Source organism: Oncorhynchus gorbuscha, linkage group LG18 (assembly GCF_021184085.1).
Source record: "Oncorhynchus gorbuscha isolate QuinsamMale2020 ecotype Even-year linkage group LG18, OgorEven_v1.0, whole genome shotgun sequence".
Taxonomy (NCBI): Eukaryota; Metazoa; Chordata; class Actinopteri; order Salmoniformes; family Salmonidae; genus Oncorhynchus; species Oncorhynchus gorbuscha.
Genome location: NC_060190.1, coordinates 31,913,725 through 32,490,440, shown reverse-complemented (window position 1 = coordinate 32,490,440; position 576,716 = coordinate 31,913,725). Strand labels below are relative to the sequence as shown.

Genomic DNA, 576,716 nt, shown 5'->3' with positions numbered 1-576,716 from the left:
AAAAATTCACAGTGTAGGTTGGCAAAAGTATGTGAACCCCTAGGCTAATGACTTCTCCAAAAGCTTATTGGAGTCAGGAGTCAGTGAACCTGGAGTCCAATCAATGAGACGAGATTGGAGATTTTGGTTAGAGCTGCCATGCCCCACAATACTCTCAAAATATTTGAGTTTGCTATTCACAAGAAGTATTGCCTGATGTGAACCATGCCTCGAACAAAAGAGATCTCAGAAGACCTAAGATTAAGAATCGTTGCCTTACATAAAGCTGGAAAGGGTTACAAAAGTATCTCTAAAAGTCAGTCCATGGTAAGACAAATTGTCTATAAATGGAGAAATTTCAGCACTGTTGCTACTCTCCCTATGAGTGGCCGTCCTGCAAAGATGACTGCAAGAGCACAGCGCAGAATGCTCAATGAGGTTAAGAAGAATCCTAGAGTGCCAGCTAAAGATTTACAGAAATCTCTGTTGACAAGTCTACAATAAGTAAAACACTAAACAAGAATGGTGTTCATGGGAGGACACCATGGGAGGACACCATAGAAGAAGCCACTGCTGTCCAAAAAAAAGTTTGAAGTTTGCAAAAGAACACCTGGATGTTCCACACCGATACTGGCAACATATTCTGTGGAAAGATTAAACTAAAGTTGTATTGTTTTCTGTGTGGAAAACCTCATCCCAACTGTAAACTATGGTGGAGGGAAAATCATGGTTTTGGGCTGCTTTGCTGCCTCAGGGCCTGGATAGCTTGCTATCATCGACGGAAAAACGAATTCCCAAGTTTATCAAAACATTTTGCAGGAAAATGTAAGGCTATCTGTCCACCAGTAGAAGCTCAATAGAAGTTAGGTGATGCAACAGGACAACAACTCAAAAGACAGAAGTAAATCAACAACAGAATGGCTTGAACATAAGAAAATACCCCTTGGAGTGGCCCAGTCAGTCCTGACCTCAACCCGATTGAGATGCTGCGGCATGACCTCGAGAGCGATTCACACCAGACATCCCAAGAATATTGTGAAACTGAAACAGTTTTGTAAAGAGGAATAGTCCAACATTTCTCTTGACCATTGTGCAGGTCTGATCTGCAACTACAGAAAACATTTGGTTGAGGTTCTTGCTGCCAAAGGAGAGTCAACCTGTTATTAAATCCAAGGGTTCACATACTATTTCCAACTTGCACTGTGACTGTTTACATGGTGTGTTCAATAAAGACATGAACAATGTATAATTGTTTGTGTGTTATTAGTTTAAGCAGCCTGTGTTTGTCTATTGTTGTGACTTAGATGAAGATCAGATAAAATGTTATGACCAATTTATGCAAAGATCCATGTAAAGGGTTCACATACTTTTTCTTCCCACTGTTTGTGTAGGTAATCCTTTCTAACATGGCAAAACAAAATACTCTATGCAAGTAACCATTTCAATTGAATTTTCATGATATCATTGCGACATCTGTCGATAGACGTAACTGGGAAATTTGCTCTTGCTATCTACTCCGATTTTCAAAGCACTCACGTCTGAGTGTACCGGAGAGTAGAATAACTGACAAATGTACAAACGTCAACACCCGTTGAATATGGCCGGTGTCAGTAAACGTTGGCAAAAATGTTGAATTAAAGTTCTCTCATTTGTGTCTGGAAGTACACTACCGGTCAAAAGTTTTAGAACACCTACTCATTCAAGGGTTTTTCTTATTTAAAAAAACTTTTTTCTACATTGTAGAATAATAGTGAATACATCAAACTATGAAATAACACATATGCAATCTTGTAGTAACCAAAAAAGTGTTAAACAAATCTAAATATATTTCATATTTGACGTTCTTCAAATAGCCACCCTTTGCCTTGATGACAGCTCCGCATAAATAACTAAATGAACGATAGAGGGGGACCTGTTTCATTGTTAACCGCGCAACACAGATTAGCCGAATGTGCACACTCTCTCAAATCGCTTGGATAAAATATCCTATTTTATTCAACTATGTTCAATTGTATTGTTCATAATATAAAATAATATAAAATATGGCCACGGAATTCTAAGCTAATCTTGTCTGCTAAATTAACTAGTGTAGATCAGGGCCTAAAATAAGGACAACTGAGGGTGCTAATTCTGTTCTTCTGAAATAGACGACATTTTATTCATATCATATACGAACATGTATGCATTCACCACTGTAAGTTGCTCTGGATAAGAGTGTGTGCTAAAAATTTAAATAAAAAATAAAACATTTGACCTGTCAAATAAATTGATTTATTGTTATGGTGTCGGCTATGTTAAATGGATTTATTAGACTTTTAAAATGTAGATGTTCCAAAGGTCTGCATCTGTGGCTTGTAGGCTATGGAAACAAGGAGATGCTAAATGTGTTTATGTGGCCTGTTTCAATACACTAGGCGTATATTGAACGTCAATACTTCACAGGAGAGGCATTTGAACTTTCAAGACAACAATCAAGACATTGGACACAATAAATGTGATACATGTGATTCTCATAAACAGTTTACGTTCTCAATGTTTCGTTTCATAATAAGACCTGGCTTTAGATTTGGTGACAGCCAACTATCCTCACAAGTACTAAAAGTATTTTTAGAGCCAAGTGTCATCCACCATAATAGTTCCAAAACATCGATTTTATAGACAATTATTGTTGTTTATGTGACATAATTTCAAAAGTATTCTACAAATCCTTCCAACCTCAGCCACCTCAACAGTGGTGTTTATAAGTAAAACCAAATGTGTCACTGTGGCTTCGCTGCTCTCATTTGCATCATTACTCTCTGTCTTCATCACCTTCATTTGTCTTTGCGTCTGTCTGTGCCAGCCGAAACCATTGTCTCTGGTGGCAGTTTGTGTTAGCGAGGGCTCTACTCATTAGTAACCTTAGTAGCGGATAGGAGAGTCCTGGCTTTATGGGATCTAATTACCTTTCGTCTTCCCCTCAGTCTCCACGCTGACAGCTTTGAGCTCCCCTTTAGCCCTTTAACACAATCAGGGCTTCCAGTCTTGGATGACTTCCCCTGGATAAGGAGTCAGCCAATCTGTCTAAATTAATCTACCGGTTCAAGGTTGCAAGAGGTCCCCTGATGATGGAACTAGGAAGTATTATTTGGTGCTAGGTGCCTTGTGTTTTTCTAAATAAAAGAATAAATTGTATGCTGAACAGTTGAGGAAAAACAAAGAGACGATTTCCCCATGATAATTGTCCAATAAAGCAAGTCGGAGGAGACATTCAGCAAAACAGAGCGGTGAGTTATATGACAAACAAATGACTGAGGAAAAGGCCAAAAAGCTCAAAAGTCACTACTCCCTCCCTCTTCAAGATAATTAGCTTTGAATTGAACAGGACAAATTCACCCACATACTGTATTAGCGAGAGTTGCACCCCTTCTGAAAAAACCTACACTCGATCCCTCCGATGTCAACAACTACAGACCAGTATCCCTTCTTTCTTTTCTCTCCAAAACTCTTGAACGTGCCGTCCTTGGTCAGCTCTCCCGCTATCTCTCTCAGAATGACCTTCTTGATCCAAATCAGTCAGGTTTCAAGACTAGTCATTCAACTGAGACTGCTCTTCTCTGTATCACGGAGGCGCTCCGCACCGCTAAAGCTAACTCTCTCTCCTCTGCTCTCATCCTTCTAGACCTATCGGCTGCCTTCGATACTGTGAACCATCAGATACTCCTCTCCACCCTCTCCGAGTTGGGCATCTCCGGCGTGGCCCACGCTTGGATTGCGTCCTACCTGACAGGTCGCTCCTACCAGGTGGCGTGGCGAGAATCTGTCTCCTCACCATGCGCTCTCACCACTGGTGTCCCCCAGGGCTCTGTTCTAGGCCCTCTCCTATTCTCGCTATACACCAAGTCACTTGGCTCTGTCATAACCTCACATGGTCTCTCCTATCATTGCTATGCAGACGACACACAATTAATCTTCTCCTTTCCCCCTTCTGATGACCAGGTGGCGAATCGCATCTCTGCATGTCTGGCAGGCATATCAGTGTGGATGACGGATCACCACCTCAAGCTGAACTTCGGCAAGACGGAGCTGCTCTTCCTCCCGGGGAAGGACTGCCCGTTCCATGATCTCGCCATCACGGTTGACAACTCCATTGTGTCCTCCTCCCAGAGCGCTAAGAACCTTGGCGTGATCCTGGACAACACCCTGTCGTTCTCAACTAACATCAAGGCGGTGGCCCGTTCCTGTAGGTTCATGCTCTACAACATCCGCAGAGTACGACCCTGCCTCACACAGGAAGCGGCACAGGTCCTAATCCAGGCACTTGTCATCTCCCGTCTGGATTACTGCAACTCGCTGTTGGCTGGGCTCCCTGCCTGTGCCATTAAACCCCTACAACTCATCCAGAACGCCGCAGCCCGTCTGGTGTTCAACCTTCCCAAGTTCTCTCACGTCACCCCGCTCCTCCGCTCTCTCCACTGGCTTCCAGTTGAAGCTCGCATCCGCTACAAGACCATGGTGCTTGCCTACGGAGCTGTGAAGGGAATGGCACCTCAGTACCTCCAGGCTCTGATCAGGCCCTACACCCAAATAAGGGCACTGCGTTCATCCACCTCTGGCCTGCTCGCCTCCCTACCACTGAGGAAGTACAGTTCCCGCTCAGCCCAGTCAAAACTGTTCGCTGCTCTGGCTCCCCAATGGTGGAACAAACTCCCTCACGACGCCAGGACAGCGGAGTCAATCACCACCTTCCGGAGACACCTGAAACCCCACCTCTTTAAGGAATACCTAGGATAGGATAAAGTAATCCTTCTCACCCCCCCTTAAAATATGTAGATGCACTATTGTAAAGTGGCTGTTCCACTGGATGTCATAAGGTGAATGCACCAATTTGTAAGTCGCTCTGGATAAGAGCGTCTGCTAAATGACTTAAATGTAAATGTAAATGTAAATGTATTATATAATATTACAAGTACAGTTAGTATCATAAGTAGGGAAAGGGGCTGCCTAGTCAGCTGCAAAAGTGAATGCATTCAACCAAAATGTGTCTTTCACATTTTAACCCAATCCCTCTGAATCAGAGAGGAGCTGGGGGCTGCTTTAGTCGACATCCACATCATCAGTGCCCAAGGTGCAGTTGTTGTTGGGGGTTAACTGGCTTGCTCAAGGGTATATTTTTCCACCTTTCCGGCTCGGGGATTTGAACCAGTGACCTTTTGGTTAATGGCCCAACACTCTTTAACTGCTAGGCTACCTCACCCCCCTTGAATTCTTTTTCACATTTTGTTGTTTTTTTTGTCATTGATCTACACAAAATACTCCATAATGTCAAAGTGAAAAGAAGATTCCACAAGTGTTTACTCATTTATACAAATGAAATATACTCATTTCATAACTACTGCTCCTAAATTAGTTCAGGAGTAACATTTTGCATAACAAATCAAGTCACATGGACTCACTCTGTGTGAAATAATATGAGTCAACATGATTTTTGAATGACTACCCCTTCCCCTGTCCCCCGTACATTCAACATCTGTTAGGTCCCTCATTCAAATATTGCATTTCAAGCACAGACTCAAATGCAATGACCTCATTTATTTTGTACTGACCATTTCAACATTCCAGACATGGGTCTTTTAGGAAATTTAGGAACACCGAAGGAGGATGCATCAATCCACTGTTTGGCAGTCAGTCCAGATTACACAAGGGGATATAAGGTGAGACTTCTCCTTTGAATTTTTCTTTGGATAGCCTACATTCCCTGTCTAAATGCACTACCCCATAATTCTGTCTTTCACAACAATTACTGGTACCGAAAAAGTATGTGTTACCAGAAGCGATTGGGGGGGTTTTCAGAGTACAAATGATGATGATAATGATGATGATGTGGGGGACCTGTGTACTCCTCAGAAGTCATAAGCCATACAGAACCCAGAGCATTTCTCATTGAATTTTGAAGCCTTTCCTGAAACTTTTTGTGTGGCCTATTTTGCGCATGATCTTTAACACTGTGCAGGGAAATCTACTTCTGAAGAGAAGCTATTTCACAGAGGATGTGATGAAAAGCTGCCATGACATAAAAGTGTGTTTTTTTTTTAGGTTGGCCACGTCTCAGATATTATTTTGTATTTACTTATTTTTATGAAATTCAATTCAAATATCAGACAATGTAGGACATAATATACAGCACACAATTACACACTGTTATTTTAAGCATCAGTAGGGGTACTAACTGACAATAACATGACAAGTATCAACAAACATCAAACCTGTAAAATAAAGTAATTTTTCTAATACATACCAAAACCCAAATCCACTGCTGGAGGCTTTATTCCCAATGGCATTCTCTAACCAATTCCATAGGGACACACCACACCCTAGCCATGGCAGTAAGCTGTCACGTATTCTGTTCCAATCATCTCTTCCCATCTCCACAAATGAGAACAAACATACTATATTAATGGCAAGACTTGGTCCCTACATTGCATTCAGATAAACACAAAAACGAGCTGCCAAGACCTCATACATCAACAATCTAAATTCGGTAATGTATGATATACCCATAGTACAAGCTATGCCATACCAGCCCTGATAATTGTGAAAAGAGGACACATACCTATTATACATTTGTGATACATTACTATTCAACACATTGGAATCAGCTCTTCATGAAACAACATCATTGGAGAATACTTTTTTCACCAAGTTCATGTGATCTATTGCTGCAATTATAGCTTCCTCTGTCCAAATGATAGAAAATGAAAACAATTAATCTCGGTACAGCAGTGGCTGAAGCGGCTTGATTAGTGATACTGGGGGAAATAACAAAAAATGCACCTCATCATTATTAAGATGGATAAGTATATCTGTTGCCATCAGGAAAGCATGTGTAGGCTATACTAAAGTTGCTGTATGTACATAACCACTGTGATCAGTGTATTTATTTAGTATGCTATCCATATTACTTATCAGTCCAACAACTGGATATAACCGTCTATAAGCCCTTTCATTGGGTTTTAATTCAATGGCTAATATTTAGTGTGAAAAGTGCTCTTTATTGCGCCAAAGTGTGATAAGAGCGCAGGAACATCTCGTATTTCATTTGTAGAATTAAAATACATGAAAACCAAGACTTGTGGTGGTCATGGAATGTTGTCAGCCGGTGTTTGTCAAGCAAATAACTGCCAGTCTCACAGTAATTGATTGTTATTTAACATAAACATGTTTAGCATCTTCTGGCTTCCACGCATAGTCTACACCCACTGATGCAAACCTTTGGAACATCAAAGTCTAATAAATCAATGTAATATAGCCTACACCATCACAATAAATACATTATTTATTTTAGACATGTCTAAACAAACATGATATGAAGAAAATGTAGTCTATTTCAAAAGAACAGAATACTCTGAGTTGTCTTGATGTTAGGCCCTGATATGGCTATACTAGTTCATTCATTCATTGTTTAGAATTCCGTGGCATTAATTTGTATTATTTTATAGTATAAAGAACACAATTGAACATAGCTGATATTTTCTCCAAACGATTTCCAAGGAAGTGCACACTATTGTGTTGAGGGGTTAACAAAAAAGTCCTCCTATATGCTTAATTTAGTTATTTATGTAACTTTAGTTGTGATACAAACGTTGGGCTTTATGTTTAGATTTTAATACATTTAAGGCTGCATGATGCAACTAATGATGATTTGAAGAAGAAATGCATGAAAAGCATGAGCTCTGATTTGTTTCTTGTGCAGGCTGTACACAATTCATCAGCCATTATGCCCTTGGGCTGAATATAATTATATAATAATAATTCCTTTCTCCTGGCTGCTGTGTTTCAAAGCACCTCTCACTCACATGGCTCTGTCAGATACCTCAATTTGTATCGGCTGTTGGTGGAAGAAGGTGAGGACCAAGGTGTAGCGTGGCACATGTTCATCTTTTTTATTTGAACTGAACACTAAATAACAAAACAACAAAGAGAATGAACGAAACCGAAACAGTTCTGTCTGGTGCAGACACAAAAACAGAAAACTTCCCACAAAACACAGGTGGGAAAAGGCTACCTAAGTATGGTTCTCAATCAGAGACAGCGATAGACAGCTGCCTCTGATTGCCAAACACACAGAAATAGAAAACATAGAACACAAAACATAGAATTCCCGCCCCAACTCACGCCCTGACCAAACCAAAATAGAGACATAAAAAGGATCTAAGGTCAGGTCGTGACAGTACCCCCCCCCCCCCCCCCAAAGGTGCGGACTTCGGACGAAAACCTGAACCTATAGGGGAGGGTCTGGGTGGGCATTACTCCGCGGTGGCGGCTCTGGTGAGGGATGTGGCTTGGCCCACTTAGGTGACGCCTCTAGAGCGGGGACCCTCACCGCCGACTGAAGGCCCTCGTAGAGGGCGCCACTGGACTGAAGGGCTGCACTGCAGGCTCAGGACTGAAGGGCGAGTCTGGAGTGAGGGGTGAGTCTGGAGTGAGGCGCGAGTCTGGAGTGAGGGGCGAGTCTGGCAGCTCCAGACAGGAGGGTGACCCTGGCAGCTCCGGACAGGAGGGCTGGGGAGACACACAGGAGACCTGGTCCGTGGAGGAGGCACAGGATAGACCGGGCTGTGGAGGAGCACTGGAGATCTGGTGCGTAGCCTTGGCACCACTCTTCCAGGCAGAATGCCCAGTCTAGCCCGGCACGTGTGGGGAGATGGAACAGGCCACACTGGGTTCTCCTGGCAAACTGGGGAAACCGTGCTTAGAGCCGGCGCAGGATATCATGGCCAGAGGGGACGCACTGGAGGTCTGGAGAGCAGGGCTGGCACCATCCGTCCTGGCTGGATCCTCACCCTAGCCCGGCAGATGCGGGGAGCTGGAATGTAGCGCACCGGGCTCAGAACGCGTACTGGAGATCTGTAGCGCCAAGCTGGCACAAGACGTGCAGGCCTGGGGAGGTGCACAGGAGGCATGGTGCGTGGGGCTGGCACAGTCTTCACCAGACGGCTAGCACGGTCCTCAAGACAAGTATGGAGAGCTGACCCAGGTGACATCAAATCCAGGACACAGTCCGTCAGGCGGATGTCGTGCCTCATGCACCAACATAGCATCTCCCCCATTACTCTCTCCTCCAATCTCCCCATCAACTCCTTCACTGTCTCTGCCTTGCTTCCGTCGCTCACCTCCAATTTCGCCCTGACTGGCTCTGGTTCCATCCTTGGCCCCTTACGGTAAGCACGGGGAGTTGGCTCAGGTCTGACTCCTGACTCTGCCACACTTCCCGTGTGCCCCCCCCAAAATGTTTTGGGCTGCCTCTCGGGCTTCCTTGCCAGCCGTGTTCCCTCGTATCGCTGGTTCCCTTTTCGTGCTGCCTCCGCTCTCCTGGCTACCTCCACCTGTTCCCATGGGAGGCGATCCCTTCCAGCCAGGATCTCCTCCCATGTGTAGGATCCCTTGCCATTCAAGATGTCCTCCCATGTCCATTCCTCCTTTTCACCATGCTGCTTGGTCCGTTGGTGGTGGGTAGTTCTGTAACGGCTGTTGGTGGAAGAAGGTGAGGACCAAGGTGCAGCGTGGTACATGTTCATCTTTTTTATTTGAACACTGAATAACAAAACAACAAAGAGAATTGACGAAACCCGAAACAGTTCTGTCTGGTGCAGACACAGAAAACAACTACCCACAAAACACAGGTGGGAAAAGGCTACTTAAGTATGGTTCTCAATCAGAGACCTCAGCTGCCTCTGATTGAGAACCATACCCGGCCACAGAAATAAAAAACATAGAACACAAAACATAGAATGCCCACGCCAACTCACGCCATGACCAAACCAAAATAGACATAAAAAGGATCTCTAAGGTCAGGGCCTGACACAATTCTTATTAGCCAATGCCTGTCAGGTGATCGGGTCCTTCTCACAGCTAAGAAGTAGGCTACAAGTGAAGACAGACACATCAAATTCCGAGATGCATACTGAATATGTTTAGAAGAACTGTCCACATTTAGGCAAATCTCAATAAGATGAGTAGGCCTAACGAACAGAACAAGCACTAGCCTATGTCAATCTACTATCCCTCATAGTACAAAGGTTGACCTATTAGTAAACTTCTTCTGTGCAAGAAATAAATATTCCGATATTCCAGTTGTGGGATGCATTAGATCCCAAATTAATACAACCACTCGCATCAACATAATATTTTCAAAGCAATGAGGCTGATGCAACAGATCGGCAACGTTTAGCGTAAAATGTTAATAAACTATTAGGCTATTTCTTCACATTTACAAGCGCAGCAATGTGCACACGGCAGTAGGTTATAAGCACGAATGTTCCAAAATGCAATCAATTAGCAGGGAAATGAGATTATGCATGTACTGTAATGCTCTATTATAAAAGTACCGCCTATGTATGCCAGTTAGGCTCTACACCGGTTTTAAAGCGAATTAATGTGCTTAATTTTAAGAAGTTATCTGGCCACTTTAGTTGTGATACATACCTTATCAAAACATTTTGGGCTATGGGCTAGGCTATATGAGGTGTGCAACTATGATTTGTCCCCCCAAAAAAGGCATGCACTGTTTCTTGACATACTGCACATGCTGGGCATCACTCACAAGTGATAATACATCATTCACAAGTGATAGGCTAATATTGTCACCCATCAGACTATTCTTAATTCAATGTTGTCTTTACATATACTAAATAAAATATGTCTGAAAGTAGTTTTGATTTAGAATGGACCATTATTATGCACCTGTCTCGGAACAGGGGCATGGTAAAAAGAAAGTCAACTATGCACCTAAATAGCAAATGGAGGAGCTTTTCCTGTGGTTCATTTTCCATAAAATGGAGCAAACATTAAATAAGCAAGCAATTACATCTTATTTACATTGTGGATAAAGTGTGTGCGTGAGTGTGTGTGTGTGTGTGTGTGTGCGCGTTGTTTTATTTTTCCTTGTCAGCCACCCATCTCTGCTTTGTCAGTCTTGAAAGGCCCAGTGTATGCACTTCTGGGTGAGGTTGTCAGGCAGTGGTGGAGTGCATGGCAGATCTGAAAGAGAGATGCACAAAGTGACAGTAAGTATACAGCTCAACAACATGTCTGTGTGTACATCTGTTGGTGTGGGTGAGCATATGCAATATATTGCTGAATTACCTGTATCCATCTGGGAATCCTCAAAAGTTTCTCCCTTCACAGCCAGTGGAGTAGAAACTGGTGCAGCCGGTAAATTGAAATACTACAGTAGTGGACTGCTGTGACTGCAGCTGAACTGCTGGGCATGGCAGATCTAAAAGACAGAGGCACAATTTTCTTAACTGACAATAATCATACAACTAAATAGACAATGACTGTAAGGCCTAGATTCAATCAGCACAAGCATTAACTGGCGATAGCCGACACCCGCATAGCTGATGTTTTTGGTGGTGTCTGAAGTGTAACTGTGTTGGATCTGTCAAATCGGTAAGCAGCAGTTCTTGATCATTGTCACAAAACTACACCCGTCCTACTCGCGTTACAAGTTCAGAACGAGAAAGTGTAGGTTATAGAAATAATGACGCTCAAATTCAAAATCCTTAAACTAAATAATGAGGACTTCTATCAGCCTAATCGAGGTGTAGAGATTACATCTCAAATTCCAATGTTCTAACTTGTAAACAGTGCTGCATTAGATTTCTGTTAAAACGACTCAGTTTCTACCAATGGCAATGTCCGCTTTAGGTATAATGCCAGGAGCCACTTGTGAATTTGACAGCTCTAACACAGTTCCACCTCAGACACCGCCAAAACAACCGCTATGTGGATGTTGGCTAAAGCAGATGTGATTGAATAGAGCCCCAAGTGAGGGAGAGTGTGCATGTGTGTATACATGCATGTGATAATTACCTGTGTCACCTGTCGTGGCCGGTGTATCAGATGCAAACGACTGCAGCTGTGAAGACTGTGGTTGAGCTAATATAGGGGTGTCAGATCTAAAAGAGAGAGGAACAATGTTCTTAAGTTAAAATAATTATACAACAAAACAGAGTGAATGATTGAGTGAGTATGTATACGTGTGTTTGATAAATACCTGGACCACATCACACCGCTTCAGGTCTACAAGCCTCTGGAAGTTCCAACGTGCCACTCCAGGCCTGGAACAGCTTGGTGGAAAGACGGTTGCCTGTCACCCACCGAGCAGGTTGGCAGATCTGAAGAATAGGCACAATTTTAATGACAAAGCCTTGACTACACACTAACCTAAACAAAACAAACTATGGGAGGCGCACAGTCGTACATAGAGCCATGACTACTATCAAGTAACTTGTGCAAGCAGTAAAATTAAATTTCAAAAACAGATAAAAACACCTTATGGAACAGCGGGGACTGTGAAGAGACACATGCATACAAACGATGACATACACACTGTATACACACGTAGTAGAGTTGTGGCCTGAGGGAATAGACAATGTGTTGTGAATGTATTGTAATGTTTTTAAAATCGTATGACTGCCTTAATTTTGCTGGACCCAAAGAGGAGTAACTGCTGTCTTGGCAGCAGCTAATGGGGATCCATAATAAATACAATACAACAAATGAAGTAAGTTTGTGTATCTGGCAACACACGCAGCAGACTTCATTTTCCCAACTGCTCGTTGTACTTTCCATTGCCATCTGATGTGTGTGTGTGTGTGTGTTATGTGTTATTATGACATAGAAGTGTCAAGTTGAAAACATCCTTGTCGTAGGCCATTCAGTGATTAGCTTGTGAAAAATTACTATCAACAGTGTACAGTAAAAAGGATATCAAATATTCAGATCTGGATTGACAACTAGGCTAAATCATGTGAAGTTACAAACCTCTAGGGCTTAATCTACACTCAAGTTAAATAAAGGATGCAGGACATGAGCTGTAGGACCATGCCTCGGGACTATCTGGCCTGACAACTCCTGGCTGTCCCTGTCTCCAGTCCACCTAGTCGTGCTGCTGTCTCTGCTGTTTCAGTCTGCGGCTATAGAACCCTGACCTGCTCACGGCTCACCGGAGGTACTAACTTGTCCCAGACCCGCTGTTTGATCCTGTCTTTCTCTGTCTCAACCTCTAAATGCTCAGCCATGAAAAGCCAACTGGCATTTACTCCTGAGGTGTTGAACTATTGCACCCTCTTATAACCCACTATTATTTGACACTGCTGGTCATCTATGACCATTTAAACATCTTGAAGAATAATCTGGCTAAATGGCTGTACTCTTATATAATCTCCACCAGCACAGCCAGAATAGGACTGGCCACCCATCATCAGAGCCTGGTTCCTCTAGGTTTCTTCCTAGGTTCCTGCCTTTCTTGTCACACCCTGATCTGTTTCACCTGTCCATGTGATGGTCTTCACCCCCTCTCGGTGTCGCTTATATTCCCTGGTGTATTTGTCCCTGTGTTTCCTGTCTCTCTGTGCCAGTTCGTCTTGTATGTCTTTCAAGTCAACCATCGTGTTTTCCCGTACTCCTGCTTCTATTCCCTTTTTGCTAGCCCTCCTGGTTTTGATCCTTGCCCGTTTTCTGGACTCCGTACCCGCCTACCTGACCATTCTGCCTGCCACTCTGTACCTCCTGGACTCTGAACTGGTTTTGACCTTTTGCCTGTCCACGACCACTGTCCACGACCACCCTTTTGGATTGATCAATAAATATCAAAGACTCAAACCATCTGCCTCCGGTGTCTGCATCTGGGTCTCGCCTTGCGCCCTTATATTTCTAGGGAGTTTTTCCTAGCCACTGTGCATCTACGTCTGCGTTGCTTACTCTTTGTGGTTTTAGGCTGGGTATCTGTATAAGCACTTTGACAACTGCTGATGTAAAAGGGGCTTTATAAAATACATTTGATAGGTTGCTTGTATATGCTTCTTTTCATGTCAATAACTCTAAATATGAGTTGTCTTACATTTCCTCAATAGGAAGTTGTACCTTAAGCCACCACTTTTTCCTGGTCTTTCCAGTTGGCGACAGGGGGCTTCAAGTTTGGGAATGGAGGGCCTAGAGAATTGGAATATTAACAATAATTAGCGTCCACATTTATGAATGAAATTCAATATGGGTTAGCTGTGTATCTCATCTGATTGAGAATTACTGGTGATATACCCTATGTCTTTCTTTTGAAAATCTGCCACAAAACCACACAATTTGCTAAATTGTAATTACTTTGCTACTATGGCCTATTTATTGCCTTACCTCCGTACTCCATTTCAACACACTATATATAGATGTTTCTATTATTATTGACTGTACAGTTGTGGCCAAAAGTTCAGAATGACACAAATATTAATTTTCATGTTTTCAAGTCTGCTGCCTCAGTTTGTATGATGGCAATTTGCATAAACTCCAGAATGTTATGAAGAGTTGATCAGATGAATTGCAATTAATTGCAAAGTCCCTTTTTGCCATGCAAATGAACTGAATCCCCCCAAAACATTTCCACTGCATTTCAGCCCTGCCACAAAAGGACCAGCTGACATCATGTCAGTGATTCTCTCGTAAACACAGGTGTGAGTATTGACGAGGACAAAGCTGGAGATCACTCTGCAATGCTGATTGAGTTCAAATAACAGACTGGAAGCTTCAAAAGAAGGGTGGTGCTTGGAATCATTGTTCTTCCTCTGTCAATCATGGTTACCTGCAAGGAAACACATGCCATCATCATTGCTTTGCACTAAAAGGGCTTCACAGGTAAGGATATTGCTGCCAGTAAGATTGCACCTAAATCAACCATTTATCGGATCATCAAGAACTTCAAGGAGAGCGATTCAATTGTTGTGAAGAAGGCTTCAGGGCGCCTCAAGAAAGTCCGGCAAGTGCCAGGACCATCTCCTAAAGTTTATTCAGCTGCAGGATCAGGGCACCACCAGTACAGAGCTTGCTCAGGAATGGCAGCAGGCAGGTGTGAGTGCATCTGCACGCACAGTGAGGCAAAGACTTTTGGAGGATTGCCTGGTGTCAAGAAGGGCAGCAAAGAAGACACTTCTCTCCAGGAGAAACATCAGGGACAGACTGATATTCTGCAAAAGGTACAGGGATTGGACAACTGAGAACTGGGGTAAAGTCATTTTCTCTGATGAATCCCCTTTCCAGTTGTTTGGGGCATCCGGAAAAAAGCTTTTCCGGGGAAGACAAGGTGAGCGCTACTATCAGTCCTGTGTCATGCCAAACAGTAAAGCATCCTGAGACCATTCATGTGTGGGGTTGCTTCTCAGCCAAGGGAGTGGGATCACTCACAATTTTGCCTTAGAACACAGCCATGAATAAAAAATGGTACCAACACATCCTCTGAAAGCAAATTCTCCCAACCATCCAGGAACAGTTTGGTGACGAACAATGCCTTTTCCAGCATGATGGAGCACCTTGCCATTAGGCAAATGTGATAACTAAGTGGCTCGAGGAACAAAACATCGATATTTTGGGTCCATGGTCAGGAAACTCCCCAGACCTCAATCCCATTGCGAACTTGTGATCAATCTTCAAGAGGCGGGTGGACAAGCAAAACCCCACAAATTCTCCAAGCATTGATTATGCAAGAATGGGCTGCCATCAGTCAGGATGTGGCCCAGAAGTTAATTGACAGCATGCCAGGGCGGATTGCAGAGGTCTTGAAAAAGAAGGGTCAACACAGCAAATATTGACCCAAGTAATTGTCAATACAAGCCTTTGACACTTATGAAATGCTTGTAATTATACTTCACTATTCCATAGTAACATCTGACAAAAATATCCAAAGACACTGAAGCAGCAAACTTTGAACATTAATATTTGTGTCATTCTCTCAACTTTTGACCATGACTGTACTTTTGTTTATTCCACGTGTTGTTTTTTGTCACAATGCTTTGTTTTATCTGGGCCAGGTCGCAGTTGTAAATGAGAACTAGTTCTCAACTGGCCTACCTGGTTGAAATAAATAAAATTAAAATTATATCTAGTGAGAGTGCACACAACCATTAGCTTAATTTACCAAGTCAACAATTACATTTTGTCAAGGGACCCAACGAATACCAACGGCGCTACCCTACTTCACCCCATATCAACCAACATGCCAACTAGTAGTGACAAGGCTATATTGTTGTCATTCCGTAATACTGTAACGTTGATTTAGCCTACTGTACATCAAATTATTATCCAACTAGCTAGCTAGTGATAGCTTAGCTAGATCCAAAGAAACAACCAGTGAATGACAACAGGCTTTTTAACAAAATATCTACCTATCTAGCTTGTATGATTGCATGTAAAACAACTCTATAGATGATTACAAAGTTTGAAAGCAAAGTTGATTTACCAGTATGCTACTCTATCGGGAACTAGAGTGAGGCATCACCAGCATGTTAGATATGAAAGTATCTATCCAGCAACAATGTCGAGGTCAAAAACGAAAGAAACTGTTAAACCATGCTGACTTCTTAATATAAGTCAAATCGGACTGAAATAATTCACAGGCTGAACGTACATTTCTATGACTAACTACCTAACATTAGCTTGCCAGCTCAGTGACCAGTGATGAACCTATTCCTGTTTACAGAGTGTGAGTCCCTCCCCCTCCCATGTCCTGCATGGAGAAGCGCCACTGAGTAAACATGTGGCTAGAATTATATTACCTCTGGGTTGGTTTACAAACTCCGTTGACAATGCATTGGAAACTGTTTCGGTCCGTTAAGCAAAAGAACCGGGGTTCAATTCCCCACGGCGAGGAAGGAGTAGGCTGTCCTTGTAACATAAACATGTGTTCTTAACTGACTTGCCTAGTTACATAAAGGTTACAAAAAGAGCATAACATTTCTACATTATAATTTTATATGAGGTTTTAAAAAAATATATTTTTATTTATTTTTCCTTTAGTTAACCAGTTAGTTAAGAACACATGCTTATTTTCAATGCCGGCCTGGGAACAGTGGGTTAACTGCCTGTTCAGGGGCAGAACGAGAAATTTGTACCTTGTCAGCTCGGGGGTTTGAACTCGCAAACTTCCTAGTCCAACACTCTAACCACTAGGATACGCTGCCGCGAAAGTGAGCGATTGTAATCTGAATAAAGGCCAAAATAATATTTTTTTAAAGGCCACAAATGTATTTCTGTTTTTAGACGGAGAGAAACGCTGGGACACTTGTGTGGCGTCCTATGGGACTCCCAATCACGGTCGGATGTGATACATAATAATAATAATGATATAGAACCTAATTTAGAAAAACATTTAACGATAGAATTCTCCCCCTACCCTCCATCTAGGCAAGTCTATTGTCCAGCTACCTGCTAGAACAGCGGGAACATTTCCCTAGTCAGCGCCATTATTAGTGCAATGTCCCTTAAAGCTCTGTGCTACCCAGTGTGGCGGGTCAAATCAGACTGATTTGTCCCACCACGCTCCTCCTCCCTTCCCCATGGGCTAGGTGTGCCCTCTGCCCTCGTGCCCCCTGCCCTCGTGCCCTCCTGCCTTGTGCCCCCTGCCCTCGTGCTTTGAACCTTGCACGCTTTCAGTAGATACAACTGGAGAACTGCAAGATAATCCCATTGTGCACCACTCGGGAGCCAAGACCAACATGACCAATATATATTGTCCTGCTAATAACAGGGTAAATAATATATCTGTGAGAATATCCAAGGGGCTTTTATATCATTCTAAAGTAATGATAATAAGAATTGGAGATAATTTCGTTTTCAAATAACATAAAATTTGTGAGAAAAATGTAATTCTTGAACATGGGGTGAGACATTGTTACTAATTTGTAAATAAAGCCAGTTTGTTATTGAGAACAATTTATTTCTGTTTTTAAAGTGAGAGGAACCAAAAACCTACAGTCATCTCATCAGTCTCCCAGTCAAGGCCATCACAAGTATTGAACCAGAATCTAGTAGCAACCCAGATTGTACAGTGTATCAGTGTTTTAAACTGTTGTGCCACACAGGGACAGTACGATGTGACAGGTCGGGAGTGGGCTACAGATCTACAGTAAGAGCAAAATAACAAAATAAAATAGCCTTAGTGTAACAACAGTTTTAGTAAGTAATACAATTATCAGTTTCTATTTAGGATGATGTCGCCTATTCTTTGTCAGTTAGAGACACAGTAGAACCCAAAAGCATAATCAGTGTTCTAACTCCCCCTTGCGCTGGTCTGGAGCAATGAAGTGGTGACGCAGGGTAACGTAATAAACCACAAATGACCTCTAAGAGCTGTAGCATAATCGCAAAACTTTTAGTGGAGTAACCACTGTACATATCCCGAAATGATCTCACTCCAATACATTTGAATAGAAAGTTAGCAAAAATAGATAAGATCTTGCTAACTTGGAAAGGCAAATACCTTTCTTATTGTGGAAAAATCACCCTGATTAACTCTTCAGTCATAGCCCAGTTTATCTATTTACTTATGGTCTTGCCTACACCTAGCAAACAGTTCTTAAATGATTTGAGAATAAAATGACACTTTATTTGGAAAGGCAAGCCAGACAAAATTAAACGGGCCTATTTATATAATTAATATGAATTCTGAGGGCAGAAATCATTAAATATTAAAGCATTGGACCTCTCACTAAAGGCTTCAGTCATACAAAAGTTATACTTAAATCATAACTGGTTCTCTAGCAAATTAGTAAGAATGTCTCACCCTATGTTAAACAAAGGACTTTTTTCTCTTCATTCAGATTACAACCTCTCACTTTCAGTTATTTGAAAAGGAAATAATTCCCAAATATCGCTATATTTAAAACAAGCCATAGAAAGTTAGTTGCAATTTCAATTTAATCCACCCAAAAAGACAATAAATAATACTGTCACGCCTTGGTCTTAGTATTTTGTGTTTTCTTCATTATTTGTTCAGGCCAGGGTGTGACATGGGGTTATTGTATTGTCTTATTGGGGTTTTTGTAGGCATTGGGATTGTGGTTGATTAGGGGTGTGTCTAGTATAGGCTTGGCTGCCTGAGGCGGTTCTCAATCAGAGTCAGGTGATTCTTGTTGTCTCTGATGGGGAACCGTATTTAGGTAGCCTGGGTTTCACTGTGTATTTCGTGGGTGATTGTTCCTGTCTCTGTGTAGGTTCACCAGATAGGCTGTAATTAGGTTTCACGTTCCCGTTTGTTATTTTTGTATTTTGTATAGTTATTTCATGTGTCACTTTTCGGATTTCGGTCCGACTCTCTTTCTACAAACGAAGAACGACGTTACAAATACAACAAATATTATGGTTAAACTCAAATATGCTAAATGTTTTTTTTTTAAACCCACAATTTATAGTTAAAAAATGAATAGTTCAAAAATCTATGGCAAATAGAAGAGATAGATGGGAGGGGTTGAATGGAACTGAAGGTTGGGACTAATAACAACAAGATAACTCATGTAAAACATACTGTGCCCATAAAACAAATATATGTTGAGAACTTTTTTGAAAGAGCACAGTTTGAAAGATATGGCAAATAGAAATCAAACCGGATGAACATCAGAAATAGATGGGAGAGGTTGAGGGTAGCGGAAGTTCAGAAGTAAAAACAAACAAAATAGTACTATTGTAAAATAGCACCTGCTTTCTATAAAAAAACACCAGGCTGCCTGTGTTGCAGCTATCAAATCCACTAGGTCCACCTAGTATTCAAACCTGATAGACAACAACCGAGGAAACCCACGCCACCTCTTTTCCACCATCAACTACCTACTCATACCAGCTGAGTCACCCATCGACGCTGTTACCACAGACGACTGCGGAAGATTCTCAACCTACTTCTTCATAAAGATTAACACCATAAGAAGTTAAGTCTTCGCCTCCACCTCCACCTCCCCTCACCCCTCCCCAGCCACCATCCTACCCCCCAAACCTACTTATACTGGACCTTCAATGAGCTGTTTCACTCAGACCTCACCTACTGAGATGTTGTCCACTCTCTGACAAATGAAGGTCACAAGCTGTGGTCTTGACCCCATCACCACAACGCTACTGAAATCGTGTTCCTCTACTCTTAGACCTTTTATAATGGAACTGATCAACAAGTCCCTCCAAACAGGCGTTGTTCCCTCCCAGTTTAAATCAGCAGTTATCTGAAAAAACCTCAACCAAGAGAACCCTGCCAACTACCAACCAATCTCTAACCTCCCCTTCTTGTCCAAAGTTATGGAAAAAGTTGTAGCTAAGTTACTACAGTCACACTTGACCTTCAATGGCCTCTGAGACTTTCCGACCAGGTTTCAGGCCTAGCCTCAGTGGTAAACAACCTCCCCGAGTCAGCTGACAGTGGACTCCTGAACATCCAAGTCCTCCTTGACCTCAGTGCCGCCTTCCATACCGTTGACCACAGCATCATCCTGGGTCGATTGTAAGAACACATAAGTCTCGACAGTACTGGTTCACCTCACACCTTTCAAACTGCACACAATATGTTGCCTTAGGAATCCCACAAAGTCAGAACCCACCACAATCACCTGTCGTGTCCCTTAAAGCTCTTAGGTCCCATCCTATTCATAATCTACATGCTCCCCCTTTGTTTTCTAATCAGGAAACAAGGCATCCAATTCAACTGCTATGCTTCCATGCAGATCTATATAAAAACAACCCCGGACTCCCTTTCTTCCATTAACACCCCCACCAGCTGTCTGGATGATATTAAGGCCTGGATGTCAATCAACCGCCGACAACTCAACAATAGAAGATTGGCACTCACCATCTTACCAAAACCAGTCCCATCACCACCCTTACCCTTGGCAGCTACTCCACATCCCACTGTCCTCCAACCGTCTCCTACTGGACTCCTCCCTCACTTTCTCAGACCACATAAAATCTGTCTGCAAAAATCACCTGAGAAACATCACCCAGCTTATTTCTATTCTCTCCAAACCTGATCTGGAAAAGCTGGTCAACTCCCTCGTCACCTCCTGACTCGATTACTCCTCCTTGGTGGTCTCCCCTCAAAAAGCATCCACAGGCTGCAGCTTGTGCAGAACAATGTTTTCAGGGTCCTCACAGGAACCTGGAGATCTGCCCATATCGCCCCCATTCTAGCCTCTCTCCACTGGCTACCCATCCAATTCAGAATCAACTTCAAAATCCTCCTGTTAGTCTTCAAAACCCCCAATGCCTCTGGCCCCCAATACCTCACTGAACTCCTCAGCCCCAAACAGTCTTCACGTTCAAATGATCAAAGACTCCTTGCAGTCCCAAAGACACGCTTTAAATCAATGGGTGACCAAGTGGGATTGTGTCCCCAAATTGTCCACATGTTGGAGAATAAGATAAAATGTGTCACCAATTACTGTTCCGAAATTCGTGAGATCTTTCACCTAACGATGGTGCTCTAAACATCTGCATATTCCCATTGGAACACAGACATTTTAAAAGTGCAGGTCTTATGCAATGCAACTTTTTGTCTTACAGGAATGATATACATATCAGGAGAAAGCTGAAGTCTCCACCTATCCATTGATGTAAATATATCCTCTGTTTGATTCCCAGTTCGTCCACTAGATAGAAGTAGGAGAGACATATCTTGGCCACTTGAAACCATTTGTGTCTGGTTTGGGTAGTTAGTCACTGTGCCAGAATGGCTGAACGGATTTTCAAGTCTGACATCTTAAAATTACCTTAGCAAAAACTTAAAACTTCTTTACCCATTCACTTTTCCTATTGTCAATAATGAGCTAGCTAAACAGCACATGTGGAGGATGCATACAAGGAAATGTGGACGGAGAAGCAAATGCATTGCTTTACAAAGAACATCAAGAACCCTTTCCATACATACTAAATGTTTACACTTGATTTATGGCCTTTATGGGGGGGTATGTCTATTTCGAGTTATGCCTAAATAGATATACCCAAAAGTAACTGCTATTCATTACATTTTGACATGGGCAGATGTTTTAGTAAGTGGTGTCAGGTGATGTCACTGGATGTTTCCAAGTGTCCAAACTCCTCCAAAGTGGCATATGTCTGTTAATTAGATAATTCCAGTGCTATTACGTACAGTAGTTCTTCCTTTAAAAGTTGTGGCGTACTGCAGCACAGCTTGCGGGGAGACGCAGAATTCTATGTCAAGTAATTTAAGTGTCAGGCATTGTTGCCAGAATGACCCAATTTACCACAATATACCACAAATGGTCACAGCATAAGCATAATATTTTTAAAGGAAGAACCCACTGTATTAGCTTTCCCTATTTGCTGTTGTACACAGTATAAAAACAGAATTATCAACCACACTCAAACATTGTGATGGGGTAGATTCAAGTGTTCTTTTAACCTGTCCAAGGTATCCAAATGTGGTAATTGCACAGTTTTTGCACACTGGATGTGCCTCTTGCTTAGCACCTTAGCACTCTTGCCATAGCACCTTGACAATTCCCTGTGTAATGGATGCCCACAGCGCGTAAACAGGCAAGATCATGTTTTTGATGCGCAAAGATATAGTCACTCGGTGGACATTCGATATTGCCAATAACATGGCAATAGGTTAGATTTGTTCCAACCAACCTATGGATTGATTTGATACCTCCATGTAGCTATAGCTCAAACACAGACCAAATTGAAGCTTACCTTTTCTGTTTGGTGAAAATGTTGTGTAAAAAAAACATTTGGACTCTTAGGGCTTGTGATCAATAACGGTAGGTCACAGGCAGACAAATAAGATATCCTCACGATCTGTGGAGTCCCGGCTTTCGGTGTATATCAATGTATTCAGTGTTTATTTAGTTTATGCTTCACAACGCTAACCGGAATGTAGGTATCAGTCATCTTAAAATGAGGTCATCGGCTCAGCCTGCCTTTATAAATTCAAATGCAATTATATATTAGTAAGTCCCACCAAATATTTGAAGGCATCGATCAATAGCCAAGATACTCAGCTTTCTGCAGACACCCTGCATTTGCAGATAACGGCTACCATTTTCCTACCAGCCTGAATTGAATAAAAATAATCAAATAGGGTCCACAAATATTTTTTACAAGAAGACAAGGCCTGTAGCTTTCAAATTATATGTCACTTTCACCGGGCCCTTACAGGGTCCAAAACAACCGCTCAGAGTTTAAGGCAGTGACTAATAGTACAGAAAATGTGTGTATTCAGTGGACTTAAGATGGCGCCGGAGAAGAAGGCTGAAGTTTTACGGTTCCTATCTAATTGTTTTTTTTTGTTTGTTTCTTTGCAATTGTTTAACTTATTTTTTAAACTTCTTTTGTACATAATGTTGCTGCTACCGTGTCTTATGACCAAAAATAACTTCTGGACATCAGAACTGTGTTTACTCACCATGATCTGGCAGAATCCTTTTTTCCTTTAACGAGTCTGACGAGCCCGACGTGAATGACATACTTCTTTCCCGGGAACAGACCCAGATCCCCGTCATTTGCGTGAAGAGAAGGTGGAGAACAGGGGGCTGGAGGGCGGGCTTCCTTCTGAGAATAAGTTGGCGATCGAATAAACCCCCACTGCCTACCATTTTGCTAGCAAACGTGCAATCTTTGGAAAATATAATCGATGACCTACGTGGAAGATTAAACCACCAACGGGACATTCAAAACGGAAATATCTTATGCTTCACAGAGTCGTGGCTGAACGAGGACATTATCAACATACAGCTGGCTGATTATACATTGTACCGGCAATATAGAACAGCGGCGGCTGGTAAGACAAGCGATGGCGGACTATGTATTTTTATAAATAACAACTGGTGCACGATATCTAAGGAAGTTTGTGGTCTCAAGGTTGTGCTCACCTGAGGTAGAGTATCTCATGATAAGCTGTAGACCACACTATCTACCTAGAGAGTTTTCATCTGTATTTCTAGTAGTTGGTTAGAGCATTGGACTAATAACAGAAAGGTTGCAAGATTGAATCCTTGAGCTGACAAGGTAAAAATCTGTTGTTCTGCCCTTGAACAAGACCCACTATTCCTAGGCCGTCATTGATAATAAGAATTTGTTCTTAACTGACTTGCCTAGTTAAATATAGGTTAAAAAAAAATTAAGACTGAGGCTGGCATTAACACCGCACTCAATGAGCTGTACTCCGCCATGAGAAAACAGGAAAACTCTCACCCAGAGGCGCCGCTCCTAGTGGCCCGGGACTTTAATGCAGGGAATCTTAAATTGGTCTTATCAAATTTCTATCAACATGTTAAATGTGCAACCAGAGGGAAAATAACTCTGGACCACCTTTACTCCACACACAAAGATGCAGACAAATCTTTCCCTTGCCCTCCATTTGGCAAATCTGACCATAATCCTTTCCTCCTGATTCCTGTTTACAAGTAAACAATTAAAGCAGGAAGCACCAGTGACTCGATCAATAAAAAAGTGGTCAAATGAAGCAGATGCTAAGCTACAGGACTGTTTTTTCCCGATGGCATTGAGGAGTACACCACATCAGTCATTGGCTTCATCAAAAAGTGATGCATTTGTGTGCTCTGTGATTGAGAGGATTTGATTAATCTGGTGTGTTGTACCGGTGAAAGTTGATTGCATCCATTTTGGAACCGGGCATGGACCAAGTGCCCCTTCAAAGCCCATGGTGAAGTCGGCTCACAAATAAAGTGGCGTAATTAAGCACGTGGAGTAATGAGTAGGACATTGTGTTTTCACTTCCTTCCTTTAACCTCTTGAACCTCTGGGGGCAGTATTTCATTTTTGGATGAAAAACGTTCCCGTTTTAAACAAGATATTTTGTCACGAAAAGATGCTCGACTATGATTGACAGCCTTGGAAAGAAAACACTCTGACGTTTCCAAAACTGCAAAGATATTGTCTGTGAGTGCCGAAGTTCTTCAAAGGTAAATTATTTTATTTGAATGCTTTTCTTGTTTTTGTGAAAATGTTGCCTGCTGAATGCTAGGCTTAATGCTATGCTAGCTATCAATAATCTTACACAAATGCATGTGTAGCTATGGTTGAAAAGCATTTTTTGAAAATCAGAGATGACAGTGTTGTTAAAAAAAGGCTAAGCTTGTGAGCCAATATTTATTTCATTTCATTTGCGATTTTCATGAATAGTTAACGTTGCGTTATGGTAATGAGCTTGAGGCTATAATTACGCTCCCGGATACGGGATTGCTCGTCGCAACAGGTTAACATTGTAATAACCATGTAATAAACTACCTATTTTTGTAATTCTGTGTTTGTTGATGTGTTTCAATGGTTTTGGAGCCAGTTTAAGTCTACGTTGGCTCTGCCCTATCATTACAACCTGTGGGCGTTACAAGCATGTTATTATTTTATATTACTGAAATATACACAGTGTACAAAACATTAGGAACACATCCCTAATATAGTTTCACCCCCTTTGGCCATCAGAACAGCCTCAGTTTGTCAGGCCATGTACTCTACAAGGTGTCAAAAGCATTCCACAGGGATGCTGGCCCATGTTGACACCAATGCTTTCCACAGTTGTGTCAAGCTGGCTGGATGTCCTTTGGGTGGTGGACCATTATTGATACATAAGGGAAACTATTGAGTGTGGAAAACCCAGCAGCATTGCAGTCCTTGACCCACTCAAACCGGTTCGAAGGCACCTACTACCATACTCTTTTCAAGGCACTTCAATCTTTTGTCTTGCCCATTCACCCTTTGAATAGCACACATGACTTATCTATACTAGTTGAAGTGGATTTTAATAAGTGACGTCAATAAGGGATCATAGCTTTCACCTGGTCAATCTGTCATGAAAAGACCAATGTTCCTAATGTTTTGTACACGGTGTATATTGTACTGCTTTTTGAGATAGTCAGGGTGCTTGCGTAACTGTGGGATTTTTTAAAGCAGTTTGGTTCATTGGACAGATCAGAGTCTGTTTGAAGTTGAGTGGTATGGAGTGGTATTTTTGGCAAAACACTGTAGATGTATGTGTTCCAGAATAGAGAGACCCACAATTGCAACAGTAATTGAAAAATGGCAGCGTCTGCTGTGGCAAGTGGGAAGGTGAAAGTTACCTTAATGGCTTGTATTTTATTTATATTGTATTGGCTATATAATATCATTTAAATTAGTGGAATCTATTAGATCTAATCTCTCAATGTTCACCTCAAAGTGCAACAGACTGATGCATTTAGCTGTTGAAATTAAATTATGTTCTTCCGGGGGAGACTCCAGGACTCCCCTGATAGGGTTCCTCCTCTGGCTTTGGGCTACGCCCTCAATTTCCTAAAATCCTAGCAATGCCCCTGGTCTCAACCTCTGCTTGTTTCCTCTGCAGTCAATCAGTACCTGTGTGTGTGTGTGTGTGTGTGTGTGTGTGTGTGTGTGTGTGTGTGTGTGTGTGTGTGTGTGTGTGTGTGTGTGTGTGTGTGTGTGTGTGTGTGTGTGTGTGTGTGTGTGTGTGTGCGCAGATTTGTCTGTCCCAGCATACATCCCAGGCTTCTCTTAGACAGGGTTGCAAACAATATATCCAGACTTAGCCATCTCAAGGAGCAACAATTTAATCTCACTCAATTCCCCTGGTTGTTTACCTTTGTATAACCAGGTGAAGGAAGCTAGAGGTAGTTTTGTGAGCCAATGCTAACTAGCATTAGTGCAATGACTATAAGTCTATAAGTACAGTGCCTTGCGAAAGTATTCAGCACCCTTGAACTTTGCGACCTTTTGCCACATTTCAGGCTTCAAACAAAGATATAAAACTATTTTTTTGTGAAGAATCAACAACAAGTGGGACACAATCATGAAGTGGAACGACATTTATTGGATATTTCAAACGTTTTTAACAAATCAAAAACGGAACAATTGGGCGTGCAAAATTATTCAGCCCCTTTACTTTCAGTGCAGCAAACTCTCTCCAGAAGTTCAGTGAGGATCTCTGAATGATCCAATGTTGAACTAAATGACTAATGATGATAAATACAATTCACCTGTGTGTAATCAAGTCTCTGTATAAATGCACCTGCACTGTGATAGTCTCAGAGGTCCGTTAAAAGCGCAGAGAGCATCATGAAGAACAAGGAACACACCAGGCAGGTCCGAGATACTGTTGTGAAGAAGTTTAAAGCCGGATTTGGATACAAAAAGATTTCCCAAGCTTTAAGCATCCCAATGAGCACTGTGCAAGCGATAATATTGAAATGGAAGGAGTATCAGACCACTGCAAATCTACCAAGACCTGGCCGTCCCTCTAAACTTTCAGCTCATACAAGGAGAAGACTGATCAGAGATGCAGCCAAGAGGCCCATGATCACTCTGGATGAACTGCAGAGATCTACAGCTGAGGTGGGAGACTCTGTCCATAGGACAACAATCAGTCGTATATTGCACAAATCTGGCCTTTATGGAAGAGTGGCAAGAAGAAAGCCATTTCTTAAAGATATCCATAAAAAGTGTCGTTTAAAGTTTGCCACAAGCCACCTGGGAGATACACCAAACATGTGGAAGAAGGTGCTCTGGTCAGATGAAACCAAAATTGAACTTTTTGGCAACAATGCAAAACATTATGTTTGGCGTAAATGCAACACAGCTCATCACCCTGAACACACCATCCCCACTGTCAAACATGGTGGTGGCAGCATCATGGTTTGGGCCTGCTTTTCTTCAGCAGGGACAGGGAAGATGGTTCAAATTGATGGGAAGATGGATGGAGCCAAATACAGGACCATTCTGGAAGAAAACCTGATGGAGTCTGCAAAAGACCTGAGACTGGGACGGAGATTTGTCTTCCAACAAGACAATGATCCAAAACATAAAGCAAAATCTACAATGGAATGGTTAAAAAATAAACATATCCAGGTGTTAGAATGGCCAAGTCAAAGTCCAGACCTAAATCCAATCGAGAATCTGTGGAAAGAACTGAAAACTGCTGTTCACAAATGCTCTCCATCCAACCTCACTGAGCTCGAGCTGTTTTGCAAGGAGGAATGGGAAAAATTTCAGTCTCTCGATGTGCAAAACTGATAGAGTCATACCCCAAGCGAATTACAGCTGTAATCGCAGCAAAAGGTGGCGCTACAAAGTATTAACTTAAGGGGGCTGAATCATTTTGCACGGCCAATTTTTCAGTTTTTGATTTGTTAAAAAAGTTTGAAATATCCAATAAATGTCGTTCCACTTTATGATTGTGTCCCACTTGTTGTTGATTCTTCACAAAAAAATACAGTTTTATATCTTTATGTTTGAAGCCTGAAATGTGGCAAAAGGTCGCAAAGTTCAAGGGGGCCGAATACTTTCGCAAGGCACTGTATCTGCTAGCATGCTAACAGATACCATAGACTCCCAGTCATTATGTTAACACTAGTTAACAATTGCGCTAGCACTAGTTAGCAATTTCCTTCACTGCACACAGAGAAATAGAAATGGCATCCAATAGTTCATCTGACTCTGGGGAAGTAGATTGCCAAAATCCCAGAAGTATCGCTTTAAACATAAGCTCAGGTGTCCTTTACCTTAACTCAATTGTGGATCTTGAAAGGGAATTGTATGCTATTTTAACACTTTTTTTTCCAGTGGAAATAGCTGTTTTTGGCATGTCCTGAGGTGTTATTCATCAACTTTCACGAGAAATATAAGCCATGAAATATTTAATCTTACTTCATTATTTTATACTCCTAGAAGTCTATGGGTATCTAATAGCATGCTAGCAGATACCCATAGACTTCCTGCCATTACACTAACCCTACTTAGCATTGGCTCACAAAACTACCTCTAGCTTTCTTCATAGACAGAGACAAAAAAATTGTAACCATGACTTCATATGACTCTGATGAAGTAGGTAAAGTATCCCTTTAAATTCTCTCTTATCAATAATGCTATTTTTTAAAGGATTATTGTATTTATTATTATTTTATTTACGATTTTCTGTGTGTCCCTGATATCACTTTCCAACCTGTTACCTAAACCTCTAGTGACTCCCCATCCCGCATGAGGGAGCGTAATCATCGACTGACACTAATTAGCATAACGCAACGGACATCAATATTCCTAGAAAATATTCATATTCATGAAAATCACAAGTGAAATATATTGAGAGCTTAGCCTTTTGTTAATCACCCTGTCATCTCAGATATTCAAAATATGCTTTACAACCAAGCTAGACAAGCATTTGTGTAAGTTTATCGATAGCCTAGCATAGCATTTTGTCCAGCTAGCAGCAGGTAACTTGGTCACGGAAATCAGAAAAGCAATCAAATTCAATCGTTTACCTTTGATGAGCTTTGGATGTTTTCATTCACGAGACTCCCAGTTAGATGGCCAATGTTCCTTTTTTCCAAAAATATTATTTTTGTAGACGAAATAGCTCCATTTGTTCTTCACGTTTGGCTGAGAAATCGGCCGGAAATTGCAGTCACGAAAACGCAGAAAAATATTCCAAATTAGCTCCATAATATCGAAAGAAACATGGCAAACGTTGTTTATAATCAATCCTCAATGTGTTCTTGAAATATCTATTCGATAACAATTTGTTTTTCAGTAGGACCGATTGGAATAATGGCTACCTCTGTATTTTACGCGAGAATCACTCTGGGAGCATCAGGTGACCACTTGCGCAATGTAGCTGCTTACGGGTATTCTTCAACATAAATAAGTACAACTACGTCACAATGCTGTAGACACCTTGGGGAATACGGAGAAAAAGTAATCTGGTTGATAGTCCATTCACTGCTCAATAGGGACGCATTGGAACGCAGCGCTTTCAAAACATGAGGCACTTCCGGATTGGATTTTTCTTAGGCTTTCGCCTGCAACATCAGTTCTGTGATACTCACAGACAATATTTATACAGTTTTGGAAACTTTAGAGCGTTTTCTATCCTAAGCTGTCAATTATATGCATATTCTAGCATCTTGTCCTGACAAAATATCCCGTTTACTACGGGAACGTTATTTTTCCAAAAATGAAAATACTGCCCCCTAATCACAAAAGGTTATTAACAACTCCTTCCTCCAATGACACCACTTCCAGGAAGTGTAATTTATTTGGTGTGAAAACAATATTGCAAAGCTAAATAAATATAAACACTCTGTTTCATTTTGTTAGTATGTCCCACTCATACATTTCCACCCTGGTAGGCTAAATTATAGGGAACATTTACCAAATTTTAAATGTTAAAATCGGTTTGATAGAGAAGTTAAAATCCTGTTTAAGTGTACACCAGTGGAGGCTCCTCAGAGCAGGAAGGAGAGGACCATCCTCCTCAGTAAATTTTATAAGAACAAAAATAGTGAAACATAAAAAAAGTAATCATTTTAAGATAAAAGTATATTCAATATATTCATGTCACTAAATAATTGATTAAAATACATTTTTTGCAAGAAAGGTCTACAGTACCCTCAGCAGAACTCTGTAGGGTAGTGCCATGGTGTAGCCGGAAGACAGATAGCTTCTGTCCTCCTCTGGGTACATTGTCTTCAATACACAAGCTAGGAGGCTCATGGTTCTCACCCCCTTACATAGACTTACACAGTAACTATGACAACTTCCAGAGGACATCCTCCAACCTATCAGAGATCTTGCAGCATTAACTGACATGTTGTCCACCCAATCAAAGGATCAGAGAATGAATCTAGTACTAAACACATAATATACAGCTAGCTAGCACTACAGTACATAAAATGTGGTGAGTAGTTGACTCAAAGAGAGAAAGACAATAGTTGAACAGTTTATAACAAATTAAGGAGAAGCAAGAGAGAGCCATCTCTGTACTGTATATTTAAATGTAATGTAATTTTCACTTACTTAGATTGTGATTGCAGCTAGCTACTCACACATCTGATTCAAACAGAGAGGGAAGCTATGTTAGCTAGATCGCTATGGCTATCCAACACTGGAACTTCCAAGTTAATGTAAACTTTTATTTTTATAAATGTATTGCCATGTATTGAAACACATGTGGACCTGAATTGTGATAACTGCAGTGGCCAAAAGAAGAACAAGTTTGTGCTCTGGTTTTGTCCTAGGCGGACCATGCACAATCTCACCACAGTCTGGATACAGGACGCAAGCCATAGGCCACACCAAGTTTGCCCCCGACTGGTGCTTCGGCCTCATCAAGCAGCGCTTCAGAAAGACCAGAGTGAACACTGTCTGAGATTGGTGGTGTTGTGAAGGACAGCACTGTGACAGGGGTCAACATCCCACAGCTGGTTGGACTGGAGGATGGTACAGTGCTGGTGGAAAGCTAAGACTGGCAACAACACACTGTCACAGATCAAGCAGTAATTTTCATTGCATTGCATGAGGTTAGTCTTCTTATCTAAACTTGTGAGGTGAATTGATGTTGTGCAGGGTTGTAAATGTCTTTGGATTTTTTGTTGTTACTTCCTGTTTTACAGCTACGATGCTCTGGGGCCTGGCATTGTTGTCGCCAAGCGGTGTTCGGACTATCGGGACAAGGTTTCAGCTGCTGTGCAATGCTGACATCCTCCCATAGATGGTCTGCCTGTACAAGCACCACCTGGACTGGACACCGCTAGACAAACTCAACTTTTTGAGAAGATCTGGAAGTTTTACGACGAAGAGGCTATGGACATCACATGCCCTGCACCAAGGTCAAGGAAACAGGCTCTCCGAATATAGATTCCCTTGTTCATGCGTGGTTCGGACGGACCAGTCATCAGCGCCATTTGCAGTGCCTCTATTCAAATAACTCTCTCCTAACAGTATATATGTTGCTGCTACTATTTTATATCCTGTTGCTCAGCCAATCACTGATATCGTTGTTGATATTGTTCTTCTACATGCTGTATATTATTCTGACACTATCTATTTCTGATATTGCTACTATGCAAGTAACCATTTGGCTGTACCGTTTACACCTTCTGTAGAAACTCATCCACTTAGCAAGACTTAGCAAAATATTGATATGTAAAAATGATTATTGATATGTGTGGTCGTAACATGATTTGACCGTATCAAGTGTCCACCACATAAATATTTGCCGCATGCTTCTGTTTATGTCCTGTACATGTGCACCTCACTCAGGTTCCAACTCAGGTTGCATGGCCTTAACTTATGCATGGAATACTATGTGATAAGTGCATGTGTAACAGTATATAAAGTATGCTAATGTACTGTTGTGAAGGCATTTGTGCAGTGGTCAAAAGTACTTTAATAATTTAAAGTAGTACTTAAGTATTTTTGGGGGATATCTGTACATTACTTTACTATTTATATTTTTGGCAACTTTTTCTTCACTACATTCCGAAATAAACTAATGTACTTTTTACTCTATACATTTTCAATGACACCCAAAAGTACTCGTTACATTTTGACAGGGAAATTGTCTAATTCACACATTTATCAAGAGAACATCCCTACTGCATCTGATCTGGCAGACTCACTAAACACAAATGCTTCGTTTGTAAATTCTGAGTGTTGGAGAGTGCCCCTGGCTATACGTGGTTTAATATAAGGAATTTGAAATGATTGATACTTGTACTCAGGTATGACAATTTAGTACTTTTTTCCACCACTGGCTAGGGGTAATAGGATTTATTTCACATGAACCATCAATTTACACAAGGGTGTCTGGGTAAGCGTCATCTAATATTGATCAAATATTTTTATCTGGACACTTTGTTTACCTGGAACTTTTCTTTATTGTAGGCTGCTACCACTTTTAGTCTTAATCTTTACTACACTACTCACTGTTTACTCACTGGTAACCTCATGTGAATCCTTAAAGAGAAGGGTGGGGCTGGCTTAAGAGGGTGTGAACTAGAGGTCGACCGATTAATCGGAATATCCGATTAATTAGCACCGATTTCAAGTTTTCATAACAATCGGAAATCGGAATTTTTGGAGACCGATTTGGCCTATTTTTTTTCCTTTTTTTCTTACACCTTTACACCTTTTTTCTTTGTGTATAGAAGCCATTCAGATGAACCCTGCAAACTGTATGCCACGGGTGAGTAGGTCACCCGTTGGTGGGAGGCGGCAGTAGGCGGGGACACATGGGGGAGGGATCAAATCTCATACCACCTGTCTCAAAGCCAGCCTCTACCCCCAAGCCACAAGATTGTTCCAGCAGCTGAATCCAGGCTGACTACTGCACTCTACCACACACGTACCATTTATTCAATTCTGTACACACTGAAATTACTTTTGTCTACTGGAACGATGCAATAGTTATGTCACCTTTACTGCACTACTAATGTCTATACTTTCATATAATTCTATGCTTCTAATGCACTGTACCTTATTCCACTCAATGTCCATGCTATTTAAAAAGAAATATTTTAATTTATCTTCTTTTCTTTTCTTTCTGACTGGCAGCTGTAGTGTCATCGATAGGGAGAAGGGTAAGAGGGTTGTGAGGAAAATGGCACGTGAACAGCAGGGGGGGCCCTACTCGGGCACCCCGTGAATGAAGCCGATGGGCAAATAAGCTGTCGCATGGCGCTCAACCACTATCGAGGGACACCAGCCTCATTGCTAACTGGGGACTTGTTTGTGTGACCAACATGGACTCTCTTTTTTTTCCATTGGCATGTGCCATTACCAGTGCCTATACAGCACTAGAAAAAGCAATCTCTTGCTGTCACACCCTGATCTGTTTCACCTGTCTTTGTGCTTGTCTCCACCCCCTTCAGGTGTCAACCATCTTCCTCATTATCCCCAGTGTATTCATACCTGTGTTCTCTGTTTGTCTGTTGCCAGTTCGTCTTGTCAGGTCTTACCAGCGTGTATTCCCGGCTCCCTGCTTTCTCAAGCTCTGTTTTCTAGTTTCTCCGGTTCTGACCAGAATGGCCTGACCTGAGCCCGAGCCAGCCTGCCGTTCTGTACCTACCTGATGCTGACCCGTTTACAATCCTCTGCTTGTCCTGACCCCGAGCCTACCTGCTGTTCTGTACCTTTTTGACTCTGCCCTGGATTACGGACCTCTGTCTGCCTTTGACCTGTCTTTTGCCTGCCCCTGTTTGGGTCAATACAAATCTGTGACTCTAGCTGACTGCATCTGGGTCTTATCCTGAGCTCTAATACTTGCAGTATGTTATGTTCCTCTTTGATGGCAGCAGTTCTTACTGTCAACATGCTAAAGAAACAAAAGTAAAACAAAATTAAACACAGATCAGAGTAAAACAAGACCAACTACTGAGTAAAGTGAAGGAAAGGGGGCAACGATTTCAAGTTTTCATAACAATCGGAAATCGGAATTTTTGGAGACCGATTTGGCCGATTTTTTATATATTTTTTTCTTACACCTTTACACCTTTTTTCTTTGTGTATAGAAGCCATTCAGATGAACCCTGCAAACTGTATGCCATGGGTGAGTAAAACAAGACCAACTACTGAGTAAAGTGAAGGAAAAAATGTAATAATCAACAATAAATAGCTGAAGAAAAGATGTGAACCTTACTTACTTTCCATGTCAAATACTTATTTTCCCACCACAAACATGACACCTGAACATACTTAACTTTGCAAAAGGATAAGGTCTTTAACAAACTGACATTCTACCCTTTCGTTTGATAAAATCAATGTATTTTTTAAATACACTTTCAGCGTGGGTCTATCTACTCATCTGAAATGTAACAGGTTGTTATTAAAGTTGTTGAAGGCACGAGCACAAGCCTGTCAAATATTATTCATAATTTATGAGGCGGAAGAAAAAAAGGGAATACATGATGGGATGGTCTGGCAAAACAGAGAACCTTTTTTAAATTTTTAGCGTTTGATTACGTCTGATTTCACAACCCCTCTGTAAAATGTCAGAACACTGCCCACTAATTGAGACAGGCCAAGATTCTATAAGGCTCCGCGTTTGACAAACAGTGGATCACTCCACTTCATATGTAAATCCCCCTCGCTTGCCAACTCCTGCTGAACACTGGGTTTTGAACATCTTTGACTCAATATCATTTCAACCTCGGCACTTTCGCTACTAAAGGGGAAGATTTCCGATTTGTCCCGCTGAATGTGTGAAACGTACATTTTATTCTAGGATAAAGGGACTTTTTAATTTATCCCTATTCTACATTAGTCATAGAGAATGAGTATCTGTGTACAACACATTTCGTGTGCCTTTCCAGCTGGGAGAGGAATAGATCTTAACCTGCAGGCTGCATGTGATCATTGAGGGGACACATACTGTAGCTGTGAGGGCCAGGATCATTTGACTTGCATTAGACCACTACTGTGAAGGCATGGAAATTGACTCTCCAGTAACGCATATCAATTTACCTCAGGTTGCAGGAGCAAAAACCCAGTATGATATGTGACACCAATTTCAGGGTATTTTCCCCTTTCCCAAGACAGAAAGGTCTGACAGTCTTTTAATGTTAATTGAGATAAAGTATTTTATTCAACAGGAGTCAAATGTTATTCTATGGTGGTTCTGGTGATATGTTCTCTTTAGATATTCTATAGACGCTGTTACGTTTCCCAGTTTCTATGTTCATGGTTGGTGTACAGTCGTGGCCAAAAGTTTTGAGAATGACACAAATATACATTTTCACAAAGTTTGCTGCTTCAGTGTCTTTAGATATTTTTGTCAGATGTTACTATGGAATACTGAATACTGATGCTCCATCATGTTGGAAAAGGCATTGTTCGTCACCAAACTGTTCCTGGATGGTTGGGAGAAGTTGCTCTAGGAGGATGTGTTGGTACCATTCTTTATTCATGGCTGTGTTCTTAGGCAAAATTGTGAGTGTGCCCACTCCCTTGGCTGAGAAGCAACCCCACACATGAATGGTCTCAGGATGCTTTACTGTTGGCATGACATAGGACTGATAGTAGAGATCACCTTGTATTTTCCGGACAAGCTTTTTTCCGGATACCCCAAACAATCGGAAAGGGGATTCATCAGAGAAAATGACTTTACCCCCGTCCTCAGCAGTCCAATCCCTGTACCTTTTGCAGAATATCAGTCTGTCCCTGATGTTTTTCCTGGAGAGAAGTGTCTTCTTTGCTGCCCTTCTTGACACCAGGCCATCCTCCAAAAGTCTTCACCTCACTGTGCGTGCAGATGCACTCACACCTGCCTGCTGCCATTCCTGAGCAAGCGCTGTACTGGTGGTGCCCCAATCCCGCAGCTGAATCAACTTTAGGATACGGTCCTGGCGCTTGCTGGACTTTCTTGGGCACCCTGAAGCCTTCTTCACAACAATTGAACCGCTCTCCTTGAAGTACTTGATGATCCGATAAATGGTTGATTTAAGTGCAATCTTACTGGAAGGAATATCCTTGCCGTGTTTCTTTCCAGGTAACCATGGTTGACAGAGGAAGAACAATGATTCTAAGCACCACCTTCCTTTTGAAGTTTCCAGTCTGTTATTCAAACTCAATCAGCATGACAGAGTGATCTCCAGCCTTGTCCTCGTCAACACTCACACCTGTGTTAATGAGAGAATCTTTGACATGATGTCAGCTGCAGTGGAAATGTTTTTTGGGGGATTTAGTTCATTTGCATGGCAAAGAGGGACTTTGCAATTCATCATCAATCTTCATAACATTCGGGAGTATATGCAAATTGCCATCATACAAACTGAGGCAGCAGACTTTAGGAAAATTCATATTTGTGTCATTCTCAAAACTTTTGGCCACGACTGTATATGTATGTGTGTATTTCAGGAAATGGCTTCCTGGATTCCCCCAAGCAGCTGATTGTTCGGCCGCATTGCAGATTGGAACTCCGATCCCGCTCTCTCGTCAGGGGATACAGCTGTCTGCAATTACCGACTCCTGCTGCAGATTTAAAAGCCAGTGTTCATTTGTTAGGCTAGAGAGCTTCTTTGATGTCCTGTGTTAGTTGTTGCTCAGAGACAGTTTTTGTAAAGTATTTTGTACCTGGTCTTACTGAGGTATGTGTATGCCAAAAGGATTGTTTGTGATTATTGAAATTGTTCACTTTAATTTAGTAATTATTCTGTTTTTGTTCCCGGGGGGAAGGCATGTTGGTAGTGTTTTGGCAAGAGGCCTGAGGGCATACATATACCTGTATTATGTACTCTGTCTATGCACACTAGGTAAGACCTGGGCAGACCACCCCCCTGTAGTTTGGTTAGTGTGCCAGGTGGCGTTAAGGTTAGGTAAGTGTTGGTAAAGTAGGAGAGAGGACTGTAACTTTTACTTTCTTTGCTTTGGTTCCATCCAGCCCCTTTCCCTCACGTTACTGTGTTAAGGAAATAAATTCCCAGTAAACGGTAATACTCCCTGCCTCTGTCATCCTTACCCGCACCTACAATCACATACCGCTTTCACTCCACAGGGAGTTGAGTGTTGCGTTCCCTCCAAGAGGCGTGCGTAACATAATGGGGGCTCATCCGGGATACTTTAAACCCACCAAACCCTGCTGCTCTCTGTGATTAGTGATTGAGGTGTGGTGGTAGGTTGTGAGTTTGGGTGACTTGTTTGTGTGTTCAATAGGCTGCTGTGTACAAAATGGCTGCCTCAGCAGTCTCCCAGTTTATTGAAGCGCCCTCTGTTGGTGGGGTTGTGTAAAGTAGACCTTTGCACTACAGCTGACCATTGTGGACTCTTCTTCCCTGACAAAGCCCTAAAGGCTGAGCTTCTGGTGCTAGTTAGGGAGGCTTTAAGGAGAAAACAAATGTTCTCGTTGAAATGAGGGAGGCGAGCCGACTCAATGTGGCCCGTGCGCGGTTTGAGAAAATAAAGACTGAGGAAATGATAATGGACCTACATTTATAGTGAGCTGAAAATACTATCACCCACTGGGCACACACTGGTTAAATCAACGTTGTTTCCACATGTCCCAGTGGGCAATCACCAAAACGAAAGCTAAACAGTCGGAGCATCAAATTCTACAAAAATTACAAAGGGGGGAAAGTTGGTGCATCCTTCTGGACCTCAGAGCAGGGTTGTCTTTACCAACTGCTAACCCTAACCACTTGCTTACATACCTCAACCTAATCTGTTGCACCTGTATGTAAATATGGTTACATTTTGCAAATTCAGAGAATATGAATGTTTCTCAGGCTGTTGAGTTCAGCCTATGAGCATTTACTGTCCGATCAAGTTGAGCTTGACTGGGAAAGCGTTTTCAGCATGGTTACATACACAACTGTCTCTGGTTTTTACTGCCACTGAGGCTAGTATAGGAACAAAGGCAACACAAGTTCCAAACGAACTCAGCTTTCCAGAGACTTCTTTTTTTAGAATTCCACTCTGCCTCCCTAAAATCAATGTGACCAAGTTAAATCAGAGAGTGACAAACTACCCCTTCTCTGGGCTCCTAAATCATTTTTGCTTGATCCAAAGAAAGTACATCTCTGACCTTCCTTCCATCCTTCTAGTCGCTCGCAAAAGACTTCCAGCTGGATTACTGTATTAGGCCTTTGTAAATGTCTGTTTTGACACAAGGGAGTGCTTACTGGCTGTGTCGCTCTCTGTGACACAGCCTCCCCGTCTTGGCTTCTGTGGGAAGCCATGTTGGAAGCGGCTAATTGTTCTAGTGGCAAGTTGTGAATCGGCCCGTGTGATGTGGGAAGACTGATGGAGGGTTGCGTTGATAGATGGTGTTGAAGGGAGAGAGTGCAGATGGTATCTGTAGATTGTTAGGATGTACTTCTAGTCAGGGAGATTTGGAGGGTTTGACCATTGGGAGAGGACTAACCTTCCCTGTTTTACAAATCCCAAGGATCATGTACTTACAGGGAGTTCCGACTGCACTGCCACAGATCATATTGCACAGATGAAGAAAGGATTCATTAGTTGGCTAATAAGAACAACCCCCACCCCCCCAACCCCCAGTCTCTTGCAGAAAATTACCCATCAACATGAATTGCACATTGTACTGCAGGAACAATACATAAATAGATATAAACAGGTGGTGTTTAAATCTTTTCATCAATCCTATTGCTGTTTCTCTCAATCATGTCTCAACTTTCAATATTCATTTCAAAAGGGGGGGAAATGTTACTGTTGAGAATAAATGTGTTTACTTATCTGTCAGCATGCAGCACATACAATTATTCCAAGATCCATAACACAATCCCACTGACAGATTAATGGTGGAAGTAGAAAGGATTTGATAGTGCGACAATTAATTAAAAGCGAATAAGGGTATTAATCATCTTCAGACCCTGTCGTTAACAATACAAAGCCAATCTACAAGGGAATGTGTGTGTCTGTGTGTACGTGTGAGAGTGAGCATTTTCTAACGAGGTTGTATTTCAGTTGTTTGTTGTTCCCCATACCCACTACTGTTTATTGGAATGATTGCCCCAAATGGCATTATTACATTTGTGGTGGTCTACAAGAGTGCTCCTTCCCCATACCTTAGAACACTCCCTTAGAAGAAAGGAGGATAGGAGAAGATGGAGATAACTAATATTGTAGATGTGGAATGGCTAAGGACAACTGCATATTACTGCTTGGATGTGGAATACCCAGAACCCAAACCTTGAATTGTATAATTGCAAAAAATGTTAACACATTAAGAATATATACTACATGAAAAATGACACAAACTGAACATGTCTTTGAACATGAAAAATGTTTCACTCTGCACTCGTACATTCCGCAATTTGGGTTGAGTTAGCCGTTCAATAATTCACAGTGCAAGCTCTGCTGTAGAACGGGTTGTGGAGGTGTGTTCTAGTGGAGATTGGGGAAAGCTAGATAGCCTAAGTGCGGTGGATGCTCCACAACCAAGCAACAATTTTGCAGACAAAGCAGAGGTGAATTGGGATAAACTGTGTTTTAGAGAATGAGCTAAAGGTCTGCTATGACGCTAATTACTAAAATCTGAGCATTCTATGTGAGACTTCAAAGAGCCTTGTTTGAAATGCTTAAGGTAGTGTATTGGTAGCCCAAGGGGGGTCCCAAGTGAACTTTCAAATCATCAAATCCAAATCAAATCAAATTGTATTTGTCACATACACATGGTTAGCAGATGTTAATGCGAGTGTAGCGAAATGCTTGTGTTTCTAGTTCCGACAATGCAGTAATAACCAACAAGTAATCTAACTAACAATTCCAAAACTAAACTACAAAACACAGTGTAAGGGGATAAAGAATATGTACATAAAGATATATGAATGAGTGATGGTACAGAGCAGCATAGGCAAGATACAATAGATGGTATCGAGTACAGTATATACATATGAGATGAGTATGTAAACAAAGTGGCATAGTTAAAGTGGCTAGTGATACATGTATTACATAAGGATGCAGTAGATGATATAGAGTACAGTATATACGTATGCATATGAGATGAATAATGTAGAGTATGTAACATTATATAAGGTAGCATTGTTTAAAGTGGCTAGTGATACATTTTACATCATTTCCCATCAATTCCCATTAGTAAAGTGGCTGGAGTTGAGTCAGTGTCAGTGCCAGTGTGTTGGCAGCAGCCACTCAATGTTAGTGGTGGCTGTTTAACAGTCTGATGGCCTTGAGATAGAAGCTGTTTTTCAGTCTCTCGGTCCCAGCTTTGATGCACCTGTACTGACCTCGCCTTCTGGATGATAGCGGGGTGAACAGGCAGTGGCTCGGGTGGTTGTTATCCTTGATGATCTTTATGGCCTTCCTGTAACATCAGGTGGTGTAGGTGTCCTGGAGGGCAGGTAGTTTGCCCACGGTGATGCGTTGTGCAGACCTCACTACCCTCTGGAGAGCCTTACGGTTGTGGGCGGAGCAGTTGCCGTACCAGGCGGTGATACAGCCCGCCAGGATGCTCTCGATTGTGCATCTGTAGAAGTTTGTGAGTGCTTTTGGTGACAAGCCGAATTTCTTCAGCCTCCTGAGGTTAAAGAGGCGCTGCTGCGCCTTCTTCACGATGCTGTCTGTGTGAGTGGACCAATTCAGGAGGAACTTAAAACTTGCTACCCTCTCCACTACTGTTCCATCGATGTGGATAGGGGGGTGTTCCCTCTGCTGTTTCCTGAAGTCCACAATCATCTCCTTAGTTTTGTTGACGTTGAGTGTGAGGTTATTTTCCTGACACCACACTCCGAGGGCCCTCACCTCCTCCCTGTAGGCCGTTGTTGGTAATCAAGCCTACCACTGTTGTGTCGTCCGCAAACTTGATAATTGAGTTGGAGGCGTGCGTGGCCACGCAGTCGTGGGTGAACAGGGAGTACAGGAGAGGGCTTAGAACGCACCCTTGTGGGGCCACAGTGTTGAGGATCAGCGGGGTGGAGATGTTGTTGCCTACCCTCACCACCTGGGGGAGGCCCGTCAGGAAGTCCAGTACCCAGTTGCACAGGGCGGGGTCGAGACCCATGTGTGGGAGTCACACATGGATTGCTGGTACATGATCATCTACTAACAACATATTTTGACCAGACAAATTAAAGATTGTACAAGCCTGTGTCTGTGCCTCGACATGGGTTGGGAAAAACTAAACATGGCGGTGTTCGCCTTAGCAATTTCACTAGGATAAAGGCCTCCTCCATTCCTGTCATTATTGAAAGAGATTCCGATACCTCACATCTCAAAATAGGGCTTCTTAATGTTAGATCCCTTACTTCAAAGGCAATTATAGTCAATGAACTAATCACGGATCATAATCTTGATGTGATTGGCCTGACTGAAACATGGCTTTAGCCTGATTAATTTGTGTTAAATGAGGCTTCACCTCCTGGTTACACTAGTGACCATATCCCCCGTGCATCCCGCAAAGACGGAGGTGTTGCTAACATTTACAAAGCATATTTCAATTTGCAAAAAAAATTACGTTTTTGTCTTTTGAGCTTCTAGTCATGAAATCTATGCAGCCTACTCAATCACTTTTTATAGCCACTGTTTACAGGCCTCCTGGGCCATATACAGCGTTCCTCATTGAGTTCCCTGAATTCCTATCGGACCTTGTAGTCATAGCAGATAATATTATAATTTTTGGTGACTTTAATATTCACATGGAAAAGTCCACAGACCCACTCCAAAAGGTTTTCGGAGACATCATCGACTCGGTGAGTTTTGTCCAACATGTTTCTGGACCTACTCACTGTCACAATCATACTCTGGACCTAGTTTTGTCCCATGGAATAAATGTTGTGGATCTTAATATTTTTCCTCGTAATCCTGGACTATCGGACAACCATTTTATTACGTTTGCAATTGCAACAAATAATCTGCTCAGACCACAAACAAGGAGCATCAAAAGTTGTGCTATAAATTCACAGACAACACAAAGATTCCTTGCTGCCCTTCCAGACTCCCTCTGCCTAGCCAAGGATGTCAGAGGACAAAAATCAGTTAACCACCTAACTGAGGAACTCAATTTAACTTTGCGCAATACTCTAGATGCAGTTGCACCCCTAAAAACTAAAAACATTTCTCATAAGAAACTAGCTCCCTGGTATACAGAAAATACCCGAGCTCTGAAGCAAGCTTCCAGAAAATTGGAACGGAAATGGTGCCACACCAAACTGGAAGTCTTCCGACTTGCTTGGAAAGACAGTACCGTGCAGTACCGAAGAGCCCTCACTGCTGCTCGATCATCCTACTTTTCCAACTTAATTGAGGAAAATAAGAACAATCCTAAATTTATTTTTGATACTGTCGCAAAGCTAACTAAAAAGCAGCATTCCCCAAGTGAGAATGGCTTTCACTTCAGCAGTAATAAATTCATGAACTTCTTTGAGGAAAAGATTATGATTATTAGAAAGCAAATTACGGACTACTCTTTAAATCTGCGTATTCCTTCAAAGCTCAGTTGTCTTGAGTCTGCACAACTCTGCCAGGACATTGGATCAAGAGAGACACTCAAGTGTTTTAGTACTATATCTCTCACAATAATCATGGCCTCCAAACCTTCAAGCTGCATACTGGACCCTATTCCAACTAAACTACTGAAAGAGCTGCTTCCTGTGCTTGGCCCTCCTATGTTGAACATAGTAAACGGCTCTCTATCCACCGGATGTGTACCAAACTCACTAAAAGTGGCAGTAATAAAGCCTCTCTTGAAAAAGCAAAACCTCGACCCAGAAAATATAGAAACTATCGGCCTATACCAAATCTTCCATTCCTCTCAATTATTTTTGAAAAGGCTGTTGCGCAGCAACTCACTGCCTTCCTGAAGACAAACAATGTATACAAAATGCTTCAGTCTGGTTTTAGACCCCATCATAGCACTGAGACTGCACTTGTGAAGGTGGTAAATGACCTTTTAATGGCATCAGACCGAGGCTCTGCATCTATCCTCGTGCTCCTAGACCTTAGTGCTGCTTTTGATACCATTGATCACCACATTCTTTTGGAGAGATTGGAAACCCAAATTGGTCTACACGGACAAGTTCTGGCCTGGTTTCCTGTCGGAAAGACATCAGTTTGTCTCTGTGAATGGTTTGTCCTCAAATCAACTGTAAATGTCAGTGTTTCTCAAGGTTCTGTTTTAGGACCACTATTGTTTTCACTATATATTTTACCTCTTGGGGTTGTCATTCGAAAACATAATGTTAACTTTCACTGCTATGCGGATGACACACAGCTGTACATTTCAATGAAGTATGGTGAAGCCCCAAAATTGCCCTCGCTAGAAGCCTGTGTTTCAGACAGAAGGAAGTGGATGGCTGCAAACTTTCTACTTTTAACTCGGACAAAACAGAGATGCTTGTTCTAGGTCCCAAGAAACAAAGAGTTCTTATTGTTGAATCTGACAATTAATCTTAATGGTTGTACAGTCGTCTCAAACAAAACTGTGAAGGACCTCGGCGTTACTCTGGACCCCGATCTCTCTTTTGACGAACATATCAAGAATGTTTCCAGGACAGCTTTTTTCCATCTACGTAACATTGCAAAAATCAGAAACTTTCTGTCCAAAGATGATGCAGAAAAATTAATCCATGCTTTTGTTACTTCTCCTTCCTGAGCAGCCTTTCAGGTTATGTTGATATAGGACTCGTTTTACTGTGGATATAGATACTTTTGTACTTGTTTCCTCCAGTATCTTCACAAGGTCCTTTGCTGTTGTTCTGGGATTGATTTGCACCTTTCACATCAAAGTACGTTCATCTCCATGAGACAGAACACGTCTCCTTCCTGAGCGTTACGACGGCTGCGTGGTCCCATAGTGTTTATACTTGCGTACTATTGTTTGTACAGATGAACGTGGTACCTTCTGGAGGTTGGAAATTGCTCCCAAGGATGAACCAGACTTGTGGAGGTCTACAATTTTTTTCTGAGGTCTTGACTCATGATGTCAAGCAAAGAGGCACTTAGTTTGAAATACACCCACAGGTATACCTCCAATTGACTCAAATGATGGCAATTAGAATCTTCTAAAGCCATGACATAATTTTCTGGAATTTGATATTGAACCCCGACCAAATAATCACTACTCAGATTCGCTAACCTCAACTCTAGTATACATGCATTATGGAATATTCTTAATATCTCATATAACAGTAATAGAAAACATAATAATATAATTCATATATATATATATATATTAATTGTAAGTATAATTTCAAAACATGAGCATGAAAATAAGATCATGAACATGAATCATCATAGTAATTCACAGTAATCTGTTAAAATGCTGTTTCAGTCCTTCCTCTTGCATTAGCAGTGTGGAAAGGGACAGACAATGAGCATGCGAGGGAGTTTTCCTGAGACTGGTGTATCCAGTTTTATTTTTATTTTTAATTTTTATTTTACCTTTATTTAACCAGGCAAGTCAGTTAAGAACACATTCTTACTTTCAATGCCGACCTAGGAACGGTGGGTTAACTGCCTTGTTCAGGGGCAGAACAACATATTTTTACCTTGTCAGCTTGGGGATTCAATCTTGCAACCTTACAGTTAACTAGTTCAACGCTCTAACCACCTGATTACATTTCACTCCACGAGGAGCCTGCCTATTACGTGAATGCAGGAAGTCAAGGTAAGTTGCTAGCTAGCATTAAACTTATCTTTATGAAAAACAATCAATCAATCATAATCACTAGTTAACTACACATGGTTAATGATATTAATAGTTTATCTAGCTTGTCCTGCGTTGCATATAATCGATGAGGTGCGTATTCGTGAAAAAGGACTATCGTTGCTCCAATGTGTACCTAGCCATAAACATCAATGCCTTTCTTAAAATCAATACACAGAAGTATATATTTGTAAACCTGCATATTTAGCGCAATATTAACCAGGTGAAATTGTGTCACTTCTCTTGCGTTTATTGCACGCAGAGTCAGGGCATATGCAACAGTTTGGGCTGCCTAATTTTACAAAATGTTACATAATTATGACATAACATTTAAGGTTGTGCAATGTAACAGGAATATTTAGACTTATGGATACCACCACTTAGATAAAATACAGAATTGTTCCGTATTTCACTGTCACTCGCTCTGAGATTTAGAGTGGTTGTTCCCCTTGCTCGGCATGGGTAACGCTGCTTCGTGGGTGGCTGTTGTCGATGTGCTCCTGGTTTGAGCCCAGGTAGGAGTGAGGAGAGGGATGGAAGCTATACTATTACACTGGCAATACTAAAGTGCCTATAAGAACATCCAATAGTCAAAGGTTAATGAAATACAAATGGTATAGACATAAATAGTCCTATAATTCCTATAATATCTACAACCTAAAACTTCTTACCTGGGAATATTGAAGACTCATGTTAAAAGGAACCACCAGCTTTCATGTGTTCTCATGTTCTGAGCAATGAACTTAAACGTTAGCTTTCTTACATGGCACATATTGCACTTTTACTTTCTTCTCCAACACTTTGTTTTTGCATTACTTAAACCAAATTGAACATGTTTCATTATTTATTTGAGGATAAATAGATTTTATTGATGTATTATATTATGTTAAAATAAGTGTTCATTCAGTATTGTTGTAATTGTCATTATTACAAATATATATTTTTCAAATCGGCCAATTAATCGGTTTCTGCTTTTTTGGTCCTCGAATAATCGGTATCGTCATTGAAAAATCATAATCGGTCAACCTCTAATCTGCCGTAACCGAGTATTCCAGCCACTCTCTTCCCACTGTATGAACTAGTTGCTATTAAATTAAAGTTTTTGGATAGAAAACCTGTGGCCATGGTAGGATTCTAGGCTAAACTGGGCTGGCTCCTCTGTTCCAAGATCATCAGGAACAGTCAGAGGTGGAGGTGGAGGGGCCTGTGGAGCCATTATCCTGGCGGCGGGTCTGTAAGGAGGGAAGGCTCTACACACGGAGCAAGCTGGAGCTCGACAGCATCATCACTGCCGGGTTTGGCGGCGGCCTCATGGTTTGAAGCTACTGCCACTCATCAGTTTCCTTTGGCTCTGTTTGGGTATTCTGGCGACTCCAATTTCTGATATCCATCATGGCAGTGGCAGATTAGCTGGTTCGAGCTAGCTAAATAGGCTAAAGCTAGTAACACTTTTTGCAACTAGCAAAGAAGCTGACATAACTCTGTGGTGGTGGTGGAGCATGAGGCAGAGTTGAGTGAAGCAGCTTCAAAGGTAAACTTGACCCCGCCTCCCTAGTGAATCATAAACAAATATTACAGGCGTAGGCGTATCACATTATTCACTTACCACGGATGAGATGAGTGTTTTTCACGCTTTTTTATAGAAACTCAAATGAGTCATACCTATCCACCCCAGTGGCTTTCCATAGCCCCCTACACACATTGTGGCACGCTCTGTCCATTGTGCTGACACAACGCAGCAGACATACAGACTTTGCGTCAACCTGTCACTCAAACATTTTTGCTAAGCCCCATTTTTGCCCACTCGAGGAGCCGGGCCCAAGGACAAGACAGGAATACTTTTTAATTCCCATGTCAACCTCTACTTCATACCACACACACAGACACACTGAATATCAGTGAGATCAGCATGACTAATACCGATGGCTTAGGTTTTGGACTATACTCAGTGGATATCAATCTTCTTAAACCACGTACACTGCGTATTCATGCTTGTACGCTGATATTCGAATGAATCACTAACTGCACCGACCTCAACCGCAAGGCTCTCCAGAGGGTGGTGCGGTCTGCACAACGCATCACCGGGGGCAAACTACCTGACCTCCATGTCACCTACAGCACCCGATGTCACAGGAAGGCCAAAAAGATCATCAAGGACAACAACCACCCGAGCCACTGCCTGTTCACACTGCTACCATCCAGAAGGCGGGGTCAGTACAGGTACATCAACGCTGGGACCGAGTGACTGAAAAACAGCTTCTATCTCAAGGCCATTGGACTGCTAAACAGCAATCGCTAACTCAGAGAGGCTGCTGCCTACATTGAGACCCAATCACTGGCCACTTTAATAAATGGATCATTAATGTTTACATATCTTACATTACTCATATCACATGTGTATACTGTATTTTGTACCATCTATTTCACCTTGCCTATGTCGCTTGGACATCGCTCATCCATATACTAATATGTGCATATTAGATTTGTGTGTATTAGGTAGTTGTTTGGGAATTGTTCGATTACTTGTTAGATATAACTGCACTGTCGGAACTAGAAGCACAAGCATTTCGCTACACTCACATCAACATCTGCTAACCATGTGTATGTGACCAATAAAATTGGATTTGATTTAAAATAGTAAATATTTCCAGAGATGAAACGGTTTGGCTTACGTATTTAGAGGATTCTTCCAAACGTTCATGTGATCACGATTTCATGTCTCAGCAACTTTTTGGCATATTTCCCACCACTTTATGTCATCTGGTCAGTGTTGCTGTTGTTATTAACGTGGACATGTATGAGCATATTTTCCTACTGCACTCCTCTCAGTGGTCTGCTTTTATCACAATCCTATACTCTCATCCAAAGAGCAAAAGGGTTTAAGTGATGATCTTCAGTTGGTTATGCTTATTGTTCGATGTTCGTGCTGAACATCCTTCTTCCAGTGAACTGAAACTTGCTCAAACTTTTGATACACTTTTATAGCATTCAGATTTCTATAGCCCACTCTTGTCTTATAACGTGTGGTCCTGTCAGAGTGAGTGAACCGTCTCGTGTGTCTCACTATGACTTGAAGCCTTCAGAGCTGCCGCGGAGGTCAGCCGTTGATTTTAGGTTATTAATTCTCTCACTCATGTTCTCAGCACTGCCCGTTTGACTGACAGAAATAAAGTGAGAAATGATGGACAAGAAAGCATGTACAAACCACCACCACTTCAAATGTTTTAGATTTAGATAATGACTCTGATGTGTGTGTGCAGGGATATACGTACAGTACCCAGGTTTATTCATCCCTGCAAAGCAGTGGACTGTGGGTGCTCATACCAAAGGCTGGACAATTATGACAATTAAAAACCCATCGGTGTGTCCCCTGATACAATATTGCACTGCAACGGATTGACTGTTCAGAATGACAATGCAGCAGTAAGATAAATAGAGACAAGTACAGACAAGCCATTCCATTTCTATTCCCATGCATGTATAACCTGATGATGACCTGAGCTACATTTAATAGAAAATATTCACTGGCATCATTACCTGGAATATTGATTTGATGAGAAGAGGTAATAGTGATTGACTGCAACAAAGGCAACAAGCCAATCTACACTACATAGCCAAAAGTATGTGGACACCTGCCCATTGAAGATTTCATTCATACATCATGGGCATTAATATGTAAATGTAAATGTAAATGTAAATATGGAGTTGGTCCTCCCTCTGCTGCTATAACAGCCTCCACTCTTCTGGGAAGGCTTTCCACTAGATGTTGGATCATTGCTGCAGGGACTTGCTTCCATTCAGCCACAAGAGCATTGGTGAGGTCGGGCACTGATGTTGGGCGTTTAGGCCTGGTTCGCAGTCTGCGGTCCAATTCATCCCAAAGGTGTTCGATTGGGTTGACGTCAGGGCTCTGTGCAGGCCAGTCAAGTTCTTCCACACCGATCTCGACAAACCATTTCTGTATGGACCGCGCTTTGTTCACGGGGACATTGTCATGCTGAAACAGGAAAGGGGCTTCCCCAAACTCTTGCCACAATGTTGGAAGTACAGAATCCTCTAGAATGTAATTGTATGCTGTAGCGTTAAGATTTCCCTTCATTGGAACTAAGAGGCCTAGCCAAAACCATTGAAAACAGCCCCGGACCTTATTCCTCCTCCACCAAATTTTACAGTTGGCACTATGCATTGGGGCAGGTAGCGTTCTCCTGGCATCCGCCAAACCCAGATTTGTCCGCCGGACAGCCAGATGGTGACATGTGATTCATCACTCCAGAGAAAGCTTTTGTCCAATGACGGTGAGCTTTACACCACTCCAGCCGACGCTTGGCATTGCGCATGGTGATCTTAGGTTGTGTGCGGCTGCTTGGCGATGGAAATCAATTTCATTAAGTTCCTGACGAACAATTCTTGTGCTGACATTACTTCCAGAGGCAGTTTGGAACTCAGTAGTGAGAGTTGCAACTGAGGATAGACAATATTTACACTCTTCAGCACTCTGCGGTCCCGTTCTGTGAGCTTGTGTGGCCTACCACTTTGCGGCTGAGCCTTTGTTGCTCCTAGACGTTTCCACTTCACAATTACAGAACTTACAGTTGCCCAGGGAAGATCAAGCAGGGCTGAAATTTGATGAACTGACTTGTTGGAAAAGTGGTATCCTATGACGGTGCCACGATGAAAGTCACTGAGCTCTTCAGAAAGGCCGTTCATACTGCCAATGTTTGTCTATGGAGATTGCATGGTGGTGTGCTGAATTTCATAAACCTGACCGCATTGGAAATAGCCGAATCCACCAAATTAAAAGAGGTGTCCACATACTTTTGTATATAAAGTGCATTCGGGAAGGTATTCAGACCCCTTGATTTTACTTTTTTTTTGTTACGTTACAGCCTTATTCTAAAATTGATTAAATTGTTTTTTCCCCCCTCATCAATCTACACACAATACTCCATAATGACAATGCAAACACCGTTTTTTATTTATTTTGCAAATGTATTACAAATAAAAAACTGAAATATCACATTTACATAAGTATTCAGACCTTTTACACAGGACTTTGTTGTAGCACCTTTGGCAGCAATTACAGCCTCGAGTCTTCTTGGATATGATGCTACAAGCTTGGCACACCTGTATTTGGGGAGTTTCTCCCATTCTTCTCTGGAGATCCTCTCAAGCTCTGTCAGTTTGGATGGGGAGCATTGCTGCACAGCTATTTTTCAGATCTCTCCAGAGATGATCAATCGGGTTCAAGTCCGGGCTCTGGCTGGGCTACTCAAGGACATTCAGAGACTAGTCCCAAAGCTACTCCTGTGATGTCTTGGCTGTGTGCTAAGGATCGTTGTCTTGTTGGAAGGTGACCTCTCGCCCGAGTCTGAGGTCCAGAGTGCTCTGGAGCAGGTTTTCATCAAGGATCTATCTACTTTGATCCGTTCATCTTTCCCTCGATCTTGACTAGTCTCCAAGTCCCTGCCGCTGAAAAACATCCTCACAGCATGTTGCTGCCACCACCATGCCTCACTGTAGGGATGGTGCCAGGTTTCCTCCAGACGTGACGGTTGGCATTCAGGCCAAAGTATTCAATATTGGTTCCATCAGACCAGAGTATCTTGTTTCTCATGGTCTGAGGGTCTTTAGGTGCTCCAAGCGGGCTGTCGTGCGCCTTTTACTGAGGAGTGGCTTCCGTCTGGCCACTGTAACATAAAGGCCTGATTGGTGGAGTGCTGCAGAGATGGTTGTCCTTCTGGAAGGTTCTCTCATCTCCACATAGGAACTCTACTGCTCTGTCAGAGTGACCATCTGGTTCTTGGTCACCTCCTGGAACAAGGAACTCTAGGAAGAGTCTGGGTGGTTCCAAACATCTTCCATTTAAGAATGATGGAGGCCTCTGTGTTCTTTGGGACCTTCAATGCTGCAGAAATGTTTTGGTACCCTTCCCCAGATCTGTGCCTCTACACAATCCTGTCTCGGAGCTCTACAGACAATTCCTTTTGACTTTTTTTTTTTTGCTCTGACATGTAGAGAGACCTGTGGGACCTTATATAGACAGGTGTCTGCCTTTCCAAATAATGTCCAATCAATTGAATTTACCACAGGTAATCAAGTTGAGGAAACAACTCAAGGATTGTCAATGGAAACAGGATGCACCTGAGCTCAATTTTGAGTCTTATAGCAATGGGTCTGAATACTTATGTAAATAAGGTAGTTCTGTTTTTATTTATTTTTAATACATAATACATTTTAATACATTTTGTCATTATGGGGTGTATGGATTGCTGAGGAAAATGTTTTATTTAATCCATTTTAGAATAAAATATGTGGAAAAAGTCAAGGGGTCTGAATACTTTCCAGAAGCACTATAGTGTCAAAAACTGCTTGGACATCTACCATCAAAGTTTTTATGCTCCTGGAAACTTGAATGACTGTCTATCATATTCTGCATTTAGCATGTATCTAGAACATGTACATGATTGACTAGAGGTTGTGTTACTACAAAACCTTAGTTAAACCATTTAGACACATTATCCCATTGAGCAATCAGCATTTACCATTGACTTTATGGCAAGGTTTTGTGAGAACTCAACAGTTATTCTATGGCATATTAAGCTCTCTGTGAACAATGAACCCATAAAGGAGTTTCTAAAATGGCAGCCCAGTGTTGCGTGTGGAGTGCCTGCAAGTCAGTCAGTCTGTTGGAAAATGAGCTCATCTCGCCGTAATTCCCCCATAATTAGAGACACGTTATTGAACTAGCAACATTAATGCTCAGCCATGAGTAATATTTGCGCATTTCAAATATTTGACTGATAGAAATTAGTCCATTGTGATGGAAAAGCCATTAATATCATTGACTTTCTCCCTGTCAAATGGACTCAGATGAAGAGGCCTAGGAGGAGTGAGTCTCGTTAATGAACACCAAGTCATTATCAGAGCTACCTAAGGAGTGGTGATAGGTGCGTTACACTAACCAATCTATTTAGCATGAAATTGATGTATAGGGCTCACTTTAGTGCGAGCAATTAATGCACTTTGTCTACAGGGCTACGGACGTTCACACATACAAATACATTTCCAGACTGTTTTCACTCTCCTTTTGCGTTTTTGGTCTTCTCTCTGCATGGATATTTTCTTTTATTGTTGTAAAAGTCAAACATGTGACTGAAATAAAGCATTTTCAGGTTCACTGATTCAAAGACCCAAGAGGCGATTCAGTATTGTGCTGTTTCTGATGACTCATTCCCTTTCATAGTCTTCACATTTATTTTGTGGATTGCTTTATCCATCTAGAGTCATTATCCAGACAACAACAATGAGTTCTTGCATGTATGCAGTTAATGCCACTGTGCCCCAAGGGTCATTTTGACATTTTACATGTAATATCCTCTATAGAGGTCTTTGTTTGACACTTATTTTAGGGGGAAAAGAGGCTCATCCTCAAACTGATTTATGTATTTAAGATAAACAAGTGCACAAAGTAGATTGTTCTAAAGAGAGAAGCCAAATCTGTCGTGTTATTTACAGTTCTACGAAGCATTATGCCTTCTAATCTGCTCTTGCTTAGCATCCGGTTATTGTCATACGATAGTCTAAAGAGGGATTTTTTGTGTCTTTTCATAAAGGGCTTATGTTAAGCAGTTAAAAAGACGTATAATCTTTAAAATGTGTCCGGCGAGTACATTAGGGGCCCTCTCACACATGGGGATGTGTCATTGGCGTGTTGGCAGCTGGACCGACTGACCCAGAAACAGTGCTATTGTGTTAAGCCATCTTTAACCTACTCCCCAGGGGGTTATAGAGGAGGAGACTGGCCTATGCATGTTTAGGGTTCTTTCAAGGTTTTCCACACACAATGGAGTGCTTTCAGACAATACATCTGCCTAAAGTGCCTGAAAAGTCTGATTATTGAACTTCAGATTGTTAAGGAGGGTAATGCAGCTTTAACTCTGTGGTAGAATTGAGGCATGTCGCTAAATACTGTTTGGTGAGGTGACAACATGCAAGACTCTTCCATGTCCTTGTAATTCATGCGTAGAAAATGAAATATGAAAAATGTCACACAGAATTAGGATGTAGAACATCAGTACACTGAATGAATAACTAGTGAATGGCATCCTTGCTGCTCCAAAGATTGTTTCCAATACAACAACACGTGCAAGACCAAATAACTCCTTGCTCCTTCTCCCACTTACCTCAGAGTATTTCGACACCATCTAGTAGTTGTTGTCAAGGCCCTATTCATAAGTCGAGCAGTGTCAGTAATGGAGGAAGAGGAATTTACGTGCGAGAGAGGTGTCAGGTGGAAGATTACTTCACACACTGGAGATGTGCTGTGAGTAATAGTCAAACAGTAGTCAAGTCGTCTCCTCTGAAGAATGACGCCGGAGGGGATGGCTGCCGTTTTATGTGCTCTTAACCAACTGTGCTATGTTGTTAGTTTTTTCTTGTTGTTTGTAACTTGTTTTTTTTAGTTACACTAGCCTTCAAATGTTTGGGGTCACTTAGAAATGTCCTTGTTTTTGAAAGAAAATCACTTTTTTTGTCCATTAAAATAACATCAACTTGATCAGAAATACAGTGTAGACATTGTTAATGTTGTAAATGACTATTGTAGCTGGAAACTGAAGATTTTTTTTATGGAATATCTATATAGGCATACAGAGGCCCATTATCAGCAACCATCACTCCTGTGATCCAATGGCACCCTGTGTTAGCTAATCCAAGTTTATAATTTTAAAAGGCTAACTGATCATTAGAAAACCATTTTGCAATTATGTTAGCACAGCTGAAAACTGTTCTCCTGATTAAAGAAGCAATACAACTGGCGTTCTTTAGACTAGTTGAGTATCTGGAGCATCAGCATTTGTGGGTTCGATTACAGGCTCAAAATGGCCAGAAACAAAGAACTTTCTTCTGAAACTTGTCAATCTATTCTTGTTCTGAGAAATGAAGGCTATTCCATGTGAGAAATTGCTAAGAAACGGAAGATCTCGTAGAACACTGTGTACTACTCCCTTCAGAGAACAGCATAAACTGGATCTAACCAGAATAGAAAGTTTGAGAAACAGATGCCTCACACTTGTGAAAATTCTGAATCTCAACATCAAAATCTCAAAATTGTAAATCTCAACATTTTCCGTGGTGCCCCGACTTCCTATTTAATTTCGTGTTTACATAATTAGTTGAATCACTAAATAATTAAACGTAGAGAACTGAATTGATATAAATAAGTCTCCACATTTAATTATAGTCCAGACATGACAGGGCCATAAGCAAACAGGAAAATGCTTATCTTGAGGCGGCGCTCCTTGTGGCCGAGGACTTTTAGGACTCATTTCTACCAGCATGTTAAATGTGCAACCAGAGGGAAAAAACTAGATCACCTTAACTCCACACACAGATATGCGTAGAAAGCTCTCCCTCGCTCTCCATTTGGCAAATCTGACCATAACTCTATCCTCCTGATTCCTGCTTACAAGCAAACACTAAAGCAGGAAATACCATTGACTCGCTCAATAAGGAAGTGGTCAGACGACACAGATGCTAAGCTACATGACTGTTTTTAGCACAGACTGGAATATGTTCCGGGATTCGTCCGATGGCATTGAGGAGTACACCACATCAGTCACTGGTTTCATCAATAAGTGCATCGATGACGTCGTTCCCACAGTGACCGTAAGTACATACCCCATCCAGAAGCCATGGATTACAGGCAACATCCAAACGGCCGCTTTCAAGGAGCAGGACTCTAACCCGGACGCTTATAATAAATCCCGCTATGCCCTCCGACAAAACATCAAACAGGTAAAGCATCAATACAGGAATAAGATTGAATCGTACTACACCGGCTCCAACGCTCGTTAGATGTGGCAGGGCTTGCAAATGATTACAGACTGCAAAGCACAGCCACGAGCTACCAGACCACCTAAATAACTTCTATGCTCACTTCGAGGAAAGCAACACTGAAGCATGCATTGAGAGCATCAGCTGTTCCAGAAGTCTGTGTGATCACGCTCCCCATAGCCAATGTGAGTAAGACCTTTAAACAGGTCAACATTCACAAGGCCGCAGATTACCAGGACTCTTAGGTGGAAAGGGTAGGTAGCACATCTGCCACGCTGATCCTCAACACAGGGGTATTTGCTTAGTCCCCTCCTGTACACCCTGTTCACCCATGACTGCATGGCCAAGTATGACTCCAACACCATCATTAAGTTTACCAACGACACAACAGTGGAAGACCTGATCACTAACCTGGCCATGTGGTGCCAGGATAACAAGCTCTCCCTTAATGTGATCAAGACAAAGGAGATGATTGTGGACTACAGAAAAAGGAGGACCGAGCACACCCCCATTCTCATTGATGGGGCTGTAGTGGAGCAGGTTGAGAGCATCAAGTTCCTTGGTGTCCATATCACCAACAAACTGTCATGGTCTAAACACACCAAGACAGTCGTGAAGAGGGCACAACAATGCCTATTTCACCCTCAGGAGACTGAAAATTTTTGCCATGGGTTCTCAGATCCTCAATAAGTTCTACAGCTGCACTATCGAGAGCATCCTGACTGGTTGCATCACCGCCTTGTATGGTAACTGCTCGGCTTCTGACCGCATGGTACTACAGAGGGTAGTGCGTACAGCCTAGTACATCACTGGGGCCAAGCTTCCTGTCATCCAGGACCTCTATACCAGACGTTGTCAGAGGAAGGCCCAACAAATTGCCAAGGACTCCAGCCACCCTAGTTAAAAACTCTCTGCTACCGCATGGCAAGCGGTACTGGAGCACCAATTCTAGGTCGAAACAGCTTCTACCCCCAAGCCAAGACTCTTGAACAGTTAATCAAATGGCTACCCGGACTACTTGCATTGTCTCCACTCCACCCCATTTTACACTGCTGCTACTCTCTGTTTATCTATCCATACAGTCACTTTACCTCTACTTACATGTACATATTACCTCATTTACCGTGACTAACGGATGGCCCTGCACATTGATTCTGTACCGGAACCCCCTGTATATAGCCTCGCGATTGTTATTTTATTGTTGCTCCTTAATTAATTATTTGTTATTTCAACAACAAAAAAGTTCTTAAAACTGCATTGTTGGTTAAGGGTTTGTAAGTACGCATTTCACTGTAAGGTCTTGTATTCGGCGCATGTGACAAATAACATTTGATTTGATCTCTCCTCTGTTTGTCCTTGTTTGTCCCCCTCAAACACAGATGCCTGTCCTTCCTGATACCTGCACGGGTCAACCCCATAACACCAGCCTCAGTCAGCTCCGTCTCCAGACCTTATTAACTCAGTTACTGTTACCCGGAAAGATGCGCTATCTTTCGCATAAAGACTGATGGGTCACATGAAATATATGCGTCATCTCCATCACCACACCTTAACTAATTTACTGCCAGAATGGTCTGATGGGTCACAAGGAGAACTACTGAGACAAACAGCAAGTGATAGGATTGCTGACTGCTAGTGTGCATAGATTTTAGCTCATTATTTGCAGGTTAGAAATTTGACAACTTAAAATGACTTAGAACAGCTGTGTTTTCATTGGCTCAGTGTAGTGGCGTTATGTTGTTCATGAAAGTGAGACAGATTAAAAGTTGTGACGCTTTGCAAATGTCAAAGGTATTATGCCTATGTTCAGGTCTGGGTTGTGAAGCAGGTGCAATGGAAGGAAAATGCAAAAACCAAATCAGAGATTCCAGACATTGAGCAGCTATGTGATTTTTTTATTCTCTCTACATGATTGGTTTCCCTCTCATATTATGATGCTGTTAGTCAGTCAGTGATAATTGCTATCTCAATTGCAAACTTGACGACTGACAGAATTGGACATTTTTACCATAAGTACAAGCATCTGTAAGCTACTCTTATGCATCATCGTTGTAAATTAATTCCCCAAGGGAACAGTTTGTGGGAGGTCTTTTCTATTTTCTCATTATGAAATATCCATTGTAAAATATTACCTTTGTTTAATTATGAAGAGGTATTTTAAATAATTTTTCTCCGCAATGGATCCTTCATGATATGTATCACTCTGATCTTTCCTCTTATCAGCTGCATGCCTGACCCCGACTTGGCTCAATTCTCATCTATTTTTATCTCTCTGGCAGACAAACATGCCCCCCTTAAATTAAGCGTAAGACATAGAGTAAGAGTAAGAAATAGAAGAAATCCTTGGTTCTTTGTACAACTTTCAGATCTTGTAATTATTATAAATCAGGCATGGGCCAAAGCTAGAAGAACTGACTTGGTAGCTGAATGGCAGCTTTTCAGGCAATTGAGGTAATAGATGTACCTTCTCAATTAAGAAAGCTAAATCAAGCTACTTCCTAAGTTCTATCTCAGACTCTGCTGGTGATCCGTCTACATTTTGGGAAACATGTAATGCTCTGAAGTGTCTAAATTCCTCTTCCTCCCTGCCTAAGCAAGTTGTGTCAGACTACGCATTATCACTTTCAACAACTTTCTACTTGTGATGTGCAAGATGCCTTGCTTAAGATTGATGTAAAAAAAAAATCCCCTGAAGCTTTACTTGATCATTTGTTTTGCTTGGATTGTGGAATCCGTAGGCAGGTTTATTCAACAAAAGCAATGTTGTAAAAACAATCATTGCGACCATTGCGATGTTTGTAATGGACATGGCAGACATAGGATACATTTTCTAAAGAACTACGAACATTTTATACATTCGACAGGGGTGGATTTGTATTTTATCTTACTTTCCTCATTACAACAAATGATGACGTAACAGTGTTTTTTGAATAAAAGATGGTTGAAAAGTTGCCATGGAAAACAAATAATTTTTCCTTAATAAATACATAGCCTAATATGTAAACAATGACAGTGAGCAATTGACAGTGGGCAACATAACCGGACAGTAAGTTGACAATGTCTTATTAATAGGCATAAATACATTGCATTTCTATGGTTGCAGTCCTCAAAGATTGAATTGCATTGAATCAAATTAATCAGATCCAATGATTTACTGCCCGTTGGGTGGGGTGCCGTTATTTTAATTCCAAATACCTACTGCTTGCAAAAAACAAAAAAAACATGTTTCTTTGCAGGACAAGGAATTTCCTGACTTTGAAGAATGGCTGAATTGTTTCGCCTTGCTTTTCTGGTTGGCTAGAGGTAAGTTTCACAATCCAATTATTTCAGATCTACATAAGTGAAAATTTCACCATGGCACGTGAGAATTATTAGAATATGGCAAATATTAGTCAATCATTTACATTTACCTACATACATACATGCTGGGTTTTGCATGCTAACTGAGACATAAAACAGATAGGTGGGACAGGCTGTCGCCAAATTGACTAATTCACAATTTGGGTAATGGAAACACTTCAACTTCATTTTGTATTTTTTTGAGCAGTTTTTATCGACACAAGATTGTTCAATTTAAACTCACGGCATTATGCAATTGTCCTAGTAAACTTTCAAAATGTCAAGAAAAAATGTTTGTTAATGGAAAAACATAGCTTCTGACGTATATTTTTTTTACCTGGCGGTTACCTCAGATGCTATCCCTAGGGTTTGGAAGGCAGCTCATGTGCTCCCTCTCCACAAAGGTGGTGACCCCTCCAATCTAAATAATTAAACTGTTTTGCCTAGCTACTTAAAAAAAGTTTTATAAAACTCTCAGCTTAGGTCTTTCCTAGCTATGAAGTGCTCATCAATCTGACTTTAGACCATGGCACTATCTCTTCTGCCTCACTCGTTAAAGAATGATGTGGATAATTGTATGGACAAAATTACTAATCACTAATTCAAAGGTTGTCCGATTTTGGCCTGGATCAGACATCATGTTATTGGTTAAAACATTACATGATCGACAGGACACAGTGTATTTTCCAATGGTGTTAAGTCAGGTTTCCTATTTTAGGTCCTGTTCTTTTTACTGTCTATATAAACAATATTGGTCTATCTGCAACAATGTTTTACATACACCTGTATGCAGATGACAATGTTGTGAATGCTATTGCCCCCACGGTTGACCAGGCTCCTTCGGTGATACAATCTGCCTTTATTGCCTAACAGAAAGCCGTTGTTGAATTAAAATTGGTACTTCATTCAAGCAAAACCAAGTATATGTTATTTTCCAAAAAAACAAAAAATGTATCTGACTATATATGCATATGAATTGGATGGTGCCCACATAGATGTCCTTGCTTATAAATATCTGGGCATCTGGACTGGCTAAAAGCTGTCTTTCAGAAAGCATATTGATAAGTTATTTAAGAAGTTAAGAATAACATGGTCTTCCTTTTTATATATTTTGTTATATAACAAAAAACAAATACTTGAATTCACATTCAAACTGGTTGGCAAAATCCATATGAATACAGCTGCCACTGCACTGAAACCCGTTTATCATAGCACACAGTACAGATGCACAGTACTGCATCAGAAAGTAGGCTGGCCCTCTTTAAAGTATATTGATGCATTGCACTCTTTTTGTTTATAAAGCCCTTTATTTATTTTGTTACATCCCTCCCCCCAAGTTCATGATATCCAATTGGTGGTTACAGTCTTGTTCCATTGCTGCAACTCCCATACTGACTTAGGAGAGTTAAGGTAGAGAGCCATGCGTCCTCCGAAACATGACCCTGCCAAACCACACTGTTTCTTGACACACTTCTCGCTTAACCTGGATGCCAGCCGCACCAATTTGTCGGAGGAACACTGTTCAACTGACGACCCAGTCAGCATGCGTGTTCCCGGCTCACCACAAGGAGTCGCTAGAGCGCAATGTGACAAAGACATCCTGGCCCGCCAAACCCTCCCCTAACTCAGACGACGCTAGGCCAATTGTGCACCACTTCAAAATATCTCCCGGTCGTGGCCAGCTGCGACACAGCATGGGATCGAACCCAGGTCTGCAGTGACACCTCTAGCACTGCGATGCAGTGTCTTAGACCGCTGTGCCACTCGGGAGGCCATTATAAATTATAAAGCCCCCTTTGACAAACTTCCGCTGTACCCTAAGAAATTGTTAAGCTACAGTACAGACGTACCAGCTACCAGCTAACTGGTCCCAGGGATGGCTAACTCCAGAGATCCTTTCGATCTCTACCAAGTTAGGTCAATCTGCTTTTAGTTTTTTTGCACTTTACTTGTAGAATAATCTCCAAAACTCTCTTAAATTTGTAAAACAGACCTTGGTCTGACTCCCTATCAAAATAAAGGTTCAATTAAATTAATAAAACAAAATATATATCAACCAATATGTGTAGGCCTCACTTGAAAAAGTACAAATTAATTTCAATCTATGCCAATCCAAACAAATGCATACAACCCTGTTCACAATGGCAGTTTGAAGTGACTCAAATCCTATTGTTCTGCATATCCAATTCAAATCAATTATTTTCCCTGCAGTCTGAACAGCCAAAAAGCACATGGAATCAGATATTTCAAGACCCATTTCAAACCACCTTTGTAGGTGATACAAATATGATTCTTGGCCATAAGACTTGTCTGAATGGTCAAATCTGATTTATGGGTTTTAGACTGTTATTTGGCATATCTTGTACTCTTGACAGTTTGACAAGAACATGAGGTAGCTAACTAGCTTGTTAATAGTTTACAATCAAATTAGTGAATGTTCAAGAAAGCTAATAAGATACCTAGCCCAATACGGACACATTTTGAAAGATTAATCATCTTATCTTTTGAGGCTTTCAAATGATTTTTAACACTCAAAGCAACTGGAAACTTTCCATGGCAGGCATTGTTGTCACCTTAGATTGCTATATAACATCTGAGTGATAGGAAGCAAGAGTAACGGCGTTCGTTTGTCGAAAGAGAGTCGGACCATGCAGCGTGGTTGTTACTCATGTTCTTTAATGAAGGCTCGCGATACATGAAATAACTTAAACAAATACAAAACAACAAACGGAACGTGAAAACCTATACAGCCTATCTGGTGAACACTACACAGAGACAGGAACAATCACCCACGAAATACACAGTGAAACCCCAGCTACCTAAATATGGTTCCCAATCAGAGACAACGAGAATCACCTGACTCTGATTGAGAACCACCTCAGGCAGCCAAACCTATGCTACACCCCTACTCAGCCGCAATCCCAATGCCTACAAAACCCCAATACGAAACACAACATATAAACCCATGTCACACCCTGGCCTGACCAAATATATAACGAAAACACAAAACACTATGAACAAGGCGTGACAGCAGGAGCACCGCCACCAATCAGCCTTCACCACTGCTCACACGTCCTTCATTACTATGCCAATGAGCAAAGCCATGTCAGCAAGTGACTGCGGTCTGAACACACACATCTGATTTGGTCACTTGTAACTTGTTGTTTTGGACAGTCACTATTCCTAAACTAATTTGAGCAATAAGGCCTACAGTGTGAACAAGGCTTTAGACTTTGAGAGGGGACACATCCATTAATGAATGTTTCATAGACAATGTTTGACATTCTTGCATTTTTGTCACTCTCAGCATTATTGTGCCTTGCTCAGTCACTCACCTCACATCCCCATTCTCTCCTTTGTTATGAGCCAAATGTAGATTTAGAATTCCTCCAATCTTCTCATAACAGACGCATGAAAGAGATGGAAAAAGAGAACGGCGCTAGAAGTTTCCATACTTGTCAGATGTTCCAAGATTAAGGGAAAGAGGGTGGATGACAGCTACTTAAAAGTTGTGCCCCTTTGGATATGACATTTAAGCCACATCTGAAAGAACTCTTTGGGTGACAAATGACTCAACGTTTTGTGTTGCCTATAGATTTCCTATAATGATCCATAGCAAGCATATATAAATCAGATGGATGTTTACGTATGAAGATGATGTGGCATTGTACTATACTCGTTACTGAGCCATTTCCAATAAATGTGCTGACATGTATTGCACTTAGTATGTGTATTATAAAGATATTGTAATACTATTTTGTGGAATTATACAGATAATATCAGTCAAAATAGCTATAATTGAATTAGATTCACTTAATACTTTATTACCAATTTACATAGAGATAGGAATAAAGTTAACAGAATTGAATGCCTAGAACCCCAACTCTCTATAATTCTATTGACAGGAGCAGTGCCCATGAGGCTGGCTTGCAGACAGAGTGAGAGAACAGAAGACAAAACCGTATCAAGCCCTGTATTAGACACTGAATGTGAATGACAATGGTGTCATTGGAGTGTTAAACTCTTATGGTGAAAAAAATACAGTATATAATTATTGGAAATCATAATTTGACATTATTGGACATGAATATGAAATATTGTTTTCTACATGAACTTTATGGCTATTTAGGCCTTTGTGATTTATGCTGTAATGTGTACATACAGCACCAGTCAAAGGTTTGGACACACACATGGCTTTTTCTTAATTTATACTCTTTTCTACATTGTAGAATAATAGTGAAGACATCAATACTATGAAATAACATATGGATTAATGTAGTAACCAAAATAAAGTGTTAAACAAATTCAAATATATTTTAGATTTCAGATTCTTCAAAGTAGCCACCCTTTGCATGGATGACACAAACTGCTAATTCATTTCAAATCATTCAAAACGGGATGGGTTCATTATGTTACCTGAGATTTCCCCATGTCTGTCATATGGAACTTGATTTGTGGAGGTGTTTTAGGCACTGTTGGATGCTCACGCAGTCTTCTGGATGCTATTTACCAGATGACAAATGTCCTTAACCACACCTCTGATGGCAAACTGACAGAGTAAATCACTCTGCATTCCACTTCCGAATCCATTTCCTCCCAAGTTCCACATGGATATCAGTGGTGTCTCAATCCATAAAGAGGCGATGTGTGACGCGGTGACAGTCAGAATACCCTTGGGGCTGCTTTTTCATGCTTTATTAAGCAATGAATGTGACACTTGCTAATGAGGGAAATACATCATTGGGAAAATGAGAATGATATGCTGACAACTTGTTGTAATTGCCGCTGGTAATATGTGGGAACATGGTGCCAGCTTTATCTGATTTGGAATTCTGTTTGATGGGGAATCTTCGTTCAATAAGGTAACAGGCTTTGCGGGGTGATTTAGGAGTAATGGTGGGAAATGCATTTGGATGGGAAATGTATGCCATGTTTAGTAAAAGCACTGAGTGTGGACTGCATGGTCAAACTATAACTCTTGATAGTAATGCGGAAGGACAATGAGGACTGTCTGTCTACAGATGTGGTGTGGCTAAGAGAAATATTTTGCAAGGAAAATGCTGAGCCATAAGCTTGCTCAGTAAACATGTCCAACTGCTGTATACAAATATATATATATATAAATAAATACTGTCAGGGACTTTACATCAGTGGAACACATATGTTCTTTGAGGATACCCTCTTTCTGGCATCTCTCTGACATTGCATCATACAGTATGCAGAGGCAAGTCAGTGGCAGAGTGAGTGCAGGCATCCTCTGGACTCCACGTGTCTTCATGTAAACTTCTCTGGCTAGGTAGCACATGTCAAATCAGAGGAACTGACAAAAGCCCATGGGCTTGCCGGCACTTCCCCTGCAATCAGAATCAGGGAAATGCAGAGAGAAAGACATGGATTGCATCCCAAATGGAACCCTATTCCCTACAAAGTGCAATACCTTTGACCAGCCCTATGGGCCCTAGTCCACTAGATAGGGAATAGGGTGCAATTTGTATTTCTATTTATTGTGGATCCGCATTAGCTGCTGCCAAGGGAGCAGCTACTCTTCCTGGGGTCCATCAAAATTAAGGCAGTTTGTCAGGGTTTTCCTGTGGTGAAGTAGAGGAGGACCAAAACGCAGTGTGGTTATATTGACTCATGTTTAATAAACACGGATAAACATGAACACTACAAAAACAATAAACTTGGAAAACCAAAAACAGCCCTATCTGGTGCAAAACACAGAGACAGGAACAATCACCCACAACACAAAACAGGCTACCTAAATATGGTTCCCAATCAGAGACAATGACTAACACCTGCCTCTGATTGAGAACCATATCAGGCCAAACATAGAAATAGACAAACCAGACACACAACATAGAATGCCCACCCAGCTCACGTCCTGACCAACACTAAAACAAGGAAAACACATACGAACGATGGACAGAACGTGACACAGTTCTAACATTTTTTTTAACGTTACAATACATTTCACAATACATTAAGAGTATGCCCTCAGGCCACTACTGTACTACCACATACAGTGCCTTCTAAAGTAATCAGCGTATTTACATAAGTATTCAGACCTTTTGCTATGAGACTCTAAATTGAGCTCAGGTGTATCATGTTTCCATTGATCATACTTGAGATGTTTCTACAACTTGATTGCAGTCCACCTGTGGTAAATTCAATTGATTGGACATGATTTGGAAAGGCACACACCTGGCCACAGTTTACAGTGCATGTCAGGGCAAAAACCAAGCAATGAGGTCGAAAGGAATCGTCCGTAGAGCTCAGACAGGATTGTGTCGAGGCATAGATCTGGGGAAGGGTACCAAAACATTTCTGCAGCATTGAAGTTCCCCAAGAACAAAGTGAAGAACAATCTTTCTTAAATGGAAGAAGTTTGAAACCACCAAGACTCTTCCTAGACCTGACTGCCTGGCCAAACTGAGCAATCTGGGAAGAAGGGCCTTTGTCAGGGAGGTGACCATGAACCCAATGGTCACTCTGATAGAGCTCTAGAGTTCCTATGTGGAGATGGGATAACCTTCCAGAAGGAAAACCATCTTTGCAGCACTCCACCAATCAGGCCTTTATTTTAGAGCGGCCAGACAGAGCCACTCCTCAGTAAAAGGCACATGACAGCCCGCTTGGAGTTTTCCAAAAGGCACCTAAAGGACAATCAGACCATGATAATGAAGATTCTCTGGTCTGATGAAACCAAGATTGAACTCTTTGGTCTGAATGTCAAGGGTCACGTCTGGAGGAAACCTGGCACCATCCCTATGGTGAAGCATGGAGGTGGCATCATCATGCTGTGGAGATGTTTTTCAGCAGCAGGGAAGAGGGAAAGATGAACGGAGCAAAGTACAGAGAGATCCTCAATGAAAACCTGCACCAGAGTGCTCAGGATCTCAGACTGGGCCGAATGATGAACAAGATGGCACCGACAGAGAGGGCTGCCTTGCTTCTAGTCCTTAAGAAACTTTGCAGTATTATTTTTTTACATAAGTGTTATTACATGCAGCTGGGAAGATCTATTGGATCCTCACACCATGACTAGGAATACGACTTTCCCGAAGCAGATCCTTTCTCCAAACCACCAAGGGCATTTGAACTGATTCCAGAAGCTGACCCAAAACAATGCCACCGGAGAAGAGGTAGACGGAGCAGTCTTCTGGCCAGACTACAGAGGCGTGCTCACCACCCATCGCTCCCGAGTATATTACTTGGTAATGTCCAGTTTCTACAAGGTAGACGAAATTATGGCAAGGGTTTGCTTTCCAAAGAGACATCAGGGATTGTAACATACTCTGTTTCACAGCAACATGTCTCTCTCTGGATATGCTGTCGAGACGATACAGCCACCTGGATTCTTTGTGCGTCGCACCAACAGGAATGAACATGTCTCCGGGAAGAAGAAGGGCGGGGGTGTATGTCTCATGATTAATGTCTCATGGTGTAATTGTAACAACATACAGGGACTCAAGTCCTTTTGTTCACCTGACCTAGAATTCCTCACAATCAAATGCCGACTGTATTATCTCACAATGGAATTCTCCTCGGTTATTGTGACAGCCATGTATATCCCCCTTAAGCTGATACCAGGACAACCCTCAAGGAACTTCACTGGACTTTATGCAAACTGGAAACCATATATCCTGAGGCTCCATTTATTGTAGCTGGGGATTTTAACAAAGCAAATTTGAGAACAAGGCTACCTAAATTCTATCAGCATATTAACTGTATTCGCGCTGGAAAAACACTGGATCCCTGCTACTCTAAATACCATGATGCATACAGTGGGTCTTCCTTTAAAAGTTACAACCTTATGCTGTGCTGTGACTGTTTGTGGTAGATGGTGGCATTCTGTCATTGCACCACATTATCACAAGGGGATTTAGAATGCTGATCTATTGGTAGTCTAAACTTTGGCAATTAAACAACTCACGCTGGGGCGACCATTAGAGATATTTGGAACTCACTTGTGAAAAGGTTAATACTGACACCGGGAAGAAACTGAGGAATAGACAGATATAGGGGAGGCAGTCAATAAGTGATGGAGTCCAGGTGATTTCAATGAAGCGCTGATGGGCCGCCTGGCACCCTTGAGCACCAGAGAGGGGGAGCAGACATGACACAGGACAAGCATAAGGAGAGCTAACAGAGACCGATCAAGAAGTTTACCATGTGCTTTGAAATCCAGGTGATTTACTTGGTTTGGAAGGACAAGAGGAAGTCGAGACCTGGGAGACCTCACAGACAGCTCCTTCACTCCCAGCTATGGTCACCATTGGTTCAGGTGAATATGTAAATCTCAGATAATAACTATTTGGATTTGCACACAACAAATAACCTGAAGCTATTTTTGTTTTCCTAACACTGATATTCTTCTCTTTATGTCTTCCTACGGTTACCTCAGGTGGAAGCCAACAACCTTCTCCAGTTGGAGTCAGAGTATGTGAGCAGAGATGGAGGGGAGCATGCCCAATTTTACTGGAGCTCCAATTTCGCTCCAGTAGCGTTCACTTCACGAGCTCAGGGAATGCCCGCCCCAGCAAGCATTTGTAGTCTACTTGTGTGCTGCTATAGCCCCTTTCTTTAGCTAATGTCACAGAGCTCGCTAAATATTTTCATAAAGAAACCAATAAAACACACAGGCGCTAAATCAAGGTGACTTACAAAGATGAGGACCAAGAGCAAGAGAGGGAGTGCGGTGATGTAAAGAATCATTGTGGAATCTGAAGACACTTATCCCAAAACCATGATTGTGTCACGTGCACATGCTAAAAGAAAGGAACGAGGTGGGTAGATAACTGTCATTGTAGCAAAGTATTTATAAACTAAAAATCAGATCTCTTAAACATTTAGTACATTTTCGTTCTATTATCCAAACAATAGGCCAGGGTTCGTCAACTAGGTTTGGCCTTGGGCCAAATTTCTTATGAACTATTAGCCGGTGGGCCAGAACATAATTAGTATATAATATTAGCACAATTATTGGCCTACACTACAAATTTAACAACATTTTTAACACATCTGATTAGTACATACATTCAATGAAAATAACATAATAATTTCAATGTCTCTATTCAATTAATATTTTTGTCTTTCTCTGAGCATTGACTGGTGGGGAAAAACAGGTCTACTTTAGGCTGCACTATTATCTCTAACATCAACGTTCGTTCAGAACAATTAGCTTGATAGCAAGAGAAAATGTGGCACTCAAAAAGTATCAAAAGAAAGGTGGATAATGGAAATCAAAGTTTCAGGGAAGAATGTGCAGAGAGATCCACTACATGACACCTGCTAGTCAAACATTGCATAATCATGGGAGTTAATATGGAATTGGTCCCCCCTTTCCTGCTAAGCCTCCACTCTTCTGGGAAGGCTTTCCACTCGATGTAGGGACATTGCTGCAGGGACTTGCTTCCATTCAGCCACAAGAGCATTGGTGAGTTCGGGCACTGATGTTGGGTCGTTCCAATTCCTCCCAAAGGTGTTCGATGGGGTTGTGGTCAGGGCTCTGTGCTGGCCAATCAAGTTCTTCCACACCGATCTCAACAAACAATTTCTGTATGGATCTTGCTTCGTGACCAGGGTTTCATGCTGAAACAGAAAAGGGCCTTCCCCAAACTGTTGCCAAAAAGTTGGAAGAGCAGAATCGTCTAGAATCTCATTGTATGCTGTAGCATTAAGATGATGTTCCTTCACTGGAACCAAGGTGCTTAGCCCAAACCATGAAAAACAGCCCCAGACCAACATTCCTCCTCCACCAAACTTTAAAGTTGGCACTATGCATTGGGGTTTTTAGGTTTGTGTGTGGCTGCTCGAAATTGTAAATCCATTTCATGAAGTTCCCAACAAACTGCTTTTGTGCTGATGTTGCTTGCAAAGGCAGTTTGGAACACTGTGGTGACTGTTGCAATCGGAGACAAACATTTTTTTTTCAAACTGACTTGTTGAATAGGTGGCATCCTATGACGGTGGCACGTTGAAAGTCCCTGAGCTCTTCAGTAAGGCCATTCTCCTGCCAATGTTTGTCTCAGGAGATTCCTGTGTGCTCGATATCATACCTTTGGGCACGCTTTTCATCTGAACGTGAGAATGCTGCCCCGTATCCCAAACAGGTTAAATGAGAAAAGTTGCATCAATGTACACACAATACCTGATAATGACAAAGCAAAAACTAGTTTTTAGATTTTTGGGGAAATATATTAAATATAAAAGACACAGATACCTTATTTACATAAGCATTCAGACCCTTTGCTATGAGACTTGAAATTGAGCTCAGGTGCATCCTGTTTCCATTGATCATCCTTGAGATGTTTGTACAGCTTGATTATGGTAAATTTAATTGATTGGACATGATTTGTCTATATAAGGTCCTACAGTAGACAGTGCATGTCAGAGCAAAAACCAAGCCATGAGGTCGAAGGAATTGTCCATAGAGCTCAGAGAAAGGATTGTGTCGAGGCATCAAAGTAAGTGAACCCGATCGAACATCTCTGGAGAGACCTGAAAATAGCTGTGCACCGACGCTCCTCATCCAACCATGCAGAGTTTGAGACAATCTGCAGATATGAATGGGAGAAACTCCCGAAATGTCAAGCTTCATACCCAAGCAAACTCAAGGCTGTAATTGCTGCCAAAGGTGCTTCAACAAAGTACTGCATAAAGGGTCTGAATACTTATGTAAATGTGATATTTCAGTTTCTTTTTTTAATAAAAACGGTTATTTTGCTTTGTCAGTATGGGGTATTACGTGTAGATTGATGAGGGGAAAAAACTATTTAATCAGCTTTAAAACAAGTCTGTAACGTAACAAAAAGTGTAAAAAGTCAAGGGGTCTGAATACTTTTTGAACGTACTGTACCTCAGCCAGTTAAATGATTTTACATAGGCTAATAAATATATTCCAATTAAGCCCTCTTGTTTGTAAAGTCAAATTAAAATAAAGATTGTTTAAATTAATTACTTGACTGGTTTAGGTTTCCTCCATCTGTTGTTATGCAACACTTGCAAGTTAGCTACATATACAAGTTAGCTCTATTTTCAGCACCAGGGTTTGTTCACTTCCTGTTGATAGTGCTGCGTTTACAGCTTTGCGACTACAGCTTTTACGTTTCAGCACCACAAAATGGTCCGCTGCATGCTTTATTAGTTGTCTGTCTCTTGCATTCTCTCTCCTCATGAATGAAGTTAAACTGTTGCATTATGATTTCCTTCTTGTGAAATTGCATTTGGGAGTTTTTGCATCTTGAGTTCAAGATCTTTTAAATTATTATAATTCTTATACGTTTTGTCCTGTGGGCCGGGCCGCCAGTTAGGGAACCCTGCAATATGCCATAATTGATTTTGGCCCAATAGGCCTGGCATAATCCCACATTCAAGGAGCTTTCTGTTTTGATTGGGTTATTTTGCCTAAAAACCTTTAGGCCTACCTATAGAAAAAAATAACTTTGCATCTCTGCCCAGTCTGGTAAGAGTGGCCCTGCAAGTGTGGAGAGGATATTCACAGACTGGCCAAACTCGTGTTGTTAAAATTGAATTTTAAAAATGAACTTAAATGCAGTAATAAGTCATTTTTCTGTTACATTTTCTGTAATTCTAATTCATTCACAGCCTATATGCACAATTTATAGAATATAATGATTTAATCCAACAAAATGTTGTTTAAACGCTGTGGCTTTAGGTCCCTACCAGCCCATTGTGTCGCACTCGCAAATGCTTCAGTGTATTTCTTTGTAGGCTATAGCCTTGAAATAAATAATTAATTTTAGTTCCTTCTTAGGCTCCCTGTCTGGCTCCTGACCTATTTAGAGTGTTTATATTCGGTTTAATATGACATGTTGCCTATTTGAAATTGTTTACTTCTTGCATTCACCTTTTCATGTTTATTCAAATACTTTTCATTCAAATCCATATGGTTTGGTTTCAATACTAAAGTCACAAAAATAGATGGGTGTTGGTTAAATTGTGATTTTAATGAATGTAGTTAATTTCAAGCAGCATTTTATTTTTTTGTGGACATGGAGCACCGGTTGGAGCAGTTGGACGGTCGACCTCTGAAAGCCCTGACGCCCTACACTTCGGTGAAGCCCGTGAGACAACGGATGTTAAGCATTGGTTGACATTATTTTCACAAAAGAAGTTCTAATAATTTTGAGATTTTGAAAATATACCTTCAATTTACCAACTGTCATTAGGAGCAACAACTGTCTGAGCCACCGAGGAGGTATCCTATCCACCAGAGCCAGTGAATTCAGATCAGTCTGATTCTCTGTCCTGAGAGGTAGGGATCCCTGCAAGGCCAGATATGATCAGCCATCCATGAGAATATTTTTTCTCTTGTTTTCAGGTTGGGCGCCTGAATCCATTTCCCGGTCCCGAGATGACTGACTAGTTCCTTCACAACAGAGGTCAGCGTCAACTGCTTCTGCCAGAAGTAAATGAGAGCAGGTAAGGAGGTGGCCCGGTGCAAAAAGTGCGACAAGGATGTCTTGTTTGTCTCATGTCGTCTATGTGTGTGAATTTTTCTGTCCATCGTGCACAGTCATCTGTGTTGTCTGACTTTTGTTTTCCCCATGTTGTTTTCCCCACCCTCATTGCCACTTCTTGGCCAGTTCCCCACCTCAAGACGGTATGTATTTACTAAACGGCATCCCATTGCAATGTAAATAACCTAATCATATTGTAATTTCATTTCTTGCAGACATTGGGTATGAGAAAGTTGGCAAATTGTCATGTTTTATGAGAATGGCACTGAAATGTAAAGGGGCCATTTATTTTGTTTTCTTCCACTGATCTTACATTTTTTTTCTAAATAATATTTCCACCATCGTTTCCTATGACCAAAATGAGATTCGGGCATCAAAACAGCGACCCCTAACCTCAATTTGGATGAAGATTTTTACTTCAATGAGTCGGTGGCGCAGGACAAAAAACTCACCCCGGACCAGGCCCTAAATCCCTGACACTCGGAATCGGAAAGAGACGGCAATATACAGGCCGGCGTGCAGAACTACGGCGGAGAGTAAATAATCTGCCTCTACCCTCTGTTCCTTTGGAGAATGTACAATCATTGGAGAACAAACTGGAGCTCCGTTCGAGCCCATCCTATCAACGGCACCTGAAGAACTCTAATATCCTATGTATCTCTGAAACGTGGCTGAACAAGGCCATGGATAATATTCTTGCTGGTTTTTCTATGCATCGGCAGGGTAAGCTCAAGGTGGGTGGAGTGTGTCTCTTTGTTAACGACAGCTTAATGTCTCTAATATTAAGGAAGTCTCAACGTTTTACTAGCCTGAGTTAGAATACCTCATGAGTACTAAATTACTTTAGCACTCGTAGCACTCACTACTGTCATCATGAAGTGCTTTGAGAGATCATATTACCTTCACTGTACCCAACATCCTAGACCCACTGCAATGTGCATACCACCCCAATAGAACCACGGATGACGCAATAGCCATCGCACTGCACACTGCCCTTTCCCATCTGGAGAGGAATAGTTATTCCACCAAGAGGAATAACTATGTAAGAATGTTGTTCATTGACTACAGCTTAGCCTTCAACACCACAGTACCCTCCAAGTTCATCATTAAGCTCGGGGCCCTGGGTCTGAATCCCGCCCTGTGCAACTGGGTCCTGGACTTCCTGACGGGCCATGCACAGGTGGTGAAGGTCAGCAACAACCCCTCCACTACGCTGATATTCAACACAGGGGCTCCACAAGGGTGCGTGCTCAGCCCCCTCCTGTACTCCCTGTTCACCCATGACTGCGTGGCCATGCACGTCTCCAACTCAATCTTCAAGATTGCAGATGACACAAAAGTGGTAGGCCTGATTACAGCCTACAGGGAGGAGGTGAGTGTTGCCAGGAAAATAACCTCTCCCTCAATGTCAACGAAACAAAAGAGCTGATTGTGGACTTCAGGGGACACTAGAGTGAGCACCCCCCATCCACATCGCCAGGGCCACAGTGGAGAAGGTGAAAAATCTTCAAGTACCTCAGCATATTTATTTATTTATTTATTTTTATTTTATTTAACCAGGTAGGCAAGTTGAGAACCTGGCCAAGATAAAGCAAAGCAGTTCGACAGATACAACGACACAGAGTTACACATGGAGTAAAACAAACATACAGTCAATAATACAGTATAAACAAGTCTATATACAATGTGAGCAAATTAGGTGAGAAGGGAGGTAAAGGCAAAAAAGGCCATGGTGGCAAAGTAAATACAATAGGGCAAGTAAAACACTGGAATGGTAGTTTTGCAATGGAAGAATGTGCAAAGTAGAAATAAAAATAATGGGGTGCAAAGGATCAAAATAAATAAATAAATTAAATACAGTTGGGAAAGAGGTAGTTGTTTGGGCTAAATTATAGGTGGGCTATGTACAGGTTCAGTAATCTGTAAAATGCTCTGACAGTTGGTGCTTAAAGCTAGTGAGGGAGATAAGTGTTTCCAGTTTCAGAGATTTTTGTAGTTCGTTCCAGTCATTGGCAGCAGAGAATTGGAAGGAGAGGCGGCCAAAGAAAGAATTGGTTTTGGGGGTGACTAGAGAGATATACCTGCTGGAGCGTGTGCTACAGGTGGGAGATGCTATGGTGACCAGCGAGCTGAGATAAGGGGGGACTTTACCTAGCAAGGTCTTGTAGATGACATGGAGCCAGTGGGTTTGGCAACGAGTATGAAGCGAGGGCCAGCCAACGAGAGCATACAGGTCGCAATGGTGGGTAGTATATGGGGCTTTGGTGACAAAACGGATTGCACTGTGATAGACTGCATCCAATTTGTTGAGTAGGGTATTGGAGGCTATTTTGTAAATTACATCGCCAAAGTCGAGGATTGGTAGGATGGTCAGTTTTACAAGGGTATGTTTGGCAGCATGAGTGAAGGATGCTTTGTTGCGAAATAGGAAGCCAATTCTAGATTTAACTTTGGATTGGAGATGTTTGATATGTTTGATATGGGTCTGGAAGGAGAGTTTACAGTCTAACCAGACACTTAAGTATTTGTAGTTGTCCACGTCCAAGTCAGAGCCGTCCAGAGTAGTGATGTTGGACAGGCGGGGATATACTGTATATCACTGACAATCTGAAATGGTCCACCCACACAGACAGTGTGGCGAAGAAGGTGCATTAGCACCTCTTCTACCTCAGGAGGCTGAAAAAATGTGGCTTGGCATGGTGCAATAGATGGTATAAGGTACAGTATATACATATGAGATGAATAATGTAAGATATGGTAACATTAATAAAGTGCCATTGTTTAAAGTGACTAGTGATCCATTTATTAAAGTGGCCAATGATATGAGTCTCTATGTAGGCAGCAGTCTCTCTGAGTTGATTGCTGTTTATCAGTCTGATGGCCTTGAGATAGACTCTGTTTTTCAGTCTCTCGGTCCCGGCTTTGATGCACCTGTACTGACCTCGCCTTCTGGATGGTAGCAGGGTAAACAGGCAGTGACTTGGGTGGTTGTTGTCCTTGCTTATCTTTTTGGCCTTCCTGTGACATTGGTTGCTGTAGGTGTCTTGGAGGGCAGGTAGTTTGCCCTGGTGATGTGTTGTGCAGACCGCACCACCCTCTGGAGAGCCTTACAGTTGAGGGCAGTGCAGTTTCCGTACCAGGCAGTGATACAGTCAGACAGGATGCTCTCGATTGTGCATCTGTAAATGTTTGTCAGGGTTTTAGGTGACAAGCCACATTTGTTTTTTGAGGTTCAAGAGGCACTGTTGCACCTTCTTCACCACATTTTCTGTGTGGGTGGACCATTTCAGTTTGTATGTGATGTGTACACCGAGGAAATTAAAACTTTCCACCTTCTCCACTACTGTTCATTCAATGTGGATAAGGGGGTTATCCCTCTGGTGTTTCCTGAAGTCCACGGTCATCTCCTTTTGTTTTGTTGACGTTGAGTGAGCGGTTGTTTTCCTGACACCATATTCCGAGTGCCCTCACCTCCTTCCTCCCTCCCTCATCGTTGTTGGTAATCAAGCCTCCTACTGTTGTGTCGTCTGCAAACTTGATGATTGAGTTGGATGCGTGCATGGCCACACAGTCATGGGTGCACAGGGAGGACAGGAGGGAGCTGAGCACGCGCATTGTGGGGCCCCAGTGTTGAGGGTAAGCGAAGTGGAGATGTTGTTTCCTACCTTCATCACCTGGGGGCAAAAGTCCAGGCTCCAATTGCACAGGGCGGGGTTGATACCGATGGCCTCCAGCTTAATGATGAGTTTGGAGGGTACTATGGTGTTGAATACTGAGCTGTAGTCAATGAACACCATTCTTACATAGGTATTCATTTTGTCCAGATAGGAAAGGGCAGTGTGATGGAGATTGCATCGTCTGTGGACCTATTGGGGTGGTAAGCAAATTGATGTGGGTCTAGAGTGACAGGTAAGGTGGAGGTGATATGATCCTTAACTATTCTCTCAAAGCACTTCACGATGACAGAAATTAGTGCTACGGGGCATTAGTCATTTAGTTCAGTTATCTTTGCCTTCTTGGGTACACGAACAATGGTGGCCATCTTGAAGCATGTGGGGACAGCAGACTGGGATACTTGAACTCTAAAGCATTTATTCTGGCTGCAATTTCTGAGGCTGGTTGTCATGCCGGTGAAAGAGGACCCAAAAGCGACTTGGCGAAAACAGAGTCTTTAATCCAGTAAAGTAAATACAAACAAAAAACACAACTTTCACTCGAAATGACGAGGACAAACTGGAGACTCGATCTTGAACAGCAGGTGAACAGCAGGTTGCCTCGGGAAGGCACTTGAACCAGACAGACTCAGACACCTGCTCACCACGCAGCATCTGAGGAAAACACGACACGACAGGGCGATACACAAACACAGCACGGTGAATTCTAGACAAGGAACCGACAGGACAGGAACGGAACACAAAGGAAGAAATAGGGACTCTAATCAGGGGAAAGGATCGGGAACAGGTGTGGGAAGACTAAATGATTGATTAGGGGAATAGGAACAGCTGGGAGCAGGAACGGAACGATAGAGAGAAGAGAGAGCGAGAGAGTGAGAGAGGGAGGGGGAGAGAGAGGGATAGAAAGAGGGAAAGAACCTAATAAGACCAGCAGAGGGAAACGAATAGAATGGGAAGCACAGGGACAAGACAAGATAATAAATGACAAAACATGACAGTACCCCCCCACTCACCGAGCGCCTCCTGGCGCACTCGAGGAGGAATCCTGGCGGCAACGGAGGAAATCATCAATGAGTGAACGGTCCAGCACGTCCCGAGACGGAACCCAACTCCTCTCCTCAGGACCGTAACCCTCCCAATCCACTAAGTATTGGTGACCCCGTCCCCGAGAACGCATGTCCATGATCTTATGTACCTTGTAAATAGGTGCGCTCTCGACAAGGACGGGAGGGGGGAGGGAAGACGAACGGGGGTGCGAAGAAAGGGCTTAACACAGGAGACATGGAAGACAGGATGGACGCGACGAAGATGTCGCGGAAGAAGCAGTCGCACAGCGACAGGATTGACGACCTGGGAGACACGGAACGGACCAATGAACCGCGGAGTCAACTTACGAGAAGCTGTCGTAAGAGGAAGGTTGCGAGTGGAAAGCCACACTCTCTGGCCGCAACAATACCTTGGACTCTTAATCCTGCGTTTATTGGCGGCTCTCACAGTCTGTGCCCTGTAACGGCAAAGTGCAGACCTCACCCTCCTCCAGGTGCGCTCACAACGTTGGACAAACGCTTGAGCGGAGGGAACGCTGGACTCGGCAAGCTGGGATGAGAACAGAGGAGGCTGGTAACCCAGACTACTCTGAAACGGAGATAACCCGGTAGCAGACGAAGGAAGCGAATTGTGAGCGTATTCTGCCCAGGGGAGCTGTTCTGCCCAAGACGCAGGGTTTCTGAAAGAAAGGCTGCGTAGTATGCGACCAATCGTCTGATTGGCCCTCTCTGCTTGACCGTTAGACTGGGGATGAAACCCGGAAGAGAGACTGACGGACGCACCAATCAAACGACAGAACTCCCTCCAAAACTGTGACGTGAATTGCGGGCCTCTGTCTGAAACGGCGTCTAACGGGAGGCCATGAATTCTGAATACATTCTCGATAATGATTTGTGCCGTCTCCTTAGCGGAAGGAAGTTTAGCGAGGGGAATGAAATGTGCCGCCTTAGAGAACCTATCGACAACCGTAAGAATCACAGTCTTCCCCGCAGACAAAGGCAGACCGGTAATGAAGTCTAGGGCGATGTGAGACCATGGTCGAGAAGGAATGGGGAGCGGTCTGAGACGACCGGCAGGAGGAGAGTTACCCGACTTAGTCTGCGCGCAGTCCGAACAAGCAGCCACGAAACGGCGCGTGTCACGCTCCTGAGTCGGCCACCAAAAGCGCTGGCGAATAGACGCAAGAGTGCCTCGAACACCGGGATGACCAGCTAACTTGGCAGAGTGAGCCCACTGAAGAACAGCCAGACGAGTGGAAACAGGAACGAAAAGGAGGTTACTAGGACAAGCGCGCGGCGACGCAGTGTGCGTGAGTGCTTGCTTAACCTGTCTTTCAATTCCCCAGACTGTTAACCCGACAACACGCCCATAAGGACGAATCCCCTCGGGATCAGTAGAAGCCACAGAAGAACTAAACAGACGGGATAAGGCATCAGGCTTGGTGTTCTTGCTACCCGGACGGTAAGAAATCACAAACTCGAAACGAGCGAAAAACAACGCCCAACGAGCTTGACGGGCATTAAGTCGTTTGGCAGAACGGATGTACTCAAGGTTCTTATGGTCTGTCCAAACGACAAAAGGAACGGTCGCCCCCTCCAACCACTGTCGCCATTCGCCTAGGGCTAAGCGGATGGCGAGCAGTTCACGGTTACCCACATCATAGTTGCGCTCAGATGGCGACAGGCGATGAGAAAAATAAGCGCAAGGATGAACCTTATCGTCAGACTGGAAGCGCTGGGATAGAATGGCTCCCACGCCTACCTCTGAAGCGTCAACCTCGACAATGAATTGTCTAGTGACGTCAGGAGTAACGAGGATAGGAGCGGACGTAAAACGTTCTTTTAGAAGATCAAAAGCTCCCTGGGCGGAACCGGACCACTTAAAACACGTCTTGACAGAAGTAAGAGCTGTGAGAGGGGCAGCAACTTGACCGAAATTACGAATGAAACGCCGATAGAAATTAGCGAAACCTAAAAAGCGCTGCAACTCGACACGTGACCTTGGAACGGGCCAATCACTGACAGCTTGGACCTTAGCGGAATCCATCTGAATGCCTTCAGCGGAAATAACGGAACCGAGAAAAGTAACGGAGGAGACATGAAAAGAGCACTTCTCAGACTTTACGTAGAGACAATTCTCTAAAAGGCGCTGTAGAACACGTCGAACGTGCTGAACATGAATCTCGAGTGACGGAGAAAAAATCAGGATATCGTCAAGATAGACAAAAACAAAGATGTTCAGCATGTCTCTCAGAACATCATTAACTAATGCCTGAAAAACAGCTGGCGCATTGGCGAGACCAAACGGCAGAACCCGGTACTCAAAATGCCCTAACGGAGTGTTAAACGCCGTTTTCCACTCGTCCCCCTCTCTGATGCGCACGAGATGGTAAGCGTTACGAAGGTCCAACTTAGTAAAGCACCTGGCTCCCTGCAGAATCTCGAAGGCTGATGACATAAGGGGAAGCGGATAACCGGCGTCAAGAGACACAGACAAATAATCCTCGAGAGCCTTACGTTCGGGAGCCGACAGAGAGTATAGTCTACCCCGAGGAGGAGTGGTCCCCGGAAGGAGATCAATACTACAATCATACGACCGGTGAGGAGGAAGGGAGTTGGCTCGGGACCGACTGAAGACCGTGCGCAGATCATGATATTCCTCCGGCACTCCTGTCAAATCGCCAGGTTCCTCCTGAGAAGTAGGGACAGAAGAAACGGGAGGGATGGCACACATTAAACACTTCACATGACAAGAAACGTTCCAGGATAGGATAGAATTACTAGACCAATTAATAGAAGGATTATGACATACTAGCCAGGGATGACCCAAAACAACAGGTGTAAACGGTGAACGAAAAATCAAAAAAGAAATAGTCTCACTGTGGTTACCAGATACTGTGAGGGTTAAAGGTAGTGTCTCAAATCTGATACTGGGAAGATGACTACCATCTAAGGCGAACATGGGCGTAGGCTTCTCTAACTCTCTGAAAGGAATGTCATGTTTCCGAACCCATGCTTCGTCCATGAAACAACCCTCAGCCCCAGAGTCTATCAAGGCACTACATGTAGCACCCGAACCGGTCCAGCGTAGATGGACCGACAAAGTAGTACAGGATCTTGATGGAGAGACTTGAGTAGTTGCGCTCACCTGTAGCCCTCCGCTTACAGATGAGCTCTGGCTTTACTGGACATGAATTAACAAAATGTCCAGCAACTCCGCAATAGAGGCACAGGCGGTTGGTGATCCTCCGTTCCCTCTCCTTAGTCGAGATGCGAATCCCTCCCAGCTGCATGGGCTCAGACTCTGAGCCAGAGGAGGGAGATGGTTGCGATGCGGAGCAGGGAAACACCGTTGATGCGAGCTCTCTTCCACGAGCCCGGTGACGAAGATCTACCCGTCGTTCTATGCGGATGGCGAGAGCAATCAAAGAGTCCACATCTGAAGGAACCTCCCGGGAGAGAATCTCATCCTTAACCACTGCGTGGAGTCCCTCCAGAAAACGAGCGAGCAGCGCCGGCTCGTTCCACTCACTAGAGGCAGCAAGAGTGCGAAACTCAATAGAATAATCCGTTATGGACCGTTCACCTTGGCATAAGGAAGCCAGGGCCCTAGAAGCCTCCCTACCAAAAACTGAACGGTCAAAAACCCGAATCATCTCCTCTTTAAAGTTCTGGAACTTGTTAGAGCAATCAGCCCTTGCCTCCCAGATAGCTGTGCCCCATTCTCGAGCCCGGCCAGTAAGGAGTGAAATGACGTAAGCAACCCGAGCTCTCTCTCTAGAGTATGTGTTGGGTTGGAGAGAGAACACAATCTCACACTGCGTGAGAAAGGAGCGGCACTCAGTGGGCTGCCCGGAGTAGCAAGGTGGGTTATTAACCCTAGGTTCTGGAGGCTCGGCAGGCCAGGAAGTAACAGGTGGCACGAGACGTAGACTCTGGAACTGTCCAGAGAGGTCGGAAACCTGAGCGGCCAGGTTCTCCACGGCATGGCGAGCAGCAGACAATTCCTGCTCGTGTCTGCCGAGCATGGCTCCTTGGATCTCGACGGCAGTGTAACGAGCGTCTGAAGTCGCTGGGTCCATTCCTTGGTCGGTTCCTTCTGTCATGCCGGTGAAAGAGGACCCAAAAGCGACTTGGCGAAAACAGAGTCTTTAATCCAGTAAAGTAAATACAAACAAAAAACACAACTTTCACTCGAAATGACGAGGACAAACTGGAGACTCGATCTTGAACAGCAGGTGAACAGCAGGTTGCCTCGGGAAGGCACTTGAACCAGACAGACTCAGACACCTGCTCACCACGCAGCATCTGAGGAAAACACGACACGACAGGGCGATACACAAACACAGCACGGTGAATTCTAGACAAGGAACCGACAGGACAGGAACGGAACACAAAGGAAGAAATAGGGACTCTAATCAGGGGAAAGGATCGGGAACAGGTGTGGGAAGACTAAATGATTGATTAGGGGAATAGGAACAGCTGGGAGCAGGAACGGAACGATAGAGAGAAGAGAGAGCGAGAGAGTGAGAGAGGGAGGGGGAGAGAGAGGGATAGAAAGAGGGAAAGAACCTAATAAGACCAGCAGAGGGAAACGAATAGAATGGGAAGCACAGGGACAAGACAAGATAATAAATGACAAAACATGACACTGGTAACTAATGAACTTGGCCTCTGCAGCAGAGGCCTGTGGCCGTCCTCATGAGAGCCAGTTTCGCATGATGCATGATGTTTTTTTGCGATTGCACTCTAAGTTTTTGAAATGTTCCGTATTGACTGAACTTCATGTCTAAAAGTTTTTCTTTAGTTTATTTGAGCTGTTCTTGCCATAATAAGGAATTGATATTTTACCAAATAGAGATATCTTTTGTATAACACCGCTACCTTGTCACATCAAAACTGATTGGCTCAAACGCATTAAAAGGAAAGAAGGGGTGGCTACTTTGATGAATCTCAAATATAAAATATATTTTGATTTGTTTAACACTTTTTTGGGTTACTACATGATTCCTTATGTGTTGTTTGATAGTATTGATGTCTTCACAATTATTCCACAATGAAGAAAATAGTAAAAATAAAGAAAAACCCTTGAATGATTACTACCAAACTTTTGACTGGTACTGTACATAGACATGGAACACTGGTCACTCTAATAATGTTAAGATATTGATTTACCCATTCTAGTCAAGGCCTATCCTATTGAACTATTGCTGTGTGTATATATATATACTATCTTACATATTCTTCAGATATACTACATTTTCTATCCATATACTGTTTATACAACACATAATCTCCAGCTACTTCTATTGTCATGTTTAATTAATCTATTCTGCTAAGAAAGTGTGCTAGCCATATATTCCTGGGCTTTCTGTTGAGAACAATTGATTGATGTTAGCCTGTGCATCTATATGTATTTCAGTCAGTGGAGGCTCCTTCAGAGGAGGAAGGGGAGGACCAACTTCCTCAGTGAATTTCATAAATATTTAAATTGTGAAACATTTAAAAAGTGATCATTTTTAGATAAAACTATACTAAATATAATCACATCACCAAATAACTGATTAAACACACTATTTTGCAAAGGTCTACAGTTTCCTCAACAGTACTCTGTAGGGTAGCACCATGGTGTAGCCAGAGGACAGCTAGCTTCCATCCTCCTCAATGGGTACATTGACTTCAATACAAAACCTAGGATGCTCATGGTTCTCAACCCCTTCCATAGACACACAGTAATTATGACAACTTCCCGGAGGATGTCCTCCAGTCTATCAGAGCTCTTGCAGCATGAACTGACATGTTTTCCACCCAACCAAAGGATCAGAGAATTAATCAAGTACTGAAAGCATAAGCTACAGCTAGCTAGCACTGCAACTTGCAGTATGTGGTGATTATATGACTCAAAGAGAAAGACAATAGTTGAACAGTTTTTAACAAATATATTTCTTCCAAAATTAAGGAGAAGCAATAGAGAATGAGGGAGAGAGAGAGATTGTCTTTTTTTAAACTTTCAGTTTCAAACAGAGGGATGCTATGTTAGCTAGCTGTCTATGTCTTTCCAACACAACACTGGAACTCTTCCAAGTCAAGGTAAGCTGTTGGTATTGCAAATGTATTGCCACCATGGCCCGCCGGTGTAGCTGCTTGCTGACTGTACACTAATCACTGCATGATTGTGATGGGTTTTCTAATGTGTTCGTTCTATTAGCTATGCTGACTATGACGTTACTATAATGATGACAACGATGTAGGCTGTCAGTAGAGGTTTGACTTGGAACGTTTTTGTCGACTGGTCACATACAGCTGATTTGTTGTGCATTGAAGTCCACAACAAGCGAAGGGAAAAGAAGGAATACAACATGGCTGTTATGAGAGTGAACTCTGTAAATATGATATGGGGTGTATTCATTCCGCCTATTCTGTAGAAAAACATTTCTTATACTGAAGCAAACGGAACAAAATGGGGATAAACATACCTTAATTTGTCCAATAGAAACTATTGTTTGCAACTGTTGGACTAATGATTACCTTCTAAATCAGATAGATGCAAGTAAGAGTCTGCAAGGAGGTATTGAATGTCACTGCCTGTCACCTCAAATTTGTCTCTCGACCTTTGTGCACCGACATTGTAAACTTTCGTTCATAGGCTAAAGCACGCAAGTTGATTTTGTCCACCCACACCCGACGCGATCAGAACACGCAGGTTGAAATATCAAAACCAACAATTATATTAATTTGGGGACAGGTCGAAAAGCATTAAAGACTTATGGCATTAAAGATGCAGACGCTCTCGAGCAGTGTGGGTGCAGTTATTATAATTGTGTTATTTTTTCTTTATTTAACTAGGCAAGTCAGTTAAGAACAACTTCTTATTTACAATGACGACCTACACCAGCCAAATCCGGACGACCCTGGACCAATTGTGGACCGCCCTATCAGACTCCCAATCACAGCCGGTTGTGATACAGCCTGGATTCGAAGCAGGGTGTCTGTAGTGACGCCTCAAGCACTGAGATGCAGTGCCTTGGACCGCTGCGCCACTCAGGAGCCCAAAGATTGAATAACATGTATGTGTAAAAATGTATGTGTAGTAGCCTAAACCTATTGCCTACCTGGTTAAATAAAGGTGAAATAAATAAAACAATTGCTGTTACATTGAACTGGTTGAATGGAATATGAATGAGGGTCCTCCAATATGCTGTAATAGAAATAAGGTCATGCTCATGGAAAAAAAAATGTTAAATGGCACTGACCATCACTGATTTGAGTCTATGACTACCATGTGGGTATATTACAAAGACCTTCCTAATATTGAGTTGCACAGGGATGCTGGCCCATCTAGACTCCAACACTTCCCACAGTTGTGTCAAGTTCGCTGGATGTCCTATGGGTGATGGACCAATGTTGATACAAACTGTTGAGCATGAAAAATCCAGCAAAAATTACATTCTTGATACACTCAAACCAGTGTTCATGGCACCAACTACCATACTCTGTTCAAAGGCACTTAAATCTTTTGTCTTTCCCATTCACCCTCTGAATGGAATACACACAAACTATTTCTGACCCGCCTGAAGGCCTAAAAATTCCTTCTTTAACCTGTCTTCTCCCCTTTTCATCTACTCTGATAGAAGTGGATTTATCAGGTGATGTCAATAAGGCATCAAGCTTTCACCTGGTCAGTCTGTCTCGGAAAGAGCAGGTGTTCCTCATGTTTAGTACACTCTGTATATTTCAATCGTAAATATTGCCACATTTGTTTTAACATGGGCATTGTTGTAAATTATCTTGATGGTATTTCTTAATTCAGCATTATTCAACTGTCCGTTGTGTCCGAGGTGCATTCAACCGTATGTGTGTACTAATGAGATAGAAAACATTTATTCATAATAGGACTCATGAAAGCAGATTTTAGTGTAAGACAAGACAAGGGGAGGGAAGCTCAAAAAAACATGCCAGCCAGACAAGCTAGTGTACGAATCAAAATGGATTTGGATATGAATGGAATGAATAGACAGACTTTTTGTGATCTGTGTAAGATAAGTTACATCAATGTGTCAAATAAATGTAATGTGTTGTTGGCTATTTTGAAGCGCAGACACGTTTAAGACTTTCGTGAGCATGTTGATGGCATTTGGCTTTATACATTTGCGTACTGTGGTGATCAGATGTTAACTCTATACATCCGCACACAAGATTCAGAATCTTTAGTGTTTAATAGTCACATCTACAGAGTTGCAGGTGTGATTGAAGGGTACAGTAAAAATCTTAGGCTCCGAGCTCTAAGTGAAATAAAGTAATGAAAATGGTCATAAAAACCAGTGCTATATTTATTTTATGTTTTTTTTACGACCATATTCATTGTTTTATTTTGCTTAGTCCTGCATGTTGGAGCTCGGAGCCTAAGTTTTTTACTGTACCCTTCAATCACACCTGCAACCCTGTAGATGTGACTATTAAATAGAAATATCACTATATACTGTACATAATAACAACTGTAGCAGTGATGAATAAATAAATGTCCATTGGGGTGGAGGCAGAGTAAAGAATGTTGAGGGGGTGGGGGGAAATGAACATAGGGGGAGCAGCATGACCATTCTGAGGGGGTGGGGAACAAGTGAAATAAAAACAAAAATTATCATTTAAAAAATCTATAAAATACATATTATGTGAAATAAAAACACAAAGTATAATAATATCAAATCTATAATATACAAATATATAAGATACAAAATACAAATAAACTCAGTTTTTCACAATTCCTGACATTTAATCCTGTTTACAATTCCCTGTCTTAGGTCAGTGAGGATCACCACTTTATTTTAAGAATGTTAAACGTCAGAATAATAGCAGAGGAAATTATTTATTTCCTTTAAATTGTTTGACTTGGGTAAAACGTTTTGGGTAGCCTTCCACAAGCCCATTCCTCCTGACAGAGCTCTTGTAACTGAGTAAGGTTTGTATTGTATGCCTCCTTGCTCGCACACACTTTTTCAGTTCTGCCCATACATTTTCTATAGGATTGAGGTCAGGGCTTTGTGATGGCCACTCCAATACATTGACTTTGTTGTATTTAAGCCATTTTGCCACAACTTTGGAAGTATGCTTGGGGTCATTGTCCATTTGGATGACCCATTTGCGACCAAGCTTTAACTTCCTGACTGATGTCTTGAGATGTTGCTTCAATATATCCACATCATTTTATTTCCTCATGATGCCATCTATTTTGTGAAGTGCACCAGTCCCTCCTGCAGCAAAGCACCCCCACAACATGATGCTGCCACCCCAGTGCTTCACGGTTGGAATGGTGTTCTTCGACTTGCATGCCTCCCCCTTTTTCCTCCAAACATAACGATGGTCATTATGGCCAAACAGTTCTATTTTTGTTTCATCAGACCAGAGGACATTTCTCCAAAAAGTACGATCTTTGTCCCCATGTGCAGTTGCAAACTGTATTCTGTCTTTTTATGGCGATTTTGGAGCAGTGGCTTCTTCCTTGCTGAGCAGCCTTATGTTGATATAGGTCTCGTTTTACTGTGGATATAGATACGTTTGTACCATAGCTAATAACATTTCTGCAAAAATATATACAACCACACACCATAGTCAGGGACCTCCCACTTTCACCTCTCTTTTCCACAACTGCACCGTAAAATCAAAATAGGTTTTTCTTGCTCTTTGTTTGAAGTACCTCTCCCCCAATTAACTTCTGAGCGCCGCTGTCAGGGCCCTGAGGTAGCATTGCAGTCCACCCTATATTTATAGCGTCCCAATACTCTCTTATAGAAACAGTAATGGATACTGAGGAGAGAGCTGTTGATTCCATTCTCGTTATTATTTTCCCATTATACCCACACAACTTGGGGAGTCTGGGTCTTTGCTGAGAGGAATGGCCACCCTGGTTTTGATGACACCACAGTTCGGGAGAGGGTCAGTATGGGGCTGACCACCCAACAGCAGTGCAATGAAACCCAACCAGGAGACTGCCGTCGCATGCTAATGACATCAGAGCGGTGGAGGCCAGCCTGAAGGCTAGCTTGGGGTGACATTGAAAGTGGACAGATGACAGTGCTAAAAATATATAATGGTGTTCTTTCTCTCCTTGGATTGTGATGTCACCTCAGTTGGACTCGCCGGGCCTTTTATTTCCCATTTTTCCGAGCGCATTCATTCTCGTGCCACAGATAGCCCATCGTAGACCTCTCACCTATGTAATATTCTCCCATCCACTGCCACCGTGTTCCAGCTAACTGGATCTATGGGAAGGAGAGTCTGTAATAATGCTTTACCAGTGGCTGACCTTGAGATAGTGAGTAGTGAATTCACATCGCATAAAGAAAGAAGTAACACAAGGCTTGTCTTACACAATTATCATGCCTATCTGAAAAGACTCCCTTTGATGTGTGTGTAAGTACAGTGAGGGCGATAGTCTTATAAATGAAATTGGTAATGAAATTGGTCTAAACCTACAAAAGCTGGCAAAGAAAAATGTATTGGTTATTAAGGACCTTCAGGTCCGAGCTAATTGAACTATTACATCTAACAATCTTGGTAATCTTCTCCAAGTATACAACCTTAAAAGCGACCATTAACGGCCAATACGGCACATCTGAAAGCAATGGTCGAAATGTACATAATTGCAGCTAAAGCAATACAATGCGTTGTCTGTCCGTATTCACCCATCTTATCCAGACAGCCTATGGAAGGACAGCTTGACGTCAGTAAACTCGCGACAAACTGCAATTTCTGCCACTTACAACACAGTTTGTAATTTTACCTCCGTGATTATGGTCATTGTAAGAATGGCAAATAATGATAGCAATGTTCTGTGAAATGGTTCCATGAGGTCAGTTCTGGGCCAGGTTGTTTCCGCCACCGCGAGCATCACAGATAGATTAGTGCCCTCCGAGCTAGGGTGCGTTGCCACACTTATCCTCCAGTATAGGACTTGCCGTCCAAATGTAAAGCCCTTGCACCATTTTCCCGAAGCAATTCACAAATCCACTCTAGGGGGCCACCCAGGAGTTAGGTGATAAGCTACCAATGCAAATGTGGAGCTGTATGGAAAACACATTCATGGGCCTGGCCTTTCGTGACCTCTAAACCAGAGTGTGGCAGGAAGAGGCCAGTGAGCGGCTCATTTCAGTCTGTGCTGTAATTGTTCTCAGTCAATCTGTTACTGTATGTGTGAGAGAGGCAGTCAGTTCACGCTCCAGAATCGATGACAAGTGGTGTTCTATGGGGTGGTCGTAGAGGCCCAACTCCTCCATCTCTGGTGGCATCTTTCCAGAGTCTGTTTCTAACTGTTTTAAATTCCATTGACTGACCTCCAGTCAGAACGTTTAGTCCTCTACCACTACACACACACACAGATGCATGCACAATCACACATGCATGTGCACGTGCACACACAGGCATATGCTGAGCATGACAGTGTAAAACAGGCTACGGCAAACAATCTCACTTGACTCAAATACACTTTGAATCTCCCAAACAATATACGAAAAAAGCACCTCCTAAAAATATAATGTACGTGAAACTGTTATACTGTATGTGGCATTTTTAGTTTACCTTTATTTAACTAGGCAAGACAGTTAAGAACAAATTCTTATTTTTAATGATGGCCAAGGAACAGTGGGTTAACTGCCCGTTTAGGGGCAGAACGACAGATTTGTACCTTGTCAGCTCGGGGATTTGAACTTCCAACCTTCCGGTTACTAGTCCAATGCTCTAACCACTAGGCTAACCTGCCACCCCATCTTTAATAATAACACAATTGTGATCATTCATATTCATTGAGACAGAACATTTAAATATTAGGCGAGCAGGCGAGTTGACCATAATATGGTGGCTTTCTGAGGAGAGAAATTGGCAGCTGTCTAAAATCCTTAAATAAAAAATCTTTACATGATACCACTTAAGGTTTTGAAAAAGAGAACCAATAAAATGATGGTGATAATACAAAAATAAATAATGATGGAGGCAAATAAAACTGTTACTCTCAATCAAATGTGAGATTCCCTCAATTGTCAATAACCTTTAACACCTGAAACAAGCTTCTGATCGACATGAGTCCACATTGCCAACACCAGGAGGTCTCAGAACACCTGAGGACTATACTATGATTGGAAGCTGGATCTACTCAGGTATTTCTAAAGCTATCCAGCTTTGTTATTGTTATTTTATTGTTACTTTTTATTTTATTTTTTACTTTATTTTATTTTATTTAGTACATATTTTCTTAGCTCTTTCTTGAACTGCATCGTTGGCTTGTAAGTAAGCAATTCATGGTAACGTCTACAACTGTGCTAGAATGTAATTAATTGCATTCAATGGGGGGAAGATTAGTGTCACAATGACACTTAAGATAATACATTGCATTCAATGAGATTGATGTATAAATATGCATCAAGTAATTAAAACACAAGTCAACTGCATTCAGGTCTGTCGGTTTTCTCTCTCGAATCCCCCTCCCTCCTTCGCTCTTCTATCTCATTGCCTACCTCTGTCTCTTTTTCTACTTCCTCTTTATCCCCCCTCCTTCTCTTCTCTCTCCCTCCCCCTTCTTTGACCCACTCCTGCCTCTCTCTCCCTCCTCTCTCTTCACCCTATCCCTTTCTCCTGCCTTCACCCTCACCCCTCTCTCCCACTCTCCCTTCTGTCTCTCCCTCCTCCCCCATCCTTGCACTCCTTCCCCCTCTCTTTATCTCTCTGTCTAGTCTCTAATCCCCCTCTCATCTCTCTCCCTCCATCCTTCTCTCTCTCCCTCGAATTGCCTCCCTCTGTCTCTCTCCCTACCCCCCTTCTCTCTCACCCTTCTTTCACCACCCCTCTTCTCTCTCCCTCCCCTCTCTCTCTCTCTCTCTCTCTCTCTCTCTCCCTTCTATTCATTATTCTCCTCTCTCCCACCTCCACAGACTATATATTGATACATAGAAGTTAGTACATTGCATTCAATGCAAAACTATGTGTGTCTAGGCAAAATACTTGGTGATAAAGCTGAAATAGGTAAATTGGTGAAAGACTCAGACAGACAGACTTATACACAAACAGACAGAAAGAAAGACTTATACACTGACAGACAGACGGATACATTCACAGACAGACAGAGCCCCTCTAGTACTGCAAGACCATTGAGTCCAATGGAGGTCACAAATATTTAGGGAAGATTGACTTCATATTTCATGTGACAGGTCATAAAGGTTCCCTGGTTACAAATATGTAACATTTGGGAGGCTTCAACATTTTGTACCCTTTAAAACTGCAGCTATGGCCCCAAATCTAGTAGCTTCCTGTAATTGCAGGAAGCTGAAATTCATGTAATATACGGCCTCCTGGGGACACTCTTTACCAATGCCCTGGGATTCAAGCTTTGACGTTAGGATGGGAACGCAGTGTTTGAATGTCCACGTTGAGGATGAATTAAGCCACTTCCTGATGCCACAGGAAGCTGAACCTCAACACAAGGCATCCCGGTAAGGTTACGATGGGTTGTGTGCAAGGGCAGTTTACTAGCTCAACACAGTCACTGGTCACTAATTTGATAGTTCCAATGCAGTTACACCTTCGAGACTGCAAAAACATCAACTATGCATTGATTGAATCTAGTCCTTACTCTTCACAGTGAAAACTTGATCCCACTTTTCTTCCATAGAAAAGCATTACCTACAGCCCTTTTCAAAGCTTGGCCTATCGAGTACACATTGAGATATTAATGAGGTTGCACTTCCTAGGGCTTTCTAAAGGACTGTATCAGAACTTTTCGAGTTTTTGTCTGGATGAAATGCTCGCGCCTCATGAAGATGGATTACTGGGCTGAACATGCTAACAACAAGTGGCTATTTGGACATAAATTATGGAACTATATGGATCAAATCAGTCATTTATTGTCGAACTGGGATTCCTGGGAGTGCCTTCTGATGAAGATCATCAAAGGTAAGTGAATATTTATGGTGTTGTTTCTAACTTTGTTGATTCCAAAATGGCGGCTATTCCTCTGGCTGTTTTGGGTCCTGAGCGTCATTCTCAGATTATGCTTTTTCCATAAAGTTTTTTTGAAGTCTGACACAGCGGTTGCATTAAGGAGAAGTCTATCTTTAATTCTGTGAATAACACTAGTATATTTTATCAATGTTTATTATTAGTATTTCTGCAAAATCGCTGAATCTTTTGGAATCAAAACATTACTGCACGTAAGGCGCCAATGTAAACTGAGAGTTTTGGATATAAATATGCACATTATTGAACAAAACATACATGTATTGTGTAACATGATGTCCTATGAGTGTCATCTGATGAAGATCATCAAAGGTTAGTGATTAATTTTATCTATATTTCTGATTTTTGTGACTCCTATCTTTGGCTGGAAAAATGACTGTGTTTTTTCGACTTGGCGGTGATCCAACATAATAATATGTTGTGCTTTAGCTGTAAAGCATTTTTGAACTCGGACACGATGGGTAGATTAACAAGATTAATTTATCTTTCATTTGCTGTATTGGACTTGTTAATTTGTGAAAGTTACATATTTCTAAAAAATATTTTTTAATTTTGTGCACTGCCTTTTCAGCAGAATGTTGTCGAGGTGTTCCCTGTGCTAGAAAGGTTAAGCAGTGACCACCAGGTGTTTCCCTTGTGATTCCGGCTCTGATGCTCGTCAAGTGGATGCATCGACATCCTGCTTCTTCTGGTATTGGAGCGGCTACTGTTTGCTGGACTCCCTCCCTGAGCCTGACATTGGCTCGAGCTGGAGTGGCTGTTATTTAAGAGCGTAAACACGAATCAGAACAGTGATTCTGGTGTGAAGGGAATTCTCAAAAAAGCATTAGCCAAATCAACAACTGAAAACAATTTAGCCGACGCCAGCACAGCAGATATGATCATAATGGGTTTTGGCACAACAGGAGCCTTTGCACAAACTGCATCTGAGATCTTGAACAGGAAGAATGGGGAGAGGAGAGTCTGGACAGGGCACAATAGCTCCTCTTTCTACCAATGAAGCATGGACAGGGGTAATCCCTTTGACAGCTTCCTGAATTAGGGGAAACTGAGTTCTGCTTGGTCTGTGTGTGCCCTTAGGTGTGACAGTAAGCGGTTCAACCCCCCTCATTCGCCCATGTCATACTTATCTTTAGCCTAAAGACAGTCCGGGAGATCAATCAACAAGGGTGACTCATTCTCCACGGAAATAATCTGTTTAGTTGGTTTAGTGCTATCAAGGCCATGTACACCTCGTCGAACATGTACAGCCCAAAAAATGGAACACACAAAGTATGTATGCTGGGGGAGAATTGAGATCCATCTGCTCTATGTTCCCAGTCAGGTGACCTGCAAGACAGATTTCAACCAAATACCAGTATCCTCCCAAGCAACATCATCTGTTTTAGTTACCGATGCATGTGGCACCCTGTCACTAAATACATACAGCAAAGCCTGTCCTTTAGTCAATATAACACTTAAAGTGTAAAATTGGGGCCCACTACACATTTCACTGCAAAGTAAGCTCTCTTGGGGTATGGTTCCTGTCAGCCAATTTTGTTCATAATCTAAATCTCTTGTCACTGGTGAGAAATGTGCGGTGCAATGTAAGCCAGTCTGTGACGTAAAACTGCCCTTCTGTTTCCAACAACTGCGAGCAATTGAGATAATTTCGTCAGTAGGGTGTCAGTGGCCCATCAATATCCTGTACATCCCATGCATAGTACCAATCACATGTTGAGACCGTGTTGGACAACATCGTGAGATGACGTGTCTCCCGAGGCTGTACAACGTGAGGCCTTTACCTTTACAACTAATATTAATTCCCAATTTACAGAGAAGATCTCTTCCTGACAAATTTACAGGAAATGTAGAAAAAATGAATTGATGGTTTATGCATGTGTTATCAACTTCAACAGGTAAGGGCATCGTGAGCAACTCTTTCATATGCACTCCTGAGGCTCCCAGAGTGGTAACTGATTAATTTGACATGGGAAGGTTTGGACATAAAATTAGAATTGATGACCTACATTGCAGCACCATTATCTAGTAGAAATTTAATTGACTCACCATTGACGAAGAGACAAACCATTGGCTCCTCACGGGGGTTTGAAATAATATTTAGATGCTGTCTAAGGGTGTCAACTGTCTCTACCTCGCATCATTCCATATGTGGACTGTAAAAGGGTTGTTTTCGGTGGAGGTCCGGTTTTCTAACCTCTCCCCGATGCCCCCGATTCGGTAGGTTCATTTTGACATGTTCTGGCGAAATGTCCCTCCTTTACGCAGTTGTAACAAGCAAAGTTCCTGCTGCTGTGGGCCCTGTCCTTGGTAAAAGCCAGTTGTGCAGCTTGTAACTACACTCCTTAATCTACAGATCTAGGATCTGGAAGTTCTTTAGCAATGTCCTTCATTTTGTCCTGTCTCCAAGTCTTCTGGATGCCGACAAGCGGGTGCCGTTCGTCATGGCCCTCTTCACCATCCACAGGTCACAGTTGTGGATTAGGGAACGTTACCAGAGGTGCCTGGAGAAAGGTTGTGTTTGGGTCCCCTTTTTTACCTGTTCAGGTTGTGACTGATGCGGATGAGGGACTTAACTGCGTGGTAGGGGTCGACGTCGATGGTGGACTAAGTTCTCAGAGTCTATTAACACCAGAGATGGGACTCTATGTGGGCGGTGCACGGAACGGATTTCCACTGCTCATGGGCCACCTCCGAGGGGTCTGCTGGTAGAGCTGCGTTGGAGGAGACGGCTGAGCTTCTTTGTCAATCTCCATATTCTTATCGGCAGACTCAGTAGCCTCGGTTTTTCAGATGACTGCCTTGCCTGGTTCACCAATTACTTTGCAGACAGAGTTCAGTGTGTCAAATCGGAGGGCATGCTGTCCGGTCCTCTGGCAGTCTCTATGGGGGTGCCACAGGGTTCAATTCTCGGGCCGACTCTTTTCTCTGTATATATCAATGATGTTGCTCTTGCTGCGGGCGATTCCCTGATCCACCTCTACGCAGACGACACCATTCTATATACTTCTGGCCCGTCCTTGGACACTGTGCTATCTAACCTCCAAACGAGCTTCAATGCCATACAACAATCCTTCCGTGGCCTCCCAACTGCTCATAAACGCTAGTAAAACCAAATGCATGCTTTTCAACCGATCGCTGCCTGCACCCGCATGCCCGACTAGCATCACCACCCTGGATGGTTCCGACCTTGAATATGTGGACATCTACAAGTACCTAGGTGTCTGGCTAGACTGTAAACTCTCCTTCCAGACTCATATCAAACATCTCCAATCGAAAATCAAATCAAGAGTCGGCTTTCCATTCCGCAACAAAGCCTCCTTCACTCACTCCGCCAAACTTACCCTAGTAAAACTGACTATCCTACCGATCCTCGACTTCGGCGATGTCATCTACAAAATTGTTTCCAACACTCTACTCAGCAAACTGGATGCAGTTTATCACAGTGCCATCCGTTTTGTCACTAAAGCACCTTATACCACCCACCACTGCGACTTGTATGCTCTAGTCGGCTGGCCCTCGCTACATATTCGTCGCCAGACCCACTGGCTCCAGGTCATCTACAAGTCCATGCTAGGTAAAGCTCCGCTTTATCTCAGTTCACTGGTCACGATGGCAACACCCATCCGTAGCACGCGCTCCAGCAGGTGCATCTCACTGATCATCCCAAAAGCCAACACCATTTGGCTGCCTTTCGTTCCAGTACTCTGCTGCATGTGACTGGAACGAATTGCAAAAATCGCTGAAGTTGGAGACTTTTATCTCCCTCACCAACATCAAAAATCTGCTACCTGAGCAGCTAACCGATCGCTGCAGCTGTACATAGTCTATTGGTAAATAGCCCACCCATTTTCACCTACCTCATCCCCATACTGTTTTTATTTATTTACTTTTCTGCTCTTTTGCTCACCAATATCTCTACCTGTACATGACCATCCGATCATTTATCACTCCAGTGTTAATCTGCAAAATTGTAGTTATTCGCCTACCTCCTCATGCCTTTTGCACACAATGTATATAGACTCCCCTTTTTTTCTACTGTGTTATTGACTTGTTAATGGTTTACTCCATGTGTAACTCTGTGTTGTCTGTTCACACTACTATGCTTTATCTTGGCCAGGTCGCAGTTGCAAATGAGAACTTGTTCTCAACTAGCCTAACTGGTTAAATAAAGGTGAAATAAAATAAAAAAAATAAAAAATTTGCCATTACCTTCACTGGTCCAGTCAGTGGATCGGGCAGGCAAGGTTCTTGCTGCTCTTGACTCCCATTGTGAAACTCCTCTATAAACAAACACTCAAACACAAACACTGTTGTTTCTGTGTTCCAGTGTTTGTTTATTGAGAACGTCTTCCTTCCTTTTTTATACATTTTTTAATATATATAATTATTCTGTCATTTTAAATGCTGTACCCACATGGTAGTTCCTCTTAAGCAAATTCCCATGTAGGTATTACATTTCTAGATGGTTTCCCAATCCTAACCCACTGTTTTACCAGTACACTGATTATTTCATTTTCTTTTACAATGTTTTTCTAACCTGAAGGAATATTTTTGACTTGAACCTCAGGACCCTGTCTTGGAATGACGTAGTTTATGTATTTACATCTTACGACGATCGTAACCCATGGCATATTTCCTCAGGAATTCGTCCTGGTACCTCCATAGTACCTCTGGAATCACTTTCATCAGGACTCTCTCCTGGTATCTCTAACACACATGACCTATTTTCTAAAAGTTAACTTTCCCCAATTGAAGGTTTGCGTTTAATAAAATCAGTCTCGCCCTTAACTCTGCATGTTCGGAATGGCATATCCACTCACTGACGCTCCCAGACGGTCTGAGGCGGGTGGGTCCCTTTCTGCTCCGTTTTAGTCGGAGTGTGGGCTCCCTAAGCTACTTCTAATGCAGCCCTGTGCACAGGTAACCTCAAGCTCCTCGGGAGCAATCAGCAAGTGGAGTTAGCCGTCCATCCTCGTCGACAATTTGTCAGGGAAATTCTAGAGGAAGAGAGAGATTGTAGATTCTTCCAACAACAGTTTTATTATAAGATTTGCAAACATGAAGCAATCAACATCACCGAGAATGGTTCAGAGTTGAAAGCTTAACAAACATAGCCGGGTCTCTGCTTTTCTCAAGAAAATACAACCCCTTTCTGTATACGTGGTAGTCAGCAGTGTGTAAAAGGTCATTAGTTGTCTGTGCAGACTTTAAGATAGCACAAGGTTGATTGCCAAGGGGCTCAACCGTCTAACTGCATCCACAACAACAAACACTATATTTGACTCCTTTCTGCAAGGTTCCATACTTGTGACTTTCTGTAGATAGTAATCCCACGGGATGTCACATGCTGCGGTTGCACCCAAACGTCTCTTAGCTGTACGCTCAGTCTTATGACTAAGTCACACCAAGAGAAGTTTGTATCAGGTTAGAAAAAAACACTAGCATATAACAAGAGACTATTCTTTGAGCAGTAAAACACGGGATAGCATGACTAATTATGTAATTCTCCACGGCAAACTTCACTGAGAAACTGGTTCAAACCTACGATGGCGTAGCTGTAATGAAATGTATCTGCTATTTGTATTTACAGCTAAGTCCCCTCCTGTTCCCTGATTAAGAGGTGATGACCACTCCACTCCACTACCATTGTCTTGTCTCTCCTGAGATGAACTGAAGCCACGTCTCATGAGCCCGCTCATCCACTGGCACATTGAATGTTTCCTTTCCAAGCACTGTGAGAACCCCGATCAATTTTCCCTCATTACTGTATGTAGAGACAATCACATAGACAAACACAATCAAGTTATTACACAAATGTTTTTACTCCTTGCTTGGACTAACTCAATCTTAGCTCTTTTGTCTAACTGTGTAGTGTGGTGTGTTATTGTTTTTTTGTCTTCCCAGTCAAATTCTGTCCTGCACTGAAGTCAAGCCTCTGAACACCTCAACTCATCGCCATACGGAGCTTGATTTGCCCTCCGGAACTCCACAATTGCATCACACCCTCCATATGGAGCCTCCAGACCGTATTGACGGATCAATAATAAATCATCTTTCACTGGGCAATGCACACCACTACTTTCCAAGGACATCCCTTTGATCTGAGGTAATGGTTCAGAACAAGAAGATATCTCTCAGAAGGCATTCTCGATTTTCCCTTTCACACGAAAGGAAAGCTGAAAATATACAAATCTATACAGAACAAAGCCTTCAGGTAGCTAGCTGTGCCGCAAATGTAACATCACAACTGTTTTAATACATCACAGTTCATTTTGTCTTCCTTAACAAGCTCGGATGAAGCTGCACTTTTTTTGTAAAAATGCTTCTTATTAAATACCAATGGGAAAAAATGCCTCTTAATGGCTTAGTGCTTGTTAGATTTGCACTGAAGTTTAAAAAGTATTTTGTTTTAATATTGCAGAACTTTCACAGAATTTGTTCATGTTTCAACTTTGCAGGCTGAAAATAACACATTTAAAGAGTCCATATAATGCAGACAGTTGGAAGTGCATACACTGCTGATTGTTGGAGACAAAATAGGCCGTGCTCCTCAAAACAACAGAGAGTGGGGCCAGAACCTTGTTCAAGCAGAACTTAATGACTATGAAAAACATAGGAAGCCAATTACATTCACCCGAATACAGGAAACAACTAGCGTTAACAAAAGCACAGCAGCACATTATTAGCCCTCAAATCACACTTGGTAAGTGCATGCCAGGTCATGTAAAAAGCATTAATTATAAATCCATGACAATGTGTCATTGTTTTGAAACATCAACTCTACATTGTATTCCAATTAAAGACTTGTCCTCATTTACAATCTCACTGCCAACAGACCTTTAGTCAGATGTTCATAAAAATGCCCATATCGGAGGAATACATTATTTTCCTCTTCAATATAGATTAACAAGTTGAGGCTGGCAGGATAACTGACAGCATCAAGGTTTGAAGTGTGTGGAGGCCTTTTTCAAGGCTCCGTGACGTATTATTTCAGAAGAAATTATCACAAAGGCAGCTGGTCCTTCTCCGCCTCAGTTCACGGCTGCACTGCTGAACAAGGCAACACTGTCTGGGTCTGAGTCCCCATGCTGCCTCTATACAATCTCTATTTGACAGCCCCGATAACAGGGACCCCTACAGGGCTGCAGACCAAACAAACAAATAATTTATCTTCTCTCCTTCACAGATGGCAAGGCCAGTGCAATGGGTCAAGGGTTATGAAATATTTATTTTGTTGATAAACATTATTATTATTTTACAGCCTGCCGATCCATAGATTGAGCCCTGATTTTATCTTGCGTAAGTTATGGAGGTCATTACTCAAGGAAATTCAAGTCTACTTATATTTTAGTAATTACTCAACTCTATCATCACAGCCTCATATCAGCAGAAGCATGACAATCTGATAGGTTTTAGCAAAACAGTTTTTCATCAAGAAACATGATGCTTATGTGAATGCATTCAATGGGGGGGGGGGGGGACTAGTGCCACAATATTGATGCTTAGAGATAGGCATCACATATTGTATTGCCTACATTAATACATTGCATTAAATGGGAGGAAGGTTAGTGTCACAATATTGATGCCTAGATAAAAGCCGAAGTGAAGACATTGCCTTCAATGAGATTGATGTGCATCAAGTAGTTGATACATATAGTGGGGCAAAAAAGTACTTAGTCAGCCACCAATTGTGCAGGTTCCCCCACTTAAATTAGGGAAAAAAGTCCAGAAAATCACATTGCAGAATTTTTAATGAATGTATTTGCAAATTATGGTGGAAAATAAGTATTTGGTCAATAACAAAAGTTTATCTCAATACTTTGTTATATACCCTCAAACGTTCTCTGTAAGTCTTCACAAGGTTTTCACACACTGTTGCTGGTATTTTGGCCCATTCCTCCAAGCAGATATCCTCCAGAGCAGTGATGTTTTGGGGCTGTTGCTGGGCAACACAGACTTTCAACTCCCTCCAAAGATTTTCTATGGGGTTGAGATCTGGAGACTGGCTAGGCCACTCCAGGACCTTGAAATGCTTCTTACGAAGCCACTCCTTCGTTGCCCGGGCGGTGTGTTTGGGATCATTGTCATGCTGAAAGACCCAGCCATGTTTCGTCTTCAATGCCCTTGCTGATGGAAGGAGGTTTTCACTCAAAATCTCACGATACACGGCCCCATTCATTCTTTCCTTTACACGGATCAGTCGTCCTGGACCCTTTGCAGAAAAACAGCCCCAAAGCATGATGTTTCCACTCCCATGCTTCACAGTAGGTATGGTTTTCTTTGGATGCAACTCAGCAATCTTTGTCCTCCAAACACGACAAGTTGAGTTTTTACCAAAAAGTTATATTTTGGTTTCATCTGACCATATGACATTCTCCCAATCTTCTTCTGGATCATCCAAATGCTCTCTAGCAAACTTCAGACGGGCCTGGACATGTACTGGCTTAAGCAGGGGGACACGTCTGGCACTGCAGGATTTGAGTCCCTGGCGGCGTAGTGTGTTACTGATGGTAGGCTTTGTTACTTTGGTCCCAGCTCTCTGCAGGTCATTCACTAGATCCCCCCCGTGTGGTTCTGGGATTTTTGCTCACCGTTCTTGTGATCATTTTGAACCCACGGGGTGAGATCTTGCGTGGAGCCCCAGATCGAGGGAGATTATCAGTGGTCTTGTATGTCCCACAGTTGATTTCTTCAAACCAAGCTGCTTAGCAGATTCAGTCTTCCCAGCATGGTGCAGGTCTACAATGTTGTTTCTGGTGTCCTTTGACAGCTCTTTGGTCTTGGCCATAGTGGAGTTTGGAGTGTGACACTTTTGAGGTTGTGGACAGGTGTCTTTTATACTGATAAGTTCAAACAGGTGCCATTAATACAGGTAACGAGTGGAGGACAGATGAGCCTCTTAAAGAAGAAGTTACAGGTCTGTGAGAGCCAGAAATCTTGCTTGTTTGTAGGTGACCAAATACTTATTTTCCACCATAATTTGCAAATAAATTCATAAAAAATCCTACAATGTGATTTTTTTTATTTTTTCCCCTCATTTTGTCTGTCATAGATGAAAATTACAGTTGTCTCTCATCTTTTTAAGTGGGAGAACTTGCAAAATTGGTGGCTGACTAAATACTTTTTTGCCCCACTGTAGGTCAAAAGCATTCATATTTGTTGTTTTTTCTCTCTTTATTCTCTAATCCCCTCTCTTCTATCTCTATTCCTCCCTCCTCTCTCCCTCTCTTTGACCTTTTCTCTCTCTCTACCTCCTCTTTATCCCCCTCCCTTGCTTTCTCTCCCTACCACTTCTTTCACCCCCTCCACCCTCCCCCACGCTGTCCTCCCACTCTCTTCTCTCTCTTTCTTCCTTCCACCCTCCTCTCCCTCATTTTCTTTCTCCCTCCCTCCCCTCCTATCTTTCTATCTCTATTCTCTAACACTTCCTCACTATCTCTCTGTCTCTTAGCCTCCCTCTGTCTCTATCTCCTCATTCTCTTCTCCCTCCCCCTTCTTTCACCATCTCTATCTCTTATATTAATGATTTCCTTTACCCTCACCCTCTCTCCCCCTCCCTCACTCTCTCCCTTCTGTCTCCCTCCATTCCCTCTCTCTCCCTCCCTCCCCCTTCCTCTCTCCCTCTCCCTCCATCCATCTGTTTATCTCTGTCTATCTATTCTCTAATACCCTCTCTATCTTCCTCCCTCCCTTCCTCTAGCTGCCTCCCTCTGTCACTCTCTCTACTTCCTCTTTATTCCCTCCGACTTTTCTCTCTCCCTCCCACTTCTTTCACCCCCTCCACACTCTCCCTCTCTCTTCTGTTAATTATTTCCTCTCTCTCTATCTTCTCTCTTTCCCTATCCTCCCGACTCTCTCGCTCCTCTTTCTCCCACCTCCACAGACTGGATATTGTCAATTGATTTGACGCATAAATACATTGCATTCAAAGCAAAAAATGTGATGATAAATCTAAAATGGGTAAATCGGTGAAAGACATACACTTAGACAGACCATCCAGGACCATCTCAATCAGAACAACCTATTTGAGAAGTTCCAGTTAGGTTTCTGGCAGGACCACACCATTGTGGTCGCATACTATTTAGCACATACCGGTTGGTATCAAAAATATGCAGCATGCCACTGCTGCATACCATACCCATCTATGTACCATACCCATCTATGTATTTAAAAAGGACTGAAGACGGAAACAAATAATTTGGTTCCATTTCAACATATTTATTGGTGAAACCAAAGTGCTGTAAATCAAATAGCCTAGTACACACACCAAAACGTTTCAAATGTTCAATTCAAAAGACTATTGCACAAAAAAACACACAAAAAACAAAACAGCACCATAATAAAAAAAGCCCTGTTAATTGGGAACAAGATCAGAATGACTGCTATTTTATGGTTGATCCATAAATTAAAACATTATATAAGTAGCCTAGTCTACAACACTAAAACAATCCATGTGTTCAAATCAAAAGGCCTGATTAAAATGATATAACGCAGCCACATCCCGAGTCCCCGGTGCCGACACATTCACAAATCAAAACCGCAAATCAAAACACAATTCTCACATGGAATAATCAGACGCACCCGATGAGCACAAGCCTACATCTGATCATCTGAAATATTTGAAGTGAAAACTTGGTCTCACAGAGAACAAGGCCTTTCCTCCATAGAAAAATATTACCTACAGCCCTTACAAAACCATGTTAGCTAGTGTTGAGCTAGCTAACTGTCCTTGCACACACTGTCTGTTTGTCTTTCGGTAAGTGTATATGTATGTCAACCCCTTTTTCCAACACCTTGGAGAGGAAGGGGATTTTGGAATGGATAGATTTGGATAGATTTTTTTCAACTAATGTTGATGCAATAATAGTTTGTTTTCAACCAGAAAAGTGTTTTGTTTGTTCAGATCCTGTTCCGGAACTTTAGTATACTGTTTAGCCAGTTGTTCTGAATGTTGCGCTCACGAGCCAAAAGTGGTCCCCAAATATGGCGTACTACTGCACATATGTGCACCACATGTAGTCTTTGTGTCAGTATTTTTTTTAATGTTTGAATTTAACTAGGCAAGTCAGTTAAAAACACATTCTTATTTACAACGACAGCCTACCGGGAAACAGTGTTTTAAAACCTCTTGGTGTTAGGGGGCAGTATTTTCATGAAAAAAAATGTTCCCGTTTTACACGGGTTATTTTGTCAGGAAAAGATGCTAGAGTATGCATATAATTGACAGCTTTGGATAGAAAATAGTAACGTTTCCAAAACTGTAAAGATATTGTCTGTGAGTATAACTGAACTGATGTTGCCAATCCGGAAGTTCCCCAGGTTTTGAAAGCGCTGCGTTCCAATGACTCCCTATTCAGCTGTGAATGTACCATCAACGAGCTTACGTATTCCCCAAGGTGTCTAGAGCATTGTGACGTAGTTTTACGCATTTCTGTTGAAGAATAGCCGTAGGCGGCCACATTGCGTAAGTGGTCACATGGTGGCTCCGAGAGAGATTCTCGAGTAAAATACAGAGGTAGCCATTACTCCAATCGGTCCTAGTGAAAAATGAATTGTCCCGACGGATATATTATCGAATAGATATTAGAAAAACACCTTGAGGTTGGATTCTAAACGTTTGCCATGTTTCTGTCGATATTATGGAGCTAATTTTGAATATTTTCCGGTGTTGTGGTGACCGCAATTTCCGGGTGATTTCTCAGCCAAACGTGAAGAACAAACGGAGCTATTTAGCCTCCAAAAATAATCTTTTGGGAAAAAATGAACTTTGGCTGTCTACCTGGGAGTCTCGTGAGTGAAAACATCCGAAGTTCATCAAAGGTAAATGATTTAATTTGATTGCTTTTCTGATTTCCGTGACAAGGTTGCCTGCTGCTAGCAAGGCATAATGCTATGCTAAGCTATGATAAACTTACACTAATGCTTGTCTGAGATGACAGGGTGATTAACAAAAGGCTAAGCTGTGTTACACTATATTTCACTTGTGATTTGCATGAATGGGAAGATTTTCTAGGAAGATTTATGTCCATTGTGTTATGCTAATTAGTTTCAGATGATGACAACGGTTCCGTTCACGGGATGGGGTGTCACTACAACTGCTGTGTTCAGGGGCAGAATGACAGATTTTTACCTTGTCAACTCGGGGATTCGATCCAGCAACCTTTCAGGTACTGGCCCAACGCTCTAACCACTAGGCTACCTGTCGCCAGTGTAAGTATATGCGAGTGTGTGGGTGTCCAGTGTGTGTGCATAGAGTCAGTACAGGAGAGTTTTATTTTTTTAGATTATATTTGTGCATTCGTAAACAAGCGCTACGACCCCATCTGGAAAACACCCTCCATTCACCTTTTATGGTAACAAAAACGCCCTCATTTGCTGTATGATTTGGAAATGTTGGAACTGGGCCGTGCCCGTTTCTAAACCAAATCAGAATTGCACATTTTATCACATTTCTGATGTGGGCAGAATATTTTAATCTTTAGCACTGACTTTTTTCCAACTGAAAATGCGTGCAGTCTATAGCGAGTGCCGAACACTGGCCGCACATTCTGCAAGATTGATTGTCTATTGAACAATTTAAAAGTAAATGCTGCCTATGTGATATAATTAAAAGTGCCTTAATAATGACACAATAAAAATACAGAATCCTAACGTGTACCAGTAAGTAATATGCTATTAATTTATCTAAATGTTTATTATACGATCTGTGTGCTCTATTGATGTCTGATCTGAGTTTGATTGGTTATACCTAGGAATTCCCAGCTCACTTATTGCAAGTGACTTCATTACAAGTGACTTGAAACCGAAGCTACATCTCTGTGTGATTTAATTATATTTATGAGGTGGTTTGAGCCCTGAATGCTGATTGGCTGACCTCCGTGCTATATCAGACTGTATACCATGGGTATGATAAAACATGTATTTTTACTGCTCTAATGACTGTAATGATATTCGTCTGTTGTTTGAAGTGAGTCAGACCGAAATGCAGCGTGTAGGTTACTCATGACTTTTAATGAAGCAGCCCGGTACTGAAGCAGCCCGGTACTGAAACCGAAGCAGCCCGGTACTGAGGGGAAGCCCGGTACTGAGGGGAAGCCCGGTACTGAGGGGAAGCCCGGTACTGAGAGGAAGCCCGGTACTGAGAGGGAGCCCAGTACAGAGAGGGAGCCCAGTACAGAGAGGGAGCCTAGTACTGAAAGGAAGCTCAGTACTGAGAGGAAGCTCAGGCAGGTAGTAGGCTCCGGTAAATCCTGGCTGGCTGGTGGACCTGGATGATTCAGGTTGTCTGGCCGATCTAGAAGATCTTGGTAGACTGGCACTTCTGGCGGATCCTGGCAGACTGGTGACGCTCGGCCGACTGGCGGCGCTGGGCAGACAGGACACTCCGGCAGCGCAGGAGAGGAGAACAGCTCTGGTTGCGCTAAACAAGCGGGAGACTCCGATAGCGCAGGAGAAGAGAACAGCTCTGGTTGCGCTAAACAAGCGGGAGACTCCGGCAGCGCAGGAGGGGAGAAAAGCACTGGCTGCACTGAACAGGCGAGGCGCACTGGAGGCCTGGTGTGTGGTGCTGGAACTGGTGGTACTGGCGCGAGGACACGCACAGGAAGCCTGGTGCGGGGGACTGGTGTGTATAGGTGGCTCTGGATAGACCGGACCGTGCAGGCGCACTGGAGCTCTTGAGCACCGAGCCTGCCCAAGCTTACCTGGCTCGATGCCCACTCTAGCCCGGCCAATAGGAAGGGCTGGTATAAGTCGCAGCTGGCTCTGCACCCGCACTGGAAACACCGTGCGCTCCATAGCATAACACGGTGCCTGCCCGGTCTCTCTAGCCCAACGGTGAGCACAGGGAGTATGCACAGGTTTCCTACCTGGCATAACTATTCTCCCTTTTAGCCCCCCCCCAATAAATTTTTTGGGGTGACTTTCCGGTTTCCAACTTCGTCGCAGTGCTGCCTCCTCATACTCACGCCTCTCCGCTTTAGCTACTTCTATTTCCTCCTTGGGACGGCGATATTCTCCCGGCTGCGCCCAGGGTCCTTTTCCGTCTAATATCATCTCCCAAGACCAGAAGTCCTCATATTGCTGCTCCTCACAATTAACAGGGAGAGTAGGCTCAGGTCTGACTCCTGACTCTGCCACTCTCTCTCTGCGCTTTCCCCGTTACCTACGGTTTTCGCTCTGTATAGCCGTGCTCTCCTTTTCGATTCCATCCGTGTATAGCCCTCCCCGCATTGCTGTAGGGAATCCCAGGCGGGCTCCTGCACTCGCACTGGGTCGGCTGCCCACCTGTCGATTTCTTCCATATCGTCCTCCTTCAGATCCTGCCAGTTCACACGCTGCTCGGTCTGTGAATCGTGGTGGGTGATTCTGTAATGATATTCTTCTGTTGTTTGAAGTGAGTCAGACCGAAATGCAGCGTGTAGGTTACTCATGTCTTTTAATGAAGAAAATGCTGTACATGAAATAACTGAGAATACAAAACAACAAACGAGTGAAACTACTTACAGCCTATCTGGTGACTAACACAAAGACAGGTACAATCACCCACGAAATACAACGAGCACTCAGGCTACCTAAATACGGTTCCCAATCCGAGACAACTAGAATCAGCTGACTCTAATTAGGAATCGCCTCAGGCAGCCAAGCCTAACTAGACACACCCCTAATAATACACACTCCCAATTAATACAAACCCTAATACGAAATACAACATATAAACCCATGTCACACCCTGGCCTACCCAAACATATAACAAAAACACAAGATACAATGACCAAGGCGTGACAATGACGAATTAATACAAAGTTATACATGTTCTTGTTATGAGTTTGCATATGGATAGGGATTAATACATACAGTATGTAATAAATATAGGAACAGTGTATACAAGGATAATTAATGGTGATAATATGTAATGGGATAGGTGAGGCATTTAAAAAGGATGAAAGGTTTGTCATTGCATTTCCTTAGTGTCAATTTAAAGATGGATAATAAAGGACTCACTGAGCCATTGTAATGTATAAATTAGACAATACTGGTTTATTGAACAATTGTATTGAACAACTGTCTCGATCGTTATAATGAATGTCGGACCAAGGCGCAGCGTACGTAGAGTTCCACATGTTTATTAAATTAAACTCACAAAACGATTAACACCAAACGAAACGTGCAGCAAATGGCGTGATCACAGGCAAATAACCAAAAACAAGATCCCCAAAAATACAGTGGGGGAAATGGCTGCCTAAATATGATCCCCAATCAGAGACAACGATAAACAGCTGTCTCTGATTGAGAACCATATCAGGCCACCATAGACATACAATAACCTTGATAATCCACCCTAGTCACACCCTGACCAAACCACCATAGAGAATAAAGGGCTCTCTATGGTCAGGGCGTGACAGTAACAGCTATGTAATTTGAGAATATTTTTTTGTGCATTTGTGAAACATTATATTTTGTACCTATGGTTGATGATTTTATGTGGTTGATGATTTTATATGAAAAAACAGTCATTACAAGTGACTTGAAGCCAATGCTACATCTCCATGTGATTTATTTCTATATTTCCCCCTTTCAGGGGTATAACATTTTAGAGGCTCCGCTGAGATTAATGCGCCTAAGATTATCTCCATGAGATAGGAAGACCCTCAACCAACATTCATCTTCAAAACCAACTCAGTCAGACGACAGTGTGACAGACGGCTACGGTGGAGGTTTCGACAGACACTGGGAAAGGAGTGCCTGCAAAACTGAGGTCAGAGAGTGAATATCAGGGAACAGTGTCGTGGAAGATTCAGAATTTGTTGGTAACATATGTAAGATGTTTTATATTCATCAAATGTGTGTAAGTTACTTCTCATCAGAATGGTATTTTTGTATAATACTGTGGCGGGGTTGCAGTTATCTGTTCTATGGGCCGCAGAGAGGGGAGAGATCAAAGTGTCATCATGTGTAAACATATCTTTTACTCCCTACCTTTTTCTAGTCTGGAAAGGAGGGTGGCAGTGTCTGGAATCATTCTCATGCTCCCTTTTATCTTAACCTATAGCCTCACTCTCCTCTCCATGAGCTTGTCCAGGATTGGTTGTATTTAGAATTGGTTGTATCGAAATGACAATTTGATATATGCCTGTTGATATGGAGGATTGGTTTATGGTTCTGGGGTTTGAGTAAGGAGACAAAGCTGAACGATGTATTATGTCTATGATGTCTGACTATGTGTGTTCTTTGCTATTAAAGGATCTCTGTTGCATTGTAAGGGGGCTCTCAGAGAATTCACTGAGAGACACTGAATTACCTGAGAGTCACAGGATTGTGATAGAGCTCATATAATTAAAGATGGACTTTGATAACTAACTCTGACTTGTGTGTGGTTTGCTCCCATGATTTGGTAAATAGAGGAAATTTCCACGACAACAGCAAGGTACATTCAGTAAAAGAGAACCTTCATTAAAAGCTAGTAAAATAGAACCAGCATTAGAGAATATACAAATATAAGTGAAAGGAGCATTGCATAAACTGACTAAAAACAATCCCATTGAAATAAGCGACTTTTAGAAAATATCAGGACTAAACCAAAATAATCTAACTGGTAAAACAAACTTTACCCTTGTTTCACATGTTATAAAATATATTGAATGGGAAGAATAGGATGATAGTATGTCTGAACTGTTGAATCTTAAAGACATGATAAATGAGATGCTTGAGGCTAGTGACGTTATCTGAAGAACACAAACTACAAATAGAGCTAGAGCAATTAAGGCTTTCATTAAAACAAAAGGAAAGTGAGATGCAGGAGCTTGTTGACAAAAATGTCAATGAAACTGACACAACCCCTCCCCCCTCCACAAACACACAATCAAACACAGTGCAAATGCAGGGACATGCTCTGGTGCAAAGAGTTCAAGATATCTGGTCAAATGGGTGAACCAGCCCACATTCTCCAGCCTTGCTCACCATATCAAAAACAGACTAAATAAAGGGTATCCAGAGATAGAAATAGTGGATGCAGTGGTAAGAGCTATTTCACCAGGGCTGCAAATGAGAGAACTGTGTAGCCAACTCACATCAGAAGTTCAGAGCAGCAAAGAGACTACACAAAACTTCCTAATCCATTCCTTATATCTGAGACAGAAAATCCTGTTTGCCTCACAGAAAGCAGAGTCTGGTCTTAAGTATGACCCAGGACTGGTCCAGAGCATGTTCATGCATACTGTCGACAAATGACAACATAAGAACATACATGCAGCCATATCTCTTAGACACAAAAAACTACAGATGGCTAATGCCTTGCGTGCTGAAGTCTGACTAATCAGAGAATACATTCAACAATTCAACAATCTGCTTGGTGGTAGTGGATATTGCCGCAGTACAAACACAGGTTGTTGAATGTATTCTCTGATTAGTGAGACTTCAGCACGCAAGTTCTTTTACACTATTATATCAGACCGCAGTTCATTTAGTTCTGATACCAGGTCAGGTGGAAGTTTTGGTGTCTTCTGTTGGGGGGGGCCTCATCAGTCTGAGCTGATTGGACAGTGCGGGCTGCTGTGGCATAGCCATTTCCCCTTTGTTCTGTTTCTCTGTCTCATTAGAACATGCAGTGTTCAGTTTCTCTAGAAGCAACGCATCTGTAGTTTTTGTGTTTAAGAGATATGGCTGCATGTATGTTCTTATGTTGTCATTTGTCGACCAGTCAGGACAGTATGCATGACAGTAGTCAGAACACAACTGGTGTCACCAGAGAAGTACAAGCCTACAGTCTTGAAGGAACTACATGATAAAATGGCCCATCAAGGTGTAGATCGCACAACATCGCTGTTCTTCTGGCCGTACATGCAAAGAGAAATGTGTTGTATCACAAGATGCACTTGCCTGAAACGGAAAAAACTTTGCCATGAAACGAGAGCACCACTGACCAATATAGTGACAACTCACCCATTTGAACTTGTATCCATAGACTTCCTACACTTAGACAAATGCAAGGGCGGTTATTAGTATATAGTAGTGATAGTCGACCATTTCACACTCTTTGCTCAGGCGTACACGACAACCTCGAAATCAGGAAAAACAGACCGGATTTTCAATGACTATGGTCTGAAGTTCAGATTTTCTACAATAATACATCACGATCAAGGAGGAAAATTTTTAAACCAGCTTTTCAAGGAATGCAGAAGTACTGTGGTGTCACAGCGTCAATGACAACTCACTACCATCCACAGGGGAATGGACAGTTTGAACTCTTTAATAAAACGTTATTACAGCTGCTTAAGACACCATAGACAGACAGAAAACAAACTGGAAGGCGTACCTGAACAAGCTGCTGTATGCACATTACTGTAATCACTGTGACATGATTCTCTCCAATTTATCTCCTGTATGGATGTTCACCAAGACTACCCATTGACATGCTCTTCAACTTGAACTCAGGGTCAGGAAACAGCAATCATCAATAGTACTCCAACAAATGGACACAAAGAAAGCAGGAAGCATACGGAATTGCAAGGGATAATGTAAAAATGTGAACAGGCAGAGGTAAAAGGAACTACAACATTAAAATCAGAACCTCTGTGTTGCAACCAGGTGATCGTGTGCTCATCAGAAACATGACACCAAGTGGAGGTACAGGAAAACTTCGTAATCACTGGGAAGATAACATTCACACAGTTGTATGCCAGGTGGGAAAAGACATTCCGATCTATGAACTGAAACTTGAACAAGGAAAAGGACCAGCCAGACGAGTCTTGTGACCACTTACCCATACCGTGTGACCACTTGCCCCTTGAAGTTCAAACACAGCTAAACTCAAAGCCAAAGAAAAGAAGAACAAACCAAAGTAACAGAAAAATTGAAGAACTCGAACAGGACGATGACGCGTCAATAATGAATACTACAGATATGACATACCGTCTAGGGCGGTCATCCCAATGCCTCTGCCAGAAGAGACTCAGACAATGGACTTACCTCTGCACTTACCCTTGGACGAAGAAGTTCCAGCTCCTCCATCACCAGCTCAAAGTGATCGCAACAGTGAAGTAGAGCAAAAGTCTCAGTCGCCTAGAAGAGAATGCAGACCACCAAAGTTCTTCATAAATGACAGCCTTGGAACTCCAGCCTGTTACAATGCAGGACCAACAAGTACCAGCCTGTGCACTATGCAAATACACAAGCAATGGTCTCATGGAAAACTCCTGTTCAACTATACCAGTACTAGCAGTATATCTATGGAATTTTAAAAAAGACAACTACTGGCCAATACAGAAATAAACTGTTTAGTGTGCAAAGAACATCAAAGTGCTCATGGACATATAATAAAGCTGAGTACAGAAACATAAAAGCTCATACAGTTGAGCACTAACTTGGGTATAAAAGAGTTCCTGTTGCTATGAGAGCGAGAGAGGGGGAAAAAAGTCCCTGGTGATGTGTTAAGAGCCATATATAAGTCAAAAGAATGTTAAAAGATCCATATAAGGTCAAATACAAAAGAGCCATACAAAGAATGTCAAAAGAGTTGTAAACACTTTCATACATGTTGTGACTTTACTTTCATTAATCTGATGAGAGAGAGAGATGATGTTCACTTTGTATGTTGTCTACCTCACTTGCTTTGGCAATGTTAACACATGTTTCCCATGCCAATAAAGCCCTTGAATTGAATTGAATTGAGAGAGAGAGAGAGAGAGAGAGAGAGGGGGAGAGAGAGAGAGAGAGAGAGAGAGGAGAGAGAGAGAGAGAGAGATGATGCATACATACATACATACATACATTCTAGGAACTATTCTCATAGTAATCATATACTTTGCACACGAACCGCCGCCCGTTTGGTGTAAGAAATCATTCATGTATTTACGTTTAAATGCCTTCGCTCGCCATCGATCTCTGTCTGAACCAGCCCTCATTAGGAAGGGTGTTGTGTCTTTCAGCAGCATGCTTGTAAGGCTTTGATTGTTCAAAAGGCCCCCACCCCGTCTTCAACTGTTGTTCACTCTGGAAGATGCTCCTTGGAAGATAGCAATTAACCATTAGCCTTTCTGGCCTCAATGTTAATTTCTTTACCAATCCTTTCATGCACTCTGGTCGAAAGGGACGGTTCCGGCAGGCTGACAAGCTCTCTTACCTCACTCGGGGTGTGGCAACTTACTGTGCAAAGTTTATAGGAGACAAATGATCTCTTATGGCTCCTAACATGACATTCATATCTTAACAAAAATACTTCTAGAATTGTTCATATTTCATACACAATGTTAAGGATGGAGACTTTGTACATGTAGTGTATATACTTTTCCAGTTACAGTATTTCCCTTATAACCTTTTTAATAAAATCACAAAATAATAACCCATATGACATAATTATTGTTATTTAGCTTGCCTCTGACCATTCTTCACATTCTCTGTTAGGAATATTGTTCCAGTATTCACTTTAGAAAGAGTTAGAGTTTTGGCGTGAAAAGTCTCTGGAGACAAAGGAACATTCCTGTGTTAATTGGGAGAGAGAGACCTTGGATCTCCTCTCCTTTGATTTACAACAGTGCGTGAGGTGTCAACCTCCACAGCAACTCCGTCTGTGGTGAGAGAAGGTCTGGTTACTGTCATCCATTGCCAAGCTGATCTGACCTATTCGGAGCCTCGCAGGACAGTCATGACCTACAGCACTTAAGGTCAATGGTGATGTTATTGGGGTGATGACTAATTTTGAAGGGGAGTGTATGATAGAATTAAAAGTGCCTTAATAATAACAACATGATAATACCGAATCATAATGTGTACCAGTAAGTAATATACTATTTATTTATCTAAATGGTGATTATACGATCTGTGAGCTCTATTGATGTCTGATCTGAGTTTGATTGGTTATACCTAGGAATTGCTATAGGGGTGCACGGGGCTTCCAAACTGACTCATTTATTTATATATTCCCCACTTTCAGTTAAGAATGCGATTTCAAATGTATTTGTTCATGTCAGAATGTTACATATATTATTGTGCGTAAGTAATAAACATGTTTAAAACAATTTAAATCTGTTATTTGTATGTTTAGACCACTTGGAAATTAGGCATTAGCCGTTTTGCTAGCTAGCTTGCTAGAATGCTGCTCACTTGCACGAGGTGACTTTGTGATCAGAGCGTGCCCGAGAGAGACCGTGTTAACAGCTCCTTTGTGTATGGGTGAATGGGAACATTGGAAAAGTGAATGTTGTTGTAATCTGAAGCACTAAATATTAATTCATACAAGGTCATACATGCTTTGTTATTAGGATGAGTTTGCATACTGGTAGGAATTAGAGAGACATGATTTAGTTTGAAATATATTGCAAGGTTTTTTTTATTTTAGAGAGACATATAATATTTTTTTGTGGCAAAACACTATGTATCCTCACATAACAGAAGTCCAATTTAAAAAATATCCTAATTGGGTTTTAAACAATTTTTGTATTTATTTAACAATTATTTAGGCAGCGAGTCATGCTAAGACTGTCACGCCTTGGTCATTGTATTTTGTGTTTTTGGTATATGTTTGGGTAGGCCAGGGTGTGACATGGGTTTATATGTTGTGTTTCATATTGGGGTTTGTATTAATTGGGATTGTGTATGATTAGGGGTGTGTCTAGTTAGGCTTGGCTGCCTGAGGCGATTCTCAATTGGAGTCAGGTGATTCTCGTTGTCTCGGATTGGGAACCGTATTTAGGTAGCCTGAGTTCGCGTTGTATTTTGGTGGGTATTTGTTCCTGTCTCTGTGTAGTAGTCACCAGATAGGCTGTAATTAGTTTCACGTTCCGTTTTGTTGTTTTTGTATTTAGTTCAGTTATTTCATGTACCGTTTACTTTCATTAAAGTCATGAGTAACCTACACGCTGCATTTCGGTCTAACTCTCTTCTTACAACAGACGAACGTCGTTACAAAGACTACAGTCTCTTTCGTAGATGAACTCTGCAAGAACACATGTAATAAAGTATCAATACATGAATACAAAAAAATCTGTTTAAACAGTCAAATATCACAAGTATTGTATGCAGAGGGTGAGCAGCGTACAGAGGCAGACTTAATGATTTCGAGGCCCCAGGCAAGGAAGAGTCTGAGGTCCCCCCCAACACCTAGTACAGATGTTTACCTCGTTAGCTCTGGGATTCGATCCAACAACCTATCCGTTACTGTCATGTATTGTCATGTTATGTCTTGTTCCTGTTCTTTCTCTTCTCTTCGTTTCCCCCTGCTGGCTCTCTCTATGGTCCCTTTCCTTCTCCCAGCTGTCCCTCATTCTCCTCTAACGACCTTGTTTACTCTCTCACACCTGTTCCCTCTTTTCCCTCTGATTAGGTCTCTATTTCTCTCTCTGTTTCTGCTTCTGTCTTTGTCGGATTCTCGTTTGCTTCGCCCTTGTTCTGTCCTGTCGTTATCTGCCTCTTCATTGGATGCTGCGTTTGATCAGGTGCCTCTGTCCTCTACGGCCCGCGCCTACCCGGAGGGACCTGCAGTCTGTTGCCGCTAGCCCTGCTATTCTCCTCTGCTGCTAGAAGGGGACTAGTCAACCGATACATCTGAAGAGAATTTATGTTTTCCCTGTGTTTGAACATTAAAAGACTCTGTTTCTGTTAAACCGCTTTTGGGTCCTCACTCACCTGCATAACAGTTACTGGCCCAATGCCCTAACCATTAAGGCTACCTGCCGTCCCCTTGATGGTTTTTGCAACTGCACTTGAAGATACTGTCAAAGTTCTTGAGGTTTTTCATATTGACTGACCTTCATGTCTTAAAGTAATGATGGACTGTCGTTTCTCTTTGCTTATTTGAGCTGTTCTTGCCATAATATGGAGTTGGTCTTTTACCAAATAGGGCTATCTTCTGTATACTCCCCCTACCTTGTCACAACAAACCGATTGGTTCAAGCACATTAAGAAGGAAAGAAATTCCACAAATTAAATTTTAAGAAGGCACACCTGTTAATTGAAATGCATTCCAGGTGACTGCCTCATTAAGCTGGTCAGAGAATGCCAAGAGTGTGCAAAGCTGTCATCAAGGCAAAGGGTGGCTATTTGAAGAATCTCAAATTATGACTTGTATTTTGATTTGTTTAACACTTTTGTGGTTACTACATGATTCTATATGTGTTATTTCATAGCTTTGATGTTTTGACTATTATCCTACAATGTAGAAAATAGTACAAATAAAAACTTTTGACCGGTAGTGTATGTTGCATCAAAAATGCAACATCTATTTTTATGTCTAGCCCATGAGTCCCCTTGTTGATGTAAGTCCTGAGGCAGTTGCTTTTTCTGCCTATTGTCACGACTTCCTCCGAGGTTGGCTCTCCTGCCGTACGGGCGGTGCTCGGCGGTCGTCGTCACCGTCCTACTAGCCACTACCGATCCCTTTTCGTGTATCTGTTGGTTTTGTCTGATTGGTTTCACCTGTGTGTTGTTTAGTTTATTGGTGTCCGTATATATAGTAGGTTGTCCCGCCCTTGTTTTGTGCAGGATTGTTTATTTGTCATCTATGTCTGTCGGTGTATCTTGTGTTCTTATTCTCCGGTTCGTCTTTTATCCTGTGTTGGATTGTTCACCCTGTGTGTATTGGGTTGACCGTGTTTCTTGTTCACCGGAGAATAAACTTTCATATCGCTATCTGCACTCTGCGCCTGATTCCACCCACCTTGATTAGACGTGACACCTATTGGTAAGTCTGCCACTGGCAGCATATACAATTCGAGTTTTCTTTTTGGACATTTAAGCAACTTTAGAAACATTTTATAGTAAAAAAAACAAGATAAATCAAGGGAAGCTTTTTGAGTTTAATTACATACTTTAGGAAAGGATTTAAGGACTTATGAGGACATTGAAAGTCTGTTGTTTGCCGGTCAAGGATGGATTCATTCTTATTGTTGGAATGACAGAGGCTTTGCAGCCTCGTATGTTTGAAGCCGAGGCTAGGTTGTTTCCTTTCAGCTGAGTAGAAAAAGTTTCTTATTTCGGGCCAACAGGAACGAAAATCACAGTCTCCAATTAACTGTCAAAGAGAACCATAATCAAAAGGTCTACGACACACAAGCTCAAAGTTAACGTAATGCTAGCTATAGCCAGCACAAACAGCTGAGAGTGGCAGCTGTCAATCACTACATCTGGCTGAAACTATGTATCATAAAGCATAAACCTCAATAGCTCAACTGGCTATGGACAGGATCTAGAGAGTGTTGGATATCACATTAAAAATATCATTTTTTCAAGCACATCTAAAGTAAAAAACTTTAAAGTATGAGTACATATATCAAAAATTCCTGTACTGTATATCACATTTTTGTAATCAAACTCTTCAAGTGTCCGTCGGATGCCAAAATCACTGTACCTCCACCCACTGCAGCCCCCACAGGCTGAGCTAGACAAGAGGGGCATTTGGTACTCGAAAGAGCCAATTGAGACCAACAGTGGACACGTCATAATACCCATAAAACCTTGAGGTCAAACACGGAAATGGTTCCAATCGTTTTTCCACCATTCATTTTACCCATTGTGGATTCTAGTATCACTTAAAAAAGGCTGTGTAAGCCTACAGTACCCCCCCCCCCAAATAAAAACAATGTAAATGCTAATTGCCTGCTTCCGTGGTTATCATACAGAACTACAAATGCCTGTCTCAAGCTTAATGTCACTCACCAGTGTCATGATCTGGACGAGACTGTTGAAGGTTGACGAGACTGTCTAGGCAAAGGTAAGAATCTCCAGATAAACTATCTAATGTTAGCTAATTTAGTCATTAATAATTTAGCTAAAGTTGTTTAAATTTAAAATGCCTGTTATCTATCGCATGGTTAGCTAGTTCGAAACATTAGCCTGGTTATGGTTTAGACATTCATAAAAACAAGTCTAGCTTGCTAGCCTCTTAATTTAGATGGTGAAGCTACACTCTAAAAAGAAAAGGTTCCTGGAGTATACTTTAGTGCTTCTTAACATTGAAACTGTGGGGGAACCCCTATAAGTTCTTCGAAGAACCCTTGGTAAAGGTTATTCGAAGAACCCCTTACAATGGTTCCTCAAATAAACTTTTGAGGTTAATATTTTTTAACTGCCTGTCCAACCTAAAAATGTTGACAATATTGATTCAAATAATTTAAAATAGCAATGTTTCTGCCGACATGTCAGAAAATAATAAATAATACATTTACTTTATATAGTGCTTTTCTTAAAATACATTTTTATTATAAAATAATGATGTACAATAAAAACAACATACATTAAAAAAGTAACAATATTGTAGACTTTTGGGAGTTTTTTGCTTTAGTGTGTGTTAGAAAGTTTGCCATCTTTATGACTGGCCCTGGTAATTTCTCTCCAACTTCTCTTATCCCCAGAACACAGTAACTTAAAAACATACAGTTGAAGTCGGAGATTTACATACACCTTAGCCAAATACATTTAAAATCAGTTTTTCACAATTCATGACATTTAATCCTAGTAAAAAATCCCCGTCTTAGGTCAGTTAGGATCACCTCTTCATTTTAAGACTGTGAAATGTCAGAATAATGGTAGAGAGAAATATTTACTTCAGCTTTTATTTCTTTCATCACATTCCCAGTGGGTCAGAAGTTTACATACACTCAATTAGTATTTGGTAGCATTGCCTTTAAATTGTTTAAACTGGGTCAAAACATCCAGGTAGTCTTCCACAAGCTTCCCACAATAAGTTGAGTGAATTTTGACCCATTCCTCCTGACAGAGCTGGTGTATCTGAGTCAGGTTTGTAAGGCCTTCATGCTTTTTCAGTTCTGCCCACACTTTTTCTATAGGATTGAGGTCAGGGCTTGGTGATGGTCACTCCAATACCTAGACTTTGTTGTCCTTAAGCCATTTTGCCACAACTTTGGAAGTATGCTTGGGGTCATTGTTCATTTGGAAGACCCATTTGCGACCAAGCTTTAACCTCTTTAGGGTGTGTGGGACACTAGCGTCCCATCTGGCCAACATCCAGTGAGGTTGCAGAGCGCCAAATTAAATTACAGAAATGCTCATTATAAAAATTCAGAAAACAAAACATATTTTACACAGGTTTAAAGATTAACTTCTTGTTAAACCAAACACAGTGTCATATTAATAAAATGCTTTTCGGCAAAAGCATACATACCTAGCCCAGAACATACCGAGCCCAGAACATAGCCCAGTTGACAAATTATTACAAAGAGTAACCAGCCAAGCAGAAGCGTTACAAAACTCAGCAATAGAGATACAATTAATCTCTTACCTTTGATGATCTTCATATGGTGACAATTAGAAGACATTCATTTACTCAATAAATGTTCCTTTTGTTCGATGAAGTCTCATTTATATCCATTTTGTTATCGCGTTTTAATCCACAGGCTCAAACTCAGTCTAAACAATCAGACAAAAAAATCTAAATTGTATCCGTAATGTTCATTGAAACATGTCAAACGATGTTTATATTCAATCCTCAGGTTGATTTTTAGCCTAAATGATCTATAATATAATTTGATCGTCAATATAAAAGGTAAACAAGAAATGCACATGCGTCACATTAGGGTCCACTCGTTCAGACTGGTCTTACTCCCTCATTTATAAGAATACAAGCCTGAAGCGATTTCTAAAGACTGTTGACATCTAGTGGAAGGCATAGGAACTGCAAATGCAGTCCTAAGTCAATGGATACTGTGATGGCATTGAATAGAAAATTCAGGTTTTTCTCAGGTTTTCACCTGCTAAATCAGTTCTGTTATACACACAGACACTATTTTAACAGTTTTGGAAACTTTAGAGTGTTTTCTATCAAAATCTACCAGTTATATGCATATCATATCTTCTGGGCCCGAGTAGCAGGCCATTTAATTTGGGCATGCTTTTCATCCAAAATTCCGAATGCTGCCCCCTACCCTAGAGTGGTTAACTTCCTGACTGATGTCTTGAGATGTTGCTTCAATATATACACATCATTTTGTTTCCTCATGATGCCATCTATTTTGTGAAGTGCACCAGTCCCTCTAAAAGCATAGCACCCCCACAACAAGACGCTGCCACCCCCATGCTTCACAGTTGGGACGGTGTTCGTCGGCTTGCAAGCATCCCCCTTTTTCCTCCAAATATAATGGTGGTCATTATGACCAAACAGTTCTATTTTTGTTTCATTAGGCAAGAGGACATTTCTCCAAAAAGTACGATCTTTGTCCCCCCCATGTGTAAACCATAGTCTGGCTTTTTTATGGCGATTTTGGAACAATGGCTTCTTCCTTGATGAGCGGCCTTTCAGGTTATGTCGATATAGGACTCGTTTTACTGTGGATATAGACACTTTTGTACTTATTTCCTCCAGCATCTTCATTCACAAGGTCCTTTGCTGTTGTTCTGGGATTGAGCGGTAATGATGGCTTCGTGGTCCCAAGGTGTTTATACTTGAGTACTATTGTTTGTTCAGATGAATGTGGTACCTTCAGGCATTTGGAAATTGCTCCCAAGGATGAGCCAGGCTTGTGGAGGTCTACAATTTTTTTCTGAGGTCTTGGCTGACTTCTTTTGATTTTCCCATGATGTCAAGCAAATAGGCACTGAGTTTGATGGTGGGCCTTGAAATACATCCACAGGTACACCTCCAACTGACTGTGTCAATTAGTCTATCAGAAGCTTCTAAAGCCATGACATAATTTTCTGGAATTTTCCAAGCTGTTTAAAGGCACAGTCAACTTGTAAACCTCTGACCCACTGGAATTGTGATTCAGTGAATTATAAGTTAAATAATCTGTCTGTAAACAATTGTTGGAAAAATTACTTGTGTCACGCACAAAGTAGACGTCCTAACCGACTTGCCAAAACTATGGTTTTTTAAACAAGAAATATGTGGAGTGGTTGAGAAACAAGTTTTAATGACTCCAACCTAAATGTATGTAAACTTCTGACTTCAAATGTAGCTTGTAATGTGGCTTTTTTTCCCAGGCTTCCACATTGAATTTACCCACACACCGCTACTACCTTGGAGTATGGTTGCATATCACCACTAGGCACCTGGGAATCAGATGACAAAAAGAATGTGGTAAATTGGTCTTTCCACCAATTAAGTACCTTTTTGGTAGAGTAACGTTTTATTTCACCTGATTATAACTTTCTGTCATAAAGAGCACATGTTCATCTTAATAAATGTCACCTGTGCTCCTCTCTCCGGCCTCTTGGTCACCAGGCTGCTCATAATGGCGCACACCTGTCACCATCGTTATGCGCATTTGCGCGTCATCAGACTCACTTGGACTCCATCACTTCCCTGATTACCTTTCCTATATTTGTCACTCCCTTTGGTTCCTTCCCCAGGCGTCATTGTTTCTGTTTCTTGTTTTGTATTATTTATTTACATTTACATTTACATTTAAGTCATTTAGCAGACGCTCTTATCCAGAGCGATTTATTGTATTTTATTGAAACACTCACTCCCTGAACTTGCTTCCCGACTCTCAGTGCACATCGTTACAATAAAATAAATGTATTCCCACCTCGAGGTTAAATGTATATTTAGTAACTGCCTATTAACATTTAGCCTTCAATGGTTGCATCCCGATGGAAATCTAATTAACATAATAAATATATCTCCATCAAAATCTGTCTGTTTAAACTAGAGATATGTTTTGTTTGCATGAGCTGCATCTCAATCCACCTTATCCGCCTATATTGCCCTTCCGCATCTGGGGTGAAAGGTTCCTGCAGTCGGGCAAGCCAATTGCACACTCCCTCAAAACTTGAGACATCTGTCGTATTGTGTTGTGTGACAAAATTGCACATTTTAGAGTAACCTTTTATTGTTTAATGATCATGCTGTTTAAACAGCTTCTTGATATGCCACACCTTTCAGGTGAACAAATTTGTGCACATAATTTGAAAGAAATAAGCTTTTTGTGCCTATGTAACATTTCTGGGATCTTTTATTTCACCTCATGAAATATACTTTACAATACTTGACATGTTGTGTTAACATTTTTGTTTAAACAGCATGATCATTATACAGGTCAACATTGTGCTTGGGGCAATAAAAGGCCATTCTAAAATGTACAGGTTTGTTACACAACACAATGCCACAGATGTCTCAAGTTTTGAGTGAGTGTGCAATTGGCATGCTGACTGCAGGAATGTCCACCAGAGTGCTTGCCAGATAATTGAATGTTAATTTCTCTACCATAAGCCTCCCCCAACAGTGTTTTAGAGAATTTGGCAGTAAATCCAACCGGCCTCGCAACTGCAGACCATGTGTATGGCGTTGTGTGGGCGAGTGGTTTGCTGATGTCAATGTTGTGAACAGAGTGCCCCGTGGTAGAGTTGGAGTTAAGGTATGGGCAGGCATAAGCAACAGACAACAAACACAATTACATTTGATCAATGGCAATTTGAATGGACAGAAATACCATGACAAGATCCTGAGGACCATTGTGAGGCCCATTTCTTTTAAGGTATATGTGACCAACAGATGCATATCTGTGTTCCTAGTCATGTGAAATCCATCGATTAGGGCAGCAGCCTATAAGGTGCAGGGTTGAGTAGCCGGGTGGTAGCCGTCTGATGGCCTTGAGATAGAAGCAGTTTTTCAGTCTCTCGGTCCCAGCTTTGATGCACCTGTACTGACCTCACCTTCTGCATGATAGCTGGGTGAAAAGGCCGTGGCTCGGGTGGTTGATATCCTTGATAATCTTTTTGGCCTTCCTTTGACATTGGGTGCTGTAGGTGTCCTGGAGGGTGATGCATTGGGCAGACCATACCATCCTCTGGAGAGGCCTGCGGTTGTGGGCGGTGCAGTTGCCGTACCAGATGGTGATACAGCCTGACCGGATGCTCTCAATTGTGCAACTGTCAATTTTTCCGATGGTCTTAGGGGCCAAGCCGTATTTCTTCAGCCTCCTGAGGTTGCTCTTTCTTCATCACACTGTCTGTGTGGGTGGACCAATTCAGATTGTCAGTGATGTGTATGCCGAGGAACTTGAAGCTTTCTACCATCTCCACTGTGGTGCCATTGATGTGGATAGCGGTGTGCTATCCTGCTATTTCTTGAAGACCATGATCAGCTCCTTCATTTTGTTGACATTACCACTACACCAGGGCCCTCACCTCCTCCTTGTAGGCTGTTCTGTCATCAGGCCTACTACTGTTATGTCATCTGAAAACTTGATGATTGAGTTGGAGGCATGCATGGCCACGCAGTCATGTGTGAACAGGGAGTACAGAAGGGGGCTGAGTATGCACCCTTGTGGTGCCCTTGTGTTGAGGGTCAGCGAAGTGGAGGTGTTGTTTCCTACCTTCACCACCTGGTGGCGGCCCATCAGGAAGTCCAGGACCCAGTTGCACAGGGCAGGGTTCAGACCCAGGGCCCCGAGCTTAATGATGAGCTGGATACTATGGTGTTGAAGGCTGAGCTATATGAATGAACAACATTCTGACATAGGTATTCCTCTTGTCCAAATGGGATTGGGCAGTATGCAGTGCGATTGCAATTGCTTCGTCTGTGGATCTATTGGGGCGGTAAGCAAATTGAAGTGGGTCTAGTGTGTCAGGTAAGGTAGTGATAATATGACCCTTAACTAGCCTCTCAAAGCACCTCACAATGAAAGAAGTTAAACACTCTAGCCAGCTGGTCTGCACATGCTCTGAGGACGTGGCTAGGGATCCTGTCTAGACCGGCAGCCATGCGAGGGTTAACGTGCTTAAATGTCTTACTTACGTCTGCCACAGAGAATGAGAGCCTACAGTCCTTGGGAGCGGGCCGCATTGGTGGCACTGTGTTGTCCTCAAAGTGGGCAAAAAAAGGTGTTTAACTTGTCTGGGAGCAAGAAGTCGGTGTCCACGACGTGGCTGGTTTTCTCTTTATAATCTGTAATATTCTGTAGACCCTGCCACATACGTCTCACGTCTGAGCCGTTGAATTGCGACTTCACTTTGTCTCTGTACTGACGTTTTGCCTGTTTGATTGCCTTACGGAGGGAATAACTACACTGTTTGTATTCAACCATATGGTTTGTGCTTTCAGTTTTGTGCGAATGCTGCCATCTATCCATGGTTTCCACTGCATTCACTGCATTTCATGGTTTCCACTGCATCCACTGCATTTCATCCACTGTGGGAACAACATACCCTATACACTTCAAAGATGAACTCAGTCACCGTGTCTGTGTAAGCATCAATGTTATTCTCAGAGGCTACCCGGAACATATCCCAGTCCGCGTGATCAAAACAATCTTGAAGCATGGATTCCAATTGGTCAGACCAGCATTGAATAGACCTTAGCACAGGTACTTCCTGTTTGAGTTTCTGCCTATAGGAAGAAAGGAGTAAAGTCAAGATCTGATTTGCCAAAGGGAGGGCGGGGGAGGATCTTGTAGGCATTTCGGAAAGGTGAATTGCAGTGATCTAGTGTTTTCCCAAAGAGAGTACTACAGTCAATGTGGTGATAGAACTTTGGGAATGTTTTCCTCAAATTTGTTTTGTGAAAATCCCCAGCACCAATAAATGCGGCCTCAGGATATGTGATTTCCAGTTTGCATAAAGTCTAGTGTAGTTCCTTGAGGGACATCGTGGTATAGTCTTGAGGGGGAATATACACGGCTGCAATTATAACCGAAGAAAATTATCTTGGGAGGTAATACGGTCGGCATTTGATTGTGAGGTATTATAGGTTGGGTGAACAAAAGGACTTAAATTTCTGTATGTTATCACACCATGAGTAGTTAATCATGAAGCTTACAACCCTGCCTTTCTTTGTTCTGGAGAGTTTCTCTTCATTCCTGTCTACCCAGCTCGAGAGAGCCATGATTCTGTGAAACAGTATGTTACAGTCCCTGATGTCTCTCTGGAAGGAGACCCTCTCCCCGAGCTCATCTACTTTATTGTCCAGAGAGTGAACATTAGCGAGTAATATACTCAGAAGCGGTTGAAGTCCACTCCGAATACCTCTTCTCCGCCGGCTGGTGATTTGGAGCAGTCTCTGGGATGAGTTCAATTGCCCTCGGGGGTAACAAAGGATCCAATTCGAGAATGTTGTATTCCTGGTCGTAATGCTGGTGAGTTACCACCGCTCTGATATCCAAAAGTTAATCCTGTCTGTATGTAAAAACGCAAAAAACATTCTGGGCTAATAATGTAAGAAATAACACACACAAAAACAAAATACTGCAAAGTTGCTCAGGAGCTAGAAGTAGAGCTGCCATGTCTGTCGGCGTCATCTTATCACCCCTCTGATAGGTGACAAACCTGGAAACGTTGGGGAAACAATCACTTGGCAAATGAGCGTAAAGTTCCAGTTGACCCACTCCTCTACCTGAAATAATATTGCCCTTTACTCCCCACTCCACATAAAATAGCAGATTGATTTGAGGTGGTTGATTATTAATGGGACAGCACTGTTTTCCATTTTAATGAATTCAAGCCTCTGATTACAGATGGAATAAATTATTTTCCATTAAGTGCCTTTTACAAAACCTGTTATAATTTAGTCTGCATTCCAAATTTCATCCTATTCTCTATATAGTGCACTACTTCTGACCACGGCCCATGGGGTGCCATTTGGGACATAGACTCAGTGTGGGTTTAACAAGGGTTCACTGACAGAGGGCAAGCAATTTCTTCAATAACAAACTCCCCTTTTCCACTCTCCTATTAAACTACTGTAATCATATGATGAAACACAAAAAGTGGAGAATTATGCAAGTCGGAAAAATGGAGTCGCTTGGTGCTATCATCAGTTTTATTATGACATTTTAGCCACCTTATCCTTCAACTGAATACTTTAGCTAAGTAGACATGTGGATCTAATCTGAGGGTAATATTGGAGAGGTATAATTGTTTACAATGCTCATGAACCCCTACCTATTATCAAGCTCATAATATAATGTTCCTCCCAGTGCCGGCCAGTATCCAAAAGGTCGCTGGTCAAAATCCTAGAGCTGGAAATGTTGAAAAATCTGCCGTTCTGCTCTTGAACTAGGCAGTTAACCCCCAAACCACAACTGCTCCCCGGGCGCTATGGACGTCTCTGAATCAGAGAGGTTGAGTTACAGTGGGGCAAAAAAAAGTATTTAGTCTGCCACCAATTGTGCAAGTTCTCCCACTTAAAAAGGCCTGTAATTTTCATCATAGGTACACTTCAACTATGACAGACGAAATGAGAAAAGAAATACAGAAAATCACATTGTAGGATTTTTTTATGAATTTATTTGCAAATTATGGTGGAAAATAAGTATTGTCAGCTACTTTTTATATTTCTATGTAACGTTCAGCAGTAACCCGAGATAACCGACAACTGCATACTGCATATAATTTACTTTTGATAAGGCAAGTACAGAGGTGTAACTGAGTTGGAGCTGTCAAATCCACAAGCAGCTCCCGGCATTATACAATACCAGTCGAAAGTTTGGACACACCTACTCATTCAAGGGTTTTCTTTATTTTTACTTTTTTCTAGAATAATAGTGAAGGCATCAAAACTATGAAATAACACATATGGAATCATGTAGTAACCAATTTTTGTTTTAACAAATAAAAATATATTTTATATTTGACATTCTTCAAAGTAGCCAACCATTGCCTTGATGACAGCTTTTACACTCTCTATTCTCTCAACCAGAACAACATTTATTGGATATTTCAAACCTTTTTATCAAATCAAACTGAAAAATTGGCCGTGCAAAATGATTCAGCCCCCTTAAGTTAATATTTGTAGCGCCACCTTTTGCTGCGATTACAGCTGTAAGTCGCTTGGGGCATGTCTCTATCAGTTTTGCACATCGAGAGACTGAAATTGTTTCCCATTCCTCCTTGCAAAACAGCTCGAGCTCAGTGAGGTTGGATGGAGAGCATTTGTGAACAGCAGTTTTCAGTTCTTTCCACAGATTCTCGATTGGATTCAGGTCTGGACTTTGACTTGGCCATTCTAACACCTGGATATGTTTATTTTTGAACCATTCCATTGTAGATTTTGCTTTATGTTTTGGATCATCGTCTTGTTGGAAGACAAATCTCCGTCCCAGTCTCAGGTCTTTTGCAGACTCCATCAGGTTTTCTTCCAGAATGGTCCTGTATTTGGCTCCATCCATCTTCCCATCAATTCTAACCATCTTCCCTGTCCCTGCTGAAGAAAAGCAGGCCCAAACCATGATGCTGCCACCACCATGTTTGACAGTGGGGATGGTGTGTTCAGGGTGATGAGCTGTGTTGCTTTTACGCCAAACATAATGTTTTGCATTGTTGCCAAAAAGTTCCATTTTGGTTTCATCTGACCAGAGCACCTTCTTCCACATGTTTGGTGTGTCTCCCAGGTGGCTTGTGGCAAACTTTAAACAACACTTTTTATGGATATCTTTAAGAAATGGCTTTCTTCTTGCCACTCTTCCATAAAGGCCAGATTTGTGCAATATACGACTGATTGTTGTCCCATGGACAGAGTCTCCCACCTCAGCTGTAGATCTCTGCAGTTCATCCAGAGTGATCATGGGCCTCTTGGCTGCATCTCTGATCAGTCTTCTCCTTGTATGAGCTGAAAGTTTAGAGGGACGGCCAGGTCTTGGTAGATTTGCAATGGTCTGCTACTCCTTCCATTTCAATATTATCACTTGCACAGTGCTCCTTGGGATGTTTAAAGCTTGGGAAATCTTTTTGTATCCAAATCCGGCTTTAAACTTCTTCACAACAGTATCTCGGACCTGCCTGGTGTGTTCCTTGTTCTTCATGATGCTCTCTGAGCTTGTAACGGACCTCTGAGACTATCACAGTGCAGGTGCATTTATACGGAGACTTGATTACACACAGGTGGATTGTATTTATCATCATTTGTCATTTAGGTCAACATTAGATCATTCAGAGATCCTCACTGAACTTCTGGAGAGAGTTTGCTGCACTGAAAGTAAAGGGGCTGAATAATTTTGCACACCCAATTTTTCAGTTTTTGATTTGTTAAAAAAGTTTGAAATATCCAATAAATGTCATTCCACTTCATGATTGTGTCCCACTTGTTGATTCTTCACAAAAAAAATACAGTTTTATATCTTTATGTTTGAAGCCTGAAATGTGGCAAAAGGTCGCAAAGTTCAAGGGGGCCGGATACTTTCGCAAGGCACTGTATGAAGTACAGCGTCATGCAATGTAGAGTCTTTATGGAGGTGTTATGAATGACCAAAGGTGTCTCACTTCAAACTAAGTATTACAGGACACTAAATAGGTTATTAACGTTCTGTACTGAGGAAAGACATTTTCAATTTCTTTAGGATGGGGGCATCCATCAAGGTAAGTGTTTCTTGGTGTAACGCCATCCCAATGCTATTCCACACACAGCACATACAGCACAGCCTGGGATATCAACCATTCAAAGTTGGCTTTAGTGGGAGTGACCAGAGACTTCTATAGGAGTGAACTTACTGAGTAAAGTATTTGTCTTCGCCAACAAACACAGTCAAACAGTAATAACAATTTCCCTAATTTATCTTCTAAAAATCAGATTTTAAACCTAAATCTAAATAATGAAGGCTAAGTTTAATGTGTTGTTGGTCCACCAGACCTTGTGTGCATTTGGGCGGAAGTGTCTGGGAACGAGATTCGGTGTAATGTGACTAACACTTTAGAGTGTGTGCCATCCTTCAGCAGAACATGTCATTCTTTATAAAGCACACGTTTATATCATATTCGACATAGTGGGTGTAAGAATATTTTGAAGATAGATACACAATGCAGAGGATGAGAGGACAAGAGTGCTAAAAAAATAAATAGAGTTCTAATGCTCAATAGGGAATTGTTAATGGAAATAGTTGGGCCTCAGTTCACCAGCTGTTTAGAATATGTGGAATGTCAGTCCTGAACATTGAGTCTGGAGCAGGATACTTGTTATTTGGCCATTGGCCCAGTTGTACTGCAAGGACTTCTGATTGGTCAACCCCAGGCTAGGGTGGGGGGTTATAAATTACATACTGTTTCTTTGTTCAGTTCTTTGTCCTTTTCAAATAAATCTATTTTTTTCTCCACCTGATTTGCTTTGGGGTTTGTGTTATTGAAGAATAACATCAACTGCTTGTCAGGACCCGGTTACGAACCCGGGTCTCCGGAGTGAGAAACAGTCACTTAACCAACTGAGCCACGAATAGTCGGCAGAACCCAGAAGATGAGGCAGACACAGCAGTACTTGAGACGGTGTATTTAATGAAGTAAAAAGTGAAGTCCTTCAGGAAAACATGTAACTCCACAACCTCAAAAGGAATGACACAAGAACAAAGGTAATCCTCCAAGACAAAAAAGGTAAATCCACAAGGTGGTAGGTATAGCATAAAAAGCCTCAAAAGATACTCAAAAAATAAATGAACAAGAACAAAAAACAGAATTCCACAAGAGAGTCCACCGGGATCAACAATAGTTCACAGAATACTAGGTCTGGGTGCTAACAAGATGGCGTAGCAGTAACTCGTCCTGTCGTATCGTCTCTCTGTAAATATCGTCTCTTTTTCGTTTTAGAGATTTTAGATATTTTTTTCTTCGCATATCTTTAAAAACATTTTGCTAAACCTAAGCTTCCAAATACTCTTCTGCAACCCGCCAATGTAGCTACTTTTCCTAAAGTAGTTATATTTACTTCGAAACTGAAACCAGAACCCTTCAACTGAAGCTAGCCAGCTATGCTAGCGGTCTTCAGCTAACCTTTAGCTCGGAAAGCTCTCGCCAGTTCGAACAACGCGACGCTAACCAGAGCATAACGGACCTATTTATTTTTTTATTTTTTACCCCCGGATTCCCACCACAAACGGAACATTCTTCAGCTGGATCTTCACAACTAGCTATCGAGCTACACAGCAACCCTGGCTGATTACTCCTGGCTAGCGTTTCCACCCACGTAGCTTGAAGCTAGCCCGGCCAGAGCTCCTAGCATACTCCTGGGCTTCTATACCCGGATCCACGACCGGTCTATCGATGTCACCGCATGAAGAGGAATAAACAGACTCACCCCATCGCAACGTCCTCCAAAGGCTAACTCACTAGCCCTCGCTATCTCCTTGCTTGCTAACTCGGCAGGCTAACTGCTAGCTTGTTTAGCTTGTTTAGCCCAGAACACACCCAATAACCTCCAGAAGCTAACCAGCTAGCTACAAGCTATTTAGCTACCAGCTAGCTAGCTACAAGCTATTTAGCTACCAGCTAGCTAGCTACAAGCTACTTAGTCATTGTTAGTTTTCTTAACCTGGATAACAGTCGCCAGCCCAGCCCCCATGCCCCATCCACCGCTGCCCCTGGACTCTGATCACTTGGCTACATAGCTGATGCACGCTGGACTGTCCATTAATCACGGTACTCCATTCTGCTTGTTTGTTTTATCTGTCGGCACCGTTGCCTGGTCAATGCCATTTTACCTGCTGTTGTTATGCTAGCCGATTAGCTGTTGTCTCACCCACTGTTTTAGCTAGCTTTCCCAATTCAACACCTGTGATTACTGTATGCCTCGCTGTATGTCTCTCCCAAATGTCAATATGCCTTGTATACTGTTGCTCAGGTTAGTTATCATTGTTTTAGTTCACTATGGAGCCCCTAGTCCCACTCCTCATACCCCTGATACCTCCTTTGTCCCTCCTCCAACATATGCGGTGACCTCACCCATTACAACCAGCATGTCCAGAGATAAAACATCTCTCATCATCACCCAGTGCCTGGGCTTACCTCCGCCATACCCGCACCCCACCATACCCCTGTCTGCGCATTATGCCCTGAATATATTATACCATGCCCAGAAACCTGCTCCTCTAATTCTCTGTCCCCAACGCTCTAGGCAACCAGTTTTGATAGCCCTTAGCCGCACCCTCATACTACTCCTTCTCTGTTCCGCGGGTGATGTGGAGGTAACCCTGGCCCTGCATGTCCCCAGGCACCCTCATTTGTTGACTTCTGTGATCAAAAAAGCCTTGGTTTCATGCATGTCAACATCAGAAGCCTCCTCCCTAAGTTTGTTTTACTCACTGCTTTAGCACACTCTGCTAACCCTGATGTCCTTGCCGTGTCTGAATCCTGGCTCAGGAAGGCCACCAAAAATTCAGAGATTTCCATACCCAACTATAACATCTTCCGTCAAGATAGAACTGCTAAAGGGGGAGGAGTTGCAGTCTACTGCAGAGATAGCCTGCAAAGTAATGTCATACTTTCCAGGTCCATACCCAAACAGTTCGAACTACTAATTCTGAAAATTACTCTCTCCAGAAATAAGTCTCTCACTGTTGCCGCCTGCTACCGAACCCCTCAGCTCCCAGCTGTGCCCTGGACACCATTTGTGAATTGATTGCCCCCCATCTAGCTTCAGAGTTTGTTCTGCTAGGTGACCTAAACTGGGATATGCTTAACACCCTGGCAGTCCTACAATCTAGGCTAGATGCCCTCAATCTCACACAAATCATCAAAGAACCCACCAGGTACAACCCTAACTCTGTAAGCAAGGGCACCCTCATAGACGTCATCCTGACCAACTGGCCCTCCAAATACACCTCCGCTGTCTTCAACCAGGATCTCAGCGACCACTGCCTCATTGCCTGTATCCGCTATGGTGCCGCAGTCAAATGACCACCCCTCATCACTGTCAAACGCTCCCTAAAACACTTCTGGCAGTTGAGGATGCCTTTCTAATCGACCTGGCCCGGGTATCCTGGAAGGACATTGACCTCATCCCGTCAGTTGAGGATGCCTGGTCATTCTTTAAGAGTAACTTCCTCACCATTTTAGATAAGCATGCTCCGTTCAAAAATGCAGAACTAAGAACAGATACAGCCCTTGGTTCACTCCAGACCTGACTGCCCTCGACCAGCACAAAAACATCCTGTGGCGGACTGCAGGTGGACTGGGGCATCGAACAGTCCCGACGATATGCAACTGTTCAGGGAAGTCAGGAACCAATGTCAGGTAGTCACTGGGGCAGTCAGTCAGGAAAGCTAAGGCCAGCTTCTTCAGGCAGAAGTTTGCATCCTGTAGCTCCAACTCCAAAAGTTCTGGGACACTGAAGTCCATGGAGAACAAGAGCACCTCCTCCCAGCTGCCCACTGCACTGAGGCTAGGGAACACGGTCACCACCGACAAATCCATGATTATCGAAAACTTCAACAAGCATTTCTCAACGGCTGGCCATGCCTTCCGCCTGGCTACTCCTACCTCGGCCAACAGCCCCGGCCCCCCCGCAGCTCCCCGCCCAAGCCTCTCCAGGTTCTCCTTTACCCAAATCCAGATAGCAGATGTTCTGAAAGAGCTGCAAAACCTGGATCCGTATAAATCAGCTGGGCTTGACAATCTGGACCCTCTATTTCTGAAACTATCCGCCGCCATTGTCGCAACCCCTATTACCAGCCTGTTCAACCTCTCTTTCATATCGTCTGAGATCCCCAAGGACTGGAAAGCTGCCGCAGTCATCCCCCTCTTCAAAGGGGGTGACACCCTGGACCCAAACTGTTACAGACCTATATCCATCCTGCCCTGCCCTGCCTATCTAAGGTCTTCGAAAGTCAACAAACAGGTGACTGACCATCTCGAATCCCACCGTACCTTCTCCGCTATGCAATCCGGTTTCCGAGCCGGTCACGGGTGCACCTCAGCCACACTCAAGGTACTAAACGACATCATAACCGCCATCGATAAAAGACAGTACTGTGCAGCCGTCTTCATCGACCTTGCCAAGGCTTTCGACTCTCTCAATCACCATATTCTTATCGGCAGACTCAGTAGCCTCGGTTTTTCGGATGACTGCCTTGCCTGGTTCACCAATTACTTTGCAGACAGAGTTCAGTGTGTCAAATCGGAGGGCATGTTGTCCGGTCCTCTGGCAGTCTCTATGGGGGTGCCACAGGGTTCAATTCTCTATGGGGGCCGACTCTTTTCTCTGTATATATCAATGATGTTGCTCTTGCTGCGGGCGATTCCCTGATCCACCTCTACGCAGACGACACCATTGTATACACTTTCGGCCCGTCATTGGACACTGTGCTATCTAACCTCCAATCGAGCTTCAATGCCATACAACACTCCTTCTGTGGCCTCCAACTGCTCTTAAACGCTAGTAAAACCAAATGCATGCTTTTCAACCGATCGCTGCCTGCACCCGCATGCCCGACTAGCATCACCACACTGGATGGCTCCGACCTTAAATATGTGGACACCTATAAGTACCTAGGTGTCTGGCTAGACTGCAAACTCTCCTTCCAGACCCATATCAAACATCTCCAATCGAAAATCAAATCAAGAATCGGCTTTCTATTCCGCAACAAAGCCTCCTTCACTCACGCTGCCAAGCTTACCCTAGTAAAACTGACTATCCTACCGATCCTCGACTTCGGCGACGTCATCTACAAAATTGCTTCCAACACTCTACTCAGCAAACTGGATGCAGTTTATCACAGTGCCATCCGTTTTGTCACTAAAGCACCTTATACTACCCACCACTGCGACTTGTATGCTCTAGTCGGCTGGCCCTCGCTACATATTCGTCGCCAGACCCACTGGCTTCAGGTCATCTACAAGGCCATGCTAGGCAAAGCTCCGCCTTATCTCAGCTCACTGGTCACGATGGCAACACCCATCCGTAGCATCGCTCCAGCAGGTGTATCTCATTGATCATCCCTAAAGCCAACACCTCATTCGGCCGCCTTTCATTCCAGTACTCTGCTGCCTGTGACTGGAACGAATTGCAAAAATCGCTGAAGTTGGAGACTTTTATCTCCCTCACCAACTTCAAACATCAGCTAGCTGAGCAGCTAACCGATCGCTGCAGCTGTACATAATCTATTAGTAAATAGCACACCCATTTTCACCTACCTCATCCCCACAGTTTTTATTTATTTACTTTTCTGCTCTTTTGCACACCAATATCTCTACCTGTACATGATCATCTGATAATTTATCACTCCAGTGTTAATCTGCAATATTGTAATTATTCGCCTACCTCCTCATTCCTTTTGCACACATTGTATATAGACCCCTTTTTTTCTCTGTGTTATTGACTTGATAATTGTTTACTCCATGTGTAACTCTGTGTTGTCTGTTCACACTGCTATGCTTTATCTTGGCCAGGTCGCAGTTGCAAATGAGAACCTGTTCTCAACTAGCCTACCTGGTTAAATAAAGGTGAAATAAATAAATAAATAAAAACATACAAACACAGAGCAAATAACTGAGGAAAACTAAGGGTTTAAATACAATCAGGGGAAACGAGGCACAGGTGCAAATAATAATGGGGATCAAGGGAAAGCAAAAGGTCAAAAAGCACAATGGGGGCATCTAGTGACCAAAAACCGGAACAACCCTGGCCAAATCCTGACAGAATCCCCCCCCCCTAGGAACGGCTCCTGACGTTCCTACCAGCTCTCTCGGGGTGGAGGGCCCTGAACTGACGAATGAGGTCAGGGTCCAGTATGTCTTTGGCAGGAACCCAGGAGCGCTGGGTTCCAGTCCACCAGATACTGCCAGGACCGCTGCACCCGGCGGGAATCCAGTATCCGATGGATGGTATAAGCCGGCTGGCCTCCAATGACACGAGGCGGAGGGGAGGTCTGACTGCCGGGACAAGGGGAGAAATAGCAACAGGTTTTAATAAGGAAATGTGAAACGTGGGATTAATCTTAAGGGATCTGGGTAAGTGTAGGCGATAAGAAACTGGGTTTACTCTCCTGGCAACCTTAAAGGGACCAATGTATTTCTGGGACAGCTTGCGAGACTCCACCCGTAGTGGTAAGTCTCTTGTGGAGAGCCAGACTCTCTGGCCGGGGCGCAGGGTAGGCCCGGGACGGCGACGTCTGTTGGCTTGTTGTTGGTACCTCTGTGAGGAACGCATAAGATTAAGACGGGTCTTCCTCCACATAAGCCGACAGCGTCTGACGAACTTCAAGGCTGAAGGCACTCTGACTTCTGCCTCCTGGTCCGGGAACAATGGAGGGGCATAGCCAAACTGACACTCGTGCGGGGACATACCAGTGGAGGAAGAGCGCAAGGTGTTGTGCGCGTATTCGGCCCAAACAATGAAGGACGACCATGTGGACGGGTTGTTACGAGTCATATATCGGAGGGTGGTTTCCAGCTCTTGATTCATCCTCTCTGTTTGGCCGTTGGACTCCGGATGGTACCCTGAAGATAGACTGGCAGAAGCCCCCATGAGTTGGCAGAAGGCCTTCCAAAACCTAGAGGCGAACTGGGGACCTCTGTCAGAAACCATATCTTGAGGAATGCCGAAGATTCGGAACACATGATTAATTACCAACTCAGCCGTTTCCTTGGCAGAAGGTAACTTAGTCAGAGGGACGAACCTGGCCGTCTTTGAAAACCTGTCGATTATGACTAGGATAGTAGTATTGCCATGGGATGGAGGAAGGCCAGTAATAAAGTCCAACGAGATATGGGACCAGGGTCTGTGGGGAACAGGTAAAGGGTGAAGGAGTCCTTGTGGGCGGAGGTGAGAAGATTTGCCCTGGCAGCACACGGGGCAGGCATTGACGAAAGTGGCAACGTCTTCTCTTATGGTAGGCCACCAGAACTTACGCTGGATGAACTCCAAGGTGCGACCTACGCCCGGGTGACAGGTGAGGCGAGAGGAGTGCCCCCACAGAAGGATCTGAGTCCTCACTGCCTTGGGGACAAACAACCGATTGGCAGGACCTCCTTTCGGGTCCGGTTCGATAGCTTGAGCTCGTCTCACGGTATCCTCAACTTGCCACGAGATCGGAGCCACGATCTTAGCAGCAGGAAGGACAGGCATGTCCGTGTCATCTCGAATGGCAGGAGCGTTGACTCGGGACAGGGCATCCGGTTTGAGATTCTTCGACCCGGGCCGATAGGTGAGGATAAACTGGAATCGATTGAAGAAGAGAGACCATCTAGCTTGTCTAGAGTTCAACCGCATCGCCTGCTGGATATACTCCAGATTTTTGTGGTCCGTAAGCACTTGAAATGGGTGAGAAGCCCCCTCGAGCCAGTGTCTCCATTCCTTCAATGCCATCTTAACCGCTAGGAGTTCACGATCCCCCACATCGTAGTTCCTCTCAGCCGGGGTAAGCCGGTGTGAGAAGAAAGTGCACGGATGAAGCTTCTGGACTTCACCCCTCTGAGACAGGACACCTCCAACACCAACCTCTGAGGCGTCTACCTCCACCACAAACGGTTCATCCGTAGTCGGTAGTATCAGGATGGGAGCAGAGAGGACGCGCTGCTTGAGTCCTTGGAAGGCCGTCTCAGCTTCTCTTCCCCACAAAAACCTTGCGTGGCAACCCTTGGTTAAAGCTGAGAGAGGGGCTGCCACCAAGCTGAAGTTCTTGATGAACTTGCGGTAAAAGTTTGTGAAGCCCAGGAAACGCTGAACTTCCTTAACGGATTTGGGAGTGGGCCAGTCCGCTACCGTCCCTACCTTCCTGGGGTCCATTTGGACTCAACCGGGTTCCACTACAAATCCCAGGAATTGTACTCGGGATGAATGGAATTCACATTTTCCGGCTTAACGTACAGATGGCTGTTTGAGTACTTGTCTGACATGCTTTGTGTGTTCTTGAAGAGACCTCGAAAAGATGAGGATGTCATCCAAGTAAATGAACACAAATATGTTAAGCATATCCCTAAGCACATTGTTTATGAGCGCTTGGAACACCGCTGGGGCGTTGATCAGGACGAAGGGCATCACCAAGTATTCATAGTGACCAGTAGGCGTGTTGAAAGCGGTCTTCCACTCGTCACCAGGTCTGATCCGCACAAGATGGTATGCGTTCCGCAGGTCAAGCTTAGTGAAAACAACTGCTTCCTGGAGCAGCTCGAAGGCTGTGGCCATAAGGGGTAGCGGGTAACGGTTACGGACGGTTATGGCATTGAGTCCCCGGTAGTCGATGCAAGGACGTAATCCACCGTCTTTCTTGGCCACAAAGAAAAACCCTGCTCCCGCCGGGGAGGTGGATGGACGCATGAGGCCTGCTTCCAGAACGTCCTTGATGTAGGTATCCATAGCAGCTCGTTCGGGTGGAGATAGGGAAAAGATCCGACCCATGGGGGGCAAGTGGGATGCCACTGTCAGTAATACCCACACAGTGTTCGTTTTTTTCCATTTGGCATCATTCCATTCCATTTATCTTTCTTTCCTCTGACAAGTTGTTTCTGAGGGCCATTAGCATCAATGGATCATATTAGGCTTACGATGTGCAATAATTTGGGACATGTAGCCTATTTCAATCATTATAGAACTCAGACCACATGAAGCAGGTTAAATCTGTAGCCTGGCACAAGGTTCACAACAACTGGACTGTTGATTAGTGAGAATTAGGGTAGATTCATAGGACTAATGTTTAACCCCTATGGTACACTTTTTTCCACCTTCCAATATTTCATGGATTAAACTTAAGTATTACAACTTTCAGGATGAATCAAAACACTATTTTATTTATCATCCATATATTTTGTGCATAAAGGTTCTTTAAACCTGTTTTTTTTAAACGATTAATAGATACTTTCCTGACCCTAAAATATCCCAGTACATTCTAAAAGATCAGAGTGTTTCTAATAAATGTACTCAAAACCCTATAGAATGAAAACTTAATGAGAAAATCTTTTGGCAAGCAAGTGGGAGGGTTTTCAGCAGTTGAATTACATTTATTCAGCGTGCGCAAGGGAACCACCTCTACAAAAAAACCTTTATTCAAATTCACAAGGTAAGTCTGAATACCAACTACTGAGAAGAATGTAGGAAAGGCGTGCATAAGAAAGGTGTAATTTCTATGTCGGAATCGGGCCCCAAATGCATTGTGTACATGCTATTTCTTAACTTTCTATCTGCACTCATTAATTCTGGAGATGACTGAATTTGACTTTGTCTTCAGTTTCTGGTGTTATGACCATGCATTAGTTAGCAGCACCATCTCTAGCGATGAAGATGCATTCCTCTCCCCAAGTCACCGAATGCCCTTGTTTAATGTGTTAAAGCAGATATATTAGATGCCCCCTAAATAATGACATTTCAGTGAGAGCAAATGATATGGGCCAATAGCCAAACTCGTAAAAGAAACAATAATTATTTTAGGCTTGTTGAAGGGGGGTAAAATGGATACAAATCACCCTGTGGAAAAATGTTATATATGAGAAACTGCACCAGATTGGCCCTTGCATCCCAATGAGGGATTATCAAATGTAGCCACATCACAGCCTTAAATGGATGGGACTAGAATGAATTGGTTCGTTTGCGTGTGTCTGTCTTTGTGTGTAAAACTCTGTCCACACATGTATGCATTCGGTGTCTGGGATTTAATGGATAAAATGGGAGGGTTGGGAGGGTTGGATCTTGATTTATGATTATGTTGTTTGATTCACGCTGAGATTGATGTTTCACCTTCGTAATGCTATTGTAATGTAGGCTTGACATTCACTGTATATAATATCCATGGTTGGTTGATGAAATGTGTTGAAAGAAGAATTATTCAAATCTATTGTTCAACATTTTGGTCCCTTTATTTGATGTTACCACATTTTCTAACAACAAAACAACCATGGCAATTTCATCACCAGTTCTAAATATCACTTTGCTAGACAAAAAAAAAAGTTAGACAAATTCAAGGAGGAAAACATAATATAACAGCTAGTGGAGATATGAAAAGCCTAATAAAGCCTATCGGGAAAAAAACGAAAACAACTTGCATTCACATTATCCTCTCTTCCATTCAAAATCCAACACTGTTTCTCTTTGTGCTTTCAGTCACCAAACAACCGCATGTCAATAGTACAACTACGCTGTGAGTTGATGTAAGACTTCTTCAAGTCACTGTCCATGTTGAGCAAAACATTCTACTGAAAAAGCCCTATACAGCACTGTACTAAAACCATTCAATGGACAGAAAACACAACAAATAAAAATAAAACAGTTAGCTTGCAAAATTCAGGCTGGGACTTGCACCATTGAACGCTTGTAATTTATAGGTAATTTCCAAATGAGCCAACATTTGCAGTCTACCTTGAATGTGATTTATGCAAACGCGGTAACATTGCCTATAAAACTAGAGCACTTGGATCAAATCCCTGCCTCATTCAAGAGTTGGGTTCACAATTTCGGATTCTGGATTCTGTTTCCATGTCTAACAGTATGTATTAGATGCATAGGGAGAGAGTAATGGCAGAACACAAGTATGGTGTCCATATTAGGACATCCTTACACAAAGCCAAACTGCTCCTAGAGTATGGGTGCGGAATAATCAAGGATGAAAAGCAAAGTATTCTTCTCACCAAAACCTGAGGTTGGGCAACAGTAGGGCAGGGGCTGCTACAGTGTTTGACAAGCTTGAGGTGCATATTACTAGAACATTATCCCACTCCATCCTTCGGGCTGACACGTTTCTTCACAATTTGGTTAAAATCGTACGTGCGCTTAAAGATGTGAATATGGCACTGTCGATCAAATTACACAAGAGTTGAATGGGTGTTTGAAGGTAAAGCAGTGCAAAATACAAAACACATGAACGCTTTGATGAATACTGTATACGTAGCGCCAGCATAGAATGCTAAAGCGTTGACTGACTCTCCCTGTCAATGGCGAAAACCAGAATGGGCCTCGGAATTCATGATTGTCTGCATAGCACAAGAGCCATGGGACACCAGAATGATGAGAACATGCCACAATATCAAAACAAACGTTGACTGAAGACATCACATTGCGAATGTGAGAAAATCAGTGTGTGAACATGGATGTAAACATGTTGCAAGAACCACAAAATCCAGAGAATTACAAAATGTATCTGCCATTTTATGTTCAATCGTAGAAGGGGGGGAATATAATACAGTCTTTATTAAGGTTCATTAAAAAGAGGTGCAAAGCCAGGGAGAGTTTGAATCTTCTGTCTATGTCTGTCTGGTGGTATCGGTTCTGTTGGTTGGTCTGCATGTATTGTTATTAGGATCCCCATGATCTCAGCTAATCTTCCAGGGTTGTACTTTTACATTGAGGGTGTGACATTCAAGGCATATATCTAAAAAGGAAATGACTGGTACAAGATCACATCACAGTTCAAGATGGACACTGAAGAAAGAAGAAAAGGTTTGAGGTTGTCATTTCATTTTTTCTTTATACAAACAAAAGCGGTCCCAGTCTTGCAGAAGTGCGCACATGAACCCAGTGTGTCGGGCGTTTTTTCTTCTTCTGTACAGTTTCATGTGTGTGTGGTTGCACCCACACATCCCCTGCCTCGGATGGGTTGGTGTTTCTGCAGTCAGCACTGTGTCCCACGGACACGAGAGGCAGTCTCTCAGAATGCGCTAAGGGCCTCCAGAGCAACTTCATAGCAGAATTTATACTGTTCCTGGAAAAGGGAAGGACTAGTCACACATTGGCATCATTTTTTCATATCATCTCTCAGAAAGTGAACTTAGACATCAGGCTCATGGATCATTTTTAATTTTTTAAATAATGAATAAAAAGGGAAACTCAAGCACACTGGGGATCTCTATGATTCCAACAATAATATTATCAATCTCTTCCATGAGTAGCACTGGTTCGTAAATTCAAGTGGGAAAATAACATTCAGAGACAATGTAACAGTAGATAAACAACAAAGATAATCAAATAATCTTTGATCTAAATACAATAAATTCCATGCAGGATTATGACAGCATCTTCAAAGTCTACAATAACCTTTTTACTACGGTAGTTGTCTTTTGCTACCAAAACCTGCTTTAATTCTAAGTGAACAGCTGTGCCCAACCTGAGATGGTTCTGTGAAATTGAGCATCTTGTTTCCGAGGCTGTATTAGAAGGGATAGAAACATCTGCTAAACAACACCTGCCATAGCAAGTCATCAGTCTGAGGATATGTGTGTGTGGTGTGTGTCCGCCTTACTCTCTATGGTCTCAAACCTGTCCAATAGAGCCACAACTGTGTGTCCTACGTTGCTTATATAGTAGGTACGGATAGCAACCGTCCTCAAGCCTCTTATGCAGTACCATATCACCCTAACTGTTGTGGTCAGTGGAACGTACCATAGTCTCCACCATGTTGGATTTGTTGTTCCTCAGCGTCTTGACGGTGTGGAACACGTCTACAATGTTCTGCTGCTGGATCATCTCACTGATGCTGCAGATGGCACAGAAGGTACCACTCCGTCCACCACCCGTCCTGTTGGAGAGAGGTTAGGTAGCCTAGTGGTTAGAGCATTGGACTTGTAATCAAAAGGTTGCAAGATTGAATCCCCGAGCTGACAAGGTAAAAATCTGTCATTCTGCCCCTGAACACTGTTCCTAGGCAGTCATTGAAAATAAGTTGTTCTTTTAACTGACTTCCCTAGTTAAATAAAGGTTTAAAAAAAATATATAATAATAATAATAATGTATATATATACATACACTGCTCAAAAAAATAAAGTGAACACTTAAACAACACAATGTAACTCCAAGTCAATCACACCACTGTGAAATCAAACTGTCCACTCAGGAAGCAACACTGATTGACAATAAATTTCACATGCTGTTGTGCAAATGGAATAGACAACAGGTGGAAATGATAGGCAATTAGCAAGACACCCCCAATAAAGGAGTGGTTCTGCAGGTGGTGACCACAGACCACTCCTCAGTTCCTATGCTTCCTGGCTGATGTTTTGGTCACTTTTGAATGCTGGCGGTGCTTTCACTCTAGTGGTAGCATGAGACGGAGTCTACAACCCACACAAGTGGCTCAGGTAGTGCAGCTCATCCAGGATGACACATCAATGCAAGCTGTGACAAGAAGGTTTGCTGTGTCTGTCAGCGTAGTGTCCAGAGCATGGAGGGACTACCAGGAGACAGGCCAGTACATCAGGAGATGTGGAGGAGGCCGTAGGAGGGCAACAACTCAGCAGCAGGACCACTACTTCCGCCTTTGTGCAAGGAGGAGCAGGAGGAGCACTGCCAGAGCCCTGCAAAATGACCTCCAGCAGGCCACAAATGTGCATGTGTCTGCCCAAACGGTCAGAAAGAGACTCCATGAGGGTGGTATGTGGGCCCGATGTCCACAGGTGGGGGTTGTGCTTTACAGCCCAACACCGTGCAGGACGTTTGGCATTTGCCAGAGAACACCAATATTGGCAAATTCGCCACTGGCGCCCTGTGCTCTTCACAGATGAAAGCAGGTTCACACTGAGCACATGTGACAGACGTGTCAGAGTCTGGAGACGCCGTGGAGAACGTTCTGTTGCCTGCAACATCCTCCAGCATGACTGGTTTGGAGGTGGGTCAGTCATGGTGTGGGGTGGGGTGGCATTTCTTTGGGGGGCCGCACAGCCCTCCATGTGCTCGCCAGAGGTAGCCTGACTGCCATTAGGTACCGAGATGAGATCCTCAGACCCCTTGTGAGACCATATGCTGGTGCGTTTGCCCCGGGTTCTTCCTAATGCAAGACCTCATGTGGCTGGAGTGTGTCAGCAGTTCCTGCAAGAGGAAGGCATTGATGCTATGGACTGGCCCGCCCGTTCCCCAGACCTGAATCCAATTGAGCACATCTGGGACATCATGTCTAGCTCCATCCACCAGTTGCACCACAGACTGTCCAGGAGTTGGCGGCTGCTTTAGTCCAGGTCTGGGAGGAGATCCCTCAGGAGACCATCCGCCACCTCATCAGGAGCATGCCCAGGCGTTGTAGGGAAGTCATACAGTCACGTGGAGGCCACACACTACTGAGCCTCATTTTGACTTGTTTTAAGGACATTACATCAAAGTTTGATCAGCCTGTAGTGTGGTTTTCCACTTTCATTTTGAGTGTCACTCCAAATCCAGACCTCCATGGTTTGATCAATTTGATTTCCATTGATCATTTTTGTGTGATTTCGTTGTCAGCACATTCAACTATTTAAAGAAAAAAGTACTTAATAACAATATTTCATTCATTCAGATCTAGGATGTGTTATTTTAGTGTTCCCTTTATTTATTTTTTGAGCAGTGTATATAGTTGAAGAAAAGGGGATGAATGAGGATAGAGAGAGAGGTTAAAACAGGGGGGTGAGAAAGGGACAGATAGAGCTAGGAAGAGGGACAGAAAGGTATAAAGAGGTAAAGGAAGAGAAGGAGACATGGAGAGCAGGGGAGGGAGAAAGATACATGTAAAGAGAGGTGAAAAGGATGAAAGGGATGGTAAAAGGACAGAGAGAGTGAAGGAGGACAGAACGATAAAGACAGCTGGGCCTAAAAGGACCCCTCTTCAAGCTAATGAGTAGTCATTCTGACTGAAACATCCTACATTTTAAACATGCTATCAGAAAAATTATAATTTGGTTGTTTTTATGAATGTCCTAGGTAACAGAATACAAAAGAAGAAAAATACACCATAGCATTTTCATTCGTTTATGTTACGGCTATATGTAAAAACAAAAAAACACCAACATTCAAGTGTTCAATCAATTGTATTCGTGGAGTGCCTTTGTTACAACTATGAAATAGAAAGTATATGTGTTGGAACGCGGTAACAGCTTCTTTTTATAAGGACAAAACAAACAAAAATACCCAAACCACAAGATGCACGATCAGCAAAATGCGCAGTTAAATGATGAAAGCATCAGTAGCCTAAACAACATTATAGGTGCCAAGTGTGCTTGATGAAATCAGCACAAAAGCAATAATTAAATTACAATGAATATAAGTCTTTATATTACACCAGTCAAAAATAGTTTATTGTCAGCTCACGCTTAGATGGAATATGCAACGGCATCGGTTGGAGCATGTCCATGTCACATAAATAACAAAAGCTTGTGAGTGTGTTGCTGATGTTGTTTTTTTGCTTGAGATGTAGGGTCTGCTCTCTCATTGATGACATTTTGTACTGATAATTAATTGGCATTTAGCATTGTCACCGGCTTGTTCTATCCAAAAGTTCCCCCCCTTTCTCTCTCCTGCTTTCATTTGGTGGTGGTGCGGGCACCAGCTCACTGCGCACTGTTCTGGCATTTTCTCGGAGGTGTAGATTCAGGCTCAGAATCAGACTCAGAATTAGAAGAATAAACATAAGAGATGTCATGATTCATTTCATCCCCACCATCCGAGTCATTTTCATTCAGAATTTGTAGCAATGCTAACGCAGCATGTGCATCCATTTGTCTTGGCCTTCTTGCCATTGTAAATTAAGCACACTCTCACAGTGTACTCCAAGTAGGCCAGAGTATACTGCTTGGATTCGGGGGACTGGTATGACACTGACCGGCTCAAATTAGCCTTATGTAGCAAAATTTCATTAAAAAAAAATATTTTTTATTTTTTATACATTCGATAAGAGTAGTAACTCATAGCTACAAAATGGTATATCATACACTGCATTTCTGAGGAACAATGGGAAAGTAATTCTGCTTTGAAAGTTGATAAACTTTCGCGTTTGAGAAAAGGACTTTTGAATTGTTTGGAACCAACACCCTCTTAAGCCAGCCCCACCCATCTCTTTAAGGATTCACATGAGGTCATGTGCTAAACAGTGAGTAGTGAAGTAAAGATTAAGACTAAAAGTCGTAGTAGTCTACAATAAGGAAAAATTCCAGGTAAAAAGAAAGTGTCCAGATAAAAATATTTTATAAATATTAGATGATGCTTACCCAGCAACATTGATGGGTCATGTGAAAGAAATGTTTTAACCCCCAGCCACATCCAGTGGTGGAAAAAGTACTAAATTGTCTAACTTGAGTAAAAGTATGAATTCAAATTCCTTATATTAAACCAGACAGCACAATTGTTGTTTTTCTTATTGACGGATCGCCAGGGGCACACTCCAACACTCAGAATTGACAAACAAAGCATTTGTGTTCAGTGAGTCTGCCAGATCAGATGCAGTAGGGATGACCAGAGAAGTTCTCTTGATAAGTGCATGAATTGTACCATTTCCCTGTCCTGCTAAGCATTCAAAATGTAACGAGTACTTTTAGGAGTCAGGGTAAATGTATAGAGTAAAAAGTACATTATTTTCTTTAAGAATGTGGTAAAGTAAAAGTAGTCCAAAAAGAAAAGTAAGGTAAGGTAAAAAATGACTTAAGTGGTACTTGTAAGTATTTTTACTTAAGTTCTTTACACCACTGAGTGCAGGTAGTGTGTAGCAGTTTAGTAACAGCCAAGCTAAGGCGTAACAAACACTGATACCCCGACGAAGACAGCTTGTCTGTCGAAACATTATTATTATTGCATCTTAGCTCCTAGAGTTGTGAGGCTCTCCTTTTATTTTTCAAGTGTTCTCCTCCGCTAGCCAGCACCTCACCTAAACAGGTGAGGTGACAGGGGGGCAGTATTGAGTAGCTTGGATGAATAAGGTGCCCTCTGGTCATAGGAACAACATGAATGTGTGCATGAGGCAGAGAAAATGTGGTGGGACTCGAGTTTTGTCATCAGGTGGAAGACGGTGTCCCCTCTCTCTGGTCAGTCTCACCGGAGGAAAGGAAAGAGCAGAGACCTGAGAGGCAGACCCTCTGCTGCTCTCTCCATCTGCTGACACTGACCATCAGATGCAGGTACCATCAGTCCAGTGAAATGAAAAATAAAATGATTTTAATTTATTCTCAGCTGTGCCTCACATGTGATACAACTGATCTATTTTGTTATGAAAGCTTGAGTATTGAAATATAATATGGTCTGAGCAGAACAATATTAGGAGCCCAAGCAGGGCCAATATGCTGTGATAATGTATTAGACCTACCGCACCATCCTCATTCCAACATATATTTGTTTATTAGGTTATTGTTGCATTTTTTAAGTCAAAAATCTGAGCGGTGGATCTCAGCTTGCCTTTTGACTTCCAAAGTTTGACTCAGAAAAGGTTGGTGACCACTGCTCTAGAAGAAAACAGCACTAAGGAAGCATGCAGTGATGAATACATTCATAGAGCACATTCCCTATTGTCATCCTGTCTGAGATGAGTATAGTGTAGAATATGAGATGGGCCAGCCAGAATATATACAGGGAAGTTCTTCCACCACTACCCAGTAAGGTAAATGTCTACATGTTGTGTTATTTAAAACTAAAACTAAACTTCACTCATATTTGAGTTAATCACAGCAATTTATTAGGTTTTGTTTTTATAGTTTCTGCACTTTCAGAAACTCTACCCCTCCACATCCTGTCTATGTTTAAATATTAGGCCCTTGTATCCAATGTCCATGGACGTGTAACTGTCCTAATATGGGCATCGTATAGGTGTACAACTTCCATGAATGTTTGAGTCTGTCCTAATATTGACACCGCAATACAATGACTGAACTCCTTCTGAGCCCCTTTAACTACTCACAGGCAGTGGACCACGGTGCGTCCGTCTCCCCCGTCGTACTGCTCCTGCCACTTGGCCAGACGTCTCACCAGCTGCAGGATAGAGCGCTTGGACAGGGGCGTGTCGCGGTAAGCGGGCCAGCCAATGAACTGGAAATGCTGCACCAAACGGTAACCGTCCTGGGGCTGCCGAAGACAGTGAGAGAGAGAATCATAAATTAATGCCATCGTCAACATCATTGTTGTCGTCAACATCATCGTCATTGCCATTATCAAAACATCCTCAATATGGACAACATCACAGTCAGCATCCTCATCATAATCATCAACCTAATGCTAATCTTCCTCCTCATAACCGTCACGAAAATGTGTAGATAAATCAAATTTATCTCTGTGTCCACTGTAAACCTAAACCACTCAAGTTATTAAATAACTGCTGATGCAATCCCAGTGTCTTTTGGCTCATTGTGGCTATGCTTTCCTTAGCCAGAGCAGAGCCAACGACTGGCAACTACAAAAAAGACGTCAGCTGGGAGGAGGGAGGGTGGGGGTCAGCTGAATTCTGTCGTGCATGAGCCGTGTCATCCGCTTGTGGCGGTGGTGATGGAACCATTTCATGGTACATTGGAGATGCCGCCACTGTGGCTTTTCGCACCGGCACAGAGCAGAGCGTTGATTAGCTGGCCAGCAAAGCCTGCTTGTGATGCTGGTGAAAGTGGGAGAACCATGACTGAACAAGAGGCAGAGAAGAGGAGAGAGAGAAGAGTAACCATGTGCCACGAACACAGGGATTCGCATTGTGGTGATTTAAACGGGGTCTAATGTGTAGTACCGTAGAACAAAGCCCCCTCATATGAAATCAGCCTGAACCAACCATTCCTATGCCATGCTGGACCTGTCTGTTAGCGCCATCTGCATTGGCAGGGCTCAAAGCAGAGGGTGAATATTTACAGGGTGATAAACATGATACAGACCCTGGCCATGTTGCAGATCCTGAAGATGCGGTTGATGATATCTTCGTCGATGTCGGCTGAGATGAACTCCACCTGGATGGGGCCATAGCAGCAGGAGCTCTTCTCGGGCCAGTACTGCATGCACAACTAGGGATTGAAGAGGGGTTTAGCCATAGAAATAGAGTTTAGAAGTAGTTTTACTCCTATGGGTACATTTAATATCGCTGTCGGTGCACCGATCACAGGATATTGACTTGAATGGGAATGTCCGTTCTAGTTGTAGTTGTAGTTCTGGAATGAGCTACATCACATGTTAGGTACACCATATACTGGTGTGGACACTGTTGTTGACTACTTGGGGATTTTACCCATTGGGGAGCACTGAAAAAATTACATAAACTACACATTGCTTTAGCCATTTGAACAAAACCATCTGAGTTGAAATGCAAGGTCACACTGCTGGGCGTAAGCAATTGAAGGTCATGTGCATACAAAAGAAAAGCCTGGACCTTATTGGCCTCTGCACGGTACACCTACATCTTAGGGCCATGATGGGTTTTCCTCCAGTCTATAGCTTTTGTTAACCAGTTAACCCTCAGTCAGTTGGAAAATGTCACTACTTGGGAACAAAATCTATATATTTTTTTATGTAAATAGAATGTTATAAAGGGTCCAGACACGTTTTTAGGAATTTCCCTTGGTTTGAGAAACTTACTATAGCAGAGATTGACTTCCTGAACCTCATTCTGGAGTTCAAGGGCATCCAAAAAAACATATATTTTTTTAAAGACAAAAAAAAAAAGTGTCTGGACCCTACTAGAACATGCCATTTATATCAAAAATACAGATTAGGTTCCTAATAGTGAAACTCTCCTTTAATATGGGAGGTATTGATGTGCTCTTTGCTAGGTTTCAATGTGGGTGTCTGAGTGTTCTGGGAGTTATGTTGAATAGTTAAACCCCGGGCAGAGAAAAGAGCAGCTCTCCTATGAGGCTTATCCGGTGGTGGGACCACTAAACAGCCACGGGTCACGGTGGGTTTCCGATGCCTGATCAACTGGTGGCGAGGACAAAGAGCCCGGCGAACTTCCACGGACAGTGTTAACCTTGCATCATGATGCATTGACAAGAGAAATCCCACTGCAGGTCATTACGCTGTTGCCAGACTAGCAGGCCGGTTCTTGAGAAAGACACTGCTGGCTTTATTTGATGCCACCTCTGTGCTTGTTATTGCCTGCCGCTCTTTTTCTCATCAGCTCCGTGTGGCTTATCTAGATCTGCTAGAGGGCCTAGAGTGTGCTCCATGAAACTGTGTGTGTGAGAGTCGATGGAGGAAATGACAATGGAGGGATAGATGGAGATGAATAGAGAGAGATAAAGCATGTGTAAGACCCCCTAGCAGACCGACAGTCAAAAAGATGATTGGTCTGTGTGTATGTCGATGTATGTACACCCATATGTGTGTGCGACCCCCGGGGGTCAACAATACACACCTGTGCGGCATCCATCTCGTTGAGCATTACTATCGAGGAGCAGTTGTAGTCGAACACCAGCCTCCAGAAGTCGGCCACCGTGTTGGGCAGTGGGTGCTGGGTTACGATGAAGGCTGCTGGCTGTTTATGGCTCTGGGAAAAAAATCAATGACAAACACCACAACACTTCAGCCCCCGGTACCGAGAGAGAGAGAGTAAAATAAGAGAGAGAGAGATGAGAAAGAGAGCGAGAAAGAGAGAGAGCAGAGACGGTGGTGGGACCACTAAAACAGCCACGGGTCACGGTGGGTTTCCGATGCCTGATCAACTGACCAGTATCCCTTCTTTCTTTCTCTCCAAAACTCTTGAACGTGCCGTCCTTGGTCAGCTCTCATCTCTCTCAGAATGACCTTCCCAAATCAGTCAGGTTTGGCTCTTCCCTCTGTATCAAGGCTCCGCACCGCCAAGCTAACTCTTCTCCTCCCTGCTCTCATCCTTCTAGACCCACACTGCCCCTACTCGGATGGGCGAGGAGGACAAAGAGCCCGGCGAACTTCCACGGACAGTGTTAACCTTGCATCATGATGCATTGACAAGAGAAATCCCACTGCAGGTCATTACGCTGTTGCCAGACTAGCAGGCCGGTTCTGAGAAAGACACTGCTGGCTTTATTTGACGCCACCTCTGTGCTTGTTATTGCCTGCCGTTCTTTTCTCATCAGCTCCGTGTGGCTTATCTAGATCTGCGTTTGTATCGTTTGGTAGATCTGCTACGAGGGCCTAGAGTGTGAGGCTGCTTTCGCAGTCATTCCTTATCATTTACCACAGTGCTATCACAGTGCTATCACTTAATGGTGTGTTGGTTGATGATCAGTTGTCAGATGATGTTGTTGGTTATCTTTTCTTTATTGCTGTTGCCCTTTGACATTTCATTTTTGTAACATGTTATCTAATTGAGTTGCATTTGCATGTACCTAGTCACTGCCTCCCCATTTCCCACCCCCAAAAAATGCAATAAATACAAAACATAACATCCCTATTCTAATTAATAACGCAACAGAACCGAGGCATATCTCAAACTAACTGATCTGTGTCTTTTCCAGGTTGGATTACATCAGCCAAGCTAAATCCAATGGTTTTACGCTACTTGGCAGCCTCTGACACAATTTCCCTCAGTCATGATTGGTGTTGTGCAGACCCGCATGGGTTCAAATAGTATTCGAAATCTTTGAGCGTTTGTTTGAGCCTGGTTATAGATGGGTAGGGTTTGCACATTTGGGACAAGGCATGTTCAATCAAAGCAAGAGAAGAGAAGAGAGAGAGAGAGAGCAGGCGAGAGAGCGAGATTCATTTACGTCCATGAGGGCAGCGTTGATGTAGTTACTGGACTCTCCGTCCACGGAGATGAGGAAGGGCAAGCATCGATCCACAGACAGGACATCCATGCTGCGGTTCTTGTCGTGGTTCCGGGGGAGCAGTCCCACGCTACAGTCTTCAGGCCGGACCCGGGGAGTCACGATGTTCAGAGTCTGGAGAGGGAGGATGTTATTTTGACAATTATTATAAGGTTTAACAAACATATTTTGGGGGGGGGGAAACCTCCATTTACTTACCAAGAGTTGCTGAATATTTTCAACTTCGACACCTGCATTTTTTTTTGTCATAACTCCTCATGTAACCGACAGGGTATCAACAATCAAACCAGAGTTGTTCGCGAGACACAAGACCATATTAGCTAAAGCCTATAGGCCGGCAACGCTCACCTGAGGATCTGTCTATTTGTATTTCCTTTGTTTGAGGGGTGCAAAATCCACTTGTCACTTAAATATCCCTAGATTGATTGCTTTCATTTTACTCCTGCAACTCTTTCATACTCTTGCTTGTGCCTGTCGTTTTTCCCCATTAATGCTACGACCACAGAAATGTTTGTAATGACCTGTCAAACAATGGAATACATAGTCTTTCTGATGCATCTATAAGAACGCTAAAGCATAGTCTGGGATTAAACACATCGTCTTGATACTTACATCACAAGAAAGAAAACTATTTTGATGGGTGTACAATTGATTTGTAATTAAAAAGTAATCATTTAATACAGTTGAAATGTTTACAAAATACATACCCTGAAATGAAAGCAACTTCCAAAGATGAATACTCGGATTATACTATACTATGTCCGATCTTGCAAACAATGTAAAGTATGTTTAGAAAGGTGTAATCCAGATCCAAGAGTGTTGATTTTGAATCCAAGGTTATCCTGCTATTGACACACTTGTTGAATTATGCAACTGAACATGACAGCAACAGTAATCAATGAAGCAGTCTAGACAGTGCAGGTGAGTGCAGATATGCCTATACAGAACAGGTTTTTGGTGGATGCAGGCCTGCTCCACCCCTTGATGTTAATGTGTTCATATATGGAAATACATCCAGTGTGTTTATGCAAATGAAGTGCCTTAGAACGCAGCACCACTCGGGAGGCCCATATGCATTCTAAGAAAAAAAAGGGATACTTGAATTCCCACAAAAATCCCTGGATTTTTGTGCTATAATTCAATATCTGGATTTTAAAAATGTATTGTTCTTGGAGAAAGCAAATGTAACTCCTTTAAGTTGGAAAAGGCTAATGACATGCCTCTTAGGAAGAAAAGGACGGATGGACGGACGGACAGAGGGACATAGACAGGTAGACAGACAGACGGACCGAGAGTTTAAGAGTTAAGAAGTGGAGGGTGCTAACCTGAAATTCATCCTTAATTTGGCTGGAGTTGGTCTGTGGGTCCAGTCTGCTGATGTTGTAGTATATGGCTCTGAATTCACAGACTGGGATGGCCGTGTTTCCACACAGGCAGGCTTCGAGGATGGCGTCGTGGACAAAAACATACTGCTCCTGGGGTAGGAAATGATGAGAATACAGGTGTAATGACATACAGTTAGATGTTCATGTACTTCGACCCTTTAGGTCAACCTCAAAACACTAACCACCTACTTTATGACAGCACTTCAACCAGTAGTTGGACCCGATTCAAATCCATTAGTCTCAATTCACATGTACTGTTGAAAAGTGTCGAGAAGCAGAGTAGTGCATACAGGTACCGAGCACAGCTGTAGAATTTTGATTGTACACGGCGACACAAAAACATAATGTGTAGCCATTATTGAACGTCAATACGTCATATCTAACACAGTTCTGCGAAGGCAGCCCTGCATTTTCAACACGTACTCTCGTGCTCTGATGAAACGGATTTCATAGCCTGAAGAGCGCTTCGCATAAATTTGCATTTTGAAGCATGTAAAGTAATATCCTGTGGAGAAGTAAATGAACCACAGGAAAAAAGGCAGCCATGTTACAGCCTTAAAAGGAGATCAAGAGGCTGTGTGCGGTTCAACAGCGGATGCATTGTGCTCATCAAGTAGCCAGACATATTAATTCATCTCCAAAATCCCAGCCCTTCGCCTGTGAATAGAAATATGCATATTTTCACTCAACAATGCAGAAGGCTCAGGGTTTAGAATGTTAATTGCGGCCATGAGAGCCGTCCGGGGCCAAATCCATCCAGAGTTGACCTCCGCTATCCATTACCTTGATAGCTGGTGCTACTCGGGAGCAGAGAAAGCCTTTTAAAAGATGAATTGCTTTTTGTTGTTTTGTGCCGGATTATCTTTGAATAGTGCTTTAAACTGACACAAATTGCCCTCTACCCATTAATGCACCCGGCATCCATTTTTAGCCATTGAAGTGGCATATATAAACACTGTGTATGACATACTGTAATTCTATCTACCCATCATTGTATTCATACGAGTACGAGTTGGGACTAACCTAAGAAAAGTTTGCTGTCGTTTTATTATTTTAGGGGGTGACTGCAAAACCGAGTGGCCGACTGGACGCAGGGTCATAACCCTAAGACACCATAAGACACCCTAAAGACACTTAGCAAACACAAACTCATTTGCAAAAAAAAAACCAAAAAACTAAAAAGTGTGCGGGACTAAGATATCTATTATTCAGCGTGTATGTATATTAATAGGAACATTGGGATGGATGATGCATGACTGAGCACACTCCAGAGGTAGCTAGGCTAGTCCGACATGGGAACTCTTCCAGAGGAGACGCCACACAAACTTGATCAGTTGGGATATCAAGTGTGGTGATGGTGTGTATGAACGGTTGCTAGTCGTGGAGTCGCTGAGAATATACAATGTACATCGGTCTAGTGGGTACACACATGCTAATGGAGAATACTGATGCTTATTCCTGTTGACAATAGCCGGTTTGTCGTTATGGCTATTGACCGTAGACTAGCAGTCAGAGTGATTGAGGGGAGCAGCTTGAGCAAGATGAGAATCGAAGAATCGCTACTCTTGATCAAATAATGAGTAGTTAGTTGGATGCAAGGTGATTTGTAGAGCAGTGATTCCGACTGCAATGTAGTTGATCTCAAACACACACATTATCTCACAATAGTTGTTTCCCCCATTCTCTCCACGAGAGAGAAGATCTTGGAATGGCTAGTGTTAGACTTGAGTAAAGACCACTGTTCTGTGGAAGCCATTGCTTACTGCATGATCCACTGGGAAATTTAACCCTAATAACCTGGCTTGGATGTCTGGCAGCTGAAGCCCAGATCCCTCTGTCTCAAAGGCTTAGAGGCAATAGAAGTAGAATCTGGTCTGAAGGTCTGAGTTCCTTTCCTGTTCTAGAGATTCTATTTCTATGCTTTACATTCTCCCTCCATAGGACTCACTTCCTATCTAGGCTTTTAGACCAGTGGCCACCAACCTTTTTTGAGTCAAGATCACTTTGAGTCAAACATTAACGAGTTAAAAACATTTCAGTAGCAGAAGTCTGTGCAGTAGGCATGCTTGAATTGCCCTGCCAATGATTTTCCTTCTCAGACCAATTTGAAATTATATTTAAAAAATATTAGGTATATGATCACACTGGTAATATATAATTTGTTGGATTACTGGTGAGGCACAGCTGAGTGAGCATAATAATTAAAAACATTTTTTACTGGACTGACGGCCTGCATCTGATGGTCAGTTTGAAAGGAGGGAGCAGCGGGGAGGCTGCCTCTCAACCGACTCACCGTCCCTCCGCTGAGAAAATTTGACAGTCTTCTGCCTCATGCACCAATTCATGTTGTTACGCCTATGACCAGAGAATGTAAAATATTCCTTGATAAAAAAAAACACGAGGCACTAATTACAGCGCTAGCTTATCAGAACCGTTTGTTATACTCTGCAGTGCTGGTTGTAGAGTGAGTGGAATTAGGGAGAATGCACATTTTACAGCGTATGGGTTATAAAATGGGTTTTATGGGTTTTGGGTTTTGAAATCTCACAATTTCAACTTTGCTGTGTGTTCGAGGCATCTTTTTGTGGTCTATGGCTCGAGGAAACTGTGTAGACACAGTGTTCGGAGCTATCTGATTGGCCAGCAGTAGTCCTATAGGTGCACTTGATTTGCTCTCTGGGCTTGTCACGTAGTCTGAGTTCTACCTTCAGACAAGTAAAATGGTTCAAAATGGGAAAACTTTGCCTTCCCGGCACTAGGGTTGCTAAATCAAGTGCACCTACAACCAACAGCGTTAAACAAATAAAATAAAATAGTAATGGAAGGCTTTTTAGTTTTTTTCCCAAAAATGTTTGGTGATCGACAAGGAATGCCTTGGTGACTACTTGTGACCACTGCTTTAGACCATAGAAATATAATCTGGTCTTGAAGGGTTTTGTCCATGCTATAGATTGTATTTCTATGCTTTACACCCTTCCTCCATATGACTGATTTTAAAATATCCCTGCTGAATATTTCAGGCAGAGCAACTGTGAGCAGTGGGCTGTGACATAGGATCAGTCTGCTGACCGGCTGGGAAAGGCCAACGCCAGCAGGCTACTGTCTGAGTCTTGTCAATCCTTCCGCCATGACGATGGGAAATGCTATGCTAAACAGACTTGCTGTGTCCGAAAACTCGTTGCACTTTTTATGGATAATGCTAACTGTGTGAGTGCTAGTAATCACTAATGCTAAGCTAATTAGCTAACTGCACTTTTATTCCTTTCGCATGTCACTGTAATGACTAATGTTCAAGCTATAATACAATATTGCTCTCTTCTCTACCCACTATCCGCACACAAGCTAATCAGTATGCTGCTTCACCAACCTCAGTTTGCACCATGTTAACCCTTTGTGAGCGCAGCTCCCGGATGCAGTTGAAGATGTCCACCACTCCCTCATTCTCAGCCATATCCAGCATGATGTCCACAGCTATGAAACAGCCTGTCCTTCCAGCCCCGGCACTGGAAAGAGAGGGGGAGGGAGAGAGAATACAGAAACAGAGACAGAGAGCATTTCATTTCTCCAGTATGTTCTGTACAGTAGCGAGGGCAGCGACACATGAAGACACATGCTCCGGCCCTATAATAAACAGGCTGGGGGTTATATTGAACCACGCTGAGCTCCCTCTGTTATCCAAAGGAGGCAGGACAGCCTTACAGCTCTGAAAAACAGCGTACTCCAACCCCCCAGGTAGGGGTTAGAGCCATTTCCCCTGACCCTGGTGTTAGGTGTTAAGGAAATAAGGAAATAAACCCAGCAGAGTGGCTGGGTGGAAGGGAGGGAGCAAGGGAGATAGTGGTGGAGAAGAGATAGAGGTAGGAGAGGGGGGCTGCTCAGCCATCATTCACTCGGCAGCTTCTTGACAGGTCCCAGCTCCGGAGCTCAGGAGCCAGGGGCCGCTCAGTGGCTCGGCAGCCCGACAGATTGCCTGTCAGCCGCCAGTGATTAATGGCGAGCGCAGCGAACAACTAGGTCCTGGCAGGGGGATAACGGCCAAGGAGTGCCCCAGGAAATTAGAAATTACTCCGCAGTCTGTCAGTAGGGCCTTCGCTCTGCGGGCCAAAGCTCATCCTGTTGTCCTTCATTCCATCTATCGTTCAGTTCAGTGGGGGGAATGGCTGCCAACCTATAGGCAGCTCCATGGGACATTCGTTGTCCATCCTCAATGGGGGAATTGAGGTTGGGGAGCAATCAGGAAGTTGTACGTCAAAAGCCAGGCTGACTTTTTTAGGAGAACACGAACCGACCATGGTTTGGGTTGTGGAAAAGCGACAATGTACTGAATGAGAGGTACAGGGAGGTTAAATATAGTGGGTTGCTACGGGGATGCAAATGCCATGCCTATTAGGAAGAAAGCAGGGACAAACAGACACAGGGACAGAGACCGAAAAACAGACAGATGAAGACAGGTCACTCTCTTGCGACAGGTGGTTCATAAAGGTTAATGTCATCGATGAGTGGGCGAAGATAAGGGTGCAGGAGATAAAGTGGCGGTAATAAACTTTGCCATCGTCTCTCCCCATCTCGTCCTCGGGGGTATTAGAGGGAGCAAGGCGCCCAATGCTTCATGAGAGCAGAAAGAGCAGTGCTTGGCACTTGAGCTAATCCACTCTGAAAATGTCTTAGTCACATCTGCTTTGTTTTGAGAGACCCGAGCCAAATGTAAAATTGCATTGTGCCATTTAGCAGCCTCTCCCTGTCACATCTCATTGTGCACGCTCACGCACTCCATCCCTCTGTCCCCTCCCCTCTTCTCCACTCCCCCGTGCCTCCCCCACCCTTCCCCCTTCACCTGTCTGAGCTCAATGCCTCTGTTTCAAGGGGTGGGTGTTTGAGTGGGCTGGGGAGGGGTAGGTGAGGGAAGGAGCAAGAGAGAGAGGCCTTAGTCTCCCATTGCTCTCGCTTATTCATTTTTCGACCTAAAAATGTATATGAAGACTCCCAGCTACATTTTTGTCATTTAGCAGATGCTCTTATGCAGAGAGACATACAGGAGCAATTAGTTAGAGTAATAATGCCTTGCTCAAGTACACATTTTCTTTACGAAGGCAGCTCAGGGATTCAGACCAGCGACCTTTTGGTTACTGGCCCAATGCTCTTAGCCACTAGGCTACCTGCCGCTAGCTACTGTTGTTATTTCTGATTAAATAAAGTATAAATAAATACATAGACAAAAGCCCTGAGTGTCAAATATGTCATCCCATTAGTCCTGTGTTATGTCCCACAATCCCCCTCGGTGTGGACAGTACGTACCTGCAGTGGGCCACAATGGGGCCAGCGTCGGGCGGGTTGAGGAACTTGACCTGGCGGACGAAGCCCAGGAGGCCGGTGGCATAGCAGGGTACCCCGTGGTCAGGCCAGCTGGTGAAGTGGAACTGACGGATCTCTCGAATCTCGTGGTGGCCCTTCTGAGAAGAAACAAAATGGAGGCTTAAATGGAGACAAATACATGACGCGTTGGAAGTTAATAAGTTATTGGCATAGAGCTTCCTATTGATTGATTCTGATACTTTCCAAGTGAGAAACTTGGGCCTCCTCTTTCTACAGCAGGTTTCCAAGTTCGAAATGTCTGAGTTTCCTAGAATTCCTGGAAACTGCGGGCTGACTAAACAAAATAGAGACTTCCTGGATACTGAAGATCTGACGGGCTCCCATTCCGGCTCAACAACTGAATATACAGTAGCTATCGATTTGTTTCTTTTAAGAAAATACATTATGAGGACTTGAGCATACAGGCAAGTATTGAGGGGAACAAAAGAAAAGGTGATTTGATAACTGGAGGCCTATTGATTTCCTTTCCTTCGATGTTCAAATTACATTCCGAAATCAATATGGGGTAAACAGCTAAGATGGGAAACAACAAAGCCACAAAATGCAGTAAATCACAGATTGGGAAAGAAGGTAGGTAGGGCCTAGCTTATGTTTACTATGGCAACGTGAACTTGGCAGAGTAGAAAGAAACTGGTTCTCACTCTTAAAGGCACGTGGCATGATACTAAAAACCCACTCCAATAAGGATATCAGCGAAGGCAGCAGCACATAAAGGGAGTGGATGTGCGGAAACTGGAATAACGCCATTTACAGAACAGTAGAGCGCTGTACTTCAGTAGTAATAATAATCACAGGCTTCACACCTCCACTCCCTGTGCTAATGCTAAGCGATTAATTGCCATTCGGGTTGGTGAGCTGTTTAATCCCTGCCTGCCAGCTTTGATATGCCAGCAAAACCCACATAACAGTTTAATACCGCAGTTAAAATACCTTCACTGTTTGGAGTGTATGGACACATACCACCTTTAATAGTGCATTGGAGTGTAACAGTGTAAAGCGGGGGTAAACTGTGTCTAAGCTTGCCAAACCAGTGGGCTCTGGTTTAACATATTCTCAATGGATTAAAGTGAGAGTGTGTGTGTGCGGCCCTAAAGATCTATCTATCTGCGTGGTGCAGTAAAATAATCCCCTTGGACTCATCATTAATAATGCTTTTCATAATTTCAGAACTCATTATTTTCTGCAATTAAAACCATTTAATACGCTCCATTTGAACGCATACGCATCCGAAGCGTGATTCCCGGCCATCACAGTGCACTGCTTTTTAAGGCACAGGAATTAAGGTTGTGGTGTGATGGTGGCGTTTTGTAATGACAATGTCCCGTTTCCCTTTCAAATGAAGAGTGTGAGCAGGTTAAAAGGAACTTTAGCTTTCTTGCAAAACAGATGGATTAAAGCATTGCAAAATTAGTTGACTACTAGCTCGTGTTGTCTGCCTAAGCGGCTTTCACAGAGTCACAGAAAGATGCATTTCAAGCCTATCAATGCTTGCTAGTTTCGTGACTGTTCCTCTGATATTTCCCTTTTAAAGGGAGCTAACAGAACAATAGCGTCACATACGGAATCCTGCATCCCAACTGTATTGTGCTTCTTTCAATGCAAATCCTCACTGATTACCAGTGTTCAATTATACTCTAATTTCCCAGTTGGACAACATAGCTTCACCTTGCTGTCAACCACAATGTTAATCCGGCAAATTGGAGTGAATGAAAGCTAAACAAGCAAGCCTGGCTATTGACTTAGTCTGTGTACCTTCTGTACTGTGAAGGTGCGGATGACATACTCGGCCAGTGGCTCTGTCTCGATCAGTGTCACCTTGACATCTCCGTACACTTCGGTCTCGTCAGGCCAGTACCTCACACACTTCACCTGGGCAGAGAAACATATATGGTCAGTGCATTGTCTCTTACAGAGGCTATATGGGACTTTTGCCTCTGGAGGTGCTGTTGAGCCAAAAGGGGTCCCTGAAATGGACAGAAATAATATTATTAAACATAACATTAAAGGACCAATCAGAGGAGTTGATAGCATATAAGACATACAAAGAGGCATGATTTAATGGCATTGAATTCAATTTTGTCGTCACATATTTGATGTTGATTTGTTCATATATTTGTTGTGAACAGTAAGGGTATGAGGTGTAGGGAAGGGGAAAATGAACTATGATTGACACACCCTGATCTATTAAACAACTGGCTTTTGCAGCGGGGAAAGAAACAGCACGGAAATCCATTCAGTATAAGAACTTAGCCGCTTGCTCTAACACCTTTCAAATCCTCTTTGATGAACTCACCCTGCCCACTTCCACCAGGTTGGTAACCATGACAATACTGCCGGAATTCTCCTGCCAGATCATTCTCCAGAAATCTCTCACTGTCTCCTGCATGGGGCCTGGAAGGAGAGAAGGAGAGCAAGGATGAGATCAAGAAGGATTGGACAGAGATAATGTCATAACAGGAACCAGGAAGTACACATAGGAGCAATGACTGTATATATGAGTAGGCAAAGCCATTGATCACCTGTACCATTCATTTCTATGTGAAGACTCACATTCATTCCTATGTGAAGTGTTTCTTAATCCTAGGGACCCAAAGGGGTACACATTTTTAGTTTTTGCCTTAGCACTACACACCCGATTCAAATGATCAAATATGATGAGTTGACAATTGGAATCAGGTGTGAAGAGCTAGGGCAAAAACAAAAAATTTGCACCCCTTTGGGTCCATAGGACCAGGATTAAGAAGCACCGAATTGAAGCCAAATTAAGTCAGTAAAGATGGAGACTCGTGGTGACATAACATACACAGTTTGAGCTGCTCCAGGAAGTGACATTGCAGGTTAGCTCAGTGTTGCCCCATCTCATTGAGTAACTCAAGTTGAAGGCCAACTGGGGTACTGCAGGATGCCATTAGCAACTAAATAATCTTTATAATTTATAACTTATAACTTAAAATAATCGGTTCAAGAACACACATCTGGTGTATTAGAAGCAAATACTGGTACCATGATTGTCGTTGAATTATACTTTTTTTACATGAAGATTGACCACAAAGATCGCACATTTTCCATTCACAATTGGGGATCCTGTTTTTTGCTAACAATGCCTGCAGTACCGTGGTCGGCTTTGAACTTCTGTGGAGTCAACGAGAGGGGGCAGTCGTTCTTCCCTGCATAATATTAAAATCGTGTCATTCGGGCCTCTTCTAAAATGATACCCTATCCCCGGAAATGGCACATTGTATCCCCGATATAGTGCATTACTTTTGACCAGAGCGCCCATTGACCTCCCAGTGCAGTTACACTTCCCAAATAATATTCAGCAATCACTGTCTCATCATTATTTGGTCGCGCTCCCCTGCTCAGACGTTGCATGCATCAACCAATCGTTGTGTGCCATGTCATCAACTGTGTCATTGACTGACAGATTTCTAAAACGTGGTTAGCCCGATACTTAAAATACCTATCCAGGCGTTAGCAATGTCTGAGCAGAGGAACGCGCCCTTTATCTTATCCCAGAAGGAGAGCGACTTATCCAAATCACAACCATGCCCAGGATCAGTTTAAGATAAGCCCCAGTTTGTTATGGAACAAAAGGAATGGGGTGTTACATTTTTGTCATTGGCTTTAAGAGTATTATTATTATATATATATATATATTTTTTTACATCTGAGTAATTGCCTCCCCCATGTCTGGGGATACTTTTCCAGGTGTCTTGCGTCTTACCAGCCAACCATCCAATTTAATTACCTTGTGTAGCGATGTAATGTCTTGGTCTATGATACCCCTGTGAGAAGAAGAAGAGAAAAAAGAAAACCCCCAGGCGTACTGTAACAGCTCAAGGTCCTTTCAAATCAGATCAAATCAAATCCGAGAACCTTATTTTTCCTATCTGCCAAAATGGAAATTCTATCATATTGTTCCATCGAGACAGAATGCTTAGTTCAAATGAATACAGTATATACATTTCATATCCTTAATAGGACATTGCCATTTCACCATATCAAGTGGGAATGTGTGTGTGAAACCAATTCTACAAATTCATTACTATTACAACCGCTATGAGATAAATAAAAAAATCAACACAGTTGAGGCTCCTAGAGCTGGGTATAACAATACATTTTACCAGCGGATCTTGGCACATCGACCCAGTAATTGTTTTATTAGAGGAAATGGGGTTCGATGATATGATTATACACACAGCTATAATGCCGACTTGTCCTGATGCTGCTTCTCGGAGTACAGGGCATTCCCAGTCCCCACAGCATAATAGAGACAATCATATCTACACTGTCGTTATGGTAGTTATGTCAATGCAGAATTCTTTCATCCGAAGATGAGCAAATGCATGCTCAGATGCAGTACGCTGTGTTTGCAGCAGATATGTCAATGTTACAGGCACATTGCCTCGTAAAAAGCGTATATGCTTTCTACTGTATATATAATCTCCGTTTGTGTGACGATGGTGTGTCATATTTTGAGTCCATCCTTGCAAAATCAGTCTTCACTGACCATTCATAATAGTAATGTTTGTAGCGTGATGTACTACAGCACCCATAATGCTCTATGCAATATTTGATTTTATCTTAGTAAAGATGTCATGAAGTGAAATGCTGTCTCATCTCCTTACTAATACATGGTGTCAGAAGGTTAAATGAGACCTTGTATTAAGTCAAATTCAAAAGCAATCAGATAAAAATTCCATTCCCCTTCACATCCGCCGCCCCATACTTACGTCTATGTAGTTGGCGTTGATGTAGTCTGAGTGGGGGTCTCCATCCAGCAGTTGCAGCCTGACTCGAGTGTGGTCATCTGTGGGGTCAAAAATTCACAAAGAGCAGGCCTAAAGTTACATTTACCCATTCAAGGTTCACACAACTACACCTCAACATCAAATGTCTGAGGTCTTCGGCATCCTATTCCCTGCATAGGGCAGTGCTAAAAAGTAGTGCACTATGGGCCCTGGTCAAAAGTAGTGCACTATGGGTCCTGGTCAAAAGTAGTGCACTATGGGCCCTGGTCAAAAGTAGTGCATTGTACAGGGAAAAGGATGCCATTTGAGATGCAGCCTACATGTGCCACTACCACAGCTTTAATGCAAAACACACCCTAGCGCGAGAGACCGATTTGCAGTATTTTAATGGCAAAAGTATTTTAATTGCACGATATCTAAGGAAGTCTCGAGCTATTGCTCATGATGAACTGTAGACCACACTACCTACCTAGAGTTTTCATCTGTATTTCTTGTAGCCATTTACATTTACATTTAAGTCATTTAGCAGACGCTCTTATCCAGAGCGACTTACAAATTGGTGCATTCACCTTATGACATCCAGTGGAACAACCACTTTACAATAGTGCATCTAAATATTTTAAGGGGGGGGGGGGGGTGAGAAGGATTACTTTATCCTATCCTAGGTATTCCTTAAAGAGGTGGGGTTTCAGGTGTCTCCGGAAGGTGGTGATTGACTCCGCTGTCCTGGCATCGTGAGGGAGTTTGTTCCACCATTGGGGAGCCAGAGCAGCGAACAGTTTTGACTGAGCTGAGCGGGAACTGTACTTCCTCAGTGGTAGGGAGGCGAGCAGGCCAGAGGTGGATGAACGCAGTGCCCTTATTTGGGTGTAGGGCCTGATCAGAGCCTGGAGGTACTGAGGTGCCGTTCCCCTCACAGCTCCGTAGGCAAGCACCATGGTCTTGTAGCGGATGCGAGCTTCAACTGGAAGCCAGTGGAGAGAGCGGAGGAGCGGGGTGACGTGAGAGAACTTGGGAAGGTTGAACACTAGACGGGCTGCGGCGTTCTGGATGAGTTGTAGGGGTTTAATGGCACAGGCAGGGAGCCCAGCCAACAGCGAGTTGCAGTAATCCAGACGGGAGATGACAAGTGCCTGGATTAGGACCTGCGCCGCTTCCTGTGTGAGGCAGGGTCGTACTCTGCGGATGTTGTAGAGCATGAACCTACAGGAACGGGCCACCGCCTTGATGTTAGTTGAGAACGACAGTTTGTTGTCCAGGATCACGCCAAGGTTCTTAGCGCTCTGGGAGGAGGACACAATGGAGTTGTCATTTACATATCACCAAAGTTGTTGGTTAGGGGCTCGTAAGTAAGCATTTCACTGTAAGGTTGTCACGTGTTGACTAATAACATTTGATTTGAAAATACGTATTTGTAGGCATATAAATACAAAGGAATTAGAACAGGCGTGGAAGCTCTAACCCTGGCAATTGACTGTTAAACTCATGTGTACACTCGCAATGACTGCCTGGTATTGTGATGCAATAATTTCCATGGTATTTTGGAATGTTCTATCAACTGATGCTGTATTGCCATGGTAATGTAGAATGTTCATTCAAATGATGCCAACTGATGTAGCGTAAGCAATGGAATGTATTTTTTGTAATGTCAGCTGAGTTGACTCAACAAATCACAGCACAGGTTGAAGGGTACACTTCCTGCTTTTACTTTCTCGCATGGAAACACATTAAATGGCTGCCAGTCCACCCAATATGCCATCATTGACTTGAGTGGAGACGCTTTTTCTATACGTTCTTATTTCTATGTTTGTAGGTTCCATAGGAGCATTGTCACTCTATATAGTACATTCAATTCATGGGACGGATTAGAGAGACGTACTGCGTTTTATCACCTTGTCAGCGAGATGATTTCCATCTCGAAATTGCCAAACGCGCAACTATGTCTGTACACACAGAGCACATGACTAATCTCACTGCATGATTGAATTAGTTACTTCTGTGGGGGGGAAAAATAACAAATTAGACATGCTATGCTGTTTTTACTTAGAGAATTGTCTTTTGTTACATCCTAGTGTTTTTTTCTAACCTGATACAAACTTGTCTTTGTTTGACTTAGTTATAAGACTTGACGTATAGCTAAGATCGCAGCATGTGACACATCCTGTGTTTTTACTATCTGCAGGAACTCAGCTGTGTGGAAACATTATAGTGTGAGCTGTGGCAAATGCAGTTAGACTGTTGAGCCCTTGTGCCATCTTAATCTGCACAGACAAACTAATCACCTTTTACACACTGTTCCCCGCCCCTGTTCACACACATCTGCTAACATCCACATAGACAGACGTAGTACTTTTCTATTAAAGCTGAGATCCAACTCTGTTCGTTGGGCCCTTAACTCTGAACCATTGAGTGATTGTCAACTGCTCCATTTTTGCAAATAAAGCAAATTTAATCTAGCTGATTTAAGAATCTACAGTCTCTCTTCCTTTTGGTTCTAATTTCCACAACACTTCAACCACAACCACTACCTTTCACTCTACAAACACATGACCCATTACTGTAATTTTGACATGTGAAATCTTGAGCTGGACTCCACAGGGCTTCTGCTTGGCAATTAAGGGAGTGATGGCGATGGTGGTGGCGGAGGAAAAAAAGGACGTGAAGATGATGATGGGATGATATGTAACACACTGATCCCTTCTCACTTTGATCTGTGATATGCAAATGTACGAGCGCTGCAGCACATTTCCTGACTGATCTGACGCTCCTGGATGATAGGCCTAGCAGCATTCCAATAAGGCATGTACTGAGAACGATAACTTCATATCTGCACTTATCAGCGATGTCAGCCTATACTCCGCAGTTCTTGCTGTGTTCTTGCAGTGTTCTTGCTGATATATATTTACTGGGTGATGACAGTTAAAAAAACGAAATTCCATTGGTTGGCTGAGCGACCCTCCTCTCCCTACCTCTCCTCTCACGTGAGCCAGGACACTGGGTGAGGGCTGGCAGGGGGTTGTGTGAAGGTGGCGCCACAGAGGACCCTGCCCACACAAGGGTTCCCTGTGCAGGCATCCAGGCTATAACACCTATACATATTAAGCACCACACGCCTCAAGCACAATCCTAATAAAGACATTACTAGCCCAGTCCTCAAACGGAAGGTTTGTGAACTCATTACTGATTTATGCTACCGATTCCTCAGCTGAACTCTTTTTTGTAAAAGTTTGGTGCAGACCTGCAGGGGCATGTTAACTTTTCTAAAACTTTAATTCTGCAGAGCAGCTTGGACCATATGAACTTGAGTAAGAGGCATATCTGATTTTGTACACTAAATATCTATCGTCGTTGACTATTGTCTATCAAATCCTGTATTTTACTGAGACCAACAGATTATCATAATCTCTGTTTCACAGTCTATGTCATGGAGAAAGGATTACAGTGAAAACGTAGACACGTTAAAAACACAACAGTATCGGATTTGAATTGCTGATCGAGGGGACCTGCCTTCTCCCGGTAACGCATGGTATGTCACAGCTCCATTAATCATTAAAGCCCATGTTGTCCCCACAGAATTTATAGATAGCCACTAAACTGTCAACGTGGCTGAATGCATTATGGACTTTAACCTGTTAAACTCTGACGCCTTCTGGCAGCATTTTCTAAACCACACATACTATTGTATACTAACTTCATAAAGTACATGTCGGTTTCAAAAGTCCTACAAACACATATGACCTAATGGTGACGCATGCACAAATTCCCATAGGAACACAGCCATTTTAAAAGTGCAGGGCTTGTGCAAAGTTGTTTTTCATATTGCAGGAATGACATGAGGAGAAAGCTGAAGTCTCTACCTATTTATTGATGTAAATATATCTTCTGTCTGATTCCCAGTTCGTCCACGAGATAGCAACAGGAGATCACATGACGTCTCTTGGCAGATTGAAACCAGTTGTGTCTGGTTTGGGTAGTGAGACATTGTTCCATAATGGCTACTCAGATTTTCAAGCCTGACATCTTAAAATCACTCAAGCAATCAGGGCTTTCAAATTATCTCAAAAAAGACAAACGGTAAGGAAACTTCAAACCTCTTTTCCCATGTACTTTTCTTATTGTAGACATCTGTGTTAGATCAACGGTGCACGTGGAGGATGCATACAAGTTGGAGAAGGAAATGCATTGCTTTACAATGACCACCAATGTGTACCCTTTCAATGCAAACGAAATGTTTACACTTTTGGTGAATTTAGCGACATTGCATATGGGATTTATGGCCTTTATGTGGAGGCAGCGGGGGGCTAAATTTGGATAATTGCGAGCAGAAAGATTTGAGTTTCATTTACAAAAAGACTAGGGCTGTAGCTTTCAAATTATATTTCACGGTACTGGATCCAAAACAATTGCTCAGAGTTTAAACAGGGTTGATTTAACCTATAAAAGTCAGACCTCCTGGAGGTTCCACTGTCAAACTGACAGAATGTTGTTTGTGCCGCATGCTGGTAGTTGGATGATCCGGTTTAACCCTGTTCTGCAGTTCAGAGATTAGACTGCCATGGGGTGTACCTGAGAGATGCCGCGTGTTTCATCAACGACACTAACTGTTGACTTTGACCCCATTCAACGAGAAGTCCATGTTTGGACAAGTACAGTATCATTCAGATCGGGAATGGATTACAGCCAAGGAAGTGTATTAGCAAGAGAAGGAGGTGGGGGTCTTTGCCCAATAGGAAATATATAAATGTACTGTTAAAATATACTGTAGGAAGATATATTAGACTCTTTTGTAAGCTAAGGGTCATGTTTAGAGTTTTATTCACCACGTGCACAGGATTCTAAGCGCCAACCATCGCATCTAACCACGGAAAGGTGTCTGGGAATATGGCTGAATACAAACACTGCAGTTATTCCCTCCGTAATGCAATCAAACAGGCAAAACGTCAGTATAGAGACAAAGTGGAGTAGCAATTCAACGGCTCAGACACGAGACGTATGTGGCAGGGTCTACAGACAATCATGAACTACAAAAGGCAAACCAGCCAAGTCGCAGATACCGACGTCTTGCTTCCGGACAACCTAACTTCCTGATGGGCCGCTACCAGGTGGTGAAGGTAGGAAACAACACCTCCACTTCGCTGTTCCTCAACACTGGGGCCCCACAAGGGTGCGTGCTCAGCCCCTTCCTGTACTCCCTGTTCATCCATGACTGCGTGGCCACGCACGCTTCCAACTCAATCATCAAGTTTGTATACGACACAACAGTAGTAGGCCTGATTACCAAAAATGACGAGAGCCTACAAGAAGGAGGTGAGGGCCCTGGGTGTGTGGTGCCAGAAAATAACCTCTCACTCAATGTCAACAAAACAAAAAAGCTAATTGTGGACTTCAGGAAACGGCAGAGGGAGCACCCCCCTATCCACATCAACGGGACCGAAGTGGAGAAGGTGGAAAGCTTCAAGTTCCTCGGCATACGTCACTGACAAACTGAAATGGTCCACCCACACAGACAGTGTGGTGAAAAAGGCGCAACAGCGCCTGTTCAACATCAGGAGGCTGAAGAAGTTTGGCTTGTCACCTAAATCCCTCACAAACTTCTACAGATGCACAATTGAAAGTATCCTGTCGGGCTGTATCACCACCTGGTATGGCAACTGCACCACCTGCAACCGCTGAGCTCTCCAGAGGGTGGCGCGGTGTGCCCAACGCATCACCGGGGGCAAACTACCTGCCCTCCAGGACACCTACAGCACTCGATATTACAGGAAGGCCAGAAAGGTCATCAAGGACAACAAAGACCCGAGCCACTGCCTGTTTACCCCGCTATTATCCTGAAGGCGAGGTCAGTACAGGAGCATCAAAGCTGGGACCGAGAGACTGACTTTAATAATTGAACACTGGTCAATTTTTTTATTATTTTTTATTTTTTTACATATTTTGCATTACTCATCGCATATGAACAGTTGAAGTCGGAAGTTTACATATACCTTGGCCAAATACATTTAAACTCAGTTTATCACAATTCCTAACATTTAATCATAGTAAAAATTCCCTGTCTTAGGTCAGTTAGGATCACCACTTTATTTTAAGAATGTGAAATGTCAGAATAATAGTAGAGAGAATTATTTATTTCAGCTTTTATTTCTTTCATCACATTCCCAGTGGCTCAGAAGTTTACATACACTCCATTAGTATTTGGTAGCATTGCCTTTAAATTGTTTAACTTGGGTCAAACATTTTGGTTAGCCTTCCACAAGCTTCCCACAATAAGTTGGGTGAATTTTGGCCCATATTTCATAGCTGGTGTAATGGAGTCAGGTTTGTAGGCCTCCTTGCTCGCACACGCTTTTTCAGTTCTGCCCACAAATTTTCAACAGGATTGAGTTCAGGGCTTTGTGATGGCTATGCCAATACCTTGACTTTGTTGTCCTTAAGCCATTTTGCCTCAACTTTGGAAGTATGCTTGGGGTAATTGTCCATTTGGAAGACCCATTTGCGACCAAGCTTTAGAAATTACCTCACTGCTGGAGTTAGAAACACAAGCATTTCCCTACACCAGCAATAACATCTGCTAAACACGGGTATGTGACCGATCATTTTTTTTATTTTAATTTAACCATTTATTCATTTAAGCGAGGCAAGTCAGTTATAAACAAATTCTTATTTACAATGATGGCCTACCGTCATTGAAAAAACAGGTGTAAAACAGTGCAGTGAATTCTTACATGGATAGCTTTTTTCCAACAATGCAGTGATAATAATATAGACAATAGAAAATGTAATAAAATAAAAATGTTTTTTTCAGGTCAGTGCCAGTACCTTATTCAATGTGCAGGGGTACTGATGTGGTTTAGGTGGGTTTACACATAAAGTGACTGGTAGTAGGATATGCATGGGAAAACAGCTGAAAAGTGACTGGTTGCAGGAATATATAAAAACTTACGGTAATATACAGTGGGGCAAAAAGTATTTTGTCAGCCACCAATTGTGCAAGTTCTCCCACTTAAAAATATGACAGAGGCCTGTAATTTTCATTATAGGTACACTTCAACTATGACAGACAAAATGAGAAATAAAATCCAGAAAATCACGTTGTAAGATTTTTAATTTATTTATTTGCAAATTATGTTGGAAAATAAGTATTTGGTCAATAACAAAAGTTTCTCAATACTTTGTTATATACCCCTTGTTGGCAATGACAAAGGTCACATGATTTCTGTAAGTCTTCACAAGGTTTTCACACACTGTTGCTGGTATTTTGGTCCATTCCTCCATGCAGATCTCCTCTAGAGCAGTGATGTTTTGGGGCTGTTGCTGGGCAACACAGACTTTCAAATCCCTCCAAAGATTTTCTATGGAGTTGAGAACTGGAGACTGGATAGGCCACTCCAGGACCTTGAAAAGCTTCTTACGAAGCCACTCATTCGTTGCCCGGGCGGTGTGTTTGGGATCATTGTCATGCTGAAAGACCCAGCCACGTTTCATATTCAATGCCCTTGCTGATGGAAGGAGGTTTTCACTCAAAATCTCACGATACATGGCCCGATATCACGATATCATTCTTTCCTTTACACGGATCAGTCGTCCTGGTCCCTTTGCAGAAAAACAGCCCCAAAGCATGATGTTTCCACCCCCATGCTTCACAGTAGGTATGGTGGTCTTTGGATGAAACTCAGCATTCTTTGTCATCCAAACACGACGAGTTGAGTTTTTACCAAAATGTTCTATTTTGGTTTCATCTGACCATATGACATTCTCCCAATCTTCTTCTGGATCATCTAAATGCTCTCTAGCAAACTTCAGATGGGCCTGGACATGTACTGGCTTAAGCAGGGGAACACGTCTGGCACTGCAGGATTTGAGTCCCTGGTGGCATAGTGTGTTACTGATGGTAGGCTTTGTTACTTTGGTCCCAGCTCTCTGCAGGTCATTCACTAGGTCCCCCCGTGTGGTTCTGGGATTTTTGCTCACCGTTCTTGTGATCATTTTGACCCCACGGTGTGAGATCTTGCATGGAGCCCCAGATCGTGGGAGATTATCAGTGGTCTTGTATGTCTTCCATTTCCTAATAATTGCTCCCACAGTTGATTTCTTCAAACCAAGCTGCTTACCTATTGCAGATTCAGTCTTCCCAGCCTGGTGCAGGTCTACAATTTTGTTTCTGGTGTCCTTTGACAGCTCTTTGGTCTTGGCCATAGTGGAGTTTGGAGTGTGACTGTTTGAGGTTGTGGACAGGTGTATTTATATTGATAACAAGTTCAAAGAGGTGCCATTAATACAGGTAACGAGTGGAGGACATAGGAGCCTCTTAAAGAAGAAGTTACAGGTCTGTGAAAGCCAGAAATCGTGCTTGTTTGTAGGTGACCAAATACTTATTTTCCACCATAATTTGCAAATAAATTCATTAAAGTTCCTACAATGTCATTTTTCTAATTTTGTCTGTCATAGTTGAAGTGTACCTATGATGAACATTACAGGCCTCTCATCTTTTTAAGTGGGAGAACTTGCACAATTGGTGGCTGACTAAATACGTTTTTGCCCCACTGTACATACTCATGGTAATATATACTGTACATGTAAACAGGAGTAAGTAACCAGAAGCAGGATAAATACTTGTTATGCAGGTGAATGAGGACCCAAAAGCGACTTGGCGAAAACAGAGTCTTTAATCCAGTAAAGTAACTTTACAATCAAAAGGCATAATTCTACTCGTAATGACGAGAACAGACTGGAGACTTGATCAAGAACTGCAGGTTGCCTCGGGAAGGCACTTGAACGTAGCAGACTCAGACACCTGCTCACCACGCAGCATCTGAGGGAAACACGACACGACAGGGCGATACATAGACACAGCACGGTGAACAATAGACAAGGATCCGACAGGGCAGGAACGGAAAACAAGGAGAGAAATAGGGACTCTAATCAGGGAAAAGGATCGGGAACAGGTGTGGGAAGACTAAATGATTGATTAGGGGAATAGGAACAGCTGGGAGCAGGAACGGAACGATAGAGAGAAGAGAGAGAGGAAGGGAGAGAGAAAAAAGGGAACGAACCTAAAAAGACCAGCAGGGGGAAAATGAACAGAGGGAAAAGCAAAATGACAAGACAATCTAAGATAAAACATGACAGTACCCCCCCACTCACCGAGCGCCTCCTGGCGCACTCGAGGAGGAATCCTGGCGGCAACGGAGGAAATCATCAATAGGTGAACGGTCCAGCACGTCCCGAGACGGAACCCAACTCCTCTCCTCAGGACCGTAACCCTCCCAATCCACTAAATATTGGTGACCCCGTCCCCCGAGAACGCATGTCCATGATCCTACGTACCTTGTAAATAGGTGCGCTCTCGACAAGGACGGGAGGGGGAGGGAAGACGAACGGGGGTGCGAAGAAAGGGCTTGACACAGGAGACATGGAAGACAGGATGGACGCGACGAAGATGTCGCGGAAGAAGCAGTCGCACAGCGACAGGATTGACGACCTGGGAGACACGGAACGGACCAATGAACCGCGGAGTCAACTTACGAGAAGCTGTCGTAAGAGGAAGGTTGCGAGTGGAAAGCCACACTCTCTGGCCGCAACAATACCTTGGACTCTTAATCCTGCGTTTATTGGCGGCTCTCACAGTCTGTGCCCTGTAACGGCAAAGTGCAGACCTCACCCTCCTCCAGGTGCGCTCACAACGTTGGACAAACGCTTGAGCGGAGGGAACGCTGGACTCGGCAAGCTGGGATGAGAACAGAGGAGGCTGGTAACCCAGACTACTCTGAAACGGAGATAACCCGGTAGCAGACGAAGGAAGCGAGTTGTGAGCGTATTCTGCCCAGGGAGCTGTTCTGCCCAAGACGCAGGGTTTCTGAAAGAAAGGCTGCGTAGTATGCGACCAATCGTCTGATTGGCCCTCTCTGCTTGACCGTTAGACTGGGGATGAAACCCGGAAGAGAGACTGACGGACGCACCAATCAAACGACAGAACTCCCTCCAAAACTGTGACGTGAATTGCGGGCCTCTGTCTGAAACGGCGTCTAACGGGAGGCCATGAATTCTGAACACATTCTCGATGATGATTTGTGCCGTCTCCTTAGCGGAAGGAAGTTTAGCGAGGGGAATGAAATGTGCCGCCTTAGAGAACCTATCGACAACCGTAAGAATCACAGTCTTCCCCGCAGACAAAGGCAGACCGGTAATGAAGTCTAGGGCGATGTGAGACCATGGTCGAGAAGGAATGGGGAGCGGTCTGAGACGACCGGCAGGAGGAGAGTTACCCGACTTAGTCTGCGCGCAGTCCGAACAAGCAGCCACGAAACGGCGCGTGTCACGCTCCTGAGTCGGCCACCAAAAGCGCTGGCGAATAGACGCAAGAGTGCCTCGAACACCGGGATGACCAGCTAACTTGGCAGAGTGAGCCCACTGAAGAACAGCCAGACGAGTGGAAACAGGAACGAAAAGGAGGTTACTAGGACAAGCGCGCGGCGACGCAGTGTGCGTGAGTGCTTGCTTAACCTGTCTTTCAATTCCCCAGACTGTCAACCCGACAACACGCCCATAAGGAAGAATCCCCTCGGGATCAGTAGAAGCCACAGAAGAACTAAACAGATGGGATAAGGCATCAGGCTTGGTGTTTTTGCTACCCGGACGGTAAGAAATCACAAACTCGAAACGAGCGAAAAACAACGCCCAACGAGCTTGACGGGCATTGAGTCGTTTGGCAGAACGGATGTACTCAAGGTTCTTATGGTCTGTCCAAACGACAAAAGGAACGGTCGCCCCCTCCAACTACTGTCGCCATTCGCCTAGGGCTAAGCGGATGGCGAGCAGTTCGCGGTTACCCACATCATAGTTGCGCTCAGATGGCGACAGGCGATGAGAAAAATAAGCGCAAGGATGAACCTTATCGTCAGACTGGAAGCGCTGGGATAGAATGGCTCCCACGCCTACCTCTGAAGCGTCAACCTCGACAATGAATTGTCTAGTGACGTCAGGAGTAACGAGGATAGGAGCGGACGTAAAACGTTCTTTTAGAAGATCAAAAGCTCCCTGGGCGGAACCGGACCACTTAAAACACGTCTTGACAGAAGTAAGAGCTGTGAGAGGGGCAGCAACTTGACCGAAATTACGAATGAAACGCCGATAGAAATTAGCGAAACCTAAAAAGCGCTGCAACTCGACACGTGACCTTGGAACGGGCCAATCACTGACAGCTTGGACCTTAGCGGAATCCATCTGAATGCCTTCAGCGGAAATAACGGAACCGAGAAAAGTAACGGAGGAGACATGAAAAGAGCACTTCTCAGCCTTTACGTAGAGACAATTCTCTAAAAGGCGCTGTAGAACACGTCGAACGTGCTGAACATGAATCTCGAGTGACGGTGAAAAAATCAGGATATCGTCAAGATAGACAAAAACAAAGATGTTCAGCATGTCTCTCAGAACATCATTAACTAATGCCTGAAAAACAGCTGGCGCATTGGCGAGACCAAACGGCAGAACCCGGTACTCAAAATGCCCTAACGGAGTGTTAAACGCCGTTTTCCACTCGTCCCCCTCTCTGATGCGCACGAGATGGTAAGCGTTACGAAGGTCCAACTTAGTAAAGCACCTGGCTCCCTGCAGAATCTCGAAGGCTGATGACATAAGGGGAAGCGGATAACGATTCTTAACCGTTATGTCATTCAGCCCTCGATAATCCACGCAGGGGCGCAGAGTACCGTCCTTCTTCTTAACAAAAAAGAACCCCGCCCCGGCCGGAGAGGAAGAAGGCACTATGGTACCGGCGTCAAGAGACACAGATAAATAATCCTCGAGAGCCTTACGTTCGGGAGCCGACAGAGAGTATAGTCTACCCCGAGGAGGAGTGGTCCCCGGAAGGAGATCAATACTACAATCATACGACCGGTGAGGAGGAAGGGAGTTGGCTCGGGACCGACTGAAGACCGTGCGCAGATCATGATATTCCTCCGGCACTCCTGTCAAATCGCCAGGTTCCTCCTGAGAAGTGGGGACAGAAGAAATGGGAGGGATGGCAGACATTAAACACTTCACATGACAAGAAACGTTCCAGGATAGGATAGAATTACTAGACCAATTAATAGAAGGATTATGACATACTAGCCAGGGATGACCCAAAACAACAGGTGTAAAAGGTGAACGAAAAATCAAAAAGAAATAGTCTCACTGTGGTTACCAGATACTGTGAGAGTTAAAGGTAGTGTCTCAAATCTGATACTGGGAAGATGACTACCATCTAAGGCAAACATGGGCGTAGGCTTGTCTAACTGTCTGAAAGGAATGTCATGTTTCCGAGCCCATGCTTCGTCCATGAAACAACCCTCAGCCCCAGAGTCAATCAAGGCACTGCATGTAGCACCCGAACCGGTCCAGCGTAGATGGACCGACATAGTAGTACAGGATCTAGATGAAGAGACCTGAGTAGTAGCGCTCACCAGTAGCCCTCTGCTTACTGATGAGCTCTGGCCTTTTACTGGACATGAATTGACAAAATGTCCATCTAATCCGCAATAGAGGCACAGGCGGTTGGTGATCCTCCGTTCCCTCTCCTTGGTCGAGATGCGAATACCTCCCAGCTGCATGGGCTCAGTCTCTGAGCCAGAGGAGGGAGATGGTTGCGATGCGGAGCAGGGAAACACCGTTGACGCGAGCTCTCTTCCACGAGCTTGGTGACGAAGATCTACCCGTCGTTCTATGCGGATGGCGAGAGCAATCAAAGAGTCCACACTGGAAGGAACCTCCCGAGAGAGAATCTCATCTTTGACCACTGCGTGGAGTCCCTCCAGAAAACGAGCGAGCAGCGCCGGCTCGTTCCAGTCACTAGAGGCAGCAAGAGTGCGAAACTCTATAGAGTAATCCGTTATGGATCGATCACCTTGGCATAGGGAAGCCAGGGCCCTAGAAGCCTCCCTACCAAAAACTGAACGGTCAAAAACCCGAATCATCTCCTCTTTAAAGTTCTGGTAATTGTTTGAACAATCAGCCCTTGCCTCCCAGATAGCTGTGCCCCACTCTCGAGCCCGGCCAGTAAGGAGTGAAATGACGTAAGCAACCCGAGCTCTCTCGCTAGAGTATGTGTTGGGTTGGAGAGAGAACACAATATCACACTGGGTGAGAAAGGAGCGGCACTCCGTGGGCTGCCCGGAGTAGCAAGGTGGGTTATTAACCCTAGGTTCCGGAGGCTCGGCAGGCCAGGAAGTAACAGGTGGCACGAGACGAAGACTCTGGAACTGTCCAGAGAGGTCGGAAACCTGAGCGGCCAGGTTCTCCACGGCATGGCGAGCAGCAGACAATTCCTGCTCGTGTCTGCCGAGCATGGCTCCTTGGATCTCGACGGCAGTGTTACGAGCATCTGTAGTCGCTGGGTCCATTCTTTGGTCGGATCCTTCTGTTATGCAGGTGAATGAGGACCCAAAAGCGACTTGGCGAAAACAGAGTCTTTAATCCAGTAAAGTAACTTTACAATCAAAAGGCATAATTCTACTCGTAATGACGAGAACAGACTGGAGACTTGATCAAGAACTGCAGGTTGCCTCGGGAAGGCACTTGAACGTAGCAGACTCAGACACCTGCTCACCACGCAGCATCTGAGGGAAACACGACACGACAGGGCGATACATAGACACAGCACGGTGAACAATAGACAAGGATCCGACAGGGCAGGAACGGAAAACAAGGAGAGAAATAGGGACTCTAATCAGGGAAAAGGATCGGGAACAGGTGTGGGAAGACTAAATGATTGATTAGGGGAATAGGAACAGCTGGGAGCAGGAACGGAACGATAGAGAGAAGAGAGAGAGGAAGGGAGAGAGAAAAAAGGGAACGAACCTAAAAAGACCAGCAGGGGGAAAATGAACAGAGGGAAAAGCAAAATGACAAGACAATCTAAGATAAAACATGACAAATACTAATGGTAATGGCAATCAATCAATGGACAGCAGCGTAATGGAGTAATAAATCTAATGAAAATTAAATTTTAGCAGCAGTGTAGGTTGTGTTTGAGTGGGTAGAGACCTGTGGATGGGCATAGAGTCAGTGTGGATTGTCTGTGGGAGAGAGAAAGCAGTGGCTGTTAGCCATTTAACAGTCTTATGGCCAGGGAATTAGAAGCTGTTTAGGAGTCTGTCTGTTTGAACCTTGAGGCACCGGTACTGTCTGCTGGTAGGGAGCATGGAGAAAGAGACATGTCTCGGTTGCTGGAGTCTTTCGCAAATTTTCAGACCTTTCTCATACACCGCCTGGCATGTACTGTACATCCTGGATGGCTGGGAGCTCGCCCCCAGTGATGGGCTGGGCCGTCTAAACCACCCTCTGTAGGGTCTCCCGGTCGCGGGTGGTGCAGTTGCAATACCAGACGGTGATACAACCAGTCAGGATCAGAGTATGTCAGCGGAGCTGGAGCAGAGTGGAGCAGAGTGTGCCCAATTTCACTGGAGCTTTGAAGCGGAATTCACAAATGCTGGAGCGTCTGCCTTGTCGCCCACTCCAATTTCACTCCAGTATCACTCACTCCACGAGCTCAGGGCATGCCCACCCCAGGATGCATTTGTAGTCTACTTGTGTGCTGCTATAGCTCCTTGCTTTAGCTACTGTCATGGAGTTCACTAAATATTTTCATAAAGAAACACACAGGTGCTAAATCAAGGTGACTTACAACGATGAGGACCAAGAGCAAGAGAGGGAGTGCGGTGATGTAGTGTATTTGTTTGTTTTTATGTATTGTTTTTTTGTATTGGGAAATAATGCCTTTACTGAAAAGCTATTTCGATGCGTTTATAAAACTGTTGGCCAGTAGGGGGCAGTAAGACCTGTTTTCTTTTGCACTGGGACTATATGCGATCCTGCACCTGTGTGTTCTCATAAGTGAGAGAACCTTTCAAAGAGAAGCCACATTTTCCTGTTTCATCATTTATCCTGTGTTTACAGGTCAATAAAGTGTGAAAATACACTGAATACCACAATATAGTTGTCTAACTTGCCTGTTGAAGTCAATGTAATGGTTTTGAACAACATAGTAATTATATAATTTCATACTAGACAGAAAACGCATGTTGAGTGTAAAATGAAATGGCGGTGCATTACTTTGATCTAGAAAAAAAATAATTATTAACTCCTGAACATTTTTATTTTTGAAAAAGAGACTCATGACAATATCCTAAGGGTTTAGAGAATTTTATGTTGTAACTGTGATGTTTAAGAATGTTGTAATTGTTGTACTGTAAATGTTAGATAACCTCCGGGATAGCTATTAGCTGGCTCCGGTTAGCTGTTTGATAGCTCCGGTTAGCTGGCTTCGATTTGTGCTATGCTAGTCATGATCCAATAAATAGCATTAATGTCATTTGCAATAGTCTTGTCTTTCTATTAGCCCATCTTTCACTGGGTAAATGTATTTTGAGCATGAGTATAAAATAACTGAGTTATACCAGTCTTAAAGGCTTTCATGTTTTAGAGTCTATGGGGCTATAGTTAGCAACAGTCAACAACATACAGTACCAGTCAAAAGTGCTCATTCAAGGGTTATTCTTTATTTTTACTATTTTCTACATTGTAGAATAATAGTGAATACATCAAAACTATGAAATAAACATATGGAATCATGTAGTAACCAAAAAAAATGTTAAACAAATCAAAATATATTTATATTTGAGATTCTTCAAAGTAGCCACCATTTGCCTTGATGACAGCGTTGAACACTCTTGGCATTCTCTCAACCAGCTTCACGAGGTAGTCACCTGGAATGCATTTCAATTAACAGGTGTGCCTTGTTAAAAAGTTAATTTGTGGAATTTCTTTCCTTTTGGCGTTTGAGCCAATCAGTTGTGTTGTGAGGTGGTATACAGAAGGGGTGGTATACAGAAGATAGCCGTATTTGGTAAAAGACCAAGTCCATATTATGGCAAGAAAAGCTCAAATAAGCAAAGAGAAATTACAGTCCATCACAGATTATCTCCTCATGTGTGGTTCCCACCGTGAAGCATTGAGGAGTTGGGATGCTTTGCTGGTGACACGGTTGGTGATTTATTTAGAATTCAAGGCACACATAACCAGCATGGCTACCACAGCATTCTGCAGGAAATACACAATCCCATCTGGTTTGCCCTTAGTGGGACTATCATTTGTTTTTCAACTGGACAATGACCCAACACAACTACATGCTGTGTAAGGGCTATTGTACCAAGGAGTGTGATGGAGTGCTGCATCAGATGACCTGGCCTCCATAATCACCCGATCTCAACCCAATTGCGATGGTTTGGGATGAGTCAGACCACAGAGTGAAGGAAAAGCAGCCAACAAGTGCTCAGCATATGTGGGAACTCCTTCAAGACTGTTGGAAAAGCATTCCAGATGACGCTGGTTGAGAGAATGCCAAGAGTGTGCAAAGCTGTAACTATTTTGGATACTAATTTACATGATTCCAAATGCGTTATTTCATAGTGTTGATGTCTTTACTAGGTGGTCATCCAAGTACTTTACACTACTGGATCAGATGTACATAAAGAGCCGATTCGAAGTTGAAGCAGAAATGGAGGTTAGCAATTAACGATCTGATGTTCAAAAGTTTTTGATGATCATAAGAAATATAAAGGAGACATTTCATGCAATCAAAGTAAAGATAAACACCAAAAATAATCACAAAATAGCTAAGTTGGGTCGGAGCTCTTAAGATGGCAGCCATACACAGTACGGGACATCATAGCGGGTTCCTTTAAATAAGAATGTTTTTAGGTCTAATAAATTTGTCAATCATATATATTGTAGCGCTTAAGCATGAATGACATCCTATTAATAATAATAATAATAATTCGTAATTATACCCAATTACATCATATAGTTGTTAACACCCAGCATTTAATAACCTCACTGAATTGGAGCCTGTATGTCTTGTGGAAATGTAATCAATGCTTCCTGAGAGTTTCTTTCTTTCTTCACATCAATGCCAGGTGCAAAAACCACCCAGTAAACATGGGGAAGTAGAGAGTCAAGAGAATGCTAATCGTCAGTCTTTGGTCAATACATCAAGGGATTTCTACGGCAACGACTTCAAGAGAACCTCTGAAGATACTTCAACGTTACGTGCCAGGAATTAAATGGCAGTTAAGATATGAGCGACTTCCAAAGAGCTTGTGCTTTGACAGACGTGCACACATATGCAGCCCAACTTGAACTGAATCGACTACCGGTGAGCCGCCAGAGTGGCAGTTACCTCTTTTTTTATGGAACTTAACTGGGATACTTATCATTCCGGGAGCACTCCTTCACACAACACCTTCTGACTGAAGGTGTTACGCATGATTCCAAACACAAGCTGACTCTAGTGAGTGACAGTTTGTGTAATAAAGCGCACAACACTCATAACTCAGTGGGGGTTGTGTTGTTGCCTCAGTCAATGGCAATAGTGCAGTATTGGTTCGTGTCTGAATCAGATTGCATCAGGCAAAGCCTACTCGATTGCTTTTCCCGGAAAGAGACGATATCATTGTAATGTCAAATGATGTTGATTCTTTACCCTTCAATGTGAACATACTATTTTCTTGACAGCTAAACATCTTTGCTCCCTCTAGTTTCTTGTAAACCAAAGTTCTATTTACTTGAGAAATCAATAATAAAATGCAATATACCAAAAAAGTTCCAGGCCTACTGTATGTGATGACAACGGTCTGCCTGACAGTGAAGTTTCCTTCAACTTCATTTCAAAGGGTGTGATCCAACTGCAACATGATGTGGTCCTCTCTGAAAACACCTACTAGCGATAGCAAACAGTACTCCATTGCAATTAAATATAAACCACACAGAGTGAATGAAAAGCAGCCATCAAGTGCCCAGTATAAGTGGGAACTCCAAGAGTGTTGGAAAAGCATTCCAGGTGAAGCTGGTTGATAGAATGCCAAGGGTGTGCAAAGCTGATAAGTCTGCCAAGAGCGTTTTACTGTATGTACTCAGCTTTAAGAACTCCCCAAACAAATGATACTGTAGCAAGGGACTATTCCTGAAAAGAGGATAAAGACAATTTAAAGAACAGAAAGGAATCTAAAAGATTTGTGTTTTGAGTGGTTCCGGTGGGCAGCTCTGCTTTACAGGATCGCCACCGATTCCTCCAGTCTCTCTGATATGTAAATGTTTGCCAATAACTCTGTTTATTTTGGTAGCAATGTCTACTTAATTATAAATGACCATATGGGAGGCTTTATGTTTACACAGTGTTGGGGGGGGGGGGCAAAGAAGAAATGTAATTGAAAGTGCTTCCCTTTTCCAGATCAGATAACAATCTGTTACACAGTGACTGTTCAAGTTCGCAGAGTGAAACTTTCTAAAAAGCATTTTTGGGGTCTAACAATTAACTGTCGATCGCTCTTGGCAGACTTATGTTAAATGAAGATACCTACTGTATACTGTGATTTTTCCAAACTTTAACGAGGAGCATGCAGTAAGATGGACAATTTCCATTACAAGCCCATGAAATTAAAACGTTTTGACTAACAGCAAATGTATCATAATTCCTGTTGGCTATCAGCATGTGACAAGCTTTTTCATTTTAGAGCAATGTTTTATTTAAAAGCCTTCACTTGTAGGAAGTGTCTCACCAGTGACATCTAAACCCTTAATAAAAAAAGTATTATGTCCTTGGGACAATATGCTTTTCTTGTATCACATTAATTGGGGCCTTGGGTTCTATATCAATATGACAGTGTCGTAGACTCCACTGTTTTCAAAGTCTGCGGCATAATTACAACAACCTTAAACGGTTGCAAATGTCTTCTCTTATGAGAGAAGATTTAACCATTTCAAATGAGTAGAACACGTCAAGTCTACTATGAGTACAGGAGACTCCTGAGCTCTGAAAAGACTTGCGCAAATACACCAAACACACTTGTCTAGCTCAGTATCTGTGTCACTTCAGTACTCACAAGCGATGATGTTGCCATATCGGTTCTTGTTGCGGTTGTCATCCTTCTTGGCGGTCTCCCATGGGGCCGCCTGTCCTTCGGTCAGGCCCTGAAATCACATCACACACACTATCAAACATTGCTGCAGGCCAGTGTGCGCGCGCACACACACACACACACACACACACACACACACACACACACACACACACACACACACACACACACACACACACACACACACACACACACACACACACACACACACACACACACACACACACACACACGGTTTGAAATCTTTTGATTTGTTGAGACTCAAAGAACTGAAAAGAGTTTTGCTCACCATGTATTGCTCACTTTTCACTAATGGGCCCTGTTAGGACTAGAGGTCGACCGATTAATCGGAATGGCCGATTAATTAGGGCCGATTTCAAGTTTTCATAAAAATCGGAAATCGGTATATTTGGGCGTCGATTATACCTTTATTTAACTAGGCAAGTCAGTTAAGAACACATTCTTATTTTCAATGACAGCCTAGGTGGGTTAACTGCCTTGTTCAGGGGCAGAACGACAGATTTTCACCTTGTTAGCTCGGGGGATCCAATCTTGCAACCTTACAGTTAACTAGTCCAACGCAATAACGACCTGCATCTCTCTCGTTGCACTCCACAAGGAGACTGCCTGTTACGCGAATGCAGTAAGCCAAGGTAAGTTGCTAGCTAGCATTAAACTTTATCTTATAAAAAACAATCAATTATAATCACTAGGTTGATGATATTACTAGATATGATCTAGCATGTCCTGCGTTGCATATAATCTGACTGAGCATACAAGCATACAAGTATCTAAGTATCTGAATGAGCGGTGGTAGGCAGAAGCAGGTGTGTAAATATTCATTCAAACAGCACTTTCGTGCATTTTGCCAGCAGCTCTTCGTTGTGCGTCAAGCATTGCGCTGTTTATGACTTCAAGCCTATCAACTCCCGAGATGAGGCTGGTGTAACCGAAGTGAAATGGCTAGCTAGTTAGCGCGCGGTAATAGCGTTTCAAATGTCACTCACTCTGAGCCTTCTAGTAGTCGTTCCCCTTGCTCTGCATGGGTAACGCTGCTTCGAAGGTGGCTGTTGTCGTTGTGTTGCTGGTTTGAGCCCAGGGAGGAGAGGGACGGAAGCTATACTGTTACACTGGCAATACTAAAGTGCCTATAAGAACATCCAATAGTCAAAGGTTAATGAAATACAAATGGTATAGAGGGAAATAGACCTATAATTCCTATAATAACTACAACCTAAAACTTCTTACCTGGGAATATTGATGACTTATGTTAAAAGGAACCACCAGCTTTCATATGTTCTCATGTTCTGAACAAGGAACTGAAACGTTAGCTTTCTTACATGGCACATATGGCACTTTTACAACACTTTATTTTTGCATTATTTAAACCAATTTGAACATGTTTCATCATTTACTTGAGGCTAAGTTAAAATAAGTGTTCATTCAGCATTGTTGTAATTGTCATAATTGTCAGAATAAAAATGTTTGTAATTTTTTTATTTTTTATTATTATTATTAATATATATATATATAGTTTTTAAAAAATATAAATCGGCCGATTAATCGGTGTCGGCTTTTTTTGGTCCTCCAATAATCGGTATAGGCGTTGAAAAATAATAATCGGTCGACCTCTAGTTAGCATGCTAACCATTTTGGATTCTGAATACCTCACGAGTAGGTATATACAGTACCAGTCAAAAGTTTTAGAACACCTACTCATTCAAGGGTTTTTCTTTATTTTTACAATTTTATACATTGTAGAATAATAGCGAAGACATCACAATCATGTAGTAACCAAAATAATGTTAAACAAATCAAAATATATTATATATATTTATGTTTCTAACTGACTGAGACATTGACAAGGATGAATATTCAAATATACAGTCTGTCAGAAGGACTCCAATAAATACATGAGCACATGATATCCCATGGTGTAACGAGACTTAAATGGAGTTGTTTGTCCTTCTCTGGATAATATCAACTGTACAGAGAACATGAGAATGTGACACGCTTGACAGCAAAAATTTGCTGAGAAGAGAGTGTTTGTCTGGTTAACAGGCTGCACAAGGGAGGCCATATGGACTGTGTGCTATTTTTGCATTCCTGTATAAAGGTCATAGGGGAAAATCTGTCACTGCCGCCTAATTTAAGCCAAAATGTCCATTAGCGTCCATTAACGGATGTCTGTGCTAAGATGCCGATACAACAAGCTTTCATTTGCACAGCTTTCACTTGCATACAACATACAGTTTAACCCATTTACCAGATGTTGATTCCTCATCGCCCAGTCAATTGGAAAATGGATTTGCTGTCTATCCACCAAACAGGGAGTTTATTATGAAGGTTAAATGTGAATGCTTTCACAGGGAAGCCTCCAATCCACTCCCTGTGTTTACTTCCTGTTAGAGCTGTAATATCCTGTTGCGCATCTCTGTCTGGTTTGGCCTTGGCATAAACGGCGCTCTCTCTACCCTCTGTAATAACGCTGGCAGCTGTGAAGACCCTGAGACCTCTACTCCATCATGGCACATCGGTCTCCTTATTGAGCGTAAAATAGAGCTACTCCCCAACACTTGCTCAGTACCACACCACTCTGGTCTGCACTGACAGACCGAGGATGATTGATGGGTACATTCTCATAGCTCTCTGTTTCTCTATATACTTCTGGACGTATCTCATATATACAACAGATTTGAGAAAGAGCTTTGCATGGAACAAGACCTATGGCATTCCCTTAGTCCCGAGAGCATATGTTACTGTTAAAGAAATAGATGAATTTGTGGGAGTTTGAATGTGTGCTTAACCTGGAATTCACCATAATAGCTGGTTAAAAAATGAATTGCTGTTAATCAACACAGGAAGTCTATGGTTTTACAAAGGAAATCAGAGCCTTTTGGCAGGCAACCTAAATCTGACTGCCCCCTACAATTGAGGGGTTAGATCGCAGTAAGGCCAAAGTGAGGAGCGCCAAAAGAGAAACAGAGAAAAATGGGAGGGAGAAAGAGTGAGAGGGAAAGGGAGGGAATGCAAATGAGAGAGAAGGGGAGAAGAGATAGCAATTAAACTACATCCAATAGGATGTAGAAGACAAAACACTGTGCCCCATAATCACTATGTGGCTAATTGACCATTTAAATTGATCAGATAGGTTCCTGTGCTTGGGCTCACCATGGATTAAAGCAGTTAGTTTGTGTGTGTTGGCGGGCTGACAGCAATCACCCCCTTGAAAGAAACAGTGGGAACACAGTGGGAACAAAGCAAGGACAAATTTAGTGGCCTCCCTTATCAGATAATAGCGTTCACAGTGGAAGTCAGACGAGAGCACACAGACACTGGGATCAAAGGCAGAGAATGTAAAAAGTTATAGATACAAACAAATGGCTCAGTACTGCACCCCTCCAGACACAGACAGTGCGAGAGAGAGAAAAGAGAGTGCTGCTTTCCCACTCCTGGAATAAAAAAAGACCCCCTGGTTACAGCTCGGCTTTTGTGCTTCCCTCTGTTCAAAACTGACAATAATACAAAGAGGCGGATGCTTGTTCAAGAACATTCAGCCAGTCAAGGTTTTCCCTTCATTCAAGCTCTAACTGTGTGCAAAGTAGTTCAGGTCGGTTGTGTATATTACAGTATGCATACAAGCTATACTTTTTTAACCATGGGTATGGGTTCAGGATTCAATCCAAATGAGGAAATTATTGAAATAGAAATTAATGAATGCGGTAAATATGTATAAAAAATGGAATCCAACCAAATAGTCTCGAGCTCATATTCCTTTACAATTAGGCTGGCTATCTGTAGAGAAAAAAAGGGTTGTATTAATTCATCTCGGTCTGGTCCACAGAATTATTACTGACTCAGCCCCCAGACATCTGGCTCAAATTTAAGTGTCTATCCGGTAAGAATACCTTTCTATATACCAACACTGTTAAGTGGATCAAACTACCACAAAAACTTAAAGCCATACCTACCAAAACTTATTTTAAATCTAATGTCAAAAGCTGACTGATGACAACCATAGAATAATTTTCATGTCTGTATCTATGAAATGTATCTGTATCTATGAAATGTCTGTACCACAATGGAAGTAATTTACTTTAATATCAGTCAACTTTTTAAAATGTGTACATTTGTATTTTTTTTTAAACTGTCAGATAAATCAATCAATCAACTCCAAATCCATGACTCGTGTAATAATGTGATTGAGTGTTTAGAAACAAAGATATCAGTGCCATGTTCATTAGTCACCAAACAACATTAGGCACCTGGACTTCAGTAACACTTGTTTTTCTGCTGCATGCCCTAATGAACATGACCCAGGCCTGGTACGCCAGTGTTTTGCAGTCCCGTGGCTCACTCTGGCTAGTGTTTATCCATTTATCGTTTCCCATCCGGTAATGAGAGCGAGTGAGAGTGAGGTGAATAATTGGATGGGGCTCTGTGGCCCCCTGTGGGGAAACGTTCAACTTCCCTTTTAGTTTGTGTTTGGGGAAGGGGGGATTGATGCTCTCCTTCTTTTTTGCACATTATTAATATTCTTAAAAAATAATAAGAGAAAAGCTAGAGAAGAGGGAGAACTCCCACACTCTCATCCCCTGGTAGACAGTGGTGTTAAGATGATGAGATAGAGGCAGGGGTGTGGGTGGGAGAGAGGGTCACTGAATGCAGAGAAATGTAGACAAGCAGAACATCCCTAGAAGAAGCATTGTTTCACCTGCAGCCTCATCATCATCATCATTATCACACGTCTGGACATAGTCAACACATACGCACACAGAAATGCACAAACACACACACAAAGTATCATGTTCATAGCATTACATACATAGACACTTGAACCAAACCTTTGCAAAGTTTACATTAAAAGACAGAGGTTTTTTGCTCCTAGATGCTAAAGCATTTATGCAGTTCTTCTACTTGTTCCAGTGAGTGGGTACTCCATGACCTTGTGTTTATCCACAGATGCCTATTACTCTGGGGCCATTAACGTCTTGGTGACTGGGGGGCAGTATTGAGTAGCTTGGATGAATAAGGTTCCCAGAGAAAACTGCCTGCTACTCAGCCATAAAAGCTAGAATATGCATATAATTAGTATATTTGGATAGAAAACACTCTGAAGTTTCTAAAACTGTTTGAATGATGTCTGTGTGTATAACAGAAGTCATATGGCTTGCGAAAACCTGAGAAAAATCCAACCAGGAGTTTTTAGGTTTTCAACTCGTAGCCTATCAACGATACAGTGAGATATTGGTCATATTGCACTTCCTACGGCTTCCACTAGATGTCAACAGTCTTTAGAACTTTGTTTGATGCTTCTACTGTGAGTGGGTCCGAATGAGAGGGGAATGAGCCAGGCAGATTGCCACAAGCTCATGACGCGCGGTCATGTGAAAGTTAGCTTGCGTTCCATTGCTTTTCTACAGACAAAGGAATTCTCCGGTTGGAACACTATTGAAGATTTATGATAAAAACATCCTAAAAATTGATTATATACTTCATTTGACATGTCTCTACGACCTGTAATATAACTTTTTGGACTTTTCGGCTGGACTTGCACTCGCGTTTGGATTTGTTTACCAAACACCCTAACAAAAGGCGGTATTTGGACATAAATGATGAACTTTATCGAACAAATCAAACATTTATTGTGGAACTGGGATTCCTGGGAGTGCATTCTGATGAAGATCATCAAAGGTAAGTGAATATTTATAATGCTATTTCTGACTAATGTTGACTCCACAACATGGCAGATATCTCTTTGGCTGTTTTGGTACTCAGATTAAGCATGGTATGCTTTTTTCCCCCGTAAAAAAATAAATAATCTGACACAGCTAGAATATGCATATAATTGTCAGATTAGGATAGAAAACACTAAAGTTTCCAAAACTGTCAAAATATTGTCTGTGAGGTATAACAGAACTGATTTTGCAGGCGAAAACCTGAGGAAAATTCAACCAGGAAGTGCTGTTTTTCATGCCTTCCCTCCTTTTAAAGGGATATCAACCAGATTCATTTTCCTATGGCTTCCACATGGTGTGAACAGTCTTTAGAAATAGTTTCAGGCTTTTATTCTGAAAAATGAGCGAGAAAGATGACATTGCGTCATTGGATGGCTGTTTTTCATGCGCGAGCAGCTTGGAGCAGACATTTTCTCTCTCACTCTTATTGAAAAATATATGGTCCGGTTTAAATAGTATCGAATATTCATTGTAAAAACAACCTGAGGAATGATTATAAAAAACGTTTGACATGTTTCTATGGACTTTATGGATACTATTTGGAATTTCCGTTTGCCCTGTCGTGACCACTCGAGCGTGTGGATTTCTGAACATAACGCGCCAACCAAATGGAGGTTTTTGGATTTTAAAATAATCTTAATGGAACAAAAGCAAAATTTATTGTGTAACTGGGAGTCTCGTGAGTGTAAACATCCGAGGATCAAAGGTAAGCGATTCATTTTATTGCTTTTCTGACTTTCGTGACCAATCTACTTTGCTGCTAGCTATTTGTAATGTTATGTCTGCTGAGAGAGATGTCTTAACATAAACACTTGGATGGCTTTCGCCTAAAAGCTTTTTTTGAAATCTGACACGCCATGTGGATTAACAACTAGCTCAGCTGTGTTTTGCTATATTGCTATATTTTTTGTAATTGAATTTGAATTTGGCGCTCTGCAATTCAGCGGATGCTGACGAAAATGATCCCGCTACTAATGGGATGGGTGCGCCAAGAAGTTAAGCCATTTTACCACAACTTTGGAAGTATGCTTGGGGTCATTGTCCAATTGGATGACCCATTTGCGACCAAGCTTTAACTTCCTGACTGATGTCTCGAGATGTTGCTTCAATATATCCACATAATTGTCCTTCCTCATTGAGCCATCTATTTTGTGAAGTGCACCAGTCCTTCCTGCAGCAAAGCACCCCCACAACATGATGCTGCCACCCCCGTGCTTCATGGTTGGGATGGTGTTCTTTGGCTTGCAAGCTCCCCACTTTTTACTCCAAAGATAACGATGGTCATTATGGCCAAACAGTTCTATTTTTGTTTCATCAGACCAGAGGACATTTCTCCAAAAAGTACGATCTTTGTCCCCATGTGCAGTTAAAACCATAGTCCGGCTTTTATATGGCGGTTTTGGAGCAGTGGCTTCTTCCTTGCTGAGTGGCCTTTTAGGTGATGTCCATTTTTACTGTAGATATAGATACTTTTGTACCCGTTTCCTCCAGCATCTTCACAGGGTCCTTTAGCTGTTGTTCTGGGATTGATTTGCACTTTCGCACCAAAGTACCATCATCTCTCAGAGACAGAAAGCATCTCCTTCCTGAACGGTATGATGGCTGCGTGGTCCCATGCTGTTTATACTTGCATACTTCTGTTTGTACAGATGAAAGTGGTACCTACAGGCATTTGGAAATTGCTCCCAAGGATGAAGGAGCAAGGATGAAGTTCTGAGGTCTTGGCTGATTTCTTTTGATTTTCCCATGATGTCAAGCGAAGAGGCACTGAGTTTGAAGGGAGGCCTTGAAATACATCCACAGGTACACCTCCAATTGACTCAAATGATGTCAATTAGCCTATCAGAAGCTTCTAAAGGCATGACATAATTTTTCTGGAATTTTCCAAGCTGTTTAAAGGCACAGTCAACTTAGTGTATGTATACTTCTGATCCACTGGAATTGTGACAAGTGAAATAATCTGTCTGTAAACAATTGTTGGGAAAAATACTTGTGTCATGCACAAAGTAGACGTCTTAGCCGACTTGACAAAACTGTAGTTTGTTAATTAACAAGAAATTTGTGGAGTGGTTAAAAAACCTAAGTGTACGTAAACTTACGACTTCAACTGTATGTGAGCTGTCGGCACTGACACGTGAGTTGTTGGCTAAATCCCAAATAGCACCCTATTCACTTTAAAGTGCACTACTTTTGACCAGAGGCCCTAAGTGCCCTGGTTAAAAGTAGTGCAGTATAAAGAGAATAGGATGCCATTAATGATACAGACATTGTTTGCATGCACTGTCACACTAATAGAATGGGGCAGAGGGCTCTATCTCAAACCAGTGTGCTATCAATGAGATCAGGTCCCCAACCAAATGTCCAAACGCTTTTGATTAAATGATTCCCCTCCTTGTTCTTCATGTGTTTCTAGATGTCCTCTGTTATGTGATCCGTTCCTCTGTTTGACTTTGTGGGCCGTCTCTGTGTGTGTGTGTGTATGTGCGCCAGTGAGGGCTGGCTCCCTCTCTCAATGCATCTGTCAGGATGTGAGTAATGGGCCGATTATGCTGACAAACGCACACAGGTGGCCGCTATCGCCTTTAATCCCCAGTCCCCAGATCTCCATTTCTCCCTCCCTTCCTTCCTTTCGCTCTCCCTTTTCTCTCTCTCTCCTTATCTCTTTGGTCCTTTCCTCTTCTCACACCCACAGGTTCACACCTCCACACAACCATTGAACAAGTCGTAAACCATACAGTAGCGTCAACACAAAATGGAGAGCACACTGACAGAACACACATGAAAACATAATGTATGACATGTAAGGGGCACCATTTGAAATGAGTTGGGGCCTTCTTCACCATAATACAAAGCACTGACGTATGTATGTCTCTTAAGATATTCTCACATCACCACAGTCACGATCCACCAACCGCAAGTCGTGTTTGGGAATGCGTGACAATTAGACTTTCCCCATGGACTGTATGAAAAAAAACATGACCTTTATATTTCATAAGCGAGCATGGAGTAAAGTGCCAACTTAATTTTCAATGGGATAGGGGCTTTTGTGAGGCAAATCAGGTTACAGGGGGAAGGAATAACAGAAATGCGTTATAAAAATGTCCCCAGTGATGGATGATCCTTTAAATAAGAGGCACAATTGCTGGCTTTATCAGTGCAGGCACAGTGAGCGAGAGGAAAAGGCAATGCATCTCATGTTTACAGCCAGGCAAAGGGAGGCTACCGGAGGCCTACAGCCAAGAAGTTGAATAGAACCTTCACAGCCTTCAGTTCACTCCACTGACCAGACATGAACAAAGCTCTAACATTCTTCCTTTTCAACTCTATGAACTTCTTCCCTTATGAACCAAGAAGGGGAAGAAACTCTTAATTTACCTACTCTTATATGGTAAGTACCAGTAAGAGATTCCCTTAGGGATGGCTTTCTCTACAAGGCGTGTCTATAGTCCTAAACTCAGCAAAAAAAGAAACGTCCTCTCACTGTCAACTGTGTTTATTTTCAGCAAACTTAACATGTTTCAACAACAGAGATATAAACTGAACAAGTTACACAGCCATGTGATGAACAGAAATTGAATAATGTGTCCCTGAACAAAGGGGGGGTGCGGGGTCAAAATCAAAAGTAACAGTCAGTATCTGGTGTGGCCACCAGCTGCATTAAATACTGCAGTGCATATCCTCCTCAGATTTATCAGTTCTTACTGTGAGATGTTACCCCACTCTTCCACCAAGTCACCTGCAAGTTCCCAGGCATTTCTGGGGGGAATGGCCCTAGTCCTCACCCTCCGATCCAACAGGACCCAGATGTGCTCAATGGGATTGACATCCGGGCTCTTTGCTGCCCATGGCAGAACACTGACATTCCTGTCTTGCAGGAAATCACGCACAGAACGAGCAGTATGGCTGGTGGCATTGTCATGCTGGAGGGTCATGTCAGGATGAACCTGCCGGATGGGTACCACATGAGGGAGGAGGATGTTTTCCCTGTAACGGACAGCATTGAGATTGAGCTTGTTGTTATTGCAAGCAATCTGATGATGCTGTGACACACCGTCCCAGACCATGACGGACACTCCACCTCAAAATCGATCCCGCTTCAGAGTGCAGGCCTCTGTGTAACGCTCATTTCTTCGACGATAAACGCAAATCGGACCATCACCCCTGGTGAGACCAAACTGCACACTTTTTGCCAGTCCTGTCTGGTCCAGCGACAGTGGGTTTGTGCCCATAGTCGACATTGTTGCTGGTGATGTCTGGTGAGGACCTGCCTTACAACAGGCCTACAAGACCTCAGTCCAGCCTCTCTGAGTCTATTGCGGACAGTCTGAGCAGTGATGGAGGTATTGTGCGTTCCTGGTGTAACTCGGGCAGTTGTTGTTGCCATCCTGTACCTGTCACGCAGGTGTGATGTTCGGAGCTGTTAGTGTCTTAACGACCATTCCACAGGTGCATGTTCATTAATTGTTAATGGTTCATTGAACAAGAATGGAATTCAGTGTTTAAACCCTTTACAATGAAGATCTGTGAAGTTAATTGGATTTTTACGAATTAGACAGGGTCCTAAAAAAGGGGTGTTTCTTGAATAGAGATACAATAGTCAAGTACCTACAGCAGAGGCAAAGCCACGGCAGGGCCAGTTTACCAGATTGAACACTGACCCACCCAATCAGGATGGCTGAAAATAAAATTGGTTTTAAATGAAAACGTATTTGATGTTTGTATTGTCTCCTGACTAAATCAGAATATCCTGCCTTGGTAGGCCAGGTTTATGTTTGCTGATTCAAGTGAGTGAGTTTGGGGACCACATTTATCTGGTCCCCAAACATATCAGCAAAAAGGGCTAGGCCTACTTTTTAATTCTAGATATCATGGTGGATGTTTTTCACATTGCCATGATTTTAGGTAATTCAGAGTAGCCTATATCTGTTTCTCATATTTTTCGCCAGGCAGGCTGTTTTGGCTAAATTTGAGTATACCCACTTCTCAATGCACCACAACGACGCTACTGATGTCAGGGTATTTTTGCTGTTATTTTGCTGCAAAGTGTTGGCCCAGTCACTTTTACTCAGGCCCAGCCACATAGCAATTTCTACCTATGCCTCTGACCTACAACATAGTGTTCCTGGAAGGCTGCATTTTTTAAATGAAAGGACTACATAGCATAGTGTTGAGTGACCTTTGTCAATTTGAATAGGGAAAATAATCCTTGGTCCGGATATTCCGGAATGTCCATCTGTGGGATGCTCTACAGATTGTCAAACAATTGTTTGTTAAGGTTACGCTTAGGTTTAGAATAAGGGTTCGGGTAAGGGTTAAAGTTAGGGAAATGGTTCAGTTTAGGGTTAGTAGATAGTTGAAATGTGACTGATATCTACAGATGGACTACCCAAATAAAGTTTTACCGAATCCTTTGTTTGTTAGATAAAAACAGGCTTTCCATGAGTATTTTTCTATAAAGCTTAGAAAACCCAGGTGGTGTCTGCAGACTCGTTTGAGTTAATAAAAGTCTGAACCCAGAGGTAAGTCTAAAGTAGAACACAAATTTGCAGCAATATTGAGGGTTAAATTCTTTCCAATCTCAGGTTAAAAGGACAAATAATTGTTTGAGAGATTTGGCATTAGGAATATGACTGTTGGCGTTATTTGTTGTTTCGTGATATCCAATTGGTAGTTACAGTCTTGTCCCATCGCTGCAACTCCCCTACGGACTAGGGAGAGGAGAAGGTCGAGAGCCATGCGTTCTCCAAAACATGACCCTGTCAATCCAGCTGACTAAATCAGCTTGCAGGCGACCGGCCCGCCACAAGGAGTTGCTAGAGCACGATGGGACAAGGAAATCCCAACCGGCCTAACCCGGACAATTGTACACCGTCTCAGGTGTCCCCCAGTCACGGCCAGCTGTGACACAGCCTGGGATCGAACCAGGGTCTGTAGTGATGCCTCAAGCACTGTGATGCAGTGCCTTAGACTGCTGCACCACTCGAGAGACCCAAAGTTACCTAAATTTAAAGGGGGCACCTAAGTGGCACGAACTTGAAGAAAAAAAACAAATTTAAAATACTTTTCTAGTGTTAATTAGGATGCAATGCGTGAGAAAAAAACACTCCACTCCAAAAACACTCCATTCCAAAAACACTCAATTCCGAGACGACTCAAACATCGATCAATAGATGGGGTGGAAATCAGTTTTATAGATCTGAGAATTCATGGTCTTTGATTTGTTTTGGGTAAACTCGATATTAATTACATTTTCAAATGTGATTTTCAATAAATATTTGATAAGTGCACCACCAGTGTGTTTCCCTTATTAAAAAGAGGGGAAGTGCAAATTAGATTTCATCATATCATTCAAACAGAGATGTGCTGTAATCAAATAAACTAAAACAGATCTCAAACAACAAAATGATTCCTTCAAGGCAGAAAGTCAGCAATGCAACTGGACATAATGATATCTGGTTGAAATGGAAGATGTCATGTAAAAGAGGAAACTGACGATATTGGAAGTTTGAATAGAACATCAAAGTTATCTTGAAAACATTATTATCTTACAAGTTCCTGGGAGACAGTCTAGCAACCACAATGCCACGACTTCCTGTCAAAAACCACACATAATTCCCTGTGATGTTGATGAAACCGTACTAACCATTCTTACCTCATACTCTTCCTTAAAGCCGTATCCCTGGCCACACTTCATCTGGGTAATGTGTTGGAGGAGGTCGGCTACACGGATGGCCGGCTGGAACTGGCCGGCCTGGTAGGACATCTCCACTGACTCACAGCCCCCGTACGGGTACGTCTGGATGGTCAACGATGGCTGGGCCATCTCACTATGGCTGCTGTCTGTGGACCAAGGAGAAAACACTCAGTATCCACTTACTCTGTGACATCATCGTGAGAGAGTGTTGGGTTTGGAAGTGTTTAACCGCATAGGGAACTATCTTTGTGTTAGAATGATTCAGTGGAACATTCATTAGTATACACTACATGCCCAAAAGTATGTGGACACCTGCTTGTTGAACATATCATAAAAGAAAATCACGTGCATTAAGATGGAGTTGGTCCCCTCTTTGCTAATATAACAGCCTCTTCTGAGGAGGCTTTCCACTAGATGTAAAAACATTGCTGCAGGTACTTGCTACCATTCAGCCACAACAGCATTAGTGAGGTCAGGCGATGTTGGGCGATTAGGCCTGACTCGCAGTCGGCATTCCAAGTCATCTCAAAGGTATTCGATGGGGTTGAGGTCAGGGCTCTGTGCAGGCCAGTCAAATTATTTCACACCAATCTCAAAACAAAACACCTCGGACCTCGCTTTCTGCACGGGGGTATTGTCATACTGAAACAGGAAAAGGCCTTCCCCAAACTGTTGCCACAAAGTTGGAAGCACAGAATTGTCTAGAATAACATTGTATGCTGTAGCGTTAAGATTTCCCTTCATTGGAACTAAAGGGCCTAGCCCGAACCATGAAAAAATAGTCCCAGACCATTATTCCTCCTCCACCAAATTTTACTGTTGGCACTAGGTATGGGACAGGTAGCGTTCTCCTGGTATCCGCCAAACCCAGATTCATCCGTCGGACTGCCAGATGGTGAAGCATGATTCCTAACTCCAGAGAACATGTTTCCACTGCTCCAGAGTCTAATAGTGGCAAGCGTTACACCAATCCAGTCGACGCTTGGCATTGCACATGGTGATCTTAGGCTTGTGCGCGGCTGCTCGACCATGGAAACCTGACGAACAGTTCTTGTGCTGACGTTGCTCCCAGTGGCAGTTTGGAACTCGTTATTGAGTGTTGCAACCGAGGACAGACGATTTTTTACACACTACGCTTTCATCATTCGGCGGTCCCTTTCTGAGCTTGTGTGCCCTACCACTTCGCGACTGAACCATTGTTGCTCCCAAACGTTTCCATTTCACAATAACAGCACTTACGGTTGACCGGGGCAGACATTTGATGAACTTACTTGTTGGAAAAGTGACATGCTATGACGGTGCCACGTTCAATGTAACTGAGCTCTTCAGTGAGGCCATTCTACTGCCAATGTTTGTCTAAGGCGATTGCATTTTACATTTACATTTACATTTAAGTCATTTAGCAGACGCTCTTATCCAGAGCGACTTACAAATTGGTGCATTCACCTTATGACATCCAGTGGAACAGTCACTTTACAATAGTGCATCTAAATCTTAAAGGGGGGGGGAGGGAATACTTATCCTATCCTAGGTATTCCTTAAAGAGGTGGGATTGCATCAATGTTATATACCTGTCAGCAACGGGTGTGGCTGAAATAGCTGAATCCACTCATTTGAAGGGTTGTACACACACTGTTGTATATAGAGTGTGTAACGAAATCTCTTGTTTTCATGAAATGTTGTTCTCCCAAACATTGGGATAATTCTGTAAGTGAAGACCTCTCTAGCTCTCTGGAATGTCTAGAAAAACTCATCATATTGAAAGCATGAGATCTTCAAACTCTTACAGTTGACTCTCCACAAACCCTGTTGCTAGACAACGACCTTCCTCTATCTCGCTGCTACTCAATCATTAATGATGATACCTCAAAGTTAAATGGGTAATCCAAGAGACACTTTGCTTCACTATTCGATTGGATTGAAAGACATTCCTGCAATTGAGTCTTCCGTAGATTAGGATTGGAGAGATTGAAGTAGTTTATTGCTTCTAATGAGTCCATTAAGAGGAGGAATGCGGAGCTGAATGGCAGAGAAATTCTCAACATTACAGGCATTAAATACCTAAGTACCATTGCGAATGTGTTAGGGTAATATTACCCCATGTTTTATTAATGTGCCTATTTGCATCTTAATTATCAAAAAAATTACACACTTAAAGTGATTCTCTGCTTGAAAAAGTGCAATCCATTCAAAACATTGTGTGCTGCCACATAATGAAATGTGAGTAATCTTGCAAGACTATTACCGCTATATCACTCCTAGTAAATACAAGCCACAAGGAGTGAGCAGACGAGCAGTATTACCATGTGTTGTGGTGGAAACAATTACTTTGCAGACAGCATCTTTTAAAATGGTTTCTAAAAAAATGCACACAATTAAAGATTATGAGTGTAAATATTAGTAGTCTATGACCTTATAGGAACCTCGCCAACAGTCCGTATAGGGTTGAACTGATAATTATGAAAATGGAAACAAGGTTATCACTTATACCTAACACAAAATTATGCAACCGGAGCACAGTTTCATCTCTCTAATTAATGTTATTTCCTGGTAATGTTCTATCAGGCCATGTTTACATTTCTGCTCAATACTCACACATCTCCATTTCCCATTGCTCCGTTTCTCCATAATTATTACTGAAGGGAGATGGAGATAAACACGACACAAATCTACTCAGCCATGTAAAGGGGTAATATTGGTTTATCGTTGGCATCTGTGTACATTGAGGTGGGTGAGGTGGGAGGCCTAGCCGTCAGAGAGGGAGCAGGTACTGACTGTACACTGGAGACGGTAGAGGTCCACTTAATCCTACCCAAAGTGCCCCCTCTACAGCCCTATCAGTGCAGACCTAATTCATTATTCATGTGTTTTTGACTCTGCAGCAAGATAATATCTCAAAGTGGCAGCCCAGGGGGTATATTATGTTCTAAATATTATCAAGAAACAGACTCAATCCTATTGAATGCCACTGAAATACCGAGCTGTTAATGCTTGGAGCTGTGTTGAAAGGTCAAATATGCATTTAGCCAGCCATGAAATGTATTAGTACCGTGTCCCCGCTTGGTTGTAACTTATGTTAAGATATCTTCATGCTAATCATTTGATTGACTTTTGAAGGAACTTTTTGTTGCTTGACAACGTATGCTTTTCATAACTTCATTATTATGGCTCACAGACGCATGAGCACCAGTCCTGGCCTCGTGTGATCACATGCCGTGGCTAAGTGAGTTATCAAATGAAACACGGGACACACACAGACGTCGGCATGTTTGAACTAGAATGGCGCTGGAGGAATAGCGTTCGTTTTATGGGCTCCTGACCAATTGTGCTGTATTTTTTGCTATCACTAACGTTGATTTGGACGAGGACTTCTACTTAAATGAGTAAGAGGCTCACATGTATTATCCCGGACCAGGCCCAAATCCCGACACTTGAAGAATGAAGAGACGGCACTAGAGACGGCACTAGAGTCCGGGAACCCGATGATTAATTGCGTCCATTGGCGAGTGTGCAATCACTGGAGAATAAACTGGATGAGCGTCGTTCGAGACCAAGAGAGTTTTCATCTATATTTTTTGTAGTTGTGCATTTACCATCACAAACTGATGCTGGCACTAAGACCACATTCAACAAGCTGTATAGGGACAAGCAAACAAGAAAATGATCACCTAGAGTCGACGCTCCAAGTGGCCAGTGACTTTAATGCAGGAAAACTGAAATCCATTTAACCTCATTTCTACCAGCATATCAACTCTAGATCACCTTTACTCCACACACAGACAAAGCTCTCCCTCACCCTCCATTTGGCAGGTCTGACCATAACTCTATCCTCATGATTCCTGCTTACAAGCAGAAACACACAGGAAGTACCAGTGGATGGTAAGCTACTTGTTTCACTAGCACAGACTGAAATATGTTCCGGGATTCATCCAATGGCATTACCACATCAGTTATCGGCTTTATTAATAAGAGTATCAATGATGTCGTCTGAACAGTGACCATACATACAGATCCTACTACATCGGCTCTGATGCTCGTCGGATGTGTCAGGGCTTGCAAACTATCACAGATTTAAAAGAGAAACCCAGACACAAGCTGTCCAGTGACACGAGCCTGCCAGAAGACTTCAAAACCTTCTATGCTTGTTTCAAGGCTAGCAACACTGAACCATGCATGAGAACACCAGCTATTATCGATAATTCTGTGATCACTCTCTCCATAGCCAATGTGAGTAAGATATATTTAAACAGGTTAACATTCACAAGGCCGCAGGGCAAGACAAATTACCAGGACGTGTACACAGGGCATGCACTGACCAGCTGGAAAGTGTTTTCACTGACATTTTCAACCTCTCTCTGACCCAGTCTATAATACCTACATGTTTCAAACAGACCACCATAGTCACTGTGCCCAATAAACGTCAAGGTATCGCCCCTCACATCTGTAGCCATGAAATGCTTTGACTTCCTGACAGGCCGGCCCCAGGTGGTGAGGGTAGGCATCAACAAATCTGTCACACTGACCCTCAACACAGAGGCCCCTCAGGGTTGCATGCTTAGTCCCCTCCTGTACTCCCTGTTCACACACGACTCCATCACCATAATTAAGTTTGCAGATGACCCGACGGTGGTTGGCCTGATCACAGCCGATGATGAGACAGCCTACAGGGAGGAGTTCAGAGACCTGGCAGTGTGGTGCCAGGACAACAACCTCAACATCAGCAGGTCAAAGGAGCTGATCATGGACAATAGGAAACGTATGTGCTGAGCACTCCCCCATCAACGTTCCTCAGTGTCCACATCACTAAGTTATTATCAAAATAAAATCAAAATAAAATGTATTTATATAGCCCTTCGTACATCAGCTGATATCTCAAAGTGCTGTACAGAAACCCAGCCTAAAACCCCAAACAGCAAGCAATGCAGGTGTAGAAGCACGGTGGCTAGGAAAAACTCCCTAGAAAGTCCAAAACCTAGGAAGAAACCTAGAGAGGAACCAGGCTATGTGGGGTGGCCAGTCCTCTTCTGGCTGTGCCGGGTGGAGATTATAACAGAACATGGCCAAGATGTTCAAATGTTCATAAATGACCAGCATGGTAGAATAATAATAAGGCAGAACAGTTGAAACTGGAGCAGCAGCATGGCCAGGTGGAATGGGGACAGCAAAGAGTCATCATGTCAGGTAGTCCTGGGGCATGGTCCTAGGGGAACATGGTCCTTGTTCACACACACCAACACAGTCGTGAAGAGGGCATGACAATGACTCCTCTCAGGAGCCTGAAAAGATTCGGAATGGGCCCTCAGATCCTTAAAAGGTTACACATCTGCATAATTGAGAGCATCTTTACTGGCTGCATCACTTCTTGGTATGGCAACTGCTCGACATCTGACAGCAAGGCGCAACAGAGGGTAGTGTGTACGGCCAAGTACATCACTCGGGCTGAGCTCCCTGCCATCCAGGACCTTTATACCAGGCAGGGTCAGAGGAAGGCCCTAAAACTTGTCAAAGACTTCAGCCACCCAAGTCATAGACTGTTCTCTCTGCTACTGCATGACAAGCGGTACCAATGCACCAAGACTGGAACCAACAGGACCCTGAACAGCTTCTACCCCCAAGTCCTAAGACTGTTAAATAGTTAACTAACAGCGACACAGACTATGTGCATTGACCCTTTCTGCGCTAACTCTTTTGACTCATCACATGCTCTGTTACTTTGTTTGTCTATCCTGTTGCCTAGTCACTTCCTCCCTACCTAAATGTGTAGTAAGTATTAACTAAATTACCTCGTACCCCTCCTGCACACCGACTCTGTGCTGGTACCCAGTGTACAGTATATAGCCAAGTTATCGTTTCTCATTGTGTATTTATTAGCTTATTTTATTTTTTGATTATTTCAACAACAACAAAATCTCTGTATTGTTGGGAAGGGCCCAAGCATGTGACAATTACAATTTAATTTTATGTTAAAAGAGTCCAGTGAAAATCGATCCCCTTTCAGGAAATGTCTGCTCGTTCTTTACTTCCTTCTGAAGGCCAAACATGGCAGACAAAATATAAAGAAAATAAAGAGGTTTCCCAGAGAGCAGGGTTCTGTGGTGAATATTGCTCTGTTGTGAAGGGAGGGGGGACAGCTTGGCTCAGGTTACAAGGGTGCATGGTTCGTAAAACGCTATACTGAGAAATATTATTATGTCCTAGCAAAAGAAGAAATCACTACCAATAATTTTTAACAGTGTTTGAAGATAAAGTCTGGGAGAGTCCCTGAATATCAAGACAGCTTTAATCTCTATTTAGGTGTACAGAGCGATATTGACTCACACCTTCGCAGCGTCTACCAACTGTGTCACAATATGGTAGAACATTGAGCACAACATGATGCTCAGAGATAAAGTGGAGACATACAGGGGAAAAAAAATACTTCAAAATGAACATCCTATTTTGCCGAAGTTCTTCTAATAAAGGACATTGCCTTTAAAGTAATTTCGCCATTTTATTGTGCAGTACTTCCATGAGGTGCAGACTAATGATTAGTGCTGAAATCGCATTAAGCTCAATTATCGGCAGTGCAACATTATCACTAAACAACCATTTTTGACCATTAGCAATAATTACCATCCATACAAAAATACATTGGACAGCTCTTTGAGCGGGGACAATATAATGCCTTTTGAAATTACCTAAAAATGTCCCTCCATTCTAAAGACTAAATATAGCTGGAGAAGATTTGAGATAATGTGCAGTGATTTTCCAAGTGTAGAAATCAGTCATTCTCTAAAACCCTTAGGAACATTTAAGCGTTGTAGGAACCAAATATACTTAGCCCCTTCTTTTAAACTGAACCAGGATCCATCCTGTTTTATATGTTCAAACATGACATTATAAATTAAGCCAATGCAAATTAAAAACTTTTGCTTCCACTGCTTTTGGCAGATATACAGTATCTGCTGCATTTAGAGATGTGAATGGCATAAATTATGCAAGAGGCTAGATGCATTCTAAACTAAGTCATGTCTGCTGGTAGCGTATAGGCATCTACTCTACTAATGGACATCTTATCAATACCATTTTGCATACGCTGATAAAAAAACTAAGAATGGATTTCATTCAACACTACCAAATGTAACAGTATTCGCAAGCTAAGACTCTGCTCCTGGTGATGGATAAACAAGAGAACTGTGCCAGTCCCAGAGCACCCCTCAAAGTTCTCCACCACCTGTGAAACTGAAGCCCTCCCTTCAGCAGGACCAATAATCCTGCTCACCATGTCCTCTGATCCAGTCAGTCCGTCCAGCTTGCCTGACAGCCCACAGCCAGAAGACAGACTCTATCCTGCCTCTAGCTGTCTTCTTCGGTTTCTGGTGAAGCATTGATACCTCTGGTGCTGATAGCAAGTAACATTAAAGCAACGAGCCCAAATGCAGAGCGACTGAAATGCCTATGACTAAGTAAGAGATAGAGAGGCAGTGGGGGGAGGAAAAATGGAAATGTACAGCATCATCGGTCATATCTAATAGACTGCCTGCAGTGTCAGCTAAATATATTACACAGGACTTCATAAACTGGCCTATGATCAATATCCAGTGAATTGACTAAGGGCCGCACAACTACTAGCTAAGCATGTACATGAAACAGCTGTGATCTCATTCTTTCTCTCAGACAGTGAATGAAATTGCATCACTGATTGGAATGTAACGCTCAAAAAAGGATGCCTATTTGCATCGCAAAAGAAACACCTAAGCCGTCAAAACCCAGACTAATATAGAAAAACAGCTAAGCCTAGCTTTGCACGAGAGCATTGATTTTCTAAAGCTCCTTCCTCCACACTAAGACATCTTGCTTCTCCCTCTCCATCTCTATTTATTCCCCTTTTTCCGCCTGGCGGTAGCCGGTCAGGCTAGAATGAATAGGCAAAGCTAAATTATTGACTGTGAAACTTGATGATTATGGCATGTACTATGGGTAATTTACAGATTTACTGCTGAAATCAATAAATGCCGCAGATGCTTTGGACTTGCTTGCTTGCCTGCCTTCCCCTGCCTCCTGTAATGTTTGACAAGACTCTTTTCCCCCTGCCTGGGCTCTGTTTGCTTAGAGCTGGCTTCCTCTCCCCTGGCCAGTAAAGAAGGGGGTTTGTCGGCCATTACTGTGATTTGCTCAGTCAACAACAGTGCTTGAGAAAGGTATACTTGGACTTCAACCAGCTTTGGAGGAGAGGATATATGGCGGGGTCAGACCTTCCCTGTCTTTTACATAAGTGGTAACTTTAATATAAACACTTGAATAGATTAAAATCACAGTACAGGTAGTTCCACTTGGTGGCTATGAATTGGGTGAACAAGGACCCTCTAGGAGTTTTAGGGGATGCCATTTAGAATATATGAGATTGTGAGAATGAGGGGCTCAGACGGCTACTTTTAAAGCAGGAGTAACAATGCAGAATGTGTAAAAAACGAGGTTGTGAGAATGTGGGCTAAAACATCTTCAGTTCCACTCCATCCCTTTGGAAATCCATAGGGATCCATAGTCCATAGTCTATTTTACAGACAGCCTCAAGATCAAAGAGTGTGTTTACTGTACCTTTCTGTGACCCCCAGGGGGCAGACAAAACAAAACATGTGCCCAATTAAACAAAAAAAGGACTTCGACCACACAAAATATCTACCATGAAGCCAGTGGCTGACCAATGGCGGGTGGGAAATCTGTGAACCACCTACTAGAAATGGAGTACATAAACCAATGAAATGGTGCCATTTGATTTGAGGCGGATGAGGAGAAACAGTTGAGAGTGGAGCTAACTCTACCAAAACACTTGACATATTTTAGTTTGCAGAAAATCTACTTGTCAAAGAGGTGGTCAATCTGCTTCGAGAAGATTTGGCATTTCAATCTGGCTGTGCCAAATCTAAGCATTAATATTCAACCGGTTGCAACACACTATATGTGATTCTCATTACACTCCAGTGCATGTACTGTAATTATAGGCAGTGCCATCCATGACACAGCAGACCTCCATTAGACCTTTCACAGCCTGCCCTGGGTCAGCAGCATGGCCATGGCCTGACACTGGGAGAGTGCTGTCTGTGTTGAATAAGTAGTGATAGTACGTTACTGTAACTTTGTAGAATCCTGCTGACGTGCTGTTTGGTTTGATTTATTAGCTCAGTGAATGTTTGGATTTAATTTGTGTATGTTAAATCCATTACCAGATATCTATACGTAGCAGTAACTGTATATTATTAGTGGCACAAATAGGCTTAAGATTCATACACTTTTGACCCTTTCACACACACATGAACCTACCTGAGAACCAGATAATGTGTGTGTGGCCTTCCGGAGACGCCTGAAACCCCACCTCTTTAAGGAGTACCTAGGATAGGATAAAGTAATCCTTCTCACCCCCCCCCCCCCTTAAAAGATTTAGATGCACTATTGTAAAGTGGCTGTTCCACTGGATGTCATAAGGTGAATGCACCAATTTGTAAGTCACTCTGGATTAGAGCGTCTGCTAAATGACTTAAATGTAAATGTAAATGTCTAAACAACAAGATAATGGAAGGAGAAGCAAGAATAGATGGAGAGGAGATACTTACCAATGGATGCTGTTGCAGGGACTGGCTCCTTCGACACTACAGAGGTGAATGACACAGGGAAAGAAGACAATGAATATGGAGCACGTTGAAGTTTATTGTCATGAATCTCACCCTGGGAGGCAGAATTGAGTGATTTCCACTAGATGGGCCACCTGCAAAGTCAAAATTTGCTATGTCGTAAAAATTAATGAAAAGAAATAGCCTTAAGTTAAGGTTAGGGTTAGCAGTGTGGTTAAGGTTAGGTTTAAAAATCCGATTTTATTGACTTCGTGGCTGTGCCAGTTAGTGACCACTCTGAAGAGCTGCTGCCTCCAGGCCAAGATTCATGACAACTGCCAACCTGCGAAAATGAATTCTCCAAGCGTCAAACAATTCCCACCAAATAAAATGTCTCCGGTCTTCAGATTGATTTCTCAACATGTTCTACGTTGAAGAGACCTGAAAGAGCAATATGGCATTGCCTTATGTAGATTCACTACAAAGCAGACTTCTTCAGAGTTGTGTGGCTGTACCTGAGTAGTAGGAATTCAAGAGGGATTTGCATTGCAGCGTTTTGCCTTGCAGAGAGAAGGAGCAGGGAGAGGGGGATGCTGAGGGGAGAAATACAAGGGGGAGATGTTAAAGACTTTGAAGACAACAGCACAAGCAAACGGGATGCAATATCCAGACACCATCTATACACAAAAACAAGATGGGTCTGTATCAAACTAAAATAAGGCGGGTCTACAGAACATTAGCCCACTATCACCATCACCACTACAGTAAGACAGAGAAAATGTACCACAGGTGAACAGACCTGGATGGGTGAACGTTATACCACCAAACGGTAAAATACACAAATTCTCCCTTTCAACAACTCACACTACCAGCCCTATCCTACATGAAACGTTGAACAATGCCCATGGTATTTTGACACATGGAGTTTCTACAGTAATCAACATGTGATATTACATACGGCTATGGAGACCATTTTCCCACAGGCTAGCTCGATCTCACTCTGAGCATGTGCTCAGCTGAACCACAAGGTATTGCAGATACGGCTACGTAGTACTTTACATTTTAATGCACAACTGAGTATCTCCTCTGCTCAAATATAAAAACCTAACCCTTATTCATACTGTATGCTAATATAACCAACTTTATTCTACTACCTGCGTGTGAAAAGTGCTTTCGCAGCAATGTTTCACAAGAATGCAATAACAGAAAAGGTTATTTCACCGTGTCGGTGTAAATATTAGATCTCCATGCTTGGCATGGAGTTGGCATTTCTCATTAGGCATAACCTGTGCCCAACACACCCGGAACTGTCCTATTCTGATGGCCACATTAATAAAGAAATAATTATAGGGAGGAATAATGAACAAGGTTTTGTACAGGAAGAATACTGATATGAGAGGGAGAACATTCTGTGTTGGAGGCTTTGCATACATAGATGTACACGTGATGGAGCAGGGATTTTCTTTTGTCACGTCTCCAGAGACTGTTTGTCATTGATTTGACTAAACTAGATGGAAAATTACGGAATTTACCCAAAACAAAATATGAATTTGGGAGCATGATGACCAAAATATTACAATACAGGTAATGATGGACTTGTAGTGAAGGTGATACTCGCGACTAGCAACTTGCAGGCGCTGAAGCCCAGCGTGATGACTCATTCACTATTTATAGAATTGTTTGAAAGGCTGATCATTTTAGGGCTATCACAGGGGTCAAATACACCTTATTTGTGGTTTTCTCTGGGGGTGGGGGGGCGGGTAGTTACCACAGAACTCTGGGAGCACAGACAACATTGGTGGTGTGAAGACTGATGAAAACTTTTATTGAAGAAATTAATGTTACTGTGTGAATTAAATTGTTATGTTTAAAATGTTTCAAGAGTTCATAAAGAACTATGAATTTTGATGTGTTTTATTGTATTGTAAGTGGTATGTATTTATTGTTACAGGGAAACTTATTTTGTTCATTGGACGGTGGATAGATCATTGAGGGCGCGACACAGCTCCTATCATTTAAATTGAGTTGATTAGATTAAAATATTTTCCTGCCTATTGTTTTTTTACTAGCAAAGTGCAATGAAAAGTTCATTCGGGTTCATGAGTGTCTGATTGAATTTGGTTAAAAGTACAGTGAATTTGTGGGCCTCCCGAGTGTTGCAGCAGTCTCAGTGCTTGAGGTGTCACTACAGACCCGGGTTTGATCCCAGGCTGTATGACAACTGGCCGAGACTGGAAGTCCCATAGGGCGTTGCACAATTGGCCCAGTGTCGTCCAGGTTAGGGGAGGGTGTGGCGCTCAGCGACTCCTTGTAGCAGGCTGGACGCCTTTAGGCTGACTTCAGTCGTTGGTTGAACTGTGTTTCCTTCAACACATTGGTGCAACTGGCTTCTGGGTTAAGCAGGCGGGTGTTAAGAAGCGCATGTTTCAGAGGATGCATTACTCGACCTTCGCCTTTCCCCGAGCCAATTGGGGAGTTGCAGCGATGAGATAAGATTGTAATTGGATATCACGAAATTGGGAAAAGGAGGTAAAATACAAAAAAATATAAAAATTCTGAACTGAAGACGCATGTAACCACGTTAAGTATTAAGCCTATTGTTGATAGTCATTTACTCAGAGTTCATCTGTAATGTATCATGTATTCCATGTAGTAATTGAGTGTTAATTCTTTCATGACTCATAAATTATATTAATCGAATTGAAATAAATGCATTCCTCGATTTACAGAGCAATTCTTTGATTGACTACACGTTAATAATTGAGTAGGTCTATTGGCAGTTGTTATATACTACACATGCTTGGGTACCACCTTGACAACTCTGATCTGCTTGCCTCAAATTAATGCTAGAACATCGGTCGCCAAGATTAGCTGGTTGTATCTAGTTTTATAATAATTGCATAACAGTGCAAGTTAGACACATGTTCAATATAGTCATACTGAGAGGTGACGTACAGGGCTGTTGCATTTATTCACATAATATTGGGAGTCAGATTGATAAATGTAGATTATTATTATTTTTAACATCATTTCTACATAACGGTTGGATAATTTCCACACAAAAATACAGACTTGTTTTCTCACAGAATCGACACCTAGATAACGTGCATGGCATATTCTCCTTTTCTTCTAAAGTTTGAATCGCTATTAGGGAATTTTCTTAGTTGGGTTAGATGCAGAGCTGAAGTATGGACAGTGTAGTGAAGGCAATTACTGTATATATTAGTTGAGACTTTTGTTCTCCAGCTGACCCGAACTTTCAAAAAAGTGTGACATTTTCCCCAGAAAAAGCTTCTGAGAGGGCCTTCCTAATTACTGCTGCCACACAGCAGGCTGGACCCCACTTACAGCTCAGAAGAAATGGCCAAAATGCCACTCGCCTTTCTCTGAAGTGTCTTATTGAAAAGTATATTCAGTGGAGATGCTACAGTAACTTGATTTGGAATAAGATGGAATCATTTTGGAAAAGAGCAATTGGTATCCACTCATGGTCTTTACAGCTTTTACTAGATGGGTGCCTAAGAACCTTGTATACAGTGCTATAATATGTTGGTGGATTCATATTACACTGAATTGAAGTGTTTGCAATCCCGCCCCTAATGTTGTATTTTCAGATATTGTTATTTGTAAGCGCACTATGGTTATTGGCTGAAATATTGCTCCATATGTGGCACTGTAAATTAATATGGTCGACCAGTATTGTGCAATGGCAGTGAGAATGACAGAAGGCTACCAACAGCTGCCTAGCTAATCATCATGTGGGGACCAAATAAGCACACAAAGGAGACTTTAAAGGAGAAGTTTACCCAAAATCCAGAAACTCTCAAGTTACATACATTGAAACTAGTTCAGTGGAGTTTACCCTTTACCCCTCGCTCTCCCTGTAGTGGTGCACTGAAACAGCTGCAAAAAATGGGTCACGTGACTCCTGCCATTAATGGTTTCAGGCCTCACTTGTTTGATAAACTCAATTTTTATATTCAAATGTAGGAACTGGGTTCTACAGTTTGAACCCCTGCTTTTTCTTGCCCCACCCCACCATCTAGATCTGTGAAGTTGTATCTTTTCTGTAGGAAAGCTAATTATCCATCATGTATGACCTTCCTGGGAGTTTGTAAACTTAAATGTTTTATTACCATATCATGTTTGTATGTTCTCTATAGTTATGTACTCGAAAATGTATAAATTGATCAATTCGGCACATTTGGGAAGAATTGATTCAAAATGTTGTGCAGTAATGTAATGCTTCACTGGATCGGTCTAAAACTTTGCACACAAATGTTGCTGCCATCTGGTGGCGCCTAAACTCCTATGTCATTTTATGGCCTGTCTCTTGCATTTCAAAACATTTTTTGAAAACACCATTTTTTTGTATTATCTTTTACCAGATTTAATGTGTTATAATTCTCCTACATACATTTCACATTTCCACAAACTGCAAAGTGTTTTCTTTCAAAGGGTATCAAGAATATGCATATCCTTACTTCAGGTCCTGAGCTACAGGCAGTTAGATTTGGGTATGTCATTTTAGGTGAAAATGGAAAAATGGGTCCGATCCTTAACTCAAGAAATGCTTACTTTTCAACATAAAACATTTCCGATTATTTTAGCTCATTATTTTATGTAACCGACAGCCACAGCAGCAATGCTCTCGGGGAAATCCCTGCTACGTAGAAACGACAGTTTATGCCCTTATTCACTGTTTTTTATTTATTCCAAACTTGAATCTGTAATACAGCTGCACGCTTTCAATAAAAAACTAATTTCTGATTCATGAATTCACTGGCACCGGATCAGAGCGATGCCTGGATCCAGCAATGCCACTCACGTGACCTGTTTTTGTAGCTGTTTCAGTACAGCACTACAGTGCGAGAGGGGGAGAGGAGAAAAACTCCACTGAATTACATTCAATGTATGGAATCACTTGGAAGTTTCTGGATTTTTGGTAAACTTCTCCTTTAAAAGGAAATAATTATGAAAGAAAACAGAACAGCACACAAATTGTGAGATTAAGTGAGAATTAAACTCCAGGCAAAGGAAACAGCATTTTGTTAAATTAGAGAAATAGGAGTGGAACAGGGGGTATCAAAAGATTAAGTCGAACACAGGGAAGTGAGAGGAGAGAAAAACAAGCTAGGACTGACAGGAATTGGTACAGACTAGTAGGAAGGGTTGCACAATTCCCAGGATTCCCAGAACTGGGATTTCTGAAAAACTTCTGGGGAACTTTGGGAATGTTTCGGGAATTTTGTAATCTTGGTAATATGTCCTATTTGACTCACTGAAACCGTTGATGTCCTGGCTGCTGGTGGAGAAGGGGTCGTCCTTGTGCAGAGTGCTGACTTTAGTGGTACTCTTATCAGCCGTGCTCACCAGTCCCATCTCCCTCTGGGTGCTGCTGCTGCTGGCTGTCTCCTTCTGTTTTTTGGCCAGTTTCCTTCAGCCGCCACCCAAAACAAACAGTGTCACTCAGAGACAATGGTGCAGTTGTACACACATCACACATCATACAACAGACTTGTACTACACCATAAAAGGTAAAGGAGCAAAAAGTGAAGAGTGGCCATGTTACACATTGTTCAGTATCTAGTATTTTGTAACTAAATCATTTGGGCTAATTTGGTGCCTTTTAGGCAAAAGAGAATGCTTTCTGTTCAATAATCTGCAGTGATTTATTCCATGTGGTGAAATAACTATTTCTGGACTGTGATTGGGGAATAAAAACCTCGTAGTCATAGTGACTGATGGTAGATTTATTTTTTGGATGTCTCAATGATATTATAAAGAAACGTGTGCATTTCAAAGTCAGAAGTTTGCCATGTGGAACAAAGTAAATCAGGAACTTAATTTGACAGTTCTTAATGCGTAGAAAGCAACAGTAGCTTAGCATTTTACTTGAGCTTGAATGGTATTCTAACAAATACTTCACTGTAAGTCAGTCCATTTCAAAGAACAGTTTGAGACTATAGAATGTAACCTCTATAACGACCTCACTCTAGAATTTCTGACTGACTAATAACTGCAGTTGGCTTCAGAAGTTGAACACTTAGTCAAAGCTTCCGTTATTGTAAAGGTGTAGGTCTGTGTAAGGCCTGTTGATGACTATACTGTAGCGTTGCGAAAAAATATTCCTTGAAAATCAGTTGGAAGGACTAAATTTGATGCTTTAGCTCTTGTAGGTAAACGTATTCAACAGAATTAGTTAAGGAAATGCTGTAATTTATGAGCTGTCTTTAAAAAGAGGGCAGGCCTTGTGGAATATGGAGGTGTGGTAGTCAGTACACGGTCTCCATTTGCAAACAAATGCAGTCCTTTGCTTCTGGGGTTGAGAACAGAGGCAGCTGGGGTTGAGGATAGAGGCAAATGCTGCATCGGCGAAACCTCAGTCAAGAAGCAATAACAGATGGGTCAGATCTGTAGGCACCTCCACTTTTTTCCAATTACGTTTCCAGGTCTTAAAATTGTGGCAATAAGGAGCTGTTTCTGATATTGCTGTCTGTTTGTGTGTGCGAGCGAGCGTGTTTGTGTGTCTGTGTTTGTATGTGTGTGAAGAAAGTGGGTGTGTGAGTTAGTGGTGGACATGTGATGTGTTTTTACTTTGCTGTCACGGACAGAGCCCTCTGATTTTTTTTTCTGTAATCATTTTGCCATCATTATTTCAGGCAGACCTTTCCTCCAATTTACAATGTACTTGTACAGCTGTGCTTCCAATTTCAAGCATTGATTGGTGGCTATAGTGCTATTCTTACTTTGAAAGTGGGCATAGGAGGAATGGTAGTGATGTGGAAGAAAAAAAGAAGAGTCGCAGAGATGAGGACATGGGGCTCTAGTATTAACGAAAAGGAGTGAATGATGGAGGCAGAAAGAAGAAATGTACTCTAACAGGCTGACAGATAGAGGGAGATATTGGGAGTGAACTAGAAAGGGAAAAGAAGTGGTGATGTAGTGAGGGAGAGAAAAAGAGAGAAAGCCACATATCATCTTTAACACAGTATGCCCTGTTCTTGTAACGTTCGTCGTTAAGGGTAGACCAAGGCGCAGCGTGATTTGGGTTCATCATATTTTATTAAAATGTGAACCATCAAAAAAAAAAACAATACAACGAACGAAAAGGTTCGTCGTGCAAAATACATGCAAACAAACAAAGACAAAATCCCACAACAGAAGGTGGGAAAAAGGGCTGCCCAAGTATGATCCCCAATCAGAGACAATGATAGACAGCTGCCTCTAATTAGGAACCATACTAGGCCAACAAATAAAAAGAAAACATAGATATTCAAAAACTAGAGTACCCACCCTAACCAAAATATAGAGAATAAACAGGGAACTCTAAGGTCAGGGTGTGACAGTACCCCCCTCCCCCCCCCGCCCCCCCAAAGGTGCAGACTTCAGCCGCAAACCTGAACCTATAGGGGATGGTCCGGGTGGGCATCTACTCTTGGTGGCAGCTCCGGTTCGTGATGTATCCCGCTCCTTATGCTGATCCCTCCACTTCTGTGGATCCGGACCGTGGGGAACGGCTCCGGGACTGGGGACCGGGACTGGGGACCCGGGGGCTCCGGGACTGGGGACCGTCGCCGGGGGCTCCGGGACTGGGGACCGTCGCCGGAGGCTCCGGGACTGGGGACCGTCGCAGCAGGCTCCTTGCCATGGATTATCACTGGCTTTATGCCAGGGATCATCACTGGAGGCTTTGGACCATGAATCATCACTGGAGGCTTCGTACGTGGAGCTGGAACAGGTCTCACCGGACTGAGGAGACATACTGGAAGCCTGGTGCGGGGAGCTGCCACAACACGTCCTGGCTGGATACCCACTTTAGCTCCGTGAGTGTGGAGAGCTGGCACGGGACGCACTGGGCTGGCGAACTGGGGATACCGTGCGTAGAGCTGGCGCAAGATATCCTGGACCGAAGAGACGCACCGGAGGTAAGGAGCGCTGAGCCAGCACAATCCTTCCTGGCTGAATGCCCACTCTAGCACGGCAACTGCGGGGAGCTTGCACAGAGCTCACCGGGCTGTGGATGAGCACTGAAGGCATGATGCGCAGAACCGGATAACACGGTGCTTGACTGGTCACTCGCTCCCCACGGTAAGCACGGGGAGTTGGCTCAGGTCTGAACCTTGACTCTGCCAATCTCCCCGTGTGCCCCCCAATTTCTTTGGGGGGGCTGCCTTGTATTTGCTTTGTTAATTTAACTCCTCGTATCGTCGCAGTTTCGCTTTCGCTGGCTCCATCTGCTCCTTCGGACGGCGATACTCCCCGGCACTTTTCCAGGATCCTGCTCCCTCCAGAATTTCCTGCCTGGTCCAGTCCTCCTGACCATGCTGCTTCGTCCGTTGCAAAGAAAAATGAAAACATAGATATACAAAAACTAGAGTACCCACCCTAATCACACCCTGACATAACCAATATATAGAGAATAAACAGGGATCTCTAAGGTCAGGGTGTGACAGTTCTCTAGTGAGCAGCACACTATTTCGTCCTCTTTGCTATGGGTCTGACTTCTCTCCCTCTCTACACTGTCTGTATGGCCTTCAGTTGTCTCTAAACATGATTGCTCCACCACATTTTATTAGGCGAGCATCCAATCTTTAAATATTTTACTAGCTCAATAAAATGTATGTAGTGGAGTTATTATTTACCTTAATTTATACAGGTATGTCAATTCAGAACTAATTATTATTTATGTACAATGGCAACCTGTCATGTGTGCGGGCCCTACTTCCTCTGTAAGTTGTCTTCGGCCCAGCACTTCTTAAAACAAGTGATGTGCATTTAACTACACAAACTCCCATTCCCAAATCTAGGCTTCCATCATATAAAGAACCTTCGATAATGTAATTATGTATAGCTTAAGAGGCCAGGAGACCTCCCTATCATGTCTGTCTGTCTTTTATCATAACAAATCAGTGCTCAGATTCCTCTCACTTACCTTCCTGCCATCGAAAGGTCAGCGATATCTCCTAATTACAAGAGTTCTCTCAATTGTTCAGCCTATTGGATATTCCTATAATAGACTAACTTAAATGACAAATTCCTTGCATATTGGTAAGTGGGCAATGGAGTAAAGATAATCCATATTTAATTAATGTCAAACCAACACTTCATTAAAAGTAAGGTTACACCACTGAGGAAGGCCTGCATATCATATTGTGCTTTATGGTACTCGCTTTGCTATTTATAGGTTGCACCTCCATCACTTGCGTCATGCCATTGTTATGAACGTTCTCATGCCATTGTTATGAACGTTCTCAAGCCGCCCTCAATCGGCGGTGCCCTAAAGTGGTGATAAGCCCAGTCATTCTGGACAGAGGCTAACTACTGTTTAGTCTAAATTAAATTGCCTGGAAATATGATTGCATTGCTAAAGTAGTCAAATAATTAGTAGGAAACAACTTTGCCAGCATTATCATGTCTTCAAATTTACTTTAGACAGATGACAATGTTGTTATTAGCTAGCAAAGTTCGTCAAAAAATTGCTAGCTATGCTAACATTAGCTAGCTAAAATCCGGTGGCCTCCCCACAATCTTAGCTAGCTAGAGTTATACTGCATCTAAAGTCAATCTGGTGACATCAAAATTATGACAAAAGCTGTTCCTACTAACTGTTAGCCTCCTTTTGAATGTCATTATATTTCCAAGCCACTGTAATGCACTTGGAATGAAATCTTCATCGGCGCTCATTGACGATGCATTGAGTAGAATGCTCAGTCTGAAATCAGTCCAAAACGAGCATTCAAAATAATATTGTGATGAAACATGCAACCCATCAAAACTCAAATTAGAGATGGGCAAAAGAGCTTTTAGTTTCAGGGCAGCGGAGTCCTGGAACTCCTTGCCAAAAGGTTCCAAAACAACGTGCCAAATAGTTGTCTTAAGAGACTAATTCATAAAATGTCTTGAGCGACTAGAGTGGTTCTACGAGCTTATTGTAGTCGCAAGCTCTCAATATGTTACTGTATGTTGTACTTAAATTCATATGTGCACATTATGTATGTGGGTGTGGCAGGGGAAGGCTTAATATGAACAGATAATAGGAATGTGGTTCTCTGTGTTTTTATGCTTTTACTTTGCTTTTGTTGTTTTTGTAATTTCTGTATGTTTAAAAAAAATGTTTTTTTACATTTCTTAAGGACTCTTGGAAGATTAGTCATTGGGCTAAACAAGATCCTTACAAAACAAAATAAATGACAAATGTGTTAGATCATTGGTCATACAAGAATATCAGATCTCATCTGTTTCTGACATCCGTCACATCATACAAATTAAAATGTAAAACTCTAATAGCCAATTTGATCACAGGAAAGCAGTTATGTTACATTCGTCTTATAATGCATGTACAGGACATGAAGTATGTTCACCGAGAAACATATCCAGCTAAGTTTTGCAAATGTTCATTACAAAACTCCTTCGAGAGACAGTGAGTAAGCGGCCAGCCGTGTGGGTGAGGTGAGTAAGTCAGCATGCGCTTTAGCAGGATGGGTGACGCGGATGGGTCTTCACAGCATGGTTAACATGCAACACTCACTCAGTCACTTGCGCACACACACACACACACACACACACACACACACACACACACACACACACACACACACACACACACACACACACACACACACACACACACACACACACACACACACACACACACACACACACACACACACACACCCACACACACGAAAGGGATAAATAGAGGTCTGAAGGAATGCCTTTTGGAAAGAGTTAGTGTGTGAATTAAGTAATCAGGTTTTTTGTTTTGTAACTTCTCATGGCATTGGAAAGTAAGACTGAAACCTCAGAATGGGTGATGCAAATCGTTTTTTGGGCTGTTTTTCAAGCAAAGGCTTGCTTACAAAATTAAGAGTCGTGCAAAGATTGAGGCTAGTATATTTTATTCTGTGAAACACTATTGTAAGGACCCCAAAGAGAAGGCTCAAATTAGAGAAAGGTTTGACTATATTGATATTGTTAACAATATTAATCATGTGAATAGGAAAATGTTGATTCAACTACATGTCCGAGAAGAGTGTCTCAGTGTTGTGGCCTTTAATAGCCTGTGGGCCCCCTACTCAACCTGCAAGACTGCTGCTCAAGAGTAACGGCTGCTCCAGGCTCCAGGAAATGGATGCATCATGATTACTGTTTTGCTATGTTAGGAACTGAACATTGATATGTCTCCTGCAGTTTTTTATTTTATTTTTATTTTACCTTTATTTTACTAGGCAAGTCAGTTAAGAACAAATTCTTATTTTCAATGATGGCCTAGGAACAGTGGGTTAACTGCCTGTTCATGGGCAGAGCGACAGATTTGTACCTTGTCAGCATGGGGATTCGAACTTGCAACCTTTCGGTTACTAGTCCAACGCTCTAACCACTAGGCTACTCTGCCACCCCGAGTTAAGCATTTTCGCTAAAGACAGGAAAGTGGTCTTTGCACCATGCAGATATAAACTACCTAAAACCTTGAGAAATTGGGAAACTATTTTCAACTAGCAGCAAGAATAATAATGGCAAACAAGATGTGCAATCTCTTTGCAGCATGAAGCAAAAAATGAAAGGTCTCCATAGAAACACTATTTGACCATGGGCTGATGTCCTGGGCTGATGCTTAGTATAATATAGTACAAAAATGCCTACAAAGGACAAGTTACAAAACATTATACATGGCTGAAGATGTTCTTTTTGTAGGTGCTGAGATGCTTTGTCCACCATGGCATTTCTGATTGAAAAAAAAACATAGTATTGAAGAACTGGCCATGAAAAAGGCCCTAGATCTAAACATTAACACTAACTCTAGTTGTAGAGTCTGTTGTATTCAATTTTGTTCCATAAACAGTAACTGAACAAGTGTATGTCTACAGGGCTAAGAGGGGGAATTAAAATAGACTCAGTGGTTTAATAATATAAGAACATGAGAAACAAATGATAATAAAAAAGATAAATATCAAAATTGGGAAAGGGTCTTTCCTTAATGCTACTTACAGGTAATAAGAGTAGGAATATGCATTTCTTCTGAAACATGAAGGTAGACCAGTGGGACAAGATTGAGCACCCAAAAAAGGACAAACAGATTACATTAGTTAGTTCTTTAGCACCCGCATCAAGGAGAGCTGATGGAGAAAAATATCAAGAACGGGTTAAAGACATTGATTTGCTGCTGGCCTGGTTTTTTTTGGTCTGCCTGTCTGTCTACAGTCTAGTTCAAGTTAAACCAACCTTCCCATTAAGCTCTGCATGTGCCTATGGTCCACCAGTCTATAGTAAAGGCTGGACATTTGGGTGCTCCGATACAGTTGCACATATAACCAACAGTACGCTACTCAAACCCCTGCAGCCATTTCATCAAAGAAGAAAATACACATAATTCACCCGCATTTAAAGAAGAAATAACACATCTGGCTCCCAATAAAATTGAAACTCCTTGAGAGATGGAATTGTCTGAACAGACAGTGGGTGGCTGGGAAAACAAAAATAGGAGAGTAGGGATGGGAGGAGGAGTGGGAGTAAGAGGAAGGGGGTATGTTTTAATGACATACTGTTCAGCCATTCTGTTTAGTGAGATGGAAAGAGAAAGCGATGCTACTGTTGACACTGACTGCTTTAGGAACTAAATCAAACCTGAGTGTTGAAATTAGAGTAGGCTTGCGTGTGTGTGCATGCATTCTGTTGGATTTCTCTAGGAAGGGTTCTTTTGAGAGGTAGAACAATCACAAATGACATGCAGCGAGTAGTGAGGAGTTAGCAAGCAGAGATGAGACTGAAAAGCAGATGGTATCTGTTGTTTCTTTAAGGGTTTGTAGTTCCCAAACGTGTTGACATCAGATATATCAAAGGAGTAAATGTGTGACAAATACCTACAGCATTCAGCACAACACTAGTCTGTTCATAATAAGCAGCAATGTGTTTAGCATAGTCTTTTTTTTAATACAATTTGATACCCACTTACTACACAAACAATGATGTGCATTTCTTTTTTAAGGGGAAGTTCAGGATTTTACAACTTCCTCAAACGAAAAAGTAGTTTTCTTTAAACAGGCACAAACTTCAGCTAACTTTAGTCACCGGTAGCTAACAATCAATGGAAGTGATAGGGGCAATTGTAAAACAATTTTTAAATAGCCAAATCACCTTCATGCAACATCAAACCAAATATAGAATTGATTTCAGTTGACGTGGCCATGGAATTTTGACAATTGCCCTTATCACTGGGAAAAACCCAGTGGTGGTTAAGACGTGTCGATATCCAAGGTCTTAAAGGATATAATCAACATAATAGTACTGCATGTCAGACATAGTATACTGCAGATATAGTATACTGCAGTGTACTGCAGTCAGATATAGTATTTGATTCAATGGAAAATTAGCCTTCAAACCTTTCCACTGTTTGACAGTCCTGTTAATAAGTTTGCGGTCACTTAGAAATGTCCTTGTTTTTGAAAATAACATCAAATTGATCAGAAATACAGCGTAGACATTGTTAATTAATGATGTAAATGACCATTGTAGCTGGAAACGGCTGATTTTCTATGGAATATCTACATAGGCATACAGCATCCCGGAATCGCCTCTTCACTGGTGACGTTGAGACGGGTGTTTTGCGGGTACTATTTAATGAAGCTGCCAGTTGAGGCCTTGTGAGGCTTCTGTTTCTCAAACTAGACACTCTAATGTACTTGTCTCCTTGCTAAGTTGTGCACTGGGGCCTCCCACTCCTTCTATTCTGGTTAGGGCCCGTTTGCGCTGTTCTGTGAAGGAAGTAGTACACAGTGTTGTATGATATCTTCAGTTTCTTGGCAATTTCTCACATGGAATAGCTTTAATTTCTCAGAACATTAATAGACTGACAAGTTTCAGAAGGAAGTACTTTGTTTTTGGCCATTTTGAGCCTGTAATCGAACCCACAAATGCTGATGCTCCAGATATTCAACTAGTCTAAAGAAGGGTTTTCTAATGATCAATTACCCTTTAAAATTATAAACTTGGATTAGCTAACACAATGAGCTTTTCCTTCAAAAACAAGGAACTTTCTAAGTGACCCTAAACTTTTGAATGGTATGTTTTCATCCACAACATGAGACACATTCATATGTCGGGTATACAGATACTGTCTGGCCTTAATTTGTTTTCAATGGGGCTCATTTATCATTTCCATAAAATACTCTATGTAAAATTTGTCCTCCCAATTTGTTCAGCTCAAAACATAAAACTTCAATAGTGATGAAAACCTTGTTTCAGTTATATTCCACCCATGTCTGGATTATACATTTAATTAAAAAAAACAAATGGCACTTTTATTGATACACGTGATCTAGCACGTGTATCAATAAAGGTAAATGGCAAATATTAACCATGTATGTATGCTGTCTATATTGCTTGTAATAGATTTAAGTCATCTAAGAATTAATTACGTAAATTGCTATGGCAGTATTGTTTTAAAAACAATAATATTATGGGTCCATCAGACCTGCGAACATTGGGTGCATAACAAAAACGAACACCACACAAGGGTTAAGACATGAAGGTCAGTCAATACGGAAAATGTACTTCAAAGTTACTTAAAATGCCGTCTTAAAAACCATCAAGCGCTATGACAAAACTGGCTCTCATGAGGCCCACCACAGGAATGGACAACCCAGAGATAACTCTGCTGCAGAGGATAAGTTCATTAGAGCTACCAGCCTCAAAAATTGCAGCCCAAATAAATGCTTCAGAGTTCAAGTAACAGACACATTTCAACATCAACTGTTCAGAGGAAACTGCATGAATCAGGCCTTCATGGTCAAATTGCTGCAAAGAAACCACTACTAAAGGACATCAATAAGAAGAGGCTTGCTTGGGCCAAGAAACATGAGCAACGTGTGTTTTGGTCTGATTAGTCCAAATTTGAGATGTTTTGTCTTTCTGAGACGCAGAGTAGGTGAACGGATGATCTCCGCATGTGTAGTTCCTACCATGAAGCATGGAAGAGGTGGTGTGATGATGCTTTGCTAGTGACACTGTCAATGATTTATTTAGAAATCAAGGCACACTTAACCAATATGGCTACCACAGCATTCCGTAGTGATACACCATCCCATCTGGTTTACGCTTAGTGGGACTATCATTTGTTTTGTTGTGTAAGGGCTATTTGACGAGAGGGAAAGTGATGGGGTGCTGCATCAGAAACTGGCCTCCACAATCACTCAACCTCAACCAAATTGAGATGGTTTGGGATGAGTTGGACCACAGAGTGGAGGAAAAGAGCCAACAAGTGCTTAGCATATGTGGGAATTCCTTCAAAACGGTTGGAAAAGCATTCCTTATTAATCTGGTTGAGAGTATGCCAAGAGTGTGCAAAGCTGTCATCAAGGCAAAGTGTGGCTACTTTGAGTCTACATTTGATTTTTAATCGTTTAACACTTTTTTGGTTACTACATGATTCCATGTTATTTCATTTTTTATGCCTTCACTAGTATTCTACAATGTAGAAAATATTTAAAATAAATAACATCCCTTAAAATGAGTAGGTGTCCAAACTGCTGACGAGTACTGTATGTTCATGCAAAAAAAGGCAGGGTAGTCAAAAACATAACAGAATTGTTCTGTGTTCACTCTATGGAGCTGGAAACAACACTGAAATTGTGAAAATTATAATATACATTTGAGTGTAAGAGCATTCCGGTCTTTGTCCTGTTGGAAAGTAAATCTGAGAACCTGCTTCAGACTGCAAACAACCTTAGACTTGGGAGAAGATTTACAGTTGAAGTCGGAAGTTTACATCCACTAAGGTTGGAGTCGTTAAAACTTGTTTCTCAACCACTCCACAAATTTCTTGTTAACAAACTACAGTTTTGGCAAGTCGGTTAGGGCATCTACTTTGTGCACGACGCAAGTCATTTTTCCAACAATTGTTTACAGACAGATTATTTCACTTATAATGCACTGTATCACAATTCCAGTGGGTCAGAAGGTTAGCTACACTAAGTTGACTGCCTTTAAACAGCTTGGAAAATTCCAGAAAATTATGCCATGGCTTTAGAAGCTTCTGATTGGCTAATTGACATAATTTGAGTCAATTGGAGGTGTACCTGTGGATGTATTTCAAGGCCTACCTTCAAACTCAGTGCCTCTTTGCTTGACATCATGGGAGAAATCAAAAGAAATCAGCCAAGACCTCAGAAAAAAATTGTAGACCTCCACAAGTTTGGTTCATCCTTGGGAGCAATTTCCAAACATCTGAAGGTACCACGTTCATCTGTACAAACAATAGTACACAAGTATAAACACCATGGGACCACGCAGCCTTGGTGCAAAAAGTGAAAATCAACCCCGGAAGCAGCAAAGAACCTTGTGAAGATGCTGTTGGAAACAAGTACAAAAGTATCTATATCCACAGTAAAACGAGTCCTATATCGACATAACCTGAAAGGCCGCTCAGGAAGCCACTGCTACAAAACCGTCAAAAAAATGCCAGACTACAGTTTGCAACTGCACATGGGGACAAAGATCATACTTGTTAGAGAAATGTCCTCTGGTCTGATGAAACAAAAATAGAACTGTTTGGCCATAATGACCATCGTTATACTTGGAGGAAAAAGGGGGAGTCTTGCAAGCCAAAGAACACCATCCCAACCGTGAAGCACGGGGGTGGCAGCATCATGTTGTGGGAGTGCTTTGCTGCAGGAGGGACTGGTGTACTTCACAAAATAGATGGCATCATGAGGTAGGAGAATTATGTGGATATATTGAAGCAACATCTCAAGACATCAGTCAGGAAGTTAAAGCTTGGTCGCAAATGGGTCTTCCAAAAGGGCATTGACCAAGTATACTTCCAAAGGTGTGGCAAAATGGCTTAAGGACAACAAAGTCGATGTGTTGGAGTGGCCAACACAAAGCCCTGACCTCAATCCTATAGAAATGTTCAGGGCAGAACTGAGTGCAAGCAAGGAGGCCTACAAACCTGACTCAGTTACACCAGCTCTGTCAGGAGGAATAGGCCAAAATTAAATTCACACAACTTATTGTGGGAAGCTTGTGGAAGGCTACCCTAACCGTTTGAACGAAGTTAAACAATTTAAAGGCAATGCAACCAAATATGAATTGAGTGTATGTAAACCTCTGACCTACTGGGTGAAAGAAAGGTGATGAAAGAAATAAAAGCTGAAATAAAGCACTCTCTCTACTATTTTTCTGACATTTCACATTCTTAAAATAAAGTGGTGATCCTAACTGACCTAAGACAGGGAATCTTTACTTGGATTAAATGTCAGGAATTGTGAAAAACTGAGTTTAAATGTATTTGGCTAAGGTGTAAATAAACTTCCGACTTAAACTGTATGTTAATGCAGCGTGTCATCAGTTTATTTTTTTTTTAAATATAGAAAAAGACAATGCGACCTCATCCCAGGCTGGCAGCCCATTCCCTATATAGTCCAGGGCCCATAGAGCTTTGGTCAAAAGTAATTTACTATATAGGGAATAGGGTGCCATTTTGGATGCTACCACAAAACAAGGGCTGGTTAATGGCCCCAGAGTAATAGGCATCTGTGGATAAACACAAGGTCATGGAGTACCCACTCACTGGAACAAGTGGAAGAACTGCATAAATGCTTTAGCATCTATGAGCAACCAACCTCTTGTCTTTTAATGTACATTTTGCAAAGGTTTGGTTCAAGTGTCTATGTATGTAATGCTATGAACATGATCCTTTGTCTTTGTGTGTGTTTATGGCAATTTTTACTAGGATTGAATGTCAGGAATTTTGAAAAACTGAGTATAAATGTATTTGGCTAAGGTGTATGTAATTTTCAGAATTCAACTATACATTCCACCAAAGGTGCTTCTACAAAGTATTGACTCAGGGGTGTGAATACTTATGTAAATGAGGTATTTCTGTATTTGCAAAAAAAGTCTAAAAACACTTTTCACTTTGTCATTATGGGGTATTGTGTGTAGGCGGATGCGAAAATATATTTAATCCATTTTGAATTCAGGCTGTAAAACAAAATGTGGAATAAGTCAAGGGGTAGCAATACTTTCTGAAGGCACTGAACAACTTTAAAGGTTATACTATGTAAACATGACACAGAAATACCATCGCTGTATAAAAACATCGGACGCACATACACACTCGCGCACACGCTACGCATCCATATGAATTGTAAACATTTAATTATACCACGCACGCATGCAAACATGCGGTGACTGAATGGACACTTAACTCACTCACCATGTTGGGTGACCACATGTCCCGTATTGTGCCAGACAGTCCTGCATTTTGGCCCTTTGTCCCACAACCAATCAAGTCCCACATTTCATCAACAAATTAAAACATATAATTACAAAAAAATTTAGATTTGTCCCGTATTTCAGTCAGACATTCTAACCGGTTTCTTTTGCAGTCACGATATATACACGAGTGCACAAAATGTTATGAACACCTGCTTTTTCCATGACAGACTGACCAGGTGAACACTATGATCCCTTATTGATGTCAAATTCACTTCAAATCAGTGTAGCTGCAGGGGAGGAGACCAGTTGAAGAATTATTGTTAAGCCTTGAGACAATTGAGACATGGATTGAGTATGTGTGCCATTCAGAGGGTATATGGGCAAGACAAAAGATTTAAGTGCCTTTGAACGGGGTATGGTAGTAGTTGCCAGTCATACAGGTTTGCGCCAACAGCTGCAACGCTGCTGGGTTATTCAAGCTCAACAGTTTCCCGTGTGTATCAAGAACGGTCCACCACCTAACGTGGGGTGCACCTCAATATTACCAAGGTGTTCTTGATGTCCAGCACACTCAGTATATATCATAAAGATATGGTACTAGTGATGTTAAACCCTTCTCCAATCGTTGTTGAGATCTGATATTCTGTGCAGCGCAAGACTAGATGTAGGCCAATGTCATATGGTCAAACACATTTGTCAAATCCTTTTGGTCTAATGATGCATTTACATGTCGGAAATTCGAGACCGCAGAGTTAAAATGAACGGAAATGTACATAGCGCTTCCTATTGGTTGATTCTGGTACCTCCCAAATGGGAAACTTGGGATCCAACTCTTCCGCCTAGGTTAGTGAGTTTGAGTTTCCGACATGACATGAATGCGAATTCCAGCTAAACTTGGAGGACAGTTAACTATTTACAAAAAATGATGGGAGCTAAAAACGTAAGAAAATAGCCATATAAGGTGATTTTGTCCAACCTGTGAGGCTCTCCATGTGCATTAGTTGCTTATTCAAAATATGTGCTGCTACTTCTCACAATATGGCTTTCCTAATTATTTTACATTTCCTGAGACCAACCAGAAATGTTTCCTTTGCTAAATATTCCCAGATTTTCATAAAAACAGCCACACGTGGTCTGTCATTTCTGTATCACCAAATTTTGTGTGACGCAAAACACATTGTAGTAGCCTATAGGAATGCTTCAATTAGCTTGTTGGGTGCAGTGGTATTTCTCTGTGTGTGTGTGTGTGTGTGCGTGTGGGGGGGGGCTAAATTGTCCTGCGAATATCTTGCAAAGTCATCCCTTTGTCCGGCATTTTAAATGTGATCGCTCTAAGCCCATGACTGAATGGCCTTGCAGAGCATTCATCTGTAATGTTAACAGCCTACATTTGCACCAAGGCACCAATAAATTACTATTTGTATTTGGTTACACCGTCTTAATGTTCTGAAAGGTATATTGTCTGGACTAAAGTGGTATTGAATGTGAGGATTTGAAATTGGAAAAAATGAGTATTGGTAGGGATGGGATCTGCTAAGGAAGCGAGGCTGAAGTTCATAGTTTTGGAGAGGAGTCGGTGTGGGTGAGGATATTTAAAATACATTTTGTTACGGAGAAATATTACAAGGAGTGAAGTGCTGCCGGAGCTTGGAGGAGCAGCAGTCTAACTTTTTTCAATTTGAGAACTTTAACTACCACTAAAATTCCATCAAAAACAATAAAATCACAAACTAAATAAATATGTATAGCAGCCTAGAGGAAGGTAAATGGTGGTTTCTTCCCTGTCTTCTCTCTGGTGGTGGCGAGAATGATGAAGAACTATAGGCGACAGCAGAGGCCTATCAGAGGCTCCTTGGTGAATCAGAACGTTGAAAAAACATTTCACTCCACCGTGTGTCTGCCTTGATGTTCATGAAACTCCATGGACCCCTCTTGCACAGTGGAACCTAAAACGATATGTGACCACTTGGTTACGGTGACACCGTTCTGCCGAGGACTCCAAACCAGAGTGGCCACCGCAAAGCCCAAGTAGACTGCTTGGGATATTTAGCCTACATTGGCTACCGGTTGAGACACAGGGCCCGTTCTAGCTTGGTAAGGTATGTCAGGGTGGGCAATTGGAATTGGGCCAAGTTGAAGGTAACAATGCAATTAGGTTATAAACTCAGCAAAAAAAGAAACATCCCTTTTTCAGGACCCTGTGTTTCAAAGAATTCGTAAAAATACTAATAACTTCACAGATCTTCATTGTAAAGGGTTTAAACACTGTTTCCCATGCTTGTTCAATGAACCTTTAACAATTCATGAACATTCACCTGTGGAATGGTCATTAAGACCCTAACAGCTTACAGTCAGATGGTCACAGTTATGAAAACTTACAACACTAAAGAGGCCTTTCTACTGATTCTGAAAAACACCAAACGAAAGATACACAAGGTCCCTGCTCATCTGCGGGAACGTGCCTCAGGCATGCTTCAAGGAGGCATGAGGACTGCAGATGTGGCCAGGCCAAAAATGGCAATGTCCGTACTGTGAGACGCCTAACACAGCGCTACAGGGAGAAGGGACGGAGAGCAGATTGTCCTCGCAGTGGCAAACCATGTGTAACAACACCTGCACAGGATCGGTACATCTGAACATCACACCTGCGGGACAGGATGGCAACAACTGCCTGAGTTACACCAGGAACGCACAATCCCTCCATCAGTGCTCAGATTGTCTGCAATAGGCTGAGAGAGGCTGGACTGAGGGCTTGTAGGCCTGTTGTAAGGCAGGTCTTCAACAAACATCACCGGTAACAACGTTGACTATGGGCACAAACCCACTGTCGCTGGACCAGACAGGACTGGCAAAATGTGCTCTTCACGGACAAGTCGCGGTTTGGTCTCACCGGGGGTGATGGTCGGATTTGTGTTTATCGTCGAAGGAATGAGCGTTACACCAAGGCCTGTACTCTGGAGCGGGATCAATTTGGAGGTGGAGGTGGAGTGTCCGTTGTGGTCTGGGGCGGTGTGTCACAGCATCATCTGACTGAGCTTGTTTTCATTGCAGGCAATCTCAACGCCGTGCGTTATAGAGAAGACATCCTCCTCCCTCATGTGGTACTCTTCCTGCAGGCTCATCCTGACATGTCCCTCCAGCATGACAATGCCACCAGCCATAATGCTCGTTCTGTGCATGATTTCCTGCAATACAGGAATGTCAGTGTTCTGCCATGGCCAGCGAAGAGCCCAGATCTCGATCCCATTGAGCACATCTGGAACCTATTGGATCGGAGGGTGAGGGCTAGGGCCATTCCCCCCAGAAATGTCTGGGAACTTGCAGGTGCCTTGGTGGAAGAGTGGGTTATTTATTTTATTTATACGTTATTTCAGCAAGAACTGGCAAATCTGGTGCAGTCCATGAGGAAGAGATGCACTGCACTACTTTAGTAGACTGTTAGTTTTGATTTTGACCCCCCCTTTGCTGTTTTTAGTTTGAGATGCATGAATACACCACACCAAAAGCAAAGTAATAATAATACAAAAATACCAAAACCTTGAAATAATTACCATTGAAAACGAATTTCCTGCAATTCTACGTAGTAATGTAATGATTTATGTCACTACTAGGTCAATTGATTTGATAGCATGCTTAATCTAATTTGGCAATCGTTACAAATATATCTCCAAAAGTTAAGTGGCTCATCTGCTTGTTTGTCATGATTCAATTCATAGCATTAGATTATAATAGGATAGACTCACTATAACAAGCTTCTGGTTGAACCACAAAGACACAGACTCATGCCTATAGGCAGGTGAATAAATATGTGTGTGTATACGAGAGGCATAGTTTAGAGTAATGAACACAACACACTCACCCAAAAAAGTGCTATTGTGGTGAACACTTAATGAATCTGAATTAGTGCACCACTCCAAATAGGTTGTGACATTATTAGTGAAAATTACTAGTTTGTCATAGAAAGTGGAGCAGAGTTAAGCCTTCCTCTTGGTGGGTAAGTGCAGGTAAAGAGTAACAGTAGCTGCAAGGCCAGTTCATTGTTGCGCCAGGGGGGTTATGCAACGCAAAACAACAAAATATGAATGAAAACCCTTACTGAAAGGTGTACTTATAATGCAAGACATAAAATTCACTATATATTATTGCAGATAATGTATCTAATGTTCAACTGACAATGCATAGGAGGCTAGGTAAAACATATCAATAATAAGTCAACGAATAAGACTGACATTGAGAGTGGCATTTTGTACAATCACAGTGATGCAGAACAAAAGCTAGAAATCCAAAATGGTGCAATCGACAGTGACGGTCTGAGTATCAAAAAGTAATGGCCTCGTGAATTTTCGTGCATGTGTTGGACATGAATGACGTATCTGATCGCAGATGAGTCCCAACAAAAATGGTGAGGCACAATCTCAAGATGCGTAGCTAAAAATAAACATACAATACCCCACACTCAGAGTTCTCCATGTGTGTATCTCTCTAGCGGGCGCAGGCCAAAAGAGGAAGAAGATAAGAGAAGGGTGTGAGACTACTATTAGAAAAAAAGAGTGGACAACAGTGGTGGATTTCATTATGTCAATAACTGGTACAGATGATTTATTAAGACGTTTTGTTATACCAACATATAACGTATGTCTAGAGAGGAAGTATAGATATTACACCAACAGGCTAAATAGTCTATTTCAACTGGAAATGCATGCAGAGGAGTTCAGATGATTAGAATGATTGCGTTGACCCTAAAGCTTTCATTGGGATGAATCAGCTGAATAATGAATATTACACCTAACCTTATATGTTGATACAGTTGAAGTCGGAGGTTTACATACACTTAGGTTGGAGTCATTAAAAGTAGTTTTTCAACCACTCCACAAATTTCTTGTTAACAAACTACAGTTTTGGAAAGTTGATTAGGACATCTACTTTGTGACTGACAAGTAATTTTCCCAACAATTATTCACAGACAGATTGTTTCACTGATAATGCACTATATCACAATTCCAGTGGGTCAGAAGTTTACATACACTAAGTTGACTGCACCTTTAAACAGCTTGGAAAATTCCAGAAAATGATGTCATGGCTTCAGAAGCTTCTGATTGGCTAATTGACATTTCAGTGAAGTTTGTACCTGTGGATCTATTTCAAACTCAGTGCCTCTTTGCTTGACATCATGGGAAAATCAAAAGAAATCAGCCAAGACCTCAGAAAAAAACTGTAGACCTCCACAGGCCTGGTTATCCCTTGGGAGCAATTTTCAAACACCTGAAGGTACCACGTTCATCTGTACAAACAATAGTACACAAGTATAAACAGCATGGGACCACACAGTTGTCATACCGCTCAGGAAGGAGACGCGTTCTGTCTCCTAGAGATTAACGTACTTTGGTGCGAAATGTGCAAATCAATCGCAGAACAACAGCAAAGGACCTTGTGAAGATGCTGGAAGAAACAGGTACAAAAGTATCTCTATCCACAGTAAAACGAGTCCTATATCGACATAACCTGAAAGGCCGCTCAGCAAGGAAGAAGCCACTGCTCCAAAACCGCCATAAAAATGCCAGACTACGGTTTCCAACTACACATGTGGACTAAGATCGTACTTTTTGGAGAAATGTCCTCTGGTCTGATGAAACAAAATTAGAACTGTTTGATCATAATGACCATCGTTATGCTTAGAAGAAAAACGGGGAGGCTTGCAAGCTGAAGAACACCATCCCAACCATGAAACACGGGGGTGGCAGCATCATGTTGTGGGGGTGCTTTGCTGCAGGAGGGACTGGTGCACTTCACAAAATAGATGGCATCATGGAGGTAGGACAATTATGTGGATATATTGAAACAACATCTCAAGACATCAGTCAGGAAGTTAAAGCTTGGTCGCAAATGGGTCTTTCAAATGGACAATGACCCCAAGCATACTTCTAAAGTTGTGGCAAAATGGCTTAAGGACAACAAAGTCAAGGTATTGGAGTGACCATCACAAATCCCTGACCTTAATACGATAGAAAATCTGTGGTCAGAACTTAAAAAGCGTGTGCGAGCAAGGAGGCCTACAAACCTGACTCGGTTACACCAGCTCTGTCAGGAGGAATGGGCCAAAATTCACTCAACTTATTTTGGGAAGCTTGTAGAAGGCTACCTGAAACATTTGACCCAAGTTAAACATTTTAAAGGCAATGCTACCAAATACTAATTGAGTGTATCTGACATCTGACCCTCTGGGAATGTGATGAAAGAAATAAAAGCTTAAATAAATTATTCTCTACTATTATTCTGACATTTCACATTCTTAAAATATAGTGGTGATCCTAACTGACCTAAAACATGGAATTTTTACTAGGATTAAATGCCAGGAATTGTGAAAAACTGATTTGAAATGTATTTTGCTAAGGTGTATGCAAACTACCGACTTCAACTGTATATGGGTATGTGCATGATAATAAGATGGTTAGAATATGGCAGGGACTCTTTACTGGCCCAGCCATTTGGGATCAGAGGTGGCCACTCACAAATTAGCAGGTGAAATAAGCAAACAAATCTTCTAACTACATGCATAATTAACATGGGGGGCTTGGCTTGAAATATTAATTGGTTAAGTTAAATGTCAATTGAAGTGGCTGTACAAATAGTGCTCTTCCTCCACTTCAGCCATCTCAATCTAAACTGCCAAAGTCAACACTGGTTTCAAGTGGAGGAGAACCAGCTCTTCCACGCGCGCACAAACACACCGACTGGGACAACATGTGCACCTGTTCAAATGGAGAGAAGGATTGGGCCTAGTTGGTGTTGGTCTGGCACTCAACCACTGATTGCACATGAAGGTTGTCTGTGCATATACCATCACAAAACTGCAATGTGCGGATGTATTCTGTGATTTGTTATTACAATAAACCTCTACTTTATAATATATTTAGTCTGATGTTTTTAAAGAAAAAAAAACACAAGCCCCAAGAGAAAAATCTTTCAATTTCTACAATTCTCTACAATACTGTTGAGAAGCTATGTGGAGTAGTTTTGAGCGGTTAGCGAAATTCCAAAGCCACAAATGGTGAACATTCCATTGTCTCTGTCAAGTCCACATCAATAGAAAAAAGGGGTTACGATGAAATAACATAATATTGAAGTTGTGTGTATTTCTTAGTTTTTATTTGATGGCAGTAGTAGTCAGCCAGCCCATCTTTTGTTATCTGTGTGCGCCCCATACTGTACTGTCTTCAGTCATCCTGTTTAGCTAGCCTGCATAACTACGCTGCCGAGCTGTCTGACTAAATAATTTAACAAGTTCTTCAAAGTAGAAAAGACATACTCCCCTGTAGGTCTAAGCCCTTAGATCGCAATATCTACTAAGCTAACATATGGAATTGTTTTAAGGCGGTATAATTTAACCATTGGATTTTTAGGTATAAAAAAGGGCATTTACTACAAATTCATAAATGGCAAAACCAAAAGTATGATAATAAGGAACAAGGTTCTGAGAGACAATTTTGTAAAATGTAGACCAATGTTTGGTCACCTTTTGCAATTTTTACAGCCTGGTACTGGGTCACTTTCAGATGACTCCACTGAAGCTTGTGTGGTTGTAGAGCAGAACAACCGACATGTTCATGTTTGTGAGTGATATTGGTGACAGTTTGTAGGTCCAACGGTGCAGTCTGGACAGTTGGTTTTGTGAGAAGACCTCTTCGAAATGAGAATGTCCACGACAGAGTTCAGACAACTGCCGTAAAGCTTGTGGATATTGTAGAGTCAAACAACTGACACTGTCGTGTTCGTGAGAGTCTAACCTTTCAATATCAGTGACATACAGTATTATAGTCCATAGCTCATACAGTTCGGGTTGGACAGACAATTGTGACGATTTTCTTGTCCAGATCCTCCGCTTTCACAAGCCCCATGTCAATCAGCTCTAGAGGGGTTTAATGAAGGGTCTCTGTTCCTCTCTTCATTGTGTTGTGTGCATTCCTCTCCCATACGGTCTGTGTGTATCTAACCTAACATAGCAGGCGTAAAAGTGTATACGTCCAGAGATCTGTATATAATGACGAGAAGCTGATGTCGCCGCTCTAACAAAGGGAGTCGTTATCCTAAAGCCGGGAAGGAAGGCGACAAGCTTAGGGCCAAAATAAGCCAATAGAAACACATTGTTTTTTTGGGGGACAGATTTTGGCAACTGTGAAACCTCTAGTTTCCCCTATTCGTCTTTTTCGGAGCCAGGGGAACAAGCTGCAATGGATTATGGTCATTGTAGTTAATTACCAAGTTTCTGTGCTGAACTATGTTAAATATTTTCTTAATGAAAATGTATCTCCCATCATGGAGATGGCCCATCATCCGACGTATTTCTTGGCTTGATTTCTCTCGTGAATTATTTGTTTTCTCACTAGAGAAACGGTGATTTGGGCTCACAAAAAAAACTAAATGGAATTCAAGTAATTGAACCGACATTGGCCAATTAGTTGTTTAATAACCAGGAAAGAAATGTCATGTTAGTTAATCCTTAAGAGTCCATTGACGCACCCGTGTAACATCATACAACAATAATCTGCCAGTTTAAGCTTGAGATATAAGTATTTTTGCATGGGCTGTGTCTCAAACCCCCATATATCTGCCTTCCGCATCTACAGTGGGAGGTGACCGAGCTACAGCGGTGTTTGCCAGACCATGAAACATCCCGAAAATCTGTATTTTCACAAAAACTTATGTAGTGTCCGAACGACCACTCTATGGAATGACCACTGTATGGAAAGGGGAGACTCTGTTTTGCTCTACGACCTCCAGAAGACATCCAGAAGTGTCGGAGACTCGTCTGAAAGTAACCCATACAAACAAATGGAAGTATAAAGGTAGTTTTGTGCCAACAAAAATAAGGGGTTAAATATGTGCCCAATTTTTTCATTTATTTTTTATATATTTTTTGAACACTTTCTTAAATCACCTATAAAAAGGACAGACACTTCAAAACCTTATTCCTTATGATAGATTTTTTAAATGTCTTTTTTTGCCATTTATGAATGTGTTATTCAATGCGTTTCTATGGGCTATAGTAGAAAATGTCAACATTTTTTTACACCTAAAGGTCCTAAAATTCAAAATCAAATAGCTAAATGATCCATGGTATGACCATCTTAAAACAATTCCATATGCTAGCTTAGTAACCCCCCGCTCAACACTACTGTGGATTTCTACAACTCCCATCTTGTTATAGAAACAGTCGTTTTCTTAGTCTGATCACAATTTAAATAGACTCCCCCATGACCTTAATAATCCTCTTCTCAGTGCAGATACAAAATGCTACCGTTTTTGGAACTTTACCATTAATTTAAGGACTTGCACATTTGACAGTGCTGTAAGAGCCCTAAAGGTTCAAGCTACCGTGCAGGAAAACAGTCACCATTAAGTCTTTGCCTGTCCATTCAATTCATTCGTATGTTAGTACAAAAAGCTCTAAAACACGCAACACCGCTTTGAACGATTAAATGGACAGTGTATACTCGCTTCCAGCATGTTTTCACCACAAAAAAGTGGCTGAAAGCCATGTAAAACGCTGCAATTGTTAACTATCTATGATGCGAGAATGAAATATAGATGATCCAGCAAAGCCAGGCATCTTAGGATATTGTAGCCTAAGCACTTCTCCCTCTCCTCGATCTACACTGAGTATACCAAATATTAGGAACACATTCCTAATATTGAGTTGAAAACTTTCCACAGAGATGCTGGCCCATGTTGACTTCCATGCTTCCCACAGTCGTGTCAAGCTATCATAGTTGGTATACATACTAGTTAACCCATGGCCCCATAACACTCACGGTTTCATCTACATATTGATTTGCGATTCATATATGCCCTGCTTAGGAGGCCATCTTTGTTGTTGACCTATCCACTTATTTCTGCAGAGGTTGTCTGATTTGAAATAATTGTAAAGCCTCATTGCTCATGGGTGCAACTGTATGTTGAGTCTAGGATTTCTTATTGATTTGTGTACGTACAGATTTCTGTGACTTATTCGCCATAGGATTGTATAATAAAACCATGACAACCACAGCAGCTTTTTTTCTGGAATATGTCATTAATAGGATTTTAAGTTTGAACAACATTGTAACAAGAGAAGGTTAACTATATTATATAAAAACAGTTTACGTAAAACATCTGAGCTTGTTGTAATTGTGCTCCCTCAACTTAATGGTAACACTTTATAATAACATTCATGAAGAAGCCATTCAAAATGCAATGTTTATAAATGATTAAAGAAATGATCAAATAGTATTTATCAATAGTTTATTCATTTATGAAAGTTATTATAAATTGCTGCCCTGTTTATTTCCAAGAATATTTGTGATTGTGACATACAAGTCATTTTGTCTCAGTAGCATAGCCTACTCCTACAATGACAAATGGTTGGTCATGATGTACGGTATTAAGACACTTCAAAGTTGAGGTAACTAAGGTAAACCATTTTTTTTTAAATCAAAAAATAAAAACTGTGGGTCCTAGCATAGAAAAATGGCATGGGGATGTGATTAGGGTGATTTAGGAAAACAAGAGACAGGACGGAAACAGAGATGTGATGGAAGTCAGCCAGGGTGCATGTGAACAAGACACAGAAAGCTGTGTATGTCTGTAAAGCCCCCCTAAAAACATACCTCCTTATGAGTTAGTCCCAATGGTATTTTCAGCTCAACTGAGCAGTGATCTAGTAATATTGTGCATGGGACATTTGGGTCACACTATGGTGTTACGACTGTAGTAATATAGTCCGACATATTTACGCTTACACTTGCTGCATCGGGGACACACTACGGGTTTCTCTACTGCTCTTTACCTGCGTTTGAAGGTGAGAACCACTCCCAGTAGAATGATGATGAACATGAGAATGCCCGCGATGACACCGGCCATCTTGACAGTGCTGTCCACCTGCTTTTCGGGCTCCACAGCGTCTGAGTCCTGGGTGGACGCGCCTATAAACAGGCACAGACACATCACAGAGAGGAGGAGGGAGTTTACCCTGGAGCAACCATCCTCCCACACACACACACACACACACACACACACACACACACACACACACACACACACACACACACACACACACACACACACACACACACACACACACACACACACACACACACACACACACACACACACACACACACACACACACAATATCACAAAGTCATGCATAGAAATGTCAGGATCATTATTAGTAATGAAAGGGAGACATTATTTGAGTGAAAAGGTAAAGGTGATTAGATATAGTGTTGTTGTTAAGGGTATTGGCAGACATGTTGGCTATATCCTGCCTGCTAACCTCCAAATGATAACAAGACAAAGTTCAATAAAGATTCAGTAAACTTGTGTAAGGGCGCTTCTCACACAGGACAGATGAATGGTGAAAATCAACATGCAAATAACCGACTGGAAATACACAAGTTAGAGTAAGGTCAGTTTCTCTTGCATCAAAGGACTTGTGGTTGAGTTACGTATGAGTTGTTCATTTCAACAGGCTTTGCATCTAACACAGCAGTTGCACCACAATGACACACTGAAGACATGCAGTGCACTAGTGTTGAACAAACATTGATTTCAGATGGACATGCAGGAAAATGTTAGCATGGGTTGTGACTGAAGTAGCTTGGACATACAGTGAACCACAGAGAGGGAGAGAATGTATTGGTTGAGTGAGTTAATAGTACTGCTAGCGACTCCAGCGCCTTCCACAGCTTACAAAAGTACTCTTACCTTATCAACTACAACTGCAAATCCTTGCTTTGAACAATACAAAAGACTGTGGGAATTGCACCCTTGTGTTGCGGTCTGTTTGGAAACATTAGAGTAAAACAACGTGCTGCTTCTATGTTCAACCTCTTATAGATGCTATATTTTCACTCAAGGTATTATTTTCAGGAGGTGCATTGAGGTGTTATAGAAACACATTCATTTATATTTTATTACCAAACAAACATCATCAATTAATGTTTGTAGACCTAATTAGTATATGTAGCTTATTAATCTTGACTATGTTGAAGATCAATACAAGTATGGCTCTTATTTGTGAAGGGTGCTCAGAAAAAAAGCCTTAAATAGAAAATATATATATATTTTTGAAACATAGCAACAAAGCCATTTACAATTTGATGAATGCAAACTTCCAATGACATAACGAAAAGTGACTGTTTCAAATCCAATGAAAGAACTCTTGCCGGATCTCCTGAGCTATTCCACTGTTACTGCAGAATAGCGTTGGATAGATGTACATATGCCAAAATGAATGAGCAAACTTGATAAACAATTAAGGCATGTTCAAACAAACTGGGTGTCTTATTTCTAGCCTCTCTTTTACAAATGCCTTTGTTCAAAATATCCTTTGAACCAACAGATTAAGAATATAACCTTGGCATGTTTTCGACTTCAATTTACTGATCCCTTAACACCATGTTGACACAGTTATCAATTTTACTTTAAATTGTAATTGTAATTTAAATTACATAGACCTCACCTAAAAATGTGAAATGGGTAAAATGCCCCATTCAGTTTACTGTATAGAATAAAGACCCTATTTGTGTGTAGCTGTAGAGTTTAGGGAAAGGGGGATACCTAGTCAGTTGTACAACAATACATTCAACTTAAATGTGTCTTCCGTATTTAACCCAACCCAATCACTATCTACACTGAAGTTCTATTGATACCATCTTGTCATTTATGGGGATATCTGTCATTTTAAGGAATGTCGTGTTTTTAATTCCTGCTTCAACAGTGAAGATCAAAACTTCAAGTGCAGAGTTCCCGCAAGACTTGAGTCATTTGACACCTAATCAGAACCCTTGATCCATCATCATAAAAATCATAATCTTCCCCTGATTAAATTCTCACTGTGCTTTCCTGCACACCCACAAACGTGGTGTTTCACTTTTAAAAAATATGTAAAGCCTTTTACTTTGGGCTGGGGTAAAAGTTAACTATAAAAAAGGAATTATGACTAAAACCCATGATATTAAAACGTAATCTCATTCATATATGGATGGATTGATTCCACAGACTGGGATGAGTGACACTGGTGGCAGCAGTGGGATTTGGCAGGAAACAGCGCTGCATGGGAGCTATTGTCTGGCAGACGGGGCAGCCCTGTGAGATTAGAGCAGCAAAGATAAGTGTCTCTAATGGGATTACAATCTGAGCACTGCAGCGCTGGGTCAGATGGGCTCAGATTAATGTGATTTATCGGCACTGTAAACAATGTACAATGCTAATGGTACCAAGACTAGGCCTCAGAACAAAATGTCAACACTAATGTTTGTTTAGGTCAGCAGTGCACGCAGTACTTATAGGCTTTAAAATACATTATTTGGGTTCTTTTTTTGTTTGGATAAAAAGGAAATACCATACATTTATCTGCTTTATTTACAATATATACCATAACGTATGGTCAATGTTCTATCCTGAACTGAGTGCTTGTCCTCAACAAAGAGAGTGTCACTATTATGAAACAGGCTGCTTTGAACATAAAAAGTTTGGGTGGTCCAGAAACATGACATCTACATCATTCTTTCACTAAGTAAAGCCCATTGGTACTGCGCTATAGACCTGGTCATATAGTGGAAAATAGACCAGATCCTATCATATTGTCACAAATACTCGAACAACTGTCAGACCAAAATCATACCCAATACACCAAGATCCCAGAGGTTGCTAGGTTTTGTACTGCTAAGGTCACTTCCGTATGATAATTTGGCTCACAAATATCATCCAATAGTAGCTAAAACTCAACATAAAGGGTGATTGTACTAAAAGGTAAATACAAAATAAATGCCCTTCAACAATCAATTCAACTGATTCTGTACTATTGCATTACTCATGAAATGGTCTATTCATTTGCCATAATGTCTTTATAGTCATCGTGTTCACCGAACCCTGCTATTCTTCTCCCCAGACACCAGAAAGTGATTTCCAGCAACTGTTTTCCGATTTGAGTCACGGCCATTGAACGGTTTGTCGCTGCACATCGAGGTAGATGGAAATTCATCAAAGTGTTATACGGGCAACATTTGCATAAGACAACACGAAAAGTCTACCAGGTCGGGCTGTCTACATACACAACACATTGCCAGATTTCCCTCCAAGATCTCCATACACCCAGGCAAAGCTACGATGCTAAGGAAAGCAACACCAAACACAGTGCCACAGAGCAACACAAATACAAAATGGGCAGCACCTCTAACTGAGACAACAGCATTTCCTCTGATTCAAGAGCAAGCGAACTGTACTCTGTGTTTAAGGGTTGGTGTTTTTTTTGGGGGGGGGGGGTGGAGGAGGTATTGTACCTTTTGAAGTGCACACAGCAAGCAACTTATCATAATTACATGACACTAGCAGCAAACACTCTATATACAATCTGTATGGTAAGTTTGTAAATCTGTATGGTACATCTAAATGGTAATCGACATTCACAGACAGTGTATGGATGAACAAGGTTAGAACTTGATCCCTTGTGGACTATAGCATAGATGTGTATAACATGGAGTGTATGAACATTACAACAGCACATTGATCTCCATCTAGCCAGACAGGAGAGTAGCCACCTCTCTAACTGGTATGACGTTCCATTCAGGGGTTAGCGCGCCAGCAACAGACAGTGAGTGTGGAGCATAGGCAGGGTGCAGGACAGTTGTATGGGGGATGTTTGGGTGAGTAAATGTAGACTCAACTTGGAAAGGAAGGGAGTGGGTTGACATCGTGTGTCTCGTTTTTGTATATTTTGCTCAGAGACATATTACAGCTCATCTTGAACTCATGCCTATTGTAAAGCAATGATTATACTGGCTTGCGTTCTTTGCAGTAATTCAGACCTAAAGAAGTTACATTTGAAGATAAAGTTCACATTTTGCACTCTGTGGCATAATAACAATAACTTAGTTAACGGTCTTGCTTTGCAGTTAACAATTGTTGAATAGGGCGCGTGGATGATAAACGAGTATAATAATGTTCTTGCCACTTAAGAAGAGACAAATAACAATCAATCATAGAGAGATCATGGTGAATGAAAAAATCTAAATGTTTGTCAGATCTGTGTTTAAGCCACTTTCTACCAAATGTATTGGGATTACAGATGCACATTCAATACAGTTTAAAAAGCTTAAGTCCATGAGCAAAACTACAAGACAACTATCAAACAAATCTCAGGGATTGTCAAAATAGTAACAAACAATGAAAATAATAAGAGGGACGATAACCATACATATTTGGGGCACCAAGGTACAGTAGTCTCAATGGAATCAATGATAGCCAGCTACACTTTTGTGGACCAGACATGCAAACAAATGCATTAAGATGAGGAAAGAGAGAAAATAAAAAATACAAACAAAGTAATGTATATAAAAGAACAGAAGAAAGAAATCTGGCTATGGAGCAATAATCACCTTCACTGGGGATGACAAGTATGTACGGCGTGGTATTTTGTCCCCTACCTATTACCACTAAGAACAAGGTTTAAAGTTCCCGGTTAGCATGCATGAAAGAAGAAAGAAACAAAGAAAAATTGTCTAAAAAAAAGACGCCTTCATTGTTTCAATTGAACATTAATCACAGTAGTAGGTAAAAATTCAAGTGATATTGCTATAACATTTTGAAGAAAACTATGGGCAGTATGATTATATAGATGGCTGAATATATGAATTTCAACAAGAGTCGGATAGCTTCCATTAACGGAAAATGGAAAAGTAGTAGAAGTGTTCCTAATATCATCTTCGGATCCATAAATCTATTTTAGAGGAATATTTTCGAGGTTTGATTCTCAGTGCACGTGAATGGGACATTGGAATGAAAGCATTGATATTATTAACCTTTGATTCTGACTGGAAGAAGAAAAATAGGAGATGGAGTAAAAAAATAAAAAATGTTTGAACTTTGTGGGAGTTTTGATCCAAAATTAGATCTCTAAACTTTTACAATGTCCATATTAGGACAGCTTCAATCTTAGCAACATTGCCATGGTTTATCATATAGGAAACTCAAATTCCATGTTAACAATTATGACCCCCAAATTTCCATACAGATTCTATACAGTATTTAACTATCAAATACAATCATATTGAAATAATCAAGTTGTGTATTCGTACTAGAAGAGATGAAGGGCCACAAAGTTTAAAGCATGTACTTTCCAAAGCAGTCATGCAATCAGTGTGTCAACAAGTGTAGACTCCAAACACAGTAAAGAGATCAATTCAGAATAGGAGCATGGTGAGAGAAAAGAACAGAAAAAATAGAGCCCACTGATGAGAAATATTTTACTTAGACAAAAAAAATAATGTGAAAATCAATAACTACATCAAAAGAATATTGTCTGTGCAAAATGTATGTACAGTATGTCTAAAAAGATAAACAGCAACTTAAATTAGGGAATGGGAAGAAAAGAAAACAGAATAATGAAATGGTATTCTCTGTGGGTGAACTGTTTTTTTCACCATCAATTACATTAATGGAGGTTGTCCTTCGATACTACTGATCCTAAATGTGTTCTTTTTATAAAGATGGTTTAGAGAAAATAAACGGAATGGAGAGAAAATGAAAAGCTGTGCAGAATCTTGGAGTGTATAGATCGAAAACCATGCAGGTTCAACACTGACAAGAGTTTGGGGCTTATGGTCACTTATACCTTTAAAATAGGGACAGTCTACTTCTATGCAGGTGTAGCGCTCTCAATACATACAAGTAACATTCATTGGGCCCAGTTGACTTGTTAGATATGCATCTCTCTGATTTCATTGCATTTAACAGTTTAACTAAATATGACGCTATGAGTATTTTTTTAAAGGTCCAATGCAGCCATTTTCAGTATTAAATCATTTCCGGGTAGAAAAATTAAGTACCTCACTGTGATTGTTTTAAATTAAAATGGTCAAAAAGAAACAAAAATAGGTTCTTAGTAAAGAGCAATTTCTCAAACAAGAATTTTGCTCGGACTGTCTGGGAGTGGTGGGGAAACTGTAACTTGCAGAAAGGTTTGGAACTATCCTTCTTACTGGTCTATAAAACAATTTGCCGCCCGGTGATGTCTCCATTCAGACCAAAACTCCATCCCACCACAAGCTGGAATTTCAGGAAGTCTTTTTAAACAGCTCTTACACTAAAAGAGCATTATCATAATTTTCACAGTATTATTCCAACCTCGTGTATAAAACACAATAAATGTTTATTTCTACTGCACTGGGCCTTTAATCCATGAAGTAATGTATTTCCTATGCATGGGACATATTAAAAATGTTCTCATACCTTTAGTAGCCAGTCGCACACAGTTGATTTTGGTTTCCTGAAAAGACAGAGAGAGTTATTCAATTATATTGTCCCAACACAGTGATTTCCATCACTCTCCTCATGTTCTAGTGTAGGAGTAGGCAACCCTGGTCCTGGAGTGCCGCAGGCACTTCATGTTTTTAATTTAAACGACCTGACCAGTTGTGTTGAATTTAGGCAAATCACTGATCTGATCAATTAGCTCAGTTGGTCAGGTGTGGTGCCTAGTTGGAACAAAATCCTACAGTACCTGCAGCATTCCAGGAACAGGGTTGCCTAACCCTGTTCTAGTGGATTTGGGTTTGAAATAACAAGACAGCACAAGAGAAGAATGGGAATGGGTTCAGACATTTCAGTCATAGTACTTCATACACTTCAAAAAACGATTGACCCCAAAAGCAGTGAGGGCATTTGCTCTCCAAATGGCATCTACTAGGTCAGTTGTGGTTCTCAATCTTTTTTGGTTACTGTACCCTCAATCACATTTTGAGCATACAGCCTTGTGACCTCTTTGAAGGTCTTATTCACATCGGCTGCGAAGAGCCTGATCACACAGTCGTCCAGAACAGCTGATGATCTCATGCATGTTTCAGTGTTACTTGCCTCAAAGCGAGTATATTTAGCTCATCTCATAGGCTCGTGTCCTTGGGCAGCTTTGAGCTGTGATTCCCATTGTATTTTTTAAATTTAACTAGGCAAGTCAGTTAAGAACATATTCTTATTTACAATGATGGTTTAGGAACAGTGGGTTAACTGCCTTGTTCAGGGGCAGAATGACAGATTTTTACCTTGTCAGCTCGGTTACTGGCCCAACACTCTAACCACTAGGATACCTGCCGCCCCAGAACAGATGTTGAACACTTTTTTATTTATTTTTTATTTCACCTTTATTTAACCAGGTAGGCTAGTTGAGAACAAGTTCTCATTTGCAACTGCGACCTGGCCAAGATAAAGCATACCAGTGTGAACAGACAACACAGAGTTACACATGGAGTAAACAATTAACAAGTCAATAACACAGTAGAAAAAAGGGAGAGTCTATATACAATGTGTGCAAAAGGCATGAGGAGGTAGGCGAATAATTACAATTTTGCAGATTAGCACTGGAGTGATAAATGATCAGATGGTCATGTACAGGTAGAGATATTGGTGTGCAAAAGAGCAGAAAAGTAAATAAATAAAAACAGTATAAAAACAGTATGGGAATGAGGTAGGTGAAAATGGGTGGGCTATTTACCAATAGACTATGTACAGCTGCAGCGATCGGTTAGCTGCTCAGATAGCTGATGTTTGAAGTTGGTGAGGGAGATAAAAGTCTCCAACTTCAGCGATTTTTGCAGTTCGTTCCAGTCACAGGCAGCAGAGTACTGGAACGAAAGGCGACCAAAATGAGGTGTTGGCTTTAGGGATGATCAGTGAGATACACCTGCTGGAGCACGTGCTACGGATGGGTGTTGCCATCGTGACCAGTGAACTGAGATAAGGCGGAGCTTTACCTAGCATGGACTTGTAGATGACCTGGAGCCAGTGGGTCTGGCGATGAATATGTAGCGAGGGCCAGCCGATTAGAGCATACAAGTCGCAGTGGTGGGTGGTATACGGTGCTTTAGTGACAAAACGGATGGCACTGTGATAGACTGCATTCAGTTTGCTGAGTAGAGTGTTGGAAGCCATTTTGTAGATGACATCGCCAAAGTCGAGGATCGGTAGGATAGTCAGTTTTACTAGGGTAAGCTTGGCGGCGTGAGTGAAGGAGGCTTTGTTGCGGAATAGAAAGCCGACTCTTGATTTGATTTTCGATTGGAGATGTTTGATGTGAGTCTGGAAGGAGAGTTTGCAGTTTAGCCAGACACCTAGGTACTTATAGATGTCCACATATTCAAGGTCGGAACCATCCAGGGTGGTGATGCTAGTCGGGCATGCGGGTGCAGGCAGCGATCGGTTGAAAAGCATGCATTTGGTTTTACTTGTGTTTAAGAGCAGTTGGAGGCCACGGAAGGAGTGTTGTATGGCATTGAAGCTCGTTTGGAGGTTAGGTAGCACAGTGTCCAATGACGGGCCGACAGTATATAGAATGGTGTCGTCTGCGTAGAGGTGGATCAAGGAATCGCCCGCAGCAAGAGCAACATCATTGATATATACAGAGAAAAGAGTCGGCCCGAGAATTGAACCCTGTGGCACCCCCATAGACTGCCAGAGGACCGGACAGCATGCCCTCCGATTTGACACACTGAACTCTGTCTGCAAAGTAATTGGTGAACCAGGCAAGGCAGTCATCCGAGAAACCGAGGCTACTGGGTCTGCCGATAAGAATATGGTGATTGACAGAGTCGAAGGCCTTGGCAAGGTCGATGAAGACGGCTGCACAGTACTGTCTTTTATCGATGGCGGTTATGATATCGTTTAGTACCTTGAGTGTGGCTGAGGTGCACCCGTGACCGGCTCGGAAACCAGATTGCACAACGGAGAAGGTACGGTGGGATTCGAGATGGTCAGTGACCTGTTTGTTGACTTGGTTTCGAAGACCTTAGATAGGCAGGGCAGGATGGATATAGGTCTGTAACAGTTTGGGTCCAGGGTGTCTCCCCCTTTGAAGAGGGGGATGACTGCGGCAGCTTTCCAGTCCTTGGGGATCTCAGACGATATGAAAGAGAGGTTGAACAGGCTGGTAATAGGGTTGCGACAATGGCGGCGGATAGTTTCAGAAATAGAGGGTCCAGATTGTCAAGCCCAGCTGATTTGTACGGGTCCAGGTTTTGCAGCTCTTTCAGAACATCTGCTATCTGGATTTGGGTAAAGGAGAACCTGGAGAGGCTTGGGCGAGGAGCTGCGGAGCTGTTGGCTGAGTTTGGAGTAGCCAGGCGGAAGGCATGGCCAGCCGTTGAGAAATGCTTATTGAAGTTTTCGATAATCATGGATTTATCGGTGGTGACCGTGTTACCTAGCCTCAGTGCAGTGGGCAGCTGGGAGGAGGTGGTCTTGTTCTCCATGGACTTCACAGTGTCCCAGAACTTTTTGGAGTTGGAGCTACAGGATGCAAACTTCTGCCTGAAGTAGCTGGCCTTAGCTTTCCTGACTGACTGCGTGTATTGGTTCCTGACTTCCCTGAACAGTTGCATATCACGGGGACTATTCACTAACACAGATACACATACGAAACGTGCAGCTCAATGAAACCTCATTAACAGGTCAATTGCCACGTTGGTGGCAACTACCTTTAACTTAAATCCCTGGTATTGGTGGAAACTACCATTAACTACCGTAAATCCCCTAGATTTTGAGACCGAATGATCAGGAGAACGAAATGGAGGTGAATTGTACACATTCGGTAGCTCCACGAGTCCATTTTGCACCCCTTTGATATTTTAAGCAGAAAAAGCCTATCATATTAATTGAAGTGCCCTTTAATATAGACCACATGGAAAATTAAATAAATAATTAAAAAAAATGTGAATAAAGACTTGCTAAAGTGCCAAAAATACTTTTAGGAAGGTTTTTACCAACTTAACCCCTACATTTCTTCCATCATTGTAAAGCCCTAGTTATTTTCTTGCTTTGACAAAGTAATTTCTTAAGATTATTTATTTCATGTGATTTGTGATTCTTTACGTCTGTCCCTCATTTTAAGGTCAACCCATTTTAAGGTCAACCCTGTTACATGTACTGAAATCTCACCTTTAATATGGTGATTTCAAAAGAAACAATTAACATAATCGTCAAATCAGTGTTAAAGCAGGTGACCTGTTTCTGCTCCCTTTGGTCATTTTCTTGTGTTTTGTGGTGGAAAATTGAGCGAGTCGAATATAACATGTCAACTCTATTATCCATAGATAGGCTAGAAATATTTAATTCAAAAAATGTTGTTAAGCTTACATTCAATTGCCTCTCCCCATTGCACACAACAAGCTTCCATCCCTCTGTCACAAGGAGATTTATGGTTGATTTAAGATGAAAGCCTCAACCCTGTTAATCTAATGGAACTTTATTGGCATTTATTATAGTCTTTTATTTTTAACCCCTTGAGATGGGAAAATGTTGAGCATGTGCTCTTTATGACAGAATGTTCAAATAAGTGAAATTATTATGTTAAGTTACACTACCCAAAATGTACTGCATTATATCTGTGAGCTGTTGGCTATAATACATGTGCCAAGAATAGACACATTTTCACACATTTTCTATTTAACGCAACAGTTTTTGTGACAAAACTATCTGTACGTCATCACACATCTCATTTTTATCCATAACAAGTCCGTTTGGTGGAAAATTTTAAAAGTTATCTTTATGCAGATGTTTTCATATTGGCATGGAAATCTGTCTCCAATTGGATGGAAACCTAGCTAGTGAAAGATGTCTTGTAATAGTGTAATAATGACATTTTTTCTCGTGTCTCTTTCTTGAGTTAAAAGCATCTGCTTAGGTCCAAAAAGATCCACACTCCACACAAAAGCACAGGCATATACATTGAGTGTATAAAACATTAACAGGTTGCTATAAATCACATTAAACCGTTATATAAGAGATTCTCCTAAATTTGAATTGTCTAGTCATTTATACACTGAGTGTAAGAAACATTTAGGACACCTGCTCTTTTCATGACCAGGTAAATCCAGGTGAAAGCTATTATCCCTTATTGATGCCACTTGTTCAATTCACTTCAATCAGTGTAGATGAATGGGAGCAGACAGGTTAAAAATGATTTTTAAGCCTTGAGATAATTTAGACATGGATTGTATATGTGTGCCATTCAGAGGGGGAATGAGCAAGACAAAATATTTAAGTGCCTTTAAACGGGATATGGTAGTAGGTGACAGGCGCACCAGTTTGTGTCAAAAACTGCAATGGTGCTGGGTTTTTCACGCTCAACAATTTCCCATGTGTATCATGAATGGTCAACCACCCAAAGGACATCCAGCCATCTTGACACAACTGAGCATTGGAGGGGAGCTTTCAACACCTTAACTTAACTTTCAACTGAGGCTGTTCTGTGGGCAAACGGGGGAAGGGGTTCTTAACATTTTGTACACTCAGTGATACCATAACCCAGACACTGAACTTTGGGGGAGAATTGAACTTTGGGAGGAATTGCTTATGCCTATCCACCGCAATGCCATTTCACTTCTGATATTCACATCAATTCAGCATCAGGGCACACTCAGCAGCCCTATGATTCCTGTATTTTTCTCTTTCCTTCCTCTTTCCCTTCGTCTCTGTTTCTCCTTCCTCCCCCTCTATCGCTCTCATCTCTCACTGGTGTGTAAACCTCCCACAGTCTGCCTTCACAAACCCAGCCTTGCGTGGAGCCCAGGGGAGAACAACCCATCGCCTGCCCCTTCGGCCTCAAATCATCCATCCACAGGCCTCCCACCCTATTCCAGCTCTGTGCACACGCACACATGCACCCTCTTTATCTTAATCAGACACCCAGTGTGTGTATCCCCAAACTGGGCCAGGTTTGGAGCCTGTGGGCACAGGGGTGGAATTGAAACCCCACCTCAGCATCAAGCCAGCTTATAAAAGAAAGGTGAGAATGATAGAGAGGGGAGGAAGGGGGGAGAGCAGTGGCCAAGAAGCTGATAGAAAAACCTGGAAAATAAGGGGAAATAATAGTGGCGCTTGCCTATATCATTGAGATATTCTTGTTCCATTTCTATGACACAGAGAGAGAGAGGACATTTGGAATAATCTAAGATTTTAGGTTCTAAAAGCAACTCTTAGATGATCCTGATATGGCCTGTGTAAGAATCCCTCAGAGATTAACTTCTTATAGGGCAACTCCAACACTAACATTTAGGTTGTTACTATGAAGTATTTAGTGATGCCCTACATTGTTTTAGTGCACATCTATGATTTCATGTCTATTGACTGTTTAGAATGGGCAAAACCGGAGTAGGATCCCCGAGATGACAAAAAAAAATGATGGACAGTCATTTTCAGCTGTCGATACAACCCATCTGTAGTTTTCTGATCATATTGGAACTCCATGCTACTGTATATGTTGCTCTGGTTGTCTTGGTGTAATAACATCTGTAAATATTTTAAATAGGCACTCAAAAACCTATAGAATGATATTTATGGTCAGCTTACTCCAATATTTTTCTGTTGTTCAAGGATCAAACACCCATGATTCCATTCGGCAAAACCACCATCACCAACAAAGTTGCAGCTCCCTTGGCCTTTCCAAATAGCCTACATTTTCAAAGTGAAGAAACATCTTACTTTTATTCGTTCCAATAGGCCTACAGTGTTGTTGGGTCGTTGCCTTCAACAGGTGCAAAGGCTGTATTTGGCTTTTAATGTTAAAACCACTTTATTTCAGATGCAGCAGGGTAAGCTACTTGGCTATCTAGCATTGTTAATGTTAGAATCAAAGACACAGTCTTCAAGTCATGAGAGACAGGATTCCACAGTGATTTGCCTGTACATTTCATAATAAATGTGGTTCAGGCCTACATTTTATGTGGATGGTTGCTTAGGGATAGCCCCCTTTTTATCAAATTACACCTAAAATGACAAACTAAATATAACTGCCTGTTGCTCAGGCCCTGAAGCAAGGGTATGCATATTCTTGGTACCATTTGAAAGGAAACACTTTGAATTTTGTGGAAATGTGAATTGAATGTAGGAGAATAAAACACAATAGATCTGGTAGAAGAAAATACACAAAAAAAGTTTTTTTTTCTACCACCATCTTTGAAATGCAAGAGAAAGGTCCCAGTTCTAGAAATCACTCTGGTTTTAATTCCGATGGTGTCCACAAGACGGCAGCAGTGTATGTGCAACGTTTCAGATGGATAACTTGAAGTATGAGCAAACTACATGACATTTAGTGTGAAGTCACCCAGGTACATTTGGCAAATCGTGAAGGAGACAGTTGCATTCATATTACATTTTTCTGCAAGAATATCATCAAATCGGTATACTTGAACTTTGATTGAACTTTTCCATTATTAGTAGCCATATCATAAGTTAAACATTTGCAAAATAACCCGTTTTCATAACTCTGAATATTCATATAATTTTTGTCCAAAAGGAAAAGGCACACAAGTTTCTCCCATAAAGCCCAGCTCATTGGCTATCTAGCTAGCTTTGATTGATACCGATTGGTGCTTATTTGACAAAGATCAAATGAAGACCGACTGTGTCATCAAATTTTGTGTCCTATAGGATATACTACACCCCTAATGATATAGTGATGTCTGGTTACGTTCTAGGATCTCTGAGGAATACATACGACTGTGATTTGACTGGTTGAAACTATGTTTAGGGTTAGATTTTCACAGATTCCTTTCTTTGCAAATTGAACAAGTGATAATACAAAATCAATTGTGCATGCTACATGGACCTTTTCAGGATTTTAAAAAGGATTTTATCTAACAAAACAACAATTCATGTTATCTCTGGGACCCTTTGGATGATAAATCAGAGCAAGATTTCAGAATGTAAGTACATATTTCACCTTCTGAGGTGAATTTATCAAACCTATCGATGTGAAAAAAGTGTTTTGTTGTAAGGAGCTCTCCTCAAACACTAGCATGGCATTTTCTCGCAGCAATAGCTAATGTAAATTGGACAGTGCAGTTATATTAACAAGAATGTAAGCTTTCAGCTGATGTGACACTAAAATGTACCAACATTTGTTGTTTCTCTAAAATCTGCATTTGTGACTCAAGGAGCTGCATGATTTACAACGGTCCCATTGACGGAATGCCGATCCTTAAGACAGTCGCTAAGCTTAAAACTTGGCTCTTATTGTTGCAAACATTATTATTATTTTTACAGCTGTAGCAGTCGGGCTAGCTAGCTAGCATGTTAGCTAACCAACAGATACTGTAACTTAAGTCTAGCATTCATTAGCATCTAAATTTGAATTATTTTTGTGAAATGCATTTGATTGGTGACAATGCCATTAACATGTATACAGCATGATATTGATGCAAGCATTATAATATGATTACAATCGTAATGTAAATTGCACTTATAACTTATGACAAGCTTCATCTGGGCTTGCTAGCCAGCTAAGAGAACTGCAGACTGGGCAGTGCATTGCATCCTGGGAGGTGAAATGCACCCTGGGAAATGTAGTATACTGTCAACGAGGGTCATGCAGATGCTTCAAAAATGACAAAAATGACTAAGTGTAGTATGACTAAAATATCTTACAGTAGTGCATATTTAACAGAGAGACAGAGCACCTTTTTCTCAATTTAATGTTACTCTCCATATAACTCTACATTAATTGTGATATCAACTTGCTGTGTTTATTCCCTCTAATTTACAATGGCTGATAAGTTATCATGAACGTTTTTATGAACCACCTCCCTTGAGTGTTAGTTGGCTGAGGAACACAATAACAGAAGAAGGAGCAATCAAAAAAAAAAGTGTCACCAATGTCACCCGAGTTCTAGGGCATTCTTGATAAGCATGCCCTCCATTTCAAAGCACCTGGCCAACCATCGAAAAAATGTTACGAAAGCCAGAGGAGAATTCCCCATTCACCATCGCTAACCTGTTTGACAAAACTTTTTATGCATGGCCTAGACCTGAAAGGAGGCAGCCATATGCAAAAGCTTTTTCACTGGGATGTTAATTAGCAAGCCACAACAGTATGAAGTAGTAATGTTAATAAAGTAGCGTTCATTTATAGTCTTTTCCTGGAACGTTTTTTACAGGCGGTTGTTTACATGCTGCTTGGCTGAGTTGCAGATGCAGGTCTCTAGTTGAAAGAAATCTTGTGGCTAAGAGCGCTAGCCTGAGCTGAATACCAAGTCCCTGTGGTGCAGCTGGTTGAACCGCTGTAGGAGACACAGACATCCATGGTGTCCTAGAGAGCTCACATCACCAGTCTGTCTAAATTGTGGTCCGACATGTCCTAATTTAGCCTGCAGTGAAGCTACATTTGGTATACTGATTGATGTATTGAAATTACCTGATAATTACACCTTGTCCCTAAACATCTGAACAAAAACAAGAGACAGAATAAAATAAAATAAATAAGTTGACTAGCGACAACAATTGGAATCTAAAAGATACCCACCATGAGCACCCACTAAATTTGCCCAAAAGGTAAACAAAAGAAAAACCCACACCAAATTTAATGACAGGAAACAAACCAAAATGGTGGCACAAAACAAAATCTGATACAGGATAGTTTGTCTAAAAATCTAAATAGGAAGCACGAGCTAAAGGTGTTAACCCTCTACATCTATCAAGACACTGGAGCACTGACCCAGCCACTCTTAAATAGCACCTGGACCAGCAATGGTGAAACATCTTCCCACTAACGAGATGGTAACCAGCATAGGTGACTAAACGAGGTGACACCCATCGGTCTGTAAGTGCTAACGAGCTATACGTGTTAAGTCCAACCTCAAAACACACATGGAAAAAACAAAACTTGTAATAGGAGAGAGATTATTGAGATGTTGCTTTATCTGTTTTTTTTCTTTTTCAAACCAGGCTTGCTGTTAACTGTACCTCAGCATTGTCAAAGCCAACACTTCTAGATGTTGGGCAAAAGGACAAAAAATGTTTTAATTTGCTCCCTGGTGGTTGGTACCACAGGAAATGCAGTAGGTGTGTTGTCTCCTAGTTGTCAAGCCTCAACATCACATTCTGGGGGGAAACAACTGCCACAAATATGACCAGTCAGTCAATATGGCCGCCCTCCTCGCCACTGCTGTGTAGGGCATCAAATCAAATGTTATTTGTCACATTCAACAACCGGCCTAGACAAACAGTGAAACGCTTACTTCTGGGTCCTTTTCCAACAATGCAGAGTTAAAGTCTGGTCACTGCGGCTGGTCTCAAGAAAGGAGCCTGGGGGAGGAGGGTTGTTTCGAGTGCAATTGGCAGTGCCAGGAGAGATGGAGCCTGCAGTTGGCACCAGCATGGGCTGAGGTATCAGCTGGCAGCTCGTCTGTACTGGGGGACAGAGCGTCCCTCTACCCATCTCTCTCTCTCTCTTCCACTGTCTCTCCCACTCTCTTTCTCTCTCTCCTACTACGTTTCTCACTTTCTCCCTCCTTCCCTCTTTCCCTGTCCAGACTTAGACTCTCCTCCCTAAGGCAATGCCATTTTTGTTGGGGAGCTTGGGTGGCATCACATAGCTTTGGAAAAGCCCGCTCTGGCTCATTTGATGTGTACTCTTTCTAACTGGCACAGTGGAAGGATGAAAGAATGGCATCTACAGGATGCCACCCATGAAAGAAGACTTGATGAGCAAACTAGGGGCTGCCATCATGCACAACTCAATCTCATTGGTATTCCAAGCTGTAGTAGAGGGTAAGGGAAAATGCACAGTACTGTCAGTATGTACATTACGCAGTCTCTTAAAAGATGGAGAGTATAAGTGAGCAACAGTAATCAACATGTTTACACTGAGCATTTGCATTTGTAACACTGGCTAAATGGAAAAAAACATCAATGAAATAATGATGGGCTGCCGTACCTTGAAGCCACAGAGTGACAGTTAAGCTTGATGTAAAGCTAAAAAAATCTGTTCTCTAACCTGAATTTAATGGGGCAAAGTATAATGGAAAATAGTCACATACTCGTCCCTCTAGAGGTTTCGACAGAGTAACAAATTACTGAACAAGAGAGGTGGAATAAATGCCTTATCTTTGATGGCAGGTCTAAACTACCAAGCAAAATCCATATTTTATGCATTACTTTTTATTTATTTATCTGGGTCATGGTCTAATGTTGTTTTGAGTGTTTTCTCACTGAGTCTGAAATTGAATTGACTGATATCCAATCAAATCATGAAGCCGATGTGACCAACGCTCAGGCAAGCTAAACTGCATTCTGGGAAAACTTGAGCGTTGGGAAGGTGCTGCTTGTAACGCCAGCTGATGCCCCCGCCAAACAAAGTCGCAGAGGTGGAAAATGATTTAACAGTCCTCTGGTCTTAACCTATTTTGAAATCAATTTTATAGTCAAATTTGGTTTTTCGATTAAAAAGAGCTGGAGAGCCATACATATTTGCATGCTGTCTACAAAGAAGAACAGTCAGGATTTTGACATCCCTTTTGCCATTTTACTGTACATTCACTAGACTGACAGGTATGTATTATGTTAGGTCTGTTCTAGACACAGGAGCCTGCTGTGGGGAGGACGGCTCGTAATAATGGACGGAAAGGACCAAATGGAATGGCTTCACCCACCTGAAAACCATGTGTTTGATGTATTTGTTGCCATTTCACTTATTCTGCTCCAGTCAATAGAACGAGCCCATACTCCCCAATTAAGGTGCAACAAACCTCCAGTGGTACTAGATCATATACTGAGTGTACAAAACATTATGAACACATGCTCTTTCCATGACATAGACTGACCAGGTGACAGCTATGATCCCTTATTGATGTCACTTATGTTTTCTTGAGGCAGATTTTAGAATATTCACATGAAAATCTGTCGCCAATTGGATGGAAACCGAGTTAGTGAAAGACGTTTGAGTGTAATAATGAACATTATTCTTTGTCAGCCCCTTTATGAGTGCACTTTAAGTGCCATTGAACGGGGTATGGTAGTAGGTGTCAAGAACTGCACCACTGCTGGGTTTTCAACAGTTTCCTGTGTGCATCAAGAATGGTCCACCACCCCAAGGACATCCAGCCATCTTGACACAACTGTGGGAAGCATTGGAGTCAACATGGGCCAACATCCCTGTGGAATGCTTTCGACACCTTGTAGAGTCCATGCCCCAACGAATTGAGGCTGTTCTGAGGGCAACTCAATATTAGGTACATTCAGTGTATATCATCTTAGTAGTATTTAAAAACAGAACTAGAGTGTGCATGCACCCCGTAGTAAATTACACCTTTAAAGACTGAAATTGATATGATTCAAGATAGCATGAAAAAATGCGGTCTTTCAAGATTCAGCACAAAAGGTGAGTAATACTAAAAGGTTGAACATTTGTATTCGGGGTGTCATGATACCATTATCACAATACTACAATACAAAATTTCTCATGTCAAAAAGAAAGTCACGGCGCAGACTAAACTCTGTCGTATAAAAACCTGTTTTATGTCAAATATGGTGTGTTATAAATGGGAAAAGGACCCCAAATGACAAGACTCGTTTTCCTCAAGAAATTAAGCTGTTTCATGTTTTATTTACTTGTCATGAAAGTTCTGAGTATCATGATTATAAGTATCGTGACAACCCTAATCTGCATTTAGACATACAACAGTGAGGGACATTGAACAGTGATGGACCTTGAAAAGATTGTATGACTACTCACCCCATTGGCTTTGCTCAGGGCTTGGAAGTAAATGCTGTAGCTTTTGGCTGGTGAGAGAGGGGGGTTCCAGTAGCCATTGTAGGTCTTGTTGTCACCTACGCTGAAAGGCTGCACCACAGTCAGGTATGTAGGCGGGAGCTCCGCTGCAAAGTAGTGGGGCAAGTCCAAGATGGAGGCATTCTTGAAGCTGACCGGGACAGAGAAGCACTCCAGCACGTCGGCCGCCCGCCGCACCTTCTGCTTTCGTTCCTCTTTCACAACCAGCTGATAGACACTGGAGAGAGAGCAGAGGGCAAAGGTGCTCATCAGAGGGCTCACCAGGGGCTCTATTTATCAAGCGTCTCAGAGTAGTAGTGCCGATCACAATGAATAAGATTACATGGACACCTGATCCTGTATCATCACTCCAACTCTGCGATGCTTGATACATAACGGCATCAACTCAACACTGGGTTTCCAGAAATGGCTTCAATGTTCATTTAAAAATGTATTCATAAAAATGATTACATTTAATAAGGAACCACCTAATGTGTGACTATAGCCATACTGTTGTATATACAGTATGGGTTTGTAGTTTGTGTCAGGTCAGTTCAAAGTTTCATACAAAGTATTTCTGAGCAGAGGCAGGAGTGTTACTGCTGCTCTGTCTTAACCAGCCAATGAACAATTCATACCACTCCAAATTGACCACATTACCATTTTCCAGCAATAGTTTTGCTTTATGAATCGTACGCTAATATCTCCAGCGTGAACTACATCACCTACTGAAGAATCAGACATTTAAAAAAAGACATCATCATTTAAAAAAAGACTCTGTGGAAAACTATGTACTATTTTAATTTAGAACAGAAACAAAGGCAAGTTGAGAACATGTTCTGATTTACAACTGCGGCCTGGCCAAGATAAAGCAAAGCAGTGTGACACAAACAACAGAGTTACACATGGGATAAACAAATGTACAGTCAATAACACAACAGAAAAATATATATACTGTGTGTGCAAATGGAGGTATGACAATAAATAGGCCAAAGTGGTGAAATAATTACAACTTAGCAATTAAATACTGGAGTGATAGATGTGCAGAAGATGAATGTGCAAGTAGAGATACTGGGGTGCAAAGGAGCAAAAAAATAAATAACAAAATGGGGATGAGATAGTTGGGTGGGCTATTTACAGATGGGCTGTGTACAGGTGCAATGACCTGCTCTGACAGCTGATGCTTAAAGTTAGCGAGGGAGATATAAGACTACAGCTTCAGTGATTTTTGCAATTTGTTCTAGTCATTGGCAGCAGAGAACTGGAAGGTAAGGCGGCCAAAGGAGGGTTTGGCTTGGGGATGACCAGTGAAATATACAGTTGCAGCCGGAAGTTTACATACATACCTCACAATTCCTGACATTCAATCCTAGTAAAACGCCCTGTCTTAGGTCAGTTAGGATCACCACTTTATTTTATGAACGTGAAATGTCAGAATAATAATAGAGAGAATGATTTATTTCAGGTTTTATTTCTTTCATCACATTCCCAGTGGGTCAAAAGATTACATAAACTCAATTAGTAGTTGGTAGCATTGCCTTTGTTTCACTTGGGTCAAACGTTTCAGGTAGCCTTCCACAAGCTTCCCACAATAAGATGTGTGAACGTTGGCCCATTCTTCCTGACAAAGCTGGTGTAACTAGGTCAGCTTTGTTGGCCTCCTTGCTCGCACATGCTTTTTCAGTTCTGCCCACAAAATCTCTATAGGATTGAGGTCAGGGCTTTGTGATGGCCACTCCAATACCTTGACTTTGTTGTCCTTCAGCCATTTTGCCACAACTTTGGAAGTATGCATCCGGTCATTGTCTATTTGGAAGACCCATTTGCGACCAAGCTTTAACCATCCTGACTGATGTCTTGAGATGTTGTTTCAATATATCCATATACTTTTCCTCCATCATGATGCGATCTATTTTGTGAAGTGCACCAGTCCCTCCTGCAGCAAAGCACCCCCACGACATGATGCTGCCACCCCCGTGCTTCAGGGATGGGATGGTGTTCTTCAGCTTGCAAGCCTCCTCCTTTTTCCTCCAAACATAACAATGGTCATTATGGCCAAACAGTTCTATTTTAGTTTCATCAGACCAGATGACATTTCTCCAAAAAGTACAATCTTTGTCCCCATGTGCATTTGCAAACCGTTCTCTGGCTTTTTATGGCAGTTTTGTAGCAGTGGCTTCTTCCTTGCTGAGCGGCCTTTCAGGTTATGTCGATATAGGACTCGTTCTACTGTGGGTATAGATATTTTTGTACCTGTTTCCTCCACCATCTTCACAAGGTCCTTTGCTGTTGTTCTGGGATTTATTTGCATCTTTCGCACCAAAGTACATTCATCTCTAGGACACAGAACGTGTCTCCTTATTGAGCGGTATGACGGCTGCGTGGTCCCATGGTGTTTACATTTGCGTACTATTGTTTGTATAGATGAACGTGGTACCTTCAGGCGTTTAGAAATTGCTCCCAAGGATGAACCAGACTTGTGGAGGTCTACAATTATTTTTCTGAGGCCTTGTCTGATTTCTTTTAGTTTTCACATGATGTCAAGCAAAGAGGCACTGAGTTTGATGGTGGGCCTTGAAATACATCCACAGGTACACCTCCAACTGACTGTGTCAATTAGCCTATCAGAAGCTTCTAAAGCCATGACATAATTTTCTGGACATTTCCAAGCTGTTTCACTTCTTTGGGATAGGGGGCAGCATATTCACTTTTGGATGAATAGAGTGCCCAGAATGAACTGCCTCCTACTCTGTCCCAGATGCTAATATATGCATATTATTAGTATTATTGGATAGAAAACACTCTAAAACTGTTTGAATGATGTCTGAGAGTATAACAGAACTCATATGGCTGGCAAAACCTAAGAAAAAATCCAAACAGGAAGTGGGAAATCTGAGGTTTGTAGTTTTTGAACTCACCCCTATTGAATACACAGTGGGATATTGGTTATGTTGCACTTCCTACGGCTTCCGCTAGATGTCAACCGTCTTTAGAACGTTGTTTCGGGCTTCTCATGTGATGTGGGACCGGATGGGAGCTCTTTGAGTCAGTGGTCTGCCTACAGCCTCGTTCTCAGTCATGCGCGTTCACTTGAGAGGTAGCTGTCGTTCCATTGCTTTTCAACAGACAATGGAATTCTCTGGTTGGAATATTATTGAACTTTTATGATAAAAACATCCTAAAGATTGATTCTATACTTAGTTTGACAAGTTTCTTCGACCTGTAATATAACTTTTTGAACGTTTCGTCCGAATGGACCAGATCGCTCATTTGGATTTGTTTACCAAACGCCCTAACAAATGAAGCTATTGGACATAAATGGACATAAATTATGGACATTATCGAACAAAACAAGCATTTATTGTGGAACTGCGATTCCTGGGAGTGCATTCTGATGAAGATCATCAAAGGTAAGTGAATATTTATAATGCTATTTATGAATAATGTTTTATGGCGGATATTTCTCTGGCTGGTTTGGGCTCTGAGCGCCATTCTCAGATGCTTTTTCCGTAAAGTTCTTTTGAAATGTGACACAGCGGTTACATTAAGGAGAAGTGTATCTATATTTCCATGTCTAAAAATGGTATTTTCATCAACATTTATAATGAGTATTTCTGTGAATTCTTGTGGCTCTCTGTAATATCACTCCATGTTTTGGAACTACTGAACATAACACGCCAATGTAAATTAAGATTTTATGATATAAATATGAACTTAACCGAACAAAATATACATGTATTGTGTAACACAAAGTCCTATGAGTGTCGTCTGATGACGATCATCAAAGGTTAGTGATTAATTTTATCTCTATTTGTGCTTTTTGTGACTCCTCTCGTTAACTGGAAAAATGGCTGGGTTTTTCTGTGAGTTGGTGGTGACTTAACATAATCAGTTGTGGAGCTTTCGCTGTAAAGCATTTTTGAAATCAGACACTGTGGCTGGATTAATGAGAATGTTATCTTTAAAATGGTGCCTAATACTTGTATGTTTGAGAATTTTGATATATGAGATTTCTGTTGATTTGTTTTTGGCACCCTGCAATTTCATTGGCTGTTGGCGAGGGGTTCCGCTAGTGGAACGGGGTTCCGACAGGTTAACCTCTTGGTGTTAGGGGGCAGTATTTTCATTTTTGGAAAAAAATTGTGATGTTTATGGGACATATAGGAGTGCCAACAAAGAAGCTCGTCAAAGGTAATGAATGTTTTATATTTTATTTCTGCATTTTGGGTAGCGCCGGCTACCGCAAAATTGGTTGTTTAGGTGACGTTGCGGTATTTAGGGGGGTGCATGCTATCAGATAATAGCTTCTCATGCTTTCGCCGAAAAGCATTTTACAAATCTGACTTGGTGGCTGGATTCACAACGAGTGTAGCTTTAATTCAGTACCTTGCATGTGTGTTTTAATGAAAGTTTGAGTTTTATCAAAAACTATAGGTGGCGCTCTAAAATTTCCGCTGATTTGGTTCCACCACAGGAACACTCCTCCATAAGAAGTTTTGTCAGGAAAAGGATGCTAGAATATGCATATAATTGACAGCTTTGGATAGAAAACACTAACGTTTCCAAAACTGTAAAGATGATGTTGCAGGCGAAAGCCTGAGAAAAATCCAATCCGGAAGTGCACCAGGTTTTGAAAGCGCTGCGTTCCAATGACTCCCTATTCAGCTGCGAATGTACCATCAACGAGCTTATGCTTTCTACATATTCCCCAAGGTGTCTACAGCATTGTGGCGTAGTTTTACGCATTTCTGTTGAAGAATAGCCATAGGCGGCCACATTACGTAAGTGGTCACATGGTGGCTCCGAGAGAGATTCTCTCATAAAATACAGAGATAGCCATTATTCCAATCGGTCCTAGTGAAAAATGAATTGTCCCGGCAGATATATTATCGAATAGATATTAGAAAAACACCTTGAGAATGGATTCTAAACAACGTTTGCCATGTTTCCGTCGATATTATGGAACTAATTTGAAATATTTTTCGGCGTTGTGGTGACTGCAATTTCCGGGCGATTTCTCAGCCAAACGTGAAGAACAAACGGAGCTATTTCGCCTCAAAATTGGCTGTCTACCTGGGAGTCTCGTGAGTGAAAACATCCGAAGTTCATCAAAGTTAAATGATTTAATTTGATTGCTTTTCTGATTTCCGTGACAAGGTTGCCTGCTGCTAGCAAGGCATAATGCTATGCTAGGCTATGATAAACTTACACTAATGCTTGTCTAGCCGTTGGCTGTAAAGCATATTTTGAAAATCTGAGATGACAGGGTGATGATTAACAAAAGGCTAAACTGTGTTCCAATATATTTCACTTGTGATTTTCATGAATAGGAATATTTTCTAGGAAGATTTATATCCGTTGCGTTATGCTAATTAGTGTCAGATGATGACAACGGTCCCGTTCACGGGATGGGGTGTCACTACAGGTAAAAGGCACAGTCAACTTAGTGTATTTAAACTTCTGATCCACTGGAATTATGAATTGTGATACAGTGAATTATAATTGACATAATCTGTCTGTAAACAATTGTTGAACAAATTAGATGTCCTACCCGACTAGTCAAAACCATAGTTTGTTTGCAAGAAATTTGTGGAGTGGTTGAAAAACGAGTTTTAATGACTCCAACCTAAGTGTATGTAAACTTCCGACTTCAACTGTACCTGCTGGAGCGTGTGCTACGGGCGGGTGCTGCTATGGTGAACAGTGAGCTGAGATAAGGCAGGGCTTTCCCTAGCATAGACTTATAGATGACCTTGAGCCAGTGGGTTTGGCGATGAATATGAAGCGAGGAACAGCCAACAAGAGCATACAGGTCGCAATGGTGGGTAGTATATGGGCTTTGGTGACAAAAAGGATGGCACTGTGATAGACAATACAGAGGAAGGTAATTTTATTTTTTATTTAACCTTTATTTAACTAGGCAAGTCAGTTAAGAACAAATTCTTATTTACAATGACTGCCTGCCCCGGCCAAACCTGGAAGACGCTGAGCCAATTGTGCGCCACCCTATGGGACTCCAAATCACGTCCGGATGTGATACAGCCTGGATGAGAGGGTGCGTTGCTGCGCCGGGGTTCATGATTGGATAAGGAGTTCTTTTGAGCCGTTGGAAGCTATAGTGGTTGTCCGCAATTACGTCCAGCTATGCCAAGAACACACTTCACAATTATGTGCAATTAGGGAAATGTATGTTTCTGTAAAGACTAGGGCAAATTATCCCAGCCTCTAATTTGGAATCTTTCATATGGGATAATTGCTGATGACCAAAGGAGAGTGCACTTTTGTCTTCTCTGACAGCAAATATCTAATTCAAGCTAATGGCTTTCAGACACCAAACAAGTGCGTTGGAAAAATGGCTTGTTTGCGTCTGTGTGTGCAGGATGGACATAACAACATGATGTCTGATGTCGTGACCTTTTTTGTAAACATTAAACATTTTCATGAACCCCGTACACTCGTGGAAATTGGCCTATATGGATGAGGCCAAATTTAAATGTTTCTAACAGAAGAACTATAAAAAGCGAATGCATGACCATAGCAGCAATTGAAAGAGAACACTGGAGATTCTCAGGAAATTATCAGGCCAAAGACGAGGACACAACAGTTCACCTGAAACAAGACTGAATCCAAACATTAAACTGTTGATTTTATGTATATTTTACATTATCAGTAACAAAATCAGAAAAAAATTGTCAATAACAAAATCAGAAAATAATCTGGATATATTCAGTAACATAATAAGAATATTCATTGACTTTTTGGATTGGGTGCAGAAAAAAGTATTATAAGGGTTTGAGTGAGAAGTCGAACTGGTGTCTCCCATTGGCCACCCACCTCTCCAAAGTGTGCACAGTTCCTAAGTAATTCCAATGCACTTTTACGACTCAAGGAAAGAGCCTTCAACAATAAGTTTTTTTTTAGCTCTCCTAGCTTTGCCACTAACCAACTGAAGCAAGGACACTTGTAGTTTTTGTTTGGAACACAGGCCTTTTGTTGTTCACGAAATCCAAAAATGTTCCATTATAAATCGCAATTGGGGTAGGTGGGAATAATTTGAAAGCTTATTCTATTAACAACATGGCTAGCTAAATTATAAAATATGATCTTATAGTGTTAGGCTTTCTAAAGGCACTTTATTCAAACTGATTGTAATGCTGGTGTGCATAGAACGGAGTCATGAGAGCATTCAAGTGCTCAAAGTTTTCAACCCGTATTCGAGATGGCAAGGTCTGTGAGTGGAAAGGGCTACAGCTGTAGAGTCCAGAGCTTTTATGTTCTAGAGACAATTTAAAGCATTATCTGTATGTGAAATTTAGGCTACCGTATTTATCATGTAATGACCTGTTTTCAACATGAGGTAATGAAGCCCATGCACATCTGGTAGCACTTACGGGCATATTTGAAGTGTTTATAAAATGACGTAGTAGTTGATACATCAAATAATTAAATAGAGCATATCAATAACATGTATTATATTTAACCTCTATGATATACAGTGCATTCGGAAAGTATATCGACAACTTCGCTTTTTCCACATTTTGTTACGTTTACAGCCTTTATTCTAAAATGGATTAAATAAAACATTTTCCTCATCAATCGACACAGTATAATACATAATGACAGAAATACATTATTTACATAAGTATTCAGATCCTTTGCTATGAGACTCAAAATTGAGCATCCGGTTTCCATTGGTCATCCTTGAGATGTTTCTACAATTTATTTGGAGTTCACCTGTGATAAATTCAATGATTTGGATAGGCACACACCTGTCTATATAAGGTTCCACAGTTGACAGTCCATATCAGAGAAAATACCTAACTGTGAGGTCGAAGGAATTGTCCGTAGAGCTACGAGACAGGATTGTACCGATCTGGGGAAGAGTATCAAAAAATGTCTGCAGCATTGACGGTCCACAAGAACACAGTGACCTCCATCATTCTTAAAAGGAAGAAAATTGGAACTACCAAGACTCTTCCTAGGGCTGATCGCCCGGCCAAACTGTGCAAATGGGGGGAGAAGGGCCTTGGTCAGGGAGGTGACCAAGAACCCGATGGTCACTCTGACAGAGCTCCAGAGTTCCTCTGTGGAGATGGGAGAACCTATCATAAACCAGGCCTTTATGATAGAGTGGCCAGATGGAAGCCATCAAAGGACTCTCAGACCATGAGAAACAAGATTCTCTGGTCAGATGAAACCAAGATTGAACTCTTTGGCCTGAATGCCAACAACACCTCTGGAGGAAAGAAAGCACTGTACATCTCCCCAAAAATGTATTTTTAGAGGTACTATGAAAATGAAAGAATACTGTATACCCATATTGCATTTGTCCCTTCAGATATTTAAATTCCATAATGCCTGAAAATAGTGTTAGCCCAATAGCAAGTAAATTAGCCTTTTCTTTCTAACCAAATTTGAGGTATTCTGACAGTTAACACTGGGACACAACTTCCTTCTGGGATGTTAGGTAGAGCGTAAAATGTCCTAATTCAATATGCACACACTAAACACATTTTCATGAATGTCAATGCAGTTGATGTTCCTAAAGTGGTTAAGCTGTTGTTCCAAGCCAATGGCCAGTAGTCTTTAATTGGCATAGGCTAGTATGTCATGTCTGTTTCGTCAAGGTGCTCCCAAGTGGCGCAGAGGTCTAAGGCACAGCATCTCAGTGCTCGAGGCGTCACTACAGACCCTGGTTTGATTTCAGGCTATCACAACTGGTATCACAACTGCCCGTGATTGGGAGTCCCATAGGGCGGTGCACAATTGGCCCAGCGCTGTCAAGGTTGGCCAGGGTAGGCCGTCATTGTAAATAAGCATTTGTTCTTAACCTCTCTAGGACTGGAAAAAGCATACCATGCAATAATCTGTGTACGGAGCTCAGAACCCAAACCAGCCAAAATAAATATCCGCCATGTTGCGCAGTCAACATTAGTCAGAAATAGCATTATAAATATTCACTTACCTTTGATGATCTTCATCAGAATGCACTCCCAGGAATCCCAGTATCACAATAAATATTTGATTTGTTCGATAAAGTTCATCATTTATGTCAATATACCACCTCCTTTTGTTAGGGCGTTTGGTAAACAAATCGAAAAACGCGTGTGCAACTTCCACCGGAAAGGTCGGACGAAATATCAAAAAAGTTATATTACTGGTCGTAGAAACATGTCAAACTAAGTATAGAATCAATCTTTAGGATGTTTAAAAAAAATCAATAATGTTCAATAATGTTCCAACCGGAGAATTCCATTGTCTGTAGGAAAGCAATGGAACGAGAGCGACCTCTCATGCGCGTGACTGAGATCGAGGCTGCTGCCAGACCTCTGACTCAATCCCCTCTCATTCGGCCCCCTTCACAGTAGGAAGCCTGAAACAACATTCTAAAGACGGATGACATCTAGTTGAAGCCTTAGGAAGTGCAAAATGACCTATATCCCACTGTGTATTAGATAGGGGCTGAGTTCAAAAACTACAAATCTCAGATTTCCCACTTCCTGTTTAGATTTCTTCAGGGTTTTTCCTGCCATATGAGTTATATTATCCTCACAGACATCATTCAAACAGTTTTAGAAACTACAGAGTGTTTTCTATCCAATACTAATAATAATATATTAGCATCTGGGGCTGAGTAGGAGGCAGTTCATTCTGGGCACGCTTTTCATCCAAAAGTGAAAATGCTGCCCCCTATGACTTTCCTAGTTAAATAAAGGTTAAATAAAAAATGTAAAAGATTGTGTTTTCAAAACTTGCACTAAAGGAAATGTTGAATATAACTGTGTTGCTCCGCCAACTCCAATACAAATGTAACATGATCCCCTTAATTCCTTTTGCATAACATTTGCACTTATTTGAGTGACTGCTACTAATACCTCAAAACACCCACCACACCAACAATAATTCTATTGTAAATTTAATAGATTCTGTGGACTTTGGTGAACCATTTCAAGGTTGGGATACATGCGAAGTGGATGGACTTTGTCTTGATTTTTCTTTGTATGTATATTACATTTTTAATGGCCCATTCACCCTCTCCGGAGGTGAAAACATACTTTATTTTACATTTGTTTTTTTACAGCTATTTTGTTACATATTCGTTATTCAAACATGGCACTTTTATACACAGTATTACATGAGAGAAATATAGTTTGAGATACACATTACACATTAAAAAGTACTCAAATATATACGCTTGACATATTAAATAGCGTTTTCAGTCCTAACTCTTGCAGATCATGAACTTTTAATGCCAACCGTCAGCTACTCTCAGCCCATCCTACCTATCTCCGTAGACCACCCTTCCTTGAATTCCATGTGCCATATACAGTATTTTTCAACTGTGATGTGATGTCTTAAATTAATTCTGAACATTTCTAATTTCATAGTATTCATAGATTGTAAATTAAATATGAATATGTTTGCTAAGAGTATTATTATATTAATTGATTGACTAAGGCTTTGAAGGGTCAGTTTAGGTGAATGTTGTGTTGCAATACCAGAATAAATTATCTAATGACTCTGTTTCTGCAGTGCTGAAATTGTTGTATGCCTCATATATATAATATTATGTTTGTGGCGAGAATTGTGTATCATTTAAATAAAAAAACTCAGTGTTCAATCAAGTTTTGTTTTGAGTGTCAGTTCATAAACTATGTGCCATGAAATTGGAACTTCGAAAATCTCTTCCCAGGTATTTTTCAACCTGTTTGGCGCAGCTGTCAACATTTTGATCCTCTAACGAAACTGGTATATTTTTCTACTTATGCAAAGAAAATCTGCCTAATGTGTTTTGTAAAATAGGGCAGACAAACAACTTCCCAACCTTATCCCCCTTTCACTGACCTCCTCAATTTACGCGGTAATGTTGCAATCAGTTGGTTGTAACTTTGGATAGAGCAAACATGATAATCCAAGATGGCGTAGCAGTCGGATGTCTGTTTTGTTTTCATCTTGTCCCGTCCCATGTATATATCGTTTTTCTTCTTATATATTAGTGGGGCAAAGTATTTAGTCAGCCACCAATTGTGCAAGTTCTCCCACTTAAAAAGATGAGAGGCCTGTAATTTTCATCATAGGTACACTTCAACTATGACCTCTGTCATTGCCAACAAAGGGTATATAACAAAGTATGGAGATAAACTTTTGTTATTGACCAAATACTTTTTTTCCACCATAATTTACAAATAAATTCATAAAAAATCCTACAATGTGATTTTCTGGATTTTTCCTTCTATTTTGGCTGTCATAGTTGGCTGTCATAGTTGAAGTGTACCTATGATGACAATTACAGGCCTCTCTCATCACCGTTAACTCAGACATCTGCCAGTCTTAGCCCGGTCAATTCCTACCAGTCTGCACAGCGTGATATCAACCCAGAGCATATCGGACTGCTTTTCTCTACCGCATCTCCGGATTCCTACCGCAAACTCTGAACCTTTACTCCGGATCATCGTAGCTAGCTAGCTGCTATCCTAGTGGCTACTCCTGACTAACGTCTCTGTCCCGAAGCAAGCACCAGTTAGCCTGGAGCTAGCCTCGAGTTAGGCCATTCTCCCGGCTAGCAGAAGAGTTCCATCAGACAATTCCTGGGCTTCAATAACTCTTTTGCCAATTGGCCTGGGCCCTTTGCTGCCGATTCATCACGATTGGTCTGCCGACGTAACCGTCCGAGGGGGTTTTAACAAGCTCTCCCGTTGCGACGTCCCCCTGAGGCCCATCTGCTAGTCCTGGCCTGCTAGCTGTCTGAATTGCCATGCCTCCAGCTCGCCTAGCTACTCACTCATGACCCTATGATCACTCGGCTACACAGGAGTCTCCCTAATGTCAATATGCCTTGTCTATTGCTGTTTTGGTTAGTGATTTTTGTCTTATTTCACTGTAGAGCCTCCAGCCCTGCTCAATATGCCTTAGCTAGCCCTTTTGTTCCACCCCCCACACATGCGGTGACCTCACCTGGCTGAAATGGTGCCTCTAGAAACAAAAACCTCTCTCATCGTCACTCAATGCCTAGGCTTACCTCCACTGTACTCACATCCTACCATACCCTTGTCTGTACATTATGCCTTGAATCTACTCTTCTGCGCCCAGAAATCTGCTCCTTTAACTCTCTGTTCCAAATGCACTAGACGACCAGTTCTTTTAGCCTTTAGCAGTACCCTTATCCTACTCCTCCTCTGTTCCTCTGGTGATGTAGAGGTTAACCCAGGCCCTGCAGCCCCCAGCATCACTCCCATTCCCCGGTAGCTTTCAGTTGTTGACTTCAGTAACCATCAAAGCATTGGTTTCATACATGTTAACATTAGAAGCCTCCTCCCTAAGTTTGTTTTATTCACTGCTTTAGCACACTCCGCCAACCCGGATGTCCTAGCTGTGTCTGTATCCTGGTTTAGCAAGGCCAACAAAAATCCAGAAATTTCCTAACTATAACATTTTCCAAAAAGATAGAACTGTCAAAGGGGGCGGCATCGCAATCTACTGCAGAGATCTGTCATACTATCCAGGTCTGTGCCCAAACAATTCGAGTTTCTACTTTCAAAAATCGACCTTTCCAGAAACAAGTCTCTCACCGTTGCCCCTTGTTATAAGACCCCTTCAGCCCCAAGCTGTGCCCTGGACACCACGTGAATTGATCGCCCCCCATCTATCTTCAGAGTTTGTATTGTTAGGTGACCTAAACTGGGACATGCTAAACACCCCGGCCGTCCTACAATCTAAACTTGATGCCCTCAATCTCACACAAATGATCAAGGAACCTACCAGGTACAAACCTAAATCCGTAAACATGGGCACTCTCTTTGATATCATCCTGACCAACTTTCCCTCTAAATACACCTCTGCTGTCTTCAACCAGGATCTCAGCGATCACTGCCTCATTGCCTGCGTGTGTAATGGGTCCGCGGTCAAATGACCAACCCTCATCACTGTCAAACGCTCCCTAAAACAATTCAGTGAGCAGGCCTTTCTAATCGACCTGGCCCGGGTATCCTGGAAGGATATTGATCTCATCCCGTCAGTTGAGGATGCCTGGTTGCTCTTCAAAAGTGCTTTCCTCACCATCTTAAATAAGCATGCCCCATTAAAAAAATGTAGAACTAAGAACAAGGGCAGTCACAAGGGCAGTCAAGGGCAGTCAAGTCTGGTTCACCCCAGACTTGACTGCCCTTGACCAGCACAAATACACCTGTGGAGTTCTGCATTAGCATGGAATAGCACCCACAACATGCAACTTTTCAGGGAAGTCAGGAAACAATACACTCAGTTAGGAAAGCAAAGGCTAGCTTTTTCAAAGAGAAATTTGCTTCCTGTAAGCACTAATTTCCAAAAGTTTTGGGACACTAAAGTCCATGGAGAATAAGAGCACCTCCTCCTAGCTGCCCACTGTAGTGATGATAGGAAACACTGTCACCACCGATAAATCTATGATAATCGATCATTTCAATAAGCATTTTTTTTAAGGCTGGCCATGCTTTCCACCTGGCAACCCCTACCCTGGCCAACATCTCAGCACCCCCTGCAGCAACTTGCCCAACTTTTCAAAATCTACTATGAAGACAAGGCCTGTTTTTAAAATAAACATTTAATAGTTGTCATTGTTTCAAGTAATTGCCTTATACAGTATTATCTCCAATGTATTGTTAATGTAAAAAGACCTGTCTAATTAGGATGAATAAAATCCAATAAAACCTTTCTAATTATATGCGCTATGCATAGAAGTGTAAAGGGCTTCCAGTTTTATAAATGGACTGGTTCTTTACACTTACCACCTGGGTCCTGTTTTAGTAATATTTAAACCAGACCTTCTTGCTGTGTATCTGATAGTCTACCATTTTTTATAGTCGGTAAAACATGTGAATAGTGGATCTTTGAGTATATAAACAAATGTTTGATATACTGTAACTCAACTGGTATTCCATCAAGCCCTGGAATTTTTCCAGACTGAAAGGAATTAATTGCATCAAGAAATTCCTTCTCTGTAATTTGGCTTTCACACAAGTCTTTCTGTACAGTTATTAATTTTACACTATATTAGGAAAAAAAGTTAACATCATTCAGTGGAGATGGAGGAGTCTGAAAAGAGAAAATATACTTTCAAAATATAATTTGGTGATCAGAAACACTCCGTCATTTGTAACATGTTTCTGCTTTTATTTTATTTTTATTTCAACTTTATTTAACTAGGCAAGTTTAACCCCTAGCCCTAACAAGTTAAAGATGAGTATTGAATTGCATGGCCTCTGAAGGCACATTCGAAAGTATCCCATACAATAAGGGGATCTGCTGTACCTAGAGTACACTACCGTTCAAAAGTTTGGGGTCACTTAGAAAGTTCAAAAGTTTGGGGCCCCTACTTTTGTCCATTAAAATGACATCAAATTGATCAGAAATACAGTGTAGACATTGTTAATGTTGTAGATGACTATTGTAGCTGGAAACGGAAGATTGTTTTATGGAATATGTAAATAGGAGTACAGAGGCCCATTATCAGCAACCATCACTCCTGTGTTCCAATGGCACGTTGTGTTAGCCAATCCAAGTTGATAATTTTAAAAGGCTAATTGATCTTTAGAAAATCATTTTGCAATTATGTTAGCACAGCTGAAACTTGTGTTTCTGATTAAAGAAGCAACTAAACTGGCCTTCTTTAGACTAGTTGAGTATCTGGAGCATCAGCATTTGTGGGTTCAATTACAGGTTCAAAATGGCAAGATAAAAGTACTTTCTTCTGAAACTCATCAGAAGAAACTACTTCATTTCTTGTTCTGAGAAATGAAGGCTATTCCAAGCGAGAAATTGCCAAGAAACTGAAGATCTCGAACAACAGGAGTGATGGTTGCTGATAATGGGCCTCTGTACGCCTATTTAGAAAAGAATCAACTGTTTCCAGCTACAATAGTCATTTACACCATTAACAATGTCTACACTGTATTTCTAATCAATTTGATGTTGTTTTAATGGACCAAAAATGTGCTTTTCTTTCAAAAACAAGGACATTTCTATGTGACACCAAACTTTTCAATGGTAGTGTATGTTATGAAGGAAAAAGTCTATTAAAAGTTAGAAATTATTTTGTCTTGGTTAAAAACAGCTTGTCATCCAGTAGGCTGTGATTACATTTACAATATCCCTGCTCACATGGAAATTGGGTAAGAGTTATGTGGATGCCAATTAGATGGTGGTCTGATCCCATTCGGTCTCCTATCAACACTTTTTAAACTTTTGGAGCCAGTGAGAAGGACACAGGAAAGTAGTCAAGACGACTAGCTTGATTAATCCCCCTCCATGTATTGTATACTGTATCTCACTAGCTCAGGGTTTTTAAGCCTCCATATAACCACTAGTTCGAATGTGTCCATGATATTCGTGATCTCCTTAAGTGCACGAGGGTGATAGTTTGTCATGCGATTCTGTGGACTTCGGTGAACCATTTCAAGTTTGGAATAAGAAAGGGGGTCACACTTTGGTTGAACCTTGTGCAACCTTGTGTAAGGTGTTAACTGCACTATCATGTGTTGTGTATTACCAATTAATTTCTTACTGTGCAGATAAGCAGTAAAAACAAACAAATATACAATCTTCCCAAACACCATTATTTTGTCAATCTGACACCTCCATAATGACAACCCCCCAAAATTGTTAGGCTTTATGCACGAGTTTCCACATTTGAAGCAGAGAAAAACAGACTAGGTTGAAGTAAACACTTCCAAAATGGAGACACCTGGACATGTTACTAACTTACCGTACTGCAAACATAATGGACCTAACTGAAGTGATGGCATAGTATGGTACCTGACGGGAGCTCCTCTGGACTGCGCAGGCTTCAGCAGAACTGTGATGGTGGTGTCCGTCTCATTCAGAGGGGGAATGTCTGTCTCGTACTCCGGCATTGATGGGGCTAGTGGGGAAAGATTCAGAGGGTATGAGATAGAGTTGTGTTCATAAGGGCATGCAATGGAAAACGCTAAAATGTTTTGCAATGAAAAACAAATATGATTGAGTCTGTTTTGTTAATTTTTTTTCCTAATGAACACAATCCCTTTCAAATGATTATCTTTCAAACACACAATCAACACACTTGGTCCCCTGACATGAAAATAGTGGATTCAGCTCTGTGATTTCTAAAGCTAATGCACAATAGAGTATTGGCATACAGTCACAGTACCTACGCAGACCATCTCCATCTATGGATTTAAGTCAAAGTTGTCCATGAAGCCATTGCTAAAGATTGACCTTTTTAAAGATGTACCCTAACACAAGCGTGTTGGTGTGAAAACCTGTACACGTCACGATAGTGCCATCTCTCAAAAAATGTCACGTCTTCCCCAGTCTTCATTATCTCCAAAACATTCATAGGACAACCTTGATAGGATAAATCGCAGCAGACTGAAATTAGAAATGGCAAAACGTTCAGGGATTCAAAGAGAATGGTGTTGATGCTGTAGGCCATCAAGGCCTATTGTATGACTGACAACTAAGACAGGGAATGTTTACTTTCAGAGAAAAGAAGATACATCCTTGATGCTTGTGTTACACCATTTCTCCAAATGAATGTCAGTGAATGACATGTTTCAAATGAATGATGTACAATGATAAACAATTGCTCACTGTTTGGTTGCTATGTTGTGTGAATGTACAGTACTGTTCAAAAGTTTGGACACACCTACTCGTTCAAAGATTTTTCTTTATTGGTACTATTTTCTATTATTGTAGAATAATAGTGAAGAAGACATCAAAACCATGAAATAACATATGGAATCATATAGTAACCAAAAAAGTGTTAAACATATCAATATACATATTAGATTTTAGATTCTTCAAAGTAGCCACCCTTTTCCTTGATGACAGCTTTGCACAGTCTTGGCATTCTCTCAACCAACTTCACCTGGAATGCTTTTCCAACAGTCGTGAAGGAGTACCCACATATGTGACCAGTTTAATTTAACTAGGCGTATGTCGCAAGTCACCAGAGAGGCGTTTGAACATAAAACACATATGTGTTTACCAACAAGCCTAGTTGGTTTAGTAAACAAAAAGACAGGAACCTTCCTTACTAGCCAAGATTGGCTGAGATAATGAGTGGGCTGCAGTGTAGCATTTTGTGTCTATAAAATAAGCTGCTCGTAATGCATAGATAATCCTTTCTACTGCAGTTTGTTCAAAAGATATAATGTTAGCCATGGAGAACTGCAAATATGTTGCAACTGCTCTCAATAACATTGCTCCCCTGAATTTATCAGGCTGTAGACCAAGGTCAGTGGGGAAAAGTTGTGATTAACTACTTTCTGGAGAACGATCGTGCCATGTTGACTCTCTCTGAGCTGTGCAAACTAAATGGAAAGGAGCTGCAGTCTGCCGTGAAGCTGTCATCCATGTATACGAAGAGACGTAAGAGTCTAGCAACAGTGTCAAATATTATACGTTTCTAATTTTGTCCGAAAGTTGTTTTCATTAGCCTGCTAAAGTTCGATGGCTGACTTGCTAGCTAACATTGAACCTATTTGGTTAACTTTAGCTAACTGTTACAATCCGTTTGTTTTGCTAGTACTCTATGGATTGGGATTATAGTTAATTGTTTAGCTAGCTAACGTTAAATGTCTAAACAAAATATGCCACATTAAAGCTTGCTGTTAGCTCGCTAACCTTAGCTGAGGTTATATTGCTGGCTTGCTAGCTAACACTAAGTTACGTGTATGAACTGTGTGTAACATTAGTGATGTTTTCTCGGAATGCCATTTCGCATTGCTAATTATAGCCTAATGTTTGCTAACTAACTAGCTAACATTGAACCAATTTGGTTAACTTTAGCTAGCTATGACAATCAGTTTGTTTCACTAGTACTCTATGAATTGGGATTATATTTCATTGTTTAGCTGGCTAGCATGCTAGCTACATGTCTAAACAAAATACCCTAAGTTAAAGCTTGATGTTAGCTGGCTAACATTAGCTGACGTTAAATGTCTGGCTAGTTAGCTAACATTACGTGAAAGAACTGTGTGTAGTATAACTGTATGTTATCTCAGAATGCCATTTCGCATCTATTATATAATAGTGCAAAAATATTTCTATCTGGAATTAGTCTTTTAGCATCAGTAGAACACGCTTCACTCTCCTCCACTTGTCATACAAGGAGAATGGTCTAATGCCACCCATCAAAATGAGAGCTGACCCAAGCAAGCACAGGTTACACCTGAAGCATGAAGACTTTCAGTGAGTGGTGAATTTCATCAACAATGCAATAGTATTACCAGGATGCCACCCAGGACACAAATACTTTCGTGGAAAGCTGCTGCCATCCCATGTGACAGAAGCAGCAATGTGGCGTCTCTACAAGACATCAATGACTCAAACACTTGGTACGTAAAGCATAAACACGTTTTGATTATTTAATTGATCTCCAACATTATTGGCACTACTTTTATTGATCTGACATTTTTTCTGTATTTTCCAGAGGTACGTGTAGTTGGGCTGTCTTCCTTCGGGCTGTGGAGAAGATTTCTGCCCCACATCTCAAGCACAAAGCCTAGGACAGACCTGTGCTGGCAGTGCCAGGGGAACAACTATCATGTCTCCAGATCTGCCAGAAGCTGTTAAGTCAGCCAAGCTGAAGAAGCAAGAGCAGCATCACCTGCTTGTTCAGAGTGAGCGGTCTGTCCACCAGAAGAGGTTTGCTGACGGCAAGACCAACTGTTTTAAGACCTGCAGTTCTCTCTGGGGGCCCCTACTGAACCAGCAAACAAAGCCATCAGGATGCATTACAGCTTTGATTTTAAGTAAGTAAAATGTCCTCAAATACACATACATACACACACACACACACACACAGTGGGGTAAAAAAGTATTTAGTCAGCCACCAATTGTGCAAGTTCTCCCGCTTAAAAATATGAGAGAGGCCTGTAATTTTCATCATAGGTACACTTCAACCATGACAGCCAAAATAAGGAAAAGAAAAGCAGAAAAATCACATTGTAGGATTTTTTAATGAATGTATTTGCAAATTATGGTGGAAAAAAAGTATTTGGTCAATAACAAAAGTTTATCTCAATACTTTGTTATATACCCTGTGTGGCAATGACAGAGTTCAAACGTTGCCTGTAAGTCTTCACAAGGTTTTCACACACTGTTGCTGGTATTTTGGCCCATTCCTCCATGCAGATCTCCTCTAGAGCAGTGATGTTTTGGGGCCGTTGCTGGGCAACATGGACTTTCAACTCCCTCCAAAGATTTTCTATGGAGTTGAGATCTGGAGACTGGCTAGGCCACTCCGGGACCTTGAAATGCCTCTTACGAAACCACTCCTTTGTTGCCCGGGCGGTGTGTTTGGGATCATTGTCATGCTGAAAAACCCAGCCACGTTTCATCTTCAATGCCCTTGCTGATGGAAGGAGTTTTTCACTCAAAATCTCACGATACATTGCCCCATTCATTCTTTCCTTTACAGGTTGTGGACAGGTGTCTTTTATACTGATAACTTCAGACAGGTGCCTTTTATACTGATAACTTCAGACAGGTGCCATTAATACAGGTAACGAGTGGAGGACAGAGGAGCCTCTTAAAGAAGAAGTTACAGGTCTGTGAGAGACAGAAATCTTGCTTGTTTGTAGGTGACCAAATACTTATTTTCCACCATAATTTGCAAATAAATTAATTACAAATCCTACAATGTGATTTTCTGGATTTTGTCTCCTCATTTTGTCTGTCATAGTTGAAGTGTACCTATGATGCAAATTACAGGCCTCTCATCTTTTTAAGTGGGAGAACTTGCACAATTGGTGGCTGACTAAATACTTTTTTGCCCCACTTTATGTATGTATGTATGTATGTATGTATGTATGTATGTATGTATGTATGTATGTATGTATGTATGTATGTATGTATGTATGTATGTATGTATGTATGTAGGTAGGTAGGTAGGTAGGTAGGTAGGTAGGTAGGTAGGTAGGTATGTAGGGTAGGTAGGTAGGTAGGTAGGTAGGTAGGTAGGTAGGTAGGTAGGTAGGTAGGTAGGTAGGTAGGTAGGTAGGTAGGTATGTATGTATGTATGTATGTATGTATGTATGTATGTATGTATGTATGTATGTATGTATGTATGTACACTGAGCTATGTAAAGACATGCGTGAGACAATGAATTGTAATTTATCTTAATGATCTTTTGTTGTAGCCAGGTCCCATCTACTTTTTAACTCCTCGCAAGTGTGGCATGTTTGTGTCTGCTGTGAAGGAATACCACAACAAGTCAACTACTTGATTGATGAAGTCATGTCATCCAGCAAAGGCAGCAGCGCATTCATCAAGTGCACACACCATTTCTTCACCAACTACGGAGTTGGGGAAACGTGTGGAACTGAATTGTGATAACTGCAGTGGCCAAAACAATAACACGTTTGTGCTCTGGTATTGTGCCTGGCGGACGATGCTCAAGCTCCACCAGAGTCTCGACATTCACTTCCTGATCACAGGCAACACCAAGTTTGCCCCCGACTGGTGCTTCGGCCTCATCAAGCAGCCCTTCAGAAAGACCAGAATGAACAATTTGTCTGAGATTAATTAACATTTAACAAGGCACACCTGCTAACTGAAATGCATTCCAAGTGACTACCACATGAGGCTGGTTGAGAGAATGCCAAGAGTGTGCAAAGATGTAATCAAGTCAAAGAGGGATTTGAAGAATCTCAAATATAAAATATATTTTGATTTGTTTGGAACTTTTTGGGTTACTGCAGTACATGATTCCATTTGTGTTATTTCATAGTCTTGATGTCTTTACTATTATTCTACAATGTAGAAAATTATAAAAAATAAAGAAAAACCCTTGAATGAGTAGGTGTGTCAAACTCTTGATTGGTACTGCATGTATCACAAAAGTTACATAAACCATTCTAAATTAAGCATATAGGAGTACCTGTATCTTTGTTAACCACTTGACACAGATTAGCCGCATGTGCACCCCACCTCATTTGGAGGAATATCCTTTATTTTTTATTCAGCTATGTTCAATTGTATTCTTCATTGTATAAAATAATATAAAATAATGCCACGGAATTCTAGGCAAATATTGTCTCCTAAATTAACTAGTGTAGCACACAGCCATATGGCATAGCCAGATCAGGGCCTAACATAAGGACAAGTTTTCTTCATATCATGTTTCTTTTGACCCATCTAAAATAAATAATGGATTTATTGTGATGGTTTAGGCTATATTACATGTATTTATTAGACTTGCAGCTGTTCCAATGGTCTACATCAGTGGCTTGTATGCTACGCGTGGAAGCCAGGCGATGCTAAATGTGTTTATGTTAATTAACGGTCAATTACCGTGAGACCGACAGTTATTTGCTTGACCATCACCGGCTGACAAAATGTCAGCTCTAGTCAGATGTGGCATTTGACAATGTCAGTGTTTTGTGTTTTTTTTCTACAAAGCAAAAAAAATAAAAATAATGAAAAGCACAAAACTACTATATTACAATGGTGCATGTATCATGTCATTTACGTCATATTGCTTGCAGCTGTATGTATGTGAATTTAGGATACCAATGAAACATCACTACTACGATCTGTTCTGAACAAGTATCCCTCACCTGCTATCTTGGTGGCGATGCGGGTGGTTACAGGGGGTCCAAAGCCTTTGTTGGTGCTGGCTTTGAGGGTGAAGAAGTAGGTGGTGCCCGGGTAGAGCCCCACGAACAGGTGTTGGGTCTCGTTGCGTAACTTGAACACCCTGCCACGCTGGGTGGTCAGGTCTGCACTGGGGTCCAAGGAGCTCAGAGCTTTATAGGTGATCTGTAAGAGCAGAGTGAAAAATGTAACACCATATACATATATAAACTCCTCAAAAAAAGGAAATGTCCTCTCACTTTCAACTGCGTTTATTTTCAGCAAACTTAATTAACATGTGTAAATATTTGTATGAACATAACAAGATTTTAAAAACTAGACCAACTAAACTAACAGAAATTTAATAATGTGTCCCTGAACAAAGGGGGGGATCAAAATCAAGAGTAACAGTCAGTATTTGGCGTGGCCACCAGCTGCATTAAGTACTGCAGTGCATCTCCTCCTCATGGACTTCACCAGATTTGCTGTGAGATGTTACCCCACTCTTCCACCAAGGCACCTGCAAGTTCCCGGACATTTCTGGGGGGGAATGGCCCTAGCCCTACGCCCTCCGATCCAACAGGTCCCAGATGTGCTCAATGGGATTGAGATCCGGGCTCTTCGCTGAACACTGACATTCCTGCTTGCAGGAAATCACACACAGAATGAGCAGTATGGCATTGTCATGCTGGAGGGTCATGTCAGGATGAGCCTGCAGGAAGGGTACCACATAAGGGAGGAGGATGTCTTCCCTGTATTGCACAGTGTTGAGATTGACAACAAGCTCAGTCCGATGATGCGGACAAACCGCCCCAGACCATGACGGACCCTCCACCTCCAAATCGATCCCGCTCCAGAGTACAGGCCTCATCACCTCGACGATAAACGCAAATCTGACCATCACCCTTGTTGAGACAAAACCGCGACTCGTCAGTGAAGAGTACTTTTTGCCAGGCCATTCTGATCCAGCGACGGTGGGTTTGGGCCCATAGGTGACGTTGTTGCCGGTGATGTCTGGCGAGGACCTGCCTTACAACAGTGACACAAGCCCTCAGTCCAGCCTCTCTCAGCCTATTGCGGACAGTCTGAGCACTGATGGAGGGATTGTGCATTCCTGGTGTAACTCGGGCAGTTGTTGTTGCCATCCTGTACCTGTCCCGCAGGTGTGATGTTCGGATGTACTGATCCTGTGCAGGTTTTGTTACACTTGGTCTGCCACTGCAAGGACTATCAGCTGTCCATCCTGTCTCCCTATAGCGCTGTCTTAGGCGTCTCACTGTACGGACATTGCAATTTATTGCCCTGGCCACATCTGCAGTCCAACAACGTTTAAGACAAAATAACTTCCATACAATAACCCAACATTAAATAAAACTATAAACACAAGTGATACATCCTAGACGTCGAGTTATCAGCCGCAGCTGTAAACGTACGTGTCCTAGGAAAGGACAGACAATCTCCTAAGAACGACAAGGTACTTCAACTTATCCGTTGTACAGCACTACGACCAGAAATATTCAAAGAACAATGGGGATTTATGCTGGGCAAACCAGTCTTCCATCTTCGACAGATCTATCGAAGCACTGCTCAGAGTAAATATATATCTTGCATTTTCTTTTTCCGAATGGGCAGTTATTGGAATGCATAAGACTCTGTGTTTACGCTAAAATAGCTTCTCAAGGTCCGATAGAGACCCAATTCCTTTTGTCTTTCAGCATTCCCGTTCTTTCATTCAAGCCCAACCCCCTTCCTTTGTGTAACCAGCCGTCATATTGGGTTAGTCATCTAGGGATTTTCCCTGACATGATTATAAATCAATGTATGATCTATCCTGTGTATATACATGTATTTCTGTGTGATTATTTAGGTATTTAGTAAATAAATAATTAAGCTCAAAACTTGTTAGCTATGGCTCATGCAGATAACCAAGTACTCTGTGACAATCAGAATGAGACTCAATAAGATGACGATTAATAATTGACTGCTATTGATATAAAAGATCTTCAGAAGACAGCAACTCTATAAACACTCTTCCGTGGTGCCCCAAGTTATTAATTAGTTAATTGTTGCATGGTTTAATTCTATCACAATCAATTAAATGTTAGGTAATCAATTTGATACAATTGACTGATTAAATTGTATGACAAGCTGAGACATGACAACTGTTTTATATAGAAAAATGTGAACCTTCAAGCTACTTTTTCCAGTATTTCTGGTACCAATGCCAAAAATAGTATTCAATTTAAGGTATTATTGTTATGAACAAAACACAATACTGTCATTTTCGGGCATATGCAATGCTTTGCAATAGTAAAAAAGAACAGAACGGTATTGTCAGTTCTGTTGGTCCCACCAGTACATTTCCGGCTGCATTTGAATTAGCTACACACTGCTGTGTGCCACAGCCATGAAATATTGGCAATGCATTACAACAGAAATATTGACTGTGTCGAAACTAACAGAAAGGGCTTCCATAGCCACAAACGTCCAAACTCATGTTCTGCATTTGTTTTGTTATTTTTGCCGGAGATTGATGTTTCTGTAAATTGATGTGTACAGGGTTGGGAGCAATCAAAACATTTTAGGCTGACGTTTCACAGCTCACAACTCCATTAGAAGAATTCAAATCAAACCAATTGACAGCTCAGTGCCTGTTGGCAGCTAGGCCAGTCTCTGCTTGAAAGGCTTTCATGGTTAAGTGCTGGATCCGGCATGGCCCCTAGACCATGCTGCACTGACCACAGGCAAAGAAACAGTAGGGGCAATCCAAGCCACCACTTAAAATACAATTTTAGCTGAAAGTTTAAAAAAACCCGAAAAGATGATAAAATAAGGAAAAAAAGTAGTGGGGAAAAAAAGCCTCAGCCACCTCAGGGCAGCTCCATCCTAGGTCGTGAGGAAGTGTGTCCTAGATCAGCTTTTTTGAAACCTGTCATTGGGGACCCCCAGACAAAGTTGGGCCAAAATGATGTAAGGTGAATATAGGTCGGGAGTGGTTATAGACTTGGGCGTGTGATTGGTGGATGGTTGGCTGTGTGTGACAGTGAGACAGAGCGAGTCAAACATCATCCAGCCACTGACGGCTTTCAGAATTTTTCTAAGTTGATAAAGAGTTGGAAAGGAACTAAAACTGAAACAAATGGAGCCTTCCTGTAGACATGGAAGATTCTGGTAATTTCTTAATTCTTTTCCTAGCTGTTAATCATGTACTTTTGATTGGGTTAAGTGGTTCACAACACCAATTGTTTAATCATTCAACTTTGCAAGGCTTCCGTTTGAGGTGACAAGCATCCACTATTCAGTGCATGGCAAAAGAGATAGCAAAATACATTGTTACTTTTTGTTGTGCTCAATGTTGGTCCATGCTGACACGATGGCATCACGCACTTGCTGCAGACTGGATGGCGGTAGATTCAGGCAGAGGTGTTGCTGACATTTATAATAGCACATTTCAATTTATCCCCCCCCCCCCAAAAAAATGACGTTTTCGTCTTTTGAGCTTCTTGTCATCAAATCTATGCAGTCTACTCAATCCCCTTTTATAGCTATTGTTTACAGGCCTCCTGGGCCATATACAGCATTCCTTTATGAGTTCCCTGAATTCCTATCGGACCTTGTAGTCATGGCGGATAACATTCACATTTTTGGTGACAATAATATTCACATGGAAAAGTCCACAGACCCACTCCAAAGGGCTTTCAGAGCCATCATCGGCTCAGTGGGTTTTGTCCAACATGTCTCCGGACCTACTCACTGCCACAGTCATACTCTGGACCTAGTTTTGTCCCGTGGAATAAATGTTGTGGATCTTAATGTTTTTCCTCATAATCCTTGACTATCGGAGCACCATTTTATTACGTATGAAATTGCAACAAATAATCTGCTCAGACCCCAACCAAGGATCATCAAAAGTTGTGCTATACATTCTTGGACAACCCAAAGATTTCTAGATGCCCTTCCAGACTCCCTCCGCCTACCCAAGGACGTCAAGAGTACAAAAATCAGTCAACCACCTAAAAGAGGAACTCAATTTAACTTGCACAATACCCTAGATGTAACCGCACCCCTAAACACATTTGTCATAAGAAACTAGCTCCCTGGTATACAGAAAATACCCGAGTTCTGAAGCAAGCTTCCAGATAATTGGAAAAGAAAGAAATGGCTCCACACCAAACTGGAAGTCTTACGACTAGCTTGCAAAGACAGTACCGTGCATTATCGAAGAGCCCTCACTGCTGCTCGATCATCCTATTTTTCCAACTTAATTGAGGAAAATAAGAACAAACCAAAACTTATTTTTGAAACTGTTGCAAAGCTAACTAAAAAGCAGCATTCCCCAAGAGAGCTTTCACTTCAGCAGTGATAAATTCATGAACTTCTTTGAGGAAAAGATCATGATCAATAGAAAGCAAATTACAGACTCCTCTTTAAATCTGCGTATTCCTCCAAAGCTCAGTTGTCCTGCACAACTCTGTCAGGCCCTAGGATCAAGTTTTTTAGTAATATATCTCGACACATTGATGAAAATAATCATGGCCTATAAAACTTAATCGAATCTCCCATTCCTCTCAAACATTTTGGAAAAAACTGTTGCTTAGCAACTCACTGCCTTCCTGAAGACAAACAATGTATATTAAGTGCTTCAGTCTGGTTTTAGACCACATCATAGCACTGAGACTGCACGTGTGAAGGTGGTAAATTACCTTTTAATGGCATCAGACCGAGGCTCTGCATCTGACCTCGTGCCCCTAGACCTTGGAGCTGCTTTTGACACCATCAATCATCACATTCTTTTGGAGAGTTTGGAAACCCAAATGGGTCTACATGGACAAGTTCTAGCCTGGTTTAGATCGTATCTTTTGGAAAGATATCAGTTTGTCTCTGTGGATGGATTATCCTCTGACAAATGAACTGTAAAGTTCGGTGTTCTTCAAGGCTCCGTGTTAGGTCCACTATTGTTTTCACTATTTATTTTACCTCTTGGTGATGTCATTCGGAAACATCATGTTAACTTTCACTGCTATGCGTATGACACACAGCTGTACATTTCAATGAAACATGGTGAAGCCCCAAAATTGCCCTCCCTGAAAGTCTGTTTCAGACATAAGGAAGTGGATGGCTGCAAATGATCTACTTTTAAACTTGGACAAAACATAAGATGCTTATTCTAGGTCACAAGAAACAAAGATATCTTCTGTTGAATCTGACAATTAATCTTGAAGGTTGTACAGTAGTCTCAAATAAAACTGTGAATCTGATCTCTCTTTTGACAAACATATCAAGACTGTTTCAAGGACAGCTTTTTTCTATCTACATAACATTGCAAAAATCAGAAACCCCTCCTGTCTCAGCTTCCAGTATTTATGCTGCAGTAGTTTATGTGTCGGGGGGCTAGGGTCACTCTGTTATATCTGGAGTATTTCTCATGTCTTATCCGGTGTCCTGTGTGATTTTAAGTATGCTCTCTCTAATTCTCTCTTTTTCTGTCTTTCTTTCTCTCGGAGGACCTGAGCCCTAGGACCATGACTCAGGACTACCTGGCCTGATGGCTCCTTGCTGTCTCCAGTCCACCTGGCCGTGCTGCTGCTCCAGTTTCAACTGTTCTGTCTGCGCGCTATGGAACCCTAACCTGTTTACCGGACATGCTACCTGTCCTAGACCTGCTGTTTTCAACTCTCTAGAGACAGCAGGAGCGGTAGAGATACCCTGAATGATCGGCTATGCAAAGCCAACTGACATTTACTCCTTAGGTGCTGACCTGTTGCACCTTTGACAACCACTGTGTCATGACATTGCCCTCTTTGGGTACAGCGAGCACTGTCATGACATTGCCCTCTTTGGGTACAGCGAGCACCATCCCCCTCTCTCTCTTCCCCCTACAACAGGCTCTGTAAGGCAGGTCATAAATTCATGGAGGAGATTCTTCCTCATGGCCAGACATTATAGAGAGAGAGTGAGTTTTCATAGAGAGAACAAAGGAACTTCTTCCAACTCACAGAACTTGAGAACTGAACAATATTAATGTTCTGGAGAATGTATAAACGGTCAGTGAAGTAGCCAGCTATGAACTGGTCCATTTGGTACAATTTTGTGAAACTTATGAGACAATACAGCCACATTACCATAACTCTGTTTATACAAGAGTCTCAGTTGTGAAGCTTGCATCTAATTGTTGTATAAAATGAATGAGTAAAGATTAAACTATTTGTGAAATGATGTAATATGATATTAAACTGTTTAACCTCTAGTGACTCCCCATCCCGCATGAGGGAGCCTAATCATCGGCTGACACGAATTAGCATAACACAACGGACATAAATATTCCTAGACAATATTCCTATTCATGAAAATCACATTTGAAATATATTGAGACACAGCTTAGGCTTTTGTTAAATCACCCTGTCATCTCAGATTTTCAAAATATGCTTTACAGCCAAAGCTAGACAAGCATTTGTGTAAGTTTATCGATAGTCTAGCATAGCAATTTGTCCAGCTAGCAGCAGGTAACTTGGTCACGGAAATCAGAAAAGCAATCAAATTAAATTGTTTACCTTTGATGAGCTTCAGATTTTTATTCACTCACGAGTTTCCCAGTTAGATAGCCAATGTTCCTTTTTTCCAAAAATTATATTTTTGTAGGCGGAATAGCTCAGTTTGTTCTTCACGTTTGGCTGAGAAATTTCAGTCACGAAAACGCCGAAAAATATTCCAATAACGATAATAATTCCAATAATTAAATTATTTAAGACAATTGATGTATAGCTGACTCATAGTGAAGACTGGGTATGTGCAGATAACCAACCATTTATGACGTTTGGAATGAGACTAACGTGAGGTAAAGAATAATTCATTAATTAGAAGACTAATTGATCAGATATTATAATATCTGAAAGTCATACTAGGAAAATTATAACTTTGTAATCTGAATATTTTCCTTGGTGCCCCAACTTCCTAGTTAATTACAGTTACATGATTAAGTAAGTTTAATCACGTAATAATAATTACAAAGAATAGTATTTGATAAAAATAAGTCTTCAGTTTAATGATGCCAAAACACAACAACTGTGATTATTATTATTTGAGCCTGCTGGTCATCAATGAACATTTGAACATCTTGGCCATGTTTTGTAATAATCTCCACCTGAACAGCCAGAAGAAGACTGGCCACCCCTCATAGCCTGGTTCCTCTCTAGGTTTCATCCTAGGTTCTGGCCTTTCTAGAGAGTTTTTCCTATTCACTGTGCTTCCACACCTGCATTGCTTGCTGTTTGGAGTTTTAGGCTGGGTTACTGTACAGCACTTTGTAACATCAGCTGATGAAAGAAGGGCTTTATAAATACATTTGATTGATTGATGCTGCGAACAGCCCATTCCATCTCATCCCAAAGATGCTATATTGGGTTTTGTCAGCATCCATGTTCAAATACTCTGTGGGGATCAATCGTTGCTCATTTGGTATCAAGGGACCTAACGTGTGCAGGAAAACATTCCCCACACCAGTACGCCGCCAGCCTGTACCGTTGACACCAGCCATAATGGGTCCCTGGACTCCTGCTGCTTATGCAAAATCCTAAAACTGCCATTAGCATGACGCAACAGCCATGAATTACAGGCAACATCCACACTGAGCTAAAGGGTAGAGCTACCGCTTTCTATGAGCGGGACTCTAACCAGGAAGTTTATAAGAAATCCCGCTATGCCCTCCGACGAACCATCAAACAGGTAAACCGTCAATACAGGACTAAGATTGAATCATACTACACCGGCTCCGAAGCTCGTCGGATGTGGCATCGCTTGCAAACTATTACAGACTACAAAGGGAAGCACAGCCGAGAGCTGCCCAGTGACACAAGCTAAATTACTTCTACACTCGCTTCGAGGAAATTAACACTGAAGCTTGTATGAGAGCATCAGCTGTTCCGGACGACTGTGTGATCATGCTCTCCGTAGCTAATGTGTGTAAGACCTTTAAACAGGTCGGTCAACATTCACAAGGCCACAGGGCCAGACAGATTACCAGAACGTGTACTCTGAGCATGCTCTGACCAACTAGCAAGTGGCTTCACTGACGTTTTTAACCTGTTCCTGTCTGAGTGTTTCAAACAGACCACCATAGTCCCTGTGCCCAACAACACTAAGGTAACCTGTCTAAATGACTACTGACCTGTAGCACATCTGTAGCCATGAAGTGCTTTGAAAGGCTGGTCATGGTTCACATCAACACCATTATCCCAGAAACCCTACACCCACTCCAATTTGCACATCGCACCAACATATCCACAGATGATGCAATCTCTATTGCACTCAACACTGACCTTTCCCACCTGGATAAAACACCTATGTGAGTATGCAATTCATTGACTACAGTCCAGTGTTAAAACCCATAGTGCCTTCAAAGCTCATCACTAAGTTAAAGACCCTGGGACTAAACACCTCCCTCTGCAACTGGATCCTGGACTTCCTGACGGGCCTCCAGGTGGTAAGGGTAGGTAACATCTGCCACGCTGATCCTCAACATGGGGGCCCCTTAGGGGTGTGTGCTCAGCCCTCTCCTGTACTCTCTGTTCATTCATGACTGCATGGTCAGGCACAACTCCAACACCATCATCAAGTTTTCCGATGACACAACAGTGGTAGGCCTGATCACCAACAACGATGAGACCGCTTATAGGGAGGAGGTCAGAGACCTGGCTTAGTGGTGCAATAACCTCTCCCTCAATGTGATAAAGACAAAGGAGAAGATTGTGGACTACAGGAAAAAGGAGGACTGAGCACGCCCCCATTCTCATCGGCAGGGCTGCAGCGGAGCAGGTTGAGAACTTCAAGTTCCTTGGTGTTCACATCACCAAAAAACTATCATGGTCTAAACACACTAAGACAGTTGTGAAGAGGGCATGACAAAGCATATTACCCCTCAGGAGACTGAAAATATTTGGCATTGGTCCTCAGATCCTCTAAAGGATCTACTGCTGCACCATCGAGAGCATCCTGTCTGGTTACATCACTGCCTGGTATGGCAATAGGTCGGCCTCTGACCGCAAAGCACTACAGAGGGTAATGCGTAAGGCCCAGTACATCACTGGGGCCAAGCTTCCCTCTATACCAGAGTCAGAGGAAGGCCCTAAATATTGTCAAAGACCCCAGCATCCCTAGTCATAGACTGTTCTCTCTGCTGCCACACGTCAAGCAGTGCCAGAGCACCAAGTCTAGGTTCAAAAGGGTTCTTAACAGCTTCTACTCACAAGCCATAAGACTCCTGAACGGCTAATCAAAGGGCTACCCAGACCCCTCTTTTACACTGCAGCTACTCTGTTTATTATCTATGCATGGTCACTTTAATAAATCTACCTACATATACATATTAACTCAATTACCTCGACTAAGCCGTGAACCCACACATAGACTCTGTACCGGTACCCCCTCTATATACTGTAGCCTTGCTATTGTTATTTTACTGCTGCTGTATAATTATTTATTACTTCTTATTTTCAATTATGTATTTTTTATTTGAAACCTCTTAGGGCGGCTGCGAAATTTCGCAGTTTTTTGTTAAAAATTTCAGCGCCCTGCTACTCATGCCAGGAATATAGTATATGCATATGATTAGTATGTGTGGATAGAAAACACCCAGACGTTTCTAAAACTGGTTAAATCACAGCTGTGACTATAACAGAACGTGCGTTTCATCGAAAAGTGCAGGAGAATCTGATCACTGAAAATGGAAAAAAAAATATATATATAAAATATATTTCTGCGGTTTTGGGTAGCGCCGGCTACCGCAAAATCTGTTGTTTTAGATGAAGTTCCAGTACTTTGTGGTGCATGCTATCAGATAATAGCTTCTCATGCTTTCGCCAAAAAGCATTTTACAAATCTGACTCGGTAGCTAGATTCACAACGAGTGTAGCTTTAATTCACTACCTTGTATGTGTATTTTAATGAAAGTTTGAGTTTTATCAAAAACTATACGTGGCGCACTTGAAATTTCCGCTGATTTGATCCCACAGCGGGAGCACGTCACTAACAAGTTTTAACATGTTTTTCTTCTTAACTTCTAAAGCATTGTTTGTTAAGGGCTTGTAAGTAAGCATTTCACTGTTGTATTCTGGCACATATGACTGATTTTATTTGATTGATTAATCTGTTTCTGGCACACCTGTTAGCTTGCACGATTCTTGCCATTCTCATTTGACCTCTCTCATCAACAAGCTGTTTTTGCTCACATGACTGCTGCTGACTAGATGTTTTTTGTTTGTCACAACATTCTCGGTGACATGACGTTGGCTCGGGGGTAGGTTTATGACAGTCATAAATACCCCTTCCCCATTTTTCCACTCTCTACCCTACTGATGGGAAATTTGAAAACCCCTTGGTTAACATAGAGATTCTGGGAACATCAGAAGGTGGGGGGAAATTAACTATATTCTGGTAATCCGACCAATTGAACATATGCGGTGGTACTTAATGAATATGATGTCAGTTCGGTTGTCATCTGAGACATTCTCATCAATGATAAGATGACAAACCATACAGTGGAAAGTCTGCACATTGTAGTTATCGGATTCACATGGAATTGTTGTTCAATTTAAATGTTTGAATATAAAATTATTGGTGAAGAGATTAAACGTAATTTTAGCTTCCAAATAAGAGATTTGGGTTTTCATAAGGTTAGGGCTCTGCTCAATCAGTGGCCCGCCCTGTGAAGGGACATGGGTTATAAAACTTTTCAAACACGCCCAGCCTCTCCCTTCCTACATAAAGCCTTGACGACAATATAACCTCCTGTTCCAAGTACATGAGGACTGCAGCCTCTGCGTTAAAATGACTAACATGTCAACTACAGAACTAAGCCAACCTCAGTGTGAGCTTTGGTTGTGAATGGTATGAACTTTGAACTCTTATTCACTACAGAAGTGATACCTCGTAGCGGTAATTTAGAATGCATTAGATACTGTATTTACGATAGCACAGCTTCTCCCTTTGTCTCTCAGTCTTCCCGCTCTTTCACTCAAACCCAGCCTTTCTTTTGTGTAACCAGCTGTCATATCTGTTCCGCCCGCTAGGGACGTTTTCCTTTATGACGTAATTTGTTAACAAGGTATGATTACTTCTTTGTATATGTAATTCTTTGTGATTAGTTAGGTATTTAGTAAATAAATAATTAAACCCAATTTTGTATTGCTGATTCAACTGGTTAGCCAGGGTTCGTGAAGATAACCAAGAATGTACAACTTTCAGATGAGACAGAATTAAGGTGAAGATTAATATTGACTGCTATTGATGTAAAATATTACTAGGTCTTTAAGAGTTTATTCGGAAGATAACAGCTCTATAAATATTATTTTGTGGTGCCCGACTCTCTAGTTAATTACATTTACATGATTAGCTCAATTAGGTAATATTAATTACGGAGGAATTATTTTATAGAATAGCATGTCATATCACTTAATCCGGCGTAGCCAAAGACACGACATATGTAAACCTTAGACACGGTTGTGCTGAAAAGCCCAGGAGGATTCCACTTCTGAGATACTGTATCCGGCACGCCTGGTATTGACGATCATACCACGCTCAAAGTCGCTCAGATCACTTGTTTTGCCCATTTTAACATTCAATGGAACAGTACCTGAATGCTCATAATATAATAGCTGAAATCAATATTTATTAATGGGGACTCTTGCTCAGACTTACTCAGATAATTACTCAGAATGTTATCCCAAAATAATTTGTGTGTGAACACGTATTACTCTGGCTCTCCTTCTCCTTGGTTGATATACTCACCAGGGAGGCATCATAAAGCAGAGGTAGTTTATTTCCCCATGAAACAGCAGGCGCACTGAGGCACTGCACTGTGGGTAATGGAGAGACTACATCTGTAGGATAACTCATCGTTGAGACGAGAGATGAATGCCAGTTAAGGACGCTGTACCAAAACAGCAGCACACAAAAATGAAAGCAAAAGCAAAAGACGCGGGCCAATGTGTATATCTGCTTCAAAACCCATGCAATCTATGAAAAGTCTGCAAAGTACCATGGCAACAATGGCCTGAGTTGCTGTATCGATCTATAAATTTTTTCACCGCGGAGACAAAGTTGTGGACAGTTTTGAAAGCCACACGGCAATCAACGGTCTTGCATTATCCATTCATATCCATTCAGTTGTAAGCTTTTTCAGTTTCACATCAGATACAAATCTAGAGGGAATGATGCTGAGGCATGTGCGAATGAGAGGCTACAATGGGGCGAGAAAATGATAGGTCTATATAATATAAAAATAATAAAATATCATCGCAGCGCTAGCTGTGCCACCAGAGACTCTGGGTTCATGCCCAGGCTCTGTCGCAGCCAGCCGCGACCGGGAGATCCGTGGGGCGAATCACAATTGGCCTAGCGTCGTCCGGGTTAGGGAGGGTTTGGCCGGTAGAGATATCCTTGTCTCATCGCACACCAGCGAATCCTGTGGCAGGCCGGGCGCAGTGCACGCTAACCAAGGTCACCAGGTGCACAGTGTTTCCTCCGACACATTGGTGTGGCTGGCTTCCGGGTTGGATACGCGCTGTGTTAAGAAGCAGTGTGGCTTGGTTGGGTTGTGTTTCGGAGGATGCATGGCTTTCGACCTGCGTCTCTCCCGAGCCCGTACGGGAGTTGTAGCGATGAGACAAGATAGTAATTACCAACAATTGGATACCACAAAATTGGGGAGAAAAGGGGGTAAAATTTAAAATAATAACAATAAAAATAAATAAATAATAATTATACTAATAAAATATGCCATTTAGGAGACACATTTATCCAGAGTGACTCACATTTCATGAGTGCATACATTCTTTGGTGATCCCTGCAGGAATTCAACTGCCTGGGCATGTGATCAGTGGAGTTGGCTGCCTGGCTGCATTAGGGGCAGGCGACACGGCTGCTATATGGCTGCCAGCTCGGGGCATGGGACCTAATCCACTCCACTCAGGCCATTAGTGAACTGGTAAATGCAGGCCAGGCCTGTAATTGAGTTTAACGAGTATTAAGTGGCTTTGCTTGCACATCCATCGCTCCCTGGGAATCAGGGACACATGGGGTACCGCTTGCAACATGTTATATGTTCTGAAACAGATTAATTATTTGTGGCATGGAATTAATCAATTGCACAACATATAACATGTACAAACAACACCTTATATGGACAGAGGGTATGTGGGGTTGACTGGACTGTTGGATGGTCTACTGGATACAAGCTCCAAAAATCGTACAGGAGAGACTTGGATGTAACAGTGGTCCTACCAGGATGTGCACACAATTACAGTACAGTGCATGTAGGGAAAGATGTAAAGGAAGGGAATGTATTGACGCCCGACGTCCTTTGAGAACTGTCACAAAGTGATGCAAGACAAAGGAAGACTGTGTTCATTTGGGCACCGAATGTTTTTATGTACAGTTTCCAGCATTGTCATTTCATTTCATGTCATTTCATTCACAATCAACTGTGTTATGCGTCAGTTATGTAATTTGTCCATGAGATGGGAGAGATAGACCACAAAGACCAGGCAAATTCTAATTTGAATACCACTGATATACAGTGCATTCAGGAAAGTATTCAGACCCCTTCCCCTTTTCCACATTTTGTTAGGTTATAGCCTTATTCTAAAATTACTCAATCTACACAGGGTACCCCATCATGACAAAGCGAAGACAGGTTTTTAGACATTTTTGCAAATGTATTAAAAATAAAAAACAGAAATCCCTTATTTACACAAGTATTCAGACCCTTTGCTATGAGATTTGAAATTGAGCTCAGGTGCATCCTGTTTCCATTGATCATCCTTGAGATGTTTCAACAACTTGATTTGAGTCCACCTGTGGTAAACTCAATTGATTGGATATCATTTAGAAAGGCACACACCTGTCTATATAAGGTCCCAGAGTTGATAGTGAATGTCAGAGTAAAAACCAAGCCATGAGGTCAAAGGAATTGTCTGTTGAGCTCCGATACAGGATTGTGTCGGGGCACCAATCTGGGGAAGGTTACCAGAAACATTCTGCAGCACACAGTGGCCTCCATCCATTTCTGCAGTGTTGAAGTGTGGTGGTTAATATCTTTAATTTCAAATGAGGAGTGACGAACTTATCACACAAGTGAATGATGTGAGTGCTCTGCAATAACGATTGCTGGTTACGAACCACCCCTAGATGATTTGTTGAGAGCCCCCAGAAACAAAGGATACAAAGATCTTTTATAGAAAAGATACACCCCCCCTTAGTCTACATGACAAACAAAATATGTGTGGAATGGGTCACAAGGTTAGGATTTGTATGAAATAAATTAATTATACACAGCAGGCAGTATCTGCTGTAAAGAGTGTTCTTATTGTGTGGAAACCAGGGTCTGGGCCCCAAAACAAGGTTCCCCTCATCATCATCCATACCCGAGCCATCTCCACCCTGGTACCTCCCAGTACACAAACACCAACTCTTGCTACAGAATATGCGGTCTTTAGGTTTTATCACCAAAGGCATCTTAAATCCAATCTCAGCATTAAGTCCATAGAGGCCAAACTCAGAAAACTACGCACAGACGAGAGTGTTCTGAGAACACTACTCTATTCCATAAAATAACCATTTGATGCAATAACAGTATAACATAATATTGTAATTTCGCTCTCACAAAGGTCCCCAAGAACACAGTGGCCTCCATCATTCTTAAATGGAATACGTTTGGAACCACCAAGACTCATCCTAGAGCTAGACACTTGGCCAAACTGAGCAATCGGGAGAGGGTCAGGGAGGGCCTTGGTCAGGGAGGTGAACAAGAACCCGATGGTCACTGACAAAGCACCTCTGTGGACATGGGAGAACCTTTCAGAAGGACAACCACCTCTGCAGCACTCCACCAATCAGGCCTTTATGGTGGAGTAGCCAGACAGAAACCACTCCTCAGTAAAGGCACATGACAGCCCGCTTGGAGATTGCCAAAAGGTACCTGAAGGACTCTCAGACCATGAGAAACAAGATTCTCTGGTCTGATGAAACCAAGATTTAACTGTTTGGCCTGAATACCAACTGTCACATCTGGAGGAAACCTGGCACCATGGTGGTGGGAGCATCATGCTGTGGGGATGTTTTTCAGCGGCAGGGACCGGGAGATTAGTCAGGATCGAGGGAGGGATGAATGGAACAAAGTACAAAAAGATCCTTGATGACAACCTGCTGGGGCGAAGGTTCACCTTCCAACAGGAAAATGGTCCTAAGCACACAGCCAAGACAACGCATGAGTGGCTTCGGGACAAGTCTCGCTGAACCCGATCAAACATCTCTGGAAAGACCTGAAAATAGCTGTGCAGCAACGCTCCCCATCCAACCTGACAGAGCTTGAGAAGATATGCGGAGAAGAAAGGGAGAAACTCCCCAAATACAGGTGTGTCAAGCTTGCAGCATCATACCCAAGAAGACTCAAGGCTGTAATTGCAGCCAAAAGTGCTTCAACAAAGTACTGAGTAAGGAGTCTGAAGACTTATGTAAATGTGATATTTCCATGTTTTATTTAAAATACATTTTTTAATTAAAAAATGTTTTTGCTTAGACATTATGGGTTATTATGTGGCGATTGATGAGGGAAAAAAAGGATTTCATACATTTTAGAATAAGGCTGTAATGTAACTTTTGGAAAAAGCAAAGGGTTTTGAATACTTTCCGAATGCACTGTAGGCAAGCAATTGTTAAATGTACAGTACTGTTGTAAAATATGTACTCTATCCGAATCTCTATCCCTATAAGCACTCCTGATCCCCAGCTAAAACCTTGCACTTGCTGTCTTCACTCTAAACATATTCCCAGCCTCTAGCACAATCCCCTCCATCTCCATCCTCCGTGATTCTATGTCAATAGACACACAACTACTTGTGTACATGCTGTGATTCTTACAACAAAATACAACATTCCACCTAGATAAAATTTAATTGCGTCTGTTGTATCTCTATAAATGTATGCATCTCTATCCTGAAGGTGAGACACAAGGGACAGTTGCCACCTCTGCCACTTTACACGTCCCCACAGGCCCCGACGACAGGGAAAAGCAAACTGGGTTGGCTGCGAAGCTCACGAGAGAGAGCCAACCACTCAATTTAGCACATTGCTGACAGACAGATAGAAAATAAAATGTTTATCTTCGTGAGGCGCTAACTCGCCCCAATACATCAGGCCATTCACAACAGTTCTCAATTTATCCCGGTGGCACTCTTCAGAGGTACCCTACTGCCATCAGAGGCTGTGGGAGTAATGTGTGCGTTTGTGTGGTCAAAGAGTTGGAAATAGTTGAGCTGAGCACAGCATCATCACAGAGCTGAGATTGGCAACTGCATGGGATAATGTGTTTGCAGTTTCTATTAAGGGTGTATTAAGCTATGAGAAAAATTGGAAGTTGTGCTGTCCTATTCATCTAAATGGAAAAAAGAGGCTTCAAGCATTAGAGCAAAATCTCATTCGCCACCTCTGAATACAGACGGTAGCTTTGGTCACTGATCGTCAAAGGTAGAAAAACAAGTTCTATTCCCACAAACTACTTCTGTTTTCAACAAATATCATCAGGCACCCGAAAGACTGACGAGGAGTGGGAACATGTTCAACAAAACAGAGATCAACACAAAGCATTCAATTGCTGAAGTATTTTGCATGCAGACAATGCTTGGCGAAACGTAAGAGGGCACACTACAGAGAGAAAGCCACCTCAAACAGATTCTTCAGCACTGATTAATGCAAAGTCATTATGCGTCTTCCTTTTTTTCTGCGCAAGTCTTTCATATCTTCCCTTTCTCTTTTTTGTCAGCAAAGGCAATTAATTTCAGAAAAGCCTTGATGACTCGATAGTACAAAGTTGCTTTGTGAAAAACTGTGAGTGAGAAGCCTGTGTGTGTGTGTGGCCTGTGTGTGTGTGTGTGTGTGTGTGTGTGCGTATGTGTGTGATCAAAAGGCAGAATCCTAATCCTGAACACATCCTCAACCTGGCGCCCGGTGGTGCTCATCTTAGGGGGCCCTGTTTATGTACTCATACAGTATATTAATGTGTGTGTGTGTCTGCGTCTGTATGTGTACGTGTGATTCAGTGCTTGAACCTTGCCATTACACTTTGCTTGAACCCGCAGTCATGCCACTGCTGTTCTAGCATTAGCGTAGCTTAGAAGTCAACCCAGGTCACAGGAACTGACGGTTGCTTATAATACATGTATCGGTCATGGCGCATGTATCTGTTTGACATGTCAGCTATCTGGTTTGCATGATGTGAAAAAGTCAGACGGTTGTTTGTAAACAGACATCAGCATTGCGCATGGTTCATCTGTTAAGTCAAGTCAATGAGAGCTAAGAAAACATGTCAAATGCAATTGCAGTGATGGCATTTTAACTTGTATGAATGATAACATAGGTGTTCGCTCCCATTGATCCAGTGACTGGGTTATATGATCATACTACCTCTCTGACTGGGAGGCAGACCGTAGCGCACTGTAGCACAATGTTACAAAATAAATCCAAAGGAATACAAAAACAAGCATTTCTAATTGGATGAGTTAAGACAGCGAGCACCTCTCTGTTATACTCATTTTCTGAGCAATCTTTCCCATTTCAAAAATAATAAACACGACCCTGGTACTAGAATGGATTACAGACTGTGACCTTTCTGTGTGCCCACTGTACTTTGATTATTTCTAGTGAGCGGGGATCAGAGCTAGCCTAGCAGGATGGGGGCTAATACTACTGGGGATCAATATCTCGACCTGCGTTCGATTAGTCAATTGGCAAAGGACTGACAAGGGCACGATCAGTGTCAGGTCCATAAGCCTCCCTGCAGTAGTCTTTATCATGGGGCAATATTAGAGGGCCGTGGGCTTACAGCCCAAGCAGGATTTCATTTATATAAAATACTACATTAACATATTTTAACATATTTAAGTTTACTGCGAAAGTATATTGCGTAAGTATTCACCCCCTTGGCATTTTTCCCATTTTGGTGCCTTACAACCTGGAATTAAAATCTATTTGGAGGGGGGGTTGTATAATATATAATTTCATTTACACAACATGCCTACCACTTTGAAGATGCAAAATATTTTTTATTGTGAAACAAACAAGAAATAAGAAAAAAAAATGAAAACTATAGCGTACATAACTATTCACCCGCCCAAAGTCAATACTTTGTAGAGCCACCTTTTGCAGCAATTACATCTGCAAGTCTCTTGGGGTATGTATCCAACCCCTGGCACATCTAGCCAATTGGATTTTTTCCCATTCATTAAGGCAAAACTGCTCCAGCTCCTTCAAGTTGGATGGGTTCCACTGGTGTACAGCAAACTTTAAGTCATACCACAGATTCTCAATTGGATTAAGGTCTGGGCTTTGAGTAGGCCATTCCAAGACATTTAAAATGTTTCCCCTTAATAAATCACTTGAGTGTTGCTTTATCAGTATGCTTAGGGTCATTGTCCTGCTGCAAGGTAAACCTCCGTCGCAGTCTCAAATCTCTGGGAGACAAACAGATTTCCCTCAAGAATTTCCCTGTATTTAGCACCATCCATCATTCCTTCAATTCTGACCAGTTTCCAAGTCCCTGTCGATGAAAAACATCCTCACAGCATGATGATACCACCACCATGCTTCATTGTGGGGATGTTGTTCCCGGGGTGATGAGAGGTGTTGGGTTTGTGACAGACATAGCGTTTTCCTTGATGGCCAAAAAGCTACATTTTAGTCTCATCTGACCAGAGTACCTTCTTCCATATGTTTGGGGAGTCTCTCACATGCCTTTTAGCAACACCAAATGTTTTTGCTTATTTTGTTCTTTAAGCAATGTTTTTTTTCTGGATACTCGTCTGTAAAGCCCAACTCTGTGAAGTGTATGGTTTAAAGTGGTCCAAATGGGCAGATACTCCAATCTCCGCTGTGAAGCTTTGCAGCTCCTTCAGGGTTATCTTTGGTCTCTTTGTTGCCTCTCCGATTAATGCCCTCCTTGCCTGGTCAGTGAGTTTTGGTGGGCAGCCCTCTCTTGGCAGGTTTGTTGTGATGCCATATTCTTTCCATTTTTAAGAATGGATTTAATGGTGCTCCGTGGGATGTTCAAAGTTTCTGATATTTTTTTATAACCCAACCCTGATCTGTACTTCTCCACAACTTTGTACCTGACCTGTTTGGATAACTCTGTGGTCTTCATGGTGCCGTTTGCTTGGTGGTACCCCTTGCTTAGTGGTGTTGTAGACTCTGGGGCCTTTCAGAACAGGTGTATATATACTGAGATCATGTGACAGATCATGTGACACTTAAATAAAGTCCACCTGTGTGCAATCTAACTAATTATGTGACTTCTGAAGGTAATTTTGTTGCACCACATCTTATTTAGGGGCTTCATAGCAAAGGAGGTGAATACGTATGCACATACCACTTTTCTGTTTTTTTGTTTGTTTTTAAACAAATACTTTTTTTAAATTTCACTTCACCAATTTGGTCTATTTTGTGTATGTCCATTACATGAAATCCAAATAAAAATCCATTTAAATTACAGGTTGTAATGCAAAAAAAATTAAAATAGGAAAAACTCCAAGGGGGATGAATACTTTTGCAAGGCACTGTAAATTTGAAATGTATTTCATGTCAATCTTATTTGTATTTTATTAATGTTTAAGTATATTAAATACATATAAAATGATCTAAATTGGGACATTTCTTGTAAATAAGTATATTCTTTGTATATTAGATAAAGAGCAAAATAAATATACTTTGAATACACCTGAAGTACATTATGTATATTTCTCATAAATTAGAAAAATACAAAAATGGTCATTTGAATTACAATTCCTGTATTTTCTTTGCAAAAAAAGTATATTTATAATGTGATTTAAGTATAATTTTACATGTACACTTCTAATCATTAACCACTGTAGCTAATATAATTTGCCATGTAAAGGTTACCTTCATTGACCAAGGAATCTTCTCAACCAATTTGAACAAGTTATTTACAGCAGTTGTTGCTGAAGCAGTAGTTTACAAATAATGCTTTGGAGAACTGTGCACCAGTGGAATTTTACATTTTAGTGGTTCAGATTACGGTGGTAAATGTTTAATATGTAATGTGTAATTAAAAGTACAACATTATTCAGTTTGAAAATGAACATCAAACATTTTAAGAAGCTACATATGAGGAACAATATCCTATTATAAATCAAAACTTCAGCTGCAGAAAAGGATGCTGGGGAATAAGCAAACAACTTTGCATATGCATTTTTTAAAGTTTACTTTAAATATATTGTGCACATTTAAATTAAATATACCTCTTTGAAAGTATATTTAAGTATATTTTCTTGCGATATGAAAAATTGTACTCTCAGGAAGCATGTTCCTCAGCTGTGCATGTTTCCTTATGTGGAATAAACAATCGTTATTATTGTCAACTTTTCCTGCACTCTTCTGAACAGGAATTCAGAAAGTACTTCAAAACTCATTATTGGTGAAGATACAGTGCCTTGCGAAAGTATTCATACCCCTTGGATTACTTCACATTTTATTGCTACATTTTTTTTGTCAACAATCTACACAAAATATTATAATGGAATCTTTTTTTTTCAGATTGATAGATATGAAATAACTAAAACATAGTTGTTGCTTAAGTATTCAGTTAAGTATTCAGAGTCAATACATGCTAGAAACACCATTGGCAGCGATTGCAATGGTGAGTTTTCTTGTGTAAATCTCTAAGAGCATGACACACTTGGATTGTGCAATATTAGACGTTTATTCTTTTCAGAATTCTTCAAGCTCTGTCCAGATGATGGGGATCATGACAAGACAGCAATTTTCAAATCTTGCCATAGATTTTTAAACTGATTTATTAAACCAAAACTGTCTGCTTTGGCCACTCAGGAACATTCACTGTTTTGTTGGTAAGCAACTTCAGTGTAGATTTGGCATGTGTTGTCGGTTATAGTCCTGCTGAACAGTGACTTCCTCTCCCAGTGTCTGTTGTAAAGCAGACGGAAGAAGGTTTTCCTCTAGGTTTTTGCCTGTGCTTAGCTCCACCCGGTGTCTTTCTGAATGTCCTTGAGTGACACCAGCCAGAGTCCGGACTTGAACCCAATCGAGCATCTCTGGAGAGACCTGAAAATAGCTGTGCAGCAACACTCCCCATCCAACCTGACAGAGCTTGAGGGGATGTGCAGAGAAGAATGGGAGAAACTCCCCTAATACAGGTGTGCCAAGCTTGTAGCATCGCACTCAAGAAGACTCGAGGCTGTAATTGCTGCCAAAGGTGTTTCAACAAAGTACTGAGAAAAGGGTCTGAATACTTATGCAAATGTGATATATAAGTGTTATAAATTAGCAAACATTTCTAAAAAACAGTTTTTGCTTTGTCATCACGGGGTATTGTGTGTAGATTGATGAAGGGATTTTTTTTACATCCATTTTTACATTGTAGAACAACAAATGTAGAAAAAGTAAAGTCTGAATAATTTCCGAATGCACTGTATACTGTTCTATCCTACATATTCTACAGATATACTAAATATTCTATCCACATAATGTCCATAATGGCTATACATTCCATCACACACAAACACACTTACAGTGGGGAGAACAAGTATTTGATACACTGCCAATTTTGCAGGCTTTCCTACTTACAAAGCATGTAGATGTCTGTCATTTTTTAAATCATAGGTACACTTCAACTGTGAGAGACGGAATCTAAAACAAAAATCCCAAAAATCACATTGATGATTTTTAAGTAATTAATTTGCATTTGAACCCGTTTGTTGGTTCATATTACAGGCCTTTATGAACAGTGTCACGTCTCTATGCATATTAGTGTGTTTACCATCACCAAAAAGGTTTCAACCACCCTCTGCCCACCTCGCCACATCCTCTCCCGCCTCCTTTATTTTCCCATTTGAGGATATTGTCCCTAATCTAATTTGCCAGTGGCCTAAAAGCGAGAGAAGAGTCCTTTGGATCCTCAGATCTCCCAGATGATTCCATCGGAGGCTTTTAATCCAATCAATAGTGATAATTATAGGCAATTACACCAAATGGGAACGCATTGTACTGGACTTAATTTTTTTTTTTCATATTTTCGGACAATCCTGTTATGGACGAGACGGCAAAAGGCTAATTTCATATTAATGATGCTGGCTCGGAAACAAAAGCTACTTGTAAATTGAAAGTCGGCTCAGATTCAGACACACAGAATAAAATGTAGAAGGAGCCTTTTGTCCGTCCCTCGCCCCCTCACTCACACAAACATGCATTTAATGGACCACCAAGGTCATTTGATTTGATTTTAACAAAGTTATACGATCTCATATAGAAAGAAATGTAACAGCAGATCAATACTTAATTAGTGTGGACTGTCCATAGACTGCAGAGTCTACTTCGAAATGAATGACAAGTCTACCTTTCTAAACAATGGTTCAAAAAGGACTCCACTCATCATAAGACTTTATGGTGCCTTTTCTCTGCAGCTCCTTGACACCTTTTTAAGGCCTAGCTAAATGTCACAGCACCGTGGTCCAGAGGAAATACATTATTTCATAATGTATTTAAACATAAATATATTCGGCAAGACGGAGCTGCTCTTCCTCCCGGGGAAGGACTGCCCGTTCCATGATCTCGCCATCACGGTTGACAACTCCATTGTGTCCTCCTCCCAGAGCGCTAAGAACCTTGGCGTGATCCTGGACAATACCCTGTCGTTCTCAACTAACATCAACAACAACATCCGCAGACCCTGCCTCACACAGGAAGCGGCGCAGGTCCTAATCCAGGCACTTGTCATCTCCCGTCTGGATTACTGCAACTCACTGTTGGCTGGGCTCCCTGCCTGTGCCATTAAACCCCTACAACTCATCCAGAACGCCGCAGCCCGTCTAGTGGACAGCGGAGTCAATCACCACCTTCCGGAGACACCTGAAACCCCACCTCTTTAAGGAATACCTAGGATAGGTTAAGTAATCCCTCTCACCCCACCCCCCCCTAAGTTTTAGATGCACTATTGTTAAGTGACTGTCCCACTGGATGTCATAAGGTGAATGCACCAATTTGTAAGTCGCTCTGGATAAGAGCGTCTGCTAAATGACTTAAATGTAAATGTAAATGTAGTGTTCAACCTTCCCAAGTTCTCTCACGTCACCCCACTCCTCCGCTCTCTCCACTGGCTTCCAGTTGAAGCTCGCATCCGCTACAAGACCATGGTGCTTGCCTACGGAGCTGTGAGGGGAACAGCACCTCAGTACCTCCAGGCTCTGATCAGGCCCTACACCCAAATAAGGGCACTGCGTTCATCCACCTCTGGCCTGCTCGCCTCCCTACCACTGAGGAAGTACAGTTCCCGCTCAGCCCAGTCAAAACTGTTCGCTGCTCTGGCTCCCCAATGGTGGAACAAACTCCCTCACGACGCCAGGACAGCGGAGTCAATCACCACCTTCCGGAGACACCTGAAACCCCATCTCTTTAAGGAATACTTAGGATAGGATAAAGTAATCCTTCTCACCCCCCCCCTTAAAATATTTAGATGCACTATTGTAAAGTGGCTGTTCCACTGGATGTCATAAGGTGAATGCACCAATTTGTAAGTCGCTCTGGATAAGAGCGTCTGCTAAATGACTTAAATGTAAATGTAATGTAAATGAAATGACATGCAAATCTGAAAATGGTCACCTGAAAATCAACTATCCCTCTAATCTCTGGTAAGACCACAAGCTTCACATGTTAGCCATTGTGGATAGTTCACAAGAAGGGTTGGCTGGTACACTACATGACCAAAAGTACATGGACACCTGCTCATCGAAACATCTCATTCCAAAATCATGGGTATAAATATGAAGTTGGTCCCGCCTTTGCTGCAATAACAGCATCCACTCTTCTGGGAAGGCTTACCACTAGATGTTGGAACATTGCTGCGGGGACTTGCTTCCATTCAGCCACAAGAGCATTAGTGAGGTTCTTCCACAACGATCTCAACAAACCATTTCGGTATGGACCTTGCCTTGTGCACGAGGTCATTATCATGCTGGAACAGGAAAGTGCATTCCCCAAAATTTTGACAAAAAGTTGGAAGCACAGAATCGTTAAGATTTCCCTTTAATGGAATTAAGGGGCCTAGCCCGGACCATAAAAAACAGCCCCAGACCATTATTCCGCTTCCACCAAATTTTACAGTCGGCACTATGCATTTGGGCAGATCGCGTTCTCCTGGCATCTACTGAACACAGATTTGTCTGTCGGGCTGCCAGATGGTGAAGTGTGAGTCATCACTCCCTAGAGGTTTCCACTTCACAATAACAGCACTAACAGTTGACCGGGGCAGCTCTAGCAGGAAAGAAATTTGACGAACTAACATGTTGGAAAATTGGCATCCTATGATGGTGCCACATTGAAAGTCACTAAGCTCTTCAGTAAGACCATTCTACTGTCAATGTCTGTCTATAGAGATTGCATGGCTGTGTGCTCGATTTTATACACCTGTCAGCAACGGGTGTGGCTGAAATAGCTGAATCCACTAATTTGAAGGGGTTTCCACATACTTTTGTGTATATAATGTATTTTAATGACTGCCAGATTAATAATAATAATTATTGATTGTATTTATTTAGCGCTTTTCCACCTAGGTGCTCAAACAGCTTTAAGTAAGGGGGAACTCACCTCTACCACCATCAATGTATGGCACCCACTTGGGTGATGCACAGCAACCATTTTTGAGCCTGAAGACTCACCACACATCAGCTAGCATGGTGGAGAGGTGAGGAGTCAGGAAATTCATGTAATTTCTCATATGAAAGGCAACACCCTCGGCAGGGCAATGTTCCCTTTACTGCCCTGGGGCACTGGAATCTTATTAGACCAAGAGTGCCCCCTTCTGACCTGCCAAAACCACTTCCAGCAGCATCTGGTCTCCCATTCAAGGACCGACCAGGACCGATCCTGCTTAAAGTTAAGCTTCTTAATTTGTGAAAAAAATGTAATTGAGAGCTGGGAACTATGAGTAAGACAAAGTGTGAAATATGAGAAAAATATGTTGTGTTGTGCAAGTTGAGGATATAATTCTGAGCATATTTCCTGTGTGCTGAGGAAGTGAGAAAATAACCCTGTTAGCAGCTGCCATGATGACCTGTGTTGGCTGTGTCAATGAGACTCACCTCGTAGAGCGTGATGACGCCATTGGTCTCGTTAGGTGCCTTCCACTGCATGAAGATCTTCTCTTCGTACGGTCCGGTCTGGATGGATTCCAAAGGAACAGAGCCAGGAACTGGAGGAAAGGAAAGACATACACAGGTGTGAGGGAATGTTCAAGCAAAGTATGAGAGCAAGTTTGAGCACTAAAAACACACACATACTGTATGTGCATGACATGCACACGCACACCACTGTGATCAGCCACTTGGTGCACAACACCATGGTCTGAGAACAATTTAACCATTCAACGATGTAGCGTAGTATCCAAGACGTTACAGCGCATTAACAACGGCACACTCCAATCATCCAAAGAGTGTCACACACACCAAGCAAAATAATTATTTACAACACTACTCCAATTTCCAATTTCTCCAGCACTTGACAGACAGGCAGCCAAAGGCAAGAAAGCAGATGGAAGAAGGCCCAATCTAGCAGCATTCACTCCTTCAGAAAACAATTTAGTGAGCATGCGAACGTGTCAGTCATTTTCAGCACACTCCTCACACTTCATTGAGCGCGGTTTACGTTTTGCACACGTGTTGACACAGACACACACCGTGTACGTGCTGGACACAAACAGTATCGAGTGAGTTCTTTGAAAGTGGTAACTCATCTAAATGTTAAAGGAGGAAGAGCGCATCGGTGGCTTAACCCTAGGACTGGTGGAGCAAACGGTTGAAGTCGATGGAAACCTCCTCAGGGATTAATCCTCACTCCCTTTGATTTGATATTCATTTATGGCAGTCTAATGAGTTATATACCTTCCAGCCAGGAGAAAATTCATGGTAATAGCCCTGTTAAAAGTCCATTTAGTCCAACTTCAAACACACGTTTGCATTAAACACTCCCACTCCACAATAATCGGCAGGGCAGAAAAATGTGCTGGTCTGGAACGATACCGGCTTTAGCTACCTCAACAGGGCAGATGGCGGGATAGAGTGATGGTGAGCCAGAGGGATGGGAACTGGACTATTTGACACATTGCTATGCTTTAATGAGGATGTGTTATTCTAATGCAACTAAATACAGTGAGCTCCAAAAGTATTGGGACAGTGTCACATTTGTTGCTGTTTTGGCTCTGTACTCCAGCACTTTGGATGATACTATGAGGTTAAAGTGCAGATTAAAATAAAATTAAAAAATGACAATCGAAATGTAATCTATATAATTTAAAAATGACAGCACTTTTTGTACATTTTAGGGGACCAAAAGTATTATGACAAATTCACTTACATTTGAGTGTACAAACATTAGGAACAGCTTCCTAATATTGAGATGCACCCCCTTTTGCCATCCGAACAGCCTCAATTCATCGGGGCATGGACTCAAGGTGCCAAAAGCGTTCCACAGTTGTGAAAAGTTGTCTGGATGTTCTTTCAGTGGTGGACCCTTCTTGATACATACAGAAAACTGTTGAGCGTGGAAAACCGTTGCAGTTCTTGGCAGACTCAAATCGGTGCACCTGGCATCTCCTGCTACACCCCGTTCAAAGGCACTTAAATATTTTGTCTTGCCCATTCACCCTCTGAATGGCACACACACACACATTCCATGTCTCAAGACTTTAAAAATCCTTCTTTAACCGGTCTCCTCCCCTTTAACTACACAGATTGAAGTAGTTTAACGTGTGACATCAGTAAGGGATCATAGGTTTCACCTAGTCAGTCTATGTCATGGAAAGATGTGTATGTGTATTAAAGTAGACAAAAGGTTAGTATTTGGTCCCATATCCCTAGCACGCAATGATTACACCAAGCTTGTACCTCTACAAACTTGTTAGATGCATTTGCTGTTTGCTTTGGTTGTGTTTTAGATTTTTTTGTTCCCAATAGAAATGATTGGCATATAATGTATTGTGTCATTTTGGAGTCACTTTTATTGTAAATAAGAATCTAATATGTTTGTAAAGACCTCTACAATAATGTGGATGCTACCATGATAACGGATAGTCCTGAATGAACCGTCAATGATGAGTGAGAAAGTTAGACGCACAAATATCACACCCCCAAGACATGCTTATCTCTCACCATCACAAAAACAGGGGATGCTATACTGTTGTTGGGTTGTTGTTTTTTTTTGGGGGGGGGGTTGATATTCATGGGGTACTAAGCCAAAACAAACTGTCACTGTCCCAATACTTTTGGAGCTCAGTGTAGTTTGTGTCCCATTTGGAAGAATTGGTTCAAGATGTAATTCAAAGATATTAGTCTTGTCATTCTCCAATGAAATTTTGAAGTGACAGTGTCCACTTCATCATTTAAATATGCAATATGATAATGGACCAAGATGAAAGCACACAATCCATACTTGTTACATGAGGGTTTTCATAAACAGGTGTTGTGTGCCGCCATACCTTGTGCACATATGCAGAGTTAAAACATTGAAATAATTTTTGGATTGGTGATTTAAAACAGGCCTTGATTAGCCTGCCTTGACTGGTGAGAGCATATCAAATTACCTTACAAAATGAAACACTATTACATCTGTCTTTCCATTCTGCATCTTATAAGTCCATCTGTGTGTGTGTGTGTCTGTGTGTCTGTGCTGGAGGCAGGAATAAAGGCTTCATCAAAACGATATATGCCACTGTAACACATGCATCAAAACTCGATTAACTTCCTGTCTACAGAGTGTCTGAGTGGCATGTTTCATTAAGCTGGTAGCGAGGATAACATTTCTCTTGTGCTCACCCCCCCCCCCGGCCAATTGTGACGTGAATGCATCGGCTGTTTGACGCCTTAGTCTCCAGTCCATGTTAATTCCTGACATTATCTTTAATGGTGCTAGTAAGACTTTACGTAATTTAGTGAGTGGTATCAATAGGCTTAATTTAGACCTGAATCACTCGCGACCTGCCCTGTCTGGAAATAGGTGGAATACCAGCATTAGACTAAGTTGCTACCATGTCATCCAAGGCTAAAGCCAGTGGGAGTAAGGGAGAGGACAGTGTTTATCACAGGTGAATGATATTTCAAAATAACAAAAAAGGGTTGTAGAGGTAGTTGTTTCAACAACCGGAAAATAGCTTCAAGAGCTTTGGACTCATTATACCGATGGACTCAACTAACATGAGAATGAACGATCTGACCAGATCGGTCCAGGACCTTAAAGACAGTTAGCAGTTCTCCCAGGGAGAAGTGATGTCCTGAAAAACTCTTGCAGCATGATGATAACAAACTGTAAGCACACGCGAGATGATATCAGCACTGTCTTTCAATCATTATTACAGATTATCTAAAGGGACAATTGAGGAGGAATACCATCGTTGTGGATGGCATACCAGAGTCTTCACAGGAGAACTGGGCAGAGTCTGAGGAGAAAGAAAAATGATCTCTGAGAAGCTGCCGATGGATCACCAGGCCGATAGTGATCCAGTTCCTAAGGTTTAAGGACAAAATGGCTGTTACTGAGCGAGCTAAGAACTTGAGAGGAACCAATATATTCCTTATCAAGGACTACTTGGAAGCTGTGCGCACGATGTGCAAAGAACTTATCCGAGCCATGAAAGCTGCCAGAGAGCGTGGGGACATTGCATCAATCTGCTACGACAGGCTCATTGTCTACCCTCCCCCTCAAAAGATTGGGAGGAGTGGGAGGAGTGAGACAGCCTAGCTTCCGGGTCAGTAGCTTAAGCCCCATATCACAGATACACATAGACACCAGCCTGATTGACTGACTCTATTAGGCAAACAATGTTCTTGTCATGTGTGTTAAATATATATATATAAAGGGAACACTTAAACAACACAATGTAACTCCAAGTCAATCACACTTCTGTGAAATCAAAATGTCCACTTAGGAAGCAACACTGATTGACAATACATGGCTGATGTTTTGGTCACTTTTGAATGCTGGCGGTGCTTTCACTCTAGTGGTAGCATGAAACGGAGTCTACAACCCACACAAGTGGCTCAGGTAGTGCAGCTCATCCAGGATGGCAGATCAATGCGAGCCGTGGCAAGAAGGTTTGCTGTGTCTGTCAGTGTATTGTCCAGAGCATGGAGATGCTACCAGGAGACAGGTCAGTACATCAGAAGATGTGGAGGAGGCCGTAGGAGGGCAACAACCCTGCAGCAGGACCGCTACCTCCGCCTTTGTGCAAGGAGAAGCAGGAGGAGAACTGCCAGAGCCCTGCAAAATGACCTCCAGCAGGCCACAAACGTGCATGTGTCGGCTCAAACGGTCAGAAACAGACTCCATGAGGGTGGTAATGAGGGCCCGACGTCCACAGGTGGGGGTTGTGCTTACAGCCCAACACTGTGCAAGACGTTTGGCATTTGTCAGAGAACACCAAGATTGGCAAATTCGCCACTGGCGCCCTGTGCTCTTCACAGATGAAAGCAGGTTCACACTGAGCATGTGACAAACGTGACAGAGTCTGGAGACGCCGTGGAGAACGTTCTGCTGCCTGCAACATCCTCCAGCATTTGGAGGTGGGTCAGTCATGGTGTGGGGTGGCATTTCTTTGGGGGGCCACACAGCCCTCCATGTGCTCGCCAGCGGTAGCCTGACTGCCATTAGATACCGAGATGAGATCCTCAGACCCCTTGTGAGACCATATGCTGGTGCGGTTGGCCCTGGGTTCCTCCTAATGCAAGACAATGCTAGACCTCATGTGGCTGGAGTGTGTCAACAGTTCCTGCAAGAGGAAGGCATTGATGCTATGGACTGGCCCGCCCGTTCCCCAGACCTGAATCCAATTGAGCACATCTGGGACATCATGTCTCGCTCCATCCACCAACGCCACGTTTCACCTCAGACTGTCCAGGAGTTGGCGGATGCTTTAGTCCAGGTCTAGGAGGAGATCCCTCAGGAGACCATCCGCCACCTCATCTGGAGCATGCCCAGGCATTGTAGGGAGGTCATACAGGCCGTGGAGGCCACACACACTACTGAGCCTCATTTTGACTTGTTTTAAGGACATTACATCAAAGTTGGATCAGCCTGTACTGTGGTTTTCCACTTTAATTTTGAGTGTCACTCCAAATCCAGACCTCCATGGGTTGATACATTTGATTTCCATTGATATTTTTTGTGATTTTGTTGTCAGCACATTCAACTAAAAATGTATTTAATAAGAATATTTCATTCATTCAGATCTAGGATGTGTTATTTTAGTGTTCCTTTTATTTTTTTGAGCAGTTTATATACACACACATACACACAATACCGGTAAAAAGTTTTAGAACATCTACTCATTCAAGGGTTTGTCTTTATTTTTACTATTTTCTACAGTATAAAAATGATAGTTAAGACATAAAAACTATGAAATAAGACATGTGGAATCACGTCGTAACCAAAAATTGTTAAATAAAAAAATATATATTTGAGATTCTTCAAATAGCCACCTTTTATCTTGATGATAGCTTTGCACATGCTTGGCATTCTCTCAACCAGCTTCACCTGGAATGCTTTTCCAACAGTCTTGAAGGAGTTTCCACATATCCTGAGCACTTGTTGGCTGCTTTTCCTTCACCCTGCGGTCCAACACATCCAAAAGTATCTCAATTTGGGTTGAGGTCGGCTGAATGTGAAGGCCAGGTCATCTGATGCAGCACTCCATCACTCTCCTTCTTGGTCAAATAGCCCTTACACAGCCTGGAGGTGTGTAGGGTCATTGTCTGGTTGAAAAACAAATGATAGTCCCACTAAGCACAAACCAGATGTGATGACGTATCGCTGCAGAATGCTGTGGTAGCATGTGTGTTTTGAATTCTAAATAAATCACAGACAGTGTCACCAGAAAAGCACCATCACACCGCCTCCTCCATGCTTCACAGTGGGAACCACACATGTGGATATCATCCTTTCACCTACTCTGCGTCTGACAAACACACAGCGGTTGGAAACAAAATGCGAGGGGCTGAGGATGAACCCAGGTGTAGAAAATGGACCAGATGAGGAATGAAAGATTTGGGATGAACATAAAAACTTTACTTCAAAAACGAGAACATAAGGATAATAGCGATACTGGAAAAACAACAAACAATAGGACTAGTAAACACACTCTGGGACAAATACACAGGGAACAAAAACCAAGCTACTGCAAAGGGAAACAGAAAATACACCTCTCTTAAAGGGAAATCATAATTAGTAACAGGACACACCTGTCATTGCAGCAGAGATATCTCTGGGTCTTCCTTTCCTATGATGGTCTTCATGAGAGACAGTTTCATCATAGCGCTTGATGGTTTTTGCGACTGCACTTGAAGTAACTTTCAAAGTTCTTGAAATTCTCCGGATTGACTGACCTTCATGTCTTAAAGTAATGATGGACTGTCATTTCTCTTTGCTTACAGTATTTGAGCTTTTCTTGGCATAATATGGACTTGGTCTTTTACCAAATAGAGCTATATTCTGTATACCACCCTTGTCACAACACAACTGATGCTCAAACGCATTAAGGAAAGAAATTCCACAATTTCTTCTAACTTTTAACAAGGCACACCTGCTAATTGAAATGGATTCCAGATGACTACCTCATGAAGCTGGTTGAGAGAATGCCAAGAGTGTGAAAAACTGTCATCAAGGCAAAGGGTGGCTACTTTGAAGAATCTCAAATATAAACTATATTTTGTAACACTTTTTTGGCTACTACAAGATTCCATATGTGTTATTTCATAGTTTTCATGTCTTCACTATTATTCTATAGTGTAGAAAATAGTACAAATAAACAAAAACCCTTGAATGAGTAGGTGTGTCCAAACTTTAGACTGGTACTCTGTATATACACACGTTAGTGCCTTAGACCGCGCTCCCGTTTTCCCTTGAAACGATATAACTGATCGAGATCTAATTACTTTAAAATAGAGATTACGTTAGTTTTCTTTTTGTTTTTACACATTGCTTATTTTTTTCCATCAACAGACTTGTTCAATTGTGTTGAATGGGATAAGTATGATAAGTATGCTAAACTTTAGGAAATAACATATTACATACTTTTTGTATGCTTTTAATTTTCCATTTTATTGGGCATTAACAACTGAATAAATGAATGCTTGATGGATCTAGTGTATGTTTCCGACCCTAAAGGGAAGAATCGCTATTTAAAGTTGGCATACAAACATACCCTTAACTGAAAAACAATGGTTTGCTAAAGCGGAGAAGCAATGATGTAACACAGCAAATGGGAGCTTGAGATTAAAAGGAGATGAGCATTTTTTGCTGTTTTGTTCAAGGGCTTGTTTTTCACATTATGGTCAAGAAATGTATGTTGTAAACAAAATGAGTCATTTTGTGCTTAAATTGGAAGTGTGTAATCAATATTTTCAGATACATTTGTTGATGTATTTGACCTTGGTTGCCTATTGTTTACACTGTTTAACATTCAGTTACCGAGTGTAAATTGAAATGCTATTTATTATTTATTTTTCTATGTCCATTGTAGAAAGTTCACAAATAGAAATCAACCTATTTGAAAAGATTTTACAGATTTTTTTTTTAAAGATAGCGCATGCCAAGAAAAACAACAAAAAGCAGTATTGTGTTTTTCATGCTGTGCTCCATAAAAGCTGTCTCTCTAAAGTCAGATAAATCTCCAGTAAAAGGATTATTCAATCCTCACTATTTTAAATCTCCTCAGGGACCTCACTGATTTTCTAATAATAGATGATTTAACCATCCAGGGTGCGCTCAAGACAAAACACATGCCAAATGAGAAATTGAGAACAATCCTCACGCTTGTTTTTTTTTTAAGAATTAGAGCTAACAAAGAATTCTGACATGTCGAGAAACTTTCCTTGACAATATCAGTGTTACGGTAAAAACGTCTCTTTGGTGGAATAAACATGGTTATTTGTGTTGGGTGGGGGTTTGGAGGCTGAATGGGGATGACAAATGTCTTTGGGCCAAGTACATCCAATGCTTCATCGACCATATGACGCTAAGCCCTGGCATCATTGCTTTCCAATTTGATTACGAATGGCAGGATCAGTGGACAACAAGTGGATATGGACACGGACAAACCCACACACCCCGCCACCAACCCCCCATGCAACAAAGGTCTAAAGGTCTAACCTGGTGAAGCAGCCTTACTGGCCAAACAAAGAGGTGGATGCTTATGATCCTTACACTGTCCATGAACAAAGGGTTAACATGGCAGTCCATGAAATTAAGAGTAAATGTAATATTACAAAATGTGCTAGAAAGTACTGTGTTGCGTGAATAATACTATATTGCTCTAAGACTAGGATCAACAATATATGTATTGATCATTGTTGACAAAAAACTATAAAAGTACATTGGCATTACAGTAAAATACACTGAGAAGGTGTACACGTGTGACCTAAAGAAAATAGAAAAATGTATCGGGTGACTTAAATCTAACCACTAAACTCCCAAATCTAATCTTCTTCTGTTAAACTGGGAGCTTAAATTAATGGGATTCAGTGTCATTTCTACCTTAATTAGAACCTCCATTGTGGCTGTAAAAATACTTCCATTTCAACAGCGAGGGGAAAAAGGAACATTTAAAATTCAAAGCATATTCGCGAGATGACGCATACTGCTTTAAAGCAAAAGTCATTACCATAGAAGTGCAATTAGCACTGCTGAGAACAGTTAATGTGCACTAATTACAAAATTACAACCGAGAGATTACAGATTGTTCATGAAAAAAAAACGATTTACACATTTTCTGAGACGTTGCTACTCTCAACTAGTTTGAGACCTCGTGGGAGGTTTGGGCTGTGTTAAATGAAAAGATAACCACAGTCTTTATGGAATGAGGATATCATAGTGCAGGGATAATGGCAAGGTCTCCACATTTTTATGTTATACGTTACATCCAATAACACAAATACAATGTTTTCATTTGTGCTTATTAATTTCCGCTGTAGTCATATTGTGTTTTGAACACTTTTGATAACAGGCTGTAATCAGCATTCATTATACCGTTATTAGAAGTGAAGCCAATCATTATTGTGGTTTTAATGATCAAATCAAAATCAAATCGTATTTGTCACAAGCGCCGAATACAACAACCTTACAGTGAAATGCTTACTTAAAACTGCATTGTTGGTTAAGGGCTTGAAAGAAAAATACCTAAAAAAATAAGAAATAAAATTAACAAATAAGTAAATAGCAGCAGCAAAATAACAATTCAGAGGATATATACAGTGGGTAAAGGTACAGAGTCAATGTGTGGGTCACCGGTTAGTCGAGGTAATTGAGGTAATATGTACGTGTAGGTAGAGTTATTAAAATGACTATGCATAGATAATAACAGATAGTTAGCAGCAGCGTAAAAGTGTGGGGGGGGGGACAATGCAAATAGTCTGGGTAGCCACTTGATTAGCTGTTCAGGAGTCTTATGGCTTGGGGGTAGAAGCTGATTAGAAGCCTCTTTGACCTAGACTTGGCGCTCCAGTACCACTGGCCGTACTGTAGCAGAGAGAACAGTCTATGACTAGGGTGGCTGGAATTGTTGACCATTTTTAGGGTCTTCCTCTGACACCGCCTTGTATAGAGGTCATGGGTGGCAGGAAGCTTAGCCCCAGTGATGTACTGGGCCGTATGCCCTACCCACTGTAGTGCCTTGCGGTTCGAGGCCAATCAGTTGCCATACCAGGCAGTGATGCAACCACTCAGGATGCTCACGATGGTGCAGCTATTAAACCTTTTGAGGATCTGAGGACCCATGACAAATATTTTCAGTCTCCTGAGGGGGAGTAGGTTTTGTCATGCCCTCGTCATGACTGTCTTGGTGTGCTTGCACCATGTTAGCTTGTTGGTGTGGAACTTGAACTTGATGCTCTCAGCCTGCTGGGGCGTGCTCAGTCCTAATTTTTCTGTAGGCCACAATCATCTCCTTTGTCTTGATCACATTGAGGTTGTTGTCTTTGCACCACATGGTCAGGTCTCCGACCTCATCCCTATAGGTTGTCTCATCATTGTCAGGGATGCCTGGCCATGCAGTCATAAGTGAACAGGGAGTACAGGAGGAGACTGAGCACGCACCCCTGAGGGGCCCCCGTGTTGAGGATCAGCGTGGCGGATGTGTTGTTGCCTACCCTTACCACCTGGGCGCGGCCCATCAGGAAGTCCAGGATCCAGTTGCAGAGGGAGGTGTTTAGTCCCAGAGTTCTTAGCTTAGTGATGAGCTTTGAGGGCACTCATGGTGTTGAACACTGAGCTGTAGTCAATGAATAGCATTCTCACATAGGTGTTACTTTTGTCCAGGTGTGAAAGGGTAGTGTGGAGTGCAATAGAGATTGCATCATCTGTGGATCTGTTGGGCCGGTATGCAAATTGGAGTGGATCTAGGGTTTCTGGGATTATGGTGTTGATGTGAGCACTTCATGGCAACAGACGTGAGTGCTACGGGTCGGTAGTCATTTAGGCAGGTTACCTTAGTGTTCTTGGGCACAGGGACTATGGTGGTCTGCTTGAATCATGTTGTTATTACAAACTTAGACAGGGAGAGGTTGAAAATGTCAGTGAAGACACTTGCCAGTTGGTCAGCGCATGCTCGGAGTACACGTCTGTTGACCTGAATGTTTACCTGTTTAAAGGTCTAACATTGACTGCGGAGAGCGTGATCACACAGTTGTTCGGAACAGCTGATGCTCTCATGCATGTTCCAGTGTTACTTACCTTGAAGTGAGTATAGAAGTCATTTAGCTCGTCCAGTAGGCTTGTGACACTGGGCAACTCTCGGCTGTGCTTCCCTTTGTAGTCTGTAATAGTTTGCAAGTCTTGCCACATCCGAAGAGCTTCGGAGCCGGTGTAGTACGATTCAATCTTAGTCCTGTATTGACAATTTGCCTGTTTAATGGTTCATTGGAGGGCACAACGGGATTTCTTATAAGCTTCCGAGTCACAGTCCTTGAAAACGGCAGCACTACCCATTAGCTCAGTGCGGATGTTGCCTGTAATCCATGGCTTCTGGTATGTACGTACAGTCACTGTGGGGACGATGTCATCGATGCACTTATTGATGAAGCCAGCGACTGATGTCCTCAATGCCATCAGAAGATTCCCGGAACATATTCCACTCTGTGCTAGCAACACAGTCCTGAAGCTTAGCATCTGCTTCACCTGACCACTTTTGTATTGACTGAGTCACTGGTGCTTCCTGCTTAGATTTTGCTTGTATGCAGGCATCAGGAGGATAGAATTATGGTCAGATTTGGCAAATGGAGGGCGAGGGAGAGCTTTGTGTGTGTGAGTCTCTGTGTGTGGATTAAAGGAGGTCTAGAGTTTTTTTCCCCCTCTGGTTGCACATTTAACATGCTGGTAGAAATGAGGTAAAACAAATTTAACTTCTTTGGGCTAGGGGTTGTAAATTTGACGTCTGGATAAAAAGCATGCCCAAAGTAAACTGCCTGTTACTCAGGCCCGGAAGATAGGATATGCATATAATTGGTAGATTTGGATAGAAAACACTCCAAAGTTTCTAAAACTGTTAATATAATGTCTGTGAGTATAACAGAACTGATAGAGCAGGCTAAAACCCTAGGAAGAAATGTCAGCCTATCACTGTTTCCAATGGCTGTCATGTTTATTATGAGGCAAAAACCTCTCAGATTGCAGTTCTTAGGTTTTCCACTAGAAAGGTTTTCCACTGTCATCAGTCTTTAGAAAGAGTTTCAGGCTTGTTTATGGAATAATTTGCTAGAATTTGTAGTTTTTCTAAGTGGCTCCCATTTTGGTTGTAGTGTTTCCATGCGCATAGATGGATTTCTTTGTTGTTTATCTCCGGTAAAGACAATAACGATTCTCCGTCTTAAATTTTATAGTTTATTTACATATTAGGGTACCGGAGGTTTTATTATAAACATTGTTTGACTTGTTTGGAGAAGTTTATTGGTAACGTTTGGGATTCATTTTTTATGTATTTTGAAGGAGGGAAAAAGGTTGATTATTGAATGAAGCGCGCCAGCTAAACTGAGTTTTTGGTGATATAAAGAAGGACATTATCGAACAAAAGGACCATTTGTGATGTAGCTGGGACCTTTTGGAGTGACAACAGAAGATCTTCAAAAGGTAAGGCATTTATTATATCGCTATTTCTGACTTTCGTGGCGCACCTGCCTGGTTGAAAAATGTTTTATCATGCGGGGCTCTGTCCTCAGATAATCGCATAGTGTGCTTCCACCGTAAAGCCTTTTTTAAATCTGACACAGCGCTTGGATTAACAAGAAGTTAAGCTTTATTTTGATGTATGACACTTGTATTTTCGAAATGTTAAATAGTTCTATTTCTGTCATTTGAATTTTGCGCTCCGCAATTTCACAGGATGTTGTCGAGGTGGGTCACTAGCGGAACGCTTGCGCCAGAAAGGTTAAGTTTCCTTGCACTAAAGTTCCCGGGCACTGGATGAGCATTTTCCTGTTTGCTTACAGCTCATTGAGTGCGGTCTTAGTGCCAGCATCGGTTTGTGGTGGTAAATAAACTACTACGAAGAATATAGATGAAAACTCTCTAGCTAGGTAGATAGTGAGGTCTACAGCTTATCATGAGATACTCTACCTCAGGTGAGCAAAACCTAGAGACTTCCTTAGATATTTCGCACCAGCTGTTTACAAATATACATAGACCGCCACCCCTTTTCTTACCAGAGGCTGCTGTTCAATCCTGCCGTTAGAGTGTATAACCCGCCAGCTGTATGTTATTCATGTCGTCGTTCAACCACGACTCGGTGAAACATAAGATATTACAGTTTTCTTATGTCCCATTGTGGGATATACGTGTAGTTTGTCCACTTTATTATCAAGTGATTGTACGTTGGCCAATAGTACAGATGGCAAAGGCAGATTAGCCACTCGTTGCTGGATCCTCACAAGGCACCCGATCTCCTTCCGCAAAACCTTTCTCCTGTGAATGACGGGGATGTCTGGAGTAAATCCCTCTCGTCCAACACATTAATTAGTGGATCAATTAAGGTCTTACAATGTTTCTATCAACTTGCAGTTCTATCAAGCTAGTGCCTTTACGGCAAAGCATTGTCTGTTTGAATACATGTATGAAGCAACAACAATATTGTCAACTATCTGTAGCTATCAAGGAGTCTATTCCAAGAAGTAAGCTATCGTGATCTATTTTTAAAGGCAAGATTTTGGTATAAAGACACAATAGTATGCATAGAAATATCTCTCTCATTGACAAATGTGTATTTTTTGTGTCATATTTTTGGCATGTGCAGAGATGGAATTTAGGCACCGTCCCCAGCCGGGCTAGTAGAAAGCAATTTATCCAAAACCATGCGATACTTCAAAAGACAACATTTTACTATCTTTGGGCTAGTATCCCTATGTGTACAGAGAGCAGGTCTACAGTTAAACCCCGTGCGTGTATTTGAACTAGGAACAGGACAAGACAGTGGAACCAAGACAAAACCACTAAAGGAACAAATACTCTGACACACACCATCCTCCTCTGTCTGCTTGACGATCTCCTCGCTCTCCTTGCTTCCCTCTGGGTTGGCGAGGACCAGGCGAAGGCGTACAGTGACGAAGGGCCTCAGGCCACGCAGGGTGAAGTGGGATGAAGTCTGGATCAATTCCTCGGCGGCAAACTCCTGCTGGTTGAACACATACTGGTACTGCACTGTCAGGTTGTAGCTGTGGCAGCGCGTCACGGCGTAGCCAAATGTCTCCCACTGCAGGGTGAGCTGGCGGGCCCGAATGTCCACCACATTGACATTCTGAGGCCCGTGGACTGGGTCTGAAGGAGAAAGAGAGGAACAGGGGTTAGACTTTGTGAACATATCCTCATATCCAACCATTGGCAAATTAAGAGGCACTGACTGCCTCACTGCTTAGGGATCCCATAATTGATTGCACAGGATGAGCCGATGTTGGATGGCATTGAGTCACATGAGGGAAAAGAAAACCTGAACTCCTATTGATGTACCTTGTTTAGCACAGTAGTTGTTTAGCACTTTGATAAATCTCCACTAACCCCCCCCATGGATGTCCGGTGGGCTATCACAGCAGTATCATCCACTTGTTCCGAGTATCATGGTTAAGTTGATATACCATGCATGAGTGAATGACAAACAGATTGCTCAAACAAAGCTCTTTAGCCTCAAGGTCATTCTATTTCCCCTAGGTTAGCTAATAACATCTAAATCATTCAAGATGGTGTGAGACAAAACCGCCATTCCATTTTTGTTGTTTGGGTGCATCTGGGTGGGACTTGAAATTTAAACGGTTTTGTCTGATTTTACAAGATGAAAAGCCTGTAGTGTAATCTGGATAAACCAAAGCTAAGTGCACAAACAACTGGCATTTGGCTGCAGAGCTCTTGAACCGTTTGAACTGGTTGTTAAGAAGCCCCTCGAATCTTATCGATGGCATCATCCAGAAAAGCATTTATGTAATTCCTGAATACTTTATTGTTTGGAGATACAGTACAAGTTTTTGATGACGTCTACTTTATGATATGAGTGATGTTATAATATGAGTCTGGGAAAAGGAGACCAGCAAGCTCCATGTATTGCAGTTGTGGTAAACTACACAGTGATCAATATAAATACCGGTAAATCTACTTTTTCATCCATCACATACTACTATTCTCCACAGAACACAAAACACAGTAACTTGACAACTTTGTGTAATACAGACCTATTATGCATGCTTAGATCAAGGCCTCACAGTAGTGGAACTGATTGAGAATAATGCTGAACAACAAAAGCCCAAATCCCCAGATCTGAATGGGCCCGATTAGGGCTAATCTACGGCTAATCAGGGTTCATTCGGAAATCAGCTCTAAGAAGATTGCTAATTTCAGTCTAGAAAATCCAACAGGGGGAACTCCCTAGGTTAGCAGACAAAACAATAGTGACATATGTGAAGCCTGAGTTAAAACTTTGCTTTTGCCGTTAAGCCAATGAAGGCATCTCCTGAGTTGCCCTTGATCTTGACAAATAATGACTCAGTGTTGTCGTTGTTATTTATACCCTTTCTTCCCCTCTTCCTCCTCCAGCTATCTACCCCAAATGAAAGAGAGGGAAGGAGGGAGTGAATGAGGGAGTGAGTAAGGGATGGAGGGATAGTAGGGGGCTAGCATTGACTCAAGTCTCATTCATCAGGGTACATGGCGGTCGGCAGTGTTTGGCACACACTGAGAAAGGGCAACTGAGAGGATTGCTTTGCTATGCCATGGGTGAGCTGATTCCACCCCAGGTAGGGAAAGGGGGATATCTGTTCATCTGTACAACTGAATGACATCAAGACTACCTGCCGCCCCTATAATCACCAAGGCCTCGAAAATTCCCCTCTACTTCACGACAGCCATTGTACCCTGACAGGTACTACAATGTCCAGCAATTCCCACTCACAATTGTCATACAAAAAACACGGATACAGTGGTGGGACGTTGTCCATCTTTGTTCGAGAGACTGAGAGATTGTGATGCCTTCTAGCTAAGTGGAACTGAGGGTACAGTCAGGATGAGGTCGAATGGTGTTTAAGTGTGTAGGACAGGTCAAAGCGGAAGGCCGATGGAATCCGATGTTTTCATGTCGTTTCAGTGCAATAGAAGAACACACAAGTTCACTAAGTTTTCTCATGGAGCATGGGACCTGGATTTGTTTGAGTTCCTTTGAGTCATTTTACAGACTAGACTACAGTACATGTTCTTAACAACTCAATATATCTCTGTAGCCTACACTTTCATCAAACCAAACATTGAATTGTGTGGGTCTATCCATGAGTGCACAGAGCAGGCAGGAAAAATCCAGCCCCACTTATATAAGCAATCACAAATGAGTTGTTCCGACCTTTAGTACAATAGCCCTGCACTTCCACCCCATGGCAAAAAGCATCCTGTTCACATCCTGTGACATTATAAACCCCCATCATTTGAAGTTTGCTATCTCAGTTAAATGAGGGATTCTGGAGTGCAACTCAAACACACACACACACACACAAATATAAACACACACGCACACCCGGGGTGGTTTGTGAGGGCTGGAGAGGCAGAAAACTTCCTGACTGCTAAAGTGGCGGTGTTGACTGGTATGTCCATTTTCCTGTCCACAGGTCACCCTTTAAAGCAGAGAACAATTAGGGAGGAAGTGTGGTGGAGCGGAACAGAGTACAACTGTTACCTTAATTACCTGGGCTCTGCCCGTGTGGCTCCCCGCCACTCTCTCACTGCTCCAACAGGCTCCTTTTACAGCAATGCCAATATATATATTAATTTGCATTCATGTCTGAGGCATGTATCTGTGTTGAGCTAAGATGATGTAAAATCGTGATTGAGACTAATCAAAAGTGCAGTTTTATTGAGATTCCAAGATAATAAAGTATTATAGGGGCAATCTGCAGTTCAAACAACAGCAACGGCTAGAGAAATGTAACCACCCTAAAGTGAATGCATGGGGCTATGGATGCAAGGACTGACCATCCATGAGATCAAAATGATAGTGTTTGTCTACAATCACATTGTTTACACACAATTGAGTAAATCAAGCTTATATTTTGGGTTCTGATGAGGTCTGACAGCTGAACTTAGCTAATGAGGCATTTATAAGTTATATGTGTTAATAATCAATGGCTTATATGTCCGTAATTGAAAGTTAAAAACTATGTAGCAATCGCAGATTTCCCCTTTAAAAAGGTGAGGGCTACTGTATATATTATTACAGTTCTTTGCATCCCTCTTAGGCTATATACTGGCAATGTGGTCTCACATTGTTCTCAAGGCTGGATTCCTGTTAAGCATTGCTAAAGTGCACCGCTCTATTCAGTCTCCGCTCAATAGTCCTCAACCGCTCTCCACTTTCACCCACTCGCCAAAAGCCCCTTGCCGTTTTATCAGAGCCTTTACAGCATGCAGGCTCAGGGCCCATTCAATTCCTTCCCAAGTGTGCGGCCTCACCTCCATTTGGTAGATGAGAGGCGTGGAAACAGGGATAGGGGCATTCAGCCAACTGAAACAAGCGGACGAGTATGATAATACACTGACAAAAATATAAACGCAACATGTAACAATTTCAAAGATTTTACTTTGAAATCGGTCAATTTAAATAAATTCATTCGGCCCTAATCTATGAATTTCTAATGACTGGGAATACAGATGCTTTAAAAAATATAGGCGCGTGGAACAGAAACCAGTCAGTATCGGGCGTGACAACCATTGTCTCATGCAGTGCAACACATCTCCTAGAGCTGATCAAGCTGTTGATTGTGGTGTGATGTTCTGACCTTTATTTCCTTTGTTTTGTCGTTGTTTAGTATGGTCAGGGCGTGAGTTGAGGTGGGCAGTCTATGTTTGTTTTTCTATGATTTTGGGATTTCTATGTTTCGGCCTAGTATGGTTCTCAATCAGAGGCAGGTGTCATTAGTTGTCTCTGATGGAGAATCATACTTAGGTAGCCTGGGTTTCACTGTTTGTTTGTGGGTGATTGTCTATGTTAGTTGCTTGTGTCAGCACAGGTCTCATTATAGCTTCACTTTCATTATTCGTTTATTGTTTTGTATAGTTTGTATTCAGTGTTCAGTGCTTTCTTTAATTAAAAACTTCATCATGAACACATACCACGCTGCATTTTGGTCTGTTCCTTACGACGATCGTGACATGTGGCTTGTTTTCCCACTCCTCTTCAATGGCTGTGCAACGTTTGTTGGATATTGGCGGGAACTGGATCATGCTGTTGTGCACGTTGATCCAGAGCATCATAAACCATTTTCGAAAAAACAATGGGAGGTGGCTTATGGTAGAGAAATCAAAATTAAACTCTCTGGCAACAACTCTGGTGGACATTCCTGCTGTCAGCATGCCTATTGCATGCTCCCTCAAAACTTGAGACATCTGTGGCATTGTGTGGTGCGACAAAATGCACAGCACAAAGTGCTGATTAATCACAGCATGATCATGCTGTTTAATCAGCTTCTTGATATGCCACACCTGTCAGGTGGATGGATTATATTGGCAAATGAGAAATACTAACAGGGATGTAAACAAATTTTTGCACACAATTTTATAGAAATAAGCTTTTTGTACATATGGGAAATTTCTGGGATCTTTTATTTCAGCTCATGAAACATGAGACCAACACTATCTGTTACATTTATATTTTTGTTCAGTGTATAACAAACAAATACAAAACGAGAAACGGTGTGTATTCTTCTTCCAAAATGAATAACTTGAAAACAAAAGAATGGTGGTGGTGGGGAGAGAGAGCGAGAGAGAAAAGAAATCTAAATTGGGGTGAGAGCAGAGTGTAGACTGATGGTACCGAGACTACACAGCTAGCATCATATCCCCTCAACACCATTAGCACCTTCACCAGCATCGCCTGCCACCCACCCCTTCCCCAAAAGGGTCTGTATCGAGAGATCCTTCTGGTTATTATTACGCTCTCCCTACAGTGGAATTGGTGAGCTGAGAAAGCAATCATCCTTCCCCCTCAGAATGAATCAAACCGGCACTCATTCCAATAATTTAGGCTCACTGGAGGAAAATATCTTACTCCCCTCGCTGCTTCCCCCGGTAATGAGTTCTCACAATGAGGATCAAAATACATCAAATGCCCACAGATAGATTCTCAGGTACACTCACTCTCTCAGTCAGCGCATGGGGGAACAAACTTGTATATTTATGAACCTGGGAAGACTTGTACATTAGTATACCCCGTGTGCCCACTGCCCTTGTAAGCCAATCTGTTGCTGGAAGGAGTAGAGGCTGGGCCCTAGATGGCGATGCTTGGCGAGGCTCTGTAGAAAGCAGTCTTTATTTTGGTAATGAGGTGAAAACACTGGTTCAAAGAGATGGAGCAGACCTGTGGCCTGTGTTGTGTTACATCTGAACCTACACCTGAACCTACGTCTGAAAGCACTGAACATCAAAGCTCAAACAAGACACGCTACAGACAGTGTCTGATGTTGAGGAAATATGGAGTGACTTCCTTTTGTCTGCAATTCAATGTGGACACCGGCTCGTCAAATATTTCATTCCAAAATCATAGGCATTATATAATATATAATATGAAGTTGGTCGCCCCTTTGCTGCTCTAACAGCCTCCACACTTCTGGGAAGGCTTTCCACTAGATGTTGGAACATTTCTGCGGGGACTTTCTTCCATTCAGTCAGGGCACTGATGTTGGGTGATTAGGCCTGGCTCACAGTTGGCATTCCAATTCATCCCACAGGTGTTCGATGGGGAGGAGGTCAGGGCTCTGTGCAGGCAAGTCAAGTTCTTCCACACCAATCTCGACAAATCATTTCTGTATGGACCTCACTTTGTTCAAGAGGGAATTGTCATAACAGAAAGGGCCTTCTCCATACTGTTGCCACAAAGTTGGAAGCACAGCATCGTCTACGATGTCATTGTATAATGTAGCCCCTTCAGTGGAACTAAGGAGCTTTGCCTGAACTATGAAAAACAGCTCCAGACCATTATTTCCTCCTCCACTAAATTTTACATTTGTCCCTATGCATTCGGGCAGGTAGCGTTCTCCTGGTATCCACCAAACCCAGATTTGTCCAGCGTGATTCATCACGCCAGAGAACATATTTCCACTGCTCCAAAGTCCAATCGTAGCGAGCTTTACACCATTCCAGCCAACACTTGGCATTGCACATGGTGATCTTAGGGTTGAGCGCGGCTTCCCGGCCATGGAAACCCATTTCATGAAGCTCCTGACAAACAGTTATTTTTCTGAAGTTGCTTTAAGAGGCAGTTTGGAACTATGTAGTGAGTGTTTCAACCGAGAACACTCTGTGGTCCCATTCTGTGAGCTTATTTGGCCTACCACTTCGTGGCTGAGCCAATGTTGGTCCTAGAAGTTTACAGCACATACAACTGACCGGGGAAGCTCTAGCAGGGCAGAAATGTTATGAACTGACTTGTTGGAAAGGTGGCATCCTATAACGGTAGCAAGTTGAAAGTGACTGAACTCTTCAGTGAGGCCATTCTACTGCAAAAGCTTGTCTATGGAGATTGTGTGCTAGATTTTATGCACATTTCAGCAATGGGTGTGGCTGAAATAGCCGAATCCATTCATTTGAAGATACTTTTGTGTATATAGTATATGTACAGTACCAATCAAAAGATTGGACACACTTACTTATTCAAGGGTTTCTTTATTTTTACTATTTTATACATTGTGGAATAATAGTTAAGACATCAAAACAATGAAGTAAAACATATTGTGAAGTGGTGAGGCCAGAGACCCTGGTGCAGAGATGAGACCAGATGAGGAATAAGTGGTTAGGGATAAACATAAATGCTTTACTTATGAACAGTAGCCACAGGATAACAGTACACAGCAAAAAAGTCTCAAACTCACTCAGGAAACAAACGCACACGGTAAAACAATTCAAGCTTCTGCAAAGGGCACCAGAAAACACACCTCTTTTAACAGGGAAATCATAATAATAGGACAAACCTGAGTGTCATCAATGTCTCTAGGACGGTCTCTGCCCCCCTCTGGTGACAGGTGGTTCCATGACACATATGGAATCATGTAGTAAACAAAAAAGTGTTAAACAAATCAAAATATAGTTTATATTTGAGATTCTTCAAAGTAGCCACCTTTTGCCTTGACGGACGCTTTGCACAACCTTGGTATTCTCTCAATCAGCATCATGAGGTAGTCACCTGAAATGCATTTCAATTAACAGGTGTGCCTTGTTAAAAGTTAATTTGTGGAATTTATTTCGTTATTACTGCGTTTGAGCCAATCAGTTGTGTTGTGGGACAGAAGATATCCCTATTTGGTAAAAGACCAAGTTCATATTATGGCAAGAACAGCTCAAATAACCAAAGAGAAATTACAGTCCATCACTACTTTAAGACATGAAGGTCAGTCAATGCGGAAGAACTTTGAAAGTTTCTTCAAGTGAAGTCGCAAAAACAATCAAGAACTATGATGAAACCGGCTCACATGAGGATCGCCACAGGAAAGGAAGACCCAGAGATAACTCTGCTGCCTTTACACACCTCCAGTCTGTGTAAGAGCAATTTGACCAAGAAGGAGAGTGATTTAGTGCTGCATCAGATGACCTGGCCTCCACAATCACCTGATCTCAAACCAATTGAGATGGTTTGACATGAGTTGGATCACAGAGTGAAGGAAAAGCAGCCAACAAATGCTCAGCATAAATCAGGGATTTCCTCATCGTCTGATTCAGAGTCAGAGAGAGTCAGCATAGCACGATCGTTCTCCAGAATACTGTCCATCCCAACTTTTTCCCACTGACCTTTGTCGATAGCCTGATAAATTCAGGGCAGCAGCAACATATTTGCAGTTCTCCATGGCTAACGTTATACCTTTAAAAAAACTGCAGTAGAAAGGATTATCTATGCATTATGAGCAGCTCATTTTATAGACACAAGATGCTTCACTGCAGACCAATCCAAACTCATCTCTTGTCATTTCCAGCCCACTCATTATCTCAGCCAATCATGGCTAGTGGGAAGGTTGCATACTTGTTCTGTGGCTAAACCAACTGGGCTCACAATTTAACAATTTTATTCGTATTTACAGATGACATTCAAGCTTGATATTAAGGCACATGAAAGTTCACATGTTCGAGAAGGTATTTCTGCCAAAAAACGCTTTTTGATTAAAAAAACATTTGTTATATTCAAACAGCTCTCCTGTGAAGTCGTGACTTGTGACATACGCCAAGTTTCCTGAGTCGGGTCACATTTGTGGCAACTCCTTCAAGACTGTTGGAAAAGCAAATCAGGTGAAGCTGGTTGAGATAATGCCAAGCGTGTGCTTAGCTGTCAACAAGGCAAAGGGTGGATACTTTGAAGAACCAAAAATATATTTTGGATTTGTTAAAAAAAAATGGGTTACTACATGATTCTATGTGTTCTTTCATAGTTTTGATGTCTTCACTATTATTCTACAATGTAGAAATTAATAAAAATAAAGAAAACCCAGTGAATGAGTAGTTCTGTACAAACTTTTGACTGGTACTGTACATATAGGTTGGGATAAAGTGAATAGGCAACAGGATAGATCATAAACAGTAGCATTGTATGTGATGAGTCAAAAGAGTTTTTGCAAAGAGAGTCAATGCAGATTGTCTATTTAAGTATTTAGCAGTAGACCGATCATGTCAGGCAGTCAAGCTATTCTCTGTTTATTTTGTTACACTACTTCTATGAATCCAGTTCCTATCACAGGCTGGGAATATAGGCTACAATATTCTCTATTGGAATAATATTACTCTCTCTGCTCATCTCCAATGGCTGTTCCTCAGTCTTTCTGACACGTCTTTCAACTTGGCCGTGACTATTGAAAATATCACCGAGTTGCCTGGAAGTGATCTATCTTTTTTTTATATTTCACTTTTATTTAGCCAGGTAGGCTAGTTGAGAACAAGTTCTCATTTACAACTGCGACATGGCCAAGATAAAGCAAAGCAGTGCGACACAAAGAACACACAGAGCTACACATGGAATAAACAAACATGCAGTCAATAATACAATAGAAAAAAGTATACAGTGGGGCAAAAAAGTATTTAGTCAGCCACCAATTGTGAAAGTTATCCCACTTAAAAAGATGAGAGAGGCCTGTAATTTGCATCATAGGTACACTTCAATCAACTATGACAGACAAAATTAGATTTGTTTTCCAGAAAATCACATTGTTGGATTTTTAAATTAATTTATTTGCAATTTATGGTGGAAAATTAGTATTTGGTCAATAACAAAAGTTGATCTCAATACTTTGTTATATACCCAATGTTGGCAATGACAGAGGTCAAACGTTTTCTGTAAGTCTTCACAAGGTTTTCAAATCAAATCAAATCAAATCAAATTTATTTATATAGCCCTTCGTACATCAGCTGATATCTCAAAGTGCTGTACAGAAACCCAGCCTAAAACCCCAAACAGCAAACAATGCAGGTGTAAAAGCACGGTGGCTAGGAAAAACTGTTGCTGGTATTGTGGCCCATTCCTCCATGCAGATCTCCTCTAGAGCAGTGATGTTTTGTGCTGTTGCTGGGCAACACGAACATTCAACTCCCTCCAAAGATTTTCTATGGGGGTGAGATCTGGAGACTGGCAAGGCCACTCCAGGACCTTGAAATGCTTCTTACGAAGCCACTCCTTCGTGGCCCGGGTGGTGTGTTTCGGATCATTGTCATGCTGAAAGACCCAGCAACGTTTCATCTTCAATGCCCTTGCTGATGGAAGGAGGTTTTCACTCAAAATCTCACGATACATGGCCCCATTCATTCTGTCCTTTACACGGATCAGTCGTCCTGGTCCCTTTGCAGGAAAACAGCCCCATAGCATGATGTTTCCACCCCCATGCTTCACAGTAGGTATGGTGGTCTTTGGATGAAACTCAGCATTCTTTGTCCTCCAAACACGACGAGTTGAGTTTTTACCAAAATTTTCTATTTTGGTTTCATCTGACCATATGACATTCTCCCAATCTTCTTCTGGATCATCCAAATGCTCTCTAGCAAACTTCAGACGGGCCTGGAAATGTACTGGGTTAAGCAGGGGGACACGTCTGGCACTGCAGGATTTGAGTCCCTGGCGGCGTAGTGTGTTACTGATGGTAGGCTTTGTTACTTTGGTCCCAACTCTCTGCAGGTCATTCACTAGGTCCCCCAATGTGGTTCTGGGATTTTTGGTCACCGTTCTTGTGATCTTTTTGACCGCACGGGGTGAGATCTTGCGTGGAGCCCCAGATCGAGGGAGGTTATCAGTGGTCTTGTATGTCTTCCATTTCCTAATAATTGCTCCCACAGTTGATTTCTTCAAACCAAGCTGCTTACCTATTGCAGATTCAGTATTTCCAGCCTGGTGCAGGTCTACAATTTTGTTTCTGGTGTCCTTTGACAGCTCTTTGGTCTTGGCCATAGTGGAGTTTGGAGTGTGACTGTTTGAGGTTGTGGACAGGTGTCTTTTATACTGATAAAAGTTCAAACAGGTGCCATTAATACAGGTAACGAGTGGAGGACAGAGAAGCCTCTTAAAGAAGGTCTATGAGAGCCAGAAATCTTGCTTGTTTGTAGGTGACCAAATACTTATTTTCCACCATAATAAAATCCTACAATGTGATTTTTTGGATTTTTTTCTTCTAATTTTGTCTGTCGTAGTTGAAGTGTACCTATGATGAAAATTACAGGCCTCTCTCATCTCTATACGTGGGAGAACTTGCACAATTGGTGGCTGACTAAATACTTATTTGCCCCACTGTATATACAGTGTGTGCAAATAAGGTAGGATAAGGCAATAACTTGGCCATAGTGGCGAAATAATTACAATGCAGCAATTAAACACTGGAGTGATATATGTGCAGAAGATGAGTGTGCAAGTAGAGATAAATGTATTGAGAGGCTAGGTCACTAATGATGTGGTCAAAGTCTAATCCATCAGGTCTTGTCTGAGGGAGAAGCAATCAAACGGCAGAGGGGAACTGTTCATCAAACCGCTAGGAGACATTGTGTGCGTGTGAGTGTGTGTGTGAGCGTCCGTGTATATGTTAGTGTGCGCACGCGTGCATGCCTGCATGCCTGCATGTAAATAACAATAGGCTCATCATTTTAGAAAAAAAACACTTGGTTTAAGATTTAGGTACAGTTGTCGGAAGTTTACATACACCTTAGCCAAATACATTTAAACTTAGTTTTTCACAATTCCTGACATTTAATCCAACTAAAAAATCCCTGTTTTAGGTCAGTTAGGATCACCACTTTATTTTAAGAATGTGAAATGTCAGAAAAATAGAAAAATAGAGAGAATTATTTATTTCAGTTTTATTTCTTTCATCACATTCCCAGTGGGTCAGAAGTTTTACATACACTCAATTAGTATTTGGTAGCATTGCCTTTAAATTGTTTAACTTGGATCAAACGGTTTGGGTAGCCTTCCACAAGCTTCCCACAATAAGTTGGGTGAATTGTGTCCCATTCCTCCTGACAGAGCTGGTGTAACTGAGTCAGGTATGTAGACTTCCTTGCTAGCACATGCTTTTCTGTTCTGCCCACACATTTTCTATAGGATTGAGGTCAGGGCTTTATGATGGCCACTCCAATACCTTGACTTTGTTGTCCTTAAGCCATTTTGCCACAACTTTGGAACTATGCTAGGGGTCATTGTCCATTTGGAAGACCCATATGCGACCAAGCTTTAACTTCCTGACTGATTTATTGAGATGGTGTTTCAATATATCCACATCGTTTTCCGGTTTTGGAGCAGTGGCTTCTTCCTTGCTGAGCGGCCTTTCAGGTTATGTCGATATAGGACTTGTTTTACTGTGGATATAGATACTTTTGTACCCGTTTCCTCCAGCATCTTCACAATGTCCTTTTGCTGTTGTTCTGGGATTGATTTGCACTTTCGCAACAAAGTAAGCTCATCTCTAGGAGACAGAACGCATCTCCTTCCTGAGCGGTATGATGGCTGCGTGGTCCCATTGTGTTTATACTTGCGTACTATTGTTTGTACAGATGAACATGGTACCTTCAGGTGTTTGGAAATTGCTCCCAAGGATGAACCAGACTTGTGGAGGTCTAACAATAAATGTGTGTAGGAGTTGAAAAACAAGTTTTAATGACTCCAACCTAAGTGTATGTAAACTTCCGACTTCAACTGTATCTATTTTAACAAACCTAACGCAATTGTGAATCTTAGCGCTGGCTGTAGCATTATAGTTTCAGAGGTCTGCTAGAAAGATTTGAGCTATTTTCACAACCAGAATTATGGGCGCAGAGGCTGGCGGTGGCACGAAAGGGCTGGGTTTTAGTGAATAAACAAGTTGTGGGTGTGTTGAAGCTTGGCCCCTCACTGGCCAATCAGAACGTGCAACATTGGCTAAATATGTGGTTACTTAAAGTTGTGTATTTACGGTATTTGATGTATTGCGTTGTCATCAACTCCAATTTGAATGTTAGTTCATTATAGCATAGTTTGTGAAATAACCTGACCCATATTTGCAAAATATTTTAAACGTTTGCAATACACATTATTCTAATTGCATTGCTTCAATAGGACAACTGTAAATTGCAGTCTGGACATGGACAGGCCAAACGTAGTCAATAAGCAGGATTACATTCAATAGGCTATTGATAAGGCCTTAAAGACAGTGTATAATTGTAATCAAATTCTAATAAAAATGAACTAACAATTTGTTCTAAATAGGCTATGTCTAAATTCATTTCCAGGTACAATACTTAATTGCTCCCCGTGGGCGTATAATACATATAAGGCCATTTAGACTATGGAAGGTTATATGCACATCCAAACTTTTCACAGGAGCTGGATAAAGATACAATATCAAGAGAAAGTTGTAATGTCCACTCACCGTTATACTGCTTGCAAATGTAATGTTTTTGAAACATTATGGAACCAACTTACAGATCATATTTGCACTTCTCCACAGAACAAAGTGACAGGATACAATTTATAACCCCCAACCCTAGCCTGTGTTTGACCAATTAGAATTCCTTGCAGTAAAATTGGGCCAATGGCCAAATAACAAGTATCCTGTTTCAGGCTCAATGTATAGACGATTCAGACCAATGACATCTTGTCACATGTAGCTATGAGTCCAGGTCTGAAACCCATACACAGATTCTAACCAGATGTTGAACTTAAAAACAACTATTTCCATTGATCGTTAATTCACTGTTGACCTCAAGTCCTCTACGTTGTGTATTATCTTCAAATATTTGGTACAGTGGGCACACATAGACCTAAATGTCTTTACGCATAACATTTGCACGTCTATACAAAATATTAGGCTCCTTGTCATTTGTATCGTTGCCTATGCGTGAGGCAGATAAAACAATATATATTTTGGCATTGATATGATTGGAGGAATTAATAGTTTTGAGGAGTGTGTCTTTGGTAATCAAACTAGGTCACTCTTTGAAAATAGGGGATGGATAGAATACTTAAACAAGCGAAACGCAGGTATGTGAATTGTGAATAATGAAAAGGCTAAATATTTCTAAGCACTCTCAGTAGACCATTTAAAATCCATATGCTAATTTTGGCTAATGGCCAGGATAAAAATGTACACCTATGCCATGCTGCTAAACCAGCCTTGATTAACTTAGAGAACCTCTATTCTGAACTTTTTCTTGATGCAGGTGGATTATTTGATAGGGTTAAAGGTCAACATAAGCCCCCTGTGAAATTACCTGTCACTCCTGAGCTCTCCTTCTTCAGGTTCTCTTTCTCGCCCTTCTCTGTCTCAGAAGTGCGTAGAGCCCTGAAAACAATTGATGTCAAAAACATTGCCTGGCCCTGATTATCTAGACCCCCACCTACTACTATTAGCTGCAGACATCATTCCTCCCCTTTAACATTAATCTTTAACCTCACCATAGAATGTAATGAAATCCCCAAGTTGTGGAAATCAGCATTGTCCTTTTGAAAGTATGTGATCCCACACTACTGAACAACTATGGCCCCATATCAAAATGGTCTATTCTGGCAAAGGTACTGTAGTCCCTAGTCAATAAGCAGCTTAACACCTACCTCCAGCAAAACAATATTCAGCAATATAATATATTTCAGTGGTATTCAATCAGGTTTCAGGTCTAGCAACAGCACTAAACTTTGACATAAACTTTGAAGGTTTTGAATGATATTTGCTGTGCCCTGGATAAGAAGCTGCATTGTGTATCTGTATTCATAGACTTGTCAAAGACGTTTGACACTGAGGACCATACTTTCTTTGTGCAGAGATCGGAGTGTATTGGGATTACTGGTCATACTCTGGGGTGGTTTGTGAACTACCTGTCAAATCGAACCCAGTGTGTTAAGGTGGATGGTTGTAAGTCGGACACCGTAGAGTTGCTTCTCCTGCTACAGACTAGAGGATTTCTGTTATTCCCTGTTTGGACTTGAATAAACTCTGTTTCTGTTAAGGATCAAATTTTAGGTCCCCTGTTTTTGATTATATATATCAACAACATTGGGAGACATATTGAGACAGCTTAACATGTTTATGCGTATTACACTGTTCTCTAGGGCAAGCAGTTTGACTTTTGAAAAAGCTAAAACATCATTCAACATAATCGGTAGGATTTGAAGCTTGTTCTGAATTCCTCTAAAACCAAAATGCATGGTCTTTTCCAATACTAAACACTCATAAAACCCTGCATTTCCTACCTTGGAAGGACTTTCTATAGATCAGGTCAAAACATAAAAAATAGTTGAGCTTCAACCCCCATGCAGACAACCTTTTCATGAAACTCAAACATTTCGCTACACCTGCAATAACATCTGCTAAACACGTGTAGGTGACAAATAAAATATGATTTGATTTTTGTATTGGGTTTTATTACCGGCACAACTCTTGTTTTTCCTTTGCCGGCAGAAAATTGTTGATTTGTTGTACTTTTCTCTCTGTGTTGCACTATAGTGAAACTATGAAAACTATATGTTTTTTTATTAACGCAACATGCAACAATTTCAAAGATTTTACTGAGTTACAGTTCATAGATGGAAATCAGTCAATTTAAATGAATTCATTAGGCCCTAGTCTGTGGATTTCACATGACTCGGACCGACCGGGGAGCCAGGCCGCCCAATCAGAAATAGTTTTTCTCAACAAAAGGGCTTCATTGCATCCCGCTAACAGGGATCTAAACAACTTGGTGCACAACATTTGAGAGAAATACGTTTTTTGTGCCTATGGAACATTTCTGGGATCTTTTATATCAGCTCATGAAAAATGGACACTATACTGCATGTTGCGTTTATATTTTTGTTCAGTATATTTATGTACAAGCTTCAAGCTCTACACTGAATGTTTCATGCAGCCCTTTGTTTTGTCACCAATCAGAAACATCCAACACCATTGCGATCTCTACAGTGCTGTAGATCACTAGCAACATGCAGTCTGAAACACTGGTATATATTTTTTTTATAAGGCCATTTTAGGAAAACTGCCATTTTATCTCTCCTCTAGCTCAAAATTAAAACACATACAAGCTCAGATCTCAATCTTGTTTTATTCTAAAAGTTCCTGCTTCTAATCTCTTTTGCTAGTCCTTCCGGTTTTGCCCCTTGCCTGTTTTCTGCACTCCGTACCCGCCTGCTTGACCATTCTGCCTGCCCTGACCTCGACCCTGCCTGCCACTCTGTACCTTCTGGACTCTGAACTGGTTTTGACCTTTTGCCTGTCCACGACCATTCTCTTGCCTACCCCTTTTGGATTGTTTAATAAATATCAAAGACTCAAACCATCTGCCTCCCGTGTCTGCATCTGGGTCTCACCTTGTGCCTTTATACTCCAAGCCAACTTAAAACTCCTGGACCTGAGGGGCATCCTATGAAAAAAGCTAGATCTGCTCTGGGTTTTCTAAAGCTCACCAACATCAGCTAGCTTCACCTATCTGCGCGTGCATGTCGCACATGGCTAGTCGAAAGCCGAACTCTTCATTGAGACAATGCTGAAATGTCAATCCATGGGTGAGTCAGTGCCACATTTTCAATGGACCGAAATCAAAATGAAAGAACAATTATCTTGCAAATTCAGCAGGATATGGTGTGAAATAGGCTTTTAGTAGTGCCATCTTTATTTAATTACATTTCGTTAATACCAACTTTGGCGCGCTTATCAATACACAACCATAAGCATCTTTTATCCCAGTCCCACGATAATTTTTTTTGTTATACAAAAGTGTAAATGTGCGTGAAGTTTAAAATGTAATCTGTAATTACTAAATGTGTAATGTGATATATTTGAACATTACACAATTTGTAAAAAAACAAGAAAAAAATCCCCCATTTCTCTCCAATTTCGATCTTATTTGATCGCTGCAACTCCCCAATGGGCTCGGGAGGCGATGGTCGAGTCATGAGTCTTCCAAAACATGACCGGCCAAACCGCGCTTCTTAACACCCGCCCGCTTAACCCCGGAAACCAGCTGCACCAATGTGTCGGAGCAAACACATTTCACCTGATGACGAGGTCAGCTTGCAGGCGCCTGGCCCACCACAAGTAGTCATTAGAGAGCGATGAGCCCCGGCCAAACCCTCCCCTAACCCGGACGACGCTGATCCAATTGTGCACCGCCCTATGGAGTCCAGTTGTGACACAGCCCGGGATCAAATCTGGGTCTGTAGTGACGCACCTAGCCCAGCAATGCAGTACTTTAGACCGCTGCGCCACTTGGGAGCCCCAATACTATTTTTTAACACGCAACATTTGATTCATAAAATATTTAATTAGTCATCTTTCTCAAAGTAAGAGGACAAAGCAATCTTTGCAAGAGGGGGGGAATTTGATTTAATTGGTCCTCAACTCATGGCTCAGTCATTTCATTCAGGGTAAGCAGAGTTAGCTGTGAGTTAGCCTGCCCCAGAGCCAAATTTACCAGACTAAAAGGTGAGCCACTTTTGTATGACCGGTTATCCTGAGTTAAACTCATAGTTGACCAAAGATAACTTGCTGACTACTCAAACCTGCTTTGTAACATACCCCTCTGGTGTCCCTGACGGCATTCAAAGGACAAATAGATTAACAGTTTGTTGAGACGTAGTTGTTTCTAGTTGTCAGGAAGCATGTTGTTTTACTTCACACACACACACACACACACACACACACACACACACACACACACACACACACACACACACACACACACACACACACACACACACACACACACACACACACACACACACACACACACACACACACACACACACACACACTTTGTGCTCTTGCCAGTGTCTTCTCTCTGTGTTGCCCGTTTTGTCTTACAATGGGTTTTTTTCAATCTCAGCCCATCTCCACAGGAGGCCCTTTGTCTCTTGCCAGGCCATAATTGTAAATAAGAAGTTGTTCTTAATTGACTTGGCTGGTTAATTATATACAAATAAAATAAGGGGTGGGTAGGCTGTTTGGTTTTTAATCAAATTAAACCAAATGGGGGTAAACCAATATTTTCTTAATACAATATTCATCAGCACATCTCTCCTTCCATGGGCACTCTGTCATGGCTGGATAGGCTACGCTTCCGCTCTCAAAATCCATTCCATTATCAATTGTGTTACTGAAAGTGTAACTTTTGCACTTGTTATTAAGGACACACTTCAAATATTGCCACCGCTCCCAACTCAGTGCAAACGAGCTGATTTTGGAAAGGTACATTGCCGAACCTGGTGTTAGTGCACCAGTTTTTACATGACAAAATTGCAAACTAACGTACATTTGACACTTGCGCCTCCATAGTGCCAGCTGGAAAAAGAGCCCTTAGTACTGTAGACTCTAAAGCTTGTCTGGAAACTTGTTACAACTTGCAGTGTGCTCACAACCTCCAACACAGGATCATGGATAACACCATTTCAGGAAACAATAGGCTTTTTTAAACCATGACTGCATCCTGTTCATTGTAATTTCAAATTTCTCAGCAAATGAGACTGTCTAACGAAAGTGGAAGACAGCGGCTTGTGGGAGTCCCTGGAGAGTACTGACAAGACAACATGACTTTAAATGATTTCTGTGGGGAAAGTCATGTGTGGCGAAACACAGGCTCCTGCCACACTGGCTGCCTCCTGGCAGTGCGTGACGCTGACATATATTTTAATTGAAGTTTTAATCAAATTCTGCAAAGGTTACCATATTATTCTTCCCCCACCGAGTTTCTGTAGTCCTTTCTTTACCCAGTGACCACACCACAAAGGCCAAAGAGCCTCTTATTATGCACTAATCAAAAAGTAGTCCGCATTCCACGTCGCCATGGCAACAGTCATCCCTTCGTCTTCCACTGCAATTGTCATTAGTTATTCGTGGAGGTGCTAACAAATTTAACTTGAAGCAACATAGTTCTCCAAAAACAGCATTATTACATTTTTTGAAATAATACCACACATACATTGGGTTCTACAATGTGGGAAATGTGGAGCTTGTTTGAATGGTTTGTAGATGATCGAGAGGATGTAGGGTACACAAGCAGTGTCAGGTCAACATGGTAAGGTAAATTCATTTTACAAATTTGTGAATAACATTGGAGAAACACACCAAGTAGTCCATATTCTTTTAAACCCTTAACCTTACCTTTCTCAAAGACCAGGAAAGATTGGTCAGATATGAATAAAAGTACACCCCCCCAACAATAGGTGTCTGTCACACCCTTCCAAGAGAGCCTAATCCTACGCTTTGGCTGAGAAGTGCTCTATTTTCTGTTCTCCTCTCAAGAACTTGAAACTGAAGGTGTCGGGAATGGACTGCATGCTGGACTGGACTTTGATCATACAATGAAAGGGGCATCTACCTGTCAGACATTTCTGCCCAACCTTTTATCTTCATAAATCAAGAAGTGACACAGTTGGTGGAAAAAGTATTCTGGGCATCAAAGAGCTTTTCACTGACCATGTGCTGTACTGTAGCTGGCTGCCTTCTACGAGAACTGTGTAGATGGGTTGAGAACACGCAGTTGCACACAAATTACTGGGAGAAAAGTAGTTGAAGTACTTGTCGGATCTGTAATGGGATTGGTTGCTCTTTCATCGAGTTCATTGAGTTCCCTAGAAGCTATAAGCGAATGTATGAACAAAACATATAGTACAAATTCACCTAAATTGTTTGGCCTGTTATAAAGCACTCTTCTCAAGGGATATATTAAATATAACAGAAAAAAGCCCATGAATTACATTCTCTGACTGGCGAATGTCATATTTTATTTCAAACAACATGTAACTTCCTCATCGTTTCTTCATCATTCTCAGAGAAGCTTATTACCGGACTTTTCCTTTGCACATTTCAGGGTTGAAACAGATGCAGTACTTAAGAGGACAGGATACATTTGTCACCAGAATCCTTGTCCACCTCATCTTAACTAGCCAAAGAATGTTCTTAGAAAATAGTAAATACATGGTATATTTTTGCATCAAGGCTCTCAAAGTAAATGTATTGCTCATAGAATTCAACTAAACACAAGGAATTCAGATGGTGTTCTGTAAACACAATAACCAACCTCTTCATCCCCAGAACACGGTGCAGTGACCTCCCACTCAACCCTGGGATAAGTAAGCCCATGGTGGTCCTTCCTCTGGGACATGTCGGAATTAATTGTCAAATCATGAAAATTCATTAGCTAACACCTCTAGTGCAGGAACACCATTCCCCCATCTGCTCTTCGCAGCCGAAAGATGTGTTGATTACAACTGTTACGCTACGATACGTGTGCTGAATTTGAAAATGATTCATATTTTTTTCTACAATTTTTATGACTATCATGGACTGAAATTACAAAGTCAACGCTACTCAAAGATTCTTAGATCTTATTTGAGGAAGGGATTCAGTCTTGCAATGAATACATTCACTGTCTCTACTCTCATAAATGTATTAATAGTACGCCAACATACGCTCAGGCAGAAATACTATAATGGCAGACTGTGGTATCAGAAAAACAACAAATCATTGAACTACGAGAGTACAATTTAAAGAACAATTGCATACCTGGGAGCTGTAATCCCAACCGTGATTCATTTTTAATGAAGGCTTTTACACATGGACAGATAGTTGTAGATAAGTTAAAAGCCTTGTATGCTCTCTGGTGGTAAACATTATGATTTGTTTTATGCATAATGTTTCAGTTATAAGCCCTGTTGCCACAAAAACCAATTGTATAACCCATAGAACCAGATAACAACACTGACCTCCATGAGAAATAAATTCATTTGAATAAGGTCTGGACGAGTCTGCCTTGATGTGTTTATGTACAATAAAAAGAGACAGGAAACACATAACAAAATGATTTAAAAGGAAATGGATTGTATGGGGCATCTGATTGGACATGTAATTATTATTTTAGATATATACAGTACCAGACAAAAGTTTGGACACCTACTCAATCGATGTTTTTTCTATATTAGAATAATAGTGAAGAAATCAAAACAATGAAATAACATGTGGAATCATGTAGTAACCCAAAATGGGGTAAAAAAAATGAAAATATATTTGAGATTCTTCAAAGCAGCCACGCTTTTCTTTGATGACAGCTTTGCACACTCTATGCACTCTCAACCATCTTCACCTGGAATGCTTTTACAACAGTCTTGAAGGAGTTCCCACATATGCTGAGCAATGGTTGGCTGCTTTTACTTCACTCTGCGGCCGAACCCATCCCAAACCATCTCAATAGCGTTGAGACCAGGTGATTGTGGAGGCCAGGTCATCTGATGCAGCACTCCATCAATCTCCTTCTTGGTCAAATAGCCCTTACATAGCCTGGAGGTGTGTTGGGTCATTGTCCTGTTGAAAAACAAATTATAGTCCCACTATGCGCCAAAACGATAGGAAGGCGTATCGCTGCAAAATGCTGTGGTAGCTATTCTAGATAAGTGTGCCTTCTAAATAAATACTAGAAAGTTTCACCAGCAAAGCACCCACACACCATCACACCTCTTCCTCCATGCTTCACAGTGGGAATCACACATGCGGAGATCATCCGTTCATAAAGACACAGCGGTTGGAACCAAAAATCTCAAATTTGGACTCATTAGACCAAAGGACAGATAACCACAGGTCTATTGCTCCATTGCTCATATTTCCTGGCCCAAGCATGTCTCTTCTTCTTATTGGTGTCCTTTAGTAGTGGTTGCTTTGCAGCAATTCGACCATGAAGGCCTGATTCACAATGTCTCTTCTGAACAGTTGATGTTGAGATATATCTGTTACTTGAACTCTGTGAAGCATTTATTTGGGCTGCATTTTCTGAGGCTGGTAAGTCCAATGAACATATCCTCTGCAGCAGAGGTAACTCTGGGTCTTCCTTTCCTGTGGAGGTCTTCATGAGAGCCAGTTTCATCATAGCTATTGATGGATTTCATGACTTCACTTGAAGAACCTTTCAAAAGTTTTGATATTTTCCGCATTGACTGACCTTCATGCAGTGATTGACTGTCATTTCTCTTTGTTTATTTGAGCTGTTCTTGCCATAATAGGGACTTGGTCTTCCACCAAATAGGGATATCTTCTGTATATCACCCCTACCTTGTCACAACACAACTGATTGGCTCAAACGCATTAAGAAGGAAAGAAATTCCACAAATTAACTTTTAACAAGGCACACCTGTTAACTAAAATGCATTCCAGGTGACTACCTCATGAAGCTAGTTGAGAGAATGCCAATAGTGTGCGATCAAGGCAAAGGGTGGCTACTTTGAAGAATTTTAAATATAAACTATATTTGGATGTTTAACACTACATTACATAGTTTTGATGTCTTCACTATTATACAATGTATACAATAGTAACAATGAAGAACCCCTTGAATGAGTAGGAGTGTCCAAACCTTTGACTGGTACTTTATGTATTTATACAGTTGAAGTCGGAAGTTTACGTACACCTTAGCCAAATACATTTAAACTCGGATTTTCACAATTCCTGACAATTACTCTTCGTAAAAATTATTAAATCAGTTAGGATCACCAATTTATTTTAAGAATGTGAAGTGTCAGAATAATAGGAGAGAGAATGATTTATTTCAGCTTTATTTCTTTCATCACATTCCCAGTGGGTCAGAAGTTTACATAAACTCAAATTAGTATTTGGTAGCATTGCCTTTAAATTGTTTAACTTGGGTCAAATGTTTCGGGTAGCCTTCCACAAGCTTCCCTCAATAAGTTGGGTGAATTTTGGCCCATTGCTCCTGACAGAGCTGGTGTAACTGATTCAGGATTGTAGGCCTCCTTGCTAGCACACGCTTTTTCAGTTCTGCCCAAAAATGTTCTATAGGATTGAGATCAGGGCTCGTGATGGCCACTCCAATACCTTCACTTGTTCTTAATCGATTTTGCCACAACTTTAGAAGTATGCTCGGAGTCATTGTCCATTTGGAAGACCCATATGCGACCAAGCTTGATCTTCCTGACTGATGTCTTAAGATGGTGCTTCAATATATCCACATAATTGTCCTACCTCATGATGCCATCTATTTTGTGAAGTGCACCAGTCCCTCATGCATCAAAGCACCCCCACAACATGATGCTGCTACCCCCCGTACTTCACGGTTGGGATGGTTTTTTTCGGCTTGCTAGCCTCCCCCTTTTTCCTCCAAAAATAACGATGGTCATTATGGTGATTTTAATATCATCAGACCCGAGGACATTTGTCCAAAAAGTACAATCTTTGTCCCTATGTGCAGTTGCAAACCGTAGTCTGGCTTTTTTAAAATGGTGGTTTATGTCGATATAGGACTCCTTTTACTGATACTTTTGTACCTGTTTCCTCTAGCATATTCACAAGGTCCTTTGCTGTTGTTCTGGGATTGATTTGCACTTTTAACACCAAAGTACATTCATCTCTAGGGAACAGAACGTGTCTCCTTCCTGAGCGGTATGTCTCATGGTGTTTATACTTGCGTACTATTGTTTGTACAGATGAACGCGGTATCTCCAGGCGTTTGGAAATTGCTTCCAAGGATGAACCAGACTTCTTTTTCAGAGGTCTTGGCTGATTTCTTTTGATTTTCCCATGATGTCAAGCAAAGACACACTGAGTTTGAAGGTAGGCCTTGAAATACATCCACAGGTAAAGCTGCAATCGACTCAAATTATATAAATTAGCCTATGAGAAGCTTCTGAAGCCATAACATAATTTTCTGGTATTTTCCAAGCTGTTTAAAGGCACAGTCAATTTAGTGTATGTAAACTTCTGACCCACTGGAATTGTGATACAGTGAAATAATCTGTCTGTAAACAATTGATGGAAAAACTACTTGTGTCATGCACAAAGTAGATATCCTAACCGACTTGCCAAAACTATAGTTTGTTAACAAACGAGATTTAACGATTCCAACCTAAGTGTATGTACGTCCGACTTCAACTGTATGTGTGTGTGTGTGCGTGTGCGCGTGCGTGTGCGTGTGTGTGTGTGTGTGTGTTTGCGCGTGCGTGCGTATATATATATACATACACTGCTCAAAAAAAGGGAACACTTAAACAACACAATGTAACTCCAAGTCAATCACACTTCTGTGAAATCAAACTGTCCACTTGATTTGTTTTAAGGACATTACATCAAAGTTGGATCAGCCTGTACTGTGGTTTTCCACTTTAATTTTGAGTGTGACTCCAAATCCAGACCGCCATGGGTTGATAAATTTGATTTCCATTGATAATTTTTGTGTGATTTTTTTGTCAGCACATTCAACTATGTAAAGAAAAAAGTATTTAATGAGAATATTTCATTCATTCAGAATGAGGATGTGTTATTTTAGTGTTTCCTTTATTTTTTTGAGCAGTGTATATATATATATGCTCTTTATCTTAGTCCCAGATTGCAGTCAAAACGTATTCTCAATGGCATTCATCTCCGCATCTCCGCATTCATCTCCGCATAGGTGAATCAGTCTTTGAGAAGGCCAAACATCTCTACCAAGGATTGACTCTAATTCTTCCAAAATGTATCAATGAAACTTATTTTTCATGCAAAAGAAATATGACTGCTCTCGCTGCATTCTGAAGCGCTTAGTTTCATAGATCCCATCAATTTAATCTCTGCCTCTCGATCATTGGCAGACATCAAATTCCATCAGCCTAAGTCAAATCCTTATTTAAAATGTCCAGGATGTAAGACATACATTTTAAAGGGATTAGAGATTGAGATACAGTGAGCGCCAAAGGTATTGGGACAATGACACATTATTTGTTGTTTTGAATCATGAATAATGATGAGGGAGATTCATTCAGGACTATCTGTAATCATGGTAGCATCCACATTAATGTAGAAGTGTTTAGAAACATATTCTATTCATATTTACAATAAAAGTAACTCCCAAATGACACTACATAACCTACCATTAATTTATTTTGAGCACAAAATAAAATTAAACACAACCAAAACAAAAAGCAAATGCATCCAATGAGTTTGTAGAGTCACAAGCTTGAAGGAATCATTGCGTCCTAGGAATATGTGACCAAATGCTACATTATTGACTACTTTATACACATAAGTACATTTGCCTCAATACTTGTGGGCCCCTAAAAAACGGAGGACTATGAAAATATGATGATCTGTCAGTGTGAACTTTAACCTCATAGTTATTGTATAGTTTCAAATTCAAAGTGCTGAATTACAACACTGTCCCAATACTTGGAGTACCATACACACTGTAAGTCGTGGTATACAGAGCCAGAAATACATAACCAGATTTCCAACAAACAGCGTGAACAAAGAGAAAATGTTGGAACTGCAACAAAGCACCACAAAGTGAGGTAGATAATGGAAGATAAAGGAAAGGAGAAAAAAAACATAACTAGACGTCCAACAAACAAAGTGAAGAAAGAGACGATAGGAGAAATGAAACAAAGCACTGCAAAGTGAGGTAGACAATGGAAGATAAAGAAGAGGAGAAAAAACAAACATTTCTACTTGTCACTACAGACAGTGCCAGAGGGGGGTACAAGAGAAGAAAATGTGTGGAGATGGATCCGATAAGAATGAGCCTTCACACTTCAGCCAGTAAAGAGCATCAGCTTGTCCCAAAAACCACCTCCACATGCTGAATGGCTTGGTGTGCTATTGATTGTTTGTTTTGTGGCTTCGACTCCGATGGAGAAGGAAGCGACTTGAGCACAAAAGCCATTTCAAAGATGCTGAGGAGTAGAGGGCCAAAGAGATGTCCCCAGTTTCCCTAGTATTGACAGGCAGGACTCACATCACACACAATACAATGTTTGTGTATGGGAAGAAAATCACTCTTGAAGAACACAGTACATACAACTAAAGGAATATATAAGCACATTCAGTACTAGTCAAAAGTTTGGAAACACCTACTCATTCAAGGGTTTTTCATTATTCTTACTGTGTTTTACATTGTAAAATAATAGTGAAGACATCAAAACTATGAAATAACACATATGGAATCATGTGGTAACCTAAAAAGTGTGAAACAAATCCAAATAGTTTATATTTAAGATTCTTCAATGTAGCCATCCTTTGCCATGATGACAGCTTTACACACTCTTGGCATTCTCTTAACCAGCCTCATGAGGTAGTCACCTGGAATGCATTTCAATTAACAGGTCTGCCTTGTTAACTTCTTCGATATAGGGGGGCGCTCTTTTAATTTTTGGATAAAAAAACGTTCCCGTTTTAAACAAGATATTTTGTCACGAAAAGATGCTTGACTATGCATATAATTGACAGCTTTGGAAAGAAAACACTCTGACGTTTCCAAAACTGCAAAGATATTATCTGTGAGTGCCACAAAACTGATGCTACAGGCGAAACCAAGATGACATTTCAAACAGGAAATGCCCCAGATTTTGAAGGCACTGTGTTCCAATGTCTCCTTATATGGCTGTGAATGCGCCAGGAATGAGCCTACACTTTCTGTCGTTTCCCCAAGGTGTCTGCAGCATTGTGACGTATTTGTAGGCATATCATTGGGAGATTGACCATAAGAGACTACATTTACCAGGTGCCCGCTTGGTGTCCTCCGTCGTACTTGTTGCGTAATCTCCAGCTGCGTATATTTTTCCATTTGCTTCAGAGGAGAAACCCAACTGCCACGAATGATTTATCATCGAATAGATATGTGAAAAACACCTTGAGGATTGATTCTAAACAACGTTTGCCATGTTTCCGTCGATATTATGGAGTTAATTTGGAAAAAAGTTTGTAGTTGTAATGACTGAACTGAATTTTCTGTTTTTTTTCTTAGACAAACGTGATGAACAAAACGGAGCGATTTCTCCTACACAAATAATATTTTTGGAAAAACTGAACATTTGCTATCTAAGAGTCTCCTCATTGAAAACATCTGAAGTTCTTCAAAGGTAAATGATTTTATTTGAATGCTTTTCTTGTTTTTGTGAAAATATTGCCTGCTGAATTCTAGGCTTAATGCTATGCTATAGCTATCAATACTCTTACACAAATGCTTGTGTAGCTATGGTTGAAAAGCATATTTTGAAAATCTGAGATGACAGTGTTGTCAACAAAAGGCTAAGCATGTGAGTGAATATATTTCTTTCATTTCATTTGCGATTTTCATGAATAGTTAACGTTGCGTTATGGTAATGAGCTTGAGGCTATGACTACGCTCCCGGATACGGTTTTGCTCGACGCAAGAAGTTGTGTTGTGACAAGGTAGGGGTGGTATGTATACAGACGTCCATATTATGGCAAGAAAAGCTCAAATGTGACTCAGCACCTGGATTCTGTCTTATGTAGCAACACTTGAATTTCTGTTTGTTTTACATTGTATAAAAGTAGAGACTCGGAGCTACAAAATGGTATATCATACACTGCATTTGAGGAAACAAAGGGAAAGTAATTCTGCTTTGAAAGTTGATCAACTTGTAAACTCACTTTTGAGAAAACCGTCTTTCAATGGAGAGGCCTTTGTCTACACCCATTCAGCATTCTTCACACACCCTATTAAGACTTAGCCCCACCCATCTCTTTAAGGGTTGATCCGTGCTTCTGTACTAACTTGCCAGCTACTTCCAGACATCTAAGAGCGAGAGAACATGTCACTGAACATTACTCGCCCTAGCAGACCTGTTAGACTTATGTTATCCAGAGCATTGGTGACTGCAACTGTGCTGTCAGATTGTCCATTTGTAAATTCAGAGCGTTTCGCGTTCAGAGCGCACACAGGACACTCTGGCCAATAAGTAGAGTTATTCCGAAAGCTCTGACCTCAGAACGATAGTCAAGCACCCAAGCTAACTGGCTAACATTGGCTAGCTACTTCCAGACACATAATGAGAGAACACCCCACTCTGACCATTTTACTCACCCTAGCAGAGCTGGTTAGGCAGTTTTCATGTTATCCAGAGCGTTGGTGACTGTAACTGTGCTGCTGGCAACAATCGAATTACGCTTTGTTGCTGACATTTACTGACCCGAGACATATTCAACATGTGTTGAGCGTTCAAAAATTAATTGGTTATTCTGCACTCTGGCACACTAAGGTCTTTTGTTAAGAAATGCTGCTAGATAACACTCACTCAATGACAACAAAACTAAGGAGATGATTGTGGACTTCAGGAAACAGCAGAGGGAACACCCCCCTATCCACATCGATGGAACAGTAGTGAAGAGGGTAGTAAGTTTTAAGTTCCTCGGCGTACACATCACAGACAAACTGAATTGGTCCACCCACACAGACAGCATCGTGAAGAAGGCGCAGCAGCGCCTCTTCAACCTCAGGAGGCTGAAGAAATTCGGCTTGTCACCAAAAGCACTCACAAACTTCTACAGATGCACAATCGAGAGCATCCTGTCGGGCTGTATCACCGCCTGGTACGGCAACTGCTCCGCCCACAACCGTAAGGCTCTCCAGAGGGTAGTGAGGTCTGCACAACGCATCACCGGGGGCAAACTACCTGCCCTCCAGGACACCTACACTACCCGATGTCACAGGAAGACCAAAAAGATCATCAAGGACAACAACCACCCAAGCCACTGCCTGTTCACCCCGCTATCATCCAGAAGGCGAGGTCAGTACAGGTGCATCAAAGCTGGGACCGAGAGACTGAAAAACAGCTTCTATCTCAAGGCCATCAGACTGTTAAACAGCCACCATTAACATTGAGTTGCTGCTGCCAACACACTGACTCAACTCCAGCCACTTTAATAATGGGAAATGATGTAAAATATATCACTAGCCACTTTAAACAATGCTACCTAATATAATGTTTACATACCCTACATTATTCATCTCATATGTATATGTATATACTGTACTCTATATCATCTACAGCATCCTTATGTAATACATGTATCACTAGCCACTTTAACTATGCCACTTTGTTTACATACTCATCTCATATGTATATACTGCACTCAATACCATCTACTGTATCTTGCCTATGCCGCTCTGTACCATCACGCATTCATATATCTTTATGTACATATTCTTTATCCCCTTAAACTTGTGTCTATAAAGTAGTCGTTTTGGAATTGTTAGCTAGATTACTTGTTGGTTATTACTGCATTGTCGGAACTAGAAGCACAAGCATTTCGCTACACTCGCACTAACATCTGCTAACCATGTGTATGTGACAAATACAATTTGATTTGATTTAATTTGATTTCGCTAGGTAAACAATATATCCCAAAGCATGACATAACGTTAGTTAGCGAGCCAGCCAGCTAACGTTAGCTAGGTAGCTAACAGTACACTAACTTGAAATGAAAATACTTTGTCAAAATTAGAGTGGTCTTTTGTTAAGACATGTAGCTAGCTAGCTAAACAATAGACCAAAATCACAACTCATGACATTACTACTCTGCATAGGTTCTATGGCTATAACTAATCGAGCAAATGTGTCTGAGATACGAAGACTAAGATCATACACAACGTTAGCTAGTGACCCAGCCAGCTAACGTTAGCTATCGAACAGTAACATAAACTCACCCCATTCCGTGCAAATGTGCGCAACTTCGACATTCAAAAGAGGCTACAAAGAAAACTAATGGGAATGTAGCAACTGTGTTGACTTCAAAATCTGGGATGTGAAATACGTTTCTATTCAAGCGTTGACCAACATGGTAATGGCTCTATAGTATTGGAGAAAAGTTGAAAAAAACTGACCCTCCGTTACATCGTGACGCGTCATGCCATAACGTACAGCACTCATAAAGCAACTATTTCTGTCTTACAATCTCTCCACCAGGTGTAGCACCTCTCTCATCGTTTGAAAACAAGAAATGGACAGTGACGAGGGTAAGGGGGGATACCTTGTAATTTTTTGCGTCATCACTGCCAGCGATCATGACTCTCAAAAGCCAATGTTTACTTCTGAAGATCACTTTAGCACCGCCCTAAAAACATGATTCAAATTCGACAAAAACCTTCAAATAGGTATGCAATGACACATTATATAAACTCTTTGTAGTGTTTTATTTACATTTGAGGCGATAAGGTTATAAGTTGGACAGATTGAGTGAAAAAAAGCAGTTTTCCCACACGACATCTCTCCTTCTCACTATCACGCATTAGTTTCTCTTCCTTACCTGCCATTTAAAAAAAAGACCGGACGAAGCTCATTGCCTTCTTGAATTGTGCAGAACGTTACACTTTTACGTTACACTTGAAATGAAATCACTTTGTCAAAATTTGAAATGTGTCATCTCTGAAGACACCCATCAGAGGGGAAGCGATCAAGAGGTATAAGGGGGGGTTATGACACCTCACGTCCATTACAAATCTAAGGTAGCAGACAAAATTCCTTTGTCTTCTCACTATTGAGAACCGGCCTAAGAACATTGACATGCAAAAAATGGATTTTGGGAAAATACAGTGCCTTGCGAAAGTATTCGGCCCCCTTGAACTTTGCGACCTTTTGCCACATTTCAGGCTTCAAACATAAAGATATAAAACTGTATTTTTTTGTGAAGAATCAATAACAAGTGGGACACAATCATGAAGTGGAACGACATTTATTGGATATTTCAAACTTTTTTAACAAATCAGAAACTGTACCAGTTTCATTTGAGGACCAGGATGTTGACAACTGTGCCATACAGATTGCAAAATAGTTGTACAGACTCCATGGTATGAGTTGATATATAAAACAATGCAAGATTCAAGACCTCTTGCTTTTCAGCTAAAATTATTATGTATAATTCTTGCCACCAACAAAATGTTGAATATTTGGGGCATAAAATCATCGAAGTACTGCATATTTTGTTGTGAGGATGCAAAATCAATATACCATTTATTTTGGCATTGCCCTCAGGTAGGCTGAAAATGCATAGCATTGATCTAAAATTGACCCTAGAAATAGTACTGTTCGGAGATCTGGAGAGACCGGGTCAGTCAATTAATAATACTCTTAGTAAAAGTTTTTATCTTCAACTCGCAATCTGTGGATTCTATTCGATTAGATAGATTGAAATTATTTGTTAAACATCACATCATAGTTGAAAGATATGTGTTGGGTAGAAACCCGAAGTGGGTGGCTAGCAGAGATAGATGGGATGGGCTGAGGGAAGCGGAGGTTTGGGATGTTGAATTGGAGACAAGTGGGAGTGGAGTTATTGTGTGGGAGATAGAATGATGGTCAAAGATAAAAGTACAAAAAACATAATAAAAAGTACATTTGAATGACACTGAGGGGCAGTGTTTTTACAACTAATGCCAGTTTGCCTGAGGCTGATGCCGTGCAGGTGTTTGTACACATGCATATACACACACTCTCATTCAAATAAACACATACAAGAACACACACAAACACATAGTGCCAGACATGCACATAAACATATAAGGTTGGCATTGGCATTGCTGTTATGATTTTAGTTGTCCTTGATGTCCTTTGTTTTAAATGAATTATATATATATTTGGCATTGTTGCTTGCTTTTTTCTTCTGTCTTTTCCTTGTTTCTCTTTAGTACATTCCCTTGGTTGTTGATGCATTGGGGGGGTTCTTGGGGGTGGGGAATGGAATTAATTGTATTTTTAATTTTCATCTGGGGGGGGGGGGGTTGGGAGGGGTCTCGAATGGTTGAGGGACAGTTATTGGGAACTGTGCAGGGATCTTGGATGGTTCGGGTTCACGTTTTTTTAGCCTGGTGGTAGATCTGTCAATGTGCCCTTGAGCAGGGTATTGACCCTGGATGCTTCTGTGTGTCGCTTTGAATGGGAATCTGTTGGATGTCTGGTATGATGTAGTTGTTGAGCGGCTTCACTGCAAGTATATTGTATGTTTCATATATTCAATAAATACATTTTTTTTAAGAAGAAGAGACTTGCTTGGGCCAAGAAACATGAGCAATGGACATTACCAGTGGAAATCTGTCCTTTGGTCTAATGAGTCGAAATTTGAGATTTTTGGTTCCAACCTCTGTGTCTTTGTGAGATGCAGAGGAGGTGAACAGATGATCTCCACATGTGTGGTTCCCACCGTGAAGCATGGAGGTGGTGTGATGGTGCTTTGCTGGTGACACTGTCTGAGATTTATTTAGAATTCAAGGCACACTTAACCAGCATGGCCACCACAGCACTATGCAGCAATAAGCCATCCCATCTGGTATCGCTTAGTGGGACTATCATTTGTTTTTCAACAGGACAATGACCCCAAACTCACCTCCATGCTGTGAAAAGGCTATTTGACCAAGAAGGAGTGATGGAGTGCTGCATCAGATGACCTGGCCTCCACAATCACTCGACCTCAACCCAAAATGAGATGGTTTGGGATGAGTTTGACCGCAGAGTGAAGGAAAACCAGACAACAAGTGCTCAGCATATGTGGGAACTCTTTCAAGACATAGAACAACATTCCTCATGAAACTGGTTGAGAGAACGCCAAGAATATGCAAAGCTGTCATCAAGGCAAAGGGTGGCTACTTTGAAGAATCTCAAATCTAAAGTATATTTTGATTTGTTTAACACTTTTTTGGTTACTACTACATGTGTTATTTCATCGTTTTGATGTCTTCACTATTATTCTACAATGTGGAAAATAGTAAAGAAATAAAGAAAAACCCTTGAATGAGTAGGTGTGTCCAAACTTTTGACTGGTACTGTACAAACACAGAGACAAAGACACACACATGCATACACACATCAAATCACACACACACACACACACACACACACACACACACACACACACACACACACACACACACACACACACACACACACACACACACACACACACACACACACACACACACACACACACACACACACACACACACACACACACACACACACACTTTATTACCAAGCTGATCCAGTGGGGTTTCATCCTCCACATCATTATAAACTCATGGGAAGTCAAATTGAGAGTTGGAGGAAGAGAGAGAGAGTAGGGATAGAAGCCTTTCAGCATGTGAAGAGCCCTTCAGCTTCATTTGGGCTCAGTTTGAGTGGCTGGTCCGTGTTGACAGGTGCATCATTGTTTAAAAAAAGCATATTTTGTTTCATTACCGCCTTAAAGCCCTTGACATTCCACGTTAATAAGGAAGAGCAACAATTAGCTGTTTTCAACGAGCCTCCATGGCCGAGTCTTTGAAGACGCTTGGCTCATTGTCGTTAATGTTGAGACATAAGGATACCTTGACATGGCTTTCAATGGTGAACTTCTTGACAAGGCCCACAAGCACATCCGGAGTGCTAGATTGGACTTTAAACAAGGCGTCATTGGTCCTGTGTAAGAGTGAAGAAAGTGTGTGGGTGCGTGTCCACATGTGGGCTAGGACAGCCCATCTCCGGCAGCAGCTGCGGCGACTTGAGAAAGATCTGTTGGAATTGAATATTGCCAGCCCTCCTCTCAGGTCATGGCGAAAGGAGAGTTTTAAGCTGACCCAGGAGACCAGCCATGGAGGTCGAGCAAAGCCATCTTAATAATGCAAACAAATTAACAGTAGAGATGTCCTTTGAAACCATGCATTTAGGCTCGACATGCAGGCTTGACCAGACAACTGTCCACTGCTCATCATCTATCAAAAGCCTAACTCATGAAGGGCAATGGTAATAGAAAGCACTAAAGCTTGGCAGTCTAAAGAGAAAGCCATATACATCAGTAGAAACACATCAATAAATATGCCTGAACTCTTAAGAAACGGAGAAACTTCCAACCTAACACTTGAGCTTAGGGAGCTAATAGACATTTTCAAAAAGCCCCTTTTTCATCAGAATATTCTAAATGTTCACATGTAAATTTGAACATTTTCCAAACTCATTCTCGAATGGGATCTACCTGATGGAACAGCGAATCAAGATGTTGGCGAGTGTCCATTTTCTCTCCCAGTTGGGAAAACAGGGGTAGGTGGGTATTTTTGGGGGAAACCAGCCGAGGACAAAGCGAGAGACAGAGAGAGAGAGAAACAAAGAGAGAGAGAGAGTTAGTTACTTCAGGAGTAATAGGATGAACTCTTGCCACCACAGCTCTCTTGAGTACATTATCACCTTCATCTTCCAATGCACAGTGGTGTGATTTATTGTAACACGAGGGGAACATAATAAGAATAAATTCTGTTTGGTTGAGAGTCAAGCGGAGGTCTATAGTCTATAGATCATTCACGCTCGGCACAAAATGAATTATAGGCATCTTCAGTCCACCTCCTAATAAGCCATTAGGCCGGAAGAAGTGCATCAGTCGGAGGGTTGACGGTGTGAAATGAAGCGACACGCTGGGATCCGAAGTTTCCATGTCCCTCATCGTCACCTGGTGGACATTAATAATGGGTCTCCACCTGAGGAGTGTACCCACAATTCGCCTCTGAGTGAATATGGGCCATATTGCGAATTAGCAAATTAAATCTATTCGCTCCAAAGTCTTGAAATCGAGGAGGTGTGAGAGAAAAACTGAGATTGTCAAACAAAATCAAGGCTCCAGTCGAAGTTGAGGTTTTCGGGAAAAGTGTTACATCGTTGAGTGTAGTGTTGCCTTCAGTACACTGACTTTTAACATAATATCAACAAAATCTCCATATTCTATGCAGTGAGTATCATAAGTATTCACCCCCCTTGGATTTCTTCACATTTGATTGTGTTACAAAGTGTGATTAAAATGTAAAAGTATTTTTCTTTGTCAAAGTCTAAACAAAAAACTCTAATATCAAAGTGGAAGAAACAGAGGTTTTCGAAAAGCTCCCTGGTCTTTGTATACATGTAGTTGAATCTTACAGATGAGGAAGTGGTAGTCATTCAAAAATCGTGTCAACCCCTATTATTTCACAGTCAGTCCGTGTAATTTATGTGATTTTTTTTCAGCCAAATGTTATTCCTGAACTAGTTTAGGGTTGCCTAAACAAAGTCGTGAATACTTAATTTTATTCATTTGTAAACATTTGTAGAACTTTCTTTTCACTTTGACATTATGGAGTATTTTGTGTAGATCATTGACAAAATGACAATTACATATATTTAAATCCCTTTGTAACGCAACAAAATGTGAAAATGTGTGTTACAAAATGTAGATATGAAATATCAATGTGTGCTTTGAGTTTCCCCCGTGGCCCTGGTGTGCCACTCAAGCACTGCTGGCTGCCAACACTCAAACTAGCCAGGCTGGCAGACAAGCGAGCGGGCAGGGCCCCGGAGCATATATGAGGCCCATCACTGACCCCCTTCACCCCCACACTCCATGCCCCGCACTGGCACTAACATACCCCTACTCCCACCCTCCTCTCAACTCTCTCGCCTCCTCACCTTACCTCTGGCCAGTCCTCAGCACAGCAGCCACACCTGCCATATCCGATCCAATCTCCTCTTCCTCCCTCTCTGCCTCCCCCTCACTCCCTCCACCCTGTCCCCGTGATGTTTCTCTGACAGGTAAACACGGCGGCCGCCAATTCAGAAAACACATGTTCCTTTCTGCTGCACTTCACACAGCCCAACTAGCCCAGTACACAGAGGAGTTACAGTACGGTGCTACAGAGCCGTGGCCAGCAGAATCTTTGTTCCACTTCACCTCAGCTTTGCCCCGACTGTCTCCCTCCCTCCTTCCTCATCCTTCCCTCTTCATCCCCCACTGTCTCCTTCCTGGCTGGCTCTGATATGATGAAAACAGGCAGCCTCTTCCACACGAATGCAAACACCCAAGGAGCGCTATGTGTTTATTGGTTGCGACTCTCATCTGTGTGCACTCAAACCTCTCAAACAGTATCAGGTCATCTTCAGTGGACATGAAACACACCACAATCATGTGACTGTTCGAACATTGGGACCAACACCTTCTGGATGGAATACATACTATGTTGCATTAATAAAAGAGCTTGAACTGAGTTGAGATTCAGCACTGCATAGCCTTCTGTACATAGAGATCTCCCCCCTTGTCCACACTGTTCTCAGGTCAGCCTCCACAGGCCAATCCAAAGTGACGGGGCAATCTGTAACTGGTTCGAGAGCTGTCGGCTCCTAGCCCAAGAACCATCCTCTTCCTGTCTTAAAGCCGGTACAGAGATGCATTACAAACTCTTCTTCCAGCGGACCGTAACAATTCCTGTGCATTCTCACAGTTTCCTCCAGGAGGGCTCTGTTCATTGCCTTAGCCTTTGACAGTGTTAATGTGTGGTAGAGTGGTGAATAATGGGGTGGGGTGGGGGTGGAACGGATTGTGTCTGTCAGCTAGAATTGGGTGCATTCTATCAGGGAAGAAGCGGTGTGGAAAGGAGTGGGTCTTCTGAGGCAGGGGTCCGGGAGTGTGTGTGTGTGTGGGGGGGGGGGGGGTTGCATGGATCATTTTGACCTAGCTAAATTGTTTCTGGGTACAGAGAGGGATGGCTGCTGACAAAGGACCACACACAGACGCATAAACACACACACACAGAGAGACATGTCATGCCCAAGAAGCTGGTGTTTGGAGGATATATTGGCCAGGGTGTTAGGATCGAGACGAAGTTCTTCCACAAGATATAGTCCCGAAACAAATCTAGGATTGCTACCTAAGCTGGCTGGTCGTCCGTTCGATTGTTTTGGTTGTCAAAGACACGACCCAGTCATTCAGTCTCTTTGTTCTGTATCTATGGACGCGACACAGTCGTTCATTCTAAATGTTCCATTGCCATACTGGCTGGGAACATTCTTATCCCTTGCTTGCTAGCTAGCCAGCTATGGCTAACTTAGTCATGTCAAACAGTGCAGAAAGAATAACAACAGTAGCTGCATTTGTGTAAGCTGTTTTCTAGTGACATTTATTTGGATACATCCATAACAATGAGCTAATGAGGCATGATTTCGCCTGGCATATAAGATATGCTCTTTTGTTAGGACACTGTTATTCAGAGCAGCTAGCCAAAAACACAGCTAACACAATAAATGACGCAGGAAAGACTGCAAACTAGCTGCATTCCGTTGGACTTTTATTCAATTTACATTTCTTTGTATATATCCATAAAAATGATGTCGGCTGATTCATGATTTCGACTGACTGAAAATGCTGTCTGCCTCTCTCTCTCGTCCTGACTCCCAACCCCTACACGTTCATTAATATGTGACAGTTGGAGATCAAGTTTGAATATTGAAACAATTCTGCAAATGTCGGAGAGACAGACAGTAAGGTTTATACAAATCTCTGCTGTTGAAAACTAAATGTTAGTCTAAAAGAAATTTGAGATGATTTCTTGATTCCTTTTATAGTGAAGATTTTTAACTTCCCTGCCTGGGCTGGTGAGACAGTGGATTGCGCAGTGAGATGCAACAGAGTAAATAGTCATTTTAATGTCATAGATTTAGCCAGTGGTAACTTGTGGAATAGACACTGGCTGGAATGCACTTTTAACCAATCACTATTCAGGATTAGACCAACGCGTTGTGTAAAGACTAGCAAACTAGCTCAAACACACACAGCTACAGCAGCAACAAACAAAAAGACTAATGACCAAGATGCAGATAGAGACACGCATTTTGCCTGCAGATTCACACACAGACACACTCCCACACATTTTCAACCTGCATAAACTTTAAAAGGTCAGAGAAGGCTGCAACTGTCTCTATTCAAATATGTTCCCTTTGTCTTTTTTGCTTCCCTGCCTCTCTAAATTACTTTGAGCATTTTACACCTTGAGAAAGCCCTGACAAAGTCCTTTTCCTGTTCATCGGCACTATTGAGAATGAAAGTAGTGTGTCTCGTAGCAGTGGGAATGAGCAAGAGTGGGAAAGCAGTGGGTAATGAGGGGGAGAGAGCATGGGAAATAGAGAAGAGAGTGAGAGATGAATAGAGACTAAATGTAGAGAGAGAATTCAAAGAAAATCAGAAAAAGAGAATACGAGAAAGAGATGCGTGAAGAAAGAAAAAACACTAACGGTGCTGGAGCATTTGCGCCAGATCAGTGGTGCCTCCCCACTGTGTCGACGCTCCCACACAGAGCTCCTTCATCATCTCTCTCACCTGGAGAACAGAGAGCTTCACGGCTGCTCATCTGCTCACCTCAATTACCAATTCCCCCATCAGGGCCTCACAGGGACCATGGCATGCACACACATACACACACAAGTAATCAGGGACACACGCTCAACTACGTACAGAAATAGTCACATACTGTACACACCAGGGGTTAGAACTTAAATGATTTTCCAATCGTTCATTATTTTTTAATTCCATTCCACTGTTCCGAACAGAAAAATAAAGTTCAGAAAAATTTCAAACCAAAAAAGTACCAGTTTATATTGCTCCTTATTAAATATCTGAAAACATTTTTTTTTTTTTTTTTTTTAACATTTAGCTTAATATTAAATTACTTCACCAATCAGTGTGGTTAGTTAGAGCAGCTTGCTATGGAGCAGGTATGCAATTAAATTTTATTGGAAAGTCGTTGGGATAGGGTTTCCTGAATTTCCTCCTGACTGATGTGCCCAAAGTTAACCTCCTGTTACTCAGGCCCAGAAGCCAGGATATGAATATACTTGGTAGCATTGGATAGAAACACTTTGACGTTTCTAAAACTATTAAAACAATGTCTGATACGATAAAATAATTGATATGACAGGCGAAAATCCTAAGAAAAACCAACCGCAAATCTGTTTTTTGAGGTCCCAGGCTTAAAATGGAAACCTTTGTTCCTATGCTCCCAGATTGCAATTCCTATGGCTTCCACTAGATGCACTTACTAATTTTACTTTCCTATTGAACATACTACTTCCGTATTTAATATGATCGTTTATTTACTTTTTAGGGTACCTGAGGATTAAAATGAAACATCGTTTGACTTGTTTGGAAGAAGTTTAGCGCTAGCTTTTTGGACTACATGGCCGCATGTTGAATGAGTGGATTACTGAAATCGATGGTGCCAACTAAGCAGACTTTTTGGAAGATAAAGAATAATTTTATCTAACAAAACGACCATTCATGTTGTAGCAAACAGAGTATTTTCAAAAGTAAGTGATTTATTTAATCGATATTTGTGGTTTTGTGAAGCCTGTGCTGGTTGAAAAATATGTTGATGTGGGGCGCCGTCCTCAGACAATCGCATGGTATGCTTTCGCTGTAAAGCCTATTGTAAATCGGACAACGCAGTTAGATTAACAAGAATTTAAGCCTTTAAATTATATAAGATACTTGTATGTTCATGCATGTTTAATATTACGATTATTTATCTGAATTGCTCGCCCTCCAATTTCACAGGATGTTGTCGACAAATGTCCCACTAGAGGGATGCCTATCCCTATTAAGAGCTAATGGTATTTTGCCTAAACAACATGCTTTAATCATAATGAAGGACAAACACACACTGTGCTGCCAGTCACAGTGTAGGGCGGGAGATGCAGCTGATCTTTTGCGGGTGAGGAGAGCGTGAGAGAGGACAGAAGAAGCATGCCTCGAAGCGCTGGGCATCTTGTTGGCATCTTAAAATAGAGGCCTTCAGTCAGGACAAAGATACTGCGGCAGGCAGGTAGAGGTGCAAATGAGTGATTTAATTACACAGCGTTGGTGTTTTAAAGATGGTGATATTTAGAAATATATAGCCCATATAAAGATCTGACTTCAAAATGACAGCATTGAAAAGAAAAAGCCTCTCATCAGACAAAACCTGTCTTAACCAATAAGATACAGGTAGGGTACCAGGCTCAGATACAGTCTCTCCTTGAGTTACCCAAAGTGAACTAACTACAAAATCCCCAAACGGGCACTTAAATATATTTGGCCACCTATATTCTGCACCTATTCTGGCATATATATCTATGCAAGCGAACAGCCAATTTATCCTTGCTCCAGCAATGCCATCTGGAGGCTCTGTGTGGAGTGTTTGACGGAATTGTGGAGCTTTCGGTGGCCAAATCGAGCTCTGTACAGCATCACCGTGTGCCTCCCAAATTCTGTAACAATACAGACGGCTCCCTATAGCTCCGCATTGACATTTGTGACTCACGACCTGGATTCGGTCTTTTGTAGCAAAATGTGGTTATTTTTCTTCTTTTTTTACATTGGATAAAAGTAGAGACTCAGAGCTACAAATTGTATATCATACACAGCATTTTTGAAGAACAATGGGAAAGTAAGTATACTTTGAATGTTGATACACTTGTAAACTCACTTTTGAGAAAAGGGCCTTTGAATATTTGGTACCCACTGGAGAGCTCTCCTTTGTCTACACCCATTCGGCATTGTTCACACCCTCTTAAGCCAGCCCCACCCATCTCTTTAAGGATTCACATGTGAGGTCATGTGCTAAACAGTGAGTAGTGAAGTAAAGATTAAGACTAAAAGTCGTAGTAGTCTACAATAAGGAAAAAATCCAGGTAAAAAGAAAGTGTCCAGATAAAAATATTTTATAAATATTAGATGATGCTTACCCAGACACACTGGCCTAAATTGATGGGTCATGTGAAATTACATTTACATTACATTTAAGTCATTTAGCAGACGCTCTTATCCAGAGCGACTTACAAATTGGTGCATTCACCTTATGACATCCAGTGGAACAGTCACTTTACAATAGTGCATCTAAATCTTAAAGGGGGGGAGGGAATACTTATCCTATCCTAGGTATTCCTTAAAGAGGTGGGGTTTCAGGTGTCTCCGGAAGGTGGTGATTGACTCCGCTGTCCTGGCGTCGTGAGGGAGTTTGTTCCACCATTGGGGGGCCAGAGCAGCGAACAGTTTTGACTGGGCTGAGCGGGAGCTGTACTTCCTCAGTGGTAGGGAGGCGAGCAGGCCAGAGGTGGATGAACGCAGTGCCCTTGTTTGGGTGTAGGGCCTGATCAGAGCCTGGAGGTACTGAGGTGCCGTTCCCCTCACAGCTCCGTAGGCAAGCACCATGGTCTTGTAGCGGATGCGAGCTTCAACTGGAAGCCAGTGGAGAGAACGGAGGAGCGGGGTGACGTGAGAGAACTTGGGAGGGTTGAACACCAGACGGGCTGCGGCGTTCTGGATGAGTTGAAGGGGTTTAATGGCACAGGCAGGGAGCCCAGCCAACAGCGAGTTGCAGTAATCCAGACGGGAGATGACAAGTGCCTGGATTAGGACCTGCGCCGCTTAGGACCCCCTGCCACATCCAGTGGTGGGAAAAGTACTAAATTGTCACACTAGTATAAATAATTTCAAATTCCTTATATTAAACCAGATGGCACAATTCTTGCAAAAAGGGGGGGCACCTCATACCCACAGTGAAATATGGTGATGGGTCAGTGATGTTTTGGGGCTGTTTTAAATCCAGAGGTCCAGGGGCACTGGTTAAGATTGATGGCCTAATGAATTCCACCAAGTATCAGGCAATTTGAGTGACAGTCTGGTTGCCTCTGCCAGAAGGCTGAGACTTTGCCGTACGTGTACTTTCCAACAAGACAATGACCCAAAACATACCTCAAGATCCACATACTTCAAGATCCACACAGAAATGGTTCTGTGACAACAAAATCAATGTTCTGACATGGCCATCACAGCCGCCGGACCTTAATCCAATCAAAAACCTATGGGCAGAGTTGAAGAGGGCAGTTGATAAGCGCAAACCCAATAATGTGAAGGATCTTGAAAGGATCAGCATAGAGGAATGTTCCAAAACCCCTCCAAATGTGCTCCTTAACTTTGTCAATCATTACAGGAAAAGACTCAATGCTGTTATCCTTGACAGAGGTAGTTGCACTAAATACTAAATGAGGAGTGCCAATAATTATGAAACCTTGATTTTTGTGAAATGTATTTTGCATTAAATAATTGTGTGATTTTGGTTGGTTCTATTTAAACATGAATTCTATTGAAACACGAAGCGTAGTATTTCTCACATGTTGGTATTTAGAGTATCTCTCTATAATTATATTGTTTATATATATTTGTTTATTGTTTGTGCATTGTCAGTCAGGGGTGCCAGTAATTTTGATGCCCACTCTATCACATAGTATTCCATATATAAGTTAAGCTGAGTGAGGTGCACTTGTAAAGTACATAAACAGATGCATGCGCCATATATTTATGTGGATGCACCATATATTTATGTGGATGGGTCTCCACAGAAGGTGTAAACAGTACAACTACAGTGAGGGAAAAAAAGTATTTGATCCCCTGCTGATTTTGTACATTTGCCCACTGACAAAGAATTGATCAGTCTATAATTTTAATGGTAGGTTTATTTGAACAGTGAGAGACAGGATAACAACAAAAAAATCCAGAAAAACGTTTTGTATTGTATACATTGATTTGCATTTTAATGAGGGAAATAAGTATTTGACCCCTCTGCAAAACATGACTTACTTGGTGGCAAAACCCTTGTTAGCAATCACAGAGGTCAGACATTTCTTGCGGTTGGCCACCAGGTTTGCACACATCTCAGGAGGGATTTTGTCCCGCTCCTCTTTGCAGATCTTCTCCAAGTCATTAAGGTTTCGAGGCTGACGTTTGGCAACTCAAACCTTCAGCTCCCTCCACAGATTTTCTATGGGATTAAGATCTGGAGACTGGCTAGGCCACTCCAGGACCTTAATAATATAATAATATATGCCATTTAGCAGACGCTTTTATCCAAAGCGACTTACAGTCATGTGTGCATACATTCCACGTATGGGTGGGGTGGTCCCGGGGATCGAACCCACTACCCTGGCGTTACAAGCGCCATGCTCTACCAACTGAGCTAATGTGCTTCTTCTTGAGCCACTCCTTTGTTGCCTTGGCCGTGTGTTTTGGGTCATTGTCATGCTGGAATACCCATCCACGACCCATTTTCAATGTCCTGGCTGAGGGAAGGAGGTTCTCACCCAAGATTCGACGGTACGTGGCCCCGTCTATCATCCCTTTGATGGGGTGAAGTTGTCCTGTCCCCTTAGCAGAAAAACACCCGCAAAGCATAATGTTTCCACCTCCATGTTTGACGGTGGGGATGGTGTTCTTGGGGTCATAGGCAGCATTCCTCCTCCTCCAAACACGGCGAGTTGAGTTGATGCCAAAGAGTTTGACAACAACATTTTCACCCAGTTGTCCTAGGAATCATTCAGATGTTCATTGGCAAACTTCAGACGGGCATGTATATGTGCTTTCTTGAGCAGGGGGACCTTAAGGCGCTGCAGGATTTCAGTCCTTTACGGTGTAGTGCGTTACCAATTGTTTTCTTGGTGACTATGGTCCCAGTTGCCTTGAGATTAGAGATCGACCGATTAGGATTTTTCACCGCCGATACCGATTATTGGAGGCCAAAAAAGCCGATACCGATTACTCTGCCAATGTATTTTATTTATTTGTAATAATGACAATTACAACAATACTGAATAAAAACTTAATTGAACTTAATATAATATATCAATAAAATCCATTTTGCCTCAAATATATAAATAATGTAATAATGCAAAAACAAAGTGTTGGAAAAGAAAGTAAAAGTGCAATATGTGCCATATAAGAAAGCTAACGTTTAAGTTCCTTGCTCAGAACATGAGAACATATGAAAGCTGCTGGTTCCTTTTCACATGATTCTTCAATAGAAGTTTTAGGTTGTAGTTATTATAGGAATTATAAGACTATTTCTCTCTATACCATTTGTATTTCATATACTTTTGACTAATGGATGTTTTTATAGGCACTTTAGTATTGCCAGTGTAACAGTATAGCTTCCCTACCTCTCCTCGCTCCTACCTGGGCTCGAACCAGGAACACAACAACAACAGCCACCCTCAAAGCAGCGTTACCCATGCAGAGCAAGGGGAACAACTACTCCAAGTCTCAGAGTGGGTGACATTTGAAATGTTCTTAGCGCGCACCCCGCTAACTAGCTAGTCATTTCACATCACATCGTTACACCAGCCTAATCTCGGGAGTTGATAGGCTTGAAGTCATTAACAGCAGAGCTGCTGGCAAAACGCACGAAAGTGCTGTTTGAATGAATGCTTATGAACCCACCATCGCTTAGTCAGACTGCTCTATCAAATCATAGACTTAATTATAACATAATAACACACAGAAATGCGAGCCATAGGTTAATTAATACATTAATATGGTCGAATCCGGAAACTATCATCTCGAAAACAAGATGTTTATTCTTTGTGAAATACGGAACCGTTCCGTATTTTATCTAATGGGTGGCATCCATCAGTCTAAATATTCCTGTTACATTGCACAACCTTCAATGTTATGCCATAATTACGTAAAATTCTGGCAAATTAGTTCGGTATGAGCCAGGCGGCCCAAATAGTTGCATATACCATGACACTGCGTGCAACGAACGCAAGAGAAGTGACACAATTTCACCTAGTTAATATTGGCTGCTAACCTGGATTTCTTTTAGCTAAATATGCAGGTTTAAAAATACATACTTCTGTGTATTGTTTTCAAGAAAGGCATTGGTGTTTATGGTTAGGTACACGTTAGAGCAACGACAGTCCTTTTTCACAAATGAGCACTGCATCGATTATATGCAACGCAGGACACGCTAGATAAACTTAGATAAAATTACGTTTAATGCTAGCTAGCAACTTACCTTGGCTTCTGACTGCATTTGCGTAACTGCTCCTCGTGAGGCAAGAGCATTGGACTAGTTAACCGTAAGGTTGCAAGATTGAATCCCTGAGCTGACAAGGTAAAAATATGTTGTTCTGCCCCTGAACAAGGCAGTTAACCCACTGTTCCTAGGCCATTATTGAAAATAAGAATGTGTTCTTAACTGACTTGCCTAGTTAAATAAAGATTAAATAAAGGTGTAAAAAATATTCAGGTCTACAGTCTTGTCCCTGACATCCTTGGAGAGCTATTTGGTCTTGGCCATGGTGGAGAGTTTGGAATCTGATTCTGTGGACAGGTTTCTTTTATACAGTTAACAAACTGAGATTAGGAGCACTCCCTTTAAGAGTGTGCTCCTAATCTCAGCTCGTTACCCGTATAAAAGACACCTGGGAGCTAGAAATCTTTCTGATTGAGAGGGGGCCAAATACTTATTTCCCTCATTAAAATGCAAATCAATTTATAACATTTTTGACATGTGTTTTTCTGGATTTTTGTTGTTGTTATTCTGTCTCTCGCTGTTCAAATAAACCCAAATCAACCATTATTATGGAACTGGGATTCCTGAGAGTGCATTCTGATGAAGATCATCAAAGGTAAGTGAATATTGACTGCGCAACGGATATTTTGGCTGGTTTGGGCTCTGAGCTCCGTACTCAGATTATTGCATGGTATGCTTTTTCAGCATAAGTCTTTTTGAAATCTGACACAGCGGTTGCATTAAGGAGAAGTTTATCTAAAGTTCCATGCATAACACATGAATTTTCATGAACATTTATAATGAGTATTTCTGTGAATTGATGTGGCTCTCAGCAAAATCACCCAATGTTTTGGAACTACTGAACATAACACGCCAATGTAAAATTAGATTTTTGGATATAAATATGAACTTTATCGAACAAAACATAGATGTATTGTGTAACATGAAGTCCTATGAGTGTCATCTGATGAAGATCATCAAAGGTTAGTGATTCATTTTATCTCTGTTTGTGCTTTTTGTGACTCCTCTCTTTGGCTGGAAATATGGCTGGGTTTTTCAGTGACTTGGTGGTGACCTAACATCATCAGTTGTAGAGCTTTCGCTGTAAAGCATATTTGACACTGTGGCTGGATTAATGAGAATTTTGTCTTTAAAATGGTGCTTAATATTTGTTTTTTTTTGAGACATTTGATTTATGAGATTTCTGTTGATTTTTATTTGGCGCCCTGCAATTTCATTGGCTATTGGCGAGGGGTTCGGAACCCCGTTCCCAGACAGGATAGACACAAACTCACTTCATTGACAACTTCCTTCACAACAGCTCTGCTCCATGAAGCGGCAAGGAGTATGAATGCTCGGACTTCTGTGGAGGCCGCATTGAAGTAAATGCTGTATGCCACTGCAGACATCGGATTGACCATGCAGAGCCATTAAATAAAATATTCACACAACATTAAACACAATGGAGAAACTGGAAACATGCTCCCAAAACAAAGACAACAAATAAATTGACAGTAAACTGGTAAATTAAAGATTTTACTCAAGTTAGTTCATACAGTATAAGGAAATCAGTCAATTGAAATAAATGCATTAGGCTCTAATCTATGGATTTCACATGACTAACAATACATATATGCATCTGTTGGTCACAGATACCTTAAAAAAAGATTGGGGTGGATCATAGACACACTACATGTGGCGTTTATTTTTTTTGTCCAGTAAACAGTGCATTCGGAAAGTAATCAGGCCCTTGACTTTTCCCACATTTTGTTACGTTACAGCTTTAATCTAAAATGGATTAAAAAATATATATTCTCAATCTACACACAATACCCTATAATGACAAAGTGAAAACAATTGTAGATTTTTTTTCAAATGTATAAAATAAAAAAAACAGAAATGCCTTATTTACATAAGTACTCAGACCTTTTGCTACGAGACTCTAAATTGAGCTCAGGTGCATTCTGCTTCCATTGGTCATCATTGAGATGTTTCTACAACTTGATTGTAGTCCACCTGTGGTAAATTCAATTGGTTGGACATGATTTGGGAAGGCACACACCTGTCTATATAAGGTCTCAGTGTCTGACGGGGCATGTCAGAGCAAAAACCATGCCATGAGGTCGAAGGAACTGTCCATAGGGTGCTGAGACAGGATCGTGTCGAGGCACAGATCTGGGGAAGGGTACCAAACAAATTCTGCAGCATTGAAGGTCCCCAAGTACACAGTGGCCTACATCATTCTTAAATGAAAGATGTTGGGAACTACCTAGACTCTTCCTAGAGCTGGCTGCCCGGCCAAACTGAGCAATCGGGGGAGAAGGGCCTTGGTCAGGGAGGTGACCAAGGACCTTATGGTCAGACGGAAGACACTCCTCAGTAAAAGGCACATGACAGCCCACTTGGAATTTGGCAAAAAGGCACCTAATGTACTCAGACCATGAGGAACAATATTCTCTGGTCTGATGAAACTAAGATTGAACTCTTTGGCCTGAATGTGTCATGTCTGGAGGAAACCTGGCACTATCCCTACGGTGAAGCATGGTGGTGGCAGCATCATGCTGTGGTGATGTTTTTCAGTTGCAGGGATTGGGTGACAGGATAGTCAGGATCGAGGGAAAAATGAACAGAGCAAAGTACAAAGAGATCCTTGATGACAACCTGCTCCAGAATGCTCAGGAACTCAGACTGGGACGAAGATTCACCTTCCAACAGGACAGCAACCCTAAGCACACAGCCAAGTCAACACAGGAGCGGCTTCGGGACAAGTCTCAATGTCATTGAGTGTCCCAGCCCGAGCCTAGACTTGAAACCGATCAAACATCTCTGGAGAGACCTGGAAAAAAATCTGTGCAGTGACTCTTCCCATCCAACCTGACAGAGCTTGAGAGGATCTGCAGAGAAGAATGGGAGAAACTCCCAAAATACAGGTGTGCCAAGCTTGTACTGTCATACCCAAGAAGGCTGTAATCACTGCCAAAAGTGCTTCAACAAAGTACTGAGTAAGGTCTGCATATTTATGTAAATGTGATATTTCATTTTTTAAATGTTTTAAAATAAATTTGCAAAAATTTCAGTATGGGGTATTGTGTGTAGATTGCTGAGGGGGAAAAACTATTTAATTCATTTTAAAATAAGGCTGTAATGTAACAAAATGTGGAAAAAGTCAAGGGGTTCGAATACTTTCCAAATGCACTGTAAATTAATGGGAGAATATCTTGGGACTAACAGTAACTTCACTGATGAATATATATTTCATGGGATATTGATAAACATTTACCAACCAGGTTTTACAGCATTTCGTATTATTCTGTATATTAATCAGAGACACCCCATTTAGTATGGTATGTTACAAATTACAATTTGTAATATCTATTATGAATTTGCACAAAGTACACTATGTTATGTATTTGCAAAACTTATGTTACAAATGTTATCATCTAGGTGGCTAACTTTAGCTAGGCTAGGGGTTCAGGTTAGATTTAGGGGAAGGGTTAGATGAAAAGGGTTAAGGTTAGGGTTAGGGGAAGGGTAAGCTAACATGCTAAGTAGTTGCAAAGTAGCTAAAAAGCTGTAAGTAGTTGAAACATTGCTAATTAGCTAAAGTTGTCCATGATGACATTCAAACTTGTAACCTTGGGTTGCTAGATGTTCACATTATACGCCCACACATCCTACTTTAGTTTTTGCCTTAAATAACCATCTGTCTTATGTAACCAAACCAAACGTAATATATCATACTAATTTGAGTGTCCCAGATGTACTTTTACTATGTTACGTCTAGTCGATGAGACCAGGCTGCATTGACAAACATTGACACAATGAAAAAAATAGTGTGCACGAATTGTTGGGAGTCAGTGCGCAACAGAGAGATTGAGAGAGATGTTCCTATAACGCATCTTCGCCACACACCCCTCCCTTTATTCTAATCTCGACATTTAGAATTATGCTCAAGACACATTCCTCACACATAAGCAGTAACCTCATAAACATTGTCAGGATGTAGCAGTGGTCATTTTCCTTTCAACTGATATCACTACGGTTCAGTATTTCTAACCACCCCCCTTAAACACATACACTACCCAAACTAATGGACAGCAAGGCAGAATGGCTCATTCCAAATGAGCACTGGGTTTGTGATACATGTTGACTAACATGTAATGTCCATATGGTGAATGTACATTGGCGGAGCCATTAAAGGAACATCATAGAAGTTGCCCCGAGGCAGATGAACACTTTGACCAGGCCCTAAACACTGCCCACTAACCTTTTGGCAATGCGGGGGCACAAACTTCCCCGCATGGGTCTTTGGTGAAGCAGGTAATGGCGCATTCTCTGTGACAGTGAGGGTTTTGCATAGGGTCTTTGTTGCCCCGAACATAAAATAACATTATTAACCGGTTCCCATGGTTTTAAAATAATGGTTCTGTTCCGGAACAGATTAGATCACTTTAGTTTCAGGTTCGGGATCTGTTCCTCAAATGTTTTCATTATTTTCCGGTTTTCGGTTCTGTTCCCTTGAACCGCTTTCAACCCTTGATACACACACATTAAAAGTCACATACAGACACGGCTGCACACACAAATACAGTCACACAAATTCACACACTTGCACACACACACAGTCTCTCTGATACATACAGTACACACAGAAACAGCAAGACACACACACAGTCTCTCTCATACACACACACAGGGTTGATCTGATTAGCTGTCACTTTATCAAATGAAGTGTCTTTCTTCCATATGCTCCCTATGCTACCCACTGGGCTAATAATTATTATGGAAAATTGCTCCCACATACCCCCCCCCGCCCCCCTTTCCCAGAGAAGCCTCTTCTTCCTGCACATTTTTAACATCTCAATTATCATTATCTTTGATTTGAGCTTGAGCTCCCAAGGAGTATTAATTAGAGAGACACTCGGTTTTTTTCACCCTCTGGTAACGTGTAGGTTTTATCATCTCATCCTGAGTGATGTCTTCAGTGAATAAGGAGAAGTACTGGCATTGAGTGAGGCAGCTTCCCAAATGGCACCCTATAGTGGTCCTTCTGTAGCTCAGTTGGTAGAGCATGGCGCTTGTAACGCCAGGGTAGTGGGTTCGATCCCCCGGGACCACCCATACGTAGAATGTATGCACACATGACTGTAAGTCGCTTTGGATAAAAGCGTCTGCTAAATGGCATATATTATTATTATTATTCCCTATATCAGGGCTCTCCAACCCTGTTCCTGTTGGTTTACACTCCAACCCCAGTTGAAACTAACCTCATTCAGCTTATCAACCAGCTAATTATTAGAATCAGGTAGGCTAGATTAGGGTTGGAGTTAAAACCTACAGGACGGTTTTGGAGAGCCCTGCCATACACAGTGCACTACTTTTAACTAGACCCTTAAGGTCCCTGGTCAAAAAGAGTGCACTATATAGGGAATAGGATGCCATTTGGGATGCAAACGGAGAGACTGGGGGAATCAGGAAGTGTGACCTTCTGAAGCCGACTGGGCGAAAGAAGATGGCGGGCCTAATGGAGGCAGGTGATACACAGTGAACTCATTGACGGTTGCACGGGAAATCCATTTGGTTCTCGTTTTCCGCATTGTGTGCTGGCACTTGATGGATTCAATAGCCTACACATAGACAATGGGAATGTACAGTAGGTGCCTTCATCAAAGGGTCAAAAAAATGAACCCAATGTACAGCATTGAAAGATTAGCAGTAAATGCCCACACACTATCCTTGAACTAGGAGTATAGCTCTTCATTCTTCGCTAGTTCAAAGGAACCCAGGAAGACTAAAGGTAGCAGTCGCTAAGGCGTCAGCTAATGGGGATCCAAATGGGGGCCCAAATAAGCACATCAACACAATAGAACAACAGATACACAGTATAGGCACATATACCACATTGTTCCACTCACCAGCACACTTGGTCCGGGTGATGAGCGGAGGTCCTGGAGGTCCTGTGCCCCCCTCGCCGGGCCGGGTCAGCAGAACCTTGATCTCGTACTCCACGTCGGGGTCCAAATGCCAAAGCTTGTAGGTGGGGGCATCCACGATGTGGGTCTCGGCCCAGTTGCCTGTAGTGGTGCGGTATTCCACCTCCTTCAGGATGATGGGGCCATCCCCGATGATAGAGTTGGCGTTGGGCTTGAGCCACAGGTAGGTAGCACCCACCGCCAGGAGCTCCGGAGGGGCTATAGGTGTGGGGGGAGCTGAGGGGGCAGAGAGAGAAGACCATGGACATTAGAATATAGGCCTAGGTCAGTGATTTCCAAACTGATGTGGTTACATGGTTAAGTTCACTGGATTGTGTGCGGGAAAAGTTTGGAAACCTTTGGGATAGGATGAATGAATTGGCAGCATTATTTGTTCAGTTATGAAGGAATGCCATGGAACATTTAAACTCGTTAATATCAAACACTTTTTCACAAAATTAAATTAAAACCAAGCAGACTTGAGTGGGACCCACCCTTCTGCCAGAGCTAAATCGTAACCCAACTAAACTGATTGCCTGCGGAAGCATCACATCCAATGAGGTTAAGTGCCTCACCCTTTCCTATATCCTTTTCTGCGTGCTACCCTGCTGTCCACTCAACCAGCGCAGCCCTGATGCCCTGTGACACTATCCACAGGAGACGGCATGTGCTTCCAGTGCATTGACCGGTTCCGTATCTCTCTTTCCTTCCTCTCGACAGGGAGGAAAAAGAAAGGAGAGAGAAAGACAGTGAAAGAGAGAGAGATAAACAGAGAGGGAAACAGAGAAGGAGAGAGAGAGGAGTAAAGCAGAGGAGTGGGTAATAATCCTCATCTAAGCATGGGAGACCGCCCATGAAGGTACCGAGCCATGCGTAGCAGTGGCGGACCCAGTCCCCTATTAGAGGGTGTTGCTCAGTGTGTGTTCCCATGTAATCAACTAAGCCAGATTACCAGGCCACATTTAGCTCCTCTGTGGTTGGAGAGAGTGTAAACTGGAGCCAGAGACTGAAGAAGCTGCAGCTATCTTGAGGTGATACTCAGGGAGAGTTTACTCTATGACTAAAGATGAATTAGGTAATACTTGATTTGAAATGTACAGTGTCCATATAAGGACACCCTCAGAGTTGCCTAAGGCTGTCCTAATGTAGACACCGTAGAAGTGAAGGTTAAGAAAGACCACATAGAGGTTCAGAACTTGGGTTAGGAGTTTTTCCCTGACTCTATGTGACCCTCTGGGCCCTCATTATAATGATCAACGAACGTTAATACCCCCCTCTTGCGTAGGGTGACAAAGCGTTCAAACGTCCTAACAATAATGCTATCATCTTGCGGTTTAAATCTGCTGTTGTAATGGATCACAACCATTTTGTTAATGTTTGCCAGTGAGTTATGGAAGAATAATGGTCCACACTCTAAAGCAAAGTCTGGTTTTAAGAGCAGCGTCTCTCAAACTTTGTCGGAGGCATATTACAATATGCATTCTGTTTGCATTCTTGAGAGTTGAATGATTATTAATGATTATTAAAGCAATGCTTTCCCCCCTGTTCCATTAATAAACTTGCAATACTTCATATAATTTGGTACGAGCATAGACCCGTGTCAGCACAACCTATCAGCAGTCTTCTCAATGCCACTTCTCATTGGCTGGGGATATTTGAACACCGCCGCGGCATGGCCCAACAGAGAAGCACATACGTTCGAGACTTATTTCTGAGGATAATGTGCCATCCAGGTAAGCCATCATTACGAATGGGAGAGTGAACAGGGAACAAAGCAAATATTATGCTATGCTTTATTTTGATTGTGCATGAGAACGTATCTGTTGAAATAAAAGTAGACGGATAGGTACATGAGTAAAAGGCAAAAAACATCCCACTTAGAAACATGGAAATTCTATTGATATAGTATGATTTAGCCAAAGTCGAAGTAACCCAGGCTTTAAGTGTCAGTGAACAAATAAAGAAACATAACAAAAGCTCAAATCAAAAGCCTGGCTTTGCCCTTTTTCCCCCTCGCTGTGTTTTAAATGCATTCATATTTAGAAGCTTGCCTCATGTATCTCCACAGGAAGAAAGCTGAGAGCACTCAATCACTCACCCCCCCCTCCGTCTCACTCTCTCATGCGCTCATGCAAAGAGGAAAGAACCATCTACCACCCTGAGACACAACCTGGGAGCAATGATCCCATAGAGGGGATTGGGTCTGTGAGAGCACACACAATCTTACTCACAAAAATCACATCCATAAACTCACTCCATCACACACAGAGAAACCAACACACACACATACAGTAACTTCTCTATCACACACACACGCGCGCACACACACACACCCAAACAATCTCTATCCAACACACACCCTCTCTGTTCGACACGCTTCCTTCTTCCATCTGATTACTAATCAGTGACGGCGGTCTCTGGGCCTTGTACTGCAAGGCGATGAGTGAATAATTGCCCCTATTCTCGACAGCTGCCGTCCCTCCGAGTCATTCACACAGGAGGCCTGGGACTACCATTACCACCACCATCATCAGCACCAGCAGTGGACCCTAAAGCAGATGCTGGCTGCCAAAATGGAAATAAGTCCCAGACTTTATTGTGCGTTTTCCTCTATGATTTTATTCATGTACAGTGCATTCAGAAAGTATTCAGACCCACTCCCTTTTTCAAAATGTTGTTATTGAGCTCAGGTACATCCTGTTTCCATTGATCATCCTTGAGATGTTTCTACAGCTTGATTGGATTCCACATGTGGTAAATTCAATTGATTGGACATGATTTGAAAAGGCACACGCCTGTCTATATAAGGTCCCAAAATTGAGATTGCATGTCAGAGCAAAAACCAAGCCAAGAGGTTGAAGGAATTGTCCGTAGAGCTCCGAGACAGGATCGTGTCGAGGCACAGATCTGGGGAAGAGTATCAAAATATTTCTGCAGCATTGAAGGTCCCCAAGAAAACAGTGGCCTCCATCATTCTTAAGTAGAAGTTTGGAACCACCAAGACTCTTCCTAGAGCTGGCCGCCTTGCCAAACTGAGCAATCGGGGGAGAAGGGCCTTGGTCAGGGAGGTGGCCAAGAACCCGATAGTCAGTCTGACAGAACTACAGAGCTACAGATGGGAGAACCTTCCAGAAGGATAACAATCTCTGCAGCACTCCACGAATGAGGCCTTTATGGTAGAGTGGCCAGACGGAAGCCACTGCTCAGTAAAACGCACGACAGCTCTCTTGGAGTTTGCCAAAAGGCAACTAAAGGACTCTCAGATCATGAGAAACAAGATTCTCTGGTCTGATGGAACGAAGATTGAATTCTTTGGCCTGAATGCCAAGCATCACCTCTGAAGGAAACCTGAAATCATCCCTATAGTGAAGCATGTTGGTGGCAGCAGCATCATGCTGTGGGGATGTTTTTCAACTGCAGGGACTGGGAGACTAGTCAAGATCGAGGGAAAGAAGAATGGAGCAAAGTACAGAGAGATCCTTGATGAAAACCTCCTCCAGAGCACTCAGGGCTTCAGACTGGGTCGAAGGTTCACCTTCGGACAATAGACAATGACCCTAAGGACAGAGTCAAGCCAACGCAGGATTGGCTTCGGATGAACCCGATCAAGCATCTCTTTAGAGACCTGAAAATAGCTGTGCAGCAACACTCCCCATCCAACCTTACAGTGCTTGAGAGGATCTGCAGAGAAGAATGGGAGAAACTCTCCAAGTACAGGTGTGTCAAGCTTGTAGCGTCATACCCAAGAAGACTCGAGGCTGTAATCGCTGCCAAAGGTGCTTCAAGAAAGTACTGAGTAAAGGGTATGAATACTTATGTAGATGTTGTATTGACTTTTTTTAAATGCATATTTGCAAAAAATATGGGGTATTGTGTATAGATTGATGAGGGGGAAAAAACGATTTAACATATTTTAGCATAAGGCTGTAACGCAAAAAAATGTGGTAAAAGTCAAGGGGTCTGAATACTTTCTGAATGCACTGTACATGCATGTCTTTTTCAAGTTTGTGTGATTGTTTTAAAATTGTTCAATTAATACACTAAAAAGCATCCCAAAAGGCATCCTAATGGCACCCCAAATGGCCTGCCTTATAAGGCTCTGGTCAAAAGTAAGGCACTTTGTAGAACAAATGTTGCAAATTAGGACACAAATGCTGCCTCTTGGGGGAGGGAGCGACAACAATCTAGACAACAATTTAGATATCAGTGCTCTTGTATCTGGTCTTGTACCTGGCCTTTTTATTCATTTTGTAGGTTGTTTTGGGCATATCAGAGTTGTATAAGGTGAGTGAGAGTTGAAATAATATGAGTAGAGAAAGTAATTTGATCAAAAAGCTTAAATTAGAATATTGGGGCCCATTGTCTGAAGTCTGGAAGGTGTAATGGTATTCTGCATGCTCACTTTACCCCAAACATTACCCGTGTTACTGTGCCTCCAGGACCCAACTGTATCTCTGCATCTCCATGTGATATGTCCTGTAACAACAGCCACAAGAATATGTAGGGCACAGAGGCATGACCTGGATTTACAACAACTTCAACAATCTCAGGGAGCCAAAGAAAGAGAAGATGTAGATGACAAAAGATGCCATCTGAACTCAAGGAGGCTTTTTATTCCTAAGAAGGAAAATCCTCAGGACATAGACTAAGAGGAATACTTGAAAGCAGTGTTTCCCCTTTGAAATAACAAAACATGTGGAGAGTGGGAGGGAGACAGAGAGACGAAACGGCCGTGTGACTGTTGTAGTCTATCAAAGCAACAAGTCAGGTGTTGCATGCTATCAGGCCAAATGCCCTTATCGTAGGCACTCTGCTAAATTCACTGCCATTTCCTGGTGTTGATAGTTTTGTAGTGTGAGCTAGCCACGCCGTGGCTATCAGTGCATGCTTTGGCGCATGCAGGGCGAGACCAGGGCCCTGTAATTTCCCCTAGTCTTTATCACCTGGCACTCCATGGGGAGTTTTTAAATCGGGGGACAATCACACGGTATCAGATCAGGCCCTGGTGGGCACAGGAGGGAAGATAGCTGGAAATGGGGAGGAAAAACTATAAGGGAAAATGGGAATTTGTAGCTGTGAGACATCCATTACCTAAATCTGTTTTTACCTTAAACTTGCAAAAAAAGAGAGAAGGAGAGAGGGAGGGAGTGATGGAGAAAAGTGAGGAGATGCACGCTGAAACGTCATTAGCCCAAACTACCAGCCTCCTAGGTCCCAGCATCATTATCAGCACAAACCTATTTCTCAGCCCCCTGAATTCAGCAGAGCCACACCGATAGCCCCAAATGCTTTCATGTGCAGTGCACTGAAGGGAACGCCACGCCACCCAGGAGTGGGCCCTCGGAGAGTTCTGCTGATTAAATCAATTTATTTAATGATTTTTTTCAGGGACCGGCTCCCTCCACCTTTATTGAGAGCTGATAACATCTTGAGGATCTGAGCAGGAGTCATTTAAGGTTGTGTAACAACAAGCCATTAGGAATCGTAATATCTTTCGTATATCTCTCTAGTATCTGCATGTTTTGCACTGGTATCATAGTATACCTCGAGGCCCATCTTTTCCTAGCATTGCTTTGAATGTATTAAAAACATTTTATTTATACATTTTATATCAGTAGTGCCACAACTTGACGTATGTGGAAGACACATGGAGTCTTATCTCCATTGTGATGATTGGATATGTATTTGGGGGACCACATTGTATTGTATATATAGCTCCCCACGGCTAATGTATTCTCTGCCTTTGTTGCCTGTGCCTGTGATGTTACTTTCCAGTGCATGCCCACAAAGAATGCTTTAATCAAAAGGCAAGGCAACACAAAGGCCAGGGTGGAAAATATATCTGAGTGAGGATATACAATGATATAGTCAGTGAGTGAGAGAGTGAGAGTGAGTGAGTGAGAATGCATTTACTTGCACACAACAGGAGTGAGGCCCAGGTAGAGAGCCAATGAAAGACATATCCCAGGGGGAGATGTCTCCCCCACAGGAGCCATGGTAATGAAACCTCGATCCCCACGGCTCAAAGGAAACACAGCGCTGTGGACACCTGGGCCTGCAATGCCAACTCCAAAAACACACACGCGTGCGCAGACAAACACAGACACACTCCAAACCCATCTCTGTTCACTTTATGACACATCCACACACAGTCACTCTCTGATCTCAGAAGAAAAAGAAGTGAGACGTACTCCCTCTTGGCATAGGGGCAGCAGGGTAGCCTAGTGGTTAGAGCGTTGGGCTAGTAACCGAAAGGTTGCAAGTTCAAATCCCTGAGCTGACAAGGGGATTCTGTCATACTGCCCCCAAACAAGGCAGTTAACCACCTAATCCTAGGCTGTCATTGAAAATAAGAATTTGTTCTTAACTGACTTGCCTAGTTAAGTAAAATAAATAGGGGTGAAAATATAGCAGATATTATTCAAATATCGTCCATTAAAAGTTGCAGCTTGCATGATGCTGCAGAATTCTATGGCACGTTATTTAAGTGTGAACCACCATTAATGCTAGTTTGACACCAGAGGGCATCTTTGAGAAGCATTTGATAGCCTTCAATAGTGGCTGTACTAGAAAATTTAAATATTTTTTGTAAGAGCATAGTATAAGGGACTGATTTTAAGAAATTTTGCTTAATTAATTTGATTAATTTTATGGTGTTTCTATTCCAAGAATAGAAACAACATAACATGACGGTACAACGTGAAGGTTGGGAGTAGACTACAGTACTGGGCTATTTAGCTAAAGAATCCCTGTGTTGTGCGACCACACAGAAAACCGGGGTTCAATTCCCTGACGGGGAGGAAGGACTAAGCTGTCCTTGTAAATAAGAATTTGTTCTTAACTGACTTGCCAAGTTAAATAAAGGTTACACTAAGAGCATAACATTTCTACACCCTCATTTTCTAATTCTAGTCTAACCAATACCCAAAGGTTCAGTGAAAATAAAAATATCATTCATTTATCAAGACCAACGGTGCTAAAACAGTTGTAGGCTATTGCTACAAATCCTATTGCATCTACCTTCATTATGTTCTTTAAAAAAACAAGACCTACACCACTTTTAACAGCACATTACTCAACACTAGTGAGACTCGAGTCGCCTACAGTAGGCCTACAGTATATTGAGAAAATGATGTGACTCTCCGCCAAAAATTGGAGGATATTTCTGTAATTCAGTGATATTTATTCCCACAGTAATTCATTATGGATCCATAACTAAATAAACATCAGCATTTTGAAAGATTATTTTTATCATTATTTTATTAACGAAAGCATAAAGATGCCATTATTAGTTACATTGTTTTAGATTAAACGGGCAGACTGGCACTAAAGAACAGAAAAGCGGGAACGTTTCCCTCGTCAGCCACCCAGGCGCTGTATAACACACACACAAACCCCTTAAAATGTTGCCAGTGTGGAGGTCCCCCCCTCCTCTTCCTCCCTTCCCCATGGGCTAGGTTGGTCTTCTGTGCACGGCTTTGTGGCCCATCCCGTGCCCCCTGCCTTGAACCTCGCGCGCCCACCACTATTTCAGTAGACACAGCTGGAGAACTGCTAGGCAATCCCATTGTGCGCCACCCGGGAGCCATTACCAATATGACCAATATATATTGTCCTGCTAATAACAGGGTTAATAATATATCTGTGAGAATATCAAACGGGCTTTTATATAATTCTAAATTAATAATAATAAATCGCTTTGTTTAAAAAATGACATTTTGGAGATTATTTCATTTTCAAATAGCGTAAAATGAGTGAGAAAAAGGCCATTCTTGAACATGTGGTGAGACATTGTTACTCATTTGTAAATAAAGCCACTTTGTTATTTACGATTTATTTCTGTTTTTAGAGGGATAGAAACCAAGAAACTACAGTTATCTCATGGGTCTCCAAGTCAAGGCCGGCAGAGGGATTGAACCAGCATCTGTAGCAACACAGCATGCAGTGTCTTAAACCATTGCACCACCCAGGCGCTGTATAACATAACTGGTCGGGAGTCGCCTACAGTACTACAGTAAGAGCAAAATAATCCTAACAAAATACAATAATAAAAACCTTAGTGTAACAACAGTTTTAGTAATACTGAAGTTGTGCACAATTATCAGTTTCTATTTAGGTTTATGTCATCCATTCTTTGTCAGTTAGAGACACAGTATAACCCAAAAGCATAACCAGTGTTCTAACTTCCCCTTGCGCTGGTCTGGAGCAATGAAGTGGTGACGCAGGGTACCGTACTAAACCACAAATTACTTTTAGTGGAGCAACCACTGTATATCAGCTGTTTTGAAGTAGTTACTGTTTGGTCGGTACTGCTGGAGGGGAAAAAGACTATAGGAAATAAATAAGCGTGCACACACACACACACACACAACCTCCCCCACCCCCCACCATACACACCCAACCTCCCCTACCACACACACCTAACTCCTACCACACACACGCACAAATCAATACACACACACAAACACAACCTCCCCACACACACAAATCAATACACACACACACACACAACACACACACACACACACACACACACACACACACACACACACACACACACACACACACACACACACACACACACACACACACACACACACACACACACACACACACACACACACACACACACACACACACACACACACACACACACACACACACACACACACACACACACACACACACACACACACACAAAAACAGATAAATAAACTGGCAAATAACTGTTTGAAGTGCTAACTCTCGGCTGGCTGCTTATCTCCTCTGAAGTATTATGGCTCTCTAATCCATCTCTGTAACTCAGCCTCTTCACAGGCTGCTTCCTGCCTCAGCGCACCGCAGCACAGCCCCAAATCCTCTGGTAATGCTGTCTTCCTGGGCTGTCTCCTTGGAGATAACGTAGGCCTCCCCATTTCGCCATCATACCATGACAGCTTCCCTCTCTCTCTCCTGCTTCCCTAGCCCCCCCCCCCCCCCCCCACTATCAGTGTCCAGTGTCCAGTGTCCCTCTGCCTCTCTGTAGGGGCCCCATATACTCACACCGAGGGGCCAGACTGATCATCCGGCTGCACTAGATAAGCTATGGTGGACTCAAAGGGAGGTATGAGTGCTATATCATGGACCAAGGGAGGAATTTGATTGTGTGACTGTTTGTCACCTACTTCTGAGCCAGGGAGAAAGAGAGAGAGATACAGAGAAATAGTAATAGAGAGCGAGAGATAAATTAAGTGATAAAATATACAGACCACAAATTCCAATTGGCTATACTTAACCTTTTTGGGATAGGGGGCAGCATTTTCACTTTTGGATGAATAGCGTGCCCAGACTGAACTGCATCCTACTCTGTCCCAGATGCAAATATATGCATATTATTATTAGTATTGGATAGAAAACACTCTGAAGTAGAGGTCGACCGATTATGAGGACCAAAAAAAGCCGATACTGATTAATCGTCTGATTTAAAAATAAAAATAAAAAATTGTAATAATGACAATTACAACAATACTGAATTAACACTCACTTATTTTAACTTAATATAAAACATCAATAAAATCAATTTAGCCTCAAATAAATAATGAAACATGTTCAATTTGGTTTAAATAATGCAAAAGCAAAGTGTTGGAGAAGAAAGTAATATGTGCCATGTAAATATGTGTGCCATGTAAAATATGTGCCATTTAAAAAAGCTAACATTTAAGTTCCTTGCTCAGAACATGGGAACATATGAAAGCTGGTGGTTCCTTTTAACATGAGACTTCAATATTCCAAGGTAAGAGGTTTTAGGTTGTAGTTAATATAGTATTTATAGGACTATTTCTCTCTATACCATTTGTATTTCATATACCTTTGACTATTGGATGTTCTCATAGGCAATACAGTATTGCCAGTGTAACAGTATATAGCTTCCTTCCCCCTACTCGCCCCTACCTGGGCTCGAACCAGGAACACATCGACAACAGCCACACTAAGCAGCTTTACCCATCGCTCCACAAAAGCCCCTTGCAGCGCATGGGGAACAACTACTCCAAATCTAAAAGCGAGTAACTAGCTAGCCATTTCACATTGGTTACACCAGCCATTCGGCAGATAGGCTTGAAGTCATAAACAGGGCTGTGCTTGCAAAGAGCTGCTGGCAAAATGCACGAAAGTGCTGTTTGAATGAATGATTACGGGCCTGCTGCTGCTCAGTCAGACTGCTCTATCAAATTAGACTTAATTATAACATAATAACACACAGAAATACGAAATTTATACCGCAAGCTCTGGACAAATCCGGAAACTATCATTTAGAAAACAAAACGTTTATTATTTCAGTGAAAACGGGTGGCATCCCCAAGTCTAAATATTCTTGTTACATTGCACAACCTTCAATGTATGTCATACTTATTTTTAAATTTGTGGCAAATTAGTTCGCAATGAGCCAGGCAGCCAAACTGCTGCATATACCCTGACTCTGCGTGCAATGAACGCAAGAGAAATGACAATTTCACCTGGCCCCTGAACAAGGCAGTTAACCCACAGTTTCTAGGCAGTCATTGAAAATAAGAATGTGCTCTTAACTGACTTGCCTAATTAAATAAAAGGTATAAAAAAAAATTATAATAATAATCGTAAATCGGCGCCCAATTAATCGGTCGACCTCTACTCTGAAGTTTCGAATAATGTGAGTATAACAGAACTCATATGGCAGGCAAAAAACTGAGAAAGAATCCAAACAGGAAGTGAGAAATCGATTTTCAAAACAGTGCCTATTGAAATCCCAGTGAGATATGAATGAGGATGCACTTCCTAGGGTTTCCACTAGATATCACCGTCTTTAGAAACTGGTTTGAGCATTCTACTATAAAGGAGGGGCTCATAATAGCTCTTTGAGTGAGTGGTCTGGCAGAAAGCCTCGGTCTCATGACGCGCGCTCCCGACAGAGTTTGCTCTCGTTACAATGCTTTTCTTCAGACAACGAAATTCTCTGTTTGGAACCTTATTGATGATTTATGTTAAAAACATCCTAAAGATTGACTGCATACGTCATTTGACTTGTTTCTACGGACTGAAATGGAACTTTATGAGTTTTTGTCTGGAGGAAGTGCTCGCGCCTCATGAAGATGGATTACTGGGCTGAACACGCTAAAAACAAGTGGCTAAATGATGGGCTTTATGGACCAAATCAGTCATTTATTGTTGAACTGGGATTCCTGGGAGTGCCTTCTGATGACGATCATCAAAGGTAAGTGAATATTTATAGTGTTTTTTTCTAGCTTCTGTTGACGCCAAAATGGTGGATATTCCTCTGGCTGTTTTGGGTTCTGAGCACCGTTCTCAGATTATGTTTTTTCCGTAGTTTTTATTAAATCTGACACAGTGGTTGAAGAGGTTTAGTCTATCTTTAATTCTGTTAATTACACTTGCATGTTTTATCAATGTTTATTATGAGTATTGGAATCAAAACATTACTGCACGTAACGCGCCAATGTAAACTGAGATTTTTGGATATAAATTTTCCCCAGTATTGAACAAAACATACATACATACATGTATACATGTATATGATGTCCTATGAGTGTCATCTGATGAAGATCATCAAAGGTTAGTGATGAATGTTATCTATATTTCTGTTTTTTGTGACTCCCATCTTTGGCTGGAAAATGGCTGTGTGTTTTTGTTGTGCTTTAGCTGTAAAGCATTTTTTAAATCGGACTCGATGGGTAGATTAACAAGATGTTTATCTTTCATTTGCTGTATTGGACTTGTTAATGTGTGAAAATTACATATTTCCCAAAAGTATTTTTGAAAGTCGCGTGCTTCCTTTTTAGTGGAATGTTGTCGAGGAAGTCCTAGAAAGGTTCAACTCTAACATCATGCTTAGCTCTGGCCTCTTCCCCAATATTTGTAACCAAGGACTGATCACCCCAATCCACAAAAGTGTAAACAAATTTGACCCCAATAACTACCGTGCGATATACATCAGCAGCATCCTTGGGAAAATCCTCTGCATTATCATCAATAGCAGACTCCTACATTTCCTCAGTGAAAACAATGTACTGAGAAAATGTCAAATGGGCCTTTTACCAAATTTTTGTACGACAGACCACATATTCACCCTGCACACCCTAATTGACAAACAAACAAACAATAACGAAGGCTAAGTCTTCTCATGCTTAGTTCATTTAAAATAAATATTTGACTCAATTTGGCATTTACTTGTCACCAAGATGGCATAGCAGTCAGATGTCTTTTGTCCTCGTCTTGTCCCATATATATATATATATATATATATATATATATATATATATATATATATATATATATATATATATATATATATGCATACCTTTTTAGATATTTTATTTTTATTTTCCATAAACTCATCTTCAAAACACTCTCCTGCAACCCGCCTCACCAATTTATATTTAAAAAAAATAAAGTATTATTTACCTCAAATCTGTAACCCTCCATAGAAGCTAACCAGAAGCTAGCCAGAAGCTAACCAGAAGCTAGACAGAAGCTAGCCAGAAGCTAATCCAGAAGCTAGCCAGAAGCTAACCAGAAGCTAGCCAGAAGCTAATCCAGAAGCTAGCCAGAAGCTAATCCAGAACCTAGTTAGCTTCTTTACTTGCTAATCGTTAGTATTCAGCTAACGGTTTATGGTCATCAGCTACCCTTTAGCTCGAAAATCTATCGGCAGTTTTGTACGGCGCGGCTCGGAACATACCAGACCTATTTTTCTCTCCATGTCCCCGGATTTCTACCGCATGCTCTGGACATTTATACCTGGATCTCGCAGCTAGCTGCTATCCGTGTGACTATCGGCTTACGTCGATTCCAGGGCAAACATCAATTATTCCGGAGCTAGCCAGCTGAAGAGTTCCATCAGTCACTCCTGGGCTTACAATCACCTATCCAGACCCATTTTACTGCCAACGAGGAGCCCCACCGGGCCTTCACAACTGGACTACCGACGTTATATGCCCAGCTGGCTCCTCCGTCGTGACGTTACCTGAATGCCCATCTGCGGTCTGTTAGCTGTCTTATCGGCTGCTATCTGAATAGACCTATCGGACAATTGTTTTCTTTTTTTTCTTGGGCCTCTATAACTATATCTATTAATTTTTTTTTTTTTGCGAATTGGATTGATCCCCTCTACTACACGGAACCCCACTAATCCTACCGGCGGAAACGCACGAGGTGGCTAAAAACAGACCTCCATCCTATGCTAGCTTGCTACCGATGGCCCGGCTAGCTGTCTAAATCGCCGTGACCCCCAACCAACCTCTCTACTCACTGGACCCTTTTGATCACTCAACTAAGCATGCCTCCCCTTAATGTCAATATGCCTTGTCCATTGCTGTTCTAGTTAGTGTTTATTGGCTTTTTTCACTGTAGAGCTTCTAGTCCTGCTCACTATACCTTATCCAACCTATTAGTTCCACCACCCACACATACGATGACATCTCCTGGGTTCAATGATGTTTCTAGAGACAATATCTCTCTCATCATCACTCCATACCTAGGTTTACCTCCACTGTATTCACATCCTACCATACCTTTGTCTGTACATTATACCTTGAAGCTATTTTTTCGCCCCAGAAACCTCCTTATGAAACACCATATGTGAACTTATTTCCCCCCATCCTTCTTCAGAGCTCGTGCTGCTAGGCGACCTAAACTGGAACATGCTTAACACCCCAGCCATCCTACAATCTAAGCTTGATGTCCTCAATCTCACACAAATTATCAATGAACCTACCAGGTACCTTCCCAAAGCCGTAAAAACACGGGCACCCTCATAGATATCATCCTTACCAACTTGTCCTCTAAGTACACCTCTGCTGTCTTCAACCAAGATCTCAGTGATCACTGCCTCATTGCCTGCATCCGTAATGGGTCAGCGGTCAAACGACCTCCACTCATCACTGTCAAACGCTCCCTGAAACACTTCAGCGAGCAGGCCTTTCTAATTGACCTGGCCGGGGTATCCTGGAAGGATATTGATCTCATGCCGTCAGTAGAGGATGCCTGGTTGATATTTTTTTAAATGCCTTCCTAACCATCTTAAATAAGCATGCCCTATTCAAGATATTTAGAACCAGGAACAGATATAGCCCTTGGTTCTCCCCAGACCTGACTGGCCTTAACCAACACAAAAACATCCTATGGGGTTCTGCCTTAGCATCGAACAGCCTCCGTGATATGCAGCTTTTCAGGGAAGCTAGAAACCATTATACACAGGCAGTTAGAAAAGCAAAGGCTAGCTTTTTCAAGCAGAAATGTGCTTCCTGCAACACTAACTCAAAAAAGTTCTGGGACACTGTAAAGTCCATGGAGAATAAGAACACCTCCTCCCAGCTGCCCACTGCACTGAAGATAGGAAACACTGTCACCACTGATAAATCCACTATAATTGAGAATTTCAATAAACATTTTTCTACGGCTGGCCATGCTTTCCACCTGGCTACCCCTACCCCGGTCAACAGCACTGCACCCCCCACAGCAACTCGTCCAAGCCTTCCCCATTTCTCCTTCTCCCAAATCCAGTCAGCTGATTTTCTGAAAGAGCTGCAAAATCTGGACCCCTACAAATCAGCCGGGCTAGACATTCTGGGCCCTTTCTTTTTAAAATTATCTGTCAAAATTGTTGCTACCCCTATTACTAGCCTGTTCAACCTCTCTTTTGTTGTCATCTGAGATTCCCAAAGATTGGAAAGCAGCTGCGGTCATCCCCCTCTTCAAAGGGGGGGGACACTCTTGACCCAAACTGCTACAGACCTATATCTATCCTACCCTGCCTTTCTAAGGTTTTCGAAAGCCAAGTCAAAAAACAGATTACCGACCATTTGGAATCTCACCATACCTTCTCTGCTATGCAATCTGGTTTCAGAGCTGGTCATGGGTGCACCTTAGCCAAGGTCCTAAACGATATCTTAACCACCATCGAAAATAAACATTACTGTGCAGACGTATTCATTGATCTGGCCAAGGCTTTCGACTCTGTCAATCACCACATCCTCATCGGCAGACTCGACAGCCTTGGTTTCTCAAATGATTGCATCGCCTGGTTTACCAACTACTTCTCTGATAGAGTTCAGTGTGTCAAATCTGAGGTTCTGCTGTCCGGACCTCTGGCAGTCTCTATGGGGGTGCCACAGGATTCTATTCTTGGACCGACTCTCTTCTCTGTCTACATCAATGATGTTGCTCTTGCTGCTGGCGAGTCTCTGATCCACCTCTACGCAGACGACACCATTCTGTATTCTTCTGGCCCTTCTTTGGACACTAACAACCCTCCAGGCAAGCTTCAATGCCATACAACTCTCCTTCCGTGGCCTTCAATTGCTCTTAAATACAAGTAAAACTAAATGCATGCGCTTCAACCGATCGCTGCCTGCACCTGCCCGCCTGTCCAACATCACCACTCTGGACGGCTCTGACTTACAATACGTGGACAACTACAAATACTTAGGTGTCTGGTTAGACTGTAAACTCTCCTCCCAGACCCACATCAAACATCTCCAATCCAAAGTTAAATCTATAATTGGCTTCCTATTTCGCAACAAAGCATCCTTCACTCATGCTGCCAAACATACCCTTGTAAAACTGACCATCCTACCAATCCTCGACTTCGGCGATGTTATTTACAAAATAGCCTCCAATACCCTACTCAACAAATTGGATGCAGTCTATCACAGTGGCATCCGTTTTGTCACCAAAGCCCCATATACTACCCACCATTGCGACCTGTACGCTCTCGTTGGCTGGCCCTCGCTTCATACTCGTCGCCAAACCCACTGGCTCCATTTCATCTACAAGACCCTGCTAGGTAAAGTCCCCCCTTATCTCAGCTCACTGGTCACCATAGCATCACCCACCTGTAGCACGTGCTCCAGCAGGTATATCTCTCTAGTCACCCCCAAAACCAATTCTTTCTTTGGCCGCCTCTCCTTCCAGTTCTCTGCTGCCAATGACTGGAACGAACTACAAAAATCTCTGAAACTGGAAACACTTATCTCCCTCACTAGCTTTAAGCACCAGCTGCCAGAGCAGCTCACAGATTACTGCACCTGTACATAGCCCATCTATAATTTATCCTAAACAACAACCTCTCCCCCTACTGTATTTATTTTGCTCCTTTGCACCCCATTATTTCTCTCTCTACCTTGCACATTCTTCAACTGTAAATCAACCATTCCAGTGTTTTACTTGCTATATTGTATTTACTTTGCCACCACAGCTTTTTTTTGCCTTTACCTCCCTTATCTCACCTCATTTGCTCACATTGTATATAGACTTGTTTCTACTGTATTATTGACTGTATGTTTGTTTTACTCCATGCGTAACTCTGTGTCGTTGTATGTGTCGAACTGCTTTGCTTTATCTTGGCCAGGTCGCAATTGTAAATGAGAACTTGTTCTCAACTTGCCTACCTGGTTAAATAAAGGTGAAATAAACAATAAAAAATGAAATAAAAAAACGAGGGTCTGCTATACAAATTGATGGAAAGTGGTGTTGGGGGAAAAACAAACAACATTATAAAATCCATGTGCACAAACAACAAGTATGCGGTTAAAATAGGCAAAAAACACATTTCTTTCCACAGGGCCATTGTGTGAGACAGGGAAGCAGCTTAAGCCCCGCCCTCTTCAACATATATATCAACGAATTGGCGAGGGCACTAGAACAGTTTGCAGCACCCGGCCTCACCCTACTCGAAACTGAAGTCAAATGTCTACTGTTTGCTGATGATCTGGTGCTTCTGTACCCAACCAAGGAGGGCATACAGCAGCATCTATATAAATTGCATAGATTCTGCCAGACCTGGGCCCTGACAGTAAATTTCAGTAAGACAAAAATAATGGTGTTTCAAAAAAGGTCCAGTTGCCAGGACTACAAATGCAAATTCCATATAGACACCGTTGACCTAGAGCACACAGAAAACTATACAAACCTCAGCCTAAACATCAGCGCCACAGGCAACTTCCACAAAGCTGTGAATGAGAGGCAAGAAGAGCCTTCTATGCCATTAAAAGGAACATAACATTTGACATATCAATTAGGATCTGGCTAAAAATAATTCAATCAGTTCTAGAACCCATTGCTCTTTATGGTTGTGAGATCTAGGGTCTGCTTATAAACAAGAATTCACAAAATGGGACAAACACCAAATTGAGAGACTGCATGTAGAATTCTGCAAAAATATCCTCAGTGTACAACGTAAAACACCAAACAATCCATGCAGAGCAGAATTAGGCCGATACACGCTAATGATAAAAATCCAGGAAAGAGACGTTAAATTCAACAACCACCTGAAAGAAAGCGATTCCCAAAACATCCATAACAAAGCCATGACCTATAGAGAGATGAACCTGGAGAAAAGTCCCCTAAGTAAGCTGGTCCCAGGGCTCTATTCACAAACAGAACCCACAGAGGCACAGGACAGCAACACAATTAGACCCAACCAAATAATGAGAAAACAAAAAGTGAATTACTTGACACATTGGAAAGAATTAACAAAAAAACAGAGCAAACTAGAATGCTATTTGGCCCTAAACAGAGAGTACACAGTGGCAGAAAACCTGACCACTGTTACTGACCCAAACTTAAGGAAAGCTTTGACTATGTATAGACTCAGTGAGCATAGCCTTGCCATTGAGATAGGCCGCCGTAGGCAGACGTGGCTCTCAAGAGAAGACAGGCTATGTGCACACTGCCCACAAAATGAGGTGGAAACTAAGCTGCACTTCCTAACCTCCTGCCAAATGTATGACCATATTAGAGACACATATTTCCCTCCGATTACGCAGATACACAAAGAATTTGAAAACAAACCCAATTTTGTTATACTCCCATACCTACTGGGTGAAATACCACAGTGGGTCATCACAGCAGCAAGATGTGTGACCTGTTGCCACTATAAAAGGGCAACAAGTGAAGAACAAACACCATTGTAAATACAACTCATATTTACATGTATTTATTTTCGCTTTTGTACTTAACTATTTGCACATCGTTACAACACTGTATATAGACATAATATTACATTTTATCATTTTGGAACTTATGTGAGCAATGTTCACTGTTCATTTTTATTGTTTATTTCACTTTTGTTTATTATCTACTTCACTTGCTTTGGCAATGTAAACATATGTTCCCCATGCCAACAAAGCCCTAAAATGTAAATTAAATTGAAATTGAATTGAGAGAGAGAGAGAGAGAGAGAGAGAGAGAGAGAGAGAGAGAGAGAGAGAGAGAGAGAGAGGGGGTGTGAGAGAGGGGGAGTGAGAGACAGCAAGAGAGGGGGGAGTGAGAGTCAGCAAGAGAGAGGGGGGTGAGAGAGAGAGAGCGCGAGAGAAAGAGAGAGGAGAGAGAGTCTACTGAGCTTCTTACTGTCAGCTAAATGAGCGCCCATCAAGCAGCAGTCAAATGGAAATTAGTTCATGCCATACAGCTTGCTGCAAGTCAACTAAAGCAACTTCAAATGGCTTGTGGAAAGGCACTATGCAAACCACTTATAGTCACATCAACATTTAGCTGGAAAGAATGAGGGAAAAGACAAGCTCTTCCTCAAGTTAAATGGTTTCAATAGACTATCATCTCTGTAACTTTCTCTTACAAGTGCGGAAGTTAAAACAAAGCTAAAATATAAACCATAAAGATTTATATCGGGGACGTATACTTGGAAATTGGTATACTTGGAAGTATACTTGGAAATGGAAATGTGTATATCACTTTATCAAATACCTACAGGTACTACGGAATGCAGAATCAGCACTGTCTCTAAAGTACAAGAGGAGTATGTTGGAGTACTGAAAGGTTATGATGTCGTATGGTCTTGACACACTACAACACATATCACAGACTAACGATCTCTACCATCACTTCTCAGCAGATGGGGGCTGTACAGTCCACAATAGCTTCACTCCATCCAGTGTGCTACCACCAGAACGTAAAGGGGGGAAGGAAGGATAGATAACTGTCATCGTATATCTTCTTTAGTGTGCAACTCCATTTGAGGTGTGAACTTAGTCGGGGGAGTGAAAGTGGAGAAAGAGAAGGGTGAGGAAGAAAGGAGAGAGAGACAGTAAGAAGCAGAGAAGAAATTGATGAAGGATGGAGGAGAAAGAGAAGACAGAGTGAGAAACAAGGCAAGAAAGAGGAAGAAAGAGGGGAAATGAGAGAGGGTAGCCTGGTGTTTATAGACTAGACCTAACAGAGTAAAAGCCCAGCTGGGAAACTCATATTAGTATGATATGTTACGTTTAAGCCTCCAACTCAGACCCTGTGTGTAGTTAACTGACCATCTCTGCCCATTCATCGCCATTTTACCTGTTGTTGTTGTCTTAGATGATTAGCTGTTGTTTCTTACCCATTGTTGTCTTAGCTAGCTCTCCCAATCAACACATGTGATTGCTTTATGCCTTGCATAAATATTGTTGGTTAGGGTAGTTATCATGGTTTTATTTTACTGCGGAGCCCCTAGCCCTACTCAACATGCCTCAGATACCTCTCAGATACCTCACCTCGCACACATGCGGTGACCTCACCTAGCATCACAAAAATTATCAAGGAACCCACCAGGTACAACCCTAAATCTGTGAACATGGGCACCCTCATAGATATTATCCTGACTGACCCTCCCTCCAAATACACCTCTGCTGTTTTCAATCAGGATCTCAGCGATCACTGCCTCATTGCCTGCATCCGTTATGCTCCCTAAAACACTTCTGCGTGCAGGCCTTTCTAATCAACCTGGCCCAGGTATCCTGGAAGGAAATTGACCTCATCCCGTCAGTAGAGGATGCCTGGTTGTTCTATAAAAGTAATTTCCTCACCATCTTAAATAAGCATGGCCCTTTCAAAATAATGTAGAACTAAGAGATATAGCCCTTGGATCACTCCAGACTTGACTGCTCTCGACCAGCACAAAAACATCCTGTGGCGTACTGCACTTGCATCGAATAGTCCCGCGATATGCAACTCTTCAGGGAAGTCAGGAACTACTACACACAATCATTTAGGAAAGAACAGGCTAGCTTTTTCAAACAGATATTTGCATCCTGTAGCACTAACTCCAAAAAGTTCTGGAACACTGTAAAGTTCATGGCGAATAAGAGCACCTCCTCCCAGCTGTCCACTGCACTGAGGCTAGGAAACACTGTCACCACCGATAAATCCACAATAATCGAGAATTTCAAGAAGCATTTCTCTACGTCTGGCCATGCTTTCCTCCTGGCTAACCCAACCCCCTGCCAACAACTCCGCACCCCCCGCAGTGACTTGCCCAAGCCTCCCCAGCTTCTCCTTCACCCAAATCCAGATAGCAGATGTTCTGAAAGAGCAGCAAAACCTGGACCCGTAGAAATCAGCTGGGCTGGACAATTTGGACCCTCTCTTTCTAAAATTATCCGCTGCCATTGTTGCAACCCCTATTACTAGTTGGTTCAACCTCTCTTTCGTATCGTCCAAGATTCCTAAAGATTGGAAAGTTGCCGCGGTCATCCCCCTCTTCAAATTGGGTGACACTCTAGACCAAAGCTGTTACAGACCTATATCCATCCGTCCGTGCCTTTCTAAAGTCTTCGAATGTCAAATAAACAAACAGATCACTGTCCATTTCGAATTCCACCGTACCTTCTCCGTTGTGCAATCCGGTTTCGGAGCTGGTCACAGGTGCACCTCAACCATGCTCAAGGTACTAAATGATATCATAACTGCCATCGATAAAAGACAGCACTGTGCAGCCATCTTCATCGACCTGGCCAAGGATTTTGACTAGAGTTCAGTGTGTCAAATCGGAGGGCCTGTTGTCCGGACCTCTGGCAGTCTCTATCGGGATACCACAGGGATCAATCCTCGGGCCGACTCTTTTCTCTGTATAAATCAATGATGTCGCTCTTGCTGCGGGTGATTCCTTGATCCACCTCTATGCAGACGACACCATTATGTATAGATCTGGCCCTTCTTTGGACACTGTGTTAACAAACCTCCAAATGAGCTTCAATGCCATACAACACTCCTTCCGTGGCCTCCAACTGCTCTAAAATGCAAGTAAAATTAAATGCATGCTCTTCAACCGATCGCTGCCCGCACCCTCCCGCCCGACCGACTACCATCACTACTCTGGACAGTTCTGACTTACAATATGTGGACAACTACAAATACCCAGGTGTCTAGCTAGATTGTAAACTCTCCCTCCAGACTCATATTAAACATCTCCAATCCAAAATTAAATCTAGAATCGGCTTCCTATTTCACAAAACAAAGCCTCCTTCACTCACGCTGCCAAACATACCCTCATAAAACTGACTATCCTACTGATCCTCGACTTCGGCGATATCATTTACAAAATAACCTCCAATAAGTTACTTTGCAAACTGGATGCAGTCTATCACAGTGCCATCTATTTTGTCACCAAAGTCCCGTATACTACCCACCACTGCGACCTGTATGCTCTCGTCGGCTGGCCCTCACTACATATTCGTCGCCAGACCCACTAGCTCCAGGTCATCTGTACACAGCCCATCTGTAAATAGCCCATCCAACTACCTACATCATACCCATATTGTTTTAATTAACTTCTTTTGCACACCAGTATTTCTACTTGCACATCATCATCTGCACATCTATCACTCCAGTGTTATTTTGCTAAATTGTAATTACTTCACTACTATTGGCCTATTTATGGCCTTACCTCCTTACTCCATTCGCACACACTTTACACTGATTTTTCTATTGTGTTATTGACTATACTTTTGTTTATCCCATGTGTAACTCTGCGTTGTTGTTTTTTGTCACACTGCTATGCTTTATCTTGGCCAGGTTGCAGTTGTAAATGAGAACTTGTTCTCAACTGGCCTAATAAAGGTGAAATAAAAAATCTAATAAAAAAATAAGACAGAAGGTTACTTAAAGAGTGACTGCCCCTAAAAAACAACTAATCCCCTTACAAAAGGCCTGTGTGGCATCAATATGAATTAACAACATATATTCTTGACTACAAAATATAATTAGGATAATTTTGGTCATAAAGTCAGTCTCATCTAAAATGGAGTTTGGAACCAGAGTGTGTCACAATGAGTAAATTAAGGTTGGGTTTGGATTACAATTATGCCAACAATTCATGCTCCCTTTTGCCAAGCTCGAAGTGCAAATGATTTTGTTCATTGAATGGGGCTCCGTTGTTTCATCGCCCCCAACACATTCAAAGGATCACGGCGGTTTGAGACTGAAAAGCCCTATCCGAATTGACCATGTCTCTGGCTCTGGTTCGGCAATGCATGCTTCCAGAAGGATGCACAAACAACTATGGTTTACATGTCCTGCTAGGTAGCTAGCTAATGTTAGCCTACAAGTCGGAATTGCAAATTAGTTCGTAGCTCATACAAGCTCATACAAGATAATGGATGCAGCTATGGTGGTAGCTTACTCAAGTCTGAGTCTGACTAATACAGTGAACTAGGAGCAACAAACCGTAACATCGTCACTGGGCTGAACCTAATCTAATCTGCAGCTGCAGTCAGTGTCTGTAAAGCAGAGAATTAGCTTGACCCGTGTTACTGCCCTGATGACACAGATGGCTTCATCAACAACAGTAATGTATGATATGTGAAAAGTTTTGCTAAACTAGTAGGTTAATTACCCAGCCAAGCAGATACAAGTAGTAGAGTTATTTTGGTTGCAAAGTGCATTATCAAAACACTTTCTTTTTTTATATCAAATTGCAATTTACCACTTGGCTGTCTATTGTATGCCTCTGTCACAGGCCCTCCCAGTCAACACCACCTCATAAGATGAGGAAGTACATTGTTTACGATGATTGCCTTCTGCATTCGTTCGAGAAATGTCCATTTTGCAGCCAAACATGGAACATAGAGAATGCCAGCAAGGGGACCCTCAGTCACGCAGGCATGCCCTCGCTGTGAGCATTCCTGTAAATAGAACAGGGATGACACTTGAATCAGGTTGGTGACATTTGACCTGGTCAAAGGTCAAAACAGTTTTGAGTTTTGTCCCAATTCACCTGCATAAACTAACCTGGTGGAACCAGCCTGATCGCTGCGTTGCCCATTCTATTTCACTTCACATATCCTGATTTCTGAAGGGAAATAGAAAGGTGAATGCAGAAATCAGGTTGTTTCCACCGTGCTAATAATATCCACCATTGAGAATGTAATCAGTGCTCTGTGTGTGTGGTTGTACGTGACCAACCAGTATCTTTGATGAGGGGCCAGGAGCTGATCTGCGCTGTCATGGCCATAAATAGGGTTCTGGCAAAGACCTTACCTTCAGCCTCACCTCTTGCCTGCTCAAAAATGGTTGTCGATGGGGAGACCTGAATTAGGTAGGTTTCGTCTGACCTGTTCAAACCTCAACATAGTATAAGTTTGTTTTTTCAGATATCACCTATCCTAACTACCATTGGTAACAGAACAGTGAATACCCAAGAAACACCCACTTCAAACCACACCCCCAAGCCAACTCACGTTTGGCTTCCATCAATGTCGGCAGTATTTCTTGAGGACAATGAGTTCCCCTTTACGGCAAATACAAAAGGAGGGTGGTTGGTCGGAGTGAATACGTCAATGTATACCGCGCGAAAGTCTAGCAACTCAAAGGTTGTGTGTTTGACAACTTTTGCAACTACTTCCTATTTTTTACTTTTTTTATTGTTACTTTACCACTACTTAGCATGTTAGCTAACCCTTCCCCTAACCTTAACCATTTAAGCTAACTCATTACGCTAACCTGAACCATAACCCCTAGACTAGCTAACATTAGCCACATAGCTAACGAGTGTTAGCCACCTAGCTAACGTTAGCCACAACAAATTGGAATTACATAACATATCGATGGATATCCACCATGTAGCACTAAGAACATCCATCCATGTCCATCTCTCCATATCCATTCTTACACCCCTGTATCCTCCACCTTCAATCTCTCTACCCCTCCTTTCCTCCTCCAACCCTTCACCTGCTCCCTGACTTGGACCACTATTCCAGTAGCGGAGGTTATTAATAGCCTGGGACAGGCAGCGAGGGCCCTATTTCTAAACCTCTAAACCTGTTCTAACCTCTTCCAATACCTGTAATTCCCTGCTTTGTCCTCAGCCTTAAGAGACCCATAGATCCAGCCATTGACATGTTGATAGGGAATTGAGAACGCACTGTCTGGAACGTAAAAGGCACCTGCCCAAAAGGCCTCCGTTTATTAAGTCATAGTTCCACTAGGGCTAAGCCATGGTTCGACCACTTTTTAGTCAATAAACAGGTATTCAATCCTATTCCAACTATTATATATATATATTAAAAATAATGTAGGCACTAATATTCTGTATCTATGCTGTAAAAGTATCTGATGACCCCGGAAATTCAGGATAATATGTAAACAGTTTGCTTCAAATTGCAAACTGCCCCAACCCTCTGACTCATATTAGTGTCATGATTCTCATGTTATCATTAAAATCAGGACACACAAACTAATACAGCTGACTAATAAAGCTTTGCAATATCATAACAGGGCCAGACCCCTCCCCCCCGCAGGTCTCTCTCTTGTTTTATATCCGCAATGCCTTGGCACCTCAGAATTCCCCTGGCTTATGCCAGTGTCTTTGAACACCTGAGCTGCCAGCAGAGACAGCACATAGACAAACCCTCCCTGGCACGCACACAAATGAGCGTGCACACACACACACACACACACACACACACACACACACACACACACACACACACACACACACACACACACACACACACACACACACACACACACACACACACACACACACACACACACACACACACACACACACACACACACACACACACACACAAGGGCCCAGGAGGAGTGCATGATGAGGAGAGACAGATGGTGCTGATGGCTCCTGTTCTCAGCTCAACATCCAATCAAAAACAGCCAACACCAAACACATCTCTCTGCTAACAATCTAACCAAACACTCACTTAGCCCAGTTTGACTTTCACCATCTACCTTTAGTCTAACGTAGAAGCCCTGGATCTTCTGCGTTTAAAAAAATAATATTTATTCATTATGAAAAATATTAATAACATTCCACCCATGAGGCCACTAGGTCATTTGACTGTAGGAAAGGATACTAGATTAATTCCTATCAATACATAACTGGAAGAACCTATTCACCTTATTTTCCTGCTCTAAATCACTTGACAATTAACATCACCCTTTTGCTTATCATAACTATCCAATTCCTACAGATTTCTTCAAAAGAAGGGGTAGGGGCAGTTATGGACTGAGACATTGTGACTGCTGATCCGTACAGACTAGTGGCTGAGAGGGCCACTTGTGCAGGTCATTAATCAGAACAATCAGCTAATCTACTCTCAAACACCAAGGACGCTAATTAAACACCATGGGTGAGACCAGTGGACAAAGCAGCCAGCCTGGATTTGAGTAGCCTCCAGTCCAGCCGAGGTGCACCGATTCAGGCATGATGCACTACAAAGGCCCTTGGCTATAAGCCTGAAGGCCCGAGCCAAGAAGCCAGGTGCAGGAACAACTCAAGGTTAGGCGGAGTCTCCTCACTTCCAGATGCATCACAGTGGTGATTCGATGCCAGCTTCTGCTAGGCAGCGCCAGTTCGCCCCTTTCCACATACATATGGGCAGTGAGTGGGAATCAAAGCCCCACATTAGTGGGTAAATATCAGCATTAAAGGTTTGTTTGGATAGGCAAACCAGCCGGGGCAGGAACCGTCACGGGCTGAATTTAGACAGGAGGGGAGGAGTCCTCCCTTTCTGAGAAGAGAAGTGACTAGAAGAGGTGACAGTGCCCTACCAAGTATCTTATTTTTCTCAGAAGAGAGCGGAGACAGAGAGTGCCCACCAACCCTTCCAACAGTAACCAATGACCACCTAGCATTCTACGCTATTTGTGAAGCAAGCCTTGTTTTCCACTCCCTTAACCAATAAGTTTGCTTTGTTTATGTTCAAGGCGATGTTAGTGTGAATAAGTAAGTAGGAGAAGGGGGAGACAGTTGAACATAACACTGCTGCTGCTGATGGTGGCTGAAATAGTGAGGGGTTGGCCGCTCGGATAATGACTGGAGGACCCCAGCGGAGTACTGACCGACTGCTAATAGGCTGGTATTATCGTAGCCTAGCGTTAGCCTAGCCTAGCTGTTAGCCACTAGCTTTTATCTGCTAGCTTTTATCCAGTAGCAGGTAAGCCGTTAGTATGTCAGCCATACCTTTGACGATGAGCTCAGCGTAGTTGGAAACCCCGGAGCCGCCATCGGAGCGGATGACGCAGCGGTAGCGGCTGGTGCTCCTCTGGGACGTATCCCCGACACTGACGGTGGCTGAGAAACGTCGGTGGTTCACCACCCGCGTCACCATGAGGGCTGTATCTTTACCGTTCCACTGCTGCAGAGAGATGGCCAGACAGACACTTGCTTACTAACACATGTGCACACAGTATTTCTCACATTGTTATGGTAAAAAAAGGATGGTCATTCAAATCTGATAACCAAAGAAACTCACAGTATGGTTAATGTTTGTCAGATACCCTGCAACGTTTTCAGATACATTTCTGTGACTTTCCATTTCACAGCACTTTTCCTTGTGGTATCAACTCGACTACAACAATCTCCCAAAGAGTAATTTATTCGATCATGTCCTTAAGCCTTTTTTTTGCCCTGGGTACTACTTTCCATTACAAATGCCATTACTACAAGACACAAACATTTGCTAGTGAAGTACAGTGATGGCTGAGAGAGAGGCAGTCATCCATATTAAAACAACACTTTCTAGCACAGATTGTATGGATATCCCCATAGAGATTATACCATTACAGTGTGTGTGCAAGTACAGCAAGGAACTGAAACATACTGTATGTGTCCTTTCACAAGGGCGAGGTCACTCATAACACTGCAACAAAGATCAAATAAAATGCCCTGTGTATTCTACATCACTGATGAGGCCAAACCCGGATGACGCTGGTCCAATTGTGAGCCGCCCTATGGGTCTCCCAATCACGGCCGGTTGTGATACAGCCTTATTTCTCTAGCCCGATCACTCAGGCAGGGCTGCCGTCTGTTATTTTTCAAATTAATGATAATATCTTTAAAGTGAGAGGGACAAGCTGGATGACAACTATAGTGAAACGAAGGGGAGGGACTCACCTGTAGCCACAGTTGGTCGTGTTGGGACCACTTCCCCCCAGCAGTACACTGGAAGGTGGCGTTCTGGCCCACGTTCACCTCCACATTCTGCAGCCGCAGGAAGTGAGGTGCTTTCCCTACACGGGTCAAGAAACTGTGTCATATACTCAAATGTTTTTTAAGGTTTACGTTTTTTTTTTTCACGGGGCCATAAAAGCAGCATCGAGAATTGCTCATGTACATTTTTGTAAATATTAGTCATATTTAGTTGTTTTCTATAGATTCTTTTTATATATATACACAGTACCAGTCAATGGTTTGGGCACACCTACTCACACCTACTCAAGGGTTTTTCTTTATTTTTACTATTTTCTACATTGTAGAATAATAGTGAAGACATCAAAACTATAAAATAACACACATGGAATTAAGTAGTAACCAAAAAAGTGTTAAACAAATCAAAATATATTTTCTATTTGAGATTCTTCAAAGTGATCACATTTTGCCTTGCTTGTGCTTTGTACAATCTTGGCATTCTCTCAACCAGCTTCATGAGGTAATCACATGGAATGAATTTAAATTAACAGGTGTGCCTGGTTAAAAGTTAATTTGTAAAATGTATTTCCTCCTTAATGCATCTAAGAATGAACAAGGTTGGGGTAACAAGGAAGGGGTAGTATACACAAGCCCTATTTGGTAAAATACCAAGTCCATATTATGGCAAGTACAGCTCAAATAAGCAAAGAGAAACGACAGTCCATCATTACTTTAAGACATGAAGGTCTGTCAATACAGAACATTTCAAGAACTTTTAAAGTTTCTTCAAGTGCTGTTGCAAAGACCATCAAGCGCTATGATGTAACTGGCTCTCATGACGACCACCATAGGAAAGGAAGACCCAGAGTTACAGTGGGGAGAACAAGTATTTGATACACTGCCGATTTTGCAGGTTTTCCTACTTACAAAGCATGTAGAGGTCTGTAATTTCTATCATTGGTACACTTCAACTGTGAGAGACGGAATCTAAAACAAAAATCCAGAAAATCACAGTGTATGATTTTTCACAATGTATGACCAGAGAGATGTGTAAGGACATCATGGATAAAATTGTAGACCTGCACAAGGATGGGATGGGCTACAGGACAATAGGCAAGCAGCTTGGTGAGAAGGCAACAACTGCTGGCGCAATTATTAGAAAATGGAAGAAGATGACGGTCAATCAACCTCGGTCTGGGGCTCCATGCAAGATCTCACCTCGTGGGGCATTAAATATCATGAGGAAGGTGAGGGATCAGCCCAGAACTACATGGCAGGACCTGGTTAATGACCTGAAGAGAGCTGGGACCACAGTCTCAAAGAAAACCATTAGTAACACACTATGCCGTCAAGATTAAATTCCTGCAGCACACGCAAGGATCCCCTGCTCAAGCCAGCGCAAGTCCAGGCCCGTCTGAAGTTTGCCAATGACCATCTGGATGATGAGACAAAAATATAGCTTTTTGGTCTAAAATCCACTTGCCGTGTTTGGAGGAAGAAGAAGGATGAGTACAACCCCAAGACACCATCCCAACCGTGAAGCATGGAGGTGTAAACATCATTCTTTGGGGATGCTTTTCTGCAAAGGGGACAGGATGACTGCACCGTATTGAGGGGAGGATGGATGGGGCCATGTATTGCGAGATCTTGGCCAACAACCTCCTTCCCTCAGTAAGAGCATTGAAGATGGGTTGTGGCTGGGTCTTCCAACATGACAACGACCCAAAACACACAGCCAGGGCAGCTAAGGAGTGGCTCCGTAAGAAGCATCTCAAGGTCCTGGAGTTGCCTAGCCAGTCTCCAGACCTGAACCCAATAGAACATCTTTGGAGGGAGCTGAGAGTCCGTATTGCCCAATGACAGCCCCGAAACTTGAAGGATCTGGAGAAGGTCTGTATGGAGGAGTGGGCCAAAATCCCTGCTGCAGTGTGTGCAAACCTGGTCAAGAACTACAGGAAATGTATGATCCCTGTAATTGCAAACAAAGGTTTCTGTACCAAATATTAAGTTCTGATTTTCTGATGTATCAAATACTTATGTCATGCAATAAAATGCAAATTAATTACTTAAAAATCATACAATGTGATTTTCTGGATTTTTGTTTTAGATTCCGTCTCTCACAGTTGAAGTGTACCTATGATAAAAATTACTTGTCATGTTTTGTCCTTGTGCTTTCCCTTCTGTTCGTTTCCCCCTGCTGGTCTTATTAGGTTCTTTCCCTCTTTCTATCCCTCTCTCTCCCCCTCCCTCTCTCCCTCTCTCGCTCTCTCTCTCTATCGTTCCGTTCCTGCTCCCAGCTGTTCCTCATTCTCCTAACTACCTCATTTACTCTTTTCACACCTGTCCCCTATTTTGCCCTCTGATTAGAGCCCCTATTTCTCCCCCTGTTTTCCGCTTCTGTCCTTGTCGGATCCTTGTATGATGTTCGCTGTTCTGTGTCCTTGTTACGCCCTGTCGTGTTTTACCTTCTTCAGATGCTGCGTGTGAGCAGGTGTCAGTGTCAGCTACGGCCGGTGCCTTCCCGAAGCAACCTGCAGTCTATGGTCGAGTCTCCAGTCAGTCCTCTCTACTGACGAGTGGATTTCAGTTTTCCTGTTTTGTTTTCACCTTGATAATATCCAGGATTATCACTTTTGTCTAGAACTGGAATAAAGACTCTGTTTTCGTTAAGTCGCTTTTGGGTCCTCATTCACCAGCATAACATTACTGACCTCTACATGCTTTGTAAGTAGGAAAACCTGCAAAATCGTCAATGTATCAAATACCGTAATTGTTGGACTATTAAGCACACCTGAATATAAACTGCACCCACTGAATTATTAAAAAATATGTATTTTGTACATAAATACGCTGCACATATCTATAAGCCGCAGATGCCTACAGGTACATTGAAACAATTTACTTGGTCACTATCTTCCTCCTCATGTGCACTGAAACCACTGAAGTCATCTCCTTCGGTGTCGGAGATGAATAGCCTCAGAATTGCTTCATCCGATGTTGGATCGTTTTCATTGTCGCTCTCGTCACTTTCATCCGGAGGCAAATACCCCGCTGAGCTCATGCTGCCCCTTCAACACTCAGCAGTCCAGCCTTTCGAAACCCGTTGATGATAGTGGATTTTTTGACAATGCTCCACGCTGTCAGGACCCACTGGCAGACTTGACCATAAGTTGCTCTTCGCATGCAGCCCGTTTTAGTGAAGGATTTCTCCCCACTTGTCATCCAAGCCTCCCACTGAACACGGAGCGCCACCTTAAATGCAGGATTTACACTGATGTCGAGTGGCTGCAAATACTTTGGGCCATCTGCTTTTCTTCCCTCTGAAAGGTTTGTTGTCTTTTTGCACTGAGTCAGTTCCTCACGCTGCTGTTTACAAAGTCTTATAATCGACTCATTAAGGCCAAGCACCCGTGCAGCAGCTCTCTTTCCTTTTCCAACAGCCAGATCGATCGCCTTCAACTTGAAAGCTGCATCATATGCATGTCTTCGTGTCTTTGCCATGATGAGGGTGACAAAATTACTACCGTAATCAGAATGATGGGAAGTATTAGCGCGTCGATTTTGATCGGTGCTCAGTTTTTTGGCGGCATGAATCTTGTGAAAGCGGGAAAAAGTCATTGTATAAACCGCGAGGTTCAAAGCGTGGGAATAAAGTAGCGGCTTATAGTCCAGCAATTACGGTACTTGTTCTCCCCACTGTACCTCTGCTGCAGGGGATACGTTCATTCGAGTTTACCAGCCTCAGAAATGGCAGCCCAAATAAATGCTTCATCGAGTAACAGACATCTCAACATCAACTGTTCAGAGGAGACTGCGTGAATCAGGCCTTCATGGTTGAATTGCTGCAGAGAAAACACTACTAAAGGACACCAAAAAGAAGAAAAAACTTGCTTGGGCCAAGAAACATGCGCAATGGACATTATACCGGTGGAAATCTGTCTTTTGATCTGAAGAGTCCAAATGTGAGATTTTTAATTCCAACCACTGTGTCTTTGTGAGTTGCAGAGTAGGTGAACGGATGATCGCTGCATATGTGGTTTCCACCGTGAAGCATGGAGGAGGAGGTGTGATGTTGTGGGGGTGCTTCGCTGGTGCCACTGTCTGTTATTTATTTAAAATTCAATGCACACTTAACCAGAATGGCTACCGCAGCATTCTGCAGCGATACGCCATCCCATATGGTTTGTGCTTCGTGGGACTATCATTTGTTTTCAACAGGGCAATGATCCAACACACCTCCAGGGTAGGTAAGGGCTGTTCGACCAAGAAGGAGAGTGATGCATCAGATGATCTGGCCTCCACCATCACCTGACCTCAACCTAATTGAGATGGTTTGGGATGAGTTGGACCGCAGAGTGAAGGAAAAGCAGCCAACAAGTGCTCAGTATATCCTTCAAGACTGTTGGAAAAGCATTACAGGTTTAGCTAGTTGAGAGAATGCCACAAGTGTGGAAAGTTGCCAGCAAGGCAAAGGGTGGCTACTTGAAGAATCTGAAATATAAAATATATTTTGATTTGTTTAACACTTTTTTGGTTACTACATGATTCCATATGTGTTATTTCATAGTATTGATGTCGTCACTATTATTCTACAATTTATAAAATAGTAAAAACGAAAGAAAACCCTTGAATGAGTAGGTGGCTCCAAACTTTTGACAGGTACTGTATATGTTTTAAATAATGAATAGTGTATGTCATTACAATTGTCAAACCAGCACCACGTTTCAAAACTGTCAAAAAAGTCAGTTGGTTATGTGGTTGGTAGGGCTAGCTAACTAGCTAATAGCTGGCTAGCTGGATGTTTGATTTGAAAGTGAGGTTGAGGATGAATGGAGAAGTCTGAAGTAAGAGCCAAGAAAGGACAACTGAGATGGCAGAGGACGAGTGCAGATGCTTGGGAGTACTACAACCTACTTTGGACTATGGCCAACGTGCAGTGAGCTATTCGCCGCCTCAATGGCCGCCGGGGCATCACCCAGGTGAGTGCTGCTTGTTGGTGGTGGTTGAGAAGCAGTTGGCTAGCTACCAGCTACAGAGACATGCATCAGCATATATGAACTCTTTGACTCTAACAATATCAAGTTTGACGTTCATGTGAATCATGCATTGAGGTCAAGGGGAAAGCTGAGTTACGTGCGGAATAAAGAATACAAATGCACAACATAAAAAGCAGTGTTTTCCTTTTCGATTGAAAATCACTTAAGATTTCAGGTCATCTTTTCTTCCCTAGAATTGCCGTCCCTCATCTGCTCAGTGCATTGAGGCTGCTCTGTGTGTCATTGAAATGGCATTGAGCTCAGCTGATTTCCTAATCTCATTTTCACCGTGCCTGGAAATAGTGTATTCATTGATATTTCAATACGAGAATATATCTTTACGTTAATATCCCCATTGAAGAAGAAGACCGACTAGATTATTTTAACCTCAAGACATGTATTTACCTTCCGTTCCTACTGTTATTTGAATTTGGCACAAGTAGCTATGTGCTCTGTCCTAATTCTTGGGGAAAACTCTAAGTCTGGGGACAGAGAGCTAGAAAGAAAGAAGAGAACATGTCGAGGACACAGAGTGCCTTTGAGAAATCCAAAGATGTGAGGCAAAGAGGTCTGTCAGATTTGAATGATGAAGGCCCTGACTTTGTAACTTATTCTGTGCTCCGCAATCTTTCTCGTCCTCCCTCCAACCCTCTCAGTCTGTGTCCCCACCCCAAACTACACACGCACGCGATTGCGAGAGCAGATGATGCTCGGTGGGCTAGTCATGGTGGGTCACTTACGGCACGGGTGGGCCAAAACTCGGACTTCGTCCACCGCGATGAACCCTGGATGGCCCTGTATGGATATGGCCTCGAATATCACCTACCACAAAGGGAGAGAGAAAGAGAGATGTGGGGAGAGAAAGAGGAGAGAGTGAAAACACATTTTACACCATTTATGAGAAGAGCTCCTGCTTACAGCTAAGCCTGTGTGTGTGTTTGTGCGTGTATGAGAAATATCTATTTCACACTATAGGGACAAACCGAACCGTACTGGTTCTGAAATGTTAATTTGACACACTTTCCAGCACGGTTCCAGCAACTATGTCATATGCGTAAACAGGCCAGCTCAGTACCAATTGGCTTGTCTCAGCTCGGTTTGGCTCAGTGTAAAAAGGATAAGAGAGAGCAAAACAGCAGCCTCCTTTCACAGGTACAGTAAGGTGTTTTACTCTTAACATGGGGTCCAAGGTTATGTAGCTTTTCTGATAATGGTCATTTTTTGATTATAACTTCAACTGTCCATCTAAACCTGGAGGATCCCTCCATTAGACCTGAAAGTCAAACTACAGCCCAGTCAAACCTACATTTCTATTCTCCCTCCCAGGATAATGGCTCTTACTCACAGGCTGAGCATGTCTGACTTCACAACTAAATGACCAGACTTTTACAGATGTTGTAATATGTTCTGTCACTCAGCCTGCTACATTATACATCAACCCCCTACCTTCTTCCTCTCCTCCACATGTTCAGATGTCACTGCCTCTGTCTCAGCCTCTGTCAAACTGACCTGGCTGCCTTTGCCTCTTTCTCTGTCAGTCTGGCCTGGTTGCCTCTGCCTGGCTGCCATAGAAAAGCATCTTCTAACCCAGGAGGCCACAGGGTGAAGTGGGGTCATGAGCCTTGTAACCCGTGCAGTGCTCCTGTGACAGCTGGGATCCTTGTGGAACACAGTATGAGGAAGGAAGTGGCCCTCAATCAAAATGTCAAAGGGCTTGTCCGCCAGGAAAGTAAGCACCGCCCTAGAATGCCAACGATGTCTGGTTGCTCACTCATTTCAATTCCTCTTTCAGTGTTCAGCACATTCCCTGCCCCTTTTTAGCGTTCTCTGACGTAAGTTATCCACTCCTGTATCTGCTCCTTTCAGGGTACTCTGACATGAAGCGGTCAGGTCCTGTGCATTGTCAAGTGGTCAGCATTTAGCCAATTATCTTAAAATCTTAAGTGTTCTATTTTGCCTTCTACTCTCTTCAGTCATTCTAAGTGTTTAGTGTGATGCCCCGGTGTCACCGCCTGGAATCTGCCTTCATTAAAATAATCAGTTGCGTGGATAAAACGTTGCGGGAACATCTCTCTGTCTCCCCATGACATCGAGCAGCCGTACCTGGCTGGCAAGAACAAAGTTTGGGACTGTAATCTTGACGCTTCTTCTTGAGATTCAGGGGAGGCTTCGAAGTGAATGTATGCAGGGCGGCAGACTAGCCTAATCCAAGGGTTTCTGCTTAGGCCGTTATTACCACCAGACAAGACTGTTTTTTTGCCTAGTTCTTTTGTTTCAGTACATTGTGGTACACTGTGTGAATTGGGGTGGTACATGGTGTGAATTCTCAACTGCCCCAACTGCTTTAGAGGGAGGGAAATAACAGGGAGGCTTTGAACAGAGGACATGTGAGGGTTTTGATTTCTTGGACGTCAGTGGCAATTTTCAGATAAAGAACAAATGTGTGAAATGCAGAAAGAAATTCCAAACATACACACAAGTTATTTGTGTATAACATCTTTACAGAAATAATGATGTTGTCATCTTATTAAAATGCCAAGACAGACACTGAATGACCCATCATGCCTCAAATACCTTGTGGCAGGGGGCGCACAAAAAAAAAGAGAACATTCCTTTTTGTAAAATTTGCCACATCTGTTGTGCCATAGTCACTTGTCTAATCAAACACACAGTGGGGTTTTTAGTCATCGTCATACAACCACAGTCAGATTTTTAAATAAATACCGATCCTAATATTTAACAGAATAAATTAAAGTTAATGAACACCATTTACTGTCACGCCTACTCCTGCTTCCTCCATTCGGCGCTCGACGTTGCCGATCCACTAATCACCAGTCCAGGCAAACAACATTTTGCACACCTGGCAAACATCATTGCGCACACCTGCTCCCCATTGTTAAGCACACCTGGACTTCATCACCACCCTGGCCAGTGGTTCCTGGTCCCCCGCTGATGCCGTCCCCCGATTCCGCCTCCCCTGGACATCGAAGGAATCCTGACGTCGTGGGGGTTGGCTCCAGTACCTGGTGGACTGAGGTCCTGAGGAGCGGTCTTGGGTCCCAGTGGTGGACATCCTGGACCCCAACATCATCCTGGAGTTCCATCTCCGCCATCTGGACCGGCCCGCTCCTCGCCCCCGGGGCCGTCCTCCTGGCCAACTTATTAAAACGCTACGACGGACGATGACCCATCATGCCTCAAATACCTTGTAGCAGGGGAGCGCACAATTAAAGAGAACAGTCCTTTGTGTAAACTTTGCCACATCTGTACCAAAGTCACTTGTCAAGTCAAACACACAGTGGGTTTTAGTCGTCGACATACAACCACGCAGTCAGATTCTTAAAGAGATACTGAGCCTCATATTTAACAGTATTAATTAAAGTCAATGAACGCCATTTACAGTAACGCCTACTCCTGTTCCCTCCATCCGGCGCTAGAAATCGCCAGTCTGCTACCCACCAGCCCTGGCAACCCACATTGCGCACACCTGGAAACCATCATTGCGCACATCTACTCCCCATCATTAAGCACACCTGGACTTCATCACCACCCTGATTACTCTCCCTTCATCTAGCCCTCAGTAGCTTCAGTCATCAGGCAGTATTGGTTTTGGTTATGTTCAGTACGCGTCCCCTGTTTTGTATTTTCTTCATGTTTAATTATTAAACTCACCTTCTGCACTTGCTTCCTGACTCCCTGCGTATACGTTACATTTACAGACTCTTCTCAGCTGCATTAATGAACAAACTGTCAACTATTTCAAGCAGGATCATGAAATATGAAAAGCAGAAAAGGTTATGTGTGCCTTAGCCTAAGAACAAAGTAAATATTTAATTATAGCTAAGACAAAATGACCAAATATTCACATTAAAGTGAATATTTTAAAAATTAGTCTTTCCATCTCACCAAGGTCATTATGTAATATAATTATAGCGAGTACTCAAGAAACTGAATTCCATTAACAGAGAAATTCATACATTTACTGGGTTTCATTTACACATAGAAAGAGATGGGGAGATAGAGGTTCAGTGAAGAGTGACGGGGCATGAATGGATATAAAGGGTTGTAATAGTGAGCGAGACGGGCTGAGAAATACAGTATATATCCAATGAACAAAAATAAACGCAACATGTAAACTATATGTTTCATGAGCTGAAATAAAAGATCCCAGAAAATGTTCCAATTACACAAAAAGCTTATTTCTCTCAAATGTTGTAGGACAATTTGTTTTGCATCCCTGTTATTGAGCATTTCTCCATTGCTAAGATAATCCACAGGACAGGTGTGGCACATCAAGAAGCTGATTAAACAGCATGATCCTTACACAGGTGCACCTTGTGCTAAGCACTGTTAGGTTCTAAATAACTGAGTAAGAAACTGACGGACACTATAAAAGCTCCAACCAAGTTTATTCCCCCAAAGGATCGAACAAACAAATACATATTTGGTAGTATATATACCCCAATTTCGGTGGAGTCTCCTTCTCTCTGAACATTACATCTTTATTGCTAGGCAGGAAGTTAAGTGATGCGAACAATAACCGGTTTCTTATCCCTTAACATGACCTGACCTCGGCCCTCCATTCCTCACTAAACCACATCTCTCCACTCTTATCAGTGCCTGCACACGTGATTGCCTTTCCTTTACTCAATACATTCCAAGCTTAATTGCCTCCCCATATACATTCCTCCTACAGATAACCATTCACTTCTGGTGTAGAAACCAGCCTATGGCACTCAATATTTCAATAGGATACCTGATAATTAACGGTATTTCAAGTATAAAGTCAGAACTCTACAGCACAATAAAAGAGCACTCTAAAATGTGCAGTTTTGTCACAACAAAATGCCACAGATGTCTCAAGTTGAAGAAGCGTGAAATTGGCATGCTGACTGCAAGAATGTCCACCAGAGAATTTAATGTTCATTTCTCTACTGTTGGAGGCCAATGTCGTTTAGAGAATTTGGCAGCATGTTCAACAGGCCTCCCAACCGCAGACCAAGTATATGGCGTCTTGTGGGTGAGAAGTTTACTGATGTCAACATTGTGAACAGAGTGCCTCATGGTGGCGGTGGGGTTATGGTAAGGGCAGGCATAAGCTACGGACAGTGAAAACAATTGAATTGTATCGTTGGCAATTTCAACGCACAACATTATCGTGACAAGATCCTGAGACCCATATCTGTATTCCCAGTCATGTGAAATCCATATATTAAGGCCTAATGAATTTATTTCAATTGACTGATTTCCTAATATGAACTGTAATTCAGTAAAATCAATTAAATGGTTGCATGTTGCGTTTATGTTTTTGTTCAATATTTTATATAGATCCTTGATGAAAATCTGCATTACGTTGCTGTTGAGATTGGAGACTTGTTCATGAAGCAAAAAACTGTTTTAAAGTTTTTTAAGGTTGGCAAATAGGCAGTAAAGAATGCTAGGGAAATAGATGAATAATTGTAATCAAATCAGAGCAATTAACGTGGTGATTCTCATCCGATTCAATTTCACCAATAAACCCATGGTGCGAGTAATCTAGTTACTGAAAAATTATTTGTATTGAAGTTTAAGCAATTTCTTAACCTTATTTTGCTAACTTTATATAACTGCAGATAAACCAATTGGGTTCCATCTGAACATTCGCGGTCGGCGGTCGAACTGTATTGCACAATGACAGGCAATATTAATATAAAACTATAATTTTTAAAAATCATATTTCCAACAATAGGTCTACCACACAGCATACTGGTTCTGAACAGTGGCTTGAGCATTGCTATAGTTGGTGTGATAGCGGTGTAGTGAATGAACATATCAAACCTATTGCATATGTACCAAATGGAAGAAAACAGACAAACATGGGGGAATTATTTGGACTTGTCCAACAAGAAACTATTTTGTTTTCCTTGCAAACATTTTAAAAATGTTTCATGAAGTGCTTTGAGAGACTAGTCAAGGACCATATCACCTCCACCCTACCTGACACCCTAGACCCACTCCAATTTGCTTACCGCCCAAATAGGTCCACAGACGATGCAATCTCAACCACACTGCACACTGCCCTAACCCACCTGGACAAGAGGAATACCTATGTGAGAATGCTGTTCATCGACTACAGCTCGGCATTCAACACCATAGTACCCTCCAAGCTCGTCATCAAGCTCGAGACCCTGGGTCTCGACCCCGCCCTGTGCAACTGGGTACTGGACTTCCTGACGGGCCGCCCCCAGGTGGTGAGGGTAGGCAACAACATCTCCTCCGCGCTGATCCTCAACACGGGGGCCCCACAAGGGTGCGTTCTGAGCCCTCTCCTGTACTCCCTGTTCACCCACGACTGCGTGGCCACGCACGCCTCCAACTCAATCATCAAGTTTGCGGACGACACAACAGTGGTAGGCTTGATTACCAACAACGACGAGACGGCCTACAGGGAGGAGGTGAGGGCCCTTGGAGTGTGGTGTCAGGAAAATAACCTCACACTCAACGTCAACAAAACTAAGGAGATGATTGTGGACTTCAGGAAACAGCAGAGGGAACACCCCCTATCCACATCGATGGAACAGTAGTGGAGAGGGTAGCTAGTTTTAAGTTCCTCGGCATACACATCACAGACAAACTGAATTGGTCCACTCACACTGACAGCGTCGTGAAGAAGGCGCAGCAGCGCCTATTCAACCTCAGGAGGCTGAAAAAATTCGGCTTGTCACCAAAAGCACTCACAAACTTCTACAGATGCACAATCGAGAGCATCCTGGCGGGCTGTATCACCGCCTGGTACGGCAACTGCTCTGCCCTCAACCGTAAGGCTCTCCAGAGGGTAGTGAGGACTGCACAACGCATCACCGGGGGCAAACTACCTGCCCTCCAGGACACCTACACCACCCGTTGTTACAGGAAGGCCATAAAGATCATCAAGGACATCAACCACCCGAACCACTGCCTGTTCACCCCGCTATCATCCAGAAGGCGAGGTCAGTACAGGTGCATCAAAGCTGGGACCGAGAGACTGAAAAACAGCTTCTATCTCAAGGCCATCAGACTGTTAAATAGCCACCACTAACATTGAGTGGCTGCTGCCAACACACTGTCATTGACACTGACCCAACTCCAGCCATTTTAATAATGGGAATTGATGGAAATGATGTAAATATATATATATATATATCACTAGCCACTTTAAACAATGCTACCTTATATAATGTTACTTACCCTACATTATTCATCTCATATGCATATGTATATACTGTACTCTACAACATCGACTGCATCCTTATGTAACACATGTATCACTAGCCACTTTAACTATGCCACTTTGTTTACTTTGTCTACACACTCATCTCATATGTATATACTGTACTCGATACCATCTACTGTATGCTGCTCTGTACCATCACTCATTCATATATCCTTATGTACATGTTCCTTATCCCCTTACACTGTGTATAATACAGTAGTTTTTTTTTTGAATTGTTAGTTAGATTACTTGTTGGTTATCACTGCATTGTCGGAACTAGAAGCACAAGCATTTCGCTACACTCGCATTAACATCTGCTAACCATGTGTATGTGACAAATAAAATTTGATTTGATTTGATTTGATTTGATGTTGTGTGCCTTAATGAAAACCACACAGATGTGGCAGTATGTGGTGACATTGAAGCTCTCCCCTCACCTGATAGGAGTTGGGCCAGAAGGTGCTGATTGCCAGCTCGGCCTTGACCCAGCCCTCTGTCACCGAGGCGGAGGCATTCCACACAGGGTTTCCCTGGGTGCCGCCGTTCACCTTGATGTAGACGTTGAGCACCCCGGGACTGGAGCCATCGCGGCTGGATAGAGAGTAGTGGAAGTCAATGCAGTGGGTGTCATTCTCCTTCAGGGTGGGTAGGAGCAGGTGGGCCTTCTGCCCCGACGCCCGGCCCGAGCCGTTCACCACCATGAAAGAACCTATCAGGGACGAGAAAGAACCTGTTACTGTTGTCTACCAGACACGGGTTCAAATAGTATTTGTTTTCTTTCATATACACTCAACCAAAATATATACGCAACATACAACAATTTCTAAGATTTTGCTTCAGTCCCCAATGCCACCATATTCCACATAGAGTCACTACGTTTGACGAGAGCCCTATGTGCCCTGATAGAGAATAGGGTGTCAGTTCAGACACAGCCCAGGTTTTAGAGGCAAAACCAAAACATTGCGATAGTAATGAGCAATGGAATATGAGCAATGTGGTAATTTTCATCTACTGGGGTTTTACATCACACAGAGGCAAACTTTGTGCACCACAACTTTCATCCATTTGGCTGAAATGGCTCTAAATTAGTATATTTCAGTCCTCGACCATCGCTGAAATGGGTCCCAAAAAGGACCTTCGAGTGAGGAGCTTAGTCACCTCAGCAATAATTCTCTGGCAAATCATCGCTCACTGCAAATTACCAGGTTAAATAAATAACTTTTGAGGAAAAATCATTTTAGGTACCCACACACCTCTCTCTCACTTACGTAGTTCTCTTGCTCTCTCATACATTGAACAATTTCATTGATTTGACTGAATTACAGTTCATATTAGGAAATCAGTCAACAAATAAATAAATTAGGCCCTAATCTATGGAGTTCACAACTGGGGAGGGGCACAGTCTTGAGTGGGCCTGGGAGGGCATAGGCCCACCCACATGGGATCCAGGCTCACCCACTGGAGCCAGGACCAGCCAATCAGAATGAGTTTTCCGCACAAAAGGCAAAAGGGCTTTATTACAGACCGAAATACTCCTTATTACAGACAGCACCCCCCCCCAGGAGATCCCCGCAAGGTACATCAAATCAAATTTTATTGGTCACAGATGTTATTGCGAGTGTAGCAAAATTCTTGTGCTTCTATTTCCGACAGTGCAGCAATATCTAACAAGTAATCTCACAATTCCACAACAATGGGAATGGAATAAGAATATGTACACATTAATATATGGATCAGCAATGACCGAGGGCATAGGCAAGAGCCAATAAATGGTATAAAATACAGTATAACATACGGGATGAGTAATACAAGATATGTAAACATTATTAAAGTGGCATTAATAAGGTGACTACTGATCCATTTGTTAGAGTGGCCAATGAGTTTGAGTCTGTATGTAGGCAGCAGCCTTTCTGTGTTAGTGATGGCTGTTTAACAGTCTGACGGCCTTGAGATTGAAAAAAAGCTTCTGTCTCTCGGTCCCAGCTTTGATGCACCTATACTGACCTCGTCTTCTGGATGGTAAGCGGGGTGAACAGGCAGTGGCTCGGGTGATTTTTGTCCTTGATGATCTTTTTGTCCTTCCTGTAACATCGGGTGCTGTAGGTATCCTGGAGGGCAGATAGTTTTCCCTCTTTGATGCGTTGTGCAGACCACACCACCCTCTGGAGAGGCCTGCGGTTGTGGGCAGTGCAGTTTCCGTACCAGGCGGTAATACGGATAAAAGTTTGTGAGGGTTTTAGGCAACAAGTCATATTTCTTCAGCATCCTGAGGTTGAAGAGTTGTTGTTTCACCTTCTTCACCACACCGTCTGTGTGGGTGGACCATTTCAGTTTGTTTGTGGTGTGTATGCCAAGGAACTTACATTTACATTACATTTAAGTCATTTAGCAGACGCTCTTATACTTACAAATTGGTGCATTCACCTTATGACATCCAGTGGAACAGTCATTTTACAATAGTGCATCTAAATCTTAAAGGGGGGTGAGAGGGATTACTTATCCTATCCTAGGTATTCCTTAAAGAGGTGGGGTTTCAGGTGTCTCCGGAAGGTGGTGATTGACTCCGCTGTCCTGGCGTCGTGAGGGAGTTTGTTCCACCATTGGGGGCCAGAGCAGCGAACAGTTTTGACTGGGCTGAGCGGGAGCTGTACTTCCTCAGTGGTAGGGAGGCGAGCAGGCCAGAGGTGGATGAACGCAGTGCCCTTGTTTGGGTGTAGGGTGTAACTTTCCACCTTCTCCACTGCTATCCCGTTGATGTGGATAGGGGGGTGCTCCCTCTTCTTTTTCCTGAAGTCCATGATCATCTCCTTTGTTTTGTTGACATTGAATGAGAAGTTGTTTTCCTGACCCCACACTCCGAGTGCCCTCGCCTCCTACCTATAGGCTGTCTTGTCGTTGTTGGTGATCAAGCCTACTACTGTTGTGTTGTCTGCAAACATGGCCACGCAGTCGTGGGTGAAAAGGGAGTACATGAGGGTGTGAGCATTGATCTTTGTGGGGCCACAATGTTGAGGATCAGTGAAGAGGATATATTTTTTCCTACCTTCACCACCTGCTGGCGGCCTGTCAGGAAGTCCAGGACCAAATTGTGCAGGGCGGGGCTGAGACCCAGGACCTCAAGCTTAAAGATGAGATTTGAGGGTACTATGGTGTTGAATGCTGAGCTGTAGTCAATGAACAGGTATTCCTCTTGTCGAGATTGGTTAGGGAAGTGTGCAGTGTGATGAAGATTGCATCGTCTGCAGATCTATTGGGGCATTAAGGAAAGTGGGTCTAGGGTGACCGGTAAGGTGGAGGTGATATGATCCTTTAGTTCAGTTACCTTTGCATTCTTGTGCACAGGAATAATGGTGGCCATCTTGAAGCATGTGGGGACAGCAGACTGGGATAGGGCGAGATGGAATATGTCTGTAAACTCACCAGCCAGATGGTCTGCGCATGCGTCTGGGCCAGCAGCCTTGCGAGGGTTAACACGTTTAAATGTTTTACTCACGTCGGCCACGGAGGAGGAGAGCCTACAGTCCTTGGTAGCGGGCTACGTCGGTTGCACTGTATTGTCCTCAAAGCAGGCAAGTGAAGTGGCTGTTTTATTTTGTAGTCTGCCTTTAAACCCTGGCACATACGTCTCGTGTCTGAGCTGTTGAATTGCGACTCCACTTTGTCTCTATACCTACATTTCGATTATTTGATTGCCTTGCGGAGGGAAAAACTACACTGTTTATATTCAGCCATATTCCTGATCACCTTTCCATGGTTAAATGCGGTGGTTCGCGCTTTCAGTTTTGCGCGAATGATACCCTCTACCCACGGTTTGAGGTTAGGTTAGGTTTTAATAATCACGGTGGGAACATCTCCTATGCACGTCCTTATAAACTCACTCACCGAAAGAGCGTGTAAATCTATATTAATTACTCTGAGGCTACCCGGAACATGTCCCCATCAAAACAACCTTGAAGTGTGGATTCCGATTGGTCAGACCAGCGTTGAAGTCTTTGTCACGGGTACATCCTGTTTGAGTTCCTGCCTATATGAGGGGAGAAGCAAAATGGAGTCGGGGTCAGATTTGCCGAAAGGGGGGCAGGGGAGGGCCTTGTACACATTGCAGAAGTTAGAGTAGCAGTGATCCAGTGTTTTGCCAGCCCGGGTGTTACAATCAATATGCTGCTAGAATTTAGGTAGCCTTGTTCTCAAATTAGCTTTGTTAAAATCCCCAGCTACAATAAATGCATCCTCAATATATATGGTTTCCAGTTTGCATAAAGTCCATTGAAGTTCCTTGAGGGCCGTCGTGGTATCGGCTTGAGGGGGGGATATACATGGCTGTGACAATAACTGACGAGAATTATCTTGGTAGATAATATGGTCTGCATTTGATTGTGAGGAATTTTAGGTCAGGTGAACAAAAGGATTTGCATTCCTGTATGCTGTTACAATTACACCATGAGTCTTTAATCATGAAACATACACCCCCCGCCCTTCTTCTTCCAGGAGAGATGTTTATTACTGTCGGCGTGTCGCACAAAGAGTCATATCCCCAGCATATCCCCAGAGAGCCATGTTTCCGTGACACAGAGTATGTTACATTTACATTTAAGTCATTTAGCAGACGCTCTTATCCAGAGCGACTACAAATTGGTGCATTCACCTTATGACATCCAGTGGAACAGTCACTTTACAATAGTGCATCTAAATCTTAAAGGGGGGGGGTAAGAGGGATTACTTATCCTATCCTAGGTATTCCTTAAAGAGGTGGGGTTTCAGGTGTCTCCGGAAGGTGGTGATTGACTCCGCTGTCCTGGCGTCGTGAGGGAGTTTGTTCCACCATTGGGGGGCCAGAGCAGCGAACAGTTTTGACTGGGCTGAGCGGGAGCTGTACTTCCTCAGTGGTAGGGAGGCGAGCAGGCCAGAGGTGGATGAACGCAGTGCCCTTGTTTGGGTGTAGGGCCTGATCAGAGCCTGGAGGTACTGAGGTGCCGTTCCCCTCACAGCTCCGTAGGCAAGCACCATGGTCTTGTAGCGGATGCGAGCTTCAACTGGAAGCCAGTGGAGAGAACGGAGGAGCGGGGTGACGTCCATGTCCTGTGTTAATCGCACCCCCGTTGAGAACTTGGGAAGGTTGGGAAGGTTGAACACCAGACGGGCTGCGGCGTTCTGGATGAGTTGAAGGGGTTTAATGGCACAGGCAGGGAGCCCAGCCAACAGCGAGCACCTATTTGCAGTAATCCAGACGGGAGATGACAAGTGCCTGGATTAGGACCTGCGTCTTGTCCCTTCCTGTGTGAGGCAGGGTCTGCTCCCAGCTGTTCCTATTCCCCTAATCATCATTTAGTCTTCTGTTGCGGATGTTGTAGAGCATGAACCTACAGGAACGGGCCACCGCCTTGATGTTGGTTGAGAACGACAGGGTGTTGTCCAGGATCACGCCAAGGTTTTTAGCGCTCTGGGAGGAGGACACAATGGAGTTGTCACAATCCTTGCCCAAATTTCGTTTACCTTGTTATCTAGAGACTGGACATTAGCGAGTAATATACTCGGAAGTGGTGCGTGGTGTGCGCGCCTCCGAAGTCTGACCAGAAGCCCGCTCTGTCTACCTCTTTTGTGGTGACGTTGTTTTGGGTCAGCCTCTGCAATCAGTTCGAATGCCTTGGGTGGTTCGAACAAAGGATCCGCTTCGGGAAAGTTGTATTCCTGGTCGTAGGTCTGGTGAGTTGACGTCGCTCTGATATCCAATAGTATGTAATAACACTTAAGATTTTCTGGGCTAACAATGTTTGAAATAATATATAAAAAAAGACTAATTTGAGAGAAATAATATTTTTGTGCATATGGGACATTTCTGTGATCTTTTATTCAAACGCTAAAAAGTATTTGAAAGAAAACATACTATTTCAACCCAGACCCATCAAGTCTCAGGAATGTCTGAGGAACTATTGCGACAGTGAACTACTGTACTTTTATTATACAATATTGTTGGAATCTGCAAGGAGAGAAGAGAAAGACAAAGCAGAGTGATGGATCCAAAGTAAAGGTAGTGTAAAATGTGTGTGGTTCAGACAGAAAGAGAGACGAATAGGTGTGATAGGACGTGCTGCTGGAATAACAAAGAATATATTGAAGCGACAGACATTCTCAGGGACGTTGCTTTGATAACTGAACACCAAGCCAGGGACATGTCAAGGTTCTGGATCGAGTGCCTTCCAATTGATCAGCTAATCTGAGGTAAAACATCACCAAAGAAATTTGTTTCTGTTTGGAAACACACATTCAGAGCCCACATACTGCCCCCCCCCCCCAAAAAAAATGTTTTAGACTATCTCTAACCTTTTATTACCGTTTTATAGATTGGTATGTGGGTTTTATAGTTTGCCTCACATTTGGCAGTAGGTGGGGAAAAATATCTGGGAGGTTTCTGGACCAAGGCAAATGGCCTAAATCATAAAGGCTTTTGTCCATAATGTACCAACTTACATGAGAGAGTAGCAATTATAGGATTAGGTTCCGTTTTTAGAAAAACTGACTTCGGACAACATAATTTCCCTCTAAATTCATAAAAAGTGTAGATTAACTCAGTAAATTATTCCATGAAAGGAATTATTTAATTTAGCTTGAATACTTGACCCAGACAATTACCTGATTCTAACTGATACACTTCACATCCCTTCAAACAACTAGCATGTTAGCACAGCACGCTAGCAGCCAGGGCAGCTCCCCTTGAAACCATAATGGATTCCCTGACACAAATGAGAACTTAAATGTGTCAGTGGAGATCAAATGAGAAGGTAAAATGATGACATCCTCTTTCCAGGTAAATTTCATCTGCCACATTATAACTCACCAGTGACACATGCTGTCTGCTAATGTGAATAGGGTCATAGTATGGTATGTGGAATCAGATGATTCATCACAAAATTATGTTAAGCATATCAATGGGCTATGCAAAGACATCAATCATCACAACTTTGGGTCCAGAATAGGGCAAATCAACTCAGAGTGGTGAACCAATATAGTGGAGACACTAACTAGGCCATGGCTAATGAACTAGGCTGATTACATTTCTCATTCGCCTCAGCCACCGCCGTTTTACATCAGCACTCTCACCAACTTCATCTTGCCAACACACACACACTCTCACAGATACACACATTTTTACTCACACACACTATACACACCCACCGCCTCCCTCCAGCTTCAACACACAGCCAATATCTGCTTTGTGTGTTAACCAGGCCCACATAACCTCTAGAAGTGTCTACCTGACGAGTACTGGGGTGTTACATTTCATCACAAGTTTCACACCTTGTACAGGCACCATGGGGTCATATGGAGAGCAATTCAATTACCATGAAACACATGACAATCTTCTAAAGTGACATATTTTGCTGACATGACATGGTATTTTTTGACATGTAGGCCTACATCACACCCCAAACAGCCACACATCAAGTACAGAATATGGCATTTTTATTGTGATCCATCCCTGGAAAAATAGTCTGTTGGCGGTGCTCCTCGGCCCACCTTCTCCCATACACACTGAAATTAAACATAATAGCCATGGTTCCATTGCTCTATTAATCTTTCCCTCGATCCTGACTAGCCTCCCAGTCACTGCTGCTAAAGAACATCCCCACAGCATGAGGCTGCCACTACCATCCTTCACCGTAGGGTTGGTGCCAGGGTTCCTATAGATGTGACGCTTGGCATTCAGGTAAAAGAGTTCAATATTGGTTCATCAGACCAGAGAATCTTGTTTCTAAAGGTCTGAGAGTTTTTAGGTGCCTATTGGCAAACTCCAAGCGGGCTATCATGTGCATTTTACTGAAGAGTGGCTTCAGTCTGGCCTGATTCGTGGAGTGCTGCAGAGATGGTTGTCCATAATGTGCCTTATGTAAATGTGAGAGGAACTCTGGAGCTCTGTCAGAGTGACCATTGGGTTGGTCACCTCCCTGACCAAGGCCCTTCTCCCCCGGTTGCTAAGTTTGGCTGGGCGGCCATCTCTAGGAAGAGTCTTGGTGGTTCCAAACTTCTTCCATTTAAGTATAATGGAATATTGCAGAAATTCTTTCATAGCCTTCCCAAGATCTGTGCCACGACACAATTCTGTCTCGGAGCTCTAAGGACAATTACTTCGACCTCATGGCTTGGTTTTTCCTCTGACATGCACTGTCAACTTTGTAAATTATTTTGACAAGCGTGTGCCTTTCCAAATCAATTGAATTAACCATAGGTGGACTCCAACCAAGTTGTAGAAACATCTCAAAGAAAATCAGTGGAAACAGGATGCACCTGAGCTCAACTTCGTCTCTCTAGGCAAAGGGTCTGAATACTTATATAAATAAGGTATTTATGTTTTTTTTTAAATAAAATGTTGCACACATTTATAAAAACCTGTTTTCTCTTTGTCATTATGGGCTATTGTGTGTGTATTGCTGAATTTAAAAAAATAATGAATCCATTTTAGAATAAGGCTGTAACGTAACACAATGTGGAAAAAGACAAAGGGTCTAAATACTTTACCAAGGCACTGTATGTATGTTTTAGAAAATAATTTTCTGTCAACTTAAATGACTAAAATGTATAAAGTATGTAGAAAAGAGCTATATAAACTACATTACCAAAAGTATTTGGACACTTACTTGTCAAACAGAATTAATATGGAATTGGTCCCCTATTTACTGTTATAACAGCCTCCCCTATTCTGGAAATGCTTTCAAAGATGTTGGAACATTGCTGTGGGGACTTGCTACCATTCAGCCACAAGAGCATTAGTGAGGTCGGGCACTGATGTTGGGCGATTAGGCCTGGCTCCAATTCATCCCAAAGGTGTTCGATGAGGTTGAGGTCAGGGCTCTGTGCAGGCCAGTTAAGTTCTTCCACACAGATATCGACAAACCATTACTGTATGGTCCTCGCTTTGTGCACAGGAGCATTGTCATGCTGAAACAGAAAAGGGCCTTCCCCAAACTGTTGCCACCAAGTTGGAAGCACAGAATCGCCTAGAATGTCATTGTATGCTGTAGCGTAAAGATTTCTCTTCTCTGGGCCTAGCCCGAACCATGAAAAACAGCCCCAGACCTTTATTTCCCATACCTTAATTCCCAAAAAAAATATTTGGCACTATGCATTCGGGCAAGTAGCATTTTCCTGGCATCTGCCAAACACATATTTGTCCTTCAGACTGCCAGATGGTGAAGCGCATTTCCACTGCTCCAGAGTCCAATGGCAGCAAGCTTTACACCACTCCAGCCAAAGCTTGGCATTGCACATGAAATATCTTGGGCTTGTGTACTGCTGCTCGGCCATGGAAACCCATTTATTGAAGCTCCTGACGAACAGCTCTTGTGCTGATGTTGCTGTCAGAGGCAGTTTGGAACTAAAAAAGTGAATGTTGCAACCGAGGACAGACAATTATTTACGCGCTTCAGCACTCAGTGGTCCCGTTCCGTGAGCTTGTGTGGCCTACAACTTTTACAGATGACCGGGACAGCACTAGCAGGAACTGACTTGTTGGAAAGGTGGCATCCTATGACGGTGCCGCATTGAAAGTCACTGAGATCTTCAGTACGGTCATTCTACTGTCAATGTTTGTCTATTGCGATTGCATACTTTTGTATATATAATGTATTTTTAAATTAAATATTCTTTGAGAACTAACAATCAATTACCAATAAAAACTAGACATCAGATAAAATAAAAAATTCTGAAAATTACACGGTCTCCGACCAAAATTTTTAAAAGCCTTCGCCTTGGCCGCAGAGACAAAATATTGCTGTTTGGCAAAATATGTAGAATTGCATGAAATGTGCAAACTGCAACATTTTGCTTCTGCGGCCAAGAGGAAGACCTTTTTAAAAAATTGGTGGAGACCGTGCAATTGGCCATGCCCCACTACCACATTTTGCCGAAATATAATGACAATGAGAAGCAATTGGATATAGTAAGACAACAGCCACAGTGTATTCGTCTTAACTAGGGTGTATTTGTCAGGATGTAGGTTTGGCAGGTTTCAATTCCCTTTATGGGTGTATGGATAGCATTATATGGTGTGGGCTGTTGTTTACAAAACCGAGCTGCCTCCACCGAGTGAGAAAGAGATTTGAGTGTCACAGTCCCACCATCATAATGCGTTCCAAGATAATGATAAATGGCCAAAGCTCTGCTAGTTGTCACTTTAATATGCAATTATCGGATGGGCCCTGTATTTGGGGCCAGCTGCTGCTAAGTCTGATAAAGTCGAGACATTTCTCATTCCTTCGTTTCCCAACATTATTTATTGAGACAATAAAAGCCTCCAATTTACCATCGAACTAGATGAGGGTAGTAATCAGTGGTGTCCCTAGGAAGGCTAATACACTGGAAATACAGAAAAAAGGGTTAGACTACGAAGCTGTAAATTTGAGGCAAAGGGGGGACTGTCAACTGTCCCCCAGCAGCCCAGTCGTGGAGCAGCTGGTGTTGAAACAGTGCAGTTCCTGCTCCTCCTCCTTGTCGGTTTTAACTGATTTCCGAACACTCTTGCATGCACTGCTACTACACCCCCCCCCCCACTACAAGCCCCAATCAGGGGCCTGTCCAGGGACCCAGGAAAGGGAGAGTGCATCCCCAGCTCACGCCGTTGGACCTCTGCCCATTTCACACATTAAACACACCCAATTCACGGGTCCCTTCACACTTCTCCTCCGGCGGCAGAGGCAGCCGTGGCGGGTTGATGCCACAGAGCCGTGCCGCATGGACCCCATATGTTCCCTTTTCTCAATGTGTAAAGGCCCTGCATGATTCGCCTCCTCTCCCCTCGCCATGGCCTAATTATTAACATCCGGCCTCATCTGTGGCAGTGCCAACACACATTCGTTCGAAGCTTCCCTCTCGTCATCACAGCGATGGGACATCACAGCGACATCGTGCCACTACGCTTTACACATTTCCCATAGTAACAGGAGGAAAGCAAAGGGCGCGACACGACAAGCCCATAGGCTTAGTGTATGTATTCCTACTTGGCCAATTCAACATCACGCCAGGGGGTCATTGACCTTCTCTCATCGGAGGCTGTATACTGTTAAGACATGGGATGGGGGGGGGACTTCCTCAGGGAATCTAATAAATGGGAAATCAATAATTGAAGTGCTATTATCGAGGGGATGGGTGGTACAGCAGGTTGGTACAGCAGAGCGCCTGAATGCAAATAGCCTGATCGAGTCGCTGATACAAGTGTCTTCCTCTTGCAGTTAAGCCCTGCCTGTTTCCATACCTCAATTTGCCTCTTGATTTGCCTCTCATTTATTGCTTGTAAACAAAGTTACTACGTTATTAAGGGGAATTGGCAGGAAATGTTTTTAGTAAAAGGTCATTAATTTAGTCACATAGCTGTCAATAAGGAGGGCATGGTCTGTTCAGCCCTTGGTATTGAGATTTTGTCGATTTCTTTGCAAGGTTTTTGCAATGTGTTCTACTAATGTATTTGGCTACAATAAAAAATAAAAATGTTGACAGTTATTGTTTACCTTTTATTAATGGGATATTGAATTAGCTAATAATTGCAACAATTATTTTTGATCTACATGGTAATAGGACACCACATCATTAAGAGATTAAATTAACCTCATATCCCAGTTACATTGAACTTCAATGTGGGTGAGTGTTTCTTTTAAAATAGTTCCTTATTCACATTGATTTTGTTTTTACATTTTATCTCATGAAATTGAAGTCTCATTCTCAAATTACTTTAGAAGGTAATTTAAAGGTTTTTTAAAGAAATGCACGAGGAAGCTTCAAGATGTACATTTCAACCTGTTGACATCAGACTGCATATAAAGATGTTTGAAAAATAAAAAGTTTTACTAGAATAACGCAGAGACCAGGGCCGCTGGAAAACATTTAGCGAGGCAGCATTCAGCGGGTCGGACACAAGCATACCTACTCTGAGCTGCCGAGGAGATCCCCTGAGGACAACGTGGGCTATGTGCTTGCTTTCTCCATGGAGGACGAATGCAAGTCATTCAAGCGTGTTAACTCACGCAAGGCCGCCCAGACAGTAACCCTAGCCGTGCCCTCAGAGCATGTGCAGACCAGCTAGCAGACCAGCTACCGTCACGTAGCACTCACTTCCATCATCATGAAGTGCATCGAGAGGCAAGTCAAAGACAACACCACCTCCTTCCGCCCCCAGGTGGTAACGGAAGGCAACATTACCTCCTCCACACTGATCCTCAACACAGGGGTCTCACAAGAGTGCGTCCTCAGCCCCCAGCTCTAATCCCTGTATAACCACAACTGTGTGGCCTCAAGTTAGCTGACAACACGACAGTATTAGGCCTGATTAACAACAACGACAAGACGGCCTACAGACGTAGGCCCTCCGACGGAGAGGTGCCAGGTAAACAATCTCTCCCTCAATGTCAGTAAAACAAAGGAGCTGATTAATCCTTATCAATGGGTCCGCCGTGGAGATGTGCAAAAACGTCAAGTTCCTTGGCGTAATGGTCAAAACCACACGGACACCGTGGTGAAGGCGGCACGGCAGCGACTCTTCAACATCAGGCGGCTGAAGAAATTTGGCCTGTCCCGGAGGGCCCTCACATTGTTCTACAGGGGCACCACCGAGAACGTACTGTCGGGCTGCATCACGGCCTGGTACAGCAACTCCACTGACGTTGACCACAAGGCTCTAAAGAGGGTGGCAAGCTCAGCCAAACGCACCACTGGGCGCTCACTGCTTTCCGTCCAGGACATCTACAACACCAGGTGTCGCAGGAAGGCCAAAAAGATAATCAAGGAACTTAGCCATCAGAGCTACGGCCTGTTCTCCCCGCTTCCATCATTCACACGCGGGCAGTATAGGTGTAGCATGGAAAAAACGATCAGACTGGCCAATAGCTTCTATCCCCAGACCACCAGGCTGCTAGACAGCCATTAGGCACCGAACTGCTTCCCCCTTTTCCCCTCTCTGTGTGCTCCCCCTCTCTCCTTATGGATATTCTATTCCACCCAACAAACATTTAACCTGCTCCCACCCCCCAGTATATAAAAGGTCCCACAGTTGACAGTACATGTCAGAGCAAAACCCAAACCATGAGGTCGAAGGAATTGTCCTTAGAGCTCCGAGACAGGATGTGGCGAGGCACAGATCTGTGGAAGGGTACCAAAAAATATGTGCAGCATTGAAGATCCCCAAAAGCACAGTGGGCTCAATCATTCTTAAATGGAAGAAGTTTGGAACCACGAAGACTTAGAGCTGGCCGCCCAGCCAAACAGAGCAATCGGGGGAGAATGGCCTTAGGCAGGGAGGTGAACAAGAACCCAGTGGTCACTTTCACAAAGTTCCTCTGTGGAGATGGGAGGACCTTTCAGAAGGACAACTATCTCTGCAGCACTCCAACAAAAAAAGTGTGCTTGGGCATGCGGTCATGGGTGAACAGGGAGTACAGGAGGGGACTAAGAATGCACCCCCGGGGGGCGCCAGCATTGAGGATCAACGGTGCAAATGTGTTGTTGCCTACCCTTACCGCCATGGGGCGGCCCATGAGGATGTCCAGGATCCAGGTGCAGAGGGAGGTGATTAGTCCCAGGGTCCTTAGCTTAGTGATGAGCTTTGTGGGCACTATGGTGTTGAACGCTGAGCTGTAGTAAATTAACAGCCTTCTCACATAGGTGTTCATTTTGTCCAGGTGGGAAAGGGCAGTGTGGAGTGCAATAGAGATTGCGTCATCTGTGGATATGTTGGGGCGGTATGCAAATTGGAGTGGGTCTAGGGTTTCCGCCACGATGGTGTTGATGTGAGCCATGTCCAGCCTTTCAAAGCACTTCATGGCTACCGATGTGAGTGCTACGGGCGGTAATCATTTAGGCACGTTTCCTTCACTTTCTTGGGCACAGGGACTATGGTGGTCTGTTTGAAAGATGTAGGTATTAGACTCAGTGAGGGAGAGGTTAAAAATGTCAGTGAAGACACTTGCCAGTTGGTCCGCGCATGCTTTGAGTACACCTTTAGTAGACCTTTAGAATCATGCAAAAACATATCATTGACTTTATCTATTGAAGAAAACGATTCCAGCTCACTGAATGAATGACAAATGAATGCAATTGGCGATAGTTCCAAGTGCAAGTTACTTCACAATATAATTTAAATTAGGCCTAACTGAATGATGAGTGTGAAGAGGTTGATTTAATTTAGAACAAAAGAGAGTAATTAATGAGTTTGTTAAGCATATTTATCAGCGTCGGCACTAATTTTTATAATTTGACTGTGCGCCTTGCAGGTTTGATAGCGTATTCTTTTATGTTTTACTTTGTAAAAAGAAGTGGTTACAGGACTGTTTTATTTACTGTAACTCTATTACTAATCAAATGTATGCTGAGGGAAACATTGGCCATTGAAACACCTAAACTACAGTAGAACTAATTTCACCCATAATAAGAGTTAGCCTATAGACAGAATTAATTGATAATCTAATGAGTGACAATTTTAGACCTATTAGTTGTCAAATTGTACATGAAGAGATGGGCATATCTTGTAATGAACAGATGGAGGGAAAGGAGCATCGCTTTTTCAAATCCTCCTTCAGAGTCACATGCAGGTAAAACATTGTGATTTCTATATACTGTAGTATCTGAAAGACAGCCATTTTCAAGTCTTGCCATAGATTTTCAAGACCATTTTATGTCAAAACTGTAACTAGTCCACTCAGGAACATTCATTGGGAAGAAACTACAGTTTATATTTGGACTTGTGTTTTAGGTTATTGTCCTGCTGAAAGAGGAATTTGTCTGAAGCAGGTTTTCCTCTAGGGTTTTGCCTCTGCTTAGCTCTATTATGTTTTTTTTATCAAAACATTTCCTAGTTCTTGTCAATGACAAGCATACCAATAACATGAAGCAGCCACCACCATGCTTGAAATATGAAGTGTTACTCAGTGGTGTGTTGTGTTCGATTTGCCCCCAAAATAATACTTTGTATTCAGGACATAAAGTTAATTTCTTCTGGCAATTTATTTGCAGTTTTACTTTAGTGCCTTATTGTGAACAGAATGCATGTTTTGGAATATTTTTATTCTGTACAGGCTTCCTTCTTTTCGCTGTCATTTAGGTTAGTATTGTAGAGTCACTACAATATTGTTGATCAACCCTCAGTTTTTTCCTATCACGGCCATTAAACTCTGTAACTGCTTTAAATTCCCCATTGGCCTCATGGTGAAATCCCTGAGGGATTAGGAAGGATGCCTGTATCTTTGAAGTGACTGGGTGTATCAATACACCATCCAAAGTGGAATTATTAACTTCGCCATGCTCAAAGGGATGTTAAATGTTTGCTTAGAAAACCTTACTGGTCATATGTGACGAACAAGCCAGAAGACGAACAAATAACTGGGTAAGCACTAATAAAATAATATATGTGCAAGTTACATGCTATTGGAACTCATTTGAAATGTTGTCCAATTATGTTTGATTGTTAAAATTGTATAAATGTGTTTGTTAATCTGTGTGATATTTCAGCCTAGTGGAAGTGGCTCAAGTGTTACCCCCAGCTACAGATGAAAATATAGATGAAGAATCAGACAACATGGTATATGACCAGTCGGCGTTGTACCAACCGTAAGTAAATAAATAGAAATCAACTCATTAATAACAAGTACTACGTATAAGTAGTCTTAGAGTAGTCTTAGAATGATTATCTTAATTTACCGAGGTTAGCTAGCCAGCTATTTGTCGTCCTTAACGTAGGAGACTCTGCTAGCTAGCCAACAGCTAGCCAACGTCTTCTGAATAGAACTCAACAACCCGGTCGCATTCACAGGTAGTATCACATTTTCATTTAATTTCATTACAGTACAACGGTTTGATTTGTTTGATCGTAGCTAGCTACATAGCTAGCTACATAGCCGTCTTTGTATCAAAGATAATTGTGTAGTCTAGAGCGATTTTCTAGGTTACCTAGCCAGCTATTGTCGTTCTTTTAACGCAACGTAACGTAAACAACACTGCTAGCTAGCCAGCTAGCCCCCGAATAGCAGCACTGTCGAAACTATTACACTCAACGGAACGACTTGATTAGTGTAGTGTCAACAACGCACCCACTGCCAGCTAGCCTACTTCAGCAGTACTGTATCATTTTAATCATTTTAGTCAATAAGATTCTTGCTACGTAAGCTTAAGTTTCTGAACATTCGAGATGTGTAGTCCACTTGTCATTCCAATCTCCTTTGCATTAGCGTAGCCTCTTCTGTAGCCTGTCAACTATGTGTCTGTCTATCCCTGTTCTCTCCTCTCTGCACAGACCATACAAACGCTCCACATCGCGTGGCCGCGGCCCCCCTAATCTGGTGGCCCCAGCGCGCACGACCCACGTGGAGTTCCAGGTCTCCGGTAGCCTCTGGAACTGCCGATCTGCGGCCAACAAGGCAGAGTTCATCTCAGCCTATGCCTCCCTCCAGTCCCTCGACTTCTTGGCACTGACGGAAACATGGATCACCACAGACAACACTGCTACTCCTACTGCTCTCTCTTCGTCCGCCCACGTGTTCTCGCACACCCCGAGAGCTTCTGGTCAGCGGGGTGGTGGCACCGGGATCCTCATCTCTCCCAAGTGGTCATTCTCTCTTTCTCCCCTTACCCATCTGTCTATCGCCTCCTTTGAATTCCATGCTGTCACAGTTACCAGCCCTTTCAAGCTTAACATCCTTATCATTTATCGCCCTCCAGGTTCCCTCGGAGAGTTCATCAATGAGCTTGATGCCTTGATAAGCTCCTTTCCTGAGGACGGCTCACCTCTCACAGTTCTGGGCGACTTTAACCTCCCCACGTCTACCTTTGACTCATTCCTCTCTGCCTCCTTCTTTCCACTCCTCTCCTCTTTTGACCTCACCCTCTCACCTTCCCCCCTACTCACAAGGCAGGCAATACGCTCGACCTCATCTTTACTAGATGCTGTTCTTCCACTAACCTCATTGCAACTCCCCTCCAAGTCTCCGACCACTACCTTGTATCCTTTTCCCTCTCGCTCTCATCCAACACCTCCCACACTGCCCCTACTCGGATGGTATCGCGCCGTCCCAACCTTCGCTCTCTCTCCCCCGCTACTCTCTCCTCTTCCATCCTATCATCTCTTCCCTCTGCTCAAACCTTCTCCAACCTATCTCCTGAATCTGCCTCCTCAACCCTCCTCTCCTCCCTCTCTGCATCCTTTGACTCTCTATGTCCCCTATCCTCCAGGCCGGCTCGGTCCTCCCCTCCCGCTCCGTGGCTCGATGACTCATTGCGAGCTCACAGAACAGGGCTCCGGGCAGCCGAGCGGAAATGGAGGAAAACTCGCCTCCCTGCGGACCTGGCATCCTTTCACTCCCTCCTCTCTACATTTTCCTCCTCTGTCTCTGCTACTAAAGCCACTTTCTACCACTCTAAATTCCAAGCATCTGCCTCTAACCCTAGGAAGCTCTTTGCCACCTTCTCCTCCCTCCTGAATCCTCCTCCCCCCCTCTTCCCTTTCTGCAGATGACTTTGTCAACCATTTTGAAAAGAAGGTCGACGACATCCGATCCTCGTTTGCTAAGTCAAACGACACCGCTGGTTCTGCTCACACTGCCCTACCCTGTGCTCTGACCTCTTTCTCCCCTCTCTCTCCAGATGAAATCTCGCGTCTTGTGACGGCCGGCCGCCCAACAACCTGCCCGCTTGACCCTATCCCCTCCTCTCTTCTCCTCCCCTCCTCTCTTCTCCAGACCATTTCCGGAGACCTTCTCCCTTACCTCACCTCGCTCATCAACTCATCCCTGACCGCTGGCTACGTCCCTTCCGTCTTCATGAGAGCGAGAGTTGCACCCCTTCTGAAAAAACCTACACTCGATCCCTCCGATGTCAACAATTACAGACCAGTATCCCTTCTTTCTTTTCTCTTCAAAACTCTTGAACGTGCCGTCCTTGGCCAGCTCTCCCGCTATCTCTCTCTGAATGACCTTCTTGATCCAAATCAGTCAGGTTTCAAGACTAGTCATTCAACTGAGACTGCTCTCCTCTGTAACACGGAGGCGCTCCGCACTGCTAAAGCTAACTCTCTCTCCTCTGCTCTCATCCTTCTAGATCTATCGGCTGCCTTCGATACTGTGAACCATCAGATCCTCCTCTCCACCCTCTCCGAGTTGGGCATCTCCGGCGCGGCCCATGCTTGGATTGCGTCCTACCTGACAGGTCGCTCCTACCAGGTGGCGTGGCGAGAATCTGTCTCCTCACCACGCGCTCTCACCACTGGTGTCCCCCAGGGCTCTGTTCTAGGCCCTCTCCTATTCTCGCTATACACCAAGTCACTTGGCTCTGTCATAACCTCACATGGTCTCTCCTATCATTGCTATGCAGACGACACACAATTAATCTTCTCCTTTCCCCCTTCTGATGAACAGGTGGCGAATCGCATCTCTGCATGTCTGGCAGACATATCAGTGTGGATGACGGATCACCACCTCAAGCTGAACCTCGGCAAGACGGAGCTGCTCTTCCTCCCGGGGAAGGACTGCCCATTCCATGATCTCGCCATCACGGTTGACAACTCCATTGTGTCCTCCTCCCAGAGCGCTAAGAACCTTGGCGTGATCCTGGACAACACCCTGTCGTTCTCAACCAACATCAAGGCGGTGGCCCGTTCCTGTAGGTTCATGCTCTACAACATCCGCAGAGTACGACCCTGCCTCACACAGGAAGCGGCGCAGGTCCTAATCCAGGCACTTGTCATCTCCCGTCTGGATTACTGCAACTCGCTGTTGGCTGGGCTCCCTGCCTGTGCCATTAAACCCCTTCAACTCATCCAGAACGCCGCAGCCCGTCTGGTGTTCAACCTTCCCAAGTTCTCTCACGTCACCCCGCTCCTCCGTTCTCTCCACTGGCTTCCAGTTGAAGCTCGCATCCGCTACAAGACCATGGTGCTTGCCTACGGAGCTGTGAGGGGAACGGCACCTCAGTACCTCCAGGCTCTGATCAGGCCCTACACCCAAACAAGGGCACTGCGTTCATCCACCTCTGGCCTGCTCGCCTCCCTACCACTGAGGAAGTACAGCTCCCGCTCAGCCCAGTCAAAACTGTTCGCTGCTCTGGCCCCCCAATGGTGGAACAAACTCCCTCACGACGCCAGGACAGCGGAGTCAATCACCACCTTCCGGAGACACCTGAAACCCCTGAAGCTTGCCATAAGAAAGGGGTTGAATAATTATTGACTCAAGACATTTCAGCTTTTAATTTTTTATTCATGTACACATATTTCAAAAAATAACTCCACTTTGACATTATGAGGTATTGTGTGTAAGCCAGTGACACAAAATCGAAATGAATTTTAAATTCATTTAAATGAAGGCACAGTATCCTCAATGGCTCTGCCCATGTGTTCACAGACGGCATGATGGCACAGATACAAAGATGGGTCCCCTATCTAACTTTATGACTATACCACAGTACGCCCTAAACTTTGCACCGTACCACAGGGACCACTTTGTCATCACGACACTCTCTGCAGATTTGGGGGGGTTCACATAACACATTAACACCATTATGTGTGTAGCCGAACAGTCAGGAATGGTTGTTCATGGTCATGTGACGAGGTAGTCCCGTCTGCAAACTTCAAAACCACTGTCTGCCCTTGGAACAAGAGGAAATATCCTCTTGGTGTAACGGTCTAAATATTTTGTTGCTTCCAAGGCCGACTTCCTGCATGTTACATGTGCTCTTCCTCCATTCCCACAATTTTTGGGGGTTTACAAAACAGCTGTTGAGACATTGGTGTGTTTTGGATGATTAAAGGGAAAATTTAAAAAGGAAACCCATTAAAAATACAAAATGTAAAGAGCCTGAGGCTTGGCTGGCTCCCTTGTGACTGAACAGGGTTCTAAAGTTCAGAACCTCAGGGCAACAAGGCAGGCTTTGTTCTATTAACATCGTCTACAATTATTTTAATTACTATCGATGCTCCAAGCTCGTATGTGGCACATTCATTTCCCTGGTAAAGATGTTACACAATGGAAAAAGTATCAGTGCTCCTTTCTAATTGTAATGTGTGTGGTGTAACGAAATGAAGGCGCTCGTACTTTTTGTTCAGTCGTTTGCCTTTCCACCGTCCACAGTAGAGGTCGATTTTTCAATGCCGATATCGATACAGATTAATTGGATGAGATATATATATATATATATATATATGTGTGTAATTATGACAATTACAACAATACTGAATGAACACTTATTTTAACTTAATATAATATATCGATGAAATCAATTTAGTCTCAAATAAATAATGAAACATGTTCAATTTAGTTTAAATAATGCAAAAACACAGTGTTGGAGAAGAAAGTAAAAGTGCAATTTGTGCCATGTAAAAAAGCTAACGTTTAAGTTCCTTGCTCAGAACATGAGAACATATGAAAGCTGGTGGTTCCTTTTAACATGAGTCTTCAATATTCTTAGGTAAGAAGTCTTAGGTTTAGTTATTATAGGAATTATAGGACTATTTCTCTCTATACCATTTGTATTCCATATACCTTTGACTATTGGATGTTCTTATAGGCACTACATTATTGCCAGCCAATCTCGGGAGTTGATAGGCTTGAAGTCAACAGCAAAGAGCTGCTGGCAAATGCAGGAAAGTGCTGTTTGAATGAATGCTTCAAATCAAATCAAATCTAATTTTATTTGTCACATACACATGGTTAGCAGATGTTAATGCGAGTGTAGCGAAATGCTTGTGCTTCTAGTTCCGACAATGCAGTGATAACCAACAAGTAATCTAACTAACAATTCCAAAACTACTGTCTTATACACAGTGTAAGGGGATAAGGAACATGTACATAAGGATATATGAATGAGTGATGGTACAGAGCAGCATACAGTAGATGGTATCGAGTACAGTATATACATATGAGATGAGTGTGTAGACAAAGTAAACAAAGTGGCATAGTTAAAGTGGCTAGTGATACATGTGTTACATAAGGATGCAGTCGATGATGTAGAGTACAGTATATACATATGCATATGAGATGAATAATGTAGGGTAAGTAACATTGTATAAGGTAGCATTGTTTAAAGTGAGTAGTGATATATTTACATCATTTCCCATCAATTCCCATTATTAAAATGGCTGGAGTTGGGTCAGTGTCAATGACAGTGTGTTGGCAGCAGCCACTCAGTGTTAGTGGTGGCTGTTTAACAGTCTGATGGCCTTGAGATAGAAGCTGTTTTTCAGTCTCTCGGTCCCAGCTTTGATGCACCTGTACTGACCTCGCCTTCTGGATGATAGCGGGGTGAACAGGCAGTGGTTCGGGTGGTTGATGTCCTTGATGATCTTTATGGCCTTCCTGTAACAACGGGTGGTGTAGGTGTCCTGGAGGGCAGGTAGTTTGCCCCCGGTGATGCGTTGTGCAGTCCTCACTACCCTCTGGAGAGTACCAGGCGGTGATACAGCCCGCCAGGATGCTCTCGATTGTGCATCTGTAGAAGTTTGTGAGTGCTTTTGGTGACAAGCCGAATTTCTTCAGCCTCCTGAGGTTGAATAGGCGCTGGCCTTCTTCACGACGCTGTCAGTGTGAGTGGACCAATTCAGTTTGTCTGTGATGTGTATGCCGAGGAACTTAAAACTAGCTACCCTCTCCACTACTGTTCCATCGATGTGGATAGGGGGGTGTTCCCTCTGCTGTTTCATTAAGTCCACAATCATCTCCTTAGTTTTGTTGACGTTGAGTGTGAGGTTATTTTCCTGACACCACACTCCGAGGGCCCTCACCTCCTCCCTGTAGGCCGTCTCGTCGTTGTTGGTAATCAAGCCTACCACTGTTGTGTCGTCCGCAAACTTGATGATTGAGTTGGAGGCGTGCGTGGCCACGCAGTCGTGGGTGAACAGGGAGTACAGGAGAGGGCTCAGAACGCACCCTTGTGGGGCCCCCGTGTTGAGGATCAGCGGGGAGGATATGTTGTTGCCTACCCTCACCACCTGGGGGCGGCCCGTCAGGAAGTCCAGTACCCAGTTGCACAGGGCGGGGTCGAGACCCAGGGTCTCGAGCTTGATGACGAGCTTGGAGGGTACTATGGTGTTGAATGCCGAGCTGTAGTCGATGAACAGCATTCTCACATAGGTATTCCTCTTGTCCAGGTGGGTTAGGGCAGTGTGCAGTGTGGTTGAGATTGCATCGTCTGTGGACCTATTTGGGCGGTAAGCAAATTGGAGTGGGTCTAGGGTGTCAGGTAGGGTGGAGGTGATATGGTCCTTGACTAGTCTCTCAAAGCACTTCATGATGACGGAAGTGAGTGCTACGGGGCGGTAGTCGTTTAGCTCAGTTACCTTAGCTTTCTTGGGAACAGGAACAATGGTGGCCCTCTTGAAGCATGTGGGAACAGCAGACTGGTATAGGGATTGATTGAATATGTCCGTAAACACACCGGCCAGCTGGTCTGCGCATGCTCTGAGGGCGCGGCTGGGGATGCCGTCTGGGCCTGCAGCCTTGCGAGGGTTAACACGTTTAAATGTCTTACTCACCTCGGCTGCAGTGAAGGAGAGACCGCATGTTTCCGTTGCATGCCGTGTCAGTGGCACTGTATTGTCCTCAAAGCGGGCAAAAAAGTTATTTAGTCTGCCTGGGAGCAAGACATCCTGGTCCGTGACTGGGCTGGATTTCATCTTGTAGTCCGTGATTGACTGTAGACCCTGCCACATGCCTCTTGTGTCTGACCCGTTGAATTGAGATTCCACTTTGTCTCTGTACTGACGCTTAGCTTGCTTAATAGCCTTACGGAGGGAATAGCTGCACTGTTTGTATTCAGTCATGTTGCCAGACACCTTGCCCTGATTAAAAGCAGTGGTTCGCGCTTTCAGTTTCACGCGAATGCTGCCATCAATCCACGGTTTCTGGTTAGGGAATGTTTTTATCGTTGCTATGGGAACGACATCTTCGACGCACGTTCTTATGAACTCGCACACCGAATCAGCGTATTCGTCAATATTCCCATCTGACGCAATACGAAACATGTCCCAGTCCACGTGATGGAAGCAGTCTTGGAGTGTAGAGTCAGCTTGGTCTGACCAGCGTTGGACAGACCTCAGCGTGGGAGCCTCTTGTTTTAATTTCTGCCTGTAGGCAGGGATCAGCAAAATGGAGTCGTGGTCAGCTTTTCCGAAAGGGGGGCGGGACAGGGCCTTATATGCGTCGCGGAAGTTAGAGTAACAATGATCCAAGGTTTTACCACCCCTGGTTGCGCAATCGATATGCTGATAAAATTTAGGGAGTCTTGTTTTCAGATTGGCTTTGTTAAAATCCCCAGCTACAATGAATGCAGCCTCCGGATAAATGTTTTCCAGTTTGCAAAGAGTTAAATAAAGTTCGTTCAGAGCCATCGATGTGTCTGCTTGGGGGGGATATATACGGCTGTGATTATAATCGAAGAGAATTCTCTTGGAAGATAATGCGGTCTACATTTGATTGTGAGGAATTCTAAATCAGGTGAACAGAAGGATTTGAGTTCCTGTATGTTTCCTTCATCACACCATGTCCCGTTAGTCATGAGGCATACGCCCCCGCCACTCTTCTTACCAGAGAGATGTTTGTTTCTGTCGGCGCGATGCGTGGAGAAACCCGTTGGCTGCACCGCCCTGGATAGCGTTTTCCCAGTAAGCCATGTCTCCGTAAAGCAAAGAACATTGCAGTCTCTGATGTCCCTCTGGAATGCCACCCTTGCTCGGATTTCATCAACCTTGTTGTCGAGAGACTGGACATTGGCAAGAAGAATACTGGGAAGTGGTGCGCGATGTGCCCTTTTTCGGAGTCTGACCAGAACACCGCGTTTCCCTCTTTTTCGGAGTCGTTTCCTTGGGTCGCTGCATGCGATCCATTCCGTTGTCCTGTTTGTAAGGCAGAACACAGGATCCGCGTCACGGAAAACATATTCTTGGTCGTACTGATGGTGAGTTGACGCTGATCTTATATTCAGTAGTTCTTCTCGACTGTATGTAATGAAACCTAAGATGACCTGGGGTACTAATGTAAGAAATAACACGTAAAAAAACAAAAAACTGCATAGTTTCCTAGGAACGCGAAGCGAGGCGGCCATCTCAGTCGGCGCCGGAAGTAACAGCTTACGAGCCTACTGCTGCTCAGTCAGACTGCTCTATCAAATATCAAATCATAGACTTAATTATAATTATAATAAACACACAGAAATCCAGAGACTATCATTTCGAAAACAAAACATTTATTATTTCAGTGAAATGCGTGGCATCCCTAAGTCTAAATATTGCTGTTGTATTGCACAACCTTCAATGTTATGACATAATTATGTACACTTCTGGCAAATTAATTACGGTCTTTGTTAGTAAGAAATGGTCTTCACACAGTTCGCAACGAGCCAGGCGGCCCAAACTGCTGCATATACCCTGACTCTGCTTGCACAGAACGCAAGAGAAGTGACACAATTTCCCTAGTTAAAAGAAATTCATGTTAGCGGGCAATATGAACTAAATATGCAGCTTTAAAAATATATACTTGTGTATTGATTTTAAGAAGGGCATTGATGTTTATGGTTAGGTACACATTGTTGCAACGACAGTGCTTTTTTAGCAAATGCTCTTGTTAAATCACCCATTTGGTGAAGTAGGCTGTGATTCGATGATAAATTAACAGGCACCACATTGATTATATGCAACGCATGACAAGCTAGATAAACTAGCAATATCATCAACCATGTGTAGTTAACTAGTGATTATGTTAAAATTGATTGTTTTTTATAAGATAAGTTTAATGCTAGCTGGCTCCTTGCTGCACTCGCATAACAAGTGGTCAGCCTGCCTCTCAGTTTCCTCGTGGAGTGCAATGTAGTCGGCCATAATCGGCGTCCACAAATGCAGATTACCGATTGTTATGAAAACTTGAATCGGCCCTAATTAAATCGGCCATACCGGTTAATCGGTCGAACTCTAGTCCACAGGGACCCGTGCTTATCTGCTGAAATAACATTGCGCTTCCACCTGAGCGCTCTTTTGTCTGACCTGTAATTTGAGCCATCGATACCCTTTATTAAATGTTCGAAGGCATTACCTTTTTGTGACTTGTGAATCTTTGTAAAATTAAGAAGAATTCTGGACAGATTAGGAAAGGATGTTGAATCATTATTATTCCTTGTTTGTCATTACAACTAAGATTGGATGGTGGTTATGGTGAGAATGGAGAGGGCATTGGGATAGGGTGACTGGTGTGTGTGAGGCCTACAGTCATGCCATTTGTCTCTCTGAGGACCCACTCATCCCAAGTAGACTCCTATCAGCCACTTTAATTCAATTGATAAGGTAATACAAACTAACCACAGTACTTAAGAGGCAGTCTTTCTTCAAATGTATGTACAATTTATCGACAGTTTTTTGGGGAACATTATAAGAGCAGTTCGAGCTAAAAATCCTTAAAAAGGCAATAGTTCTCTAACACTTAAACAGAGCAGGTTTGGAGAGGCCTATGCTGCCACCTACTGTAGTAACAACAGAGGTGTAGGCATCCTAATAAATAAGAATACACAATTTCCCTTATATCCCCAGCACATGGGGCACAGAAGGCCGTTTTCTAATGCTAAATTGTAACTGGTGTTTTTAATTAGAATTCAAGCTATATTCGATGAAATCCAGAAAGGAACTATTATTTTAGTAGGTGACCTAAATCATACTGTACATTTGATAAGATTGACAGATGTAGTAATAGAAAAGGCAAATTTAGGTAGCCTCCAAAGAGGCAGAACATTGTAATTTCTACAAATACTTTACAGGACACCTGGAGATTACTATTCCCAACTACAAAGACTTTTACTTTTTTTTGCTCAAAGTAAATCTAATCAATATTTGACTTCCTTTTATTCTGAAAAAATGCTCTCAACCATTTACTAGATTCAAAAATGTATGATTTAGGGATATTGGACCATTCTCGGTTTCATGCTTAAGTACACCAATAGAAAATACACTTAGCGGCAGAATTTGGAGACTGAACAGAGGACATCTTCAGGACCTGAAATTTAAATACGTAAACAAAAAAATAAAAAGCTTTACCATTACAAATGTTGACATAGAGGACAGAGAAAAGCCAACCCCCAATATAATTTGGGATGGATTTTAGGCATACATTAGGAAAAGGTTAATCTCATGCTCTGCAAAAGTTCAATCTGATTTAGAAAATAAAATGAAAGGAATCACTATCTTAGAAAAAGTCCATAAGAACTCTTCACATGGTAAAGAAGAAAGCAAAATATCTGAACTTAAGCAGGAATACTATCTCTTACTTTTGAAGAAAGCCAACAACTACAGGTTAAACTAAAATAAAGCCTACTACTTAATGGAAAATAATTTATCGACTAAGATATATGGATTTTTAAACATCTCTACAGAATTGGTGGGTCCCCCACGGGACGGTTGAGTTAACATAGCCAAATGTGATTAGCATGAGGTTGTAGGTAACAAGAATATTTCCCAGGACGTAGACATAACGGATATTACAGAAAGCTTAAATTCTTGTTAATCTAACGGCACTGTCAATTTACAGTAGCTATTACAGTGAAAAAATACCATGCTATTGTTTGAGGAGAGTGCACAGTTATGAACTTGAAAATGTATTAATAAACCAATTAGGCACATTTGGCAGTCTTGATACACAATTTTGAACAGAAATGCAATGGTTCATTCATTCATCTAAAACATTGCACGTACACTGCTGCCATTTAGTGGCCTAAATCTAAATTGTGCCTGGGCTGGAATAATACATTATGGCCTTTCTCTTGCGTTTCAAAGATGGTACAAAAGAATATGCAACAAAAATGCACGTTTCTTTCTTTTTATGATCTTTTACTAGATCGAATATGTTGTTCTCCTACATCAATTTAACATTTCAACAAACTTCAAAGCGTTTCCTTGAAATGGTATCGATAATATGCATATCCTTGCTTCAGGTCCTGAGCTAAAAGACAGTTAGATGTGGGTATGTCATTTTAGGGGAAAATTTTTAAAAAAAGGATTAGATCTTTAGAAGGCCAAGATGGCGGTGCAAAATGCTTTATAAATGCCAAATAATAGTACTTTTATTCAAACTGGGTAATAACTCAAAACAACGTAAGGCTAGAGAATTTTATAGACAAACACTACCAATGCAATCAAAACAAAAACTTGACGGAGAGTAAAATGGAAAGAATACATGGAAAGAACTAAACTCTAAAAGAAAACTCTTCGACTGACACGGATGACCTATTTTCACCACCTTGTACGGTAAGCTTGAAAACCAAACTGCTAAAATCTCTAAATGACAAATTAGGCATGCATGAGTCAGTCCGTAAAGATATACATGAAATGAAGGTGAGCCTTAAAATGATTGATAAGAAAGCCGCAACACTGGAAAAATAAACTAAAAAGCTGAAGGGTGCAGTCAATGTAATCTAAGCTGACGTTAATTAACTTAAACGAGAGAAGTTGTTCAGAGAATCCCTACTTGATATACAGACTAGATCAATACGTGAAAATCTGGTGGTTACCAGAATTAAATTAGAGATGGTGGGGAATATCCTGATTGTTGTGAAAGAATTCATGGTTAAAGCACTACAGACCCGAGGCAACACTGTCGACCAAATTCAACTCGAACAAGCAGTCAATCGTTGCCAAATTTGCATCTTTTACAGATTAAATAATGGTTAAAAGCCTGGGCAAAAGACTTGCCGACTTTAAAATTGGTATGAATGATCAGTTCCCAAAGGAAAACTGAGAGACATGCTCTATGCTAGAGTGCGATGTGCCAAGTAAAGCTACACCAGCCAAACCCTCCCCTAACCCGGACGACGCTGGGCCAATTGTGCGCCACCCTATGGGACTCCCGGTCACGGCCGGTGGTGACACAGCCTGGGATCAAACCCATGTCTGTAGTGAATCCTCAAGCACTGCGATGCAGTACCTTAGACCGCTGCTCCACTCGTGAGGATCCATGTGCTCTTTTTAAAGGTTGGGCCCCTATGTCTTAAAGGTCCTGGGACAACAACCCGACTTGGGATGGGGGCAGGTTTTAGCCGGTGGAATATTGGAGGACAATTAGAGGTTTACTCAGTCGCAACTACAGTATGCTTAACAGTTCAAATATCATGGTACAGCTCTATGGACACTCAATTATCATGGTACTTGTTAATGGTAAGTACAGTTGAAGTCGGAAGTTTACATACACTTAGGTTGGAGTCATTAAAACCCATTTTTCAACCACTCCACTGCTCCGCATTCCAAAGTGAATGTCTGACAAGACAATCTCAAGCGTTCCTTCCAGAATGATCCTCAGGACTGCCCAGTGCTTAAATCCTGGGCTTTATTTATCAGAATCACACAGGGCCATGACTTTGGAAATGAGCCTCGAGGAGACAACTCTTAATATATAATAATAATATATGCCATTTAGCGGACGCTTTTATCCAAAGCGACTTACAGTCATGTGTGCATACATTCTACGTATGGGTGGTCCCGGGAATCGAACCCACTACCCTGGCGTTACAAGCGCCATGCTCTACCAACGGAGCTACAGAAGGACCACAAATGGTATGGATATGCAAACCCATTAAAAAGCCAATTACCCCATACTTTTTTTATTACACGGCTGCAAAATGGGGAGCGTAATCATAAAGAGTCAATACGGAAACAAAATAGCACCTCGGCTCTGTCATGAATCAACACCCGGTGTGTGTGAAATCTAATGTTTAATTCACAGCAACATAAATCACCAATATGGGAATATTAAGCTTTTTACACCTTTACATTAATTTTACAGGGAGTGGTGATTCATCACTGTGCACACAGCACGTTCCTTATCCTCACCTCTCCCCTGGGTCTCTGTGGCCATGCCTTTATGGATACAACGCATAGGCAAAAACATGTTTAGATCGTTAGCCTCTTGTAATTATCTCTGTATACCCAAGAGAGCCCATATAAGAATATGGATGTGTTATAAATGGCACCCTTTTCCATATAAAGTGTACTACTTTTGACCAGAGTTATATGGGCCCTGATCAAAAGTAGTGCATATAGAAGCAATATGATGCCGTTTGGGATGCTTCCTATAGCTGAATGATTTAGAGGATAAAGAGATTGAGAGCAGTCATTAGTGGGTGTAGACAGAGGGGGCGCTGTGTGTTCTGCAATCTGGGACCATCATCATGATGGCTGACCTCAGGGCTGGCCTCCTCTGTCTTGGGAATGAGGCGTCTCCCACGCCCCCACCATCATTTCAAACCAATGTTGCTCTCTCGGGGGCACTGCATCACTCTTCAACTGGGACCTGGGAGCCACAGAGGTCATTTTCACCTCCCTGGGACTGCAATTCCCACTCCAGATAACAACAGAGAGAAATGTGTATTATCCCACGGACTAGGAAAAGGCACCAAAGCCTAAAACAGGATAAATATATCCCAGAATCGCTTTCTTCCATCTCTAGGCTCCACAACAACTGGGATTGTGGTGATGAATGCTGCCCTGCAGGCCTACACACAGTTTCCTTGCCAAAAGATATTTTCATACCCAGTAGTGTTCAATAATAGATTGCTTTTGTCGAACAAATGTAAAGAAGAAACTTCTCAATGCAATTGATCCTCTGATTGGTCATTGATCTCCCATAGTTAAATCCTACTCGGTAGATACTGTTCTAGAGGTGTGAGCCTTGGGAGATGTAGTCCTAGGTGTGGGTTGGGGTTGTCTTTTCCCTATCTTATTTACCAGAGGTTTATCGATGCTGCATCGGCTAACTGTCAATGAGGCTAAAGTAATAATTCTTATTGTCTTTGTATGTTCTTCTTTTAGTGTTTGTTGGTTATGTTATGTTTTATTTTACCTTGTTTCATTTTGAAATTCAAATATATGTACACTACCGTTCAAAAGTTTGGGGTCACTTAGAAATGTCATTGTTTTTGAAAGAAAAGCTCATTTTTTGTCCATTAAAATAACATCAAATTGATCAGAAATACAATGTAGACATTGTAATGTTGTAAATGACTATTGTAGATGTAAACGGGTGATAAAAATAAAATGGAATATCTACAGGCGTACAGAGGCCCGTTATCAGCAACCATGACTCCTGTGTTCCAATGGCACGTTGTGTTAACTAATCAAAGTTTATCATTTTAAAAGGCTAATTGATCATCAGAAAACCCTTTTGCAACTATGTTAGTACAGCTAAAAAACTGTTGTCCTGATGAAAGAAGCAATTAAAACAGAGTAGGTGAACAGATGATCTCTGCATCGGTCTGTATGAGCCACACTCAGATGCATCTTTGCTGGGTTTTAACAAAAGTGTGATCGACACCTGTGTCAGGGTTTGGGGCAAAACACCCTGGTCCAGGGCATTTTCAAACATTTCAAGCAGGAGGCCGGGCCAATTTAGCAGAAAACTTTTTTAAAGAATTTGATTGGGGAGCCATCTGGGCCAGGGGATTTTCACACTTTGCATTGCTGTAATTGAATTAATAATCTCCTCTAACTGCAAAGGTTGATCCATTTCCTCTGTCTTCTCTGTACTAATGGTAGGAGTTTCCAAATTGTCAAGAAAATCATTCATAATTGAATTGTCTTAAGGTGATTATTTTGAAGGTATTATTGAGTATTATTGAGTTTTCATAACTGTGACCTTAATTGCCTGTAAACTGTTAGTGTCTTAATGACCGTTCCACAGGTGCATGTTCATTCATTATTTATGGTTCATTGAACAAGCATGGGAAACAGTGTTTAAACCCTTTACAATGAATATCTGTGAAGTTATTTGGATTTTTACGAATTATCTTTGAAAGGCAGGGTCCTGAAAAAGAGCTGTTTCTTTTTTTTGCTGAGTTTACATTCACGTAAAAACTAACAAAAACTAAAAAAAAAAAATTAAAGTTTAATTGGGGACCTCTCTCAAACACGTCTTCTTAGATCGCTCGACCGGAAGTCACCTCGTACCTTTTAGGATATTTGAGTTTAACCACAATATTTGTTGTATTATTTGTTCTGTCTATCTGGTGGATTAAATAGAAATTGCAACCAACTTTCTATGGCTTGTTTTAAAAATTGTGATATTTAGGAGATGATTTCCTTTTCAAATAAAGTGAGAAGTTGTAATCTGAATCAAATGAAAAATGCCATTCTTGAACATTTGCTAGAGGCCAAGTTTGGATTTAAGTATTTAAAAAAAAATATATACACTGCTCAAAAAAATAAAGGGAACACTAAAATAACACATCCTAGATCTGAATTAATTAAATATTCTTATTAAATACTTTTTTCTTTACATGGCTGAATGTGCTGACAACAACATCACACAAAAATGATCAATGGAAATCAAATTTATCAACCCATGGAGGTCTGGATTTGGAGTCAAACTCAAAATGAAAGTGGAAAACCACACTACAGGCTGATCCAACTTTGATGTAATGTCCTTAAAACAAGTCCAAATGAGGCTCAGTAGTGTGTGTGGCCTCCACGTGCCTGTATGACCTCCCTACAATGCCTGGGCATGCTCCGGATGAGGTGGCGGATGGTCTCCTGAGGGATCTCCTCCCAGACCTGGACTAAAGCATCCACCAACTCCTGGACAGTCTGTGGTGCAAACGTGGTGTTGGTGTATGGAGCGAGACATGATGTCCCAGATGTGCTCAATTGGATTCAGGTCTGGGGAACGAGTGGGCCAGTCGATAGCATCAATGCCTTCCTCTTGCAGGAACGGCTGACACACAGCCACATGAGTTCTAGCATAGTCTTGCTTTAGGAGGAACCCAGGGCCAACCGCACCAGCATATGCTCTCACAAGGCGTCTGAGGGTCTCATCTCGGTACCTAATGGTAGTCAGGCTACCTCTGGCGAGCACATGGAGGGCTGTGCGGCCCGCCAAAGAAATGCCACCCCACACCATGACTGACCCACCGCCAAACCGGTCATGCTGGAGGATGTTGCAGGCAGCAGAACGTTCTCCACGGCGTCTCCAGACTCTATCACGTCTATCTCATGTGCTCAGTGTCAACCTACTTTCCTCTGTGAAGAGCACAGGGCGCCAGTGGCGAATTTGCCAATCTTGGTGTTCTCTGGCAAATGCCAAACGTCCTGCATGGTGTTGGGCTGTAAGCACAACCCCCACCTGTGGACGTCGGGCCCTCATACTACCCTCATGGAGTCTGTTTCTGACCGTTTGAGCAGACACATGCACATTTGTGGCCTGCTGGAGGTCATTTTGCAGGGCTCTGGCAGTGCTACTCCTGCTCTTCCTTGCACAAAGGCGGAGGTAGCGGTCCTGCTGCTGGGTTGTTGCCCTCCTACAGCCTCCTCCACATCTCCTGATGTACTGGCCTGTCTCCTGGTAGCACCTCCATGCTCTGGACATTACGCTGACAGACACAACAAAACTTCTTGCCACAGCTCGCATTGATGTTCATCCTGGATGAGCTGCATTACCTGAGCCACTTGTGTGGGTTGTAGACTCCGTCTCATGCTACCACTAGAGTGAAAGCACCGCCAGCATTCAAAAGTGACCAAAACATCAGCCAGGAAGCATAGGAACTGAGAAGTGGTCTGTGGTCACCACCTGCAGAACCACTCCTTTATTGGGGGTGTCTTGCTAACTGCCTATCATTTCCACCTGTTGTCTATTCCATTTGCACAACAGCATGTGAAATTTATTGTCAATCAGTGTTGCTTCCTAAGTGGACAGTTTGATTTCACAGAAGTGTAATTGACTTGGAGTTACATTGTGTTGTTTAAGTGTTCCCTTTATTTTTTTGAGCAGTGTATATGTTTCATCTTTATTTAACCATGTAAGCCAGTTGAGAACTAGTTCTCCTCATTTACAACTGCGACCTAACATTTGTATGACGGAAGCCTTTAGTGAGAGGTCTAATGCTTTAATATTTCATAATTTCTGCCCTCCGAATTCATATTCATTATATAAATAAACCAGTTTAATGTTGTCTCTGTCTTGCCGTTCCAAATAAAATGGAATATTTTTTTCTCAAATAATTTAAAACTGTTTGCTAGACCATAAGCAGATAGGTAAACTGGGATATGACTGAAGAGTTAATAAGGGGGATTTCTCTGCAAATAGACAAGTATTTACCTTTCCATGGTTGCAAGATCTTAATTATTTTTGCTAACTTTCTATTACATTTTTTTTGGAGTGAGATCATATTTTTCTTTCGGGATATGTATACCGAGTATATTCACATTACCATGAGACCATTTTATTGGTACTCTATACGGTTATGTAAAAGATGTATATTTTTTAGTGATCGAATATGTAATATAGTACACTTATCGTCATTTGGAAGTAATCTAGAGAGGTTAGGAAAAATATATCTAGATCTTTTATGAGGCTGTGGAAGAATCCAAGTTGTGTATTTAAAAGAAAACCATAATCATCAGCATATAATGACACCTTTGTTTTTAAGCCCTGGATTTCTAATCACTTGATATTATTGTTGGATATGATTTTTCTGAGAAGTAGCCATTATTTACTATTTTACACCTAGGGTTACTATACATGATTTTAACACGTTTAATAAGAGATTCTCCTAAATATAAACTCCAGTCCTACTTTATCAAAAGCCTTTTCAAAGTCAGCTATGAAGAGCAAGGCTGGTTTCACAGATGTTTCATAGTGTTCTGATATTTTCAGTATTTGCCTTATATTATCTCCAATGTACCATCCATGTAAAAACCCTGTCTGATTAGAATTAATACCTTTTCAATTCTATGTGCTATACATTTTGCTGGAACTTTTTCATCACAACACTGAAGTGCAAGGGTCCTCCTATTTTTTAAATGGAACAATCGATCTTTGTCAATGTTCTGTTTAGTAATGACCGCTGCTTGTGATGAGACCTTGGAGATTGCTGTGAGACAATGACCATAAAGGACTACAGAAACTGATGGTTTCAAGAATTGACAATCTTAATATTTTCCCAAGACTAGAGATCTCTGAATTGCCTTGCCTCATATCAGGGATCATCAACTAGATTCAGCCGCAGGGCGATTTTTTCTTAAGTGGATGGATGGGGGGGGGACATAATTACCAATAATTTGTAGACTGCAAATTATCTGCAAGAAGCCCAAACAGATTTAATGCTTGACTTATTCAAATGTAAGCAAGATTTGAAATGATTATGTTTATGTGACCGACCGCCTTGATTCAGTCTTATGTAGCAACATTTGATTATTATTATTTTTTTACATTGGATAAAAGCAGAGACAGAGCTACAAAATGGTATATCATACACTGCATTTGAAGAACAATGGGAAAGTCATTCTACTATGAAAGTTGATAAATTTGTAACCTCACTTTTGAGAAAATGGCCTCTGAATGTTGTGCTCTATCGCTTTAAGAGTTGATGTGATCTGTTTTGCTCTCGGAGCTTTCAGTGCGCACAGAGTAGGGTTGATCTGAGCGTTCTGACCTCACAATGGCAGTCAAGCACCCACGCTAACTGGCTAACATTGGCTAGCTTGCTAGCTACTTCCAGACACAAATGAGAGAACACCCCACTCTGACCATTTTACTTGCTTGAGCAGAGCTGGTTAGGCCGTTTTAAAGTTATTCAGAGCATTGGCGACTGTAACTGTGCTGCTGGCAACAATTTAATTATGCTTTTTTTGCCAACATTTACTGACACCGGCCATATTCAACAGGTGTTGAGCATTCGGAAATTCATCCAGTTATTCTGCCCTCTAGCACACTCAGGTGAGAGTGCTCTGAAATCGGAGTAGATGGCCAGACTGAATTTACGAGTGCACCTGAAATGGATACTTGCATAGTGGAGGTCTATGCAATGTAGCTAGCCAGCTCACAACGTTACTACCGTGCATGGATCTGGAGGTAGCTAACCAACCAGGTGCAATGTTAGCAAGCTAACATTAGGCTATAACTAGTCAACTAGGCTCTGAGATGCGAATATTAAGATCATACACGTAGCATTTACTAGCCAACAATACACTTTAACTTGAAATGAAAACATTAGAAATGTGTAATATTTCAATGTAGCTAGCTAGACTATCATGGTTGGATGCTTCTCCCTGTCACAGATGCCATGGTTGCCCTTAGTTTGAAGATCCGGATACAGGTGTTTTCTCCATCCCCTTAGCTATCATACTCTAATTCCACTGATTTCAAAACTCAGTCCTCCAGAAAGTGGAGAGCAACACCTGTGCAGTACTACTAAGCAATATATTTGTTTTTAAAGCCACGTTAGACAGGATTAAATAAACAGACCGATCCGAACTCCTCTCTCGGCATGTCCAGCCCACTCATTATCTCAGCCAATCTTGGCTAGCAGGAAGGTTGCTGGCTTTTTCTGTTGCTAAACCAACTAGGCTCGTAATTTAACAATTTTTACTTACAGATGGCATGCACGTTTGATATTAAGGCACATGAAACGTCACATGTTCCAGAAGGCATGTCTACCCAAAAAAGCATTTTGATTAAAAAAAATTAATAAAAAAAGATTAAGTTCAAATTGCTCTCGTGTGAAGTAGTGACCCGCGACATACGCCTAGTTTACATATGATCAAGTGTCTCTCTATTATGCAAGGGAATACTTAGGAACAGATTTCTTAAATTAAAATCAATTGGAGATGATTAAGTTAATAAAGTGGTTTTATTTTTTGCTCAGAAAACTGGGGGGTGGGAAAATAAAAACCCAGCCCGGGGTCAGGCAGTTGGGGAACACTGCCTTACTCTATAGTGAACACAGTGTAACAAAGACTGTAACAGACTACAGATACAGACTGCCTGAAGAAGAAACAAGACAATTGATATATTTCCCCAAGACTAGAGATAGATTGATAGATCTCTCTTGCATGGCATCGCAGTGAAACTAAACACCTGTGTCATGAAGACTAGGTTGCTAATACTTGTCTGCTTCCCCCCAGTTATATCTCAGTTCCAGGCTAGGCTGAGGTTATCTGAACCCCCTCTATGAGTCCCCAGTGAAATCCTGGCTCTTTCCATATGAGAGGAAGATCCCAGTCAACCTCTATACAGCCCTACTCCTCTCCCTTACATTACTCCTTTGGCTGAAAACACTCCCTCTGTTCCTGTCCGGCGCCATTTCCCCCATCCATCATCCAACCCAGAGCATTCGTCTTCTTTATCTGAATCTGCACCCTGGAGTTTCCCTTTAAATGCATTCTAAGTGGCCCCATTGATTTCCTAGAAAGCAGAGAGTGTGGAGGTTTGAGGAGTCTAGCATTTGTTAGGGTGATTCTTGGGGATATTGGATGTGGGGGGGATTCCTTTAGTTATTCTATGCACTCAGTGCAATCATCTTAACTCCAGCCATCTGGAAAGAGGCAGGTCAGTGGAATGGGAAACAATGAACAGTGCCTTTCACTTTTGTAATTGGCGAACGAACATTAGGGCGGCAGGATTATAACTTGATTGCATTTCATTGTTGAGACAGCTTTCATGTAAATTGTTAGCAGCAAAAACAAAGTTTTTCAGATGTGGAGATGAGCTTCTAATTTATTCGAGGGTGTTATTAGTTTCCCTTTTTCTCATTAGAGGCTGCTATGATCTTCCCTGGTGATTTGGCAGCTTTTGAATAAAATAACACGCACCTCTGAGCAGTGCTGTTTCTTTAACATGCTAATCATAAATAGGCAGCAGCTTCGGTTGAGAACTGTTCAATTTGTAGCAACTTGGCCCTGACTGGCGCCGGTGCCACAGAGGGAGTTCTCATCGTTGAAAGGATTAAGGTCGTTCTTTATTCCTACAGAAAGAGAAAGAAAAAATAAGACAGCTTCGGCCAGAGGTGGCACCACAGGTCTCAGAGTGGTATGGCGAAGAAACATCTGGGGCCTGTAGTTTTTCCGGACCTTACACGGCATGACGTGATTCATCTCTTGTAAAGGTTTAATATGGGCTATGATGAGACCAGAGTTTTTCTTATCAGGTCAGACGGATGAAAACCCTGTCAAAATGCAGCAACCTTGTACTTGTTGTTATGAAGTATATTTTAAAGAAGGACTAGGGGTGTTCCTATACAGACACAGAGAAAGCAACATGATTGGACAATAAAATAAAATAAAACTTTGTCACATGCGCCAAATACAAGCCCTTAACCAACAGTGCAGTTCAAGAAAGAGTAAAGAAAATATTGACCAAATAAACTAAAGTAAAAAATAATAAAGTAACACAATAACATAAAACGAGGCTATATACTGGGGGTACCAGTACCGAGTCAGTGTGTGGGGGAACATGTTAGTCGAGGTAATTTGTACATGTAGGTAGGGGTAAAGTGACTATGCATAGACAAACAGCGAGTAGCAGCAGTGTAAAAACAAATAGGAGGCAAATGTAATAAGTCCAGGTGGCCATTTGATTAATTGTTCAGCAGTCTTATGGCTTTGGGTAGAAGGTGTTAAGATGTTAAGGAGCCGTTTGTTCTTAGACTTGGCGCTACGTACCGCTTGTCATGCGGTAGCAGAGAAAACAGTCTGACTTGGGTGACTGGAGTCTTTGGCAATTGTTTTGGGCTGTCCTCTGACACCGCCAAGTAGGAAGTCGACCAAGTATGATTTTTCAACACCGATACCGATTATTGGAGGACCAAAAAAAGACGATACCGATTAATCGGACGATCTTTATATAGATAATAATGACAATTACAACAATACTGAATGAACACTTATTTTAACTTAATATATTACATAAATAAAATAAATTTAGTCTCTAATAAATATAATATAATATAATAATAATATATGCCATTTAGCAGACGCTTTTATCCAAAGCGACTTACAGTCATGTGTGCATACATTCTACGTATGGGTGGTCCCGGGAATTGAAACCACTACCCTGGCGTTACAAGCGCCATGCTCTACCAACTGAGCTATAATGAAACACGTTCAATTTGGTTTAAATAACGCAAAAACAAAGTGTTGGAGAAAAAAGTAAAAGTGCAATATGTGCCATGTAAACAAGCTAATGTTTAAGTTCCTTGCTCAGAACATATGGAAACTGGTGGTTTCTTTTAACATGAGTCTTCAATATTCCCAGGTAAGACATTTTAGGTTGTAGTTATTATTGGACTGTTTCTCTCTATACCATTTGTATTTCATATAACTTTGACTATTGGATGTTCTTGTTGTTAATTTAGTATTGCCAGCCTAATCTCGGGAGATGATAGGCTAGAAGTCAACAGCGCAATGCTTGAAGCACAGCGAAGAGCTGCTGGCAAATGCAGGAAAGTGCTGTTTGAATGAATACTTACGAGCATGCTGCTGCCAACCACCGCTCAGTCAGACTGCTCTATCATAGACTTAATTATAATACAACACACCAAAATACGAGCCTGAGGTCATTAATATGGTCAAATCCGGAAACGATCTTTTCAAAAACAAAACCTTTATTCTTTCAGTGAAATACGGAACAGTTCTGTATTTTATCTCATGGCTGGCATCCCTAAGTCTAAATATTGCTGTTACATTGCACAACCTTCAATGTTATGTCATAATTATGTACAATTCTGGCAAATTAATTACGGTCTTTGTTAGGAAGAAATGGTCTTCACACAGTTCGCAACGAGCCAGGTGGCCCAAACTGCTGCATATACCTTGACTCTGCTTGCACAGAACCCAAGAGAAGTGATACAATTTCCCTAGTTTAAAGAAATTAATGTTAGCAGGCGATATTAACTTAATATGCAGGTTTAAAAATATATACTTGTGTATTGATTTTAAGAAGGGCATTGATGTTTATGGTTAGCTACACATTGGTGTTTTCACGAATGTGCTTGTTAAATCACCCGTTTGGCGAAGTAGGCTGTAATTCAATGATCAATTAACAGGCACCACATCGATATTATGCAATGCAGGACAAGCTAGATAAATTAGTAATATCATCAACCATGTGTAGTTTACTAGGGATTATGTTAAGATTGATGTTTTTTTTATAAAATAAGTTTAATGCTAGCTAGTACCTTACCTTGGCTCCTTGCTGCACTCACGTAACAGGTATCAGCCTGCCACGCAGTCTCCTCGTGGAGTGCAATGTAATCAGCCATAATCGGTGTCCAAAAATGCAGATTACCGATTGTTATGAAAACTTGAAATAGGCCGTAATTAAAATCGGCCATTCCGATTAATCGGTCGACCTCCAGATGAGATGAGTCTGTTACTCTGTGAAGCATGTATTTGGGCTACAAATTCTAAGGCTGGTAACTCTAATGAATTTATCCTCTGCAGCAGAGGTAACTCCGGGTCTTCCTTTCCTGTGGCATTCCTCATGAGAGCCAATTTCATCATAGCGCTTGATGGTTTTTGCAAATGCACTTGAAGAAACAAAGATCTTTACATTTTCCAGATTGACTGATCTTCATGTCTTAAAGTAATGATGGACTGGAATTTCTCTTTGCTTATTTGAGCTATTCTTGCCATAATATGGACTTGGACTTTTACCAAATAGGGCTATCTTCTGTCCCTCACCCCTACCTCGTCACAACACAACTGATTTGGCTCAAAAGAATTAAGGAAAATTACACAAATGAACTTTTAACAAGGCACACTTGTTAATTGAAGTGCATTCCAGGTGACTACCTCATGAAGCTGGTTGAGAGAATGCCAAGAGTGTACAAAGCTGTTATCAAAGCAAGGGTGGCTACCAAGCGCTCAATATCAAATAATTTCAGTGAACAACTGGAGGAGAATGAGAGTTGGCAAATAGTAGTCAACTAGTCTGATAGGCAACTGAATGATTTTGCCCTAGTCTAGACATTAAGGGCAGATGTCTGAACAGAGATGCCAAAGACCGCTTAGGACAACGGAATGTCGGAATCTTGATTCCGAATGTGCCATGTTTGGACTTATCAATACTCTCAACTTGAGCTTCCCTCAGGACCTTCAATGCACCTTGATTATGTGACGCTCATCTCAGCTCAGTGTTTGTCAGAAGAGCCTGCATTGCAGAACAACATTGTCTTGGAACAGTGCATTCTTCAAGTTTGTTCTTAGCTTTACTTGATATGTTTTCTGTCTTAAAGGTTATCACTGAGGGGAAACAGTGTCTTTTAAATATTGCACAGCTTTATTCAGTTGTGGAGCATTTAAAATTGTGATTACCTGGCAATTTATGTACTTAAACACTTAAAAAACGTGTGTATTTTTGTATTTTTCTTTGAATATTTTGTTGGAGGTTTTTACAGCTTTTTTGCTTCATATACAGTTGAAGTCAGAAGTTTACATACACTTAGGTTGGAGTCATTAAACCTTGTTTTTCAACCACTCCACAAATGTCTTGTTCACAAACTATAGCTTTGGCAAGTCGGTTAGGACATCTACTTTGTGCAAGACACAAGTAATTTTTACAACAGTTGTTTAAAGACAGATTATTTCACGTCATACCGCTCAGGAAGGAGACGAGTTCTGTCTCCTAGAGATGAAAGTACTTTGGTGCAAAAAGTGTAAATAAATCCCAGAACAGCAAAGGACCTTGAAGATGTTGGAGGAAACAGATACAAAAGTATCTATATCCACAGTAAAACTAGTCCTATATCGACATAACCTGAAATTCCGCTTAGCAAGGAAGAAGCCACTGCTCCAAAACCACCAAAATAAAGCCAGCCTACGGTTTGCAACTGCACATGGGTACAAAGATCGTACTTTTTGGAGAAATATCATCTGGTCTGATGAAAAAAAATGGAACCGTTTGGCCATAATGACCATGGTTATGTTTGGAGATAAAAGGGGGAGGCTTGCAAGCCGAAGAACACCATCCCAACCGTGAAGCACGGGGGTGGCAGCATCATGTTGTGGGGGTGCTTTGCTGCAGGAGGGACTGGTGCACTACACAAAATAGATGGCTTCATGAGGAAGGAAAATTATGTGGATATATTGAAGCAACATCTCCGGACATCAGGAAGTTAAAGCTTGGTCCCAAATGGGTCTTCCAAATAGACAATGACCAAATCACCCAACACTGCTATTTGTAAGGTTAATTTTATGTGCATGATGTGATTTTTTTAACCATTCCTGAACCTGTGACCATAAACAAGCTATATAGTGGCAATAGAATAAATTATCTATTGATTATGTCTCTTCACAACAAAATATACAGAGCTGAGATTGTTGTATGCCTCACATATATACAGTGGGGCAAAAAAAGTATTTAGTCCTCCACCAATTGTGCAAGTTCTCCCACTTAAAAAGATGAGGCCTGTCATTTCCATCATAGGTACACTTCAACTATAAGAGATAAGAGCGTCTGCTAAATGACTTAAATGTAAATGTAATGTAAATGTAACTATGACAGACAAAATGAGGGAAAAAAAATCCAGAAAATCACATTGTAGGATTTTTTATTTATTTATTTGCAAATTATGGTGGAAAATAAGTATTTGGTCACCTACAAACAAGCAAGATTTCTGCTCTAGAGGAGATCTGCATGGAGGAATGGGCCAAAATACCAGCAACAGTGTGTGAAAACCTTGTGAAGACAGAAAACGTTCATTGCCAACAAAGGGTATATAACAAAGTATTGAGATACACTTTTGTTATTGACCAAATACTTATTTTCCACCATAATTTGCAAATAAATTAATAAAAAAATCCTACAATGTGATTTTCATAGTTGAAGTGTACCTATGATGAAAATTACAGGCCTCTCTCATCTTTTTAAATGGGAGAACTTGCACAATTGGTGGCTGACTAAATACTTTTTTGCCCCACTGTATAGCATTCTGTTGGTGGCATTAATTTTATATAATAATTTAAACTGTAAAACTAAAAGTGTTGAGACAAGTGTAGTTTTTTGTAGCAGTTCATAAACCATATGCCAAGGAATTGGTAAAAAGCTCCTCCCATTTATTTTGCTGTAAAGAAAATTGTCCTCAGATGAAACTGGTATATTTGTCTATTTATGCCAATTCCTTTCAGCCAATTTGTATATTTAATATATTGCAGTTCCCGACCTTCTCCCTTATCCACGTTTGTGGTTGTGCTGCAATCAGTTGGTTGTAAGTTTGGATTGAGAAGATATTCATATACATATATATATATATATTTATTTTCAATAACTGCATGTGACATATCTCCTCCATTTTTATTCATAATACCATTAAAAATGTAATTACATTTGTAAACATTTTTTCCATAAATAATGTTTTTTTATTAATTAGTATATTTGAGTTTAACCATAACATTTGTTGAAATATTTGTTCCATCTTTTCTGGCGGATAAAACTGAAATGGCTTGTTTAAGAAAGGGTGATACTTTAAACAAAATGACATTTTCAATTTGTCATTAATGAGAACATTGACTCAACGTGTAGGCTAGATTAAGAGGTACCAAAAGGACAACAGAATGAATTCCAACCTCGAATATCAACACCATATCTGCCAAACCTGTCAACCGTTTCCTGCATCTGCCCAATTTGAAGGAGCACCTACTGGGAAGATAAAGAGAGCAGTTGACAGAATATGTGTTGGAAGTTGTTTCAACTGAATCCTCGCTACTACCTCTGTTAAATGCACTGTCTGAATGTTACGTTAGGTGGGAAGGAACTGCATTAAATGTTGGTCCCTTTTGTCTGACTATTGGTGGATTTATTTAACCAGTTTGAGTATGATTTAACACAATGTCATTGGATGGAATTTTGACACAAAATTGTAAAGGGTACAACTAACATGGATTGGTTCAACAACAGTAAATGATGGTAATCCAAATGATTTAAAATCAAGTCAATATTATAGATTTGATTTATGTTGGATTTACATGATTATTACATATGATGGAACCACTTAAGTCAAGATAATATTATTCATTGAATTTATTTGGAATTTGTATTATTTAATTATATTTGATGGAAACACTTAGATTATGCTGGAATTTAAACTATGTTAATCTTCTGATTTATTTTTGTGTGTATCTCCATTGTAAAGTAGTACATTTCCTTCTTTTGTATTTGAAATGAGCATAAAGCTAATATTGGCGATTTACCACCACTTGCAGTGCTGGGCCATTTATTGTATCATTGTAGTGATGATATAGCTTAAAGCCATTTATTAACCATAGGCAACCCAGTTTGGGTTGGTTGATCGCTCCCAACCCATAGGATTCCCCAACCAGATGAACACTTTAAAAATGGTGGAAGCCCTCAATGGAAATATCTATGCTAAAACAGGCTATATCCATCTAGAGTCCTCTAACTCTATGGGTACAGCACAAGAGGTGAGAGTGAGTGGCATGGAATACTTCCCTCTCACAGAAACAGGCTACTTCCCAAAACTATTCCCACTTTTGCAGAGTCCCCTCCACCTCCTTCTCTCCATTATGTTAATCTTCCAAAGTGAAAGGAGGAGCTCCCTTCCATAACTCTGTGCCGAACCGTCCTCTTTATCGCCGAGAGCGGTAGCCAACGCTACAAACACTTGTTTCATTAGGCATGATTTAAGTCCCACACATCACCGTGCATTTATTTCACTGCCACTGAACAGATTCTGAGAAAAAGAGGAACTGTTTCTACTCTAGAAATTAAATGAATAAATACATGATGGGAGACTGATTTTATGAGTGTAGTTAACTTTTAATTAACGTGTGCAGGCACCTAGCATTGTTGTTTGTTAGTGATGTTTCTGTAGCACATGAGATGGAGTTTGCAAGACAAATGGCCACTGAATTGATACAAATAATCATGATATCATTCTGCCAGGTAAGCATTGGCTACTTTATAGCTAATTAACATTTAATTGAGAAGGTCTTTGGGAAAGCCTTCCCATCTACCAGAAGACGGTTAGGCCTATCATTCGCGTCACTATATTTTTCCTGTTCCTTAATTGTTTGAAACCTTGTCGTTATACTATGAGATGTGTCTTACCTTGCTTCAAAGTGACCTATAGCCAAAATCCCACTATAGAAACGTGGAGGCAATTATTTTAAAGAGTTCCTCATATTATCTAGCAGCCGAAGGCATTATCCTAGTCATATTAGCAACCCCATGATAGTTGCATCTTTAGATCGCCCCTCACTCCCAATTTCTAACAGATGTGTCCATCTCTGTCCATGAAACTGCTCACATGTGCAGTGTGATTTTCAAATTTTTTCCTGCAAAGCAAATCACTCTTTTTTTTCTCCATTCACGCTAGACCACCACCGTATGCACATTGCTGCGGTGAAAATGTGAAATATATTTTTTTAACATTTTAAAGCTAAAACATTCTTATCTGTTCCATCAGCCTTATTAATTGATACAGCATATACCTCAACTACACTACTTTAATAAGAATCATAGGGATTAATAAGTATACGCAATGCACACTGAAAAGTAAGTGGGTATACAACATATACCCTCCACTACACCACTGTGTGTGTGTGTGTGCACGTGTTTCTGTACCTGTGTCTATGTCTGTCTCCGCGTGCGTGCATGCATGCGTGCGTACGTGTGACTGGAATATTGTAGTGGTGGTGGTGCAGACAGTGAGTGAGCAGAGAGGGAAAGACAAACTGTGCTTGTTCACCTGGGGGGACATGCAGACCTCTTTAAAACAAGGACAGCTAGTCAGTTACTCAGAGCAGCACGGCCACTACTGTCCATAGAGGCCGATGACGGAGACAGCTAAGGCCAAACCATCTGTCTATAGCCCAGTCAGAACAAGCCAATCACACTAGATTTAGCCCTAACGGCATAACTATAACTGGAAATTAAAACTGATTACATTAATAACATTCATTATTTTCCTGTTTAATTACTTAATGTGGGGTTGTAATATCAAGAACTGTAATTATGTATAATTAAAGCTATCAAGCATTCACACTAGCACTGTATCACTCAGGGTTGCTACTACTCACGCTAACTCGTTTTGCATGTGGTATTCTTGACGCAGTGGGTTTTGCGCAGGCTATGGTGAACACACTTGTATTAATGAATGTAGTGATGGCTAAGTAGGGCATTGGCTTTGGCAGTTTGACTGTTTCTCTATGGCTGGTCCAGATTGGCTTCCAAGTCAAATGAAACCAGACGTACACTTTGATGTGGTTAGTTCTACTACTGATGATGACCCTCTTAATACTACATTTTTAACTGCAACCTATGAGTAGATAGCAATGAAAGACTACGACAGTGAGATGGTCAACACAGACTCCATTTGACCACAGGAGTCAGTTCTTTCAACCTATCCTCAAGATATGGCCCCATAATACTATGCTATTTAATCATTTAAAAACACATCAGTATAATATACAAGTAGATGACTTCTATAAACCAACGGGGAAACACAAAGGACCCAATGGAATATCCATGATAAACATCCTTATGCACTTTTTCCTTCAAAGCGGCCTCAATGTCAACAAAGCTCATTCCCACCATACAAACACTTAGTTGTTATCAGCGGGTCGGCTCATAAATGCCATCCCTTTCTCACGGTAAAACGTATTATATTCTCTGGGGACCGATTCCTTCCATATGATGTGCCTTTTAAATGTTTTGTAGTCTAACAGTGGCAGCTGAGTGACTTACGCTGCCCATTCTTCCTAGACACCGTTGAGATTGGCGGAGTGCTCTAGCCCCATGTCACACAAGAGGAATATTGTTATATGGCTGCGGGGCAGTTGGAGCGGGGTGCATACTAATGGTGGCATCTCATTGGTTGTACAGTGAGCTCTTAAAGTACCCCAGCAGAACCGAAGCGACTCCAGGAGTGGACATGTTGTCAGTTAGAACCCCACATTGAAGTAGTGCTAAGGGCCTGGGGGTTGCAAAGTCCAATATAGGCCTGAGATAGTGGGCTGTCGTGATGGGGAAAGAGCAGGATTTCTCTGTGTTATGAGAAGTACTTTGCCATTCAATGGACCACACCGTCTTATAGCACACACCAGTCATAAGCCAACATTTTTTCAAGATACAATCTAACAATGATTCCATAACTACAACCATACTATGGCAGACCTGGGTTCAAACAGTATTTGTTTTACTTTAAAAAATGTTGAGTATTTGATTGAGCCTGTGTGAAGTGCCAGATGGGCAGAGTTTGCACTTTTGGGAACCATTCCATTGGTTGAAGTGCAACCTTGTCAAATCTGGTATTAGACTATAATTGATCTTGTATTTCAAACCACAATACTATCTCTTCAACTGACAATGAAATGAAGATTTTCTTTCGAAGATCTAAACACTCATATCATCACTGAGTTAATCTCACCATCAACACCCATCTTGAATTCATCAGTGGTGATACTTATCTTTGCGTGATGATAATACAATTACAATTATTGTAATTGCTATTACAGGCCACACTTCACAACACAACATTCTTTGAGGCTGGATCAATATATAAGTTCATCTCTTTGGGGAGTGAGGTTTCCGGAAATGGATCCCTGTGTTTCTGTCATATTGAGGTCAGACTAAGATATCGTTCCTTGATAACCTGAGTTTAGGCGCACAAGGGTATGTACCATTTTGTATACCAAACCCACAGACAAAAACAGCATTCTACATGCTTCTAGTGCACATCCCACATAACATTCTATGAATCTTATATTGAAACCTATGCACCTGTAACATACATTATACAACATAGTGTACAGCACAGTGAGTAAGTCAGCTGAGGAGTCACACACTGACTACGCTTGAGTGAAAATCACATGTCAGCATCGGCTGTGATGACTTAAGGGAGAGTGGATAAGGTAGAGAAAGAGGGGGGAGAGGGAGGTAGAGTGAGTGAGAGAGAGAGAGAGAGAGAGAGAGAGAGACAGACAGAAAGAGGAGAGAGAGACAGACAGAAAGAGGAGAGAGACAGACAGAAAGAGGAGAGAGAGAGAGACAGAAAGAGGAGTGAGAGACAGACAGAAAGAGGAGAGAGAGACAGACAGAAAGAGGAGTGAGAGACAGACAGAAAGAGGAGAGAGAGACAGATAGAAAGAGGAGTGAGAGACAGACAGAGACAGACAGAAAGAGGAGAGAGACAGACAGAAAGAGGAGAGAGAGACAGACAGAAAGAGGAGTGAGAGACAGACAGAAAGAGGAGAGAGAGACAGATAGAAAGAGGAGTGAGAGACAGACAGAAAGAGGAGAGAGAGACAGACAGAAAGAGGAGAGAGAGAGACAGAAAGAGGAGTGAGAGAGTAGAGAGAGCAAGAGAGAGATGGAAAAATATAGAGAGATAAAGAGGATAGGGAAGGGAGATTCTCAGAGGTGTGGGGTCCCCAGTGATGGGGCGAAGTGAATGAGTGCTCTTAGCCTGGCAGCAGACTGCTGCAGACAAGGGTTTCTCTACAGGGTGTTCATTGGCAGCCCGTCACTCTGAGGATGGGCCCACATTGATTTCTTAGTGCCTGAGAACATGAAAACAAAATTGACGCGTGTTATGATTCCCTTCTTCCCGTCTCGAAGGCCATCGCCGGAGTCTTGGTAGGGAAAGGAGGAAAGTTCACACAGACTGGAAGTGTGTGTGGTTGTGTGCGTGCATATGTGTGTGTGTGCATAATGCACATGCTTGAAATTGTGCATGTGTATCAGAACATTTCCCTGTTGCCACTAAAAGAACCTTACACAGACAGACATGACTCTTGGATTTTACCTGGCCTGGGTTAAGATTTTCTTCATAAATCCTATTTTTCATTAGAAAACCAAACAGCAGCAACTGGGCACCCACATTTGCGGCTTTTTGCTTGCAGAGGTCAAGTCATCAATCAGTGTCCAAATAAAATTATTTACATTCTCTTTTTCCCTCAACAGTGAGTGTCTAATAAAAAGAACGCTATTGCTCTCAGACAAATAAACATAAAACCTATAAGGGGTTTGTTGACTGCGAGCGGTCTGATGTAGGTGACCTAAACCCGACATTCAAAGAAAAATGAGGCAGGGGGGGGATTATCCCAGGGCTCTGTCTAGGAAACCGTGTGTAGGTGCACATCCTTCTCTTATCTCCTAGTCCCAGCACACTGTCTCACAATGACAGTTACCTCGCAGACTCTAATTTATTCGGAGTTTACTCAAGAGGTGATAATCCATTTATCTTCATAATAATGTGCTCATTAGGGAGAGTGACACTCAATCCAGCTGGGATGAGGTCCCATGGATCTGCGGTATCCGCCGGGTACTGGTGCAGCTTCCCGACTTCAGTGATAATGAATAACCCATTCGATTTGACCTTTGGCCATAACTCTGCCTCCATTATGGCTCAGGTGAATTCTGGGGGTGACTGTTAAAAAAAGCAAGGGTGAGTCATGAACCTTCCTGCTTATCTAATCAGCATTGTTACCGTGTCTGGTTAAGAGGTCCTGTGAGTATGGTGAGTAGTAATTCTCCCTCCATTGACGGGAGATGGTCAATGTATGTGAGGAGAGAGAGAGCGTGCCTGGGGCCCCTTTCCCTGTCAATTTCTTATCAATGCGGCTCCCTCTCCACTTCCAACCCTCGCCCGCCTGCCACGCTCAAATCAGAAACACAATCAAGACTGCAAGTCATACAAGAGCACTCAAATCATCACCAAGAACAAAACAAGTAGACAAGTCATTTAACCCATTTACCCTCATCAGACTTACACAGACCAATAACACCAGGAACTAATGCAACTGGGCTGTTGACAACCTATAATTCAAATGTCCATTACTAATCCCAGAGTCCTTTGGCGTAGGCTTCAAACTACACAGTTTCCCCCCAGTCGAGTAAACACGTCACATCAAAATGACAGTACACAGCCATGTTTCTGGTGATTGGTTCAGAATTTTTTTTTTCCAGACAGAGCTCCACTTGAAGAGGTAATAATGGAGATTGATGTGGGAGCAGATTTCAGAGAGTCGTGCGAATGGGTGGGAGAACGCAACAATTCCAAAACTCCCTGTCCGCAATCAATCTCTGACAACAGCAAACGAATCAACAAAACATGTCACGTCACAGTGTTATTTACTGGTACCTTATACACTAGATACTGCTTTTGTAGCGAGAGAGGTATAACAAGGACTCTAAGCGTAGCTACTGTGTAGCGGTGAGAGCCTAATGGACTCTAACAAAAGCCATGGCCAGTGATTAGTATATCCCCTCTCTTGAGAAGCACTATTGCACACAAAGTCCGCCATGCAAACAGAAGAAACCTTGCCCATTGCCCTGAGATACATGGGACAAATCCCACCGCGGCCACCAATTTAAAGTGCCATTTGGAGTGTTTGAAGAGTGAAATATCAACAAAGGTCAAATTAAGACTCAATGATGGGAACAGCATACAGAGTGCAAAAACATTACTTGGTTCCCTGGAGTCAACAACTATCACATACTAGTCAAGCATTAGTAATCAACTGTCCCAAACTTTAATCTGCACTCATAGGGCTTGTTTCCAGGACACAGATTAGGCAGATTAGGTTTAGTCTTGGACTAAGAATTATTCTCTGTGGAGGACCTCCTTTGAAAGCTCTTGAGTCTATGACTAGGCTTAATCTCCCTACGGCAAACAGGCCCACACACTTTCAGTAGTCACAGTGACAGAAAGTAATATTGCTTCTTGGTCTTGACACCAGGACTGAACACCTTTAAGTAGACAGGTCCCCTTTATTCCAAGATTAGAACTGACCATAAAATGCCTCAACCGTGGAGTAGTAGTGGGAAAGTTGAGTTGAAAAGAGCTTAGAACTGATAAGGCTTTTATACTCAGCGTGTCATCTGTGGCTTTCAAGTAATATTCTAAGGAGTTTGGTCTGTCTGAGAGACTTTGTGTGACTGCTCAACCTCTTCTTAACGATCTCCTAACCCAGGGTAATATCCTGCCGCCAAACGTGAGCATTATTAAAGGAAGGAGAAAAAAACAAACACAGAAAAACACAACTCAACCCATTCCCTCGGAACGGCACTCTTTTTGAAGCGGTGAAAGAGCCCTGGTAACAAGGAGGACAGCTTGCACTGATGGGAATAACCTCATCACCTGAGCCCCTCCTGAGTCTCTGAGCCTCACTGCTCTCACTCTCTTTTTCTGTAGAGCCCACTGTGTTCGGCATTGTTCAACGGTACATTGTATGAAACGCCATGCACGATCAGTGAAGATGCTTGTCCCGCTTGCATTTCAGCTGTTGCGGGTGACACACACACAGAAGGGCAGACACATGATGTATCTACCTCCACATTAACACATGCAGTGATGCCTTTGATTAGATGCTCCTATCCTGATGACACAAATATGAAGGAATATGGGTTTGTTCATTTATTTATACCGCCTTTTTTTCCACAGAGGTACCCTGTTTTGCCATGCCGAAAAAATGAGACTTTGATCATGTTGTTCTCGGCGCTTCTGATTTTCACACGACCTGAATTTGCACCAAATGCAAAAAATTGCCCCATATGCCTTCTTTGTGCGATCTTCAATGAAATTTGCTCAGCAGTCAGCACAGTAGACAAATATAACAGCCTCTACTACAGTACTGGCAGGATGTGTCCCAAATGACACACTATTGCCTAAATAGTTCACTACTTTTTCACCAGGGTCCAGAGGAAGACCCCTTAGGGCTATGGTCAAAAGTAGTGCACTATGTAGGGAATAGGGTGCCATCTGTTACATAGTTGCAGTGTGTTCAACTGCTAACTGGATTAATGTCAGTGGCGTAACACTAGAAGGCACCCCACGGAGCTGGGGAGCTGACACTGACATCCCTACCATAGGTGATCAGTCAGAGAGAAACAAAGAGAGATGGTGAGAGAGAGAGGGAGTGAAAGCGGAGGAGAGCCAAAATACAGATATAATTGTCCATGAGAGGACAAGAAAGAAAGATGAGCTGACGAAAGCGCACACACACACACATCCAAAAAGAAGGGGTGAGGAGAGGAGAAAGGGGAAAATAAAGGAAGGAGAGAGGAGGAAGCCCTGTTGTGTACCTGTGGGAACAGCCACGTCCATAGTGGGCCTCTCCCAAGTGTTGACTTGCTCCCAGGCGAAGCCATTGGTCCCCAGGGCCACACTGTAGCCACAGCTGCTGTAGTGCTCTTCAAACGAACAGCTGCCTGTAGGACACGACGAGAAGAGAAGGGTTGCATATGTAAACACGATAAAGCCATATACTCACATCATTATTTCATCCCGCTAAATAATGATTTTCCAGCGCATTAGGCTTCATGCTAGCCAGAAGCCATGGATTGAGAAAGCAAGACTAAACTCGGTCTAATTAAAATGTACTCTTTGAGATGCGTGGTTTAATTGCAATGAGAGGATTCAAAGGGAATTCTTCGTTTTTTTTGTGTTTTATCTCTGTTTTTTCAATTACACCCATAGTTTAAGTGTTTTTGAGCATAGATCGATTGAGCTAGGCTGTGCTGACTTGACAGTTTACTGTGGCAAGGAATACAGTTATTGTATTACACATGTATGGATATATTTTTTCCAATTAAATGAAAAGCTTGCTTCTGGTTATAATCTAATCTATAAAATTGCATAAGCCAAGGACTAAACAGTCATTGGCAGTTAATGACTTGCCTGTTTACTGAATGGAAAATCAGAGCAGAAGAATGGGTTATTATTCCATTAAAATGAGAGGGAAGTTGGTGACAATGATCTTTTGTTAGACAGATGACTTGGGTTTAACCCCCCCCCCAAAAAAAAAACACCACAGTATGTCCATCCTGAAATGTCCCAAACATGTATTCCTATGTCAATAAATCCAATCTTCCTAATCAAAACCCCGAATCTCACTACTGAGATTGAGGCTGTCCTAATATGGACACTACATAACAAATGACTTTTCACTTTCCATATCAAAAGTGTCAAATAACCACCATCGTGGCATCGTGTCCATTTATTGTATTTTTTGTGTGTGTGTGTGTGTGTGTGTGGGGGGTGTAAAAGAGACAAGAATAACAAGCCAAAGCCCTTCATCTCCTCTAATTAATGTTGCCTACCAATTTGATCCATTATTGATAAGTTGCCCACAGCAGATAAGCAACAGTTTCATTATCAGTTGAAGCTGCTGCTACAACCCGCACCCACATCTGCAAATAGGAGAGGAGTTAGCGTAAAAATGGGGGCTTTTCATCACTAATGCTAGTAGACAGTGAGACATAATTGGGAAGTTTTCCAGCAGCTGAGTTTCTTTAGGCTCTCTGTCGAGACATTGTTTATCAAATAGAGTTTCCCGTGTAGCACTTTCATCAATAAGGTTTTAATGAACTGAGAGGCATGTTTCTAAGGGCAGGAATAGGGAGTTAGAATGTGTTCACAGTCGCTACAGTCAGAGAGGATGTTTGACTAGAAAAAATTGCCAGAGGAGAAATTTAAATGTTTGCACCTCAGGATTTCATTTGAGAATTAGGGGTCCTGCAATTAATATGTATTGCTAGCAGATTACAACTGTACTGTAATTAATGTGCATTTAATTTGAATAAATGTAATATTTTTGCCATTTCGGGCAAATACATTGCGAGTTTGCTAGCTAGTTTAGTTGAATTTTAAAATGATATGATCAACCAAGATATCTTTGGAAATATCTGTTTTGAAATGTGGTATAAAAGGTAAAGAAAATGGACGCTTGGCCACAGTACAGTATATTTAAAACGAGTGATGATTGAATGTTGAATTTCTCAAGTAATCTTTACATAGCTCTTTATGAAGATAATCTTTTTGGACAGATTATCCTCAGGGCTCATTCATTTGGATCAGTGGTTTCTGGTTAAGTTGAGTATTAGCGTTGATAAAGATAAAGATATGCACCCATCTTGTGATTATACTCAAGACCCTTCTAAAACATTCCAGTCTTTCATCCATTTCCGGAGCCCCAATCGTACCCTTTGGATAATTAGAACCTTACATTTATACCCGGTTTAAATCGAAACTGACAGTGCCTAGCATGATATACACCAATGAGGACAAACTCAGCTAAAGCTTCTGTTTTCTGTTCACTTAGATAAGATCTTAGTTTGCTCCCATAAAATTTACTGTCATCATCTAAGATTTAATTACAGCGTTTACTAACATACTGTGTGTACTCTTTTTGTATCCCCCGGCGGCATTTCCAAGCTAGGCAGGCTAATATACGGCTCGGATGCTAAAGCTATTACTTTCACTCCAATAGGCATGAATAATAGCCAAATATAGCTTTCATTAATATAGCAGTCAACAGAGATGTACAGTATTCAGGACAGTGTTTTTGTCATGTAATATTTGTCTTCCAATTTAGGTCAAATGTGTCCTGGCAAAGGCCAGGCAGCCAAATTCTTAGTTTCCTTAGAGAATGTATGACTCAATGGGACACATATTTGTATTTATTTTCTGCTTGAGTGAAAACAACCAACAACTTGTTTCTCTCTAGTTGTCACTGTGCCACTGGCTCAGAAAAACACACACACACACACACACACACACACACACACACACACACACACACACACACACACACACACACACACACACACACACACACACACACACACACACACACACACACACACACACACACACACACACACACACACACACACACACACTCCTGAAGTCAATAGATCCAATCCATTTGGACAGGATCATGGACATAAAACAGAGTAGACCGATTGAATGAGTGAGAGAGAGAGACACATACAGACACAACACAAACACACACAGAGAATCGCTTTCACTCACATCCCGTTTGAAATGAATCCAGATTCGCCAGTCATGCTGAATTAGATGAGAAAATAAGGCTAACGAGGGTGCCTCTAATAACACACACAGCTCGTTCGATTTAGCCGCTCCCTCAACCCCTGCTAATTCTACCTTTTCCACTTCACAAACTCTTAAACCTCCCAAGACAATCTATCCCCGTCCATCACCCTGTGGAGAGGAGAGAAGGCTGTAGGTAAGATAAGTAGCCAGGCATTGGACAGAGGTTCTACGAGCTCACTCAGGTCAAAGCCGGGACATGTTCAGTGTTCAAGCACCAAACAAAAGAATACCGAATAAAATGGGGAGAAACTACCGTAAACCATTTTGCTACGGTGTGACCTCATGAGCATTACCCAGTTGAGAGAGGATACAGTTGCTTGAAAATGAAATCATGTGAACTGTACACACAACTGCTTTTTCAAAGCAATCAAATCAACCTTCAGGCTTCAGAGTAAAACACAGCACGCATCAGTCTTGTCTTTATCTTTTCACTGCAACTCTTCATCGAGATTTAGGGAATTACTACTTTGAAAAGTAACAGCGACAGTAAAACTGTATTTCACACCGATGGTTAAACTCTGCAATTGATCCGCGGTTCAGATGCGCGCCGAACCGTGATTCGTACGGATCACAGATCAACTACGGTCTGTTACACCACTAGTGAACAGTCAGTCCATGGCTCGGGTGGATGAAGTACTTGGCGATCTTTTGGGACTTCCTCAGAGATGGCTTGGTGTGGATGTCCTGGAGTACAGGGAGCTCTCCCTCGGTGATGTATTGCACCATCTACACCACCCTCCGTAGGACCTTCCGGTTGAGGATGGTGCAGTTGCCAAACCAGGCAGTGATGCAGCCAGTCAATATTTGAATTTGATATTAAGATTTTCTCGATTGTGCAACTGTAGAACTTCTTGAGGATCCGAGGGCCCATCCCGCATGTCTTCAGGCGCGATGGTGGTGTGATTGGACCATGTCAGATCCTCTGTGAAGTGTACGCCGAGGAACTTGAGGATTTTGACCTCTCGACTGCAGCCCCATTGATGACAATAGCGGTGTGCTCCTCCCTGTTTTCTGTAGATTTGCTGACTTTGAGGGAGAGAGGCTGTTTTCCTGCCACTGTGCCAGGGCTCGAACCTCTTCCCTGTAGTTGCTTCCGGTTTGGAGCGAGTGGTCGCATCGGCGCTTCGCTCCCGCAGGTAGTATAACTTTTTACATTTCATTATATTTCATTATAGCACAACGGTTTGATTTGTCTAATCTTAGCAATTTCTTCTCAGCTAGCTACATAGCCGTCTTTGTATCAAAGATAATTGCGTAATTATCGTATTTCGCCGTCCTAACGTAGTCTTCACTAGCCAGCTAGCTAACGTCCACTGATTAGCTGCACTGGGAAAACTATTACACTCAACTGAACGACTTGATCAGTGTAGTGTTAGCTAGCTACATAGCTGTCTTTGCTGTCTTCGTATCTTCGTTCCAAGATAATTGTGTTGTTTAGGTTTAGAGTGTAGAGTGATCTTAGAGTGATTATCTTAATTTACCGAGGTTAGCTAGCCAGCTATTTGTTGTCCTTAACGTAGGAGACTCTGCTAGCTAGCCAACAGCTAGCCAACACTAGCCAAAGTCTTCTGAATAGAACTCAACAACCCGGTCGCATTCACAGGTAGTATCACATTTTCACTTCATTTCATTACAGTACAACGGTTTAATTTGTTTGATCGTAGCTAGCTACATAGCTAGCTACATAGCCGTCTTTGTATCAAAGATAATTGTGTAGTCTAGAGCGATTTTCTAGGTTAGCTAGCCAGCTATTGTCGTTCTTTTAACGCAACGTAACGTAAACAACACTACTAGCTAGCCAGCTAGCCCCCGAATAGCAGCACTGTAGAAACTATTACATTCAACGGAACGACTTGATTAGTGTAGTATCAACAACGCACCCACTGCCAGCTAGCCTACTTCAGCAGTACTGTATCATTTTAATCATTTTAGTCAATAAGATTCTTGCTACGTAGCTTAACTTTCTGAACATTCGAGACGTGTAGTCCACTTGTCATTCCAATCTCCTTTGCATTAGCGTAGCCTCTTCTGTAGCCTGTTAACTATGTGTCTGTTTATCCCTGTTCTCTCCTCTCTGCACAGACCATACAAACGCTCCACACCGCGTGGCCGCGGCCACCCTAATCTGGTGGTCCCAGCGCGCACGACCCACGTGGAGTTCCAGGTCTCCGGTAGCCTCTGGAATTGCCGATCTGCGGTCAACAAGGCAGAGTTCATCTCAGCCTATGCCTCCCTCCAGTCCCTCGACTTCTTGGCACTAACGGAAACATGGATCACCACAGACAACACTGCTACTCCTACTGCTCTCTCTTCGTCCGCCCACGTGTTCTCGCACACCCGAGAGCTTCTGGTCAGCGGGGTGGTGGCACCGGGATCCTCATCTCTCCCAAGTGGTCATTCTCTCTTTCTCCCCTTACCCATCTGTCTATCGCCTCCTTTGAATTCCATGCTGTCACAGTTACCAGCCCTTTCAAGCTTAACATCCTTATCATTTATCGCCCTCCAGGTTCCTCGGAGAGTTCATCAATGAGCTTGATGCCTTGATAAGCTCCTTTCCTGAGGACGGCTCACCTCTCACAGTTCTGGGCGACTTTAACCTCCCCACGTCTACCTTTGACTCATTCCTCTCTGCCTCCTTCTTTCCACTCCTCTCCTCTTTTGACCTCATCCTCTCACCTTCCCCCTACTCACAAGGCAGGCAATACGCTCGACCTCATCTTTACTAGATGCTGTTCTTCCACTAACCTCATTGCAACTCCCCTCCAAGTCTCCGACCACTACCTTGTATCCTTTTCCCTCTCGCTCTCATCCAACACCTCCCACACTGCCCCTACTCGGATGGTATCGCGCCGTCCCAACCTTCGCTCTCTCTCCCCCGCTACTCTCTCCTCTTCCATCCTATCATCTCTTCCCTCCGCTCAAACCTTCTCCAACCTATCTCCTGATTCTGCCTCCTCAACCCTCCTCTCCTCCCTCTCTGCATCCTTTGACTCTCTATGTCCCCTATCCTCCAGGCCGGCTCGGTCCTCCCCTCCCGCTCCGTGGCTCGATGACTCATTGCGAGCTCACAGAACAGGCTCCGGGCAGCCGAGCGGAAATGGAGGAAAACTCGCCTCCCTGCGGACCTGGCATCCTTTCACTCCCTCCTCTCTACATTTTCCTCCTCTGTCTCTGCTGCTAAAGCCACTTTCTACCACGCTAAATTCCAAGCATCTGCCTCTAACCCTAGGAAGCTCTTTGCCACCTTCTCCTCCCTCCTGAATCCTCCTCCCCCTCCCCCCTCCTCCCTCTCTGCAGACGACTTCGTCAACCATTTTGAAAAGAAGGTCGACGACATCCGATCCTCGTTTGCTAAGTCAAACGACACCGCTGGTTCTGCTCACACTGCCCTACCCTGTGCTCTGACCTCTTTCTCCCTCTCTCTCCAGATGAAATCTCGCGTCTTGTGACGGCCGGCCGCCCAACAACCTGCCCGCTTGACCCTATCCCCTCCCCTCTTCTCCAGACCATTTCCGGAGACCTTCTCCCTTACCTCACCTCGCTCATCAACTCATCACTGACCGCTGGCTACGTCCCTTCCGTCTTCAAGAGAGCGAGAGTTGCACCCCTTCTGAAAAAACCTACACTCGATCCCTCCGATGTCAACAATTACAGACCAGTATCCCTTCTTTCTTTTCTCTCCAAAACTCTTGAACGTGCCGTCCTTGGCCAGCTCTCCCGCTATCTCTCTCTGAATGACCTTCTTGATCCAAATCAGTCAGGTTTCAAGACTAGTCATTCAACTGAGACTGCTCTCCTCTGTATCACGGAGGCGCTCCGCACTGCTAAAGCTAACTCTCTCTCCTCTGCTCTCATCCTTCTAGATCTATCGGCTGCCTTCGATACTGTGAACCATCAGATCCTCCTCTCCACCCTCTCCGAGTTGGGCATCTCCGGCGCGGCCCACGCTTGGATTGCGTCCTACCTGACAGGTCGCTCCTACCAGGTGGCGTGGCGAGAATCTGTCTCCTCACCACGCGCTCTCACCACTGGTGTCCCCCAGGGCTCTGTTCTAGGCCCTCTCCTATTCTCGCTATACACCAAGTCACTTGGCTCTGTCATAACCTCACATGGTCTCTCCTATCATTGCTATGCAGATGACACACAACTAATCTTCTCCTTTCCCCCTTCTGATGACCAGGTGGCGAATCGCATCTCTGCATGTCTGGCAGACATATCAGTGTGGATGACGGATCATCACCTCAAGCTGAACCTCGGCAAGACGGAGCTGCTCTTCCTCCCGGGGAAGGACTGCCCGTTCCATGATCTCGCCATCACGGTTGACAACTCCATTGTGTCCTCCTCCCAGAGCGCTAAGAACCTTGGTGTGATCCTGGACAACACCCTGTCGTTCTCAACCAACATCAAGGCGATGGCCCGTTCCTGTAGGTTCATGCTCTACAACATCCGCAGAGTACGACCCTGCCTCACACAGGAAGCGGCGCAGGCACTTGTCATCTCCCGTCTGGATTACTGCAACTCGCTGTTGGCTGGGTTCCCTGCCTGTGCCATTAAACCCCTTCAACTCATCCAGAACGCCGCAGCCCGTCTGGTGTTCAACCTTCCCAAGTTCTCTCACGTCACCCCGCTCCTCCGTTCTCTCCACTGGCTTCCAGTTGAAGCTCGCATCCGCTACAAGACCATGGTGCTTGCCTACGGAGCTGTGAGGGGAACGGCACCTCAGTACCTCCAGGCTCTGATCAGGCCCTACACCCAAACAAGGGCACTGCGTTCATCCACCTCTGGCCTGCTCGCCTCCCTACCACTGAGGAAGTACAGCTCCCGCTCAGCCCAGTCAAAACTGTTCGCTGCTCTGGCCCCCCAATGGTGGAACAAACTCCCTCACGACGCCAGGACAGCGGAGTCAATCACCACCTTCCGGAGACACCTGAAACCCCACCTCTTTAAGGAATACCTAGGATAGGATAAGTATTCCCTCTCCTCCCCCTCCTCCCCCCCTTTAAGATTTAGATGCACTATTGTAAAGTGACTGTTCCACTGGATGTCATAAGGTGAATGCACCAATTTGTAAGTCGCTCTGGATAAGAGCGTCTGCTAAATGACTTAAATATAAATGTAATGTAAATCTCGTCGCAATCGGCGATCGTGCCACCGTCGTGTCGTCTGCAAATTGAATGATGGTGTTGGAGGCATGAGTGGCCTCACAGTCATTAGTGTACAGGGAGTACAGGAGCAACAAGGCACCGAACAAGGCAATGAAACCCATCATTCTTTCAAACAAGAAATCCCTTACATAGCACTAGGCACAGAGATGATGGTTTTCTATGAAGCCCAGATGTTCGGAGCCACAGAGGGGTAAGGGAAAGATGTGAATAGGGAAATAGATATGTGTTTGCATGTGTGTACCTGTATGACACTTTCCCACTGTCCTTTGGTCTGGCTGTGTGTAGGGCGGATAAGAACAGTGTTTGTCCATGGATGCTCGTTGTGGGGCCTTCTGCGAAACACAGTGGGGGCTTATAAAGCCGAGCCAGCAGAAAGAACAGGCACAGAGAGCTTCCAACCGGGTCACTCACCCACAGCCAATCAGGCCAAAGGATGTGGAAATGCAGCTGATGACTCTGTCTCTCTCAGTCTGTCAGTGTATTTTCCCCTTTTCACTTGCATCCCTCTTTTCCTTTCAGTTCAATCAGACTCGATAGAAATACTCTCTCTCTCGCTCTCAGGAAGTAAGTTCTTGCTCAGGCTGGTTAGAATGGACCCTAACACCCCATATCATAAAAATGTACCAATAAAAACAATTAGCTACTACAAAATGCACGTCAGGCATTTTCATCTCCTTGGAAAAAGATATTATAGTGGAGCATGCTCTAGTATGAACCTATTAACATCTGTTTCTTGAGCTTTCATAGTGGGCACACACACAAACGTAACTAATATGCACGCACACACCATGCAACGATGTGTCCATTCTATAAAGAACAATATTCAGCCTAATTTTCTCCTCCAGGTATGAGTCCTTAAAAAGAATGATTATGCTCAATGATGCAATCGTCAACTTCAACGTGATTCATTAAGCCCACCTTTTGTTACAGTAGTGACCTAGTCTCTCTTTATCTCACTAAGTGTTAGTGTCTGACTCCTCACCCTGTGACCTCAGAGATGAGCCTTCGTGGCTAGCGCCCGTCACAACACTGTCCTCCATCTCTGCCTGCCCAGATCTCCTCAGCCGCTTAAAAATAACTGTTAGCGCCCCCATCAGCCCTCTTTTAACCCACCGTCACCCACGAGCTTGAAGAAGACACGCAGTGGCATCAAAGGGATGTTAAAGCCTCTTTTAAGAGCTCAGAGCAGCCGGGGGTTGAAGGGGTTAACCCTGGGCTCATTATAGACCTCGCACTCAGTCAATAAGATTTCGGCGCAGCAGAGTGACTAACCTCCCCTCATCCAGGTTGCTCACTCACCCTCTCCTCTGTCTATGCGCTGATATACTGTATGACTAAAGCTGCCTGGGCTTCCGTGGCAGATGTTAGGTGTTAGTGACAAAATAAAATATATTTTGCGGCATGGGCCTCTGGAGGATGCTAAGTGGTAGCGTCAGAACTAAATGAGAAGATATTTAATGCAAGGGCATTGATAGCGGTTTGCTAGGCGGTAGTGTCAGAGCAAAATTTGAAGATAGTTAATGCTAGGGCTTCTGTGGCAAATGCTAGTCTACATGTTAGCATAAGGGCTAGAAAGATGGACATTTACATTCAAGACCACAGTAACCACACCAGGTCCATTCCTATCATATTAATCACAGGCCTGCTTCTCTAAGGGAGGTGATCCATGGCTGTTAGACTTCAGTAAAATATATTTTTACCCAACTCTCCCTGAACACTTGAAGAAAAACTAAGTGACCCTCCCCTATACCCAAAATAATAATTACAACATAAAGTGGATAGGAGAAAACATGCCTACCATTTACGCTCACGCCTAAGACAGACCAGAACAATTGCCGTTTTAGAAACTGTTCTTCATTTTGTAAGTATTACATGGCAAGGTAGCCAGAAGTTTGTGGAGTCGCACACCACCGCGGACAAGGGTAGGGGTGAAAAGATATCCATTATTTTATTCCATGATATTGTTGTTAGAAACAAGATGTGGTGACTGTGGTTAAAGCATGTGAATATACAGTAAGAGCATCTGCTCGGGTAAATTAAAAAACTAGGCATGCATAACTCACCGGTTGATCCTAAGACTGGCCAAACTCGTGTTTCTAAAAATGACTAAGGCGTTTTTAGTTTCATTATGATTTCATTTTAAGTATTTATCACTGAGATATTTAAGGAGTGCATGGTTACTGAAGGAATTGGCTGACAAAATCTACAGATAGTAGACTATAATTTAGTCTGTAAAACAGGTAGGCCGAACTCATTACTTGAATAGGAATAAACACGGTCCAACACAAAGCCCTCTTGTTGTCAGTAGCCTAAAGTCTAATTAAAATTAAGACTGTTTAAATGAATTAGGCCTTCTCTAATTAGCCTACTTTCAGCACCCATGCGCTGTCCATCTCTGCGGCTGCTGCTTACTAGCAATGTAAGTTATGTAAATTACTCGAATATGGCTTATTGGGAGGTCCACAACTCTGATAAATAGCTTCATTATGGGCAATGAAACATTGTTTTTATTCATCAAAATTATAGCAGTAGCAAGCTTACCTCCAGTCCTCCTTTTCATCTTCGCACTCTCTCTCTCAAACTGAACAGGACATCAGTAGGCACAGATATTGAATTCTTAGGACAAAATGTTTTTCCCGGAAGAAGCTTTTGACTCGCCTTGTAAAGGGCCACTGTACACAACACAGTCAGTCATTGGTTAGGCAGAACAAAAGGGTTTACATCAGCAAGAGCAGGGCAGGCCAGGGCTCATGATTGGGAAAGCCTATGCTTTGCAGTGTGTAATGCAGCGTAGCCGAGATTTATATACACCACCCCAGCAGCGCAAAAACTTTGGAAGACCATTTTCTTAGAAATATAACTTTGCCCTGTGGTTCTCCAAGCATGGTCTTTGTATAGCCTAGGCCTATCATATACTGTAGTATAGGCTATGGATAATTTTATTGAGACCGCACTAGGCGGTGCCATAAGTCTCATGTCCTGCACACTGAATTATTGAGCTAATTAATTAGTAGGCCAACAAAGCTCAATTATTAAGTAGGTGGCTGTAACCAAGTCCTGCTGGTACACGGGCTGCCTCTTATAGGGCTCTGGCTCCATTGACTGAACCCTAGCTAGACGTGTTTAAACAGACACACAACACACTAAACATTAAACACACACAAAAACACACACACATCTTCTACCACCACTGACAAATCTCAGGTCCCTTTTTTTTCCTTCCCTCCTTTACGACTAAGGTTTCATCTTGGCATAGAAAAGCTGTGGCGGTCGGAAATGGTGGTGTTCAAATGACCATTAAGGTAAAGATTTGACAGCACAATTCCCAGACTTCAACATGACTTTTTTTAGGCTGGTGATAATAACCACTCACCGCTTCAAACTCTACTGTCTCTCTCGCTTTCTCTTTCTATGTGTAGACAGCAAGCTGATGCAGCTGAGGGTTTATTCAACTTAGGCAAGTTTCATGCGACCCAAGACTGTGTGAGTTGTGCGAGTGTGCTGCTGAGAAGCTGAGCTCGTCATTCATATTCATACGGATAGAGCCGCCAAGCGATTCTCCCTCTTCAACCCCAGAGGGATGAGGGAGTGAAACAGTGGACTACACTGGGTCACTGCTTATGCCAGGGGTACCTTGGTTGAGCAGAGACATTTAAGATTCACGCATTGTCCTGCTAGAGTCAAATCAGAGCTGAGTTCAAAGAACTCCCAAAAAGGGAGCTAGCCAGAAGGGAATAAAAAGTCAAGGTAAGTCCTCCAAAAATCACCCAGAGAGAAGAAAGGATAAAGCCAACAAGACTTAGCATATACTTTCTTCTAACTAATGGACAATAAAGTTGTATTGTAATGTAATGTACTGCTGATAAGTGGCTCTAATGCAACATAGCTGAGGCTGATACAATGTGCAGTCCCAACCTGTCACAGGGTCACTGGGCACTGAACATAATGTGTTATACGTCTTGCTCACTGTCTCTTAGAAAAAAGGGTGCCAATTGGGAATAATACCTTTTACTGTTGGGGATGGTGGAAAACAATGCGTCAGTGGGAGGAGAACCACGGGAAGAGTGGGGGATTTACAAGTCATGTCACGGACAAAGCTGCGCACTTATAAATATCTAAAGAAATGACTACTTGGAAGGTGGAATTTAGCTGAGAGTTGTTGATGCAAACCAAATTGATGTCTAAACTGGTTCCAGATCTTGAGAGTGGTTTTTATTCAAATGTTTTTGGTTTAACGTGAAGTAGAAGAATGAATAGGGGAATGCGCTAAAGCAATCAGTGAGGATGGCATACGAGGAAGATTCTATTTACAACCATGCTGTTATGTGGGGTATCTGCACGGATCCCGTACTGAATTACATGGAAATTGGCAGCTCAATAATAGACCTTGAAATTATGCTCCCTCAGAGTTTAGGCCATTGCAGGAACACCTTGCAGATCCATGGATCATTTTTTATTTCAGATTAAGTCGGAGATAATATTTTTTACGCAAATTTTAGAATTTGTCCGTGACATGTACCCCTTAGTATGTGCATTTGTCTAGAACTACTCTGAAAAGGCAATGTGTGTAATGGGTAGTTACGAGCTCGCTCTTATTCAGATTGAATTTGTAACCAGAGACATGGCCAAATGCATTATGAACAGATAGCATACTGGGTAAGGATACATCTGGATTTCAGATAGAATAACAAGTCAACAGCATAAAGTGGGCCCCTTTATTCGATGTCACCTCTGAACATGCAATAGCGAGGGGCGAGATGGGAAAAGCAAAAAGCAAGGGAGACATTGGACACGCCAGTCTAGTGCCTCTGAAGAAAGGAAAGTGTGGGTTATTCATTCTGACAGATGCAAGTGGAGAAGTGTATAGTAACTTGAACTAAGCAATTTTTTTTTTTTTGCCAAAGCCACATTTTTCTTGAGTATAAAAAAGGTATCCCCACTCCACTCTATCAAAAGCCTTCTCAGCATTTAGAGAGATTAGAATCTCGGGAGTTTAAACAAAACATTAAAAAGTCTTCTGATATTTGAGAAATAATGTCTATTTTTTATAAAACCTTTCTGGTCAGAGGAAATAACAGATGGTAAAACCAACTACAAAAGCATAGCTAATAGTTTAGCTAGGATTGAGGGAGAGAGACTTATTCAAAGGATTCAATAAACATACTAATCAAGAGCGGGGCAAATGTATCCAGAAACCTCTTGTAAAATTATATTGGGTACCATCTGGCCCAGGACATTTACCACCTTGCATTGCACGTGCCGCATCTGAAATCTCTTGGTGATAGGTTCCTCCAATTGAAGCTTGGAGACTGAATCAATGTTTGGGACAGTTAGAGTATAAAACATGTATCAATAGCCGACTGTTCAGAAGTGTATACAGAGGCATAGAAGTCCTTAAACTGATTATTTATTAGCTGGGGATCTATTGTTGCACCATTAGGTGTTTGAATTTGAGAAATTTGTTGAGCAGAGGAAGCATGGCCAAGTTGATGAGAAAGCAATTTACTTGCCTTGTCACAATACTCATAGTGAGTATGTCGCAACTTAATCAGCAGTTCCTCAATTTGGCAATGAGTTTGCGTAAGTATTGTCTAAGAGCCTCTTTTTCCAAATGTTTCTTTCAAAACGAGTATATGACATCATTTGAACTGTAATGTAGGCCTTAAAAGTTTCCCGCAGAACAAATGGTGAAACGTCGGGGGTGTCGTTGGTAACTATAAAAACAAATCTGAGCAGTCAGAAAGCTGACAAAACTTTCATCAGACAGCAAACACGTATTAAAATGCCAAGGTCCACAAAGCTCAGTCCCACCACCAACTGATAGCTCTAAAGTCAGAGGGGCATGATCAAATATGACAATGGAATTGTATGAGCATACGCGGGTATCAATGTGATGGACATGGGAGAAAATGTATTTGGCCATGGGTCTGTAACGTCAAACTCTTCAAGAAAAGTATGGATAACTTTAGCAGACCTAGAAGGTGTCCTAATGTTTGTTGGAGGAACAATCCAAAGTGGGACTAAGCGAGCAATTAAAATGGCCTCCCAAGATGAAAAAGAGTGAGGTCAAATCTGGAAGCGAAGACAGAAAGGCAAAAAGAATTATCGTAAACCCAATTTGGTGCTTAGATATTTAAGGATCAATGGAGTGTTATAGAGTCTGCCCCTTGACTTTTTCCACATTTAGATTTATTTTCGAATGGATTAAAATGTAAAACAAATTATCATCAATCTACACACAATACCCCAGAATGACAAAGTGAAAACAGGCTTTTAGAAATGTCTGCAAATTTATTTTAAAAATAAATAAAAAATTAAAATGACATTTATGTCATTATTCAGATCCTTTACTCAGTACTTTGTTGAAGCACCTTTTGGAGCGATTACAACCTCAAGTCTTCTTGGGTATGACGCTACAATCGTGTCACACTGTATTTGGGGAGTTTCTCCCATTCTTCTCTGCAGATCCTCTCAAGCTCTATCAGTTTGGATGGGGAGCCTCGCTGCACAGCTATTTTCAGGTCTCTCCAGACATGTTTGACCAGGTACAAGTCCTGGGTCTGGCTGGGCCACTTAAGGACATTCACAGACGTGCCCCAAAGCCACTCCTGCGTTGTCTTGGCTGTGGGCTTAGGGTCATTGTCCTATTGGAAACTTCGCCCCAGTCTGTAGCCCTGAGCGCTCTGGAACAGGTTTTCATCAAGGATCTTGCTGTACTCCCAGTCCATGCTGCTGAAAAACATCCCCACAGCATGATGCTGCCACCACCATGCTTCACCGTATGGGATGGTGCCAGGTTTCCTCCGCTTGGCATTCAGGGAAAAGAGTTCAATCTTGGTTTCATTAGACCAGAGAATCTTGTTTCTCATGGTCTGAGTCTTTTGGGTGCCTTTTGGCAAACTCCAAGCGGGCTGTCATGTGTCTTTTACTGAGGAGTGGCTTCCGTCTGGCCACTGCAGAGACTACTTTTACTTCACACATCCCAAAAGAAATTGATGTAATTTTTACCCCATACATTTCCCCTGACATCGAAAAGTTGTCGTTACATTTTGAATGCTTAGCAGGTCAGGAAAATGGTCCAATTCACACATTTATCAAGAGAACATCCCTGGTCATTAATACTGCCTCTGATCTGGTGGACTCACTAAACATATTAATTTGTGAATTATGTCTGAGTGTTGGAGTATGCCCCAGGCCATCCGTAAATTTAAAAAACAAGAAAATGGTGCCGTCTGTTTTGCTTAATATAAGGCATTTTAAATTATTTATATGATAGATACTTAGGTAGACTTTATCAATTACATTTACTTTTGATACTTAAGAATATTTGAAACCAAATACTTTTACTGAAGTAGTATTTTACTGGGTGACTTTCACTTGAGTCATTTTCTATTAAAGTATCTTTACATTTACTCAAGTATGACATTTGGGTACTTTTTCCACCACTGGCTTCAACCCTAACCCTTAACCGCGGTCAAATGACCACCCCTCATCACTGTCAAATGCTACCAAAAACACTTCTGCGAGCAGGCCTTTCTAATCGACCTGGCCCGGGTATCAAAGAAGGATATTGACCTCATCCCGTCAGGAGAGGATGCCTGGTCGTTCCTTAAAAGTAATTTCTTCACCATCTTAAAGAAGCACGTCCCTTTCAAAAAATGTAGAACTAAGAATAGATATAGCCCTTGGTTCACTCCAGACCTGACTGCCCTCGACCAGCACAAAAACATCCCACGGCGGACTGCACCAGCATCGAATAGTCTCCGCAATATGCAACTTTTCAGGGACGTCAGGAACCAATACACGCAGTCAGTCAGGAAACCAAAGGCAAGCTTTTTCAAGTTTGCATCCTGTAGATCAAACTCCAAAACGTTTTGGGACACTGTAAAGTCCATGGAGAATAAGAGCACCTCCTCCCAGCTGCCCACTGCACTGAAGCTAGGAAACACTGTCACCACCGATAAATCCACAATAATCGAGAATGTCAATAAGCATTTCTCTATGACTGGCAATGCTTTTCTCCTGGCTACCCCAACCCCGGCCAACAGCGCCGCACCCCCCGCAGATACTTGACCAAGCCTCCCCAGCATCTCCTTCACCCAAATCCAGACAGCAGATGTTCTGAAAGAGATGCAAATCCTGGACCCGTACAAATCAGCTGGGCTAGACAATCTGGACCCTCTCTTTCTAAAATTATCCGCCGCCATTGTTGCAACCCCTATTACCAGTCTGTTCAACCTCTCTTTCGTATCATCCGAGATCCCCAAAGATCTCGTATCATCCGAGATCCCCCCCTTCTTCAAAGGGGGTGACACTCTAGACACAAACTGTTACAGACCTATATCCATCCTGCCCTGCCTTTCTAAAGTCTTTGAAAGCCAAGTTAATAAACAGATCACTGACCATTTGAAATCCCACCGTACCTGTGCAATCTGGTTTCCGAGCTGGTCACGGGTGCACCTCAGCCACGCTCAAGGTCTTAAACAATATCATAACTGCCATCGATAAAAGACTGTGCAGCTGTTTTCATCGACCTGGCCAAGGCTTTCGACTCTGTCAATCACCACATTCTTATCGGCAGACTCAACAGCGTTGGTTTCTCAAGACTGCCTCGCCTGGTTCACCAACTACTTCTCAGACAGAGTTCAGTGTGTCAAATCAGAGGGCCTGTTCTCCAGACCTCTGGCAGTCTCTATGGGGTTATCACAAGGTTCAATTCTCGGGCAGACTCTTTTCTCTGTATATACCAATGATGTCGCTCTTGCTGCTGGTGATTCCATGATCCACCTCTACGCAGATGACACCATTCTGTATACATCTGGCCCTTCTTTGGACACGGTTAACAAATCTCCAAATGTGCTTCAATGCCATACAACACTCCTTCCGTAGCCTCCAACTGCTCTTAAACGCTAGTAAAACTAAATGCATGCTCTTAAACCAATCCCTGTCCGAACCTGCCCAGCCGACTTGCATCACTACTTTGATGATGTCATTTACAAAATAGCCTCAAACATTCTACTCAGCAAACTGGATGCAGTCTACAACAGGGCCATCTGTTTTGTCACCAATGCCCCAAATACCACCCACTACTGCGACCTGTATGCTCTTGTCAGCTGGCCCTCGCTACATATTAGTCGCCAGACCCACTGGCTCCAGGTCATCTATAAGTATTTGATAGGTAAAGCTCCGCCTTATCTTAGTTCACTGGTCACGATAACAACACCCACCCGTAGCACGTGCTCCAGCAGGTATATCTCAATGGTCATTCCCAAAGCCAACACCTACTTTCGCCGCCTTTCCTTCCAGTTCTCTGCTGCCAATGACTGGAACAAATTGCAAAAATCGCTGAAGTTGGAGACCTATATCTCCCTCACTAACTTTAAACATCAGCTATCTGAGCAGCTAACCGATCGCTGCAGCTGTAAACAGCACATCTGTAAATAGCCCATCCAATCTACCCACCTCATCCCCCATATCATTTTTATTTACTTTTTTGCTCTTTTGCACACCAGTATTTCTAGTTGCACAACATCATCTGCATATCTATCACTCCAGTGTTAATTTGCTAAATTGTAATTACTTCGCTACTGTGGCCTATTTATTGCCTTACCACTACACCATTTGCACACACTGTATATATACTTTTTTCTATTGTGTTATTGACTGTACATTTGTTTACTCTATATGTAACTCTGTGTTGTTGTTTGTGTCGCACTGCTTTGCTTTATCTTGGCCAGGTCGCAGTTGTAAATGAGAACTTGTTCTCAACTGGCCTACCTGGTTAAATATGGGTGAAATAAATAAAAATATCCTAACCCTAAACTTGACCCTTATTATAAACCTAACCCTAACCTTTGCAAGCAGTTGTTAATAAACAGCTTGTGGATAGTATTACAATCTGTAGAGCATCTACAGCTGGAAAATCCAGACTACCCGAATAAAGTGTGAAAACAATTACAAATGCCACTAAAGCATCACAGTGAGTGCCACAAACTCCTCTCACTACGTTCCCAATGTGCCAACTTTTAGAGAGGGGGAGAGTACGGACTCTGACTCACCTATTCAGACCCTAGTAGTGTATTACCCCAGTAGTGACTGCCTCGTTAAATAAAAACATTCGTCTGTGTCTGACTGTTGGTGAAAAGCAAAACAGAACATTCAGGGCTACAGCGCTGACTTGATATTCCTCCCATGTATGTGACAGCCTTCATATATAACAGAAGCAACAGATGGAGAGGGATGCTGCAGGTCACTGCTGGGTTATTCATGGTTACAGGCCATCATTAGGCACCATCGGTTACAGAAACAAACAGCAGTCGATTAGCAGTGCCAAGATCAATGTAGCGCCACACGAATTAGCATTATGGATTTCCTACCTACCAAGCCTTGATCAGTCAGCAGTGTGTCAGTGAGAACACCTTATGAAAGACACATTTCAAATGTTAGACTTTTTATTAAATATGAATTTAGGGTAAGAAAATGCTGTGGAACTAGGTTTAAAATGGAATTCCTGAATGATTTATTTCAACAAAACAAAAACATGCCTTCAATGTAGCATAGCACTTTGTGAGCATTGTCAGTTAGACCAGGTCTTGACGTTTGTTTCGCTCACCTATTGATAACTACAAACAACCCAGTAGACCAGGAACTTTCCCAGAACATCAGTGAACATTCCCATTACGTTCTAGTTAGGGTTTGAGCTAAAATTCAGATGATAACGTCCCACAAACAGTAAGATAACACTAACACGTGAAATAAACCCCCATGGACTGTTCAAAACATCATTTGATCATTTTGGGAACATTCTTAGAACACTGAGGGAATGTTTTGTGCACCATGTTTCTAACATTCTAATGATCAATTAGCCTTTTAAAATGATAAACTTAGATTAGCTAACGCAGCGTGCCATTGGAACACAGGAGTGATAGTTGCTGATGATGGGCCTCTGTATGTAGATATTCATTTTTTTTATCAGCTGTTTCCAGCTTCAATAGTCATTTACAACATTAACAAATATCTACACTGTATTTCTGATCAATTTGATGCCATACTGGACAAAAAAATTGCTTTTCTTTCAAAAATAAGGACATTTCTAAGTGACCCCAAACTTTTGAACGGTAGTGTAGTTTTAACTTCTGGTTTATGCTTTTGGCACCCTAAAAGAAACATTGTATAATCATCCACACAACTGGACAGTTTTTGTGTTTTGGGAACATATTTTTTGATGTCCCCACAATGTTCCAACCAGTCTGCTCCCACAACCTAATGAAACATTCTGGAAACCTTTAAAGAACAGACTAAATGTGTTCTGGAAACGTTCTTGCACCATCAGGCGAATGTTTTATACAAATATTGTATAATCATCAGCACAAATGGACAGTTTTTGCCTTTACTTAATTAATGTTCTGGTAACTTTCACAGAACCAATTTTGGTTTGCTGTGTTCTCCTCTCATCAAAAGGAGATTATCTATCTAGTCCCACAGCTAGGACCTCGATTTGCCCTGACGCGGGACAGAATTGGAAACGCAACAAGTCCCTCCGGCCTAGCTTGCGCTTTTCCTGCTGTTTTCCTCTGACAATGATTGATTGCTTTCCCCGATTTCTATTGAACGGCTCAGACGTGCGACAAGGTGAACATTTGTCAGGGGTTTGGCACTTGAGATCTTGCCTCCCCTGGGCTCTGCCATAGTGGGGTAATGAAGTAAACCCGCCTACTGCCGGAACCTGTATGGGAGACAGAGGGACGCAAAACAGTGACAAATTTGCCTTTAATTGAACACAATGGGTTCAGGGAAGGTTGGACTGATTTGAACAGACAGCATGGGCACTTGCATTCATTCCAGGCTCTGTGTGTGAGTGTGTGTGTGTCCGTGTGTATGCTTGTGAGCGTATATATGTGAATATCGGCATGTGCACAGTGTGTGTGTGTGTGTGTGTGTGTGTGTGTGTGTGTGTGTGTGTGTGTGTGTGTGTGTGTGTGTGTGTGTGTGTGTGTGTGTGTGTGTGTGTGTGTGTGTGTGTGTGTGTGTGTGTGTGTGTGTGTGTGTGTGTGTGTGTGTGTGTGTGTGTGTGTGTGTGTGAGAGAGAGTGTGAGAGAGAGAGAGAGAGAGAAGGGGGAGGGGAGAGGTATGTGTGGGAGGTACACCTGGGGTCATCCTGTTGACTGCAGTACATTGTGAAAGCAGGTCAGGGTTTTGCCCGGCACACAAGGAGAACACAAGGGCAGGCGTTCCTCTGGGCACCAGGCCTCCACTCAAATGAGGCTCAGTGTGTGTGTGTTTATGGATTCAGACAGGTACACTTCTCCCCCCCACAACCATACATTACAGCTCTGGTTTATTTGTGTCGGTTTCAACCCCTCCAATGGCTCCAGAGTTTCCTATTGGCCTACATAAGACCTATTATAGGCAACACACATTTTCTATTAACCTCAATAGCCTAACAACCGGTAAATACCTCCAAAGGCCAAAACCCAAAGATTTAAACAACATTAATTTGATAAATTTTTGTGCCGATCCACAAAAAAATGTTTTTAACATGAAATGTGGAGGTAAAGTTACGGGGTTGTAACGTAAAACCTTGAGGGAAAGTAAAGAATTTGACCTTTAAGTTTAATGTTTGTTTTCTGTTTGCTCTAAGGGCAAACCCTGAACACTTCTTACCCTACATGTTGTAAAGGAGAGCTTTTATGTTTGAGACAACAACAAAAAATTTGCCGAAGCTGACGTGTGTAGACACACAGCCTTGGAAAACAGAAAACAAGTTGAGAAAAAGAGGGGAAACCCTGAGATATCGACAAGGGGGTTTAGTGTGCTCAGAGACTAGCTCTTAGAGAATGACTAAGTCGCTGTTCCATCGTCATCCATAATGCAGGCTCTAGTAAGGGGCTTGAAGGCGGGTGATTAATGGGATATTCAGGGGAGATGCTAATCAGGACGAGCGCTGGCAGACAGCTTGACTCACTGATCACTTCACTCTTCATTCAGACTCCAGTCTCTTTCACTCCGTCACTCTGTCTCTCTCGCTCACCTTTGTCTTCCACAGACCAATTCCTATTTCAAATTCAATTTCAGCTGCTTTATTGGCATGAAAAACATTGTGTCAATATTGCCAAACAAGCCATATATAAAAAATATACATTGAAATAACATTATGAAGAATAATAATATAAAATGGTACTTAATAATAATAGAAGTTAATACTAGAAAAAAACAATAAAAATGGTAGCAGTAGTACAACAGTAAAAATGGGGCCTCCCGAATGGCTCAGAGGTCTAAAGCAGTGCATCACAGTGCTAGAATAATCACTACAGACCCGAGTTCACTACAGACCCGAAAATGAACATGCTACTATTATTACTACTAAAATGAATGCTACCACCACTATTATTAACACTAATACTACAACTATCCCTACTAACACCACCACCATTACCACTAGTAGCATTTCTACCTCTAATATCTCTACCTACTAGAACTGATAACTGTCATCACCATTACATCAATACTACGCCCATCATTAATTCTACCACCACTATCAATATCATCATTAAATAACTACTGGCATCATCACCCACTACTATTTGGAATAATAATAACAACAATAATAATAATAATAATAAGTCAGTCAGTTACTGCTTACTATGCAGATATTATTCAGTGTCCCTCAGGCTATGGCAGGCTTATACATATTTTCTCTTTCTGTCGCTCTACCTCCCCTCTCCCTCCCTTCCATCTACCTCTCCTCTCCCTCTCTTCTATCTACCTCTCCTCTCTCTCATTCTATTACACAGCGAATACAGCTCGCTAGCTTCCTGTAATAGAAAAATAGATGGACCTCAGTTGAAGTTATTTGCAAACAGCAGAAGAGCATACATCCACCAGAAAATGAATCAACAACCCTCTGGAAAGTTGAAACTTCTCAGACCTTACTGTTATCAATACCGTCTAGAGACCTGAGGCAACACATACACCTGTATACGACACTTTTATGAGCTCAACGTTGAAATAGGAAATCTTCTCCCACAGTTGCAGGGGAGGCCATTTTCTATCTGTGTATCATTGTTACTGTTTTTTTATCAGTGGTCCCACAGCCATTCAGCATGATAGGCTGTTTCGCTCGAGCCATCGCAAAGGTCTGGCACATCTGTTGTTGAAGTTAGGAAAGGACAAACATAAAACCCATGTGGAGTCTGAATGCATCTCAGGTTTTTTTAACAAGATTGCCTTCAGAACATTTTGTGTTCATTCGTTTGAAAGGTCATTTCTGTAGTAGTCATCGCAATGGTTTGGCACATCTGTTGTTGATGTCACTGAAATATCTAGTTATTTCACATGTTAAAAAGTGATCTAATACCTTTGCAGTCTCTGAAAGCACCTACAGGATATTCAAACACATTTCACCTCCAGAACTTTCTGTGTTTAGGAGCCTGATGTTCCTTTGTCAAGATCTTTTCAGACACAATTGTGTGAAGGTGTGTGTATGTACTTGCATGTTGTGAGTTTTGTTCCCTTAGTGGAATTGCCCCTTTCCCTCGCATAACCCCCTCAATTTCCAATTCAACTTTGGGGAAGTCAGCGTGACATCTAGGAATGGAGGAATCGCCAAGCGAGCACTATGAGGAGCCAGGAAACTTCACAACAAGCCTTAAAAGGGCTACACATTTCTGTGTCTTAGCCGATATCCGGAGAGCACGTCAGCCTCCTTCAACCGTTTAACTGCTCCACTTAAGTAGCGCGGTGGGTTAGGGATTAGCAGTCCATCCCAAGTCCCAAACGGACCTGGGGAAAGAAGTATCCCTCATCTTCCCGGGACCATAACACGGTGGCAGCCTTCCCCTCGAATCAAGGCGCTTCACGGGGACTGATTAGAATGCACTTACAAGCAAAAAAGTGAACCCTATGTTTTAAATGTTTTAAAGTGAAACCGCTAGACTCTGAAAAAATGTCTTCACGGGCAGTAAATAATATTGATTTACTCTTTCACTTGGCTCGTTCCTGTTTTTTTCATCTATGTCCAGATCCTGAAGTATTTATTATGTCTGTCATTACTCAAATCAGAAGGCTCGTTATTTCTATAATGCGGCTGACACGAGGGACAGTGGATGGTAGTTAAGTTACCAAGTTATATCAGAACCAAAGAGGGACTCAGCGGGGGGTCCCGCACCGCGGATTAGTATGCAGGCTAGTACGTCTCCCCTAAGTCTCAGCAGTGTGCAGCTGTGTGTACAGACCTCTCAATATGCTCTGCTGTTCTGTCTATGAAACAAAGTAATTCCACTCAGAGACTAGCACCTGATTACTAATCTTACTAAGTTTGAGTTTCAACAGAATTAATGATATACAGCACCAGTCAAAAAGAAAATGAACTTTTGACTGGTACTGTAGATAATGGTAAAAATAGCAAGATGTTCATTCATGGAACATATACTGTTCGTAATGGTGTCCCTCTATCAGTTATACTCATGACTACTATCTTAGTATACATCTAGCTCAAGGTAATTTTGGTACCATGCCTGTATATAATCAACATCCGACTCCCGAGTCAATCACGTTCAGCTGAACAACAATGGGGGAAAAAGAAAGGGAATGAAAGGATGTGTAAATTTCTCCTTAGGCGGCTATGTGTCTTGACTGAGAGATGAGAGAATACCTGGGAAGACGTCTGTCTTTTCCCCTGGGCACGAGGGCAACATGAATTACCTCCATTGTTATCACTCTTATGATCTCTAATCTCTTCAGTATTATCTGTCAGGATTTGCTGCGGTAATCACTCTTACTCCACACTGGAAAATTGCCGTGCACTTCCAGACTGATCAGGAGATTATGTGAGGTATAAGAAATGGGCTTTGCAGGAAAAGTTTTCAAATTGGGCTTGGGAAGGGAAAAAAAGGGGGGGAAGGCTATTCGTCTTCGATTTCTCCTCTTAGGCGCAAAGGGTTGGAACTGTTCAAAGGCAGAGGACAAAGAGTTACAGCTGAGCCCATAAGAGCAGGGTCTCAGTGGAGTGTGGTGGGGCGTTGATGGGATGCAGTGGTATAAAGTCCTTAAGTAAAAAATACTTTAAGGTACTACCTAAGTAGTTTTTGGGGTATCTGTACTTAGGTATTTATATTTGACAACTTTTACTTCACTACATTCCTAAAGAAAATAATGTACCTTTGACATTTTCTCTGACACCCAATTCACACACTTACTGAATCAAGAGAACATAAATGGTCATCCCTACTGCCTCTGATATGGAAGACTCACTCAACACACATGTTTCTTTTGGAAATGATGTCTGAGTGCTGGAGTATGCCCCTGGCTATCCATTAGTGTAAAAAAACACACACAAGACAATTGTGTCTGGTTTGCTTTATATAAGAAATGTACTTTAGATACTTAAGTATATACTTAAGTATATTTAAAGTATATTAAAAACAAGTGCTTTTAGACTTTTACTCAAGTAGTATTTTACTGTATTCTATGGGGATGCAGACTCTGGAGCTCTAGTGGAACGGAGCAGAGGCCTCCGGTAAATGCTGGCTGCACACGGCCCCCTCTCCTTCTGACAGCCATCACTGGCATGTTGGCCTGACATGAGCCTGCTGAGAGCATGCAGCAGCCTCGTCACACTCCAGCCTCCCTGACTCACCTGGGTACACACACACACACACACACACACACACACACACACACACACACACACACACACACACACACACACACACACACACACACACACACACACACACACACACACACACACACACACACACACACACACTGTGTCACACACACATGCCCACCCGTCGACACACAGGGGAGGAGACAGGACAGCAAGTCCCACCAGGCAGAGGCCCTGATACCCATCTGACAGGCCAGATGGACTCCAGCCGAACTTAGCATGCTCGCATCTACCTAAGCTTGTACAGTGAAAAGGAAAAACACGCTTGGAATATCAGCCTGTCTGTCACACATTACCTCCCACAATCTCACTGCCTCTAACGATAAACAGAGCTGGAAATTCAGACACTTCCAGGACTTAAGGCTGTTGGTCTTTTGCGATTGGGAATGAATGGCCTTTGGTTCCTACTGAGGGTTGTGCCAATGTTTTAGGGTACAGCTTATTGATTATGGTCAGTCGCTCCAGGTGGTACGAAGCAGAGATGGAGTCTCGGACACCCCTATAAGTTTGTGTGGTTGTTGTTCTTTTCTGTCCTGGGATTTCTCATGTCAGTTTTGTATTCTGGGCCATATTGATTGTGATGGCTGTCATCAAATGATTTGATGATAAACCTCTTGACAGATAAGTTCCTCGGACAAATGATTGTAATCCATTATGTGAACAAGTCTGAGATCAGCCCACATTTGTCAATGCTGACAACTTAAAAGGCTTGAAAGGTTTGTGTACCCTTTAGATTCTGAAACTGTGAAGACAAGAAAATAAGACAATATTCAAATTATAGACTTTTGTTTCTTTTCACAGTTTTGTTAAACGTCCCTTTCATTGCCTAATTATTAGGGCCCAACATTATTAATGAGTTTGAATCTACTTTAATTCAAGGGTTCGGACTCGGTACAAGTAAGCAAGCCTCGGATGTTCAAATGTGTTAATTGAGTGGAACGCAAATCCAAGTTGATGACAACAGGCAAAGAACTTCCAAAGCCTTGAGAAGCTTTTGAAAGTTCCCCTAAAATGCTTTGAAAGTTTCCCTACATTTACTGGAGTGTGTCTGAGTGTAGTCGAGTGCTGTTTCTACATCCTTCATCCTTGGCACTGTTCTTTAAAAATACTTTGAAAAGGCTTCTGACCAAAAGAAACAAAGATTCCCAGAATAAACCCGGGAACATTTGTCTTCATTTCTGGACGAAGAGATGTACAAAATTGTATGCACTTTGCAACATTGCAGTATTTCTGCCAAAGCAGCCAGTAAAATAAATATTTTTTTCAAATGAATTAGAAAATATTTGAGCTGTTCTTGCCATAATATAGACTTAGTCTTTTACCAAAAAGGGCGATCTTCTGTATATCAACCATACCTTGCCACAACACAACTGACTGGCTCAAACCCATGGAGGAAAGAAATTCCACAAATTAACTTTATACAAGGAACACCTGTTAATTGAAATGCATTCCAGGTGACTACCTCATCTTTATTTAACAAGGCAATTCAGTTATGAGCAAATTCTTATTTACAATGACGGCCTACCCCGGCCAAACCCTAACGACGCTGGGCCAACTGTGCACCGCCCTATGGGACTCCCAATTAAGGCCAGTTCTGAAGATGGTTGAGAAAATGCCAAGCGTGTACAAAGCTGTCATCAAGGCAAAGGGTGGCTACTTTGAAGAATCTAAAATCTAAAATATATTTTAATTTGTTTAACACTTTTTTGGTTCGTACATGATTCCATATGTGTAATTTCATAGTTTGGCTGTCTTCACTATTATTCTACAGTATAATGTAGAAAATAGCAAAAATAAAGAAAAACACTTAAATGAGTAGGTTTGTCTAAACTTTTGACTGGTACTGTAGGCCTATGGGCTAGGCTAAATGAGGTGTTTTTTGCCTTCAGCGGGGCATCATTCACAAGTGATAATATATCATTCACAAGTGTTAATATATCATTCACAAGTGATAATATATCATTCACAAGTGATAGGCTAACATTGTCACACCTCGGACTATTCTTGATTTCATTTTCCTTTTGCATTTACTAAATAATACATTTGTGAAATTTGTTTAGATTCTGAATGGACCATTATCATGCACCTGTCTAGAAACAAGGGCAGGGGAAAATAATACATGTCATCTCTGCACTTAAATAGTGAATGGAGGATGCTTTTGTGTGGTTCATTTTCATGCCAGCCAGGTAGGCTATACTTCTGCTGTAAAGATAAGCAATGTGCTTAATATTAGGACAGTTAAGAAATAAATATAGCAGTCCTAGCCTATAGAAAGCTGATGGGATCCTCTTTTTAATAAACATTCTGTTTTCAAGCGCAATTGCATAACCTATAGATATGTTGCGCAACATGAGCTCATGGGCTATCAAAGTGTTTGATTATATTTTTATTACATTTAAATTAATGACTGAGTGATTAGAGGGACAACAGAGTGCTGAGTACTAGGCAGTTAGCAAGTTTGGTTGGCTACTAATGACCATCAGCATCAGAGCTTGGAGAAGCCTAATTAGCGTGACTAAATGATCACGTGGAATTTGCCTTCATGTCTCGTGATGGTGATAATACGGTCACCGCAATAGTCCTAGCCATGCATACACACTCATAACACTTTTCTTGTCAGTTATTTGGCCTTTGACTCTTCTCTAAAATGCCCTGGAGATAGGAAGGAGTATAGAGAGAGGGAGAGAGTGAGAAATAAAGATGGCGAGATGGAGATGGCGGTGCGTGCCATTATCGATATAGAGATCTCATTGGGGCTAGTTGTGGTGAGGGTGGGTAGATGGGAGGGGGGGTCTCGGCAGCATTGTCCTAACCTCCTCCGCTCCATCTGAGCTTGTTGACTGGATGTCAGGACGCTTCATTAACCGGTTAAGACTCTAGGGGCAGTATTTCATTTTTGGATAAAAAGACGTGCCCGTTTTTAGCGCAATATTTTGTCACGAAAAGATGCTCGACTATGCTTTGAATTGATAGTTTTGGAAAGAAGACACTCTGACGATTCCAGAACTGCAAAGATTTTCACTGTGAGTGCCTTAGAACAAAACCTACAGGCAAAACCAAGATGTTTGAGCGACCAGGAAATCAACAGGATTTCTGATGGCACGTTTTCCATGATCGCCTTATATGGCTGTGAATGCGACAGGAATGAACGGACACTTCCTATCGTTTCCCCAAGGTGTCTGCAGCATTGTGACGTATTTGTAGGCATATCATTGGAAGATTGACCATAAGAGACTACATTTACCAGGGGTCCCGCACGGTGTCTGTGTGGAAATTGGTGCGCAAAAGTCACCTACCAGTATTTTTCCATCCGAATCTGAGAACAATGCAGGCTTCCAGGAATGGCATTTCAATGAAGAGATATATGACAAAACACCTTGAGGATGGATTCAAACAACGTTTTCCATGTTTCAGTCGATATTATGGAGTTAATTCGGAAAAAAGTTTGACGTGTAGGTGACTGAATTTTCGGTTAGTTTCGGTAGCCAAATGCATAGTAACAAAACGGAACGTTGTGTCCTACACAAGCATCTTTCAGGAAAAACTGGACATCTGCTATGTAACTGAGAGTCTCCTCATTGAAACATCTGAAGTTCTTCAAAGGTAAATTATTTTATTTGATCCCTTTGCTGGTTTTTGTGAATATGTTGCATGCTAAATGCTAACGCTAAATGCTAAGCTAGCTATCACCACTCTTACACAAATTATTGATTTTCTCTGGTTCTAATCCCTTTGCTGGTTTTTGTGAATATGTTGCGTGCTAAATGCTAACGCTAAATGCTAAGCTAGCTATCACCACTCTTACACAAATTATTGATTTTCTCTGGTTCTAAAGCATATTTTGAAAATCTGAGACGACAGGATTGTTAAGAAAAGGATAAGCTTGAGGATAGGCATATTTATTTCATTTCATTTGCGATTTTTAGAAATCGCTAACGTTGCGTTATGGTAATGAGCTTGAGGCTATGATTACGCTACCGAATACGGTGTGGGTAGGACTAACAGGTTAAGCTGTTATATCTAGCTGCAATGCAATATGGCCCAAGACCTCTGAAATCAGCTGCTTTCAGCAGTCATTATGCCCTCCGCATCAGAAGAACCATCACATTAACCCGCAAGAGACTATTTAGAAAGCAATATGTGCTAGAAAGCAAAATGTTACTTTCAAAGGAATAACCCCCCCCCCCCCCGGAGATTAGGTGTGGAGTGCCGCAGGGATCAATTCTTGGACTCCTATTATTTCTGATCTATATAAAGGATCTGCCCAAATGCATCTAAAGTGCTCTCCCAGTCATTATTTTCTGATGATACAAGTTTGTACTACTCTCACAGAGATCTAAATGACCTTATAAATGTTGATATCTCAAAGTGGTTTAAAAATCAACACATTATCACTGAATATCAAAAATGTATATATTAAATATGATTTGGTCCAAACAAGAGAAAATACAATAGACTATATAGGGGTCCATATTGATAATATACTTCAACCCCGCACAACCCGCTTTCTTGATTATGAATTGTCAAGGGAAACCACACAAAGAAAATAACCTATAAAGTCACCAACAATATTGGGATACTTGGCAAAAATGAGCTTTCTCGTGAACAGAAGCACTGCTCTCAGTCTCTATTACACAATTACCTTACCATTCAGTAGTTACTGTAACATTACATGGACCAACACACACCATATCCAACTACTATCATTCCATCGCCTGCAGAAACCATTCAGGAACACTTTTCAAACAATTAGGACTCATGAATATTTCTCAAATAAATTATCTTCAAGTTGATCCATTTGTTTATGGTTCTTTAATTCACTTAACCTCTTTCTTCAAAAACTATGTCACCGCCACATATAAATCCATAACTACTCAACAAGAAACAGACAACCGCTATTTCCCCCACATTCAAGAATAACCAATTCTCAATCATTTTTGTCCGAAATGTTTATATTGTGTCTGTTGGTCTGTTTTTGTGATATTGTTTGTGCTGTGTCTGGTATTGGTCATTCTGGTCATGTTTTATTTGCATACTAGACAACTCTGATGAGGATGGTAATTGTTGTTACATGCTCCTAACCAACTGTGCTATTTTTTTTTGCGTTGTTAATAATTTTAAAAGTTATTTTTACATAATGTTGCCTCTTATCACCGAAAAGAACAGTGATTACTCACTTCGAACTGGAAGAATCATTTTATTTTAACAAGTCCAACGAGAAGGATATACTGCTTTCCCAGGAACGGGCCCAAATCCCCGTCATTTGCTTGAAGAAAAGACGGAGAAAATGGCCTGAGGTCGGGCTTCTGAGAATTCGTAGGCAAGCGAGTAAACTCCCACTGACATCCATTCTGCAATCATCCAACGTGCAATCATTGGAAAATAAAATTGATGACCCACGATTAAGGTTATCCTACCAACGTGAGGATAACCTTAAAAACAAATATTGTGGGGGGACAAAATGGCGCCGTAGAGAGAATCCTGTGTTTCAGCGAGCTCCCGTGGCATTCATAATTTTTTTTTTACATTAATCTCCTAGCTTGAAAAAGTGGTAGAATTGGCTAAATAAGTTATCCTACAATGAGTCTTGATGGCGTTTTCTCAAAAATCTCTGACAACATGCCCAACAGAACTACTAAGAACTCGACCAAAACCATAAAATGGGTGAAAGTTTTATATGATGATCCTCAGGCTGCTGTCCTTACTAATGGGCTAAGGTCAAATAGCTTCTCTATACACAGCGGTACCAGACAGAGCTGTCCTTTGTCCCCTCTCTTCTTTTCAATCATTATGGAACCACTGGCAGAGGCCATCAGGTTAACGCCTGCTATACAGGGGCTGCTCATTGGTGATGTTCACCATAAAATAAGCTTGTATGCTGATGATGTCCTGATATTCATCTCTAGTCCCGAGACTTCAATTACATCTCTTATTAATATTATTGAATTATTCAGCTAATTCTCAGGCTACAAGATTAACCTAACTAAGTCAGAGGCTATGCCACTTGGTAGCCTACACTCTGTACCTAATACTTCTCCCCCCTTCCCTTTTACAGTGCCTTGCGAAAGTATTCGGCCCCCTTGAACTTTGCGACCTTTTGCCACATTTCAGGCTTCAAACATAAAGATATAAAACTGTATTTTTTGTGAAGAATCAACAACATGAAGTGGAACGACATTTATTGGATATTTCAAACTTTTTTAACAAATTAAAAACTGAAAAATTGGGTGTGCAAAATTATTCAGCCCCTTTACTTTCAGTGCAGCAAACTCTCTCCAGAAGTTCAGTGAGGATCTCTGAATGATCTAATGTTGACCTAAATGACAAATGATGATAAATACAATCCACCTGTGTGTAATCAAGTCTCCGTATAAATGCACCTGCACTGTGATAGTCTCAGAGGTCCGTTACAAGCGCAGAGAGCATCATGAAGAACAAGGAACACACCAGGCAGGTCCGAGATACTGTTGTGAAGAAGTTTAAAGCCGGATTTGGATACAAAACGATTTCCCAAGCTTTAAACATCCCAAGGAGCACTGTGCAAGAGATAATATTGAAATGGAAGGAGTATCAGACCACTGCAAATCTACCAAGACCTGGCCGTCCCTCTAAACTTTCAGCTCATTACAAGGAGAAGACTGATCAGAGATGCAGCCAAGAGGCCCATGATTACTCTGGATGAATTGCAGAGATCTACAGCTGAGGTGGGAGACTCTGTCCATAGGACAACAATCAGTCGTATATTGCACTAATCTGGCCTTTATGGAAGAGTGGCAAGAAGAAAGCCATTTCTTAAAGATATCCATAAAAAGTGTAGTTTAACGTTTGCCACTAGCCACCTGGGAGACACACCAAACATGTGGAAGAAGGTGCTCTGGTCAGATGAAACCAAAATTGAACTTTTTGGCAACAATGCAAAATGTTATGTTTGGCGTAAAAGCAACACAGCTCATGACCCTGAACACACCATCCCCCACTCTCAAACATGGTGGTGGCAGCATCATGGTTTGGGCCTGCTTGTCTTCAGCAGGGACAGGGAAGATGGTTAAAATTAACGGGAAGATGGATGGAGCCAAATACAGGACCATTCTGGAAAAAAACCTGATGGAGTCTGCAAAAGACCTGAGACTGGGACAGAGATTTCTCTTCCAACAAGACAATGATCCAAAACATAAAGCAAAATCTACAATTTAATGGTTAAAAAATAAACATATCCAGGTGTTAGAATGGCCAAGTCAAAGTCCAGACCTGAATCCAATCGAGAATCTGTGGAAAGAACTGAAAACTGCTGTTCACAAATGCTCTCCATCCAACCTCACTGAGCTCGAGCTGTTTTGCAAGGAGGAATGGGAAAATATTTCAGTCTCTCGATGTGCAAAACTGATAGAGACATACCCCAAGGGACTTACAGCTGTAATCGCAAACAAAAGGTGGCGCTACAAATATTAACTTAAGGGGGCTGAATAATTTTGCATGCCCAATTTTTCAGTTTTTGATTGTTAAAAAAGTTTCAAATATCCAATAAATGTCGTTCCACTTCATGATTGTGTCCCACTTGTTGTTGATTCTTCACAAAAAAATACAGTTTTATATCTTTATGTTTGAAGCCTGAAATGTGGCAAAAGATCGCAAAGTTCAAGGGGGCCGAATACTTTCGCAAGGCACTGTAAATGGTCTCCCTCAGGTTTCATGTATCTGGGTATATTTGTAACTCCTAAATTCCAGCAAATGTACAAAGCCAATTTTGTTCCCCTGCTTGATACAATAAGACAGGATCTGGAGCGCTGGAACTCTCTCCCGATTTCTTGGTTGGTTAGAATATCCCTCTTGAAAATGAACATTTTACCTAGACTACTTTACCCAATCCAAATGATCCCAATATTACTCCCCAATAAGGTAATAAAGGATGTAAATGGATGGCTAAGTTCCTTTATATGGAGTAAACGCACGCCAAGACTTAAGATGGCAATATTGCAGCTGCCAAGTTCTTTGGGCGACTTCGACCTGCCCAATATCAGGTTCTATCAATGGTGTGCCCACCTTTGTTATATTTCTGACTGGATCACAAATGACTCCTCTATTTGGTTAGACATTGAGACTTCTCTTTCAAAATACCTCTTACAGGATCTTTTATTTTTCAGAAGTTTCAAGTCTGTAGAAGATCACTGCAATAATCCCGTTACACTTAACACACTCAAAGTATGGAGGTCAGTTTGACGCTTCCTGGGAAGGTCCAAACTAACCTCTGCTCTTACCCCAATTCTTAACAACCCAGATTTCAGTCCAGGATTGCTGGATGCTGGCTTTAACTTTTGGCTTAATAAGGGCATACGCAGGCTAAATGACTTTTATTGTCATTTGAGCAGATGGTCGAGAAATATCGACTCCCAAAGCAGGACTTTTTCAGCTTCATACAAGTAAGACATTATATTCTGAAGAGCACCACCTTAATTGGTAACCCTGATGTGTCTGTCATTGAAAGAATGCTTTTTTCCACAAAGGAAAATGTCTGTAAGTCTGTTTTATGATATTTTAAGGTCCTTTTCTACTGTCAACACACAGAGGGTGAAACGTGAAAGTGTGGGAGAAAGAATTGTCTGTTACTATTGACGAAGAGATGTGGGAGGACATTTGGAGATGCAAAAACAATATCTATATGTAATCATACTAGAGCAATCCAATTAAGAATAATACACAGATTGCATATATCCCCAAATCCCAGACATGCTTTTAGCCCCACTTCCTCTTCCCCTCAGTGTCTTGAACGCAAAACTGATACAGGCACCCTAACACATTGTTTATGGTCATGTACCAAAATACAAAGATTCCCGGTCTGGTGTTCTGCAAGAAATTGAAAAGATCCTAGGGGTTGATCTAGAATTGGACCCACTTTCTTTACTGTTAGGTCTCCCAAGTAGGCATGTTACTTCTGTGGGTAAAAGGAGGCTTTACAAGATTTTTACCTTCGCAGCAAGGAAAAACATCCTTTTACAGTGGATTAGTGATAAGATTCCTTTTTTTTAAAGATTGGCATAAGATACTATTTGAATGGGTGCCTCTTGAGTATCTGACATGTACATTGCATTCTAAAACAAACCAGTTTTACAAAGTATGGGAACCTTATCTAAATTACCTAGAACCTGAGGTATCAGCTATTATGCTGCAAGGATTATCTTAGAATGGCGGGGATTTATGTATTTCAGAACTACACTGTACGTTCCATGTGTGGAACCTAATTTCTTGGTTTAAACTGAGCTTTTTTGTTTAATTTCTGTTTGTAAGTTTGTTTAAAATGTATGTATTGAGAGACACAATGATGGGGATGGGGTGAAAGAAGCACAGAGCGGGAAGAGGAAAATGGTGTACGTATGTATGTGTGTATGCGTATATATGTGTTTATGCATGTGTGTGTATATATATATATATATATATATATATATATATATATATATATATATATATATATATATATATACACACACATGCGTAGGTATGTGTAAGTGAGTGCTGTTTTTTTGTGTGCTTTGTCTCTGTTGTTGTATCTCTTAATATGGGTGAAAATTGTGAAATTCCAATAAAAAATATTGTTACAAAAAAACTAATATCGTATGTTTCACCGAGTCGTGGCTGAACGACAATACGGATAATATAGAGCTGGCGGGATTTTCCATGCACCAGCAGAACAGAGAAGCTACGTAAGACGAGAGGTGGGGGTGAGAGTCTATTTATCAAATAACAGCTGGTGCACAATGTCTAAAATTAAAGAAGTCCTTGAGGTATTGCTCGCCTGAGGTAGAGTACCTTATGATAAGCTTTAGATCACATTATCTACCAAGAGATTTCTCATCAAGCAGACCGATGCTGGCACTAAGACAAACTTAACCAACTGCACAAAGCCATAAGCAAACAAGAAAATGCTCATCCAGAATCGGCGCTCCTAGTGGCTGGGAACTTTAATGCAGGCAAACTTAAATCAGTTTAACCACATTTTTACCAGCATGTCACATACGCAACCAGAAGGGAAAAAAACTTTATTCCACACACAGAGACCCATACAAAGCTCTCCCCTGCCCTCCATCTCGCAAATCGGACCATTATTATATCCTCCTGATTCCTGCTCACAAGCAAAAACTAAAGCAGGAAGTACCAGCTCAATATGGAAGTGGTCAGATGACATGGATACTATGCTACATGACTGTTTTGCTAGCACAGACTGGAATATGTTCCGAGATTCATCCAATAGCATTGAGGAGTATACCACCTCAGTCACCGGCTTCATCAATAAGTGCATCGACGACATTGTCTCCACAGTGACATATCCCAACCAGAAGCCATGGATTACAGGCAACATGCACATCGAACTAAAGGCTAGAGCTGCTGCTTTCAAGGAGCGGGACACTAATCCGGACACTCCTAAGAAATCCCACTATGTCCTCAGATGAACAAGCAAACAAGTAAAGCGTCAATACAGGATTAAGACCGAATCCTACTACATCCTACTATGCATCCGACGATGTGGCAGGGCTTGAAAACAATTACGGACTACAAAGGGAAACCCAGAAGCGAGCTGCCCAGTGACGCAAGCCTACCAGATGAGCAAAATGCCTTTTATGCTCACTTCGAGGCAAGTAACACTGAAGTATGTACGAGAGCACCAACTGTTCCGAACATCTGTGTGATCACACTCTCCGTAGCCGATGTGAGCAAGAGCTTTAAACAGGTCAACACTCACAAAGCTGCGGGGCCAGACTGATTACCAGGACATGTACTCAAAGCACGTGCGGACCAACTGGTGACCAAGTGAAGGTAACCTAATATAAATTATTACTACCCCGTAGCACTCACATCGGTAGCCATGAAGTGCTTTGAAAGGCTGGATATGGCTCACATCAGCATCCTCCCAGATAGCCTAGACCCACTCCAATTTGCATACCGCCCCAACAGATCAACAGATGACGCAATCTCAATTGCACTCCGCACTGCCCTTTCCCACCTGGACAAAAGGAACACCTATGTGAGAAAGCTATTCATTGACAACAGCTCAGCGTCAAAAACCATACGGCCCACAAAGCACATCACTAAGCTAAGGACCCTGGGACTAAACACCTCCCTTTTCCCCAGATCCTCAAAAAGTTCTACAGCTGCACCATCGAGAGCATCCTGACCAGTTGATTCACCGCCTGGTATGGCAACGGCACAGCATCTGAACATCAGGCGCTACAGAGAGAAGTGCGTACGGCCCAGTACATCACTGGGGTCAAGCTTCCTGCCATCCAGGACCTATATAATAGGCTGTGTCAGAGGAAAGCCCATAAAATTGTAAGGGACTCCAGTCACCCAAGTCATAGACTGTTCTCTCTGCTGCCGCATGGAAAGCAGTGCCGGAGCACCAAGTCTAGGACAAAAAGGCTCCTTAAACTTGAGATTGTCCCTTTCTGACATGGTTAACTCTTAAAAATCTACACTTTATATTTTCTTCTACATTTGATGTCCGATTCCCTCGTGTGTCAACGGCTGCTAGTATTTATAATATAAAGGCGTTGAAGTATATGTTCCATTCACATATTCAAAAGGTATTCTTCCTATGTTTTTGAACACCATCTTGACTTACAATACATTAAGGTCTATGATTGAAAACATGCATTTTCCATTCAGCTCGTGGTTCTGTTAAAAATGACTCCACGCATACACTTCTGATGGGTGCTGATCGCCTTACAAGTTAACATTGACAGTTGAGGAGCTGTGCGTCACAGATGTCTCTCTTAATGAAGCATCAACTGACAGCTAAGTCTTTCTTTCTTTTTTAGTTGGCACAATGGTAGCCTTCGATATTTCTATTAATTCCAAGGTTATTCTCTGTATTTCTCCATCGCGAGTTCTCCTGCATTCACATGGAAATGCTAGTTGAAAAGGGGGCATCTCGTTTCTCAAACAACCTTAAAATTCAACAAAAATGAGGGGAAAATTTTAAAAAGTGTTTGGAAATCAGGGACACGGCAGGACGGCAATAACAGCAATGCAACAATTGTGACAAACAATTGTGCTTGTCAGGTTTGGCAGATCCACCGTCCCTGACACAAATAACTCAAACTGGCACAACAATTGAGGTACGACCTCCCCCCTCGACAGCCTCCAACCTCACCTGGATGAAAATTGCCACCTTTGTCCTGGCGGCCTATAAAAGCTACTCTGAACCCAATCATTTTTCACCTACTCCCAGGTGTAAATTGAGCCCTATTTCTCCTGTCCATCTCTCTCAGGCTGCAGCTGGGCTCTTACTGAGAAATCAGCCTCACCCTCCCACCCACGTCAAAACCCCCACCACTCAACACAGGTGATAATGGTCTTTGCCTGGCACTAATGTCCATGGAGGGTATTTATGGACAGTATAAATGCTGCCTGCTTCCTGTCTATGCTGCTTTCCCGGAACAAGGACCTGTGCTTTGGCTTTCACCTGTGAGCGGTGAGTTGAAGTGGGAAGAAAATACACACGTTTTAAAAATTGTAATCAGCTGTGACTTGCATAATCATGAAACGACTGAGAGGGAGGTGTGGCTCTTGCTCCAGAAAGAATTACCACTTTTACCATTACCACGTTTATGTAACTTGTGCATGGAAGTTTGAACTTATGTATTTTTATAGTTCACAGACTGTATTGTAGGAAAAATAATGACGTCAATTATAGAAAAATGGAATAAACATTTGCATACTTTAGAGGCCTGCCTTTGTTTGCAAACAGTTTGCTGTTCTTTCATAATATACTCTATAAGAATTCTGTTCATTTCCACTTAGAAGTGAGTGTTGATATTCAGAACATGTCACCTGTAAGCACTTTGCGAGTTTGTAAATACCCTGTAATTTCCCTTCCCTCGCTTTTTCCCCTTTGAAAGTAGACAACATTTTACACTGTGCAAAAAACAACTTTTAAACCCACTTAAACAGAAACTCGAGTCAAAAGGATTAAATATTCAGAGAGCAGAGACTCAGAGACCGAAAGCAGCAGCAGACGGTTGGTAATCAATAAGTCAGATCCAGTTTATCAGTTCCCATTCATTTCAATTAACCTTTTTGTGACTGACACATCATTGTGAACTTCTAATGAAGGAGGGCATGTAAGTAAATGGCCAATTGGCTATTAAACTTCTCATTATCATTGGTTAGCGGATGTGAGGGAAATTAACAAGGCAGTTAACCCACTGTTCCTAGGCTGTCATTGAAAAGAAGAATTTGTTGTTAACGGACTTGACTAGTTAAATAAAAGGTTTTAAAAAACACACACACGTCTTTGGCAGCAAACAGAGAGTAAGAGAGAGAGACGTGGTGAATCTGTCCAAAACGAAACCCTATCCCCTAAAAAATAGTGCACTATGTAAGAAATATGGTGCCATTTGGGACACAATAATATAATAATAAAAAATAGTGCACTATGTAAGAAATATGGTGCCATTTGGGACACAATCAATGGTGTCTGTTGGCTTGGGCTCTGGGGTGGCCCAAAACACAATACGATGACATCATCCCCATCAACCAGTGAAAAGGAAATATGCCACTTCCATGATAGGCTATAGTTTACTACGTTGACTGGAAATATATATTGATAACACATGTATTTGTCTCTGCCTGCAAAGTGTCCCGGATAAAAATTGTACAAAACATAGCTAAAGTGAAGTGCAAGTGTCTACTCTCCTATTGCTGCAACTCTGGCTTCTCTTTTAAACTATTATTGGCTGATATAGCCCAGTAATACTGATTTCAAAAATATAAATTGGGCCATGTGAGAATCTCTGGTAATTGAACCGATTTCTTAAGCTATTTTTCCACATTCTGATCTCGCTTATGGTGACTGGAAGCATTTCTGGGACCACACAACTAATAGCTCCAGTAGAATAAACACTGTACAGTTAGTGTCAGAAGTTTACATACACCTTAGCCAAATACATTTAAACTCAGTTGTTCACAATTCCTGACATTTAATCTTCGTAAAAATTCCCTGTCTTGGGTCAGGTAGGATCACCATTCTATTTTAAGAATATTAAAATGTTAGAATAATAGTAGAGAGAATGATTTATTTCAGTTTTATTTTCATCACATTCCCAGTGGGTCAGAAGTTTACATAAACTCGATTAGTATTTAGTAGCATTGCCTTTAAATTGTTTAACTTGGGTCAAACGTTTCAGGTAGCCTTCCACAAGCTTCCCACAATAAGTTGGGTGAATTTTGGCCCATTCCTCCTGACAGAGCTGGTGTAACTGAGTCAGGTTTGTAGGCCTCCTTGCTCGCACACGCTTTTTCAGTTCTGCCCACAAATGTTCTATAGGATTGAGGTCCAGGCTTTGTGATGGCCACTCCAATACCTGGACTTTGTTGTCCTTAAACCATTTTGCCACAACTTTAGAAGTATGCTTGGGGTCATTGTCCATTTGGAAGACCCATTTGCGACCAAGCTTTAACTTCCTGTCACGCCCTGACCTTAGTTATCTCTGTTTTCTTTATATTTTGGTTAGGTCAGGGTGTGACTAGTGTGGGTACGCTAGTTTTTGTATTGTCTAAGGTTTTTGTATGTCTAGGATTGTTGTATGTCTAGGGGTTTTTGTATTTCTATGTTGGCCTGATATGGTTCTCAATCAAAGACAGCTGATTATCGTTGTCTCTGATTGGGTAGACATTGCCCTTCTGTTTTTTTCGTGGGATCTTGTCTGTGTAGTTGCCTGTCAACACTCATTTGTATAGCTTCACGGGTTGTTTTGTTAAGTTTAATATAATAAAGAATGTACGCATTCCACGCTGTGCCTTGGTCTGATTCATACGACGAACGTGACACTTCCTGACTGATGTCTTGAGATGTTGCTTCAATATATCCACAATATTTTCCCCCCTTATGATGCCATCTATTTTGTGGCATCATAACAACACCTACACAACATGATGCTGCCATACCCGTTCTTCACGGTTTGGATGGTGTCCTTCGGCTTGCAAGCCTCCCCCTTTTTAACTCCAAACATAATGATGGTCATTATGGCCAAACAGTTCTATTTTTGTTTCATCAGACCAGAGGAAATTTCTCCAAAAAGTACAATCTTTGTCTCCATGTGCAGTTGCAAACCATAGTCTGGCTTTTTATGGCGGTTTTGGAGTGGTGGCTTCTTCCTTGCTGAGCAGCCTTTCAGGTTATGACAATATAGGACTCGTTTTACTATAGATACTTTTGTACCTGTTTCCTCCAGCATCTTCACAAGGTTCTTTGCTGTTGTTCTGGGATTGATTTGCACTTTTCCCACCAAAGTACATTCATCTCTAGGAGACAGAATGAGTGTCCTTCCTGAGGGGTATGATGGCTGCGCGGTCCCATTGTGTTTATACTTGCGTACTATTGTTTGTACAGATGAACGTGGTACCTTCAGGTGTTTGGAAATTGCTCCCAAGGATGAACCAGACTTGTGGAGGTCACAATTTTTTCTGAGGTCTTGGCTGAAATCTTTTGATTTTCCCATGATGTCAAGCAAAGAGGCATTGAGTTTGAAGGTAGGCCTTGAAATACATCCACAGGTACACCTCCAATTGAGTCAAATTATGTCAATTAGCCTATCAGAAGCTTCTAAAGCCATAACATCTTTTTCTGGAATTTTCCAAGCTGTTTAAAGGCACAGTCAACGTAGTGTATGTAAACTTCTGACAAGAAAATAATAAATATATTTATAACTCTCAGATAGGACATATATTTCAAAACAAACTTTAACTTTATATATTGTTTTAATTTGTTTTTCTATGTATAAATCTGTTATTCAAATGCATTTCTATGGGCTAATAGCGGTAAGGCTAAATTCAATGTTTCATCAAATGATCCTTGGGATGACCATCTTAAAACAATTCCATATGTTAGCTTAGTAGATTTAATAGATTTTTGCACCACATGTATCATGCAGAATTGTAACGTTAAGTCTATTGACCTCTGGTACCTTGGCATTAGGTTCCTAAAGTGGGGTTTGCGTGCAGTTAGATTAGCTATGTTAATTTTGATAAGAAACATGAACCTATAACATATTTCTCCAGCTGTCAATCACAACTTTAAATGTTCCCAAGTAACGCCCCCGTCCCACCTCCAACTGACAGAGCAGCCATTAAAATGTTGAATTTTCTTCAGATGAAGGAGAAGAGAAGCTGTCAATGCCCAAAAAAGAATAATTCTCATGGAAAATGGAATATTAATTGATTATAAACTCGTCAAAAAAGAAATGTCCCTTTTTCAGGACACCTGTCTTTCAAAGATAATTTGTAAAAATCCAAATAACATCACAGAAAACTTAGGACACTAAAGAGGTATTTTTACTGACTCTGAAAAACACCAAAAGAAAGATGCCCAGGTGCCTGCTCATCTGCGTGAACGTGCCTTAGGCATGCTGCAAGGAGGCATGAGGACTGCAGATTTGGCCAGGGCAATAAATTGCAATGTTTTTACAGTGAGACGCCTAAGATAGCGCTACAGGGAGACAGGATGGACAACTGATCGTCCTCGCAGTGGCAGACCACGTGTAACACCTGCACAGGATCCAAACATCATACCTGCGGGACAGGTACAGGATGGAAACAACAACTGCCCGAGTTACACCAGGAAAGCACAATCACTCCATCAGTGCTCAGACTGTCCGCAATAGGCTGAGAGAGGCTGGACTGAGGGCTTGTAGGCCTGTTGTAAGGCAGGTCCTCACCAGACATCACCGGCAATGGTTTTGTCTCACCAGTGGAGGGTCCGTCATGGTCTGGGGAGGTGTGTCACAGATTCATCGGACTGAGCTTGTTGTCATTGTAGGCAATCTCAACGCTGTGCGTTACGGGGAAGACATCCTCTGCCCTCATGTGGTACCCTTCCTGCAGGCTAATCCTGACATGACCCTCCAGCATGACAATGCCACCGGCTATACTGCTCGTTCTGTGCGTGATTTCCTGCAAGACAGGAATGTCAGTGTTCTGCCATGGCCAGCGAAGAGCCTGGATCTCAATCCCATTGAGCACATCTGGGACCTGTTGGATCGGAGGGTGAGGGCTAGGGCCATTCCGCCCAGAAATGTCCGGGAACTTGCAGGTGCCTTGGTGGAAGAGTGGGGTAACATCTCACAGCAAGAACTGGCAAATCGGGTGCAGTCCATGAGGAGGAGATGCACTGCAGTACTTAATGCAGCTGAAAATAGCTATGCAGCGACGCTCCCCATCCAACCTGACAGAGCTTGAGAGAATCTGCAGAGAAGAATGGGAGAAACTCCACAAATACAGGTGTGCCAAGCTTGTAGCATCATACTCAAGAAGATTCGAGGCTGTAATCGGTGCCGAAGGTGTTTCAACAAAGTACTGAGTAAAGGGTGTGAATACTTATGTAAATGAACATTTCCGGTTTCTATTTTTAATACAATTGCAAAAAAATCTTTGTAGACTGAGGGAAAAAAAACTATAATACATTTTATTAATAAGGCTGTAACTTAACAAAATGTGGATGTACTGTTGGTATTTGAAATATATGTCAATTTAATAGGCTTCAGTATAGGTCAGTTGAGCGTGGGGCCAACAATGGCAAGGTAGTGGGTTCAATTCCCAGAGAGATCCCAAACAAATACAAAAAAATATGCATTCACAGATTTGGATAAAAGCATCTGCTCAGTTGCACATTATATTATATTACATTACATTACAAGCCACATGTGTCAAACAAGGTACTGAGTTGCCAACACATCATGCCTTATAATAAACATTGCATCAGACAGCGTACATGTATCATGGATGCTACATCACACGCCGTGTAATGTAAAGACACCCATCATACAGCCTAAACATGCATGTCCACATGCCGAAGCAGAAAGGGAAACAGTCAATCCCCTCATCATCTTTACCTCATCCACTCAGTCTCTCTCGTCTGAGACTTGTGTGTGGACCAGGTAGAGGGAGATGAATAATAAAAGTCTCCTTCCTCATGGGCAAACTGCCATGATTCACGATGGATACGGAAGGCGGCGGCGGTGTCCGTCCTTTATCAGCATATCGATTGTGCTACCAGGGCTGGCAAAACCCTAGATCACTGTTATTCTAACTTCAACCTCAGGAGGTTGTCACCAAAAACACTCACAAACATTTACAGATGCACAATCGAGAGCATCCTGTCGGGCTGTGTCACCGCCTGGTACGGCAACTGCTCCGCCCATAACCGTAAGGCTCTCCAGAGGGTAGTGAGGTCTGCACAACCCATCACTGGGTGCCCTCCAGGACACCTACACTACCCGATGTCACAGGAAGACCAAAAAGATCATCAAGGACAACAACCACCCAAGCCACTGCCTGTTCACCCCGCTATCATCCAGAAGGCGAGGTCAGTACAGGTGCATCAAAGCGGGGACCGAGAGACTGAAAAACAGCTTCTATCTCAAGGCCATCAGACTGTTAAACAGCCATCAATAACATTGAGTGGCTGCTGCCAACATACTGACTCAACTCTTGCCACTTAAATAATGGAAAAATGTATATGTATGTATGTATATGCAATTTATCACTAGCCACTTGATATAATGCTTACATACCCTACATTACTCATCTCATATGTATATACTGTACTCTATACCATCTACTGCATCTTGCCTATGCCGTTTGGGCATCATTCATATATTTTTATGTACATCTTCATATTCATTCCTTTACACTTGTGTGTATAAGGTAGTTGTTGTGAAATTGTTAGGTTAAATTATTTGTTAGATATTACTGCATTGTCAGAACTAGAAGCACAAGCATTTCGCTACACCTGCATTAACATCCGCTAACCATGTGTATGTGACAAATACATTTGATTTGATTCTACCAGTGATGGCAGGCCTGACACAGGCCTGATGGCTGCTTTGATCAGACCTCCTGTGTATACCAAACACCTCCATCACGGGAGAGAGGAACAGAGGCTGTCCGAAATGGCACCCTATTCCCTTTATAGTGCACTGCTTTTGACCAGAATAGGGTGCCATTTGGGATGCAGTCAGAGAGAGCTTAGCAGGAACAGCTGGAGCAGCAGAGCAGGGCTGGGCCGCTTCATGTCCGGCCAAAACCCAACACAACATGCAGCATGATGCAAATCGCATGTTCAGATGCTCACACTTTCTCAAATGCAGAGATACTGGAAGACAGAGGAAAAACACCTGCACACACACAGGTGAGAGCAGGTACTGTACTCTACTGTCAGAGCATACCAAGCGCTCCAGACATACACTGTGCTTTTGTTCACAGCCTTTTCTAAACTCCACCTCTCTAGCTAATTTAAATGCTAATGTATCCTAACCTTTTCACTGAGCCGCAAAGCTAACAATTGCTTCGTCTGCTGGGGCCCCTTTTAACATTGAGATATGAGGCAATTAGCTCGGCTAGTGTCGGGAAGCAGCATGAGGAATGAATGAACAGAGGGACGATTGAGATAAATTGAATATTAAAAAAGTAGCAGTTCACTGAAAAATGGCATATTTAGCCTTTAAGGACGTGGGACTAAAGAGGGGGGGGAGTTGAGGAGAAGAGAGGGGTGAGAGGAAGAACAGATAGGTGAGGAGATGGGTATATAAGATAAGTGGAGAGGGAGAATGAAGCTGAAATAAGAGGATAGAGCTAGAGAAAAGTGAGGAGAGGATAATAGGTTGACAAAGACAGGGATGGAATAGTGCGAATGGATTTAGGCTAGCCTGACACTTGATGGAATGGCTGAGATTTGGGAGGTTTAGAGGAGCAGGTCTCGGGGGGGGGGGGTAAACCATGAATGAGAAGGACAGCATCAGAACACAGAATAACCATGACATCATGCTCTGTCCTAGGTACCACAATGTGACTCACCCACACTTTGAGTGGGCATATCTGGTAGACTAGTTAAAATCAGAAATTAATATTGGAGAAATGCGTGTTAGATATGCTCAGACGCATCGGCATACGGAACATGGTGCTACAGTTGGATAGTGCTAATTTATATATCTTAATAAGCCGCATCAACAACACAACCTTGTGCTTTTTTAAGATAACAACCCAACTAAGTGTTCCAACGCCAGCAACCCAACAGTTGGATCAGCTAAACAACCCCAAAAAATGTTGAGTTTAGGTCAAGGCCCACAGGGGGGTTAAGGTTATAAGGGGTCAATTCCATGGTGACAGGGTCACACCTAATGAATAAGGCCTGCATTACATGCATGAATGCAAGGTAAACAAAATCCCCGTTCACCAAATCATAGCATACATAACATACATTAGATGAAAATTAAGCACCTGTATCAAGAGTGCCCAGTTTGAAACTCACAGACCTGTGACAGACATGTCAGCTCATAGAGCCTGCAGTCTAACTCTCCCTTTACGAGAAAATCAACAGAGAGGAAGGAATATCACATGGAATACCCAAGGCCGACAACATGGCAGCCCTCAACCTTCATATCCAAGCAAAACAGGCTGAATAAATAGCACCTGTCTCCTCTTTGTTAATGTGCTCCTCCACTACCCTCCAGCATTGCACGGCTGCTGTTCAAACCAACAAGAACAAGCGGCTAGATTAAGATCCAGGACTGGAAACTTCAAAGGACACAGCAGTAGGGGGTGTCAATAGGAGGTACACACACGATGACAGCAGTTCACAAACTGCTCTAAATTAAAATGGGGTCAAGTGAGATTTTCCTAAATCCTGGTAAAAATAAAATGGATAAAAAATCATATCTTTATCGCTCTAAATCCTTGTAATGTGGTTAACCTTAAAACTCGGAGTGACAATTATTCAAATCTAAAACGTACAATTCAACCAGAGAGCGAACGCCCTTAGATCATGGGAAAACTTGACCATTGCACTTGAATCATTTCCATGGTGAATTAGCTATGCCCGCTACACTATTTATGCTAAGCCCGCTACACACTATTTCAGAAACGTTGATATTACTGGCCACAATTGATAATGGTGAAAACAATGTGTGGGGAGGCAGAGGCACAGAAACTCACACGAATACCTTTGTCAGATAGCATAAATCCTTGGTTTCAGGGTTATAAAAACAAACCGTACCATAGAGGCTCAGCTGAATGGAGGAACTTATTCAAGAACAATCAAGCGTAATATAACATAAAATGAAAGTGAACTGGACGGAATATGGGGAAAAATACACCAAACTATTTTTTGTATATTTAACATAGAAATGCTACCCCCAAAAATGTACTGAAACCTATTACAAATGACACCCATGATTCACCAAACTATACTTTGAAAGAGGAAACAAAGTACTTTAAGCATATGTTTTCATTTCAGTCTCTTCCATCTCCACTAACCTAAGTTAAATTGTAGGATTTTTTTTCTATTAATAATGTAAAATGAACAGCTGTCCAAAAAGACTAATGTGAAAGCCAAAATTACAGAGGATGAACTTCTTGATGCAATTAAAACCTTGAAGTCTGGGAAAACTCCAGGGCTGGATGACAATACTATTTGTAGTATATCAACAACAACAAAAATGACGTACTCAGAGGTCCGTTATTAGCATGTTTTTAACCACTCCTATAAAATGGTTGACTATCAGGAAGAATATCTGATTTCACTATTACTGAAACAGGACCCAGGTGGTAGATATAAAGATCCAGTCCGTTTAAAAAAGCTGGAGGCCCCTTACACTTCAGTGTTGTGATGCCAAAATCTTAGCAAAATGCATAGTGCATACTATTAAAAAGGTATTGTGGATATTATTGAACCTAATTAGGCATTTTATTTTATTTTATTTTTTATAGGAGATAAAATAAGAGACTGGAAACAATAGAAAATATGGGAAACCATGCCTGCTACAGTATTCATAGGTGACTTTAAAAAGGCCTTTGATAAAGTACAACAGGAATTTATATATAAAAGTCTGTACTATTTTAATTTCGGAGAAACTCTATACAATGGGTTAAAGTTATGTATAGTAACCCCAGGTGTAAAATAGTCAATAATGGCAACTTGACAGTTAAATACTTTCTGAAAAGTGGAGTAAACACTCGGGATATCTAATTATTTTGGCAATCGAAATGTTCGCTATTACAATCAAATCCAACAATAACATGAAGGACCTTGAAATCTAGGGCTTAAAAACAAAGTTGTTGTTGTACACTGATGATTCATATTTTCTTTTAAAACCACAATTTGGTTCCCTGCACAACCTCTGAGGATCGAGATATTCTTTCTAACCTCTCTGGATTACAAACTAATTATGATAAGTGCACCATATTACATCAATAAACAATACAACTTTTATATTACTGTGTAGTTTACCAATAAAATGATCCTGGATTCGAGTGGACATACTCTGTATTTAAATCCCGAAAGAAAGAAATTCTCTCAATATGTCTATTTGTGGAAAAATTATTTAGTCATACTCCAGTTTACCTATGGCCCTGCCTACACCTAAAGACTTGTTTTTTTTTAAAAATTATTAAAAATATTCCACTTTAATTGGGACGGAAAACCAGATCAAATTGAATGGTTCTATTTATATAATGCATATGAATTCAAAGGGCATCATTATTGGACCTCTTACTAAAGGCTTCAGTCAGACAAAAACTATACTTAAATTAGAACTGGTTCTCCAGAAAATTATTAAGAATGGCTCATCCCATGTTCAAGAATGGCCATTTTACCTTTATTCAGATTACAACCTCTCACTTTCAGTTATTTGAAAATGATCTCCAAATGATCACTATTTTTAAAGCAAGATATAGAAAGCTGGTTGCAATTTCAGGTTAATCCACCAGAAAAGTCAGAACAAATATTATAACAAATATTATGGTTAAACTCAAATATACTAAATTGATTCACCTTTTCACATATGCGTTCCAAATATCTCTAAATGGTCGCCCCAGCGTGAGTTGTTTTATGCATGTGATGTCAGAATGCACTCACTGTTCCAAAATGTGATTGCTACGTAACAGGACTATTAACACTGGCTGCCAGCTAATTATCTATAGACAGTTTCAAATTGTCAATTTTGACCTGGCATCCTTTCACTCCCTCCTCTCTACATTTTCCTCCTCTGTCTCTGCTGCTAAAGCCACTTTCTACCACTCTAAATTCCAAGCATCTGCCTCTAACCCTAGGAAGCTCTTTGCCACCTTCTCCTCCCTCCTGAATCCTCCCCCCTCCTCCCTCTCTGCAGATGACTTCGTCAACCATTTTGAAAAGAAGGTCGACGACATCCGATCCTCGTTTGCTAAGTCAAACGACACCACTGGTTCTGCTCACACTGCCCTACCCTGTGCTCTGACCTCTTTCTCCCCTCTCTCTCCAGATGAAATCTCGCGTCTTGTGACGGCCGGCCGCCCAACAACCTGCCCGCTCGACCCTATCCCCTCCTCTCTTCTCCAGACCATTTCCGGAGACCTTCTCCCTTACCTCACCTCGCTCATCAACTTATCCCTGACCGCTGGCTACGTCCCTTCCGTCTTCAAGAGAGAGAGAGTTGCACCCCTTCTGAAAAAACCTACACTCGATCCCTCCGATGTCAACAACTACAGACCAGTATCCCTTCTTTCTTTTCTCTCCAAAACTCTTGAACGTGCCGTCCTTGGTCAGCTCTCCCGCTATCTCTCTCAGAATGAATTTCTTGATCCAAATCAGTCAGGTCTCAAGACTAGTCATTCAACTGAGACTGCTCTTCTCTGTATCACGGAGGCGCTCCGCACCGCTAAAGCTAACTCTCTCTCCTCTGCTCTCATCCTTCTAGACCTATCGGCTGCCTTCGATACTGTGAACCATCAGATCCTCCTCTCCACCCTCTCCGAGTTGGGCATCTCCGGCACGGCCCACGCTTGGATTGCGTCCTACCTGACAGGTCGCTCCTACCAGGTGGCGTGGCGAGAATCTGTCTCCTCACCACGCGCTCTCACCACTGGTGTCCCCCAGGGCTCTGTTCTAGGCCCTCTCCTATTCTCGCTATACACCAAGTCACTTGGCTCTGTCATAACCTCACATGGTCTCTCCTATCATTGCTATGCAGACGACACACAATTCATCTTCTCCTTTTCCCCTTCTGATGACCAGGTGGCGAATCGCATCTCTGCATGTCTGGCAGACATATCAGTGTGGATGACGGATCACCACCTCAAGCTGAACTTCGGCAAGACGGAGCTGCTCTTCCTCCCGGGGAAGGACTGCCCGTTCCATGATCTCGCCATCACGGTTGACAACTCCATTGTGTCCTCCTCCCAGAGCGCTAAGAACCTTGGCGTGATCCTGGACAACACCCTGTCGTTCTCAACTAACATCAAGGCGGTGGCCCGTTCCTGTAGGTTCATGCTCTACAACATCCGCAGAGTACGACCCTGCCTCACACAGGAAGCGGGCAGGTCCTAATCCAGGCACTTGTCATCTCCCGTCTGGATTACTGCAACTCGCTGTTGGCTGGGCTCCCTGCCTGTGCCATTAAACCCCTACAACTCACCCAGAACGCCGCAGCCCGTCTAGTGTTCAACCTTCCCAAGTTCTCTCACGTCACCCCGCTCCTCCGCTCTCTCCACTGGCTTCCAGTTGAAGCTCGCATCCGCTACAAGACCATGGTGCTTGCCTACGGAGCTGTGAGGGGAACGGCACCTCTGTACCTCCAGGCTCTGATCAGGCCCTACACCCAAATAAGGGCACTGCGTTCATCCACCTCTGGCCTGCTCGCCTCCCTACCACTGAGGAAGTACAGTTCCCGCTCAGCCCAGTCAAAACTGTTCGCTGCTCTGGCTCCCCAATGGTGGAACAAACTCCCTCACGACGCCAGGACAGCGGAGTCAATCACCACCTTCCGGAGACACCTGAAACCCCACCTCTTTAAGGAATACCTAGGATAGGATAAAGTAATCCTTCTCACCCCCCCCCTTAAAAGATTTAGATGTACTATTGTAAAGTGTCTGTTCCACTGGATGTCATAAGGTGAATGCACCAATTTGTAAGTCGCTCTGGATAAGAGCGTCTGCTAAATGACTTAAATGTAAATGTAATGTAAATGTCAATTTCAAATTATTTGCTAACAGTTTGAATTGAGGTGCGTTCTGCCTCATTAATTCACAACGCAGTAGCCCATTTCAGTGTTGCGGACAGCTTATGTTTGAGGCTTTACTAAGCCGGACAGACTTCTCTCTTCCAGGAGAGCCCAAGTACTTCCTCAGTGTTTCCGCAGATCAAGTATGCAGACGTGCGCAGTCTTGAATGAACTGGCACATTTTCTGGCTGGCATTCACATTGCCTTCGTTGTTGTTTTCTTTACAAATAATAACTTCATACATGTATGCATTCCTATCAAAATAAGCAACTTATTGTCGGTATATCGTGTTGTCATTTCTACTGTTGCATACAGTATGTCTGTGTGTGTATGCATGTACATACACATTTACAGTTTTATTCACATTTTCAAGTACTGGTGACAAATAATGCATTCCGATTCTTGCATAGACTGTAATGGACACCTTTAATATGTGTAAAATACTTTTTTGAGGGTTGTACTGATATAATGAGCAAATGCTAAGCTAATTTCCAGCTATGTGTGGCGCCATGTTTGTTGACATTATACTATGCATTCTGGGTGTCATTTAAACGTCTGTCTGACCAAAGATGTTACGAGGTAAAGGAATGGTTCACTCATCTTTCAGGTAAACTTCCGGAAGTCAATGATCGTACATGACAAACTCCCTCCAACATGCAAACTGCAAACAGACAAAACTCATCTTGTCTCCTCTAATCTTTGGTTGATGCGAAAAACATACTTGGCGGCGAGCAAACTACTCATCGTTGTATTATTTTATTTTCTAGAAAGTGTTTTACTCGAGATAATTGATCAATGGGGAGCTCACCCGTGATGTGATGAATTATACAGTTGAAATCAGAAGTTTACATACCCCTTAGGCAAATACATTTAAACTCAGTTGTTCACATTTCCTGACATTTAATCCCAGCAAAAATTCCCCGTCTTAAGGTCAGGTAGGATCACCACTTTATTTTAAGAATGTGAAATGTCAGAAAAATAGTAGAGAGAATTATTTATTTCAGCTTTTATTTCTTTCATCACATTCCCAGTGGGTCAGAAGTTTACATACACTCAATTAGTATTTGGTAGCATTGCCTTTACAAGCTTCCCACAATAAGTTGGGTGAATTTTGGCCCATTCCTCCTGACAGAGCTGGTGTAAAGAGTCAGGTTTGTAGGCCTTCTTGCTCGCACATGCTTTTTCAGTTCTGCCCACAGATTTTCTATAGGATTGAGGTCAGGGCTTTGTGATGGCCACTCCAATACCTTGACTTTGTAGTCCTTAACCTGTTACTCCTACCCCCTACTTTTTCGAACATTCTGTTAAAAATCGCGCAACATTTCAGCGCCCTGCTACTCATGCCAGGAATATAGTATATGCATATGATTAGTATGTGGATAGAAAACACTCAGATGTTTATAAAACTGGTTAAATCACGGCCGTGACTATAACAGAACGTGCGTTTCATCGAAAAGCGCAGGAAAATCTGATCACTGAAAATGAGAAAATATATCCATGCGCCACTAGAACCCATTGTTGAATGTGAACCACATTAAATGGGGCCGAGGTTGCAATACCTACAGCTTCCACACAATGTCAACAGTCTTGTCATTTGCCTACGATTTGTTTCTTGGTCAAACGGGCACAAGGTAGCGCCTTTCTTCCGGTCTCCGACCGGATATTTTGGTTGAGATTTACCCGGACATTATTTACAGACGTACAGCTATAGAATATACATCGCCTCGTGATCAATTTGATCGCTTATTAACGTTTACTAATACCTAAAGTTGCATTACAAAAGTATTTCGAAGTGTTTTGTGAAAGTTTATCGTCAACTTTTTTATATTTAAAAAAATGACATTACGTTATAAAACGCTATTTTTGTCCTTGATCACAGTCTTCATAGATCGATATCTAGGCTATATATGGACCGATTTAATCGGAAAAAAAGACCCAATAGTGATGTTTATGGGCATCTAGGAGTGCCAACAAAGAAGATGGTCAAAGGTAATGAATGTTTTATATTTTATTTGTGCGTTTTGTGTAGCGCTGACTATGCTAATTATTTTGTTTACGTCCCCTGCGGGTCTTTTGGGGTGTTACATGCTATCAGATAATAGCTTCTCATGCTTTCGCCGAAAAGCATTTAAAAAATCTGACTTGTTGCCTGGATTCACAACGAGTGTAGCTTTAATTCAGTACCCTGCATGTGTATTTTAATGAACGTTTGAGTTTTAACGAGTGCCATTAGCATTTAGCGTAGCGCATTTGCATTTCCAGATGTCTAGATGGGACGCCTGCGTGTCGGGTAGGAGCAAGTGGTTAAGCCATTTACCACAACTTCGGAAGTATGCTTGGTGTCATTCTTGGAACCAATAGAATGTTACAGTATATGGGGGATACAACCATCCTAGCTCTGCAGATTTTTCTGCAAAGAGACAGAATTATTAGATCACTTGTTTTGGTACTGCCCTTATGTAGCGTTTTGTTGGTCGCAGGCTATGTGAAAGAATGGTGCCATCGGGGATGGCAGACTTTTTTGGGGGGGCTCCTCACCAATTGTGCTATTTTGTGGGGGTTTTTCACATTGTCTGTAACTTATTTTGTACATAATGTTGACGCTACCGTCTCTTAAGATCGAAAAGAGCTTCTGGATTTCAGAACAGCGAGTACTCACCTCGAACTAGACAAAGGTTTTTTTCTTTAATGACTCTGACACGGAGGATATAATACTGCCCCCAGACTAGGCCCAAATCCCAGTCATTAACATTAAGAAAATAAGGAAATACAGGGGACGGAGATCAGGGTGCCTTGTGAAAATGGGTAACCCACCCCTACCATCTGTTCTACTGGCCAATGTGTGTTCACTGGAGAATTAACTTGAGTGCCGTTCGAGACTATCCTACCAACAGGACATTAAAAATTCTAACATCTTGTGTTTCACCGAGTCATGGCTGAACGACGACACGGAAAATATACAGTTGGATGGTTTTTACGTACATCGCCAGGACAGAACAGCTACGTCCGGTAAGACGAGGGTTGTGTCTATTTATCAATTACAGCTGGTGCGCGATTTAAACAATATATTTTGTCACGAAAAGATGCTCGACTATGCATGTAATTGACAGCTTTGAAAAGAAAAAACTCTGATGTTTCCAAAACTGCAAAGATATTATCTGTGAGTGCCCCAGAACTAATGATACAGGCGAAACCAAGATGAAGTTTCATACAGGAAGTGCCCCAGATTCTGAAGGCGCTATGTTCCAATGTCTCCTTATATGGCTGTGAATGCGCCAGGAATGAGCCTGCCCTTTCTGTCGTTTCTCCAAGGTGTCTGCAGCATTGTGACGTATTTGTAGGCATATCATTGGAAGATTGACCATAAGAGACTACATTTACCAGGTGTCCGCCCGGTGTCCTGTGTTGAAATTATTGCGTAATCTCTAGGTCCATGCGCGTGCCATTTCTTCAGAAGAGAAAGTCAACTGCCACAAAGGATTTATCAGCGATAGATATGTGAAAAACACCTTGAGGATTGATTCTAAACATCGTTTGCCATGTTTCTGTCGATATTATGGAGTTAATTTGGAAAAAAGTTCTCATTTTAATGACTTAATTTTCTTATTTTTTCTTACCCAAACGTGATGAAGAAAACGGAGCCATTTGTCAACACAAATAATCATGAACATTTGCTATCTAACTGAGAGTCTCCTCATTGAAAACCTCTGAAGTTCTTCAAAGGTAAATTATTTTATTTGAATGCTTTTCTGGTTTTTGTGAAAATGTTGCATGCTGAATACCAGGCATAATCCTATGCTAGGCTATCAATACTGTTACACAAATGCTTGTTTTGCTATGGTTGAGAAGCATATTTTTGAAAATCTGAGATGACAGTGTTGTTAACAAAAGGCTAAGCTTGAGAGCTAGCATATTGATTTCATTTCATTTACGATTTTCATGAATAGTTAACGTTGTGTTATGCTAATGAGCTTACGGATAGATTTACACAATCCTGGATACAGGTTTTTTTCGTAGCTAAACGTGACGCAGAAAACGGAGCGATTTGTCCTAAACAAATAATCTTTCAGGAAAAACTGAACATTTGCTATCTAACTGAGAGTGTCCTCATTGAAAACATCCGAAGTTCTTCAAAGGTAAATTATTTTATTTGAATGCTTTTCTGGTTTTTGTGAAAATGTTGCCTGCTGAATGCTAACGCTAAATGCTACGCTAAATGCTACGCTAGCTATCAATACTGTTACACAAATGCTTGTTTTGCTATGGTTGAGAAGCATATTTTGAAAATCTGAGATGACAGTGTTGTTAACAAAAAGGCTAAGCTTGAGAGCTAGCATATTGATTTCATTTCATTTGCGATTTTCATGAATAGTTAACGTTGCGTTATGGTAATGGGATTGAGGCTGTAGTCACGATCCCGGATCCGGGATGGCTCGACGCAAGAAGTTAAGGTAGTCTCGAGGTCTTGCTCACCTGAGGTAGAGTACCTCATGATAAGCTGAAGACCACACTATCTATATTTTTTGTAGCCGTTTATTTACCACCACAAAAAGACGCAGGCACTAAGATCGCGCTCAACAAGCTGTACAAGGCTACAAGAAAACAATAAAATGCTTATCCAGAAGTGGCGCACTTAGTGCAGGCAAACTTAAAATTTGTTTTACCTCATTTCTACCACGTCACATGTGCAACCAGAGATGCATACAAAGCTCTCCTCCGCCCTCCATTTGGCAAATCTGACAAAAATTGTATCCTCCTGATTCCTGCTTACAAGTAAAAACTAAAGCAGGAAGTACCAGTAACTCGCTCAATACGGAAGTGGTCAGATGATGGGGATGCTTCAGGACTGTTTAGCTAGCACAGACTGGAATATGTTCCGGGATTCATCCATTAGCATTGAGGAGTATACAACCTCAGTCACCGGCTTCATCAATAATATATAATATAATAATAATAATATATGCCATTTAGCAGACGCTTTTATCCAAAGCGACTTACAGTCATGTGTGCATACATTCTACGTATCGGTGGTCCCGGGAATCGAACCCACTACCCTGGCGTTACAAGCTCCATGCTCTACCAACTGAGCTACAGAAGGAGTACGGGACTCTAACCAGGAAGCTTAATAAATCCCGCTATGCCCTCAGACAAACCATCAAACAGGCAAAGCGTCAATACACGACTAAGATTGAATCCTACTACACCGGCTCTGATGCTCGTCGGATGTGGTAGGGCTTGCAAACTATTAGACTACAAAAGGGAAACCTAGGCACAAGCTGCCAAGTGCCACAAGCCTACCAGATGGGCTAAATGCCTTTTATGCTCACTTCGAGGTAAGCAACACTAAAACACCTCCCTCTGCAAATGGATCCTGGACTTCCTGACAGGCCACCCCCAGGTGGTATGGGTAGGCCACAACACATCTGCCACGCTGATTCTCAACACAGGGGCCCCTCAGGGGTGCGTGCTTAGTCCCCTCCTGTACTCCCTGTTCCCCCATGACAGCGTGGCCAAGCACGACCCCTACACCATCATTAAGTTAGCTGACGACAACGGCAGTAGACCTGATCACCGACAAAAGTGAGACAGCTTATAGGGAGGAGGTCACATACCTGGCAGTGTGGTGCCAGAACAAAAACCTCTCCCTGAATGTGAGCAAGACAAAGGAGCTGATCGTGCACTACAGTAAACAGAGTGCCGATCGTGCCCCCATTCACATCGACGGGGCTGTAGTGGAGTGGGTTGAGATTTTCAAGTTCCTTGGTGTCCACATCAACAAACTATCATGATCGAAACACAAAGAAAGTTGTGAAAAGGGCACAACAATGCCTTTTCCCCCTCAGGAGACAGGACCCAGGAAAAGTTTTGGCATGGGTCCCCAGAGCCTCAAAAAGTTCCACAGCTACACCATCCTGACTGGTTGCATCACCACCTGGTATGGCAACTGCTCGGCATCCGACCATAAGGCGCTACAGCGGTAGTGCATACTGCCCAGTACATCACTGGGTCCAAACATCCTGCCATCCAGGACCTATATACTAGGCAGTGTCAGAGGAAAGGCCAAAGAAATTGTCAAAAAGACTCCAGTCACCAAAGTAAAAAACTGTTCTCTCCTACTGCACGGCAAGCGGTACCGGAGTGCCAAATCTAGGTCCAAAAAGGCTCATTAACAGCTTCTTCCCCCAAGCCATAAGGCTGCTGAACAATTCATCAAAAGCCCACTCCGACTATTTGCATTGACACCTCCCCCTTTGTTTTTACACTGCTGCTACTCGCTGTTAATTATCTATGCACAGCCACTTCATCCCTACCTACATCTGCATATTACCTCGACTAACCTGTACCCCCCCCCCCCGTATATAGCCTCATTATTGTAATTGTGTTACATTTTATGTTTTACTTTAGTTTATTCACTAAATATTTTCTTAACTCTTATTTTCTTAAAACTGCATTGTTGGTTAAGGGCTTGAAAATAATAATTTCACGGTAAGGTTGTATTGTGACAAATACATTTTGATTTGATTTTGGGTTCAGGAATGGCTCAATAATTGCAACATTTACCTGGAGCTAACTCTGCGAACAGCACTGCTGGGTGATTTGAATCTGTAGAAACTATGAGAATAGAAAAGTTCAGAACATTTGTGAAACATCACAGCACAGTTCAAATATACAGTATGTCAGTTGTAAATCAAATCTGGATGGTTTCCAGATATGAGGAGTTGAAGGAAGCAAAATAAAAATAAAATAATAAAGTTAACTAATGTAAAATATACTGTGTCCGTTAAAATTGATATAGTATATATAAGCTGGAAGTAAAATGCTAAATATTGTTGTCCATTAGTTTACTCCAATTAGGGGATGGGTGCTAGGGTTAGAGAAAATAATTAATAAAATGTTTAATTAAAAATGATATTTTTTAAATTATTGATGCTATAGCTAGCAATCAAGAGAACTGACTGAATGACTCGAACTCCCCACCTCATGCTCTCCAAATGGATAGCCATGAGGGCCGAGATGACCATGCATTAGCTTTTGTTCGCTGCATGTCGAGGGGATGCTATTCACAAGGATGTATTGTTCGGTCTCACGATTCACGAGTATGAAATGGCACAGGGGATGCTGCGTGGCTTTATAGACTAAAAAAGAGATTCCATGGGATCAAATGGTGGGATTTGCACAGATGGCCTCTAGTTCTGAATGCATCTCCCTGTGCCATATGGACGCATTGTATGATACACCCACTGAGCTATAATGGATACACCAAGAGCAACTGGCGACAAAAGAAATTAACACAGAACTCAGAGATACGCAGCAGGTAACTTCGATTGTAAACTATATCGCACACACCTGTTTGCAAAACAATGTGGAGATGTGGGAGTATGATAATATTCCATTTCCCACCGAGGCTTGGAGGTTATCGAGCCGGAGCGTTGGAAAGATTTTTCAAATTTAGAAAGGAATTGTCTTTCACAATGGGATGTAAAATAAAGTATGAATCCTTGCCTATGTAACAGACATATGTGAAACTAATTGTAAGCATGCACGGGAAATACAAAAACATTTATACAGATGAGTGAGCAAATCAGCTAAAACCGTTTGCCTGTGATCATGGCTCAGTTGACATGCCGGTAAGTGAAATCGAACAGCTGGTCGAGCTGTCATGTGACCGAATGCTGCAGACAACGCATTCACGGGTACCTAGGCCCGATTTCATGTTTTCATAACAATCAGAAATCAGATTTTTTTTTTTACATCTTTATTAAATCTTTATTTAACTAGGCAAGTCAGTTAAGAACACAATCTTATTTTCAACGACTGCCTAGGAACGGTGGGTTAACTGCCTTGTTCAGGGGCAGAACGACAGATTTTTACCTTGTCAGCTCGGGGATTCAATATTGCAACCTTATAGTTAACTAGTCCAACGCTCTAACCACCTGATAACATTGCACTCCACGAGGAGCCTGCCTGCGAATGCAGTAAGCCAAGGTAAGTTGCCAGCTGGCATTAAACTTATCTTATAAAAAACAATCAATCAATCACTAGTTAATACTTATTTTCCACCATAATTTGCAAATAAATTCATAAAGAATACTACAATGTGATTTTCTGGATTTTTTCTCCTCATTTTGTCTGTCATAGTTGAAGTGTACCCATGATGAAAATTACAGGCCTCTCATCTTTTTAAGTGGGAGAACTTGCACAATTGGTGGCTGACTAAATACTTTTTTGCCCCAATGTAAATGTATATACAGTATATATATATATATATATATTTGTTTTTAAATCGGACGATTAATCTGTATCAGCTTTTTTTGGTCCGCCAATAATCTGTATCGGCGTTGAAAAATCATAATCGGTCGATCTCTAACAAACACACTACAAAGAGGAAAACCCCAGCCGACTGCAAGCAGTGAGCAGATTCAGAAAGCGGGGAGTGGAGCTGCTGCGGTGAGAGCCAAAGTCATCTGTCACCACCTTTTGTTTTCTCGCTGTGCCCGTTAGGCTCATAGTCATTAAGCAGCTTTATTGATTAATTAATTAATTCATTCATTCATTAATTAATTAAAGTACTTTGCCAAATTACCCAGGCGAGACGGGGACCTTGTTTGTGGTGCAAGGGGGCCTGGGGGTGCTAGGCCGACAAATTAAAGATGGCCTCTCACGCAGGGCCGGGCGAAATGAGAACAAATGGGTTTGGAATGCAAATAGTGCCCCCCCCCCATCTTGTCCCCCCTCACCTCCCCTCGCCTACCTCTTCCCCCCCCAACAGATTAAAAACAAGAAAGGGACAGGGTAAGGGGGATACCTAGTGGCTCCTCCTTTAAAAGTTATGAGCTTGCACCGTGGGACTTAAAGGTACCCAGCGTCACGGCTTTATTGCTACAGACCACCACAAGGAGTTAGAGCACCCATTATGCATTTGGGTCCCAAAGTTTTTATATGACCAATCATATCGAGTGATTCAAATGTCGAATCTTGACGTGAGCCACCCTTGCCTTGTGGCGTTCTTCAACAAAGATGGCTGACAAAAAACATTACAGTGGAACCAGATGTAAGTTGTCATAACGAGTCCAGCAAAAAAATACAACTGAGAGGAATATGTTAGTTAATGTAGAGACAAACGTTTACTCATTTGTCATAAAGTTAACTTTATTAAATTAGCCAACTAGCTAATTGTTAGGAGAATGAATTTGTAATTCGGGTTTAATGTTTTAGGCACTCTTGGGGAAAACCAGCAAACCAGTCTGTCATCTTGTGAAACAGTGGATGTAAAGAATCTAGCTAGCTAAAGTGTTTACTGTAAATTGAATGTACATTTGTGTAAGCTTGCCTTGCAATGCAGCTAAAGTAACATAGCTAGCTAACTATTTACTTGCTTATTGTGTAGTGGAGGATAAAAACAACTGTATGCCTATGGATGTGTAGCTAGCTACAGTATGTAGCCTATCTGTGTATGGGCCCTAAAACATTTGGTAGGAATATTAGTTCAGAACCTACGAACCTCAGCTATCACAGTTGTATCAACTTCAAGTCTAAATGGCATTAATGAAGCATATGGATTGATTAGAATATAATAACTTTATTGTGCCAAGGATGCAAGTCCTATATACATGTACCGTAGTTATTACCACGCATGAGTTCCCCACATTGTTGCCGGTACATTGAATATATTCACTGATCATGTACTCTTCCTTGGCAAATAAAGGTGTGGTTCAGGTATGAATCTCTGTGAGACACTTTTTCAGTCATATCAAACGCCATTATTTGAATGATGCTGTGTCTGCTTATATGTATTACAATTATACTCTTCAACAGTATTTACCACTCCTGCTCCTGGGACATCAATGATTACGCAGTGTAACTACGCAATAGACTAGAAACATGATCGAGTTGTAATTCATATATACAGAAGAAGAAAAAAAGATACACATCTAACTCCCTTCACCTGAGGACACATGATAGTATTTTAATGAGATACTTTATTTCAGGCCTCCCGGGTGGCGCAGTGGTTAAGGGCGCTGTCCTGCAGCGCCAGCTGTGCCACCAGAGGGGTTTGCGCCCAGGCTCTGTCGTAACCGGCCGTGACCGGGAGGTCCGTGGGGCGACGCACAATTGGCATAGCGTCGTCCGGGTTAGGGAAGGCTTGGCCGGTAGGGATATCCTTGTCTCATCACGCACCAGCGACTGCTGTGGCGGGCCTGGCGCAGTGGGCGCCAACCAAGGTAGCCAGGTGCACGGTGTTTCCTCCGACACATTAGTGCGGCTGGCTTCCGGGTTGGATGCACGCTGTGTTAAGAAGCAGTGCGGCTTGGTTGGGTTATGTATCGGAGGACGCATGACTTGCAACCTTCGTCTCTCCTGAGCCCGTACGGGAGTTGTAGCGATGAGACAAGATAGTAGCTACTTACAATTGGATCCCACGAAATTTGGTGAGAAAATGGGAGTAAAATTCAACAAAAAACACACAAAGAGAGATACTTAATTTCAACCAGTGGAGAATGTGAAAAGCTTTATTGAAAGAAGTTCATTATCCAGGTGTTAATAATTATGATAAATACAAGTTCAATCTGTACTTCAACGCACAATTGGTGTGCCTTATAAAACGAGGAAGAAAGACAAGGTGGGAGAGAGGTGTAGAAGACAGAAAGGGAAACGGGTAAGAACAGAGGCAGACAGCCTATGATTAATGAATTACAGTGCTCCCTTAATATTCTCTCAGTTCATCACAATTACAGTGTCTCTAGAGTGTTGTCTCCTAACCAGCCTTGGGCCCCCATTTGGCCCGAAGGTTATCTTAAGAGCGGGTGAGGTGACGATGACGGACTGGCTTCCTCTCTCACATCAAAACATACCTGCAGACGAGAGAGCATGATTAAGCCTTGTTTTTTTTTATTCTAACAGGGTCAGTCATCTTAAAATCAGGATGTGAAATGCAACTGACCGTGGATCATTAACTCTGGGACTACTACATCTCTCTGTCTGTATTTTAATGTAAAGCATCTCTTTAATAATACTTCCTGTTGACCCGACCAAGTGACATCTCACCCATGATCATGCTGTGCCCTCTGTCAGCCAGTTGATATAACCTAGAGGATTTAGGTGAGAAGGGGGAGAGGGATGAAGTGAAGAGAGACAGTTATTGTGTGTGGTCTCACCTGGTGTCCACACTAAGTGGCTACAGAGTACTTTTTGCTGAAAAACAGACACACAAGGACAAACAATAGAAGATCATGTCAATTGAAGATACTGTATGTGACGCAGACACCTATCGGAGTGTACCTGAAACATTTAGATATAGAGGGCTATGTGTCTCACCACTGGGTTATTGCAAGGCTAACCCCTAGGGAAATCATGATTTGGCAGCAACATAGTCCAGTGAAAATGGCTGTGTTTATGTGGTGTAAATCTGAAAATTAGCAGCTTACATCTTAAGGGTTTTTTAATTAATGCATGTGAGACCGGTTCCATGTACAACAAGACAGACAGAGATGGAGAAAAATAACAGAACAGTTTAATTACCTCTGGTTATGGACACGTTTGCCAGCAATAAAGCTTCCATGGCCTGTTCCTCGGACAGTGAACATCTGGCAATATCTACATTTTCGACCCCTTGGTCAACTCACTCTCTGAAAGTAAAGCAAACAGCTTATTTTTTATAGATATGAAAACAATAACTGAGATATGACCGTTCAATCTAAAGCAGCAGATGTCATTTCTAGGATATGTCAATACAGCCCAGTGCTGCTTACCTGAGATGCCATCTTCGTAGGTGTCCGCTTTGACTTCCTTTGTGACGGACAAAAGTTGTTTTCAGAACAATTATTTTGATTGAAAATAGGTTTTTCTCTTGACAAAAAAAAGTGACAAATGTCCCTCCATAGCATATAACAACTTGCCTGTGATTAACCACACCTTCATACAAACGTGCTACTATAAGCAGAATTCTTGACGCACAACGAAGATGCTGCCATTCCTGCCAGCACGCCCCCAAGCGAGCCACTCGGGAGCAGAATGATGACGCGTGGAAGAGGGAAAGGAATGAGATGGGAAGAGCAATTTGTTGCAAGTTGGGGAGGAGGGCTAATAGCTGAACAATAGACGATTCAAACTTGACCAAAGAATAGTCTATTAGTTGAGCTAGGTGTGAAAACCCCTCCGATCACAGACCAGATTTGCCCTAACGACCAAGGGGTAGCTTGCTACTCAATGTAATAAAGTAAGGACTATTCAAATAAGTTACCTTACACGTTATGTTGGCTGACAATTTGTTAGCAACTCTGTCCTTACGAACCACATAGCATATCATTACAGCTACTGTTAGGTTGCTAGCTACCAAACAGTAGTTATATGTCAAACTTGCCAGTATATTAACTATAGGCTAACTACCCAACGTTTAATGACTTGATCATTCTCATCATTCTTAGCTAAATGGTAAAGTCGTTGTGCTTTTTTAATGGGCATTTCCAACAATAGCGAACAATTGTGAAGCTGAACAATAAGCTGGGAATAGAACGTTCGGAAAGCGATTTGGTGCCGCGGTGCTCAATAGAACTCATAGGAGCTGACAGGGTGAAAAATGCACTAAAATAAGGCTTGTTTGTTCATGATTACTTCAAAAACGACAGCAAGCAGCTGGGAATTATGGTCATATTATGAAACTGGGCTCCACGATGGATGAAATGAACTAGTTTTTAAATCAGAAAATAACGTTGTGAAAAATGTTGTGTTCTCAGCCTACTATCTACACAGATTCCAGAGGACTCTAGTCAGTGTACCAGAGCGCAGAATAATTGCTTACGATTGCTCAACACCTGTTTAGTATGGCTGGTGTCAGTAAATGTTGGGAAAAAAGCGTGAATAAATTATTTCCAGCAGCACATTTACAGTCACCAACGCTTTGGTTAACACTAAAACTGTCTTACCAGTTCTGCTAGGATGAGTAAAATGGTCAGAGTGGTCTCATTTGTTTCTGGAAGTAGCCAGCCAACATTAGCTTGGGTGCTTGACTGTGGTTTAAGTCCAGAACGCTCAAATCAACCCTACTCCTCTGTCCCAACGTCCCGTGTGCGCCCCGAGAGCAAAAAGGTCTGAATTTACAAACATACAATTTCTATGGATGGAAACATCATAATATGAATCAAATTAACTTACCCAAATTTCTTAAAATCAATCCCATATACTATGCTATTACAAAAAAGGTTTTAAATGATCTTGTAATGCCAATACAGAATACTATCAAATGCTTCTCAAAGATGCCCTCTGGTGGTCAAACTAGCAATAACTTGCAGTAACAGAAGAAATGGACACATCGCGTCAGTGGATAGCTGGGTGGCCTTAGATTTTTGCAAGCACGAGCAGCTTGGAGCAGACCTTTTCTCGCTCTCACCTATTGAAAAAACTACCGTCCAGTTGAAATATTATTGATTATTTATTGTAAAAACAACCTGAGGATTGATTAGGAAAAATGTTTGACATGTTTCTATGAACTTTACAGATACTATTTGGAATTTGACTGCCCGTCGTGAACTGCACGAGCCTGTGGATTACTGAAAACGCACCAACCAAATTGAGGTTTTTGGATTTTAAAAGAATCTTTATGTAACAAAACTAACATGTATTGTGTAATTGGGAGTCTCGTGAGTGCAAACAGCCGAAGATCAAAGGTAAGCAATTCATTTTATTGCTTTTCTGACTTTCATGACCAATCTACTTTGCTGCTAGCTGTTTAATGTTTTGTCTGCTGAGAGAGATGTCCTAACAAACACTTGGATACCTTTCGCTGTAAAGCTTTTTTGAAAGCTGACACGCCAGGTGGATTAACAACAAGCTAAGTTGTGTTTTGGTATATTGCACTTGTGATTATGAAAATTTAATATTTTTAGTAATTTAATTTGACGCTCTGCAATTCAGCAGATGTTGACGAAAATGGTTACAGCTAAAGGGATCGGTGCACCAAGAGGTTTTTAAAGAAGACCCGACGGAGCTCATTTCCTTCTACAATCATGCAGAGAAGGGCAGCAGGAAGATCGTCATTTATTTTGCTGGAAAGGGGAGATATGATTTACAATGGTATTCATATTACAGTTGAGTTACGTTTTTTGTGCACTAAAATAAGGTCAATTGTACATTAAAGAGCGATGTACAAAAGTGTGTTAGTTACCCTTAAATCAGTCTTGGCCCTGTCTAAGCCGGGGGAGGTACAAAAATATATTTGAAAAATTATGATGGAATTTTTTTTTGGCCTTACTGCTATGAGGCCATACAAATGCATTGAATAACCTTTTCACGTGCGAATTTGAAATATCTCTAACGGTCCCCAGCGCGAGTGTTTTTATGCGCTGACGTCAGAATGGACTCGCTGTTCCAAAATGTGATTGTTGTGCAACAGGACAGTTAACTTGCGCTGCCCTCAAACCAAAACACACACTGCCTGATAATGATCTATATTATCAGGCAGTGTGTTCAATAGCGAGCAATAAAGGGGTGGAGGGATCTACCATGCCAGGGTTTGCATCCTGCCAATAAACCAGTGCTCCAGTATTTGTTGCCAAATAACAATGCTGAAAATTTGATTTGGCAAGCTCAGACATTGTAATTCTTTGGAATTTATATGTTTTACACGATAAAGTGTTGTTTGTATCCCCACACGAAAAGGCAAGGTGATAGAATCAAGACTTAAAAAATAAGTTAGTTAAAAATATAGGCCGATAAAGGAATCTGGGAAGTATAACCATTGTAATAGTGTTGTAAATAGTCATTTCTATTAGCGAATTCATGTTACTGTCACACCAGTCCTTGCGCTTGTCTCCACCCCCTCCAGGTGTCACCCATCTTCCCCTGGGTATTTAAAGCTGTATTTTCTGTCCGTCTGTGCCAGTTCGTCTTGTCATATTCTCTTTTTCTAGTCCTCCCGGTTTTGACCTTTGCCTGTTCTGGACTCTGTACCCCCCTGCCTGACCATTCTGCCTGCCCTGACTTCAAACCTGCTACACTGTACCTCCTGGACTCTGAACTAGAGGTCGACCGATTATGATTTTTCAATGCCGATACCGATTATTGGAGGACCAAAAAAGCCGATACAGATTCAAAAATCGGACAATTATTTATTTGTAATAATGACAATTACAACAATACTGAATGAACGCTTATTTTAACTTAATATAAAACATCAATAAAATCAATTTAGCCTCAAGTAAATAATGAAACATGTTCAATTTGGTTAAAATCATGCAAAAAAAAGTGTTGGAGAAGGTAAAAGTGCAATATGTTGTATGTAAGAAAGCTAACGTTTCAGTTCCTTGCTCAGAACATGAGAACATATGAAAGCTGGTGGTTCCTTTTAACATGAGTCTTCAATATTCCCAGACAAGACGTTTTAGGTTGTAGTTATTATAAGAATTATAGGACTATTTCCCTCTATACCATTTGTATTTCATTAACCTTTTACTATTGGATGTTCTTATAGGCACTTTAGTATTGCCAGAGTAACAGTATAGCTTCCGTCCCTCTCCTCCCTGGGCTCAAACCAGCAACACAACACAACAGCATTACCCATGCAGAGCAAGGTGAACAACTACTCGAAGGCTCAGAGCGAGTGAAGTTTGAAACGCTATTAGCGCACGCTAACTAGCTAGCCATTTCACTTTGGTTACTCCAGCCTCATCTCGGGAGTTGATAGGCTTGAAGTCATAAACAACGCAATGCTTGACTCACAACGAAGAGCTTCTGGCAAAACGCGCGAAAGTACTATTTGAATGAATGTTTACGGGCCTGCTTCTGCCTACCACCGCTCAGTCAGATTATATGCAATGCAGAACACGCTAGATAATATCTAGTAATATCAACCATGTGTAGTTAACTAGTGATTATGATTGATTGTTTTTTAGAAGATAAGTTTAATGCTAGCTAGCAACTTACCTTGGCTTACAGCATTCGCGTAGCAGGCAGTCTCCTTGTGGAGTGCAACGAGAGAGAGGCAGGCCGTTATTGCATTGGACTAGTTAACTGTATGGTTGCAAGATAAGCTCCCCCGAGCTGACAAGGTGAAAATCTGTCGTTCTGCCCCTGAACGAGGCAGTTAACCCACCGTTCCACTGTTCTTATCCGACTTGCCTAGTTAAATAAAAAGGTATAAAAATATATATTTAAAAAAAAAACGGCAAATTGGTGCCCTAAAATACAGATTTTCCGATTGTTATGAAAACTTGAAATCGGCCCTAATTAAATCCGCCATTCCGAATAATCGGTCGACCTCTACTCTGATCTGGTTTTGACCTTTTTCCTGTCACGACCATTCTCTTGACTACACCTTTTGGATCATTAATAAATATCAAAAGACTCACAATCTGCCTCCCGTGTCTGCATCTGTCTCGCCTTGTGCCCTTGTAATTAGGGTTTCTGTCAGCTGAAAGTTAATGGCAAGAAAAAAGAAAGTGACCCCTTTGGAATTACCTGGATTTCTGCATAAATTCGATCTGATCTTCATCTAAGTCACAACAATAGACACTGTGCTTAAACTAAATAACACACAAATTATTATATTTTTGTCTATATTGAAAACATCATTTAAACATTCACAGTGTAGGTTGGGAAAAGTATGTGAACCCCTAGGCTGATGAGTTCCCCAAAAGCTAATTGGAGTCCAATCAATGAGACGAGATTGGAGATGTTGGTTAGGGCTACCTTGCCCTATAAAATACTCACAAATTTGAGTGTTCTATTCACAAGAAGCATTGTCTGATGTGAACCATGCCTCGAACTAAAGAGATCTCAGAAAACCTAAGATTAAGAATGGTTGACTTGCATAAATCTGGAAACAGTTACAAAAGTATCTAAAAGCCTTGACGTATATCAGTCCACGGTAATAAAAATTATCTATAAATGGAGAAAGTTCAGCACTGTTGCTACTCTCCCTAGGAGTGGCCATCCTGCAAAGTTGACTGCAAGAGCACAGTGCAGAATTCCCAATTAGGTTAAGAAGAATTATAGAGTGTCAGCTGAAGTCTTACAGAAATCTCTAGAACATGCTAACATCTCTGACGAGTCTACAATATGTAAAACACTAAACAAGAATGGTGTTCATGGGAGGACATCCCGGAAAAAGCCACTTCTGTCCAATAAAAACCATTGCTGCACGTCTGAAGTTTGCAAAAGAGCACCTGGATGTTCCAAAATATGTGGACAGATGAAACTACAGTCGAGTTGTTTGGAACACACAACACTATGTGTGGAGAGAAGTAAAAGGCACAGCACACCAACATCAAAACCTCATCCCAACCGTAAAGTATGGTGGAGGGAGCATCATGGTCTGGGGGGGGCTTTGCTGCCTCAGGGCTAGGACAGCTTTTTAAAGTTGACGGAAAAATGAATTCCCAAGTTTATCAAGACATTTAGCAGGAGAATGTTAGGCTGTCTGTCCGCCAATTGAAGCTCAGAAGTTGGGTGACGCAAACGGACAACAAACCAAAACAGAAGTGAATCAACAGAATGGCTTCAACAGAAGAAAATACCCCTTCTGGAGTGGCCCAGTCAGAGTCCTGTCCTCAACCCGATTGAGATGCTGTGGCATGAACTCGAGAGTAGGTCACACCAGACATCCTAAGGAGATTGTTTAACTGAAACAGTTTTGTAAAGAGGAATGGTCCAAAATGCTTCCTGACCATTGTGCAGGTCTGATCCGCAACTACAGAAAACGTTTGGTTGAGGTTATTGCTGCCAAAGGAGGATCAACCAGTTATTCAATCCAAGGGTTCAGATACTTTTTCCACCCTGCACTGTGAATGTCTACACGGTATGTTCGATAAAGACACGAAACCGTATAATTGTTTGTGTTATTAGTCAAGCAGACTGTGTTTGTCTATTGTTGTGACCTAGATGAAGATCAGATGAAATTTGATGACTAATTTATGCAGAAATCCAGGTACTTCCAAAGGTTTTACATACTTTATTGCTACTGTATACCTGAGAGATAATTTGCCTCATGCAATGTGACACATCCTTTGTATAGAGTTGATCAGGCTATTGATTGTGGCCTGCTCTCACGAAGCATCAACCTCAGCTGTTAATTTCGGTGACTAGTTAGCTGGTTGCCTGTATGAGTAGCTGAAAGTAAGATAAAATAATTAGTGTTTTAGGTCATGGTGTCATCACGTTTGCTAGGTACAGACATTCATAGGCCTCGGTTTCCCATTATTTGACAACTTAGCCGTTGTGTTAGGGTGGATGCCTGCGCAGTGGAGCTCATATGCTATCGAGTTGTAATGATACTTATTTGCATAGCCAGCTAACAAGTTGCTAGCAATTAATTTGGAAACTGTCGCAGCTTTGTAACTAATCAGCGAACATTGGCAAACTCTGTACTTTGTCAGGCAACAAAACGAGAGTTGAGTGTAGGCAAAATTGTGCTTCGCTTGCAACGCTGTCACTTGTTCATCCAACTCCCTCCTTACAAAAGACAGCCAGCTAACTATGCCCATCAAAATAGATGAATAATTATTCTATACCTTTTAACTAAATTGCGGTGTCATCTTTGTAATATTTTACTTTCAACATCCTAAATAAATAATCAATAGTTGATGTGTTGAACCTGTAAACCATTGTGCCACATACTTTGACTTCTTACGATCTATGAAAAGTCATCTGACAATGGGTCAGTGTGTACCTTATACAGCCTTTATGGTTATAATCTAACCCATCTATGATCATATTCAAATGTACTTGTGTACTCTATTCTGTCTGATTGTCCATCAGTCTGACATGCACACCATGAACTGAGAAACAATCTGGCCACTAAGGACATCATAAATGATTGATTGAAAGTGCTGTATAGCATCATAATATTGCTTATTGCACGTGAGTGTACCCCCCCAAACCATTCTTCCTGAGGTCAACACAAAACATGATACAGAAGATTGATAGACGAGAACAGCAAAGACAGAACTACATAAATAAAATAAAAATGACAGCCTACATATCATAACATGCACAAAATAGGTCAGTGAAAGCAAGGGAAGCGATGTGGCGAGTCAGGGCTCAGCAGCAAAAGGCAAGGAGGAAGAGGATTTAGAGATGATTGGAGGGATAGAGATGTGGAGTTAGGAGGGGGAGGAGTGGAGGAAGAGGAGAGTAGAAGGAGAGGAACATGGAGCTGTGGAGGAATAGGAGTAAGCAGAGGGAGAGGAAGAAGCCAAGGGAGAAGAGGAAGGACGGGAAGAGGGAGAGCACACCTGAGAGGGGAGTCTCCGTGCCCTGTCTCACCATTCACCCTTGGCCAGTGGAAGGGGTTTTGTAGTTGTTTTTAAAAGCGTCAGGAGTCGGTTTTTCCCCCAGATCTGGTGTTTAACTCCAACCTGTCCTCCACCACATCTGATTCACTAAATTGTCATTTTGAAATAGTCTGAATAATTCACATTTTTACATTTAGGTTAAGAAAAATTATAAGAGTGTCAGCTAAAGTCTTACAGAAATCTCGAACATGCTAACATCTCTGTTGACGAGTCTACAATATGTAAAACACTAAACAAGAATGGTGTTCATGGGAACAAATTAGTCTGAATATGGTCCTCTGGTCACATTTTCGATTATATTGTCAATATTTATGCAAATAATATTTAAGTATAATATCATTATACTTCGTACATTTTGAGTGAGTCATTTAGTCAAATTTCCTACAATTTAAATCCTCTAGGGATTCTTGTTGTGTTGAGTGTTAATTGTTCTTTGACGGTAGATAAAACATGAAAACAACAATAGAATTCATTCAAAGTGCTATAGCTACACATTTCAAGTGAAACACACTGTATACTCGAAGGACCAACAAACTACCTATCATACAGCCTGATTTCAGTTGGAATAAAAATTGAGCTCTTTAAAACGAAGTTATCTTGTAAATGTTATTTGTTTTTTTAGCCATGTCTGTGTGTTTGAAATGTGACAACATTTGCGTCATCTTCAAAATTCTCACTAATCTACAGTAGCATTCTAACGGGGTCTAAAGGGTTAAATAATTTTCTAAATCAGCTACACTCAGCCTGGTCCAGGCCAATAGATGAAAGCCTCTGAGTAAGTAATGAGTGATCCACAGTGTCAAAGAATCTAAGTGTTTACAAAGGATTCTATAATTATTGCTAGGCAAGAGAGTTTAGAAAATGTGGTGATCATTATTTAGGCCAAACGTGTCACCACCTTTGTGAAGGGGAAGTATATGGGTCCCCTTCCAGACCCTGGGGATATGGCACAGCCCAAGCCCTGTACGCGACTTGAAAACAGTGGTGGCATTTTGTGCTATTTGAAATAACAGCACCGGAGAAGCATAGCACAGCGGGCTATCCAATTCAATTGGGGTAACAGTAACAGAGCTAAACAGTGGAACTCAACTTTATGGTCATAATATTATTACTGACAATACCTCTGGGAATATGGCTATATGTAGATGTTCGATGATAACTCAAATAGTGAGAATGGGATGAGTTACCTGAGCATGGGTTGGGCTGCTTGAGTCAATGTCTTATAAGATCCTTTAGAGACTGGGGCCTCTCCCAAAAAGTGTTAAGAATTGTCAATGTACTCAAGATCTATACATCTAATATTAAGATGATTTATTACATACAACAAAAGGTGGCATCTATACCAACAATGGGATTTGCATAGGCTTTTAGGGAACTCAGATTTCTGTAAGCACAAATGGCCACCGTGCTTCACCCATGTTGGTGTTGCATGAACAAGGTGGACAAGATACCAACAAAGACTAAATGGGCACAAGAGTAACTGGTCACTGACTAAACCAAGGTCAATGGGTTTCTCCACCCCTTTGCTACCTGCTCACTTCCAGAGTGCAACACTATGATTATTACAAGACCCTGGCACTACACTCCTTGACTTAGCTCAGCTCCAATTTATTTTTGGCTAAATTGAATCACATCATGCATTTTAAATGTCTCACAAAGACCACTACTAGGATTGGGCAACAGGCACAATTAAAAGCACCCAGATTTCATTGAATGTCCTCTTCTGACATTATACCGCAATGCTGTAGAAAGGTCATGTTGAAATTGGGTTATTTGAGAACACAAAGTCGCAAAAGCAACTGATAAAACATTAATCGGGCTGACATTCAAACTGGGTTGCGGCTGGCCAACTAAGGCACAATTATGCAGTCGGTAAAACTAATTGTTTTTTAGAGCCCGAATGATGGAGTAAAACGGGAGAGTACATCTCAGCTTGGACGGCAAAAACTGGTTCCACATTACAGTTTTTTTTATATATTCATGTTGATTAAGGTTAAGGAAGATTTATTTGACAGATGGACCAATTTATTAAGTCAGAGTGCGCGTAAACACTTGAGTTGTCAGCATTAAGCCTGGTATCACAAAGCAAACAATTAATTCTCCAGCCCTGGCAACACTTTCCTCTGTCTGAGGGAGAATCTGATAAAAACGGCACCTCCCAAAAATACAATCATTCGCCATTAAGACACCTGCATTCACAACACAGCAATATTGACACCGTGTTCAGGTTCCTTGCATATGCTTTGCATGCGTTCTTCACCTATTCTTTCAGCAAGTGATATTTTGTCTGGAAGTCCCCAGTCTGTTCAGCGATCCACTTCAGCACATTAGCTGGCCAGGGTCTCTATTGTGGGCCTAAAATGTGTTTGGGAGCTATTAGCATAGCGATGACCACAATTATGTGCTCGTTAGGCGGGAAATTGGCTGTTGAGAGCAACGCTGGTGTGCAGTGAAGTTAAGGGAGGCAGGTGACAACCTGGCAATGTGAAAGGAGGCAAAGGGAGAAAAACAATATTAGCTCAGGAGTCTCCCAAGCAATCCCTTGAATGACAAACTTTTAATCTATAATGTTAAATCAACTGATGACATGCTATTCAGATATCAAAGTGTTTGTTAATGCGTTGTAGTAAATGACACCCGTTGCTGACAGGTGTATAAAATCGAGCACACAACCATGCAATCTCCATAGACAAATATTGGCAGTAGAATGGCCTTACTGAAGAGCTCAGTGATTTTCAGCTTGGCACCATCAAAGGATGCCACCTTTCCAACAGGTCAGTTCGTCACATCTCTGTCCTGTTAGAGCTTCCCCGGTCAACTGTAAGTGGAAACGTCTAGGAGTAACAATGGCTCAGCCACAAAGTGGTAGGCTACACAAGCTCACAAAACGGGAATGCAAGAGTGTGAAAAAAAATCGCAACACTCACTACAGAGTTCCAAACTGCCTCTGGAAACAAAGTCAGCACAAGAACTGTTTGTCTGGAGGTTCATTTAATGGATTTCTATGGCCGAGCAGCCACACACAAGCCTATGATCACCATGCGCAATGCCAAGCGTCGCCTGGAGTGGTGTAAAGCTCACCGCCATTGGACTCTGGAGCAGTGGAAATGCGTTCTTGAGATGAATCACGAGTCACCATCTGGCAGTCCAACAGACAAATCTGGGTTTGTCGGATGCCAGGAGAACGCTACCTGCCCCAATGCATAGTACAAACTGTAAAGTATGGTAGAGGAGGAATTAACGGTCTGGGGCTGTTCTTCATGGTTCAGGCTCGACTGCAAGCCAGGCCTAAAACGCCCAACATCAGTGCCCGAGATCACTATTGCTCATGGCTGAATGGAAGCAAGTACCTGCAGCGATGTTCTAACATTAAGTAGAAAGGCTCTTATTGCAGCAAGATGGGGGGGATTAACTCCATATTAATGTCCATAATTTTGGAATGAGATGTTTGATGAACAAGTGTCCACATACAGTACTTTTGGTCATGTAGTATATTTTGTACACACAAAATAATTTACGGGTCAACCTCTAAATATTGCTCCCAGTGTTTATCAAAGCTCAGAAAGCTTGTATTCTTGGTCCGAGTGAATTCTAATTGCGCGTGCCTCTTTGCGAACGAGTGGAATCATGAACAGTTGTTTATTCATTATGTTCACCTGCGTTGCCCGGATATGACTTTTTAGTAGCACATTCACCACTCATTCAAATGGCTAACTCTGCCCTCTTGCGGCACAGGGCCATGGGTCTGCAACTAGCAACGCTGCTGACAGTGAGTTTGCAAGATGCCGGACATCTGCATTAACGTTGAAGGGCTGTGGCTAGTATTACTAAGCCACCTAGAAGGAAGGACTAAGTAAGAAGTTAATGTTAAACAGAGCCTACCTCAGCAGGAGCAAAAATAGGCTACTAGCATGTGTTTTACTAAGTTCTCATAACTTTGCTTTACAGTGAGTAGGCTTCTGTGACAGATAGTGATGTGGCACTCAGGGGTGAGGCTGAGGCAGGCTGTAATGATCTTTTTGGCAATGCATGCTTAAGGAAGCAGAGAAAAGTTAGTACAGTTGTTCCCAAACTTGGGGTTGGACCCCATGTGGGGTGTACTGAGAAAATAATCTTATCAAACAAGTTAGGAATTTAAAAGATCTTCCGTATAAGTCTATATTAAAATGAAATAAAAATGCAAACAATACAGTTCTAAAAATGCCTCTAATGTGATGGCTGAAACTGCTCATCTTTGACGAGGCGTTTGATGTCAGCTGGCAGTGAAGATGACGCTACTCGCAACTGGTTTTCCCAGGTTCGAGTCAGTCTTGAGCGGAATCGAGTCTTTGCAAGAGTCAGTTTGGAAAATAACTGCTTAGGCAGGCTGTAGGACGTCCCGAGCACAGATGCAAATATAAGTGCAGGTCTCAGAACAGGAAAATGCTCAGCGCTAACGTACATTTTGCAGAACTCAAAGAGGGAAGTTGTTGTACCTGGCTTTGAGCTCAATGACTTCGTGTAGTAGGCCATCCGGCCCATCAGCTGGTTCCACGTTAAACGGGGTTGCAAATATGTTCAACTCCAGTTGTTTAACGTTACTTTTCACATCCTTAAACCGCCAACCAAATGCCTTCGCGAGATTTCCACTCGTCGGCATATTCCGACGTAATCTCAGGCTCTTATCCTTGCAGAGTAGGAAAATGCACTGTGTTACCCCTTTCCAGTTAGACTTGCCACAGCTTTAATTTCGCTTCAAACGTTTGACAGCAGATCGCTGAGAAGCTGGTTTGGCCCTTGGAGCTTGACGTTCAAGTCAGACATAACCAAGTATATGTCCACCGTGAAGGCCAAATCACACATCCACTGGTCATCACTCAGTTCCGCGACAGGTTCCCCCTTCATCTCCATTAATTGTTTTATTTCATCCTTCAGTCCGTAAACTTCCTCAACAGTTGAACCTCCGTGGTAAACCAGATCACCATACTCCGAATCAAGACGCGCCATAAATTAGCGGTAGTTCAGCTTTTGATCAAATTGATGGTCGACACTACAGTTGCCATTACGTTGTTTGGCTTCAAGGACCATCTGTAGTAAGGCCACTTACATTTTTTTCAAACCGTTGCTCAAATTTGCTCATAGCGAAGACAAATATCTCCAACAAGTTCTCACGTCTGGTTGTGCCATGCATGGCTTCCAAAACCAGCAATTCCTCTCGTGTCAAACTCAGCGGTAAATCCCACGCACAAAAATGGCAAATTGGGTCGTTATGTTATTCGTTTCATCACATGCCAACGAGAATCTTGACATGTCTTGCGGAGTCCTTCAAAAGTTATCTTGCGCCATGCCAGTTATCCGCTCCGTAACGATTCTGCGAGACAAACTGACACTTTGGAACAATTTAAAATTTGTCTGGTGCTAGCAACTCTTCTACAAATGATCCTTCCCAAATGACACTTCAGTTTCTTTGCGATAAACTCGCTCACCACAAAACTTACTTGCGTAACATTTTCCCCTCCAAACGAGGTTAAGGCGGCTTGTTGGGCACTTAAACCCGCTGAAGAGAAGCGACTTTATCCACACGAAGATGTCCTTGCAACTCATTCAGTTTAGCATGTTTTGAGCTGTAATGACGCTCCAAATGTGCCTTTTCCAATACTGCAAGTGCATCCCCACAAACTAGGCATACATGATTGCCTTTCATTTCGGGGGGAAAATATTAAAATATACATTAATTTTTTGTAGAAAAACTACGTCAAGCTTCTTTTTAGATTTTTTATAAAATGTGTAAGTATTTATGAATTGTCTGATCAAACCGTCTCGTAGGCCATATACGGGCCGGACGTCCCCCTGATGTATTGATGATTTTATGCAATTCAATAAATCTGACTGAACAGTCGCTGACGAGTCATGTGGCATCTCACATTTCCACCCTTTCAGGGGTATAACATTACAATTATATTGTAATGAAACAGCAGGGAGCAGGTCTCGAATCCTCAACCTTCTAGCCCGAGGTCTGGCGCGCTATCGACTGTGCCGCAAAAGCATGCTCGTGCGGCAGGGTCATTTCCGCGCTTATAAACCCAGACTCGTTACAGTATGGGTAATAGCCTTGTGTTTGTAGTTCGACTGAGGTAAATCAACCTACAGCAGCCAAGATGATAATGGCGAGGGTAATTTTTGCTGTTCTCCAAATAGCATTTTAAATTTGTTTAATTGTATAGAAATGCAGTAAATTAACTTCTACTGGTTATGGCCCTGTTTCTAAATATGTGATTTAGGACGGTGCAACTTGGCTGTGCCAAAATAGCATCTTTGTAACAACAAAAGTGTTGATTAATCACCTGTCAGATTGAGGCAGAGAATGTCATAAAGGAGTGTAGAACAAACACTCAAAAGTCTTTCATCTCTGGTGAAGAGGAGAAATCAATGTTCAGTCTGTTACACAAGAAGTTGATTGCCATGCATGTTATGCAGGCCCACCTGTGGTGTGAGTCTGACTACTGTTCTGTTTTTGTTTTGTGCCCTAATATCTGATGCAATCCTCCCACATGAAAAATACTATAGTATACAATAGTTTGGCATGTAGTGTTTTGGAGAATACTGTAGTGTTTTTGTGGACTAAAGTCAGCAACAACAAAAAACTACAGTGATTAGTGTAGTATTTACGGTTTACGATAGAGTAACTATAGTAATTACTGTAGTGCTTACTATGGTGTTTTTGACTTATACATTTTCTACATAGAAGTAGAAGCTTTCTCCTTGAGGAAACTTACTGAAGAAATACTAAGAGCCAATAGAGTGGATATCTCAGTGCTTCTCTTTTTCTATAACCTGTAGGGAACACCATATAATCACCATATAATTCAAATCAAATGTTATATTTATTTATTTATTTATTTTAATATTTAGCAGATGTTATTGTGGGTGTAGCGAAATGCTTGTGTTCCTAGCGGCAACAGTGCACTAATATCTTACAATTCACAACAATACACATATCTAAAAATAAATGGAATTAAGAAATATATACAAAAATTAGGACAAGCAATGTCAGAGTGGCATTGACTAAAATACATTAGAATATAATACAGTATATACACATGAAATGAGTAAAGCAGTATGTAAACATTAAAGTGACCAGTGATTCCATGTCTATAGGGCAGAATTCTCTATGGTGCAGGTTTGAGTAACCAGGTGATAGTCGGCTAGTGATGGCTATTTAGCAGTCGGATGGCCTTGATATTGAAAAACAGGTTCGGTCTCTCAGTCCCAGCTTTGCTGCACCTGTACTGACCTCGCCTTCTGGATGGTAGCAGGGTGAACAGGCCGTGGCTCGGGGGGAGGTTGTCCTTGGCCTTCCTGTGACATCAGGTGCTGTAGGCGTCCTGGAGGGCAGGCAGAGTGCCCCTGGTGAGGCGTTGGGCAGACCGATTGTCAGCTGACCATACACAGCTGTTACTTATCCACCATGTAAACGCATCCCATTTCAAACTGACAGGCTTGAGGGATTACAAATCAATGCCTTGAGGCAGGCGTGTATGGTTTAGAGTAGGTGAGGTGGCAGTGGAGGGCTGGGCTGCTCTCTCTTTCAATGGGTGGGGTGCTGATGACTGATTGGCAGTAGCTTTATGCTGATGATCATGGCGATGACGATGGTGATATATGTCAGGGCCATGCTGTACGTGCCTCATTCTGCACTGGGTTGCAGCTCATTCATACCCTATTAGGCTCAGCCGAGGACAGGCAACAGCCACTTTGAAGGCTGAGATTATCAGAGCGAGAAAGAGGTGAGTGGAGACTGACTGGGTGGGCTGTGAGTGTTTGCCTGCATGTGCCCACAGGAAACTATGCTACTGTTTACTATAGAATATAATTCTGTAGTAAACTATACCTTGATCATGTGTCATGCTTACAATATAATGATGTAGTATACTGTAGTAAATACTACAGACTACAAAAACACTACAGTAAATACTAAAGTATTGTTTGCAAAAAAACACTACAGTATTTCATTTGTATATACCCATTCCCCTCCCCCATATCCCAAAATCTACATGCCAAGTATAAACCATATGTTGTTTTCCCTACAGGTTATTTAAAATAAAATACAAATTAAAGATCAGAAACTCTGAACTGTCCACCTCCCATCTACAGGTTATGGAAAATTCGCTGTTTGAGTATTTTGTCCAGTAGGTTTCCTCAAGGACAAAGCCTCCACTGCCATGTCAAAGATAACAAAAACTACTTTGGTAATGGCCAGCTAAAATATCTACAGTAAACAGTCCACAAAAACCCTACAGTATATAGTGCAATTTCTCTTTAGTGTTGATACTATAGTAAACACTACCGTATCCAACAGTCATGTCCGTAAAAAAAGTAAATATTACAGTCACGGTAGTGTTTTTGCAGACTTTAGTGAATATTACAGTAAAGTCTGCGAAACACTATAGTAAGTACTATCGTACACGATGGTAATTTCTTATGTGGGAGTGCCTGCCGGAGTCTGTCTGTGCTGGCTAATTCTCTAAAGTACAGAGTGGAGCTGCAAATGGTTCGACTCTACCAACACAGATACAGTGGATGGGGTGAAGCCTATCAGAAGCACTCCAAAGCTTCCCTTTATTATTCCTTCAGTTTTATTTCCAGCCAATAAGAAAACAAGAATAAAACAAGGGGATGAATATTCAAGTCAATGGGTCATAGCTTCATTGCAAGACATTTATTGCACACCATCAAAAGTTACTCTGTACCCCACGCCTAACACTCAAACAATGCCCATATCCAACGAAATCACAAGTGTCAGTTTCCTTCATGCAAAACAAGAAAAAAATGGTTGGATTGGTCAATGTGTCTTCAGAATGACTCCCCTTGACAGATGAGGCAACAACATTACAGAGCCATTTGAGGATTGAGACGATTGGCAGAAGGCACGAAGCCTACAGTTCCATGCTAGAAATGCTACTTTACCATAAGAGGTGCTGAGTTACTGGATGAGGTAATGGTATTGTACCATTAGAACTCACCTCACATCCAGACAACCCCCATTGTACTCGTCACCCAGATAAAGCTATGCCATGTTAATGGCAGGTAAAGTTAGGATGCTCATTATGAGAGGGACTGGCTGGGCTATATAACAAAGCGAGTTCCATCAATACAATTGCTTGCTGGGAAAGGCAATAATTGTTTAAAAAAAATCACATAATAGCAGCTGTATTGAACTGGGTCTTGGGAGACACCCCAGCCGAACATAAATATTTATAGGAGAAGAAAGAAAATGACACTAAACCCACAAAGACATTCAGCGGGTCCTTCTCACATGTTTGTTCCCACACATATTATTGTACTTATGCTATCAGACCTTCACGTCCGCAAACTAGTTTAATTTAGCCATGTGCTCTGTTGAATCAGTGTCAGACTAAGGTCAACAAGATGCTCCATTCTCTTCCCTAGATATAGGATGGCAGCCCATGACAGTCAGAAACGCATGCAAGCCCAGAGACACACCAGCGGCCAACATCATACTTATTTGACATGTAAAAGAGAGGGGAGATTGGGGGGAATTGTTTCTCCTATCATCATTAATCAAAGAGGATCCTTGTACTGATGGGGAGATAACGATCCCGCCATCTCCATTCACTTTCCTGTCTGCAGGACCACCTCCAAACCATCATTAAGCTCAGTGAAAACACAATGCTCTTAAGTAGAGATTAGAGAAATATAGGAACATAACTTTAAACCAGGGTGGAGGCCTTAAAAAATAGATAGGAACTTTGACTTGGAGTTGTCATTTTTTTAGAGCTAAAAAAAAGTGTCTGAAAAGTTAATTCTATTGCATCTGTTGTGTGGATCTGAATCTTCTCTAGGCCTAAAGTATGTGTCAATCTTGCCCACCTGCCATCTCACTGTCTTAAAGAGGACCACAATGAAAATAACCCTTTGGACTTTGTTTTTAGCCTACTAATTTACAAAAAAAAGCCTCCAGCGAGAATGGGGTCTGGGATACATTCAAAAGAATGACAAAAAAAAAACACACATCACTACATAAGGAGAGACCTAAGATAGCATGGCAGCAACACATGACAACATGGTAGAAGCACAAAACATGGGCAAACAGCACAAGCGAAAGGTAGACAACAATGCATCACGCGAAGCAGCCACAACTGTCAGTAAGAGGGTCCATGATTGAGTCTTTGCATGAAGAGTTTGAGATACAGTAACTGTCCAGTTTGAGTGTTTGTTGCAGCTGGTTCCAGACATTAGCTGCAGCGAACTGCAGAGGAGTGACCCTGGGATTTGTGTGTTTTGACCTTTAACAGAATGTGACTTCCAGAATGGGTGTTGTATGTGGAGGATGAGGGCTGCAGTAGGCATCTCAGATAAGGGGGAGAGAGGCCTAAGAGGGTTCTATAAATAAACATCAACCAGTGGGTCTTGCGACTGGTTTACAGAGGAGTATAGTGATGTGTCCTATAAGGAGCATTGGTGTAAAAATGCTTAAAGAACATCTAGCCGCTGGAGAGGACCCTTACTTGACGATCTTTAAATTAGGTCTCCGTAATCTAGCATGGGTAGGATGGTCATCTGAATCAAGGTAAGTTTGGCTGCTGGGGTGAAAGAGGAGCGATTACGATAGAGGAAACCAAGTCTAGATTTAACTTTAGCCTGCAGCTTTGATATGTGCTGAGAGAAGGACAGTGTACTGTCTAGCCATACAGTGGTTGCTCCACTAAAGGTTTTACGATTTTGTTGCGGGTTGAGAGGTCATTTGTGGTTTAGTACAATACCCTGCATCACCACTTTTTTGCTCCAGACCAGCATAAGGGGGAGTTAAAACACTGGTTATGCTTTTGGGTCTTACTGTGTCTAATTGACAATGAACGGGCGACATAAACCGAAATAGAAACTGATAATTGTGGACGACTTCAGTATTACTTACTAAAACTGTGGTTACACTAAGGTTATTAGTTTTACTCTTACTGTGGTACTGTTGGCCACTCCCAACCAGTACAGTGCCTGAGTGGCGCACAGGTCTGAAACACTGCATAGCAGTGCAAGTTGTGTTGCTACAGATGCTGGTTCAATACCTGTGCCAGCCTTGACTGGGAGACCCATAAGATGACTGTAGTTTTTTGGTTTCTCTCCCTCTAAAACCAGAAATAAATTATTCTAAAATAACTGGCTTTATTTACAAATTAGTAACAATGTCTCAATCGATGTTCAAGAATGCCCCCCCCCCCTCGCTTATTTTACGTCATTTGAAAACAAAATCGCCCCCCAAATTTTTTTTTTTAAACAAAGCGATTTTTTTAATATAAAAAGCCCCTTGGATATTCTCACAGATATATTAAACATGTTATTAGCAGGGTAATATACACTGCTCAAAAACATAAAGGGAACACTAACATAACACATCCTAGATCTGAATGAATGAAATATTCTTATTAAATTACTTTTGTCTTTACATAGTTGAATGTGCGGACAACAAAATCACAAAAAAATGATCAAATTCAATCAAAATCAAATTTATTAACCCATGGAGGTCTGGATTTGGAGTCACACAAAATTAAAGTGGAAAACCACACTACAGGCTGATCCAACTTTGATGTAATGTCCTTAAAACAAGTCAAAATGATGCTCAGTAGTGTGTGGCCTCCACGTGCCTGTATGACCTCCCTACAACTCCTGGGCATGCTCCTGATGAGATGGCGGATGGTCTCCTGAGGGATCTCCTGCCAGACTTGGACTAAAGCATCTGCCAACTCCTGGACAGTCTGTGGTGCAACGTGGCGTTGGTGGATGGAGCGAGACATGATTGATGTCCCAGATGTGCTCAATTTGATTTAGGTCTGGGGAACCGGCGGGCCAGTCCATAGCATCAATGCCTTCCTCTTGCAGGAACATGAGGTCTAGCATCGTCTTGCATTAGGAGGAACCCAGGGCCAACCACACCAGCATATGGTCTCACAAGGGGTCTGAGGTGTTGGGCTGTAAGCACAACCCCTACCTGTGGACATCGACCCTCATACCAACCTCATGGAGTCTGCTTCTGACCGTTTGAGCTGTTTGAGCAGACACAGGCACATTTGTGGCCTGCTGGAGGTCATTTTGCAGGGCTCTGGCAGTGCTCCTCCTGCTCCTCCTTGCACAAAGGCCGAGGTAGCGGTCCTGCTGCTGGGAATTCTATTGTCAAATGTATTTAAGTATTATTATTAAATCACATCCGACCATGATTGGGAATCCCATAGGGCGGCACACAATTGGCCCAGCGTTTCTCTCCGTCTAAAAACAGAAATCAATTTTTGGACTTTACAAATATAATTTTGGCCTTTATTCAGATTAAAATCACTTATCTAATTTTTAAAAAATGAAATAACCTCAAATATTATCAAGTTGATGGCACGGTCATATAGCGGCACCTACATAAAGCTGAGTGACTCATTCATGGCATTGGATCAAAATAAATAAATGTACCAACATTCTTTCTGATAGTCTTCAATAAATAAAATGTTTGGATATCCTGACCTGGACACCATATACAGTATTATAATAGCCCATTATTGGCTATTAGCAGGACAATATACCTTTACCAATACCTCTCTGTATTTTGATACTTTGTGGATGGGGCCTCCACAGTGGCGCAGCTGTACAAGTCACCGCAATGCAAAATGACTTGCTACAGACACCCGTGCCGGCCACAATTGGGAGACCCATGAGGCGGTTTTTGGTTTTAATTTAGAATCCTCCAAATGTAAATTATTGGCGGAGAGTCACAACATATTTTTCGATATACTGTAGGCCTACCGTCGGCGACATGAGTCTCACTAGTGTTGAATGTGCTGTTTAAAGTGGTGTAGATCTTATTGAAAGAGCATACTGAAGTTAGAAGTAATAGGATTTGAAGCATTAGCCAACAACTATTTTAGCACCTTGATAAAGCAATGAGATTATTAGTTTGTCTGAATCTCCATTTGGGTATATTGGTTAGACTAAAATGGTGTAGGAACGTTATGCTCTTAGTAACCGTCATTTAACTTGGCAAGTCAGTTAAGAACACATTTTTTATTTACAAGGACAGCCTACTCCTTCCTCCTCAGGGAAATGAACCCCAGTTTCCTTCATGCCCACATGACTTTAGCTAAAATACCCCAGCACTGTAGCCTACTCCCAACCGTCACATTGTACAGTGCAATATTTTCTGTTGCATCCTAACAGAAACCCAGAGGGTTTTTCATATTTCTTGGAATAGAAACACCATAATATTAATCAATTGAATTAAGCTAAATTTAAAATAAATAAATAAAAGCAGGTCCCATATACTATGTCCTTACAAAAAAGGTTTTACATTTTCTAGTACAGCCACTATTGAAGGCTATCAAATGCTTCTCAAAGATGCCCTCTGGTTGTCAAACTAGCACTAACTAGCATTAATGGAACCAGTGGTTGGCACTTAAATAACGTGCCATAGAATTCTGCGGCACCACACAAGCTGTGCTGCAGTACGCTGCAACTTTTAAAGGAAGAACCTCTATACTCCCAGTACTTGTATGAGGTGACTACTAATTGAGGGTTTAGAGCTTGAGGTAACCACACCGGTGGGGAGAGGGGCATTTTTCTTACCAAACCACATGACCTTTGTTTATGGAGGTGTTCAGAACAAGGGCAGAGAAAGCTTGTGGGACACCAAGATAGCTTTGTTGTAGAGCATTTAACACAAAATCCAGGGCCAGCTGAGTTTAAGACTATCATCTGCATATAAAATGGATGAGAGAGCTTCCTATTGCCTGAGCTATGTGGTTAATGTAGATGGAGAAGATCATGGGGCCTAGGGTACTCCCTTGGTGATAGGCAGTGGCTGAGACAGCAGATTCTGACTTTATACACTGCACTCTTTGAGGTAGTTAGCAAACCAGGTCAAAGACCCCTCAGAGACACCAATACTCCTTTGCCGGCCCACAAAAATGTAATTGTCCATCGTATCAAAAGCTTTGGCCAAGTCAATACAAATAGTAGGACAACATTGCTTAGAATCAAGGGCAATGGTGACCTCATTTAGGACTTAAGGTTGCAGTGACACCTCGATAACCTGAGCGGTAACCAGATTGCATACCAGAAAGAATACTACAGACATCAAGAAAGCCAGTCATTTGATTGGCACACTTGATAAACAGGGCAAAATAGAAATGTTCCTATAACAGTTAGGATCAGCTTGATCTCTCACTTTAAATAACTCCAGCCCAAATGAATGGAAAACAAATGCATCATCTTAAAAACTGGCACCCTTCGATTTTAGAGTGAGCTATCTCTAACTATAAGCCCCATTGTCCATATTACAGGCATGGCATGAAGTGCACTTGACATGGCTATCATTTACTGGACATTCGAAGCAATGAAAATAAAACTGATAACAATACATAACAGGACACGGGCACATTTACACAGGTCAGAAATAGAGGCCGACTGATTAGTCAGAATGGCCGATTATTTCAGGCCGATTTCAAGTTTTCATAACAATCGGAAATCGTTATTTTTGGACACCGATTACATTGCACTCCATGAGGAGACTGCGTGGCAGGCTGACTACCTGTTATGCGAGTGCAGCAAGGAGCCAAGTTAAGGTACTAGCTAGCATTAAACATATCTTATAAAAAACAAGCAATCACTAGTTAACTACACATGGTTGATGATATTACTAGTTTACCTAGCTTGTCCGGAAATTGTATATAATCGATGCGGTGCTCGTTTATTTATCATTGAACCACAGCCTACTTTGACAAACTGAAGATTTAACAAGTGCATTCGCAAAAAAAAGCACTGTCGTTGCACCAATGTGTACCCAACCATGAACATCAACACCTTTCTTAAAATCAATACACAAGTATATATTGTTAAACCTGCTTATTATGTTAAGGCCAACTCAGAAAAGAAATTGTAGACCTCCACAAGTCATGTTCATCCTTGGGAGCAACTTCCAAACGCCTGAAGGGACCACTTTCATCTGTATAAACAATAGTACGCAAGTATAAACACCATGGGACAACGCAGCCGTCATACCGCTCAGGAAGGAGACGCGTTCTGTCTCCTAGAGATGAACGTACTTTGGTGCGAAAGTGCTAATCAATCCCAGAACAGCAAAGGACCTTGTGAAAATGCTGGAGGAAACAGCTACAAAAGTAGCGATCCACAGTAAAACGAGTCCTATATCGACAACCTGAAAGACCGCTCAAAAGCATAAAAAAGCCAGTAGTTTGTAACTGCACATGGGGACAAAGATCATACTTTTTGGAGAAATGTCCTCTAGTCTGATGAAACAAAAATAGAACTGTTTGGCCATAATGACCATCGTTGTTTGGAGGAAAAAAGGGGATGCTTGCAAGCCGAAGAACACCATCCCAACCGTGAAGCAGGGGGTGGCAGCATCATGTTGTGGAGGTGCTTTGCTGTAGGAGGGACTGGTGCACTTCACAAACTAGATGGCAACATGAGGGAGGAAAATTATGTGGATATATTGAAGACATCAGTCAGGAAGTTAAAGCTTGGTTGCCAATGGGTCTTCCAAAGGGACAATGACCCCAAGCATACTTCCAAAGTTGTGGCAAAATGTCTTAAGGGCAACAAAGTATTGGAGTGGTCATCACAAAGCCCTGACCTCAATCCTATAGAAAATGTATGGGCAGAACTGAAAAAGTGTGTGTGAGCAAGGAGGCCGGCAAACCTGACTCCGTTACACCAGCTCTGTCAGGAGGAATGGGCCAAAATTCACCCAACTTATTTTGGGAAGCTTGTGGAAGGCTACCCGAAACATTTGACCCAAGTTAAACAATTTAAAGGCAACACTACCAAATACTAATTGAGTGTATGTAAACGTCTGACCCACTGGGAATGTGATGAAAGAAATAAAAGCTGAAATAAATAATTCTCTCTACTATTATTCTGACATTTCACATTCTTAAAATAAAGTGGTGATCCTAACTGACCTAAGAATTTTTACTAGGATTAAATATCAGGAATTGTGAAAAACTTATTTTAAATGTATTTGGCTAAGGTGTATGTAAACTTCTGACATCAACTGTATGTAGCTTAAATAACAAAGGTTCATGAAATCAATAATTTGCTAGTAACAGATGAAATTCATGTTCTGGCAATCTTTGAAACTCACTTAATACCTTTGACGATACTGTGGTAGCAATACATGGTAATAACATTTACAGAAAAGACAAATGTGTCGCTGTTTATAATCAGAACCACATTCCTGTAAAGCTTAGAGAGGATCATGATAAATACTGTTGAAGTAATATGGCTACAGGTTTATCTGCCTCACCTGAAGCCTATTCTTGTGGGAAGCTGCTATTGACCACATGCTAACAGTCAGTATTTGGATAACGTGTGAAATGCTTGATAGCAAACAGAGGTATATTTGCTGTGTAATTTAAATATTGACTGGCTTTCATCAAGCTGCCCATTCAAGAAAAAGTTGTAAACTGTAACCAGTGCCTGCAATCAGTCAACCTACCAGGGTAGTTACAAATAGCACACGAACAAAATCCTCAACATAAATTGACCACATCTTTACTAATGCTTCAGAAATGTGCTTTAAAGCAGTATCCAGATCCATCGGATGTAGTGATCACAATGTAGTAGCCATATCTAGGAAAGCCAAAAGTTCAAGGCTGGGTCTAATGGTGTATAAGAGGTCAAACAATACGTTTTGTAGTGATTCATATGTTGATGTAAAGAATATTTTGAGTCTGTGGTGTGGAATGAGGAGCAACCAGACACTGCACTTGACACATTTATGTAATGTCTTATTCCAATTACTAATAAGCATGCGCCCATTAAGGAAACTACTTTTAAAAAACGGTAAATCCCTGTGGTTTGATGAGGAATTGAAACATTATGGTTGAGAGGGATGAGGCAAAATTAATAGCAATTAAGTCAGTCTGCACAATCGATTGGCAAAATACTGCAAATTGAGAAAATCATGTGACTAAACTGAATAAAAAGAAACAATATAAAACAAAGAAATGATAAGAAGAATGACAGTAAGAAGAAGTAATGAAATTTGTCTAAAAGGCAAACTCAGCACCATCATTCATTGAATCAGAAGGCTCATTCATCACAAAACCCACTGACAATGCCAATTACTTTAATCATGTTTTCATTGGCAAGATTAGCAAACTCAGGCATGACATGCCAGCAACAAACACTGACTCTCCACATCCAAATATAACTGATCAAATGAATAAAGACAAGCATTGTAATTTTGAATTCCGTAAAGTGAGGGTGGAAGAGGTGAACAAATTATTGTTGTCTATCAACAATGAGAAGCCACCGGGGTCTGACAACTTGGATGGAAAATTTACTGAGGATAATAGTGAGCAATATTGCCACTCCTATTTGCCATATCTTCAATCTAAGCATACTAGAAAGTGTATGCCCTCAGGCCTGGAGGGAAGCAAAATGAATTCCTCTACACAATAATCATAAAGCCCCCATTACTGGCTCAAATAGCCAACCAGTCAGCCTGTTACCAACCCTTAGTAAACTTTCAGGAAAAAAAATGTGTTTGACCAGATACAATGCTATTTTACTGTAAACAAATTGAAAGACTTTCAGCACGCTTATACTGAAGGACATTCAACTAGCACAGCATTTAAACAAATGACTGATGGTTGACAGAAATTCACGGTAAAAAGATTGTGGGGGCTATTTTATGTGACTTCTGTGCGGCTTTTGACATAGTCGATCAGTCTGCTGCTGGAAAAACATGTGCCATGGCTGTACACCCCCCTGTTATATTGTGGATAAGGAGTTCCATGTCTAACAGAAGACAGAGGATGTTCTTTAATGGAAGCCTCTCCAACATACAGGTAGAATCAGGAATTCCCCAGGACAGCTGTCTAGGCAACTTGCTTTTTTTTTTTTATCTTTACTAATGACATGTCTATGTATGCGGATGACTCAACACTATACACATCAGCTACTACAGCAACTGAAATGACTGAAACACTTAACAAAGAGTTGCAGTTAGTTTCAGAGTGGGTGGCAAGGAATAAGTTCATCCTGAATAGTTCTAAAACTAAAAGCATTGTATTTGGGACAAATCATTCACTAAACCTCAACTAAATCATGTGGAAATTGAGGTGCCTAAACTGCTTGGAGTAACCCTGGATTGTAAACTTATGGTCAAAACAATAGTAGCAAAGATGGGGAGAAGTCAGTCTATAATAAAGCGCAGCTCGGTCTTAACAACACTATCAACAAGGCAGGTCCTTACAGGCCGTAGTTTAGTCTCACCTGGGAGTGACAATTGGCTCAGAACAGGGCAGCACGGCTGGCCCTTAAATGTACACGGAGAGCTAACAATAATATGCATGTAAATTTCTCATGGCTCAAAGTGGAGGAGTGACTTCATCACTACTTGTTTTTTTAAGTAGTGTTGACATGCTGAATGCACCGAGGTGTCTGTGTAAACTACTAACACACAGCTCAGTCATACATGCATAACCCACAGACATGCTCCCAAAGGTCTCTTCACAATACTCAAGTCAAGAACAGACTATGGGAGGCGCACAGTACTGGGGGTGGCAGGGTAGCCTAGTGGTTAGAACATTGGTTGCCAGTTCAAACCCCCGAGCTGGCAAGGTACAAATCTGTCATTCTGCCCCTGAACAGGCAGTTAACCCACTGGGCCTTCATTGAAAATAAGAATTTGTTCTTAACTGACTTGCCTAGTTAAATAAAGATAAAATGAATAGAGACGTGGCTACATGGAACTCTATTCCACATCAGGTAACTGATGAAAGCAGTAGAATCAGATTTAAAAATATATATAAATAGAATACACCTTATGGAATAGCGGGGACTGTGTAAAGACACACTCTACACACACAGATTTTGTATTGTAGATATGTTGGTAGTAGAGTAGTGGCCTGAGGCAACACAATGTGTTGTGGAAAGTGTTATGAAAATGTCATTTAATATTTTAAAATTGTTACTGGACCCCAGGAAGAGTAGCCTATTTATGGAGTTAACGTTTGTGCATTAGTCTAGAACTGACAATTTAATAGATTTACAGTACTTCATTACACATTCACACAAAAACATCAAAATGCATATTTCAAATTTGAGCCAGAGGTCTTAGACTTAAAATGATAGCTATTAATGATACAAAACCACAGCACTATCAGTCTCATGTGAAGTCAATGACAATGAAAAGGAGGGGGAAAAAAATAGTCCAATTGTCACTCATCACAGTAGGATCAAAAACTGATTGGCAGAGGTAGACTTCTCTCAACATAAATGTACAATTTTAAGTGGGGTATCAACCATGGCAAGGCCTGTCTGCATAAGAATTAAATCAAACGGTTTGAAATAACCGGAAACATTAACATAAAATTTAAAATAAAAGTTTGTCGTTTGTACAAGATGTGCATGGAAATGCTTACTTGCAGGTTCAATTGGACCTGCAAGTCCATGCAAACCATTATTCATATACTTTCAATAAAAATGCAGAGAATATATATAGAATAGCATGAGAAGTCATCTTCAATATTTAATTAAATCAGTTTCTAAAAGTTTAAGAATTTGGTGGAAAACATTATGTAATATGATCTGACCATGATAGTAGTTGCCATTGTTGATAGTTATTTCCCAGCCATGAGTGTCACAAGGACTGTACAACACACTAGGGCGTCATTTGACCTTTGAGAAGACGATCACAGGCTCTCCTAATCAAATCACACCTCGCATAATGGAGCAGGGCGATGATTAGCTATGCCTCTTATCTCCCCCGTTTGTGTTCACGGCTTTATGAAACGAAGCAAGTGAAAAAAACTCCAGCCAAAGCCTGCACCTGCTTCAGTGTCAACAACAACGCTTTGGTCCCCTTTATCCCAGTCCTGCAGAAATCTCAGACACTCACTTAAACTGTTGTTTTTTCACTCAGCAAACAGGGCTGGCCGGGTCTTACTTTAGCATAGAAGTATATCAGGGCACACGAGCGCCCAAGCCTGACCTTTTCACGAGGGACTAAATAATGTGTCAGGCATTAGTACACTCCGGCAAATTGCCATTAGCCTAACCAATTAAGGGGCTTTTAATCTCCCCATGAAGGAACAAAGCGAGGCTATCGGCAGTAGAGGAAGTGTCTGAGAGATGTGTGTGTGAATGAGAGGGAAAGGTTAATGGTCTCTCTAGAGGGAGAAAATGCATGAGGGGTCTTGTTACCATTCCAGACTCCTCACGTCGACAAAGCCCCAGGTCTTGAAGGAGCCCAGCCAGTTCATTATCGCCGGCTTTCATTCCACCAGGCTAACATAGACTTTAATGCAATATAATACTTTCACATTCACCTATTTGTTCGCTACTGTCTTTATAAAAATAATAATAAAAACTGCTAGGTCTAAACCCTTAGATCACAATATCTACTAAGCTAGCATGGAATTGATTTATGATTGTCATAAAAGGTATAATTTAGCCATTTGATTTGGAATTTTAGGACCCTTGTAGTTTTTTTTATTAAGTATTTGATGAAACATTGGAACATTGAAACATAACATTAGACCCATGTTGTCATGTTATTTTTGGCCCATTTGCCACCATATGCACTTTCTTTCAATTTTTACAGCCCAGTACTGGGTTACCTTCAGATGTAGAGTGCGTCGTAGAGCAGAACCACCAACACTGTCGTGTTTGTGAGTCTCCCCTTTCAATATTGGTGAGATGTTAGTTTAACTCACACAGTTTGGGTTTTACTGACAATTTTGTGGCCATTTTCTTGTCTGGATCCTCTCATGTGTAGAAAAGTGTTGCTTAAAACGAGCCCCATGTTATGGAATAATACATCAGTTAAGAGGGGATTGAGTTGCAGCCACTACAAGACACAGTGAGTCTAACAAACACACAGGGAGCTACTCAATGTTAAAAACAGGTGAGTAAATTGACTCGAGGTTTTTAATCATAAAAAAAGGGAGAAGACTGTTCTTCTCATATCCCCTTTTGTTCGCCGAAGTGCCAGCACAATGTTGACTGGCTGTCTTTTTAAATTGCCTTTGGTCCTATAACAGCCGTCTCTAATACCACCTTCAAGGGAGATTGACATGGTCCAGAAAGTACATTAGTAAAAAACCCACCCTGATCAGTGTGAACTAGTGTGCACCTTTAACGTCATACACCACTGAACCATACCTAAGCGAAAGTGTGGATGGCACTGCCCTCCTTCACGAAGAGTAAATCGCTGGTGGTTAAAAAGACACACCTGACTAAGCAAAAGGAGAGCAACTGCACGAGACAAGCTTCCAGAACAGACCATTTACTTCTGCCACGGCCCTGTCAACCCTTCAGAAGCCAATAAGTGAAGAGAAAGTTTCTCAAGGCCTGACAAGAGGTAACGGAAATGGTTTGAAAAGGGGCATCTCTTAATGAGCGCCCCACGATGACACAATGTCATCTCATGGCGATGGATGAGGCCAGGAGGTGGACCGAACCTCTCGCTTTGAATTGATCACCTCTGACCATCTGGGATCAAACAGCAATGAGCGCTGTGACATCCATTTCACCAACGTAATGGCCAATTCCCTCCTCCGAGCTGGATTGTTATTATCACTTTACAGACTTCTGGAGAGGCTTGTTTCATTCGAATATGCCTGTCAAATCTTATAAGGAGCACTTTTCCATGGTTACCCTCCACAGATCTAAATCTGAGCTAACTGTTTGACAGAGAGGCAGACAAGGCTGGCAATGCAGCAGCTTTTCATTCGAGACTTCCAATCTGAGCGGCTTCGGTGCAATTTGCCGGTAATCATTTCAGCTGATGACAGAAGTAATTATCTATTAATCAAGTCTGAATTTGCGTTAACGCGCTCCCACCCTCTGTCCAATTAACAGTAAGCTCTCTTGTTCTTTGTCTCCATCCATTTAAATGCTATGACATGGAGAGAGAGAGAAATTAGAAAAATTATGATTCATGCCATTGTCGCTGAAGATAAATTGTTGGGCTAGTTGAAGTAAGGGTGGGACAGAGAAAGAGAAGTAAAGATGTGTCAAAGAAGAGGTGTGGAGAAAGGAGGCAGATGCAGGATTAATGTACTGTGGGTCTTGGCAGTAAAAGGCTCACTTTGCAAACATCACAAAGAAAGACGCCTGTTTGAGAGCAAACAGTGAGTAGAGCTTCCACAGTACCAGACAATATTATGTTTGTTCCTGCCTCTCCTCAATGGCCTCGAGGGGACTTTCCTTATACTGGCCTCTTGAGTTTACACCAAGGAGCACTCTTTTGTAACGACGTTCGTCTGTTGTATGAAGAGAGTCAGACCGAAATGCAGCGTGTAGGTTACTCATGACTTTAATGAAAATAATTGCGGTACATGAAATAACTGTATACGAAAACAACAAACAAAACTAATTACAGCCTATCTGGTGCCTACTACACAGAGACAGGAACAAACACCCACAAAATACAAAGCGAAAGTCAGGCTGACTAAATACGGTTCTCAATCAGAGACAACGACAGGCACCTGACTGATTGAGAATCGCCCCAGGCAGCCAAGCCTAACTAGACACACCCCTAATCAGCCGCAATCCCAAATAATACAAACCCCAATACGAATACAACATAAACCCATGTCACACCCTGGCCTATCCAAACATATTACAAAAACACAAAATACAATGACCAAGGCGTGAAATCTTTCAGTCTATCCATCAGCCTCATTTGCCATTCCCTCTTTCCTCACTCCCCCTCATACAATCTTCCTTCTACCTAACCTGAAACCCCCTCCCCCCCTCCCTCCCCCTTCCTCTTCACACAGTAGAAGAGTTTCTGCTACTGCATACTCAAGGCTGCTTCCCAAATGCCACAATATTGCCTACATACCATCATTTCCGGACTTTAAACCTCTACTTTATTCCCACACTTTGAACCTCGCGGTTTATACAATGACGCGGCTAATTTATGGTTTTTCCCCCGCTTTCACAAGATTCATGCCGCCAAAAAACTGAGCAGTCACATAATGTGACGTAAATCGAGCGCGCTCAAACTTCCCATCATTCGGATTACGGTAGTAATTTTGTCACCCTCATCATGGCAAAGACACGGAGAAATGCATATGATGCAGCTTTCAAGTTGAAGGCGATCGATCTGGCTGTGGAAAAGGAAATAGAGCTGCTACACGGGAGCTTGGCCTTAATGAGTCGATAAGACGTTGGAAACAGCAGCGTGAGGAACTGACTCAGTGCAAAAAGAAAACAAAAGCTTTCAGAGGGAAGAAAAGCAGATGGCCCAAAGTATTTGCAGCCACTCGACATCAGTGTAAATCGTGCATTTAAGGTGGCGCTCCGTGTTCAGTGGGAGGCTTGGATGACAAGTGGGGAGAAATCCTTCACTAAAACGGGCAGCAGGTGAAGAGCATCTTATGGTCAAGTCTGCCAGTGGGTCCTGACAGCGTGGAGCATTGTCAAAAAATCCACTATCATCAACGGGTTTCGAAAGGCTGGACTGCGGAGTGTTGAAGGGGCAGCATGAGCTCAGCGGGGTATTTGCCTCCGGATGAAAGTGACGAGAGCGACAATGAAAACGATCCAACATCGGATGAAGCAATTCTGAGGCTATTCATCTCCGACACCGAAGGAGATGACTTCAGTGGTTTCAGTGCACAGGAGGAGGAAGATAGTGACCAATGACTTTCTTGGTAGGCTACTGTTTTCATTTTTGTTACAAGCCGTGTTTCGTTAAACCCTATTTATTTTTGTTACAACGCCGTGTTTGTTAAACCCTATTTATTTTTGTTTCAACGCCGTGTTTTGTTTAAAGGCTGTGTAAAGTTAATTTGTTTCAATGTACCGGTAGGCACCTGCGGCTTATAGACATGTGCGGCTTATTTATGTACAAAATAAAAAAATATATAATTCAGTGGGTGCGGTTTATATTCAGGTGCGCTTAATAGTCCAGCAATTACGGTATTTGCTATACTTTTGACCAGGGCTCATCGTGCACCGTTTTTGATCAGAGCGTCTATGTAGGGAGTAGGGTACCATTTAGGTGACTGGTAGCTTAGTAGTTAGGAGCGTTGGGACTAGAGGTCGACCGACTATGATCTTTCAACACCGATACCGAGGACCAAAAAAAGGCGATACCGATTAAATCGGACTATTGATTTATTTGTAATAATGACAATTACAACAATACTGAATGAACTCTTATTTTAACTTAATATAATACATCAATAAAATCAATAATGAAACATGTTCAATTTTGTTTAAATAATGCAAAAAAAAGTGTTGGAGAAGAAAGTAAAAGTGCAATATGTGCCATGTAAGAAAGCTTACGTTTAAGTTCTTTGCTCAGAACATATGAAAACTGGTGGTTTCTTTTATCTTCAATATTCCCAGGTAAGTAGTTTTAAGTTGTAGGCATTATAGGAATTATAGGACTATTTCCCTCTATACCATTTGTATTTCATTAACCTTTGACTATTGGATGTCCCTCTCCTCGCTCCTCCCTGGGCTCGAACCAGGAACACAACGGCAACAGCCACCCTTGAAGCAGCGTTACCCATGCAGATCAAGGGGAACAACCACTCCAAGTCTCAGAGTGAGTGATATTTGAAACACTTACCGCGCACCCCGCTAACTAGCAAGCCATTTCACTTCGGTTACACCAGCCTCATCTCGGGAGTTAATAGGCTTGAAGTCATAAACAGCACAATGCTTGAAGCACAGCGACGAGCTGCTGGCAAAACGCACAAAAGTGCTGTTTGAATGAATGCTTACGAGCCTACTACCGCTCAGTCAGACTGCTCTATCAAATCAGACTTAATTATAACATAACACACAGAAATACGAGCCTTAGGTCATTAATATGGTCGAATCCGGAAACTATCATCTCGAAAAGAAATACAGAACTGTTCCGTATTTTATCTAACGGGGGGCATCCATAAGTCTAAATATTCCTGCTACATTGCACAACCTTCAATATTGTCATAATTATGAACAATTCTGGCAAATTAGGCGGCCCAAACTGTTGCATATACACTGACTCTGCGTGCAATGAACGCAAGAGAAGTGACAATTTCACTTGGTTAATATTGCCTGCTAACCTGGATTTCTTTTTGCTAAATATGCAGGTTTAAAAATATATACTTCTGTGTATTTATTTTAAGAAAGGCATTGTTGTTTATGGTTAGGTACACATTGGAGCAACGATACACACCGCATCGATTATATCAAATGCAGGACACACTAGATAATATCTAGTAATATCAACCATGTGTAGTTAACTAGTGATTATGATTGATTGTTTTTTATAAGATAAGTTTAATGCTAGCTAGCAACTTACCTTGGCTTACTGCATTCGCGTAACAGGCAGTCTCCTTGTGGAGTGCAACGAGAGAGAAGCAGGTCGTTATTGCGTTGGACTAGTTAACTGTAAGGTTGCAAGATTGGATCCCCCGAGCTGTTGTCTCAGACACAGACAGGTTTGAAATGCGAGACTGGAGATTTGGTTCCTATGAGCCTGGCCCCAGAGAGGGCCAATCTGATGGCTAGAGGTTTATCTCCGAATGTGATTGCTACCATTCAGTCCGCAACGGCGCCCTTCACAAAAGGACTGTATGCGTATAATACATGGCCTCTATCTCAGTCATAACGTTAATCTTCTTTAACATGAGAAATATACCAATTCCCATCCATTGATAAGAACATGTCCGAAAGCATAGAACATAAGAGGAAAACAGTGTTCAGGTTTTTCTCCTAGATTATAGTCTATTGTGTGTCACTTCCTCGCCAGTCAGACGATCGATGTTCATTGGTTGTGCCTTAAAACAAAAACATCGGCAAGAGATATTTGTGCAAATTACTGTTTCCCTCTCTCAACCTGCTCTGCTAATTCCCAGGTGAGATTGCAACAGATCAATTTCCTCCCTGTGCAATCATGAATCTCGCAAGAATAGTGCACTTCCTGTAAACAGGAGTTTGAGATAGGAGTTTGTCATCTTTATATGGATGAATTAGTCTTAATTCTGTTAAGCATACAACATTACTGAACTTCATGAATCAGCTGTATAAATTAACTGCACAAGAACCCAGTGTCCTTCATACATGTTTTCGGCAATGAATTTCATCCACAAAAAAAAAATGGTTGACAATTATTTCAATCGATTGGTATGATTTCTTCTGAGTTAATATATGCTTTGTACCTTGAAATTCCAGGTTGAACTTCAAGCGACTATAAAATATCAGGGCCAGTATCAAAGTGTTCCAGAGTAGAAGTACTGATCTAGGATCAGGTCCCCCCCACTCTTATTTCATTATGATTTAAAAAAGGCAAAACTGATATTCGATCATTCAGTACTCCTACTCCGAGGTGCTTTGTGAATACAGGCAATGTTGTTTTTTACCTCAGTCAGCGATAAAAACCAGGCATCTCTCTAGCAAAGTTTTTCAGGCAGGAACTCACTTTTAAGTATGTCATTGAAAAAGAGAAGAGAGACATTCTTCCAGCGTTTTGTACCTTAACATCCTCAGAGGCGCAGGCCTGCCCCTGAATTAAGCTGTCATTTAGTCAGGCAAATAGAATAAGTGCAACGGATTAGGGTGACACAGTCATGCAGATAAGCAGACCGCTGGAAAATACAGCTCTGTCCACTGACACGGTAAATGCAGCTCTCCTCTCCTGGAAAAAAAAAAAAAAAAAACGTGACCAGATGGGTGAGCATACTAAAACAGACAGAGCCGGTGAGTGACAGACAGCTTGTCAAAAAAGTGCTCCTGCCGTTCTGCTGCAGCCACGGCAACACATGATAACGGGAGTTGGGGGAAACAATTAGGCTTCCGACAGGTTCTAATGGATTGATTGGGAATAATTAGGCTCCTGTTTGTCCTTTTAACCCTTTCTTCCCTCCCTTATTCCCCGAGGCCCATATGGGATGCATGCGGAGTGTGCCATCCATTAAAAACCTCTGACAAGCCTCCCCATTTGTTTTTCAGGTGTTTCATTTCTCCACCACTTGAAGTACATTTTTCCCATCTCTGAAGTTTTGGAGGTGTAGTTGTTTCCCCTCTCACCAGTGCTTGACTGACCCCCAGTTAGAATTGCTGGGGCATTTACTGTTGAATTGCTGGCTACAATCTCTTGTTTGGAGGACATTATTCTTTTTTTTTTAACCACCCATTACAATATTTAATCCTCTTAAATTTTACCGCGATCACAATACTTGAAAGTAAATCAATTGTTTTGCCTACCTGTCAAATAAAACACAATGATGGAAGTATAGGAACAGAGTGGTACTCAAAAAAAACAATCAAATCTCATACTAATCCTAAATAACACCCCTACTCTTTGGCTTAAGCCACAATGAAATATCAACCAAACCAAAAAAAAAATACTGTCTGGAAAAAAGAACTTCCTCCTTCCCTAAAATGGAGGGGCTGGTGAGAGGAACCTTGACTGACACTGCATCAGCCTGGGATTAACCATTAGTCTGGCAGCACTCTGCTAACGAGTGCCCTCTCCAGCATACAGAGTGACTGCTGTCTCACGTGACAGTGCAGGTGTTACAGTGCCTTCAGAAAGTATTCAACCTCCTTGACCTTTTCCACATTTTGTTGTGCTATAGCCTGAATTTAAAATAGATGAAATTGAGATTAGTAACAATCTACACACAATATCAGAGACATTAACACAAATATTTCTACCACAGTATTTTGTGTACATCAGACAAAAATGGACAATAAAATACATTTTAATCCCATCTTGTACCGCAACAAAATACAGAAAAATTCAAAGGGGTTGAATACTTTCTGAAGGCAGTGTATGCTGCTGATGGATGATGTATGCAAAGGAGGAGAGAGACCTGTGTAATGTATGCAAAGAATACTTGTTTTTTCCACTGGATCTCTTTCCTTGGCAAAGGAGCAAATGCCACTGAAAGAAACACTGGGCTGCATGCAACAACCATTTCCCATTTAAATGAAAATAAGTTAATTTCATGGGAGATTTTTAAAAATAATTTTAAAAAGACAGATCGACCTGGGCAAGTGCCTTTATGTGATTTACCAAAACTTATGCCCATTTCTTATCATCAGGTCTCCTCAGTGGTGCAGAGACCTAAAGCACTGCATCTCAGTGCCAGAGGCGTCCCTACAGACCTTGGTTCAGTTCCTGGCTGTATCGGAACCGGCTGTGATTGAGAGTCCCATAGGGCTGCCCACAATTGGCCCAGCGTCGTTAGGGTTTGGCCGGGGTAAGCCTTCATTGTAATTAAAGAATTTGTTCTTAATTTTTTTATTTTTTAAGTCAAATCATCAAGTGTTTTATTTATCCATGTCCACCATCAAGCTGGCTCAAAAAAAAATCTAACTTAACCAATTGCTTAAAATCAGCATTCTTTTTTGAGTGGACTTCAAAAGGACAATTTGAGCTATAGTTTACGCGACAAATTATTCTCGAAGTGAGCTGTGGTTTACAAATTCATGTTTGTGCAAAAAACTAAAAATTACAGCCATCATGATCATGATTTTCAGGTTTGTTTGTACCTGTGTTTGTGCATGTAATTTTATGCTACAGACATAAATAACATACATTTTTCTAAACAATTCCAATCTGTTAGTAGTTGGACTTATTGCACCAGTTAAATGAGATGCTGTTCCAGTTTATTTGATTTAGGTAGTTTCAATAATCTTTAGGTAATCTTTAGGTAGTTTCAATAATCTTCCCTATCCCGGCAGTCATTCTGAATGCAGGTTGCGGTCGATTAAAAGTTACAATTGTTGGATATCCTCACTTGTGGGATTCTAATAGGAATTACACATCACTTTGCAAGCCAGCAGGCTTGATGTGGCCCGTAAACAAGGAGTTTCAGACCACTGTTCGGGTATAACAAGGCCCTCAAATAACAGCCTAATAATATACCATTTGTAATGTATTGTCATAAAGAGTTGAATTTAAGATAACACTCACTTGGTGAAGGCTACACTACTAAAAACCATGGAATACAACAACCATGCCTCTCGCTAATAAATGCAGTCATGGGCGGTAACTTCAATTCACTCAAAAGGCAAGGCACTCTGGGAAATGTGCAAAAAAGGTCAAAAACAATTCAGCTTGAGAATGTGTTTACTCAACCAAAAATGCTGAGTGAAAATACATTCTCATGTTGAATTGTATGTTGGTTCAGCTAGGTGCCCAAATGCTGAGCATGTTCACAATCCTATTGCAGCTGGTTTCCTTATAATTTTACTGTGAATCAACTTCAATGCCTTTTTGTTGAGCCAACGTATTATGACAAGGTAGGTTTGGTAAAAGACCAAGTCCATATTATGGCAAGAACAGCTAAAATATGCAAAGAGAAACAGTCCATCTTTACTTGAAGAGTAAAATGTCAAGGAATGTGAATGTTGCAAAAACCATAAAGCTCTATGATGAACTAACTCTCATGAGGACTGCCACAGGAAAGGAAGACCCAGAGTTACATCTGCTGCAGAGGATAAGATCATTAGACTTACCAGCCTCAAATTGCAACCCAAATAAATGCTTCAGAGTTCAAGTAACAGACACATCTCAACATCAACTGTTCAGAGGAGACTGTGTTAAGCAGGCCTTCATGGTCAAATTACTGCAAATAAACCACTACTAAAGAACACCAATAATAAAAAGAGACTTGCTTGGGCCAAGAAACATGAGCAATGGACATTAGACCGGTGGAGTTCTGTCTTTTGTCCAAATTTGAGATGAATGGTTCCAACCGCTTGTGTCTTTGTGAGATGCAGAGTAGGTGAACGGATGATTTCTGCATGTGTGGTTCCCACCGTGAAGCATGGATGAGGAGGTGCTTTGCTGGTGACACTGTCAGTGATTAATTTACAATTCAAAGCACACTACCAAGGCATTCTGCAGGAAATACGTCATCCCATCTGGTTTGCGCTTAGAGGGACTATCATTTGTTTTTCAACAGGACAATGACCAACACCTCCAGGCTGTGTCAGGGCTATTTGACTAAGAAGGAGTGTGATGGAGTGCTGCATCAGTTGACCTGGCCTCCACAATAACCCAAACTCAACCCAATTGAGATGGTTTGGGATGAGTTAGACCAAAGAGTGAAGGAAAAGTGTCTCCCGAGTGGTGCATTGGCCTAAGGCACTGCATCTCAGCACTTGAGGAGTCACTTCAGACACCCTGGTTCGAATCCAGGCTGTATCACAACCGACCGTGATAGGGAGTCCCATAGGGGGTGCAGAATTGGCCCAGCGTTGTCCGGGTTTGGCCAGTGTAGCCAGTCATTGTAAATAAGAATGTTCTTAACTGACTTGCCAAGTTACATAAAAGTTTTTAAAAAGCAGCCAAAAAGTGCTCAGCAAATGTGGGAACTCATTCAAGACTTTTGAAAAAGCATTCCAGGTGAAGCTGGTTGAGACAATGCCAAGAGTGTGCCAAGAGTGTGCAAAGCTGTCAAGGCAAAGGGTGGCAATTTGAAGAATCTCAAATATATTTTGATTTGTTTAACACTTTTTTTGATTACGACATGATTCCATGTGTTATTTTGTTTGATGTCTTCACTTATTTTACAATGTAGAAAATACAAATATTATGTATGATGAATGGGGTGTATGGAGTGGATAGTACCAATTGGAGGTACGCTGAGACTAGATGGATTTAAAGTGAGTGTAATTTCAAACACCGACCAACTGACTTTCCAGCGTTAGTGTTGAAATGACCCTTCTCTTGTTTTATACATGCACTGTAAAACAAATAAAATGTAATTGAAATTACACTCACTTTAAATCCATCTAGTCTCAGCATACCTCCAATTGGTACTATTCACTCCATACACAGCCCATTCATCCAGTAAAGATGACTTCGCAGTCCACACTCCCATTTCCAAACAGCACTCAAAATGGGGAAATGCAAAACCATGGATTTGATAAAAGTCTGCCTTTCGAAAATGTCTGCTTGACATCTCAGTGCAGAGGGCAGTCGTCAGTTCAAGGAGAAAGAGGACAGAAAGGAAAAGAAAATGACACAACTGTTCCATATTGTGCCTTATTGCCAAATAAATGTAATTAATAACTGAATACAAATGGTAACTTGGTCCTTTTGAGCACACACACACACCAGCTCTAGCCAGTAGCTGCCACCTCCAGTGTCCGCTGGACAATAAACAATTAATGGCCAGTAAAGCATAGCAGTAGAGGCTAGCCGCTATGCCCAGCTGCATCCTGCAAATAACTACTGAGTTAGGATGGAGAAACAGGGACAGTCCACTTAACACATATTTCACATTGGCCATGGATGTCCATAAAATAAACGTAATATTCTCTCTCAAATGTGAAGTCCCTCCCCAAGTTCAGCTTTTCTCTCGGCAGCTCTGGCACTGAATGGCCTATGCAGCCATGTAAATGTTCACATTTTACTTATACACTGTGCTTTGCAAAAGCCAATCCCCATTAGTTAGGGAATAAAGATACTTTTCAAGCTGTTCATTCAGACTGAAGGGGGCTTGTTTCCCTGCCAGAGTGACAGACTGGGAAGGACTGGGAACAAGGAAGCAGGATGCATATCAAACAGAAAACACTTGCATGGATGATGACTTCCAAGGAAATGTAAAAATTCAGAATTCATCTTTTGTGAGAGAGATACATGTGCATAGTCAAAATTAAGTTTATGGACTTTACTCATTAATATTTCAAATTTTAAAAAACTAATCAAATTAGATTTTTACTCACATGCATCAAATATAACAGGAGTAGACCTTACTGCGAAATGCTTACTTACAAGCCCTTAACCAACAATGCAGTTCAAGAAAGAGTTAGTTAAATACTTTTTTAAAACTAAAGTAAAAAATAATCAAAAACTAACAATACATTTACATAATAACGAGGCTATATACAGGGGGTACCGGTACTGAGTCAATGTGCAGGGGTACAGGTTAGTGGAGGTCATTTGAATAAAGTTCAACAAATGCAGGGGACTGAAATAGTGTTGGTTTTCTGTCTGATTATTTGGGTGTGTTGCTGAAATCCAGATTACTGACTGACATGACATTTATCAATTCATAAAATTCTTATTTAAAGTAATACAATGTATGCAGAATATCCTGATTTACACTGAGCCCACTGTAAATTATATATTAACATTTTGTAACTAATGCACATTACTACAATGATAGTCATTTCTAACAAAAAATGAGATATTTCCATGAGTTTGTCCAATAATTTATAGTCTGATTTCAAAACATTTCACCCTACATTAGAACCACCAAATCCATGAATCAGAAATAAATATGGACCCTAATACATTAAGTGTGATAATCTACTTCAACGATAAATAAACTATAATTTAAGAGATAAAATTGACGTATTTTCTTTTAAGAAAATGGTTCATTGGCCCAGGATCTCGGACTTAAAACCACCTTTGGTTTGAACAGTTCACTTGCGCGCATTTATGATCCTTTGCGGGTGAATGGAATACAATTTGATGTGCCCAGAGCGCCACCTTGCGGGTGCACAACTCAGCAGACAGAGCGTCTTGAGCTCATGAACACTTTTGCAGCGTTGCTCATGCACGGAATAAGAAAATCAATCGCACTGAAAAAGTGTGATAATTGTGCCACATACATTTTTAAAAAATGCTAATGTCATGAATAGGCCTTTCGGGCATAGGGATTTCAACCATTGTCCTCAATTGCGTGATCATTCATTTTATTTAGATTTTTTTTCTCTAGGTTTTTTTAACAGTGGATTTCGTGGTTGTTGTATATGCCTATCGAATATTCAACAAGCCTACTTTAGCACATTTTCCATTTTGATGTAGAAAAGAAAAAAAACGGTGCACTGTGACAGCAGATTCTGTTCTTTAGTATCAAGTTATTTTAACATTTCGTCCTACTACCGTAGCCTAATGTATAATTGTTTAAATACAACCTACAACACATTTTCCACAAAAACCTTTGCCACAATGAAGCAATGCATCGGTCTCACTTATTACAATCAAAATAATTTCGAATCGCGCGTACGCTATCAATATGGGAGGTACAGTATATGGCTACATGCGCGTAGTAAGTAGGCTATATTAATTGCTGTATGGTAAAATGTTATAATTCTTCTTAAAGTAGAGTTTATTCGAGTTGGTCCAATTAGGCTATGATCAATTTAACGTAAGATTAAGGTAGGCCTAAATTATTTATTATCACGATATCCAATAAACTAATCAGAATTTCCAACTGCTTTGCGTAATGGTAGATACTTATTTGTATCACACCGACTCTGCATTTACCGATAGAGATCAATTTAGTCGATATGGTCAATATCACGTTTTATAATTGACAAAATAATCTTGCCCAAAAGCACCCCAAATTGCGTGTTGAGTAACAAGTGCTCGAATGACGTGCATCTTGACAGTGTGTCCGTGTATTTCGAGCTTGCGTGCATGCATGCGTATTCAATTATGTATAGTAGCCTATTCGAAAATAAAAGTTGGAGACACAGCATGAACTCCTATGGCATGCACCTGCCCACGGTCCCTTCGGTACCGTGTATTGACATCTCCAAAGCACATTCTACTGAGATGAAAGTAGCCTAGTCTTCGGAGCAATTCCTAGAAACAAGAATAAACTTACCTGGAAATAATTGTCCGCATATTAAGTCCATCAGTTGAAAAAGAAGCGAAGCAATGATATAGTTCCCTTTGTCCATTTTGGCAGTGACTATTTTACATGCTCGCCTCCTGTCCGTTTACTCGCTGACTGTATACACAGACAGTATCCTCGCATTGGTAATGCAGTGAGAGAGTACTGTAAGGCAGTAGACAGCAATCCCGGTTTGATTGTTTGGCTTCAATCAGTAAATGATGGCAAACGGAGTTGAGATAATCTAAAGGAGAGTGGCACTCGATTCTGAGTCCCCAGGGTCCCTACACCTGTCTCGCCACCACAACGTTTGAACCTCTAACTATCTAAGCATTAGAGGCATGCCGTGTTAATGTCATGTCGGGAACTCGGACCTCCGAGGTAAAAATGAACGTGTTATTTGCGTATTGCTTCCTATTGGTTGATTCTGATACCCCAGTTTCCCCATTTGGGACGTATCAGCTTTCTACAACGAGTAGTCTAAGCAAGTTGGACATTTCAGATTTTCCGACATGACGTGAATGTTATATTCTGCTGTGCTGGGGCCGTGTGAGTTATTCCTATGGCATTGCTGACACTCATGCCGCATTCATATCATGTTGGAAACGCAAAAAAATCTGACTTGCTTACTAGTTGTTGAAAGATTAACTCGGAGGTACTGAGTTTCCGACCTGAACGCGGCATCACATGTTTCTGATAGTATTTCAGTTAGTCTTGGATCCATATTTTTTGTGGATGAAAGTAAAATATTGTCAGCTGAAAACATTTACGTGTGTAGGCTAGACAACAAGCGCGCACTCATTTTCTCAAGGGGAAAAAAATAAATCATTTCTCCGCTCCTGCAACTAAATTAATTTTTGGTGTATAATTTTACTGCAAAAACGTTTAGTTCTGCAGGAGTTAATTATAATAGAGTACATGTGAAGCCTACAGTCAGTGTCCAGACTTGTTACTATTCCAACTACTCGGCTACTCTTCCCATCTGAACATTCAAGGTTATATTATGCAAAACTGAGCCTGCGCAGAACTCGAAAAAGAACAATAAATTATTCAGACTATTGTAAACGGGATATGACGTTTACATGAATCAACTCAAAAACATAATACTTGAGTATCCCGAATCATAACGAGATGTTGCTGTGCATGTACACTTGGTCACTGAGGATGTTTCCTGTGCCCAATTAAAGCTTCACGTTCTTTGATAACAACCTTTTCAACAGTTATGTGTGAAGAATTACATTTTACTCACAGTAATTTCAGAAATTTGTGCTGACAAACAGAAAATAATATATTTGCACAAAATATATAAAGAATTGATTTGTCACAGGCTTTTTTTACAAAATAAGGGGATTTATGCTTGCCACTTTAAAATTAGAAGGCCTGAGTAAAAATAATAATAGACCAGTGGTAGGCCTAGCCTATTACTGTAACACAAGGTCTGCATGTGGCACCCTATTCCCATATAGTGCACCACTTCTACTTTTGAGCAAATCCTTATAGGCCCTGGTCAAAAGTAGTGCACTGAGTAGGGTGCAATTTGGGACGCAAGCGAGGTCTGTTGCATAGGGTGATAAATGGACAATGTCTATTCCAATGGATCCCACCTAGCATGTGGGAACATTCTTTCTCCACTCTTTCTCCTACTGGGTCTCAGGGTGTGCAAGGAATATCCTGAGTGGGCAAATCCCAGTTACAGTGTTTTATGGTGACAGTTCATTTATGATTTTATTATTTAGTGATGTAAAAATCAATGCCTCATTAAAGCACAAAGGTGCCTCTATTTCTCCCTGGCTCACTCTCTCTGTGTGCGGATGCCTATACTACGCTATTTACTGACTTCAATCTTCAATTTCAGTTATACTCTTTCAAGATTCGTGATAACAAACTTTCCTACAAGATAGTGCAAATGAAAAGGGAGTCAATGAGAAGATAAAGGCATATGTAGGCCTCTTCAACAGTAGATTAGGATTTCAAAAGAGCCATTAAAGGACAGCAACATCATTGGAGTTGATTAGTCAAGACACAGAACTAGGCTACTCTATGAATTTAGAGAGATATCAATCAGTAAACTGGCTGGATGACTGGTACTGAAAGACATGTGTGCGTCAAGTGCACAATATTACCTCATGCTTTGAGGTATATCACTCTCCACTTGGGCTGTGGACTTGACCTGCAATTTTGACCTGAGATAATAATCAAATTCTTAATCAGTCTATATATATATATATATATATATATATATACACACACACAATGCCCTGCGAAAGTATTCGGCCCCATTGAACTTTGCGACCTTTTGCCATTTCAGGCTTGAAACATAAAGATATAAAACTGTATTTTTTGTGAAGAATCAACAACAAGTGGGACACAATCATGAAGTGGAACGACATTTATTGGATATTTCAAACTTTTTTAACAAATCAAAAACTGAAAAATTGGGCGTGCAAAATTATTCAGCCCCTTTACTTTCAGTGCAGCAAACTTTCTCCAGAAGTTCAGTGAGGATCTCTGAATGATCCAATGTTGACCTAAATGACTAATGATGATAAATACAATCCACCTGTGTGTAATCAAGTCTCCGTATAAATGCACCTGCACTGTGATAGTCTCAGAGGTCCGTTAAAAGCGCAGAGAGCATCATGAAATACAAGGAACACACCAGGCAGGTCCGAGATACTGTTGTGAAGAAGTTTAAAGCCGGATTTGGATACAAAAATATTTCCCAAGCTTTAAACATCCCAAGGAGCACTGTGCAAGCGATAATATTGAAATGGAAGGAGTATCAGACCACTGCAAATCTACCAAGACCTGGCCGTCCCTCTAAACTTTCAGCTCATACAATGAGAAGACTAATCAGAGATGCAGCCAAGAGGCCCATGATCACTCTGGATGAACTGCAGAAATCTACAGCTGAGGTGGGAGACTCTGTCCATAGGACAACAATCAGTCGTATATTGCACAAATCTGGCCTTTATGGAAGAGTGGCAAGAAGAAAGCCATTTCTTAAAGATATCCATAAAAAGTGTCGTTTAAAGTTTGCCACAAGCGACCTGGGAGACACACCAAACATGTGGAAGAAGGTGCTCTGGTCAGATGAAACCAAAATTGAACTTTTTGGCAACAAAACGTTATGTTTGGCGTAAAAGCAACAGCTCATCACCCTGAACACACCATTCCCACTGTCAAACAAGGTGGTGGCAGCATCATGGTTTGGGCCTGCTTTTCTTCAGCAGGGACAGGGAAGATGGTTAAAATTGATGGGAAGATGGATGGAGCCAAATACAGGACCATTCTGGAAGAAAACCTGATGGAGTCTGCAAAAGACCTGAGACTGGGACGGAGATAGGTCTTCCAACAAGACAATGATCCAAAACATAAAGCAAAATCTACAATGGAATGGTTAAAAAATAAACATATCCAGGTGTTAGAATGGCCAACTCAAAGTCCAGACCTGAATCCAATCGAGAATCTGTGGAAATAACTGAAAACTGCTGTTCACAAATGCTCTCCATCCAACCACGCTGAGCACGAGCTGTTTTGCAAGAAGGAATGGAAAAATGTTCAGTCTCTCGATGTGCAAAACTGATAGAGACATACCCCAAGTGACTTACAGCTGGAATCGCAGCAAAAGGTGGCGCTACAAAGTATTAACTTAAGGGGGCTGAATAATTTTGCACGCCCAATTTTTCAGTTTTTGATTTGTTGAAAAAGTTTGAAATATCCAATAAATGTCGTTCCACTTCATGATTGTGTCCCACTTGTTGATTCTTCACAAAAAATACAGTTTGATATCTTTATGTTTGAAGCTTGAAATGTGGCAAAAGGTCGCAAAGTTCAAGGGGGCCGAATACTTTCGCAAGGCACTGTATATATATATATATATATATATATATATGCTAAAAGAACATTGGTTAGAGACCTCTGTTGGCCCATTTCAAGGAAGTCGACACCCTAAAGGTATCCTGTATCTGAGAAACATTGGATGATGCCCCCTACAGTTCAAGTCACACTATGCAAACCCATCACTCTGCCAGACACCACAAATGTATTCCAATTCAAATGAGTGCTGACAAGGTGTATTCCGTTCAGCACAGGTGGCATCCAGTCTGTCTTTCAAACACCTTGACCAAAATATATGAATCAGGCACGGATGCCATCTACCATGTAGGGAGCACAGCAGCACATCACCTTCAATCACATTCTCCTATTTCGAATGTTCAGAAAATGTTCCATTAATATCGGAACAGGAAGGAGAACCCCTATACCACCTGCCTAATGCAGAGAAGCCTCTACTGTCAACATTTGAAACCTTATTCCTTCAGGATTGCGTGGTGTTTTACTAGTAATCTCACACTAACTAATGTAATGTCAGGCATATTCTTGAGGTTCCGAAGGTTCAGAAACACCTTTTTTTAGTAGCGAAGGATAGGCTATAGTCAGCATTCAGTATAGATATATTGAACAGACCCATTTATATTTATCTATATGTAAATCACAGTGTAGAGACAAGCAAAGGGGGATCTACCTCACCCACATGCCAATAGTTACAACCCCTGATGTGTCTGTAATGTGTTTTTTACACCCTGGGGGTTACAGAATATGCTGGATTCATTCTTAGTATTGGATTGACATAAAGCATTCACAACAGAGTATGACCGATGCAATATTAAGGCATAAAAATTAAATTGTTTCTTTAAGCTATTTTGGTTAGTTTAAGATTTACAGCAATTTAATGGGTTTTAACTAAGTAAGTGTCCTCAATCCTCCACTGAATTCTGCGAGTTTAAAAAAGGAAATTAGAGGTAGTTATAAACTTTGGCGCAATTGTTCATCCATTGTGTTCAATTGTAAGGAATCAATGTGGCCCGAAAAGTCTTAAAATAAGAGGAGAAATGTAGGCTATTACTGTAGAACTTAGAGCATGCGAATGCATTGAACTTGTTAACAAAGTAGACTACTGGTGAAATTGCTGAGGCAAAGAGGTTACTCTTTACTTGACTCACTTAAATCTTAAAATAACTTCTTGAGAATGGTCTCACGGCGCACACGCACAAGATGTCTTATTCTTATCTGTGTGACTCTATACTATTCGCCTGTATCTTAGGCCCTGCCTCTCTGATGTCACTCATCCATATGTTTATAGTCTTAATTCATTCCTACTTAGATGTGTGTACAGGGTATATGTTGTTTAATTTGTTAGATATTACTTGTTTGATATTACTGCACTGTCGGGGCTAGAAACACAAGCATTTTGCTTCACCCACAATAACATCTGCAAATCACATGTAGTTGACCAATAAAAGTTGATTTGATTGATTCATAAATCAAATACAATTGTATCTTGTCACATACTTTGTAGACTAACATTGAAATGCTTACCTGCCCTTCCCAACAATACAGAGAAAAAAATAGATATAATAGAAAAATAATAACATGAGTGTAAGGGTTTTCCTCCTCTTCGTCTGAAGAGGAGGTGTAGCAAGGATCGGACCAAGATGCGGTGTGGTAAGTGTCCATGGTTGTTAATTTAAAAACATAAACTGAACACTCAATGAATACAAACAACAAATGTGGAAAAACCGAAACAGTTCTGTCTGGTGCAGACACACGAAGACAGAAGACAACCACCCACAAAACCCAACACAAAACAGGCTACCTAAATATGGTTCCCAATCAGAGACAATGACTAACAACTGCCTCTGATTGAGAACCATATCAGGCCAAACATCTAAACAGGGAAAACTAGACATACAACATAGAATGCCCACTCAGCTCACGTCCTGACCAACACTAAAACAAAGAAAACACAAAATAACTATGGTCAGAACGTGACAACGAGGAATAAATACAATGAGAAACGATAACTTGGCTAAATATACAGGGTACTAGTACCGAGTCGATGAGCAGGTGTACGAGATAATAAAGACAGATATTCACAGATAGGTAGGGATAAAGAAACTAGGGAACAGGATAGATCATAAACAGTAGAATCAGTGTACAGTATGGGATGAGTCAAAATAGCAGACATTTGCTCATCTCCTGTCCTGTATACACGTGTTCATTTTTCCGTCTGTTGCCTGCATCGCAATCAAAGTTGTTTTCATTGTCAATTATAACTTTGGAAATGTGTGTGTTTCTATCAAAGTAAGTGCCTTATTACGTTATAATAGTTTCTGCATGTCGTGTTATGTCGTTTCTACTGTACCATAATGGTTTTGTGTATATTCCTTATAACCGCGGACACGCGATTTAGCATTACTCATTTTATAACCTTTATGGTGTCATACTCAATGCTTAGGTAGCTAGCTACATTCTTCTATTAGCTCTGGAAAACAATACTAATTGCGTCAGAGAAGTATTAGCATGTGTTGTATTTTGAAGCTACCCTGACCTTATGACTCCCAAGTGGCACAGCGTCTCAGTGCTAGAGGCGTCACTACAGACACCCATGTTCAAATCCAGACTGCGTTTCTATCAAAGTAAGTGCCTTATGACGTTATAATAGCTTCTGTGTGTCGTGTTATACTGTATCCCACTGTGTGTATGGAGCATAATATATTTGTGTATATTCCTTATAACCGCGGACACGCGAGGTAACGTTACTCATTTCATAACATTTATGGTGTTATATTCAATCGTGCATATGTAGCTAGTTACATTCTTCTATTAGCTCTGTAAAACAATGCTAATTGCATCAGAAGTATTGGCTTGCTGTATTTTGAAGCTACTCTGGAGAAATTGAAAAATATCTTATACCACTTGGTCGTTTTCCAGAGTGCATTCCACAAAGCTGTTTATCATGTCTGCCTTATCCACTGCCCCCATTTTGAGGTTATAGTCAAGCACGCAGACCGTCAGGTGGTCCAACTTCACTGTGGCCGACATGGTTGCTGTATGGACAGTGGAGAGGACATGGACGTCTCATTTGTCATGGCACTTTACTGCCAGCTGTTGACATTTTTGATTTTGTGTAAATGTAATTTAGGATGGCAGTAGCGTTGTTGATGAAATGCAGTCATAGCAGCAGAACTAGAAAGCGGTCTTGGTAAAAGAGGGTGGCAAAGAAGGGAGTTACAAACATAGGATCTCTGCTCCAGTATTCTCTCAGGAAGTTCTTCTTTACTATCCCCGTGAGAAGGACTGTCACCAGGAAGGTATACATTTCACTAATTGTGGTTGTCACCCCATTCCTGTCTCTCTCTTCTCTTGTAGCTCCAAGGCATAGCGATTGGTCTCTGCTATGTCTCCCACCAGGTCCTCTGTCAGAAACATCTTGAAGCACTGCCTCAGATGGAAATGGCAAGGGGCGTTGCACTCCAGACTGGGACTCATCAACACAAACAGCAGGGCCAGGAGGGGTGAAATGGCTGGCAGCCTTCCAGCTACCACAGAACTTCTGTACTTCATCCACTATCGGTCTGCCTCCATCACCAGCATCTTCAAATGGAACTAGGACTTTGTGGGTGGACAAGGGGTCCTCGGATTCAGGGTTCTCAATGGATCGGGGGCACATGATTGGTGTTATGCTATAGATACTTCTGTGAATATCTGAACATTGCATCCAAAAATAAACTGCTCACATTCTGGACATAACTTTGTAAGGACTGTATTTGTGTAAATAGTTTCTGAAAAAAGTGTGGCCAGCTGTAACGGATGTCGTCTGGAGATAGAGAGGAGGACCAAAGTGCAGCGTGGTAAGTGTTCATGATGATTTTAATTAAAGAAAGCACTGAACACTGAATCAAAACAATAAACAATTACGTGAATTTACAAAACCGAAACAGTACCGTGTGGGCCACACACTCACATAGAAACAAACACCCACAACCCAAAAGTGAAACCCTGGCTACCTAAGTATGATTCTCAATCAGAGACAACTAACGACACCTGATTCTGATTGAGAACCATACTAGGCCGAACACAGAAACCAAACATAGAAAAACAAACATAGACTGCCCACCCCAACTCACGCCCTGACCATATAAACAAAGACAAAACAAAGGACCTAAGGTCAGAACGTGACACCAGCTCAAATGCTGATTGTTGCGTCATTCGAAACTGGCCGTTATAAATAAGCATTCTAAATGAGCGTTCTAATCACACAGGCGTGATCGCATGCTTCAGGGACCACTGTAGAATGATCACACCTGTGTGATGGTACGTGTGAAAGGGTTAAAAAGGGAACAATGTAACAATACACTTCAAGGTTTCACTACCTCGCCTCTCATGCTGAAACTACACTTCCAGGATGTATCGCTTGTTCAACCTGTGTATGTTACCAGCCTCGAATCTGAACCCCTGCTACTCGGAGCAAACTTGATGGATCGTTTACTCCCAATGATGGATTGGAAAACCAACCACGTCTGGTCACAGGTCACAGTGCCTTCTCCACTGACCACACGTTTTACCCCTAATGCTAGCTGCAACGCAGTCATCCACAAGGTGTATCTGTTGAAAGCACCCCTTGGGAAAAAGGTGTTTCGAAACCTCTTGGTGCTGTCACGCCTGCTCCCGCTCTCCCTCCCTGGTACTCTAGAGGGCGGCAGGCTGACCAGCATTACGCAATCCTGCCACCATCATTACGCACACCTGCTTCCCTCGTCACGCGCATCAGCGATTCATTGTACTCACCTGGACTTAATCACTTGTGTTATTTCCTCCCCTATCTGTCTGTTCCCCAGCTCTATTCCCCGTTTCAACATTAATTGTCGTATGTCATTGAATTACCTGGCTCTGACGCTGTTCTTGTCCTGTTCCATGTCTGTGCTAAATTAAATGTTCAACTCTCCGTACCTGCTTCTCATCTCCAGCGTCCATTCTTACAGGTGCAGAAATGTTTTATTTTTTTATTTAACCTTTATTTAACCAGGTAGGCAAGTTGAGAACAAGTTCTCATTTACAATTGCGAACTGGCCAAGATAAAGTAATCCGATCCAAGGAGATATTATGATATCTCTATATTCCATCAGCAAACCTGATTGACCATTATTTTCATGATTTCGTGCCAGCAGTCTCTGTGAATGAACAACTTCCCTCCTCCTTGAAGTTGTGCAGTACTGTAGTTGAGATGAACTTCTCTTGCCCTTTGGACACTTCCGCAAGCACTGCGGGTGTCTCAGCAATCAAAGCATTGACGCACAGAGTGTACTCTGCTTCCAATGATACATCTTTCGCTTGTGGGGGACTGTTAGCCCTTACAATGACAGGGGTTACCCCGTTACCCCTCATCTGACCCGATGACTCCCACTGGTGAAAAACTTTGCGATATCACAGACAAATCTCCTCATCTCAGTTCGCAGGTACTGAAGAGGTTGCCACACGCGGACGCTGTGGTGACTGACAGGCCTCGAAAGCCACTGAGCGTTTTGAAGCACAAACACCAAGAGATTTGGTTGAAAGGTTACAGCCAATCTAATAACAATGTAGTCGCTGACAACTCGTACATAGGGTCCAATCTTTTCGTTTGTGTCTCGGATACCAACATCAACTGCTGCTGGGGGCGTCCCGAGACACAAAGAGGGAGAATACTAGCCCAGACCCATGATCAGCCTCATCGAGGCCGGTGGGGGGGTCGAGACTACGTGCAACAGTGTACGAGGCCGCCAGAGTAGAAAATAAATCTAGCTGCAAACTTCCCCATGAGAACAGAGAGGATGGGGATAACCTTAGAACACATCTAAGATATTACTGAGGTGTACCAGACTGGTCGTAAAAGTCCAGTCCAGTGCACCTCCAAAACGAATGGCAAAAATAATAATTCCTTGCCATGTGTAGGTTCAAATACAATGCAAAATGTCAAATGCTCTAATCATGTGTTCCCGTAGGATAACATTTCCGAATAAATCGGTAGGTAGGATAACTCCCCTTGAGAACCAGTACCAATGCCAGCACAGTCAGTCCAGCCACAATCAGTAAGAGGGTTAGAGACCTCACAAGTCAAATTGATATTGATAACAGCGATAGAGTAGTTAGTAGTAACTCAGATTGCAACACGTGTAAGGGAATCTCCAGAACACTCTTCTGATGGTTAACACATGCCACTAATAAATATAACCCTCCATTCTGTCATGCCTTGGTCATTGTATTTTGTGTTTTTGTTATATGTTTGGGTAGGCCAGGGTGTGACATGGGTTTATATGTTGTTTTTCGTATTGGGGTTTGTAGTATTTGGGATTGCGGCTGATTAGGGGTGTTGTATAGGCTTGGCTGCCTGAGGCGATTCTCAATCAGTCAGGTGATTCTCGTTGTCTCTGATTGGGAACCTTATTTAGGCAGCCTGAGTTTCGCTTTGTATTTCGTGGGTGTTTGTACCTGTCTCTGTGTAGTAGTGACCAGATAGGCTGTAATTAGTTTCACGTTCCGTTTTGTTGTTTTTGTATTTAGTTTTCAGTTATTTCATGTACCGCATTTTTCATTCATTAAAGTCATGAGTAACCAACACGCTGCATTTCGGTCCGACTCTCTTCTTTCAACAGACGAACGCCGTTACAGAATCACCCACCACTCACGGACCGAGCAGTGTGTAAACTGGCAGGAGCTAAAGGGGGACGTTATGGACGGTAGAGGCATGGATTATACGACGTGGGAAGAAATCGACAGGTGGGCGGCCGACCCAGAGAGAGTGCAGGCACCCGCCTGGGATTCGCTTCAGCAGTGTGAAGAGGGCTACAGGCGAATGGAGTCAAAAAGGAAAACACGGCGACGCAGAGCGAAAACCGAAAGTAACCCCCAATTATTTATTGGGGGAGGGCGCAGAGAGACAGTGGCTGAGTCAGGGTTCAGACCTGAGCCAACTCTCCCTGTTAATCGTGAAGAGCAGTTGCAGTGGGAGAGGCTGCACCACTTGGAGAATTGGACATGGGGAGGAGGAATTAGACGGTAAAGGACCCTGGGCTCAGCCTGGAGAATATCGCCGTCCCAAGGAAGAAATAGAAGCGGTTGAAGCGGAGAGGCGCTGGTATGAGGAGGCAGCATGGCGACGCGGTTGGAAGCCTGAAAAGCAGCCCAAATTTTTTTTTGGGGGGGTGCTAGAAGGGAGTATGGTTATGCCAGGTAGGAGACCTGCGCAAACTCCCTGTGCTCACCGTTGGGCTAGAGAGACCGGGCAGGCGCCGTGTTACGCTATGGAGCGCACGGTGTTTCCAGTGCGGGTGCAGAGCCAGGTACGGCACATACCAGCCCTTCCTATTGGCCGGGCTAGAGTGGGCATCGAGCCAGGTAAGCTTGGGCAGGCTCTGTGCTCAAGAGCTCCAGTGCGCCTGCACGGTCCGGTCTATCCAGAGCCACCTTCACACACCAGTCCTCTGGTAGCAGCTCCCCGCACCAGGCTTCCTGTGCGTGTCCTCGATCCAGTACCACCAGTTCCAGCACCACGCACCAGGCCTCCAGTGCGCCTCGCCTGTTCAGCGCAGCCAGCGCTTTTCTCCTCTCCTGCGCTGTCGGAGTCTCCCGCCTGTTTAGCGCAGCCAGAGCTTTTCTCCTCTCCTGCGCTGCCGGAGTCTCCCATCTGCCCAGTGCCGCCAGTGCTCCCAGTCTGCCCAGCGCCGCCAGTGCTCCCAGTCTGCCCAGCGCCGCCAGTGCTCCCAGTCTGCCCAGCGCCGCCAGTGCTCCCAGTCTGCCCAGCGCCGCCAGTGCTCCCAGTCTGCTCAGCGCCGCCAGTGCCGCCAGTCAGCCCAGCGCCGCCAGACAACCAGTCTCTTCCAGATCTGCCAGACAACCAGTCTCTACCAGATCTGCCAGACAACCAGTCTCTTCCAGACCTGCCAGACAACCAGTCTCTTCCAGATCTGCCAGACAACCAGTCTCTTCCAGATCTGCCAGACAACCAGTCTCTTCCAGATCTGCTTGTCAACCTGAATCTTCCAGTTCCGCCAGCCAGCCAGGATTTACCGGAGCCTACTACCTGCCTGAGCTTCATCTCAGTACTGGGCTTCCTCTCAGTACTGGGCTTCCCCTCAGTCCCGGGCTGCTTCTGTCCCGGGCTGCCCCTCTGTCCCGAGCTACCCCTCTGTCCCGAGCTGCCCCTCTGTCCCGAGCTGCCCCTCTGTCCCGAGATGCCCCTCTGTCCCGAGATGCCCCTCTGTCCCGAGATGCCCCTCAGTCCCGAGCTGCTCCTCAGTTATGTGGGGATCTGGGTGAGGACTATTAGGCCATGGTCGGCGGAGAGGGTGGATTATCCCAGGACGCGAAGGGGAGGAACAAGGACATTAATGGAGTGGGGTCCACGTCCCGAGCCGGAACCGCCACCATGGACAGACGCCCACCCGGACCCTCCCTATGCTTTTGAGGTGCGTCCGGGAGTCCGCACCTTAGGGGGGGGGTTTCTGTCACGCCTTGGTCATTGTATTTTGTGTTTTTGTTATATGTTTGGGTAGGCCAGGGTGTGACATGGGTTTATATGTTGTTTTTCGTATTGGGGTTTGTAGTATTTGGGATCGCGGCTGATTAGGGGTGTTGTATAGGCTTGGCTGCCTGAGGCGATTCTCAATCAGTCAGGTGATTCTCGTTGTCTCTGATTGGGAACCTTATTTAGGCAGCCTGAGTTTCGCTTTGTATTTCGTGGGTGTTTGTACCTGTCTCTGTGTTGTAGTCACCAGATAGGCTGTAATTAGTTTCACGTTCCGTTCTGTTGTTTTTGTATTTAGTTTCAGTTATTTCATGTACCGCGTTTTTCATTCATTAAAGTCATGAGTAACCAACACGCTGCATTTCGGTCCGACTCTCTTCTTTCAACAGACGAACGCCGTTACACATTCAGGAGGAAAGTTATAAGAAGTCATGGACCATGATGACACCATGTACAACTGGTTCAGTACTTACAGAGTACTTCCGCCATGAGGTTAGCTCCTCCGTGGATAACATAGCTATGAAATAGATTCCTTCATACCTATCGCCACTACAATGGTGTAAGACATATGGACTTGTAGTTAAACGACTACAGGTCCCGTTAACATAGGTCGTGAGGTTGGCATCAATTCTTACTAAACCTCCAGGCATTGACCTGGAAATGATCTGATGACGTCAGACTCATTCTGAACAGGTTGCAGCCTACCGGGATACTTGGTGTTCTTTCCCTTGGCTTGTATGCTTATGTAAGGATCAACGCACACGTACAACGGAACATTTAATGACGATTTATGCTAGGATCACTTAAGGGTCCGAGCAAAATGCCAGCCTTAGTAAAGTTAAACATTTACTCTGAGGCCTTTGACTCTACAGTTACTGTACTCATCAGTTTCTCCACAGAAGTCTATAGGTCATCCCTGTAGACTGGCCAAAGCTGGTGCCTTACAACTGTCAACTTATCATGTGGTTATCAACTTACGATAGTGCCCTAGGCAACACACCGTGAATTAGGAACACCCTAGATAGGACATTAGACAATGCCATGATGGGGTCATATTGCCAAAACCTTGGACGTATTTAGAATACAGTCCAGTTAGATGATTAGGTTGTGATAACTATATTTTGTATATATTTTGTTTATGCATTTATTCCTTTTCGTTTCGTTTCCTTTGAAACTTAGGAAATGACAGACCCATACACAAGTTCACCATCACTTAGTGCCACAACGCCACTCATTTGGGAAGAAATGTAATTATATATTTTGTGAGTGTGTGTGTGCATTGTTAACATCTGTCTAAGTTACTGCTCAGATCTACCAGCCTGGACAACCAGACGGGGGACCGCAACAGTGATAACCAACCAGGACATCCTCTGGCCACTCTTGTGGTGCTTTGCAGCTTTCAAAAAGCCTGCCTTGATCATCCACCAGAGGGGGACAGCAACGATGATTCACAACCAGGACAGCACGTGGTCATTTTTATGTTGGTTTGCAAATTGCAGGATAATCACAAGATTCAAACACATGACTTGCCCTTTGGGGGAGGATCATAGGCTCTCTCTCTCTCTCTCTCTCTCTCTCTCTCTCTCTCTCTCTCTCTCTCTCTCTCTCTCTCTCTCTCTCTCTCTCTCTCTACAGTTTTACAACAGTAATAAATACCTGCAGGAAAACTCTCTCCCATACTGAGAAATGGATGTTAAATCCCTTTGTTACCGCAGTGAGAGATGTTGCAGTACGGTAACATCAAAGTGTTGAATAATTAAACAGTATTTCTGTAATCCAAACATTTGGAATGGTTCGTGGGTATTTAAAGAACAATACTGTCGAATTTGTTAATCATTTGTGATGTAACTAAAGACGATAGAAAGACGATAGAACAACATAACTGTATCTCTAAATGTGTATATTTCCCCATTACCATATGTTGTGGAACTTATATGATTAAATATGAAACTATTTGTGAGAAGATGAAATGTGATGTTAGCCTTCTAAATGAGAGAATTGCTTTTCATATGAAGTCTTAACCAAGTCAGTGACCACGCCCACGTGGACACAGACATTACGACAAAAAGAGGGAATGGCCCTTTCTCCCCAAGTGCTTAAATAGGACTGGACAAACCAGAGACTTTCTGTCGACTGAGTCTCCAGCAGACGTACCGGCAATTTCAACAGAGACAACAAGACATACAGGTGTAAATATATAAATGGCAAAAAAGCTAATCGCACTAAGCGCAAACCAGACTGGATGGCGTATTGCTGCAGAAGGTTGTGATAGCCATGCTGGTTAAGTATACCTTGAATTCTAAGTATATCACAGACAGTGTCACCAGCAAAGCACCATCACACATACTTCATGCTTCATGGTGAGAACCACACATGTAGAGATCATCCGTTAACCTACTCTTCTCACAAAGACACAGCAGTTGAAACCAAAAATCTCAAATTTGGACTCATCAGACCAAAGGACAGATTAGTACCGGTCTAATGTCCAATGCTCGTGTTTCTTGGCACAAGCAATTCTCTTCTTATTGGTGTCCTTTAGTAGTGGTTTCTTTGCAGCAATTCAACAATGAAGGCCTGATTCACACCGTTTCCCCTGAACAGTTGATGTTGAGATGTGTCTGTTACTTGAACTCCGTGAATCATTTATTTGGGCTGCAATCTGAGGTGCAGGTAATTGCTGATTTCTGAAGCTGTTAACTCTAATGAATTTATCCTCTGCAGCAGAGGTAACTCTGGGTGTTCTTTTCCTATGGCGGTCCTCATGAGAGCCAGTTTCATCATCGTGCTTTATGGTTTTTGCGACTGAACTTGAAGAAATTTACAAAGTTCTTGAAATTTTCCGGATTGACTGACCATGTCTGAAAGTAATGATGGACTGTCGTTTCTCTTTGCTTATTTGAGCAGTTCTTGCTATATTATGGATTTGGTCTTTTACCAAATAAGACTATATTCTGTATACCAACCCTACCTTGTCACAACACAACTGATTGTCTCAAACGCAAATGCATTATTTCCATAAATTAACTTTGAACAAGGCACTCTTGTTAACTGAAATGCATTCCAGGTGACTAACTCATGAATCTGGTTGAGAGAATGCCAAGGGTGTGCAAAGCTGTCATCGAGGCAAAGAGTGGCTACTTTGAAGAATCTCACATATAAAATATATTTCGATTTGTTTAACACTTTTTTGGTTACTACCTCATTCCATATGTGTTTCTTCATAGTTTGATGTCTTCACTATTGTTCTACAATTTAGAAAATAGAAAAAATAAAGAAAAACCCTTGAACGAGTACTGGTACTGGTACTGTGTATGTAATGTATGTATACTGTATTTGTTTAAGTACTATCTATCCGGATGTAATGTATATCAAATAACTATATTCTAACTATGTAACTACTGTGAGAAATAAAGTGCAGTTGTCACGACTTTCGCAGAAGTTGGTGCCTCTCCTTGTTCACTCAGCGGTCGACGTCACCGGCTTTCTAACCTCCACCGATCTACATTTCTGTTTCCATTTGTTTTGTCTGTATTGTACACACCTGGTTCCCATTACATTTGAATTATTTCCCGATTTAACCCTCTGGAGCCATCATGGTTTTGTACGTGTTTATTGTTGTCAGTTGTCTCGTTTATGTGATTCTGGATTTTCGTTCTCCTTGTTGGAAGATTATTTTTGAGTAAAGTTACTATTATTACTCATCTCTGTGTCCTGCGTCTGACTCCGCCTTACCCACGTCACCTAGACTCTGACAGCAGTGTCTGTAAAATGTTTGTATAATGTACACTATCGTTCAAAAGATTTGGGTCACTTAGAAATGTCCTTATTTTTGAAAGAAAAGCACATTTTATGTCCATTAAAATAACATCAAATTGATCAGAAATACAGTGTAGACATTTTTAATGTTGTAAATTACTATTGTAGCTGGAAATGGCTTAATTTCTATGGAATATCTATATAGGCATACAGGCCCATTATCAGCAACCATCACTTCTGTGTTCCAAAGGCATGTTGTGTTAGCTAATCCAAGCTTATCATTTTAAAAGGTTAATTGATCATTAGAAAACCCTTATGCAATTATGTTAGCACAGCTGAAAACTGTTGTCCTGATTAAAGAAGCAATAAAACTGTCCTTCTTTAGACTAGTTGAATATCTGGAGCATCAGAATTTGTGGGTTCGATTACCATTGGAACACACGAGTGATGGTTGCTGATAATAGGCCTATGTAGATATTCGATAAAAATGAAGCCGTTTCCAGCTACAATAGTTACTTACAGCATTAACAATGTCTACACTGCATTTCTGATCAATTTGATGTTATATTAATGGACAAAAAATATGCTTTTCTTTTACATTTTTTGAATGGTAGTGTATATGTAAGAAAAAGAAAAAAGCTGCGAGGGGTGGATGGGCAAATAAATATACTGTTAAAAATATAAACCCAACTTGTAAAGTGTTGGTCCCATGTTTCATGAGCTGAAATAAAAGATCCCAGAAATGTTCCATATGCACAAAAAGCGTATTTCTCTCAAATGTTGTTCACATCCCTGTTAGTGAGCATTTCTCCTTTGCCAAGATAATCCATCCATCTGACAGGTGTGGCAAATCAAGAAGCTGATTAAACAGCATGATCATTACACAGGTGCACCTTGTGCTGGGGACAAGAAATGGCCACTCTAAAATGGGCAGTTTTGTCACAAAACACAATGCCACAGATGTCTTAAGTTTTGAGGGAGTGTGCAATTAGTATGCTGACTGTTCTGCAGGTGAATGAGGACCCAAAAGCGACTTGGCGAAAACAGAGTTTTTAATCCAGTAAAGTAACTTTACAATCAAAAGGCATAATTCTACTCGTAATGACGAGAACAGACTGGAGACTTGATCAAGAACTGCAGGTTGCCTCGGGAAGGCACTTGAACGTAGCAGACTCAGACACCTGCTCACCACGCAGCATCTGAGGGAAACACGACACGACAGGGCGATACATAGACACAGCACGGTGAACAATAGACAAGGATCCGACAGGGCAGGAACGGAAAACAAGGAGAGAAATAGGGACTCTAATCAGGGAAAAGGATCGGGAACAGGTGTGGGAAGACTAAATGATTGATTAGGGGAATAGGAACAGCTGGGAGCAGGAACGGAACGATAGAGAGAAGAGAGAGAGGAAGGGAGAGAGAAAAAGGGGAACGAACCTAAAAAGACCAGCAGGGGGAAAATGAACAGAGGGAAAAGCAAAATGACAAGACAATCTAAGACAAAACATGACACTGACTGCAGGAATGTCCACCAGAGCTGTTGCCAGAGAATTGAATGTTCATTTCTCTACCATAAGCCTCCGCCAATGTCAATGTCGTTTTAGAGAATTGGCAGTATTTGGCCTAACAACCGCAGACAACATGTAACCACGTCATCACAGGACCTCCACATCCGTCTTCTTCATCTGCGAGATCGTCTGAGACCAGACACCCAGACAGCTGATGAAACTGAGTTTGCACAACTGAAAATGTCTGCACAAACTGTCAGAAACCATCTCAGGGAAGCTCATCTGTGTGCTCATTGTCCTTATCAGAGTCTTGACCTGACTGCAGCATCAGTGATCAAATGTTCACCTTTGATGGACACTGGCACGCTGGAGAACTATGATCTTCACGGACAAATCATGGTTTCAACTGTACTGGGCAGATGTATGGCGTTGTGTGGGCGAGTGGTTTTCTAGTGTCAACATTGTGAACATGTCAGAGTGTGCGCAACTGGTCGAAGGAAGTCAGGTGCAGGAGAGCAGAGATGAGCGAACAGGCACACTTTATTCAGGCAGAGGAAAACAGCCGGACGCAGCTGCGTCAGAACACTCCATCCCAAGGAAAAAAGCGATAGCCCACAAATTACACAAATAGGTACAAATAACAAAACCACAGGTTACACCAAATACCTGGCGCAAAACCAGCCTGTAGCGCCACACACGTAACGACCGAACAACAATACCACACATAAAAATGGGGGGAACAGAGGATAATATACACGTAACGAGGGGATGTAAACCAGGTATGCGGAAAATCAAGACAAAACAATGAAAGGTGGAGCGGCGATGGCTAGAAGACCGGTGACGTCGACCGCCGAACACTGCCCGAACAAGGAGAGGGACCCACTTCGGCAGGAGTCGTGACAGAACAGAGTGCCCCATTGTGGCAGTGGGGTTATAGTATGGGCAAGCATAAGCCACGGACAACGAACACAATTGCATTTAATCGATGGCCATTTTAATAAACAGAGATACCGTGACAAGATTCTGAGGCCCATTGCCATGCCATTCATCCGCCGCCATCACATCGTATTTCAGCATGATAATGCACAGACTTTGGGGCGAAAAGTGCAAATCAATCCCAGAACAACAGCAAAGGACCTTGTGAAGATGCTGAAGGAAAGAGGTACAAAAAGATCTATATCCACAGTAAAACGAGTCCCATATTGACATAACCTGAAAGGCCACTCAGGAAGTAGATGGCATCATGAGGGAGGGAAATTATGTGGATATACTGAAACAACATCTCCAGACATCAGTCAGGAAGTTAAAGCTTGGTCGCAAATGGGTCTTCCAAATGGATAATGACCCAAGCATACTTCCAAAGTTGTGGCAAAATGGCTTAAGGACAACAAAGTCAAGGTATTGGGGTGGCCATCACAAAGCCCTGACCTCAATCCAAAAGAAGATTTGTGAGCAGAAAAAAGCCTGCGCGAACAAGGAGGCCTACAAACCTGACTCCGTTACATCAGCTCTGTCAGGAGGATTGGGCCGAAATTCACCCAAGTTATTGTGGGAAGCTTGTGGAAGGCTACCCGAATGTTTGACCCAAGTTAAACAATTTAAAGGCAATTCTACTAAATACTAATTTTACCCATTGGGAATGTGATGAAAGAAATAAAAGCTGAAATAATAATTCCCTCTACTATTATTCTGAAATTTCACATTCTTAAAATAATATGGGGATCCTAACTGGCCTAAAACAGGAAATATGTACTAGGATTAAATGTCAGGAATTGTGAAAACCTGAGTTTAAATGTATTTGGCGAAGGTGTATGTAATCTTCTGACTTCAACTGTAGATGGAACAAGTTAAGAGTTATATGTTACTTTTCAGATGTAAAAAACTACAGCTATTACATTACAGTTATTGCAAGTTACCAAAACTAGTTGAGTCGTCCGGTATTTATGCTGCAGTAGTTTGTGGCGGGGGGCTAGGGTCAGTTTGTTATATCTGGAGTACTTCTCCTGTCCTATCCGGTTTCCTGTCTGAATTTAAGTATGCTCTCTCTAATTCTCTCTTTCTTTCTCTCTCTCAGAGGACCTGAGCCCTAGGACCATGCCTCAGGTCTACCTGACATGATGACTCCTTGCTGTCCCCAGTCCACCTGGCCGTGCTGCTGCTCCAGTTTCAACTGTTCTGCCTGTGATTAATATTATTTAACCATGCTGGTCATTTATGAACATTTGAACATTTTGGCCATGTTCTGTTACAATCTCCATCCGGCACAGCCAGAAGAGGACTGGCCACCCCACATAGCCTGGTTCCTCTCTAGGTTTCTTCCTAGGTTTTGGCCTTTCTAGGGAGTTTTTCCTAGCCACCATGCTTCTACACCTGCATTGCTTGCTGTTTGGGGGTTTAGGCTGGGTTTATGTACAGCACTTTGAGATATCAGCTGATGTACGAAGGGCTATATAAATACATTTGATTCGAGTAACAATATTATAGAAGGCACCCTTATGTGAAGCGTTGCCATCATTGGCAAAGTTATCCACTCCGTCACCATGTCCTCAAATGCACGTTATACTATCCACCAAATGCACCTGTAAGTAGCACTAAGTCACTCTTCTAATGAGATTCCCATCCATAGCTGTGATTGGCACTTTACCCACCATAGATTACACTGCCACTATCTGTTATAGTGAAGTTATGTAACTGGTGTCACTGTGCTGCTAACAGTATCGCTTCCTTCACTGTCTCCTTGCCAACTCACGTGGCTGCCCTGCTTGACAACTTACAAACCATTTGAGAAAAGGTACCACATCAGGCAGTTCCATTGGCAGGATTTCAAGCTGTGAATAAACGGCACAATCTAAACTCTGTTACTCGTATGTCAATTATTTTCCAATCTGTATAATTTATTCATGGCAGCACTTTGAGAAAAATAGTTATTTCACTGTAGTATCAGTGCTGATGAATCTGTTTCCGATGTATCTTCAATTCATCAGTGAGGAGCGTGCAATCCACACTTTGGTTATTGATGCCACCAACTGCTTAAATTTGCCTATTTTGGACCAAAACCCAATTTAAGTCAATGTATTTACATTTCATGCCATAATCATCTCTTAAATAGATTTGTTGCCTAACAAATTGGTTTGAATTTATTTGAAGACATGCTAAACAGGGGCCATTGGTTGTGCCCTAAATGGCATCCTGTGCACTACTTTGACCAGGGAGCTAGGGAATAGGGTGCCAAAGGGATCCGTTCAAAACTAATGCGCCTTGTAGGGAATTGGGTGTCATTTGGGACGCAGATTGACATTGGTTTTTGGTCCGAAAAATATTACATGGTTGCTAAACTGGGTGAGTTAAGTCACCTAGCCCTGAGTCCATGATCATGATGTGTCCATTAAATACCAACTAGTTTCCTTCTTTTCCTTTTTGACCAGCAACTGATTTAGACCTTGGAATCTGCTGCTGATTAGATTCGGTGTATGTGGACTCACTGGCAAGCCAATATTACATTTACATTTACATTTAAGTCATTTAGCAGACGCTCTTATCCAATATAAAATAACTGCTCTGTAGCCTAGCAAAGAGAGAGGGGGGGGGGAATAACAGATATTGTGGCCCTGTGGGGCTGGATTTGAAGGCCCCTGCACATGCAGGTGTAGAGTGAAACTGCCCGTTGTTAGCAGTTGATGTTACTCTTCAATAACATAGACCCAAAGCAAATCAGGGGGAGAAAAATTGTTTTATACAAAGAGAAAAAATCATGTGGGGAGGTAGATGTTCATTCTCCTCTGTCCTCAGTGATTCTCTCCAGTGATTCTCTCCACAGAACAAAGGGACAGGATGTAGTTTTATAACCCAGCCCTAGCCTGTGGTTGATCAATTACAATTCCTTGCAATAAAACTGGGCAAATGGCCAAATATCAAGTATCCTCTTTCAGGCTCGATGCCTAGACAAATTCCTCTCATGTCTCTGACCTATTGATCCTACAGAAAAACCCCTATTTCCATTGATTGTTAGTACGTTATTGACTTCTCGTCCTCCGAATTGTGTATTTATCCTCGAAATATTCTTACACCCTAGAAGATGCTGATCTTAGGTCAGTTTAGCATTTTCCCCACTAATGGTTAATGTTAGGATTCGGGGAGGGCAAGCTGATCCTAGATCTATTTTCTGTACCAAGGGGGACCTTAACCCCTGAGCACACATTATGCAGTATGGCTTTGCCCTCCAACTTCTAACTTCCTATAGAACTCTCTTTGACAGGTATAATTTGTTCCTCTCAGTTGTTATGACACATCCTCTTTCTCTCACTGAAAGCACATCTGTTAGTTTGATCCCAATGAGCAGGTTTGGTGGCCGTCTGTGTCAGCATTTTATGCCTGCAACATAACCTCAAAGAATAGTGAACGCACACACAGACAGAGATAGAGGAACGCCTGGCGTTCCTTATGAAAGGAGAAGATGAAAAATAAATATAATTTTGTAAATATAAATCAATTATCTGATTTTGACATCAATTTAAGTAAAGCGAAGCAATAACATTCAGTGGGCTGTTCATTGCTTCACTTTGGTTTGGAAAAAAACGACTGAGTAATAATTTTTCAGCCCACCAGCTGTTTCACATTTATCTATTTTGTGTATAATCCTTTGTGTGCTGTTATTGTATCACTGCAGCCCAGAAGTGAAAATTATAGATTGTTCCACTGCTTCCGTTTGGAATGTATTGGATCTCACTACCCACTGGGCGCGCCACATCATTTCAACGTGAAGAATTGGGTAACATTTGGTTGATACATTGACCAATGAGATTCCAATTTATTTTCACCCACTCAAAAAGACAGCCAAAAGTTTGTTGAATTCACAATGTGTTGTCTCCAAATTCCAATGGAAAATCAATGTTTGTTTTTTTGTTTAGTTGTCACCTAAATGTGTTATCACTGTGCTTCATCTAATAAATAGCACAACCAAATGACCTGGATTGCAGTTGAGAATACATTAAAGTATATGGTGCAAGTGATCAATGCCGTTTAAGATTCTGTGTAGAATATTATGGCAATTGTGAATATTTCCACAGACCTGCGACCCTGAACATGTACTCTTTGTATGATTGCATAAGACATTTATTGTTACAGTAAACTCAACGTGGCCATGGATGTGTTTCTCATGTTAAGGTAGAATAAATACTGCTACATTACTTTGTAAGATGTCTTTAATGTCTTAGAAAAGTAATATTGAATTGTGCTTGGTTGACAAATATTTACATATTGCTTCGATAGCTAGATCTGAATCACTGGCTTAATCCTATTCTTTTCTTTCTTTAACTTTTATTTTTGGTTGAGATGGAGACATGAATCCCACAGATAATTTGTTAACTTGTAGACAAGTTAATAGACCATTTACGTTACTGCACAAGGGACATTGAATTGTATTTATCATGACACAAGGCTAGACCCAGATGCAGATGTTTGGAGTCTTACAATGTTTAATCATCCAAAAGGAGTTGGCAAGAGAATGGTCGTGGACAGGCAAAAGGTCAAAACCAGATCAGAGTCCAGGAGGTACAGAACAGCAGAAAGGCTCATGGTCAAGGCAGGCAGAATGGTCAGGCAGGTCGATACAGAGTCCAGAACAGGCAAGGGTCAAAACCGGGAGTACTAGAAGAAAGAGAATAGCAAAGGCAGGAGTAAGGGGGAAAAACTTCTGGTTGACTTGGAACATACAAGACAAACTGGAACAGAGAGATAGAAAACACAGGGATAAATACACTGGGGAAAACAAGCGACACCTGGAGGGGGTGGAGACAATAACGAGGACAGATGAAACTGATCAGGGTGTGACAATGTTTGGATGTCGACGCAACCAAATATCAAGATGTTTCTTCTGCTTGGATTGCTCCATCTGTGCCATCGAGTCTGGCTTTAATTTCAGAGTGTCTACAAAATGTTGGATTCACGGCTCCACCAAAAATCTAAGTTAAAGAATAGAACTCAATCAAATCAAATCTTTAAATACAGTTTGAATTGATCCTATTCTTTAACTTAGATTTTTGATTGAGATGGACTCTGAAGCATTTATTTGGGCTGCAATTTCTGGTAACTCTACTTCTGCAGCAGAGGTAACCCTGTGTCTTCCTTTCCTGTGACGGTCCTCATGAGAGGCAGTTTCATCATAGTGCTTGATGGTTTTTGTCACTGCACTTGAAGAAACTTTCAAAGTTCTTGAAATGTCCCACATTGACTGACCTTCATGTCTTAAAGTAATGATAGACTGTAATTTCTCTTTGCTTATTTGAGCTGTGTTTGACATACTATGGACTTGGTCATTTACCAAATATCTTCTGTATACCACCCCTACCTTGTCACAACATAACTAACTGGCTCAAACGCATTGAGAAGGAAAGAAATTCCACAAATAAGGCACACGTGTTCATTGAAATGCATTCCAGGAGACTAGGGAGAGAGATGTTATTACGACGATCGTGACAACACCTGTTAATTGAAATGCATTCCAGGTGACTGCCTCTTGAAGCTGGTTGAGAGAATGCCAAGAGTGTGCAAAACTGTCATCAAGGCAAAGAGTGGCTACTTTGAAGAATCTCAAATATAAAATTGATTTTACATTTGTTTAAAACTTTTTGGGTTACTACATGATTCCATATGTGTTATTTCATAGTTTTGATGTCTTCACTATTATTCTACAATGTAGAAAATAGCAAAAGGTTAGTTGTGTCCTATCTTTTGACTGGTACTGTACCCATTTTATGTTTTCATTGGAACTGTTTGTTTTAGAAGTGGTAGAAATAAGTTCAAAACCCACTTGATTTCAAGTGAACCTCCATCAACCTCAGAAGCGAATGTACATCAACTGTGTGATCAGAGTCACAGCACCAATGTAACCAACCAGGTTTCAATCTCGGGTCGTCAGCTGCAGCTAAAACCTGGATGTTAGCCCTGGGGTCTCAGGGTGCTCACCCACAAACATAGTTCTTTAAACTACCTTCACTACACACACTGCTGCCATGCATGAAGCTACACACACTCCAGGTTCCTGCCATGCATGGAGGCACTTGAGTTGACAGGTCAGCTCTGGGTTGTTAGGTGTTGGACAACAGAGCAAGAGGCTAAAAGGAGAGTTGGCACAAGTCCTAAGAGATCATCTTATGCCTCGGTCAAGCCATTCATGTGCCAAGAGGTTGGTCAGTTTGAACACCTTCTGCCTTGAGAAAGAGAGCGGGAGAGAGAAAGATAGAAAGAGAAAGAGGCGAGGGGAAGAGAGAGATGTAGATCAATACAGAGAGGCAGAGGTAGAGAGGAAAGAAAGAGACACAGCGAGTGAGAGGGAGAGAAAGGTGAAGGAGAGAGGGTTAGAGAGAGATGTAAATAGAGAAAGGAAGAGACAGAGAGAGAGACAGGTACAGGGTTCTTTATCACTTGGCAAGCACAGTGCTCTGATGCCATGGCTGAGGATGCACACAACAAGCACTTAGAAGCAGCCCATGGCCTAATCCTCTTTCAAATACTAATCCCCTCCTATACCGACACTCTCAGTCACACCTCTCCTCACTGTAACTCTGGGGTGTGTGTGTGTGGGGGGGGACAAACATTTTAGAGACTATCTTTTTGGCCCCAGAGACAAAATGTTGCTGTTTTAAAGCTACTTTCCTGCAATTCTACACATTTTGCCATGGGTCTGAGATTCAATTTGCCGTTTTAAAGCTAATTTCTCCCAATTCTACACTGTTTCCATGGCTTGCTGTGTTCTTATGCTATCTGAGTGACTCAAACATTATTGTTTGACAATTCATGACTGTCTAGTTTTTATTCTGTTAGTTCTCAATGATTTTGTTTGAAAAATGTAGAGCTCCATTATCTTTTCTACATACTGTCTATATGGTTTTAGTTCTTAAAGTTCACATTAAAAACCTTTTACCATCCTGCTGCTAAATTAATATAGGGGAACACTGGTTGAGTCTGGCAGTTTTCCCCCGAGCGGTGGTGGCATCACAGGGGCAGCAGCGCCAGATTTGTCACCTAGCGTTTCACAATGCGACACAAGGTCACATCCATGGTGGAATGGTGCTGCTGCTGCTGCTGTTGTGCAAGAGAAACCTGCCACCCCAAATCCCTCTCGCAGTCGCCTTGTGCTGTCGAAAGTCCCCATCGTCATTAATTAAGGGCCCATCATGCACACATAGGCAGCCACCTCCATGCCTAAGCAGATAAAGGATTAGCCGATTATCCCGTTTGAGCTGGGGTGTTGCAGCTGAGCTGACTTTCACAGCCTGACAATGGCACAGGGAGCCCAACATGGGCCATGATGAATTTACCAAGCAAAGCTTATCACCCCTAACCTCACTCCTTTCACAAACACAATAAGTGAAGTTACGAGAAGCAAATAAAGACAATGGCACTGTACTGTATGTCATTGGGCTACATCCGTAGAGGGTCAGACGAGATGGACACAGTTGAGTGTATACATTCATTGAGTGTTAGGGTGAGGCTGCATTTAGACAGTGTGTGTGTGTGTGTGTGTGTGTGTGTGTGTGTGTGTGTGTGTGTGTGTGTGTGTGTGTGTGTGTGTGTGTGTGTGTGTGTGTGTGTGTGTGTGTGTGTGTGTGTGTGTGTGTGTGTGTGTGTGTGTGTGTGTGTGTGTGTGTGTGTGTGTGTGTGTGTGTGTGTGTGGTCTGTATGTGGCTCAAGATAGCAAAAGTCTCAACCCCACAGAGATCAGGAGGTAAACAAACTCAGCTGCCACACACACACACACACACACACACACACACACACACACACACACACACACACACACACACACACACACACACACACACACACACACACACACACACACACACACACACACACACACACACACACACACACAGCTGTGAAACAGCACATTAGCCTGACTGCATGGTTCAGGGATCACGGCCTGAGGAAGAGCAGGAAATGGGTCTGCCCCTGGCCAGGAGGAAGAGGCTCATTGAAGGAACACAGCACCGATCACCATCTCTATGTCTGTTTCCCAAATGGCACCCTATTCCCTATATTTTGACCAGGGCCCTAGTGCACTATATAGGGAATAGGGTGCCATTTGGGACACAACCATTCGTTTAGGAGCTGTTGGCTGTTGTTAGATGCCATCTGGTAATGTGTGGTTGCCTCTCACCGCCAGTGAGAATTCCGGAGGATGTGCCACCAAGGAGTGTTTGAGGAATATGAGAGCATGGTTAACATTTCACAACTAAGTGCTTGAAATCTTCTTCTTTGTGACAAACGCACAAAAATCATTGTAGAATCTTGTAAGCAAATAGAAGTGGATATTGCTGAATGATTTGGCAACTGGATATAGCTAAATGATTTGGCAAAGATCAAGAAACTGTGAAAATAGGAGAGAAGTTAGAAGTTGTTCAACTCCTCAAAGAGGATGACAAGAGAAAGAAAGGAAGTTATTCGCAGTGCCCAACACATCAGACTGTCTGGAGCACTAATGGGGGAAAATTAAGATATATGGATTTGAAGTGTGTTTGTTTGTCTTACAACTGGATCAGATAGTGCCTCAGACCCAGCGTCATGACTGATCTCTTGCCAGCGAGGGGCCTGCCCATGCTTAGAGCCCCAGCAGGAGACCCTCAGAAGTGGGCCAGTCAATGACTCTCACACCCCCCCAATGAGAACCACGACAGCCCAAAGCCTCTCCTTGCCCACCTGTCCCACTCCTGACATTTGGGGAATATTTTCTGCCTTATCCAGCTCTGAACCAGACACTCAAAGCACTTGGATGGCTGATGTTATTAGGCAAATGAGCGCATGCCGGTATAAAGATGTTGCGGCGAGCGGGGCGGTCTGACAAACGACCCCAGCAGAAGCTTCTACCAGTGGACCTGCTGATATATCACTTCCAAGAGGCTTGCCGTTCCTGGTTGATTGGGTACAGGCTTTTAATCAAGCTTCTCTGACTGGCACCATGGTGAAATGTCAATCTCCACGAGAGCTACGGGGCGCCTCAGCTTGTGATGAACTCTTCATTTGGACTTTCAATTTCAA

At 42.1% G+C, this 576,716-nt stretch overlaps 1 protein-coding gene and 1 long non-coding RNA gene across 17 annotated transcripts; both read right to left on the bottom strand.

The window, feature by feature from the left end:
- Positions 1 to 9,714: 9,714 nt before the first annotated feature.
- On the bottom strand, positions 9,715 to 16,491 carry LOC124003460. Of its 2 annotated transcripts, none has more exons than XR_006833228.1 (6): positions 16,244 to 16,491; positions 13,865 to 13,956; positions 12,017 to 12,137; positions 11,833 to 11,918; positions 11,104 to 11,236; positions 9,715 to 10,998 (listed from the first exon to the last, which is right to left on the bottom strand). It is a non-coding gene; the product is annotated as an uncharacterized LOC124003460 (long non-coding RNA). The 2 variants fall into 2 exon arrangements; XR_006833227.1 differs by having other exon boundaries at positions 13,888 to 13,956.
- A 117,970-nt stretch (positions 16,492 to 134,461) lies between these two features.
- ptprt (protein tyrosine phosphatase receptor type T) lies at positions 134,462 to 549,544 on the bottom strand. 15 transcript variants are annotated; one of them, XM_046310949.1, is made up of 34 exons: positions 549,057 to 549,544; positions 446,516 to 446,641; positions 396,158 to 396,429; positions 389,230 to 389,311; positions 383,439 to 383,554; positions 382,506 to 382,680; positions 356,228 to 356,521; positions 306,483 to 306,779; positions 293,078 to 293,187; positions 267,908 to 268,109; positions 262,118 to 262,223; positions 246,293 to 246,566; positions 234,025 to 234,061; positions 232,173 to 232,229; positions 227,579 to 227,714; positions 221,206 to 221,238; positions 203,820 to 203,974; positions 199,053 to 199,130; positions 198,541 to 198,576; positions 188,900 to 189,096; positions 176,483 to 176,570; positions 157,551 to 157,636; positions 156,566 to 156,602; positions 155,111 to 155,208; positions 154,570 to 154,686; positions 152,740 to 152,891; positions 150,812 to 150,947; positions 147,385 to 147,534; positions 146,000 to 146,173; positions 144,667 to 144,798; positions 143,195 to 143,320; positions 142,243 to 142,406; positions 137,001 to 137,136; positions 134,462 to 136,323 (listed from the first exon to the last, which is right to left on the bottom strand). In XM_046310949.1, the coding sequence occupies exons 1-34, from the start codon at positions 549,130 to 549,132 to the stop codon at positions 136,270 to 136,272; spliced, it is 4,509 nt and encodes a 1,502-aa protein (XP_046166905.1). In that variant the 5' UTR covers positions 549,133 to 549,544; the 3' UTR covers positions 134,462 to 136,269. The 15 variants fall into 15 exon arrangements, with proteins under 15 accessions (XP_046166905.1, XP_046166903.1, XP_046166912.1 ...); XM_046310947.1 differs by having other exon boundaries at positions 152,740 to 152,894; positions 549,057 to 549,543; XM_046310956.1 differs by having other exon boundaries at positions 152,740 to 152,894; positions 232,221 to 232,229; positions 549,057 to 549,543.
- Between the last annotated feature and the right edge of the window lie 27,172 nt (positions 549,545 to 576,716).

Coding starts and splice junctions, on each gene's coding strand:
- ptprt (XM_046310947.1), bottom strand. CDS start 549,132: ATGGACAAAGGGAACTATATCATTGCTTCGCTTCTTTTTCAACTGATG. Junction 446,642..549,056: donor ATGCGGACAATTATTTCCAG/GTAAGTTTATTC, acceptor CGTGTCCTACAG/GCAGCTGTTCGTTTGAAGAG. Junction 356,522..382,505: donor CGCTGAGCTCATCGTCAAAG/GTATGGCTGACA, acceptor CTGCCCCCTCAG/CTCCCCCCACACCTATAGCC.